Here is a 560,470-nt window from a genome sequence, read left to right as displayed (position 1 = left end):
AAGCTAATGGGTTCTAAACGTTCAAACAGTTAGAGTGCAGTGTAATTATTGTGATTGTGAAGGTATGTTCAAAATGCAGTCAGAACATTAGAGGTGGGAACATCTACACTGGCGTGATGACGGCAGAGGAAACTTCACAGAGGTGGTAACACAAGCTGAGACTTGATGGGTGAAGAGTTTTCCATGGGAGTAAGAGCATTCCAGACAGAGGAAATAGCATATACAAAGGCACGAAGGCTTGAAAGAGCGTGTCAGATTCAGGTAGAGGCCAGTAGTTTAGTATGGCTAGAGATTAGACTGTACAAAAGATGGAGATGGAAGTGCAGGTGGGACCAGATCACAAAGGACTTTGCATGTGATGGTGAGAAGATTAGATTTAACCCAGAGCAAAGAAGTGAAATGATTATATTTGCTTGTTAGAAGAATTGTTGTGGCTCCAGGCCAGATAGGATGAGGCTGAATTATGTCTGAGGCACTAGGGAAGGAAATGTCTGGGTAGTTTCAAGAAATATTTAGGAGGTAAGATGGTTCAGCTCTCTGGCTTATTTGATTGATGAGGTGGTGATGCCACCAAAGAGACAAATAAAACAGAAGAAAAAGCAGAGTGGAGACAGTGAATTCCGTTTGGGACCTGTTAAATCCAAGGCATCTGTGGAACAGCCAAGTGAAATGTCCAGAGGATAGCTGGCCCTTTTGTGTTTGGAGCCCAAGTAGGGGGTCTCTGTGGAGACAGAGATTTGAGAAGCATCAGCCATGGGAATGGATGAACTTGCCGAGGGAATCATGAAGAGTGCTGGAAGAAGAGAGTCAAGACAGAATCCTAGGGAGCATAAATGTTTAAGGGGGGAGAAAGAACTAGCAAAGGAGCCACAGAAGGGTTGGCCAAAGGCAGGAGACCCAGGAGAACATGGTGTCATGGAAGCCCAGGGAGGAAGCCTGAAGAAAGAGGAATTACTACAGAGAGATCAAGAATGATGAAAAGTGAAAATTTCCCTTTAGATTTAGCGCTTGGTAACCTAAAGGAGAGAAGTTGGGGATGGGAACTAGCCAGATTCACTGAGGAAATAAGGCAGTGGACATACATAGACTATTCTTCCCAAAAGCCTGGCTGTGACAGGGAGAGAGTGGCATAAGATAGTAGCTGGAGGGAAGCCAAAAGGTCAAGAGAAAGAGTTCCTTTTCTTTGTGTTCTTTATTATTATTATTATTATTATTTTTTTTTATTTATTTTTTTTTTTGCGGTATGCAGGCCTCTCACTGCTGTGGCCTCTCCCGTTGCGGAGCACAGGCTCCGGACGCACAGGCTCAGTGGCCATGGCCCACAGGCCCAGCCGCTCCGCGGCATGTGGGATCTTCCCGGACCAGGGCACGAACCCGTGTCTCCTGCATCGGCAGGCAGACTCTCAACCACTGCGCCACCAGGGAAGCCCCCTTTGTGTTCTTTAGATGGGAGAAATGTAAGCATATCTTTGAGAGAAAGAGCCAGCAGAGAAAGAGAAGCTGAAAAGTCACCAGGAGAACGGGGGAGAACTGAAGAGAAAGGTGGTGGTGAAGGCAGGCAGGATTGGAGTCAGGGCCCAAGAAGAAAGGAGATACACATTCCTCTGGAATGGGAGATGTTAAAACTGAGACAGCGTTTATTTCACTTGCCCCAAAGACAGAATTAAACGTTTAACCTGTCTCTTTGTCTCTGCCTGATACCACGCTACCCCCCAGAGACAGCACCAGGAGGTGGCCAGCCTAGAAGGAGAGAGAGAGGTTGGGAGATATGATGTGTCATAGAGAATCACAGAATTTAGAACTAGAATGGGTCCCGGAGATCATCATATCCAACAGCAGATGAGGAATTCAAGAAACAGGGAGGTTGTCATTTGCCTGTCCAGTTATAAAATCAGTCAGTGAATGGGACTTTGCTGTCGGTCCAATGGTTAAGACCCCACGATTCCAATGCAGGGGGTGCAGGTTCAATCCCTGGTCTGGGAACTAAAATCCCACACGCCGTGCAGTGTGGCCAAAAGAATTAAAAAAGAAAAGAAAAAATCAGTCAGTGAAGAACTGGAACTAGACTGAGAACTGATTCCTGCCCAGAGTTCCCACCAAGAAGGATTGGTGAAAGAGATAAATGGAGTAATGAAATGTCCCCTCCTTCCCAATCTGGTAGCTTCCAATTATTAATATTATTCTGTTCCAGGTACTATTCTTAATACTTTACAGACACAATCTTGTTTCATATTCACAATGACCCTATGAAATAAACATTATCATCATCATCCCTATTTTTAAAATACACCCAAGTCTCTGTTGAGGTCAAGTAACTTGAAGAGGCAAAGGCAGAATTCAAAGACAGAGCTGCTAAACTTCTAAGCTTATTCTTCCACTGTATCACTTAACAAGACACTACCTGGTCAGACTGTAACTTACAGAGCCTTCTGGGTACCAAGGCCCCAGTACAGATTACGCACAGGGAAATGAGCAGAGCTGGGTACATTGATTGTAAGATGCATTTTTTTTCACATTTTGACATCTCTGAAATTGAGGTGTGTTTTAGCAGCGATGGCTGTCGTTGTTTAATTGGCAGTGTTTTTTCCTCCTTCTTTCTTTGTGGTACTTAAAATAATAGCATGTCTTGCAATCATTCTTTTCTGGATTTAACAAAACACAGAAAACTTTGGTGCCATTTCCCCAATATCTTGTCTGCAAAGTGACCAACTAGAGCCAAAATAGCTCTGAGATCAGGGGACAGACAGAAAAGAGCTAAGCCAGGCTTTGACCTGAAATGAAGCCTAGGAATTTAAATCAAGGAGGAAGGCTGCTGTTGATGATGTGTGGGGTCGAAGGACATCTGGCCCCAGCACTGTGCCCTAGTGGAGGGCCAGCTCCTTCATTGCTTATTGAGGTGAGCTCAGTTCCACTCCATCGCTCTCGAGTTGCCAGAACAGGAGCCAGGGTGCCCGAGAAAGCTTGTCAGACCAGCCTGGGCAGTGCCAGGTCTGGGAATCAGCCCTCTGATGATGTAGTTGGATTATATACTTAGTAGAGCTATCTTGCCTTTGTTCTTTGGGGAGTGAGGAGGAAAGCCAACCTTTTAGTAATCTGTACCATCTTTCAGCCTTATGCCTTCCCTTGACAGAAAATATAGCTCTTTCTATGTTCTGTGATCTGTCTGCTTGTGCTGGAGGCCTGAGGGAGATAAAAGAGAATTACATTTCTTAAGACAGTCCCAGAGGAAGCAGAGAAGCCTCGAGGGTAGTGGTGGCACTGGTTTAGGGGACCTGGGGGTTAGCAAGGGAGCATGGAGTGACAGAGACTGATTGCCAAGACCCTTATTCTCTCACAGCTAAAACATGGGGAGATGGATGGCTGAGGGGTAGTGGAAATGGTAGTAACAGTGGCGTCCGGTGAGCACCAGAGAAGAAGGGTCTGGTTTATTCTCTGCTGGGTCTCCGGCACCAAGAGCAGTGTGTGGCACATAGAGGGCACTCAGTAAACACCTACTGTTGTTGTAGAGCATCCGCCTCCCCTGAACAACCCCACCAAAATGGCTGCTTTGGGACACACATTCCCCTTCTACGCTGGCCCCAAGCCGAACTACCCAATGGTCACCACCTTGGCCGTCATCATCGCCATCTTTCTGACTTCACTGGTCACCTTTATCATCATCCTGCCAGGCATTCGGGGCAAGACGGTGAGAAACAAAACCAGCCCTGGAGACCCCAGCCCCAGAGAGACCTTGGCCTCGAGGTGAGGGGGCCAGACTTTCTGATTACAATCAGATTCAGGAAAGAGATTCTAGTCCTGAGAAAGCGTCACCCACACTCCCAGCAGAGAGCTCCCTGCTCATTGATTCAAGAGATAATTACTGAGTATCTATTATGGGCCAGGCACTTTGATCTCAGGTGACCAAGTGACCTCAGTTTTAGAACACCCTTCCCAAGTCTGGAAGGGTGAGAGAAAGGGTGGATTTGGAAGGAGGGTGCTCCATCCTAAACCCACCCACCCTGTGATGCAGAGGCTGTTCTGGATCCTGCGAGTAGTGACCAGCTTATTCATTGGAGCTGTGATCCTGGGTGAGTGTGGAGTGCAGCTGACTTGGGCAGCTGCCTGCCTCTCATCTCTTCTATCCTGGCTCTCTCACAGAGGCTCTGCTTCAGGGTGGGCTTCTAGACCTCCCTGCCCACACGCCTCCCTCACCCTGGCCTTATCCCCTCACATCTACCTTTGCCCTGACAGGTGCAAGCCTCCGGGATGCATCTCTCCAACCTTCCTAACATTTTTATTCAGAGGAGAGCAGGTCAAAATGAATGCCTGTGGGGACAGGAGGCTAGAGGGAGAGAATGGTGGAGGGCTGCTTGCTTTGCTTTGGGGATTAGGTGATAGGAAACAAAGAAAGTCTCTATGTTGAAGCTCTCTGTGTCTGCCCGGCATGGTTTATCATGTTAATGTTTCCTGCCCCAGCTGCTTGAGTAGCTCTCCCTATATGAAGGGGTAAGAGGATCATGACCAGGGGAGATATTTGATTCTGACCCATTTATTCATTTATTCCTCCCATACCTATTGTTGGCAAACTTACCATGAGCCAGGCCCTAGGCAGGTTAATGGATATACAACCATGAGCAAAACTGACATGGTCCCCTTGCAGCTCTCCCTCTGACTAACCCAGCAATGCCCAGACCTCCCTGAGTTCCTGAACATCAAACTCCCCAACCCCAGCCGTGAATTTCAGTTCTGAGTGGTCTGTGGGCCAGGTCAGCACCAACACATCATACAAGGCCTTCAGTTCCGAATGGATCAGCACCGCTGTTGGGCTGGGAGGAGTCAATATTCCGCTCACAGGTGAGGGAGGGCTCTTGCCTGGGAGGAAGGGAAAGCCTCTGTTCTGTGGCTTTGGGATCTATGTTTGGTGTGGTCTAAAGAGCTCTAGGATCCAGGTGCGGGGAGGTAGGAAGGGAAGTTCTCAGGCCTCAGAAGCTGCCTTCTCTCACTTGAGACCAGAGCCTGGCCCTCTTCCAGTGTGATAAGCCTCTGCGCAGGTAAATACCCACTCTGGCCCTCCGGTCCCTGCTGAGCACAGCTGCTTCATTCCCCGCGGACCCCGGTGCAGCAGCTGAAGGAGACCGGCGATTACAACAAGGAGTTCACCTGGCGCCTGGGGGAGAACTACGCCAAGGAGTATGCAAAGGCACTGGAGAAGGGGCTGCCAGACCCCGTGCTCTACCTGGCCAAGAAGTTCACCCCACACAGCCCATGTGGCCTGTATGGCCAGTACCGCCTGGCGGGACACTACACCTCGGCCACACTGTGGTGAGGGTGGGACGGAGGCCCTGCTGGCCTAGACCCAGGAGTGGGGTTTCTACCCATCTCTCCCCCACTAATGTGGAGACCCCTAGTGGGACAGTCTGGCACCAGTCACCACGGTGCTTGGTTGGGAAGCCCACAGGCAGGAATCCCTACCTCACCTCTTTGGGGTGTCCTTGGGTCCCTGAGCCTCCACCTGGGCCCCTCCAGGTAGAAGTTCACCCCAAACAAGGTAGACGTGCCTGGGCCAGCCTTCCCCAGGTCGTGGCTCTCCAGGGTGGCATTCCTCTGCTGGCTGCTGGCCGATGTGATGCTGTCCATGCCTGTGCTGGTCTACGGTGGTCTACGGTGGTCACATGCTGCTGGCCACGGGTGTCTTCCAGCTGTTGGGACCACTCTTCTTCTCCATGGCCATGTCACTCACCCCGCCGTGTCCCCTACACTTGGGCACTGCCACACTGCACACTCACCGTGGACCTGCCTTCTGGGTCACATTGACCACAGGTGAGGCCCAATCCTGAAGGCAGGGATGGGAGGACTCAAGGCTGGGGCCCATCAGGTCCGTGGGGTTGAGCGTCTGCCTCCAGGGACCGGGAGGTACCTCTGGGGACCTTTCCCCTCTTTAGAGCCCCCTCCCTCTTAGATCCCTCATCTCCCGGGTTTCCCCTTCTCCATGTGTAGGTGGAGTAGGAAAAGAGGCTCTACCTATTGATGTTAAAACCTGAAAGGGAACAAAAAGCCCTAAGGCAGATGTTGGGGCTGCCATAAACCCTGCTGTCATTCCTGATGAGACCAAGCAGGGGCTGCCCTTCCTTCTACCCAGCAACCCTGCCCTCTCTTGGGGCTTTGCCTCTTTGAGGTGCCATTTACTGAAACCCAGCTCCACCCACATGATGACATACGTGTATGGGGGGCTTACAGTGCGATTCTCCCATGTTCCCCCTCATCCCTCTGCATCTCTTGTTTTCCTTTCTCCTGGCTCCCGTTGTTCTCCCTTCACTTCCCCAGCTTGTGTGATCTCTTGGTACAATGAACGTACTGCGAGGGAGGGGAGACCAAACTTCTTGTTCTAGATCTAATATTAACCGATTGTGCCCCATTCTCTCTGAGCTTCAGTTCTCAAATTTGCAGAATAAGACTGTAGGACTTGCCAAGGACCTAAAACAAACAAACAAACAATCCCGGGATTTACAGCTTTATGCCTTGCTGACATTTACCTCGGCCCTCAGACACCACCCCTTTAATGAATAAAGTGAAGCTAGTGAATAAACTCCAAAATGCCATGTCTTCCTAGCCCCCTCAGCTGGGCCAGCAGAGGGGGATCCCACAGGGCCAGCGGGGGTGGAGGTGCGGGGGAATGACCTGCCTGGTCACTGCTACCATCCACTTGGGGCAGCTCAGGAAGATGCAGGCTCCAATTGGTTCTTCTCTGGGCTCACTAGAGGGCACCCTCTCCCAGACCCTTTCCCGGGTTACTCTGCATTCTTCAGACACAGAGAATCCGGCAAAGCAGATGTGGCAAAGCAGAGAAAGAGTGTACTAGGCTGCCTCCAACCCAGGGGAAGTCTCCCCAGAGCTCGTATCCCGAAAAGCCTTGAAAAGCCATGGAAAATAATGGGAGAAAGTATTTTTTAAAAAAGAAAAAAAGAAGAACGTGTATTTACAGCTCACCCTGGGAGACTCTTATCTGAGGCCACCGGCCTTTTCCCCCCGGTGCCCCCAGCGCAGTGCCCTCCCGGAGCTCTCCAGGCCCGGTGGGCACTGCTCCCCCGCCTGGGGGGGACCAAGGCAGAGTAGGAGTCCGAGGTTGAGTCCCTTTCACAGGTTAGTACTGATGTTTAAGTCTGAGGCCCAGAACTGCTTATGCAGTGGGTTGTTGAGGATGAGAGGAGAGCTCCCTTTCGCCTGACTTTCGAGGCCCTTGACGCTTCCATCCAAGAGGGTGCGAAGAGCGCTGGGCCGAGCGTAGTGGAGTCTCAGCACCGCCACTCCGAGGAGGAGGCACAGAATGCCTGCAATTAGCGCAGTCGCGGGTGAAGAGGGCGGTCAGGGCTCCGGAACCCGGCCGCCCGTCTCCATCTACTGGAGGTATTTGCGTTTCCTCCCCAGACACACGCACCACGGAAAGACCTCTAATATGACATACATGATACACGGGTTCGCACGCCACTGGGGCAAGATGCCGAACCCTTCCGAACTCCCTTCCCCTCCTCTGTAAAATAGGCACAACAGTGCCTGCCTCTACGAACTATTGAGAGGGGCAAATTAGATAATATTTGTGAACTCATTATGCAAACCGGAAAGCGCACGCTGGGATAAATCTCGTCTCCGCCCCCAGACGCCCGGGGGCCGGTTCCGTCGGTCCTCACCCGTGGCCAGCGTGATCCAAAAGGCGGCACCGTAGTGAGTGGTGAGCTCGGAGGAGCCAAGGCGGAGCTGGCAGAGAGACACGGTGGAGATGGAGGCGAAGGCGAAGACGGAGAAGAGTGCGAAGGCGCCGGTGATCAGGAGAGCCAGGCCTCCGTAGTGCGGGACCGGCATGGAGAGCAGCACATTGGAGAGGACCCAGAAGCAGAACGCCACCCTGCGGGGAGGGGACCAGCGGAGCTGTGAGCCGGATTCCCCCAGCCCACCCGGGTTCCCACGGGCTCGCCTCCCCTACATCCCGGCCCCAGCCAGAACAAAAGCCCGGGGCTGGGATGGCGGAGGCGCAGGGAAACACTGGAGGGGAGTAGCCGGCGCCCAGCCATTGCTGGGTCTCTTCGGATTCCCACGGTCTGTACGGACCTCGTGACCATCTGCCCGCGAGGCGGCAACTCTCACCCCAAGCGCATCGGGCTGTAACTGTAGCTCACATCCTCCGGCTCACATGCCCCGACCCCGACCCCCGCCACACACACGCACGCGCGCGCGCGCCCAAGTAAAGTACGCAAAGTATCTTCTTTCCGCGCTCACCACAGCGTGGCCGAGGCGTAGTGCCCCGCCAAGCGGTATTGGCGGTAAACCCCGCAGGGGCTGCTCGGAGTGAACTTCTCCGCCAGATAGAGGACTGGGTCCGGCAGCCCCTTCTGCAGTGCCTCCGTGTACGCCCCAGCATAGTTTTCGCCCATCCGCCAAATGAACTGCTCGTTGTAGTTGATGGTCTCGTTCAACTGCTGCACTGGGGTCCCTGCGGGAGGGCGGCGGCGTCACCCGGCTGCGCACAGCAAGGACCGGGCAACTAAACGGATTCGGATAGGAAAGTGAGAAGCTTGAGAGAAGTAGGTTTGGCAGCGGTTGGGGAAAACACAAATTAGTGAGAGCCAAAAGCTATTCTATCTGAGCTTGTGGGAGCTGTCCTCACAGGTCCTCCAGCTGCCCCTTCCTGCCCCCAACCATGGTGCCTGCGAACCTCGGGAGTTCGCTTCGCCGCAGCTCCTCACCTGTGAGTGTAACATTAACGCCCTCCAGGCCCACGTGCAGACCGACGTGGGCTCGGACGCGTGCCGCACTGAAGGCCTTGTAGGATGTATTGGTGCTAACTCTGCCCACTGACCATTCTGCGCTGAAGTGTACCGCTGTGGGGAGAGGCAAACCGTGGGGGAGGGGAAAGGTTAGGGAGAAGGTTGGGGAGATGGGGTTGGCAGCGTGGTGGTGGGACACTGCACAGAGATAGGGGGGGTCTAGGAGTCCAAAGGGATATACACGGTAAGGGTGGAAGAGTGGACACTAGAAAGAGAATGGGAAGAGAGAGAGAGGTAACCCATCCCTAGTTCTCCATGTTCCCAGGTGCCCTCCGGCCACCACCTTCCTCACCCCAGGTCCTCTCCCCTTCCGCTGCGTCACACACTCACCCACAATTTCTGCTCCTATGAACAGGCTGAGGAGAAGTCTCACCAACCAGAACCAGCGCTGCAGGAACAGGAACCGGGTCAGGCTTGGGTAGTGCCCAACCAGAGTCCCCAAGCTCTCCCTTGACCCCATGCCACCCGGGCCTTTAGTGCTTCTGCAACTTCCCTCTCTTGCCCACTTTTCCCAGTTACATTCCTGACCTTTAAAGGCTGAAGTCATGTCACGCAAGTCCCTCTGAGCCACTGGCATTTCTAATGGTTTCTGGCTGCATGAGTCTGCCTCCCAGCCCCATTTCCCAGTCCACCCTGCAGCTGGGCTGTCTCTATCTGGTGCTCTCCCACCACCTTTATCCCCTTCCTCTCCAGCTATCTGACTCCTAGTCTTGGTCCCACCTCCTGCTTGGGCCACTGCCATGCTGAGGCTCAGTGAGTCCAGAAGTGCTAGGCAGGCAGCGGTCACCTCCCTCAGGAGAGGGAGGCCTCAAGGTCTGGTCACCAAGTAGAGGAGGTGCGAACACAACCTCTCAGATATTACTAGGTGTGCCAGTTTCCCAGAAAACCAACACAAGACTCAGGGAGGCTAGGTCCTCCTAGACTTGAAAAACAGAAAACTTAGGTTCTGGGAGAGGAGGGAATCTAAGAAAAAGTGCCCAGTCTGCTACAACTTCGAAGAAATGTCTGTGGAGAAATCTCTGTCATTAGGATGGGGGCTCCCACACACGTGACTCAACCCAGTGCACAGGTGAAACACAGCAGTATGAGTTGCTGGTTTCTGTCCTGTTGGCCAGAAGGTCATCACCTGAGGTTGGGATGGGAGTGCAGCTGCAGCCTGAGGAGAGGCAGGAGAGCCCTGCAGCACGTGAAGACCAGAACTGGCCCCAGGATTACGGGACTGGGCATCCACTCTCTGCAGCAGCCTCCTGAATGTGCCAGCTGGGGTCAGCCTCTGGATGTCTTGTATGGGACCTCTCCCTAACCTTGGGAAGGGGTGCTTGCCGGGCCAGACTTCTGCCTATGCTCCACCTGTCTGGTTCAGTGCTTCAGTTTGACTATTCGTGGAAGATCTTGCTGCCGTCTTAACTGTCCTGTCCTCCAGAGACATGCTGTCCATGCCGCCCTCCACCCCCAGACCCAAGCTTCTAGGACCCCCTTACCGAGTGGCCACGAATCCCGGGTAAGATGAGTAGGAAGCTGGCAGCCAAGGCCAAGAACACCAGGATGACGATGAGTAGTGGGACGCTGGCACCGGCGGCGTGCCGGGGCTGAGGGTAGAAGGGCAGCACACCGTTCCACAGAGTCATGCTGCAACCCGGCCGGTCTGGGTCTGTTCCAGTGGGGAGAGCGGTCGCTGGCGTCCGAGCCCGGATCCTTTACCCTGTCCCCTGCGTGCGAGGACTGGACTCAATGGACAAGTCAAGTCTGAGCGCCTCGGCTCTGCCCTAAGGAAGCGCAACAGCTAGCTGCCCTCGGGCGCTCTGGGTTGCTGGGACGGAGTTAGGTAGGTGGGAGGGCGGGCTCTGCGTGTTCACTCTGCGTTTGGAAGTGGCACAGAACCTGAAATCCTTTTTATAGCGGCCTGGGCAGCCTGCCGAGCCCTGTCGGGGCTTTGCAGCCAGGTCTCAGAGGGAAGAGATCATGCAAACGAGAGGCGGAGGCCGCTATGCAAATGAGAGGAGCCCCGCCTGCATAGCAAGAGGGTGAGTCCCAGTCCAGATGCTCACATCTGGCGCTGGTCTGGCCTGAGTGGACACCTGCACAGCTGGCCTCAGAAGACCTAGAGAGGAGGGTGAGAATGAAGCCAGGGAGGCTGAGGATCTGCGGAGCTGGGGAGGAGTAGGGGGGGGAGAGGCAGAGAGCAGAGCAGAGAAGCAAAGATTCCAAGAGAAAGAAGACTTCTGACCCCGATGGGGGCCCTAAGCCAGAGGTTTGAGTGGGACTTGGGACCTGATCTTCCCATCCCTTGTGTCCATGCACAGGCATTCACTGAGGGCTATGAGGGACTGCAGGTTCCAGATTCCCAGCTCACTAGCCACGTTCTTTTTTCTGCCTCCTCTAGGAGAAGCAGTTCCTGAAGGGTAGGATTCGAGGCTTTGTTCAAGACCTGGGGTGGGGAGGCTGGGGGTAAAGTCCTGCCAGGGACTGACAAGCCCCAGAGGATTTGTGCCTCCCGGGTTCCTGTGTGTGATCGGGGTTAGTTCTTCCACGGGGTGGAGGGTGGGGACCAGTGTCACTGCCTTGAGGGCTGCTTGTGCCTTTTAAAAAGTGCCCCGAGGGTGCGGGTCCTAGGCGACGTTTCTAAAAGCTTCGCTCCAGAAGTGGACACAGCTGGCGCCTCCTCCTCCTGTGCCAACTGTCGGTGTGGGGGACGCCTGCTCCGTGTCCCTCACGTACCACCTCCCACCCCCTTGGCCGCAGGGTCAGCATGCTCCGCGCAAGGCCAGGGGCCCTGGTGCTCCTGGGAGCTCTGCTGACTGCACTCCTGGACCCAGCGGGTAAGTACCAGGCGCCCCTAATTCGGGATGTCTCCCAGTTTCCCTTGGGAGTTGAGGAAGGGAGACGTGCAGGCAAGCGGCTTCGTGAGGCTGGAAGATCGGGTGAGATGGCTGAGCGGCTCAGCCAGATGGGAAACTTCCTGGCGCAGCCTAGACGCCGCGCGAGTATCGCCCCTTGGGTCGGGTTGGGGGCGCTGGGCGGGCTAGAGAAGCATGGGCTGAGGCCGTCGGGTCCCAGAGGGGTCGCAGGGAGGCTAGCACTGAGTGGACCACCCTCTGACCCACAGGCGGCCGGGACTCACTCTCGCTGACCTGGGAAGTGCAACGCTATGACGGCTGGTTCAACAACCTGAGGCACCACGAGCGTGGCGCTGCCGGTGCGTCCCGTGGTCTGGGGTGGGGAACGGCTAGTGGAGGGCAGGGGCGCGGGAGACCCGGCGCGGAGAAGCCGAGAGAGCGCGCCGCCAGCCGCCCGGCTACACCCCTGGGGACAGAAGAAAGGGTCTCGTCAGTGGGAGTGGGGAGTTGGAGGGAGGCGTAGAGCGAGGTTCGTGGGCTTGTTGCAGACGGAGTGCTCAGACAGAGCCCGGCTCCCTGCTTCCCACAGGCTCCCGACTGCGGCGCCTTGTACCAGCTAATTACGCGGACGGCGTGTATCAGGCTCTGGGGGAGCCGCTGCTGCCCAACCCGCGCCGACTCAGCAACGCCGCCATGCGGGGCACAGCCGGGCAGCCATCCGGCCGCAATCGCACAGTGCTGGGGGTCTTCTTCGGTGAGAGCAAAGTGGGAGAACGCGTCTTCGGTGAGGGTTGACCTAGCGCTCAGCTCAGCGCCTGGGGAGAGGGGCCCTGAGGCCTCTCTGCAAGTCCACAGGAGACCGATACAAGACCCCGAACCACTTCCTCTCCCCACCAAGCCTCACTTCAAGCCTTTCGTCCTCTTGGAGGGATATGGGGTTGTTGATTCGGGGGTATTTGCTCTCCTAATCTTTCTCTTATCACTGACTACAAACCCAGGAGTGCCACTAACCCTCATTATAGCTCTTAGCAGCTGATTCCCCTGCCGCCCCTCTCCTCCTGTTGTGATTATATCTTCTTTCCCCCCGAAGAGGGAGGGAGAGGCAGGTTCTGTTCGGAGATGGGGACTGACTTGGGGGAGCCCTTACATTACATATATTATTTTGATTCTCCCAACGACATTATGCGGTGGGAGAGGAGGGTACTATAACCCCACTTTGCAAATTAGAAAAAAGTTTTAGGGCTGGTGGCGCGGAACTTGCCTTGGAACATCTGCCTTTAGGGTCTTGAGAAACTGGCATCAGTCAGCCTTGGCGGTGGGGAGGAGCGATTCTCACCAGTTTGCCCCCTACGACCGCAGGCTACCACGTGCTCTCAGACCTGGTGAGCGTGGAAAAGCCTGGCTGCCCGGCCGAGTTCCTCAACATCCACATCCCGCCCGGAGACCCCGTGTTCGATCGCAACCAGAGCGGGGACGTGGTGCTGCCCTTCCAGAGGAGTCGCTGGGACCCCGAGACCGGACAGAGCCCCAGCAACCCCCGGGACCTGGTGGGCAGGGCAGGCGGCTGGGGGGGTGGGGTCGGGGCGGGACCTAAGGCAGCTGGGGAGAGGCTCCCACCCCCAGCACAGCCGCAACGGCCACCCGGCCCTCGCCCGCCCTGAGCCGCCTCGGCCACCCGACCCCCGGCTCAGCCTCTCGCTGTCCCCGCAGACCAACGAGGCGACGGGCTGGCTGGACGGCAGCGCCATCTATGGCTCCTCGCACTCCTGGAGCGACGAGCTGCGGAGCTTCTCCGGGGGGCAGCTGGCGTCGGGGCCCGACCCCGCCTTCCCCCGGGACGCGCAGGACCCGCTGCTCATGTGGACTGCGCCCGACCCCGCCACGGGGCAGCGCGGGCCCCGGGGGCTGTACGGTGAGGCGGCGGGGACGCGGGCGGGGCGGCCGGCGAGGTGCGCCCCCCCTCGGGCCCACCCGCGCTCAACTCCTCTCCTGCGTCCCCACCGCGCGGGCAGCCTTCGGGGCGGAGCGAGGGAACCGCGAGCCCTTCCTGCAGGCGCTGGGCCTGCTCTGGTTCCGCTACCACAACCTGTGGGCGCAGAAGCTGGCCAGCCAGTACCCGCTCTGGGGGGACGAGGAGCTGTTCCAGCACGCGCGCAAGAGGGTCATCGCCACCTATCAGGTCGGTCGCGCGGCCCTCCCCCCACATCCTGGTCCCCGGGAGACTCCGCTGCCCCGCACAGCCCTCCATCTTTGGACAAGCCCACCCAGAAACATCCCTCCCCAGACAGCTACCGTCTAGGGAAAGCCCCTGAGAGTGATAAGGAGGCAAAGCGCTACTTATTACCAGAGGTTTTCTCGTGATTGTTATTTAGCTGCCCCCTCCCCTCTGCCCTCGTTCCTCGTGAGCAACGGGCACCTCGGCCCCTCTCCTGTTTGAGTGTCTCTCCCGTGACTGCCCCTGCCTGGTCCTCGTCTCCCACCTAAGCCTTCCTTGAGCTCAGATCCCTCCTGGCCTGGCTGCTCCAGCGCTGACCTCCCATTTCCCCCTCTCTTGACCCTCAGAACATCGCGATGTATGAGTGGCTGCCCAGCTTCCTGCAGCAAGCACCACCGAATTACACAGGTGAGGGAGTTGGGGTAACACCTGGGCTGAGAGGGGTTTGGGGAGGGGGAGGGCGGTCAGGATCCACAGGACAAAGAAGACAGGTGGGTTCATGTGACGAGAGTGTATGAGGGTAAACAGCCTATTTCTCTTCTTACCCCTGTGGACAGAGTACCGCCCTTTCCTGGACCCCAGCATCTCTCCGGAGTTCCTGGCGGCCTCTGAGCAGTTCTTCTCCACCATGGTGCCCCCTGGCGTCTACATGAGGTGAGGGAGGATCTGGCTGAACAGCACACTGGCAGAGGTGAAGAATTAGTGGTGTTGGGGGCCTGGGGCCTTTTATACACCCCTACAGTTTCATGGGGGAAAAGAAGCAGACTTTGGTGCCCTGAAACAGCACCCTGGGGTAGGAAGTTCAGTCTTAACAGGAAAATCTCCCCATTTCCTCCTAATGGCTGAACTTCAGTTGTTGAGAGCAGGATTTGTCCAGCAGCTGGGTCACTCTCTTCCCTCCTTCCCTTCCTACCCTGTGTGGACAAAGAGCAACCTCTACCTTCAATCTGCACCCGTTGCCAAATCCCTGCCATGTTCAAGGAAGTTCAGAGGACACCCCTTAGTACCGGCCAGACCCCCTCTGAATCCCTCACCCCACTCAACCCCACCTCACCTCTGAATTCTCTTACTGCATCCTTGATTCTCCATTTCAGAAACGCCAGCTGTCATTTCCAGATGGTCCTGAGTGCGGGTTTTGGCAGCTCCCCAGCTCTCAGAGTCTGCAACAGCTACTGGATTCGGGAGGTCAGCCTGGGGTCAGGGGCAAGGGGGTGGGTGGGTCAAGGTCAGTCTCATCACACAGGCTGGGAAAAGCAACAATTCCAGTTCTTAGGTGTTGCGGCTCCAGGGTGGTGGGAGTTGAAGGTAGAGTGATCAGAAAATTATCTGGGGACAACAGCTCAAGAGAGTCTAGGACTGGCCAAGGGCCCTTTATCCTGAGGTGCTGCAGTGGTCCTGAGAAGGACCTGGCTTTAGGGAGGGGCCTGAGAACCTACCTTGAGTGTGTTTTTTCCAGAACCCCAATCTGAACAGTGCCGAGGCAGTGAATCATCTGCTGCTGGGAATGGCCTCCCAGATTTCGGAGCTGGAGGACAGGATAGTGGTTGAAGATCTGAGGGGTAAGCACTGGAGGCAGAGGGGATGAAGGCCCAGAGGTCCGGGAGCCTGGGGACCCTTCTGGGTTAAGCATCAGGCAGACCTAGGGTACCTACAATGCAGGAACATAGATAAACACACAGCAAACAGCCATTAGAAGAAAACAAGCTTTGTTCTAAATTACCGACAGCTGAGTATGTGGGGGAAGGGTGGCACCACAATCTCTGGTGCTTAGGTCGCTAAAGGTTTTTGTCCAGCCCTATGCTGAGGTTAAGGAGGTGGGACGGGGAATTTACTGCTTGGTGACTAGAACAGTCCTGAGTCTCAGGGGAAGAATTTTGCCAGAAAAATTGCCCCTTGTCACACATGATGACAGTGGCCCTGCACCAAGGCAGGTCACATGTCAAGGAGTGCTGAGTGTGGGTAATGCCAACAGCCCAATTCAAGGCTGCTGGGCAAAGAAGGGTTAGAGGGACTGAGTCTAGAGCCTGGTACTCTCTCCTCCTCAGATTACTGGCCTGGCCCCGGCAAGTTCTCCCGCACTGACTATGTGGCCAGCAGCATCCAACGTGGCCGAGATATGGGGCTGCCCAGCTATAACCAAGCCCAACAGGCCTTGGGGCTGGAGACCCCAAAGAACTGGAGTGACTTCAACGTGGACCCTCAGGTCAGTAATAGTGATGATAATAATGGCAGCTAAAGCTTTCTTGTGGTGATACTGTTCTAAGTCCTTTACACATGTAACACATTTAATCTATGTCAAGAACGTTACAGAGTAGATACCATAATTATAGCCATTTTACTGATGACATAATTGGTAAGTCAGTCTTGGAGGCAGGATTTAAATTCAGCCATCTGATTCCAGAGTATCCTCACCACTGCATTGTACCATTACTGCAGAGTGGCCCCTGGGTTGGGTGCCATTGTCCTATTCATGCAGGATCTCTCCCCATGAGTTGGGTGACCCTGAAGCTGCTGATCACTGGGGATAGGCAGTCTGGGTAGTGATGCATTGGTCCTCCCACCAGACTTGGCACCACCTGAGGAGGGCTGCCTAGATAGAGGAGACTTCCTCAGGCCTGAGCAGCAAGCCAGGCAGCTGATGGGGTCCTGTGTTTGAGGGATGGGGCAATAGTGGCTGCCCTCCCAACACAAAACCATACCCAGCCACGCTCATATGCTCCTCACTTCCTGTGTGGCCCCAGGTGCTGAAGGCCACAGCTGCCCTGTACAACCAGGACCTGTCCCGGCTGGAGCTACTCCCCGGGGGGCTCCTGGAGAGTCATGGGGACCCTGGACCCCTCTTCAGAACCATCGTCCTCGATCAGTTTGTGCGACTGCGGGATGGCGACCGCTACTGGTTTGAGAACAGCAGGAATGGGTGAGGCCTGCCTGGGTTCCCACCTCAGACTCTACCTCGGCCTGGGCCCCAGACCCTCTGCCTGTAAACAGCACCCGGCCGTCCCAGCACCCCTCCCCAACCCCTCTCGGTCTCTTTTCTCATCTGGGTCCCTGGGCCTGAGTTTGCTGGAGACCTGTGTCCCCTTCCCATCCCAACAATTCCTGGCTTTCTCTAACTTAGGCTATTCTCCGTGGACGAAATTGCAGAAATCAGAAAAACCACTCTTCGGGACGTGCTGGTGGCTGTCACCGGCGTGAACCATAGTGCCCTGCAGCCCAATGTCTTTATTTGGCAACAAGGTGGGTGACCTGGGAGAACACAAGCAGTGGTGGCAGAGAAGGGACAGAGGTTGTGTGGGGATCACTTGGTGCTGTCCAGGGAGCTAGGTACCAGGCAGCTCCTTCTGTGTTGGTCTGAGAGACCTGCATTAGGCCACGTCCCCCAGTAGAGACTAGACTAGTTTGCAGGCTGAACCTTGTGGTCAAGTTGGGATAGATGCTGAGAGCTGGGATGTGGAAGAGGAATTTTTGACGGGAACAAGTTCCAGGGAGGAGGGTTTGGGAGGGAGTGGGTACCTGGTCCTTTATAAGACAGAAGAGAAGGCTGCCTGGCCAAGGAGTGGGATCCTCAGGCCCTTAGATCTTCTGTGCCTTTCCCTCAGGTGCACCCTGCCCTCAGCCCCGGCAGCTCACAAGTAGAAACTTGCCCCCCTGTGTGCCCCTGACTGTGACCCATTTCTTCGAGGGCAGTGGTCCTGGTTTTGGCATCACCATCGTGGTTCTGTGCTGTTTCCCACTAGGTGAGCCCTTTACCCCTTTGCCCATTTCTCTTCTGACTCCCCTCCTCCTCACAGACTGTCCCTGCCCCTCATTACCTGCTGGCCTGTAAGGCTAGCTCCTAGGTACATTTGAAGCCAGGCTCAAGGGGCCTTGGGAAGGGAGGGGCAGCAGCCAAAGCCTCAGTGAAGCTGTAGGAGAGGCCCCCCCACTCCCAGTGGCTCCTTCTGACCCACTTCAGTGAGCCTGCTTGTCTCTGGGGTGGTCGCCTATTTCCGGGGCCAAGAGCGCAAGAATCTACAAAAGAAAGGCAGAGAGAGTGTGAAGAAGGAAGCAGCCAAAGATGGAGTGTCAGGTGAGATGGGGCCAAGGGGCGGGAAGGGAGAAGGGGACAGATGGGGGAGCGGTGCTGGGAGAAAGAACCAGGTTACAGATGTGGGGAGAGAGCCAGGCTTTGGGGGTGCCTGCTCAGACTGGCAGAGTGGAACTAGCCTGAGGGCAGGGACCTGGGGAACCTCTGCTGAACCACTCTGCCCCATTGTCCCTTCCCTAGCGATGGAGTGGCCAGGACCCAGGGAGAGCAGCTATCCCATCACCATCCAGCTGCTCCCAGACAGGCATCTGCAGGTCTTGGACAGGCGTCTCTCTGTGCTCCGCACCGTCCAGCTGAGGCCCCCACAGCAGGTCCACCTCATCCTGTCCAGCAACCGCGGACGCCGTGCCCTGCTGCTCAAGATCCCCAAGGAGTATGACCTGGTATGGCCCATCCTGCCTCCCCGGCTTGGGCTGCCCTCACACATCTCCCCTCTCATGGCGAGTCCTCTCTGGCCACCCCATCCTCAGCTACAGAGCTCAGTTGTGAATGCTGATGCTGGGAGGAGGCACTCCTTTCAGAGGTCCCCAGACCCACCGGACTCTCCCTCTGACCCCCTTTGGGCCTCTCACCTGGCCCCAGCCGGATGGAATTGGGGACAGCTTTTTTCTCCGTCCCCCAACCCAAGACCCTCTGAGGGGAGGCTGAACCAGAAGCTTGAGCCTTCCTCCCACCAGGTGATGCTGTTTAACTCCGAGGATGAGCGAGGCACCTTCGTGCAGCATCTGCAGGGCTTCTGTGTGAGCTGGGCTCTGGGCCTTGATATGGCTGAGATGAGTGAGAACGAGCTGTTCAAGAAGGCTGTGACCAAGCAGCAGCGGGGCCGCATCCTGGAGGTCTTCTTCAGACACCTCTTTGCCCAGGTGCCTGACTGTGCCTTTTGGAGGCAGGACCGGGCCCAGGGGTTGAAGGGACCCTGGGCTGGACAGGACCCTATGTGGGGTGATCTAAGCTTCTGCTCTGAGGGGTGGAGATTTCAATTTCCTCATCTGTGAAACAGTGATTAAAGTAGGATCCATCCCTTTAGGTTGTTGTGAGGATTCAGGGAGATGGTCTACATCAGTGGTTCTCAAAGTGTGGCCCCTGGACCAGCAGCAGCAGGCTCATCTGGGAATTTGTTAGAGATTCAAGTCCTCAGGCCCTTCCCCAAGACCTAGGGAATCAGGAACTCTGGCGGTGGGGCCCACAAGCCCACCAGAGGCTTCTGATTCACTCTGAAGTTTGATAAACACTGTTCTATGTACAGGGTTTAGCCCAAGTGCTTGCTTCATTATAGGCATTTAACAAATGGTAGTTACATGTATATGACTTTTAAAAGCAGGTACATGGCAGCCCTGTCTGAATTGACAAGAGAACATATCTTTAGCCCCTTCCTCCCTGTCCACTTACTGTCTGCTGCGGCTTCTGCCCCCGGTGTAGGCTCTCTCACCTTGCATTCCCAAACTGTGCCCCTCCCTATTCCCACCCCATCCCCTGCTACAGTCACCCCCTCTGCAGGAGAGCAGAAGCCCAAGTCAGAAGTTTATCTAATGACCATGAGCAGCCACCAGGGCTCACCCTTTCTGATCTGGACTTTGGGGAGATGTGAGAGGTCACTGAACTGCTCCCAGACCAGGCCTCACCTCCTTCTCTCCCTCCCTCTGCTGCTGCCCGAGCGCAGGTGCTGGACATCGACCAGGCAGATGCAGGGACCCTGCCCCTGGACTCGTCACAGAAGGTGCGGGAGGCCCTGACGTGTGAGCTGAGCCGGGCCGAGTTTGCTGAGTCCCTGGGCCTCAAGCCCCAGGACATGTTTGTGGAGTCCATGTTTTCTCTGGCCGACAAGGACGGCAATGGCTACCTGTCCTTCCGGGAGTTCCTGGACGTCCTGGTGGTCTTCATGAAAGGTAGGGGGATGGTGGACCATCCCAGGAGTCAGGTGTCTTTCAGCAGAGAGGTGACGGGCATCCCCCTATCTCTTCCCAGGCTCCCCAGAGGACAAGTCTCGCTTGATGTTCACCATGTATGACCTTGATGGGAATGGCTTCCTCTCCAAGGACGAGTTCTTTACCATGATGCGGTATGGCGTGGGCCCCTCCAGTCCTGAGACTTTCTGATATTTTAAACAGGAAAACAGGTCAGGTCAGAGGAGGGTAGGCGAGGAGGTTATGAGTCCATCTGCATTGAGAGGTGGCCTAGGTACTATATCCTAGACACTCAGAGCATCCAGCTTCAGACGTTTATCTGGCCAGGCCTCTGCCTCCAGGAGGGTCTGTATTTGCAGTGCCAACACCACCAGAAAATTCTCTCTAGTTACAAAAGACAACCAACATCAAGATGACCAGTAACAAAGCCCACTAACCCCTTCTGGATGCCTTTGGGTCTTTGCTAACTCTTCAAATGCTGTGCTTTACACAGTGAGGTAATGAATCATGGAGGATGGATACCCTGGGTCACTGCCAGTATTAATCACCGTGACAGGCAGGAGGAAAAACATGGAAAGTTCTTCTATATTCCAACCCTTCTCTCTTCCCACTTCTTAAGCCATTTCTGGTTGTGGTGTGTCGATAAAGACCAGTTTTGAGCTCACAGACTTATTCCTGAAGATCGTGCTCCAGTGACACAGCTGCCAGCAGCTCTATAAGGACAGGGTTCATATCTCTCTTTGTTCCCTGCTGAATCCCCTCCTCCGCACTGTGATTGGCACATAGCAGGCATTCAATACATAGTTAACCGAATCAGATGAAACAAATAAGCAAATGAATAAACAGAATGCATAGAACAGCCCAGACCCTTTTAACTCTTCTACCCCTGTAAGCCTCCTCATTGCTTTCAGCTTTCACCTTAACTGCCACATTCTTTACAGTCCAGATACCACAACTGGACGTGGGCTTCTGAAAGGGCTGGGGCGAGGTGCACTGAAGTTGTCCCTCGCTGGGTGTGCTGCTGCAGGACCCTCTAGGAGGCGGTCTCTACCCCCGGGGGCTGAGGTCCACCTCCTCGGCCTGTACTCAGTGGGGCTCTTGCTCAGCCTCACCCTGAGCAAGTGGGATGATGTGTTTTTTTTAATGTGATGGCAGTGCTTGCTGTGCCATGCACGCAAAGGTCTTTTTCTGCTGGATTCACACAAACTTGCATGTTTGTTTGCTTTTGTCCCAAAGCGCAGCCTAAGAAAAGAGTTATGGCCACTGTAGCTGCCACTGTGGGTGCTGTCACATTGGGTGCGGAGATACTCCTGCCTGTGCCCCAGGCTGTTGGCACAAGGAAGCAGCAGCCAGTGCAGCTACATCTCCTCTCCCAACCCCCCACTGGACCACAAACGGGGTGCCTGGCGGTGGTGTGGGAGGTATCAACACGAGAGCCTGCCACGTGAGAGCGCCATGGCACACCTGGACAAGTCCCTACACTAAGTGGACATTCATCCCAGCTGTAGATGCCCCCCTGTTTGGGGGCTGCTTTCTTTAACTGGTCAAGGTCACTTTCAATTTTGTTCTGCCCTTTGAGCCCTTGGCCACCCCACCCAGCTTAGCATCAGCGGCAAGGCTCGATGAACACCTTCTCAGTGCCATTTCCTGGGTCACTGGTAACCACATTAGATAGGCCGGGGCCGCCCCACCCAGCACCTACCTGAACCTGGCCTTGCCGGGTGACAGGCTGTGACAGTCTCTCCTCCCTCCCCCCCACCCAGGTCCTTCATCGAGATCTCCAACAACTGCCTGTCCAAGGCCCAGCTGGCTGAGGTGGTAGAGTCCATGTTCCGGGAGTCAGGTTTTCAGGACAAGCAGGAGCTGACGTGGGAGGACTTCCACTTCATGCTGCGGGACCACGACAATGAGCTCCGCGGCACCCAGCTCTGCGTCAAGGGTGGAGGTGGAGGTGCGTGAGTTTGGAAGGCGTCAGGAATGGGCGTGTCTTCAAAATGAGAGTTCCTGAGTGCATAGCACTCAGGTCTTATTTCTCTTTTAGTCCTTGGTGCCTAGTAGAGAGCCAGGCACGTGTAATCAAGGGCATCACATACACTTGTGCAATTTATGCACAAAGATACCCACTGAGGGGCCAGGGCAGGCTGAAGTCCAGCCTACATTCTACACACCGACCATGTGCATTGGTCTGGGGTGTGTCTGGCCAGAGGAAGAGGACCTATTTTCTCTGCACAAAAGACCTGCAGGGTTGCATCCGCCTGGAGGGGGGGGCCCCTTTTCTAATTGCACTCAGTTTCCACATTGTCTAGCAGTGGCCGCCGCCCTGTGTACAGTGGGTTCTCCGTGTGGGCAGTGAGGGGAGCAAGGCTGGAGAAAGAGACGGGGACATGACCAAATCACTGGCAAGTGCCACGGCAGCCTTCCTAGGACAGTCTCCTCCCTTGTGGGGAAGCCCGTCCAGCTTCTTGTTCTCCACAGGTATTGGAGACATTCTTAAACCAAACATCAGCTGTCGAGTGTCATTCATCACTCGGACTTCTAGGGAACGGTGAGTGGGAATGGGGCACTGGGAAGCGCCCCGGCTGGGTCCCCTGCCGAGAAATGAAGAAGTAGGGCTGGTGGAATCAGCCCCTGGGCCAGACATTTGCTCTGAAAGTACCTCTCAGCGCGCGGTTGTTCTAGCCCGAGTTCCAGCTGCCTCACACACATACCCCTTACTGCTCAGGAGCCTGGCTCTCTCCCTGCCCCTCCAGGACAGAATCATTCTACAGAACATATGACCAGATCATGTTCATTCCTTCTGTCTTGCCTTCTGCCTGGCTTCTTTCCGACCGGTTTTATGGGCAGGTTCTTTGGACAGAAATGAGTCCCAGGATCTATCCCCTGCCACACCAGCCCCAACTCTGGCTTGGCAGTTCTTCTCCTGGCTGCAAAGACAAGGGAAGAATGAGACCCATTTTTCTCTTCTCAGTTCTTGCCCTCAGGGAGTGGGGCTCCCTGTCTCAGAAGCCCCAGAGTTGGGAGGCCCTGGGCTGAAGAAGAGGTTTGGCAAAAAGTAAGTGTTTCCCAGACCCTTGACCCAAGGAGACATGGGGAGAAGTCTCAGGGTCTCTGGTCTGCCCACACCTCCACACACAAGGAACCATCCGGAGACTCATTCTGTGTGTCCCTGACCGGATTGGCAGGCTACTGAGTCAATGACTCTTCAACCTCTTCCAACCTCTGCACCCTAATCTTCAGGCAAGGGGCCGGGCACTCAGATGCAACACCAGGCAGTGAGGGGTCTCCTGGCTCCTGCCTGCTTTGGGCACAGCAGTGAGGCCTGTGCAGGGAGCAGGAAGAAGGAAGGACAGAACAGATAGGAGGAAGCGGAGATGGAGTAGTGGGGAGATGGAAGAGTGGGTGGATAGGGCAAATAAAGCTGAGAGGTAAAGGCTTGGCAGAGTGGGATTCTACCCACCAAAAGCTTTTTCTTTCATCTGTTGTGACCCATCCTGACCGCTACCAGATCACCAGGTCTCCTTCATAGGGTGGCATTTAGGGGAGGACAGGGTGCCCTGACCTCAGGCCACCTGCCTCCCATTGCTGCAGGGCAGTGGTGCCCCCTCCCCGGCTATACACAGAGGCGCTGCAGGAGAAGATGCAGCGGGGCTTCCTGGCCCAGAAGCTGCAGCAGTACAAGCGCTTCGTGGAGAACTACCGGCGCCACATCGTGGTCGTGGCCATCTTCTCAGCCCTCTGTGCCGGCCTGTTTGTGGAGCGTGCTTACTGTAAGGAGAGTTCCAGGTTGCGGGCAGTGAGAGGGGAGATGTGAGAGCCTTCGGGTTGTTTTTCTTGATCCTCAGGCGTCTGGATGGGGGAGCCCAGCCATTCTGACTGGGGTCCAGGCCTCTGTGCTGTGCTGATCCACCCCCACTGTGCCCCCAGACTATGCTTTTGCCTCGCCACCCTCGGGCATTGCAGAGACCACCCTCGTGGGCATCATCCTGTCGCGGGGCACGGCGGCCAGCGTCTCCTTCATGTTCTCCTACATCCTGCTCACCATGTGCCGCAACCTCATCACCTTCCTGCGAGAGACCTTCCTCAACCGCTACGTGCCCTTCGACGCCGCCGTGGACTTCCATCGCTGGATTGCCATGGCTGCTGTCGTCCTGGCCAGTATGTGGCTCCCGGGCACGCTCGCCACTGCTGCAGTCCCCTGGGTCGAGCTGTGGGGGAGGCAGTGGGGAGACCGGAGCTACTTATACTTCCTGCTCTCCTCGGGGCTGGAGGTCAGGTCGAGTTGGCCCTGGAGGCATCTCTAACAGGATGTGTCTCTTTCAGTCTTGCACAGTGCTGGCCACGTGGTGAATGTCTACATCTTCTCAGTCAGCCCCCTCAGCCTGCTAGCCTGCATCTTCCCCAGCGTCTTTGTGAATGATGGGTCAGTTTGGGGGAGGGTCCCCCTTGGGAATCCTGGGACAGGCCTCAGAGTACAACAGAAAAGAGGTAGATGGCTCTAGACCCTCCACTCTCTCACTAAGTGAGGGCGAGAAGCTAGCATCCTTGAGGAAGCTGAGAGATGACTTCCTTGCTCTCAGGAAGGAAGCAGGCCGTAATTGGCCAGGAAAGGAGTTTGGGAGATGAAGTCGGAGCCTCTTTCTCACGTGTACCTGACACGTAGCTTGCTATCTCAGCCTACTGTCCATTCACTGGGCAAATATTTGTGGAACACGTCCTGTGTGTCCATCCAGGAGCCAAAGAGTAGGGGTGCCAAGATACATGCAGTCATTCCAGAAATATTTATTGAGCATTTACTCTGTGCTGGACATTGTTTGAGCACAGGGATAGAGCATGGAGGTAAGCTCCCTGCCCTCATGGAGCTTACAGAATATGAACCAAGCACTCAAGGAAGCAAAGGTCAGCTGCAGTAGGAGAGTTCAGGATAACACAGGAGGAAGAATTGCTTTGAGATCAGAGGGTGGAACTGCAGGAGGCTGGGTGCCATGTTCTTTGGAAGGATCCTTGGCCATCTGGGTTGAGTCCCAGTAACCTCTGCATTCAGGGCCGTCAGGAACAGAGTCACATTGCAACAGTGGTGGAGCCCCTCCTGCCCCAGGCTGAGGCTCTGGTGTCTTTGTCCTACAGGTCCAAGCTTCCCCAGAAGTTCTACTGGTGGTTCTTCCAGACAGTCCCAGGTAAAGAGTAGACTGTATGTGGAGTCTGGGGTTTCTATCTGAGGACTTTTGCTTTTGTCCTCATCTTCCCATGAATACACACTTGTCTATAGTGGTCATAGGATCCCTTTGCAGCCTCCAGCACAAGCCTAAGCTCCAGCTTCTTTGGGCAAGCTGTTCTGGGAGCCAGGGAGGGGTGAGAGACGTCAGGGAAGAAGAGTGGAATGGGGAAATGCCCTCTGGTATTCTCAGCCCAGGCTGAGGTCCCAAGACAAGGGACTCTCTGACCCTGTCCCCGCTGCGCCCAGGTATGACAGGGGTGCTCCTGCTCCTGGTTCTCGCCATCATGTACGTCTTCGCCTCCCACCACTTCCGGCGCCGCAGCTTCCGGGGCTTCTGGCTGACCCACCACCTCTACATCCTGCTCTACGTGCTGGTGAGGGACTTCTCTGGGCAGGGCCAGGCCACAGGGCAGGGATGAGCACTCATGATGTGGGCAGGGAGCAGGGTGAATTGGACGCAAGATCTCAGACCGAGACCCCGAGATCTGAGACCACAGTCTATGGAGCCTATGCCAGCCCCATCTACCCTGCCCAGGCCCAGGGCCCAGGCAGGAAGTATCTGGGTAGGGTGGGTGCAGGAAGGGGGCCAGCTGGGCCTGAGCTATACTAACTGGCCATGTCTCCAGCTCATCATTCACGGAAGCTTCGCTCTGATCCAACTGCCCCGTTTCCACATCTACTTCCTGGTGCCAGCACTTATCTATGTGGGGGACAAGCTGGTGAGCCTGAGCCGGAAGAAGGTGGAGATAGGCGTGGTGAAAGCAGAACTGCTGCCTTCAGGTACTAGGCCTGACCTGACCCTCGGTGGGAAGCACTGGAGGTCAACTCATGGGAAGTGGGGAGACAGCCCCCCAGGCCTCGTCATCCCATTGCTGCCTCTGTTAGCCTCTCAGGGACCCCTGCAGCTTTCCTGATGGAACTACAGCCCCCAAAAGAGCTGTGCTTAGTTCCCAGGAGGACTTGCAGACAGTGAGAAGCAACTATGAGAAGAGGAGGCTGAAAGTGCATTCAGAGGGGTTTAAGGACAAGAAAGACCCGCGCACGTGTGGCCTGGGTGCAGGGCGGGGAACCATACATCCCCCTCCCATTCCTTCACTCAGAGACAGATAAATGGCCCAGACCGCAAGAGTCTGTTGTTGAGAGTCATTGTTGGCCAGAGTGGGGATTCACATCAATGTAAAGAGTGGTGGAAGATGACTTAAGTGACAAGGGGCCAGCTAACCTTCAGGACTCACACAGTAAGAAAATTAACCTCACTTCAACTGTATTTCAATCAAGATTATTTAAGAGCAAAGTCTCAGCATGGTATTAGCACGCCTTCTGCATCCTCCAGTACTTGCGAATCTCCTTTTTCCACAAAGAGAGAACAAGCCTGAGGCTCAGCTATGGTCAGGCAACAAACAGTATCCAGCTAAAATTTGATAAAACATGGTACCTTCTGTTTAGACCACATGATACTTAGGCAAGGCAATGTAGGGTATTGGTTAAGAGCTTGGCCTCTGGAGCTAGATAGAGCACATGATGCTGGTTTTCTACTCACCTTAGTGACCTAACTGTTCTTCTCAAGGTAAATTGAACTGAAAAAGTAAGTCAATTTAAAGAAAAATGTTAGATAAATGATAGTGCAGGAGGTGTGCTGATATGGCCCACCATAAAGGTAACCCTCATACGGAGGAGGTTTGGCAAACCCTGAGATGGAACCTGGGGAGCCTGAGGTCCCCTGACCTAGTAAGCTGGTATGCAGGACAGTGGTATCAGGCCTGGGCCCTTAGTGGGAAGAAGCAGCAAAGAGGAGGGGAGGGGCTGGAACAGGAGAGCGGAGAAGCCCAGCTCTTGAGTTACCCAGGAAACAGAGAAGGGGGCCCTCCAACTCCCAGCCCCAGAAGCCATACTTGCTCAGATCATGTGACTACTCCCTGTGCCTCAGGTGTGTGGAGAGGACAGGGTACCTGCCAGTCCTCAGGTACCAGGAGCAAGCCCTCTGACCCCTGCCCCTCCCTGCCCATGACCCCCAGGAGTGACCCACCTCGAGTTCCAGCGGCCCCAAGGCTTTGAGTACAAGTCAGGACAGTGGGTGCGGATTGCATGCCTGGCTCTGGGGACCAACGAGTACCACCCCTTCACCCTGACTTCTGCGCCCCACGAGGACACACTTAGCCTGCACATCCGGGCAGTAGGACCCTGGACCACCCGCCTCAGGGAGATCTACTCACCCCCGACGGGTGACAGCTGTGCCAAACATCCAAAGGTGCCCATCACTGGGAACCACTTTTGGGGTTCTGGCATTGATAGAAGGTCCCCACCCTCCCCGACCTTGGGATAAGATGCTCCAGCCACCCCAAAGCTAGACTGGGAGAGGGCTGGGGTGCCTCAAAGAAACTAGTTCTCCCTGTCCTCCCCACCCCCCCCATTTCTAACCTCAGAGCTGGGGAAGGGCCAGGCTCATCTCATCTTCCTCTTCTGTTGGCAGCTGTACCTCGATGGACCATTTGGAGAGGGCCACCAGGAGTGGCATAAATTTGAGGTGTCCGTGCTGGTGGGAGGGGGCATTGGGGTCACCCCCTTTGCCTCCATCCTCAAAGACCTGGTCTTCAAGTCATCCTTAGGCAGCCAAATGCTCTGTAAAAAGGTGAGTGTCCCTCTCCCATTCTTCAAAGAAATGGGGACACACAGCCTGATTGTGTCCCCACATCCCAGCACAGTAGCATGAAAAAAAGTCCCTGGCTCCTAGGCAACTGGTTCTGCTGGGGCCATTCATACGCAGTTGCCCAGATGGCAAACATTTGAGGGAGGGTAAGAGGTGTAGCCAGAAGAGCCTCTGCTGGGATCTGTGGCTAGAAGCCTTGGATCAGGCTTGTGGGTCCTGCCAGAGGTTTGGTGCCTGTGGGTGGTCCAGGGCTTCCCATCATCTCAGTATAAGCATCTGGGTGGAGGAACCTTGAGCTGAGCTGAGTCAGAGCCCTAGTTGTGTGTCCCCAGATCTACTTCATCTGGGTGACACGGACCCAGCGGCAGTTTGAGTGGCTGGCTGACATCATCCGGGAGGTGGAGGAGAATGACCACCAGGACCTGGTGTCCGTGCACATCTACATCACCCAGCTGGCTGAGAAGTTTGACCTCAGGACCACCATGCTGGTACGTCAGGGCCGGCCAGGCAGGGCAGCTCAGTGGGTATGTGGGTTGACAGGGTAAGGATGGCCAAGGCAGGTGGGTGGACGACCATGTGGACTAGGAGCTGACCGTGGCTCTGCCTGGCTGTGACCTTCCTCCTCTACTCCCTCCCCCAGTACATCTGTGAGCGGCACTTCCAGAAGGTGCTGAACCGGAGTCTGTTCACGGGCTTGCGCTCCATCACCCACTTTGGCCGACCCCCCTTCGAGCCCTTCTTCAACTCTCTGCAGGAGGTCCACCCCCAGGTCAGTCCCACCCCGACCCATCCTTCCCCTGCCAGGACTTCCTGGCCCTCAAGCAGCCTGCAGCTGGGTACTGAGCAGAGGACCTCAGGATGGGGTCAAGCATTGGAGAACGGCTTTAAACCCCACCCCCTGCCTCCCCAACTCAAGCCTCCTCCTCAGGGCCTGGGGTCAATGCCCTGGTCATTCCAGCCAGGCTTGAGAAGCAGCTCCCTCCTGGGGAGGAAGCCAACAGGCCTCTGCTTCTCTGTAACCACTGCCCCCCCACACACTTGACAGGTGAGGAAGATCGGGGTGTTTAGCTGCGGCCCTCCAGGAATGACCAAGAATGTAGAGAAGGCCTGTCATCTCATCAACAGGAAGGACCAGGCCCACTTTGTGCACCACTATGAGAACTTCTGAGCCCTCCCTCCCTGGTTCCTGATCCCTCCATGGACCAGCCCTGCCAGCAGTTTCTGTCAGAATTCACCTCAGGCCTCAGCTGGAGAGCTGGAAGAGCCTCTCCCTCATTGCCCCATCTGTCCCAGGCTCTGAGAAGAGAGAGGGGACCCTTCTAGCTTAAGCCACAGCAGGCTGTGGCAGACAGAGTGGGGAGGGGACAGTCCCTGCCTTGTGACAACTATGGAGGCGAAGAGATACAACTGCATTTTCCTCTGATAGGTCCCCATGTCTGTTTTCCTTCCAGAAAATCAATGTATTGCTTTGGTATTTTCTTGGCCTGGACATTTGAGGGAGGACAGTGTGGGGATACCTGGTGTGAAGAGAGGGTTCAAAGTGAGAATCTCCTCAGAGCCCAGCTTAGAAGTTGCAATGCTAAACCTGGGTGGCCTGCCTGCCTCAATTCAGTCTCTGAGGCCTTTTCCCTCCAGCTCTACCCCCCAATCCGTTCCTGCTCCTAGAGGATCAGGAACCCTGAGGAGCAACCAGCAACGCCTGCTGCCCTCACCTCTTGGCTGGCCCTTCTCTTAGCCTGCTGGAGCAGCCCCTCAGCTCTGGTACCAAGGAAGTCCAGCCTCTCTGCCAACCATCCAGAGTTCCCACTCAGCTCCCCTCCTCCACAGGACTTGGATGACCAACTGTCCCAGTTTGCCCAGGACTCCCCTAGTCTTGGCACTGAAAGTCTCTTGTCCTAGGAAACCCCTCAGTCCCAGGCAAATCAGGACAGTTGGTCACCTTCCACAGGAGCCAATCTGGGACATCACCTCCATACTCTTTAAGACCCTTCCTTTTCCTTCTTCAACTGGCTCTTTCCTCAAAAGCTAAGCTTTAATTTAAAAAAACAAAAGGTATAATTTGCATAAAGTGTACACATCTTAAAGTTACCATGTACTACATACGTTACTACTACCCAAATCAAGATAGAGAACATTTCCATCACCCCAGAAACTTCCCTTGTACCCCTTCCAGTCAGTCTCCCCAAGCCTTAGAAGCAACCACAGATGTGATTTTTTTGTTCTCACTCCACATTCATTTGGTCATACTGAATGTACTCTTTTGAAACTGGCTTGTTTTACTCAGCACAATGTCTCTGTGATTTATCCATGTTGTTGTATATATCAGTAGTTTGTTCCTTTTTATTGATGTGTCATATTCCATTGTAGAGATGTACCACAGTTTATCAAATCTTCTGTTAATAGACATTTAGATTGTTTCTAGTTTCTAATAATTATGAATAAAGCTGCTATGAACTTTCTTAGGACTTATCTTTTAGTGAACATAATGCACTCATTCCTCTTGGATATGTATCTTGGAGTAAAATTGCTGGGTAATAGCGTCCTCCAGCCAATTGGTCCTGTGGCAGGGAGAGTTTCAGGCCATCTCCACATTCCTGCCCCAGGCTTCTGTCCTCATTGGTCATACTCTACCTCTTCTGACAGGTCAGATGCCTTTAGCTCCCTACCCTCTGTACTGAAGGAATCTCTCTGACAGGACTGGAAGGGCACCAGATCAGGAGCTAAGAGACCTGGATACGACTGCCAACTTTGCCTATATGTAGCTACAGAGGAAAATCCCTCAACTTCTCTGAGCCTGTTTTCTCATGTATTAAAATGTCTGTGTGGGTATTAGGAAGACAGATAGTGATACTGGCCCAGAAAATTATACAGATGAGAAAATTTATGAGAATATATTATACAATTGCAATGTATTTTGATTATTAATCTACCTATTTCCTGACAGCATCAGGCCTCCAGCCCTCCTGCCCTCCTGCCCCTCACTGGGTCTACAACCAGTCACTAATCCCAAACTCCAGCCCCTTAAGTCTCAGCCTTAGCTGTATTCCCAAATCTGGCCCATCAATTCCTTCCTTATTCCTTTCTGAAGACCACTCAAAATATTTATCTGTCTCATCCTAATTCATCTACCCTTGCGAGACCAGATGATATTGTTAACATGGCTGTCATGATTGTCCATAATATTCTCTATTCAGCCTTATCCTCCCTACCATTCTTGAGCATGAGTGAGGTTCTCCTGAAGACTCCATGATCACTTTTGCCCAGAGCCCAGACAATGCCAATTGCCTGTCCAGCTGGACAGGGATGTGCCATCATGATCTTGAGTAGCCTCAGGTGGCTCTTAGGCTGCCTGGTGTTAGTCCCGTCTCCAAACCCCAGCCGAGTTCTAGGTATCAGCTAAAAGCATGTATTCATAAGATCTGGCTCCTGTCCAATCTTGCTCAGTTTCCGGAAACCCACTTGTTGCTGTGATAAAAGTCAAGGACTTGCAGAGAGGATAGAAGTGTTTTCAGCCTGGTCATTCACCAGAACCTCAGTGGGCCCCACCCTTTCTGGGACTTTGTAGCCAAGTCTTCTTGGGAAGTGGATCAAAACGCAAGATCAGGCAGCCAGCAGGCGATGTGCCTTTGGATTGAGAAATTGAGATCACTGCACAAATGGGTATAGGGGAAAGGTTAGACTCTGGAAAATATGTAAACATGGGAGGCCACAAAAATGTCTCAGAAAAAGAGGACTAGGGCAAAGGTGACTCAGAAAAACTTCACGGAAACTATTATGTTGACAGTGAGAAAGAAAGCAAACTTTTTCTGCTCCAGGTCACAGATATAGGTCTCAGGCCCTAGGACAGAGCCCAACCCAAGCCCCGCCTCATAGACATAGGAATGTGGATGAGCATGGAACAGGGGTGGAAAAGGAATCAGGTGGGATTAGATGGAGATAGGATTGGAGATGGAGAACATGAGGATGAGACTGGATGGAAGGGCTTCAGGGTCAGGTGGGAAGGGAGTGAACAAGGATGGGGAGGTGCTGGGACCAAGCTCTGGAAGAAAGAAATGAAGGCTAGCTTTTTGTCTTTTTTTCGAACTTTCCAGATCCAGCACCATTTGAGAGAGGAGCAAGTTGATAAGATGTGGCAACCTTCCCACACACTTGCTAAGAATGTTTGAGTAAGAGGAGCCAATCTATAATATAATCATTAAGAGTGAGGGCTCTTGACAACACAGCCAAAAATAATAAATAAATAAATATAAATATAAATATAAATATATAAATATATAAATATATATATATATATATATATATATATATATATATATATAAAGAGTGAGGGCTCTTGAGTCAAGCTGGGTTTGACCTGAGTCAAACTGGGCCACCAGTTGGGTGACCTTGAGCAAACAAAGGAGCTCTCAGTGCCTCATTCTGCTTCGTCATAAAGGGGGGAATAACATGAGTATCTGCTTTCAGGAGTTTGGGAAGACCCCAATAATATAGTTCAATTCAACAAATATGTGCTGAGTGTCTATTCGATCCCAGGCGAGGTCCAGCTCCCATGAAACTTACCTGTTAGTGGGAACAAACAGACAAGAAACAAGTTTAAAAAAAAAAAGGAAGATAATTCCAGATCATGATAAAGAACTTTGAAAATAATAAAACAATAATCTGATAGTGAGTCACTAAAGGGGACCCTTTAGATAAGATGATTAAGGGAAGGCCCCTGAAGTGACTCTAAGATATTAACAACTAATGCACACAGAGCTTGCTGTGTGCCCAGTGCTATTGTGAATGCTTCATATGTATTAACTCAATCTTTAGAACAACCTATGCAGTAGATATTACCATTCTTCCCATTTTATAGATAAGGAAGCTGAAGCACAAAGAAGGCTTAAATAACTTGCCCAGTATTGCCCAGAATGTAAGTGAGAGGTCTAGATTTGAGCCCAGAAAGTTTTAATCAGAGACCAGGACCTTAACTACTGCTTTATCTTGCCTCTCAAAAGCAGGCTGCAAGTGTGCAGGCAAAGATAATGTATGATAGCCTTTAACTGTGCCTGGCACTTCAAAATATTATAGTTGTTTTCATCGTTATTATTGTTATTAAGAGAAATTGAGGCTCCAGGAGGCAGAGCTCCATATTCTGAGGAGTTTGGAGTGTTTGGGGCTTGAGTGATGCTAAGTGGTGTGTTCTGATTGTCCTGTGCTGACTGCTCCCTTCCTTTCCCATCTCCCCAGGAAGGGGGAGGAGGAGGCTTGCCTTACCCTGTAGGGACATCAGGCCCCCAGATCATCTGGAAGTCACTCTATCCTGGCCTTTCCTGGAATGCAACAAGGAGAGCTGACCACCTTCCCGCCCAGTCTGCAGGAAGTTGTAAAGGGTCTGGGGACCTCTCCAGCTGACTTCTCAGGAATTATCTTCCTCCCTGGAGAAAGACTTCAGATAAACTGTAACATGAAGGCATTCCCTTTTCTGAGAGTGAGAGGCTGGCAATAAAACTCTAGGAGAAACTGCCCAAAATGCACTGGATGCTGGGTCGGGACCTGGGTTCTGTTTCCAGCCCTACTACTAAAATCATTGTGCGACCATAGGGAAATCACCTGAGTTCTCTGGGCCTCAATTTCCTCACCAAGAAAATAAAGGGATTACGCTAAGACCCCATCCAGACCTAAAACTTTACTGTTCCCCTCAGCACTCATTACCCTAAATGAATGGAAGTCCTATATTAGGAAAACAGCTTCTTTGACCACCCATCCAAAGTTCAATTGGCTAGGAGAAGGAAACTAACATTTAAAAGTTTGTATGTGTTTTAGATCCTATACCACATTTACATAAATTGCCTCATTTAATCTTCACAATAACTCTTTGGAGAAGGTATTGTTGCTTTCATTTTATTGTTGGTTTTTTTTGTTTTGTTTTGTTTTTGCGATACGCGGGCCTCTCACTGTTGTGGCCTCTCCCGTTGCGGAGCACCGGCTCCAGACGTGCAGGCTCAGTGGCCATGGGTCATGGGCCTAGCTGCTCCGTGTCATGTGGGATCTTCCCGGACTGGGGCACGAGCCCGTATCCCCTGCATTGGCAGGCGGACTCTCAACCACTGCGCCACCAGGGAAGCCCGTTGCTTTCATTTTAAAGAGGCACCTGAGGCTCAGAGAGCAAATTGCCCATAAACATCCAAGAAGTAACAAGCAAAATCAGGATTTGAACCCAGGTACCATGAAATTTCAGAATCTCTGCTCTTTCCATCCTGGTGCCTCTAATGGTATAGAAAGAGAAAGCAATCAAGAAGCAAACTATAGGGCTTCCCTGGTGGTGCAGTGGTTGAGGGTCCGCCTGTCGATACAGGGGGCACGGGTTCGTGCCCCGGTCCGGGAAGATCCCACATGCCGCAGAACGGCTGGGCCCGTGAGCCATGGCCGCTGAGCCTGCGCGTCCGGAGCCTGTGCTCCGCAACGGGAGAGGCCCCCGTACCGCAAAAAAAAAAAAAAAAAAAAAAAAAGAAGCAAACCATAACGTGGTGACTCTAGTTAATAATACTGTATTGCATATTTGAAAGTTGCTAAGAGAGTAGATTTTTTAAGTTCTCATTACAAGAAAAAAAATTTGTAACTATATAAGGTGACAGATATTAATTAGACTTATTGTGGTGATCTCACAATACTGGATCATTACATTGCACACCTGAAACTAATATAAATGTTATAAGTCAATTATACCTAAATTAAGAAAAGAAACAAACATTTTCATAATCTGTTTCTCATTGTTAATTATTCAAATGGCATTTATTGAGCAACTGCTGTGACAGATCACGTTAGAGCCCACAAAAAGGAATGCAAGATATTGGGTTGGCCAAAAGGCTCATTCCGTTTTTTCCGTAAGATGGCTCTAGTAGCACTTAGTTGTCTTTAACTTCATTTGAAACAATTTTGTTAGATTGTATGTAACAGCTGTCATATCAGCGTGCATTTTTAAAAAGACATCAAAATTGGTGAATTTTTGTGTAGCCATTTTAATATTGAAGATGGAAGAAAAAAGCAACATTTTCAGCATATTATGCTTTATTATTTCAAAAAAGGTAAAAACGCAAAAAAAGATTTGTGTAGTGTACAGAGAAGGTGCTGTGATGGATTGAAGGTGTCAAAAGTGGTTTGTGAAGTTCCATGCTGGAGATTTCTTGCTGGACAATGCTGCATGGTCAGGTAGACCAGCTGAAGTTGATAGCAATAAAATGGAGACATTAATTGAGAACAATCAATGTTATACCACGCCGGAGATAGCCAACATACTCAAAATATCCAAAGCAAGCATTGAAAATCATTTGCACCAGCCTGGTTATGTTAATGATGTTTGGATTCCACATAAGTTAAGCGAAAAAAATCTTCTTGACTGTATTTCCACACGCGATTCTCTACTGAAATGTAATGAAAATGTTCCGTTTTTTATTGTTTTTTGGTTTTTTTTTGTGTGTGTGTGTGATATGCGGGTCCCCCACTGCTGTGGCCTCTCCCGTTGCGGAGCACAGGCTCTGGACGCACAGGCTCAGCGGCCATGGCTCACAGGCCCAGCCGCTCCGTGGCACATGGGATCCTCCCGGACTGGGGCACGAACCCATGTCCCCTGCATCAGCAGGCGGACTCCCAACCACCGCGTCACCAGGGAAGCCCCATGTTCCGTTTTTAAAACAAATTGTGACAGGCGATGAAAAGTGGATACTGTACAATAATGTGGGATGGAAGAGATCGTGGGGCAAGCAAAATGAACCACCCACAACCACACCAAAGGCCAGTCTTTATCCAAAGAAGGTGACATTGTATACATGGTGGGACTGGAAGGGAATCCTCTATTATGAGCTCCTTCCAGAAAACCAAACAATTAATTGCAACTATCAATTAATTAATTAATTGCAATTATCCAATTCCATTAGGATAACAGCAAGATCACATGTTTCTTTGATCACCAGGCAAAAATTGTTTCAGCTTGGCTGGGAAGTTCTGATTCATCTGCCATATTCACCAGACATTGCACCTCTGGATTTCCATTTGTTTCAGTCTTTATAAAATTCTCTTAATGGAAAAAATTTCAATTACCTGGAAGACTATAAAAGGCATCTGGAACAGTTCTTTGCTCAAAAAGATAAAAAATCTTGGGAAGATGGAATTATGAAGTTGCCTGAAAAACGGCAGAAGGTAGTGGAACAAAAGGATGAATACGTTGTTCAATAAAGTTCTTGGTGAAAATGAAAGATGTGTCTTTTATGTTTACTTAAAAACCGAGAGCACTTTTTGGCCAACCCAATACATCCCAGCCCTCTGGGAGTGGAAAATTAGCCCAGCTCTGGGGAAAAAGTGCAGTAATTCATCACACTTGCAGCACAGTGCTTGTTCAAGGTCCGTCTTTCCTGTTATGCTGTAAACTCCTAGAGGGTAGGGCCTGGGCCCTTGCTGTTCACCGTTGTTTCTCCACTGCCTAGCAGAGTGCTGGGCACAGAGCAGATTCTCATGGGCTTTTTGGTGCATAAATTACATTATACAATAAGTAATTGATTAAATGCCAAGATGAGCGGGAGAGCTGTGAGGGAGTTCAGGAAAGGTCTCTGGAGGAGGGAGCTAAACCTTGAAGGATAAAGAAGGTCAATTGTACAAACTCATCTCTGGGCTGGAGTCCACATTCTACTGGTCCAGACTTGAGCTATATTCCCCTTCCACAATCAGACCTTCCTAAAGATGGCATCTTCAGAAGGAAAGAATATCTCTGAATTCCTATTACCTTCAGATCTGCTGACATCCAGTGTGATATGGCTACCTCGTCAGTGTCAGTGACCCCAATGAAGGATTGTCACCTTATCACATCACTTTATAAGAAACAAGAGTCTCACCTGGTCTGAGTTTAGGAGAGGCTGACACTTTTGGAAGGCACAGACTTTTGGGGATGTGATGCAATGGCCCCCAGATGAGGAGGGGAGGTAGTTACGGCTGAGTTTTCTGGGGGACAGGAATGCCATTATCTGGAATGGCTGAAGGAGGGGGTCAGCAAACAAAGAAATGGAATTTCCCTCTGAGTCAGGCCCAGGACCAGGTTCCCTAATATGCTTTCTCACTTAATTCTCTCAGCAACTCTATGAGGAAGCCATAATCTGGATGTCCAATGGGAAGGGAGTAGCTCAGTAAACTACACAACCAAATGGAATATGATCTGAAAGACTAACTGAGGTCCTGTTTAACAGCATGAGGTCTCATTAAATGGTGTTATCAGATACGATATTGTGAGAACCACAAGGGGAGTAAATAGGGAGGTTTGACAGGGTTTTTTTGACAGCTATATAATACCAAGGGCTGAGTAAGACTGAGGAGGAAACACTTAAATCCACATTTCTCTAAATCAAGATTAAAATAATTTAATTGTTCATAGAAATTAATAGCAGGAATGATATAAAAACATTCTGTTAAAGCTTTTTAAGGTAAAAACCAGTTTTAAAAGCTAGAAAGATGAGGTAATGTTCTCCTCTGACCTAATTTAAAAGGATCCGGAAAACACAAAGTCCTCTACAGAAATCAAATATGGGAGAACGGAAACAAAAGAATTATGTAACCAAGGCAGGTCCAAAGGATAACGAAAGACAGACACCATAATCAGAGGCATAAATGAGTACTAGCTGAATTCTTCTGAAAATGGAAAGGGCCTTGACTTGATTCAAAAACAGAACTCAGTGGCATGGAGTCCACAAAACACGGCTAAGGGCGAATTACTGGAGGCCCTGTTTCGGGTCGTGAGCCGGTCGCCCTCCTGGCCAGCCCCGTCGCTGCGCTCCCCCTGCGCGGCGCGGGGCTAGGGCGGGCGCTGACGGGGCCGGGTAACCGGCCTTCTCCGGCGGCGTCTCGGCCCTCGGACTTGGCTCGGCCCTCCTTCCAGAGCCTCCCGGCCCGTAGCCGACTGGCCGGCCGCGCCGGCCCTGGCGCCACCGAGGCGGGAGAAATGGGAGTTCCTCCGCGGCGTTCCCCGAGCGGCTGCCTTTGCCGGGGAAGCGGCGCTGTCTTTAAGGAAACAGGAAGCCCGCGGTGACCCTTAGTGACCCGGTTTGTTTTCGGTCCCTTTCCAAATGCTGGGGAATCGAAACTCGGTGGCCCTGGGGGCGGCCCCACGGAGGCTGTGTTCGGGCTGTCATGGATGCACTGGTTGACGATGATATCTGCACTCTGAATCATGAAAAAGCCCATAGGAGAGATACAGTGACTCCAGTCAGTCTCAATATATTCAGGAGATGAATCTGTTGCTTCACATTTTGCCCTTGTCACTGCATATGAAGACATCAAAAAACGACTTAAGGATTCAGAGAAAGAACTCTTTCTTAAAAAAAAGAATAAGAGTTTTGGAAGAAAAGCTTATAGGAGTTCAAAAGGATGAAGAAACAAGTTCTGTGGGACGAGAACAAGTGAATAAGGCCTATCATGCATATTGAGAGGTTTGCATTGACAGAGATAATTTGAAGAGCAAATTGGATAAAATGAATAAAGACAACTCTGAATCTTTGAAAGTATTGAATGAACAGCTACAATCTAAAGAAGCAGAACTCCTCCAGCTGAGGACAGAGGTGGAAACTCAGCAGGTGATAAGAAATTAAAATCCACCGTCATCCAACTGGGAGGTGGAAAAGTTGAGCTGTGACCTGAAGATCCATGGTTTGGAACAAGAACTGGAACTGATGAGGAAAGAATGTAGAGATCTCAAAATAGAGCTACAAAAGCCAAACAAACATATCCATCTCAGGAAGACAATCTGAAGAGCAGAGATCTCCAAAGACTAAGCATTTCAAGTGATAATAAGCAAAGTGCATACTGGGAACTGAAGAGAGAAATGTCTAATTTACATCTGGTGACTTAAGTACAAGCTGAACTGCTAAGAAAGCTGAAAACCCCAACTGCAATCAAGAAAGCTTGCGCCCCAGCAGGATGCATGGAAGACCTTGGGAAAGACAGCAGAAAACTGCACTTGACGAATTTTACTGCAACGTTCAAAAGACAGGCCCCTCTCTCACCAAACGGCAAAACTCTTTGTCATGCCACGTCTTCCCCTTTACCAGGAGATGCAAAGGTTTTATCAGAGAAAGCAGCTCTCCAGTCATGGACAGATCATGAGCGATCCATTCCTCACGATGGCACAAACTTTCAGGAACACAATTTTTATGGCAGAAATTCTCTGGAAGATAATTCTTGGGTATTCCCAAGCCCTCCTAAATCAAGTGAGACAACATTTGGGGAAACAAAAAATAAACCTTTGCCTTTACCCAACCTGCCACCACTGCATTACTTGGATCAACATAATCAAAACTGCCATTATATTAATTATAAAGAGATTTATGATGTTCTCATGAGGTTGCTGTATCTCCCTCAGTGGTTTTCTTGGGAAATCATTAACAAACTGAAAGCAGATTTTGATTAAACTTTTGCAGAGTTCTTCAGTATTTACATTTGCACATAATGTACCATATTATGTAGTTGATTTTTCAGTATGAAAAAACACTCTCCAGCTCCATATTCTGGCTAAGAATCAGATATGTGTTACTAATTAATAAACCTAAGGTGTTTCACAAAAAAAAAAAACCAAAAAACAAACACGGCTAAGACCAAAAGATGCAGGCATGCAGAACTAGAAGGAGTACTGCCCATGACTGCCCAGCTGTCAGAGGTTACTACCCTAGTCATTAGAAAAAGCACGTGATTTACTTAAGAAGACCAAGAGATAGCTCAAGGATGCAAACAGCTCACTTCTCAGAGCCAGTGGTTCCACCCCATAGTCCTGAGACTTCACAAGTGACCCTTGGGCCCATGATGTAACAGATCACCCTGCCCAGACTGCCAGGGGTCTTCTACGGGTGAGGGTTGGGGTTGTAACTGAGCTTGGGTGGCTCCTTCCCTCTCCCTGCTCCTGGGAACTGGCTGCAGCCAAAGGATTTCTGGAAATGGGAGTGTCCTCTGTCTTGGGAGCCCATGCCACTGCTTATGCACTTCTGCATTTGAGTCTGAAAGCTACAGAGAATTATGACATCCTTATTCATTTTCTTAAATTTCTTAAATGATAATGGTAAAAACGTTTTTTCGATCAATAGAGGAATTTATACAGTAAAAAAATGAAAGTCCTCCTGTTCCCCTCCCCTCAAACACCACAAAACCCCCAAATCCTCTCCTCCAGAGTTAACTACTATTAACAGTTTGGTGTCTATCCTACTAGACAATTTTCCCACACATATTCAAACATATGTATGTATGGGGAGGCATCTGGAGCAATTATTTAATCTCTGTACCTCAGTTTTCTCAGCTTTAAAATGGGGGAAATACTAATCCCATAGGGTTGTTATGAGGGTGAAATGAGTAAGATATCTAGCATTCTCAGAAGTGCCTGGTTCATAGTTAGCACTCAGAGGTTAGCTGTTATGATTATTCCCTCATTCTTTTTCACAGCAGCTTAGTATCCTACTGTATAGATGAAGTTACTGAGAGAGGTTTAACTGTCCCCATCACAGATGCCCAAGAACACACGCAAATTAAATGGCTCTACTAAAATTAGTGGGGGCCTGGGCCCAGAACCTAGGATTCTGCCTGTGGCCCAGAGTTGTTCTTATCATACCACAGGGACCCCACAAGCCCCCTTAAAGCCAAAGAGCTCTGAAGGGGGCAGCTGGTCTCACTCCTTGTCCCCCAGTGAGATCCAGCTCGGTTGCCCCATCTTATTTGGACCCCAGGCTGTCTCTGATGGGTTTCCAGGGTAGGAGGCTCTAAGTGCAGGTGAGCCCTCCTCTTGCTCCAGATATGCCTCCCTTGGTCCTTCCTCTTCTACACAGTGAATCATGTTGAGGACTCCCAGCTGCTCTGGGGTTAGCTCAGGCTGATTGGCAAGAAGGAAATGGCTCAGAGCTGAAAGTAAGATCAGGCTGCTTATCAGGCTACAGACATTTCCAGAGCTCCCTCTGTTTATGCCAGGCACTGCACCAGCCATTGAGGGATACCTCCATAATGTAGGTGTTAGGCACAGCCATGGCCTCAGGGAGGCCCTGTCCAGCAGGGTCCAATCATTTACTTAGGGCTCCTGGGTGCAGGGGCTCCTCTGGGTGGTTACAGGGGCAGAGCAGTGCATGCAGATAACAGGGAGCTCCTGAGAGCAGTTACCTGGTCCCCACTTCTCCTATCTGCCTGGCCTCCACGTCTACCTCTGGTGCTATCTCCCTTGCCCTGACAGGTTTATGGAAAAGCAGAGGATACTGGGTCATGGACAGGCTGAGCCTTTCCTGTCACCTTCAGAACTTCTTTGAAGCACCTTTGCAGACTCGAGGCTCAGAGCTAGAAAAGTCTTGGGGATCATCCACTCTGCTCACTTACCAGCTGAAGAGAGGTTTGGTGAGGAAGGGGCAGGGGTACAAGCAGTTACTGAGCATAATCACGGTGCTATTCACCATGCTAAGGACTTAAAAATCTCTTTATTCTTCCCCTGTGACAACCCTGATGTAGGTATTATCTTTCCTACTTAAAGAATGAGGAACCTGACGCTTGAAGAATTTGAGTTGCTCAAAGTCATAAGAAAATGGAGTAGCCTAACGTGTACCTACCTCCTTCTTACTATAGGGAGCCCAAGACGTCCAAACACCCCACTGGCCTCTTCCTTTATCGCCTCTTCCAAACGCAGGAGAGCTTTTCCTCTAGTCAGGCCAATGACAAGATTCATATTGGATAGACAGAATATTCTTCCTCAGCCAACCACCTCAGCAATGTCTGTCTTACCCCTGGAAGATTCACTTCCTTTGGAACAAAGGCAGTATGGGTTTAGGGACCAGTAAACAGAGCAATGGTGTTCCTCAAGTTCTAGTTTTTTTTGTGTGTACAAAAAGATGTGGGAATTTTGTATGTGGTACCAGGGGGAGCCAAGTCCGGGGTGCCTAGGAGAGCTCTGGCTAGAGCCTGTCTGCCCCTGTGCTGTACTGAAAGCTCAGCTCTTTTTCCCCAGAACAAGCAGCCCCAGTCTCCAAAGGCCACAACTGAGTCACTTACTTCACCCTGCCCTAGATTACTAGTTCCTTTTCCTCTAAGCTTTTTCCTCATTCACTCCCTCTTAAGGTCATATGTTGTGCTTCATTCTGCTTACAGATAACAGTTTCTCCAGAAGTCCCTTAGAATCATCAGTCCTTGAGACTATCAATGTTGGTAGTCTTATCTCATCCCATATAATGGGTGACAAGGGAGATGATTCACTTTCGTGTTCTTGAAAGCACATGGTACAAATATGCAAGCACAAGAGACCTTCAAGATGGCGGAGGAGTAAGATGTGGAGATCACCTTCCGCCCTACAAATACATCAGAAATACATCTACATGTGGAACCACTCCTACAGAACACCTACTGAATGCTGGCAGAAGACCTCAGACTTCCCAAAAGGCAAAAAACTCTCCACATACCTAGCCGTGTGGCTGACAGGGTCTTGGTGTTCTGACCAGGTGTCAGGCCTGTGCCTCTGAGGTGGAAGAGCTGAGTTCAGGACACTTGTACACCAGAGACCTCCCAGCGCCACGTAATATCACACAGTGAAAGCTCTCCCCGATATCTCCATCTCAACACTAAGACCCAGCTCTACTCAACGACCAGAAAGCTACAGTGCTAGACACCCTATGCCAAACAACTAGCAAGACAGGAACAAAACCCCACCCATTAGCAGAGAGGCTGCCTAAAATCATAAGGTCACAGACACCCCAAAACATACCACCAGACATGGTCCTGCCCATGAGAAAGATAAGATCCAGCCTCATCCAACAGAACACAGGCACCAGTTCCCTCCAACAGGAAGCCTACACAACCCACTGAACCAACCTTAGCCACTGGGGGCAGACACCAAAAACAACAAGAACTATGAACCTGCAGCCTGCGAAAAAAAGACCCCAAACACAGTAAGTTAAGCAAAATGAGAAGACAGAGAAACACATAGCAGATGAAGGAGCAAGGGTAAAAACCCACCAGACCAAACAAATGAACAGGACATAGGCAGTCTACTTGAAAAAGAATTCAGAGTAATGATAGTATAGATGATCCAAAATCTTGGATGTAGAATGGAGAAAATACAAGAAACGTTTAACAAGGACCTAGAAGAACTAAAGAGCAAACAAACAATGATGAACAACACAATAAATGAAATTTAAAATTCTCTAGAAGGAATCAATAGAGAATAACTGAGGCAGAAGAATGGATAAGTGACTTGGAAGATAAAATAGTGTGAATAACTACCACAGAGCAGAATAAAGAAAAAAGAATGAAGAGAATTGAGGACAGTCTCAGAGACCTCTGGGACAACATTAAACAGACCAATATTTGAATTATAGGGGTCCCAGAAGAAGAAGAGAAAAAGAAAGGGACTGAGAAAAGATTTGAAGAGATTATAGTTGAAAACTTCTCTAATATGGGAAAGAAAATAGTCAGTCAAGTCCAAGAAGTGCAGAGAGTCCCATACAGGAAAAATCCAAGGAGAAACACACCAAGACACATATTAATCAAACTATCAAAAATTAAATACAAAGAAAAAATATTAAAAGCAGCAAGGGAAAAACAACAAATAACATACAAGGGAATGCCCATAAGGTTAACAGTTGATCTTTCATCAGAAACTCTGCAAGCCAGAAGGGAGTGGCAGGACATATTTAAAGTGATGAAAGGGAAAAACCTACAACCAAGATTACTCTACCCAGCAAGGATCTCATTCAGATTCAACAGAGAAATTAAAACCTTTACAGACAAGCAAAAGCTAAGAGAATTCAGCACCACAAAACCAGCTTTACTACAAATGCTAAAGGCAGTTTCTCTACGCAGAAAACACAGCAGAAGGAAAAGACCTATAATAACAAACCCAAAACAATTAAGAAAATGGTAATAGGAACATACATATTGATAACTACCTTAAATGTAAATGGATTAAATGCTCTAACAAAAAGAAATAGACAGGCTGAATGGATACAAAAACAAGACCTGTATATATGCTGCCTACAAGAGACCCACTTCAGACCTAGGGACACATACACACTGAAAGTGAGGGGATGGAAAAAGCCATTCCATGCAAAAGGAAATGAAAAGAAAGCTGGAGTAGCAATTCTCATACCAGACACAATAGACTTTAAAATAAAGACTATTACAATAGACAAAGAAGGACAGTACCTAATGATCAAGGGATCAATCCAAGAAGAAGATATAACAATTGTAAATATTTATGCACCCAACATAGCAGCACCTCAATACATAAGGCAAATAAATGCTAACAGCTATAAAAGGGGGAATCAACAGTAACACAATCATAGTATGGGACTTTAGCACCCCAGTTTCACCAATGGACAGATCATCCAAAATGAAAATAAATAAGGAAACACAAGCTTTAAATGACGCATGAAACAAGATGGACTTAATTAATATTTCTAGGACATTCCATCCAAAAACAACAGAATACAGTTTCTTCTCAAGTGCTCATGGAACATTCTCCAGAATAGATCATATCTTGGGTCACAAATGAAGCCTTGGTAAATTTAAGGAAATTGAAATTATATCAAGTAACTTTTCTGACCACAACATTATGAGACTAGATATCAATTACAGGAAAAAATCTGTAAAAAATACAAACACATGGAGGCTAAACAATACAGTATTAAATAACCAAGAGATCACTGAAGAAATCAAAGAGGAAATAAAAAAAATACCTAGAAAAAGATGACAATGAAAACACGACAACCCAAAGCCTATGGGATGCAGCAAAATCAGTTCTAAGAGGGAAGTTTATATCAATACAATCCTACCTCAAGAAACAAGAAACATCTCAAATAAACAACCTAACCTTTCACCTAAAGCAATTAGAGAAAGAAGAACAAAAAGCCCCCCAGAGTTAGCAGAAGGAAAGAAATCATAAAGATCATATCAGAAATAAATGAAAAAGAAATGAAGGAAACAATAGCAAAGATCAATAAGACTAAAATCTGGTTCTTTGAGAAGATAAACAAAATTGATAAACCATTAGCCAGACTCATCAAGAAAAAAAAGAGAGAAGACTCAAATCAATAGAATTAGAAATGAAAATGGAGAAGTAACAACTGACACTGCATAAATACAAAGGATCATGAGAGATTACTACAAGCAACTATATGCCAATAAAATGGACAACCTGGAAGAAATGGACAGATTCTTAGAAAAGCACAACCTTCCAAGACTAAACCAGGAAGAAATCGAAAATATAAACAGACCAATCACAAGCACTGAAATTGAGACTGTGATTAAAAATCTTCCAACAAACAAAAGCCCAGGACCATATGGCCTCACAGGTGAATTCTATCAAACATTTAGAGAAGAGATAACACCTATCTTTCTCAAAATCTTCCAAAATATAGCAGAGGGAGGAACACTCCCAAACTCATTCTATGAGGCCACCATCACCCTGTCTGCCATAACCAGACAAAGATGTCACAAAGAAAGAAAACTACAGGACAATATCACCGATGAACATAGATGCAAAAATCCTCAACAAAATACTAGCAAACACTATCAAACTACCACTGGCATTTTTCACAGAACTAGAACAAAAAATTTCACAATCTGCATGGAAACACAAAAGATCCCGAATAGCCAAAGCAATCTTGAGAAAGAAAAATGGAGCTGGAGGAATCAGGCTCCCTGACTTCAGACTATACTACAAGGCCACAGTAATCAAGACAGTATGGTACTGGCACAAAAACAGAAATATAGATCAATGGAAGAGGATAGAAAGCCCAGAGATAAACCCACGCATATATGGTCACCTTATCTTTGATAAAGGAGGGAAGGATATACAATGGAGAAAAGACAGCCTCTTCAATAAGTGGTGCTGGGAAAACTGGACAGCTACATGTAAAAGAATGAAAGTAGAACACTTCCTAACACCATACACAAAAATAAATTCAAAATGGATTAAAGACCTAAATGTAAGGCCAGACACTATAAAACTCTTAGAGGAAAACATAGGGAGAACACTCTATGACATAAATCACAGCAAGATCCTTTTTGACTCACCTCCTAGAGAAATGGAAATAAAAACAAAAATAAACAAATGGGACCTAATGAAACTTAAAAGCCTTTGCACAGCAAAGGAAACCATAAACAAGATGAAAAGGCAACCCTCAGAATGGGAGAAAATATTTGCAAATGAAGATACTGACAAAGGATTAATCTCCAAAATTTACAAGCAGCTCATGTAGCTCAATATCAAAAAAACAAACAACCCAATCCAAAAATGGGCAGAAGAACTAAATATACATTTCTCCAAAGAAGATATGCAGATTGCCAACAAACACATGAAAGGACACTCAACATCACTAATCATTAGAGAAATGAAATCAAAACTACAGTGAGGTATCACCTCACACCAGTCAGAATGACCATCATCAAAAAATCTACAAACAATAAATGCTGGAGAGGGTGTGGAGAAAAGGGAACCCTCTTGCACTGTTGGTGGGAATGTAAATTGATATAGCCACTATGGAGAACAGTATGGAGGTTCCTTAAAAAACAAAAAATGAAACTACCATATGACCCAGCAATCCCACTACTGAGCATATACCCTGAGAAAACCATAATTCAAAAAGAGTCATGTACCACAATGTTCACTGCAGCTCTATTTACAATAGCCAGGACATGGAAGCAACCTAAGTGTCCATCAACAAATGAATGGATAAAGAAGATGTGGTACATATGTACAATGGAATATTACTCAGCCATAAAAATAAACAGAATTGAGTTATTTGTAGTGAGGTTGATGGACCTAGAGTCTGTCATACAGAGTGAAGTATGCCAGAAAGAGAAAAACAAACACTGTATGCTAACATGTATATATGGAATCTAAAAAAAAAAAAAAAAAAAAGGTTCTGAAGAACCTAGGGGCAGAACAGGAATAAAGACACAGACGTAGAGAAACGGACTTGAGGACAGAGGTGGGGAAAGGGGAAGGGGAAGCTGGGATGAAGTGAGAGAGAGGCATGGAAATATATACACTACCAAACGTAAAATAGATAGCTAGTGGGAAGCAGCAGCATAGCACAGGGAGATCAGCTCGGTGCTTTGTGACCACCTAGAGGGGTGGGATTGGGAGGGTAGGAGGGAGACGCAAGAGGGAGGAGATATGGGTGTATATGTATATGCATATGTATAGCTGATTCACTTTGTTATAAAGGAGAAACTTACACACCATTGTAAAGGAATTATTCTTCAATAAAGATGTTTAAAAAATATGCAAGCACACTTGAAAATCTACATTGTTAAGCTATATAAGCACAGAATTAAATATATATGTGACAAGAGATTAAAATAGCAATATGAGGATTGTATTTTAATCACTCGCTCAGAAATTTTTAAGAGTATTACAAACTGTCCATCTCTAAGGTCTGAGAATCCAAGTTTTGCATCTTATTAACTATTCCAATTCATTCTATACCACACTGATTTGAATATATGAGAGGCCAGAGCCAAAAAAGACCATTCTATATACACCACCCTCACTTCCTCCTAATGACTTCCAGTATAAGTTTATTTATGGGGTCCACTGCTCCACAGTAATCCAGTCACAGTTCCCCATGAATCCTATGCCAGCCCTTTACAGGGGCTGCTTGTTCTCATGTCCTACTAGAAGCAACCACTGAGTTTACTAATAAAAAGACTAATGCCTGAAGAAATGGTGACCTGTCCAAGTTATAGATGGTGAGGCCCAAGCCTCCAGCTTTCCCAGGGTTGGCCTGAAGCCAGAGAGCCAGTGGCTTCATGGTCCCTTCTCTGAAAGCTCTCCCACTCCCCAGCATCCTCCCACATTGTACCTGGACTGGGGCACACCTAATCTCAGATTTTTGTAGATAGTCTCAATATTTTGTTTTCTTGTCTAACCAAGTCATCTTTAAAATGTGTACACTCTTCAACCCAGCTATTGTCATTCTAAAACATAACTTCAGGAAAGAATAAGTCAGAAGTACAAAAATGCATGTACAAGGATAGTCATTGCAACTTTATCTTAAGCCCCAAACCCTGTAGACTACCCAAATATCCAAACTACTGTGATTTTTTTTTTTGCGGTGTGCGGGCCTCTCTCTGCTGTGGCCCCTCCCATTGTGGAGCACAGGCTCCGGACGCTCAGGCTCAGTGGCCATGGCTCACAGGCCCAGACATTCCGCAGCATGTGAGATCTTCCCGGACCGGGGCATGAACCCATGTCCCCTGCATCAGCAGGCGGACTCTCAACCACTGCGCTACCAGGGAAGCCCCAAACTACTGTGATTTGCTTTATAAATAATGGTACGTCCATACAGTGGGATATGGTGATATAAAATGATGATGTGTGACATAGTTATCGGAGTGGCCAAGACGGTGGAGTAGGAAGACCCTGAGTTTACCTTCTCTCACAGGCACACCAAAATTACAACTATTTACAGAGCAACTATTAATGAGAAAGACCTGAAGACTAGCAGAAAAGATCTACAACTAAAGATATAAAGAAGGAATCACAGCAAGATGGGTAGGAGGGGCAGAGATGCAGTATAGTCAAGTCCCATACCTCCCAATGGATGACCCACAAATGGGAGGATAATTACAGTTGCAGAGGCTCTCCCCGAGAAGCAAGGGGAACCCCACATCAGGCTCTCCCCAAGAAGCAAGGGGAACCCCACATCAGGCTCCTCATCCTGGGGGTTCTGCATGGAGAAGACAAGTCCCTAGAACATCTGGCTTTGAAGGCCAGCAGGGCTTACTTTCAGGAAAGCTGGAGGGCTATAGGAAGTAGAGACTCCACTCTGAAATGGCACACAAAAATCTCACATGCTCCAAAACCCAGGGCAAAAGAAGTAATTTGAAAGAAGCCTGGGTCAGACCCAACTGCTGATTTTGGAAAGAGCCTCCTAGAAAGGCAGGAGGCAACTGGGAACATAGATATTGGCGGCAGCAATTTTGGGGAGCTCATTCTACCATGAGGACACTGGCGCTGGCAAGCGCCATTTTTGAATCCTCCCTCTATCTTCTTAGTGCCAGCCCCATACACTAGAGGGACTAGAACCTGGACCCACCCTCCAGTGTACTAGCACTAGACCTGGGACCACTGGGACCCTGTGGGAAGCCATTGGGACCAGGCCCCACCCACCAGTGAGCCAACACCAACTCTGGGACCTGCAGGGCCATGCAGTCAGGGACTGTGAAACCCAACTCTGCCCACCAGTGGACCCACACTAGCCCCAGGATAAACATCACCCACTAGCAGGCAGACACCAGCCCCAGGACAAACATAGCCCCACAGCCTGCTGTGTCAGGACACAGCCCACACACCAACAGGCCAGCACCAGCCCCAAGGCTCCCTGGGCCCTGGCCCCACCCACCAGCAGGCTGACACCAGCTCTGAGACACCTTGGGCTACTCAGCCAGCCATTCCAGTATCCAGTCCCACTCACCAGTGGGCCAATATCAGCACTGGGACATCCCAGACCCTGCAGCTAGCCATGTCAGGAATTGGCCCTGCCCACCAGTAGGTTGACACTAGATCTGGGATACTTGGCCCTGCCACCAGCCACCACCCCAGGACCCGGCTCCTCCAATCAGTGGGCCAGCACTAGCCCTGGGACTCCCTGGGGCTCCACAGCCAGTTGATTCATGACCCGGATCCATCCACTAACAGTTGGCGGCCTCCACACGAGGCAGGGCATGGTAGCCAACTGGACTAAAAGCCAGCAACACGTATCAGACCACCCATATTAGTCAGCCTAAGGACCCACACAGCCCACATAGGAAGCACCCCTAGAGAGTACAGCTCTGGTGACCAGAGGGGAGTGCACTGCTGAGACACCAAGGATGTCTCCTACAAAAGGCCACTTCTCTAAGATTGGGACACACAACCAACCTACCAAATACATAGAAATAAAAACAGTGAATTAGTCAAAATGAGGCAACAGAGGAATGTGTTCCAAATGAAGGAACAAGATAAAACCCCAGAATAAGAACTAAGTGAAGTGGAGATAAGCAACCTACCTGATAAAGAGTTCAAGGTCATAATTAAAAGATACTCAGGGCTTCCCTGGTGGCGCAGTGGTTGAGAATCCGCCTGCCGATGCAGGTGACACGGGTTCGTGCCCCGGTCCAGGAAGATCCCACATACTGCGGAGCGGCTGGGCCCGTGAGCCACGGCCGCTGAGCCTGTGCATCCGGAGCCTGTGCTCCGCAACGGGAGAGGCCACAACAGTGAGAGGCCCGCGTACCGCAAAAAAAAAAAAAAAAAAAAAAAAGATACTCAAAGAACTGAGGAGAAGAAAGGATAAACACACTGAAAAGTTTAACAAAGAGTTAGAAAATATAAAGAAGAACCAGAGCTGAAGAACACAATAACTGAAATTTTTAAAATACAGTAGAAGAAATCAACAGTAGATTAGATGATATAGAGGGATAGATCAGCAAACTGGAAGACAAAGTAGTGGAAATCACTCAAGCTGAACAGAAAAAGGAATTTTAAAAAGTAAGGGCAGTTATAAGAGACCTCTGGGACAACATGAAGCATACTAACATTTGCATTATAAGGGTCCAAGAAAGAGAAGAGTGAGAGAGGCAGAGAACATATTTGAAGATGTAATAGCTAAAAATTCCCCTAAACTGAAAAAGAAAACAGACAGCCAGGTCCAGGAATCACAGAGTCCCAAGTAGGATCAATGCAAAGAGGACCAAACCAAGACACATTATAACTAAAATGGCAACAATTAAATATAAAGAGAGAATCATAAAAGCAGCAAGGGAAAAACAGCTAGTAACATACAAGGGAACTCTCATAGGATATCAGCTGACTTCTCAGCAGAAACTCTGTAGGCCAGAAGGGAGTGGCACCATATATTGAACATAATGAAAGGGAAAAACCTATAAGCAAGAATATGCTACACAGCAAAGCTATCATTCAGATTTGAAGGAGAGACCAAAAGTAAAGCTAAAAGAGTTCAGCACCATGGAACAAACTTTACAAGAAAAGTTAAAGGGACTTACCTAAGTGAAAAAGAAAAGGCCACAACTAGAAATATGAAAATTACAAAAGGAAAAAGCTCATTAGTAAAGGCAAATTTACAGTAAAGGTATTAGATCAATCACCTATAAAGTTAGTAGGATGGTTAAAAGACAACAGTAGTAAAATCATCTATATCCACAGAAGCAGTTAAAGAATACACAAAACAAAAAGATGTAAAATATGATGTCAAAAACAGTAACATGAGGGGTGGAGAGTAATAATGCAGGATTGTTAAAAATGTGTGTGAACTTGAACTTAAGAGATCAGTAACTTTAAAAAATAATCAGATAGATAGATAGATGATAGATAGATAGATAGATATAGATATATAGACTGTTATAAATCCCTTGGTAACCATAAATCAAAAATCTATAATACATACACATACGAAAAAGAAAAAGGAATCCAAACATAATACTAAAGATAGTCATCAAATCAAAAGGGAAGAGAGCAAAAGAAGAAGAAAGGAACAAAAATGAACTACAAAAACAACCAAGAAACAATTAACAAAAATGGCAACAAGTACATACCTATCAGTAATTACTTTAAATGTAAATGGACTAAACAATCCAATCAAAAGGCACAGAGTGGATGAATGGCTACAAAAGCATGACACATATATATGCTGCATACAAAAGACTTAGTTCAGATCTAAGGACACACAGACTGAAAGTGAGGTGAAGGAAAAAGGTATTCCATGCAAATGGAAATGAAAAGAGCCAGGATAGCAATACTTATATCAGAAAAAATAGACTTTAAAACAAAGACTGTACCAAAGACAAAGAAGGATGTTACATGATGATAAAGGGATCAATCCATCAAGAAGATATAACAGTTGTAAATACATATGCAACCAACATAGGAGTACCTAAATGCATAAAAGCAAATATTAAAAGATATAAAGGGAGAATTTGATAGTAACACCATCATAGGAGGGGACATTAACACCCCACTTACATAAATGGACAGATCATCCAGACAGAAAATCAACAAGGAAACCTTAAACAACACATTAGGCCAGATGAATGTAATAGATATACATAGAACATTCTATTCCAAAGCAGCACAACACACATCCTTTTCAAGTGCACATGGAACATTCTCCAGGAGGGATCACATGCTAGGCCACAAAACAAGTCTCAATAAATTTAAGACTGAAATCTTATCAATCATCTTTTCTAATCAAAATGCTAAAAGACTACAAAACAAAACAAACAAACAAACAAACAAAAAACAACAACAAACCCCCCCACACACAAAACCTCGGGGAAGGATGGGAGGAGGGATAAACTAGGAGTTTGGGATTAACATATACACTACTATATATAAAATAGATAACCAACAAGGACCTACTGTATAGCACAGGGAACTAACTATACTCAATATTTTGTAATAACCTATAAGGGAAAAGAATTTGAAATATATATATATATATATGTATATATATATATATATATATATATATATATATAATTGAATCGCTTTGCTGTAACCTGAAACTAACAAATTTAAAACAACTATACTTCAATTAAAAAAACAACTGCAGAAATATAGACGCATAGAGGCTAAACAAGACAACCAATGAGCAAAAACCAACCAACTGAAAAAATCAAAGAGGAAATAAAAAACTACCTGTAGACAAATGAAAATGAAAAAACAGCAATCCAAAATCTATGGGATTCAGCAAAAATAGTTTTAAGAGGGAAGAAGACAAGAAAAATTTCAAATAAACAACCAAACATTACACCAAAAGGAAGTAGAAAAAGCAGAACAAATAAAACCCATAGTCAGTGGAAGGAAGGAAATCATAAAGATCAGAGCAGAAATAAATGAAATAGAGAATTTTAAAAATACAAAAGACCAATAAAACTAAGAGCTGATTCTTTGAAAAGATAACCCAAATTGATAAACTTTTGGCCAGACTCATCAAGAAAAAAAGAGGGCTCAAATAAATCAGAAATGAAAGAGAATTTACAGTTGACACCATGGATATACAAAGGATCACAAGAGAACACTTCAAACAATTATATGCCAATAAAATGAACTCCCTAGAAGAAATGGATACGTTCCTAGAAATGTACAATTTTCCAAGACTGAATCAGGAAGAAACAGAACATATATGAGCAGACCAATTACCAGTAATGATTTTGAATCAGTAATTAAAAAAAAAAAAAGAAAAGAAAACTCCCAACAAACAAAAGTCCAGGACCAGATGGCTTCACGGGTGAATTCTCCCAACATTTAGAAAATAGTTACCACCTATCCTCAAACTATTCCAAAAAATTGCAGAGGAAGGAATGCTTCTGAACTCAGGTCAGTATCACCCTGATACCAAAACCAGACAAAGATATCACAAAAAAGAAAATTATAGGCCAGTATCACTGATGCAAAAGTCCTCAACAAAATATTAGAAAACAAATTCAACAATACATTAAAAGGATCATACATCATGACCAAGTGAGATTTATTCCAGGGATGCAAGGAGGATTCAACATCCACAAATCAATCAATGTGATACACCATATTAACATATTGAAGAATAAACATCATATGATCATCTCAACAGAAGCAGGAAAAGCATTTGAAAAAAATTCAACATCATTTAATAAAACTCTCAAAAAAGTAGGTATATAAAAAAAAAGTAGGTATAGAGGGAACATAGCTCAACATAATAAAGGCCATATATGAGAAGCCCACAGCTAATATCATACTCAACTGTGAAAAGCTGAACAGTTTTCCTGTAAAATCAGGAAAAGATAAGGATGCCCACTCTTGCCACTTTTATTCAACATAGTATTGGAAGTCCTAGCCACAGCAATCAGACAAGAAAAAACTAAAAGGAATCCAAGTTGGAAAGGAAGAATTAAAACTGTCACTGTTTGCAGATGACATGATACTATACATAGAAAATCCTAAAGACACCACCAAAAAACTACTAGAACTCATCAATAAATTTGATAAAGTTGCAGGATACAAAATTAATATACAGAAATCTGTTGTGTTTCTATACACTAACAATGAACTATCAGAAAGAGAAATTACAAAGACAGGGACTTCCCCGGTGGTGCACTGGTTAAGAATCCACCTGCCAATGCAGGGGACATGGGTTCGATCCCTGGTCCGTGAGGATCCCACATGCCACAGAGCAGCTAAGCCCATGCACCACAATTACTGAGCCTGTGCTCTAGAGCCCACGAGTCACAACTGCTGAGCCCATGCACTGCAATTACTGAAGCCTGCATGCCTAAAGGCTGTGCTCTGCAACAAGAGAAGCCACCACAATGATAAGCCCATGCACTGCATCGAAAAGTAGCCCCTGCTTGCCGCAACTAGAGAAAGCCCTCATGCAGCAATGAAGACCCAATGTAGCCAAAAATTAAATAAATAAATAAATTTATTTTTAAAAAGAATACAATCCCATTTATCATTGCATCAAAAAGAATAAAATAACTAGGAATAAATCTAACCAAGGAAATAAAAGACCTGTACTCAGAAAACTGTAAGACAATGATGAAAGAAATTGAAGACAACACAGATGGAAAGATATACCATGCTCATGGATTGGAAGAAGTAATATTGTGAAAATGACCGTACTACCCAAGGCAATCTACAGATTCAATGCAATCCCTATCAAAACACCAATGGCATTTTTCATAGAACTAAAACAAATTTAAAGTTTGTATGGAAACATGAAAGACCCTGAATAGCCAAAAGAATCTTGATAAAGAAGAACAAATCTGGAGGTATTACACTCCCTGATTTCAAATTATATTACAAAGCTACAGTCATCAAAACAGTATGGTGTCTTGTAAAATATTTTCTGTTAATTTCTTTACTTGAGTCCTTATGCCTCAGTTTTTGTTGAATAATAAATTATCTGTCATTATAAACAATTAAAAGTAAATAAATAAATAGTGATTTACTTTCTAGTGATAAAAAAAGATATATTGAAAACAAAATGTAAAAAAGTTCAATACTACTAACATTTAAAGAAACATAAATTAAATATTGGTCTGCTTAATTAGTGATATTTTTAAAGAATTATAATGGCTAATGCTCAAAAAAAAATGTTGTGAGTCTGATATACATTCTTACCTTGATATCAGTACTAATTGACAAAATAAATTTATCACAAGATTCCAAAAGCCATAAAAGTATTTATATCCTTTGTTTAAATAATATAATTTCTATATATGTTAATTCTATCTCAATAATAAATAAATAAATAAATAAATAAAAACTAAACAGTATGGTGGCACAAAAAAGGACACAAAGATCAATGGAACAGTATAAAGAACACAAATGAACCTACTCTTATATGGGCAACTAATCTATGACAAAGGAGACAAGCATATAAAATGGGGAAAAGGAAGCCTCTTCAATAAATGGTACTGGCAAAACTGGACAGCTACATGCAAAATAATCACACTGGACTACTTTCTCACACTATGCACAAAAATAAATTCAGAATGGATTAAAGACTTAAATGTAAAACTGAAACCATAAAACGTATAGAAGAAAATATAGGCAGTATGCTCTTTGACATGAATCTTAGTAATATTCTTTTTTTGGATACGGCTCATCAGGCAAGAGAAGCAAAAGCAAAAATAAACAAATGGGACTGCATCAAACTAAAAAGCTTTTGGACAACAAAGGAAACCATCAACAAAATGAAAAAGCCACCTACTGAATGCAAGAAGATATTTGCAAACAATATATCTGATAAGGATCTAATATCCAAAATATACAAAGAACACATACAATTCATCATCAAAAAAACAAACAACCTGATTTAAAATGGGCAGAGGATCTGAATAGATATTTTTCCCTAAGAAGACATATAGATGGCTAATAGACATATGAAAAAATGCTCAACATCACTAATCATCAGGGAAATGCAAATGAAATCCACCATAAGATATTACCTCATATCTGTCAGAATGGGTATTAACAAAAAGACAACAAATAACAAGTGCTGGGGAGGATGTGGAGAAAGGGGAACCTCTGTGAACTGTCAGTGGGAATGTAAATTGATGCAGCAACTATGGAAAACAGTATGAAGATTATCCCAAAAATTAAAAATAGAACTACCATGCAATCCAACAATTCCACTCCTGGGTACTTATTCCAAGAAAACAAACAAACAAAAACTAATTCGAAAAGATATATGCACCCTTATGTTCAATGCAGCATTGTTTACAATATCTAAGATATGGAAGCAACCTAAGTGCCTATCCATAGTTAAATGGATAAAGAAGTTGTGGAATGTACATACAATGAATATTACTTGGCCATAAAAAAGAATGAATTCTTGCCATTTGCAACAAAATGGATGGAACTAGAGGGTATTATGCTAAGTGAAATAAGTCAGACAGAAAAAGACAAATACTGTATGATTTCACTTATCTGTGGAATCTAAAAAACAAAACATATGAGCAAACATAACAAAACAGAAACAGAGTCACAGATACAGAGAACAAACAGAATGGAGGGTGGTGGGGGATGAAGATAAATAGTTGAGGGAGATTAAGGGGTATACACTTTCAGTTGAAAAAATAAATGCATCACGGTATGAAATGTACAGCAACTATCAATATAGTCAATAATTACATAATATCTTTGTATGGTGATAGATCATACCTAGACATCATGGTGATTATTTTGAAATGTATAGAAATATCAAAACACTATGCTGTGTAACGGGAACTAAAATAGTGTTGTAGATCAATTATACTTCAAAAACAAACAAACTCATAGAAAAAGAGATCAGAGTTGTGGTTACCAGAGGCAGGTGTTTGGGGGAGAGGGAGTTGGATAAAGGCTATCAAAATGTACAAACTTCCAGTTATAAGATAAATAAGAACCTTGGGATGTAAGGTACAACATGATAAATATAATTAACACTTCTGTATATTATATATGAAAGTTTTTAAGAGAGTAAATTTTGAGTTCTCATCACAAGGACAAAATAATTTTTTCTACTCCAATAAAGATGTTTAATAAAAAAGTAAAAAGGAAAGAAAAAAATTTTTCCATTCCTTTTATTTTATTTATATATATATATATATTTTTTTTGTGGTACGCGGGCCTCTCCCATTGAGGAGCACAGGCTCCAGATGCACAGGCCCAGCGGCCATGGCTCACGGGCCCAGCCGCTCCATGGCATGTGGGATCTTCCCGGATCGGGGCATGAACCGATGTCCCCTGCATCGGCAGGCGGACTCTCAGCCACTGCGCCACCAGGGAAGCCCCCTTTCCTTTTATTTTTTATCTATATGTGATGACAGATGTTCACTAAACTTATTCTGGTAACCATTTTATGAGGTATGTAAGTCAAATCATTATGCTGTACACTTTAAACTTATACATGGATGGTATTTAGGGAATTCCCTGGTGGTCCAGTGGTTAGGACTCAGTCCTCTCATTACTCGGGCCCAAGGTTTGATCCCTGGTAGGGGAAATTAGGTCTTGCAAGCCACATGGTGTGGCCAAAAAAAGAAAAAACAATGGCATTTAAACAAAAATGGAGGGGGAACTATAAGAGATTAAGAGACATACAAGACATATCTACAAAACAGAAATAGACTCAAAGACATTAGACTCAAAGACATGGAAAGCAAACTTATGGTTACCAGAGGGGATGGCGGGGTGTGGGGAGGAGAGATAAATTGGGAGCTTGAGACTGACATAAACACACCACTGTATATGGAGTAGATGGACAGTAGGGACCTACTGTATGGCACAGGGAACTATACTCAATATCTTTTATTTTTAATAGTTTTTTTTGGACTTCCCTGGTGTCACAGTGGTTAAGAATCTGCCTGCCAATGCAGGGGATACGGGTTCGAGCCCTCCGGGAAGACCCCACAAGCCATGGAGCAGCTAAGCCTGTGCGCCACAACTACTGAACCTGCGCTCTAGAGCCTGTGAGCCACAACAACTGAGCCCTTGTGCCACAACTACTGAAGCCCATGCACCTACACCCCGTGCTCCACAACAAGAGAAGCCACTGCAATGAGAAGTCTGCACACCCAACAAAGAGTAGCCCGTTTGCCGCAACTAGAGAAAGCCCGCAGGCAGCAATGAAGACCCAAAGCAGCCAAAAATAAATTAAAATAAATAAAAACTTTAAAAACCTTTAAAAATAATTTTTAAAATATTTATTTTATTTATTTATTTGGTTGTGCTGGGTCTTTGTTGTGGCAGGCAGGCTCCTTAGTTGTGGCTCGTGGGCTCTTTAGTGTGGAATGCTAACTCTTAGTTATGGCATGCATGTGGGATCTAGTTCCCTGACCAGGGGTCAAACCCGGGCCCCCTGCATTGGAAGCACAGAGTCTTAACCACTGTACCTCCAGGGAAGTCCCTCAATATCTTGTAATAACCTATGGAAAACAATCTGAAAAAGAATTTATATAAAACTGAATCACTTTGCTGTACACCTGGAACTAACACAACAATTGCAGATTAACTATACCTCAATAAAAACAATGGTTGGACTTCCCTGGTGGTGCAGTGGTTAAGAATCCACCTGCCAATGCAGGGGACACGGGTTCAATCCCTGGTCCAGGAAGATCCCACATGCTGCAGAGCGACTAAGCCCGTGCGCCACAACTACTGAGCCTGCTCTCTAGATCCCACAAGCCACAACTACTGAGCCTGTGTGCTGCAACTACTGAAGCCCGCGTGCCTAGAGGCTGTGTGCTCCACAACAAGAGAAGCCACCACAATGAGAAGCCCGCACACCGCAATGAAGAGTAGCCCCCGCTCGCCGCAACTAGAGAAAGCCCACACACAGCAACGAAGACCCAGTGCAGCCAAAAATAAATTAAAAAAAAAAAGAGACCAACTCACTAAAAAAAAAAAAAGTAAAAAAAAAAAGACATATCAACCACGTGCAATGTGTCTGGATCCTGATTCAGGCAAACCAAGTGGAAAAGGTCTTTTTTAAAAAAAATAACTAGGGAAAGTTGCACTTCGATTTATTGGGTGTTAGATGATTTGAAGAAATTGTTAATTTCATTAATGAGAATTTTTTTTTTTTTTTTTTTTTTTTTTTTTTTTTTTTTTTTTTGTGGTACGCAGGCCTCTCACTGTTGTGGCCTCTCCCGTTGCGGAGCACAGGCTCCGGACGCGCAGGCCTAGCGGCCATGGCTCACGGGCTTAGTTGCTCCGCGGCATGTGGGATCTTCCCGGACCAGGGCACGAACCCGTGTCTCCTGCATCGGCAGGCGGATTCTCAACCACTGCGCCACCAGGGAAGCCCTAATGAGAATTTTGATGGTTAAAAAAGTCCTTATCTGTTATGGGTGAAAATGGAAGAAACGTAAGTAAAATATATTCCCATTTCTGATTATAAATACATGTACATGTTTTATATGTATAGAAATGCATGGGGTGGGGAGTTGGAAGGAGGTATTCCAACTTATTAGCATCCTTGGAGAATACATATGGCTGGTTTTCTTTTTTTTCACTTATCTGACTTTATTTTCTTATCAATGTACAACCTTGTGTGATAAGGGAAAGTTCAGTCACCGTCATCTCCTAGTGACTAGGGCACTGCAAACAGCTGACCCAAGGAGCCTATTGGGATTCCTGCCAGGGAGGAGGAGCTGAGACAGGGCTGTGTGAGAGATGTCCCAGCCTGGGGAACCCAAGGGGGCCTGTAGCTGGCAGCCCAGTGCATACAGAGCTGTGAGGTCAGGGCAGGACCCACGGGACTTCAGCATCACCCACCTGAAGCCCGGAGCTGGCCCCAAGGGAGCTACTCCGCCACTGCCTCAGTGGTGCTAGAACAGGCCCACCTTTGGCCCAGGCCCACCTTCTTCCCACAGCTCCCTCCTCACTATGGATGAACTGCTGGGCTCCCCCACCCCCAGCCAGGTTGTGCCTCTGCCTACAGTCCTACATGTACCACAGAAAGGCCAACTGGTGATCACACACAGGGAAGTCACTGATGGGGCCAGACCTCCCCAGGCCCAGCTCTGGGCATGCAAACCCCCTGAGGATCATACCTAAGAGCCCAGAGGACAGAGGCTTCTCTCCAACCCATCACCCCCAAGAAGCTCCCACTGATGGTGAGAGCCACCGAGAAACCTCTTGGCAGGAACACCTTGCATAAATCCTGTACCACTTTCAGGTGCCCAAGGAAGGAACTCAGTATCTGACTCAGCCAAGGCTTTAAGAGAGGAAAGCCACGAGTGAGAAGCGGAGGCCATGGGAGTATTGATGTGCTGCTTCAGTACAGCAGTGGCTGCACCAGAGTCCATCTGCTGTCTTCAAGGCACTTCCCTTGGGTGATGAGCTCCTGGCCAAATCACTTCACTGCTGCCCTCCCTGAGCCCTCAAGGACCTCAGTGTGTGGAGGCAGACAGCGAAGTTGGAGACCTGCCTACTACCCAGAGGTGTGGGTCCTATATTTTGGCTTCTGTACTCCAAACTCAGACTTAGATCATGTGCAGAGGACAGTTCTGGGAAAAGGCAAATATCCAATAAATCCTATCTGTCTCCCCCACACCTAACCTCTGGCCCAAACAAGTTCCCATGGGCCTCCTTTGCTCTCCCAATGGGAGCAAAATAGGAACCAGGAAGGAAGAGGTGGGACTGTGCGACACAGAAATTAGACTGGGATGGCCTGAGGACCAGGGACTGGGGATCCAGAAGTGACTTCATATCAACATCCACTGTAGCCAAATGTGGATGGCAAGAGGGAGCGGCTGGAGCTGTGTCCCCTCTCTCCTTTGACGTCTGTGGGGCAGCCTCCCCCTTGCACCCTCTAGTCTGCCTGCAGACTCTTCTTCCCAGCTCTCCACCCAAGCTGGGAGTGCTGGCTGGGTGGGGTCCTCAGTACTGACTGCTGCCACACATTAGTGACAGAGCACACAAAGGCCGGCAAAGCCACCCAAGCTTGGGGAGCTCGTGGGGAATTTATATTCTTGTTTCCGGAACTGATTCACTGAATCAACACTTACTGAACACTTAGTGGAGGTAGCGAGAGAACTGAATTCCTGGGCTTCCTGCAGCCCCTTCCGAACAGTGGAGGGAACATTTCAACAAGGATGCCGAGGTGGGGGAGCTCCAGGGCCAGCTCAGTGCCACTGACGGGCCCTCTCGCCACCTGGAGGACTTGTTGGCAGCTCACCCACACCACTTCCTCTCCCACCAACCATGCTCTCTGCCCGTGCTTGGGAAGCTGTGAAACATCACAGTAGGTTGAGAGCACGGGGGGGATTTGGAAATGGAAAGTGTTCCCTGAACTGCTGTTTTCAATCAGCCCATTCACTCTGTAATTGCCCTCATGGAGGTATCATGAAGCCCATTTAACAGGCCAGGGAGTTGAAGCTCCAAGACACTGACTTAGAAGATCCAGACCAATCACCATTGTGAAATGTGTCACATGTTTTTTGGCCTTGATAGCCCTACCTTTCCAGGAGTCCCCACTGCAACTCCTCTTTTTCAGGTTCAGTGGCTTCCTCGCTCCACCAAATCACAATCATCAGAGGAAGAGTAGCTACTTGTGAATTTAACATACTGAGTCCACCTCCTTCACGGGCATTTCTATTGGAAGACTTCCAATCTAGAAAGGGAAGAGTCTTTCTCATTCCACATTCAAGGAACTTTGGGCATCACTGAGCTGGAAAGAGTTTCAAGAAAAGGGAGCTGGCAAGTATGGTCCTACCTAAACAGGACTCAGAGAAGGAAGCAGTGTGGCTCCTGAGTGTATGTATGTGTTGTGTGTGGACTCAAGATCCCACCCTCCTCCAAAGATAACATGAGAAAAGAAAAGCAGTGTGTGACCTTGAGCAAGTTACTTGATTTCTCTATTTCCTTAGTTGTAAAATAATTATATTTGGCTTGCTGTGAGGATTAGAGATCATTAAAGTAAAATTTCAACAATCAACGAAAATTGTACTTGATGCAGAAAATGCATCACTCTCAAAAATCCCAGATGCTTCCTTTTGTGAAATGGGTAACCTAAGTCGATTCCTCCCTAAACAGGGCCACAAATGGTGGCAGCAGTCGAGTACTACAAGCAGAATTTGTTACCCAAACCAATTTGAGGAAACCCAGGCACTGGTTACAACCTTCCCTGGTCACAAGAAAACCAGAACCTCTTCAAACTCACCCTCCACCCCCGGCAGAAGTGAGGGATTAGACTGCAGCCCAAGTCATGCAGTCCTCATATCCTCATTCTTGACTAGTAATCTCAGTCACAAATGGCATGATGTGATTTGGATCCAAATCTTACCCAGGAAAACCCCATTATTAAAATAGACAAGGTTGGAACTATCATTCAAATGGACAGAAAGGTACAAAGACCCTTAACTAGCTCTGAGAAGGGAAAGGGTTTTTTGCTCATAATGACCGGAACTATACAGATTGTCTAATAATCATCAGTGAGCTTTGAGCCTAGGAGGGCATGCGAACCCTGTGGGGTGGGTAAGACAGATGTACTGACCAAAACCTCCTGGGCTAGTCAGAAGCGTGATTTAAGGTCTCCCATGAGGACTCCCCGTGGCTGTCCTTAGGTAGGTGCCTCCTGGTTGCCTAGTGACAAAGGAGCCTGCAGTGGCTGCCTCTGAAAGTGCAGAAGAGTGGGGGTGTGGTGCGTTGGGAAGGCAATTCTTCACCTTGCAAAATAAGTTACACAGAATTCTCAACAGTTGAAGAGGCAATTCTTCAAGCAGCGCTGAAAAGTTCCTTGTCTATTTCTACGTTTGAGGGATGCAAGCTAGCTGTATCTCACATGGGATTTCAGTTTTATTTGCTTGGTTTTTAAATTATCCTAGAGTCCCTTATTCTCCTTTTATCATCATACCAAATAGCACTTATGTCTAGAAGCATTGTGTCCTAAAGTAAAACTGTTCACAACCTTTCATCCCCAACACTGAGCTGCAGATTTTTGTGAAAATCAGGTTCTGGGCCAGTTAAGTCTTGATAAAGTTGTAAATGGTCTCTTCATAACTGAGCCCCCATCCCCCATCTGGCCACAGTCACAGTAGAACCAGGAACCCAATGGGCAGATTTCTTTCCTTACACAACTTCCAGTCACTCCAGGAAGAAGGGGAGTCCTGGCACCTACCTGCCAAGCTCTGCTCTACTTGCCGAACTTTGATCAGCACGAACAGGTCATTCTGGCTACAAGTTCTCCCAAATTCTCCCTACCTGTGTGTTTCTTTTTAAAAATATTTATTTTGGCTGCACTGGGTCTTTGTTGCTGCATACGGGCTTTTCTCTAGTTGCGGTGAGCGGGGGCTACTCTTCGTTACAGTGCATGGGCTTCTCATTGCAATGGCTTCTCTTGTTGTGGAGCACGGGCTCTAGGCGCATGGGCTTCAGTAGTTGCAGCATGTGGGCTCAGTAGTTGTAGCTCGTGGGCTCTAGAGCGCAGGCTCAGTAGCTGTGGTGCACGGGCTTAGTTGCTCCGTGGCATGTGGGATCTTCCCAGACCAGGGATTGAACCCGTGTCCCCTATATTGGCAGGCGGATTCTTAACCACTGCGCCGTCAGGGAAGTCCCTCCCTACTTTTTTTTTTTTTTTTTTTTTTATTTATTTTTGGCTGCATTGGGTCTTCGTTGCTGCGTGCAGGCTTTCTCTAGTTGCGGAGAGCAGGGGTTACTCTTCGTTGCGGTGTGCGGGCTTCTCAGTGTGGTGGCTTCTCTTGTTGTGAAGCACAGGCTCTAGGTGCGTGGGCTTCTATAGTTGTGGCATGTGGGCTCAGTAGTTGTGGCTCGTGGGCTTTACAGCGCAGGCTCAGTAGTTGTGGCACACAGGCTTTGTTGCTCCGCAGCATGTGGGATCTTCCCGGACCAGGGCTTGAACCCGTGTCCCCTGCATTGGCAGGCAGATTCTTACTTAACTAGTGTGCCACCAGGGAAGTCCCCCTACTTGTGTTTTTAAGGCACACCAACTCCTCTGTGTAAGCCTCTCTTTTTATAATGAATTATTTTAATTATTCTTACTATTCAAAAGAAACTTCCACCACTGCCCAGCCAACCACTCAACCCCGAGATGCTGAGAGTGGGGACAAGGACAGAGCCCAATTCATATCATGGATTCTGGTCTTTGGGGTCGCACTTGATCATGACTTTCAACCCCAATCCCTTTTTGGATGTCTCAAAGGCCTCCAGAGCTTTCTCCAGAGGAAACCGATGGGTGACCAAGGGCTTTACATTCACAGACTTGGATGCAAGCATTGAAATCGCCATCGGCCACCTGGAAAAGATCACAAGCATCACACTCAACCTTCAGGAGGAAAGAGGGAGGTCCCCAAAACTACCCAGCACAAGATAAGTTTGGCCACATTTGTTTGTAGCTCTGTGGTTCTGCAAGGTCACTTCTACAGGCCAACAATGGTGGAAAGGATCTTATGACTTATAATTCAGGAGTAGAGTCTGTTCCCAAATGTCCCCCGCCCATCTGCAATGTCTGCCATGAAGCCTAGAACTCCTTTGGCATGAAGGCATAAGGCATATGGAAGCCACTGTGAAAAGGCAGATAAGCCTCCAGCGGGGTAGCCCAGGATGATCCAATCACACCCTTTAGCAGCTTGGCTTGGCAGAGTTTACTAGAAAACTAGTACGCTGCTGAGGGAATGGTTACAGACTCTAAAGACAGGGAAAGGGCCACTGGTGGGGAAGGTGGTCCTGGACAGAGTGCCCCAGCAGGGGAGAGGATGGACCCACAGAACATGAGGTGGGATTTATTAAGACCCTCTCACTTCCCAGGGTGGGACCTGGGGATCTGGAGTGAGAACCAAGGGACTTGAGTTCTTGTGGTTGTCCTGTTTCTCTCCTTCTTCCCTTTAAAGGGGGAAAATGGAGATCCGGCCACTTAAAGAAATGGAAAAGAGAGGGCCTAGGCAATGAGTGGCAGACATCCAAGAGGAGCAAGTTTCAAAATCCCTCTCCCTCCCTCTTTCCCTACAGCCCTGTCAGTTCTGCCCTCCCATTCTTTAACCACAAGTGAATGAATGCTCTATCTTTGGATCCTTATCATTACACACGGATGTCAGTGTGGCCAGGGAGTGCCCCTCATGAATAAACAGGCAGAGACTCTTGGTCCCAGAGGCCACCTAGGACCTTCCCTGGACTTGCTGGCCACTCGCCACCCTGGCTCACCCACAACATACTCACGTGTTGCAGTATCGAAACACACCCTTGATGTCCACCTCCCTGGTAGCTGCGTGCACTAGGGGCACACTGGTCATCTCAGAGCCCAGCCCCACAAGCACCAGCGTCCCACCAGATTGAGTGGCCTGAAGAAGAGGTAAAAACAAGAAAACCAAGAAGATGAGAAAATGCAGAACCCACTCACAGTTGCACTGTTGCCATACAAACAGGTAAGTATCCAAAAATTTCAGAGTGTGACTCTTTCTATACTGCTGGACTCTTCAGCATGTTAACCAAACTCAACAGAGCAGCAGAGTAAACAATGTCTCCTTTAAAGATCCTGAAATAATACACTTACCAGTGGAGGCACAGTGGGAGCATCTTCTGCTGTCCAAAACATCCCAGGAAACAGCAAAGTTTCTCGAGAGCAATGAGAACCTCCCCTACAACCATCGCTGACCCTTCAGCAGCCACTGAGCATCTTTCAAAGGTTTATGAATTCAGGGGGCATCTCTGGTGGCGCAGTGGTTAAGAATCTGCCTGCCAATTCAGGGGACACGGGTTCAAGCCCTGCTCCGGGAAGATCCCACATGCCACGGAGCTACTAAGCCCATGCGCCACAACTACTGAGCCTGTGATCTAGAGCCTGTGAGCCACAACTACTGAGCCCAAGTGCCACAACAACTGAAGCCCACGTGCCTAGAGCCCATGCTCTGCAACAAGAGAAGCCACCACAATGAGAAGCCCGCACACTGCAACGAAGAGTAGCCCCAGGGCTTCCCTGGTGGTGCAGTGGTTGAGAATCCGCCTGCTGATGCAGGGGACACGGGTTCGTGCCCCGGCCCGGGAAGATCCCACATGCCGCGGAGTGGCTGGGCCCGTGAGCCATGGCCGCTGAGCCTGCGCGTCCGGAGCCTGTGCTCCGCAATGGGAGAGGCCACAATAGTGAGAGGCCCGCGTACCACAAAAAAAAAAAAAAAAAGAGTAGCCCCTTCTCACCACAACCAGAGAGAAGCGCGTATGAGACAACAAAGACGCAATGCAGCAAAAATAAAATAAATAAAATTTAAAAAATAATAATAATTAAGGAAAAAAAAAAAAAGCTTTACTAATTCAGTACCAGATGTTGGGTGTCAGCCACTTCCTCCTCCAGAATGCTCCCCACAAGACACAGTGTCAAACCTCTAACGGACCACCTTCTTGGTGAAAAAAACAAAAACTACCAAGCACTATACCAATGGGGAGGGCTATAGGACTTCTGTGGTTTAAAAATTGCCTTATATGTGCAGGCTGGCAATTAGAAATTTCTGTTCCAGAGACATTCTCCCAATGGTATCAGTCATAATGGATTCATCAGTTTCCTCTTTGAGTGGGCAGAGAGCAAAATTTTCCCCGACAATCTCCACATAACTTCACATGAGTGCTAGGCCTGCTCCAGAGATTTTGGGGGGTCATTGTGCTTGATGCTATGAGGGACAGAAAAATGGACAATTCATTCATGCTAAGTTTTCATTACAGTTAACAGCAGAAAACACTTACTGGGACCATTCTAAGTGCTAAACAATGGAGCAGTAAGACAGCAAACATCACAGCTTCTACCTCCGAGGGGAAGGATACACCCTGGAGAGAGGCCTGTAGTGCGGAGGTGACTCCCAGCATTTGCACTTTTGAGCTCTGGGACCCTAGACGGTGCTCTCTCAGCCATGGGTTCCTCATGTGTGAGGATAGGATGATGCCTCCCCCTCAGCAGGGCTCTTAGGGGGTGACAGTCACAGTGGCTGGCACTAGGATGGGCTCAACGTTTGGCATGTTTTCTGTTTTTATTGAAGCGCAGTCACTTACAAATCACCTGTGACACACAAACACTGTCAGTAAGCGGGAGGGTATCTCACAACTGAAAAACACTGCTGTCCTCATTGGAAAAGTGTTGGGGGAGGGGTTCAGAATCGTGAGGGAGCCACAGAATACACTGAGAAATTTTCCAGGAAAACTGTTGCCCATTCAGTACTTCCTCTCCACCTGGTAAGGAGGAAGAGGAACCTCTTCCAAACTGGTCATCCCAGGCTGCCAGGAGGCCAGTAGCTTACTGACCACAGGCAAAGATAAATCTCAGACCACTGTTTTGTTGTCGTGACTTCCACACCAAGGAGATGGCATCAATTCTACCCTAAGCATTTGCTGTGTCTCCTCACAAACATTATCTAGACATCACATGGCAGAAAGGTGACTCTCAGGTATGTCCATAAGGTGCTTCCGCCTAACCTGTCCCTTGACAGAGTGACCTGTAGCACTCTACAGCACCTGTCATGCATGATGCTCCACTTCCCACTCAGGACAGCCACCGGCTTCAGGCTTCAGGCTTCAGAAGGCCCCTGTGTCACATTTACCTCCACGCCCACCTCAGGTAGTCTGGCAACTGGGCCCCCACTATCAACTTGTTCTCAGATGCCCTCCAGGCAGGGCACAAGAGGAAGGAAGGACTTGTACTAGGAAGTCATGTCTTTTACAGCCTCTCTCTTGAGTGGGGGTCACTGACCTACCGACAACTTGAAAACAGTAGACACACCTTACTGGTCAAGCCCTCAAGGTGTCTCGCACAAAGCCAGGCACGAGGCAGGAACCCAAGACCTGCCATGGGTCAAACATAGCTCCACTGATCACACACAGACCCATCGCCCTCTGGGTTTTGGTTTCTCTTTGCCCCTTCCCACATGGTGACCACTGACTGTCTCAGACAGTGGAGCAGAGAGCTGGCTGATTCCATCTGGAACAAGGTTAGGGCAAAAGTGGCACCTGCTCCTGCCTCTCCCGCTGCTTCCTTGGCCCCCGGTGCCATATGCATCTTGGTAGGAGGAGGGGAAGGAAGCTCTGCCTGGGTGTGCCAGGCTTGAGGGCCGTGCCACACAGCTCAAGGGATCAGGTTTTCCCAGAATGTCTTGCACAGTGGACAGTGCCCTTGTGTGTGACTGGCTGTGACTCAGAAGGAAGAAAGAAGCATGTGCTGCTGTGGGAAAGCAGTTTGGGAGATAGGGCAGGAGTGCCCAGCGGTGGCAGCTACCAATGCTCTCCCCAGCCCAGCCCCTCCCACCCTAGCACTGGTTCCTTGTCCCCTCTATCCCTGCCTCTCTGGAGGAGCCAGATGGAGTAAGGAAAGCCCAGGCACTGGAGCAGTGCACTCAAGGCAAGTCACTGGGCTGCTCTCCCTGTAAAATGTGGAAAACTAGAACTCATCTTCAGGGCTATTATGCAGATGAGGCATCATGTTTATAAAGCACACAGCAGAGGACAAGGCCCACGGTAGAGCTCAGAATCTAGCTCTTATTCTTTTCTTCCTTCTTTTCCTCATAATTTGATTTGTCAATTCTACTCCTCCCTGCCCCTCTCCCTCCAACATCCCATAAATTACTGGTGGGCTGCTGAGGGGTAAGTCAGATATTGGCAGCTTATCTGTTCCTAGTTCTGGGAAAGGACAGTAGTAGACTACTGTGATCCTGAAATATCACCTCACCTCACCTTTGTGACTAACTGAATTAATGACAGTTTGTATCAATGACTCAAAGACTACAGTTTTCCTCAATAAAACAAGATAGGGTTTTCCCACACTCAACAAAGGCATGCTTCCTTGTTCCTCCTGTCGATTTTTTTTTTTTACCAAGAACACTATTTTCATGATCACAGATGTGATCATAACAGCAATCCCGTCCTAAAGGTATGCGTCACTTAACATCTTTCAAGGTCCATGTATATCTGTTACCTAGTTTGAACTTCACAATAACCCAATGAAGATGTGAGGGAAATGTCACTACCTCCACAAGAAGAGATAAGAAAGCAGTTAACAAGGAATTACCTGGTGGGGGGAGGGGTGGTCAATATGGCAAATCAGTGGAGAAGCTTGATCCTAGGAATCCTCCTTGGTTCACTACCGTGCACTGATTCCCTGAAGCTGCCTACCAGCTTAGCTACCCTTATTCCACTCACGTATATGCCCGCCTGGATGGAGGTCTCCACCCCTGTGCACTCGATGGTAACTTCTGGCTTGCACCCCAGCAGGCCTTCCACTTTATTGGCAATTTCCTGCGGGCTCTCGTTGGAGATCTGGAGGAGGAAATCAGCTCCAACTTCCTTGGCTTTAGACAACCGAGAGGCTGACAGATCTAAAGTTGAACAAAAGTTTCTTTCAAACTGAGAAAGTGGATGGTGGATTTGGGAGAAAAAATGAAGATACAGATTCCGATGGCAAGGAAGCTCTGGTGTAGTGATGGTATCACTGCGCCCAACACACATACTCTCTAAACACACCCTCACACACAATCTCTTAGATAACTTCTCAAACATCCACATCCTTCTACATCCCCATACACCCCCATACATACCACACAGCTCTACACAGCTACACACATAATCTCTCACCTTCTCACACAAAACACGCAATGATATCCTTCCGTATCCCCACTCCCCTCAAATATCCCCAACACCCCATACACCACACAACTCTACGTGCTCACCTACACACTCTCACATATAACCTCAACTCACACATACAAACACTCTCAGATACATTATACACACACACAGTCTCCCTCACAGATGCCTTCTCCACACACACACACACACACACACACACACACACACACACACACCTTTCTATACCCCACATGCTTCCGTACATACTACGCTGCTCCACACACACATGCCCACATGTCCTGTCAGAGAACCTCTCCTCACACACACGAGTACGTGTCTCTCACTCATACCACACACCTCACACATAAACATCCTCTTATAAACACATCACATACCCCACTAACTCCACATCACACACACACATGCACACACACCCTCTGAGCTTGGTCAAACAACCCAAGGGCTGAAACTCTTCTTAGGACCAAGTGGGCAGTATAAGCATCTGAGGTCCACACATAAAGAGCCTCCTCTTCTCTGCAGCAGCCACCCTCTCCCAGGAGCTTCAAAAGAGTCTCCTCCTCAGCCCTGACTTGGTCATCTCCTGGGTGGGCTTTTCAACCCTGGAACCCAGAAGAAAAGAGGAGCCTCTTTAGAAACCCACTACACCAGGAAGGGAACAGGTCTCATGCCCCTGCTCCAAAACTGTAGGCCCAGCTGCTTCCATCCCAAGGAGATTTAAAAAGAAGAAAACCTTACCAGTCACCACCACTTGAGATGCACCCATTGCTTTGGCCACGAGCAAACTGACCAGTCCAATTGGCCCTAAATAAAGCAGGAAATAGGAGACATTTGTGAAATATCAAATACCAGCTCTCCCCCTTGTCTAGGCCATGGACAGGAACTATATCTTTTGAGTACCTCTAGCATCTATCCCAGTGCCTAACATATAGTGAGACCTTAACAACTCTTTGTTGAATGCATGAGTAAATGAATGCATGAGGCATTGTCCTCTACCTGGAATCTGCACCCAGTGCTGGGCTCCTGTTCTCTCTTTGACCCCCTACCTTCTTACAGCCCATCATGCCTCCCCAAGGTGAGACGTATCCTTTCAGTTGCCCTCTGAGGACCACCTTGGAGGGTGTCCTAGGTTGACCCAGCTGCTCAGGCAGCTCCAGGATGTTCAGGTGCCTGAGAATCAGCCCAAAGGCCACCTGCTTCCCCACTTTATAGGCACACTAGATGGTTTTAACACAAAAACCAGACCACAAATAAGGCTATGCAGAATATCTTTGAGGATTTGCTATTCGGACACTCCCCTTGAGAATAATTTAGTGAGTTCGTCCAGAAAGCAAAACACTGAGAAATACCTGAAATAACCAACAAAGGGGTGATTAGTTAAGTAAGCTACAGAAGGATAGTACACAGTTATTAAAAATTATGTCATCTAACTCTTTTATCTAATGACATAGAAAAATGTTCACAGTATATTAATTTTTTAAAAGAGTAGGTAAAATGAAGCATATTCAGGATGATCTCATGAATTAAACAAACAAAAACAAAAACCAAACTGAAATATTCTACACCAAAATGTTAACAGTGGTCCTCTCAGGGTGATGGGTGATGATGGGGCTATCAGTGAATTTTTGTGTGTGTGCATGTGCATGCAGGTGTGGTATGTATGTGGTATGTATGATTTAACTTCTTTTTCTATGGCAAAAAAGTATTACTTATGCAGAGTTTTTTTTTTAAATCTGTCACATGAATCCTACAGTGTACTGGCTCATTGAGGCAAATCTGTTCTACACCCATCACCCTGCTTAGGAAGCCCTGTAGTCACTTATTTGGCCCTGCCAAAGAAAATCAGTCACAAAGTATATGAGGATTAACTCAAAATGGATTAATGGCTTGAATATAAGACTTGAAACCATAAAACTCCTAGAAGAAAACATAGGCAGTAAGCTCCTTGACATCAGTCTTGAGTTTTTGGATTTGACACCAAAAGCAAAGGCAATAAAAGCAAAAATAAACAAGTGGGACTGTATCAAACTAAAAAGCTTCTGCACAGCAAAGGAAACATCATCAAAATGAAAAAGGCAACATGTTGAGTAGGAGAAAAATATTTGCAAATCATATATTTGATATGGGTTAATATCCAAAATATATATAAGAACTTGCACAACTCAATAGCAAAAAGCAATATGATTGAAAACTGAGCAGAGGATATGACTAGACATTTTTCCAAAAAATACACACAGATGGCCAAAATAAACATGAAAGGATGCTCGACATCACTAATCAGAGAAATGTAAATCAATCCCACAAAGAGATATCACTGTACACCTGTTAGCATGGCTATTATCAAAAAGACAACAAGGGGCTTCCCTGGTGGCGCAGTGGTTGAGGGTCCGCCTGCCGATGCAGGAGACGCGGGTTCGTGCCCTGGTCCGGGAGGATCCCACATGCCGCGGAGCGGCTAAGCCCGTGAGCCATGGCCGCTGGGCCTGCGTGTCCGGAGCCTGTGCTCCGCAGCGGGAGAGGCCACAGCAGTGAGAGGCCCGCATACCGCAAAAAAAAAAAAAAAAAAAAAAAAAAAAAAAAAAAAAAAAAAAGACAACAAGTAACAAGTATTGGTGAGGATGCAGAGAAAAGGAAACCCCTATGTACTGTTGGTGGGAATGTAAATTGGTGCAGACACTATGGAAAACAGTGTGGAGATTCCTCAAAAATGATCCGGCAATTCTACATCTACTCAGAAGTGGAATTTTATCCAAAGAAAATAAAAACTTACTCAAAATGTTATCTCCACCCCCATATTCACTGCAGCATTATTTACAATAGCCCAGACATGGAAGCCACCTAAGTGTTCACCAATGGATGAATAGGCAGAGAAAACGTGGTGTGTGTGTGTATAATATTCCATAGATATGGAGAATAGATATGGAGCTGAGCTCATAGATATGGAGAACAGATTGATTGCCAGAGGTGATGGTGGCAGCAGTGACATGGATGAAGAGGGTCAAAAGGTACAAACTTCCAGTTATAAAATAACTAAGTCCTGGTTATCTAATGTACAGCATGGTGACTATAGTTAATACTGTATTACCTATATGAAAGTTGCTAAGAGAATAGATCTTAACAGTTCTTATCATAAGAAAAAAAATTTTATAACTGTGTGGTGACAGATGTTGACAAGACTTATTGTGGTGATCATTTCGCAATGTATACAAATATCAAACCATTATGTTGTACACCTGAAACTAATATAATGTTATATGTCAGTTATACCTCAATAAAAAAATAAAAGTGTATGAGGAATATCAGATCACACCCACAAGGAGTGAGGCATGTTGTTTGGGTTACCAGAAGCAGTTAGAAGCCTAGATGATTCAGTCTGAGGCTGCTAGGCTTCTTCAAGTGACTGGAAGCAGGGGAGGAAGAAGGCAGCTAGCTAAGCCAGTGTGGGCAGAGCACTGACTCACCGTGGGCTGGACCCCACTCCTGCTGGCCATAAGCATGGGCCGCCTCGTTCTGGAAGGACCAGGAGACCAGTTCTCTACGATGATTTGAAAGTTCCAAAAGTTGCCCTTCCCTTTACTACCAAAAATATTTCCCTAGTTTCCTGTCAAGGGTAGAAAAATAATCCCAAATTGCATTCTTTAAGTGAACAAAAGGGTTATGTTGCCTAGGAAATAACATTGGTTACTACCATGCCTGCAGATATTTATTTAGCAAAGTGCATGTCATTGAAGGAATGGGGACACTGTGATCCTCCCTAACCTGGAAAGATTCTAGGACCAATTTCAGCCCTTGGAGGGGAAATGAAATGGGCAAAGGGATCCCCACATTCCACTTTAATGAACTCATAACCAGGGTGTCATCTGTTTCTTACCAGCTCCACACACAAAGACCTTGTGCCCCAGGGTGACTCCAGCTCGCCGGCAGGCATGGATCCCCACAGACAGTGGCTCAATCAGCGCCCCTTCCTCAAAGGTGACATTGTCAGGAAGTCTGAGAAGTCATTCAACACACTTAGTTAGTCCCTCTGGGTTAACAACAATAACAATAGCTAATATTTATTGAGCTTTAATTTATGTGCTGGGCAACGTGGTAAGCAATTTACATACATTCACTCATGTAAGTCCTCAGAATAGTTCTGTGGTAGATATTATTATTCCCATTTTACAGATGAGGAAACCAAGCCTTGGAGGATTAAATGACTTGCTCCAAAAATTCAAAACCAGTGAGTATTGAGAGGCTTATAAAGAGGCTTAAACTGGAAGCCAGATATGTCTGATTCCAGAGCCCATGTCATACTGCTCCCCTCTGAAAACACTATCCGAGATAAAGTGTGGGGTAGCTGTCATTCATAAATGAAAAGTTCATTTCACAAGGGTTTAACTTAACACCATTCCAGCATTTCATCTGCTTCTCAAACGTATAACCTTTCTGGTTTCGTTTTAGCAAACAATCCAGACTATAAGCGGCTTTGCAAAACAGTGATTAGAAGCTGACTTCACTCTGTACATTGTCTCCCACATTACACGCTACAGAAGAACCACATCTGATAGCAGCAGCTGCCTGGCTGTCCCTGGATTTGTTAAGCAGATTGAATGCTGTGTCACCTTTGCCACTGGGTTCTTGGTTTTCACTTCCCTGTCCACTGGCACCTTGACCCTCTTAATGATCCCACTGATGAAGACAGCAAATATTTGCATAATGCTTTACAGATTTGGAGAGCTTTATCCTCCATATCTCATTTAATCCTCACCATGACCTTGTCAGGCAGGCTTTGTTGTTGTTTCTGTTGTTTTTTTTTTTTGGGGGGGGGGCACAAGGCTTGCAGAATCGTAGTTCCCAGACCAGGAATTGAACCCGGGCCCTTGGCAGTGAAAGCCCAGAGTCCTAACCACTAGACCGCCAGGGAGCTCCCAGGCAGGCTTTGTTTCTACCTTTATTCTACAGAAGAGGAACTGAAGCCGAAGACATTGAGAGACTTGCCCAAGGTTACAAGGCTAGTGAGCGGAAGAGCAAGACTTAAACCCAGATCTCCTGATTCCATATCCTCTGCCTGTCCCGCATCGGCTGCCTCTTGGTACAAGCAGCTCCATAGTTACTATCTAACTTCTGCTAGCTCCTCACTGCCCAGTATTTATTCAGCATACCCACAACCTCCACACGCAAGAACGTGAAAACCCTCAAGTTCCAAAAAGAGAAAAAAGTGGCAGCCAAACCGTGTGCTGATCCCCATGATCCTTCTGTTCCTGATCATCCACAGAATAAATAACAAGGCCTACATTCTGCCTGGTGCCCACCACCCCTTTTTTCTCCCCTCCCCTCTGCTTCTCTCACATCATTTCTCACACGTCAATCCACTCTCTTGCTCTGGCTGTTGTCTTCATCCCTTCTACCCACCAAACCTATCCCATCAATTCCAAATAAGGGGGAAGAGTTTGAAGTGAAATAATGAATATTCCCAAACTCTCTCAAGGACCCCCAGTCACACACACTCTCTCCGACAGTCCTGCCTCTTCACATTTGGGCCTCCCCCAAAGCTGGTGCTGGGGCTAAACACAGGGTGGCCTGTGTCCCTCTCATCTTCTGCTCTGACTTCCCTTTGGAATAAGAATACCAGGGAGAAATGGGATTGGGGATGGTGATGAGAGAGGATTGTTACGTGGGAGATTATTCCACTGGTTAGGCAGATGCTGCCTTATCACACACGCAGCAGTAGCCAGAGTCCTGGGGTCCAGTCCTTTTGCCACTGACCTGGGGAGAGTTACTGGATCCTCCTTCCCCAACCTTGTTCAGTGGAGGTTGAGGGAAAGGGGATGAGTTTCTTCCCGGCCCTAATTGTTCATGATTTTATAAACACCAGAAAATGACAAAGCAACTTGGTGGTTTCACAATGGGATTCAGGAAGTAGGAAAAAGGGTTAAAGAACGATCAAGAAGCCAAGGGGGAAGCAGGAAGAAAGAAAGAAAATAAGGTGGGTCGGAAAATAAAAAAGGTGTGACAGTGTACAAATCTGCACAAAGAGAAACCAGACAGAATGGTGTAGATCCAGGGCTGGGCTGGGGACATAGATACAAAGTACCCCAGGAGAAGAGAAAAGGAAGGGGTCGCATGTCCCCTAGAGGCCCTCCACAGCCCTCCCCTTGCCATTGCCAACCAGAACACTCCCTCCCGCACCATTCCCTTTAAACCACCTGTGCCCCTGCCCCCCAACCCCAATTCCCAGTGCAAGGCTCCTTTTCAGGCCTATCCCTGTAACATCCCCCAGATACAAGGCCATAGCTACGACACATCATGGCACTGTTTACTGAGCTCCTCTTCTGTGCCAGCCCTCGTGTTGAGTACTTGATATGCTTTTCCCACTGAATCCCATCACTAATTCTATGCATTTCATCATGGTGATGCTATTATTTCCATTACACAGGAGATTGAGGTTACAAAGTTTAAGTACCTTGCTCAAGGTCACACAGTTGGCAAATGGGAGAGACCAGTGGTTAGTCTCAAGCTTTACCACCATGCTCTTCTGCTTCCATGAAACACTGGTTTTCCACTTTGACTTGGAAAGGACCCAGAAAAAGTGGGCAGATTCAGGAACCACTTGCTCAAAGGTAGACTCTGCGCAGGTAACCTGCTCTCTCCTAGAGTGCTGACTTAAACTCATCACGAGGTCCCTGGCCTGTGACTCCTCTCAAGGCTTCCAGTAGGCACTAGAAAACTCAGATCTGTCAGACTGCCCCTGTGACTGGCACCTGGACTTCAAAAGACAAGCCCCATCCTGGCCAAAAGAGTCACTGCCAGGGCCAGACTAGGGTAGGAGGAAAATGCGCCTGGTCGGTTCAGAAGGAAAGCAGCATCCCAGAGCTCCACGGGCTGGGGTCCATGCAGAAGGTATAGCACTGTTTCTGCCAGACACAACTTCCCCAAATCACTTTGAGAGTTGAGGTAGGGTAGTGAGCACAGGGCAGGAGCTTGAGAATCACAGCCACCCCAGCTTGACTCCTGGCTCTGTTCTGTGTTCAAGTCAATTAGCCAGTTAGCCTTCTCCTGACCCTGCTGACTCTCACACAATACTGCAATACTGGTGCTCACCTCGCCATTACAGATATGAAAGTTAAATAAGGCATGCAAAGCACTTATTAGTACAAGGCCAGGTATGTAATAACAATAATTGTGGGGACATCCCTGGTGGCACAGTGGTTAGGAATCCATCTGCCAGTGCAGGAGACACAGGTTCGAGCTCTGCCCCGGGAAGATCCCACGTGCCGCAGAACAACTAAGCCTGTGCGCCACAACTACTGAGCCTGCGTGCCACAACTACTGAAGCCCACGCGCCTAGAGCCAGTGCTCCACAACAAGTGAAGCCACCGCAATGAGAAGCCCATGCACTGCAATGAAGAGTGGTTCCCGCTCGACACAACTAGAGAAAGCCCACACACAGCAACGAAGACCCAATGCAACCAAAAATAAATTAAAAAACAAAAAATAATTGTGACTTTATGTGCATTGCCTTATTTAATCTCCAAGTGATTAAAAGAGACTGCAGCAGAAGAAGGTTAAGTCATTTCCTCAAAGTCACTCACTAGGAGGGAGTGGATCCAGGGTCCCAAAGCTCATGCCCTGGCTCCACGCCACAGTAAACCCTAGTTGTTGCCAAGGTTTCTACTGTTACAAGATCTCTTTCTCATGGCTGCAGTGGAAAACAATAATGGAGGACAACTACAATAAATTATCTCCAAGATGGCTGGAGAGGAGTGAATGATTTCAGCAATGATTTTCTATTATTGCTCTAGGTGAGGGAAAGTTAGACTGAAAGACTAAAAGCAAGCACTGTGAGTCAGTCTTAGCCCTCGTCAGGCTACCCTCCCTCAAAGCCTCCAAGAAGGGCAGGCCTGCCAAGGGATGCCTTATGTCTAGAATTATGAGCTAAAAAGAATGAAGAAACCACTATAGGAAACTAGAAGAAAGAGCACCAAACAAACATTGGAGAAGAGGTCCCAGGTGGCACAGCTGGGCCATGGACACTAACTTGTAGCAGAAGTTAGCATTGTGCTTGTAGAACCGGCAAAGGTTCCCGTCATCAGGGGGCGTGGCACAGAAGAAGATGGTTGGTGACAGATTGTATCGGCCAATCTTACAGAATTCATCAGCTTCTCGGGGAGCACCAGGCTCAATGGCAACACGATCACCTGGGGGAAAAAAAAAACACAGGCAGGGGCAGAGATGCTGTGAAGAGACACGTGCTCATGGACAGATGCCAGCAGGGGAATCTGGCTGAATGAGCCTCCCTCCCCGCTGGGGACCCAGGGTATGCCAGGCAAGCCCAGCCCATTAGTGCTTGCAAAGGAAATACCAAATGCTGCACATACACTCTGGAAGAAAATGACCAGTGCTCCTCTTCACAGGCTGGTTTGGTCTGCCTGCTCTTTTATTGGCTCATGGAACAAGCCAACTTGCCCCTCCAGTTCCATAGCCACCTCCCAGCTTGGGAAACACACAACCAGTCCCATCAAGCCAGGTTTAGTTCCCATTTCAAACTGCTGTGAAAGAGGTGGCTAGTGTGTGGAATTTGCAGGCATTTTTTTTCTTCACCTGTTTTGATAATATCCTGAAGGGAGTCATAATGATGGCATGTTTTATGTTCAGTCTCCTAGACAATAACTGATTCCTGGTTAGCAGAACCACTAAGGCAAATGACCCACAGAGGCCTCAGACTCTGGTACAGCAGAGTAACATTCAGGCTTGTGAATGGCCAGCTCTATTGTACTGCTCTTCTGTGTCTCACTAGGCCCACTTGGAAACCCAGCTTTAGAATGGCTCTTGCATCTTCTTAGTATGAAAATTTTCAAACGTACAGCAAAGTTGAAAGAACTGTATGGTGAACACCCAGATGTTCTCAACTTGGTTTCTTCAATTAACATTTAGCTACAAATTAATCTGTAACTTAACCTTCAAGGTAACTGGGACAATATGCTTGTAGAAGTGTTTGCTCCCCTTTGCTTTTATCATCAGTGTACCTCCTTAATCCCCTTCCAGCCTGATTCACTTATCTTGTTATGAGAATAATGTGTAACTTTGTGGCTGAAGACTTGCAAAGAAGGAAGATAACGGGAACTTTTACTCTCAAAATAGTGACATATTACCTACAGCCACAGATTCAATATCAGCCCTGAGAATAAAGATCCTTGGTACTTAAAAAAAAAAAAATTTAGCTACATTCACTTTATCACATATCCATCCCATCTATCCATCTCTCTTCCATCCATCAATTCATCTTCTTTTCTAATGCATTTCAAAGTAGGTTGCACACATGGGTACACATCACTCAGTTTCCTATCATTATACTTCAGCTTGCATATCATTAACTAGAGTTCAATACTTGTTTATGGTTCCTTATTAAGGTAAAATTTAGATGCTGACAAAATGCACAAATATTAAGTAGATCATTAGATGAAGCTGATAAAGGCATTCACCTGTGTAATGTAAACTCCCATCAAAACAAAGAACATTAACACTACCTCAGAAATTTCATTCCTTCAAGTCCCTTCCCAGCCAATCCCCACCCCCGCTCCCAGGGGGTGTACTAACAGAGTTAGGGCCCACCTGTGCCTGAGGGCTGTGTTAGGATCCTGAGAAGAACCTGTGAGAGGTCTGCCTTTCACCAAGCAGAGATATCTTAAGCTATTTTTATAAGTCTTTTGTGTCAAAAGGACTTACCGGATATTGTAGTCCTGGTATGTAGTAAGTACACATTAAACGTACCGGTAGTGATGGTGATTGTAGTAGTAGTAATATATAATAGCATTAATAACAATTTTTATTGAATTTATCATTATTATAATTATCTGAGCTGGAACTATCACAGAGGAAATTCAAACAATAAGATAAAAAGGCAGGAGGATGTGACCAAGATGGCAGAGTAAGAAGAACCTGAGCTCACCTTCTCCCATAGGCACATCAAAATTACATTTACAGAGCAACTATCCATGAGAACTAGCAGAAAAGATTTTCCACAACTAAAGATATGAAGAAGGAACAACAACAGATGGGTAGGAGGGGCAGAGATACAGTATAGTCAAGACTCACACCTCTGGGTAGGCAACCCACAAACAGGAGATTAATTACAAATGCAGAGGTTCTCCTCCAACAGAACCCAAGGTCAGAGCCTCACATCAGGCCACCCCCCCAAAAAAAAAAACATGCAACAAAATCAGGCTCCCCAGCCCAGGGTTCCTATACTGGGAAGACGAGTCCCCAAAACATCTGCTTTGAAGGCCAGCAAGACTTTTGTACAAGAGAACCAGAGGGGGCTGTAGGAAACAGAGACTTCACTATTAAAGGGCACTCACAAAATCTCACACACTGAGACCCAGCACAGAGGCAGTAATTTGAAAGGCAGCTGGGTCAGAACCACTTGCTAATCTTGGAGAGCTTCCCAGAGTGGCAGGAGGTAACTGGGACTCCTTCTGGGAACATAGATGGTGGCGGCAGCAATTTGAGGGAGCCTGTTCTACCACAAGAACACTGGTGCTAACAAGTGCCATTTTGGAGTTCTCCCTCTTGCCTATTAGTGCAAAGGGCTTATGTGCCCACCAGTCCCAGGACCCCACAGGCTGCACAGCCAGCCATGCCAGGACTCAGCCTCTGCTACCAGTGGCTGGCAGCCTCAGCACAAAGCAGGGCATGGCCGCCATCTAGGCCAGGGACCAGACCCACCAACCCACAGGAGTCAGCATGCCACAACAGAAGGCCCCATGCAGCCCACGTAGGTGACACCCCTCTGGTGACCAGAGGGAGAGTGCTGCTGGCCCCATAGTATATCTCTTACATCAGTCTAATTCTCTAAGATTGGGAAATGAAACTGATCTAACTAATGTATAGGAATAAAAACAGAATTAGGAAAAATGAGGTGGTAGAAGAGTATGTTCTAAACAAAGGAACAAGATAAAACCTCAGAAGAACTAAGTGAAGTGGAGATAAGCATCTACCCAATAAAGAGTTAGTTCAAGGTAATGATCATAAAGTTGCTCAAGGAACTTGGGAGACGAATGGATGAACACAGTGAGAAGTTTAACAAAGAGTTAGAAAATATAAAGAAGAACCAAACAGAGCTGAAGAATACAATAACTGAAATTTTAAAAAAGTACACTAGAGATTCTGGTGGGGCTAATGGCAGACTCTGGGAGGGCTCATGCCAAGCAGTACTTTCCAGAACTTCTGCTGCCAGTGTGCTTATCCCCGCAGTGAGCCAGAGCCACCCCCTGTCTCTGCGGGAGACTCTCCAACACTAGCAGGGTAATATGGAAAATCAAAAACTGTGCTGTACCCCTATAATCTTACCTTGAACTCCCTCCCAAATTTCCTTATAGTAGTTTTAGAAGATTTGCATTTCTGAATAAAGTTATTTACTACTCCATCTGACTTTTATTTTCATGTAGGATATGAGGTGGAAGTATACATCACTGAGTTGGGACTTTTCTTATTTTTAATATAAGAATCGAATGCTATAAACTTCCCCCAGACACTACTTCAGTCACATCCTACAACTGTCATTGTTTTTTTATTACCTTTAATTTCAAAAAAATTTATTTTAGTTTCCTTAGTGACTTCTTCTTAGACATGTGGTTTATTTAGATGAGTGTCATTTAATTTCCACATATTTGGGAGTTTTCCAAATATCTTTCTGTTATTGATTTCTAGTTTAATTCCATCATGATCAGAAAATGTATTTTGTTTGACTTAAATTCTTCTAAATTTGTTGAGGTTTTATTTCCCAAAACATGTTCTATCATGGTGAATGTTCTATGTGTACTTGAAAAAAAATGTGCATTCTGTCGCTTTTAGGTGGTATGTTCTAAAAATGGCAATTAGGTCAAGTTGACTTTAGTATTATTCAGGTGTTCTGTATCCTTTCTGATTTTTCCATCTTCCTGTTTTATCAGTTTTTTAGAGAGGAATACTGAAGTCTCCAACTATAAATATAGACGTGTCTATTTCTCCTTTCATTCTGTAAGTCTTTCCTTGTTATATTGTTAAGTTTTACTGTTAGGTACATCAATATAGAATTATTATGTCTTTCTGGTGAATTTTTATAATACTTCTCTTTATCCCTTGTAATATTCTTTGCTCTGAATTGTATGTTTTATGATATTAATATAGTCACTCTGGCTTTCTCTTGAGTAGTGTGTGCATGCTAACATTTTATATATTTTTATTTGTAATCTATTTAAATATTTATATTTTAAAATGGGTTCCCTATAGACCACATTTTTATTTTTATTTTTATTTATTTATTTATTTATTTATTTGCGGTACGCGGGCCTCTCACTGTCGTGGCCGCTCCCGTTGCGGAGCACAGGCTCCGACGCGCAGGTGCAGCGGCCATGGCTCACAGGCCCAGCTGCTCCGCGGCATGCGGGGTCTTCCCGGGCCGGGGCACGAACCCGTATCCCCTGCATCGGCAGGCGGACTCTCAACCACTGCGCCACCAGGGAAGCCCCTAGACAGCATTTTAAAATATGATCTGACAATGTTGAAACAGAGCAGGACCCTACTATGGTCCTTCCCCCCATGTCCTCAGCCTGCCTTTTGTCTGTGGAAATACTTTAGCCAAAGAATAAGTTTAATCAGAGAAGTGAGAAAATGCAGAAACAAAGGAAAACAGTCAAAGGAGAACAAATAATAATAATTTAGTCATTAAGCATACTCAAGGACCTTTAGTTCCTTCTCAAGGGCTATAGATAATATTCTGAGCCATATTCTGTGAGCTGTCTTTTAGATACTGAAACTCCCTTCCAGGTGGAAAAAATTAACTACATGATGACCAAACTGAAGCCAAGACATAAGCTGTGACAACTCTGAGAACTGGCTTCAAGGAAATGGGAACAAACTGACCCTGGAACTGAAGACTAAATGTACTTAAATCAAGATGACCCTGATCAGACCACCTCATGATTAGTTTCAAGATGACTGTCAGAGCTGACTGTGCTGTTTTTGCATGTAGCCCCCTCCCTCTGTCTATAAAAGCTGTAGCCAACTGATTGTCAGAGGGAGGAGTTGGCCTTTGGACAGGCGTCTGCCCTCCCTGCCCCCCGAACCCCGGTTGCCGGCATCCAAAATAAAGCAAGCTTTCCTTTCCACCAAAAACAAAACAAAACAAAACACTAGAAGTAATCAACAGATTAGATGATACAGAGGAATGGATCGATGAGCTGGAAGACAGAGTAGTAGAAGAAAAAAAAATTCTTTAAAACAAGGATAGTTTGGGACTTTCCAGGTGATGCAGTGGTTAAGAATCTGCCTGCCAATGCAGGGGACACAGGTTCGAGTCCTGGTCCAGGAATATCTCACATGCCGTGGAGCAACTAAGCCCGTGCACCACAGCTACTGAGCCTGTGCTCTAGAGCCCGTGAGCCACAACTACTGAGCCTGTGTGCCTAGAGCCCATGCTCCACAACAAAAGAAACCACTGCAATGAGAAGCCCGTGCACTGCAACGAAGAGTAGCCCCCACTCGCCGCAACTAGAGAAAGCCCCCGTGCATCAACGAAGACCCAACGCAGCCAAAAATAAATAAATAAATTTATTTTTTTAAAAAAAGCAAGGATAGGGCTTCCCTGGTGGCGCAGTGGTTGAGAGTCCGCCTGCCGATGCAGGGGACGTGGGTTCGTGTCCCGGTCCGGGAAGATCCCACATACCGCAGAGCAGCTAGGCCTGTAAGCCATGGCCGCTGAGCCTGCACGTCCAGTGCCTGTTGCTCCACAGAGGGAGAGACCACAACAGTGAGAGCCCTGTATAACGCAAAAAAAACCCCAAAAAAACCCAGGATAGTTTAAGAGATCTCTGGAACATCAAGCATACTAACATTCACATTATAAAGGTCCTAGAAAAAGAAGAGAGAGAGAAAAAGGCAGAGAACTTATTTGAATAAATGATAGCTGAAAACTTCCCTGGGAAGTTTTCCTTTCCCGGGAAAGGAAACAGATATGCAGGTCCAGAAAGTACAGACTCTCAAACAAGATCAACCCAAAGCAAAACTTAAAGAGAAAAGGGACTAGTGACACACAGGGAACTCCTATGAAACTATCAGCTAGCTGACTTTTCAGCAGAAACTCTGCAGACCAGAGGAGTGGCATGATATATTGAAAGTAATGAAAGGGAAAAATCTACAACCAGAAATAAGAATATTCTACCTGGCAAGACCATCATTCAGATTTGAAGAAGAGATCAAGAGTCTTCCAAACAAGCAAAAGCTAAAAGAGTTCAGCACTACTAAAATGGCTTTACAAAAAATGTTAAAGGGACTTCATTAAGTGGAAAATAAAACCACAACTAGAAATTTGAAAATTATGAAAGGAAAAATGTCATTGCTAAAGGCAAATATACAGTAAAGATAGTAGATCAATCACTCATAAAGATAGGAGGAAAGTTAAAAGACAAAAGTAGTAAAATCATCTATATCCATAATGAGAAGTTAAGGGATACACAAAACAAAAATATGTAAAATATGATGTCGAAAACATTGAACACTGGATTGGGGGAGTAAAAATGCAGGATTGTTCAAATGCATTTAAACTTAAGAGATCAGCAACTTAAAATAATCACATGTATATATATATATATATATGTGTTTTTATGTATATCCTGATATCTGGTCTCCTCAACTAAACTGAAGCATCCAGGGATCATATTTTCTCAATTTTCTATATCCCCCAAAGCACTGGGCACAAGGCTGGACCCATTGTAGATGCTGATTAAGTGCTTGTTATAACTTAAATTTAGAGAAGCCCACTTCCTATTATGACTTATATTTACAGACCTTGTCCCACAGGTAAGAACCAATCAGTGGCTGTTGGAAGCTATGAACCTTCCACTTTGGGATAACCCTGAAAAACTTTGGGGGCTTTCTCGACTTCACTGATGATAAATGGAGGGCCTGACTTGACATTCCCAAATGAGACACATGTCTAGCTTCTTCAGAGCTAGTGGATCCCTCACCATGCAGTCAGGCTCAGAGAGCCTTATAACACAGGATGGCACCTCCTGAGAACTCCCTCCTTCCCCCAAATAATCCATCATCTCCAGGCTATTCAGTGGCCTCATCAGGAAAGGAAGGTTAAAGCCAACAGCTGGCTATTCTAAGACAGCTTGGATTTAATTCACTGAGTTGGGGAACATCACAATCTGCCACAGCTGAGAATTCCTCCCTGAATTAATCAAATCTAGAAAAATATTGGTGGTTTCCAAGTCATCCAATAAGATAAATGCTGCACAGAATGCCCTGGTTCTTAGCATGTAGAGGCATTCTGTGGTTCCTGTGGCTGGAACGGTTTTCCCCTCCCCTTTACTTGGCTTATTTCTTACTTGCCTTCAGGTGTTGAACTAATTGTCCTTCTTCAGACAAGCCAGGGGTCTGGAAGGTAGTATATACTGATCGCACCCTGTATTCTCCTCTGCTGCCCTCAACGCAATTTTGATTAATTTACTGTCTGTCCCAGCTGCCTTCTCCTGCAGAACATAAGATCCACGTGTGTGGGAACTGAGACTGTCTTGTTCATTGCTGTATCCCCAGTGTTTAACAGAGGGCCTGACCCTGAGAAATCACATACAAATATTTGTGTTGAATGAATAAACAAATCCATTGGCTGAAGGGCTTTGCTGACCTGTTTTTAGGTGTTTGACCAATGATCCCACTTTTACGACTGTTCCTGAGGCTTCATGCCCCAGCACCATTGGCTTTTTCACAACAAAATCTCCAATTCGACCATGCTGCCAGTAGTGGACATCTGAGCCGCAGATTCCAACAGAATGCATCTTCAGCAGCACCTCTGATAAGATAAAGGAGAAGGAAAAAACAAGTGAGGGAGGGAAGGACCTCTCTGCCCCTGTGAGGCACCCTGGAATTTTTCCTCTGGATGAAGGAGAGGGCTTGGTTTCAAAGGCCAGGTACAAGATTTAGATCACAGAGAAAAACGAGCTAAACAGCAACCTTGATTAAGTCTTGTAAGGCAAGAAAGCTTCCACAGAGCAAAATAATTGCATGTGAGGGCTAATTCTATGCATCTGCTTGGCTTGGCTATGGTGCCCAGTTGTTTGGTCAAATGCTAGATGTTGCTGTGAAGGTGTTTTTTAGATGTGATTAACATTTAAGTACATCCATGTTCATTGCAGCTTTACAATAGTCAAGATATAGAAACAATCTAAGTGTCCATTGATGGATGAATGGACAAAGAAAACGTGGCATATATACACAATGGAATATTAGTCATAAGAAAAGGAAATCTTGGGACTTCCCCGGTGGTGCAGTGGTTAAGAATCCACCTGCCAATGCAGGGGACATGAGTTCGAGCACTGGTCTGGGAAGATCCCACACACTGCGGAGCAACTAAGCCCATGCACCACAACTACTGAGTCTGCACTCTACAGCCTGCGGGCCACAACTACAGAGCCCACATGCCACAACTACTGAAGCCCACACACCTAGAGCCCATGCGCCTCAACAAGAGAAGCCACTGCAATGAGAAGCCCACGCACTGCGACGAAGAGTAGCCCCTGCTCGCTGCAACTAGAGAAAGCCTGTGTGCTGCAACGAAGACCCAATGCAGCCAAAAATAAATAAATAAATAAATAATTTTTTTAAAAAAAGGAAATCTTGCCATTTGCAACAACATGGATGGACCTTGAGAGCATTATGCTAAGTGAATAAGTCAGAGAAAGACAAGTACCTTATGATCTCACTTATATGTGGAATCTAAAACCAAAACCCAAACCAAACCAAAACAAAAACCTACCAAGCTCCATAGATACAGAAAATGGCGGTTGCCAGAGGCAGGGAGTTGAGGGTGGGTGAAATGGGTGAAGGAGGTCAAAGGGAACGAACTTCCAGTTATAAAATAAATCAGTCATAGGGAGGTAATATACAGCATAGTGACTATAGTTAATAATACTGTGTTGCATATTTGAAAGTTGCTAAGAGAACAGATCTTAAAAGTTTGCATCGGGACTTCCCTGGCGGTCCAATGGTTAAGACTCTGCACTCCCAGTGCAGGGGGCATGGGTTGAACCCTGGTCGGGGAACTAAGATCCCACATGCCACACAATGCAACCAAAACAAAAAATACAAAAAAAAAGGCCTCATCATAGGAAAAGAAATTTGTAACTATTTGTGTTGACAAATGTTAACTAGACATTGTGGTGATCACTTCACAATATATACAGATATCAAATCATTATGTTGTGCACCTGAAGCTAATAAAACATTATATGTCAATTATACCTCAATAAAACAAACATTTAAACCAGTAGATTTTGAGTAAAGCAGATTACCCTCCATACTGTGGATAAGCCTCCTCCAATCAGTTGAAGGGCTTAAAAGAAGTCTGAGGTTTCCAGAAGGAGATGGAATTCTCCTCAAGACTTACCTGAAGTTTCAGCCTGCTGGTTATCTCTACAAATTTCAGACTAGGCAGCTTCCCCCACCCTGTCTCTCTCTATATCTAAGTAAATCTATATATAAATAAATATAAATAATAACTTTTCTCTCAGTTCTGTTTCTCTGGAGAACTCTGATTAGTATACCAAATGAAAGATATTATTAGTAGGAAGAAGTGTGTCAACTAAGAGAAAAAAAAAGTTTTCTAGGAGATAACTGCTTCCAGACAATTAATATGCTATGCTTGATTCTTATCTATTCATCAGAGAGGTTGGCACAATCTAGGCTTGCCAATACTTTGTGTGCTATCAGGCTGAGTTCTTCATGCCTGTTATTTTGTTCAAAAGTACACCTTTAATTTAAACCATCCAAAGATTTCAACTGGCATTTCTCCTTTACAGGTTTGAATATAGTGAGATTTGGTGATATTGTTGTTGTCAGTTTTTCAAGTTTAAAATAATGATGCTACTGAGCCCCTCTGCTGAATTAAATCCCAAAGGATTACTGGCCTAGTCTGACTGAGTTTATCACATTAAAAAATATCTCCCTGAGCAAAAGTTTTGCCTTAGAAAGACAAAGAGACTCAAAGCTCTGCTCTGCACTCAGATGTCTTACACACTGCCCTTGCCACAAACCATGGGAGATCCAACAGGTGTGGCTCTGTAGAACTTCCTTCATTCTTGGCTTTGGTGAACAGAGTAAGAAGTGGCAGGGTGGATCCTGAGATCAAAGGTAGGGAAAAGAGATTAAATTTGAGTTGCTAGAACTCTAGCTGAAATTTACCGTCATTTCCCCTTCCAATTCAACGGCTGCAAGAAAGAGAGCAGAATGCTGCTCCAGAGACAGAAACAGTGAAGGATCCTTTGGATCCAAAACAGCACCCACCCCCCTTTTATTTTTGCCACCTCTGGAATCCACACCAACTTTTCAGAACACAATGAAGTGTCTCTTTCACTTCTCTGAATGTAATATCTCAGTAAAAACACTGAGCCTTAAATATACATTATTTGGTAAACACTGATAGAAACAGCTATTGTCCGTATTCTTAGTGCTATAAATCAGTAACCCAACTGGCCTTTGAGCAGCAAAGCTCTAGAGGCTCCAAGAAAGCTGCCTTCAATCTGATGTTCACACAGAAGCCACAGTTCTGGGGTAAGGTGGGACAAGGTGGAGAAGCACACCCCCAACTCATCAAGGACAGAAAGACACCCAAGCGGCTGGGTGTGGGATGAGCTATCTACAGACACTTTGCCCACAGCCTCACTTCCTGCTGTGGGACTCCAGAGATGGAAGGAATTAGAAAACTGTCAGTTGTGATCTGCCATAGCTAAGAGGGTGGCATGACCTCCAAAGGTACAGACACCACCCCGGGAAATGTGCATGTCAGCTCAGCTCAGCAGGTTCGGCCAGAAGGAGTGGAGCAAAGGTGAAAGGAACCCTGCCCCAGTGTGCTCACCCGCTTTCTGCTCCTGATTGATTAGGGTAGTAGGGTAGGGCTGCATGGAGCCCCTCCCATCCCCCCTGGACAGAAGGTCCTGGTCTTCCTGGACCTTCCTGGGTGTTCCCTTTTGTAATTAAAAGATTAAGCTCTATAGGCTCACTCCTTTTCAAAGTTTGGATTAGGGTTAGAACATGATTCAGCCACCCAAATATAATCCACCCAAATATAAATCACCCTCTGGCTTAAAGAGGACAGAGTAACTCTGTCATTAGTTCAAAACAGGAACAATTCTGCCTTTCGTCCATAAATTGAAGAATTTTATGTCAAAAACTCTTTGGGACAAGTCAGCAATTTGATATGGTAACTCTCTTGGTTCTACCAGTTTCTTTTATTTCATGTAGCAGCCAGATTGAATCTATCCAGTCATGCTGGGGACAATGGACTATGTTGAAAGCCTCACAAAAGCATAGTTTTTAATGGAGGTTTTTAAGTAATAAACAGTAGGAAAAGAGGGCTAAATGAGCAATGCACATGTGTCTCCAGGGTAAACAATAAGAAATAATAAAATATAAGGCAAGTATTCCAAGGACCTACCATTTGGACCTGGTTCAGGGATAGGATAGTTCTCCTAAAGGAAACAAAATAGAAAAACCATTTAGTATGCATAATAACTTTACCTTACGAACATTTTCAATCTTTTTTAAAATTAAAGTTTCATTCAAATACTTCTTCTTATAATTAACACAGACTCAGACCATACTGCTACTGGGTGGATGCCTGAGGGGCTACCCTGAATACTGCTGACTAACTTCTGACCTCATCCCACCCACTGGTGCAATTTGCTGTGGACCAAGAAAAAGTATACTACTTGCACACCCTGGCAGAAAGGATGCTTCTGGGTCTCTAATATGGAATGTGGAAAATACATCCTTAGATACAGATTTGTTTGGTCTGGCAAACTCATACAGGGCAAGGATGAGGTGTTTCTGGCAGTTGCATAGGAGGGTTTTTGTCTCTAGAGAGGTTGGAAAAAGTGTGTGTGCTCCGCTCATTCACATCAGTGCACAGACCAATAGCTGTTATTCTCTTCCAAAACCTCCCATGTGGTGTTTTAGAGGCCCCTTGGGAACACATAGGACCTGCATTTTAACTCTCACCGAGTTAAAAAGCAATCTGGGAGCTTCCCTGGTGGTGCAGTGGTTGGGAGTCTGCCTGCCGATGCAGGGGACGCGGGTTCGTGCCCCGGTCCAGGAAGATCCCACATGCCACAGGGCCCGTGACCCATGGCCGCTGAGCCTGCGTGTCCAGAGCCTGCGCTCTGCAACGGAAGAGGCCGCAGCGGTGAGAGGCCCGCATACCGCAAAAAAAAAAAAAAAAAAAAAAGCAATCTGGTGTTCACAGCTATTTATGATGAGAATGATGATAATTTACCAATTATCATTTTTTCCCACTGCCAACTGGCTAGGAAATTCCTGGTGACAAGGAGGAAGGGCAGTGAGTAGCCAAATCCAAGTGTTCATTTTATTAATTCTTTGAAGGCAGCCAAGCAAGAAGGGATGTAAAAAAATTGTTCACTGTACATACTGTGCCAGACAGTCTACTGGGCTTTACATACATCACAGCACATGGCCACCATTTGCAGATGAGAAACCTGAGGCTAGGAAGTTAAATAACTTGGTCAAGGTCATATGGCCAGAGTGGATAAACCAGGTCTAATCCCAGGTGTGTCTGACTCCCAAGCCTGCCTCACTGCATCCCACTGCACCCCCAAGGTGGAATCTGCCTTTTCTCCTTCAGTGGTGATGTAAGGAAAGTCAATCAGGGAATGAGAATTTTGGAACTGGGCCCAGTGCACAGTGCTCTGGGAGGAAGCACTGCTCAAACCTTGCCTCCTTCAGAGAGCCTCCCCCAGGTACTTTTATGGGTAGCAATAAATAATCCTAGGGCTGGGAAGGGATAGTTAGGGAGTTTGAGATCGACATGTACACTAAAATGGATAACCAACAAGGACCTACTGTATAGCACAGGGAACTCTGCTCAGTGTTATGTGGCAGCCTGGATGGGATGGGAGTTTGGGGGAGAATCGATACATGTATAGGTATGGCTGAGTCGCTCTGCTGTGCATCTGAAACTATCACAAAACATGTCAATCGGCTATACTTCAATATAAAAAATAATAATAATCCTAGGGCTATTTTGCTAGCAAGATAAGTACCTAGTTGCCAAAGACTATGCCTTCCATCTCTGGCACCAGGTACAGTGCCCTGCCCCAAACCTGGGGGGCTTGTACTTGTTAAATAATCATCCTCCATAACAGTATTTCCACAGGAAGTCTAAGGTTCTTGCTCATTGGAGATTACCAGCCCTTTCTGTTGTAACAGCTCAATGCTTATTTGAACTCCCTGTCTCCAGTGAAACAAAGGTCAAAGGGATAATGCTACTGCTGATTAGCTAACACTGACCAACTTCCTTTTATCAGGTCCTGTACTAAGTGCTGTGTATGCATCACCTCAGCTCATCCCTAGGACAATCCTATGTAGTGCCTTTATTATTATCCCATTTTTTGTATGATGAGGCTGAGGAATGGGGAGATTTAGCAATCTGTCTATAGTAACACTAAGGTAGTAAATGATGGAGCTGCATCCAAAGCAGCATGATGTGGGGGCAAGAGGCAGCTTTTTCATCTCTTAATAAATTTGGAAGGCAGAGAGGAAAGAAGGAAGGAAGGAAAGGAGGGAGGGAAGGAGGGAATCCATCTAGGCCGGGCAACTCCAGGTAGCTGGCTGTCACCAAAACCTTTCTCAAAATTGCTGGTTCCACATCTGGCATTACACAGTATCAGGGACTACTGTGTAAAGTTCTGCTTCTGTTACACAGAGTAAAATTTAAAATGCAGGTTAAATTGAAACTAAAGAGTAAGTAAGGCCTTTTGTTTCAAACATGGAACTGTACTCTCCCCCACCCTCATAGCCCCCTGAAGGCACTAGTAGGCAGCTTCCCAGGCACTGGGAATTCCACAGCATACCCTTCATATCCTTAGCTCCAACCAGGCCAGGCCCAAACACCCCATTTGGGGTGAAAAGGTGGTAAGAGCCAAACTCAAAGCAACAGTTGGGGACACCAAGTTGCCCTTGGGTCACTAGAGATTACTACTGTAAATGTCTGTCGGAATTAACAGAGCTGACCAATTTTGCCGTTACCACCTGGGCAAAGCTGCAGCGTCTCTCCTGGACACCAGAGGGTGCTGTGCTGATAACCTGGTTTTTCCTTAGTAGCAGACACACATTATGGAGAACTTAAATACCTCTCCCTGAAAACCAACTTTCTTTTTTTTCTCTTTCTTGTTGATTCTAATCACGCTTACAGCTCAGCTTGGCTCCTGTCTCCCTTCTCTGCAGGAGACATGCCACCTAAGCACAAGACCATGTTAAGATCAGTCTTTAAGTTTGTAAATATTATCCTAAGCGTGGCTGCAGGGCTCACAATGTCTTCAAAAGTTATTACAGGGGGCTTCCCTGGTGGCGCAGTGGTTGAGAGTCCGCCTGCTGATGCAGGGGACACGGGTTCATGCCCCGGCCTGGGAAGATCCCACATGCCGCGGAGCGGCTGGGTCCGTGAGCTATGGCCGCTGAGCCTGGGCGTCTGGAGACTGTGCTCCGCAATGGGAGAGGCCCGCGTACCACAAAAAACAAAAACCCTGCTTTTCATTTATGGTTCCTTCGTATGATGTTGGCTAAATCCTGTTTACTTAATCTCCTTTTCTGCCTCAGATTACGGTGGTGATATTCTTTCATTTATCCTATTTCTCATGTATCAAAATTTCTTAGCTCCTCTGAGATCTCGAACTTTCACTTTTAACCCCCTGCCCCCTTTCTTCATTCCCAAAGGTTTTGTAATCAGGCATATTCATAGTTTCCTGAACAGGATTTCTTATCTTTCTGTGAGTGATAGTGACAAGGGGGTAAAGAGGAGTTGAGTAACCGTTCTTTACTGAGTTATGTAAGTTTTACAGCATTTTTCACTGAAATACTTAACTTACATATTCTCCTTTCTATGACCTTCAGGTCTCCCCACCACAGGCACCACCACCACAAATAAATCACGGAAATACTTCAGGAAGAACTCTCTGTGGGAACACAGAATCATCTCAAGTGCCTCTCATGTCCTAAATGTTATCTTGCCTTTCCTAAATATATTTTCTCAAATTAGCTTAAATACATATTTCCTGAATATACACTATTGGCCCCTTTTCCTCAACTTCCAGCTGCACATCTGAGTTCATACCCTCAGTACATCTTGACTGGATTGCAGCAATGGCCTCAACATGAGGAGAAATTAGAAGACGCCCTTTTCCTCATCCAGACAACATAGCTGGTACAGTGGTGAAGAACTCAGTCTCTGGAATCGCTGTCTGTGCTGAAACCCAGGCTCCCCTTCAGGAGCTGTGTGACCTCGGGGCAGTTACATAACCTCTTTGTGCCTTCAATTTCCTCCCCTGTATAATGAAGATAATCATAAAACAGAGTGCCCTTGGGAATTCCCCACCAGCCCACTTGTTAGGATTCCTTGCTCTCACTGCCAAGGGCCAGGGTTCAATACCTGGTCGGGGAATTAAGATCCCACAAGCCATGCAGCACGGCCAAAACAAAACAAAAACAGTGCCCGACTCACAGTAAATAAATTAGCTCTTATTACAAAAGAAATAAAATCAAAATCCTTTCTGTATAATCAGCTCACAATACGGTTGAACCAGCTCTGGACAACCTTGTTCTTTTCCTTTTGAAAAGGGTAGTTTTAAAAAATTGTTTTGGGGAAAAGCTGTATTTCTCTTGTTTTCACATCAATATTAAGAGAACTTGACTGCTCCTTAAAAGGCTGGAATTCAGAAGAAAGTCAAGTAGGATTCCAGCAGTGTTTTTAGGCTTGATTCTATCAGTTGAGTGTAAAAGCCGTGCTCCCTGCCTTAGAGTAAGTGACAACAGGCAGGGCTAGGAGAAAGCGGCCAGTTTTGCCCTAGGTCCTTCAGCCCACCTTTCCCACCTGCTCTGCCTGCCAGGTCTCCTGTCAACCTGTTGGCTGGCTGCCCTACACCCTTAGGAGAGCAGAGCAGACAATCTTACTTTTGCTTCCCTCCCTCCTCAACTTTCACCCTCCCTTCAGGGCTTGAAGGGTGTTTTGAGGGTGGGAGGAAAATCCAAAGGTTTCCCATTTGGCCACTTTATCCTAAAAGGCTTTGTTCTAGCCGCATTGGTCCTGTCCTGGCAAACTCGGGGTCAAAGTAGAAGGGTCAGACACTCTCCCAAAGTTCATTGAGCCAGTCTCCAGCCTCCAGCCCAGGCTCTCTGGGCTCCAACCAGCCTTCTGCTGATAACAATCTTTCTAAAATGCAAATTCATTTAAAGTGCCCAGTGGCCCTGCAAAATTCTAAACCCCTCATTTTGCGGGCTACCTCCCTCCTTGCAAATCTCCTGCAATTCCCAAACCACCGTACACTCACTCCCTCACCTCAAGGGGGCCATTTCTCCACTGGTCAATTCCCCTCCTTCTTCACTAAGATCCCACAGGAGGTGGGAAGTGAGGGGAAGGGAGACATCTAGAATGACTTTCTAATTCCTGTGGGAACTCAGGGAGATTTTAGGTTTGGGTGTGTTGGGATTGTGGTGTCAGGGGACATCCAGGTGGGGTGTCCAATAGGTCGTTGTACTCCTGGGACTGGGGATCAGACATGGGTCAGGGACAGAGACTCATGAACATGAATCATGAACATGGAGAGAAACAATGACTTCCTGAAAAAAGCCTTCCCTATCCTCACCATCCTTCCTCTCCTGAGCTTCCCTAGCACCTACAATTGAATCCATATGGGATGGTTAAAGGATTATTTCTCAGCTGTGATAAATAAACTATAAAAAAATTCCTCTTAATTCAAAATTTATGAACATAACTATACATGAACCTATTAGATGCTTCTTTATTTAAAGTGAAAATATGAAGACTCTGAGCTTGGTTGGATGCTCTAGCCTATTAGTATCACTGATTAAGTGCTCATTGTGTTCAGGTCTATGTAACTGAACACTTACATTTCTAAAACATTATTGAGCCGAGTATCACTTCACAAAATCCAACCATATTTTCTCCAATAATTAATGTTCTACCTGTAAATCTGGTTTGGGGAAAACTGCCAGCTTTAACAGCCACACTAGAAGACTCAACAAGTGGACGCCAATACTGTATATATGAGTACGTATTTTTCCTCCGAAATTTCTCTATCATGCAATTTTAAAGAAATTTCCCCCACATGCATCCATAATTCTAGTTTTCCCCACAGAACAGGGTTACTTTTACCAGGTCTCTTAGTAGTGCTAGGACTTATTACATAAAATGTTAAAATCCTATTTGTGGTATTGTTTACTGTTCCTCCTGCTTTTAGGGGAAAATGTTAGCTTTCTACTTGGCCTTTTGCAAACAAAGGCACTGCCCTTCCATAGAAGTTGGCAGAGATGGCAGTATTTGCTGGATTTAACTGCCTATTGTTTATCTGGTTGGGTTTTGTTTTATTGTTGAAACATAATTAAGATGAAAGTGAAAGGAGGAATTTTTTTAGGCTATTTGCTACTACATAGTTTTCTCTTTTTCTGAAGGAGTTTAGATTCTGTTTTCAGCCTCAACTGCCTCTGACAGATAAGTCTAGCTCAGGTATTAAAGGGTTAAGTGGCCTGCATTTCCTCACTCACAGTAATCTCCCAGTTTAACCCAGCTTTTCCTTGAAGACTTTCAGGGCCCTTTAATTTGATTCTATAGAAGCAAGCAGCTCTGTCTACTAGTAGCAAAACCAAGGAGAGACCTGACATTTAGGACCATTCCAGCTGCTATTTGTTCACATCCCCCTCTTTCTACAATCCCCTCCTCCTCATCCAAAATCTTAACAGCAATGTGTATACGCAAGGAGAGGATGCCTTGAATGTGCTGTATTACAGATACAGAATTATCTTACTTTTTAAAATATCATTACAGATTCAAAGCAATTCTTTTGACATCTGGCATAATACATTTCCTCACAGAGCAAAACCTCTAAGGAATATCTTCATGGTACTCTGATTAATGTTTAAACTTGATTCTGACACACTATTTTCTCTGCCCTTTGTAATTAAACAACATTAACCCATCACCCTGAAATGATTCTTTTCCCTTTAACTTGTTCTCTTCTCATGCAGCTAATCATAAAACAAAAATGTGACTACATCCCCTGCATGGTGTCCACCTCGCTTCTCCTGTTCTCCCTGTCCAGATGCCTGGAATCTGATAGAGCTGGCTATCAAGAATAAGGGAGATAACGTGTACTCAGTATGCTCCATGGATTGGCCCTGATAGGTGATGCAATATGCACAGAAATTGGTAGGAGCATTTAGAAATGTTTACAGCACTCTGACATTGCTGCAACATCCAAATATTGGTACAAACATATTGGTCCATGGCCAACTGGAAATAAAAATAAAACTGGTCCTTCATCTCTGGTATTTTGTGAAGCACAAACTACCCCATCAAACAGCTTCTTCAAAGGAAAACTAATTTGACTATTTGATATCCCAACTCCATGAACTAGTAATTCAGAGAAAGAATTTTGTAGGTGAGCAGAATTTGCCATCCCCAAATATGTCTCTAGGGCATATTAATTATTTTAAGCTGGTTATTTTTTTAAGAAACAGCAGATTTGGGGAAAGCTCTGAAAACACAAGTGACACATTTGTAGGGGAAATCTCCACTTATAAGGGTGTCTCCCTCAAAGTACCAAAAAGAAGAGGATGACCAAATCTCTAGAAACTCATCAGTGGAGAAGGCAATGACTTAAAACTGTATAACAACCTTACCCTTGTTTTCTGTGCTTTTCCTGGCAACCTCCCATAAGTGACTCTCCCCGCCCTCAACATCCTCTTTTCTCTTTAGCTGAGGATGGTATTTAGGGTGAGGGCTTTGGCCATTTTGGCAACTTTCTCAGTTTTCCTGGGCCTCTCCCATGTATACCTGTTAATAAAATTTTGTTTTTCCCCTGTCTCATGTCAATTTAATTCTTAGACCTGCCAGAAGAACCTAGAAAAGGGTAGAGGATAATCTCTTACTCCCCAATACTATCTAATCCTCACACAACCCAGAGGTGAGTACTACTATCATCCCCATTATACAGACAGAAAACTGAAGCAGAAAGTAATCTGGCAAGTCATACAACCAGAAGCAGTAGAGCTGGGGCTAAACTCCACTCTGGTCCCAACCTGGCTTGTGACCTTGTTACTGTTTCCATTTGAAGAGATCTCAGCCAGCCGACCCTGTTTGCTGATAGGCTGTTCGTCTCTATGCATCAGCTTGGTCACCTCTTCCATTGCTCCTTAAAAGTCCACACATTCTCTATTTAAAATGATGTGGGGGGGGTGGAGGAGGGGATATAGGAGTCCTAAGTCCTCATGATAAGGGATGATATAAAGAAACCGATAGTCTCTCAGTATATACATGTGTATACACACTCCCACCCTCTCTGATTTACCACCCAACTTATAAATGCCCCAAAGCCCAAATCACTGTGCAGGCCCAAGTCCCCAGGCCAAGGAGCACTGCCTCCGCCCTTGCTGGGACTGTGGTGATCACTAGCTACCTAGTAGTGAAGGAGTTTAATTTTTCCTTCCCTGCAGCCACAGCTTGGAGAAAGAAAAGGGAATCCTGCCTTCTCCACAGGGAGGTAGGAGGAAGGCTGGGTGTCAGGTTTCCTTCCTGGTAGGTAGGGGACAAGTTTCAAGTGGCCCAGGTCTAACCCCATTTCAACCCCAAACCACTTAGCCTATTTGCTTTAAGGAAGAGGGTGCAAGGGCAGAGATACCCTACCAGGGGGTTCCCTATGGAGGCGCTGGGGGACGACCATGCTCAGGAAGGAGTGGTGAGGGCCAGAAGGGTCTGTGTTGGGTTGCAAGTGTCTCCAGATCCCTAGAACCAAGGTAATTTCTCAGACACGCCAAAATGTCCTGTCCCAGAGACATCTTAAATTCAAGCCTGATCTCATCATTTTAATCTACTCTCCTTTGTCTAGTAAATGAACCCCATCACCTCTAACAGAACTGGGGTCCTCCTGAATCCACCCTGAATGAACCCTTTCACCCAGTTAGCGTACAAATCCCACAACCATAAGCTACATTCTCCAGCCTATCACATTCTCATCTCTTTAGGATACACTCACCCCAAGCCAGCCCCTAATTCGGTCAGGGAGTGCATTCTAAGGCACAGCTGATAAGACCAATTTTAGGTGAGCCTCCCCACCCTCCCTCTTCTTTATTCAAGGCTTTGTTCTACAGAGCCACATAAACAGTGGCTGAGCAGTGGGAGAGCCTGAGTTTAGGAATTAAGGTAAAGTAGATCCTGGAGTTGTAATTACAGTTCTGCTTATTATTAGGTACATGACTTTAAGGCAGGCCCTGAGCAGATGGAGAGGCAGAGCCTGTCTACCTCTCCAGCTTCACCACTGGTGCATTCAGTGCATCACACTATTTACAGGACCGGTAAACACGACTTGCGATTTTGTACTTCACTTAGTTTGCACTTGCTCTTCCACTTACGTGAATGACCCCCAGTTTCCATCCAAGAAACATCTAAGTAGTATCCATCTCTTCCAGGGCCTCTACCCTGGGCCAAGGGCACCCTGTGAGGCCTTTACTCTCTATGCTCCATCAAAGCCCTCACACAGTTTTATTGTTTACAGCATCTGTCTGACTCCCTAGAGCAGCTTGGGGGTAGAGGCTGTGTCCTCCTCCTCCTCTCTGGACCTTGAGCCCAGTGCTTGGCACATGGCAGGCACCCACCCTCTCATCTAGTAAATGTTTGTAGAATGCAGGACTGAGTTTGAAATCACTCTGTAAGCTGTGTAGAGCGGTACCACTTTCCTTTCTTCATAATACCATCTGGCATTTGCAGCAATAAAAACTAATAGTGTCACTTTAATTCAGGACCTTGGGTGGAAGCTCCAAGGGGAGTAGAAAGAACACTGGAATGGGAGTCTGAATCTCTGGGTTCTTTTCTGGGCTCTGTTAACTAATGAAGCCTGTCACCTTGGGGATGGCACTTTCCTCAGCTGAGGAAATGAGTTGGCTCTGGGCAGGAGTTCTTAGTCTGGGGTCCACACACCTCTAGAGGGTCTATGAAGGAGAGGCTTAAAGGAAGTCCATGAACTCTCTGAAATTGCTGCCAAACTCCATCTGTTTGCATTCTGTGGGGAGAGAGACCACAGATTCTCAAACAGTCAAGAACTGCTAATCTGGATACTTTCCTGAGTCTCTCCAATCTAGACCCTGGTGCATGTTCTCTGTGAGGGGGAAGGAAGTGCTAGGGAACAGCAGAGATGGCCGGCACTGGTTCCACATACCCACTGCCCAGGCCCGCCCGCGAAGGGCTCTGTCAAGGGAGCCCTGGCACAACCACAGGGCTGACTCTGCAGCTCCCAGAACTTCGGCCCCATGAGCCACTGAGCAGAGGCAGTATCTCCAGTGGAGGAGACACACACATAATGCTCTTAAAGGGACAGGGGAGCAGCATCAGGAAGGAAAATGGCTGGAACATGAACCAGATGTGGACTACGGGAGGTAAGGAGGAAAGGAGCTTTAGAGACATGAAGACTATCAAGATCCAAAAATCTGGCACAGGCATGGCGAACACCAAGAGTCTTGGAGATGGAGGCCTGTGCTGGCAGGAAAGTGGAAGGAGCTCGCACTTTCTGAGTATTTATTAAGTGCTAGGTACTCCGCTGATCATAATAATCCTGCAAAGGAGGTTTTATCAGCCCCAAGCATGACAGATTAAATACGAGTTCCACCGCTTTTAAATGTCCCTATGGCCCCCCTTTCTGCCCTGCACTGTCTACTCAGAGAAGAAGTTCAGCACGTGTCCTAAATCAGGCAGCCTTTCTGGTATCTCTTATGCAAAGTGCAATGACAAGAGGCTGGACTATGAATCTGCAGCTGGCAAAGGAGGAAGAAGCCTTCAATCACTTTGCAACCTTCCTGGGTTCTGGCCACGTGCCGGCCACGGGGCTAGGTTCCGGGAGGCACACGACAAGAACCCTGCTCTTAGCACCTTAGAACTAACCGCCTACCGCGCCCCTCCCCCCAACATGGTAACCAGCTCCTATCTGGGCGGCCTGGGCCCGCAGTGTGGGGCCCGCACCGCGCTGGAATTGGCCAGCTGAGACCGCGGCTGCGCTTGGAGGTGAATAGGGCAGGAACGGGCTAGACTTCCCACTCCCATTCCAGTTTTACCAAGCGCAGGTCTCCGGGTCCGTGTACCACCAGGGAGAGGTTCTCAGGCTTGGCCGCCGCCATGTCGCTCTCTACCTCTCTGGTCCGCCGAGGCTGCAATCCGCAGCTCTTGAGGTGGCTCGGTTGGCGACCCCGTGCAGAGCTGGGGATAAGGGGCGGTAGGCTGGGCTTTGCCTGGGAGCGCGCGCCCGACCTGGGGCGGGGTTTCCTAGTCCCTGACAGCCGGGGCGGGGCTAGTGGGGCGGGGCGGGGCGGGGCGGGGCTGCCCTGCTCCCTCCCCAGGGCAAGCCGGGGGAGGGGATTGGGGGTGGGAGATTGGGGGAGGGGGGCCGAGGGTGGGGGATTGGGGGAGGGGGCCGGGGGCGGAGGAGGAGGGGGTAAGGAGGAGTAGAGAGTGTAGGGAGGGAATAGGGAGGGGGTGGGGGGGAGTAGGGAGTGGTGGCGAAGGCCAACCCAGATCCACCTGCACTGTTTGTCTCACATCCAAGGGAGCCAATCAGCCCTGAAAGTAGTCTGCAGAGGCACCCCCCCCCCCCGCCCCGCCTAGACCAGAGTTCTGAAACTTTAGCTACAGAATAATGGGGATGTGCAATGCGGGGCAGTTTCTCAGGACCAGCACTGAGATTTTGATACAGTAAAGTCTAGTCTCAGCTGAGGCCTGAGGGTCTGTATTATTAGCATTGATAATGCTGAGGCTGCAGGTGAGGCACAGTCTACAAGTGGGGAACAGGCCCTGAACTGATGCAGTATCCATGTTGGCCCCATGTCCCCAGCATCCACAAAGTGCCTGGCACCAGAAGTGAATGAACGAATTGGTGCATCATCCCATGGGCCTGACACATCAGTGTAAAGGAGCTGTGGAATGAAATCTGTGAGCCCCTTTCTCTTAACCAGCTCTGCTTCTTATATTAGAAGCAGGATTTCTGCCCAATTCTTTCTTGAAGCCTCTCTCCCCTTCAAGAAATAGTGAAGTTTTACTCTAAGGGGAGTGAGCTGCCCTCTGGAAAGGCCTAAGTCTGCAAAGGCCCCACCCTCCTTTTCAGACTTTGAAGACAGTATAGGGATTTCATTCCCTACGGCCTTTCCTCTTCCTCCAGACACTCTACCAGATCTTCTGACCTCCTCCTGGACACTTTCCCCAGCACCTCATTCCTTGAAGATGTCTCAGTGTGGCATCTACTGCAGGCCTTCACATATGGGACACAGCCTGTATTTTCACCAGTAATCATCCCTTCCCCAGATGCACTGGAAGACCACACTGAGGCTAAGGCCTCATTTCTTTCTTTCTTTTTTTAAAAAATATTTTATTTATTTATTTGGCTGCCCCGGGTCTTAGTTTTGGCATGTGGGATCTTTAGTCACGGTATGTGAACTCTTAGTTGCAGCATGTGGGATCTAGTTTCCTGACCAGGTATCGAAACTGGGACCCCTGCACTGGGAGCACAGAGTCTTAGCCACTGGACCACCAGGGAAGTCTCAGGCCTCATTTCTTAAACAGAACCTGGTAAAGTGTTCTGTACAGTGTAGGATCTCAAAAACAAAAATTTTTTTTAGATGATGAACATGGATCAAGCTCTGGAATGCCAATAACGACAAAAAGGGAAGTGTGTGTGTGGGGGGAAGCGGGGGGCATATTACAAGGTATAACAGGCAATGGGATGGATTTTGCAGGGGACTTGCAGAGTCAGTCCTGTTTTTGCTTTGAGACACCTCCCACAAGGTTTGGCTGTGCTTGGCTTGTTCCCCAGGTTGCTCCTGCACTCAGCTCCTGAGCAGGCCTTGGAGAGATGACTGATTAGGAGTTGCCTGCCTTCACTCATGCACCTGAATTTAAAATTCAGCCTCCCCTCCTTGTCTTGAGGAGTTTCATCACAGTCTCCCAGAATGTGTTTCCAATGAAAGCTGAAGATGGAGAAAGCCCCAGGAATGGCTTAAGAGCTGAGGGCTACTTTAAGTAGACACTTCTTGAGTTTTAAATTAAGAAAACAGAACACCAGAACCAAAGCAAAAGTCACTAAAATAATGACACAACTGCCACACTTGGAGTGGTATTTGTTTTCTCCTGAGCAATAGGGCTTTGAAACTCTCTTGAAGGTTGTTGGCTGAGGACCAAGAGATTTGGAAGGGCAGGAGATACCTTTAAAAATATATTCTATAACTAGGGCCCTTTATAGAAAAGTTAACATGGTGAGTTGATAAGGATTCTTAAGAAACTGACATTTTTGAAACAAAAAAGCAAGTTGTTATTATAGTATTTAAACTTGTTGTGATATTTCTACATAATTTCCTAACAGAGACCAGCATCCACAATGGTGAGGAACAGGTTTTTTAGGCATTTTACTGAATAAGGGATAAAATGCTGGCTTTGCCTTTGCTGGTGGCCTGCTTAGCACAGCTCCTCTGGGCCTCTGCCTAACTTTCCCAAACAGTACGACACTTTTAGGCACTCTCTCCACTGAATATAACTTCAGCAACTTGTCAGTAAAATTCTGCTGTGAAAACTTATTTGGAATTTAAAAATTACATCACAGGATGCATATCTTCTGGGGGCACATATCCAGAAAAAGGGACACATTAGCCCAGGGAACATCCTATCACTGATACAGGGTTACTTCAGATCTGGAATTTTACACAGTATACTAACCAGAAAAATCAATGTGCTGAGGTGCCTTAGTGTTCCAAAGATCAGAACAGTTATAAAATTCTGATTTCCAGATTTCTCCATTTGGTCATCAACTATTCAATTACTCAAACCTGGCTATTTACAACAGAAGAAAGAAAGAAACAACAGCAAAAACAAAAAAAACAAAAAGAAACCATGAGGTTTCCAGCAGACCTTGAAAATAAGGTTACCAATGAGAGTTAAACTAGTAAAATCCATATGTAATGGATGAGATTAATGGGCTTCCCCAAGGAACTAGTAATATACCTGCCATTAGCAGATCTCAAGAAAGGATTAAGAAGAGTTAGAAAAAGGAACTAAGAGGGCAGGAGTTTTAACCTAGAACTATCCAGGGGTGAGAGGTGCTTGGTGGTAGTGGTGGCCGTGCTGCTGGCACAGAAGAGTGGAAGCAAGAAGACATGGAGTTAAAGGTTACTCCCACATGTCAGCTGAGGATGATAACTTGGACTTAGACAAATGGTAGAAGTAGAGATGGAGTGAAGAGGATAGATTTACTTTTGAGGTAGGTTCCATGGGACTTGGTAGGGGATTGGCTCATAGAAATTGAGGAGAATGTAGTGGAAAGGTCTACTCTCAGATTTTTTTTTTTTAATTTGTCCGTGTGGCTTGCGGGATCTTAGTTCCCCAACCCAGGGATCGAACCTGGGCCCTGGGAGTGAAAGCCCAGAGTCCTAACCACTGGACTACCAGGGAATTCCCTCCTGTAATGTCTTTATCTGGCTTTGACATCATAGTAATGTAAGCCTTGTAAAATAAGTTTGGAAGTGTTCCCCCTTCTTCAAGTTTTTGGAAGATTATGAGAAGATTATTAATTCTTTTTTGAATGTTTGGAAGAATTCACCTGTGAAGCCATCTGGTCCTAGGCTTTTCTTTGTTGGGAGGTTTCAACGACTGATTCAGTTTCCTTACTTGTTATTGGTCTATTCAGATTTTCTATTTCTTCAAGATTCAGATTTGGCAGATTGCATGTTTCTAGGAATTTATCCATTTCTTCTAAGTTATCCAATTTGTTGGTGTATAATTTTTCATAGTAGTCTCTTATGATCCTTTGTATTTCTGTGGTATCAGTTGTAGTGTCTCATTTTTCTTTTATAATTCAATTTATTTGAGTTCTCTCTCTTTTTTTTCTTGGTAAATCTAGCTAAAGGTTTGTCAGTTTTGTTTATCTTTTTTTTTTTTTCTGCACTGCGTGGTTTGTGGGATCTTAATTCCCCAACCAGGGGTTAAACCTGTGCCCTCAGCAGTGAAAGTGCATAGTCCTAACCAGTTGACCACCAGGGAATTCCCAGTTATGTTTATCTTTTTTAAAAAAAAACAACTCATTTTTGTTGATCTTTTCTATTGTTTTTCTATTCTCTATTTCACTTATTTCTGCTCTGATCTCTATTATCTCCTTCCTTTTGCTAACTGTGGGTTTAGTTTGTTTTTCTTTTTCTAGTTCCTTGAGGTATAAAGTTAGATTGTTTATTTGAGATCTTTTTTTCTTAATGTAGGCATTTATGCCTATAAACTTTCCTCTTTGCACTGCTTTTGCTGCATCTCATAAGTTTTGGCATGCTGTGTTTGTTTCAATTTATTTTTTGATTTCCCTTTTGATTTTATCTTTGACCCACCGGTTGTTCAGGACTATGTTATTTAATTTCCACGTATTGTGAATTTTCCAGTTTCCTTCTATTATTTCTAGTTTCATACCATTGCGGTTGGAAAAGATAGTGGGTATAGTTTCAGTCTTTTTTAGTTTGATGAGACTTGTTCTGTGACCTAATGTATGATCTTGGAGAATGTTCCAAGTGTGCTTGAAATAAATGTGCATTCTGTTGCTATTGGATGGATTGTTCTATACATGTCCTCTATGTTCACTTGGTCTAAAATATAGTTCAAGTCCAATGTTTCCTTATTGATTTTCTGTCTGAATGATCTATTTAAAAAATGTTTTAATGTATTTTTGGCTGTGTTGGGTCCTCATTGCTGTGCGTGGGCTTTCTCTAGTTGCGGCAAGCGGCAGCTACTCTTTGTTGCGGTGCACAGGCTTCTCATTACGGTGGCTTCTCTTGCTGTGGAGCACAGGCTCTAGGTGCATGGGCTTCAGTAGTTGCAGCACACAGGCTCGGTAGTTGTGGCACGCAGACCCCAGCGTGCACGGGCTTCAGTCGTTGCGGCACGTGGGCTCAGTATTTGTGGCTCACAAGCCCTAGAGCTAGAGCGCAGCCTCAGTAGTTGTGGCTCACAGGCTTAGTTGCTCTGAGGCATGTGGGATCTTCCTGGACCAGGGATCGAACCCGTGTCCCCTGCATCGGCAGGCGGATTCTTAACCACTACGCCACCAGGGAAGCCCCTGAATGATCTATTCATTGTTGAAAGAGAGGTGTTTAAGTCCTTTACTATTACTGTATTGTTGTCCATTCTTCCCTTCAGATGTGTTAGTATTTGCTTAATATATTTAGGTGCTCCAATATTGGGCATGTATATATTTACAACTGTTATATCCTCTTGATGAACTAACCTCTTTATCATTATATAATGACCTTCTTTGTCACTTGTTTTTGACTTAAATTTTGACTCAAATTCTCTTTTGTCTGATATAAGTATAGCTACCCCTGTTCTCCTCATTTCCACTTGCATGGAAAATCTTTTTCCATCCCTTCACTTTGAGCCTATGTGTGTCCTTGTAGCTGAAGCGAGTCTCTTATAGGGAGCATATAGGTGGATATTGTTTTTTCATCCATTCACTCTGTGCCTTTTTATTGTAGCACTTAATCCATTTAAAGTAATTATTGATAAGAAAGGACTTACTATTGCCATCTTATTCATTGTTTTCTGGCTGTTATGAAGTTCCTTTCTTCCTCTCTTGCTTGTCTTCCTTTGTGAATTGATGATTTTCCATAGTGGTATACTTCTCCTTTTCTTGTGTGCATCTATTATAGGTTTTTGCTTTGTGGTTACCCTGAGGCTTACTTGAAACAGAGATTACAGTCCATTTTAAGCTGATGAAAACTAAACTTCAATCATATGCAAAAACTATACCCTTTTATTCCCATTTTATGTTTTACGGTTTTTTTGGTGTGGTGGGTTTTTTTTTGCGGTACGCGGGCCTCTCACTGTTGTGGCCTCTCCCGTTGCAGAGCACAGGCTCTGGACGCGCAGGCTCAGCGGCCATGGCTCACGGGCCCAGCCACTCCGTGGCATGTGGGATCTTCCCGGACCAGGGCACGAACCCGTGTCCCCTGCATTGGCAGGCAGACTCTCAACCACTGCGCCACCAGAGAAGCCCTGTTTTATGGTTTTTGATGTTACACTATACATCTTTTATATCATGTATCCACTAACAAATTATTGTACTTATAGCTATTTTTAATACTTTTGTCCTTCAACCTTTATATTAGAGTTAAGTGGTCAACATACCACCATATTATATAGTATTAGAGTATTCTGAATCTGACTATATGCTTGCCTTTACCAGTATGATGTTTATTTTCATATATTTTCCTGATACTAATTAGCATCCTTTCATTTCAGCTTGAAGAACTTCTTCCAGCATTTCTTATAAGGCAGGTCTAGTGGTGATGAACTCCCTTTGGTGGCACCAGGTCTGGGGGTCATTGTGACTCACTGGCTCAGGCCATTGGGGTCCACATCATCTACAACTGCATGGCCCTTGACAAGGGCTGTTGGGATTCTGCAGGGACTGCAAGGGCTGTTGGGGTCCTCAGCAGTGCCTCCAGATCCAGCAGCTATGGACCAGGGCAAGGAGCAGTGATGGCTGGAGCTGATAGTATGCACACAGTCAGCTGTGGGGGCCAGCTGCTGGTGCCTGTAGTGGCAGGGGGTAATTGAACACACATGTAGTGGTTGGGACCAGGGCAGGCAGGAAGGGCCAGGGCCAACTGTGTACACACTGGCACCTGCAGGGGCTCTGGCTGTCTGTGTGCACTACCATGGCTGCTGGGTCTCACCATGGGCACATGGCAGTGTAGCCCACCTGGGATTGGACAAAGAGCACACAGGTATGCAGTTGGAGGGGCTAGCTGCAGGTGAGTGTTGTGGTGAAGGCCAGTGACAGAAGACAGGGCCTGATCCAGGCCCACAAGCAGCTGCATGGTCCCAAGTCATGGGTGTGCGGTCCGTTGGCTGCATAGTCTCCTCATGGACATCCATATAATAGTGGAGTCTGGTGACAGGCGTCAGGCCAGTGGCATGCAAGTACACAGATGGAGGGGCTATCCCCAAGTGCATGCACAGTGGCATGGGTCAGCTGCAGAGGTCTAGCTTGGCATCTTGCATTCATTTGCTGCAGAGGCCTGGGCTGGCTGCCAGGGCACTTCCCGGGCTCCAGCGGACAAGGGGAGGGACTCAGGAAGCTGGCATTAGCAAATGCAACTACCTGTGAACAAAAGCCAGTGAAATCTGCAGGGGATTCCCAGCAGATGTTGGGGCTGTTGTTTTCTTCAGTGTTGAAAGTTGTTGGGGTCACCTGTGGAGCAGGGGTGACCTGGGAACTGTGGTTGCTCTGACTGCATGACTGCTACTGGAATCCCCACTTTTCTTCCCTATTCCTAGCCATCTTTATACATCTCAGCTTTGCCAGTCTCTGAGAGGGGTGAAACTGAAGCAGGTCCTTCATGTGATACCCCAAAAGGCTGCAGAAGCTGGTTGCTCACCTTGTTCTTCCTTTCCTGGTGAGTCCTAGCTGGAGAGTTCTGTCTTGGTGCTGAGCAATGCTAGCTTGGGGGATGGATTCATGCAGACAAATGAAGCTGTCTTCCTTCCCTTTTCGTGTGGTTATTCTCAAGTGTTTTGTTCAGTAGTCTTAAGTGGACTCCAGAGCTCTCCAGAGCTGTGTTTATTCATGGATAGCTGTCTAACTGTTGATCTTTGTCAGGGAATGGAGGCAGGAATCTCCTACTCCATCTTGGTGATGTCACTCCCAAATCTGTGTTGTTTTAAGTGAGTAAGTTTGTAGTAATTTATTACAGCAGCCATAGTAAACTAATACAGCCAGGCATTACTCTAAAGGCTTCCCTTATGTTATTTCACCCAACTCTCACCTTTTCCCATCTCCTCATCTGTCAGGGAGAAGTGTATTAGTAAGTAGATACTTACTGACTTACCACCCTCAGTTTGTCCCACCACACTCACCCTGTACCCACATGTGCAGAATCCTCCTGACTTTTATTCTGGGACAGGGAGAAATGTGAAGGGCCTTAAGCCTAGGGCTTCCCTCAAACCACTCCTACACCAATCCCATAACCCAGGGTGCAGAATAAGGTGGAAAGAAGTTGCAACAAGAAAAAAAAAATTATATTTTCATTGACTTGTTTTGTAAATCTGGATTTTTACATTAAGATGATACACCTGGAGCTTCCCTGGTGGTGCAGTGGTTAAGAGTCCGCCTGCCGGGTTTGTGCCCCAGTCCCGGAGGATCCCGCATACCGCAGAGCGGCTGGGCCCGTGAGCCATGGCCACTGAGCCTGCGTGTCCGGAACCTGTGCTCTGCAACGGGAGAGGCCACAACAGTGAGAGGCCCGTGTACCACGAAAAAAAAAAAAAAAAAAAAAAAAGATGATACATCTGGGCCTTCCCTGGTGGCGCAGTGGTTGAGAATCCACCTGCCAATGCAGGGGACACAGGTTCAAGTCCTGGTCCAGGAAGATCACATATGCCGCGGAGCAACTAAGCCCGTGCACCACAACTACTGAGCCTGCGCTCTAGAGCCTGCAAGCCACAACTACTAAGCCTGCGTGCTGCAACTACTGAAGCCCGCACACCTAGAGCCCGCACTCCACAACAAGAGAAGCCACCGCAATGAGAAGCCCGCGCACTACAATGAAGAGTAGCCCCTGCTCAACACAGCTAAAGAAAGCCTGCACGCAGCAACGAAGACGCAGTGCAGCCATAAATAAATAAATAAAATTTTTTTTTTAAAAAAAGATGATACATCTGTATTTACCATTTACCTTAATGTGGATTATGGTATAAGACGTATCTGTCTTAGCCTTTATCCATCAGGTTTTATTCTAAGTAATATCCCGGGTTTGAATCACAGGATGCCCCCCAGTCACACACACACACTAACCATGGGTTAGTTCTTCTAGGAAAACCTGTCCTTTATGCAGTTGTGGGAGGAACAGAGGGAGTAGTGCTGTCCAACCTCTGACATCTCTCTGCCTTGTAATTTTGTTTCAAGAGAATTCAGTTAACATGTTTCCTTGAGGCTTCTGCATGATTTCTGATGGCAGATTTGAGACTGCATGCTGACTTTGCCTTAGTTAATCTCTCTGTTCCCTAGATTCTTCATCTATAGAAAATAGGATGGTATCTATTGTCAGGATTATTATAAGGATTAAAATCAGATGACATAAGTGAAAGTATCTTGGACACAGCAATCATAGTGACTGGTATACTCACAGCTCTTGTTGAGAAAGAACTTGGGCAGCCTAGTTGGTCCACAGTTGATTGCACCATGTGTGGGCACCCAATTCCCCAAAGTCAGCTAGATCCACAGGCTGATCAGATACTAATGATGTAGCTTAGTGGAGAAAGTTCTACCTAAAAAGTAAGGTAGCAACAGGTTGCTCTCTACAATCTGAAATGGGAAGTAAGAAGAGAATCAAGAAATTAGGGGCAGGAACTGAAGCTAAAAAGACATAAGGAGGGAGGAAGTTGTTGGGCCAGAAGCAAGTTGTGGTTCTTGAGTATGGTTAAGTTATGAGGAAACAGAAACTATGAGTATACAAAAGTAGTGAGGTCAAGAGGAGATAGCGAATGGATGCTGATGAAGTCAGGAGAGGTGGTAACTCCCCTAATAAGCAAAGTCTTAGTAGATGAGTCACAAACAGAAGAACAGTACAGTGAAGATCTATTAACTCCTGTCACTGAGATTCCTAGAGCCATCGTGCACCCAGAAGATTCCCTGTTCTTGGATTTCCATGGTTTGCCTATCTTCCTTATTGCTACATGCCATCTTAAAATAAACTCCTATTACTTGAGCTGGACTATTAATCCTTATTTCTTACAAAAGAGCTTAATTAAAACAAAAAGAATCCATGTGGTAGTTTCATCTCATTTTTTAAAATGGATCATGAGGGCTTCCCTGGTGGCGCAGTGGTTGAGAGTCCGCCTGCCGATACAGGGGACGCGGGTTCGTGCCCCGGTCCGGGAAGATCCCACATGCCGCAGAGCGGCTGGGCCCGTGAGCCATGGCCGCTGAGCCTGCGCTCCGCAATGGGAGAGGCCACAGCAGTGAGAGGCCCGCGTACCACAAAATAAATAAATAAATAAATAAATAAATAAATAAAATGGATCATGAAACAGTGGGGCCTAAGGGAAACAGGAGACTATTCCTGGCACAGGGAATACCTTGGAGAGAATATTAAGGGTGGTGGGCAGAATCTGAAAGCATTAGTCAGAGGGTTGCGGGAGATCAGAACCAAAGGGTAAAAGCAGTAGGGCAGTATAGGGCACTTGGGAACCTAGATGCCCATGATGGGCAGCTTTACTGTGTTATCAAGGGCTGAAGCTCCTCCTTTAAGACTTTGTTGTTCTCACACCCTCAGGGTTTTATTTTAGTAATTCATATCATCTTAAAGATCTTTAAAGATCAGTCAGCAATTTGATATAAGTCCCACCCCCACCTTGGGCAAGCAGTATACCAACCTAACTGATTAATGATCAAAGGCCTAGTTGTTATTATGGAAGACTCCACCAGACCAGCCCCTTATCTTTGCCTTTCAGAAACTTCAAGGAAGCTGCTTGAAAGAAACACAGAAGACAAACCAACTCCCTGCAGTAGGGAGAGAACCAACTTTCCCATCTGTGGCCTAACTCTGCCCCAGCCCAGACCCAAGTGATGACTGAAGTCCCTGAGGGTTTGGATCCAGGTCAGGAATGGTAAATGCCACTGGGCCTGGGTCCTGGTTCAATATCAAAATCTGTCTATTTTCAAAATCTGTCTATTTTCCAAATTTTCTAGGTTCCCTGAACCTGGGGAACAGACTTCAGAACAGTGCTGCCCAACAGACGTATAATGCAAACCCTGTATCTATTTTTTAAAATTAATTTATTAATTAATTTATTTTATTTTTGGCTGCATTGGGTCTTTGTTGCTGTGCATAGGCTTTCTCTAGTTGCAGCACGCAGGGGCTACTCTGCGTTGTGGTACACGGGCTTCTCAATGCGGTGGTTTCTCTTCGTTGAGGAGCATGGGCTCTAGGCACACGGGCTTCAGTAGTTGTGGCTCACGGGCTCAGTAGTTGTGGCTCACGGGCTCAGTAGTTGTGGGTCACAGGCTCTAGAGCACAGGCTCAGTAGCTGCGGCCCATGGGCTTAGTTGCACAACATGTGGGATCTTCCCAGGCCAGGGCTCAAACTTGTGTCCCCTGCATTGGCAGGCGGATTCTTAACCACTGCGCCACCAGGGAAGTCCCGCTGTATCTAATTTTAAATTGTCAAGTAGTCACATTAAAAAGGTAAAAAGAAACAGGTGAAATTAATTTTAAGAATATATTGTATTTGACCCAATATACTCAAAATATTATTTTCAACATGTAATCAATATAAAATTAATTCTTTGTACTAAGGTTTCAACAATCCACTGAATATTTTATACTTAGGTACATTCCAATTCAGACTAGCCACATTTCAAGCGTCCAGTAGTAGCAACATCTGGCTGGTGGTTACTGTATTAGACAGCTCAGGTCTAGAGTAACTGACTTGCTTCCTCCTTCCCATTCTTACCTCCTCTTCCCATCAGGTGCAGGGATTTGAGGGGTGAGCCAGAAAAGTTCAGGGGCCTTGTTGTCACACTGATGCTATGAGTCCAACAGGAAAAACAAAGTTGCTCTTCTTCTGAGCCATCATCATCTATTCCAGTGTCCCTCTACCTTCACCCTCCTGAAATCAACAACTAATGTTCTCAGAGAATTTGGTCTATATTTTACTATAGTACCTATTTCACTTTGCCTTAAAGTCAGATGTTTATGTTTCAAACTCCTAAACAAGATTACTAATGCCTTAATGGCATTTGTCCTATTCCCTGTCATCTCTCTTCACTAGGTTTAACACTTTGTCTCAATAGGTATTTGTTGCTGAATGAATGAGACAATTCTTATAAGATTGATGAACATGCTTTATGGAAGCCTTCGTTTCATCTGGGACCTCCAGATTCATACAACCCATTTCCTGATTAAACAATGAAGCCACTCAGGGCACTGTTGGTCTCAGCCTGAAAACTGAGTGAAACACTTGCCTTTATCCTCTGGGGTCTCATGTTCATGAATTCAATTTAACAAATAGTCCCTGAACACCTCCCATGTTCCAGGCACCATGCTGGGTGCTTTGGGAGCTGCAAAGATGAGTAAAAAATATCCTTGCCCTCAAGTCCCTAAGTATCTAGTAGAAGGCACAAATAATTATACACAATAATTATACACAAATAATTATAATTTTAGATTGAGTAAACTAAGTGCTATAAGTAGAATAAACAGTCCTGTGGGGAGAGGAGGCACTTGCAAAAGAAACTTCATTCAGACTTATCCTTTGCGATGATACTTGAAGGTAGGACAGGATTTGAACAGTTGGAATGGAGGGAGGGAAAGAAACAGCTTTAAAATTTTGACAGGGCTTCCCTGGTGGCGCAGTGGTTGAGAGTCTGCCTGCCAATGCAGGGGACACGGGTTCGTGCCCTGGTCCGGAAGGATCTCACATGCCGCGGAGCGGCTGGGCCCGTGAGCCATGGCCACTGGGCCTGTGTGTCTGGAGCCTGTGCTCCGCAACGGGAGAGGCCACAGCGGTGAGAGGCCCGCGTTCCGCAAAAAAAAAAAAAAAAAAGAAAAAAAAATTTGACAGATGAGGAAGAAACACAATGCAGAGGAGGTGTGGTGAAGAGACTAATTAAGACAAGAAAATGAAATGGACTCCAAAGAGCAGCGTGGAAGAAATCACAGGGTGGCAGAGAAAAAAACCCCATTAGAGGTGTGAGGGCTCCATAGGTCCTTCTTCTTTTTTTAAAAAAAATTTTTTATTGGAATATAGTTGATTTACAATCTTGTTATTTACAAGACAGAAATAGAGTCACAGATGTAGAAAACAAACCTATGGTTACCGGGGGCGGGGGCACGGTGAGAAGGAGGGATAAATTGGGACATTGGGATTGACATATACACAGCTCCTTCTTAAACTCTTGTTTAAGAAGGCAATGCTGCGAAGAACTCTCCTGGAGAGGGAGCAAAGCTGGGAATTCCAGGTGGTGAGGTAAGTCTTGTCACAAACTCAAAGCAGCAGAGGCAGGGACTAGAGGTATGAAGAGCCCTCCGACCAAGGAAAGGGAAATCTCCTAAAGAATGTCACACAACCAGATTTGAGCAAAGCCCCAGAGTGACAAAGTATGAGTAGAGATCAGATAAGGCAAAAAGAACTTTATGTGACGTGGGCGATATTCTGGCTAGAAAGTACTGAATGCCCGGAGATCAAGGAAGAACAAGAATCAGACAACAGCCTGGGAGACAGAAGAAGAATGGAAACAGCCATTGACTGGGTTGGAGTGTAAATTACAAGTTCTGATAGCCTTTTCCAAGCCACTAAAGTTGAGATTCATGCCTGGAGGTGTGTAGGCAGTTCTGCACACAAATAAAAGTTGCACCCACAGCGGCAGGAAAAATTGTACACTGAGGCAGGTGTACAAAAGGAAAGCAGAAAGAATCTGATTTAAGGACAAAACTGATTTACTTTCAGTTTTATTTTAAAATTTCAAATGCATCTAGTGCCCCCGACCACTTTTACTTCAGAAAAAGAGAGACCAGGCCCTTTTACCTTTCAGAACAGGCATACTAGGGCACCTGCAGAGCACATTTTTGCATTCAGTGATACACACCCACAGCTGTAAAGGAGACTCAATGGCTAGCTTACACTGAGCAGGTGGCAACTACTAGGTCATGGGCAAAGTGTTTTTACAGGCATTATCTCATTTAATCCTCACAGTGTTACCTACGACATTATGTTATTATCTTCATTTCTCATATGGGGAAACAAGTACATAGCTTGGCAAGATCACAACCCTAGTAACTCATGGGGCTGTAGGAAGTTTTTTATCTTATAAATTCATATTTTTTATAGTTATAAGACTAATCAGATTTCCTCTTTTCTGTGTGTCAGTTTTAGTAAAATATATTTCCTAGGAATTTAGACAGTTCATTTAAATCTTCAAACTTACTGGCATAAATTTGGTCAAATTTCTCTCATAATTTTTTTAAGGTCTATTGGGCCTGAGATGTATTCCTCTTCATTTCTGCTATTGGTTTTATGCGCTTCTTTCTATTTTTCTTGAATAGTCTTGCCAGAAATGTATCAATTTAATTAGTCTTTTCAAAGAATATATTCTTGATTTGTTGTTCCTTTCTATTATAGGCTTGTTTCTTATTTCATTAATTTCTCCTCTTATCCATATTATTCCCTTCCTTCTATTTTCCTTGGGGGTTTTTGGTGATTTTTTTTCTAGTTTCTTGAGGTGGATGCCTATTAGATCGATTTTTAGCCTTTGTTCTTGTCTAAAGAACAAAGTGTATTAACAAAGTGTATTTAAGACTATACAACTTCCTAAAGCACACATCCCACGTTTTGCTTGCTGCATCCCACAACTTTTGTATTTTATTATCATTTAGTTTAAAATATTTTCTAATTTCCACTGTGATTTCTTTTTTGATGCATGAGTCATTTAGAAGTATTTATATCTCTTATTATTCAAATATGAGGGTTTTCCCAGTTATTATTTTCATTGATTTCCTGCTTAATTGCACTGTGGTTAGAGAACATACTTTGACTATTTCAATTATTTGAAATTTGTTGAGACTAGCTTTATGGCCCAGCATATGGTCTATAGAAGATTATATTTTCCAGAGATGGCCACAATATCCCAATGCCACATACCCTTTTGCTATGTGACTTTGCCACTGGCCCATCAGAGGGCGAGTCTATGTTTTCATCCCCTTTAATCTAGGAAGGCCTGTAATTAACCAGGATAAAATAGCTATCCTGGCAGCTTTTGCTTCCAGCTTCTTGGAAGATGGCCACCATGTTAAGAAGGTTGACTACCCTGAGACCACCAAGCTGTGAAAGACTCAAGCCGTGTGGAAAAACCTGGAGGATGAGATACATTGAGAAGAGAAAGAGAGGGCAAGGAGCCAGGACAAGATGCCAGGACATTTGACTAAAGGAGCCATCTTGGATATCTGTCTGCAGTCACATAGGAGACGCCAAGTGAAAATCACCCATCTGAGCCCAGTTAACCCACAGAACCTTGAAAGATAATAATAATAAAGATAATAATAATAGTAAATTGCTGGGAATTCCCTGGAGGTTCAGTGGTTAGGGCTCTGCGCTTTCACTGCCGAGGGCCCTGGGTTCGATCCCTGGTCGGGGAACTAAGATCCCACAAGCTGTGCGGTGTAGCCAATAATAATAATAATAATAATAAATTGTTATTTTGAGTTCTACATTTAATGATAATTTGTAATGCAGCAATAGTTATCCAGAACATGGTCAATTTGTTTAAATGTTCTGTGCATATTTAAGAAGAATTAAGAACTGTAATGTCAAGGTGTGATGTTCTATGTGTCAATTAAGCCAAGTTCACTGGTTTGTATATCCAAATATATATCCTTAATGATTCAGTTTGCATTCCATAAATTACTGAGAGAGGTATTTTGAAAAGCTCTCAATATGATTCTGTATTTGCCTATTTCTCCTTTTAGTTCTATAAGTTTTTGTTTTATTTGAGGCTAAGTTATTAGGTTAGTATAAATTTAGAGTTGTATATCTTCCTGGTGAACACAATCTTTTATCATTCTTACTGAAGCCCACGTGCCTAGAGCCCATGCTCTGCAACAAGAGAAGCCACCGCAATGAGAAGCCCATGTACCACAACAAAGAGGAGCCCCCACTCACTGCAACTAGAGCCCGCGCGCAGCAACGAAGACCCAATGCAGCCATAAATAAATAAATAAATAAATAAATAAATAATTTTTAAAAATAAACAAATAAACAGGGCAGTCTGACTCTGTGCTCTTAGCTACTCCTTTTTATTGCTACTGAGATGTGATGCCCTCTCCAGTGCAGAGGAGATGAGCGCAAGTATCATTTAGGAGCATGTTTGCTTGGCATAATGAAGAATGCTAAGTAGGAAAAAAAAAAGAACAGATGGGTATTCCAGGAAAGATCTGTATATTTTAATAAAAGTATTAATAGCTTAAAGTCGGTTCTCCTGGTATAGAGTAGTAACAAGATGATAGATACATCACTGGGCCACTAGGCCCTTCATTTGAGTCCTTCAGGGAATCACTCATGTTAAATAGGAAGTTATGCTAAATAGTATTTCTGGGAATAATTTGTACCTAGTTAAATTTTATATACACATAGGTGTGGAAGGTCCCTTAGAGATCAGTTATTCCAGACCACTCATTTATAGTATTAATAGTTATTATCTTTGGAGGTAGAATTCTAAGGGCCTTTTACTTTTTATATTATTTATTTACATGCCATTTAATTTTTTATAGGAACACATCACACATAATGAGAAAAATAAAAGGGTTAGTCCTGCTAAGACAGTTAAGTGGGAGAAAGAATAGTCTTTTCAACAAATGGTACTAGAACAACTGAATATCCACATGCAGAAGAATGAATGTGTACTCCTTCCTCACACCATGAACAAAAATTAACTTGAAATGAATCACAGACCTAAATATAAGAATTAAAACTATAAACGTCTTAGAAGAAAACACAGGACTAAACTTCATGATCTTGGTTTAGGCAAAGACTTCTTAGATACAAAACTAACAGCACAACCAACAAAATAAAAATAGAAAAAATGGATTTCATCAAAATTAAAAACTTTTTGGGCTGCAAACAGTGCCAACAAGAAAGTGAAAAACAGGTCTCTGGCATTTGAAGCTGATGCTCACAACATTCGAGCTCCATGCCATAGCAACAGGAGGTGGCTATGAAATTATCACAAGACTATGGGAAATCATCTTTGGGGATCTTATGAAGAACTTCTTATGAAAACAAGATTCAAATTGGCTTATTCTAAGAGGTAAACATACCATAAGACCTCTGGATCTGTTGTGAAAATCAAGGATAGCAATGTTGCTATGCCATGAAATGAGAGAATGAACATTTTCTTTGACTCTCAACTTTGCTTGTCTGGCCGTGTGGCTGACAGGGTATTGGTACTCTGACCAGGTGTCAGGCCTGAGCCTGTGAGGTGGGAAAGCCGAGTTCAGGACATTGGACCACCACAGACCTCCTGTCCCCACATATTATCAATCGGCGGGAGCTCTCCCAAAGGTCTCCGTCTCAACGCTAAGACCCAGCTCCACTCAACAACCAGCAAGCTCCAGTGCTGGACACCCCATGCCAAACAACCAGCAAGACAGGAAAACAACACAACCCACTAGCAGAGAGGCTACCTAAAATCATACTAAGTTCACAGACACTCCAAAACACACCACCGGATGCAGTCCTGCACGCCAGAAAGACAAGATCCAGCCTCATCCACCAGAACATAGGCACCAGCTCCTCCACCAGGAAGCTACACAACCCACTGAACCAAGCCTTACCCACTTGGAGCAGACACCGAAAACAATGGGAACTACGAACCTGTATCCTGCAAAAAGGAGACCCCAAACATAGTAAGTTAAGCAAAATGAGAAGACAAAGAAATACACAGCAGATAAAGGAGCAAGGTAAAAACCCACCAGACCAAACAAAGGAACAGGAAATAGGCAGTCTACCTGAAAAAGAATTCAGGGTAATGATAGTAAAAATGATCCAAAATCTTGGATGTAGAATGGAGAAAATACAAGAAACGTTTAACAAGGACCTAGAAGAACTAAAGAGCAAACAAACAATGATGAACAACACAATAAATGAAATTTAAAATTCTCTAGAAGGACTCAGTAGAGAATAACTGAGGCAGAAGAATGGATAAGTGACTTGGAAAATAAAATAGTGGGAATAACTACCACAGAGCAGAATAAAGAAAAAAGAATGAAGAGAATTGAGGACAGTCTCAGAGACCTCTGGGACAACATTAAACAGACCAATATTTGAATTATAGGGGTCCCAGAAGAAGAAGAGAAAAAGAAAGGGACTGAGAAAAGATTTGAAGAGATTATAGTTGAAAACTTCCCTAATATGGGAAAGAAAATAGTCAATCAACTCCAGGAAGCACAGAGAGTCCCATACAGGATAAATCCAAGGAGAAACACGCCAAGACACATATTAATCAAACTATCAAAAATTAAGTACCAAGAAAAAATATTGAAAGCAACAAGGGAAAAGCACCAAATAACATACAAGGGAATCTCCATAAGGTTAACAGCTGATCTTTCAGCAGAAACTCTGTAAGCCAGAAGGGAGTGGCAGGACATATTTAAAGTGATGAAAGGGAAAAACCTACAACCAAGATTACTCTACCCAGCAAGGATCTCATTCAGATTCAACAGAGAAATTAAAACCTTTACAGACAAGCAAAAGCTAAGAGAGTTCAGCACCACAAAACCAGCTTTACTACAAATGCTAAAGGCAGTTTCTCTACGCAGAAAACACAGCAGAAGGAAAAGACCTATAATAACAAACCCAAAACAACTAGGAAAATGATAATAGGAACATACATATCGATAACTACCTTAAATGTAAATGGATTAAATGCTCCAACCAAAAGACACAGACTGGCTGAATGGATACAAAAACAAGACCCGTATATATGCTGTCTACAAGAGACCCACTTCAGACCTAGGGACACATACACACTGAAAGTGAGGGGATGGAAAAAGCCATTCCATGCAAAAGGAAATGAAAAGAAAGCTGGAGTAGCAATTCTCATACCAGACACAATAGACTTTAAAATAAAGACTATTACAATAGACAAAGAAGGACAGTACCTAATGATCAAGGGATCAATCCAAGAAGAAGATATAACAACTGTAAATATTTAGGTACCCAACATAGGAGTACCTCAATACATAAGGCAAATAAATGCTAACAGCCATAAAAGGGGAAATCAACAGTAACACAATAGTATGGGACTTTAGCACCCCACTTTCACCAATGGACAGATCATCCAAAATGAAAATAAATAAGGAAACACAAGCTTTAAATGATACATTAAACAAGATGGACTTAATTGATATTTATACAACATTCCATCCAAAAACAACAGAATATGCTTTCTTCTCAAGTGCTCATGGAACATTCTCCAGGATAGATCATATCCTGGGTCACAAATGAAGCCTTGGTAAATTTAAGAAAACTGAAATTATATCAAGTATCTTTTCTGACCACAATGCTATGAGACTAGATATCAATTACAGGAAAAAAAATCTGTAAAAAATACAAATACATGGAGGCTGAACAATACACTACTAAATAAGCAAGAGATCACTGAAGAAGTCAAAGAGGAAATAAAAAAATACCTAGAAACAAATGACAATGAAAACACGAAGACCCAAACCCTATGGGATGCAGCAAAAGCAGTTCTAAGAGGGAAGTTTATATCAATACAATCCTACCTCAAGAAATAAGAAACATCTCAAATAAACAACCTAACCTTACACCTAAAGCAATTAGAGAAAGAAGAACAAAAAACCCAAAGTTAGCAGAAGGAAAGAAATCATAAAGATCAGATCAGAAATAAATGAAAAAGAAATGAAGAAAATGATAACAAAGATCAATAAAACTAAAAGCTGGTTTTTGAGAAAACAAAATTGATAAACCAGCCAGACTCATCAAGAAAAAAAGGAAGAAGACTCAAATCAGCAGAATTAGAAATGAAAAAGGAGAAGTAACAACTGACACTGCAGAAACACAAAGAATCATGAGAGATTACTGCAAGCAACCATATGCCAATAAAATGGACAACCTGGAAGAAATGGACAAATTCTTAGAAAAGCACAACCTTCTGAGACTAAACCAGGAAGAAATAGAAAATATAAACAGACCAATCACAAGCACTGAAATTGAAACTGTAATTAAAAATCTTCCAACAAACAAAAGCCCAGGACCAGATGGCTTCACAGGTGAATTCTATCAAACATTTAGAGAAGAGCTAACACCAATCCTTCTCAACCTCTTCCAAAAGATAGTAGAGGGAGGAACACTCCCAAACTCATTCTAATAGGCCACTATCACCCTGATACCAAAACCAGACAAAGATGTTACAAAAAAAGAAAACTACAGGCCAATATCACTGATGAACACAGATGCAAAAATCCTCAAGAAAATACTAGCAAACAGAATCCAGGAGCACATTAAATGGATCATACACCATGATCAAGAGGGGTTTATCCCAAGAATGCAAGGATTCTTCAATATATGTAAATCAATGTGATACACCATATTAACAAACTGAAGGATAAAAACCATATGATCATCTCAATAGATGCAGAAAAAGCTTTCAACAAAATTAAATACCCATTTATGATAAAAACTCTCCAGAAAGTAGGCATAGAGGGAACTTACCTCAACATAATAAAGGCCATATATGACAAACCCACAGAAAACATTTTTCTCAATGGTGAAAAACTGAAACCATTTCCACTAAGATCAGGAACAAGACAAGGATGCCCACTCTCACCACTATTATTCAGCATAGTTTTGGAAGTTTTAGCCACAATCAGAGAAGAAAAGGAAATAAAAAGAATCCAAATTGGAAAAGAAGAAGTAAAACTGTCACTGTTTGCAGATGACATGATACTATACATAGAGAGTCTTAAAGATGCTACCAAAAAACTACTAGAGCTAATCAATGAATTTGGTAAAGTAGCAGGATACAAAATTAATGCACAGAAATCTCTTGCATTCCTATACACTAATGATGAAAAATCTGAAAGAGAAATTAAGGAAACACTCCCATTTACCATTGCAACAAAAAGAATAAAATATCTAGGAATAAACCTACCTAAGGGGACAAAAGACCTGTATGAGAAAACTATAAGACACTGATGAAAGAAATTAAAGATGATACAAACAGATGGAGGGATATACCATGTTCTTGGACTGGAGGAATCAACATTGTGAAAATGACTATATTACCCAAAGCAATCTACAGATTCAATGCAATCTCTATCAAACTACCAATGGCATTTTTCACAGAACTAGAACAAAAAATTGCACAATTTGTATGGAAACACAAAAGACCCCGAACAGACAAAGCAATCTTGAGAAAGAAAAACGGAGCTGGAGGAATCAGCCTCCCTGACTTCAGACTATACTACAAAGCTACATTAATCAAGACAGTATGGGGGACTTCCCTCGTGGTGCAGTGGTTAAGAATCCACCTGCCAATGCAGGGGACATGGGTTCGAGCCCTGGTCCAGGAAGATCCCACATGCTGTGTGCAACTAAGCAACTAAGTTCGTGTGCCACAAATACTGAACCTGCACTCCAGAGCCTGTGAGCCACAACTACTGAGCCCACACACCACAAGTACTGAAGTTTGCATGCCTAGAGCCCGTGCTTGGCAACAAGAGAAGCCACCACAGTGAGAAGTTTGCGCACTACGAAGAGTAGCCCCCACTCACCGCAACTAGAGAGGGCCTGCACGCAGCAATGAAGACCCAATGCATCAAAAAATAAATAAATAAAATTTTAAAAAATAAAATAAAAATTCGAGAATTAAAAAAAAAAAAGACATGTTGGTACTGGCACAAAAAGAGAAATATAAATCAGTGGAACAGGATAGAAAGCCCAGAGATAAACCCACACACATATGGTCATCTTATCTTTGATAAAGGTGGCAAGAATATACAATGGAGAAAAGACAGCCTCTTCAATAAGTGGTGCTGGGGAAACTGGACACCTATATGTAAAAGAATGAAATTAGAACACTCCCTAACACCATACACAAAAATAAACTCAAAATGGATTAAAGACCTAAATGTAAGGCCAGACACTATAAAACTCTTAGAGGAAAACATAGGCAGAACAGTCCATGACATAAATCACGTCAAGATCCTTTTTGACCCACCTCCTAGAGAAATGGAAATAAAAACAAAAATAAACAAATGAGACCTAAAAAAACTTAAAAACTTTTGCACAGCAAAGGAAACCATAAACAAGACCAAAAGACAACCCTCAGAATGGGAGAAAATATTTGCAAATGAAGCAACTGACAAAGGATTAATCTCAAAAATTTACAGGCAGCTCATGCAGCTCAATATCAAAAAAACAAACAACCCAATCCAAAAATGGACAGAAGACCTAAATAGACATTTCTCCAAAGAAGATATACAAATTGCCAACAAACACATGAAAGGATGCTCAACATCACTAATCACTAGAGAAATGCAAATCAAATCTACAATGAGGTATCACCTCACACCAGTCAGAATGGCCATCATCAAAAACTCTAGAAACAATAAATGCTGGAGAGGGTGTGGAGAAAAGGGAACCCTCTTGCACTGTTGGTCAGCATGTAAATTGATACAGCCACTATGGATAACAGTATGGAGGTTCCTTAAAAAACTAAAAATAGAACTACCATACAACCCAGCAATCCCACTACTGGGCATATACCCTGAGAAAACCATAATTCAAAAAGAGTCATGTACCACAATGTTCACTGCAGCTCTATTTACAATAGCCAGGACATGGAAGCAACATAAGTGTCCATCGACAGATGAATGGATAAAGATGTGGCACATATATACAACGGAATATTACTCAGCCATAAAAAGAAACAAATTGAGTTATTTGTAGTGAGGTGGATGGACCTAGAGTCTGTCCTACAGAGTGAAGTAAGTCAGAAAAAGAAAAACAAATACCATATGCTAACACATATATATGGAATCTAAAAAAAACGGTTCTGAAGAACCTAGGGGCAGGACAGGAATAAAGATGCAGATGTAGAGAATGGACTTTAGGACACGGGGAGGGGGAATGGTAAGCTGGGATGAAGTGAGAGAGTGGCATGGACATATATACACTACCAAATGTAAAATAGAAAGCTAGTGGGAAGCAGCAGCATAGCACAGGGAGATCAGCTCGGTGCTTTGTGACCACCTAGAGGGGTGGGATAGGGATGGTGGGAGGGAGACGCAAGAGGGAGGGGATATGGGGATATATGTATACATATAGCTGATTCACTTTGTTATACAGCAGCATCTAACATCAATGTAAAGCAATTATACTCTAATAAAGATGAAAAAAAAGAAATTAAAAAAAGAGTCCAAATATAGAATGGCAATTTCATAAAAGCTGAATTAAAAAATAAATTTATACATAAAAAGAAAAAGGAAAGAAAAACAACTCACATAATGGGGGGAAGTATTTACAAATTATATATATGTGACTTGTATCCAGAGTATATAAAGATGTCTTATAACTTAATAATAAAAAGACAACCGAAATTTAAAATGGACAAAGGAAGAAAAACATAAACAAACAAACAAAAACAACAAAACAAATAAAATGGGCAAAGGACTCGAATAGCTATTGGTTGGCAAACTTGGGAGCTTCCCGGGTAAAATGTGTAACTGGTCCCCCTACATGGAGGGTAAGGAGAGGCCACAGGAAAAGGCAGACCATTGCAGATTAGAAGATGGCAGTTTCAGTAAGCAAGGGAAGTGACATATGAGGCTTGTCTTGTGTGGCCACAATACGAGTAGATCTCCACACCCATCCACTGGAATCTTAGAAGTTTATAAAGAGTCCTTAACTGGGTTCAGTCACGTATATTGTCCAGATGGTCTCAACAACACATTACTCTCTCAAGGATGTGTCCTTTTTTTAAAAAAAAAAAAAATTATTTTTTGGCCGCACTGTACAGCATGTGGGATCTTAGTTCCCTGACCAAGGATTGAACCCAAGCCCCGTGCATTGGAAGCACAGAGTCTTAACCACTGTACCGCCAGGGAAGCCCCTCCCCTGCCTCTTGTTTGTAGAAAAGCTTTAGCCTCCTAGGCTAAAGCTGTGTGTGTGTGCCCTTGAAAATGGCTCCCACTGTGGGAACAGTGGGCAAAACAAACATTCCAAAGATAGGGGATGGGGTGGTAAGCCACTGACCCCAGGTCCAGATCACAGGTCAACCAGTGATCACAGCCTCTTGATGACCAACTATGTCCCCAACAATAGACATCAATGAGATACCACTTCACACCCACATGGATGACTATATTCAAAAAGATAAATAACAAGCGTTGGTGAGGATGTGGAGAAACTGGAACCCTCACACATTGCTGGTGGATATGTAAAATGATACAGCTACTTTGGAAAACAGCTGGCAGTTCATCAAAATGTTAAACATAGTTTCCATGTGATCCAGCAATTTCATTCTTAGATATATACCCAAGAGAAATGAAAACACATATCCACACAAAAACTTGTGCATGAAATGTTCACAGCAGCATTATTCACAATAACCAAAAAGTGGAAACTCAAGTATCCATCAGTTGATGACTAGATAAATAAAATGTGTATGTCCATACAATAGAATACTACTTGGCAATAAAAAGGAATAAAGTATTGATATCTCATGCTATTATATGAATAAACTCTACATTATGCTAAGTGAAAGAAGTTTGTCACAAAAGAGCATGTGTTATATGATTCCATTCATATAAAATGTCCAGAATGGGCAAATCTACAGAGACAGAAAGTAGATTAGTGGTTGTCTAGGGCTAGCAGTATGGGTGTGGGAGAGGGGCACAGGTGTTGACTTTTAGTGAGCAAGAGGTTCCTTTCTGGGGTGATGAAAAAGTTCTAAATCAGACTGTGGTGATGGTTGCACAACTCTGTCACTATACTAAAAACCATTAAGTTGTACCCATTAAATGGGTGAATTGTGTGGTATGTGATTATATCTTAATAAAGCTGTTAAAAAGAAAAAAATTACTATTCCATTACATTGATACAATATGATTTAAGGTGCCATTCTATTAATTCATTATTAAATACTGAGGTCATTTTCAGTTTTTCCACACTGCTGAGTAACAGTGTAACCAAATATTCCATTTGAAAGAATTATTTTCTACTAAAGCTGCTGTAAATCTAATAGACATGTAATGTCACTAAGGTCACCTTTATAACTTCAAGATTAATACTTTACAGATGTAAAGAACTATCTTCCACACAATTATCTTCCATAAAACAAGGTCAGTACCCTGTTCTTAAGCCTCATTTATGGTTAGTTTGGCAGTAAGAGACACAAAATATAGTGCCATAAACAAAGGAGAAGTTTATTTCTCTGTCACATAAAATTCTAAGTCTTCCCTGGTGGTGCAGTGTTTAAGAATCTGCCTGCCAATGCAGGGGACACAGGTTCGAGCCCTGGTCTAGGAAGATCCCACATGCTGCGGAGCAACTAAGCCCGTGCGCCACAACTACTGAGCCTGCACTCTAGGGCGCGCGAGCCACAACTACTGAGCCTGCGTGCCTAGAGTCCATGCTCCGCAACAAGAGAAGCCACCGCAATGAGAAGCCCGCGCACCACAACAAAGAGTAGTTCCCACTCACTGCAACTAGAGAAAGCCTGTGCACAGCAACAAAGACCCAACGCAGCCAAAAACAAATAGATTTTTTTTTTTTTTTTAAAGTCTAGAGGTAGGCAACCCAGGGCTGGAGTGGCAAATATCTCCACAATGTCCTCAGGACTCCAGGCTCCTTTTTGGGCCTCTCACTGCTGTGGCCTCTCCCGTTGCGGAGCACAGGCTCCGGACGCGCAGGCTCAGCAGCCATGGCTCACGGGCCCAGCCGCTCCGTGGCATGTGGGATTTTCCCGGACCAGGGCACGAACCCGTGGTCCCCTGCATTGGCAGGCGGACTCTCAACCACTGCGCCACCAGGGAAGCCCGTAGAGTATGCTTTTACAGTTCAAATAGTAGCTATCACATCCCCATTCCAAGCAACAGGATGAAAGAAGCAGGAAAAAATGAGTGGAAGGGAAAGGGCAACAAAGGGGACGTGCCAGATGTCATTAAGAAAAATTCCCAGGGAATTCCCTGGTGGTCCAGTGGTTAGGACTTGGCACTTTCACTGCCGAGGGCCTGGGTTTGAGCCCTGGTCAGGGAACTAAGATCCTACAAGCCACGCAGCATGGACAAAAAAAAGAAAGTTCCCAGATGCCATTTCTACTGTGCATCCATTGACCAAAACATTGTTACACAGCTATACTTAATTTCAAGTGAAACTGAGAATATCATCTTTATTCTAGGTAGCATGTGCCCAGATAGAAATTAGGGGTTCTGTCATCATGGAAGAAAGGGAAACAGACATCCAGAAGTTAGTAGTAGACTCTGCCAACGACTCATAGCTTATCTAATGACACAAAACCCTACCAAAATCTAGAAAGAAAAATTATCTGATCACGAAGGATGAAATAAATAAGATGAACTAAGAACTACACACTAAATAAACAGTATGAGGAATGACTATGCCTAATAGTGAAAAGCGTCATAGGAGACATGTTTGCAAAAGGGTAGAGAAATAACCAAAAGTTCTAATGTGGGGCAGCATTTTAAATAAAATGGGAGCCAGAGGCAATCAGACACAGAAAGGCAAATAAAAAGAAACAGTTTAAATGATCAATGAAAAAATCATACTGCTTTTCACTTCCCATTTAAGTTCCTTAAAAAACTAAAAATAGAACTACCATACAACCCAGCAATCCCACTACTGGGCATATACCCTGAGAAAACCGTAATTCAAAAAGTCATGTACCAGTGTTCACTGCAGCACTATTTACAATAGTCAGGACATGGAAGCAACCTAAGTGTCCATCGACAAATGAATGGATAAAGACGACAATAGATTTTTAACAAAACAGTTTATCTTTGCCTATTTTATTTGTTCACATGCTTCTAATTCCTGAAAGGCTTATATTATCAACTGATTTTATTGCTTCTCGTTCTATTTCAAGCATATATATTGCATCTGACCTTTTCTATATACACTTAAAGATATAATCACTTTTGTTTGGGAATCACTTTTGTTGTAATTTTTTATTTACTTTGTTAATACATGCATACTACTTATGTCAGAAAAATACTTGAACACTCCCAAGAAATCCCAAGTACATAACTTGGTGTAAATTTACTTAATCCTTTTAATCAATTCAAGATACCCAGACAGGCTTGGTTTTTACATAAGAAACATAATCAACTGGATGTGACTAAGATAAACTGTTCAGGAGAGATATTTAATACATTTCAGGAAAAAGATAATTGATACTTAGGTGTTCAGAAGAATTTAACCACAACTATGAAGATATATAAGGAAAAGTTACCATACGGGAAAAACAGAACTTTCTCGGCTGATGCTGAGATTAGTGTTAAAATTTTGTATTATGAATTTGAGTCATGAGAGAAAGTCTGGGGCCCACATATACACAAATGATCCAAACACTAAAAAAAGTTCATTTTCTTCAGATAATTCTACAACTGGTATGCACTTCCTAGAAGAAAGTACAGTTTTAGTAAGATCATAGCTTCATAGGTATGTCATTTACAAATCTCCAAAATGTAATAAACCTACCAGATTCTACACAGCATGATCATATGAATAAAGATAAGAATCTGCCTTCTTGAAATCACTAAATCTCAACACTATTTCAGCTTATTTAAAAGACAAGCCAAGTATGCTGGCTTGTTTCTGAGTCCCCTTTGCAGATCTGCTATTATATCTGACATAGACTACAGCACATACCATGTGGGAGAGTGGGGAAGCACTGGCCTGGAAAATCAAGAGGGTTGTGTTCCAGTCCTGGGTTAGCTCCCAGTTAGTCACTCTAAGCAAGACACCTTCTCAAGGCCTTCATTTTCTCACTAAAAACAAACAGGCTGGGCTTGCCTGGTGGCGCAGTGGTTGAGGGTCCGCCTGGATGCAGGGAACGCAGGTTCATGCTCCTGTCTGGGAGGATACCGCGTGCCGCGGAGCGGCTGGGCCCGTGAGCCATGGCTGCTGAGCCTGCGTGTCCGGAGCCTGTGCTCCGCAATGGGAGAGGCTGCGGCAGCGAGAGGCCCGCGTACCAGAAAAAAACAAAAAACAAAAAACAAACAAAAACAACAAACAAACAAACAGGCTGGACTCAGCATTCTCTAAGGTCCTTTCCAGCACTGTGATTCTATGGCGCCTTGTGGGTTCATTTCAGAAGACATAACACTTGTTTACATTAAATCACTTCTGATACATTTATTATCAGAAACTGTCCATACATGAAGTCTGAATTATTAAAATGTTTTACTTTCTTACATATTTTTCAAGTCAGAAACAGTAATTCAAAACTTAACTGTCACGTTCTAATTTTTTAGTCAAAATAAGATGACCAGAATCATAAAACTTAGCATTTACAACGTTAAACCTAGAAAAAATATGCATAATTAATAGAACATTAAAGCCAAAAGAATATCTGACACAGAGAGAGAGAAATTAAGACTTCTTATTAAGTATGTTTCATTGACAATTACTCCGTAACAACTGTGCACTCAGAATTTGTGGACATAACCTTACAAGCAGGGGAAAAGTCCAGCCCAAATGTCAAAACACAGAGCGAAATAAATCTGAATTTCCTAAAGATACATTTTGAGGAAGAAAGAATTCTTCCTTCTCCATTTCCCCATCCCTCTGTCCCAAAGAGGCAAATTTAAAATTATGTACATCTTTGGATATATTTTACAGAAAATAAATGCCAAGATAGAAGAACAATATTTAACTTAGTATTTCCTCTTCAATTCGTTTTTTATAGCAGACATGTTAATTTCATTTTGAACATGGTATGCCAAATAACCTGAACTTCCAGGAATGAAGTCATGTAGCTCCCCAAGAAATTTCTTCATGGCATCAATTGATATATAACCTACAGAATAAAATATATATATAGGAAATTCTATCATATTATCTGCTTTCAATGTCTTTGATTTATTAGAGTTAAGATTCCCAAAGAATGTTTTTAGAAAAGTAAAAAGAAGAAATACCAGTGAGAAGATTCTCTGTGAAACTTGATAATTATCAGGGAACACCCTCCTCCCCCCTTCACCACTATCCCCCCAGCCTTCTACCTCCTTTTAAAACACAGATTCTTGATCTGCCACTTTGACTACAGAGAGTGTAATGTACAGGTTGGGGATGGAACATAAAAGTACCTAGATCAAAATAACTGGGACATGTGTCTGGCTTAGAATGTAATCACTTAGAACTACCTATCCAACTAGCTACTAACAGCACAAACAGCTAGCCCATCTTCCCTAGTAGAGCAAGTGACACTTTCCTGCACTGCTATCACTGAGATAACAGTCTTTAGTGAAAAATTAATAGGAAAATTGTTATCACTGCTTGGTCAACAAAGGTTACAGGTGTAATTCTGATCTCATTAATAATCTGAAATAGATATGAGAATCAAAAGAAAACCTAGAATGGGGAGAGCTTAAGGACTCAATGACTTTAAGCAATATTTCCTTGATAGCAGTTGCTCATCTGAGTGATAATGTTTCATGTGTAATATGTGTTTGTGGTTTATACTAAAGTTGAAACCTGGTTTAAAAGTAGATACTGTATGAAAAAAATTCTGGTAGAGCTCAGGGATGATTGAATTTAGACCACCACCATTATCACCAGGCTATCTATACAGCTTAATTGTTTATTATAATAGATAATAAATTCACAGTTAAAAAATTAACTATGAAGCTAATCATATAAAACAGACTCGTATCTTTAAAGATATTTTAATCATAGCCATTTACTTCAGAAAATCTCTTAAAGTACAATTACTATACTCCATATTGTTCATGGTCTTTGCCTAATGGCTAGATTTCTGTGTAAAATAAACTAGCACATAAAAATATTAATGTTTAATTAATTGCACATATACACTGTGTGAAGTTTCTAAAGATATGTGTGAGGATAGAAAATTTTTAAATAATTACCATATTAATAAAAATATTCCTGTAAGGTAAAGAAGGACATTTACGCATAAAAATGTATTATTGTAGCAGTTTTGGAGTAGTTAGGACTTTAGGCTGAAGTTCACATACATCCAATTTAAACTAGCTTAAACAAAAGAGGAGTTTACTGGAAGGACATTGCCATATCAATCAAACTATGAGGAAGGCAAACATATTGCTGGGAGTTGGAAATAACAAACATGTTGCTGGGAGTCAGAAATAACTAGCACCAGCTCTCACGGCCATGTCACTAATCTCCAGTTTTTTCCTCTCTTGACACAAGCTGGCTTTCCGTACATGGTAGAAAACATGCCTGCTGATAGCTCTTAAGTTTTATATCTTAGAACTACGGTCACTTGAATAAGAATGACATGACTTGCTGCATTCCATGTCTAGAAATCCAGACAAAGAACTGTGATTGGCCCAGCTCAGATCAGGTATTTACTCCCAAACCAACGGTTGCGGTTGCGGGTAGGAGCAAGCTCATGTTTTAGAAAACGTAACCCAAGTGAATTGGGAAGAAAAGAGAGTTCTTAGGAAAGGCATTCTTGGTGGACAATTCCATATGAGTCTGTGGTAGCTAGCCCCACCCAGATGGCCCTAAATGATCCCTATCTCCTGGTATTCACGAATTTGTGTAGTCTCCTCCTACTTTGTACTTGGATTGGCCTATATGACCAGTAGCCCTTGGCAGAAGTAATGATATGTCACTTTTGAGAATAGGATATAAAAAAGACATGGCTTCTGTCTGTCTTGGGCACACTCTTTCTCCCACTTGCATTTCGCACTCTGAGGAAAGAAAGCTACCATGTTGTGAACAGCCCTATGGAAAAGTCCACTTGGTGAGGAGTCTAAGCCTTTTGCCAAAACCCAGCAAAAATCCAAGGCCTGCCGACAACCACATGCATGAGCTTTGAAATGGATTTTCCAGTCCTAGCTGTCCCTTGAAATAACTGCAGCCTGGCAAACAACGTGACTGCAACCTTATTAGAGATTATGAGACAGAAGTATCCAACTAAGATGCTCCTGGATTCCTGGCCCTCAGAAACTATGTAATAGTAAGTGTCCATTGTTTTAAGCTGCTAAGTTTTGGAGCAGTTTGTTACAAAGCAATAGATAATGAATATAGTATCTACTATAAGTTCCCAAACTTTTGATTATCAGAGTTTTTGTTTAAAAAATTTTGCCTGTAAGATATTTATTATTAGTAGTAATTTTTTCTTTTTATTAATCACACATGTAGCTGTTAATCAGAACTTTTTATCATGGGTAATAAGCAGTGATATCAGACCTAGAGGATTTAATTCCAGTCAAAAACAAAAAACAGACCAAAAAAAAAAAATCCATTGATATTTTATGGGACATTGGTAATGCCTGAATATATTTTTGGTTGTCACAACTTGGGGGTCACGGGGGTGGGGGCAGGTTTCTGGATGGGATACTACTGGCATCTAGTGGGCAATGGCCAGGGTTGCCCTCTCCAACAAAGAATACCTGTCCTAAAATGCTGGCAGTTCCAGGACTGAGAAACCCTGTTCTACAGTATAGCTCCAACTTGTACTTTCTAAAACCAAACATCTAATTAGTTTTATTTTAAGAGATTTAACATTCACTGAGTTGAACTCAACCGATTTTGAGGAAGAGACAGTCAAGGTATAGTCACAAAAATTGATACCACTGCCTAAATTAGAACTCTCACTCACTACATTTTCAATTAACACAAGATAATTTTCCCAACAAGAAGTTATTTCTTCCTGTACAAGCAGATGGGCATGATATAAAAAGGAAAGGGTTTCCCTGGTGGCACAGTGGTTGAGAGTCCGCCTGCCGATGCAGGGGACACAGGTTCGTGCCCTGGCCTGGGAAGATACCACATGCCGCGGAGCGGCTGGGCCTGTGAGCCATGGCCGCTGAGCCTACGTGTCCGGAGCCTGTGCTCCACAAGGGAGAGAGGCCACAACAGTGAGAGGCCCGCGAACAGAAAAAAAAAAAAAAAGGACTGTCACTTCACATCAAAATTAAAGACAAATGAATTATCTTTTTTTTTTTTGGCCATACCATGCAGGATCTTCCCCAACCAGGGATCAAACCTGTGCCCCCTGAAATGGAAGCATGGAGTCTTAAGGGGCATGGAGTCTTAACCACTGGACCACCAGAGAAGTCCCTGAATTATCTTTCAAAAAATGAAGCTTTCTTCCAAGAAAGTGTTATTTTAAAATTTAATGTAGAAATATAAAGAAGGAAGATAATTATTCAATTGCACAAATTTAAAAATCAAAAATTTTACTTCTACTGATAAAATCAATACCAGCTTACCACAGGTTAAAATTATACTTTAAAGATTCTGACTAATAATTATTTTTACAGTTCTTTTTTAGTTTGTTTTTATATAACACTGTCATGTCTTTTTGAACAGTCAGATGGCAATGAAACATAGAGCAACACTGTTACTTGTCCAAATCTAAGCATTTGTCTTTATTGTGTGGCTGATTTTAATATTTATCATTGATCTTTATAATATGTTATCAAATACTTGGTAAGTCCAAATGAACAAAAGATATTTAGTACCTGGTGATGGAGCTGTCTGAAGCAAAATCAATACCAGTACTATACCACAACCATGGTTTAAGGTACCTACACTTTATCTGAATAGTACTTAAATACAGTTGACTCACCAGTAAGGTGGGGGTTAAGGGTGCCAACCCTCCCTGTAGTCAAAAATCCACTTATAATATATAGCTAGCCCTGGGGATTCAAGGTTCCTCTTATCTGTGGTTCTACATCCACAAACTCAACCAACTGAGGATTATGTAGAACTGTAGCATTTATTATTGAAAAAAATCCTCATATAAGTGGACCCTCATAGTTCAAAGCCACCTTGTCCAAAGGTCAACTGTACTTCTACTTAGTTCATTGTCCTTTGGAGTCAACAATTGCTCCTAAGAGTTCCAAAACTGACTTTTCTACTATCACAGTTGAATAGAAGTTTTCTTTGATGTCTCCAACACTCAGCCCAAAACTACACATTAAAAGTTCTTTTTGAAGTGCTTTTCTGAAGGCTATTTTATATCACTCAAATGAACAGAAGAAAAAAATAATAAAACAAATGGCTAGACAAATTGGTTAGAAGGAACAGTAATATGAGAGAAGACGCTTAGGAATTTGTGAACTAGTTGCAAGAGGTAGTTTTGACACTGCTAAATAAAGAAAAAATGATAAATGTACAAATGATTTTATAATGAAATGTCAAAAGCCTATACTTTTTAATTGCAGTGTTTTAAAAACAATTTTTTTAAAACCTCTATTTTTAAAATTATCGATGACCCTGCTGAATACTACCCAGATCAAATTATCCAAATATTATTTCCTTATCTCACCTCACATAGCAATATCCAAATCCCAATGGTCGCTTTTCAACTAGTTCCCTTGTTTGCACCCTTTCAATGTCAGCCTCAGTTAGCTGTCTTCTCTTTATGTTGGGCACTAGGAAACCCAAATATGGAGTCCATCGACACCTAGGTGATCCATGAAAGGGTTTCTGGGCATATGTGAGCCTCTTTAAATTACATGTAAAGTTTGTATGTTATGTTTTTGTGTGTGTATGCTTAGGGAAAGGGACCTATGTTTCATCAGATTCTCAAAGGAAACTACAATTAGAATTGTCCATACAATTAATCTTCCAAATTGGGACACTTAAGAGTAAAGCAGAAACTAACACACCATTGTGGGCTTCCCTGGTGGCGCAGTGGTTGAGAGTCCGCCTGCCAATGCAGGAGACACGGGTTCATGCCCGGGTCCGGGAAGATCCCACATGCCGCGGAGCGGCTGGGCCCATGAGCCATGGCCGCTGAGCCTGCGCGTCGGGAGCCTGTGCTGCGCAACGGGAGAGGCCACAACAGTGAGAGGCCCGCGTACCACAAAAAAAACAAACAAAAAAAACCCCACACCATTGTAAAGCAATGATACTCCAATAAAGATGTTTAAAAAATAAAAGAGTAAACGCTAATGCCAGGACAACACGCATAAATTGGGACTGTCTTATGTAAACAGGGGTGTGTTTTCACCTTACCTATAGACCAGGATTTTTTTTTTTAACATCTTTATTGGAGTATAATTGCTTTACAATGGTGTGTTAGTTTCTGCTTTATGACAAAGTGAAGCAGCTATACATGTACATATATCCCCATATCTCCTCCCTCTTGCGTCTCCCTCCCACCTTCCCTATCCCACCCCTCTAGGTGGTCACAAAGCACCCAGCTGATCTCCCTATGCTATGTGGCTGCTTTCCAGTAGCTATCTATTTTACATTTGGTAGTGTATATATGTCCATGCCACTCTCTCACTTCGTCCCAGCTTACCCTTCCCCATCCCCATGTCCTCAAATCTATTCCCTACATCTAGGGGCAGGACAGACCAACATTTTAACACAGAAAATATGGGGCCTATCTTTGGATTAGTTCTGCAGATTAATTTATTTAACATGTGAATGATGTCTTTTATTAGCATGTATAATAGAGGGGGCTCTACTTTGTACAAAATATTCCCTTGTTTCTTCTCTACTTGGGTTGACTCAATTTTATTTTAAATTACCTGTTACCATGTTGTTCACTGGATAATTCTGAAGAGGGAAGTACATCTGCTTTTCTACAACTGGAGTCCTTATAAAATGCTTTTCTGTGCTATAAAATATAGAAACATATAGAAACTCATGTTTATATTTTTTTGGACTTGTTTTACAAATGAGAAATGATTCCAGGCAATATATATAGCAATCTAATTGCTCTGTCATCAGACTTCAGTCTTATTGGGTGAAAACGTTAACTACAAACTTCTTTGTGCTTCTAAGTAATACAAGGGCCCATATAGATATTTTTGGTTTTCTGGGCTGCTTCATAAAACAAATATTTACTGAGTAAATACAGATGTGGGTCTTTTTCTCAATATTCTTGAAAGTATAATAATGCAATAATACTTTATAATTAGATAAAAAACAGATATACATATGTAGTCTCAAATATGTTAAAAGAAAAGGCTCCATTTTAAATAATCACAGCATTTATTATTATTCAGTGTTCAAATAATTGGAACTCTATTAATTCGTACTTCCACACTTTAAAATAAATAAAAAATGATGTCTGGGAAAATCATGAGGTATACTAAGTGACTTCTGAGTTAAAAAGAAAAGAAGTTAAATTATGCTGAGTGTGGTTGTACAGTATATAATTAATTATATTCTAATTTTTAAAGAGCTAAGCAGTTTTCAACTAAAATATCCTATTTTCTAACTGCCAAATAACAATTTACTATATTTAGACTACATATAATCCATAGATAATACAATTGTATGAAAATAAAAACCTTAATAAAAAATTGGAGTCATCCTTAAATATATTTTCCTAAAAAATTTAAAATTACAGTTAGTGATAACAAAGGTTTTATTTTCAATTTGTTTAAAAGTTAAAGTTCATCTAAACTCTTCTAAAAGAAACCGTAGCTCAGTTATGATGAGATCCTACAAATAAAGCAAAACAACGTTCCCAGAAAACTCAGGGACTAAACAAGGATACCCATTATCATTGTTATTATTTATCATGGCTCTAAAATTCTGGCCAAGCAAAAAGAGATGGGGGAAGGGAGAGAAAGAAATGGAAGAGATATCTACTGAAATAGAAGAGTTATATAGTGAAACGGAAGAAGAAATAGTTTCATTATTAACAAATGATATAAATGTGTACCCTGAAAAGCCAAGAGAATCAACTGAAATATTTTTAGAATCTTAAAGATTCCAAGTGGGTAAATACAAGACAAATACCCTCAAATAAATGACTTTTCTATGTCAGCAATAACTAATGAAGGAAAAAAATGATCCAATCCACAATAGCAACAAAATTCATAAAAATCTAGGAATAACATAATAAGCAGTTTCTGATTCTATCTGTAGAAAAATCAGGAAACTTTACTAAGATATAGAAAAGAAAAATAAAGAAAAACAAAAAAGCATTGCCTTGGATAGGAATACTGAAAATTATAAAGACATCAATTCTTCTCAACTTTAATACAATTCTCAATAAAATCCCAAAGGGATTTTAGTGTTTAAAAAAAAATAATTCTAAAATTCACATGAACAATCACATGTTAGAAGATCTAATAGGAGGCAAGAACAAATTTACAACAGAATGAAAAAAATACTAGGAATAATCTTAAAAGAAGTATAAGATTTATATGAAGGAAATATGAAAGTGTTTTTTAAGGGTCACAAAAGAAAACTTGAGCAAGTAAGGAAAAAAATACCATTTTCTCATATAGGAAGATTCAGCATCAAAGTCTCCCTAAATTAATCTATATTTTTTCATAATGTCACTAAAAATAACAACAGATGTTTTTGTTTTAATATGAACAAGCTGGTTCCAAAACTCAGATGGAAAAGTAAACCAGGAAGAATAGGTAACTAAGAAAATTTGGAAAAGAGTAAGGAGGAGGAACTAGCTCTAGATATTAAATCATATTATAAACAATTGAAACAGAGTGGCACTGCTGCATGACAAATTAATGGGATAGAATATAAAGTCCAGAAATAGACCGAGATACTTATGTGGATTTAACCTAGGATAAAGGTGGCATTTAAGTACAGTGGGGGAAAAGATGAATTATTCAATCAATAGCCAAGAGTAGGTAACTATCTGAAAAAAAAAGAAGGTGGATCACCACCTCATATCTTACACCAAGATATATTCCAAACGTATCAAAGATTTGAATTTAAAAATAAAGAAATCACTAAGAAGAAACCATAGCAAAATAATAACAGTAATCTTAGAGAAGACTTTCCTAAGTATGACATAAAACTCAAAAAGCCATTAAAGAAAATATTAATAAGAATGAATACATATAGTAAAAAATTTCTGCATGCAAAAACCAACATTTTTAAAGTCAAAAGACAAACATAAGCTAATAACTAATTTATTTCACAAAAAATTTCATTCTCCTAAACGTAAAGGGTTCTTGCAAAAAAATAAAAATAAAAGTCAACAGAAAAATGTGCAAAGGATATGAACAAACAGTTCACAGAACAGGAACTATAAATGGTTCTTAAACATATGAAAAGACATTCAACCTCACTCATAATAATGGCAATTCAGACAAAAAACTAGAGTGAGATACTACTTTATATCTATCAGATTAGGAAAGACCAAAACATATGTTAGCACACTGTGTTGGAGAAAGTATAGAAGAAAGATTGGTGACTAACCATCCCAGATTACTCTAGATTGAGGGGTTTCTCGGGACATGGGCTTTTCAGTGCTAAAACCAGGACAGTCCCAAGCAAACCTGGATGGCTGGTTACCCTAGCCTGGAAAAGGTACTTAAATACACAAACAATAGGAATGTAAACTGGTTTAACCTCTATGGAGGGCAATTTGACAATGATTGTATCATGGATACAAAATGTATATACCTTTTGACCTAGCAATTCCCCTTCTAAGAATTACCCTTAAGACATTCACACACATGCAAAATGACATTACATGATCAATCAGTGAACCACTGTTTTTAACAGCAACTTAGAAATTACCTGGAAGTCCAGTAAAATAGGAGACTAGTTAAATAAATTATGGTAAATCGATACAATAAAATACTACACAGCACAAAAATGAAAAAGCTCTTTATGTAGTAATATGAAATGATCTCCAATGTAAATTATTAAGAGAAAAAAGGAAAGGTGCTGAAAATGTTTATAGAATATTACTATTTGTGAATAAAAGAAAAAATGAAAGAATATTTATTTGAATTAGCTAGTATATGCATATGTAAGAAACTGAAAACATTGGCTGCCTCTGAGAGGGAAACTGGCTATCTAGGAGCCAGTATATTTCATAGTTTCCCCTTTTGTGTATCTTGGATTTTGAACCATATGAATATATTTCCTATTAAAAATAATTAAAATTTGAAAATAGAAAAATAATAAGTAGGCATGAAGAACTAAGGAAGAGATTTTTAAAAGGAGAGTATCACACCGGTCAGAATGGCCATCATCAAAAAATCTACAAACAATAAATGCTGGAGAGGGTATGGAGAAAAGAGGACCCTCTTCAACTGTCGGTGGGAATGTAAATTGATATAGCCACTATGGAGAACAGTATGGAGGTTCCTTAAAAAACTAAAAATAGAATTACCATATGACCCAGCAATCCCACTACTGGGCATATACCCTGAGAAAACCATAATTCAAAAAGAGTCATGGGCTTCCCTGGTGGCGCAGTGGTTGGGAGTCCGCCTGCCGATGCAGGAGACACGGGTTCGTGCCCCGGTCCGGGAGGATCCCGCGTGCCGCGGGGCGGCTGGGCCCGTGGGCCGTGGCCGCTGGGCCTGCGCGTCCGGAGCCTGTGCTCCGCAGCGGGAGAGGCCGCAGCAGTGAGAGGCCCACATACCGCAAAAAAAAAAAAAAAAAAAACAAACAAACAAAAAAAAAAAAAAAAAAAAAAAGAGTCATGTACCACAATGTTCACTGCAGCTCTATTTATAATACTCAGGGCATGGAAGCAACCTATGTTCATTGCAGCTCTATTTACAATAGTCAGGACATGGAAGCAACCTAAGTGTCCATCAACAGATGAATGGATAAAGAAGATGTGGCACATATATACAATGGAACATTACTCAGCCATAAAAAGAAACGAAGTTGTTATCTGTAGTGAGGTGGATGGACCTACAGTCTGTCATACAGAGTGAAGTAAGTCAGAAAGAGAAAACCAAATACCGTATGCTAACACATATATATGGAATCTAAAAAACAAAAAAAATGGTCATGAAGAACCTAGGGGCAAGATGGGAATAAAGATGCAGACCTACTAGAGAATGGACTTGAGGATACGGGCAGGGGGAAGGGTAAGCTGGGACAAAGTGAGAGAGTGGCATGGACATATATACACTGCCAAATGTAAAACAGATAGCTAGTGGGAAGCAGCCACATAGCACAGGGAGATCAGCTCAGTGCTTTGTGAACACCTAGAGGGGTGGGATAGGGAGGGTGGGAGGGAGACGTAAGAGGGAAGAGATATGGGTATGTATGTATATGTGTAACTGATTCACTTTGTTATAAAGCAGAAACTAACACACCATTGTAAAGCAATTATACTCCAAATAAGATGTTAAAAAAAAAAATTCCCTGTGCTATACAGTAGGTCCTTGTTGATGAACTGTTTTATATAGAGTAGGGTGTGTATGTTAATCCCATGCTCCTAATTTATCCCTCCCCCCACCTTTCCCCTTTGGTAACCATAAGTTTGCTTTCTATGTCTGTGGGTCTGTTTATGTGTTGCATATAAGTTCATTTGTATCATTGTTTTAGATTCCACATATAAACAGTATCATTTGAAATAAATAAATAAATAAATAAATAAAAATAAAAGGAGAGTAATGAGTTTGGTATTTACTTGCCTTGTCAGGTATTAAAATACATAAAGTTATATAACATAAAAGAATATTGTACTGATATCAAAATAGATCCATAGATTAATGGAATAAAACAAATGGTCTAAACACAGATCTTGAGACACATTAAACACAACATATGAGAATGGAAATCACATCAGTTGGAGATAGATTTATTCTTAAAAAACTGGTGGAAAATTCTTATTTGTAAGACAAAAATGAACTTTGATCTTCACCTATTAACATATATCAAAATAAATATCTGCAGAATTAAAAACCAATTTGATATCTGAATGGGAAAGGACTTTTCTGAACATAAAAGCGATAGAAGAAATAATAAAGGAAAAGTGATTAGTTTAACAATGTAAAAACTCAAAGCTTGTATCTCTTAAAAATATAAGCCAGAGAACAATCTGAGGAAACAATGTGACAAACTGGCAAAAGGATAATATTGCTAAAAATGTCAGACAAGTTGATAAGAAAAGCAATAAGACTCCCAATAGAAAATGGAGAAAGGATAAAAACAAGTCACAGAAAAGAAAATGTAAAATGCTAATAAATTCAAAAAGATTCAAACCTACTAGTAATCAAAGAAAAATACAAATTAAAACAAGATGCTATTTTTCATCTATTAAATTAGCACAAGCCTTCTTATTAATACTCAATATACTGATGAGGATGTGGTGAGACCAACACTGGTGGTGGTTTTAAATTTGTAATTCTTTTTTTTTTTTTTTTAATTATATTCTCTTTTTAATGGATTTCTGTGCATTTATTCTTTGTGTGTGTGTGTGTGTGTGGTACGCGGGCCTCTCACTGCTGTGGCCTCTCCCGTTGCGGAGCACAGGCTTCGGACGCGCAGGCTCAGCGGCCATGGCTCATGGGCCCAGCCGCTCTGCGGCATGTGGGATCTTCCCGGACCGGGGCACGAACCCGTGTCCCCTTGCATCGGCAGGCGGACTCTCAACCACTGCGCCACCAGGGAAGCCCTAAATTTGTACTTCTGAGGGAAGCAACTGACAATAGGAATCACGGCCTTTAAAAACACTCATACCTCATTAATACCGTAAATTCCACATCTGAGAATTTACATTAAGAAAATTATCAAGGGAATTCCCTGGCAGTCCAGTGGTTAGGACTCTGTGCTTTCACTGCCAACGGCCTGGGTTCTATCCCTGGTTGGGGAACTAAGATCCCACAAGCTACGTGCCACGGCCAAAAGAAAAAAAAAAAAACCTGAAAAGTAGAGAAAGATTGATTTTTAAAGACGTTCATGAAGGTACCACAAGAGTAACAAATTGTAAGTTTTTTTTAAAATTAAAGGAAGGTGGTTAAACAGACAATAAGATTAAATGCCATATATGGCCATTACAAATCATAATATCAAATAAGGCTTTTCAAAATGGGGAACTGCCCATAGAATACTAAATGGAAAATCAAGAGACAGACTATATCTGCAGTCTGACCTCAATTCTACTTAATGTGTATGTCTGTATAAAGCTAGCAAGAAATGTACTAATGTTGATGGTGGTTATCTGAGTGGTGGGTTTGCTTATAATTTAAATTTTCTTTATTCTTCTCTTTTTTAGTAGTTTTTTTTTTAGTATTTTCCATTTTGACAAATTACATACATTATATTTATAATAAAATAATTAAGAACAAGAAAAATAAGCAAAAATTCATGCCATTTTCAGAAGACCCGGGAACATACTGGGAAAGAAAAACAGCATAGTGATTAAGAGTTTGGACTCTGGATCAGCTAGAGTCAGTGTCAATTGTAAAACGAGGCTAATGCTATTTAACTATCTTATAAGGTTGTGAGAATCAAATGAAATACTGTGAACTGCTTAGCTCACAAATGTCTCTTATTTGGCAAGTGTTCAAAAACTAGTTCACCACTTAGTGTTTGCTATCACTAGTAGCATGCCAAAAAAATAAACTTTGAGTAGGGACAAAGTGTATTTTATCTATGTTTGCACTGCACCCTCTGGTGGTTCCACAAAGAAAAAGGCTCTAAGTAGACACCTACCTTTGTATATTTTTGTTGTTGTTATTGGAAAATACTGGACATATTTTCCCCAGATTTGTAAGCCCTCTTTGTACATTAAGGAAAATAGCCTTTGTCAAATACTTTTTCAAGTATATATTTTTCTTTTGTCTTGGTTTATGGTATTTTTATTTCCATGTGCAAGTTTAAAATATTTTTGGTAGTCATATTATCAATCTTTTCCTTATGCTTCTGCATTTTGCAGGACAACCATTTCTTTTTTCTTTTTTTTTCTTTTTTTTTTTTTTTCCGGTACGCGGGCCTCTCACTGTTGTGGCCTCTCCCTTTGCGGAGCGCAGGCTCCGGATGTACAGGCTCAGCAGCCATGGCTCACGGGCCCAGCCACTCCGTGGTATGTGGGACCTTCCCAGACCGGGGCACGAATCCGTGTCCCCTGCATCGGCAGGCGGATTCTCAACCACTGCGCCACCAGGGAAGCCCTCTATTTTCTTTTTTTTTTAATTCTTTTTTTTTTCTTTTTTAATTTACTTGCTTGTGCCAGGTCTTAGTTGCGGCACTCGGGATCTTTAGTTGTGGCATGTGGGATAGTTTAGTTGCAGCATGCAGGCTCTTAGTTGCAGCATGCAGGATCTAGTTCCCTGACCAGGGACCGAACCTGGGCCCCATGCATTGGGAGTGGAGTCTTCACCACTGGACCACCAGGGAAGTCCCAGGACAACCATTTCTCGGAAAAAAAAAAAAACAAAAACCATATATATATATATATATATATATATATATATATATATATATATATATATATATATATATATATGATATCTTTCCAAGTCAAGTGAATCACTGGGAGTTACTTTTAAATTTCTATTTCCCATTCTTCTCTTACAAGGTCACTTAGGATAACCATTTTCTCCTACTTCTATTTCATTTTTCTTCCTCTCCTTACCAGTTTCTTATCTCAGAAACCATAATAAGTTCAAAGGAGTGCTATAAATAGAGCTCCCAAAGACCTAGAATATGGATACTCAAACCCAAGTGGTGGATTATCTAGAAGTCATAGGACCATGAAGCAATAGTTTACTAAACTTAATTAAATATAAAACTTCGTGTTAAATCAGATAATAACTTATTTCAAATTAAAGAAAAACAGGGGATGCCCTGGTGGTGCAGTGGTTAGGAATCTGCCTCCCAATGCAGGGGACACAAGTTTGAGCCCTGGTCCCGGAAGATCCCACATGCCGTGGAGCAACTACACCTGTGTGCCATAACTACTGAGTATGGAGCCTGCTCTCTAGAGTCCGCGTGCCACAACTACTGAAGCCCACGTGCCTAGAATCCATGCTCCACAACAAGAGAAACCACTGCAATGAGAAGCCCGGGCACCTCAGCGACCCCACTCACCACAATTAGAGAAAGCCTGCATGCAGCAACGAAGACCCAACGCAGCCCCCCCCCCAAAAAAAAAAAAGAAGAAGAAGAAGAAAAACAGATAGGAGGTACAAAAGGTATAAAAAAATTATGGGAAAAAAACTATATAAATTAAACTCATTAATTCTTATATTGAAGAAAGATCACTTTTATTTCAGCAGCTAAATACCAGACTTTCATATAGTTAATGCTCCCTATGAACATCTGAAAACCACTGAACTGGAAAATACGGAATTAGGACTAGATAATGAGTAAGCCTGAAACAAGGGGGCCTCTCAGAGATTGGCCCTAACACAATGGCAAGTCCATGTCTGTCTGTCTTTTAAGATATAATTTTAATTTCTTAAACCAAAGTAGCCACATTACGAACAATTTGGAAAGGGGGAAATCACCCAGAACTTCCAATCCTAATAAAATTATTGTTAATATTTCTTTCTTTCTTATTATAATACATATTTTAAAAATAATGTTACAGTGATCAAAATATACATAAAATTTTTGTTGATTTTCTGCAAGGATAGTCTAGCATAATAGTTAAATGCATGTGTTCTGGAATTAGACTGACCCAGTTCAAATCCTGCTTCTCCCCATTTAATAAAAGTTTGTATGACTTTGGGCAAATTACTTAATCTATATATACTTGATCTCTTTTTCTGTAAAATGGCAATGGTGATAATTATATCAATCTCATAAGATGACTGTGAAAATTAAATGAGATAAACACACAGTCAGTGTTCAAAGGTGTCTATACTGAATACAAATTCAGTACCTTTTAGATAATTCTTTTTTGTGATCTGTTGCTAGTACACTGCTTTCCCTAAGGGACTTTATTTCGTTTGGTGTTACTTCATCATGCTGTGGAGAGCAAAAGAAATCACATTTAAAAAAATCAGCGCACCAATGATGCAATCAATAATGTTTTTTAAAAAGTGAAGAAAAATATTGGCAATATACATCAAGAGTCACAAAACTATTTATATACTCAGGTCCATCCCATCTAGTCTGGTGGGGAAAACGCACAAAATTTTGTACACACACACATACACACACAGAATTATATTATATATTTTTAGAGATACGTAAAGAAAGAAGACCAGGATTTTTAAAATATTAGCTGTGCTTGTATTAGATAGTAAAACTGACTGATTTTATTCTTTCTGATTTTTTGAAATTTTCCACTCCAAACAATAATAATGTTCCCCAAATTATCTTCTAGGTTTACCCTTTTAAAAAATATTTATTTCTTTATTTGGCTGCATCAGGTGTTGGTTGTGGCATGAAGGCTTGTCTGTGGCTTCTCTCTAGCTGTGGCACGTGGGCTCTAGAGCACACGGGCTTACTTGCCCCGTGGCATGTGGGATCTTAGTTAACTGACCAGGGATTGAACCCACATACCCTGTATTGGAAGGCGGATTCTTAACCACTGGACCACCAGGGAAGTCCCCAGATTTACCCTTATTATTGCTATTGGATGAAGTACCTTCTACTTACATATTCCGTGGTTACATTTTTATAATTGGATAATATTCAACATCAATCAATATTTGAAAGAACAAAATCCTTTATCGTATAATCATACAATTTCTAGAGTCAACAGTCAGTACAGGCATGTGCTACTAATTTTTTAGTAGAAAAAAACATTGGATTGGGTTGGAGCTGAGAAAATCTGGTTCCACTTTGCTAATATCTGGCTATGTGAACTAAGGTCTTTACCTTCTTACCTCAGTTTTCTCATTTCTAAAACAGAATGATTAAATTAACGATCTTTAAGGGCCTTTTGGTATACTCAATAATTATTATCAAATAATAACCATTCTACCACCACTCATGTCCCTGGAAACACTCTGACAAGTCAAGGATTAGATATTCGATTCTTATTACAACATAGCCAACGATACTAAAAGAGCTATTATTTTCAGATGATGACACTTTGGGAAGAAATAAGTTAATGAAAGGAATACAAAATGCATAAATTAATTGCTGGGCTTTAGACATAGAGGTTTTCTCTCTTTTTATTTTGATAAAATTCTAGCTTACTGAAAAGTTAAAGAATAATACAATAAGTACTATATACCTTTTGCCCAGATTCACAAAGTGTTAACATTTTTGCCACCCTGCATGCCCTCTCTCTCTCATTTTTTATTTTTGCTGGACCATTTGAAAATATTTGCAGATACTATGACATTTCACTCCTTAATCTTTAGCATGCATTTTCTTAAAAAAACCCCATTCTTTTATCATTATAATACCACTATCATAATTAAGAAAATTAACATTAACTCAATATCACCTAATATACATTGCATATTAAAATTTTTCCAACTGTTCTCAAAATTTCTTTCTTACCTTTTTTTAAATTAAAAAATCCAGAATCCAATCAAGGTTCATACATCACATTTGGTTGTTATGTCTCAATATGGAACAGTCTTCCCTGTTTTTTTTGGTTTTTTTATGACATTGTTTTAAAGAGTCTAAGCCAGTTAGTTGCTTTGTGACATGTTCCATAATCTGGAATTATGTGAGTATTTACTCATGATTAGATTCAGAATTTTGAACAAGAACACAAGATAATATTGTGTACTTTTCTTTTTTGGCACCACGAGGTGGGCGAGATCTTATTTCCCTGACCAGGATTCAAACCGGGGCCATGGCAGTGAAAGTGCCGAGTCTTAACCACTGGATACCCAGGGAATTCCTATAGTGTGTACTTTTTATTATATCACATCGAGCTGAACATAACAGGAGGCTGTTCCAATATTGGTGATGCTAAATTTTATCAGTTGTTTATGGTGGTGTCTGCCAGGTCCCTCCATTGTAAAGGTACAAGCATTGATTGCCTTTGTAATTAATAAGTAATCATCAATGAAGTGATCATTTTAGATCATGATTTTAACACCCATTAATGACCCTTGCCTAAATCAATTATTTTACTGGGGGTGGTACAGTGCGAATTTTCTATTCTATCATCCTTTCTTCGTTTATTACCTTTTATTCTGAAAGGAAATTTTCCCTTATCTCACCCTTTCCTTCCTTCCTTCCTTCTTCCCTTTCCACCTTTCCCCCTCCTTTCCTTCCCCTGTTCTTCCTTTTTTCTTTCTTTATGCTTTTGGAGTATCACTATGGAATCACGGATTTTTAAAAAATTTAATGTATGGGCTTCCCTGGTGGTGCAGTGGTTAAGAATCCACCTGCCAATACAGGGGACACAGGTTTGAGCCCTGGTCCAGGAAGATCCCAAATGCCGTGGAGCAACTAAGCCTGTGCACCACAACTATTGAGCCTGTGCTCTAGAGCCTGGGAGCCACAACTACTGAGCCTGCGTGCCACAACTATTGATGCCTACATGCCACAACTATTGATGCCCACGTGCCTAGAGCCCGTGCTCCTCAACAAGAGAAGCCACAGCAATGAGAAGCCCACCCACCACAATGAAGAGTAGCCCTCGCTCGCTGCAACTATAGAAAGCCCGTGAGCATCAACAAAGACCCAACGCAGCCAAAAATAAATAAATTTATATTTAAAAAAATTTAATGTATTATAATCCATTATTCTTTTGGATGCTCAAATTATCCCAAATTTGGCTTTGCATAAAGATTCTGAAGTAAGTCACAAGCGTCAGCAAATCTGATGCAGGATGGCAATAGCTAAAAAACTTTCAGTACTGTACACATTTATTAAAGGGTATTATTCATAACATTTAACAAATGGTACAACACAGGAATTAATCAAATAGCATCTACACTGGCAGTAAAGAACTGGTAAATACTGTGTACCTATTACTCCCTTAATATTACTGAGATTTTCAAGTTTTTTCAAATTTTCAACTTTTTTATGTGAATGGTTTTATTCATACAAAAATATCTCAATTTTACTAAGGTACTAGTGTAAACATAATGTCAAACTAGATATGTTCAATAAAAGCATGTCCTTTAAATTCCTTACTCTGGGTCATTGGTGCTAACATGTCACAAGTAAGCATTTTTAAGATTACATTGCTTTCAAAATTTTTTGAAACTGTAGATTCTAATCGATCACCTTAATTTACTCTTACCTTTTCTATCAGAAAATGTTGGTCTTGTTCCCAAATAAAACTACCAATTTTTCTTCTTATTTCTGTAGTAAGAAAAACAAATCCAATACTGTTTTTTAAAAAGTAACTTTGTAGAATTTTCTGAATTTTGTTTAGGTTTCAAATTTCTAAGTCAGTATTATTCCACTTGCATCAAAAGTACCTAAGATACTTGTTTAAAATACAGATTCTTATTGAACCAGATCATTGAGAAGAAGCTGGGGAATTGCATTTCTAACAAACTCTCCAGATGACTCCAGTGCATTATGAGAATCACTGTTGTAAACTTTTTTGGCTGTAATACATATCTTCATCCGATGTCAGTGTCTTTAGGCCAAGCATTAATAAAGGAGACAACTGTCTAGTCAAAATAAAAGGCATAAAATTCCTGAATCTGTAGAGTGCTTCAAGAATTCAAGAGTTTACTTTGTTAAAAAAAAGGTTGGATGAGCAACATGTCTAGTGGGCGTGGCAGTACAGGAATTCTACAATGCTCAGCGTGTCAAAGGACTATGAAATTATCTTAAATCAATGATCTCAAAAGTTTCCACAGTACCGCCCACTCAAGGACAAAAAGTTAACATTCCTCTAGACCTAAGCTGTCCAATATAGCAGCCACTAGACTAGATACATATAAATGTGTGGCTAGTCCAAAATGAGATGTGCTGTAAGTTTAAAATAAACACTGGATTTCAAATCCAGTATCAAAAAAGAATGTAAAATTTATCAATACTTTTTATACTGATTATATATTGAAATGATAATATTTTAGATACATTAAATAAAACATTTCTTAAAATTAACTTCATCTCTTTTTATTATTTTTAATGTGGGTATTAGAAAATTTTAAATTAGTATGTGGTTTACATTTGTTTGCCTCTAACACTTCTACTAGACAATCCTGGTCTAGGTGGATAATAATGCATACTTTTCATTTTTAAAAAGGATCATGTTTTCATTTAAAACAGATTTTTTTAAAAAAATTGAATGCATTTTAATGTAAGATGCTAAACACAAAGACTTAATAGGAGTGATAACTTAAAATTAGATCAGATAGTCATTCCACAATATAAGTTCCTTGAAGGTGGGTATTCTCTGATTTGCAGTTTTTGAGTAAATCAATTCTCCTATCCAGTCATTTATTTATTTGCATAACCACTTAGAACAATTTATTTTTATAAATTATAACTAGGTCTCACCAGAACATCAACTATAGAAGGAACCCAATCTCTGGGGTTTCCAAAGCTCTTCTGTAGAAACATTTTACAAGTTTTTTGTTTTATTTTTAATACTCTGCTCACTGGGAATTTTTACTACTTTCAGTCTGTCTTTCTAGGGATGGACACATACACATCGAAAAACACAGCAAGAATTGGATAATAATGCAAGGCCTATAAAAATGGGATATTTAAAGTTAGTCCATAAAAGATAGGTAGGATTTGGACAGAACAGGATAAGAAAGGGTGTTCCAAGCAGGGAAAACTAAAAGAACCAATTTCAGAAGCAATTTATTCACTTGCCCTTTACTTGATAGGGTTGCTGAAATAATTAATGTGAAAGTACTTTCAATAATATAAAGAACAATATAAATATATGGGTTTATTATCACACTGAATTTTGAAATATCAGGAAAAAAAATCCAGAAAAATAATGGTGAGATTCAAAACTAGCAACGAACATTTATTATATACTCACAGGTCAGACTACTTAATATATTATCTCATTTTATCCTCAAAACAACTCGGGAGGTGACAAAATTAGTAAGTGTTGGATCCTAGCCAGTGAACACCGTGAGGACAAGATCCGTAACTTACTCACCACTGAATCCCCAGCACCTTGGTTGAAACATGGCACACAGTAAGAGCTCAGTGAACGTGTGAATGAATGATAAACAAAGCAAGGATGCACACCCAAGGCAATCGGATCCAAAGTACATGCTTTTCTATTTATATTAAATGATACAAAACACAAATATCTCTGAGAACAAAGATCAGTAAAGTTGGGTGACATAGCTGGATTTGGCAGTCTAACAGATTAGATGAAAGATCTTTGCTAACCTTTTTGAAGGCATTCAGGAGGAAGAATGAAATGACCTAAAGCCACCGAGTTTTTTATTTCAGCATTAGCTACTGCAGAGAGATAGCAGGCGTGAAAAACTGTAGCATTATCTTCTATGTAATCAAGACTCTGATATATTCTGGGAGAAAGAAAGGAAATATTTGAAATTATGAAATGAACAAGAATGTATTCAACATTTCAAAACAAAGAATAAATGAACGGAAAGAGAATTATCGGTAGGTAATCAGGAGACTGGGGGCGGGAGAGTGAAAGGGTGAGAAGGGGATCAGCCAGGACGGTGATCAGACGTCTGTTTTGTAAACATAATCGGACCGCAATGTGAAGGGGGATCGCAGGTGGACAGACTGGAGGCAGAGCAACCTCTCAGATAGACTACTGTGATTTGGGGGCAAGAGGTAATTTACGGTGTATACTAAGATAGTGGCAGGAAGAACAAAGAACATTTACAGGGGCACAATCCATGGTGTTTGGTCATGGATTAATTGGATTAAGTAATGGATTAATGGGGGTAGGGGTTATTATTCAAAAGAAACTACCAAGGTTTTAAGTTTAAGAACACAACAGCTGGTACAGGTATGAGAGGCAATCAGGAGATTTGGTTTAAACATGATGAATATGAGGGTCCTTCAAGGCTCCACGGGGATGTGGGAGAGTCAAATGGAAACATACCACTGGAACTCGGGAAAAGATCTAAGGACCAGGTAGGAGGCCATGCCATTGAGGCAGAAAAGAGAGGAGAAAGGTTAGCTATTCCCGCCCCTACTTCCTCCCCGCACATCTAGGACTGGACTGAAAACTTGCTCGTTTCCAGTATCTTCCTATTATCAATATTTATTAGTGGACTGCAACTTCTATCTCCAACTCCTGGCTCCTCATGACCCAAAAGGAACTGCCAGGTGGGCTTCAGGTACCTCTGCGTGTCTGGGTGTGAGGCATCGCAGCTGAACAAGAAGTCGGCGGCCCTCGGGTCACTGATGGTCCCCCCTTCGGCCACTGTGGAGGTAAGAACACAGGGTAAGCCCATCAAGTGTCCTGCGGCCAAGGTACCAGAGGGAGGAGGGGGTGCTCCCCTCCCCACCTCACCCACCCGCTTCTGCCCAGCTTCCTACCCCAGAACTGCCTTAGGTTGCTGCTGACGCTGCGGCAGAACCAACCCCGCTGCCCTTGAAACATGGCGCCACCTCACACGCCTCACAAGCGAGGATGTGGGGGAGGGGGCCAGGAGCCGCGATCATTGATTGGTCGGACTTCCGAAGCCTGCTCCATGATTGGTTCTCAGAGTAATGGGCGGGGAAAGCCTGAGGCACAAGGAAGAAGGTTCTTGTCGCTGCAGGCCTGCGTGGACCAGCTCAAGGTATTGTGAGTACGCCCCCTCAGCTTCCCCGACTCGGTGGAGGACGCAGGGCAGTCGTGCTTGTGAGATTTAAACCCTAAGTATTAACAGAGTTGTTGTGCTGTGTTATTATTTTGAAGCAAAACTCATTTTATCACTTCATCTATAAATGTTTAAGCTGGAATCTCTAGAAGATGAAGACTTCTTAAAAAACAATATCATTGGACTTCTCTGGCGGTCCAGTGGTTAACACTCCGCACTTCCACTGCAGGGGACAGGGTTTCTATCCCTGTTCCAGGAACTAAGATCCCACATGGTACATCCCACACGCCTCATGATGCAGGCAAAAAAAAAAAAAAAAAAAAACTTAAAAAATAACAATTCTTCAATATAGTCATATATCACCAGTGTTCAAATTATGTTTTCTTTATAGTTTCCCCAACCCCCCACCTTACATCAGTTTTTTGTTTTGGGGGGGTTTTTTTTGCGTTACGCGGGCCTCTGACTGCTGTGGCCTCTCCCGTTGCGGAGCGCAGGCTCAGCAGCCATGGCTCACTGGCCCAGCCGCTCTGCGGCATGTGGGATCCGCCCGGACCGGGGCACGAACCCGCGTCCCCTGCATCGCCAGACGGGCTCTCAACCGCTGCGCCGCCAGGAAAGCCCCTTACATCAGTTTTGATAAGCTATATTTTTCTGCTGTTGGGTCCATTTAATCTAAAATTTCAAAAATATATAAAGTTGACCATAAAACCTTTTATAATATTTTGTAATGTCTTCAGGCTCTGTGGCAATGGTTCCTTTTCCATTTCTGATATTAGTTACTGATGTTAGTGCCTTCTTTTCATTTCTTAGTCTCACCAGAAGTTTGTCATTTTTATTAGACTTTTCAAAGAACAAACTTCTGACATTTTTGATGCTCCCATATATTTCTTTTATATATCCTTAATTTCTGCCCTTATAATTTCCTTCTACTTTTTTTTGGCTTTAAATTGCTGTTCTTTTTCTAATTTCTTGAAAGAGATGACTGATTTTCATCCTTTGTTTCATCCTTTGTTTTTCTGATATGTGCATGTTAGACTTACCGATTCCCTTTAAACTGTGTGCCAGTTTTTCAGATGTCATTTTTCATTATCATTCAATTCAAAATATTTTCAGATTTCCAATAGGAGTTTTTTTGATCCATGGGTTATTTAAAATATTTAAAAATTTCCAAATTCATGTGATTCGTTATTTTGTTATCGATGTCTGGTTTAAATGAATTAAGGTCAAAGAATATAGCTTGTGTGATTATAATCCTTTTAAATTTGTTGAAATTTTCCTTCTGACTGAAGTATATGGTCAGTGTTATGTGTGTGTTTACAAAGATTGCCCTGCAGCTGTTGGATGTTCTCAGGTGTTTGGTACAGTGTTCTAACATATGTTCATTGAGTCAAGTTTGTTAATCATATTGTCTGATTCTTCTTTCAGTTACTGAGAGAAGCATGTTAAAAATCTTCTAAGTTGTCTGTAGATTTATTTATTTATAGTTAATTACTGCTTTATCTATACTGAAATTATGTTGTTAGGTGCATGCAAATTTATACTTGTTACTTTTAGTTGATTGAACAAATAAGCATTGAAATATAAAACGCAGACCTTTAAAACATGTAGAATAAGACATAGGAGAATATCTCTCTGACCTCTGAGAAGGATTTTTTTGTAAATGAGACACAAGTATTAAGCCATAGGAGAAGATATTTGCAGTGCAAATAACCAACAAAGGATTGGTATCCAGAACATATAAGTAACCCTATGAATGAATAAGAGACAATCTGATGCAAAAATGGGCAAACATCTTTATAGGCATTTCACAGAAGAGGAAACTTAAATAGTTAATAAAATTATGAAAAGATGCTCAACCACAGTGGTAATTAGGGAAATGCAAACTAAAACCAGGAGATACCATTATGTGTACCCACCTTACTGATAAAAACTGAATTGGCAAAGACATAGATCAATGGGAATTCCCACTGCTGGTGGCAGTGTAAATTGGCACAATAGAGTTGACCAACTGTTCAGCATTACTTACTTGAAGATGTGCATACCCTATGTACCAGTGCTTATCAGGTGTAAACCTAGAGAATTCTTGCTCCTATTTACCAGGTCACATATCCAATAATGTTAATGGCAACATTGTTGCTAATAGCAATTGCAACAGCAACAATTTAAAAAATAAAACAACTAGAAACAACTACTTACCTACTAACAGTAGTTTGGATGTTTAAACTGTTGAATTTTCATACACTGGAATACAGCATAAGTTTGAATTTTAAAAAAGCTAAGGAAGGCGTACAACATGATTCCATTCATTTAAAGTTCAAAGAACAGACATAATGAAACTATACTTTCTAGAAATACATACATATGTAGAATAGAAAAAACTAAACAATACATTTGTTGGAAAAACATACCTATGAATTATTTGCAAGAAAGAAAAATCCAGACACAAAATGTAGAATAGTGATTACCTCAGGGCTGGGAGAGATACACAGGGGCCTTCAAAGGTTTTGATACTGTTCTATTTCCAAAGCTAGATGGTGAATTAATGAGTGTTTGTTTCTTCGTATTATTCTCCAAACTGTACATATACATTGCATACATGCTTCTGAATGTATTTTACAAGGCATTTTCCTTTTGAGGTTCTCACCTCAGTGAATCCCAACACACTGACTGGGGCCTCTTTATATTCTACTTCATTTTTTGGTTACTATCAGCCTCATCTCCAGTGGCCTGAGAGAAAACAGTATGTAAGAGCCCCAGTCATGCTTCTTAGTGAATACTATTCAGAGTCTATTTCTAGCAGGGAAATCCTGTATTGGTGTTTCATAATTCATACTCGTTAGAAGAATTCCTGCCTTTTAAAAAATGTTATTTTATTTATTTATGACTGCGTTGGGTCTTCGCTGCTGCGCGTGGGCTTTCTCTAGTTGCAGCGAGCGGGGGCTTGTGGTTCACGGGCTTTACAGCGCAGGCTCAGTAGTTGTGGCGTAGGCTCAGTTGCTCCGTGGCATGTGGGATCTTCCCGGACCAGGGATCGAACCCATGTTCCCTGCAGTGGCAGGTGGATTCTTAACCACCACGCCACCAGGGAAGTCCCAAATTACTGCCTTTAATTATAGTCTGAGTTCTAAGTAGAGGGATTGTTCAAATTACTCAGTATAGAATAACCAATTATAAAAATAACCAATTATCTGGGAAAACTGGGGGAAAATTTGTGTCATTTGTGTTAAGACAACTACTGGAGAGCTGAGGTAGTATATCAGAAAAAGTATTAAGGTTGACTCCTACAGATAGTGGAAAATATGTATACACCTGTGGCCTGTTCTAATTCCCCTGGTGATCTGAATAAAACATTTGTTTTTTCTTTCCCTTTTTTTAAACACAGCTTTATTGTGGTATAATTTACATCTCAAAAAGTTGCCCATTATAAGTTTACAGTTCATTTATTTCTAGTATATTTATATAGCTTTGCAACCATCACTACAAAACATTCATTTTTAAGACGTATGTTTTCTAAATCTAGATTAGAATTTATATTCATTCCTACTCACCTTTCATTATGTCCAACTTAATCAATCTTTTCGTTAGAATTTTCTCCTATTCCGGTGAATATTGACCTCCCCTTTCTTTGAACTCTGTAGCACTTGTCTGTCCCCAAGGACAGACTTTAGATATCAATTATCTAGAATTCTGTCTATGACTTAACTAGACCCTCTTCTTTCTCCCAAATTCTTTGTCACATTACTTGAAATTTTACAATGACTAAAATCCCACCGTTAGAATTATTTACTTATTTATATGGACTGTATATTAGCTAGTAAGTAGTATTGTGTTGATGTTAAATTTTCTGAATTTGATAATTTAGTACTGTGATTATGTAAGAGAATACCTTGGTTCTTAGAAGATACTTGCTGATGTATTTAGGAATAAGAATTACAATGCCTGCAACTTAATCTAAAGTAGCTCAGCAAAAATAGTATTAGTAATAATTATACTCACACACAAAATCATATGGGATGGATGTGGGGGAGAGACACTAAGAAAATTTAGCAAAATGTTAATAACTGATAATGTAGGTGGAGAGTATATGGGAGTTATCATATAAATATGGAATTTTTCCTCTACATTTGAATTTTTTTAAGATTAGAAAAGGAGAGAAATCATGTTCCTTTTGTTCAGTGGTTCCCTGCCCTAGCCACATGTTAGTAAGCTTTTACAAACTTCGAATGCCTAGGCCCCATCTGCTAGAGATTTTTATTTAATTGGTCTTAGGTGGGGTCCAGGCACTTGAATTTCTTTTATATCCCCCTAGATGAACCTTTTTTTTTCTTTTTATGCTTCTTTTATATCCTTGGAAACATCTAGCAAGGCTCCAGGCACAAAACAGGTCCTTATTACATTCCAGTTAAAATGAATTCATTTTTTTAAAAAAAGGTAATTTCTTAAATGTAGCCATAACATGTCATGGCAGTTTGCCCAAATCAGCAGCTATAAATGTATGTATATTGTATATACCAACACTACACGAATATTACCTGTAGTTGTATGTATCCTTCCCACTATGACAGATAGGATAGAGGGCTTTTATCCTGCCGAAAGAGCTGTGCTAATTGTAATTTTAGAGGGCCATGCTGAAGGTCCTAAGTACTGCACCCCTGCCCCCCATCTCTCCCCAAAAAACCTGTCAGTTATAGAACATGAAGCCCAGTTAGATGGGACTTCCAAAGGAAAGGAAATAGGGGTGGTTCATCAAGGGTACTGCTGAGATCAATAAGCCTGAGACATTTAGGCTTAGGAAGAAGGAACAAGCTAGAGGAAGAGTATATTGGAGAGGACAAGATGAAATATATGGGTGTTTAAATTATAGGCAGGAATACTAAAAGGATATAGTCAAAAGTAAATGGAAATACTTAAATGTATTTGAATACAGAAAAACAAGTGCTCCATAGGTAGGTAAAGCAAGAAAAAGGGACTGAGAAAGAGTCAGAGATTCGCTGGACTAAAAATTATCTTGAGAGAATTCAAGACAAGATTATAAACTAGCCCAGAACATTTTATTCTTTAAATCTCTGGAACAATTTTTTTTTTTTTTTATAAATTTTATTTATGGCTGTGTTGGGTCTTCGTCTCTGTGCGAGGGCTTTCTCTAGTTGTGGCAAGCGGGGGCCGCTCTTCATCGCTGTGCGCGGGCCTCTCACTATCGTGGCCTCTCTTGTTGCAGGGCACGGGCTCCAGACGCGCATGCTCAGTAATTGTGGCTCACGGGCCCAGTTGCTCCGCGGCATGTGGGATCTTCCCAGACCAGGGCTCAAACCCATGTCCCCTGCATTGGCAGGCGGATTCTCAACCACTGCGCCACCAGAGAAGCCCTGGAACAATTTTTTTAATTACAGTAACAAGTTCCAGAAAATAAATGTGTTGCAAAACGTATATTAAAAGATAATTAAATAGGAAGAAGAGCACACATCTAAAAATTAATCTGTTGAGTCATTATATTGGAGAATAAGGACAGTATGATAGAATTTCTGAGCACGTTCGAAAAGGGTTCCCGAGCATCACAAACTCAAGTTGCATTTTGCTCCAGTTATAATAGGATGATGATCATGCTCATGAGAATGGCTCCTGTGTCATAGTAGACCCCAGAGAGTTAGAATGACAGCTTGAAAAGCTCCAGTTAAATCCACTTAGAACAGTGAGAACAGAATTCAATTTGTGAATCCTCTTTTCATTATTCCAGAGTTCCCCATAAATTGGAAGAGAAACCAGTGAGACTGGTAAACTATTTCAATACCTCTTTAATAATGCTCTGAATTTATACAATAGTATGACAAATTACGGTGGATGTAAGATATGCAATGGTTCTTTATTCTCTCCACCATCGTTAAGGCAAGGGCAGAAGTAGGGATAAAGTTTCTCTATGAAGGTGCTACTGAAAGTATAAATGTGAGTCATAGTTTTAGCATTGTAGAAGGATACCTGCCCTCCCTCATAATCCAGGTATATGCCCACCTTGTTGAGGTTGTTAGTCAGTTTCAGACTACAGGAAGGCAAATCCAGAGCCTTTAGATCAGTTTGGTTCCTTAGTCTTAAAAGCCAGAATCCTTGCTCAGGAGTTAGAGGACAGCTGCCCTTCCGAAGGATGGATTCTCTGACAACTCCAACTGTCCATTTTGTCTTCTTTGCTACCTCTACTTCCCAGTACCACCTTCCAGATGTGAAGCCTTTTGAGCCCAGCACAGCCACACTTGAGTCAAACCTCTCTGGATCATCAGGCATTACCTGCTTAATGTCACCATGCCACACACTGGTTCGGTTTTTGGAGAGCACTAGATTTGGGTGAGCAGTTTTAGGGTCCAGAGTTAATGGAGATAGGCCTAGTAAGAAAATAAGAGAAAGCAGGGCATGGGAGAAAAGGGATGAATGCAGGTTCCCATAGATATTATTTACATAGACACCAGTGCTTTATCTCCCCATGCCATATACTCGTAGACAGGCAGGTAATTACTTATATACTTTATATTGTTTTGATATCCATGTGGCTATATTCTAGACATTTTTATATTTGTGGTAAAAATCAGACTTTACTCTGAAGCAATTATTATACTCTAATAAAAATGCAAATAAGATAAATCTGTACTAATAAATATAAGAAAATACAAATGCTGAAAGGGTAAAGATTAGGTAAGTGGGTCCTAGGAAAGCTTTCTAAGGGCAATAAGCATTTTAGTTTTGATGTAACATCTATGAGATGTATCAGGATGCTTTGGGTAAAAAAAGGCAAAAAAGGAATGAGTTAAAAACAGTAGCTTGCATGAGAGAGAAGATAAGGGCTTGCCCGTTAGAAGCAGGTGAGACTGAGCTAACTGGCACAGAATTTAGAGGACAATGGTGATAAGTTTACATTTGGTTTAATAGACACTGGAACTTTTGAGGTCTGGAATGGTTGATGCCACTGATAATCAGAATGTGGTTCACAAACTGTGTAACTGCCAGTCTGTGACAGGATAGTACAGAATTGAGAGTAAGCTCTTAGAAACTTTCATAGAATTCTGACAGAGTAATTTTGTCAGTTGATTTTGTTAAAAAACTGGGCTTTCACTTTGTAATCTTTGTTATTTTAATTCCACTTTTTCAAGTAATTAATTTATATCGTACTCTACAAATATATCAGTTTTAAAAACTGGTCCTTTATCACAGGTAATTTGACAAGTATTGGTTTAGACAAATCAATGGGCAGCAGTATAAAAAAGAATTTCTAAATGAAGAGAGATTGGAAGCATATCAGCAAGAAGATGACACAAATTCTAGATGTGAGATAATTGAACGTTGGCACAAAATTTGATACAGGAGGGCTTCCCTGGTGGCGCAGTGGTTGGGAGTCTGCCTGCCAATGCAGGGGACACGGGTTCGTGCCCCAGTCCGGGAGGATCCCACGTGCCGCGGAGCGGCTGGGCCCGTGAGCCATGGCCGCTGAGCCTGCGCGTCCGGAGCCTGTGCTCCGCAACAGGAGAGGCCACGGTGGTGAGAGGCCTGCGTAGCGCAAAAAAAGAAAAAAAAAAAATTGATACAGGAAACACAAAAACTATTATATGTTCACATCATGGACACAGATACAAATATGCATACATTTGTTGTTAATGGATTTACTTATACTTGGAAGCAAGATCAATCCAGTCTATCTCTCTCTTCTCAGAAAAGCCTGAATCTTTTCCATCATCCCAAGGATTTTTTCTTTCTAACAAGAGGCTTAGAAGAATCCTGAAAATTTCCCATATAGGCTGAATCTTCTCTCTCACACAGATCCTCATCCACTTTGGGTTGTTACTTTTTCCAGTGTGAGAACTAGGATTTCTTTGGAAGTATCATAAAGAATTCCTGCCAACCTTTTAAGAACCACAGCCTGCTCTCATCACCAAACCTCTGACACCTCCAGCTAGCTCAGCCGGCCTTGGATTTGAGGATTCCTAGGAGTCAGCTTTGCATCCCCTCTTTTCTTCTTATGCCATGTTCAATCCAACAGTAAGTTCTGTCAGCTCCACATTTAAAATATATTCTGAGCCTACTCAGAATATATAGACAGATAACTTCCACAAATACCACTGGCTTAAAACTACTGCAATAGCTTTTTAACTGTTCTGTTTCCATTCTTGCCTGTCTGCAGCCTATTCCGCCCATAACACAAATGAGATCATCCAGTTCTACTCAAAATGCTCTTATGCTTCCCATCACCCAAGGTAAAATCCAGAGTCCTTACAAAGAAAACAAGACATACACGATGTACCCACTTCTCTGACCTCATTTCCCACCGCTTACCACCCCCTCGCCCCATTTAGTTTGGTCCAACCACCTTTGCCTTTTGGCCGTTCCTTGAACATACTAAGCTCATTCCTACTTCAGAGACTTTACACTTCCTTTCCTTGTCCCTAAACACTCTTTCCCCATATGTTCACTCCTTCATATCATTCAGGCCTTTATTCATGCAAGTTCAATAAAATGTTAATGATATAATCTAGGTAGGTGTAGGAGTGTTCATTGTAAAAGTCTTTAAACTTCTCAGTATGTTTAGAAATGTCCACAGTAAAACATAGGGAGAGGGGACTGTTTGCTCAGAGAGGTTTTCTCTGGCCATTCTATCTAAAATAGCATGTTCATCTGTCTATCGCTGTTTGTACTCTTATCCTGCTTTATTTTCTCTCATGAATAATTATTTACTGAGTATACCATGCTTTGTTTTCTTCACAGTAGTTATCACTATGTGAAATTATTTACTTGTTCATTGTCTCTTCCACTGGAGTGTAGTCTCTAGAAGGGCAGGGACCATATGTGTTTTGTTTCCTCATATAGCTTCAAAATTTGGAACTGTTCCTAGGTATTCAAGTAACTGTTTGTTAAACAAATAAATGAACTTCAATTAGAGTTCCATTTGAAACCTTGACACTAATTAATTTCACCATGCTTCATATTCCTGTTATCCTTGGCATAAATGCCCAGAATATAGACTCCTCTAATGATTTATTCTCTACTGTACTTTTATCCCCACTCTTCTGTTCTTTACCTCCTCTGCCTTCACCCATCCTTCCACTGTTCCCACCCAACCCTTTCCACTCTGCCCTTTAGAACTACCTCCCTAATTATCTCTCCTGCATCCTCAGTTTACAGAATTCTCTCATCACCTCCTTAATTTAACATAAATCTGGCTGGTTCTTCCAAAAAACAAACTAACTAACTATAAAAAACAGCTTCCAGAAGTTCATGAGACTATTCATTTTCTAAATTCAGATGCCAGAGATCAGGTTGCCACCACTGCTACTTCCAGACCCATACTCTACTCCTCATCCTCATGTAAAACAATCACTCTTCATTTGAGGCTCTTGTCATTCCATTTCATATTTCCCTCTATCTCTATTTGATGCTATTATGTACAAAGTTCCTGGTTATACCCCCTGCACTTTGGGTTAACCTTACTTCTCTATCCCAAATCCAGCCCATCATCTCAAGTGGTTTTACTATCTTTTAGATATAGCTACTCTTCTATTCTTGCATGTCCTTGACTTTACTGCTGGTGACTTTTGACTCCATTACATCTAAGCTTTCCATATCAATGATTATATTCTGGATCTTGTAGTCATCAGGAACTATTCATTCTCTAAAATCTTCAATTCAGATATGCCATACTCTTTATTTTTTGAGCTTTCTCACTCTCATCTCTCCCTACAACCATTACTTGACTTCATTAACATCTTTAGTCCCCTATCTCTCTTTATTATCTCTCATTGCTTCCTGGCTTAAAATCCTTCCCTAAACAGTTAGCAGTGATAGCTTTGTTGCCAATAGCCTCAACACTTTTACCCTCTTATGCTATTTCTGCAGCATCTGCCATGCAACTCTCCAACCTTGGATTTATTCAACCATTCACATAACACCCCAATTCCTGACCATTGCAGGAGGAAAATCACAAAATTATGCATACAGGTACCACTACAAATTCATTATTTCCACTCTATGCTTGGCCATCAGCATTGCCCAGAACTCTTACATTTCCCAAATCAAATCCTCTCCAATTCCTCACAACAGCAATTTCAAACCTTCAGCTCCCACCTCAAACCCCTATTCCACCACTTCCCTCCTCAATCCCAGGCAGAAGACTTCATCTCCTGTTTCACAGAGAAGCTACAGTACATCTTATAGGAATCCCTCAATTCTTCCCACTCATACTGCAAACCCCACCCCACAGAATTGTTCACTTCTACCATCTTTATCTCCTCTCCAGTTTCAGAGGAAACTGTGGAAAGTCAATACCTCTCTCTGCTGTAGCTCTCACTCTTCCCTACTTCACCAATTATTCCCTTTCTTATACTGTTGATTTCTGCCTTTTTACAGGCTACTTCCCTTCAGCATGTTTTCCATTCATACAACTTGCCTTCCTAGTGAAACTTCTCAAATGAGTGATCTATTCACTTCATTACTGCCTCATTCCAAATTACTCCTGAACCCTACACAATAACTTCTACTCATTCCACTCTTTTGAAATTGGCCTTGCCAAAGTCACCAGTTGTTGTTTAAAATATCTCTTTTCCAGTCATTTTCTAGATTGATCTTCGCATTTGGCGTGAATGACCATTCCCTTCTCTTTGACAGTCTCTTTGTTTTAGATTCCATGTGGACTTCATTTCCTGGTTTTTCTTTTATTTCTGTTGCCAGAATTCCTCAGTCTCTTCTGAGGCTTCATTGACCTTCATCTGTTGTTATTCTCTATAACATGCTCTCTCTTTGACTGTATGTTCTCAGTTTCCTTAGGAAATCTCATTTACATGAATAGCTTCAGCTACCCCCACTCTATATTGATTATTCCAGCCCTCGCCTCTCTCTTAAGCTCCAGTTAGAATAATTACCCATTTGAATATATTCACTTAGTTGTCCTGTAGGTCAACACAACATGGCCAAAACTGAACTCATCAGCACCCTCCAAAATCTGCATCTCCTGTATTTCCATCCTTGACATCACCTTTCTCTATCCCTTACCACCAGTTACTGTCCTGTGTATTTCAGCTCCAGGAATTCTGTCTTCAGAATCTATTCTTTATTTTCCATTCCCATTCCCATACCTCTGGCTTACATCTTAATAATGTTTCACCTAGAGGGTTGCTACAGACTCTAACTTGGTCTTCTAGCCTTTCCTGAGGAGCAGAAACTATGTCTTTTATTTCCATTTCCTTGGAGCCCAACTTAATGCTTAGCATGTAGTAGGTCCTCTAGAAGAGTGTGTTGAATGAATGAGTGAACTTTGGTGATTTTACTAATACACATAAAACTAAAGGAAATATATTAAAATATTTTAAGTTAAACAATTCCCTACCGTGGAATACATGAAAAGCCATATTGTCCGTGGTTGCTTTTTCACTTCAATGGCATAGTTAAGTACTTTCAACAAAGACCAAAGAGCCCAAAAGCCTAAAATATTTACTGTCTGACCCTTTACAGAAAAGTATCAGCCCTTATCCTAAAGCAACAGCCTCATTTATAAGGCAGGAAAGAAGAAAATATGAATCTGCAGAATAAGCAAAGGCCTAGAAATAAGAAGTATAAAGTATATTTTACCAATGTTTGACCATGGTACATTCTTATTAAAATAGCTATCTATTAAATAAATCCCATTTGATTTTCTTAAATGTAAAATTATACCAAAAAGAAAAATATCAGTTTGTGCTTTAAATGATTGCTAAAAGTGAAATTTGATTTTACAGGCAAAGAATACAAAAAGAAAAACACTGTGATCCTGAGACAGCTAGAATTTGCAGGGTAGAGTAACACAGAGGAGGGAGCTATACATAGACTTTCAAACATCTACAAAGGGATTCCCTCAAGGCTGTGGCTGAATATTGCCACATGCATGCAGTGAAACTCATTAAGTCCAGAGAGAAAATCTCCAGAAAGCAGTAAGCCTAATAATTGCTAGAGCTCACACAAGACTGGGAATAGTTTTCAATCCTGTCAGCCAGAATGGAAAAATGTTATAGTATGTAGAACATCAGACAGAGTACTCAGAAGGTTAATACCTTAGAAAATTGGCAAAATTAACCCTAGATTAAAGGCTGCTCTTGAACGACTCTAACAAAGCTTAAAGACTCAGCAAAGCTTAAAGTGTCAAAAGGAACAAAGTTATTTCAAATAACTTCATTAAATGCCAAAGTTAAATCCATAGAGCTTAAAGGATTACAACAAAATTCAGCAAATAGCAATGTAAAACTGTTCATGTTTGACAGTCAGAAGAGACAAATCTCCCATGCAGAATTCCAAATAATTTATGTAGATACTCCACCCTCAAGGAGGAGGGAGCATAACTACCTACTCCTTAAGTGTAGACTGCACATAGTAACTTGCTTCCAAAGTATACAATATGGAAAAGGGAGGGGGGAATAACTTTACAGTGGAGAAACTTGACAAACACTACCTCAGCTAGGTGATTAAAGCCAACATCAACAGTCATAAATTATGTTGACAGTATGTATGCTTGATATGATGTGATGAAAATGGCACTTTAACTCTGTGGTCTTCCTCTCAATAACTCATAACCCTGGTCTTATCATGAGAAAATCATCAGACAAATTGCAGTAATGTGGCATCCTACAAAATACATGACCAGTATTCCTCAAAACTGTCAAAGTCATCAAAAAACAAGGAAAGTCTGAGAAACTGTCACAGCCAAGAAGAGCTTAAAGAAACATGACAACTAAAGGTAATGTGGAACCTTAGATTGGATCCTGGAATAGAAAAATGACATTAGGTAAAAAAATAAGGAAATCTAAAGAAACTATTGACTTTAGTTAATAGTAATGTGTTAGTATTGACTCATTAATTATAAAATCATGTATCACACTAGATATAAGATAATAATAATATAAACTAGGAATGAGGTATACAAGAACTCTCTGTACTATCTTTTCAATTTGTCTGTAAATCTAAAAGTATTCTAAAAAAATTAAGTCAATTAAAAATTTTTTAAAATACCAGTCATGCAAAGCAACAGGAAAATATGACCTACAGTCTGAAGAAAACTCACACAATAACAACATGTTAGGAATTACAATAGTGGTGGAATTAGCAGACAAAGATATTAAAACAGCTATTATATATATCTTCCATTTGCATGAGAATGTAGACGAAACAAGAACATGGTAAGGAGAGAAACTGAAGATATAAAAAGACCCAACTTTTTGAAGAAATGAAATGTATCTGAAATGAAAAACATCTTGAACAGGATTAACAGAAGATTAGACAGTGCAGATGAAAAGATGAGAGAACTTGAATAGCAATAGAAGCTATTCAAAATGAAGCACAGAAAGAAAAAAGGCTAAAAAATGCTGAACATCAATGACAAGTGAGACAATTTTAGGTGGTCTAACATATGTAAAATTAGAGTTCCAGAAGGAGAGAAGAAAAGGTAGATAGGTAAAAAAAACCTCTTGAAGAAATAATAGCTGACATTTTCCCAAACTTGGTGAAAACAATAAACCCATTGATCCAAGAAACTCAATGAACCACAAACTAAATAAATAAAAAGAAAACATACCAAGACCCAGCATAATCAAACTGGTGGAAACAAGTGACAAAAAACGTAAATCTTACAAGGAAAAAAGAGATAGTACATACAGAGAAATGAATATAAAAATGATAATAGACATCAGAAACTGTCAAGTGAGAAAATAATGGAGTGACTTTTTATATTAGTGAAAAGAAGTCCATTAACCCAGAATTCTATATGAAGGAATATATCTTTCAAAAAAATAAGGTAAAATAAAACTGTGGTGGTATCCAAACATTGTCAAGAGAGAACCCAATATGTAGTGAAAGATGAAAAAATGACATAAAAATGGAGATTGATATTAAGAGAAACAAAAAGAGTCCTCTAGACCAGTGTGGACAGTACTCCATATGGATGAACCAGAGGCCAAAGGCGGGGGTGGGGGGGGAAGCTGAAGGCAGAGCGAAAGAAAGAAAAGGGGGAAAGCAAAGCAAAAACAGTAAAGGCAGTGAAGGGTTTGTCCTGGTAGACTCTTAAAAACTTGAAAAATGTCACATGAGATAGATCTTTGATTAGAATGTATACATTAGTTTCAGCTTCCACCAAATGAAAACTTTATTTCCATATTTTAACTTGGCCTTTTTCAATTTAAACCCAGCATAACTTCTCAAATTTGTTTTGGGAACTACAATAAAATATCTTTTTTGATGGAGTTAAAAAAAATCAAAAAGATCAACATTATCAAGTTTTAACAAGGATTTGGAGAAACCAGGACTCTCATCCACTGGAGGTGGGAATTAAGATGGTACCACCACTTAAGAAAAAAAATGTGATAGTTTCTTATAGTTAAGCATATACCTAACATACAACCTAGCAATCCCATCACTAGATATTTACCCTAAGGAAGTTAAAACACAAAGATTTGTAAACAAATGTTCAGGCAAGTTTATTCATACTAGCCATAAACTAGAAACTACCCAAATGTCCATCAGTTGGTGAATGAATAAGCAAATTGTGATGTATCCATAAAATACAATGATTGATACATGCAACAACATAGGTGAATCTCAAAAAGCATTTTGCTAAGTGAAAAAAGCCAAACAGAAAAGACTACATAATGTATGGTTCCACTTATATGAGATTTTAGAAAAGACAACTAAAGTGAAATAAAGTAGATCAGTGAGTGTCAGTGGCTGAGGCTAGAAGGAAAGGATTGACTGCAGAGGGGTATGTGGGAACTTTCTGGGATGACAGAAATTTTCTATATCTTGATTTTGGAGATGTTTACATAAGTGTATACATTTGTCAAACTCATAAAATTGTACTTTACAATTGGTGAATTTTATTCTGTGTTAATTATACCTCAGTACTGATTTTTTTCAGTGTCAGTTACCTGGAAAAATTAACAGGGATAGACTTGTGATTTTCTTTAAGTCAGTAACTACAAATAATAATGAGTCTATATGAAGTCTATAAAAAACTTTATTTAGAGCTTTACTTCTGTAACGATTTTTATTTAGAACTTTATTTTATGTTCTTGAAATGTCATTTGTGTTCTTTTGTCCTGCTCAGTTTTTGGTATCTGCAGGATGACAAAAACTTAGTGTTCTTATTAGGCACATCTATTGAAATAATTGGTTTTCTTTTGAAGCACTTAAGATCTCTAAACATCTCCTAAGATGAGATAACTCCATGTTATGAACATCAAGCACAAGATGAACTATATTCATACACACGATGAGTATGTACAGTTACCTCCTCCTCCAGGGCAGTGATGCCTCAGGGACTTACATAACTGTTTTAGAAAAACATTAAAATATTGGTTGTCACATTTGATAGAACAATCAAACAAAATCATAGGCTGAGAAGTAATTTGGACAACAGACTCTGTTTACCAGTACAAAGTCATAAATTCTTAGATGACGGTAAGAGAAGAAATTCAGTCGTACCAACTAGCCTTCTTTTGGCTAAACTTCACCCCTCCCTCTGTCCAGACTCTAACGTACTATTTAGGGCCACAGAAGACATCCCACAGATGAAACAAAGTTTCAGGAACAAATAACTACTACCCACTGATACCTGGAGAGAGAGTGGACTGCATTTCCCTCCACATCATATACTGGATGGGACCTTTGAACAAGCCTGGGTTCAGCTTTCTGGAGATAAGTTCTCTGGGTGTCAGCACCCTCATTCCTTGCTCCAAGCTGCAGGGGACATAAATCACTTATTCTTAGACATCCTCCAGGGACTGAAGGAAGGGTATTAATACCACAGGGAAACACTTACCTATCCAAGAGAGGTGTGATGTCCTAGGAGAGGAAAGGAGAAATAGAAAGGTTAGATGCCTGTTCATCAGCTCCAGAAATTTCTTTGGTCATACTGGCCACCACCAGAATTTGATGGTCAAAACTGCAATCCTATGCAGATGGTCCCCATCCCATTGCCACCAACTCCTCTCATCCTCCATATGCCTTTTCTGATCTTCATCCTTCATCTAGCCCAGGATAAACTGGCTTACTTTGCTCTGATTTTCTAGAGTTCCCTTTTACAGGGAACAAGAAAGAAATTAAGGTTAAGCTGTTTTTACCTACACTACCACATAGTCTCAGGAGAAAAACACAATAGGTATTCCAACCCCAAGGCCACTTTTCCTTACTGTGGCTAATTAAGCTTCTGAGCACTGAGGTAGTAACCAATGCCACTTTAAATTTTTTTTTTTTTTTTTTTTTTCCTGTACACGGGCCTCTCACTGTTGTGGCCTCTCCCGTTGTGGAGCACAGGCTCGGGATGCGCAGGCTCAGCGGCCATGGCTCACGGGCCCAGCCGCTCCGCGGCATGTGGGATCTTCCCAGACCGGGGCACCAACGCATGTACCCTGCATCGTCAGGCGGATTCTCAACCACTGCGCCACCAGGGAAGCCCCCAATGCCACTTTAGAGGTGAAGCGTGAAGAAGCAAAAATTGACCAACAGCTTTTCAAACAGGTCAATTTATGATTGCTGAGAGCCAGTAAAAGATACAACTTAGGTGGCAACATTCTTACTTTTGAGAAATAAAGCTTCAAATTTCTTTATGGAGAAATATTAAAACATGCTGGTTTTAATGGCATCTTATTATCTTTTTTTCTAGAAGTGTGAAAGTAAAGCTTTCAACTGAGTATAAGGTAAAAGCAGCCTCCTGCTTTTCTCCCAAGGAATCTTAAAAGCACTACAGCAGTTTTTTTACCCTCCTGGAGGGGAAAATCTGCTTCTACATCCTTTCCAGCCCTCTTTCCCCCTCTATTGTACCCATAGTCATGTTGTTATGGAGTCTCACTTTGAGAAAGTCGAAGGAGTTCTGCTGTTCCATCCGTGCCTGGATGCTCAGCAACATCTCCCTGGCTAGGAGGCACTGTTCTTGAATGTGGCTCAGATTCAACTCCATCTCCTCTTTCAAGGCTTTCCCCTCTTCTCGGAGCTCATTTAAAACGTCCTTTTCTTTGCTGTGCAGGAACTGATGCAGCTTTAGAAACTCCAAGGAGATGTGTTGCTGCAGATGTAGCTTGTTTTCCTGGAAAATTCCATGATCATCACCATAGTAATTACTGAGATTAACACTTGGGGATGGGAGCCCACACCACTAACACTCATACAACTTGGGAAATACTATAACAGGAAAATGCATGCAAATGGCTGAGTATCAACATTCAGCTGTACTAAAAGGAGCCCTTTGGGAGACTTACTCTGTCTTTCCCAGCTAGTTTAATAGTTCAGCATGAAATAGTCAAAAGTCATCCTAGGTTCCTATTGCAGTACTGAGGTGGTAACCAATGCCATATTAAATAAGACCATGGGGTTAATCAAACATTTTTAAATGAATGATAATTCCCTTTTATCCAGAAGTACAAACCAATATCTACCAAATGATGCTGTTAGACTGGGTCCATATGAGGCTGGAAGAACTGTCCTTTTTTAAGAAATCAGAACTGGGGGAGATGCCATTCCTGCTGCCAGGACAATATAGAAGAAGCAAGAGATGGGCAATGTCTGAAGCACTGAAATTGATAACTGCTACACTGGCATCTCTTTTCTTAGGTGACCTCAACGTCCTCATGGGTATGCCATCTGACATCTTGGCTTCTCAGTTCCTCATCATCATTTCTAGTGATTTTTACCTTTATCTACTCGTTCTTTTAGTCACATTGAGGATTTTATCATCCCCAGCAATTGTACCATCTCTAAAATTACTTTTTATGCTCAGTTACTCAGGTACCCCTATTGCAACAATTATTGGGTCTCATTGAAACTTCCTGTTCATTGACCCTTTCATTTCCATTCATCAACTTCTCTCTCTTCATGTCCCCTATTATCCAGCTTACATTCTATGGTCAGTCATTATAATTGCACTCTTAAAATAGTCTTAACTCTCACTGTCCTGTAGGTCAGACTTTTCCATTTTTCCTTTTATCTGTTTCACCACTATCTCTCAGTCTTATTTGTTGGTTCTATCTCCTCTAACCAAGCTCTAAATATTAGATTACTTGATATTCTGCCCTGGGCTCTTTCCCCTTCTCATTCTACACTCTCTTTCTAGGTAATAGCCTCTCCTTTCACAACTTTAAATACAATCTATATGCTGACTTCTTTTCATCCTAGAGCAACTTCTGAGCTCCAGATTCCTATATCCAACTGTCTATTTGATATCATCACTCACCTCTCACATCTAATCAATCACCACATGCAGGTAATTTTTATTTCCAGAGCATATGCTGAAGCTAGTTATTTCTTTTGATCTCTACTGTCTTTCTAGTCCAAGCCATCATCATTCTCTGGGATCACTGCCGCAGCCCTCTGCTAACCATTATCCTTGTCATTGGCTTTCTCTAATCCATACTCCACACAGCCACCAGACTGATTCTTTCAAAATGAGATGAAGCCATGTCCTATTTAAACCCTTTAATGACTTCTCATTATTCACAGGATGAAGTTCAAAATTCCTAACATTATCTACAAGGGCCTACATGATTGGCCGCATATCTGCCTTTTCAGTCTCATCTTGCTTACCGTGATCCAGCTTAATTGGCCTTCTCTCTGTTTAACATAGCAACTAACTTCCTGTCTCAGAACTTTTCCATATGCTCTTCCCTCTTCACAGAAAATTTTCCAGGCAATTTCCTTCATATTCACCTCACCCAGTTCACTAGGCTAAGGATAACACTTATCCTTTCAATTCTCAATTTTTAATAAGTGGCTTCTTCAAAGAACACCCAGTCTAGATTAGGTTCTCCATTTATATGCTCTAATATACCCTATATTTTCATTTATAGTAGTTACCACAGTTGTTGTTATATTGTTATTGGTGGGATTGTTTAATTAACATCTATCTCCTACCATGGTAGGAATATAGTGTCTAGTATAATAACTGACCCACTCAATAAATATTTGTTGAATGAATGAATGTTGACTGTAATAGCTGAACTAGGAACTCATACAACAAGAACAAGATTCTCTTGAGACATCATTTCCATCTATCCTTCTTCTTTCCCTCATTGTACATATTTCTTTTTCCAGATGCCAAATGCCAGAGAAGATAACCCTCTACAGAATAATTAATGAAGAAACAGAACTCCCAGTTTATTCCCCCAACCTAGGAACTGATTTGCCAAGTCTCTAACCATTAAGCTCCTGTGAAGTTGAAAGTATAAGGAATAGTTTTATTTAGTTTTAGAGAAGCTAGGAAAGATCAAATCAGATGAGAAAAGCCAGCAATCTTAGAGACCTTGATTCAAAGGTGCCTGGTATGTAAAGGTACCTTTCCACCCACATAGCTGAAGTTACAAGGAGGGTATATTCCAGTTGTATCTCATAACCCCTCTCTCTACCCTGCTCCTCACCTTGTGAGCAGCAATAGCATCTTTCTGCATGTTCCGCAGGGACTGAAGTTCCTTCAGGGTTGCCTCCAGTTGACCCTGATGGATGGTAAGCTCCTCCTGGGAATACCATATAGAATTAACACAAGGTAATTGAGAGATAAAGGGCCATAAGGGACATCTCCCCCAAAGCCCCAGGGTGTCAGGGGGGAAAAAAAGCAAGTTCTTGCTACAGAAGTCTCCTTTACCCTGTATTGTAATTCCTATCTCTTCCAAAAATTGTGAAGAAAATTACAAGCAGCAGAAAAACTTAGTTTTATCCTTTTATTAGCTAACTTCAGGGCTTTGAAGAAGATAACAGAGCTCTATATATTTTCTACTCTAGTTACACTGTTCTCACTATCTATACTTTTACTTGCATTGTTCTCACTTAAAACACTCATTTCTTCCTTCTGCCTATACAAATTCAAATAATTTTCCAGTTCAAACTTTCTTTCACCATGACTCCCCTATTTCAGTTTTCTCTAATCTCTGAAATTCTAAACATTTATGAATTACAAATGTGACAAAAATTTAGCTCACAACAGTAGACTATCTTATATTGCTTTGGTTGTTTTATTCATTTTAAACTTGACTAAATTTCAAGACTTTTATAACAAAAGCAGTAGCTCTTATATGTCCATATTCTGTACAGTGTCTAGTAGAATGCTGTCATGGCAGGGTTTGGGTAAATATTTGATTGACTGAGGGAGTAGACCAGAGCTCCTTCACTGCTTTCCTATAATTGGCAACTATAGAAAAAGAACTTTGCAAGATATGTTGTATTTTCTGAGCACTCGGAGCTTTCTAGTAATCATCTGAATAAAGGGGTGGTATTGGAAGAGAGAAGAAGTCCAACAAAAGATTTTTCCCAGCCTTCCTAAGGAATTGCTCAAGATTGCTCAAAACCCAGGGCTCACCCACCATGAAGAAACGGACAGCATCAGAGATCTGCAGGAATTCTTTAGACTGCCCCACAGACAATCGAGCATCTTTGCATTGAAAGCATATCAGTTTCCCATCTGGCTTACTGAACAGTTTCAGGTTCTCTCCATGCTCTGGGCACTGTGGATGGCCCATGAGTAAGGGTAGCTTCTTAATCTTCTCTACCAGCTTCTCCAGTACAAGGTTAAATGTACAGTTGCTGTGTTGACATAGCATCTTACACTCAGGACAGAATGTTTCTTTTGCTTGCTGCTTCCAAAAGTTTTGGATACAAGACTGACAGAAGTTGTGGCCACAGCTTAGCATCAGTGGATCACAAAACCAATCATTACACAGTGGGCAGTGTAACTCCATAGTAATATCTTGAATCTGCACTTTAGAGGGTATCTGGGTGATGAAATCATTCACTTCAACATAGTTGTCTGGGTCAATGTTGACGGAGGGGTTGGAAGATACCTTTGGAAAAGAACAGCTAAAATGAGTTTCTCTTTCTTATTACCCACTTCAGCATTCCAGGATAGTGGACTCTTTTCCTAAAGGAACTGAGAATTGGTGCAGTCAGAGTAAAAGCACTATAATCTCTTCTTTGAAAGTGATCAATAAATTCATTGTTATCTAACATCATAGTTTATTACTACTCCCAACATTATTAAACTTTAATAGAGAACCAAGGCAGAAGAAGAAAGAGTACTCAATCAAAGAAGTGTATTTTGTTGTACCTCGCTTCTTCCACCCACTTTGTCTATGTATCAGTTGAAAGTTTTACTTCCAACTTCTGTTCTACTGGTTATTACCTTTTTGTTTTGTTTTGTTTTCTGGAAGTCATATGCAAAGAATTGGAAGATCAGTCAGATTCCTCAGTCAATGGCATAATATCACCAACCATAATATCATCCAGGCCCTCCACCCATCCTTTTTAAAAAACACATTACAGAAATAACATTTATACAGAAAAATGCAGAATCATAATTGTACAGCTCAATAACTTTTCACAAAATGAACACATCTGTGTAATCATCACCCCAATCAAGAAACATTTTCAGCATCCCAGAAGCTCCCCATATGCGTGCTTCAAGTCACTATCCCTCATCAAGGTTTACCCCCATCCTGACTTCCAACACTATACATTAGTTTTGCCTGTTTTTGAATTTTATATAAATGCAGTCATGCAATATATACTCTTTTGTTGTTGGCTTCTTTGGTCAACCTTATATTTGTGAGATTTTTTCATATTCTATATAATTGTGGTCCATTCATCCTTGTTGCTGTATAGTATCCATTGTGTAAATATACCATAATTTATTTCTCCATTCTACTGTTGATAGACTTTTGGGTAATTACCAGTGTGGAGCTATTATAAATAGTGTTGCTAAGAACATTCTTGCTCATGTTCTTTGGTGAAAAAATGTTATATACAGACATACCTTGGAGATGTTGCAGGTTGGGTTCCATACCACCACAATAAAGTGAATATCACAGTAAAGTGAGTGACACAAAATTTTTGGTTTTCCAGTGCATATAAAAGTTATTACTGTAGTCTTTTACATGTGCAATGAATAACATGATGTCTAATAAAAGTACATACCTTGGGCTTCCCTGGTGGCGCAGTGGTTGAGAGTCTGCCTGCCGATGCGGGGGACACGGGCTTGTGCCCCAGTCCGGGAATATCCCACATGCCGCGGAGCAGCTAGGCCCGTGAGCCATGGCTGCTGAGCCTGCGCGTCCGAAGCCTGTGCTCCACAACAGGAGAGGCCACAACAATGAGAGGCCCACGTACCGCAAAAAAAAAAAAAAAAAAAAGTACATACCTTAATTAAAAAATACTGTATTGCTAAAATATGCTAACCATCATCTGAGCCTTCAGCGAGTGGTAATCTGTTTGCTAGTGGAGAGTCTTGCCTTGATGTTGACAGCTGATCAGGGTGGTGGTTGCTGAAGGCTGGGGTGGCTATGGCAGTTTCTTAGAATAAGACAACAATGAAGTTTTCTGCATTGATTGACTCTTCCTTTCATGAATGATTTCTCTTTAGCATGCAATGCTGTTTGATAACATTTTACCCACAGTAGAACTTCTTTCAAAATTGAAGTCAATCCTCTCAAACCTTGCCACTGCTTTATCAACTAATTTTATGTAATATTCTAAATCCTTTGTTGTCATATCAACACTCTTTATAGCATCTTCACCAGGAGTAGATTTTATCTCAAGAAACCACTTTTTTCCTCATCCATAGCAAGCGACTCTTCATCTATTAAAGTTTCATCATGAGATTGCAGCAATTCAGTCACATCTTCAGGCTCCACTTCCGATTCTAGTTCTTTTGCTGTTTCCACCACATCTTCAGGTACTTCCTCCACTGAAATGTTGAACCCCTCAAAGTCATCCATGCAGGTTGGAATCAACTTCTTCTAAACTCCTGTGTATGTTGATATTTTGACCTCTTCCCACAAATCATGCATGTTCTTAATGGCATCTAGAATGGTGAATCCTTTCCAGAAGGCTTTCAATCTACTTTGCCCAGATCCATCAGAGGAATCACTATCTAAGGCAGCTATAGCCTTACAAAATGTATTTCTTAAATGGTAAGACTTGAAAGTCGAAATTACTCCTTGATCCATGGGCTGCAGAATGGATTTCATGTTAGCACGCATGAAAACAGCATGAATCACATTGTACATCTCGATCAGAGTTCTTGAGTGATCAGATGAATTGTCAATGATATTTTGAAAGGAATCATTTTCTGAGCAGTAGGTCTCAACAGTGGACTTAAAATATTCAGTAAACCATGTTGTCAACAGATGTGTTGTCATCTAGGCTTTGTTTATAGAGCACAGGCAAAGTAGATTTAATGTAAATCTTAAGGGCCCTAGGATTTTCAGAATGGTAAATGAGCATTGGCTTCAACTTAAAGTAATCAACTGCATTAGCCCTTAGCAAGAGAGTCAGGCTGGCCTTTGAAGCTTAGAAGCCAACCATTGACGACTCCTTTCTAGCTATGAAAGTTCTAGATGGCATCTTCTTCCAATATAAGGCTGTTTTATCTACATTGAGAATCTGTTGTTTAGTGTAGTCACCTTCACCAATGATCTTAGCTAGACCTTGTGGATAACTTGCTGCATCTTCTACATCAGCACTTGTTACTTCACCTTGAATTTTATGTTATGGAGATGGTTCCTTAAACCTCATGAATCAACTTCGGCTAGATTCAAACTTTTCTTCTGTAGCTTCCTCACCTCTCTAAGCCTTCATAGGAAGAAAATTAGGGCCTTGCTCTAGATTAGGCTTTGACTTAAGGGAACATTGTAGCTGGTTTGATCTTCTATCCAGAGCACTAAAGCTTTCTCCATTATCAGCAATAAGGCTGTTTCACTTTCTTACTATTCACATGCTTATTGGAGTAGCACTTTTAATTTCCTTCAAGAACATTTTCTTTGCATTCACAACTTGGCTAACTGGCACAAGAGGCCTAGCTTTTGGCCTATCTTAGCTTTTGACATGCCTTCCTCATCAAGCTTAATCATTTCTAGCTTTTGATTTGAGGTGAGAGACATGTGACTCTTCCTTTCACTTGAACACTTAGAGGTCATTGTAGGGTTATTAGTCAGCCAAATGTCAATATTATTATGTCTCAGGGAATAGGGAGGCCCAGGGAAAGAGACAGGGACAAAGGAATGACCCATCTGTGTAGCAATCAGAACACAAACAACCTTTATTGATTAAGTTCCCTGTTTTATGTGAGTGTGATCTGTGGGGCCTCAGAACAATTACAATAGTAACATCAAAGATCCCTAATCACAGATAACATATTATCTGTGATAATAAATAGAATAATAATACATAATAATATATTTAATTATATAATAAATAAATATAATAATATACAATACCTAAGATAATTAATGTAATAACTTGAAAGCTTGAAATATTATAAGAATTATCAAAATGTGACACAGAGACACAAAGTTAGCAAATGCTTTTGGAAAAATGGCACTGATAGACTTGCACAGCACAGGGTTGACACAGACCTTCAATCTGTAAAAAATGCTCAATGCTATTAATAACATTCTTGTTTGTGTTTCTTTGTGAACATGTGTAAGCATTTCTCAAGGATCTGTACCTATAAATAGCATTGCTAGATCAGGGGATATGTAACTCTTTACCTTTACTAGATAATACCAAACTGTTTGCCAAAGTAAGTGTAGCAGTTTACACTCTACGAGCAGAGGATGAAAATTTTGGTTGTTCCATGTTCTCACTAACACATATTGTTGTCATATTTTCTATTTTTTGCCAAACCAGCAGGTGTGTAATGGTACCTCAATATAACTTTAATTTGCATTTTTGTGATAACTAATTCAGTTGAACGTTGTTTCACGTATTTGTGGATCCTCTTTTGTTAAGAGAAGAAGTGTCCATTTAAGTCTTTTGTTCATTTTTTTCTAATGGGTTGTTTGTCCTCTTATTGATTCAGAGTAGTTGTCTATATATTCCAGATACTAGTTCTGTTTTGGTTGTGTTGTAAATATCTTCTCCCACCTCTCAGTATATGGCTTGTCTTTTCACCCTTATTATAGTGTCTTCCTATGAACAGAAGTTCTTAATTTTAGTGTAATTTGGTTTATAAATCTCTTCTATTTTATACTTTGCCTAGATTAAAGGTGAGTCCCTACAGAGAATATCTGTGTTTATTTCTGCTTGGAGATCCAGATTACTACCAACCTCCACTATTTTATGTTAATATTATTGGTTTTAAGTCTCTAGATCATAAAGGAATTGTAAATTTTAAGCCTAACCCTGTATGAGGGCAATCTTGTGGTTAAAAATTCTCTAGAGACACTCTTGTTTATCACTCAAACCCCAGATCAAGATAGTTAAGTTTATTTTTTTCTCTTTGTTACTCCTTCATTGAGGATGTAGCTCTTCAAATGTTTTACCTTTATTCAAGGTTCTCAGGTTCAACAACATACTTGATGTGGGTCTAAAGATTGTTAAATCTGGGTTTTCCTGAGATACACAAAAGGTCTCAGTGCAGATACAGCTCTCAGTAACTCCAGCCCATCTCACTGCTTTCCAATCTGTATTCTTTAAATTTCTCTTTACTTTCTTTTACACTCAGGTATGAATTACAAAGGATGTTTGTTACAGCTTAACTGGCATTTCTAGATGTTCTATAGTGGTAGGTTTTCCAGGATAAATGGTTCACAGTTTTGCAGAAATGGAACTTAAAATGTATATCTTCAAGTAATTTTTAAAGAAAGTCTGAATAGGGAGTATATTCCATTGGAATAATTTCACTTCCAGTAGTAGTAACCCTATTTTGTCCTAGCATTTGAATGATGGCTTGTGTAGGTTTAGAACTTTCAGTTCCAAACCTTTCCCTCTCAGTACTTTATAGACATTTTCCATTATTTACATTTAGTGTTACGGATGAGAAATCCAGTGCCAGTTTTATTCTCACTTCCTTTAGGAATGAGTTTATTTCCCTCTAGAAACTTGTAGGATTTTCTCTTTATTTGGAAATTCACAAATTTTTAGCAGGATGGCTCTAAGTTTATTTCTCTTTTCCATATTTCTCAGTATTAAGTGATCTTTTTAGCCTAAACAATCAAAACATTATTTAGCTCAGATAATTTTAATTTAACTTTATTGGTTATTTCTTCCTTTTTATCTTCTGTTTTTTTCCTTTAGACTTCATATTAGATGGACATTAAATCTAACATCTAACATCTTTGTCTCATAATTTTTTTTTTTTTTTTTTTTTTTTTTTTTTTTTTTTTTTTGCGGTACACGGGCCTCTCCCGTTGCGGACCACAGGCTCCGGATGCGCAGGCTCAGCGGCCATGGCTCACGGGCCCAGCCGCTCCGTGGCATGTGGGATCCTCCCAGACCGGGGCACGAACCCATGTCCCCTGCATCGGCAGGCGGATGCTCAACCACTGTGCCACCAGGGAAGCCCTCATAATTTTTCTTTAAAGCTTCTCCCTCTCTCTCCCTCCCCAGCCCCTTTACATTCTAGGAGCATTCTTAAATTTGATATTCTAAATCACTAATTCAGTTTTGACTGCATTCATTCTGATATTCAATCTTTTCTCAGAGCTATTTTTGGCTAGAAGGCAATCATGTTTTTAACTTCCAAGACTGCTTTCTTGTTGTTTAGTTATTCCCTTCTCAAATATTCCAGGATGAAGTTCTCTTTAATCTCTATTGAGATGTAGATTAAAATTTTTTTTAGTTCTCTTTTGTTTCTGGTAGTAACTCTTGTTTCTTTGTTCTGGTTATTTGTTCTGCTGGTGAGCTTGAGATTTCTCTTTCATATTGTGGGTATTACTCAAAATTTCTGATGATTCTTAAATATCCATTTTATAAATGAAAGCCTAGATCTATTAACATTGCAGTTCTGTGTCTCTTTGGCATATAAGAAGTTAGTGCAATGGCAGATTTAAATGAATCAGATGGAATGTGCCAACAGATAAACATCCCTTCAGTGTGTGAAGGTCCCACGTCTGTTGTAAGAATTTGAAGTTACCAGGAACACTGTCCTGTTCTCTCTCCAGCTTTCACTCCTACACTGAGAGCATATTTCTGCATTGTTTAGAGAGAGGCTCTTGCCAGCTGTACCTAGTGCTAACAGAAAGCCGGTTTACACAGAGCCAGGAACTGGTCCATCTCTGCCAGCCTCTCAATTAATACTCAATTGAACTTTCTTTAGCTTTATTCTACTGTAAGCACAGCTGACTTTGAACTTAAAGTTATTAAAGTGTTTTGTCAGGATCTAACACTTCAACAGTCTCTCCTTCTCTAGAGTTGTGCTGCAGATTTTTTATCAGTTTGGTTTCTCTACCACCAAATCCCATTTTCTTTTATCATGCAAACATTCCCCAGTGTTCTTGGTCCACTCCTAGCAAGTCTCTATGTTATAGCACCATTGTGGATTTATCCTTTGTTTTATATATATACTTTACGAAATTTGTATGGGATTTTTGATGTGGACAGCATGCGCGACCTGCCATCTTGAACTGGTAGTTCAAAGTAATACATTTTAAATCACAGAATTTCAAGCTTTAGTACTCGTTTATTTTTATTTTTTAAATTTTTTTGGCCATGCCACACAGCATGTAGAATCTCAGTTCCCCGACCAGGGATCGAACCCACTCCCCCTACAGTGTCAGCGTGGAGTCTTAACCACTGGACCGCCAGGGAAATCCCACTTTAGTACTCTTTTAGATGCTGCATTCCTGGCTATACTCTAGCTATACCACTTACATGACCACCTCTCTGTCTTTGTATAAGGCTAAGGGCCACAAATCAAGGACAAGTTGTGGGGGAAAAAACACACAGAAAAAGTAAAAGGGGAAGAAGAGAGAAGGGCAGGAAAGATTCTTTTCTGGCCAATTAGGACCCAGATTCTGAGTGATTTAAATAAGCCAGTCTTTTTTACTCTCAGGCTGATCTCTGGAGCCAACAAATAAGCTCTCACTCTACCTAGACTCAGGTGTCCAAGTCCAAACTCAGCGGACCAAGCAGGCACTATAATTACCTAGTACTTCCCACCCCTCATTTTGAGAAGAGAACTCAGGAAGAAAATACCTTCTTTCTCTGTAGTTCTGAACACTTTGGGGATTTCAATTTGCAGAGCCAGCAGAGGCTTCAGATAGACTTTAAGAACATCAGTCAATAAAACAAGAGTAGCTTTGATAGGTCAGGCAAAGCATTAAACTGAAAAAGGAGCCCAGCCTTTCCTATTGATTAATAGTAACCATTGCACACTTTTCTACAGAAGAACATTGAATTGGGCCTTTAACAGCTGCCTGATTCATTTTATTTCCTCACTTGTACTAAATATACTTAAGCTCTAAGTTTTAAATTTAAGTACAAAATACAGTAGATTAAAATTTTCAGTTCAGTACTGACATCACTAAATATGGCAGAGGAGGAAGTCAAGGGAGAACTCTACAAAAACAACTAATAAACTTGCAAAAACTGTCAGAAGCAACCTTTGCAGAACTCCAGGACCTAGTAAAAAAAAATTATAACAACTAGGGGAAAACTAAAGGAAGAAAGAAGCTACCACATTGTAGTAAGAATGTACTGTAGTGTTTTCATTCACTTACCATCCCTCACTCTCCAAATTGGTGTCAGCCATGAAGATGGAAGTTGCACTGTTGGTACAGTTTGCTAGTGCCCGAGGAAATATGCACCTTATTCTCAAAGAATTGTGGTAGTATTTTCCACTTTGTCTGGTGGCTCCCTCAAGGGTCAGAACAAGGGTTTGCCTTTGTTTTGTGCAACCCAGAGAGTTCCCAGGGCTGGGGCAGCTCCTGGGAGGCTTTTGCTGAATGTACTTAAAGGCAAAAGGATTGGATACAGCAGCCTGTGGGAAGGGATAATAGGACAAGCCCAAAAAGCTTTGAAAGGAAGTTAGAAAATAAGATACATGGGGCATAAGAGCTTTTAAAAACTCCAGTGTATACTGGGGAGTCAAGAAGCCCAAGTGCATGCCCAGGTCTGGATATGTGTTCAGAAAATGCCTGAGAAGACACTAAGCTTTCACCTCTGGCTGACCGTCAGGCTCCACATGAGTGAGAAGTAAAGGCTAAGGCAGAGTTGTAAGTGGCCTGGCTAAATGTTGAAGGTGTTGAAGGAGTGCCCAACAGAGCCAATTGGAAAAGACTGGAAGATTACATTTTATTTTTCTTTTTTTCTCTTCTTGGCTCCAAGCATTTGAGCCAAATTTTGTCAGAACACTAGCTGACCACTAAGTTATTGGAACATAGGTTTCAGTGGCCACACATGACAGAGATAGCAAACTGTAAAAAAATAGTTTAGAAAAGTCACTAAATTAAAAACAGCAACCCACAATAAGCAGGAAAAAACAAACAGGTAGGGAGAATTTCATTTCCAGAGTTGCCACATTATAATATTCGAAATATCCAGTTTTAAACAAAAAAGCCATGCAAAAAAACAAGAAAGTATGACCCATTCACAGGGGAAGAAAAATTGATGAAAATTTCCCTAAGGAAACCCAGGATTTTGACTTACTAGACAAAAACTTTAAATCAACTATCTTAAATATGGTTAAACAGCTAAAGGAACCATGGACAAAGAACTACAGGAAGCCAGGAGAACAATGTCCCATCACACAGAGACTATCAATAAAGAGATAGAAATAATGAAAAGGAACCAAATAGAAAATTTGGAAATGAAAAGTACAATAACAAATTAAAAATTCACTGAAGAGCAGAAAGAGAAAAGAATGACTAAAGTGAACAGAGCCTGAGAGAACTTTGGGACACTATCAGGCATACCAACATATGCATAATGGAAGTCCCAGAAAGAGAGGAGAGAGAGAAATGTGCAGAAACCATATTTGAAGAAATAATGGCTGAAAAGTTCCCAAATATGATGAAAGACATGAATCTATAAACATCCAAGAAACTCAACAAACTCCAAGCAGGATAAATTCAAAGAGATCATGCCAAGACACAGTATAGTCAAACTGTCAAATGACAAAGACAAGGAGAATCATAAAAGCAGGAAAAAAAAAAGCAGTTCATCATGTACAAGAGAACCTCAATAAGATATACAGCTGATTTCTCCTTCAAAAACATGGAAGCCAGAAGACAGTAGGATGATATATTTAAAATGCAGGGAAAAAATGTTAACTAAGAATTCTAGGGGCTTCCCTGGTGGCGCAGTGGTTGAGAGTCCACCTACCGATGCAGGGGACGTGGGTTCATGCCCTGGTCCGGGAAGATCCCACATGCCGTGGAGCAGCTGGACCCGTGAGCCATGGCCGCTGAGCCTGTACGTCCAAAGCCTGTGCTCCGCAACGGGAGAGGCCACAACAGTGAGAGGCCCGTGTACCGCAAAAAAAAAAAAAAAAAAAAAAAATTCTATATTCATCAAAACTAACCTTCAAAAATGAAAGAGGAGATAAACAAAAACTGTTGGAGGTAATCACTAGTAGACCTGCTCTACAAGAAATGTTAAAGGGAGTCCTTCAGGCTAAAATGAAAGGACACAAGAAAGTAACTTGAAGACATGAAAAAATAAAGAACAATGGTAAAGGTAAACATAGGTAAATATAAAAGACAAAATTGTTGCAGTTTCTGGTTTTTAACTCCTTTATCATTTTTTAAATTCATAAAACAATTATAAGCATACATTAATGGGCATACAATGTATAAAGATGTAATTGGTGATAATGACAACATAAAGGGGGAAGTGGAGCTGGGAAGTAACAGAGTTTTTGTGTACTATTGAAACGAAGTTGGTATTAATTCACACTTGATTAATGTGAATTGAATTTCTAGCTTGCTTGTTAGAAAATTCAAATACTAATTTTAATCCCCTGGGTAACCAATAAAGAAAAATACTAGACAATATATAAAAACAATATATAGAAAAAGAAAAGGAAAGGGAATCAAAATGGGACACTAAGAACAAATTTATTTGAATTCAGTAGCAATTTAGAAACAAAAAAGATATTACATGTAGAAAATAAATAGAAAAATGGCATAAGTGAGTCTTTCCTTATCAGTAATTACTTTACATGAAAATGGATTAACCTGTGATTCAAAGGCAGAGATTGAGAGAATGGATAAAAAGAACATGATCTAACTATATGCTGTCTACAGGAGATTCACTTTTTTTCATAGTTATTTATTTATTTATTTTTGGCTGCTTTTGGTTCTTTGTTGCTGTGTGTGCCTTTCTCTAGCTGTGGCGAGCAAGGACTACTCTTCGTTGTGGTATGTGGGTTTCTCATTGCGGTGGCTTCTCTTGCTGTGGAGCACAGGTTCTAGGTGTGTGGGCTTCAGTAGTTGTAGCTCACAGGCTCTAGAGTGCAGGCTCAGTAGTTGTGGCACATGGGCTTTGTTGATCTGTAGCATGTGGAATCTTCCCAGACCAGGGCGCGAACCCATGTCCCCTGCATTGGCAGGAGGATTCTTAACCACTGCTCCACCAAGGAAGCCCAGAGATTCACTTTATTTTTTTTTTTTTTTAATTTTATTTATTTATTTTTGCGGTATGCGGACCTCTCACTGTTGCGGCCTCTCCCGCTGCGGAGCACAGGCTCCGGACGCGCGGGCTCAGCGGCCACGGCTCACGGGCCCAGCCGCTCCACGGCATGTGGGAATCTTCCCGGACCGGGGCACGAACCTGTGTCCCCTGCATCAGCAGGTGGACTCTCAACCACCGCGCCACCAGGGAAGCCCCAGAGATTCACTTTAGATCAAAACCATAAATAGGTTAAAAGTGAAAGGATGGGAAAGATATGTCATACAAATAATTACCAAAAGAGAGATGGAGTGGCTACACCAATGTTAAACAAAAATTGACTTAAGACAAAAATTGTTACAAGAGAAAATAAGGACATTATATATTGATAAAAGGGTCAATCTATCAAGAAGAGACAATAATTATAAACATATACACATTTAACAATAGAGCATCAAACTATGTGAAGCAAAAACTGACAGAATTGAAGTTGGAAATGGATAGTTCTACATTCATAGTTGTAGGCTCCAATACTAAGCTTTCAATAATGAATAGAACAACTAGACGAGTATCTATCAGTAAGGAAATAGAGGACTTGAGCAACACTATAAACCAACTAGACCCAACAGACATATATAGAACATTCTACCCAACAATAGCAGAACACATATTTTTACCAAGTGCACAGAGAACATTCTCCAGGGTAGACCATGTATTAGGACACAAAATAAGTCTTAGAAGATTAAAATCATACAAATTATCTTCTCTGACTACAATGAAATGATATTATAAATTAATAACAAGGAAACCTGGAATTTAAGAAACATGTGGAAATAAGGAACAACTCTTAAACAATGAGTCAAAGAAGAAATTACAAGTGAAGTTAGAAAATACTTAGAGATGAATGAAAACAAAAACACAAAATACAAAAACTTACAGAATGTGGTGAAAGCAGTATTAACAGAGAAATTTTTACTGATAAACATCTATGTTAAAAAAAGATCACAAATCATAAATCACCCTAACTTTCCTCCTTAAAGAATTTAGAAAAGCAAACTAGACATAAAGCTAGCAAAAGAGGACATAAAGATTAGAGTGGAGATAAATTTAAAATAATAGAAAAACAATAGAGAAAAGTAATGAAACCAAAAGTTCAGTCTTTGAAAAACATCCACAAAATTGATAAACCTTTAACAGGACTGATGACAGAGACAGAGAGAGGGAGCGGGGGATGGAGGTGGGGGAGGTGGAGAAAGAGAGAGATGGAAGGGGGCAGAGGAGGGGAGAGGAGAGAAAGAGAGGAGAGGAGAGGAGAGGACAGACTGAAATTACCTAAATCAGAAATGAAAGTAGGGGGACTTCCATGGTGGTGCAGTGGTTAAGAATCCACCTGCCAATGCAGGTGACATGGGTGCAAGCCCTGGTCCGGGAAGATCCCACATGCCACAGAGCAACTAAGCCCATGCACCACAACTACTGAGCCTGTGCTCTAGAGCCCATGAGCCACAACTACTGAAGCCTGCGTGCCTCAAGCCTGTGCTCTGCAACAAGAGAAGCCACCACAATGAGAAGCCGGCGCACTGCAACGAAGAGTAGCCCCCGCTCACCACAACTAGAGAAAGCCCACGCACAGCAACGAAGACCCAACACAGCCAAAAATAAAATAAATAAAATAAAAAAGAAATGAAAGTAGGGCCATTACCACAGACTGTACAGAAATAGAAAAGAATTATAAAAGAATACTGTGAAAAGCTGTATGCCAATAAATTGGATAACCTAGATGAAATAGAAAAACACAGAAATTACCAAAACTGACCCAAGGAGAAATTGAAAATCTGAACAGACCTATAACAAGAGATTGAATCAATCATTTAAAACCTCCCAACAAAAAAAAAGCCCAGGACCAGATAACTTCACTGGTGAATTCTACCAAACATTTAAAGAAGAATTAACATCACTCCTTTCCAAACTCTTACAGAAAATAGAATAGAAGGGAACATTTCCTAACTCTTTCTATGAGGGTAGCATTATCCTGATATTAACACCAGATAAAGACATCACAAGAAAAGAAACTAATTTTAGTTTTCTTTTCACAAGATAGTGAAAAGGCAATTCACAGAATAGTGGGAGTGGGGGCCAATATTTGCAAATATATATTCCTAAGGGTCTAGAATCCAGAATATATAAAGAACTCTTACAAATCAACAACAAAAAGATGCTCAATTTACAGATTAGCAAAGGACTTGAACAGACATTTCTCAAAGAAGATAGACAGATGGCCAACAAGCACATGAAAAGATGCTCAACATCATTAGGGAAATGCAAATAAGAACTACAGTGATATCCCACTTCATACCCACTAAGATTGTTATATTTTTTCATGGAAAATAACAAATATTGGTGGGGATGTAGAGAAATTGGAACCCTCGTATATTGCTGTTGAAAGTGTAAGATGGTGCAGCTGCTGTGGAAAACAGCTTGTCAGTTCCTCTAAAAGTTAACCAGAGAATTACCATATAATCCAACAATTCTACTCCTAGGTATATACCCCAAAGAGTTGAAAACAGATATTCAAACAAAAACTTGTATGCAAATATTAATAGCAGCACTATTCGCAGTAGCCACAGATGGAAACAACCCAAATTCCATCAGTTAATGAATGGATAAACAAAATGTGGCATATCCATAAAATGAAAGAAGGGAATAGAAGCCATAGAAGGGAATTGAAGCACTGACATCTGCTACAACAACATTATGCTAAATGAAAGAAGCCAGACATAAAAAGTCACATATTATATGATTCCATTTATATGAAATATCCAGAATAGGTAAATCCATAGAGACAGAAAGCATATTAGTTGTTGCCAGAAGCTGGGGGACAGAGAAGTGGGAAGTGACTTCTTAATGGTATGGGGTTTCTTTGGGAGGGTGTTGAATATATTTTGGAACTAGATAGAGTTGGTGGTTGCACAGTATCGTGAATGACCTAAATGTCACTGAATTGTATACTTTAAAATGGTTAAAAAATGATAAAATGGTTAATTTTGTTATGTAAGTTTTACCTCAATTTTAAGATTGAAGCTATATCTGACTCCAGAGCAAGAATTTTTATATTGACAGTATCCTGCATTGAAGAATGCTGTATTATAGCTACTGTTATCAAAAAGTAGCCACCAGAAGTGGCTTTGAGCTCAATACCTAAGAGTCTGATGAAGTAAACATTCAATAATTCCAGCTCTGTTCTAATGACCATACTTGCTGGGGCATAGAAGTGGGTAAGTTAGAGGCTCTGCCCACGAACTGTTCATATCTGGGTTTCCACTAGCACTTGTGGGTCAAGGCAAAGTACAACTAGAAGTCCCTGCCCATTCTTCTTCCCCTCCCGACCCCCTCACCCTGTCCCATACGTCATAAGCATGTGTGTGGAAAACCTAGCCCACACAACCAAGCTCCTTACATGTACACACACCCCTACACACAGCTACCCTTTAGGCATACAGTTGCCTATGGGAGCTATGGAAGTCCTAACAGTGGACTCAGAATCTTTTGGACAGAGAATTTTAGAGTCCTGGATATATGTCATGTAATTTAAAGTAGGAGAGAGCATGGGCTCTGTGGTCTCATGGACTCCTTATCTTGTAAAGAGGAACATAGCTGGAGGAGGGTCAGAGTGGGAGCCTTAAAGCATAAGCCAAAGGAAAAGCCCTTAATTGCCCAGGTCTAGGGATGGTACTTCCCTACCCACTCCACTCACCCTTTTCTGTCTCATCTGAGTACCAGCCATGGATAAAGCCTGTCTCTGCTCTGGAATCATCAAGGAGAGGCTGGCCTGAAAGAAAGTCTGGTGTTTCATCTCACAGGTGACACCTTTATGAGAACTGAATTTCTGGAGCCTCAGGGACCCTGTGGGGTTTGTCTGACTTAGCTGTGTGGAAGACCTTGCTGTCACCATTGACTTCTGAGATTCCAGGATTTTGGTCTCTACTTCCTGCAGAGTTTTCTGCCAGAAGTCCTGAAGTGACCTTGCCCACCTCAGACTTTCCAATGCCAGGATCCACTGCTCCCAGCATATTCCATTACCAGCTGTCTGTATTCTTACCTTTTCCTAAATGCTAAAGATGAAAAGCTATGATCCAGGAGTATAAAAATGGGGACTGAGATGAAACTTCCTCAGAGTAGGAGGATAATTTGTGTCAATATAATGGAGACAAGTATGTTTTAGGAGAGCATAATAGATGGGTCCCTGATGCATGACTAGGGGGTGTGGTCAAGGGAAATATATAGGATATCTAAGATGGTACTTAAAAGATCAAATCTTGGGCAGACAAAAGTGAGGAAGATTATTATGGGGGAAAAGAAACATTAAATGTACATACACTATTTTTCAATTTTCATATTGTGGCCTCTGAAGGATGAAAAACTTAAATATAGACAAGATTTATTCTGAGGCAGAATCCCTGAGGATTGGTCCATGGGTTACTCTCATGCTTTTGAAAGGAACACTAGAACTCAGAACTTGCTTTGACACTCAAGTCAGTGGTAGAATCGAGGGAATCCAAAGAATTCTAACCCTAAGACCAGAGCTGCTTCCATCTTCTGTACACCCCCTTGAGAATCTGAGTATCCAGAACTCTTTATTCTTCATTTCTAACCCTCCATTCCCAGTCTTAACTTTGTGTTTGCCTCTATTTGTGAGCTTAGTTTCACTCATAGATCTGTTCTAGCCAAGGGAACATGGCTAAAAATCCTTTGCCTCACCATCCATCAAATTCCATACTCATTGATGACTCTTTTGCTCTCTTTCTGTACCTATATCTTCACCTCTTTCTATCCAAATTCTTTAGCTTGAGTCCCTAGACCTTTGCTCCCTCGTTTACCACACTGCCTGTGTTCCTTACCCCTGATACCTGATCTTCCCATACCGGGGTCTTGCGTGCCTGAACCGAATATAGCCATTTTCTCTTGGAATATATCATGTATTCTCTACAGTCTTTCTGAAACTCCTCAGACAAATGTCAGAGTCTCTCACTCTAGCCCACATTCCTCTTAATTTCCTTCTCATATTCTCTAACTCCATAGTTCTCTCTGCTTTGCTCTGGGCATTTCTCCCCACTCTTGTTTTATGGATGCTACTTATATTTTTGTTTCTTTAAACATTGAATGAGGTGAATTCTTCCTGAATCAGCTGTTGGCAAGAGACTTGCAAGAGGGTGGAGGCAGTACCATATTTAAGGCCATTTTCTTTATGAAATAGTATTTGCATAAGTTCTTATAGCCCTTGCTTTTTCCCATGATTAGCATTTCAGGGTTGCTTACAATGCAGAGTCTATGTCCTTCACTATTCCTCACCAACAGACTGCTTTCTACAAATATAGCTGTTTGTCCCTTTTCAGCTTCACCTTCTCTGTATCTCAAGGCTTTGTGTCAAATGGGTGTAAAAAAAGCCCTTACTTCAGTCTGCTTGCCTTTTCTTATTGTTCAGTACAAAGACTTGTGGGTCTTGGGTTACTTTCTTTGGAGAGCTATGTCACTCTCACTTTGTATAAAATCTGCATCCTTAGGCATCCATTATCACATTCCTTTTGACTTTCACTATATTGGGCAGTTCTTACTCATAGGTTGTAGTCCAGGCTTACAGGTGTTTCTAGTTACATCACAAATAAAGTTTGTCTATTTTTCATTCTCCTTGTAGTTTTGAGTTAAAGAAGGATGAATTTCTGAGAAGAGGAAAAAAAATCACTGTTTTTATTCTGCCATTTGAAAACCAAAGCTTCAACTGTTTTTCACAATTTATCCAACCTTTTTATGTATTTAGAGAAGGGTTGGGGGGAGAGAATGGGGATGATATTTCAATATGTCCTCCATACAACATCTTAAGCAGATTGAGTAAATGAGCTTTCAGCAATAATCAATATGGATGCCTCTCTTCAAAGATTACAAGTTGAATTTCCTTCCAGCCACAGGAATGGGGACTCAAAGTCAATATAAACAGTGTTATAGAAAAGGCTATGCACTATTCTTCGCACAACTGAGATTCGCCCCCAATACCTACTCAATATATTAATCACAGTTGCTGTCGTTCCCATAGTCCATGCTAAAGGTCAAGCCTGCGCATAGCTGTGGCTTCCAATCCTTCTCCCAGGCCACAGGTGATTAAAATACAGGTGGGCTTCTGACTGATTCCATGGGCTGTTCAACAACTCAGTGAAAAAAGATGATCTGGGCAAACCAGAACCTCTTGCAAATTTAGCTCTGGAAACAAAAGAGAGAATCAAGAAATTGACAGTCGGAGCAAAAGCTTAAAGATTTCTATGAGGTAGAGTTTGGGACAGAAAGGTCATAGCATGGAGAATCATAATGAAACAAAATCTAAGAGATGAATTTTAAACAGGAGGCAAAAAAATGCAGAGATGTAGGGTGGAAAGAGTCAATTAGTTGGTAGAGACAAGAATTACACATAGAAACAAATGTGGAGAGTGGCTCTGTTATATGAAACACAGCACTGTCCTTTGGCTTTTCCTGGATTCCTGTACCTAACACAACACCTTGCCATAGTAGGGCCTCAGCAAATGCATTAGAGGGATGGATGTTTATCCTCAGGATAAGTGAGGTTACCTCTTTGCTTAAGGTAACCTGTCTGAATCTCTGCTCTTGTTACAGACCCTCTACCCCAGCACTCTATAGAAACTGTTTTCTTAAAGCTTGCCATGGAGTTTGCTAAACACTCATTTAATGACTTATTCTTCATTCTCCTCAATTTATTGAGTCTCTCCTTTGGCTCTTGTGGTGCAGTACTGTCCTAATTCTCTTGCCTCTGACCACTCCCCTGCCTCAGCTTGTTTCTCTTCCTTTTCTTCTCTTCCTGAGTAAATAATCACCAAGGACTGTCTTTGGCTCTTTTCTAGTTCTACACTTTCTTCTTACCAAGTGAGCTATTCATGCCCATAACTTCATGTATAGCTGCTGTAGAGGTGACTCCCAAATCTGAATCTCTGGGAGCCCACATCTCTGAGGCCACAACCGGGTCCTTGAAACTCAACATGACTTAAATAGAACATGTCTTTCTTTCTAAATCAGTTCCTTCTCTTGACTTCCCTATTTCTATTGCACTACCAGTATCTCAGTTGTGAAATCTGAATTATCTTTGGCTGTTTTCTTCTTCATTCTCCATCGTCTAATCAGTTGCAGAGTCTAGTTAATAATGCTAATAGAAATAATAATTGCTAACCCTCCTCTGCCTCAAAAATCTTCTGTTTCTCTCCATAGCCTACCAAGATAAGTTTTTTTAAAGGACCCCAGAGTTCAGAATTCTCTTCAACATGTTGCAAACTCATATTTCTAGTCTTATTTCCTATGGTTCTGTTGTACAGTGAGAATTTTAAATTTACCATTCCTTTACATATTAATGATTCATTTAATTGCATTAACCAAAGATAGCAAATGATTTTCTAAAAGATTATTCCTTTTTTTTTTTGTACTAGGCTGAATGGGAAATTCTGTTGAAGTGAAGAGGAAAAAATATGTTTATTCTCCACCCTCTCTCAATATGTGCTCAGAAGATCAAACTCAGAAAATTATGCCCATCAGGGAATATGAAAGGCCAAAAAACATTGCATTTTAAGCCACTCAGATTATCTTGAAAACTTTAAAATTAGATACATTCTGTATAAGATAAAACTTGTAGAAGAGCCTGGCCAATTGAAAGTGATTTAAGAGAAAGTCTTGCCTACTAGAGCCTGTTTTTAATCCTTGTGAATGCAGTATCTTTTGGAAGTGGATGCCCTTTAGGAATTTTATTTCATGTGTTTTATAAACACAAACAATAAATGCTGGAGAGGGTGTGGAGAAAAGGGAACCCTCCTACACTGTTGGTGGGGGTATAAATTGGTATAACCACTATGGACAACAGAATGGAGGTTCCTTAAAAAACTAAAAATAGAACTACCATATGATCCAGCAACCCCACTCCTGGGTGGGTATATATCTAGAGAAAACCATAATCCAAAAAGATACAGGCACCCCAATGTTCATTGCAGCACTGTTTACAATAGCCAAGACATGGAAGCAACCTAAATGTCCATCAACAGAGGACTGGATAAAGAAGATGTGGTACATATATACAATGGAATATTACTCAGCCATAAAAAAGAATGAAATAATGCCATTTGCAGCAACATGGATGGACCTAGAGATTATCATACTAAGTGAAGTAAATCAGACAAAGACAAATATCATAGGATATCACTCATATGTAGAATCTAATTTTTTTAAAAATGATACAAATGAACTTATTTATAAAACAGAAACAGTCTTACAGATAGTGAAAACAAACTTTTGGTTCCCAAAGGGGAAATGTGGGGGGAGGGATAAATCAGGAGCTTGAGATGAACATACACACACTACTATGTATAAGATTGATAAGCAACAAGGACATGCTGTATAGCACAGGGAACTCTACTCAATATTCTGTGATAAGTATAAAGAGAAAAGAATCCAAAAAAGAATGAACATATGTTTATGTATAACTGAATCACTTTGCTGTACACCTGAAACTAACACAACATTGTAAATCAACTATGCACCAATAAAATTAAAAATTTTTTTTAAAAGTAGATAAGTGGTTGCTAGGCCTGGGGCAAGGGGAAAATGAGGAGTGATTGTTAATGGTATGGAATTTCTTTTGTAGTGATGAAATGTTCTAAAGTTAGATAGTGGTGATGGTTGTACAACTGCGAATATGCTAAAAGCCACTGGTAGAAGGGTGAATTTCATGATATGAAATATACATATTTAATGTTATTAATTTTTAAAAATTTATTTATTTATATTTTTTTAAATTTTGGCTGCATCGGGTCGTAGTTGTGGTATGCGGGACCCTCGTTGCGGTATGCAAAATCTTTCATTGTGGTGCGCAGGCTCCAGAGCCTGTGGGCTCTGTAGTTTACAGCACACAGGCTCTCTAGTTGAGGCATGTGGGTTCAGTAGTTGTGGCGTTCAGGCTTAGTCACCCCATGGCATGTAGGATCTTAGTTCCCTGACCAGGGATTGAACCTGTGTCCCCTGCATAGGAAGGTGGATTCTTTACCACTGGACCACTGGGGAAGTCCCTATTAATTGTTGATGTAATTGGATTGTGAATTCATCTTGCCAGTTGGGGTTTTGCCAGTTACCCTGCCTTTCATGAATATAGCCTCTGCTATAAAACAAGGGATTCTTTTAGTCATATTAGCTAATATTTGCTGAGCTTTCACTGTGCAAAATGCTTTGTATACATTAATCCTCATATAACCTTATAAGATAGATATTATTCCATTTTTAAGGAAATTGAAGCTTAGAGAGGTTAAATAACTTGCCAAGGTCACATAGTAATTAAGTGGTGTAGCCTGGGTTTGAACAGTTTATCTGACCCAGAGCCCATTATCCTAATCACTGAGTCACCAGAAAGCCAATCAATGTTTTGTGCAATTAAATTTATTAAATGGATCAAATTTGTGAGGCAAACTACCTAGAAAAACTTCCCACTGCTCTAGAGGGAGGAATGAAATTGGAAACCAAAAAAGATTCTGAAATTTCTGTACCTGGAAATCTTAGGAGCCCCTTACAGAAAGTCTAACCTTAAGGCAGAGGGAGAGAAATCCAAATCAGGGATTGATATTCATCCTTCTAAGCCTGTCTAAGAAAGCCCATCCTCCTCCTCCCACTCACCAAGCATATTCTCCTAGAACAGAGAAAAGGCAAGGAGTAATGTAGTCCTTGGAAACTTGCAAAAGAAATGATTTTTCCCTGAGATTTTTTTTTTCCTGAGAAGTTTTGGATTGTGATTTTTGAAATCATGGTTAATAAAATATTTAAGGGAATTTGTTGCTTGGTAAGGGCCTTTGTTGCATATTTAAGAGCATTTTTTGCTCAGTTTTTTGTGTTTTTTTTAACATCTTTATTGGAGTATAATTGCTTTACAATGGTGTGTTAGTTTCTGCTTTACAACAAAGTGAATCAGTTATACATATGTTCCCATATCTCTTCCCTCTTGCATCTCCCTCCCTCCCACTCTCCCTATCCCACCCCTCTAGGTGGTCACAAAGCACCCAGCTGATCTCCCTGTGCCATGTGGCTGCTTCCCACTAGCTATCCACCCTACATTTGGTAGTGTATATATGTCCATGCCACTCTCTCACTTAGTCGCAGCTTACCCTTCCCCCTCCTCATATCCTCAAGGCCATGCTCTAGTAGGTCTGTGTTTTATTCCCATCCTATCACTAATCTCTTCATGACTTTTTTTTTCTTAGATTCCATATATATATGTTAGCATACGGTATTTGTTTTTCTCCTTCTGACTTACTTCACTCTGTATGACAGACTCCAGGTCCATCCACCTCACTACAAATAACTCAGTTTCATTTCTTTTTATGGCTGAGTAATATTCCATTGTATATATGTGCCACATCTTCTTTATCCATTCATCTGTTGATGGACACTTAGGTTGCTTCCATGTCCTGGCTATCGTAAATAGAGCTGCCTGCAATGAACATTTTGGTACATGACTCTTTTTGAATTATGGTTTTATCAGGGTATATGCCCAGTAGTGGGATTGCTGGGTCATATGGGAGTTCTATTTTTAGTTTTTTAAGGACCCTCCATACTGTTCTCCATAGTGGCTGTATCAATTTACATTCCCACCAGCAGTGCAAGAGGGTTCCCTTTTCTCCACACCCTCTCCAGCATTTATTGTTTCTAGAGTTTTTGATGATGGCCATTCTGACTGGTGTGAGATGATATCTCATTGTAGATTTGATTTGCATTTCTCTAATGATTAATGATGTTGAGCATTCTTTCATGTGTCTGTTGGCAATCTGTATATCTTCTTTGGAGAAATGTCTATTTAGGTCTTCTGCCCATTTTTGGATTGGGTTGTTTGTTTTTTTGTTATTGAGCTGCATGAGTTGCTTATAAATTTTGGAGATAAATCCTTTGTCAGTTGCTTCATTTGCAACTATTTTCTCCCATTCTGAGGGTTGTCTTTTCATCTTGTTTATGGTATCCTTTGCTGTGCAAAAGCTTTTAAGTTTCATTAGGTCCCATTTATTTATTTTTGCTCAGTTTTTATTATTTCAAAGTAATTTTTTAAAAAAATTCTGATGGGCAGGGCTTCCCTGGTGGCACAGTGGTTAAGAATCCGCCTGCCAATGCAGGGGACATGGGTTTGAGCCCTGGTCTGGGAAGATCCCACATGCTGCAGAGCAACTAAGCCCGGTGCCACAACTACTGAGCCTGCGCTCTAGAGCCCGTGAGCCACAACTACTGAAGCCCACGCTCCTAGAGCCCATGCTCCACAACAAGAGAATCCATGGCAATGAGAAGCCCATGCACTGCAACTAAGAGTACCCCCACTCGCCACAACTAGAGGAAGCCTGTCTGCAGCAACAAAGACCCAACGCAGCCAAAAAATAATTAATTAATTAATTTTAAAAATCTGATGGGCAGGTTTTCTGAAGAATTAACCTTAAGCACGGAGAAATACGATTCACCTATAGAGGACAAACCACATGGCAGAGTTACCATAAGAGCAAGACGCATGCTTCACACATCCTGCCATTTTCACGTAAGAAGGAAAGATAATGAACTTTTTGACTTATCAGAACTTCTCAAAATTGAAAGAGATCTAAGTCATTTAATTCAGTCCTTTCCAGCCTCTGCCTGAAATTTTGAAATAAGGGGAAGTTCATGATGACACAAATGATTTGTTTTTTTTTACTATTAGAGAAAAGTGTCTATTTTAACCGACCTCGCATTAAAGGAACAAGAATGTAGTAGGAATAGACAATAGTGGATTTTTTTCCTCTAGAAATTATAAACAAAATACTTATACCTTTTTTTGTTTCAACAGCTAAGGTCAGAGAAGGATAAGAGCAAATCTAACGGTCCTGTGATAGAGGAAATTAGAACCTGATCTTAATGATTAATATACATATAATTAAATTAAACTTTATAAGAATGGTTACTGGTGGAAATGATAACTCAGAACCTAAGGGCTCAGTGTCACAATCTCTTGTTGATGAATTTTAGTGAGGTTTTTTTACCTTTCTTGTAGTAAATAAACATTTTCTTTTATCTGTACAACAGTCAAGAAAACACTAAATTCAGAATATAACTGCATTTATTTTTAGCTCTAAAGAGATCTTGAAGGAATTCAATTTAAAATCTTTAATCAACTCCACTTTAAGTATAAAATACCAAGTGTGATAGTATAATGAGCAAATCAAGTTATACATAATAAATTTTTTAAATCTAAAATAATAAAGTGATTACATTAATAAGGAAAGTACATTTTTGTATAGTATTTAATTTTTCTCAAAAGTTTTTGGTGGGTTTCATCACTTTCCTACCAAACTCTCTTCTCTAAATTCTCAATTATTCCAAGGCCTAGAGAGAGTATAGAAGCTATAAGCTGCCACAAGTTAACTATCTCCCTGAATTTTCTTTCATGCTGTAAAATCCATACCCTCTTCTTTAATCCAGTTTTCCACATTATGCTCTGGAAATCAGCTAAGTTAGAAAAAGGTAACTCACCTCCATGAAGCTCTATCATCAGGCCACCAGGGGACAGAGGCAGGTACTTGGACCAGAGCTCAACAGGCCTAGGATGATTGCAGACCAGAAGTCTGTGACCTGTTAATTTGCTAAGAATTGGCCCAGAGCATGACGGAAGGAGAGAAAGTTCAGGAGCTGGGAGGCGAGGAATACCAGAGTGAGGTCTGGCAGATTCCGTGACAGTTTGTCAGTTGCTTTGATCATCATTAGCTTAAGAGAAAGAGAAACCCTGACTGGAATGGCCTACCTGCGCATCATTTTTTGTGAGGGAGGGGAAGGCAACTCATTTAGATCCAAGGTGGCAGTCTAATCTTAAGGGTCACATATCCCCATTTCTGGCCTAGGGCACTCTACGAAAGAGGAAATAATCATTATCATCTGCCTATAAGTCTAACACATGAGAAATAACCACTTTATCCCTGCTCATGATTTCATCACAGCACTGAGACACCAGCTAAGTGATTTTGATAGTTATTGCACCTCGCAGAGCTCACATTCCATTGAAACAGCTTGGACTCTGTCTCTGAGAAAGTAACAAATGCCTGGAAAACTCCAGACCATAAAGAAGCAAGATGAGAAAAGCTTCATTTCAAACAGCTTTCTTTAGCAGTTTTAGCTCATAGCAGTACATACCTACACTGTGATCCTGAGTGACTTATAAAGAGCCATCATGGAACCAGTTTTTCTTACAATAATTCCTCTAACTCAATATATTTTCCTGAATGTCTAGCTCCTGCCTAGCTGTCCAGCCTTAATGCCTACAACTCTTCCACCAGCGTGTGGGATTTCCCAAATATGCTATGCTTCTGTGGCTTTGTACATGTTGTTCCTTATTCTGGGGATCTTCCCTCCCTAACCCCAATCATTATCTCTTCAGTAAACTCTTCCACAACCAGTCCCCCAAGATATAACCCCCTCACCCATCCCTTGTAGAAAATATTTTGCTGGTTGTCTACCACAGTTTCTCAACCTCAGCCCTGTTGACATTTTGGGCTGCCTAAGTCTTTGTTGCTGGGGCGCTGACCTGTGAACTTTAGGAGGTTTAGCCGCATTTCTGGCCTCTGATCACCAGTATCACCACCACCACCCCCCGCCCCAAGTTGTGAGAACCAAAACTGTCTCCAGACATTGCCAAATGTCTGTTGGGTATATGGGAATGGGACCCACCCCCAGCTGAGAATCATCGCTTTATACATTTCCACCATAAAATATGAGTTCCTAAGACTCCCCTTCCACCTCCAAAGTTTGTGATTCCACAACCTATGTAGCAAGAGGTCCCAAATCTCACAAAAAGGCACCTAGAGCTTTTATTTCACTATTTTAAAACAAAATTTTGTGCAGCAGGACAGTGATGTTTAAGAAACTACATACCAGGTTTTACCATATAATTGGTACCAGGAGATGGGAAACAAAAACAAAGTCATAAACCAAAGTTACTTTTCTTTTTCAAGCCTCAATTTTATCATATATAAAATAGAGATAATAGGGAATTCCCTGGCGGTCTAGTGGTTAGGACTCCATGCTTCCACTGAAGGGGGTATGGGTTCAATCTCTGGTCAGGGAACTAAGATCCCACAAGCCGCTCAGTGTGGCCAAAAAATAAAAAAATTAAAATTAAAATAGAGATAATAATACCTCATAGGATTGTGGGTAAGATGATGTATGTAAAGTGCTTAACAGTACCTGGCACATAGCACCCAATAAATGGTCATAGCTATTATTATTGTTATTGCACTAACATTTGTATAGAAAATAGTTTACAAAACTAATGCCCCCTCAAATTAACTTTGTCTTGAAATATAACAAGAAATGTAAGTAGGTATTAATCTTCAAGGACTCTATGGAGCTGAATATAGATTAAAAGTTCAATTTTCCATCTTCTAGACTCCAAGGAAGCTAATGAGAAGTCAGAGTTATTTCCTCTTTTATGCCTCGGCAGCACCTGGCAGATATTTCTGTCATAGTTTTTATTTCACTGCATTATTTCTTTTATTACATTATAACTATTTTCACTTCTCTTCCCCACTAGCTGTGAGCTTCTTGGAGACTGTCTTATTCATCTTTTTAACTATATAGGTCTACCACACTATCAGAATTTAATAAATACTAGGCAAATGAGCAGATGAATGAAAGAATTAATGAGTGGTCCATGCCCAATAATGCACTGCACCTTCTCTTTTCTGGTTGGAGAATACAGCAGCTGTTACTTCTGTGACTTGGCCTTGTTCAGAGGAAAGGAAGAGAAAATTTGTTCTCTAAAGGCTCTCATCTCAACAGGGAAGCCAAGTGCTGTGGGTAACTGCTACCTCTATCTTGTCACACCACACTGGCAGCCCCTCTGCCCTCCCTTTAGAGAGTCAGTGATGCTGGCCGAGTCATACCTGGGGCCACATGCCTTCTCCATGCCACTGCACAGGAGAAAGGACTATGCCCTGTAGGATCTTTTTGCCTGCTGAAAGCTAAGGGGGCAGGGAAGGGCCTATGTCCAATGCTGCCCTGATTAATGTTCCCCACACAGGAGGGTTATCATGTTAGAGCTGTCTGTAAATAGTCCCTGGATAGTGAAACAAAAACCATTTTCTCAAAGTTGGAAATCCATCTGCATAATACCATGAAACTGAACTATGAAATTGGAGATGGAAAAAGAAAACTACATGTTTTACTTTCAAAATACTATGTACTAACAAATGTCTGAAACTGTTATAAATAAGGAAACCAGTAGGAGAGAACCGTTGGGAGTGCCTGTGCATTTGTGCAAGTGCCGCTGCTGTTCCCTGCTCTTGTTGCAGGGAAACTACTGTTTTAGAGACAAGACACTGAGCCAATGATATCATTATTAACACTCCCTGGGATAGTCATCTCAGTATGAAGATTTTAATAGCAAATCAGTGGGATCTAATTGATATAGCTAAGGAAAGGATCTAAAAGTTTATCCATCTTAACAATTTTAGGTTCTCAGAGAGTAACTTGTTTCTTCTGGTAGGTGTGCTTAACATTTGCTGCAGGGATGAATTCAGTGTGGATCAGACAATAGAAAGACCAATCCTTGCTGAACGATGCCTCTGACTTCTCCACTCTGTCTCTCTTAACCCTTTTCTTGAACAGCTTGATTTTAATCAGTGATTGATGAAATCCTCACATATTATAGCTCAAGAAGGTTGGCTTTAGTTCCCTGCTGTAACCTCAGGGAACATCAGGAAACAGCAAATTTAAATTGCCAGATTATCTCACTGTGAGGCTAACTTGTTCTAAAGCTATATCAGTCATCAAGTGGATACATTTGATGTGTCCAACCTCTTCTAATCCATTCCCACTCTGGTCAAATGAGCTTCCACTTTTCCAGAAAGGTACCTGAAAGCTAAATCCAAACCACCACAGCTGTTCTCTCAATTCCTATCATTGCCACCTCAGACCAACAGTCATCTCCCAAGAGCTGCCATAGCTCAAAAGACTTGCACAGCCCTGCTGGCTGTGATAAAATGAAACTGTTAACATCAAGGGCAAGAGAGTACCAGTGCATTACCACATTCCTCAGACCAAGGTTACTTTCATACTTTTTCTTATACATTTCAGAAAATTCACTTCTATTTTGAGAGGAAAATCAACACCAGGATCTTTCCTTCCTGATCCTACCTCCATATTTTCCTCCCAGTTGTCAAACAGTATCTTCAACCCTCACTGATATCATGCTGAATCCTTAAGAACCCTTCTCTGGAGGCTCTTTTTCAGAGCCTTTAATGGTTCCTTAGCAACTGTAGAATAAAATCTAAACTCCATAACACAGCACACAATGCTCTACTCATGATGTGGCCTTAATATTCTTTTCTAGCTTTAGTTCTCACTTCTTCCCACAGCCATGTACAATAGTCAGCCAACCTATTCACACTAATGTGCCCGTGGCAACTCCCTTCAACTTTTGTTCTTACATCCTTTTGGGTTCCTGCTGTTGCCTAGATGTATACCTTGACTGCCTGTGATGTGTGAAGTGCCTTGTACTGTACCTGGAAAATAGCTATTGTTTAATAAATAGCAGGTGTCATTATTAATACCTTCTTGCTTCAATTCTTAAGAGAGATGATATAAGCCATACTCCCACTAAAATAAACCCTTGACCCTTGCCTAATGCTTATATTTCAAATTTCCCTATCAAACTTTCCTCCCAGATGATCTGAGCTAGACAATGAAGTAATAAAAGTCAGTGTCCCTAAACATATCTATGATGATAGTAATCAAAAAAGTGGTTGCCTGTGGGGGATGGGGATTGACTAGATGGGAACTCTCTGGAATGATGGAATTGTTTTATATATATAATGTGTGTGTGTATGTGTGTATATATATATACATATATATATATATATATATGGGTTTTTTTGTTTGTTTTTTGCTGACAAAACAAAAGACTTTACTGGGAAGGGGCACCCAGGTGGAGAGCAACAGGGTAAGGGAATGCAGGAGAACTGCTCTGGAATTGTTCTATATTTTGATTGGGGTGCTGGTCCTGTGAATGTACATATTTGCCCCAGTTCATCTAATTATACACTTAAGATCAGTGAATTCTTCTGTCTGTAAAATTTATCTCAATTTTTCAGAAAAGTCAGAATCCCCTCTATTTTTTCCCCTAAAGCAGAGATCAAAAACTCAAATGTCTACATGAGTTTGGTAGATAAGGTAAAAATGTAGTGGACTGGGTAGAACACAATAGGGAGGGTCAAGGGCTGCTGGCAAGCTGGAGAGAGTATGCTCTTTTTCCTGATCACATGGGTAATATATGCAAAAGCAGAATCTGTATATTTAATAGGCACCTCAGGTGTTTCGATCATTAGCCAAGTTTGTGATACACTATGCTATGTGACAGAGCAATTAACAGTCTCCAAAGTAGAGCGCACAAGATGTCCTATTGAAATGCAGGAAGTTCTACATCTAATATTTAGAACTTTTTTCTTTTAAAAAAAATTTCATGTTGTTTTTCTTCCTCGTTTTATTTTATTTTAATATATTTATTTATTTATTTTTGGCTGCATGGGGTCTTCGTTGCTGCACGCGGGCTTTCTCCAGTAGCGGCGAGCGGGGCTACTCTTCATTGCGGTGCACGGGCTTCTCATTGCGGTGGCTTCTCTTGTTGTGGAGCATGGGCTCTAGGCACATGGGCTTCAGTAGTTGTGGCACACGGGCTTAGTTGCTCCACAGCATGCGGGATCTTCCCAGACCAGGGCTCAAACCCGTGTCCCCTGCATTGGCAGGCGGATTCTTAACCACTGCGCCACCAGGGAAATCCCCTCATTTCATTTTAGAACATACAAAGAAACCCACAGAAGGGCGTATACCCATTTATCTTGCATATCCTGTACCAAGACAAGCAACTGAGGTTTGGAGTATGAGATATTGCAGAGAATGCAGTGTGTAGAACAGACATGATGCTGGGATGTGCACTGCTCCATTGGCACAGCTGAGCCTCCATGGAGGAAAGCAACACTGCTACAACCATTGAAAGTAAGGAACAAGCTTTACTGCACATTTCATTATGAGGGAAAAGGAGAGAGCACAGTAGAAATCATGTCCTCTCTAATTCTAAAGTACAGATGGAATTGTGAGTCCTTTGTGATTTTCTTCAAAAGAAAAAAGAGAGAGAGAGAGAGAGAGAGTGTGTGTGTGTGTGTGTGTGTGTGTGTGTGTGTGTGTGTGTGTGTGTTGGGGGTCTGTGGGCAGCGGTGATGAGGTCTTCTCAAGCCTGTGACCCAGTCAGGCTGCAGGAGCAGCTAGGATGGTGATGCAGTGATGTATTTGTTCACAGAGAAGCAGACCAACTTGTTGATTAGCTGACCAGTATGGTGGAAGGCAGGCACACCTGTAAGCCTAGGGTGAAGGGAGCCTCTCTCCGGTGTGGCAGGTCAGAGAGCACAGACCCACAACTCTAGATTCCAGTGTGTCTAGGTGACTCCTCAGGCTGGTTTCAAAGGCCACCAGGAGTCCCAGAAGGACATGGTGCCTGCTTGTATACCTACCTCCACCTTGCTGGTTGGAGAGGTGGTCAGAAAGGACTGACTTCCTTTTATTCCAGTGGAGTCAGGAAATTCAGAAAAACCAGGAAGATATCACCCTGCCTGCTTCATTAATTAAAATAAAGTTCCCATTGCTCTAAACAACACTCAGTATAATAGTTGTATAAACAAGAATAAAGTTTATTCATCTCTCAAGTAAAAGCCCAAACTTGTAGGTGGCTCTGGTTTGCAAAGTTGTCGGTCTCTCAGGTTCCTTCCATCTTGTTCCATCATCTCTAGGATGTTGCCCTTATTTACATGACCCAAAATGCTCACATGTGGCCTGTTAAAAATTGATTGTTATGAGAAAAAAAGGAAAATTTGCTTTGAGGACAACCACCAGTCTCTGGCACACTATGACAACCAAGTGCAGTCCTACAGCATGAAACAAAACAAATCAAAAGGTAGTCTCACTGTGTGTGGGAAATGAAAAAAATTGTTTATTTACTCCAGAGAGCAATTTTTAAAATCAGGCGTTTTTAACTCAATGCACTGAATGCCAACAACCCATAGTTTCTGCACAAGGACATGGAACAATCTAGCTAGGTTGTCTGTCTATCCTGAGCAACACAGCACACATCATATATAGATGCGGTGGTACAGATGGCAGCTGATTTTTTTCAAACAAACTGGGCAATTTCTAGTATATTTAAGGGAAGTGCAGAGGCACTGACTACAGAAGATGTGGCCACATTCTGTAGAGTAGATATGTCGTTAACTCAGTTCAATCTCTAAGTACCCATCCCTACAAATTCGACACCAGATATAACCAGGTAGTGTGCAACTTAAAGTTTCTTCTTCCAGGGCACTGTGGTAGGCACTGTTGGTTGCAGATACATCTCTGTCCCTCATCAACCCCTCCTTATCACTGCTCACCACACAGCTGCCAGTTTGGCCTTGGAGTGACCTTGTATTTCCCCTTTGCCTCCTCCTTTCTTCCATAATCACAACAGAGTCATGGTGAGTTAGGTCAATCACTGCAGGTTCTAGAGAGTCACAAGTGAGGTCAGCTATTTCATCACTTTCCCCAAGTTCTATCAGTTCCACTTCCAAGATCACCTCAGGAGTTGTGCCTCCTCCCCCAGGTGTACAGAATTCTCGTGCTTGTCTGGAATTCACCCTGGTACCATAGCACATTCTTGTGTTCATTGTGCTTTTTGGATACAGTATTCAGAGAAGTGACATGTGCCAAAGTTTACAGTGAATGCTAAAGTCCTCAATGTCCCACAGCTCTTGGCCAGTCAGTCTCTGACTTACATAAGAATTTACAGCCCACATTTTCTGGTATATTTGAACTCTGATTCTGGTTCCATTCCTGTCTCCATCTCCACAACCGCTGTATTCCCACAGTGGGGTGGGGTGAATCTTCTGGGAGCCACTTATGAGAAAGCTCCATCTGAATTTTTAACTGAAAAATTAAGCATTAGTAATACTTAAAATAAGATTGACAGCAGTATAAAGTATATAGATAAGGGGCTTACCTGGTGGCGCAGTGGTTGAGAGTCCGCCTGCGGATGCAGGGGTCATGGGTTCATGCCCCGGTCCAGGAAGTTCCCCCATGCTGCAGAGCAGCTAGGCCAGTGAGCCATGGCCGCTGAGCCTGCGCGTCCGGAGCCTGTGCTCCGCAATGGAAGAGGCCACAACAGTGAGAGGCCCGTGTACCGCAAAAATAAATAAATAAATTAATTAATTAATTAAATAAAGTATATAAATAGAGAAAAATGTGTACTCAAAAGTTTTTGATAACTGCACATTTAAACAAAGTTTAAACTTTGTGTCCCTCCTCATTCTGTGTCCTGATGGTAGTGAGGAGGAGAAGCCCAATGGGCACTTACATGAAGAGAGGCACAAAAATCATTAAACACCAAGAAAGGGTCACTACTTCACACATGATCCAGTATGAGGATCTCAAGAAAACACTTATTTTTATCCAGAGTAAAAAATGGAGAGACTAGGGCTTCCCTGGTGGCGCAGTGGTTGGGAGTCCACCTGCCGATGCAGGGGACACAGGTTCGTGCCCCTGTCTAGGAGGATCCCACATGCCGCAGAGCGGCTGGGCCCGTGAGCCAAGGTCACTAAGCCTGTGCGTCCGGAGCCTGTGCTTCGCAATGGGAGAGGCCACAACAGTGAGAGGCCTGCGTACCACAAAAAAAAAAAAAAAAAAATGGAGAGACTAAAAAGCTCTTTGATAATTTGAGTTTCTAATAGCAAATAAGAAATGAACCAATTAGTCTATGCAGAGGTTCATCTTGCCCGGGATTCCCTTTCTAACAGAGGCAGTGAGTGAAGTTATAAAGAGTTTTATCCTAGATTCTGTTCTAGGAACAAGGGATGGGGTCCCTGGCCCTCAGCCCTTAAATACCGTAGGGACCCCATCATTGGAACAAGCAACAGAAGCCCAGTCAATTTCCAAAACTTCTCCTAGAGAGACGTACTGCCTCCATTGAGAACCACTTTTCTCAGCGTGAGAGTTGCTGATCTAATGACTAGAAAAAAAACAAAAATTAGTGATGTTGAGCAACTTTTCATGTGCTTCTTGGCCATCTGTATGTCTTCTTTGGAGAAATGTCTATTTAGGTATTCTGCCCATTTTTGGACTGGGTTGTTTGTTTTTTTCATACTGAGCTGCATGAGCTGTTTATATATTTTGGAGATTAATCCTTTGTCCGTTGATTCTTTTTCAAATATTTCCTCCCATTCTGAGGGTTGTCTTTTCGTCTTGTTTATGGTTTCCTTTGCTGTGCAAAAGCTTTTAAGTTTCCTTAGGTCCCATTTGTTTATTTTTGTTTTTATTTCCATTACTCTAGGAGGTGGATCAAAAAAGATCTTGCTGTGATTTACGTCAGAGTGTTCTTCCTGTGTTTTCCTCTAAGAGTTTTATAGTGTCCAGTCTTACATTTAGGCCTTGAATCCATTTTGAGTTTATTTTTGTGTATGGTGTTACGGAGTGTTCTAATTTCATTCTTTTACATGTAGCTGTCCAGTTTTCCCAGCACCACTTATTGAAGAGACTGTCTTTTCTCCATTGTATATCCTTGTCTCCTTTGTCATAGATTAGTTGACCATAGGTGTGTGGGTTTATCTCTGGGCTTTCTATCCTGTTCCATTGATCTATGTTTCTACTTTTGTGCCAGTACCATATTGTCTTCATTACTGTAGCTTTGTAGTATAGCCTGAACTCAGGGAGTCTGATTCCTCCAGCTCTGTTTATTGTTTTCAAGACTGCTTTGGCTATTCGGGGTCTTTTGTGTCTCCATACAAATTTTAAGATTTTTTGTTCTAGTTCTGTAAAAAATGCCATTGGTAATTTGATAGGGATTTCATTAAATCTGTAGATTGCTTTGGGTAGTATAGTCATTTTCACAATATTGATTCTTCCAATCCAAGAACATGGTATATCTCTCCATCTGTTGGTATCATCTTTAATTTCTTTCATCAGTGTCTTATAGTTTTCTGCATACAGGTCTTTTGTCACCCTATGTAGGTTTATACCTAGGTATTTTATTCTTTTTGTTGCAATGGTAAATGGGAGTGTTTCTTTAATTTCTCTTTCAGATTTTTCATCATTAGTGTATAGGAATGCAAGAGATTTCTGTGCATTAATTTTGTATCCTGCAACTTTACCAAATTCATTGATTAGGTCTAGTAGTTTTCTGGTGGCATCTTTAGGATCTCTATGTATAGTATTATGTCGTCTTCAAACAGTGACAGTTTTACGTCTTCTTTTCCAATTTGGATTCCTTTTATTTCTTTTTCTACTCTGATTGCTGATTGCCACTCTCTCACTTCGTCACATCTTACCCTTCCCCCTTCCTATATCCTCAAGGCCATGCTCTAGTAGGTCTGTGTTTTATTCCCATCCTATCACTAATCTCTTCATGACTTTTTTTTTCTTAGATTCCATATATATATGTTAGCATACGGTATTTGTTTTTCTCCTTCTGACTTACTTCACTCTGTATGACAGACTCCAGGTCTATCCACCTCATTACAAATAACTCAGTTTCATTTCTTTTTATGGCTGAGTAATATTCCATTGTATATATGTGCCACATCTTCTTTATCCATTCATCTGTTGATGGACACTTAGGTTGCTTCCATGTCCTGGCTATTGTAAATAGAGCTGCCTGCAATGAACATTTTGGTACATGACTCTTTTTGAATTATGGTTTTATCAGGGTATATGCCCAGTAGTGGGATTGCTGGGTCGTATGGTAGTTCTATTTGTAGTTTTCTAAGGAACCTCCATACTGTTCTCCATAGTGGCTGTATCAATTTACATTCCCACCAGCAGTGCAAGAGGGTTCCCTTTTCTCCACACCCTCTCCAGCATTTATTGTTTCTAGAGTTTTTGATGATGGCCATTCTGATTGGTGTGAGGTGATACCTCATTGTAGATTTGATTTGCATTTCTCTAATGATTAATGATGTTGAGCATTCTTTCATGTGTCTGTTGGCAATCTGTATATCTTCTTTGGAGAAATGTCTATTTAGGTCTTCTGCTCATTTTTGGATTGGGTTGTTTGTTTTTTTGTTATTGAGCTGCATGAGTTGCTTATAAATTTTGGAGATAAATCCTTTGTCAGTTGCTTCATTTGCAACTATTTTCTCCCATTCTGAGGGTTGTCTTTTCATCTTGTTTATGGTATCCTTTGCTGTGCAAAAGCTTTTAAGTTTCCTTAGGTCCCATTTGTTTATTTTTGTTTTTATTTCCATTTCTCTAGGACATGGGTCAAAAAGGATCTTGCTGTGATTTATATCATAGAGTGTTCTGCCTATGTTTTCCTCTAAGAGTTTTATAGTGTCTGGCCTTACATTTAGGTCTTTAATCAATTTTGAGTTTATTTTTGTGTGTGGTGTTAGGGAGTGTTCTAATTTCATGCTTTTACATGTAGCTGTCCAGTTTTCCCAGCACCACTTATTGAAGAGACTGTCTTTTCTCCACTGTATATCCTTCCCTCCTTTATCAAAGATAAGGTGACCATATGTGTGTGGGTTTATCTCTGGGCTTTCTATCCTGTTCCATTGATCTATATTTCTGTTTTTGTGCCAGTACCATACTGTCTTGATTACTCTAGCCTTGTAGTATAATCTGAAGTCAGGGAGCCTGATTCCTCCAGCTCCATTTTTCTTTCTCAAGATTACTTTGGCTATTCAGGGTCTTTTGTGTTTCCATACAAATTGTGAAATATTTTGTTCTAGTTCTGTAAAAAATGCCAGTGGTAATTTGATAGGGATTGCATTGAATCTGTAGATTGCTTTGGGTAGTAGAGTCATTTTCACAATGTTGACTCTTCCAATCCAAGAACATGGTATATTTCTCCACGTATTTGTATCATCTTTAATTTCTTTCATCAGTGTCTTATAGTTTTCTGCATACAAGTCTTTTGTCTCCTTAGGTAGGTTTATTCCTAGATATTTTATTCTTTTTGTTGCAGTGGTAAATGGGAGTGTTTTCTTAATTTCACTTTTAGATTTTTCATCACTAGTGTATAAGAATTCCAGAGATTTCTGTGCATTAATTTTGTATCCTGCTACTTTACCAAATTCATTGATTAGCTCTAGTAGTTTTCTGGTAGCATCCTTAGGATTCTCTATGTATAGTATCATGTCCTCTGCAAACAGTAACAGCTTTACTTCTTCTTTTCCTATTTGGATTCCTTTTATTTCTTTTTTTTCTCTGATTGCTGTGGCTAGAACTTCCAAAACTAGGTTGAATAAGATTGGTGAGAGTGGGCAACCTTGTCTTGTTCCTGATCTTAGTGGAAATGGTTTCCGTTTTTCACCATTGAGAACAATGCTGGCTGTGGGTTTGTCATATACTGCCTTTATTATGTTGAGGAAAGTTCCCTGTATGCCTACTTTCTGCAGGGTTTTTATCATAAATGGGTGTTGAATTTTGTCAAAAGCTTTCTCTGCATCTATTGAGATGATCATATGGTTTTTCTCCTTCAGTTTGTTGATATGGTGTATCATGTTGATTGATTTGTGTATATTGAAGAATCCTTGCATTCCTGGAATAAACCCCACTTGATCATGGTGTATGATCCTTTTAATGTGCTGTTGGATTCTGTTTGCTAGTATTTTGTTGAGGATTTTTGCATCTATGTTCATCAGTGATATTGGCCTGTAGTTTTCTTTCTTTGTGACATCTTTGTCTGGTTTTGGTATCAGGGTGATGGTGGCCTCATAGAATGAGTTTGGGAGTGTTCCTCCCTCTGCTATCTTTTGGAAGAGTTTGAGAAGCATAGGTTTTAGCTCTTCTCTAAATGTTTGATAGAATTCACCTGTGAAGCCATCTGGTCCTGGGCTTTTGTTTGTTGGAAGATTTTTAATCACAGTTTCAATTTCAGTGCTTGTGATTGGTCTGTTCATATTTTCTATTTCTTCCTGGTTCAGTCTTGGCAGTTTGTGCATTTCTAAGAATTTGTCCATTTCTTCCAGGTTGTCCATTTTATTGGCATACAGTTGCTTGTAGTAATCTCTAATAATCTTTTGCATTTCTGCTGTGTCAGTTGTTACATCTCCTTTTTCATTTCTAATTCTATTGATTTGAGTCTTCTCCCTTTTTTTCTTGATGAGTCTGGCTAATGGTTTATCAATTTTATTTATGTTCTCAAAGAACCAGCTTTTACTTTTATTGATCTTTGCTATTGTTTCCTTCATTTCTTTTTCATTTATTTCTGATCTGATCTTTATAATTTCTTTCCTTCTGCTAAATTTGGGGGTTTTTTGTTCTTCTTTCTCTAATTGCTTTAGGTGCAAGTTAGGTTGTTTATTCGAGATGTTTCCTGTTTCTTAAGGTATGATTGTATTGCTATTAACTTCCCTCTTAGAACTGCTTTTGCTGTATCCCATAGGTTTTGGGTCGTCGTGTCTCCATTGTCATTTGTTTCTCAGTATTTTTTGATTTCCTCTTTGATTTCTTCAGTGATCACTTCATTATTAAGTAGTGTATTGTTTAGCCTCCATGTGTTTGTAATTTTTACAGATCTTTTCCTGTAATTGATATCTAGTCTCATAGCATTGTGGTCGGAAAAGATACTTGATACGATTTCAATTTTCTTAAATTTGCCAAGGCTTCATTTGTGACCCAAGATATGATCTATCCTGGAGAATGTTCCATGAGCACTTGAGAAAAATGTATATTCTGTTGTTTTTGGATGGAATGTCCTATAAATATCAATTAAGTCCATCTTGTGTAATGTATCATTTAAAGCTTGTGTTTCCTTATTTATTTTCATTTTGGATGATCTGTCCATTGGTGAAAGTGGGGTGTTAAAGTCCCCTACTATGATTGTGTTACTGTCAATTTCCCCTTTTATGGCTGTTAGTATTTGCCTTATGTATTGAGGTGCTCCTATGTTGGGTGCATAAATATTTACAATTGTTATATCTTCTTCATGGATCGATCCTTTCATCATTATGTAGTGTCCTTCTTTGTCTCTTGTAATGGTTTTTATTTTAAAGTCTATTTTCTCTGATATGAGAATTGCTACTCCAGCTTTCTTCTGATTTCCATTTGCATGGAATATCTTTTTCCATCCCCTCACTTTCAGTTTGTATGTGTCCCTAGGTCTGAAGTGGGTCTCTTGTAGACAGCATATATATGGGTCTTGTTTTTGTATCCATTCAGCCAGTGTGTGTCTTTTGGTGGGAGCATTTAATCCATTTACATTTAAGGTAATTATTGATATGTATGTTCCTATTACCATTTACTTAATTGTTTCGGGTTGTTCTTGTAGGTCTTTTCCTTCTCTTGTGTTTCTTGCCTAGAGAAGTTCCTTTACCATTTGTTGTAGAGTTGGTTTGGTAGTGCTGAATTCTCTTAGCTTTTGCTTGTCTGTAAAGCTTTTGATTTCTCCATCAAATCTGAATGAGATCCTTGCCAGGGTAGAGTAATCTTGGTTGTAGCTTCTTCCCTTTCATCACTTTAAGTATATCATGCCACTCCCTTCTGGCTTGTAGAGTTTCTGCTGAAAGATCAGCTGTTAACCTTATGGGAGTTCCCTTGTTTGTTATTTGTCATTTTTCCCTTGTTGCTTTCAATAATTTTTCTTTGTCTTTAATTTTTGCCAGTTTGATTACTGTGTGTCTCAGTATGTTTCTCCTTGGGTTTATCTCGTATGGGACTCTCTGCTTGGAAGCCCTTTCTTAATACTAAATCATTTACATCCACTGGCTCACGGCCTGCTTCTGCAAGAACTCGACCTAAGACATTCACTGACTCTTCAGATGATGAAAATGGTATGGAAAGTTGTAGATAGCTTAGTATAACAAAAAAAACACTTCAAATAACAGTATGGCATTGTGTGGCATCAAGAGTCCTCTCTGTTTTCTCTAAGTGAAAATAGTAAAAAGAGGAAGTGGGCAATGGGGGAGGGGAAGGCTGCACATCACTGCAGTTTTCAGTTGGGTGTGTGTTCTGTAGATATATAAATAGCTTCTTAGTTTTGTAGACTTTTTAATCATCTATGTTGTGGAGGACCAAAGAAGATGAATAACTGTATCCAATTAATGAGAGAAGTTGTGTGGAATTTAGTGCATAGTAGGTACTTGATACATGATCAAACTGTGACTTTTAATTATATTTACTAGTTGGTTATTTTTCTGTTAGCCCTTCTTGTGCTCTCTAAAGTATCAGAATAGTTTTTAATGCATAAAGTTTCCAATTAAGCTACTCACAGATACTTCATTTCTTAAGATAACTGGGACCCAAATTTTAGTCTTCATTTTTCTTTTTGTAAAAGCCTAGAATTCAAGGAAAGATGAGGCTAATTTTTTGGCCCTAAAATCTTGATGGCTACTTCGCAGACAAAATACTGATTTTTTTAAAGAAAGGCTTTGAGTTTTACCTCAAGAGTTTACACATAAGAAATATAAGTAAAAAGCAACAAGCCCAAACATATTGGGAGAGTAGTTGTTGACAAAAACTAGAAAAGAACATTTGCCAGTTCCCTGTATTGTTTCCTTTTATGCCATGTTTTCATTTGGGACAGTGAAAAAAAAGTGAGATAAAAAAATTATTATTTCCAACAATTTTTATTTTATTTTATTTTTATTTATTTAATTTTTTTCCGGTACGCGGGCCTCTCACTGTTGTGGCCTCTCCCGTTGCGGAGCACAGGCCCCAGACGCACCGGCTCAGCGGCCATGGCTCACGGGCCCAGCTGCTCCGCGGCATGCGGGATCCTCCCAGACCGGGGCACGAACCTGTGTCCGCTGCATCGGCAGGCAGACTCTCAACCACTGCACCACCAGGGAAGCCCTATGCTATACTCTTTATCAGTATATATTTTAATTGTTCAAGTGCATGTCTACCCCTCCACTAAGGCAATTTGAGAGCAGTGTTGTGTCTTATTCATCTCATCAGTACCTAGCACTAACTCACTCAAATTCATGGTCAAATTTTTTTAAATGCACAAAGCTGGTCATCAAGTATAAATTATGCCTTGAAATTTTTTAATCTAGTATTTTTCATTTAGGTATATTGCTTGCTAAAATATGAAATCCTCCAGATACTTTTGCTCCCTCTTAAAGTCCACACAGTCCTCATTTCTTAGCCCAGGGAACAGAATTCTGGTTAAAAGACAGAAGCCAGGTCTTCCAGCAGAGAGCTGTGTCACCCTAAGTCATTTAACTTCTTGGGGATGCTGTTCCTCATTCGTAAAATGCAGATCACTGATGCCCCTTCCACTATGAGCCAAACCCTACCCATCAGGAGTTCACACTCTTCTCCAAGTGATATTTGAAGATCATTTCCCTGTTTGAACAAATTGGTTAGAAGAGGAGTGATATATAAGTACTAAACACATCAAGTTTTACCAGCATTTTAATTAGTGAAACAAAATAAAATAAAAACAGGCACAACCATGTCTCACACTAACAGATGTTAAGAAGTAAATATGATTTCATATGACAAAATGTCATCCACTATAATAAATTTCCAATAATTCTGACAATTATCTTTCCAAAAATTTTCCATAATTCTAAGAAACATTACAAATTGGAGGTTTACTCTAAATATGCAGTTATCTTGCTACCTAGTTTTGTGTGCAAAAGACAATAAAGACTTCAAATTTGACCAAGATGTTGATGATGAACATGAGAGTTCTTTCCTCCCCACCACTACGCTGCCAGCACCCCAACTACAGCTACATGCCAAGACAGGGCAAACATGGAGATGTAGTGCACAAAGAAAAATTATAAAGAAGATGATATTTGTGGTAACATCAATATAACTTCTCATTTATGTCCATTAAGCATAAAAGCATATCAGCATTAAAAAGCAAGAAAACAGAATTTGGAATAAGTCCAATCCAAATGAGGCATCTTCAAAACTGAAAAAAAGAAAAAAAGGAATATTAGCAAATACATTTATTTTATTAGGATTATAGATAGCACTACCAAACTTTACCTAACCTGTGCTATATAAATCGCTGTTGGTAAAAGTAATAGCTGCAGGTGATTTTCCAGACTCATTAAAAGAGCATATCCTACTAGTTTATCCCACTGGTTTCCCCACAACCTTAGAGGAAAGAATGCTGGTACTACATAGTGCAGATCCTGGCTCTACCATTTAGTAACTGTATGACTCTGGGCAGGTCAGCCAAACTCTCTCTTTCTCTCGAAAATTAGCTTCCTTGTCCTACAGTGTAACAGGAAATTTGAATAGGTTTTCAGTGCCAAGATACCCTGTGGAGTAAAATTTCCCAGAAAAGCTGGATTATCTGCCTCTGGCCTCCAACTGAAGATGCAGAGAAGTCCAATTGCTCCCTGTTTCATGCTGCTACAGATACTTGCAATATACGTCTGTTATACTAGCTTTACATTAGGTTACAACAATCTGTTTCCATTTCTTTCCTCTATTGGACTGGGAGCTTCTAGAGGCAACCACAGTGCCCACACACTTAGGAACGGTGCGTCTGCAGAACCATGTCACTCTTCCCTTCTGGCTAAATAACAAAGCAACTGCCATGCAAAGGAAGGGACGGTTCACTTTTGAAGGCCCAGAGACGCCCAAGGCAGCAATGGCAGAAGAAAGAGCAAACCCTTGCAGGTGTTGTGGGTAACCGCTGCCTCTGTCCTGTCACAGCACACCTGCAGCTCTTCTGTCCTCCCTTTAGAGGGTCAGTGATGCTGGCAGAGCCACACCCAGGGTCACATGCCTTCCTCATGACACCCGAAAGGAGAAGGGAATGTGACCCCATGGGGTTCTTCTCTGCCTGCTAAATTGCTACCCTGATGAATGTCCTCCAGACAGTGAGGGTTATCATATTAGAGCTGTCTATAACAGTCTCCAAGATAGTGACATTAAAAAAAGATTTTCTGGAGCTTCCCTGGTGGCGCAGCGGTTAAGAATCCACCTGCCAATGCAGGGGACACGGGTTCAAGCCCTGGTCCTGGAAGATCCCACATGCCGCGCAGCAACTAAACCCGTGCACTGCAACTACTGAGCCTGTGCTTTAGAGCCCGCGAGCCACAACTACTGAGCGCACATGCCACAACTACTGAAGCCCGCGCGCCTAGGCCCATGCTCTGCAACAAGAGAAGCCACCACAATAAGAAGTTAGCCCACCACAACAAAGAGTAGCCCCCGCTCGCCGCAACTAGAGAAAGCCCGCACACAGCAACAAACACCTAACACAGCCAAAAATGAATAAACAAATAAATAAATAAATAAATAAAATTTAAAAAGATTTTCTTAAGATTAGAAACCCACCTCCATGATGCTGGTTAGTGGTCTCGATCTACAAAAAAGAAAATGGAGAAAGGAAAAGAGAAACAGTTAAGTTTCACTTTTGAAATACTATGTACTAACAAATGTCTAAAACTGTTGTAATTAAAGCTGGCAGAAGAGCCCACTGCCCTTCACCGTTGAGTGCCTTGTTAAGAAAAACCCAGTAGGACCCAACCTTGCCTACTAGCCTTAGATCCCAAGCCAGCCAGAGAACTGGAGGAGTCTAGGCTTGGAGGGCACTACCATAGCAGGGCTTACAGACAAGGCCAGTGCCTTCCTGAGACTCTCCTTGGTCCTGAGTATCCCTGAGACTATCAGGAAGGCCCAAGGAAGCCAGTAGGAAAGAACCATTGCGAGTGCCTGTGCACTTGGGGAAGTGCTGCTACTGCCCCCTGCTCTCCCTACAGGGAAACCACTGTCTCAGTGACGACGCTGTGCAGAGATCTCTCAGAAGGTGCCACTAATCAGAGCTTTAATAACATTCCCTGATAATCCCAGTATGCAGATGTTTTTATATCAAGGCAGCTGTATGCTGTGGCTATGTTCAGATACAACTGTCAGCAGCTAAGGAAGGAACTTGAAAACTTACCCCACTTAACTGTCTTGGGCTCTATGAGAGTAACGTGTTTCACGCGGCAGGTATACTGATCCACTGCATTGGGAGTGAACGCAGCGTGGACCAGAAGGTAGAAAGACCAGTCCTTGCTGAAAGACAGGTCTGATTGCTCCACTTCCATCTTCTCCCCATTCTTCAGCAAATCAATCTCAATCTGGGGTGGATGGAACCCAGACACGTAGCAGTTCAGGTAATTTGGTTTTCCATTCTCTGCGGGATGTCGTGAGTAAACCTGAACCTTTGGAGGACCTGAGGAGCAGCAGGGAAAGACAGATGAAATTGCAGAGTATTTCACTTGGGGCTACCTTGGTCCAAAGCTAGATCAGGCCCCAAGTGTTTATATTTGATCCTCCATTTCTCCCAATTCCATTTCCCCTCACGCCAAATGAGCTTCCATTTTTCAAAAGGCAGCCTCCATCTTCTGGATAAACCATGACTTAGTGTCTTTCCCACATAATTCCCCTACACGTACCTTTCAGGCTTTTTCTAGCAGATTTCTCTTAACATCTTCTTCTGTCAGTGGAGATTGTGCTGTATCTTTAATAATCTCTCTGTGGAGAATCTCAAGAACTTTTATGGCTCCTCAGCACCCACAGAATTCCTTATCACTCAAGAGTCTATATGATTTGGCCCTAATCTACTTATCAAGCTTCGTTTAAAACTTCACAGTCCCTCCATATTAGCCACATCAAAAATTCCCGTTATTGGGCTTCCCTGGTGGCACAGTGGTTGAGAGTCCGCCTGCTAATGCAGGCGACACGGGTTGGTGCCCCGGTCCAGGAAGATCCCGCATGCCGCGGAGCGGCTGGGCCCGTGAGCCATGGCCGATGAGCCTGCGTGTCCGGAGCCTGTGCTCCGCAATGGGAGAAGCCACAACAGTGAGAGGCCTGCATACCACAAAAAAAAAAAAAAAAAAAAAAAAAAAAAAAAAAAAAATCCCGATATTGTACACTGTTTCAACCCAGTTTTTTTCCCCTATGTTTACTCCTCTTTTTTTTGCCTCCTGCCTAGATCCAGACCAATCAGACTTCTCAATATGTGCCTAGTACAGTGCCTGGCACACAGCAATTGCTCTGTAAGTGGCAGGTGTAATTATTGTTACCTCCGTGCTCAGGTTCCTAACAGAGTCAAGCCAAAGTATATTTCTACAAAACACAACCTCTTCATCGTGTCCAGAGTTTATATGACAAATCTCTATCTGAATCTATATCTGATTTCATGAGCTAGAAAACAAAGAAACAAAACTGAAACACCTACAGGAGCTGGCAAATACCTTAAATCAAGTAGTTGGGCTGGGTAAGAACAATAGGGAAGGGTGAGGACTATGGCAAATGGGAGAGAACATACTCTCCATTAGGACCAGGTGGAGTAATGCATGTGACAGTGGAACTTGTATTTTTAATTAGCATGCTCAAGTGATTCCCATAATCTGCCAGGTTGGGAATATTGCATAATGCTACAGAACAGTGGCTTCCAAAATGGGATGCATGTCTAGACCCTCCATGGGGATGTGTAAAGAAAATATTATAGACTCTATTTCTATATTTTTCTTCCAAAGTGAAGTGTTATTGCTACTGAGTATACAGACTGATATAAATATATGTATCTAACCACATAAATACAAATACACTCAGGGTACATGATTATAAAGTTCAGCTCATCCTCCATATCCAGTGGTAGAGAGAAGTGGAGTACCAGGCCACTCTGACCAGGTGTATCTGTCTAGAAATGTCCCATCATCAAAGAAAAGGCCCACCAAGAACTAGACTGGACGAACCATGAAGCCCTGATATTTTTTTCATAGTTCAAAGAGAAGATAATTCAGAAACCTCTTTGCATTTGAGCTTTTAATAGTTAGAACATAGTAGGTGCTACAGTAGTGGGAGCACAGGTTCATCCCACATAGAATTCTCTCTTTGAGGGAGCTAGGCAGTTTGTGGGTTGTTTTTTTGGGGGGGAAGAATATCACAGTAGTGGCTTCTAGGAGGAGGAGGTGTATCAGACAGGCCTGGGTTTGAATCTGCCCTCAACCACTTACTGGCTCAGAGTTTTGGGGAGAATTATTTGAGTTTCTGTAATTTAATTGAAAAATTATCTACATCCAAAGTGAAATAAAACCCACATAGGGGAAAGAGCAAAAAATAGATCCCCCAGAGGGAATCACTATTACATGTTTCTTGTATACATTCCAAAAATGGCCTTCTATATATTGCAGGCATGCATTACTTAGGAAATTTTCAAATTCAGATAGTTTTTAATGTCGGCTTGCTAGTTTTCTACAGCTATGTGCCCCCACAAATATCAATAGTGATAATACAGACATTATGCTTCTTTTCTAAATAAATTTTAAATTAACTTCCTTTTTCTCATGAACAACAACAAACAAAAACCTCGCTTTACAGAGCCTTTTTTGAGAGAGAAAAATCTGAAGGTCCGGTATATTGCAGGGTATTTACAAGGTACTCAGTATCCATGATGTCCCTGACAGCTCGGGTAAGCATGTTGATTACTTTTATCCCTAGTTTTACAACCTTTCGGAATGATAAACCTTCGCTTACTCAAAACTGAAAGTAGAGACTGAGTTTATCTCGGAAAGAACCAGGCAAGAAGCCAAACAAGGAGCCCTCTGTGAAGAAAGGCAACAGGGGCCCATGTCCGCCCAGCTTGCTCCCGGGAATCTCACCACAGAAGGTTGTGAAAAACGCACGGATTATAGGCAAAGGGCTCACAACCCGCCAAATGCTCTGGTCAGGCTCCACTGTCTGCCATTAATCCCCTGCGTGATTAAGTCACTTCAGCTCTTCGAGCCTCCCTTTTCTCATCTGTGACAAGCTGATGATAAAGGCATCCTGTTTACATCGCAGACGCATTTCACAATTAAATGACATACAGCACATAGCGCAGGTCAGTGAGCCGCCAACGGGTAGCTCTATGATTATTATTAAGAGCGACAGGTAGCGGGAACAAGAGAATGAACGCCGTGAAGCGGTATGTAAACACCTCAGGACACTCCACAAAAGTCGCGTGCAACTTCTGCGCCGTGGTTTGGTCGTCGCGTATTTAGGGAAAGTGCAGAGCGTCAGCTGACCCTAGCGGGCTCCTGGAGAAAGCTCCAAGCCCTCGGGCTCCCAGCGGACTGATACACCCTGGCGGCGACTCCCCCAAAGCCCACGCGTGGTCTCCACCCATTCGCAGCCCCCAACCCAGCCTTTTGGGACCCGCTAGCCCACCCTCCGCTCCCCCTGCGCGGGGGGAGCCAAAGGCCCCGCGAACCAGCGGAAGAGAACCCCTCCCCCACCTCGGTCGCTCTGTCCCGACCCACCCGGTGCGGGCGTGCCAGAGGTCCCCTCCCCCATCCCGGAGAAACCGGCGTCCTGGGCTCGCACCCCTCCCCACTCCCCACTCCCCACCCCACCACCGCCTCCACAGCCCGAGACAAAGCCGCGTGGTACTCCACCGAGCCGGGAAGGAAAACTTGGGAGCGGGAACGGTGGGTACGGAGTTAGTGCCCAGTGGCTGCGAGCGGGACAAGGACGGGCTGGTGGAAGAGGGAAAGGGAGGAGGGGACACTCACGCGGGACGGCGTGCAGGCCAGACACCGAGAGCAGCCCGAGCAGGACCAAGGTCACGAAGGAAGCCATCGCTACAGAAGCAGCCCGGGTGGCGGAGTGAGGGCCCGATCCCGCGCCCGCACTTATATTATAGTCCACGCCCAGGCTGCCAATCAGAACCCTGCCCGCCGGGCCGTCACCGGTCTCCTAGCGAGCGAGGCCCGGGCAGGTTAGAAAGAGGGACTTCCCGGTTTTCAGTCTCATTTTCTGATAAGCCTCGTGATGCTTACGAAGGCAGGGTTGAACCGGGTGGATTGGCTGTCTGTACATCGGCGCCCTCTTATCAGGGGTGCGCGCCCAAACTTGGGGCGTGGGCCGCCCACCCGAGAACTTCAGTCTGGAAGAACCTTCGCTTTTCGGAATAGCACGAGAAACGCTAAGACACTTGCTCCCCAAGCATGCCCCAGCGAATTAGGAGCCTAGAACCTGGTTTTCGATGGGGAAAACTGAAGCCCAGATAAATTAATAAGAGTAAGGACGGAGATTGAATGGTACTGGGCAGAATCAGAACTTGGGTTCACAATTACAGCCCGGAAATACGCTGTAGGGCTTCTGGATTCTTTGGGCAAGAAAAGTTGTCCAGAAACCTCGAGGCCTCATGAGGACAGCTCAGAGAACCGTCCAGAGTGAAGGAGGACCTTCTTGCTTCCTGAGTCCCTTCAGGGAAAACCGTGTGCAGAGAAAGGCTGGCCTGTATCTTGCCCCTGTCGTTTAGGTAATTTTCTTTGTTTTGTTGATTTGTGGGGAAATGACCCCTGATAGTAAAAGGTAAAAGCAGTAATTGCTTAGAAAATTAGACTTTCCCAACCCCTTGAGGAACATCATTCCCTGCGAATTACCACACTAGAATGGTGCTTGGCATGCAGTAAATACTTGGTAAACTGACTGAATGAGTGAATGGATGGATGGATGGAAGGATGGATGGATGAACCTACGAATGAAGGAACGAACGAACATGCGAGGGAATACGTGAGTAAACATTAGGATGTAGGAATTACCCCGTTACATTTTAATGGATAGGAAAACAAAGGCTAAGTGTTAGGTTTCAGACGGACCTGATTCATTTGTCATTCGTGCTTCAGACACTTGGAAGATAGAGGACTGGGCAATTTTAGTGAGAATTTGGGTTGCATCTGCTGTGGGCCCAGCCAAAGAAGTTAGGCCTACTGACTCTAAGAGGGTGTCAGTGTTAGACTCCTTAAGGAAACCTCCACTCCAGAGATACCATAAAAAGTTGCTGACATCACCTGGTGGCTGAGTCCAGGGATCTTTTCTGAGTGGAACACTCAGAAGAGGGAGTGAACCATGGGGACTGGGAGGGGCAGAGATCTTGGAAATCACCTTAGTTTGCACTTGAAGGGGGTTGGGTGGTGCTTCCCCAAAGAGCACAACAAATGTCATCTGGGTTTCTTTTCCATGTTTTTAGACGTTTCAACTATCCCTACTGTGGTGGTTGTGTCTAAACTAGAAAAAGTAGGATACTCTCCGCAGACCTAATGAAAGGAGATAATGCACAGAGAGAGCCCCAGGGAGCACAGAGGGAGTGTTCAGTAATGATTAAGACGTGTACTATGATTATTGATGCTAGTTACCAGTTTTTTCTACCAGCTCTCTGTAACTCTCTCGAAATGAAAGAATAATGGTTAGGCATAAAGTTATGAGTAAAGACACTCCTGCCCCTCCCTTTTGTTTGTTTGTTGGTTGTTAACTCATTTAAGGGTTCTTAACGCCTGGAATGTTAGTGTTGAATTGTTTTCTAGTGCCTTGGGAGTATAGGAAGAGACAGGGCTAGCGGTCACCTCTATATTCCTTGTTTACCACATCACAGACAAATACTGGAGTACTTAAAATTCTTAAAAGATAGAATCTGATCTATTCACTTGGAAAACAAGTTTTAAAATCACTTTTTTAAAAAAACAGTGAAGACAGAGAAAATTATATTTTTTCAGTTTTTTTTTTTTTTTTTTAAAGGAGACCAGTGTTTGCCTAGGAGGGCAAACTTCTGGAAATGTACAAACATGGCCTTTTAACAGTGTTATCTCCCATTAGTGGGATGAATGACGGAATTTTTTTTTTTTTTTTTTTGCCTAATGACTTTTCAAAAAATAATTTTTGCAATAAATGGTATTCATAATAGTAAATATTTCCTGAATGTGGAAGAACTGGGACTTCATACACTCTTGTTGGGAATGGAAAATGGTACAACTACTTTGGAAAACAGTTTCACAGTTTTTTAAAAAGTTAAACATATGCTGGCCATATGACCCAACCACTCCACTCTAGGTATTTACCCAAGAGAAAACGAAAGTGTATTTTCATGATGAGGACTTGTACAAAACTGTTCAAAGCAGCTTTATTGGTAACAGGCAGAAATTGGAAACAATCCAAAGTTCCATCAACAGGCAAATGGATGAACAAACTGTGACAGCTATCCATCCATACGATGGAACACTGTCAGCAATAAACAAGGCATGGGGGCTTCCCTGGTGGCGCAGTGGTTGAGGATCTGCCTGCCAATGGAGGGGACACGGGTTCGAGCCCTGGTCTGGGAAGATCCCACATGCTGCGGAGCAACTAGGCCCGTGAGCCACAACTACTGAGCCTGCGCGTCTGGAGCTTGTTGCTCCGCTATGAGAGAGGCCGCGACAGTGAGAGGCCCAAGCACTGCGATGAAGAGTGGCCCCTGCTCGCCACAACTAGAGAAAGCCGTCGCACAGAAACACAGACCCAACACAGCCAAAAGTAAATTAATAAATTAATAAATTTTTTTAAAAAAATCATTGAATAAACAAGGCATGAACTATTGGTACACAGAATAATGGATGAAATAATGAGGCTGAAGGAAAAAAGCAAGACAAAAAAAAAGAGTACGTGCTTATGATTCTTTTTATTTAAAACTCTAGAAAAAGCAGACTAATCTATGTAACAGAAGCAGATGGTTGGTTTCCAGAGGGTGGAGGGAGCATCAGGAGCCTAAGGACACTTTATCCATTATCTTGAGTATGATGATGCTTTCTCAAGTATATACATGCAGTAGAACTTATTAAAGTGTATACTTTAAGTGTAATTTATCATACGTCAATTATACCTCAGTAAATCTCCTTTTAAAAAGAAATAACCTAATAAGACTCCGTGCTTCCAGTGCAGGGGGCATGGGCTCAATCCCTGGGCAGGGAAGTTCCACATGCCGTGTGGTGGGGCCAAAAACAAAAAAAAAACCCCAAAAACCTAAAAGCACAGGTACCTGTATCTTTGTTAGGCCAAGGAAGAATGAAGTCCTTGAACAGAAAGAAAAAGAAGGATATTGAAGTGGGGAGAAAATAGGAATAGGTTAAAGCTCAAATGAGTTGGGTTGCACCTCAGTGGATCTCAGTCAGCACTCTTCTGAGGTGAACTCATCAAACAGCCAGAAAATCCAGGCCCCCTGGAAGGAGAGGAATAAGCACATGTAGGACATTTGTGCCTGGGCTCTTTCAAATGTTATGTCACTAATCAAAGTGTGGTACATGCATCACAACATCAGCAACACCTAGGAGCTCTTAGAAATGGAGACACTCGGGCCCAGCCTAGACCTACTAAATCAGAGCCTGCATTTTAACAACATCCCAGGTGATTCGTATACACATTGAAGTTTGTGAAGCTGCTGACCCAAACTACACAACAATCCAGAGGTAGGTCTCACTTTCTCTTACAGATAGAGACAGTTTCAGAGAATTAAGATGCTTGTCCACTTTAGCTCTGAGCTATGATTCAAATGCTGGTCCATGTGATTCGAAAGGCCTCATAATGCCCACTTGACAACCACTTCTGAGAAGGGGTTTGTGGGAAACGGTACATTGGGTGGCTTGGATCAGGGCAATGATTAGAAGCATATGAGAAGGTGCAGCGAAGCAGGACCAAGTAACACAATGTATGGTAGTTTTTATTTAACTCACATTTGTTTTTGTCTGCCCACAAAAATAATGTATGCATATGATAGAAAATTGGAACAATCAAAAACCTATAGGGAATTCCCTGATGGTCCAGTGGTTAGGACTCCGAGCTTCCACTGCAGGGACCCCGGCGTTTGATCCCTGGTTGGGGAACTAAAATCCCACAAGCTGTGCAGCGTGACCAAAATAAATAAATACATAAAATTTTTTTAATTAAAAATAAGAAGAACTATAAAGAGGAAAATGAAAACCACAGTGACCCTCCAACCCAGAGAGAACTATCGTTAAACGGTTTAATTTAATGAGTCTGAAGGTGGTTGCCTGCTCAGAAGTCCATCCTGGAAGCATGTCTCTATGTGTATAACTGAGTCACTTTGCTGTGCAGCAGAGATCGGCACAGCGTAGTAAATCAACTATACTTCAATTAGAAAAATAGAATTAACAAAAAAGTCAATCCTGGTTAGATCTGTTTTGGGGCTGGTAATCCTCAGTCTTCTGTATTAAATTCCATTGAATACAGCCAATGTCAGTTGAGTGCAGGCTCTGTGGCAAACGGAAATACTGTAAGGGTAAATCAGAAGATGCCAGACTGCCAACCAGGGGAATCCAATCTAGAGTTCAAATCAGCCCAGTAATTAATTTATTAGCAGCCACCTAAGGTGTTCATGCCGACTGAATTCTCAGATTTGTGCTGTTACATAACAGGCAACAGACCCAAAGGAAATGGGACACAGAGGGGGAGCTGTTTTGTTTCCTGATAGTTACTAAGTAGGACACCATACAGAGGAGGGAAAAAACCTCACAACGTCCCGTCCCGGGAAGGCAAGGGCTATTCTCACTAATTGGGGGAGAGTATGTGGGAAGCCTAAAGTTGAGCCAGGTGAAGTATCTCGTTGGTGAGGAATCTCTGCCTCACAGGCTTGTGTGTAACCACCATGCTCTTCCAATTGCCGGGGTGACTTTATTGGGAAAACCACACAGAGTTGGTATAAAATAAATCAAGCAGTACAGAACTATAAACAGTAGTAACCACAGTGTTTCAAGCACTTTCTATTTTTTTAAAATTTATTTTATTTTATTTTTTGAATGTGGGGAGCTGGGTTGCGATTCTTTTTTTTTTTTTAACCCCACGTTTGTTTATTTATTTATTTTTGGCTGTGTTGGGTTTTTGTTTCTGTGCGAGGGCTTTCTCTAGTTGTGGCAAGCGGGGGCCACTCTTCATCACGGTGTGCGGGCCTCTCACTACCGTGGCTTCTCTTGTCGCAGAGCACAGGCTCCAGACGCACAGGCTCAGTAGGTGTGGCTCACGGGCCTAGTTGCTCCGTGGCATGTGGGACCAGACCAGGGCTCGAACCGTGTCCCCTGCATTAGCAGGCAGATTCTCAACCACTGTGCCACCAGGGAAGCCCCAAGCACTTTTTATTTTTAATTACAATTCTGATACATGAATGTATGTCTGTTGCAAAAATACAAACATGTCTACTGAGTGAAAGTGAAAGTTGCCTTCCTGTGTCTCTTCCCAACTCACTGTCCTCTCCTCAGGAAACATTGTTAAGCTTTGGTGCCTATCCCTTTATGGATATATACTGTATATAGTTTGGAAGGTGAGGAATTTAAAAATTATAACTACAGAGACTGCTATTATTATGTGTTAAGTACTCAGTGCCCACCAAAAGCATAAAGGGAGTGAGAGGTAGCATCGGTCCTCAGCTTGGATGGAGAGAGGGTTAGGGAAATGCTGAAGCGAAGACCCCCTGACACTGGGGACAACAGGACAATCCCAGGAGCCAAGGATTGGGCACCATCCCTGGGGAATGCTGCACCCAGTGACTAAGTTACTGGCACAGCCTCCTTTCATGGGTGTTCTCCTCTCATAGGTCCTTGGGTCTGCATCTCAGGACCTACTTAAAACTGCAGAATTCCGACTTGGATTTTCTGTCCTGCCTTGGATTCTATTCAGCACTATTAAAAGTGAAGACTCTCCTTCAAATGCCCTTTTTCCCTTTTGGCAAATTCCTGTAAGCCTCGCCTTCTCACTTTCCACATTGCTTGGCTGACACTTGCCTCTGGCCAATTACAGTGTGTGGTCCTTTCTGGCTGTCCCTTGCTATGTTGAACCTGCATCAGATCCTTTCCTCTCTCTGTTGTCTTGGACCTTTCTAAACTCTTCTCCTAAAAGAGGACTGTGAAGAAACCAGTGCCCTGAGAGTTGAGTGGGTGAGGTAGGCTGCACCATCTCCCTGAAGAAGCCAGGCTATGAACGGTGGGGTGCGGCTCAGAGAGTATTCATTCAGCATTTATTGGGGACAAGGGAGATTCCACAAGATTTAGATCATTCTATAAATACTTACTGAACTAGCTTATTTCCATTTCATAATGTATCATCGATACTATTCCATGTCGTTATGTACAGAGCTGCCTACTTATCATTAACAATATTATACTTTTCTCCTTACCATTCCTTGTGGTAGGGAGACTAATGCCTCCCCCACTCCCCGCCAAAAAAAGATGTTCATAGCCTAATTATTCCTGGAACCTGTTAATATGTTACCTTATATGGCATAAAGGGCTTTGCAGGTGTGATTCAGGTTAAGGACCTTGAGATGGGGAGATTATCAGAGATGATTGGGGTCAGCCCAGTGTAACCACATAGGACTTAACGGCGGAGAACTTTGGGACTTCCCTGGTGGTCCAGTGGTTAGGACTCTGAGCTTCCACTGCAGGGGGCACCAATTTGATCCATGGTTGGGGAACTAGGATCCTGCATGCCCTGCTGAGTGGCAAAAAAAAAAAAAGCAGACAACTTTCCTGACTGTGGTCAGAGGGAGATGTGACTATAGAAGTATGATCAGAGAGATGCAGCATGCTGGTTTTGCAGATGAAGAAGGGACCATGAGTCAAGGAATGTAGGCAACTTCTAGAAGGTGGGAAAGGTAAGGACATGGAATCTCCCATAGTCTGCAGAAAGGAAAGCAGCCCTGCCTTAATTTTAAGCCCGGGAGACTTGTGTTGGGCTTCTGACTTACAGAACTGTAGGATGATAAATTGTGTTGTTTGAAGCCATCAGGTTTGTGGTAATTTATAACAGCAGCAAGAAAAAAAGAAATAAACCCCATTTGTACTGTTCCAGAATCATACAGTTTTGGGCTTTGGTCCCCAGGAGCCTAGCTCAGTGTATATATTTGCCTTTTCAATGTTGTCTTTACCTGTCGGTTAACCAGATCTGGCCACACAGCGCATTTTGGGTACTCTCCTGTGAGGGAGGGCTATCATCAGCTCAACAGCTGAGGGGGGAGGAGTTTTGCTGTAGCCTGGCTTGGTCAGGAGCCTTGGTCCTCCCCCTCCTACCACTGCCCCGACTGAGCTGGGTCAGCCCCAGTGACGTGGGCCCAGCTGGCCCTGACATTTCTGGACTATTTCTCCGACACCACGCACCCAGTGGGCCAAACCACTCCTGCTGTACCTGCTGTTGCCAGTGCTGAACAGGGAAGGAGAGTAAGAAGAGGAGCCCTCCAGTCCCCAGGACAAAGGTGCCCCAGAGCTTTGGCTTCTTTCTTCTTAGCCTGGCCCCAACCTATCTATCAGGCCTCAGTGTTCACAGCAGTCACTCAGGTTCTACAGACACTATCACCTTGCTAGGTGCTGGGCACTGGGCTGGTCTGGGGAAAACTCTTTCTTCAAAGAATTCTTGGACTCTGGTTTATATACCTTTAATAGTTTATGATTCCAGGAAAGCAACCTATTCCACATGGAGGGGTCAAAGAGCCTGTGAACGACTTTGTAGCCAAGAAAAAGAATGTGGACTTAACCTTCAGACCATCATGCTGGTGCCAGTGGAGCTGGGGTTTTGTTTTCGTTTTTTCCTTGTGGTTTTCTTTCGAGCATTTTTTTGTTTGATATTTTAAAAAACTTTTCCACTTAGCTTAAGTTTTTTCCAATTATAAAATTCATATCCATTATGAAAAGTTCCCACAATATAGGTAAGAATAAAGATAAAAATTTAAATCACCTGTTAACCCTCCATCCAAAAATATCCACTGCTAATGAACTGATTTTTGTTCCCAGACTTTGTCTATTCATCTACAGATATAAGCATGGATATATATGTTTGGAAAGATGTAATCATTCTGCCCGTATTTCTTTGCAACAGCTTTTTAATTTAATGATGTGTCATGGACAATATATCTCTTTCTATAATAAAAGATGTACATAGTTTTTTCATACTTTCATAGCATTTCATTATATGAATATTCCATATTTTTATCCAATCCTGTATTGGGGATGTTTCCAGTTTTTTCTATTATAACTCATCCTGCACACTATGAAACTGCCGTCTGGTCAATGAAGTATTTAGTGGTCATGGTAGTGGTGTCAGCCATTTAGGTTTTATGCTAATCCATCTATTTGAAAGTAAGCAGAAAAGTAGAACTTACTCGAGTCTATTTAACATTTTATAAAGGGGGCTGAAATGAAATAAACTGTCACAGTAGAGATTATTAACAGTCTTATAACCATGACAAAAGAGCTCTAACTTGCATTTTTAATGTAGAGAATTAGCTTCACTTTTAGTTTTATTCAAAAGTTCTGTAAAGCCCGTGTGTTTCAGCTGAACACAGGATGTGGGCACAGAACCCAGAATCACTGAGGGGCTAGATGAGGTGCAGATGGGTCTCAGGTTTTGCTACCAGCAGTCCTGAAGTGCTTGTTTTTGTTGTTGTTTCTTTTTCTTTTTACTCCTGAGCTTCTGAACCAGTTTTCCATTTACAGCAGCCAAGAAGATATGGGATTATCTGTGTAACTCATGCAAAAGTGTTTTTAACTTGAACATCTGGCTTCTACATTCTGAGTGTAGTACCCCTGAGTGGGTAGCCAGCTCAAGCTCACGGGACCCAGTGAAGGTCAAGCATCACCAGGTGGACCTTAGGGATCCACAAGCACCCTGCCCTGAAGCATTGAGAACTTGGCTGCTCAGTAATTGCCTCAAGATCCACCCAGGGATTTCCTATTCAATTTAATGGAGCAAAGCTTAAGGATTGAGAGACCATAGCTTCACACAGTTCGTATTAAGAGTGTGGAAAACAGGGATCCTCTTTTTAAATATCTGCTCCCCAATAGTGATCCCAACAAACTGTACTCACAACCATGGATGGTTAAAAATGCACTTTAATTATCTTGCCCTTTCAAGGTTTTTCTTTCTCATAAGTTTGTGTTCTGACATTTCTACCAGGATGCAGTGGTTGGGGATAATGGCCCTTTAACAGGGGAGCAGGGGAGGGGCTGGGAATCTTTTTTTTTTTTTAAGAGGATCTATTTCGGTTTTTTGTTTGTTTAAATTTTATTTATTTCTTGGCTGCGTTGCGTCTTGTTGCTGTGCGCGGGCTTTTATCTAGTTGCAGCGTTGCAATACACAAGCTTCTCCTAGCGGTGGCTTCTTTTGTTGCGGAGCACGGGCTCTAGGCAGGCGGGCTTCAGTATCGCAGCGCATGGGCTCAGTAGTTGTGGCTCGTGGGCTCGTGGGCGCGTGGGCTTCGTTGCTCCACGGCATGTGGGAATCTTCCTGGACCAGGGATCGAACCTGGGGCCCCTGCGTTGGCAGGCGGATTCTTAACCAGTGGGCCATCAGGGAAGCCCTGACTTGTATTTTCCTAATGACTAATGTGTTGAACATGTTTTCAAGTGCTTATTGGCCATTTATATATGACTTTGGAGGAATGTCTACTTAAATCCTTTGTTCACTTTGTAATTGAGTTGTTTTTATTGTTGAGTTCTAAGTGTTCTTTATATATTCTAGACCTTTCTGAGATATATGATTTGTAAATATTTTCTCCTCTTCTATGGGTTGTCTTTTCACCTTCTCGATGGTGTCCTGTGAAACTCAAAAGTTTTTAAAAGTCAGTTTTTACCTTTTTCGGGTCACTTGTGCTTCTGGTGTCACGTCTAAGAAACCATTGCCTAATCTGAGATCACGAAGATTTTTTTACAAGAGTTTTATAGTTTTAGCTCTCACATTTAGGTCTTTGATGGATTTTGATTATTTTTTGTGTATGGTATGACTAACAGACCCAACGTCATTCTTTTGCATGTGGATATTCCATTTTTCCAGCACCATTTGTTGAAAAACTTACCTTTATATACTACAGAATATCACTGTAGAACATTTGAGTAATAGAGGAAAAAAGGAAATTTGTCACTTATAAATCTATTACTCAAAGTGATCTTGTTTACTATTAGGATTTCCTTATAGTTGTTTTTTCTTAAATATTAATGTTAACAATCAGGTGTTATCTAGTTAATCTTATCAATTTTATAGGTAAGTACTGTTATTATTTCCATTTTACAGGTGAGGGAACACAGAGAGATTAGGAATTCTAATTCAGATGTACTTGGGCAGTAAGTGGTAGTGTCCGGATTTGAACCCAGGCAGTGTGACTGCAGAGCCTCTGCACTTATACAATGTGCAGGCGTGTGTGAGTTAAATTATTATTTTGTGGTATTACAGCATTGTTCTAGCCTTAGTCTGCCCCTACATACAAATGAGTGAATATGTATGATTTAATTGATAACAACAATAATAACAAAACACATACTCTTGGGCTTCCCTGGTGGCGCAGTGGTTGAGAGTCCGCCTGCCGATGCAGGGGACACGGGTTCGTGCCCCGGTCCAGGAAGATCCCACATGCCACGGAGCTGCTGGGCCCGTGAGCCATGGCCACTGAGCCTGCACGTCTGGAGCCTGTGCTCCGCAACGGGAGAGGCCACAGCAGTGAGAGGCCCGCGTACAGCAAAAAACAAAAAACAAACAAAAAAAAAACACCACATACTCTTGTTCCCACCATCCAGGCAAGAACTCGGTATCTCCAATATCTTTACATGTGTGCCCCTCCTGTTGAATGTGTGTGCCCATCCCCATTCTATTCCCTTACCTTGCCAGCCTCAGAGTTAACTACCATTCTGAAATTTTCTACCATTCCATTTTTCTTGATCTGACTTACTCCATATAAATATATACCCAAATAATGCTATTTGGTTTTGGCTACTGTTGAGTTTTGTATAAAATGGAATCACTGTATATTTTGGGGGGACTTTCTGGGTTTTTCTTCACTCACCATTTTTTGTGATGCATCCATGTTAAGTTTTATAACGATTCTTCAGTTTTGCCCCTGCATAGCATTCCATTGTCTGAATGTATCTTTATCCAACTTTAGATTGTTTCCATTGTTTGCTGTTAGAAAGTGTTGCAGTAAACAGTTTTTTAAAAATAGATCTTTATTGGAGTTTAATTACTTCACAATACTGTGTTAGTTTCTGTTGTACAACAAAGTGAATCAGCCATATGCATACACATTTTATACATCTATTGCAGCCTGTGTGCAAGAGTTTCTCTATGTTGGTAGTAGAATTGCTGGGTCATAGGGCATGTGCATCTTTAATTTCACTACATAATTCTCTAGTTTTCCAAAGTTGTTTTATCAGTTTATGCTCTCAACAGCAATGTAATAAGTTCTCATTGGGGTATGTCTTTGCCAACACTTAGCATATCCAGATTTTTAAAACTTTTGCCTATCTGATGGTATGATGGGTTTTAATTTGCATTAAACACCATATATATATGTAAAATGACTGTTCAAGTCTTTTGCCTAATTTTCTCTTGGGGTGTTGCCTTTTTCTTAGTGGTTTGTAGTGTTTGATATATTCTAGATAGCAATCTTTGTTATAGGTGTGGCGAATATATTCAGATCTGTGGCTTGACTTTTTACTTTTTTCGTGGGGTCTCTAATTTTAATGTAGTTCTAAATTTTTTTTTTTTTTTTTTGTGGTACGCGGGCCTCTCACTGCTGTGGCCTCTCCCGTTGCGGAGCACAGACTCCGGACGCGCAGGCCCAGCGGCCACGGCTCACGGGCCCAGCCGCTCCGCGGCACGTGGGATCCTCCCGGACCGGGGCACGAACCCGCGTCCCCTGCATCGGCTGGCGGATTCTCAACCACTGCGCCACCAGGGAAGCCCTGTAGTTCTAAATTTTAATGAGATTAATCAATCAGTCTTTTGCTATATGCATATAATTTGTGACTTCTATGTTGAGGTCATAAAAATGGTTTTATATTCTTTTCCTATGTTTAAAATTTTTGAATCTTTCATCTAAGTCCTTTTCCGATGGAACTTACATTTGTGCATAGTGTGAGACAGGGACCTATTTTCCCCCCACATATTGATAACCATTTGTCTCAGCACCGTTTTTTTTGGGTTTTTTTCCAGAAGTTCTTCCTTTTACCATTGATCTGAAATGTCTTGTATGTCAAGTTTCCATAGATGCATGAGTTTGTTTCTGGGCTCTTTTCTATTCCATTGGTCTTTGTCCATCCCTGGGCCAATTCCATCCTGTTTTAATTATAAATCTCTCACTTTATTATTCTTCAGGAGTGTCTTTGTCTTTCTTCCTCCATTAACCCTCTTCCATATTTTAGGATCAGTTTGTCAAGTTTCATGAAAAACTATTAAAATTTTGTTAATAATTACATTAAATCTATATATAAAGTTGGGAAGAAGTGATATCATTAGGATATTTAATCTTCCTATCTATAAATATACTCTCTCTCCCCATTTTTTTTAAGTCTTCATTAATTTCCTCCAATAAAACAATTCCTACAATTTTTCCACTAAGAGCTTCCATTAACATCTTTTGTTAGCTTTATATTGGTATATGCATTTATATTTAAACAGTGTATATATTTAAATGTGTGTGTATTTAAATTTAAATACTATTATTTGAACATATATAGCATATATATTTATATATACTTAAGTACTATGTATATTGCTATTATAAATGTTTTTAATTTACATTGTTACCAGTATAAATGCATTTAACTTTTATGTTGATTTTTGTGTCCAGCAAATTTGTTAAATTCTCTTATTAATCCTAATAATTCACCTTTTATACCTTATTGACATTTCTATATAGTTAATCTGTATATAACATCAAAATAATATAATCTTGTTTCTTCTCTTCAAATCCTTATTCATGGGCTTCCCTGGTGGCGCAGTGGTTGAGAATCCGCCTGCCGATGCAGGAGACACGGGTTCGTGCCCTGGTCCGGGAAGATCCCACGTGCCGCGGAGCGGCTAAGCCCGTGAGCCATGGCCGCTAGGCCTGCGCGTCCGGAGCCTGTGCTCCGCAATGGGAGAGGCCACAACAGTGAGAGGCCCGCATACTGCAAAAAAAAAAAAAACAAAAGAAAAAAAAAAAAAAAATCCTTATTCATTTTACTTTTTTTCCTTGTCTTAATTTGCTGCTGGGACCTCTAGTATAATATCACTCAGAAGTAGCACTGGGCCTCATCTTATCTCTGATTTTACCTGTAAAATACCGATAGCTCTCTATTAATGTGTGTATGTGTCTGTTTATGTGTGTTAAGAAAACCCTTATGACCCAGCAATCCCACTACTGGGCATATACCCTGAGAAAACCATAATTCAAAAAGAGTCATGAACCAAAATGTTCATTGCAGCTCTGTTTACAATAGCCAGGACATGGAAGCAACCTAAGTGTCCATCAACAGATGAATGGATAAAAAAGATGTGGCACATATATACAATGGAATATTACTCAGCCATAAAAAGAAACGAAATTGAGTTATTTGTAGTGAGGTGGATGGACCTGGAGTCTGTCATACAGAGTGAAGTAAGTCAGAAGGAGAAAAACAAATACCATATGCTAACACATATATAAGAAAAAAAAAAGTCATGAAGAGCCTAGGGGTAGGACGGGAATAAAGACACAGACCTACTAGAGCATGGCCTTGAGGATATGGGGAGGGGGAAGGGTAAGCTGTGACGAAGTGAGAGAGTGGCATGGACATATATACACTACCAAACATAGGGTGGATAGCTAGTGGGAAGCAGCCACATGGCACAGGGAGATCAGCTGGGTGCTTTGTGACCACCTAGAGGGGTGGGATAGGGAGGGTGCGAGGGAGGGAGACGCAAGAGGGAAGAGATGGGGGAACATATGTATATGTATAAGTGATTCACTTTGTTGTAAAGCAGAAACTAACACACCATTGTAAAGCAATTATACTCCAATAAAGATGTTTAAAAAAAAAAGTAAAAAAAAAGAAAACGCTTATAAGTAAATTAGCCTGTTTTTCCTCCAGCTATGAGTTTTTTATCATAAACTCATTGAGTGTTGAAATTTAATTGAACACTTATTCTGATTCTTTGAAATATACATATAAATAATCTCCTTTAATCTGTTAATGTAATAAACCACATTAATCAATTTTATGATTTTTAATGTGAAATATAACATTCCTTTAAAATGTGCAGAATATATGTACATTTAACAAAAAATTACAAAGCAAAATCTCTTGTAACCACCATCCATGTCAAGAAATAAAACATTACTAGCACTCCATAAGCTCCTGTGCCCTCTACTAGTTAGATATTAAATATTCAGTTTATGTGCTTATTTAGGTTGATTTCTTTTTACACAGAACTGATACATTTCCTTTGCTCTTCCTTTCTTCTCACATTTTAGGCTTTCTCTCTGCCTGAAGTGCATCATTTAGAATCTCCTTTAGTGAGGATCTAAAGGGTATGGAAATCTGACTTTTTATCTAATGATGTTTACTTTGCTGTAATTTTTTTAAAGATATTTTTGTTGTGTATGGAATTCTAGGTAGGCAGTTGTTTTACTACATTCATGATTACTTTCTGCTATGTTCTGGATCCCACTGACATTGAGAAGTCAGCTGTTGTTCCTTTGAGAAGCTGAACACAATGTTTTACCATTGTTTTAATTAGTGAAACAAACAAAATAGGCACAACCAAGTCTCTCTCTAACAGATGTAAGAGGTAAATATGAATTTAATATGGCAAAATGTTTTATCCACTATAATAAATTTCCATAATTCTGAAAATTATCTTTCAAAATTTTTCGAAAATTCTAAGAAAAATTACAAATTGGAGGTTTACTCTAAACATGCCTACTATCTTATTATCCAGTTTTGTATGCAGAAGCGACTGAAGAGTTCAGATTTGACCAAGATGTTGATGTTAAACCTGAAATTCCGTCTTCCCCACTTCTAGGCTGCCAGAGCCCCCACTACAGCTACCTGCCAAGACAGGTCAAACATGGAGACGTAGCGCCCTAGGTAGAATTATAAAGAAAATTATATTTGCGGTAACATCAATACAACTTCTGATTTATATGCATAAAGCATAAAAACATATCAGCATTCAAAACCAAGACAACAATAACTGAATCACTTTGCTATACAGCAGAAGTTAACACAACATTATAAATCAACTATACTTCAATAAAATAAATTTTTTAAAAAAGAAAATTAAAAATAAAAACCAAGACAACAGAATTTGGAATTAGTGCAATCCAAATGAGGCATCTTCAAACCTGAAAAAAAGAAAAAAAGGAATATTAGCAAATACATTTATTTTATTAGGATTATAGATAGCACTACCAAACTTTACCTAACCTGTGCTATATAAATCGCTGTTGGTAAAAGTAATAGCTGCAGGTGATTTTCCAGACTCATTAAAAGAGCATATCCTACTAGTTTATCCCACTGGTTTCCCCACAACCTTAGAGGAAAGAATGCTGGTACTACATAGTGCAGATCCTGGCTCTACCATTTAGTAACTGTATGACTCTGGGCAGGTCACCCAAACTCTCTCTTTCTCTCGAAAATTAGCTTCCTTGTCCTACAGTGTAACAGGAAATTTGAATAGGTTTACAGTGCCAAGATACCCTGTGGAGTAAAATTTCCCAGAAAAGCTGGATTATCTGCCTCTGGCCTCCAACTGAAGATGCAGAGAAGTCCAATTGCTCCCTGTTTCATGCTGCTACAGATACTTGCAATATACGTCTGTTATACTAGCTTTACATTAGGTTACAACAATCTGTTTCCATTTCTTTCCTCTATTGGACTGGGAGCTTCTAGAGGCAACCACAGTGCCCACACACTTAGGAACGGTGCGTCTGCAGAACCATGTCACTCTTCCCTTCTGGCTAAATAACAAAGCAACTGCCATGCAAAGGAAGGGACGGTTCACTTTTGAAGGCCCAGAGACGCCCAAGGCAGCAATGGCAGAAGAAAGAGCAAACCCTTGCAGGTGTTGTGGGTAACCGCTGCCTCTGTCCTGTCACAGCACACCTGCAGCTCTTCTGTCCTCCCTTTAGAGGGTCAGTGATGCTGGCAGAGCCACACCCAGGGTCACATGCCTTCCTCATGACACCCGAAAGGAGAAGGGAATGTGACCCCATGGGGTTCTTCTCTGCCTGCTAAATTGCTACCCTGATGAATGTCCTCCAGACAGTGAGGGTTATCATATTAGAGCTGTCTATAACAGTCTCCAAGATAGTGACATTAAAAAAAGATTTTCTGGGGCTTCCCTGGTGGCGCAGCGGTTAAGAATCCGCCTGCCAATTCAGGGGACACGGGTTCAAGCCCTGGTCCTGGAAGATCCCACATGCCGCGCAGCAACTAAACCCGTGCACTGCAACTACTGAGCCTGTGCTTTAGAGCCCGCGAGCCACAACTACTGAGCCCGCATGCCACAACTACTGAAGCCCACGCGCCTAGGCCCATGCTCTGCAACGAGAAGCCACCACAATAAGAAGCCAGCCCACCACAACAAAGAGTAGCCCCCGCTCGCCGCAACTAGAGAAAGCCCGCATGCAGCAACAAACACCCAACACAGCCAAAAATAAATAAACAAATAAATAAATAAAATTTAAAAAGATTTTCTTAAGATTAGAAACCCACCTCCATGATGCTGGTTAGTGGTCTCGATCTACAAAAAAGAAAATGGAGAAAGGAAAAGAGAAACAGTTAAGTTTTACTTTTGAAATACTATGTACTAACAAATGTCTAAAACTGTTGTAAATAAAGCTGGCAGAAGAGCCCACTGCCCTTCACCGTTGAGTGCCTTGTTAAGAAAAACCCAGTAGGACCCAACCTTGCCTACTAGCCTTAGATCCCAAGCCAGCCAGAGAACTGGAGGAGTCTAGGCTTGGAGGGCACTACCATAGCAGGGCTTACAGACAAGGCCAGTGCCTTCCTGAGACTCTCCTTGGTCCTGAGTATCCCTGAGACTATCAGGAAGGCCCAAGGAAGCCAGTAGGGAAGAACCATTGTGAGTGCCTGTGCACTTGTGGAAGTGCTGCTACTGCCCCCTGCTCTCCCTACAGGGAAACCACTGTCTCAGTGACGACGCTGTGCAGAGATCTCTCAGAAGGTGCCACTAATCAGAGCTTTAATAACATTCCCTGATAATCCCAGTATGCAGATGTTTTTATATCAAGGCAGCTGTATGCTGTGGCTATGTTCAGATACAACTGTCAGCAGCTAAGGAAGGAACTTGAAAACTTACCCCACTTAACTGTCTTGGGCTCTATGAGAGTAACGTGTTTCACGCGGCAGGTATACCGATCCACTGCGTTGGGAGTGAACGCAGCGTGGACCAGAAGGTAGAAAGACCAGTCCTTGCTGAAAGACAGGTCTGATTGCTCCACTTCCATCTTCTCCTCATTCTTCAGCAAATCAATCTCAATCTGGGGTGGATGGAACCCAGACACGTAGCAGTTCAGGTAATTTGGTTTTCCATTCTCTGCGGGATGTCGTGAGTAAACCTGAACCTTTGGAGGACCTGAGGAGCAGCAGGGAAAGACAGATGAAATTGCAGAGTATTTCACTTGGGGCTACCTTGGTCTAAAGCTAGATCAGGCCCCAAGTGTTTATATTTGATCCTCCATTTCTCCCAATTCCATTTCCCCTCATGCCAAATGAGCTTCCATTTTTCAAAAGGCAGCCTCCATCTTCTGGATAAACCATGACTTAGTGTCTTTCCCACATAATTCCCCTACACGTGCCTTTCAGGCTTTTTCTAGCAGATTTCTCTTAACATCTTCTTCTGTCAGTGGAGATTGTGCTGTATCTTTAATAATCTCTCTGTGGAGAATCTCGAGAACTTTTCATGGTTCCTCAGCACCCACAGAATTCCTTATCACTCAAGAGTCTATATGATTTGGCCCTAATCTACTTATCAAGCTTCGTTTCAAACTTCACAGTCCCTCCATATTAGCCACATCAAAAATTCCCGTTATTGGGCTTCCCTGGTGGCACGGTGGTTGAGAGTCCGCCTGCTAATGCAGGCGACACGGGTTGGTGCCCCGGTCCAGGAAGATCCCGCATGCCGCGGAGCGGCTGGGCCCGTGAGCCATGGCCGATGAGCCTGCGTGTCCGGAGCCTGTGCTCCGCAATGGGAGAAGCCACAACAGTGAGAGGCCTGCATACCACAAAAAAAAAAAAAAAAAAAAAAAATCCCGATATTGTACACTGTTTCAACCCAGTTTTTTTCCCCTATGTTTACTCCTCTTTTTTTTGCCTCCTGCCTAGATCCAGACCGATCAGACTTCTCAATATGTGCCTAGTACAGTGCCTGGCACACAGCAATTTCTCTGTAAGTGGCAGGTGTAATTATTGTTACCTCCGTGCTCAGGTTCCTAACAGAGTCAAGCCAAAGTATATTTCTACAAAACACAACCTCTTCATTGTGTCCAGAGTTTATATGACAAATCTCTATCTGAATCTATATCTGATTTCATGAGCTAGAAAACAAAGAAACAAAACTGAAACACCTACAGGAGCTAGCAAATAACTTAAATCAAATAGTTGGGCTGGGTAAGAACAATAGGGAAGGGTGAGGACTATGGCAAATGGGAGAGAACATACTCTCCATTAGGACCAGGTGGAGTAATGCATGTGACAGTGGAATTTGTATTTTTAATTAGCATGCTCAAGTGATTGCCATAATCTGCCAGGTTGGGAATATTGCATAATGCTACAGAACAGTGGCTTCCAAAATGGGATGCATGTCTAGACCCTCCACGGGGATGTGTAAAGAAAATATTATAGACTCTATTTCTATATTTTTCTTCCAAAGTGAAGTGTTATTGCTACTGAATATACAGACTGATATAAATATATGTATATAACCACATAAATACAAATACACTCAGGGTACATGATTATAAAGTTCAGCTCATCCTCCATATCCAGTGGTAGAGAGAAGTGGAGTACCAGGCCACTCTGACCAGGTGTATCTGTCTAGAAATGTCCCATCATCAAAGAAAAGGCCCACCAAGAACTAGACTGGACGAACCATGAAGCCCTGATATTTTTTTCATAGTTCAAAGAGAAGATAATTCAGAAACCTCTTAGCATTTGAGCTTTTAATAGTTAGAACATAGTAGGTGCTACAGTAGTGGGAGCACAGGTTCATCCCACATAGAATTCTCTCTTTGAGGGAGCTAGGCAGTTTGTGGGTTGTTTTTTTGGGGGGGAAGAATATCACAGTAGTGGCTTCTAGGAGGAGGAGGTGTATCAGACAGGCCTGGGTTTGAATCTGCCCTCAACCACTTACTGGCTCAGAGTTTTGGGGAGAATTATTTGAGTTTCTGTAATTTAATTGAAAAATTATCTACATCCAAAGTGAAATAAAACCCACATAGGGGAAAGAGCAAAAAATAGATCCCCCAGAGGGAATCACTATTACATGTTTCTTGTATACATTCCAAAAATGGCCTTCTATATATTGCAGGCATGCATTACTTAGGAAATTTTCAAATTCAGATAGTTTTTAATGTCGGCTTGCTAGTTTTCTACAGCTATGTGCCCCCACAAATATCAATAGTGATAATACAGACATTATGCTTCTTTTCTAAATAAATTTTAAATTAACTTCCTTTTTCTCATGAACAACAACAAACAAAAACCTCGCTTTACAGAGCCTTTTTTGAGAGAGAAAAATCTGAAGGTCCGGTATATTGCAGGGTATTTACAAGGTACTCAGTATCCATGATGTCCCTGACAGCTCAGGTAAGCATGTTGATTACTTTTATCCCTAGTTTTACAACCTTTCGGAATGATAAACCTTCGCTTACTCAAAACTGAAAGTAGAGACTGAGTTTATCTCGGAAAGAACCAGGCAAGGAGCCAAAGGAGGAGCCCTCTGTGAAGAAAGGCAACAGGGGCCCATGTCCGCCCAGCTTGCTCCCGGGAATCTCACCACAGAAGGTTGTGAAAAACGCACGGATTATAGGCAAAGGGCTCACAACCCGCCAAATGCTCTGGTCAGGCTCCACTGTCTGCCATTAATCCCCTGCGTGATTAAGTCACTTCAGCTCTTCGAGCCTCCCTTTTCTCATCTGTGACAAGCTGATGATAAAGGCATCCTGTTTACATCGCAGACGCATTTCACAATTAAATGACATACAGCACATAGCGCAGGTCAGTGAGCCGCCAACGGGTAGCTCTATGATTATTATTAAGAGCGACAGGTAGCGGGAACAAGAGAATGAACGCCGTGAAGCGGTATGTAAACACCTCAGGACACTCCACAAAAGTCGCGTGCAACTTCTGCGCCGTGGTTTGGTCGTCGCGTATTTAGGGAAAGTGCAGAGCGTCAGCTGACCCTAGCGGGCGCCTGGAAAAACCTCCAAGCCCTCGGGCTCCCAGCGGACTGATACACGCTGGCGGCGACTCCCCCAAAGCCCACGCGTGGTCTGCACCCATTCGCAGCCCCCAACCCAGCCTTTTGGGACCCGCCAGCCCGCCCTCCGCTCCCCCTGCGCGGGGGGAGCCAAAGGCCCCGCGAACCAGCGGAAGAGAACCCCTCCCCCACCTCGGTCGCTCTGTCCCGACCCACCCGGTGCGGGCGTGCCAGAGGTCCCCTCCCCCATCCCGGAGAAACCGGCGTCCTGGGCTCGCACCCCTCCCCACTCCCCACCCCACCACCGCCTCCACAGCCCGAAACAAAGCCGCGTGGTACTCCACCGAGCCGGGAAGGAAAACTTGGGAGCGGGAACGGTGGGTACGGAGTTAGTGCCCAGTGGCTGCGAGCGGGACAAGGACGGGCTGGTGGAAGAGGGAAAGGGAGGAGGGGACACTCACGCGGGACGGCGTGCAGGCCAGACACCGAGAGCAGCCCGAGCAGGACCAAGGTCACGAAGGAACCCATCGCTACAGAAGCAGCCCGGGTGGCGGAGTGAGGGCCCGGTCCCGCGCCCGCACTTATATTATAGTCCACGCCCAGGCTGCCAATCAGAACCCTGCCCGCCGGGCCGTCACCGGTCTCCTAGCGAGCGAGGCCCGGGCAGGTTAGAAAGAGGGACTTCCCGGTTTTCAGTCTCATTTTCTGATAAGCCTCGTGATGCTTACGAAGGCAGGGTTGAACCGGGTGGATTGGCTGTCTGTACATCGGCGCCCTCTTATCAGGGGTGCGCGCCCAAACTTGGGGCGTGGGCCGCCCACCCGAGAACTTCAGTCTGGAAGAACCTTCGCTTTTCGGAATAGCACGAGAAACGCTAAGACACTTGCTCCCCAAGCATGCCCCAGCGAATTAGGAGCCTAGAACCTGGTTTTCGATGGGGAAAACTGAAGCCCAGATAAATTAATAAGAGTAAGGACGGAGATTGAATGGTACTGGGCAGAATCAGAACTTGGGTTCACAATTACAGCCCGGAAATACGCTGTAGGGCTTCTGGATTCTTTGGGCAAGAAAAGTTGTCCAGAAACCTCGAGGCCTCATGAGGACAGCTCAGAGAACCGTCCAGAGTGAAGGAGGACCTTCTTGCTTCCTGAGTCCCTTCAGGGAAAACCGTGTGCAGAGAAAGGCTGGCCTGTATCTTGCCCCTGTCGTTTAGGTAATTTTCTTTGTTTTGTTGATTTGTGGGGAAATGACCCCTGATAGTAAAAGGTAAAAGCAGTAATTGCTTAGAAAATTAGACTTTCCCAACCCCTTGAGGAACATCATTCCCTGCGAATTACCACACTAGAATGGTGCTTGGCATGCAGTAAATACTTGGTAAACTGACTGAATGAGTGAATGGATGGATGGATGGATGAACCTACGAATGAAGGAACGAACGAACATGCGAGGGAATACGTGAGTAAACATTAGGATGTAGGAATTACCCCGTTACATTTTAATGGATAGGAAAACAAAGGCTAAGTGTTAGGTTTCAGACGGACCTGATTCATTTGTCATTCGTGCTTCAGACACTTGGAAGATAGAGGACTGGGCAATTTTAGTGAGAATTTGGGTTGCATCTGCTGTGGGCCCAGCCAAAGAAGTTAGGCCTACTGACTCTAAGAGGGTGTCAGTGTTAGACTCCTTAAGGAAACCTCCACTCCAGAGATACCATAAAAAGTTGCTGACATCACCTGGTGGCTGAGTCCAGGGATCTTTTCTGAGTGGAACACTCAGAAGAGGGAGTGAACCATGGGGACTGGGAGGGGCAGAGATCTTGGAAATCACCTTAGTTTGCACTTGAAGGGGGTTGGGTGGTGCTTCCCCAAAGAGCACAACAAATGTCATCTGGGTTTCTTTTCCATGTTTTTAGACGTTTCAACTATCCCTACTGTGGTGGTTGTGTCTAAACTAGAAAAAGTAGGATACTCTCCGCAGACCTAATGAAAGGAGATAATGCACAGAGAGAGCCCCAGGGAGCACAGAGGGAGTGTTCAGTAATGATTAAGACATGTACTATGATTATTGATGCTAGTTACCTGTTTTTTCTACCAGCTCTCTGTAACTCTCTCGAAATGAAAGAATAATGGTTAGGCATAAAGTTATGAGTAAAGACACTCCTGCCCCTCCCTTTTGTTTGTTTGTTGGTTGTTAACTCATTTAAGGGTTCTTAACGCCTGGAATGTTAGTGTTGAATTGTTTTCTAGTGCCTTGGGAGTATAGGAAGAGACAGGGCTAGCGGTCACCTCTATATTCCTTGTTTACCACATCACAGACAAATACTGGAGTACTTAAAATTCTTAAAAGATAGAATCTGATCTATTCACTTGGAAAACAAGTTTTAAAATCACTTTTTTAAAAAAACAGTGAAGACAGAGAAAATTATATTTTTTCAGTTTTGTTTTTTTTTTTTTTAAGGAGACCAGTGTTTGCCTAGGAGGGCAAACTTCTGGAAATGTACAAACATGGCCTTTTAACAGTGTTATCTCCCATTAGTGGGATGAATGACGGAATTTTTTTTTTTTTTTTTGCCTAATGACTTTTCAAAAAATAATTTTTACAATAAATGGTATTCATAATAGTAAATATTTCCTGAATGTGGAAGAACTGGGACTTCATACACTCTTGTTGGGAATGGAAAATGGTACAACTACTTTGGAAAACAGTTTCACAGTTTTTAAAAAAGTTAAACATATGCTGGCCATATGACCCAACCACTCCACTCTAGGTATTTACCCAAGAGAAAACGAAAGTGTATTTTCATGATGAGGACTTGTACAAAACTGTTCAAAGCAGCTTTATTGGTAACAGGCAGAAATTGGAAACAATCCAAACTTCCATCAACAGGCGAATGGATGAACAAACTGTGACAGCTATCCATCCATACGATGGAACACTGTCAGCAATAAACAAGGCATGGGGGCTTCCCTGGTGGCGCAGTGGTTGAGGATCTGCCTGCCAATGGAGGGGACACGGGTTCGAGCCCTGGTCTGGGAAGATCCCACATGCTGCGGAGCAACTAGGCCCGTGAGCCACAACTACTGAGCCTGTGCGTCTGGAGCTTGTGCTCCGCTATGAGAGAGGCCGCGACAGTGAGAGGCCCAAGCACTGCGATGAAGAGTGGCCCCTGCTCGCCACAACTAGAGAAAGCCGTCACACAGAAACAAAGACCCAACACAGCCAAAAGTAAATTAATAAATTAATACATTTTTTTAAAAAATCATTGAATAAACAAGGCATGAACTATTGGTACACAGAATAATGGATGAAATAATGAGGCTGAAGGAAAAAAGCAAGACAAAAAAAAAGAGTACGTGCTTGTGATTCTTTTTATTTAAAATTCTAGAAAAAGCAGACTAATCTATGTAACAGAAGCAGATGGTTGGTTTCCAGAGGGTGGAGGGAGCATCAGGAGCCTAAGGACACTTTATCCATTATCTTGAGTATGATGATGCTTTCTCAAGTATATACATGCAGTAGAACTTATTAAAGTGTATACTTTAAGTGTAATTTATCATACGTCAATTATACCTCAGTAAATCTCCTTTTAAAAAGAAATAACCTAATAAGACTCCACGCTTCCAGTGCAGGGGGCATGGGCTCAATCCCTGGGCAGGGAAGTTCCACATGCCGTGTGGTGGGGCCAAAAACAAAAAAAAAACCCCAAAAACCTAAAAGCACAGGTACCTGTATCTTTGTTAGGCCAAGGAAGAATGAAGTCCTTGAACAGAAAGAAAAAGAAGGATATTGAAGTGGGGAGAAAATAGGAATAGGTTAAAGCTCAAATGAGTTGGGTTGCACCTCAGTGGATCTCAGTCAGCACTCTTCTGAGGTGAACTCATCAAACAGCCAGAAAATCCAGGCCCCCTGGAAGGAGAGGAACAAGCACATGTAGGACATTTGTGCCTGGGCTCTTTCAAATGTTATGTCACTAATCAAAGTGTGGTACATGCATCACAACATCAGCAACACCTAGGAGCTCTTAGAAATGGAGACACTCGGGCCCAGCCTAGACCTACTAAATCAGAGCCTGCATTTTAACAACATCCCAGGTGATTCGTATACACATTGAAGTTTGTGAAGCTGCTGACCCAAACTACACAACAATCCAGAGGTAGGTCTCACTTTCTCTTAGAGATAGAGACAGTTTCAGAGAATTAAGATGCTTGTCCACTTTAGCTCTGAGCTATGATTCAAATGCTGGTCCATGTGATTCGAAAGGCCTCATAATGCCCACTTGACAACCACTTCTGAGAAGGGGTTCGCGGGAAACGGTTCATTGGGTGGCTTAGATCAGGGCAACGATTAAAAGCATATGAGAAGGTACAGAGAAGCAGGACCAAGTAACACAATGTATGGTAGTTTTTATTTAACTCACATTTGTTTTTGTCTGCCCACAAAAATAATGTATGCATATGATAGAAAATTGGAACAATCAAAAACCTATAGGGAATTCCCTGATGGTCCAGTGGTTAGGACTCCGAGCTTCCACTGCAGGGACCCCGGCGTTTGATCCCTGGTTGGGGAACTATGATCCCACAAGCTGCACAGCGTGATCAAAATAAATAAATACATAAAATTCTTTTTAATTAAAAATAAGAAGAACTATAAAGAGGAAAATGAAAACCACAGTGACCCTCCAACCCAGAGAGAACTATCGTTAAACGGTTTAATTTAATGAGTCTGAAGGTGGTTGCCTGCTCAGAAGTCCATCCTGGAAGCATGTCTCTATGTGTATAACTGAGTCACTTTGCTGTGCAGCAGAGATCGGCACAGCGTAGTAAATCAACTATACTTCAATTAGAAAAATAGAATTAACAAAAAAGTCAATCCTGGTTAGATCTGTTTTGGGGCTGGTAATCCTCAGTCTTCTGTATTAAATTCCATTGAATACAGCCGATGTCAGTTGAGTGCAGGCTCTGTGGCAAACGGAAATACTGTAAGGGTAAGTCAGAAGATGCCAGACTGCCAACCAGGGGAATCCAATCTAGAGTTCAAATCAGCCCAGTAATTAATTTATTAGCAGCCACCTAAGGTGTTCATGCCGACTGAATTCTCAGATTTGTGCTGTTACATAACAGGCAACAGACCCAAAGGAAATGGGACACAGAGGGGGAGCTGTTTTGTTTCCTGATAGTTACTAAGTAGGACACCATACAGAGGAGGGAAAAAACCTCACAACGTCCCGTCCCGGGAAGGCAAGGGCTATTCTCACTAATTGGGGGAGAGTATGTGGGAAGCCTAAAGTTGAGCCAGGTGAAGTATCTCGTTGGTGAGGAATCTCTGCCTCACAGGCTTGTGTGTAACCACCATGCTCTTCCAATTGCCAGGGTGATTTTATTGGGAAAACCACACAGAGTTGGTATAAAATAAATCAAGCAGTACAGAACTATAAACAGTAGTAACCACAGTGTTTCAAGCACTTTCTATTTTTTTAAAATTTATTTTATTTTATTTTTTGAATGTGGGAAGCTGGGTTGCGATTCTTTTTTTTTAACCCCACGTTTGTTTATTTATTTATTTTTGGCTGTGTTGGGTTTTTGTTTCTGTGCGAGGGCTTTCTCTAGTTGTGGCAAGCGGGGGCCACTCTTCATCACGGTGTGCGGGCCTCTCACTACCGCGGCCTCTCTTGTTGCGGAGCACAGGCTCCAGACGCGCAGGCTCAGTAGTTGTGGCTCACGGGCCTAGTTGCTCCGTGGCATGTGGGATCTTCCCAGACCAGGGCTCGAACCGTGTCCCCTGCATTAGCAGGCAGATTCTCAACCACTGTGCCACCAGGGAAGCCCCAAGCAGTTTTTATTTTTAATTACAATTCTGATACATGAATGTATGTCTGTTGCAAAAATACAAACATGTCTACTGAGTGAAAGTGAAAGTTGCCTTCCTGTGTCTCTTCCCAACTCACTGTCCTCTCCTCAGGAAACATTGTTAAGCTTTGGTGCCTATCCCTTTATGGGTATATACTGTATATAGTTTGGAAGGTGAGGAATTTTAAAATTATAACTACAGAGACTGCTATTATTATGTGTTAAGTACTCAGTGCCCACCAAAAGCATAAAGGGAGTGAGAGGTAGCATCAGTCCTCAGCTTGGATGGAGAGAGGGTTAGGGAAATGCTGAAGCCAAGACCCCCTGACACTGGGGACAACAGGACAATCCCAGGAGCCAAGGATTGGGCACCGTCCCTGGGGAATGCTGCGCCCAGTGACTAAGTTACTGGCACAGCCTCCTTTCATGGGTGTTCTCCTCTCATAGGTCCTTGGGTCTGCATCTCAGGACCTACTTAAAACTGCAGAATTCCGACTTGGATTTTCTGTCCTGCCTTGGATTCTATTCAGCACTATTAAAAGCAAAGACTCAGCAGATGTGAACTGGAAATAAACATATGTATTTTCTAGAACTATCGAATCATAAGAAAACTGGAACGTCAAAGTACTCTCTGAACCAAGTCACTATTTTATTTGGTTAGAGTCCCTGCTTTTGGCATACATCTATTTATACCAGTTATAGAGGGTTTGAAAGCAGTGCTGGGAAATGAGGTGGGTGGATTCTCTCAAAGTTGAATCCCATTTTTTTCCTCAGTGAGTTTTCAACATTTTTATCATCTAGCATTCAACAAAAACTCTGGCAGCCGAGGATGTAAAACATAGATTATATTTTATATAGTTCATACAGCTAATCTACAAACAGAAAAATTTCCTCATGACTTACCTTGAAATCTTTATTTAAGGCCTAATATTAATCAGTTTGTCAGTGTGCCACTGCTACTATTGCACATTTTTGGTCAGAGTGCAGTGCAACTAAGCCATCCTGCTAGGAAAAAGATTTGCAGATTGCTGAATAGTGGAAGTTACACACATCTAATTTACAAGTCAGATTAGTGATCAGAGTCATACGAAGTTGATTTTATGGTTTTTAAGCTAGTTTTTCATTGAAGCAATGCCTATAACGGGGGGACAGGTGTGTTGTAACATTTGAATGCCATAAACTCTTGAATCTGGAATGAAAGGGATGTTCTTATAGATGTTCAGATCCTAAAACTCAAGGATTTTGAAATAAAATGCTCTGTCATTCATTTATTGTGCCATAATTGAACTGCCCTGCAGATTTTATTTTGGATCATTTGGTTAATATTTGGAAAACTTCCATTTTCAAATATAAGGCACTTTAGGAAAGACAAAAAAAAAAATAAATAAAAGCAAAGACTCTCCTTCAAATGCCCTTTTTCCCTTTTGGCAAATTCCTGTAAGCCTCACCTTCTCACTTTCCACATTGCTTGGCTGACACTTGCCTCTGGTCAATTACAGTGTGTGGTCCTTTCTGGCTGTCCCTTGCTATGTTGAACCTGCATCAGATCCTTTCCTCTCTCTGTTGTCTTGGACCTTTCTAAACTCTTCTCCTAAAAGAGGACTGTGAAGAAACCAGTGCCCTGAGAGTTGAGTGGGTGAGGTAGGCTGCACCATCTCCCTGAAGAAGCCAGGCTATGAACGGTGGGGTGCGGCTCAGAGAGTATTCATTCAGCATTTATTGGGGACAAGGGAGATTCCACAAGATTTAGATCATTCTATAAATACTTACTGAACTAGCTTATTTCCATTTCATAATGTATCATCGATACTATTCCATGTCGTTATGTACAGAGCTGCCTACTTATCATTAACAATATTATACTTTTCTCCTTACCATTCCTTGTGGTAGGGAGACTAATGCCTCCCCCACTCCCCGCCAAAAAAAGATGTTCATAGCCTAATTATTCCTGGAACCTGTTAATATGTTACCTTATATGGCATAAAGGGCTTTGCAGGTGTGATTCAGGTTAAGGACCTTGAGATGGGGAGATTATCAGAGATGATTGGGGTCAGCCCAGTGTAACCACATAGGACTTAACAGCGGAGAACTTTGGGACTTCCCTGGTGGTCCAGTGGTTAGGACTCTGAGCTTCCACTGCAGGGGGCACCAATTTGATCCATGGTTGGGGAACTAGGATCCTGCATGCCCTGCTGAGTGGCAAAAAAAAAAAAAAAGCAGACAACTTTCCTGACTGTGGTCAGAGGGAGATGTGACTACAGAAGTATGATCAGAGAGGTGCAGCATGCTGGTTTTGCAGATGAAGAAGGGACCATGAGTCAAGGAATGTAGGCAACTTCTAGAAGGTGGGAAAGGTAAGGACATGGAATCTCCCATAGTCTGCAGAAAGGAAAGCAGCCCTGCCTTAATTTTAAGCCCGGGAGACTTGTGTTGGGCTTCTGACTTACAGAACTATAGGATGATAAATTGTGTTGTTTGAAGCCATCAGGTTTGTGGTAATTTATAACAGCAGCAAGAAAAAAAGAAATAAACCCCATTTGTACTGTTCCAGAATCACACAGTTTTGGGCCTTGGTCCCCAGGAGCCTAGCTCAGTGTATGTATTTGCCTTTTCAATGTTGTCTTTACCTGTCGGTTAACCAGATCTGGCCACACAGCGCATTTTGGGTACTCTCCTGTGAGGGAGGGCTATCATCAGCTCAACAGCTGAGGGGGGAGGAGTTTTGCTGTAGCCTGGCTTGGTCAGGAGCCTTGGTCCTCCCCCTCCTACCACTGCCCCGACTGAGCTGGGTCAGCCCCAGTGACGTGGGCCCAGCTGGCCCTGACATTTCTGGACTATCTCTCTGACACCACGCACCCAGTGGGCCAAACCACTCCTGCTGTACCTGCTGTTGCCAGTGCTGAACAGGGAAGGAGAGTAAGAAGAGGAGCCCTCCAGTCCCCAGGACAAAGGTGCCCCAGAGCTTTGGCTTCTTTCTTCTTAGCCTGGCCCCAACCTATCTATCAGGCCTCAGTGTTCACAGCAGTCATTCAGGTTCTACAAACACTTACTATCACCTTGCCAAGTGCTGGGCACTGGGCTGGTCTAGGGAAATTATTTTCTCAAGGAGGAAACGTTTAAGATGTTTCACATGTTTACTTGTTATTTGTTTTTCTTCTGTGCATTTCCTGTTCATAGTCTTTCAGCCAAAGTCGCTGATGTAGCAGAGAAGGAGTTTATTTAAAGAAAATTGCAGGACTCCCCTGGTGGTGCTGGGGTTAAGAATCTGCCTGCCAATGCACGGAACACGGGTCGGGAAGATCCCACATGCTGCGGAGCAACTAAGGCCGTTCACCGCAACTACTGAGCCTGCGCTCTAGAGCCCACGAGCCACAACTACTGAACCTGCATATCACAACTACTGAAGTCCATGCTCTGCAACAGGAGAAGCTACCTCAATGAAAAGCCCGCACACCGCAGCAAAGAGTAGCCCCCACTCTATGCAACTAGAGAAATCCCACGGGCTACAATGAAGACCCAACACAGCCAAAAATTAATTAATTAACTAATTTTAAAAAATTAAGAATATTGCTAAACAAAATGTTATCAACTGCTAAGTAAAGGATACACAGAAGTTAATTTTATTATTCTCTCAACTTTTTGTAGGACTGAAAATTTTCAAAATAAAACACTAGGAGGAAGAGGGTACTGAGGACACAGAGGCCCACAAGTGTTCAGAAAGTGATTGCAGCCCAACCTGGATCTCTCCCGTTCTCTGACCACACTCCCAGGTCTGAGGACAATTGACACCGCTATCTGGAGCTTCTCAGACAACTTGGATGAGTCCACCTCTTCCAAAAGGATGGGTGACAAGAGCCAGCCTGCTCCTGAGCTAGCCTCAGCTCTTCTGTACAGTGACTTTCACCTCAGTGGAGATCAACTACCACGTTTCAGATAAAGCAGGAAAAGATATTGATTTTCATCTTGCCTCTCCAGGAATGAAAACCTCAGTTTATGAACAGAGAAAATCAGGTAGAGTATACACATGGTAGACACTAAGGTTGGTGACTATACATTTAGCACCATTTCTGAAAGGTGACTTCCTCTGAATTAATCCTGGATAATATGGGGGAACAGGACCAAGCATAGGAGGAAATATATTATAGGCACAGATGAGTTGGATCTGAAACCAAAAGACATCCTGGAACCATCGTCAGCATCAAATCAGGGTTAGGCAAATGTCGTCATCCACATTCTGCTTAGAGCATTTAAAGCTCATGATCAAAATTTACAAGGAACCAACTTTGATAGAGTTGAGTTCTGATCCGTGAACAATTTAATGGTCATGGTTGTAGTGTCAGCCATTCAGGTTTTATGCTAATCCATCTTTTTGAAAGTAAGCAGGAAAGTTGAACTTAATACTCCCAACTATTTAACATGAAAAAAAAAGATGCTGAAAAATGCAATAAACTGTCACTGTCACTGTTATTAATAGTCTCTTCCAACTTGTTTTCAGGCAGTCCTACTTGTAAAACAAATATAATTTAAATGTGAAAGGAAAATCTTCACTTTTGTCTGTTTATGTAATCTTATTCATTCAATTGTAATTCATTCAATTCTGTGTAACAGAAATATTTTAGAGCTTAGGTATAATTCAATGAAACCCTAAACTGCACTTTCCTAAGGTGAAAAAATTTTCCAGATATTATAAGTGATTTAAATGAATGAACATTGAGACTTCCCTGGTGATGTAGTGGATAAGTCTCGGCGCTCCCAATGCAGGAGGCCTGGGTTCGATCCCTAGTCAGGGAACTAGATCCCACATGCATGCTGCAACTAAGAATTTGCATGCCGCAACTAAGGAGCCCACCTGCCGCAATTAAGACCCAGCACAACCAAATAAATAAATATTTTTTAAAAATAAAATGAATGGACACTGAAATGAAGAAAGTAAATTTTTTTTTTTTTTCAGTACGCGGTCCTCTCCCGTTGCGGAGCACAGGCTCCAGACGCGCAGGCTCAGCGGCCATGGCTCATGGGCCCAGCCGCTCCGCGGCATGTGGGATCTTCCCTGACCGGGGCACGAACCCGTGTCCCCTGCATCGGCAGGCAGACTCTCAACCACTGCGCCACCAGGGATGCCCAAAAGTAAAATTTTTAATAAATAAAAAAACATTGAGACTAAATGCAGCACCCAACAATCTCTTTTTAAAAGTTTCACTTAACCAGGAGTTTCTTTATAGATGTGACAATTACAGATTAATCACAGAAATTGAATTACCTGATTATAGATTGAATATAGATTTGGAAAACAAAGTCTCAGCTTTTCTTTGTCTACATATGCACCTGTCCTATAATGTAAATAGAAGCATAGTTTTGGGAAACAATATCATTTTTGAGATTTTTATAACCAAATATTGTAATTCAACATAAAATAGTTTAAATAGTTAAAAAATAGTAGTTTTATATCCTTAGCCTATATTCCTCAAAGGTCATGTCTTTGTTCTAAATATCTGTGTCCCCCCCCACCAAAATTCATATGTTGAAATCCTATCCCCCAAGGTGATGGTATTAGGAGGAGAGGGCCTCTGGGAGGTGGTTATGTCATGAAGGTGGAGCCCTCATGAATCGGATCAGTACCCTTATGAAAGAAACCCCAGAGTTCCCTTGCCCGTCCTTCTTACCATGTGTTGATACAGTGAGAAGGCACCATCTGTGAACCAGAAAGTGGGTTCTCACTAGACACCAAATCTGCTGGCACCTTGATCTTGAACTTCTAGCCTCCCAGAACTGTGAGAAATAAGTTTCTGTTGTTTATAAGTTACCCAGTCTCTGGTATTTGGTTATAGTGGCTCAGATGGATTAAGACACATGTCGATAATTAATTTAAAATGCAAAGTCATATTTATTTAAATTAGGACGAATTTTCCTTTTGAAGAAGTGAGAACATGGTAAAAGATTTCTCAGTCCCCACAGGATGCAATGTTCTGTTACAAGATATTCAGCACATAATTAAGGATAAGATTTTTAAAGTAAATGTGAGAGAAAATAGCTATTTTATTTTTATATTATCCATCAACAGTGTTATGTTAATTTTGACATGGGTGCTGATAGGATAATATTGATTACCAGCAGTTGTGAAGGAAATATGGATAAAAGGAACTGGGTTTAACATAAATATCTCTTTTTCTGAGTCCTCAAAATTCAGAAACATTACAGAGAATCTTCACCTAAAAGTCCTTTTAAATAATTTTTAAAGGTAAATATAAGATTACCAGATCAAAATAAAGTTCTTTTGACTTTGTTTATGGCTCTTTGTTTATGGCTTTATTTTTTGACACTCAGAAGCTGGACATTTTTATGTAGGCAAAATTATCAGTCACCCTTCATGGCTTATGGTTTGGGATCATGGTTAGAAGGGCCTTCTCTACTCACTCCACATTTAAAAAGAAATTTTTACACTATTTTCTTTGTATATTTTTGAGGTTTAATTTTTTTTTTAATATTTAAAACTTTGCTCCATAAGAATTTACTTTGGTCTCCAGGTTCTGGTAACCACTCCATTCTCTTGCCTAAAGTGGTTACTACCAACTGTTACTAGTCCCAGGGTACTGTACTATTCCTTACGATTGCACTATATTTTTTCTATACATTTATAAATATCCTTTTATTAACATTCTATCTTAATAAATTTAATTTTATTAAAATTATCCAGGGCTTCCCTGGTGGCGCAGTGGTTGAGAGTCCGCCTGCCGATGCAGGAGACACGGGTTCGTGCCCTGGTCCGGGAAGATCCCACATGCCGCGGAGCAACTAAGCCCGTGAGCCATGGCCGCTGAGCCTGTGCGTCCGGAGCCTGTGCTCCGCAACGGGAGAGGCCACAACAGTGAGAGGCCCGCATACCGCAAAAAATAAAAATAAAAAAAATAAAATTATCCAATTTCAGTGTCCTATTTTTCCCTGAAGAAACCCTGACTTATGTGTGATGTTTTGAAAAGACTAATAAAATATATAGACTCTGGGAAGAAGAAAAAAGGAGGGGATAATGTATAAATAATGTTAGAAGTTAAAAGGGGGACAGAGTACAGGTATAGCATGGATTTGAAAGATACTCTTGTACTATGAATGACTTTATGCCAATAAATTTGAAAACTTACAAGGAATGGACAAATTCCTAGAAGATATATAATTGAACAAAACAGCTTCAAGAAGAAATTGAAAACCAGAATTGACTGACAACCATTAAAGAAACTGAAATAATGGATTAAAAGTCTCTCCATAAAAGTGGAAGAGTCCTTAGGTGTTTTATTCAGCAAATGTAAACATTCCTTTTTTAAATATTCAGTTAGTTAGTTGCGTGGGGTCTTAGTTGTGGCAAACGGGCTCAGTTGCAGCTCGCTGGCTCCTTAAGAGTGGCATGCAGGCTCCTTAGTTGTGGCATGTGAACTCTCAGTTGTGGCATGCATGTGGGATCTAGTTCCCTGAGCAGGGATTGAACCCAGGCCCCCTGCATTGGGAGCACAGAGTCTTACCCACTGTGCCACCAAGGAAGTCCCAACCTCTGTAATGTATCTTTTTTTTAAACTGAACTATAGTTGATTTATAATGTTGTGTTAATTTCTTCTAAACAGCAAAGTGATTCAGTTATATATATATATATATATATATACACATTTTTTAATATTCTTTTCCATTATGGTTTATCACAGGATACTACATATAGTTCCCTGTGCTATACAGTTCTAATATATCTTTTATCTGATCCGAAAGTCCTGTTAAGCTGTCTGTACTTCTTATTCTATTATGGGAAGGTCTAAGAGTCCATGGGTAGCATTGCCTCATTCACTGCCTATGCCTCAAGGTTAGCACAGGTTTGGCTTAAACTTAGCACAAACTATGGCAGAAAGCTAGAAAATCGAAAGGATCAGTAGACATACAAGACTTCAAAAGTGGAGGGGACTTTTACAAAAGGCTCTAGGTACCAAGTGAAACTTCAAACAGCCAAGAGAGGGCTGTAATCTTGCAGACTACCCCTAGTCCACCTGCTCTGGTACTAGTTGGTACAAGGAAGTACCATTTTGAAGTGCCTTCAAAATGAAGTTCTGCATACAGCAAGTGAATCTCCCCCAACACCTGGTCTCTATAACAACCCAATAAATCACTTCTGGAACCCTGAAAGTCACCATTTGGCCCTTTAAAAAAAATTAATTTCTTAATTTATTTTTATTTTTGGCTGTGTTGGGTCTTCTTTGCTGCACACAGGCTTTCTCTAGTTGCAGCGAGTGGGGGCTACTCTTCGTTGCAGTGCCGCAGGCTTCTCACTGCAGTGGCTTCTCTTGTTGCAGAGCATAGGCTCTAGGCACGCAGGCTTCAGTAGCTGTAGCACATGGGCACAGTAGTTGTGGCTCACAGGCTCTAAAGCGCAGGCTCAGTAGTTGTAGCACACAGGCTTAAGTTGCTCCGTGGCATGTGGGATCTTCCCAGACCAGGGCTCGAACCCGTGTCTCCTACATTGGCAGACAGATTCTTAACCACTGTGCCACCAGGGAAGCCCACCATTTGGCCCTTTTGATAATAATACCAGGGTAAATGATTAGGGAGTTATTGAGAGAAACAGCTGAATAGCATTACCAAAAAGGCCTGGGGCTTCTCTGGTGGCGCAGTGGTTGAGAGTCCGCCTGCCAATGCAGGGGACACGGGTTCGTGCCCGGTCAGGGAAGACCCCACATGCCGTGGAGCGGCTGGGCCCGTGAGCCATGGCCGCTGAGCCTGCGCGTCCGGAGCCTGTGCTCCGCAACAGGAGAGGCCACAACAGTGAGAGGCCCGCGTACCGCCAAAAAACAAAAAACAAAACAAAAAGGCCTGAACCCAATTAGATATTTGAAAATAATTTCAATAACTTTCAAGCTATTTAAATTTTTTCCCTCACCCATATGGTTCTACCTACAGCAAAACTTTTTTTTTTTTTTTTTTTTTTTTTGCGGTACGCGGGCCTCTCACTGTTGTGGCCTCTCCCGTTGCGGAGCTCAGGCTCCAGACGCGCAGGCTCAGCGGCCATTGCTCACGGGCCCAGGCTCTCCGCGGCATGTGGGATCTTCCCGGACCGGGGCACGAACTCGTGTGCCCTGCATCGGCAGGCAGATTCTCAACCACTGCGCCGCCAGGGAAGCCCAGAGCAAAACTTTTGAAAAGAATATTTTTCTTTAGAGGCACCAAGAATCATGGCCTTATAACCATGACAATAGGGCCCTAACTTGCATTTTTAATGTAGAGAATTAGCTTCATTTTAAATTTTATTCAGAAGTTCTGTAAAGCCTGTGTGCTTCAGCTGAACACAGGGTGTGGGCACAGAACCCAGAATTGCAGAGGGGCTAGATGAGGTGCAGATGGGTCTCAGGTTTTGCCACCAGCAGTCCTGAGGTGCTTGTTTTTGTTGTTTCCTTTTCTTTTTAGTCCTGAGCTTCTAAACCAGTTTTCCATTTACAGCAGCCAAGAAGATATGGGATTATCTGTGTAACTCATGCAAAAGTGTTTTTACCTCGAAGATCTGGCTTCTATATTCACAGGGGTCCCTCGTCAGTAGGAGTGCTTAGTAGACTCAAGCTCAAGCAGGCTCAAGGACACAGTGAAGGTCAAGCATCACCAGGTGGACCTTAAGGATCCACAAGCACCCTGCCCTGAAGCACTGAGAACTTGGCTGCTCAGTAATTGCGTCAAGATCCACCCAGGGATTTTCTATCCAATTTAATGGAGCAAAGCTTAGAGATTGAAGAGAACAGAACCTCACAAAATTCCTATTAAGGGTGTAGAAAACAGGGATCCTCTTTTTAAATATCTGCTCCCAAATAGCGATCCTAATAAACTGTACTCACGACCATGGATGGATAAAAATGCACTTTACTTCTCTTGCCCTTTCAAGAGTTTTCTTTCTCATGAGTTTGTCTTCTGACATTTCTACCAGGATGCAGTGGTTGGGATGCTGGCCCTTTAACAGGGGAGCAGGGGAGGGGCTGGGAATCTTAAAGCCAGGGGCAGCGAGCCTGCCTGGCCCAGGCCGCCATGGCTAAGCTAAGCAGGAAGGACAGCCACAGTCCTGGGGTGGGTGTTGCCACCCAGGCAGCTGTGAGCCCCCTCCCCGTGCAGAGACCGAGGCTGGTGGTGACTGTGTAGAAGTACTTCCCCTCCAATTCCTAGCCCTGCTTCTACTTTCTGTCCTTTTGCAGGACAGCTCCCTAGAGCTGGGCTAGTGAGGTCAGAGGGTGGAGATTTAGGGCAGTCTGAGAGCCTAGGGTCCTGCTCCTTCAGATCTGGGTCAAAACTTTTCTGACAACCTTGCTTGGGGGTGACCTTGGCTGTTTGGGTGCCACACCATCCTTACCCAGGACAGGGTCTCTGGGTCTCTTCCTTTTTCCAGGCTTACCTTCCAGAGGCTGACAATGCTCTCTCACCAGAGGAAACAGTCATGGAGCAAGTCTGCCAGCCCGAAGAGATGAAATGCCTTCAAGGTAGTATCACCAAGTGGTCTGTGGGATCTGATAAAAGACCCGGGAGTGCGGCAGTTTGATGGTCTGGTTCAGTGGATAGACATGGGTTTGGATGTCCAGAATTGCTGGGAGTGATTCCCAGCAACATCATGACGGTGACTGAGATAACTTTTACAGGCCCTGTATTTTCCTCACCTTCAGAGAAAAATGATCAATACCGGACTTGTGTGGTTGTTGTGAGAATTGAACGAACAGATAGGTATAAAATCCCTGGCACGCTAAGGTTAAATTGTCATGAGTCAGGGCAGCTGGAACTTGGTTGATTAAAGAGGCACAGAAAGGGCTGTCAGAGGGGGTGAGCAGGTAGAGAAGCCTGTGGTGGGACTAATGAGGCAATGGAAGAGGGGATGAAGAAAGTGAAAGTGATTGGCACCTGCCAGGTTCTGTTTGCTCTAGTGGGGATGGTTAGAGGCGCCCTGGGGTAGTGAGGCTGAGTTAAACTCATAGAACAAGAGAAGATGTTTGAAGATGGTGCTGGAGATGGCTTGTGAACAGAAGTGCTACAGAGAAGCATCCTCTCTAGACCAGACCCTTCACAGCTGAACCCCTGTCTACTTCCTCCTCAGGCACCCACTTAAACCAAAGCCCAGGCAAGTCCTATGACCCCTTGGCTCTTAAGGACGTGCTGGTGTGTGCCTCCCAGTTGGAGGAAGAGGAACAAAATGAAGAAGAGAGGGAGGAGGAGCTGGACCCAGATTTAGCCCCTGACCTGGAGGAGGAGGAGGAGCAGGAAGAGGAGGAGGAAGAGAATGATCTCGGGGATCCAGCTGTCCTCAGTGCTGTCCGTAACATCCAGGTACCATAGCAGGAGGATGTGGGGGAGGGTTGTCCTGAACTGTCTGCATCTCACAGGCTTTTGCTACACATCTCTCTCCTCTTCTTCACCCCTTTCTAGGTGGGCTAACACTTTCTATTTCAGGCTTGAACCCCAGTAAAGACTCTCTCCTTCCTTCCCTCTTTTCTTCTGTCTCCTACTTCGTTTCTGATGCAGCCCTCACCTGAATCCAGGTCCTAGCAGGGCTGTGCATCACCTAGACATGCTGGCCCTGCTCCTGGTGGTGAAAGTGAGTCATCTTTGACCCTGGGCCCCTGTGTCTTCCCAGTCCATCCCTGGTCTTTATTCCCTTGGATTCCCCCAGCAGGTGGAGAGACACAAAGAAGTCCCACGTAGAAATGAAGTTACTCAGACCCTGCTTCAGCTTAACTCCTAAGATGCCAGTCTGGCTTCCCTTCAGTGGAAGAAGAGGGGTCTTGATTGTATTGACTTTGAAAATTGAGGGAGGGCCAGGCTGCCACTGTCCTGGGTATTGGAAATGGTTGGACCTGCTGCTCCCCTCCCCCCATTAACACAGGTGAATGTAGATGATGCCACAGGGGCTCATTTCAGCCTGGGGTTTCCTCCCTCTCATTCCAGAAAGGTCTTCTCAGCTCCCCTGGAATCAAGGCCCCCGGTGTGCTGGGGATGTCGCCTGCTTCCTTGCACTTTCTGTGGCAGGTGAGTCACTCCCGTCTCCATCCTGTGAGAAATAGGCTGGGTGTTGAGAAGCAGCATGCCGCCTGTCCCTTATTTCCATTACGTTCACTGTGCCCTTGACCTTGCTCTGGAGATGCAGCGACCAAAGTGAAGTGTGGGTAGGAAGGGGGAAACGCCCCTTATGCGGGGTAGCTTGGTAAACAACAGTGGTGGTACTGGGACAACTGGCCTTCCTATGAAAAGGACAAACTATTCCATCTTACAGAATATAAGCAGCACTGAGCCTAGTGCTAGAAAGAGCATATGGTCTGGGGTAGAGCAATTGCCAGAAATCCAGCAGGGAGAAGAGAAGGGAATTGCAGACTAAGGGGGGCTTCAGAGGTGTCTGAAAAGAGCTAAGCACGGCCCCAGTGGCTAAAGACAAGATCTGAGTGAACGCTCAGAGAAGAAAGGGCAGGGAGTTGACTCGCACACAGTGGGGAAAGCACAGGCCTCCACCTTGTCAGGGTCCATGGAGTTGCCCCCTAGGAGGTGACAAACCTGTTGGAAACAAGAACGGGATCCACAGTCTGGTGTCCTCACAACTGGCTCGAGGGGCCCCAAGATGGCAAAATTTTGAGTAAGGTTCTTGAAGGAAAAGGCAGGTGAGACCATAGAGGCAGAAAGGCAATCAACAACAAAAGCAGGATTCTGTTGGTGGAGATGCTCTTCTCCCAGACCCTGAAATTCCTCTCCCAGACCCTGGACTACCTGGCACCACTTCCTTTCCGGCCTGCCTTTCCCAGCACCAGCACTGCAGCCCTGCACTTCGGACCTCAACTGCCCTCGCCAGACCCATCTGTCCTCTGCAGCCCGTCGACCTCGTGGCCCCTTAGGCTCAGGTACTGGTTCGGAGGGTCTAGGAAAGGCTCAGCTCTTCTCCAGAAGTCTCAGGAGGCATGGCTGCCCCTCTACCAACTGCCACAGAGAATACTTAGAGAAACTCACTAAGAGAAGGATGTGGTAGAGTGCAATTCCTTCCCCTCACAGGTAAGGAAATGGAGGCCCAGGGACTATCTGAGGTCAGCCAGCATGGCAGAACTGAGAGTGGGACTCAGAAGTCCTGACAACCAGGCCAAATGGTTTTATATTGTGTCTGGATTTCCTGCAGCCAAGTTTCAGGGAAAACCATATCCTGGAGGGGAGGTAAGTCCTGCCGAGCTAGGATAGTGATGCTTCATGTGGCTGATGCCTGGGCAGGGTCATAAGCAGGTAGGGTCCCTTAGATGTCTGGCTGAGGTTCCCAGAGGCTAAAGGAATGGGGGCGGGGGGCTGAGAGCTTGCTCCCACCCAGCCCAAGTTTCCTTCTACGTCTTCCCAGTCATCTGACCCAGCTCCACCCTCAGCACCAGCGGATCTTGAAGCAACAGCAGCAGCATGGTGGACCACCAAGGTAAAACCGAGAGGAGAAGCAGGATTCAGGGGAACCCCCTGCATGCTGGGGTTTCCCTTGTGACAGAGCACCTCCCCCAAAGCCCCACCAGTTAAGCCTCTCACACCCCGGCCCACCTCTGCACTCTGCTGTCCTCCCCCGACATCCCGCTCCGAGCTCTCCACTCCTTGGGGGAGTTCTCTGTGGCAGGGGTGGGTAGGTCTAAAGGGACACTCCTCCTGGCTTGAAGTCCCCCAGCCAAGAAGCCTTGGTCTCAGCAGCCAGACCCCTATGCTAACCTCATGACCCGAAAAGAGAAGGACTGGGTGGTAAAAGTGCAGATGGTTCAGTTGCAGAGTGAGAACCCCCGCCTGGATGACTATTACTACCAGGTGAGCCCCAGGGCCTTTGCCCAGCCTCTGACCTTGGTGTCAAATGGGCCTGACTCCGTGGGTCCTCTGAGATTCTCCCTTCCCCTCACCGTGGCCACGTCCCTTCAGGTGGGAGGAACGATTGCTAAAGGATGGGGGTCATATTTCTACACTTGACGTCCAAACTCCTTCCCCTTCTTCTCCTAAATTTCAGCCACATGGGATTAGTTATGATACCCCAAACACACTCTGAAGTTTCTGTCTCCGTCCTTTGCCAAGAATTTCTCCTATTCAGCCAGCAAATGAGGACTCTCTCATCTTTGTACACTTTGGTTTCTCTCAGAAATGACTTGTTATAAACATTCATCTACTTACTTTTTACTTTTTAAGATCTAAAACACAGGGAACTTTTATAAGTAATGGGATTCAATTTCTTGAATTGAACAAATGCTGGCAGACTTTTGGACTCCTTTCTGTCAGCCTCCTGTCTGCCCTTTGTCCATGAGTTTTGGGTTGTTTAAGTTGTATTTCAATTTCTCCTCAACCTCCATGAGACCCCTATTGAGGTTACCACCTTTATCTCCTTCCTATTGACATTACCTTCTTCCTTTCTTCCCACCAGCTTCAAAACCCTCTGCCTTCTGCCAGGATTGCTTGAATGTGATCATCTTCCACAGTTGACTTTTAGACATTGCTCCTCAATGAAGGAGCTGTATTTAAATCCTTGTTTGTCTCTCAGTCAGTGGCTTTATTTTAGTTCTGGGTTTCACAGTCTTCCTTAAAATATTAGAGCTGCTGCACAAATCCTCACAAGCCTAGAACTGGCCTAGAGGCCAATTGAAATAGTGTTCTCTCTGTACTTCACGCTGCTGATTGGTCTTTGTACCATCAGATAACTCTGATTTTGGAGAGCACAGGTAGGATCACCAAATTAAAATGGGGAGGGGGAAGGATAGCAGTGTCCCATGTGTAACCTGGGATAAATATTGCAGGAAGTTTGCAGACCCTGGGACACATTTGCTTGCTGGCTCTCTGCTTTGCTCTCTGCTTTGCTCTCTGCCTTTCCATCAGATCTGGTGGTGGTACTAGCTCTTCAAGTCCTTAGGATGGGGACCCTAAAACAGGTGGCATGAGGCCTAGGGTGCTTTAAGATGCATTATAGTGGTGACTATAAGGCCCTAAGGTGCCAGGAGCATTTCTGGAATGAATGCTGTAGGCAAGGGTATATTAAGAGGTTGCATTGCAGAGCCCTAACTCTAAGTTCAGCCAATGAGTATACATTTGACTAATCCATGGACTCTCAGGAATATTATCAGAAACTAGAGAAGAAGCAGGCAGATGAAGAGCTGCTTGGGCGAAGGAGCAGGTTTGAGTCCTTCAAGCTGGTCACGCCTTACATTCAGAAGGCGGAGGCTTATGAGTCAGGTAGGACCGGGGCTGACCTGCTGGGTTGGGGTGGACATCCGGGTAGACACAGGTGGAAAGCAGAGGGGCACGTGCCCGGCTGACTTCTTCCATGCAGTGGTTCGAATCGAGGGTTCCCTTGGCCAGGTAGCTGTATCAACGTGTTTTAGCCCTCGCCGAGCTATTGATGCTGTGCCCCATGGAACTCAAGAGCAGGTAGGAGCATTATCTTCCTACTGCCTTTTTCTCTCCCCTGTTTTGGAGAAAGGTCTGGAACACTCTCATGCTTGAGTTCAGGTTGTGACTTAAGAGTGAGGAACAAGAGTGATCGGGCTTTGTGGGTCTAGCCTTTCCAGATCACGTTCTAGCTCACCTAGGCTTGGGCTGCTGCTGTGGAGGTGTGGCTGACAGCCAGGGACTCTTTGTCTAGGAGACAGGAGCTGCAAGCAGTCAGAGGCTTCAGGTGTTGTACCGGATTGAGAAGGTGAGACATCAGCCTTAGCAGTGAATTCCTTACCTCCCTTGAGAACAGGATATACTCACATTGACCCCTTCTTCCTCCCTCCCCACCCTCACATTCCCAGCTGTTCCTTCAGTTACTAGAGATAGAGGAGGGCCAGAAGGATGGGCCCGCACAGCCCTGTGAGCAGCAGAGCAGCCAGCTTGAGAAGCTCTTCCAGGCCTTAAAGACCCAGGAACAGAATAATGTGGAGTGAGTGTGTGTGTGTGTGTGTGGGGGGGGGTCACACCTCAGCCCAGGAAGGGATGGCTCAGCAAAGACAGTGGCTTAGCTTCTGCCTCTCCTTTCTGGCCTGTGGCCCTTTGCTCTATGCAGATCCCTGCAATGCTCTCCTATGTCACCTGTAGGGAGGCAGCGGATGGCTTCCTGCAGGTGCTCTCCGTGAGGAAGGGAAAAGCCCTAGTGGCCCGGCTGCTCCCCTTGCTGCCCCGAGATCGAACTGTCAGCCTTCTTCTGGCCATCACCCGCCATCTGCCCCTCCTTGTCAAGAGGGATGTGGCTGATCAGGTACTGTGGCACTGAGTGGAGGAGAGGATGGTTTTGTGGATGAGTTAGGAATGTTTGTTCCTCCTCCTCTTCCCCTTCCTCCTCCTCCTCCTCCTCCTCCTTCCGATCCCCACCCCCAGAGAAGCCAGAGAAGGTGCTGGGCAGTGAGGAGTGTTGACTCTACTACCCTCAGGTGAGGGGGTTACAGAACAAACTGCCACAGGAACAGCTGATCATCTTCAGGCAAATGAAGAAAGGAAAACCCATGGGCCTATGGTTACACAGGTGTGAATGTGCTCTGGAGGTTGAGAAGCTCAGGACTCCCTGATAAGTGGTGAACCCCATAGCTACTTTGCTTAGGGAAGGCATCCTAAACAAGTGGGTATTGAAGGACCAGTGTTAGGGATGGAGACACCTGAGTGGTGATAGGCCTGGTAGGTCTGACCTGACCAGAAGGGGGCAGAGGCAGGTGAGCAAGGAAAGAGACCGGAGGTGAGGTTGCCGAGGAGTCAGAGAGAGGCCCTTACTGACCTTCTTGCAGGCCCTGCAAATGTTATTCGAACCACTGGGAAAATGTATCAGCCACTTGACCTTCCATGAACTCCTCCAAGGGCTTCAGGGACTCATGCTGCAACCACCTGACTCCTCAGAGCGGCCAGTCACTGTGGTGCTGCAGAATCAGGTAACACGCGTGGGAGGTTTTTGTCTTTCCACAGGTGGCTCCAGGTGCTACCTGGAACGGACCCAGGGTGGGGCTGCTTTTTTAACAAGCTCCCTGATGGTGGTGCTGCTATCACCTCTAGATCACAAGTCACCAAACATTTTTGATAGTGAATCCCTTTTACCAAAAAATGCTGAACTATACCACCTGTGTGTGTTTTTAAATCATATACATGGAACACTATACTTACCTTAGGTACATAATAAATACAAGATGAGACTCTAGATGTGAAAGATCTCATATCTTCTAATAACCTACTGGATTATATTGTGAACCCCTCTGAAGATCTTTGCCTAAAGCAATGCCTCTTAAAATGGGCTCCACAGCCTACCCGCGTCAGATTCCTGGGTCTGTTCCTGATCTACGGTCTCTGATTCCGGGGGCGGAGCCCACAAGTGTGCATTTAATCAACTCCTCAGAGGAATCTTTTGGAATATTCAGAGCAGTGGTTTCCTTGGAAAGGGCTCAGAGTTCTTGGCCAGCCAGTATAAAACTTGATGGGTTTATGGGTGTTGGACTCCATTTGTACCTGTGAACTTGCCCTTTTAGTTGGGAAATAGCAGAGCCAGGGAAGCACTGAATGCCTAGGGTAAACTCATCTTACTCTGGATACTTTATCACTTGCAGTTTGGAATATCTTTGCTCTATGCCCTGTTGAGTCATGGGGAACAGCTGATATCCCTGGATTCTTCCCTAGAGGAACCCAACAGTGACCACACAGCTTGGTAAGATCATAAAAGCCTTGTAAATACTATTTCAGTACCCCTGGGATGTATAGGCTGAGCCAGATGAGATGTTTCCTGAGTGGTTTATTCAAGCACCAGGGAGGAGGTTGGACAGAGGAACAGAGTTGTAGCTGTTCTGCCCTTTTTTTTTTTTTTCTGTAGTGCCCTAGAGTGTTGTCCCCCATGGAAGGCAGTGTAAGATAGACTCTAAAGCTTGTCCCTTTAATTTCTCACAGACCTAGGTGTGAATTCTCCTTCTGTCACTTATCAGGAACATAACATTGGGGCACATTATTTTACTTTCCTTAGCCTGTTTCCTCATCTATAAACTAGGGATCTAAGGATAAGGGTACTAACCAATTAGTAGATCTAAAGATTAAATGAGATGGAAGATGTGTAAAGCATTAAACATTGCCTGGCACATACCAAATGTGCAAATGTTCTCTCTTAGTTGCTGGAGGTACAGAGGGTGATAGTGGTGGTAGAAAGATAATAAGAAACCTGGACCCTGAGCCTATTTCCTGCATGCATACAAAGATGCTGATGTATTACTTCTGTGCCCTCCAGGACAGACATGGTAGTTCTCACTGCCTGGGAGATAGCTCAAATGCCCACAGCCTCTCTGGCAGAACCCCTGGCCTTCCCCAGCAACCTTCTTCCTCTGTTCTGTCACCACGTGGACAAACAATTGGTACAGCAGCTGGAGGCTAGGATGGAGTAAGTGACTGTGGAAACAAGGTCATAGCCCCCTGTTCAAGCCCAGACTAGGTTCTGTCACTTCTCTACTACTTTTAAACCAAGAGTAAAGAGGATAACTTGCTTTTAGAAGTATTTCTAGACATTGGTACTTACTGAGTAACCAGTCTGCTCCAAGTTAGGGTCGTGGGGCCTGTTTCTTCAGCCAAACCCTTCCATTTATTCCCAGGAACTTTGATTATTTATCATGCTAAGCTATCTGAGGGTAAGAACTAGTTTGAGAAGATGAACTGTTCATTAAAGAAGTATTTGAGGGACAACTCAAATGTAAATAAGATGTAAACACAAACAACATGTAGGTCATCTCTCAGAACTTACCATCTGCTGGAAAGAGACATATTAATCACATCACACAATATTTTAAAGGGAAGTTGTTTGGAGTTAACACCTCTTCTCTTTGTAGGTTTGCCTTGATCTACTGATCAGGTTGTTCCGGAATACGTATATGTGGGAAGAGTTTAATGATCAGACGCTAGTTGTGTATGGGTTTTGCCTAAAGCGATCCAGAGTCTGAAGACAGTTGTATGCCTTGATATATTGGTGAACCCTGCCCAAAACCTTTTCTTGTGCTTCAAAAACTATGAACTATGTGCCTAAAAAGGCATGGCAAAATGAGGTATAATTAAAAAGATAACAGAATGAAGTGTGGCAGTTTGTTTGTAAGTTAAGAAAACGGCTTTCATTATACGTCCTATGTGTGAAGCTTCAAGTGTCCTTAATGTAAGGGACAAGTCCTTGTTATGTCTAATAGGCTGACCTTGGAAACTGTTCCACTGTTGCCGTTTTTTATAAGTAGCCCTAGCTGAGCTAAGAGTGTTTTATATAAATATCTCCTTTGAGATATGGGATGTTTGGTTTACTTTGACAAACAAGGTCATGTACTCATCAAAAAACATGAGTCCCTTTTATGAACCAGGTACCATTTTAGGTGGTTGAGAAGCAGTGGTGACCAAGGAAAAGCCCCTGCTCTTCTGAAGCTTACATTCTGATTGGACAGGAACTGACAGAAGACATCAAATAGTGTTAAATACCATGGTGAAAACAAAATTGGGGGATGAGTGACTGGAGTGGAATGGAAGGCCTGTCAGTAGAGGTTACAATGAAGCTGGAATCAATGACAAGTATTCCATGCAGAGGCACTAGTGAGCACAAAGCCCCCAAAGTGAGAATGAACTTGGTGTGTTTCAGGAAAAGAAAGGAGGACAGTGTGGCTGAAGTATACAGGTAAGGGGGGTAGGGTGATAAGGTGGGAGAGAGGTAAGCAGATTACACATCTGTAAGCCATGATTATTTTTAAAAGTCTGGATTTTTAACTGCTGGGAAGTCAGAATTTTAAATAGGGAAGTGACATGACGTGATTTTGTTTTGAAAAGATCACTCTGACTGCTGATTGTTAGGGGAACAGGATAGAAAGCAGAGAAAAAAATGTTCAGAAGTTTTTTTTCCAAAGCTGGGGCAAGAATTGAAGAGCTTTAGGGACAGAAAGAGAAGAAGTTTGGAAAAGGTTTTGGAAGTAAGAGTTGACAGACATTGCTGATGGGCTGGATAAGGGTGGTGGTGAAGAATCCAGCATGACTCCCAGGCAGAGTGAATGGTGGGTGCCCTAGACTAACGTGGGGAAAACATGAGGAAAAATGCATTGGGAAGGGTTATAATCAACATTTTAGACACTTTAATATGTCCTGTTAGAAATCCAAGTAGATATATCAAGTAGGTAAAGAGCAGTCTGGAGGTGAAGGAAAAGGTCAGGGATAAAGACACAAAAGTGGGAGTATCAGCACACAGATGTATTACAAGTTAGGAGTGAGGAAGAGATGATGTAGGAAGAAAAGCCAACATAGGTGACTGAGGAGGAGTTATCTGAAAAAAATAGGTTGAAAATTACGGAAGTGGTGCTACCAAAGTTGGAAAGAAAGTACTTTAAGAAAGGAGTGTGTGGGCTTCCCTGGTGGTGCAGTGGTTAAGAATCCACCTGCCAAGGCATGGGACAGAGGTTCGAACTCTGGTCCAGGAAGATACCACACGCAGCAGAGCAGCTAAGCCCATGGGCCACAACTACTGAGCCTGTGCTCTAGAGCCTGCAAGCCACAGCTACTGAGCCCGTGTGCCACAACTACTGAAGCCCACACGCCTAGAGCCGGTGCTCCGCAGCAAGAGAAGCCACTGCAGTGAGAAGACCCGGCTGACCGCAACTAAAGAAAGCCTACGCGCAGCAACAAAGACCCATGCAGCCAAAAATTAAATTTATTTTTTTAAAGAGTGTGGGGCCTCCCTGGTGGTGCAGTGGTTGAGAGTCTGCCTGCCGATGCAGGGGACACAGGTTCGTGCCCCGGTCCGGGAAGATCCCACATGCCGCGGAGCGGCTGGGCCCATGAGCCATGGCCGCTGAGCCTGTGCTCCACAACGGAGAGGCCACAACAGTGAGAGGCCCGCGTACCGCAAAAAAAAAAAAAAAAAAAGTGTGGAATGAGGAGACGTGACCGAGGAGGGAGGCACTGACTACAGAAAGAGTCAATTTGGAATCTTCTGAAAGGGTAGCAGAGCAATTGGACAGTAGGTAGTAGTCTATGTAGGTTAAGGAACGATTTTCTTTTAAAGAGTGGTATTACAGCATGCCTGCATGATAATGAAAGCACTCCAATAAACTGGCCAGGGCGGGGAAGGGTGGAGAGTAATGAAGGTGAAGAAAATTTACAAAGTCCTACAACAGGAGGAGGATGGTAATCAAAGCACAGACAAAGGAGGTGACCTTTGATAGCTGTGTGACCCCATCTGATTGTGTAAAAGAATGTGTTAAGAAAGGCACTGCTGTCCTTTAGGAAACCATTCCCAAATGCCTACTCCCCACCTCTTCTGGCTCCCTCTGCTGCCGATCTTGGATTATTCCTCCCAGAGGAAAGAGTAGTAGGAAACAGGAACTCTACCACTTCCACCCACTCTGTTCCCCTGGCTGTTACAATGGATATTATTTTACGTCAGCATCAAGTCAGCTCCGTCATCATGGCTCGGTCAAATACCAAGGACGTTGCACCACTGAGGGCCTGTAAGCAAAAATAACAGCCCAATAAGAAAAGCGAAGAGTGGCAGGCACAGGCCTCCAATAGATAGGAGGCAGCAAGGGTAAGAAAGCAAAGACTAATGCCACAGAGTGAGAACAGCTGCTACAGCCACTTTAGGCCGCTAATGGAGGACCTCAACTCTCAGCAAACCGTGGGCTCCAAACAAAGGCAGATGTGGCTTTGCTGGAGTGGGTGGTGCGGAGAACGTAACCCGGCAGACTACGTCAGCGCGTATCTCCCCGCGGGAGTCACGAGGCTGAGAGCGGGTCGGCTACACTGCGCACGCGCAGGACGCAGCGGACCATAGGGACCGGAAGGACCGGTGCGAGCGGGATGGCTGCAGACAAGGGCGCTGGAAGCGCTGAAGCCGTGGAGCGGATTCTACCCGTGTTGTTGGTGCCGGTCCCCGCCGAGGCAACAGGGCGGCTGGGATCCCGGGCGCAGTTGCACAGGGAGCAGGAGGTTCTGGGGAGCCTGACGGCTGCAGGCAACCTTCACGTGCTTCCCTTGGCGCCCGGCGGCCGGGGCGGGGGCGGCTGCCGCCTGGAAGGCCCTTTTCGGCAGTAAGTGCTGTGGCCGGGCCTGGCCTTGTGGAGGGAGTCCGCAACCTTAGCTTGGCTGGCGCCTCTGTTCCCCTCCTACCTTGGAGGTAGCGGGAGAGGGATGATGGTGGAGGGCTTCAGGGGCAGGCCCGGTTCCTTCTCGGAACATTTTCCTCGGTTTGTCACGTCCCTGCACCCATTCTTTCCCGTTCCGGGTGGGTGGAGACAGTATCCAGATCCTCTCCGGACGCGGAGAACCTGTAATGAATCCCAGCTTGGACGCCTTTTTAATTCATTTAACACAGGTTGATTAATCGTCACTGTGCCGTGACCTACGCCCATTTTCTTCAGTTAAATCTGTTAAAGATGCCAGCTGAGGGGCATCATCTCTCATTTGAATCATCTTGTTACCTTTTCCTTATTTCTGATACAAATAGCTGTTTCCTTCACATTTGGGCTTCCCCTCCCCTCCACCCCCCCTTCAAGGACAGAGCCTACGTTTTCTACTCACTTATTCGTGTATTCACTCAACAAATAACTTATTATGCGCTTTCTGTTCGTTACCTAGGAGCAGTGCCTAAAAGGTGTAATAAGACAGTTCTTACATGTGAGGTTGTATGGTTGGGAAGACAGAAAAGAAACAATTTCAATCGTATTACTTTCCACATATGTAACTCTTAACAGTTTACATCATTAAGTTTGAGAGTGCCTTCCCACGCTTTGGACTCTTTAATAACAAAACATTTTAGAAATGTTAACGATTTTGAGTAGCCACAGAGGAGTTCTGGAACCTCCAGGTCCTATAAAAGTGCCTCACAGAGATTCGTTTGTTAAATTTATGTTTGTCTTCTTTATTCCTGATCTCTAGTTGCTAGGAAAAGGAATCCCTCCTTACCATAAGTTAGTTGATTCAACAGTATTAAGTACCTATGAACACAGCCATGTAAGGAAAAGAATGAGGCAGAGAGAGCACCTCACAGAAGATAAGCAGAACAGATATAAAATAATGGGGCTTTTGTAAACTATTGCATGAAATTAGTGGGGGAGGATCAAGAAGGGCTACTTTTTAGTGTTTTTAGTTGAATTAATTCAGTTAAAATAATTCATAGGGTAAAAATAAGGACAAGTTCATAGTGTACAGAATTTGCTTCCTCTTCTCAAAGTATGTATGATCCCTTGTATATTGTTGAAATCACTGTACATTCTATATTATGTTCACTGAAAATTCTCTTTCACGTGGCGGTATATAGTCTCACGTGCTAATGATGTTAACTGGTTTCACAGTATTCAGCCTTTTAAATATATCTTAATTTGTTTAACCTTTTCCATATTTGACATCAAATTTCAGTGTGAACAGTCAGGAATTGGCTGTTTATGAAACATCATTCTAGGTATGAAGACAGAAATATAAAATGTCAATGTTTTTTTCTAATAATAACATAGTAGCACCAAGTCCACTGTTTTTAGATATAAAACTTACTACTTCTGTAGAAAAAAAGCTTTTTTTAAAAGATGAAACTTTATCAGCATGGTAACCTCATCTCACTCCATTGCATTGTTTTCAGAATTGGGGCTCTTTTTTTACTCTTTTAATGTAACTTAATTTTATTATTTAATTTGAAGCTGTAGCATCATTAGCCTCTTTCCATCCTTGTTAGTCATGTTGGTATGTTGACTTTACACTGCTTTAAATATTCTACAGCTGCACTTAAAATTGAAAATTTAGTTCCTCAGTTGCACTACCCACATTTCAAGTGCTCAGTAGCCACATGAGGTTGTTGGCTGCTGTATTGGACTTTGCAGATGTGTAGAACACTTGCATCTCATGCAAAGTTCCGTTGGACAGAGCTATTGTATAATATGCCAGTTTAGAGTCTTCAAAGTCTATAAATGCAAATAATAACTTTTTTTGAGTTATTGAAAGCATTTATGTTAGCAAAATGTATTTTGTTAATTGTGAAGACCACCTCTTATAAATAATAGACATATTTGGTTGTTGAAACATATCCTTGATCATGACAGTTCCTTTAAACATACCATCAGTCCAGATTTAGGATGAAGGCAAAAAGCAGCCACCATTTCTTGCTCTTTGCCCGCTTTTCACGAATGACTCCTATATTCTTGTGTTGCCCTGAAGGGGGCTGAGGGGAAAGAAGTGAGAAAGGGGAAGGAGATGGGGGAAGGGGCTGGAAGTTCTAAAGCAGTTTACATTCCCTTAGGTTGTATATAGAAGTTATGCTATTAGGTGAACCAAAGAGTTGTTCTCTACTTCTTCTGTCCTACCTTCACCATTGTGGGTAAGTATTATTGTGGATATAGAATATAATAAATAGTCTAAACTTTTTCCTTAGGTTTGTATGGGAGGACTCTCATAACAGTGGGACACCGACAGACAAGCCCAGACTGCTTGCTCTTAGTGAAAATAATGAACTGCTCATCTGTGAATTTAATTTGAAAGATGGAAGATGTGATGCAACCATTTCATATAGCTATACTGAGGAGACATTGCAAAAGCTCGTTGATGATCAAATTATCAGTAAGTATTTGCATCTGGTCTTTTAGCATGTTTGAATTTGTGTATTACTATGTAATTTTATGTATTTCAGGAAAAGTTCTTATAGAGGTGAAGTCAGGGAGGGATATATGCCCTGTCCAGTATAGTAGGCCCTAGCCACGTGAGGCTATTAAGCCCTTAATGTGGTTAATATGAGTTAATATGTCCTTTAAATGTCAAATATTGATACATTCCAGATTTGAAGACTTGGTACTAAAAAAGTAAAATATCTCGCTAATAGTTTTTGTATTACATGTTGATAATGATATTTTGAATATGAGGTAAATAATATATAATAAAATTAGCTTCACCTGTTCTCTTTTTTCAGTGCAGCTGCTAGAAAATTTAAAATTACATGTGTGGCTCACTTTTGTGACTGACATTATATTTCTATTGGATAATATGCTGATCTAGACTAGCTACAGACCTGTTTGCTATGTCCCATCCTGAGGGCTGCAGGGAGCAGAAATCAAAGCACTTAGGCTTCTATTTTTAAGGCAGTTGCATTCTCGCTACCCTGATTATAAGGTTCCTTCTTTTCCTTTTAAAAAAAGAGTCTGTGATTGTTCGTATTTGGTCTCAGGGATAAGTAGGCTTTTTTGATCATCTTTGGTGTGTTGTCACACTCTGGCTGTAAACAGAAGGCACAGAGACATTGTAGGCCATCTTTATTCAATTCCTTACTTACCTTCCACTTGCTTAGGTGAGTTTGACCAATAGTTGTCTAGAGTTGGACTAAGTTAAATGCTGATTCTTTTTTTGTTTTACCTGTTTGTGTTATGTTAACAGAATCAAATTTACCAGTTGTAAAATTATGACCAGTGAGTTTGACGTAATATCCTTTTGTTTTATAGGTATTTCCTTATTATCTTTGAGAATTCTGTCATTTCACAGTAACACATCATTATTGTTCATCAATGAATATATCATCCTGCACATTATATTTCCTGAAAGAGATGCTGAGATTAGGGTACTCAACTGTTTCACATTATCCTTGCCTGCACAGGCAGTGGACAGGATTATTGACACACAGCTCTGCAGAGGAATTCTTTTTGTTTTGAGTCGTTTAGGCTGGATCTGTATCCTTGTTGGTAAAGATGTTGATGTGTGGGGGAGGAGAATACCTAGAAAAATGAGCCTTTTTATAGGCTTTTAGTTTTAGGGACTGGGCTGTAGGTAGAAAGATAAATTTTTCAGTAAAACTTTCAGGGAAAAAGATCTTCATGAACTTAAAATACTCAACTACATTGCTTTATATTCCATTCAAATATTTTTCAGTTTATAAATCATAATCATCTTGCCCAACTTATTTATGTTGTTTTAAAATTGTATATGTTCTGTATTACCCATTTATTTAAAATATACTTATTAAATATCTACTTTGTGTTTGTTCCAGGAGAGATTTAGATGACTGCTTATGATATGATACACACATTTTCATGTATGAATATAACCTATCTCTTATTGTCTCTGATGATGATTCCATCATATTAGGGAATCAGATGGTTTGCATAACTGTTTGAAATTTGTTTTTGGAAAACTATCACAGATTTTTTGTCTTTAGCAGATTCATAGGTCACCAGCAAAATTATTTTGAAGATTATTTGAAGAACGACCCGTTATGTGTTTTTGGAACTTTCATTTCTGCATTAAAGGAGTAATTTTTCTATTTTACATGTATCATAGCCTGTGTTAAAATTTAGTTTGTAAAAAATGTTATAGAATATTGGATTAACTGCGTTTTTGCTGTCAGGTTACAGAACTGAGCTGTCCGAAGTGGTAGGCAGTAGGCATATGTGGCTGTTGAACACTTGAAATTTTTTGGCTAGTGTGACTGAGGAACTGAATTCTTAATTGTATTTAATTACTTTAGATTTAAAGTCTGATACTTGATTCAGGTATTGGAGAACTTTTGAGTATGTTTGGAACAACTCTGGCTGTTCCAAGTTCTTAAATATAAATTTTTGAAGTCTAAATACAGACCATATATTTCCAATGAAAATTTAATTGTCCAAATTGAGATGTGCTATAAGTATAAAATAACTAGGTTTGAACACTTATGTGAAAAAAGATGTAAAATATCTCAATTTTTTATATTGATTACATATAGAGATAATATTTTGGATATACTAGGTTAAATGAAATATATTCTTAAAATTAGGTTCACTGGTTTCTTTTTACTTTTTTAATAAGGCTCCTAGAAAATTTACAGTGACAAATGTGCCTTGCATTGTTTCTTTTGGACAGCACTGTTGTAGAACACTAGTGGAAAATATTATTGTTGTCTCAGGGCCTGGCACAGAGTGGAGATTCAGCAAGTATTGTTGAGTGAACTCTGTATCAGGTTGTTTATTGGGTCCCCAACTTCATAGTCACCTGGTTAATATGATGGGATTTTTAGTGTCCGTCTTCCTTCTATTATTATTCCTACAAGGTTGGAGCGGTGAAGTCTATAACTCTATTTCGTCCTGTGTTTTAAATGGTTAGGCATACTACTTAAAACTGACATTTTCTTTAACTCTTAACTCGAAGACATTTTTGACACTGTGGATGGTAGACATGTAGCTCATGTGGATTTGGCACTTCCTCAAGAAGATATGTATAATGAGCAGCAACAAGAGCCAGCCAAGAGTTCTTCCTTTACTTCATTGAAAGTGTCTCAAGACCTAGATGTTGTAGTGATTGTCAGCTCCTCCAACACTGCAATTGCTCTTAACTTAAATTTGTATTTCAGGTATGTAGATTACTTCCTTCTCTGATTTCAGGTAAATAATTAGAGGCATAAGAGGTTAAAAATGTACTTGTTAGGTTCTTTTTTTTCTTCTAACCAGTTTTTTTCCTCTATTTGCTTGATCACGTTCTAGCTACTACCTAATGAGCTTGTTAGTGTATAAAAATATGTACAAGTGACCACTGGCTACCTTTTTATTTCTGGATACATATCCAAGTTTGATTTTGATTTATGTTTATTATTATATATGGCTTATATCATCATACGTGAAAAGTAACCAAGCACAATTTTAAAAGCCCTTAGCTATTATACATTATCTACTCACTTCTTCTCAATACTAGAGTAGAAGAAAAATGGGATTTACCCTGTGTTAGAATTGTATTTTATGTGGGTTAGGGTCCTGGCTGCCTAGGGGATCACTTTTCACTTAAGGACTTTTTTTTTTTTTTTTTTTTGTGGTATGCGGGCCTCACTGTTGTGGCCTCTCCCGTTGCGGAGCACAGGCTCCGGACGCGCAGGCTCCGGACGTGCAGGCTCAGCAGCCATGGCTCACGGGCCCAGCCGCTCCGCGGCATGTGGGATCTTCCCAGACCGGGGCACGAACCCGCGTCCCCTGCATCGGCAGGCGGACTCTCAACCACTGCGCCACCAGGGAAGCCCTCACTTAAGGACTTTGACAAGATGTATTTAACTGTGCTTTCTCCATTTTAGGATTTCCCCAGGTGTTTCCTTTTGAGGCCCCACACACTTCCTAAATATATTAGTGAAAATTGAGTATTTCTTTGCGTAGCTTTTTGATTTAGAAATTCTAATTGCTTCTGATTTTATAATGTTTGAAAGGAATATGTGTATATGTGAATGTGCATACACACACCGCACCCTGTTTGTTGAAACTTGTAAGTAGGGTCATCCACATTTATGACTTTCAGTATTAAGGGACATTTCAAACCATTAGGATTTTTGGTCCTAACTTAATATGAATGAAATAAACATATCCTTGAGTAATTGGGAATGCACTTTGATGGGTTTATTGCTCCTTGTCTGGATTACAAAAAAGGGTTAATTTCATCTTCACATATCAGCCAGAACTTCTTACTACTATGATTTTTTTCATTTGTTTTCAATGGCTTTTTAATACTTTTTTTTTTTAATCTTTGAGCAGGTATGACTATCACATTTTCAGTGTGCTTGTGTATCAGTAGGCCATTTTCACTGACTAAAATATTCTGTAGGTGTAGAGTTACCTTCTAATCAGCTTCCTTGGAAAATAATTTGACAGGTGAGGGGGGAAGGAAAGCCCACTCAGCTACTCTGATCCTTGAGTGTAGGGTTCTGTTCCTCTGGATGTTTTGGCAATACCCCAAGAGAAGAACACTGAAGTGGGCACCAGGCACATTCCTTTGAACAAATTTCATTGAACTCAGCCACTGTAACATCAGCCAGTGAAGAGCTGCTGTTCTGTTCCCTATAGTCAATTTAGGGATCTGTCCTGTCCAACTAAATGAGTGATCTCTATTTGTTAATTATTTACATGAGTGCTCTTTAATTAGTATAATTTCTTGAGGAAGTTGACTGCATGTTTATTTTCTAAGTGTTCTCTGAAGTCTAACAGTGTTTTTTACCTTTCCTGCCTCCTGACCCTAGTTGTTCTTTCCTGCCATACAAAAAGTCAGCCACCCCTTTTCATTTTATCAAGTCCTATTCATGCTTTGAGATCCACTTCTTCAATGAAGTTATTCCTTACTAAAATCCCTTCCACTTGTAAATTTCTACTCATTTTATAATTTTTCTCTCCTTTAAACTTCTGTAGCACTTTTGCTTTGAACTACAGTTTAGCACTTAATTGTGTATAGTCTTGTATTATTTCTCTAATTTTTTTGTGTTTCCTACAGAGTTTGTAAGCTCCATGTAAGCTCCTCATGGTTTGTTCATTCAATTCATTGTCAATGACTTTTTCTTCCAGTTTACCTTAGCTGTCCATTCCCATAGTCATACCCTGGGCTTTGTCATGATATGAAACAGCTCCTCCCCCAAATCACTCTTCTACACATCCCACTCGAGCACAACTTGCCAAACTGTACAGCTTGCTTACTCAAATACCGCCACTTCTCTCATCTGACCTCACTGGAATTTTCTAATATGCTGACTTCACAAGTGAAGACAGGAGCCCCCTCTGTCTTCACTGCCCTCCCTTTACAGCATAGATTCTGTGACCTGTCATTTCAGTCACTTTCTTGAATGAGCCCTAAGCTCTTCTCCTGCCCTGTGGCAGCACTTTATCTGACAAATCTTTTTTTTTTTATTCTCTCTTCTCATTCCCTGCACTCAAGCAACTGAGCACTTGTGAGAAAACCACAGAGGAAAATTGATACCACTATAAGTCCACATTCACTGCCTTCTGTGGTCTCTCATGTTGCCTGGAAATTATACAATGATTTTTCATGAGTCCATTCGTTTTAAACCTCCATTTTCCTCAAACCTTTATTCATCTCTTTACCCCCAACTGTTCTTGGATGACTTTACCTCCAACTTTATAAAGGAAGTAGAACCCATCTAATGGGAGCTCCTTCAGTTTCTCACATTAAATTGCAAACCCACTTTCCTGCCCTCATCTTCTCCATCTTCCGTCCTGTTACAATGGAGGGATTCCCTCCTCCTATGAAAGCCAGTCCTTCTGTGTGTACTCTGGACCCCATTCCTTCCCTCCTTCTCAGGGACCATTTTCTGTTTCCTCTCTTTTCTAGATCTCTAGCCTCTTTAATTTTTTTTTTTAAACATCTTTATTGGAGTATAACTGTTTTACAGTAGTGTGTTAGTTTTTCCTTTACAACAAAGTGAATCACTTATACATATACATATGTTCCCATATCTCTTCCCTCTTGCATCACCCTCTCTCCCACCCTCCCTATCCCACCCCTCTAGGTGGTCACAAAGCACAGAGGTGATCTCCCTGTGCTATGCGGCAGCTTCCCACTAGCTATCTAATTTACATTTGGTAGTGTATATATGTCCCTGCCACTCTCTCACTTCGTCACAGCTTACCCTTCCCCCTCCCCATATCCTCAAGTCCATGCTCTAGTAAGTCTGTGTTTTATTCCCATCCTACCACTAATCTCTTCATGACATTTTTTTTTTCCTTAGAGTCCATATATATGTGTTAGCATACGGTATTTGTTTTTCTCCTTCTGACTTACTTCACGCTGTATGACAGACTCCAGGTCCATCCACCTCATTATAAATAACTCAGTTTCATTTCTTTTTATGGCTGAGTAATATTCCATTGTATATATGTGCCACATCTTCTTTATCCATTCATCTGCTGATGGACACTTAGGTTGCTTCCATGTCCTGGCTATCGTAAATAGCGCTGCAATGAACATTTTGGTACATGACTCTTTTTGAATTATGGTTTTATCAGGGTATATGCCCAGTAGTGGGATTGCTGGGTCGTATGGGAGTTCTATTTGTAGTTTTTTAAGGAACCTCCATACTGTTCTCCATAGCGGCTGTATCAATTTACATTCCCACCAGCAGTGCAAGACTGTTCCCTTTTCTCCACACCCTCTCCAGCATTTATTGTTTCTGGAGTTTTCGATGATGGCCAATCTGACCGGTGTGAGATGATATCTCATTGTAGTGTTTTTTGTTTGTTTGTTTGTTTGTTTGTTTTTAAAGTTGAGAATTATTTTATTTGGCAGACTTTCTGAGGACGCAAGCCCAGGAGGCAGCCTCTCAGATAGCTCTGAGGGACTGCTCTGAAGGATAGGTAGGAGTTCTGCAACAAAATCAGGTAGTCAGAACATCAAAAGATTACTGTTAATTAAAGAGAACCCGACATCTCACGTTAATGAATTGAGCTTTTTTCTGTGAACAGGTAGATGCAAGAGTCTGGGCTCACTGACACCTTGCCTTTGATATGCGCCTTAGCTATCCAAGGCCAGTATCCTGTTCTTTCCCATCTTGAGCCCCCTCAGGGTGTGCCGTTGGTAGTGTCTGCAGTGGCTGAGAGCTTGGCAGCCGGCGGCCCATTTGTCTCCATCCTGGGTTCCCTAGGGCTCGCCCACGGGGCCGCAGTACTGGTTGATGGCTAGATGGGTGCAGCGTCCTTTGCTGATAGGGCAGCAACATTTTTCCTTCACAGCTGCAAAGGACCTCGAGCCTCAGGAACCCACCATGTGCCATCTAGGAAGGCACTGTCGCAGCCTCCCCGGAGCCAGGTTCTTCCAGGAGGGTCCTCTGCCCATAGGGAGCGTCGTCGGGCCTGTGGCCCCGGGTCTGGAAGGGCGGCGCGGGGGCGTCGGCGGAGCCCGAGGCCTCCCAGGGCTTGGGCCTCCGCGGGAGCCGGGACGCCGTGGCTTCGCCGAGGGTCGCCACGACGTGGCGCCTCTCCAGGCCGGGGAGACCCCGGCCCTGCTGGACCAGCTGCAGGAGCTGCGCCAGGGTCACCGAGGCTGAGTCCGCGGGTGCAGGAGCCGCGCCAGTCCCCCTCTGACTGCCGGAGGGCTCCATGGTTGGCGTGGAGCCTGAGCGCTTCCGGGAGGGATGGCTCATTGTAGTTTTGATTTGCATTTCTCTAATGATTAATGATGTTGAGCATTCTTTCATGTGTTTGTTGGCAATCTGTGTGTCTTCTTTGGAGAAATGTCTATTTAGTTCTTCTGCCCATTTTTGGATTGGGTTGTTTGGTTTTTTGTTATTGAGCAGCATGAGTTGCTTATAAATTTTGGAGATTAATCCTTTGTCAGTTGCTTCATTTGCAACTATTTTCTCCCATTCTGAGGGTTGTCTTTTGGTCTTGTTTATGGTATCCTTTGCTGTGCAAAAGCTTTTAAGTTTCATTAGGTCCCATTTGTTTATTTTTGTTTTTATTTCCATTTCTCTAGGAGATGGGTCAAAAAGGATCTTGCTGTGATTGATGTCATAGAGTGTTCTGCCTGTGTTTTCCTCTAAGAGTTTGATAGTGTCTGGCCTTACATTTAGGTCTTTAACCCATTTTGAGTTTATTTTTGTGTGTGGTGTTAGGGAGTGTTCTAATTTCATACTTTTACATGGAGCTGTCCAGTTTTCCCAGCGCCACTTATTGAAGAGTCTAGCCTCTCTTAAGTATTAGATCCACATGCAGCTAATCACCAGGTCCTATCCATTCTAGCTCCTGAGTGTGTCTTGAATCTGCCCATTTGTCTTAACTCCTCTATCATTGTGATCTATTCAGCTGTCATCGCTTACCTGAACTAGCTTACCAGCGTCGTAGTTGGTCTCCCCATATCTGTTCTTCCCCCCTCAAATCCATCATCTACGGAGTAGCCAGAGTGGTGGTGTTACAATGCATGTCTTATCAGAGTATAGCCAGGTATGAACATCTGTGGCAGGGTATGTATCTTTTGTTGGTGTGGGAACTATCTTCTCCATGGATCATACTTTCTCACTGCCACCCTGCCTTCTCTTACATCACCTCCTTGACAAATGTATATCAAGCTATTACCTTCAAATTGTTGAAAGGGTTAATAATTTAAGTGTTCAGGGGGTTTACATGCATCCCATTCTCCCCACAGCTACTCTTCTGTGTCTGATCGTATGGCTTCTCTGCATAAAACCCTTATTTAGCTTTTTCCCACGCCCCCCCCACCCCAAGATAGAAGCTAAGAATCCTTAGTAGCCCATAAAACCTGACCCCATCTGGCTCTTGCCAAGCTCTCCAGCCTCATCTCCCGCCACTTTGCTTCTCATTCACTATGCTTTAACCACCGTAGCCTTTTTTGTGCTTCTGCAATGTGACAGCCCTCTTTCCACATACACTCTCCATCAATACCTGCACTCATACTTTGCTTTCCTAGCTTTTATGTATTCCGTGGGTCTCAGCCTAAGTCTTAATTTGTGGTGGCAGTATGCTGAGTGATTAAAAACCTGGGCTTATGGTCACATTCACCTGGTTCAAATCCAGCTCCACTGTTTGAGCCTTACCTTCTGTATCTACAAAACTGGCTTCTGTTTACCTCATAGGGTTGTTGAAAGGCTCAAATACCTTAGTTTAGGTAAAGTTTTTAGCACAACATCTACAATGTAGCAGATAATCCATGCTTTTATCTCTACATAAAGCTAACTTCCCTTAAGGGTCAAATTTTTTTTAATTGACATAAACATTATATTAGTTTCATATATACAACATATATATTTGAATATTGTGAAATGATCACCACAATCTAGTTGACATCTATCTTCATGCATAGTTACAGGTGGGTCAAATTTTTAAGGTTGACTTTATCAATCTGCCTTAAGCAATGGAGGTAAGGAGTCTGGGTCAGGGAAACTTATTGTCTATACTCTTTCTACTCTGTAACACCTCCATCCCGTACCCCCTTCCTTTTTTTAAAAAAAAAAAATATATTTATTTATTTTATTTTTGGCTGCATTTGGGTCTTAGTTGCAGTACGGAGGCTTCTCTCTAGTTGTGGCGCACAGGCTCTAGTGCACGTAGGCTCTGTAGTTGCAGCATGCAGGCTCTCTAGTTGTGGCATGTGGGCTTAGTCACCCTGCAATATGTGGGATCTTAGTTCCCTGACCAGGGATCAAACCCGCATCCCCTGCATTGGAAGGTGGATTCTTTTTTTTTTTTTTTTTTTGCGGGCCTCTCACTGTTGTGGCCTCTCCCGTTGTGGAGCACAGGCTCCGGACGCGCAGGCCTAGCGGCCATGGCTCACGGGCTTAGTTGCTCCGCGGCATGTGGGACCTTCCCGGACCGGGGCACGAACCCATGTCTCCTGCATCAGCAGGCGGATTCTCAACCACTGCGCCACCAGGGAAGCCCTGGAAGGTGGATTCTTAACCACTGGATCACCAGGGAAGTTCCCCCCCACCCCGCCCTTCCATTTTTAACAGGAGCAATAATAACACAGATTTTGTTTGATCATCATTTTTTTTTACCATGACTGTTGTTTTTAAAACATAGGCAATACCCAGGACACCTACTATGTGAAAGAACACTAGAAGACATTCCTATTGAAGGCCCTAAGGGGATAGATGAAGATGATCCTGTTAATTCTGACTACAACATGAAACTGACCAAGTTTTCCTTCCAAGTTGATCGGTACAGAAACCTCCTTTTTGGACTTACTTTATTATTTCCATTTTTTCTCATGCTGACACTGTACCTTTTCACTAAAAGTCTTTGCAGAGGTAGACACTTTTATTTTCCTAAGTGCATCTTTGCTTGTTTTAGTGCTTTACTTTGTGCCTTTCACTGTCACAGATGTAAGTTCTGCCCTATCTTCCAGGTCTTGGAAAGCCCAGCTGTCATCACTGAATGAAACAATAAAGAACTCCAAGCTGGAAGGTACCTGTTGTGTTCCGTGGTTCCAGGACATTTTGCATTTGGAGCCCCCTGAATCTGGTAACCACAGTACCAGTGTGCGAAACTGGGCCTTCACTCCACAGGATGTAATGTGCAGCCAGTATAGTTTTTCACAGAAAGGTCCTGCCAAGACCAGTGATTCAGGAAGATCATGGAAAAGAATACACATCAGTGAACAGGAGGAACCTGTTGAGCTTACATGTATGTCTGTGACAGGCTTCACCGTGCTGTTTACTTGGGTAGTTGAAAGGACGGGCTGTACCATTGTCCTGTGGGATTTGGAGACCCAGAGCATGCAGTGTTTTTCGCTGGGCAAGAAGTGTATTCCTGTAGACAGTGGTGGAGACCAGCAGCTGTGCCTTGTTTTGACAGGTGAGAATGTCTTGTATCAGGTTGAAATACATGCTGAGAGGTGCTCTCTTACCTATTTTACTTCTGCTGCCCGGGTGGTGGTGGTGCCTACTCCTCTAAGCCTAGGCTTTTTTTTTGTTTGTTTGTTTCCCCGGTATGTGGGCCTCTCACTGTTGTGGCCTCTCCCATTGCGGAGCACAGGCTCCAGACGCGCAGGCTCAGCAGCCATGGCTCATGGGCCCAGCTGCTCTGGGACATGTGGGATCTTCCCGGACCGGGGCACGAACCTGTGTCCCCTGCATCGGCAGGTGGACTCTCAACCACTGCGCCACCAGGGAAGCCCTAAGCCTAGGCTTTGATGGAAAAAATTTAGTGTCACTCTCAGTAATGTTGTCTCATGTATTTGATTTTTAATTAATGTTATTTCTGCTCAGCTAAATACTAGGACTGAGTCAGGAAGAGTTTAAGAGTAAGAAAGGTTGGTTTTAACCCAGCGAGTCGTTCATGGGACTTCAGTCTGTACACGCAAAGTTTGCAAGCTGTTAGCTCGTGGGCCATGCATAAACTCAGATTCATTTTGTTTGGCCTACACTACCTAGGCTTTTTTAAAAAGATTTTATTTATTATAAATATGTAAAATGAGAAGGTTTCACAGGAAATCTGGAATTTCAGTTGTTACTGGAAAATTAAAAGGTCTGCCACACTGCCCCTCATCCCTCATAGTAATTTATGGATTGGAGCCAAATTTCAGTGCTCTTAGATGGGTTAGTTTCTTTCAGGTTAGGTTTTCTTGCACTTCTCCCCACCTGTTTGGTCCCATAGGCATTTGGGTTTGGTGTGTCAGATATACATTGATTCAGCATTTATGCCATAACCTCCTGTAGACTGTTCTCATTGAACTAACCATGTGTTTCTTTTTCAGTATCTCACTTTTGGTAATCATGTATTTCTTTGTGTCAAGAGCATGCTATTAATTGTTTTATTTTAGTAAACCAGAAATGTGACATCTCCGTAAATAGTTAAAGGTTCCAGGTATTGATTGTGCAATATAGTACAATGTAGAAAAGAGAGGTTCAATGTTATTTCATAGGATGCATTGTTCTTATGAGAATTTGTCTTGCAGTTACTGTTTTAAAAAAATAACATTCTTTGAAAAATTATGATGAATTTATGACTTAAGGTCATTAGTTACTAGTACCCAATAAATCTATTTGTAATTACAGTGCTGAAGTATTGAGTAATTAGAAATTCCTGTCATAATCCTAAAACCTAACTCCTAATAATTTATTAAAGCTAACATTTTTTTCTTGTAGAAGACGGACTCTCTCTGATTTTGTTTGGTTTGACTCAAGAGGAATTTTTAAATAGGCTAATGATCCATGGAAGTGCCAGCACTGTGGACTCTCTTTGCCATCTCAATGGTTGGGGGAGGTGCTCCATCCCCATACATGCGCTAGAGGTAACAGAATTAAATGTCTGTAGAACTTTGCTTGGTTATTTTCTGTCATCTACCCTTATTTGACTAACAATTTCAGAGATTCATTTAACCTAGCAGCAAAGGATCTGTAGCCTCTACCCATCCATTTGCTTAGTTTTGGCTGTTCTGTTACCCTAATTTTGCTTAGCTGTTTACCTTTTTTGGCTTTAAAAGATAAAAGATTATAATAAACACTATTTAAGAAAAAAAGTTACAAGAGTTGGAGGCAACAATAAGCTGATGAGAATAAATGAAGTGGAAACAAGCTATGGAAAGCTCGAGCAGGAGTGATCTCTTATTCCTACTCTATAGCCCCTCATCCTCTAATCCAGCTGTGGTAGTGACATACCTGAATTTATGTAGCATTTTATAGTTTACAAACACTCTTTTTTATGCATTCTCTAAATTGTGCTAAAATAACCACATATGAAGGGTTGGGTAATTTTTATTCATTTCATTTTACAGATGAAAAACATAAGGCTCAGAAGGGTTGAGTGAGTGGCCCATTGCCATACTAATAAGGCAGGGTCTAGAATCAAAATCAGGGCACTTTCTACTGTACCACACAGCCCAGCAAGGTCGAAAACTGGAAGTTAATAATGTTATGTACCAGACTGTTTTTTTAGTGGCAGCTTTATTGAGATATAATTTACATACCATAAAATTCACCTATCTAATGTACAGTTCAGTGGTTTTTAGTATATTCAGAGTTATGCAACCATCCTGTCTAATTCCAGAACGTTTTCATCACCCCAAAGAGAAACAGCATACCCATTAGCATTCACTCCCAATTCCTCACAGACCCTAATTTCCAAACACTTAATCTCGTTTCTGTCTCTGGATTTGCCTAGTCTGACAGTTTCATATAAATGGAATTATAAAAGATGTGGCCTTTCATGACTGGCTTCTTTAATTTGGCATGTTTTCAAGGCTCATCCATGTAGCATGTGTCAGTACTTCATTTGTTCTTGATGGTGTACTTTGAAACACAAAAGTTTTTAATTTTGATGAAATTAGTTTACTTTTTTTTTTTTTTTTTTTTTCGGTCACTTGGGCTTTTGGTGTCATATCTAAGAAACAAGTGCCTATTCTGAAGTCATGAAGATTTACTCTTATAAGAGTTTTACAGTTTTAGCTCTTATGTTTAGGTCTTTGATGCATTTTGATTAATTTTTATGTATGGTCAGTGGAAGGAACCCAACCTCATTCTTTTGCATGTGGATATTCAATAGTCCAGCACCATTTGTTGAAAAACTTACCTTTATATACTACAAAATATTTATTGTAGAAAATTTGAGAATGGGAGAAAAAAGAAAATTAGTCTCCTATAAATCTATTATTCAGAAGGAATAGTGTTTACTCTTAGGTTATTTCCTATAGTGATTTTTTCCTAAATATTAATGTTAATAGTCAGATGCTAGCTCATTAATTTTCTTATCTATAGATAAATATTGTTTATTATTTCCATTTTATAGGTGAGGGAACACAGGTTGTGAATTCTAATACAGATATACTTGGACACTAAGCAGTAGCACTAGGGTTTGAACCCAGGCAATGTGACTGTAAAGCCTCTGTCTTTATACATAGTGTGTCTATGTAGTGAGGTTAATTAGGATGATGTGGTATTACAGCATTGTTTTGGCCTTAGTCTCCCGCCACATACAAACGAGTGAATTTGTTGAGACTCAGGTATAGCCTAGTAAGTACTCAGTTTCATAAATGTTCCATGTGTGTGAAAATTGAATGTGCATTTTCAAGTTGTCACAATGGTACTTCAATCAGAAGTAGTTAGAATTTTCATACTTTCCTCAGTTTCTCTTGACCTCTCTTAACTCATATCTTTGGATAATTCCTTTATATCACCCTTTCAGCTCGTTACTTCTCTTTTCAGCTATATCTAATCTGGTATTAAATACATCCACTGAGTATCTAGTTACATTTTTTATTTTTTAAATTTCTCGAATTACTATTTGGTCATTATTTTTAAATGTGTTATTTTGAAATTTTTCAAATTTATAGAAAAATTATAAAAATAGTAAAATGAGCATCCATTTACCTCTTTCCCATTTACCAGCTGTTAACATTTTGCCACATTTGTATTAACTGTATGTGTACTTCTTATTTTTGCTGAACTATTTGAAAGTTGCAAACTTTGTAACTTTTCATTCTAAGTACTTTAACATATATCTCCTAAGAGCAATAATATTCTTATTTAACCATACATAATATAGTTTTTCCTGGGCTTCCCTGGTGGCGCAGTCGTTGAGAGTCCGCCTGCTGATGCAGGGGACACGGGTTCGTGCCCCGGTCTGGGAAGATCCCACATGCCGCGGAGCAGCTGGGCCTGTGAGCCATGGCTGCTGAGCCTGCGCGTCCGGAGCCTGTGCTCCGCAATGGGAGAGGCCACAACAGTGAGAGGTCCATGTACCACCAAAAAAAAAAAAAAAAAAAAAAAAAAAAAAAAAAATATATATATATATATATATATATATATATATATATAGTTTTTCCTTTCACTGCCTAGTGCAAAGGCATGGTTTGTTTATGGTCTCCCTCTGGTGGAGTAATTTTTCTAATTCATCTTCTTTTGGAGATTGTCACTGTGCACAGACCCTAGGTTTATCCTCTCTTTTCTTCCTTCACACATAACTTTTACCAATACCTTTCACCTAGCCTGCCTGGCCTAGCACCCAGAACTTCAGCCCATTGATTCTCAGTGTGGTCCCCAGACCAGCAGCATCACCATCTCCTGCAGATTTATTAGAAATGTAAATTTTCAGGCCCCACCCCAGAATCAGAATCTCTGGGGAATAGGCTCAGCAATCCACATTTTAACAAGCTATCCAGGTGATTCTTAGGCACAGTGCTTTAGGCTAGGCATGGGAACCTTTTTCTGTTAAGGACCAGAGAATAAATATTTTAGGCTTTCTAGGAAGATTTCTGTTACAAATACTCAGATATGCCATTATAGCCATTGACAATAGGTAAATGAACGGCTGTGGCTGTGTTCCCATAAAACTTCATTTACAAAGACAGACAGGAGTTGAATTTGGTTGGTGGGCCCTGTTTTTCAGCCCCTGCTTTATTTAGGTCATCAGAGATTTGTTTATACTCTCTGAGGATTTTTCTCTTTCCAGTTCAACTGAGCATTTAAAGGTATATTTTATAAACACACACGTAATTGACCCTTGAACAACATGGGTTTGAGCTGCGCAGGTCTGCTTGTGTGATGACTTTTTTCAATAGTGAGTACTACAGTACTGCACAATCCAAGGTTGGTTGAATACATGGATGTGGAACCTCTGATTCAAAGTGATGACTGTAGAGTTATACATGGGTTTTCTACTGCACAGGAGGGTCTGCGTCCCTAACTCCTGAGTTGTTCAAGGGTCAACTGTATATATATATTTTTAAATCTGTGATTTTTACGTGTTCTTTATAGAAAACTTTTCCTTAGATGCCTACTTTAGAAATGGGAGTCTGTATTTAGCCTGCTTTTTCATTTTAGCTTTTTATCATACTGCTTTAACATTTTAATTCACATAGATGATAACTGCGAGGGTGATCCCTGAGTAACTAGCTTTGAATGGTGTTAGAATTACAGAATGGTAGAGCTAAAGCAGAACTGATGTTCAGAAAGGTTACAGAGACTTGCCCCAAGTCACATGGTCATTGTCAAAATCCTCACTAGAACTCAGGTAGTCTTGCAAGATAAAGATAGCCTTGTGGGGACTTCCCTGGTGGTTCAGTGGTAAAGAACCTGCCTTCCAATGCAGAGGATGCGGATTTGATCCCTGGTCAGGGAACTAAGATCCCACATGCTGCGGGGCAACTAAGCCCACGCACCACAACTACTGAGCTCACGCGCCTCAACTAGAGAGCCTGCGTGCCACTAACTACAGAGCCCACGTGCTCTGGAACCTGCACACCACAGCTACAGAGTCCACGTGCCCTGGAGCCTGTGTGCTGCAACGAAGAGCCTGTGCACCGCGATGAAAGATCCTGCATGCCTCAACAAAGATCCCGTGTGCTGCAACTAAAGACCTGACGCAGCCAAAAATAAATAAATAAAAATAAATCTTAAAAAAAAAAGATAGCCTGTGTCTCTTTGTGTTAGTACATTAAGTTGTAAAGTTTAAAAAATCTGTATCCCAATTTTTTTTCCTATTGTAATTTTTTTCTGATTTTCTCCCACCTCAGGCAGGAATAGAAAATCGTCAGCTGGACACGGTAGATTTCTTTTTGAAGAGCAAGGAAAATCTTTTGAGTCCATCCTCAAAATCTTCTGTACCTGATCAGTTTGATCACTTTCCATCCCATTTATATTTAAAACGTAAGTAGAGTAGAGACTTCTACATTTGTATTTCTCATTTTTCCTTTTTAATCACTTTCAAATTATTGTTTTCTGATGACTTATTTATTTGCCAGGAGTCAGTCATAACATTTTATTTACTTTCTGGAATCTTGAGATAGTTGTGAGAATCTATAAATGTTCTTATCATGTTGGGTATTGATTATTCATATCCTGTACTGTGCTTTATGTTTTTGGTATGCAAAGAAGAGATGATCTTTCAAATTCAAGAGAATTTTATTTGAAAGAAAATAAACTTCATTTGCAAAAATTTCCCGCTCTTGCAATTGTCTGAGATATTGATGTATAGTGGCAGTACAGCTGGCTGAGTTGGGGACTGGGACTTGTTATAAGCCTTTTCAGCCTGACTCTTCTGCTTTTTTGATACATTAGCAACACTTCTTTTCAAGACTTTGGCTTTCATTTTTAATAAACGGGAGCTCTGCTTTTCTTCTTGGACCAGGTAGTAATGCAAATCCTCTCTTTAGAGGGACAGGGTAATAAAGTGTGTTTTCCCTTGTACATAAAGTTTTATAATCTGCTTTTTTTTTTTTCTCTTGATAATATGTTACAGACATCTTCCTTTATAATGATAGATAAACCTATTATTTATGGTGGCATAGAATTTCATTGTATGGGCTATACCATAATTTACCCAACCAAACTCCTATTACACATGTAGGTTGATTCTAATTTTTACTATTATTGGCAGTGTGCATAAATGCTGTGTGTTTGTGTAATTTCACATATGTACAATTATTGGGATTAATTTCTAGATGTGGAATTCACAGGTCAAAGAGACACACCATTTACATTCTTAAATTTTTTTATAAATTATTCTCCAGAAAAGTTTCACCAATTTGTACTCTTTTTTGTTGTTGTTGGGTGTAGGAGTTTATTTATTTATTTTTGCTGTGTTGGGTCTTCGTTTCTGTGCAAGGGCTTTCTCTAGTTGTGGCAAGCAGGGGCCACTCTTCATCGTGGTGTGCGGGCCTCTCACTATCGCGGCCTCTCTTGTTGCAGAGCACAGGCTCAAGACGCGCAGGCTCAGTAGTTGTGGCTCACGGGCCTAGTTGCTCCGCGGCATGTGGGATCCTCCCAGACCAGGGTTCGAACCCGTGTCCCCTGCATTAGCAGCCAGACTCTCAACCACTGCACCACCAGGGAAGCCCACCAGTTTGTACTCTTAAGTGGAGAAAATGACAACCTACTTTTTCTATCAATTTAACGTTAGTCCTTACTGACAGTGTGGATTAGAAATTTTCTTTTTAAAATACATTCTCGGGAGGGCTTCCCTGGTACCGCAGTGGTTGAGAGTCTGCCTGCTGATGCAGGGGACGCGGGTTTGTGCCCCGGTCCGGGAAGATCCCACATGCCGCCAAGCGGCTGGGCCCTTGAGCCATGGCCGCTGGGCCTGCGCGTCCGGAGCCTGTGCTCCGCAGCGGGAGAGGCCACAGCAGTGAGAGGCCCGCGTACCGAAAAAAAAAAAAAACCAAAAACATTCTCTTCTGTTTTGCATGCAGAGTTTGATCTCCTCCCTCTTGAATTGCTAGCTTTTTTATGCTCCATTGTTTTTTTGTTTTTTTTTTTTGTTTTTTTTTTTGTTTTTTGCGGTATGCAGGCCTCGCACTGTTGTGGCCTCTCCTGTTGCGGAGCACAGGCTCCGGATGTGCAGGTTCAGCGGCCATGGCTCACGGGCCCAGCCGCTCCGCAGCATGTGGGATCTTCCCAGACCGGGACACGAACGCGTGTCCCCTGCATCGGCAGGTGGACTCTCAACCACTGCGCCACCAGGGAAGCCCTCCATTGTTTTTTTTTAAGTCTGCTTGAATTTATAGAGAAAGGCCTGGTTTGTGGTGTTGAGGGGGATTCCATCAATGATTATATGGTCATTACTCACTTCTGCTGTTGGGTGGTCAGTGATTACTCCTTACTCCACTCTCAGCTGCACTGCTTTTCCTTAAAGGGTGGGGATGGATCTGGAAACAAGAAGCATAGGACTCACTTTACCTGCTTTCTCAGGGTAAAATCCATGTTTCCCATCATTCTCACACAGGTACAATTCTAGAGGTGGGGCCAATGCTAAGATAAACAGGAATCATTTTATTTATTTGAAGCTGGCAAATAGAGGATTCAGGGGCCTTGCTTTCACCTGTGTGTTTAGGCGAATGGTTTTGGAATCAGACAGGCTTAAATTCAAATTTTGTCTTTGCCACTTACTTTCAGATTAGATTGGACAAGTTATTTATCCTGTCTAAACCTCAGTTTCCTCATCTGTGGAAAGGGGGCTATAACATCTATCAGGTTGTTAAATGGAATAAATGAGATAGCATTTATAAAACACCAAGTACAGTATTTAAAATATAGTAGTTGGTCAGCAAAATCGTAGTTACTAGTAGTACCAGTAAATGATGACTAGTAGTAAGTAGAGTAGCTAAAATTTGCAAGTAATGAGACTTCATGAAAGTTTTGTGAGCTTTTTGAGAATAAGATATTAGTCTTTGTCTTATGTTTTAAGATATTGCAGCATGGTATTTCTGGATAGGTTAATTTTACTGGGAGTATCCTGGTGTTCTTCATGTTCCTTTCTTTGGTTTTTCCTCAGATGTGGAAGAGCTGACACCAGCATTGGATTTACTTTGCTCAGCAATTAGAGAAAATGATTCTGAAACCCAGAGCAAACACTTTTCGGAACAATTGCTTAATCTTACACTGTCTTTCCTTAACAAACAAATAAAGGAACTTTTTATTCACAATGAAGGTAAGAACAGCAGCAAAGAAGGGGATAATTAGCCCATTCTTTTGTCAGGACAGAGATATAAGTGGTCCTGTTTCGTGAGAGAGCATAAGCTGGGGATTGCCATTTGCTTAGGCTGGGTAAAGTCAGTGTGTTGATTGAGTGAATTGGATTTTAATACTGCGAAATTTGGCAGAAAGAACTAATCATTGTGAAGAGGGTGAAAAGGGTTATATTAAAACATGGACCTACTTGTAAATAGGAGAAAGCTCAGATTTTTTGTTTGACATGAAAATGCTGAGTTTGAATTTTGCCATTTTGTAAACTTCTTTATAATTATAATAGCTCTTGGTTTATTCTGTCGGCACGCACACACACATTTATGTATATGACATTGGCACATTGGTGTTTTCCATAGGGCTAGATGAACATCTACAGAAAGGAGTGAACATTTTGACCAGCTACATTAATGAACTTCGAACCTTCATGATAAAGTTTCCTTGGAAGCTAACAGATGCTGTAGATGAATATGATGTAAATGAAAATGTCCCCAAAGTAAAGGAGAGCAATATATGGGAGAAGCTCAGCATTGAGGTAAATATAAGTAATTATCACTTATTTGCCAGACTTAGAGGATCTGAGAAAATGATAGAAGAAACAGAATTTAGAATTTGTACACTTGTGATTCAGAATCTTTGGCAAAGGTTTTAGGTGGGTTTTTTTTTTTTTTTTTGCGGTACGTGGGCCTCTCACTGTTGTGGCCTCTCGCGTTGCGGAGCACAGGCTCCGGACGCGCAGGCTCAGCGGCCATGGCTCACGGGCCCAGCCGCTCCGTGGCATGTGGGATCTTGCCGGACCAGGGCACGAACCCGTGTCCCCTGCATCAGCAGGCGGACTCTCAACCACTGCACCACCAGGAAAGCCCGGGTTTTAGGTTTTATAGATTTTTGGATCTCTGGGCACAACTTCAAATTTATGTCTACAAGTTTCATTTATTTAATTCAGAACACAGATAGGCTCCCTCTTTATGCCAGATCTGCCTATTTGGATCCAGGGACAAACACCCAACCCCAAACTCATTGTGAACTGTCACTCCTTCAATGTCTAGGGCCTGGCACTTTGGACTTAACGCATTCTGCCTGACCCGTGAATAAATCAAATTGCTGCTGTTGATTCTATCTTAGGAAAATTTTATTTTATGACATCATTGCTTAGAAGTATATTCGAGTCCTATCTCAGATTCTAGTTAAGATATTTTATAAATTAAGTTTCCTGTATTTATCAGCTTGCCTTTCTTTTTATAGTATAAGTGAATACAGCCAAACTCTGATGCTTTTTTCTGACTAGGGACTGGAAGGATTCCTCTAACCTCTTGGAGAGCGTTGGCATTGGAAAGACAGAGGCCAGAATAGCTTAACCCAGAGGATCAGAATTGATAGGGTTTGAAAGTTGATAAGGTTGAGATGCTTCCAGGTTCACAAGACTGCTCTTCTTGGGGTGGAAGGGTAGGGAAGTACCTGCTGTGACTGCATTTTCTGTCTCTTAATCATTCTCTAGCCAAAAATTACTTGATTTTCTTTCCAGTCTTTTGGGCTTCTCTCTTCGCATCTCCTTCGCAGGTTTCGTTTCCTGTTTTCCCCTCTTTTAATGTGCTCCATGGCTTCATCCATGGTCTTCTGCTCTTTTTACTCATAATCATTGATTTCTAATTTTGGGGGAGGTTACAGTCCACTTTGATGAAAGCTGTAGACCCTGTCTCCAAAAACATGCATATGAATGCATGTTCTTTTTAAAATATATCTTCCTAAAATATATATATGATTATATCACCCTTGCTTTTAAGATCCTTCAATGGCTCTGCATAAGTTTCAGGATAAAATCCATCTCACACACACAGTGCCCTTTATGATGGAGCCTTTGCTTTTCTTTCAAGTCTCGCCTTCTACTCTCTTCAGCGTTTTCTCCAGTTATATTAAGTAATTTGGAGTTCTCTAAATGCTTGATACTGTTTCTTACCTTTATGCCTCTGCATATAATATTCTCTTTTTGGAACACATGTTCTTTTTTCAAATAAACGTATGTAACACATACTTGTCTTTAAAACTTTTACTTCATCAGTCATCTCTACTAGGAAACCTTTTCTTTTTTTTTTTCATCTCTCTTATTTAGATGTTCCTTTTCTGGACCCTCCTCTCTGGAACCCTGGGATACATATATCATCACCCTTATCACACAGTACTATAATCAGTGCTTTATTTGCATTTCTTCTACTAGTCTAAAACCTCCTAGAGAGCAGAGTCCATCTTTTGGTTAATTCATGTCCCCTCTGTAAAGCCCCAAACCTAGTAGAAGGTTTTCAGTAAAAGTCCCTTATTGAGGTACTCAGTAAATGTATAAGTCTCATGTTGATAATCATAATAAGGTAATAAAAAGGAACTCAAAAAGCAAATATTTTTCTTCCTTCCTTCTTTCCTAGGAAGTTATTGCCAATGCCATTTTAAACAACAAAATACCAGAGGCACAAACTTTCTTCAGGATTAACAGTCATTCTGCTCAAAGACTCGAGGAGTTGATTAGAATAGGCCTAGATTTGGTCTTTGACAATTTGAAAAAGAATAATATAAAGGAAGCCTCTGAGCTTTTGAAGAATATGGTAAGTGGCATAATCTGTTTGATCATAAAGTCTCTAATGTGAGAGAAGTTGTCTTATGTATTTAATATAATTTCTGGTTGATATAAAAATTGAATTGTATTCATAGATGTGTCACAAACTAAGAAATTTGTGTAACTTTTACTAGGAAATTGTGACAGTAATACTGGGAAACATTCTTTGGTACTAAGAACTTCCTTGAAGAAATTTTTGATTGGAATTTCCATCATTTGTTCTATGTTAGATTTGGTACTTTGGTTAGAAGGAGACAGTGTTTCTCATAAAAGGTTTCACACATGTCAGAGCATGCAAAGGACCTCATTATTTGTTGGGGGACATTCTTTATTGTCTATGTGACCTCTTATATCTCCATTTGAACTTTCCAATGGCTTCTACCTTTGCTTTGTGTTCCATGGTTTTACTTCATTTGAGAAGGGAATGTCCTAGAGGTGGGGTTCCTGGACAAAGCTGAGATCTGGGCCTCATCTGCGTGGTTGAGGTCTTGCCCACGGTAACTTTCTGGAAGTTCAGAGGAGTGAAACTATGTAAAGGTTGTTATTTACACAGACTTTTGTCTTCAAGTGAATCATCATAGCAGATAGCTGTAGTTTTGGTACTGTGGTAGCCTGGCATTACCCTAAATTGTTCTATGTGCTGCCTTTCTTCTGGCAAACAAAGTGCCTTAAGGACTTTAGGGATAGGCAGTAAATATGCATGATAAATGTAGAAAATGAATGTTTACAAGAGCTGAAAAGTTGTGGAATTCTAACAAGGCATATGTCTATAATAGAATACTTCTGTATTTAACATATATTTGTGTTCAAAATAGCTCCATTACAAAATGTAAGTTTTCTTGATTTTCTGTGTTTACTTCAGGGCTTTAATGTAAAAGACCAGTTGCTCAAGATATGCTTCTATACAACTGATAAAAACATACGGGACTTTTTGGTAGGTAAAGGTGAGACTAAGTAGTTTACATTTTCTAGGAAAAATGTTGGTGAAACTTCAAAACGAATTATTTTAATATCAACTAATACCCAGTAAGTAAAAGTATGACAACTCTTTTGTCTTTTTAAATGATCATTTTGCATTTGTGGTAAAGGAAAATTTGTGCAAATACATACATTGCCTCAAAAATTCAAAACACAGTTCTTAAATGATATTTAATATCATGACATTTGTTTTGCAAATGTTCTTGATTTTTGTGAGGTCACTGCTTTGATACTTTTTTATTCAAGGTTGAAATTTTAAAAGAAAAAAATTATTTTTCTGAAAAAGAAAAGAGAACTATAGACTTCGTGCATCAAGTTGAGAAGCTTTATTCAGGACATTTCCAAGAAAATATGCAGATCCAGTCTTTTTCCAGGTAGTCTCATTAGCCCCCTTTTTATAACATGGGAAGAATATTGTAGACAAGGCTTAGCTTATAACTGTTAGCATGGACTTCTTATGTGGAACTGAGCTTACATTCCTTATGAAGATAAAACTTGTATCATCTAGAAGGGACTTAGGAATTCCCTGTCATTTCAATATGTGCATAATCAGATATATATTTTTAAGATAATAAACACAAAATTAAGAGTATTGAATTTTGTGTTCCCCAAAAGAGTAGAACTTCTTGAGCAGAGAAGAAGGAATGATGCTTTTTCCTCCACAATTAAAAAAATTTCATAATCACTCTTTTAGGTATTCGATAAAGGAACAAGATTTTTTCAAGCACAAGTCTGTTTTGGACTCATTCCTGAAATATGATCATAAAGATACAGATAAACTTAACAAGCAAGATCACAGAATTGTGTTAGCTTGGGCTCAGTGGTGGAATCAACTAACACAAGAATCCATCCTTCTCCCCAGGATAAGTCCAGAAGGCAAGTGTAAAAGAGCCTAAAATCTGAACATAGTGAATGAGGATTAAATTAGGCATTGGTATTTGAATATTTTGGTGTGTCCTCATTTTAGAATGCTTTTGGGGAAACAATATATTCAGTTTCTTTAAAATACAAGTCATTACATTGAGCCCTTTTTCTTGAGGTTTTTGTAAGGGATTTGTAATGTGATAGTGAAAGAGAAAAGTCACGTGGTTCAGTGAATTGAGATTTCAAGGCTAAGGGTTCTCTTCCCAGCCTCAGAGTGACATTCTTTGTTTTTTCCAAATAGTCTTTGGTTTCTTCTTATTTAAACTGAGGATCTGTATCATACCAGGGCTCTGGAGAATAATTAACACTGGCAAACAGTGGTAATCATAGGGTGTCAATTTCGTGTTTATTATTATAGCCAGAGTTTTTATTTGTATTAAGGAAAAGAAAAGGGAAAAAGAGGGCTGAAAAGGTAAATGAAACACACAGAAAATTCCCAAGTTTGGTTTAACCACTGTAGTAATGAGAAGAAACATTTAGCTCTTCCTCCAGCTGATACATTGATTATAAAATGAACAACACTACAAAAGAGGAAAATAGTAAAAGAAGCAGAGGGCCTGAATAATTCATCTGTTATAGATATTTGTCCAGATCATCATACTTATTCAATTAGTGTTGAGTTTTGTGTCAATAATCATCATTCATTGCTATTTTAAAATGCATTTTGTTCTTAATGTAGAATACAAATCATATTCTCCCGAAGCCCTCTGGAGATACCTCACAGCTCGCCATGATTGGTTCAGCATTATCTTGTGGATTGGAGAATTTCAGACCCGGAATAGTTATGCCTCACTTCAGCAGAACAAATGGCCCCCTCTGACTGTTGACGTTGTTGATCAGAATACTTGCTGCAACAACTACATGAGGAATGAAATTTTAGATACTCTGGCCAGGTACTGTAAACTGTTGGGATGTGTAAAAGGAAGAACAATAAAATACAGTGGTGCAACTTTTCCTCTGAAATGCCATAAATCCAATGCAACATTGTTTCATAATATTGATATTTTAAAATTGAAAGGGCATTATTGTATATTGAGGTTTTAAAATCACATGCATTTAACATTAGGTAGTGAATAGGCTCTCAAATTCTAGATGAAGGTTCTTCCCAAAACACTGTATATGCTTTGGGGTAGAAATGGTAAGCTATCCATGGGGGTACAAGGACCAAGTGACAAGAGCTTGATATGAGGATACCTTAGTATCCTATAATGTTTCCCACTCTTCTCAGTACTATCACTGCACCCATACGCCATGTATGGCCTTGAACTAAAGAGGACTGCTCAATTAAGAAAACAGTGAGGGGAAGTATCACTTGAAGTGATAACTGAAGACTTTAAACTTTTAATTCATTTCTAAAAATAATTGTTAGCTTGAACCATGTGAACTTGCCATTTGTAGGGGTGAAAAATGGTTGAATATCAGCATTTTCATAGAGCTCAACCTATCTCCCTAAGCTGTCAAAATAATGAGACTTAACATATTTGTTAATTTTTAAGTTTCTTTAAATTATTTCCCATGTATTCTTTTATATTTATACTTATTGGGGAAGTATAACTGTACTGTCCTACGCAACTTAAAGATGTGGAGAGGGAGATCTAAAGAAGTTAAGAGCTTTGCCTAACCCAGTTACTTACAGGCTTCAATCATTTTACCCCTGACTTTCTAGTCACTGTTCTTTTCATTGCACTAAATCCTTTTCTTCTTGTTTGCTAAAAGTAGACTTTTGTATAACTTGTATGCTTATCAAATATTTTGCTTAATATTTGATTGTTTATAAAGATAATATGTGTTTTAACATGAATTATGACAATAATGAATTAGTGAGATCTATATTAACAGATTAAAGGGAAAAAATCATACCACCCTGATAGATACAGAAAAGCATTTGATAAAATTCAACATCTCTTTATAATAAAACCTATTAGCAAACTAAGAATAGCTGCAAACTTCCTTAACTTTAAAGAGGTGTTAACAAAAAATCTTCCAACTAATATTATACTTAATGGTGAAACATCACAAGCATTCTCTTTAGATTTGGAACAAGACAAGCCTGCTATCAATTCTTCCCAAGTTGATCTTTAGATATAGTGCAATCTTAGTAAAAATCCCAGCAATGGATTTGACAAGCTGATTATAAATATTTATATGGAAATTCAGAGGGTCAAGAACAACCCTGAAAAAGAAGAACTTGCCCTACCAGATATTAAAACTTACTCTAAAGCTATAGCAATTAAGACAGAAGAGTGAGCATAGAAACAGACTTTTTTGTAAAAAATTATTTTTATTTATTTATTTTTGGCTGCATTGGGTCTTCGTTGCAGTGTGCGGGCTTCTCATTGCAGTGGCTTCTCTTGTTGTGGAGCACAGGCTCTAGGCGTGTGAGCTTCAGTAGTTGTGGCATGTGGGCTCAGTAGTTGTGGCTCATGGGCTCTAGAGTGCAGGCTCAGTAGTTGTGGTGCATGGGCTTAGTTGCTCCGTGGCATGTGGGATCTTCCCAGACCAGGGATCGAACCCATGTCCCCTGCATTGGCAGGCGGATTCTTAACCACTGTGCCACCGGGGAAGCCCTGAAACAGATTTATATATATATGCTCACCTTATATATGCCAGAGGTGGCACTGCAGAACAGTCTTTTTGGAGGAAAGAATAGTCTTTTCAACAAATGGGGTTGGGATAACTAGATAGCTATATGGGGGAAATGAAATTGGACCCTCTGCCTTACATCATGCATAAAATCAATTCCAGGTAGCTTTTAAAACCTAAATGTAAAAATGTAAAAATTATAATGCTTTTAGAAGGTAGGGAAGAATATCTTCATGACCTTGGGAGTAGGGTGTGCTTTCTAAAAGGCCTGATGGGGCAAAGGAAGACAATAGTTACTGAGACCAAGGGAGCTGCCTGGCAGGAGTTGTGTCTCTTAGTGGAGAATGTCAGCCAACCTGCTGTCACCTCACACAGAGAGTGCCAAGGTATCCCCATCCTCCCTTTTTCTCTAATTCTTATCTCCCGATGGGAGTCTCCCATAGGAGATGAAACCAAAATAGAGACCTGAGGGCACAGGAGTCTTCTAGAGCAACCCATACAGGTGAGCCTCCAGGGACACAGAGCAGGAGAGTAGAGCTTGGATCTGGAGGGGAAAGATACCAGCACACATAGACATTTCACAAAAGAGGAAGCACAAATGGCCAATAAACATATGAGAAGATGTTCTTCCTCATTTGTAATCATGGAAATGGAAATTTATTTTACCAAAAATCTAGGAACAATGACCATCAAAGTTAGAGCAGATAAGTAAAATGTAGTATAATTGTACAGTGGAACACTATATAACAATGAAAACTAAAAAACTATAGCCATACGTATCAACATGGATAAATCACACAATGCTGAGTAGAAAAACAAGACATCAATATATCTAAGAGGTTCCCTTCTTATATAAAGTTTGAAATAGGCAAAACCAAACCTTATATTATTTGGGGTTACACACATGGGTGGTAAAACTATATGCGTGAATAAAAGTAAGGGAATAGTTATCATGAAAGTCAGGATAGTGGTTACCTCTGAGGGCAAAGCACATGTAAAGGGGGAGGAATACACAAAGGACTTCTAGGTACAGTGTTCTGTAATCTGGGTGGTGGCTATGCAGTGTTCTCCACATAATATGTTCTCTATACTCCTTTAATGGTATGTATGATGTATTTAACAGTAAACTTATAAAAAATATTTAAATACAAATTTCTGTTCTTTAATGGTTGGTCTATTTAAATTATTCTGCTTTAATTTCTTAATGATTTTGTTTGGATATTTTGGTGAATTCCTCAGTGTGTGAAGCATCTAGCTTCAAGACTTAAACCACTGTTCCCTCACTGGGTTGTACAGTTTCAGTAAAAACAAAGTAATGGAGGTAGCTTAGTTTAGGTTTCTGAAATGTTTAATATAACTCGAGACTGTCATTACTACATTAAAATATTACAGTGGTGAAGAAACCTTTATTGGAAACTAGCAAAATAAGTGTGTCAGAACATATTTATAGGGTAAGAATTGGCAGTATTAATTTGTAAGTACTTTTAACTAGTTGAGACTACTTAACAATGGAAATGATTTGGTCTGCTCTGAATATAGCAACTTTTTAACTTGCCATCTTTTATTTAAACCTGCCCAATAGGAATGGAATTTTTCTTACATCTGAATTAGAAGACTTTGAACTCTTTCTCAAAAGACTGAACCGTATTGGGGGCGTGATGCAAGATACCCTCCCTGTTCAAAACTATAGGTCCAAAGATGGTTGGGATTTCCATTGTCACTTCATTCTCTATTGTTTGGAACACAGTCTGCAGTATCTTCTTTATGTCTTTCTTGACTATTACAAGTGAGTACTAAGAATTAACTTGTCCTTGAGCAGGCCTTCACATTCCCTCTTTCCATACTACTTCTGAATGTGACTTTTAGGAAAATATTAAGCAATCTTGTGAGGAATACTGATCTTTTTGAAGTAGTTCCTCCCACTCTAACATTTGGTACATCTTTTAGTTCAATACTGCATTCAACTAAATGCTTATTATGTGTTTTTTGGTGATGTTAATTCTGTAACATCTCTGTTGACCTTTTAAATAACTAGAAATTAGAAAGAAATGCTTTACAAGTTTAAAAGAGGGAGGATTCTAAAGGTTAACTTGGACTTCTTTGATATTTTCATTACCAAGCAAATGTTAAAAACTTTGAATTCATTGCCACTGCAAGGTATCTTAGAAATGGTCTAAAGTTTATATTTAGATAAACAGACATCAATATATATTGATGTCTAAGGTCAACCTGCAGAATCGTATCTGTGGCCAGTGTTAATTGCTATTGGGTCAGTAACAATAAAAGTAGGTAATAGTCTCTAACATATGAGTGCTTACAGTGTTCTTGACACTAGGCTTAGTACTTTACATGCATTATCTCATTTAATCTTCAGAAAACCCTGTGAGGTGGTTACTTACTTCTCCATTTCACAGATGAGGAAACTGAAGCTCTGAGAGAGACTATGTGCCCTATTTAAGGCATACAGCTAGTAATTGGTAAAGTTAGATTTAATTATACTTACGTTTGATTCCAGAACCCACATTCATGTGCTAAGGAGAACATTTTTATTTTATTTTGTGTAGTAAAGACTAGGAAGTCAAGCAAAGGGTGTATTTCTTGTTCATATCATTAAGACTTACTTGAACACATAAATGTTTTCCTCAAAGCTACTGGCAAGTGAAAGTTTAAAAGCTGTATCTTTAGAGGACCTGTTATGAGCCTTAACTGCTTAGTCCCAGTTTCTCTTGTAGTTATGTAAAGGTTTTCGAAAACCTCTTAAGTTTGAAAAAGCTAAAGAGCTTTTGTTGTTAAAAAAAAAAAAAAAAAATCTAATACAGCGTATCTTCAAGTGCAAAGATATCTGGTAATCTTATACAGCGTTGGTAAAATTTCATCACAGTAGGAAATACATTTTAAGTGATATTATCCCTGTCTCTAAAATTCTCTATTTCCAGATCATCAGCATATGTAAAACACAACACAATACTGGGATTATATTGTGTTATATTTACTTTTTAATTACAAAGTTTTTTTTTTTTATGCTAGTTATCACCTGAGCAAACATGGTTGTAATTGTCTGTCTTATCCTCTATGTTAATCAGATAGTTTTTTTGTTTGTTTGCTTTATATACAGACTTAATCCTCCAAATTGTCCCTTTTTGGAAAAAAAAGAATTACATGAAGCTCACCCTTGGTTTGAATTTTTAGTTCAGTGTCGACAAGTTTCCAGTAATTTAACAGGTATGGGTGTATTGCATTAAATAACAAAACTTGCTTTGGATAAATAACTGGTCTGTTGAATGGAATTTAAATTGCGAACTCTTTGAATAAACTGTCTAGCTGTAGACAAATATTTGACCATAATCTAGACTCAAGCTTTATTTAAAAAGCAAAAGACCAAAAATCTTAGCCTCTTGACAGTGAAGAAAACCAGACTTGGAGCAGATAGCATGTGTGGTTATGTTGGATATCTCTTATCCTATCAGTTCATCACAGGTTCCTGCTCTTTGGTAGACTGTACCCTGTTTCCATGAGGAGGTGGTCTGTCTTCCAAATGGCTGCCCTGAATCTTTCAGTAAGGAACTCCAATTGGAGTGAAAATAAATCCATAGTATATGTGGGATTGTTTTGTCTTCTCTAGTGGAGCCAATGATGGAGAGCCTTGCTCTGGTTATAATCAGGTAGAAAAAACCTGTGACCCCTGAGGGCTTAGTGGGTTTTATTCTAGAGGTTCAGGAAAGGGGACAGGCCAAGCCACAACATAGGCAAGGAATATCAACAGCCAATCTTTCATTTTTATGTAATGCCTGGTTTCTTTCCTAATGAATAATTTTTTTCATAATGTGGGTTGAGGTTTTTTTTGGTTTTGTTTTATTTTTCTGGTGATCATAAAGTAACATGTTTCATTGTTAAAAAATAATAATAAGAAGAAAAGGAAGCCACAGGCAACTATCAAGATAACCCCTCAATAGGTAGATAGCCTAAGTGAACAGGAAGATAACTATCCATAGGGAACTCTTGATATATTTTAATATATTTTGTTATGGTTATTTTCTCTATACTTTTTAAAAACCTAGTCAATGTCGTATTTCATTCATCCAACAAATATTTATTTATCCCCTACCTTGTGACAGTCTGTAAGTGCTAGGGATATAACCAGAAACATCTATGTGTTTGTATATTATGTTTTTTCATATAGTAATTATAACATAAGAATTTTCCTATGTTTTTAGAGACAATGACCATTTTATGTCTACATAATATTTCATTGTATAGAAATACTCTTATTTAATTTACTGTCCTCTCATTTTTTGACATTAAGGCTGTTTTCTATTTTTCCTATTATAAATAATAATCGAGTATATTTGAACATAAAATTTTTGTGCTTGTTTCAGATTATTTCCTTAGTACAGATAGGTTCCTGGATATAAAATTCCTGGGTCTGGGGTTATATGCATTTTGAAGGTTCTTGATATAAGTAAGGCTAGATTGCTTTCCAGGAAGGTTACACCATTCTTTTCTGTAAGTCCCAGCTTCTATGTACACTGACCAGCTCTGTGCTTGAGGATGAATATTTTTAAAAATCATTGCTGATTTGATAGGTAATATATGGCATCTAATTACTATTTTAATTTGCATTTCTTTATTGCTAATGAATTATATATTTTTATGTGTCAGACATTTATATTTCCTTGTTTGTAAAATGGTTATTTCTTTTGTCCATTTAACTGTTACAGTCAGTTTTTTGGACTTTTGTATTGGTATGAGCTCTTTGTTGAAGGCATTAATTGTTAAGTTGTCATCTGTTGTTGATTTTTCCTCTTGTTCATTACTACCTTTCAATTTTCTTTGTTTGAATGGAAGTTTTTATTTTTATGTGGACAAATCTTTCTTTTTTTCCCTTTGTGACATTTTCCCATTACTGTTAAACTTAGAAAATCCTTCTTACTGTGGATAGAGTTAAAAATTAATTTTCTTTCTCAGAATTATGTAATCCTTTGTTTAGTATTTCTCTCTCTCAAGGAGAAAAATGTACTCTCTTATTTTTCAGATCCCAAACTGATCTTCCAGGCTAGCCTTGCAAATGCTCAGATACTGATTCCCAGCAACCAGGCCAGTGTAAGCAGTATGCTATTGGAAGGACATACCCTCCTGGCCCTTGCTACCACAATGTATGCCCCTGGGGGCGTCAGCCAGGTATGGACAGCACTTTTACCTGTTATGGCAAAATAGGACTGATTTTAAATTTAGCCGAAATATGGGTGGATTTTCTAGGTCTCAGTTGATGTTAAAATATAACCACTTACAAGTATTTCATTAGATTAAAGAGCATAAAACAAGGGTGAATTTTTAAACTTTATATCATATCCTCTTAAGTTGAAAGGAGACTGCTATAGTCAGCCCTCCATATTCGGGGGTTCTGCATCCACAGATATGGAGGCCTGACTGTACTACAGTATTTTATATGAGGGACTTGAACATCCTTGGATTTTGGCATCTGTGGGGGTCTTGGAACCAATCCCCTGTGGATACCAAGGGGCGACTGAATGTTGTATAGCAATTTTTTTCCTGTTTATTTGTTTTCTAATACTCCAGGTTTGTTTTCAGGATAGAATCAAGATCTAATTGCTCCTTGGAGTAAGTATACTTTAAATCTGTGACTTGGGAATTACTCTCTGTTATTTGACCTCTTGAGAGTTAAAAAGGAAACCATAATTTTTAGCTACCCTTAAAAACTCTTTTGAGGAATCCAGTGAAAAGTTGCCCATCTCTGCTGTTTTGAAAGTACAGTGTGGCTGGTTAGAGGGAACTTAAAAATGCTGTTAAACATCTAATCTGCAAAAGTTTGTCACCTTATATAAAAAGTATACCTTAACTTCATGGTTATTTATTCTTCCTGTTTTTGATCACCTGTCAGAAATCAGTCAGAATAACTTGAGACCTGAGAGGAAAGGACCTAAGAGTTATCTAGTCTAGTAGGGTTTTTTCTTGTAAAATATTTATTATTTAATATCTAAAATTTTAAAATATTGTAGTAGAGCCTTTTTTCAAACAGCTTTTCCTTATGCAGTTTGAAAACCACTGATCTAGCTGAACTTTCTAATTCTGTAGATGAGGAAACTGAAGCCTGCCTGATATTAAATATCTAGCCCAAGGTCATACAGCTAGTTTGTCTTAGAACCAGAACTATTGGCAACTGACTCCTTGTCCAGTGCTGTTTTCACTACCACCTATTATATCAAGCTAATCTTGTTTCACAGGCTACTTATGAAAAAAGGACTTAAATTTGGAGAAGAGAAAAACATTATTCTATACCATGTTATCTTTTTATTTAGGTTGTTCAGAATGAAGAAAATGAGAACTGTGTGAAGAAAGTAGATCCCCAGCTACTGAAGATGGCATTAACTCCTTACCCCAAGCTTAAAACTGCTCTCTTCCCACAGTACACTGCCCCTAGTGTCCTGCCACCAGATATTACACTCTACCACTTGATTCAGGTACAGTATTTAGGAGTATCAGTCAGTGTTCAGCCAGGAAAACAGGAACCACTCTGGGTCTTCCAAATGGAGGCCATTTAATATAGGGAATTATTTACACAGAGTGATAGCAAAATGGAGAAACCAAACGTGATGATGAGACAACCCAAAAATTAACAAAGAAGGAAGCAGTCAACACCTCTATGCAAGAAAGTGGTGTTGTCTGAACCCAACAGTTGGAGCCTCTCTGGGAGCTAAAATCACAACCGGGCTACCTACTGGGAGCAGGGACAAGAGGCTAGGCCCGGAACCATGCAAGAGATGCCCTAGAAAACAAAGAAGGGGAAAATATCTTGGCTTCTCCCCTCTTGCCTCCTTTAATTTCCCATGTTATCTCTAATGGCTAAACCTATCTGGTAGCCAGAGGGCAAGTGAATTTGGGAAATGCAGTTCTCTGCAATTCAGGGCAGAACATGGGAAGGTAGAAATGGATCTGAGAGCAGACAGATAGTTGGCCAGCATACTTGTCTGCTGCTTTCATTGAAAGCTGCTTCATTCTACCACTGATAATTTCTGTCTCTTCTCAGTGAATAGGGCTGTTTATTTAAGTCACCTTTAGGACAAAGACCTCTTTAAGAATGTGAGAGACTTCCCTGGTGGTCCAGTGGTTAAGAATCCGCCTTCCAACGCAGGAGATGCAGGTTTGATCCCTGGTTAGAGAACAGTCAGCTAAGCCTGCATGACGCAACTACAGAGCCTGTGCACCTTAAGTAGAGAGAAGCCCACGTGCCACAACTAGAGAGCCCACGTGCCGCAACCAAGACCTGATGCAGCCAAAAACAATAAATTTTTTTTTTAAATGTGAGAGAGCTATGAACCCAGAAAAGTTGCACATCATTTTGCTTATATTTCAGAGGAATTCACAGATTCCCTGAAACCTATCCAGGTATCCTCAATTAAGGACACCTTTTGCTCATTTCTCATTTCAAAAGGCTTCTGCTTTTTTTCCTAGGTAGAAATATTCCTATAATGTCTTCAGTTCAATCTAAACTCTATAATCCTATGAAGGTACAAAACTTCTCTTACTCTAATGTGAAATTTTTTAGGGTACAGACTGGTGCTACTTAAAAATGTGGTCCCCAGGCAGGTGCCAGTCCGTGAACTGCTTGTTGCTGGTATGTGTCAGCAGGGTTGGTTTTTTTTTTTTGGTGCGTTTGTCTGTTTTGTTTTGTTTTTATGTAGCAAGACTTTCTCAAAGAAGGAAGCAGTAAGCTAGATTTATATTTATCACAAGCTTCTTATCTCATTGCAGATCAGCACTTTGAGTAACATTGGTATATAAACTAGATATAAGTAGATTATATAAAAACAGTTTTACTACCTAAAGTGGATTCAATCAGCCTGAAACATAAGAGGTTTCAGGTTGTTGTTTGTTCTATTTTCAGGTTGGCTGATGCAATTTTTTAGTCCTGTTATTTTAGGAAAAGTATTCCTTCCTTAATAGACCACAAGATTCTCCCTTAATTTAAAATTAAAACTGCTTTTGAATTCCATGGCAGTCCAGTGGTTAGGACTTGGCACTTTCACTGCCATGGCCCAGGTTCAATCCATGGTCTGGGAACTAAGAATAAATAAGTAAATACATACATACATACATACATGCATACATGCATACATAAATAAAATTAAAGCTGCTCTTTTCTTAGCCATCCAGATCTTGGCCTAAGAGTTGTGTCATCTCCTATATCCCTCCCACCATCTATTTACTGTCTTTGCTAAACCTTTGGCCTACAGATTTCAAAACAGCCAGCGCTCCTTGCTCTCAAACCTTTTCTGACTGACCTGATCTTAGTCGACCGTTTTTTCTTTGCTGTTGTTATTGATGGTTTGGTCATCACATTCCTTTAACCCTTGATCTGGTTGTCTCACTCTTTCCTGACCTGCCTCAGCACATCTTGTTGTATTTACGTGGTAACATTTTCTAGCCTCTTAGTCCTCTTGCCTTTTGATTCCAAAGGACTTCTAAAGCCATTTTTACCTTATAATTGATGCTGGTTCTACCAAAAGAGTATTAAAATAGAAAAATGTCTCATATGCTCTGTGTTCAAAGAATTTATGTCTAGAAAGATAAAAGTTTTTAATTGCCCTGAAGAAGGGAAGCAGACTGCCTGTGAAGCTCTTTCATATGATTTTGTTTACTTCACTTTAGAGTCAATTAACTTTTAACTCTGATTTGACTTTTCCCCTTTTCCAGTCATTATTGCCCTTTGATCCTAGCAGATTGTTTGGCTGGCAGTCTGCCAACACACTGAATATAGGAGGTAAGTCATTATGGATTCTTCTTGCTTTAGAAGCATTTCAGCAGTGTTGACAGAAGTTCATTTATGTAAAGCCAACCTAGTTTCCTCCCTGCTTTCTATTTTTAAAATAAAGGCACATTCCACTGGAAAACATTTTCTTTTTTCTTTTTTTTTAAAATGAAATATCATTGATTTACAGTATTGTGTTAGTTTCAGGTGTACAGCACAGTGATTCAGTTGTATATACATTCTTTCTCTGATTCTTTTCCCTTATAGGTTATTACAAAATATCGAATATAGTGCCCTGTGCTATATAGTAGGTCATTGTTGGTTATCCGTTTTATATATAATAGTGTGTATATGTTCATTCCAACCTCCTAACTTATCCCTCCCCACCCTTTCCCCTTTGATAACCATAAGTTTGTTTTCTGTGTCTGTGAGTCTCTTTCTGTTTTGTAAATAAGTTCATTTGTATCATTTATTTAGATTCCACATATAAGCTATATCATATGATATTTGTCTTTGTCTTACTTCACTTAGTATGATAATCTCTAGGTCCATCCCTGTTGCTGCAGATGGCATTATTTCATTGTTTTTTATAGCTCAGTATATATAGATATATCACATCTCCTTTATTCATTTATCTGCTGATGGACATCTAGGTTGCTTCCATGTCTTGGCTATTGTAAATAGTGCTGCAGTGAACTTTGGGGTGCTTGTATCTTTTCTGATTATAGTTTTCTCCGGATATATGCCCAGGAGTGGGATTGCCGGATCTTTTTTTTTCCCACTTATATTTATCCTTTATTCTCATAAATAATATTAAGACACTCTCTATGTTGAATCAGCTATGGAGAATATTTTTTAAAAAAAACCACAAAGCTCTCACTGGATGTATGATGCCCTTCCTTAGATTGGCTTTTACATTCTGAAACGTATAGAGAAGAGTGTATATAATGTAAATGTATGGTAAAAATAATAAAATGAACAGCAGTGTACCCTCCACCTGGCCTTTTTTTTTTTTTTTAATTTGTGGTATAGTTGATTTACAATGTGTTAGTTTCGGGTGTACAGCAAAGTAAATCTATTATACATATACATATATCCACTCTTTCTTAGATTCTTTTCCCATATAGGCCATTACAGAGTATCGAGTGGAGTTCCCTGTGCTATACAGTAGGTCCTTATTAGTTATCTATTTTATATATAGTAGTGTGTATATGTCAATCTCAATCTTCCGATTTATCCCTCCCCCCACTCCCCTGCCAGTTACCCCCTGGTAACCATAAGTTTGTTTTCTACATCTGTAATTCTATTTCTGTTTTGTAGATAAGTTCATTTATACCCTTTTTTTAAGATTCCACATATAAGCAATATGATATTTGTCTTTCTCTGTCTGACTTACTTCACTCAGTATGACAATCTCTGGGTCCATCCATGTTGCTGCAAATGGCATTATTTCATTCTTTTTTATGGTTGAGTAATATTCCATTATATATATATGTACCACATCTTCTTTATCCATTCCTCAGTTGATGGACATTTAGGTTGCTTCCATGTCCTGGCTATTGTAAATAGTGCTGCAGTGACCATTGGGGTGCATGTATCTTTTTGAATTATGGCTTTCTCTGGATATATGCCCAGGAGTGGGATTGCTGGATCATATGGTAGCTCTATTTTTAGTTTTTTAAGGAACCTCCATACTGCTTTCCATAGTGGCTGTACTAATTTACATTCTCCCCAACAGTGTAGAAGCGTTCCTTTTTCTCCACACTCTCTCCAGCATTTATTATTTTTAGACTTTTTATGACGGCCATTCTGACCATAGTAAGGTGATGTCTATGGTAGTTTTGATGGAAAACATTTTCTAGGAAGCTGAATTGAAAACATACTGTGAGTTAAAAGTCATTGTATGAGGTCACTAGTGCTTTACTTGCTGGGGAATGTAATATAGACCTTCTGCTTAAATTTCTCCCTTTCCAAAAATCCTTGTTCACTTGCACTATAATATAAAGGTTAAGAGCATAGGTGTTGGCATTAGACAAATCCCGGCTCTACCATGTAATAGCTGTATGACTTTGGGCAACTGATTTAACTTCTCTTCAGTTTTCTATAAAATAAGGTAAGTGACAGTGTCCACCTCACATGTTACATGAGAATGAAAGGAGACAAGTCATTTAAAAAGCTCTTGCAGTTCCTGACACATGGTAAGCACCAGATACGCACACACTGCCATCCTCTCTAGACCATAAAACTTCCCCTGATTTTTTTTTGTGCTGTTCTTAAACTCTTTTTCTATTTCTTTTTTACTTATTTATTTTGAATTAGCCTTTAATATCGTATTACCTGTGGTGCCTCTGCCTATATTACTCTAAAGGAGGCTTCAAATTAGTACTTTTCACATAATATATACCCTGTAATAGATACCCTGTAAATATTTATTGACTTATGTAAAAGTGCATTTTCTAATGTGTCAGTTTTATAAGTTCAAATTTCAATATATTGAATTTACCTAGTGCCCAGTGCAGTGCCGGGCCTATAATAGATATTCAATCGATATTTGTTCAGTGCAGGATAAAATAGTGTTTATTGCATTTTCAAGTGAAAGTACTCATTCTAATCTCAGTGAGGTTACTGGAGAGTAGACAGAATCCCCTGTACTGCTCTAACGGCTCCAGCTCCGTCACTTAGCCAGAGTCCTGAGGCCCTGGTGGAGAGGGAGCACTCTACTGGGTACATGGAGGGAGTTGAAGGCAAGTTCCCTGCTGAGTTTTAGAAGTTTAAAACATATTTGAGGAAGTAAAGCACAAATTAAATGAAACAATTATCATGAAGACATAATATGGATTTTTAAAATTGGAGAGGTATTTCATTAGAATGTTGACTTCTTTTCTCATATGGTTTTACCACTGAAAGTGGCCACAAGGCACTTGCGTGGTGATTTGGCTTCTGCAGCAGTCCAGAGAAAAATTTCTCTTCAGGTAGAATTTTCTCTTATACAAAATCTCCATACTAGCCACCCAACCACTAAAAAAATCAGGGTCTTATTTGAATAAAAACTCAAGTTTGTTCATTCAGCTTTTTATGAGCTCAGCAAATATTGAATGAATGAATGGTTTCATATGTAATTGTAAGTCACCAGAGTCACTCTGATCTTACAAAGAATACAGGTAAGGCATGTGACAGTTTTCTAATCTCAAAGGAGGTACACTTTTAAGTAATAGCTTTGTAAGATGACAGACTCCTCTAAAGTCTTCAGGTCCTGTTTTTTTAATAAGGGCGAAGTCACAATATGAAAAGTCCTTGGAGTTCCATGGGAGGGATACAACTTTATTTCAGAAATAAGCTTTGAACTTTGAAAACAAGAGCAGATGCACTGTTAACAGTTCAAAATGTTGTTTTGTCTCTTTTTTTTAATAGGTAGTAAGTGGTTAAGAAGCAGTTAACTGTTCCTATCAAGCCCTAACTTTATTTCATACCAACTTTTCACATCCAAATATCTTCTGACTTCGTATTTTTCTAAAAAGATTTAAAAAATTTTTCTGCTTTTTTTGTGGGCACAGAGGAACTTTGAACTACTCTGCTGGTCTTGGAAAGTTGGTATCATGATGTAGATAATAAGGTGCTCTATGAATCCAACATCAGAAAGTACAGGTAGTGATAACAAAAGTTTGTTAGGAGGGTATTAATATGGAGAAAAGGATGTTCTTCTCAAGGTCTTTGTTGGAGAAAGGTACAGTGAGTTGGCCTTGGTGAATAGAGGATTCATATAAATATGAAATGAAGGGATTTCATTGTGTAATGAGCTGCATGAATGAATTAGAAAGCTACACTGGCAAATCATTAGCAGAGATTTTGTAGTTAAAGGGTTATTGCCACTGTGAACTTAATGGATCATCAGATATAAAATTAAAGCATCTAAAATAACAAGTAAGTTAAGTAGGGGAAAAGCATAGTTTATAAGTTTTTATGCAGCTTCTCAGGTACACATTTTTGTATAAAATGAGGACTACCTCCCCACATTAAAATAAAATTATTACATCTTGGTGGTTCAAAGTGATACACAGTGGTACAAAATGATTATAGCAACCAGTTTTCTTTTACCATTGCAGAGTAAAATTTTCCACATGAAGATCTGAAATTAATCATGGTGAGGTGTAGAGGATTAATACTGCTTCACTTTCCCCCCAGATGCAGCGAGTCAGCTCCCACATTTCTCTAGCCCTGACCTGGTTAATAAATATGCTATAGTAGAACGTCTGAATTTTGCCTATTATTTACATCATGGACGACCATCATTTGCATTTGGTACTTTTCTGGTTCAGGAATTAACCAAGAGCAAGACCCCCAAGCAGCTGTGAGTACTTAAAACATAATTTGTACTCTTAATAAAAGGCATATCTGTGTACTTTTACACATGCATGTAAAAAACCTATTGGAAACATACCACAGTTAGTAATTATATTTGACTGGGGAATTATATATATATATATTTTTTCATTTGTGCTTTTCTGTATATCCCAGGTTTTTGGCATTGAGCTTGTCTTACTTTTGTGTTGTTTGTTTGTTTGTTTGTTTGTATTTTGGCCCACGCCATGCAGCTTGCGGGATCTTAGTTCCCCCACCAGGGATTGAACCCATGCCCCCTGCAGTGGAAGCATGGAGTCGTAACCACTGGACCACCAGGGAATTCCCTTACTTTTGTTAACAGGAAAAAAGATTAAAATATATTTTAAATAACATAATAAATATATCTGAAAACCATGTTTTTAAATAATGATCCAGGAGCTTGCCAAATGTTAGCAATTATTATAAAGAGGGAATTCTATAGTGAGATGTGAATTCTGTATTTAAGATCTTGGTCTTTTATAATTCACTTTTATAAAGCACAGAATTGGGAGAATATTTGATATAATCAGCAGCTAAATACAGATTTATTTTATTTATTGTTTTATAGTTAACAAAATAATGCATCCTTGTGTTAAAATATTTAAGTAGGTCAGAAGGGTGAAAAATGAAAGAAAAAAGTCGCTCATTCTCTCATCTTCGTTCTACATGGTATATAAACATGGTTAAATTCTTGTGCATCTTTCCTCGAAATTTTTCTATTCATGTAAAACTACATATATGAGTCGTTTAAAATGTGTGTGCTTTATGATGTCAAATTTTAGGTGGCATTAATTTTCTTGGTAGTTTGTGTACATACAATTAATAAGATCATAAGTTGGTAGTCTTTCATAAGTTCTATTCCACGTTCCCTGAATAAAGTTGGAAGCAAAAATAATTTGGACTATGAGTAGGCATTTTAGGAGAAGGTAAAATAGAAGGGAATAGGGGGCTATGGAGCCAGAAGGTGACTAAAAGCTACCAAGAACCTAAATGGATGTATACAAGGGGTGAAAAAGGGAAGGGGGAGGAAGTCAAAAATTGCATACATCTGATGCTCCAAGTATCACTGATATAATTCAATCTGCTTTTCCTGGTGAGAAAAAATTTTCACGTGCTCATGTGATTTTGATTCCTTTCTTTTTCAGGATCCAGCAAGTAGGCAATGAAGCCTATATTTTAGGTCTCTCCTCCTTCCACATACCTTCAATAGGAGCTGCCTGTGTTTGTTTCTTAGAACTGCTTGGCCTCGACAGCCTCAAGCTCAGAGTTGATATGAAAGTGGCCAATATAATTTTGAGCTACACGTGTAGAAATGAAGATGCTCAGTACAACTTTATCAGAGAGTCTCTAGGTACAGCACCTTTATGTCATTTGTTTTGTTGAGAGGACAAGGGAAAAATAGGTCTAAGGCACTGAATTGTGCGTGGTTGGGGAGGAAACAGTTATCTTCTGTTTCATCCTTTTTCTGCAGAATTTTTGCACTTTATCTCACTTTATTGGGCCCTTTAATGGGTTTCTGAAATGTCTCTGGGCCACACTCTTCAAACAGAACTGCCCAGTTCCCGACCTTTTCTCTTGACCATATTTTGTTGTTTATATTTCTTATAGCTGAAAAACTATCTAAACTGGCTATGGGTGAAAAGTCAACTATAGAAGAATTGCTTGTTCTCTTAGAAGAAGGTATATGGGACAGCATTCAGCAGCAGGAAATAAAGAGGTTTGTGAGTTGCGATCCCAGCCTCTTTTCTAGCAAGCTGTATTGTTCCAATCTGTGTTTGCCTCGTCTTTCTTCCAGCACATGTTTTCACCAGACCTTATCTTCTTACTAGACCTTCTCTTCTTACTCATCGAGCACATAACAGATTTCAGTTGCATCTTGCCATTAGTAAAAGAAGGGTGAAAATAATGATTCCCTCTTTACAGATAGAGTTTCCAAGAGGTGGAGGAGAGCTTTGTCTCCTCTACTGTGCTGCTGGTCTGAGAAGTCTCTTAAGTGTTAACATGTTGAAATCATTTCAGAAGGAGCGGGATAGATCTCACAAAATTTGACCCTAAGTGATGTCCTTGATTTTTTTCTTGCTAATATATGTCAGTTGATAATGGAAGGTGAGCTGACCGTCTGTCCACAAAGCCCCTCTCCTTATACATTTATGTCATCTTTCCTCTGTGCTCTTCTCCACTGGGGCTGACCCGCTACCCCGACCCTGGGAATGCACCATTCTCATGTACCTCCTGTCACTGACTGTTCTCAGCAGTTTCCTTCTCAGCAGGTACCCTCCCCTTAGCAAGGAAGCCCAGGCTCCTGTCAGGGCTCTGATACTCTAAAGTGAATCATGCAAGAGAATTAAGCACTCAGACAATTTCTTGAGTGACTGTTTTTCTCAATTCTCCTAAAGATGGTGCATAGCTGGTTTGATTTGATAGATACTTGGTTGATAAAAAAGAGGAATGAATTTTGCCAGTATGCTAAGAAAGTTATTGTACATTATGGGTGAAAGAGTCCTTTTTTTTTCCAAAGCAGTCTAATAAGTATTTGGTATTTGTTGAAAGGCTTTTTAGAGAATATACTGTAGTTTATTTTTTTACTAAGTTTCCAGTTTAAAGCTACATTTTAACAAGTTTTTTCCTCTTACCCCCGACCCCCACTCCCAATTATAGGTTATCCAGTGAATCCAGCAGCCAGTGGGCATTAGTGGTACAATTCTGCAGGCTCCACAATCTGAAACTGAGCACATCTTACCTTAGAGAATGTGCCAAAGCAAATGATTGGTTACAGTTTATTATTCACAGCCAACTCCATAATTACCACCCAGAGGAGGTAAGCCACCGATTGTTGCCAGTTATTCAAGAATAGAAATTGGAACACTTCTCAGAAGACAGTGTTCTTTCTGTTGTGTATACATAGGCTTTTTTTTGCTATGATACTATTATTTTTACTAAGATTTCAGTGGGTTGGCTTCAGAGGACTAGTCATTAGTACTAAAGAGCTGAAGGAAGAGTTTTTGTGACTCCAGATTGAATATGGAAACTCACTCAAACACAACTATGTAAAATTTTATGGTCACCTCTGACACAGTTCAGGGTGAGAAAGAACAATTTTGCCTATGCTTTTCTCCAGCATTTTCAGCTCCAGCTGAAATTGGAAGTTGGTTGTCTTTTTTGATCATCAATCATCTGTTTTCTAGGTGAAATCTCTTCTCCAGTATTTCAGCCCTGTTCTTCAAGACCACTTAAGACTGGCTTTTGAGAACTTGCCTTCAGTGTCCAAGTCTAGAATGGACAGTGATAAAGTCTGCAACAAGTCCCCACAGGAACTCCAAAGAAACAAAGTAGAGATGACTGATTTCTTTGAAATTCTACTGCAGTGCTCAGAGGTGCCAAACTCCTGGTGCTGGCTCCTGGCAGAAGCAGTGAAACAACAGGCTCCAATCCTTAGTGTCCTGGCCTCATGTGTCCAGGTGAGAATCTTGAGAAGCCTACATTAGGGACTCAGAGGGCAGTAGAAAAAGTGGGAAGAGACAGGGAAGGCTGATAATCAGGGAGAATGTGAGGTGATGACAGTGAGGCCCTAGCATGTGTTTCCAAGGTCACTGCCACTTTTTGTGCTTCCCCAGCTTAGGCTTCAGGCCATCTAGTGCATTTCCTTGTGCCTTAAAGTTCAGTAACTTAAGTGATCAGAGCCTTGGCTTCCGGTTGGCAGTCATAGAGAAGGATGCTTTGGTGCACCGACCGCCTCTATGTCTTGAGCAGGGAAGAGGGATGCTCCGAACAGTACCTTGATCAGCAGTTCTGTACAGGACAGTCTTGTTTTCTTATACTTAGTACTTTCCTGACCTCCACATATATCCCCTCGGTTTCTTGGCCTTTTGACCTACTATATTCTGCAGGACAGTTTATAACAGTCCCTTGGTTGTTCATTAGAGTTTGTTTCATGTTTGAAGGATTTTCAAGTCATTTTAACCAATTTAGTGAGGTGACTTGTTCTAAACAGGAATTATCCATCTGTAGTTGTAGCATTGCTGGAAGCTTCTGCAGTCAAGTAATCCATGTGCGGTCATTATCTTATTTTGAAAAGTTCTTATCCACTGGCAGGACGCCAGTGCTATTCCTTGCCTCTGTGTTTGGATCATCACTTCTGTGGAGCACAGTGTTGCAGCTGAGGCAATGGGACACATTCAGGACTCAATGGAGGGCCATACCTGGGACCTTGAGGACCTCTCAGTCATCTGGAGGACATTATTAACACGGCAGAAGAGCAAAACTCTCATCAGAGGTTTCCAGCTTTTCTTTAAGGTAGTGTTAGTTCATTTCTTTCCTCAGTTTAAAAGGACTACTTCAGAATATCCCCCACTGGCTTTTAAAATGATTCCTATCTCTGGATTTTCTTTAAAGCCAACAACAGATAACGATATTAAAACTATCATTTATTTAGCAAAGTGCTTTATATATATTATTTTAGTCGATTCTACCAATAATCCTATATAAAGTAATATTTTAGAAGAATGTTATGAAGTGATATTATCCTCATTTTACAGAGTGATATACCAAGGCTCACAGAACTTAAGTACATGCCCAGGGTCTCAAAGTACTTTAGTAAGTGGTTTACTTACAGTTCAGATCCATAATCTCTAATTCTAAAACTCCTATCCTCTGACCAAAAAGCTCCCACCAAAGTGATGGAAATGTATGGGTTAACGCCACAAACAAGCAGTAGGTTAACAGATCAGTGGAGCCCATTACCCAGGAGTGTGTAGAGGTGTCTCAGCAGCGTCTAATGGAACATCTCCTGCTCATGTGTAAGTGGACCAAGTATAGACTGGAGTATGGACTGTTGAGTAGGTGTACCTGGCCTGAGTATGTTTTTTCCAAAAGGAAATATAAATTTAATTTCCTTTCTTTTTAATATATATGATTTCATTCTGCTACAAAGCTGTTATTAATAGTTTTGATTTTTACTTTAACCTCTCTTATATTGGCATTACTCATTGAGAATATAGTATTGATTAAGTTTCAGGATTTTTAACTTCATTCAAACTCTTCCTCAAAGGAGTCCCCATTACTATTCATGATGGAGATGTATGAACTGTGTATGTTCTTCAAGAATTATGAGGAAGCCGAAGCTAAACTTCTGGAGTTCCAGAAGAGCCTTGAAACTGTAAGTTGGAATTATAGTGCTCTTTCTTGCTGATCTGAAATTGGCTAAAGTGGCCTCTTGTCTGCTCATAGTCAGGATGTGGCAGCAGTTGAATAGCTGTTACGTGGCATAATGCAAACTGAATCATTTGTATTGTTCCAGAGATGGAGAGGCAGGACAGGAGTTGCAGTGACCTTGCTTACAAGCACATCAGTTGCCATGGATGACAGAGAGGTTTCATCCAGTGTGCTAATGAACTCTGATCAGTATCCTGCTGCTGCAGCCAAGCTCAGTGGGAAAGGGAATAATGGTATCTACTATGGATGCCACAGAGGAGTGTGGTGGTACATGGGCCGTGTTTTGCCAATCCAGAATAACTCCAAGAGCATTGAGAGTGAAGGGTGTTTAATACTGCTTTATTCACTGTAACAGAAAATAATGGTTTTTTCCATCAACACTCCTTGTGGTCTCTGTCCAAACGATGCTGAGCCTTATGGTCAATTTCAGGCTTTACCTGTTCTGATGCTTGTTTCAGGCCTATTTACATGTGGAGCTAATTAACCCTATGGAAAAAAAGAGGAAGCTGTAAAAAAGGAAAATATACCTTAGTCCTGCTTGGGGTTTCAGCACTTTTGCCCTCTCTATCCCAAAAAAGCTTTATGATAAATGAGACAAAACCATATACTGATTTTACCCAACAAATACATCACAATGGAACCTGTGTATATGATTTTCCTCTCAATCACATTCATCTTAACTGTAATGAAGATTTTCAAGTTTAATTATTCAAAAATACCAAATCAGTTATTCAAATATGCCTGAAGTTCCTAAATCACAGAAAATACGGACATTCATTTCCTTCATCGTCACTCTCCATGGCTAGAGCCAGACAGTATTTTCTTTTTTTTAATTACTTTTAGCACTTGTTTTCTGTATTTTTGATAGTAGTCATCCTAATGGGTGTGAGATGGTATCTCATTGTATTTTTTTTTTTTTTTTTTTTTTTTTTTTTTGCGGTATGCGGGCCTCTCACTGCTGTGGCCTCTCCCGTTGCGGAGCACAGGCTCCAGACGCGCAGGTTCAGCGGCCATGGCTCACAGGTCCAGCCGCTCCGCGGCATGTGGGATCTTCCCGGACCGGGGCACGAACCCACGTCCCCTGCATCGGCAGGCGGACTCTCAACCACTGCGCCAACAGGGAAGCCCCCTCTCATTGTATTTTTGATTTGCATTTCTGTAATGATCAGTGATGTTGAGCATCTTTTCATGTGCTTATTGGCCATTTGTATATCTTCTTTGGAGAAATGTCTATTCAAGTCCTTTGCCCATCTTTGAATTGAGTTGCTTGCTTTTTTGGTTGTTGAATTTTAGGAATTCTCTATATATTCTGGATATTAATCCCATGTCATACATATGATTTGTAAATATTTTCTCCCATTCTGTGGGTTGCCTTTTTACTCTGTTGATGGTGTCCTTTGATGCATAAAATTGTTTAAATTTTCATGAAGTCCAATTTGCTTTTTTTTTTTTTTGCTGCCTGTGCCTGTGGTATCCTAGCCAAGAAATTATTGCCAAGTCAAGTGTTGTGAAGCTCTTGTCCTATGTTTTCTTCTAAGAGTTATATTGTTTTAGGTCTTACATATTTAGGTCCTTGGTCCATTTTGAGTTAATTTTTGGGTATGTTGTTAGGTAAAGGTCCAACTTCATTTTTTTGCATGTGGATATCCAGTTTTCCCAGCACCATTTGTTGAAAAGACTGTTCTTTCCTTATTGAATGGTCTTGGCACCCTTGTCAAATATCCTTTGACCATGTATATGAGGGTTTATTTCTGAGCTTTCTTTTCTTAGCCATTGGTCTATATGTCTGTCTTCATTGGCTATTTTGATTACTGTAGTAGCTCTGTAGTAAGTTTTGAAATCAGGAAGAGTGAGTCCTCTAGTTTTTTTAGTTTTTTTCAAGATTGTTTTGGCTATTCGGGGTCCCTTGAGATTCCATATGATTTTACAATTTTCTGTAAAAACAAAATGTCATGGGGATTTTGATAGGGATTGCATTGAATCTGTAGATTTTGGGGGGGATAGTAATGAGATTTTAAATATAGTAAGACTTCCAATTCATAAACATGGAATGTGTTTCCATTTACTTATGTCTTCAGTTTCTTTCAGCAGTGTTTTGTAGTTTTCATTGTACAAGTCTTTTACCTCATTGGTTAATAAGTTAATTCCTAAGTACTTTATTCTTTTTTTATTTTATTTTTTGGTCTGCACCATGTGGCATGTGGGATCCTAGCTCCCAGACCAGGGATTGAGCCCCCATCCCCTGCAATAGAAGCACAGAGTCTTAAACGCTGTACCGCTAGGGAGCCCCTATTCTTTTTGATGCTATTGGAAATGGAAACATTTTATAATTTCCTTTTCAGATTGCTCATTGTTTGTGTATAGAAATGCAACTGATTTTTGTGTGTTGACTTTGTATCCTGCTACTTTGCTCAATTCATTTATCCTTAAGTTTTATGGTAGAATCTTTAGGGTTTTCTATATAAGATCATACCTGCAAACATAGATCATTTTATTTCTTCCTTTCCAACTTAGATGCGTTTTATTTCTTTTTCTTGCCTAAACACTCTGGCTAGAACTTACAGAACTGTGTTGAATAGAAGTGGTGAAAGCAGGCATCTTTGCCTTGTTCCTGATCTTAGAGGAATGCTCTCAGTTTTGCACCGAGTATGATGTTTGTTGTGGGTTTTTCACATAAGGCTTTTATTATGTGGAGGTAGTTTCCTTCTATTCCTAGTTTGTTGAGTTTTTTTTTTATCATGCAGTGATACTTAATTTTGTCAGATACTTTTTCTGCATCAATTAAGATGATCATGTGGGGGTTTTTTTTCTTCATTCTGTTGAAGTAAACTGTGATGTATACATTGAATTTTGTATGTTGAAACATTCTTGCATTCCAGGAATAAATCCCATTTGGTTATGGTATATAATCCTTTTAATATGCTGCTGAATTCAGATTGCCAGTCTTGTGTTGAGGATTTTTGCATCAGTGTTCATAAGGGATATTGGTCTGTAATTTTCTTGTAGTGTCTTTATCTGTCTTTGGTACCAAGATTATGCTGGTTTCATAGAATAAGTAGGGAAGTGTTCTCTCCTCTCCAGTTTTTTGGAAAAGTTTGAGAAAGATTGGTATTAGTTCTTTAAATGTTTGGTAGAATTCACCAGTAAACCCATCAGGTCCACGGCTTTTCTTTGTTAGGAATTGGTTTTGGTTTTGTTTTGCTTTTTTGGTTGGGAGATTTTTGACTACTGATTAAATCTCCTTACTAGGAGATTTGGTCCATTCAGATTATCCATTTCTTTGTGATTTACTCTTGGTTGGTTTTGTGTTTCAAGGGATCTGTCCATTTCATCTAGGTCATCCAACTTTTTGGCATACAGTTCTTCATAGTACTCTCTTATAATCCTTTATATTTCTGTAGAATAGGTAGTAATGTCCCCACTTTCATTTCTGATTTAGTAATTTGAGTCTTCTTTCTTTAAAAATGTGTTGTTTAATTTCTATAATTTTGTCAGTTTTCCAGTTTTCCTTTTGTTATTGACTTCTAACATCATCCATTGTAATCAGAGAAGATACTTTATATAATATCTGTTTTAAAATCAGTGAGACTTAATTGCAGTTAACATATCTGTCCTGGAAAATATGCCATGTGAACTCGAGAAGAATGTGTTTCTTATTGTTGTTGGGTAGAGTGTTCTGTGTATGTCTGTTAGATCTAGTTGGTTTATTGTGTGAAGTCCTCTATTTCCTTACTTGTCTCCTGTCAGGTTATTCTGTCCATTATTGTAAGCAGAGTACTGGCATACCTTTGAGATATTGCAGGTTCAGTTCCAGACAACTGCACTAAAGTGAATATCGCAATAAAGTGAGTCACATGGATTTTTTGGTTTCCTGGTGCATATAAAAGTTATGTTTACCTATACTGTAGTCTGTTACGGGTGCAATAGTATTTTGTCTAAAAATATATATATACATACCTTAATTTAAAAACACTTTATTGCTAAAAAATGGTAGTTCTAATTTCAGTTTTTTAAGGAAACTCCATACTTTTCTCCATAGTGGCTGTATCAATTTACATTCCCACCAGCAGTGCAGGAGGGTTCCCTTTTCTCCACACCATCTCCAGCATTTATTGTTTGTAGATTTTTTGATGATGGCCATTCTGATTGGGAGGTGATAGCTCGCTGTAGTTTTTTTGTTTGGTTTTTTTTTGTTGTTTTTTTTTGTGTGTGTATGTGGTACGCAGGCCTCTCACTGCTGTGGCCTCTCCTGTGGCGGAGCACAGGCTCCGGACACGCAGACTCAGCGGCCATGGGTCACGGGCCCAGCCGCCCCGCGACATGTGGGATCTTCCCAGACAGGGGCACAAATCCGTGTCCCCTGCATCAGCAGGCAGACTCTCAACCACTGCGCCACCAGGGAAGCCCCCCCGCACTGTAGTTTTGATTTGCATTTCTCTAATAATTAGTGATGTTGAGCATCTTTTCATGTGCCTCTTGGCCATCTGTATGTGTTCTTTGGAGAAATGTCTGTTTAGGTCTTCTGCCCATTTTTTGATTGGGTTTGTTGTTTTGATATTGAGCTGCATGAGCTGTTTGTATATTTTGGATATTAATCCTTTGTCAGTTGCTTCATTTGCAAATATTTTCTCCCATTTTGAGGGTTGTCTTTTCATCTTGTTTATGGTTTCCTTTGCTGTGCAGAAGCTTTTAAGTTTTTTTAGGTCCCATTTGTTTATTTTTGGTTTTATTTCCATTTCTCTAGGAGGTGAGTCAAAAAAGATCTTGCTGTGATTTATGTCAAAAAGTGTTTTTCCTATGTTATCCTCTAAGAGTTTTATAATGTCCAGTATTACATTTAGGCCTTTAATCCATTTTGAGTGTATTTTTGTGTATGGTGTTAGGTAGTGTTCTAATTTCATTCTTTTACATGTAGCTGTCCAGTTTTCCCAGCACCACTTATTGAAGAAACTGTCTTTTCTCCACTGTATATTCTTGCCTCCTTTGTCATAGATTAGGTGACCATAGGTACATGGGTTATTCTCTGGGCTTTCTATCCTGTTCCATTGATCTGTATTTCTGTTCTTGTGCCAGTATCATAGTGTCTTGATTACTGTAGCTTTGTAGTATAGTCTGAAGTCAGGGAGCCTGATTCCTCCAGCTCCGTTTTTTTCCCTCAAGACCACTTTGGCTATTCGGGGTCTTTTGTGTCTCCATACAAATTTTGAGATTTTTTGTTCTAGTTCTGTAAAAAATGCCAGTGGTAGTTTGATAGGGATTGCACTGAATCTGTAGATTGCTTTGGGTAGTAGAGTCATTTTCACAATATTGATTCTTCCAATCCAAGAACATGGCATATTTCTCCATCTGTTGGTATCATCTTTAATTTCTTTCATCAGTGTCTTATATTTTTCTGCAATACAGGTCTTTTGTCTCCCTAGGTAGCTTTATTCCTAGGTATTTTATTCTTTTTGTTGCAGTGGTAAATGGGAGTGTTTCCTTAATTTCTCTTTCAGATTTTTTCATCATTAGCATATAGGAATGCAAGAGATTTCTGTGCATTAATTTTGTATCTGCAACTTTACCAAATTCATTGATTAGCTCTAGTAGTTTTCTGGCATCTTTAGGATTCTCTATGTATAGTATCCTGTCATCTGCAAACAGTGACAGTTTTACTTCTTCTTTTCCAATTTGTATTTCTTTTTCTTCTCTGATTGCTGTGGCTAGGACTTCCAAAACTATGTTATATAATAGTGGTGAGAGTGGACATCCTTGTCTTGTTCCAGATCTTAGAGGAAATACTTTCAGTTTTTCACCATTGAGAATGATGTTTGCTGTGGGTTTGTCGTATATGGCCTTTATTTATTATGTTGAGGTAGGTTCCCTCTGTGCCCACTTTCTGGAGAGTTTTTATCATAAATCGGTGTTGAATTTTGTGAAAAGCTTTTTCTGCATCTATTGAGATGATCATATGGTTTTTCTTTTTCAATTTGTTGATATGGTGTATCACATTGATTGATTTGCATATATTGAAGAATCCTTGCATCCCTGGGATAAATCACACTTGATCATGTTGTATGATCATTTTAATGTGTTGTTGGATTCTGTTTGCTAGTATTTTGTTGAGGATTTTTGCATCTATATTCTTGAGTGATATTGGTCTGTAATTTTCTTTTTTTGTAGTATCTTTGTCTGGTTTTGGTATCAGGGTGATGGTGGCCTCATAGAATGAGTTTGGGAGTGTTCCTTCCTCTGCAATTTTTTGGAAGAGTTTGAGAAGGATGGGTGTTAGCTCCTCTTAAATGTTTGATAGAATTCACCTGTGAAGCCATCTGGTCCTGGACTTTTGTTTGCTGAAAGAGTTTTAATCACAGTTTCAATTTCATTACTTGCGATTGGTCTGTTCATATTTTCTATTTCTTCCTGGTTCAGTCTTGGAAGGTTATACCTTTCTAAGAATTTGTCCATTTCGTCCAGGTTGTCCATTTTATTGGCATAGAGTTGCTTGTAGTAAGTAGTCTCTTATGATCTTTTGTACTTCTGCAGTGTCAGTTGTAATTTCTCCTTTTTTCATTGCTAATTTTACTGATTTGAATCCTCTCCCTTTAAAAAAATATTTATTTATTTATGTATTTATTTGTTAAAGAAGATGTTGGGGGTAGGAGTTTATTAATTTTATTTATTTATTTTTGCGGTGTTGGGTCTTCGTTTCTGTGCAAGGGCTTTCTCTAGTTGTGGCAAGCGGGGACCACTCTTAATCACAGTGCGCGGGCCTCTCACTATCACAGCCTCTCTTGTTGCAGAGCACAGGCTCCAGACGTGCAGGCTCAGTAGTTGTGGCTCACGGGCCTAGTTGCTCCACGGCATGTGGGATCCTCCCAGTCCAGGGCTCGAACCTGTGTCCCCTGCGTTAGTAGGCAGACTCTCAACCACTGCGCCACCAGGGAAGCCCTAATATTTATTTATTTGCTTGCACTGGGTCATAGTTGCAGCTGCTGGGCTCCTTAGTTGCGGCATGTGGGCTCCTTAGTTGCAGCTTGAAATCTCCCTAGTTATGGCTCACCAGCTCCATGGTTGCTGCACATGGGCTCCCTTGTTGCAGCTCATGGACTCCTTAGTTGCAGCTTGCCAGCTCCTTAGTTGTGGCATGCAAACTCTTGGTTGCAGCGTGCATGTGGGATCTAGTTCTGTGACCAGGGATCGAAGCCGGGCCCCCTGCATTGGGAACATGGAGTCTTAACCACTGCACCACCAGGGAAGTCCCTCCCTTTTTTTCTTGATGATTCTGGCTTAAGGTCTATCAATTTTGTTTATCTTATCAAAGAACCAACTTTTAGTTTTATTGATCTCTGCTATTGTTTTCTTTGTTTCTATTGCATTTATTTCTGCTCTGATCTTTATGATTTCTTTCCTTCTACTAACTCTAGGGTTTTTTTTCTTCTTCTTTCTGCAGTTGCTTTAGGTGTAAGGTTAGATTGTTTATTTGAGATTTTTCTTGTTTCTTGAGGTGAGGTTGCATTGCTATAAACGTCCATTTTAGAACTGCTTTTGCTGCGTCCCATAGGTTTTGGGTTGTTGTGTTTTCATTGTCATTTGTTTCTATGTATTTTTTTATTTCCTCTTTGATTTCTTCAGTGATCTCTTGGTTATTTAGTAGTGTATTGTTTAGCCTCCATGTGTTTGTGTGTTTTATAGTTTTTTTCTGTAATTGATTTCTTTTTAATAAATAAATAAATAAATATTTATTTATTTGGCTGTGTCGGGTCTTAGGTTCAGCGTGTGGGCTCTTTATTGCAATGTGTGGGCTCTGTAGTTGTGGTGTGCAGGCTCTCTAGTTGTGGCACATGGGCCCCAGAGCGTGCAGGCCCGGTAGTTGTGGTGCATGGGCTCTCTAGTTGTGTTGCACCAGCTCCAGAGCACTCAGGGTCTCTAGTTGTGATGTGCAGGATCCAGAGCACGTGGGCTCAGTAGTTGTGACATGTGGGGTCTCTAGTTGTGGCACAGGGGCGGGCTCTAGGGCACATGGGCTCAGTAGTTGTGGTGCACATGCTTAGTTGTCCTGCAGCATATGGGATCTTAGTTCCCTGACTAGGGATCGAACCTGTGTCCCCTGCATTGGAAGGCAGATTCTTAACCGCTGGACCACCAGAGAAGTCTTTCCTGTAATTGATTTCTAATCTCGTAGTGTTGTGGTTGGAAAAGATGCTTGATATGATTTCAACTTTCTTAAATTTACTGAGACTTGATTTGTGACCCAAGATGTGCTCTATCCTAGAAAATGTTTGGTGTGCTCTTGAGAAGAAAGTGTATTCTGCCGCTTTTGAGTGGAATGTCCTATAAATATCAGTTAAGTCTAGCTGGTCCACTGTGTCATTTAAAGCTGTGTTTCCTTATTTATTTTCTATCTGGATGATCTCTCCATTGGTGTATGTGGAATGTTAAAGTCCCCCACTATTGTGTTACTGTGGATTTCCCCTTTTATGGTTGTTAGCATTTGCTTTATGTATTGAGGTGCTCCTATGTTGGGTGCATAACGATTTATAATTGTTATATCTTCTTGGATTGATCCCTTGATCATTATGTAGTGACCTTCCTTGTCTCTTGTAACATTCTTTATTTTAAAGTCTATTTTATCTGACATGAGCATTGCTACTCCAGCTTTCTTTTGATTTACATTTGCATGGAATATCTTTTTCCATCCTCTCACTTTCAGTCTGTATGTATCCCTAGGTCTGAAGTGGGCCTCTTGTAGACAGCATATATATGGATCTTGTGTTTGTATCTATTCAGCCAGTTTGTGTCTTTTGGTTGGAGCATTTAATCCATTTACATTCAAGATAATTATCAATATGTATGTTCCTGTTACTGTTTTCTTAATTGTTTGGGGTTTGTTTTTGTGGGTCTTTTTTTCTCTTGTGTTTCCCACCTAGAGAAGTTCCTTTAGCGTTTGTTGTAAAGCTAGTTTGGTGGAGCTAAATTCTCTTAGCTTTTGCTTGTCTGTAAAGCTTTTGATTTCTCTGTTGAATCTGAATGAGATCCTTGCCGGGTAGAGTAATCTTGGTTGTAGGTTTTTCCCTTTCATCACTTTAAATATCCTGCCACTCCCTTCTGGCCTGCAGAGTTTCTGCTGAAAAATCAGCTGATAACCTTATGGGGATTCCTTTGTAGGTTATTTGTTGCTTTTCCCTTGTTGCTTTTAATATTTTTTCTTTGAATTTAAGTTTTGTTAGTTTGATTAATGTGTGTGTCAGCATGTTTCTCCTTAGGTTTATCCTGTATGGGACTCTCTGTGCTTCCTGGCCTTGATTTACTATTTCCTTTCCCATGTTAGGGGATTTTTCGACTATAATCTCTTCATATATTTTCTCAGACCCTTTCTCTTTCTCTTCTTCTTCTGGGACCCCTATAATTCAAATGTTGGTGCATTTAATGTTGTCCCAGGGGTCTCTGAGGCTGTCCTTATTTCTTTTCATTCTTTTTTCTTTATTCTGCTCCTTGGCTGTTATTTCTGCCATTCTGTCTTCCAGCTCACTTATTTGTTCTTCTTCAGTTGTTCTGTTATTGATTCCTTCTAGTGTATTTCTCATTTCAGTTATTGTGTTGTTCATCACTGTTTGTTTGTTCTTTAGTTCTTCTAGGTCCTTGTTAAACATTTCTTGTATTTTTTTTTTTTTTTTTTTTTTTTGTGGTATGCGGGCCTCTCACTGCTGTGGCCTCTCCCGTTGCGGAGCACAGGCTCTGGACGCGCAGGCTGAGCAGCCATGGCTCACGGGCCCAGCCGCTCCGCAGCATGTGGGATCTTCCTGGACTGGGGCACGAACCTGTGTCCTCTGCATCGGCAGGCGGACTCTCAACCACTGTGCCACCAGGGAAGCCCCATTTCTTGTATTTTTTTTGATCTGTGCCTCCATTCTATTTACTAGATTTTGGATCATCTTTACTATCAGTACTCTGAATTGCTTTTCAGGTAGGTTGCCGATTTCCTCTTCATTTATTTGGTCTTATAGGTTTTTACCTTGCTTCTTCATCTGTACCATATTTTTTTGTCATCTCATTTTTTTTGATGGGTGGGACCATGTTCCTGTCTTGCTGGTTGTTTGGCCTGAGGCATCCAGCACGGGTGGAGCCAGGTCTTGGTGCTGAGATGAGGACCAATGGGAGAGCTCACACCGATTAATATTCCCTGTGGTCTGAGGTTCTCTGTTAGTCCAGTGGTTTGGACTCAGCACTCCCACCACAGGAGCTCAGGCCTGACCCCTGGCCTGGGAACCAAGATCCTGGTCACACAAGGATTCCTCCTGTCCCCTTAGGTGTCCAAGGTCCCTCACCAGCATCTGGTTGGTGCCCTAGATATGAGGAGACATGAACTCTACGTCTTCCTACTCCACCATCTTGACTCCACACCCAGCATTTAAGTTTCTTTCATGTCTTTTTCATGGCTTGAGAGCTCATTTCTTTTTAGTGCTGAATAATACTACACTGTCTGGATATACCAGTCTATTTATCCATTCACCTACTGCAGGACATCTTGGTTGCTTCCAAGTTTTGGCAATTATGAATAAAGCTGCTCTAAACATCCGTGTGCAGGTTTTTCTGTGGACATAAGTTTTCAACTCATTTGGGTAAATATCAATACCAAGGATTACTCAATCATATGGTGAGAGTATGTTAGTCTTGGAAGAGACCACCAAACTGTCTTCCAAAATGGCTGTACTGTTTTGCATTCCCACCAGCAATGAATTAGAGTTCCTGTGTCTCCATATCCTTGCTAACTTTTGATGTCAAAGTTCCAGATTTTGGCCGTTCTAATAGGTATGTTGTGATATGTCATTGTCTTCATTTGCATTTCCCTTATGACATATGGTATGGATCTTCTTCTCATATGCTTATTTGCCATCTGTGTATGTTCTTTGGTCAGGTATCTATTAAGCTCTTTGGCCTATTTTTTTTAATAGTGCTGTTTGTCTTCTTATTGTTTAGTTTTAAGAGTTCTTTGTATATTTTGGATAACAGTCCTTTATCAGGTGTGTGTGTGTGTGTGTGTGTGTGTGTGTGTGTGTGTGTGTTTTTTTTTTTTTTTTTTTTTTTTTTTTTTTTTTTTTTTTTTTTTTTTTTTTTTTTGCGGTACGCGGGCCTCTCACTGTTGTGGCCTCTCCTGTTGCAGAGCACAGGCTCCAGACGCGCAGGCTCAGTGGCCATGGCTCACAGGCCCAGCCGCTCCACAGCATGTGGGATCTTCCCATACCAGGGCACGAACCCGCGTCCCCTGCATCGGCAGGCGGACTCTCAACCATTGCACCACCAGGGAAGCCCTCAGATGTATATTTTGCAAATACTTTCTCCCAGTCTGTGGCTTGTCATCTGATTCTCTTGACATTGTCTTTTGTAGGGCAGTTTTTAATTTTAATGAAGTCCAGTTTATCAGTTATTTCCTTCATGAATTCTTTCTTTGGTATTTTATTTTTAAAAAGGCATCACCATACCCAAGGTCACCTAAGTTTCCTCCCATGTTATCTCCTAGGAGTTTTATAGTTTTGCATTTTACATTTAGGTCCTTCCAGGTCTCTTCTTATTCTTGCTTGTCTGCCCCTGCTCCAGCCCCCAACCAAGGGGTAGTGCAGCTGCTCCATCGTTACCTGAGCTCTTTACTTCCATATATCTTTTACTTGAACCAGTTTCATCATCTGTCTGCAGTAGACCCTCTTCTTAGAGCAATAGAGGTAGGGAAACAAGTAAATAAAGACTAAGAACTAATGCTCTGGGGGCTTCCCTGGTGGCACAGTGGTTAAGAATCCGCCTGCCAATGCAGGGGACCGGGTTCAAGCCCTGGTCCAGGAAGATCCCACATGCTGTGTGCCATAACTATTGCACTTGCACTCTAGAGCCCATGCTCCGCAATAAGAGAAGCCACCACAATGAGAAGCCCGTGCACCACAATGAAGAGTAGCCCCCGTTTGTCGCAACTAGAGAAAGCCTGTGTGTAGCAACGAAGACTCAACGCAGCCAAAAATAAATAAATTAAATAAGTAAATTTTGTTTTAAAAGAACTAATGCTCTGATTCAAGCTTAATGTGGCTGCTTCTTGGGGTCATCTTCCTATTAATATTTTTAGCATTTGATTGAAATGACAAAAGTTCAGGCTTACTAATTGAGATCCTTCTCTAATGATAGTATAAACTACAAGCAAATTAATAGAACCAGCTCAGCAATGTTATGCAAGTCTTTTTAAGAGGTCTTCATATGTGAATTTCAAATCTTCTGGACTCAGGGCAGGACTAGACCCCTCTTTAAAGAAGCTGCTAAGTGAAACATGTTGGTTAATTTCACAGCTGCTCACAGGACTGTTAGTTTGGCAGTCACTAACTTGGTGGTATTTGCATTGCTTCACTCCATTCAATCTTTAGGTCTCTCCCATTTTTGACTTTCACACACACAGCTCTCTACAACAGTATGTCCCACAAAGAGACAAACTACAAAGCTGCCAGAGAGGGCTTATTTTTGCTTCTCCTCTGAGCTGCACTATGAATTACTTCTGTTTGAAAAGGACGTGAATAAGCATCCTCCTTTGTGATAGGAGATGCCTTTGATGGTACCTTGGCTTTCTTAGACATTCCCAAGTTCAGAGGTTTTGATTTGCTGTTCCTGAGAAACCACTTTCCCTGACCTTTTCTTTTTTTTTCATAGCTTGAAACGGCAGCCACAAGGGTCCACACTGTCATTCCTGCCCCATGGCTGAAGGAGAATGTGTATTTTCTTTTGAAGCTTATGCTGCAGCAGTGTAGGACCCAGTATGAGCTGGGGAAGCTTTTACAGCTGTTTGTTGGAATAGAGCATCTCTTCTCTGATGGTAAGACAATACTTACAGGTGAGCTGTTGTTAGGAAGTTAGCTTACTTAATCCTGAAAATATTTTAGAAGGGCATTCAGGAAATTAAAATGCATGGGATATAAGACATTACAGTCGAGAACGGGGTGTGAAGAAGAGGTTACAGGAAACTTCAGTCATGGTTAAAGCATTTAAAACAGCACAACAGGATATAACACAAGTAATACAACTATCTACTAATTCTAAGCAAATAGCCAAATTTCCCCTGGCTAGCCTCTATACTACCCTGTCACTATTATTGTTTTCTTTGACAAGTAACCGTAACATGTCATCGTTGCTCAAGGTCACAGACTTGTTTCAGGAATGCCTAATTCATTTTGAAGGTTTTAAGAGACAAATTGTGTAGATTTTTTGCAGATTCCTCCAGACATTAGCAGTCTCTAAGCTTGTTGCTGATTGAATGAAATCAATAGTACATTACCCTCTTTTCTACTTGTTTGATAATTTCAAGTTTTTGTTGAGTGGTAGTCTTCTTTTACGCTAGGTTCTGGTATTTTTCACGACCAGGGTTATTTTATCACATTTAAACTCACAGATGTTCAACTGGAAAGCTCACATTTGCACAGAACAGGCGCAGAATGCCTGGGCTTCATGCCCGTGTTGTGGCTGTGGGGCTGGTGACTAGAAGGGAAGGGGGTGTTTCCAAAATGCAGTGTATATAAGCTACTGTCAGTTACTATGTAGGCCAAACAGTAGGTCCTTTTAATATAAGATACTTTCATTGCTCTCTAGTAACTTTAATTTTCTTAAGAAATAAATTTCCTGTTTTCTTGCCAGAGTTAACCCTAGCCTTTAAAAAATTACAAGGATTGTCTGTATTGTTAACCATTACTATAATGCTTTTTTTTGTTTGTTTGTTTTGTTTTTTTTGTTTGTTTTGTGGTACGTGGGCCTCTCACTGTTGTGGCCTCTCCCGTTGCGGAGCACAGGCTCCGGACGCGCAGGCTCAGCGGCCACGGCTCATGGGCCCAGCCGCTCCGCTGCATGTGGGATCTTCCCGGACCGGGGCACGAACCCATGTCCCCTGCATCGGCAGGCAGACTCTCAACCACTGTGCCACCAGGGAAGCCCTACTATAATGCTTTTATTCACACAATTATTTGTTTTTATAGAATATTTGTAAGTGTATATCATGTATGTGCTTAGAGAAAAGAAAGGTATTTAAAGAGACTTATGTTTTATATTATGCCTGCAAAGAAACCCAGCATGCTCATACTGGTGGTTATTGTGCAAGGTTTCTCACTGTCCCTGGAACTACCTAAATTAGACCACAGCTCAGCAGGTGGCATTGGGAGCAGGCTCCTATAGAATGTTTTTCATGCCCCTCCTTTATGGTAGGGCACACGTAGGCTCTGTGCATACTATATTTGGGAGTAGGAGCAAACCCAGCCACATAAATTATTGGCAGAGAATTCCTAATGTTCCTAAGGATAAGAATTTGTTTGATTTCACTTATATGTGGAATCTAAAGAACGAATGAACAAACAGAAACAAACTGATAGATACCAGGAACAAACTGGTGGCTGCCAGAGAGGAGGAGGGTGAGGGGATGGGCAAAATAAGTCAAGGGGATTAAGAGGTACAGACTCCCAGTTATAAAATAAATAAGTCACAAGGATGTAATGTACAGCATAGGGAATATAGTCAATAAAATTGTAATAACTTTGTATGGTGACAGTAACTAGATGTATCATGGTGATCATTTTGTAACGTTCAAAAATATCAAATCACTGTGTTGTACACCTGAAACTGATATAATATTTTAAGTCACTTATACTTTGATTAAAAAAAGAGAGAGACGGGCTTCCCTGGTGACGCTACTGGTTGAGAGTCCGCCTGCCGATGCAGGGGACACGGGTTCGTGTCCCGGTCCGGGAAGATCCCACGTGCTGCGGAGCGGCTGGGCCCGTGAGCCATGGCCGCTGAGCCTGCATGTCCGGAGCCTGTGCTCCGCAACAGGAGAGGCCACGGTGGTGAGAGGCCTGCGTACTGCAAAAAAAAAAAAGAGAGACTTTCCTGGGGACATCAGGAAGTGCTTAGCTGGGTCTCCCTGGGTTAAGTTAGATAGATATCTGGAGGAGCAAGTGGTGCTCCATTCTGAATACAGTGTACCACGTTAGAGCTTTGGCTGTTGACCACCTGCAGTTTCAGCTGTCCTAGAAGTTCTGTGTCTTGATCCACATGATGCCTGCAGTGAATGAATGAGTGAACAATCATAAAAACAAATTTGTTCAAGGTAGGAGAAAAATCTGGAAAAAGAAAAGATGGAACTAACCTGAAAGAATGGCCAAATCTTCCCAAGGTTAACTGAGTTGCTACTACATAGTAGGCCACCAACTTCTGCCTGGTATATAAAGCCAGATTTATAGATGGAGTCCATGTGCTAATCTAAGTAGTTCTTACTATATAGGAGATGCCTTTGGCTTCCTCTGCCAGCCAACCAGAGTAGAAAAATAGGTTTTTATTTTCCCTTTAACGACATTATTATGTTAAGTATAAATATTCTCCCCTCATATTTAGTTACTCTTGAAATGCCATAGCAGTATTTTACTGATTAAATGCTTATATCTGCTTCTCTTTGGCACAGGTCCAGATGTGAAGAAGCTGTGTGTCCTTAGCCAAATTTTGAAGGATACGTCCATAGCCATTAATCGTGTAATTATTACCAGCTACAGCCTTGAGAATTTTCAGCATGAATGTAGATCAATTTTAGAAAAACTGGAGACGGATGGATACTTTGCTTTGGCCAGGAGGGTAGCAGAACTAGCTGAGCTACCTGTGGACAACTTGGTTATTGAAGAGGTATCATTAGTCTTTTAAGTTATTTAAAATCTTAAGTTTTTGAACCAGCATTAAACAGAGAACTAAATGAGGTATGTGGTTTACCAGTGATGATACTTTTTCACTTTTGACACAGACGTTACTTTCAGAAATGGATGAGCCTAGAATGCCCATTTTTGAGGAGTGTTTGCTTTAATATAAGGTTAGCTTACAGGACATGCTACAACTATTTTACTTTGAATAGAATTAAATATAAGGTGGCTTCCTCTTGAACCTCATTCAATTAGATAAATTTAGAGTTGTTTTTCATACCTTAACTTTCCAGATAAAATATCCAGGATCATCTGTAGCCAAGTCCCATGTTCTCTAACTTGATTTGGGTTTTAACAGGTATGGTATACCGAGGGAGCATGAGCATTTATGATATTTCTTTATCCAGGAAAGGCTAAAAATTGCTGTGTTCAATTTCACAGATAACACAGGAAATGCAGACCTTAAAACACATTGACCAGTGGTCCCTGAAACAAGCAAGAATTGACTTCTGGAGAAAATGTCATGAGAATTTTAAGAAAAATTCCATTTCAAGCAAAGCAGCTTCTTCCTTTTTCTCAGCCCAGGCTCTTAGGGCGTGTGAGTCCCCAGCTGAAGAGGGACCAAGCGGCACTGAGGAGCGCCACCTGCTGCTCACTCTGGCAGGACACTGGCTTGCCCAGGAGGACCTGGTGCCTTTGGAGGAACTGGAGGAGCTAGAGAAGCAGACCTGGCTCTGCCGCATCACCCAGCACACCCTCAGGGGAAACCAGGAGGAAATAGACCCCAGATGTTCTCAACAGATTTCAACTAGTGGTGAACTTTCCTTTGAAAGCTTAGCCAGTGAGTTCTCATTCTCTAAGTTGGCTGCTCTGAACACATCAAAATACTTAGAATGTAATGGCCTTCCATCCAAAGACACTCGTGAGAATAAACTGAATTGGAAGGAGCAGGAGTCCCTAAACTTTTTGATTGGGCGCCTATTGGATGACGGCTGTGTGCATGAAGCAAGTAGAGTATGCCGATATTTTCATTTCTATAACCAAGATGTTGCCTTGGTGTTGCATTGCAGAGCACTAGCTTCAGGGGAAGCTGGTGTGGATGACCTGCACCCGGAGATCCGTGCTCTCTTACAAAGTGCTGAGCTGCTTGAGGACGAAGAAGAAACTGGCATTCCTCTAAGGAAAGTCCAAAGCAGTAAGTGAAGGAGATCAAACTGCCCTGAGTCCTGTGAGGTGCTGTTGGCATTCTCTCCAGGAAGAAAGGGTCCCTTTTGGCACACCAGTTACACTAAGTTAAGGGTAATTCATAAACTAGGTAATTAACTAGTCGATGGAGTAGAAACACCTATGTCTTTTTTTTTTTTTTTTAAACCTAGAGCTCCAGTTTATTGCATTTATTTATTTATTTACTTATTTATTTATTTGGCTGCGTTGGGTCTTCGTTGTGGCACACAGGATCGTTGTTGCAGCATGTGAGATCTTTAATTGTGGCATGTGGGATCTTTAGTTGCAGCATGCGGGATCTTTTAGATGTGGCATGCAGAATCGTTAGTTGTGGCATGCCAACTCTTAGTTGCAGCATGAGGGATCTAGTTCCCTGACCAGGAATTGAACCCGGGCCCTCTGCATTGGGAGCGCAGAGTCTTAGCCACTGGACCACCAGGGAAGTCCCACCTAGGTCTTTTAACTAGCTAAGGAGCAAAGTTAGAGGGAATCTATCTGACTTGTGGCTAGTTCACTGAAATTTATCCTATGTAAATAATCATGTTTCCAATTGTACATGATCACATATAGAAATATAATTGATTTTTTATGTTAACCTTTAATCCTGTGATCTTGCTAAACTCACTTATCCTAGGAGTTTTCTTATAGATTCCTTGGGATTTTCTATGGAGATTAGCATATCTGTGAATAGAGGCAGTTCTTTCCTCCTTTCCAATCTATTTGCCTTATTTATTTTTCTTGCTTTAGTGCTCTAGCAAGGACTTCCGGCATGATGTCGGATAGGGGTGGTGAGAGTGGACATCCTTGCCTTGTTACTGATCTTAGGGAGGAAGCATTCAGTCTTTAATCATTGTGTAATATTAGCTGTAGGTTTTTTGAAGACACCCTTTTTCATGTTGAGGAAGTTCCCTATTTGCTGAGAGTTTTTATCATGGATCAATGTTGAATATTTTCCTGTTTTTTCTGCATCCATTGATATGATCGTGTTTTTTTTTTTCTTTAGACTAGTAGTACAGATTACATTAATTGATCTTTTAAAATATTGAACCAGCTTTTGTATTCCCAGGAAAAACCTCACTTGGTTATGGTGCATTATTCTTGTTGATATATTGAATCAACTTGCTATTTTGTTAAGAATTCTTACATTTATGTTCATGAAGAATATTGATCTGTCCTTTTTTTTTAAAATACCGTCTTTGGTTTTTGCATCAGGGTAATGCTAGTTTAATGCGTTTCTGGAAAACATTATGTGGAATTGGTGTTACATCTTCTTTAAATGTTAAGTAGAATTTACCAGTAAAACCATCTAAACCTGGAGATTTTTGTTTTGGAAGATTTTTTTTTAAATTTATTTTATTTATTTACTTTTGGCTGTGTTGGGTCTTCGTTGCTGCACGCGGGCTTTCTCTAGTTGGGGTGAGTGGGGCCTACTCTTCTTTGCAGTGTGCAGGCTTCTCATTGTGGTGGCTTCTTTGTTGCGGAGCATGGGCTCTAGGCACACGGGCTTCAGTAGTTGTGGCACGCGGGCTCTAGAGCGCAGGCTCAGTAGTTGTGACACACCGGCTTAGTTGCTCCATAGCATGTGGGATCTTCCCAGACCAGGGCTCGAACCCGTGTCCCCTGCATTGGCAGGTGGATTCTTAACCACTGCACCACCAGGGAAGCCCTAGAAGATTTTTAACTACAAATTTATTTCATAGTTACATGACTAATCAGGTTATCTTTTTCATCTCAGGTGAGTTTTGGTAGTTTGTGGTTTTTGAGGAAACCTTTTCTTACCTTTGGGTTATTTGCACATTTTTTAGTCATCCATTTTAATTTGTGATTTTGACTGTATAGCTTTGCATAGCTTTTTTAATTGGTTGCTTTATGGGTTAGGTTATACATTTGTAACTTTTCACAATCTACTTAAAATTATATTTTAAGGGTAGAAACCTTACCATCATGTAGGTTACTTTACTTCTCCCTCTTTATGTCTTAGTTGCCTTATTATATTACACCTACATACACTGAAAATCTCATCAAACAATGCTAGATGTTTTGTTTTCAACTGAAAGATATATTTTAACAAACTCAAGAGGAGAGTAGTTTATTATATTTACTCAGATATTTACAATTTTTGTTGCTCTTCCTTCATTCCTGATGTTCCAAGTTTCCTTCTAGTTTCTTTATCCTTCTGTGTGAAGGACTTCCTTTAGTAATTCTTTCAGAGTTGTCTGCTGGAAACAGATTTTCTTAGTTTTACTTCATCTGAGAATGTCTCTATTGCACCTTCATTCCTGAAGGATGAGTTTTGCTGGATATAGAACATTTATTATTTTCTTTACACATTAAAAATGTTCTGCCACTTCCTTTTGACTTCTGTGGTATTTGATGAATAATCTGCAGTCATTCGAATCATGGTTCCCCTGTAGATAACGCATTTTTCTCTTGTTGCTTTCAAGATTTTTTCCTGTCTTTTGTCTTCAGCAGTTTGGTTATAGCATGATTTGGACATGTATTTTGGGGGGCTTATGCTATTTGGCATTCACTGAGTTTCTTAAATATGTAGCTTTATCACATTTGGGTAGTTTTCAGACATCATTTTTTTCAAATATTTTTCCAGCACCATACTCTTACTCCTCTCCTTATGAGACTCCAATGACTCCAATGAAACAAAAACAAAAGTTATTGTTTCACAAGTCCCTGAAGCTTTGTTCAGTCTTTCTCTGTTGTTCAGATTGGATAATTTCTATTTATCTATCTTCAGTTTCACTGACTCTTTCCTCTGGCATTTCCATTCTGCTATTAAGATTTTTTTTAATTTCTGTGATTTTAAAATTTCAGTTCTAAAACTTCCATTTTATTCTTCTTTTATACCTTTTATTTCTTTGCTAAGACTTTCTGTTTTTCTGTTTATTTTAAGAGTGTTCATAATTGCTTGTTGGAACATTTGTAATAGCTGCTTTAAAGTCTTTTTCAGATAATTTCAACATTTATGTCATTTTAGTGCTGGGTTTCATCATTTGTCTTTTCTTTATATGAGTTGAGATCTTCCTGTATTTTTGTATGCTGAATAACTTCATGTTGTATCTTGGACGTTTCTAATAGTGCTATGGGATGCTGTATCTTGTTTAAATCCTATGAAGAATGTTGATATGTTTTTAGCAGGCAATTGACCTGACTATGTTCAGACTACACGTTCCAATGTACTTTCTGTGGGCTGTGGTTCTAACATCAGTTGAGTTTTCAAATTCTTTGTGGTTCTGTTCAGATCCAGCCTGTATGTGCCATCCTGTGGTCAGTCTGCAACCTGCGTAGTGGTCTGTCTGTTGACTTTGTTCTCAAAGTCTTTGATATGTTGGTCGGGATCAGATCCATACATGCAAAGCCCAGGAATGGGCCCTAATGTTTATAAACAACTTTATTGTGTTGCTTTCCTGAATCTCTCTTCCAAGTACTTTGGTTGCCCGAGGCTTCCCTTTTCAGTCTTCTGGCCAAAGCTGGAGGTTTAGTTACCCCATCCTGTCATGTACTTTCCTGACTGCCCGCATCTAGGGCCAGCTGACAGGAGGATAATACAAAAAGAAACAGGGATTCACTCTACCCCCTTAGGACCAGAGCACCTCTGATCCGAAAAGAGGGTCCCTCTCTGAGTTTTGGCTCTTGCCAACTGCTGCTGCAGCCCCTCCCACCACAGCCGAGTGGTTGCTTAGGAGCTAGGACCAGAGAGAATGGGCTGTGGGAGTTCCCTTTCCGCTCCTTGAGCCTGTTCTGCAGGACATCTCCTGGAGCCCACTCTCTTTCTGAGCTGTAGTGCTTGGTTCTGGGTTTTGGGCAGCGTTGCATTCAATCTGGAGATTCCTAGAGGGGAGAAAGTGGTAATGCAGGTTATCTTCGATCCATCTGCTACTGTTTGCTCTTCAGAGTCCTCATATAGCACTGCATGCACTGTGTCCAGGTTTTTTTTTTTTGCAGTACCCGGGCCTCTCACTGTTGTGGCCTCTCCCGTTGCGGAGCACAGGCTCCGGACGCGCAGGCTCAGCGGCCATGGTTCATGGGCCTAGCCGCTCCGCGGCATGTGGGATTTTCCCGGACCGGGGCACGAACCCGTGTCCCCTGCATCGGCAGGCGGATTCTCAACCACTGCGCCACCAGGGAAGCCCCTGTGTCCAGGTTTTATATTGAGGTCAGTGGGAGAGACATAGAACTGAAAACTCTAATGAAGGATTTTAAGCAGGGGAATAACATGGTCTGAGTTGCTTTTTATAGTTTTGTGTTTAAAGCATATTTTTAAAAGAGTAATATCTTATTTATTTATTTATTTATTTTTTGCGGTACGTGGGCCTCTCACTGCTGTGGCCTCTCCCATTGCGGAGCACAGGCTCCGGACACGCAGGCCCAGCGGCCATAGCTCACGGGCCCAGCCGCTCTGCGATATGTGGGATCCTCCCAGACCGGGGCACGAACCCACGTCCCTTGCATCGGCAGGCGGACTCCCAACCACTGCACCACCAGGGAAGCCCAAAAGAGTAATATCTTAAAAGCAAAAGTATTACATGTGTAATGTAATAAATCACACAATACAGAAGTGCATAAAGTAAAAAGTGAAAGTTATTTATCCGTTCAACACCATGCCCACCAAATTCCCAGAATAACATATTTTACTTGCTTGGCGTGCATTATTTTCTACGTGTGGGCTTGCACATGTGTGCGGGTGCGCGCGCACACACACACACACACACACACACACACACACACACACATTTATTTATTCTCTACAAAAATACGGTTATATTGTTCTGCAACGTTTTTCTCTGTCAGTACAGATAGATTGACCTCATTCTTTTAATAACTGCCGGGTATTCTACTATATGAATGTACTATGATTTTTTTTAAATTGGAGTATGGTTGCTTTACAATATTGTATTAGCTTGATTCACTTTTCTGTACAGTATAAACTATATGTATACATATATCCCCTCGTTTTTGGATTTCCTTCTCAGGTCATGTACTATGATTTTTTTTTAACAATGATTTACTGATACACATTTAAAATTTTTCAATTTTGGTTTTGCTATTCAAAACAGTGTTATATAAATATTCTTTCCTACTTTTTTCCACTAACAGAAACCCTTTCTCAAGTTAAGAAAGTTTTATTTTAGGCTAAGAGCTTTTTTATAAAAAGCAGGAATGGATTCTAATTTTACTGTGCCTTTAAGGTATCTGTCAGATGATCCTTGATTTTTGTGATTTGCATTTTAGAATGTGAAGAATGCTGAGTGTGTGGAAGATGGAGTTGGGGAAGAAGGGAGGCCTGGTGGCAGAAGACCAGTAACACCTCTTAGATGCAGGGTGATAAAGGCTGGAACTAAGGTGGTGACTGGAGAGATGTTTTGGAGATACAGTCAGGTGGACCTGGTGATTATTTGACCTAAAGGGAAATTGGGAGGCAGTGTATGTGGAGGAGAGTCTGGCAGGCATCTTTGGTGATAATCTCTAGAGTGTTCATTAGGTGGCTTTGAGTCTTTGAAGTATCCTGGGCTGGGGATTTCCTAGAAGGCGGCAACCCTGTTAGAAGTGGTCCCAGACCCAGGGGGAGTCAACAGGGTGCAGTGAAGGAAGCTGTGAGCAGAGAGGTGGAGTCATAGGGGGCTGAGGAGAGACTTTAAAAGCCCCTTAAAGCCCCCCTCAGACCTGTATTTGCTTCCAGCTTCAAGTTTGGATAGTCAGTCATTTGTGATGCTGCCCCCCAGTGATGAAGTGGTGACTACTCTGGAAACTCTGACAAGCAAATGCCTCCATGGGAAGAATTATTGCCGGCAGGTCCTCTGTCTCTATGCACTTGCCAAGGTACGTGCCAAAGGGCTGGGTCTCCACAGGAGCTCCCTCTGAGAGGGAGGCAAGGGAGAAGGGGAAGGTGGATTTTGGACATTGCCCTCAGTCAGCCCTTCAGATTATAATCATGACCTGGGAGTAGAGCTCTTGTCAGGATGTTGGCCCCTATAAATCCATCCCTGGGGAATAGTGGTGAGCTTTCCATATGGGAAAGAGCCCAAAATAAGTTTTAAAATAAAATTAAGGGCTTCCCTGGTGGCGCAGTGGTTGAGAATCCGCCTGCCGATGCAGGGGACACGGGTTCGTGCCCCGGTCCGGGAAGATCCCACATGCCGCGGAGCGGCTGGGCCCGTGAGCCATGGCCACTGGGCCTGCGCGTCTGGAGCCTGTACTCCGCTACCGGAGAGGCCACGGCACTGAGAGGCCCATGTACTGCAAAAAATAAAGAAAGAAAATTAAATTAAATGGAATGTAATGACTATACAACAGGAGCCAGAGCAGCCAGGAATTGTTTTGGCTTTGTGTTGATTGAGGGAGAAAAAAGAGTAGATCCTAAGTGCCATGGAAGAGCACAAGAGAAAGCAAGCCGAGCACTAAAAGCCCTTCCTTGGACAACAAGGCTCAGACTTCTTCAGAAATTGAGGGTTTCCTGAAGGGGCTCTGCCTTTTATTCAACTTCCTTAGGTTTCATAACATTTGAAAAGCTCAGTGTTGAGTGAGAGGTCAGTCACCTGATGTTTTCTGAAGACAAGCCTTTCTCTTGCTTGGATTCACCCTCATTGGCAAAGCAATAGAAAGGGCTAGAAAACAGTCTTTGCTTCTTCTAAGGTTCATGCTCAGGATGAGGGATCTTTAAGCTCAGAAAACCATGGCGTCTGTCCACATCAGATTTCAGGAAAGGCTGTCTTCTGCTAGCTTTTTCCTGGTTCCTAATGATGGCTTGGATTGGCTCTGCCTTCCTCTCAGGAGCTGAGCTGTTCCTACTCAGATGTCGCTGCCCAGGATGGTGAGGCCATTCTCCGGGTAATCTTGGCCTCTCAGCAGCCTGACCGATGCAAACGAGCTCAAGCCTTCATCAGCACCCAGGGCCTCGAGCCAGACACAGTGGCTGAACTTGTGGCTGAAGAGGTGACCCGGGAGCTGCTGACCCCATCAGAGGGAACAGGTGCCCTACCTTTCAGGCCTCTCCAGCGCCTTTCAGATCACATTCTCAAGTTCCCAGCATTAAGGATTTGATGTTACACTCATATATATGTTGTATGCTGTCCTTTCAAGTTGCCAGGTTGCACTTGTAAGAGAACACATTGCATTTATTTTGTTATTATTGCTTTTTGTTTATTGTTTTATGATTATATTTAGAGTAACTGTGCCTTTCTCTGAGCTCATGAGCCCCTGCTGTCCTGTAAGATGGCATCTCACCTATTTGACCCCAGCAAGAGGAGAGCTGCCCGGGAGCACCTTCATCATTACCTCCTGGTGCCCAGGCCTGGGCAGAGTGGGCCTCCTGCCCTGGGGCTCTTGTCTTCCTTTCATCTCTCTCAAGGTAAAACTAGCACCTTTCTCCACATCTTTCTGTATAGGAGGACATAAGCAGACGTTCACCCCAACAGAGGAAAGCCAGACGTTTCTTCAGCTGACTGCTCTGTGTCAGGACCGCACGTTGGTAGGCATGAAGTTGTTGGATAAGATTTCCTCCGTTCCCCATGGGGAGTTGTCTTGCAGTAAGTTCTTGACCACTTTCTTACATGTTTTGGGCCCAAGCAGGTCTCTTAAGAAGTCTTCTGAGGTTAAGTCTTTTCAGAACTCAATTTGGGTCCTTGTTCCTTCTAGGATCCCTACTCCTCCAGGATTGTTTATAAGTTCTTAGTAGAAAGCCATAAGTTCATTGAAGAAAAGTTAGAAAATATATATGGCAAAGCAGCCCCAAATTTAAAATCACACGAAAAGGTAACCTATTAACATTTGGCATATTTAGCTTATTTTATTCTTACATTGCCCTGAACAATGGCTATTATTGTCCCCATTTTAGAAGAAGGAAACTGAAGCTTTAGAAAAGTTGATTAATTTATAACTATTAAGTGGCAGAGCTGGCATTTGAACCCTGTCTGTGTGTTTTCAAAGCCTGCTCGCTTTTCACATGTTGTATGCATTCAGTAGTATGTGTCCCTCTCATCTTTTTCTATGCAAGTCCATAGGTTTTTATTTTTCAAAAATAGCTTTATACTGTGTATACTGTTCATAAGTACCAATATGCTGTCATTAATATCTTTCCATGACACTATTCTGTATAATTTTTAGTCATTACATAATATTTCTCTTATATATAATTTTAAAATCTATACCCTATTGTAGGACCTATAGATTGCTTCCAATTTTCTGCTGTTTTAAACATTGTGATAGACATGTTTATAGGTAAATCTGTGTGCACATCCATGGTTATTTCCCTAAGATAAAATCCTGATTCAGGAGTATGCCCATTTTTAAGGCTTTATGTATGTATTGCCAAATTTACTTCAGGGAAAAAAATTCACTTCTCACTCCCTCTTAAGCAGTGTGTGAGAGTATCATTTCCTGGAGCCCATTATACTCTGCAAATTTTATTGACGCATAAAAGGCATTTTACTGATGTTTAGTGAACCCGTGAGATTTTAACAGGTTAAATAGGTTTATTTTTAAAACAGCCTTCTGGGAATTCCCTGGCGGTCCAGTGGTTAGGACTCGGCAATTTCACTGCTGTGTGCCCGGGTTCGATCCCTGGTCAGGGAACAAAGATCCCACAAGCCGTGCAGCACGGCCAAAACACAAATAAATAAAATAGCCTTCTGTATCTCTTCTCAGTCCAGTTCAGCAACATCTACTGAGTACTGACTGTGTGCCACGCACTCTAAAAACAGGGGTATGGTGAACAAGTTAAGCAGCAGTCCTGGAGCTCACAGACTAGGGGTGTAATTCACAGTAAACATACTGATGGGGCCAACAAAGGTTTTGGGAGGAAATGTGCAAACCAAGACCAGAAGCATTAGTAGCCAGTAGGTTTGGGGAGGGCCTCACAGGTGCAAAGGCCCAGACGGCACAGCATGTATTAAGGCTGAGAACCCCTCTTCTGTCTTCCAGCATTCCAAATATTTTTCCCAGTTTGCCTTTTAATTGTGCTCATAGTGATTGTGTATAATAGTTTTAAATCTGTGTGCGTCACATCTCAATCTAGAAAGCCTATAGAAGTGCAAAGCATCAAATAGCACTTGATGAGGCCCTAAGACTCCACTCAGCTACAGAGAATGCCCTCGGACTTGTATTGGCAGGTACTCCATCAGTTTGCCTGCAGAAAGTTTCTCCATCTTTAGAAAGCTAGCGTTCTTTGTTCTCATTTTTTGAGCCTTTTGGAAATGCTGTCACTATATGCAGACTGTCTTTGAGGAGAGAGTTAATCCCTGTGCTGTCCCTGAGAGAACAACTGACTTCATCAGGGGGCCATCCCAGAGCTAGAACTGGTGAGGTCAGGGATCTCAGAGGACTGGTGAAAGAGCCTTCTTCAGGCAGGCCCAGCTGTACCAGGCCCCTTGACCCTCCCGCCAGGCACAGAGCTAGACAGGGGTTAGCTAGGGTTGACAGTCCTGTCTTACCAGTGCCCAACCCACTCAGCCACAGAGCTGCTGATCCTGGCTCATCACTGCTTCACACTGACATGCCACATGGAGGGCATCATCCGAGTCCTGCAGGCCGCCCGGCTGCTCACAGACAACCACTTGGCCCCCAGTGAGGAGTATGGACTGGTGGTGAGTCACTCCCTCACCTTCACCCTCCATCCCGAGGAAACCTTTGATAGAACAGATAGGCTGGAGACTATCAGCTCAGAGCTGATGTGGTCTTAGGGAATTTGCCTGTCTGGATAGCACTGCCTACTTGGTAGCTGGCTGGGCCGTTCAACCCTCTGCTCCAGGTTATGATTTCTGTCCAAATCAGAGATTTCTCCAAAGGAATAGAAATCAAAGAGGATCCCTGCCATGCTCCAGGACTGTCATACCCCCTTACCAAGCACTTAGCTTTTCTAGAGGGCTAAGACGACAGTTACTTCCCCCCCAAAACAAGGTTCAGACCTGCCTCTTATATCTGAATTGAAAACTGAAATGAGCTGACAACTCAAGCTTCCTGTACCTCCCTCCAAATTCTCTAGGCTTGAAACTGACCCAAGTGTCTGAGCAAGCCACTGGCTGCTGTAATAAGGAGTGGTGGGAAGAGGAAGAGTGCCTGCCCAGGAGGATGGCACTTCACTTGATAGTCATGTTTAGAGACAGCAGAGGAGGGGACAGCCAGGGGTTTCCCAATGACTAGCATTTCTGAATCCTCCAGAGAAGGCCCCTGTTGGGTACATGGGATGGGAAGTGGCGGAGACAGGCAAGGAGGAAAGGAGTTAAGCATGGCAGCCTGGCCATTAACCCTTCTTCCCGCCAGAGTTTGGTATTTGAAAGCAACCAAACTGTTGGGGTAGTGGTCTGGCTCAGAGAACTCCAAGCAATGCTGATGCAAGCTGCCCTCTCCCTTTGTAGGTGCGTCTCCTCACTGGCATTGGAAGGTACAATGAGATGACATACATATTTGATTTGCTGCATAAAAAACACTACTTTGAAGTGCTGATGAGGAAGAAGTTGGACCCGGTAGGTGTACAGTATTTTTGACCTGCAGTATGACATGTACTACTGACACTTGGGATTCTCAGGTTTTCTCAGGAATAATCCCAATCAGGATGGACTCCTGGGATATAGAGGGAGGGAATTAAGGACCTCCCTAAGACATATACTGTAACCAGTAGCTTAAGGTTACAGAGTCAGACCAGTTTAGAGTGGAGAGTTTTCAGGGGACCATGAAAAAGTGTGTTGCCAAGAGCTATTCAGAAGTGAATTCCAAGGTCTGGGTCTAGAAAGCTGTGGAGCTATTTATGATGATGACCAGGAAGGAGGCTGGGAAGCAAAAGCCTGACTTGCCAGGCCTTTGGTCTCTGGGCACTTGTCTGTCCTCAGCATACTATGTGACACCAGGCATGCACTCACAGAGCCCCTGTTTTCAAGTTATTCATTGATTGATTCATTGTTTTCACCCATTTCACCTCTAAAGATTTAAAAACCTATGGGACTTCCCTGGCGGTCCAATGGTTAAAGACTCTGCGCTTCGGGGAACTAAGATCCCACATGCTGCGTAGCGCGGCCAATAAATAAATAAATAAATAAATAAAAACCTAGGTGCACTTTAGACATCTGGGAACTTGGGCCCAGCCAAGCAGGATTAAGAGACAAAGCAGAAAAACTCTCCTCAATGCTGGGCTGGTTTCAGGACAGACCAGTCCAGTTGTAAGGAAAGGAGCAAGTCCTGGACATAGGGACACCTTCAGGATTTTTAAAATTGTTTTTGAGGCATTTTTGTTCCTGTATTTAAATATTCTTTTAATAACTTTGTTTCTGATTACAAAAGTAATGAATATTTGACGTTAAGATGCTTGGGTGCTTGCTTCGGCAGCACATATATTAAAAATTGGAACGATACAGAGAAGACTAGCATGGCCCCTGCGCAAGGATGACACGCAAATTCGTGAAGCATTCCGTATTTTTTTAAAAAAAAGACACCTGGAAAACAACACGAAAAAAAGCCCTGTGTGTCTAGCTACTGTCTGCAGACAGCCACTGCTAACAATTTGGTATAGGCCCTTTCTTTGCACATACACCCACAAACATATATACATACATGTTCACATATTTTTAATCAAATTTCTGTCATGCTGTGCAGATAGGAAATAGCCTGCTTTTCTCAGTTAATAAGCATGAATAATTTTCAAGTCAACATTGGTTTTAATGGCTACATGGTTCTCTTAGATCTTATTCTGGACATCTGGAATATTTCTAATTGTTTGCTATTGTTACATCCATCTTAGCACTTTTCTCTGCTCGCTTCTTTAGGGATAGAGTCCTAGAAGTGGAATCATTAGGCTAATGCACGTGTGTACATTTTTAAGGCTTCTCACCTGACAGGTCTTACCATTTATACTCCCACCAGCAGAGAGGATGTGCCCGTTTCCTTATACTCAGGATAGTATAAACTTTTGTATTCATTTTTGCTTATCTTTTCCTTTTCCTTGGGAGTTTTTGAGCAACTTTCAGAATCAAAGGACTAGGCCGGTCCTGCCTACCTTGCAATACATGGCTGAGATCTTGGTATCCCCCCCCCTTTTTCTGGGCAGAGCGGTACCCTGAAGACGGCCCTACTGGACTACATCAAACGCTGCCGCCCCGGGGACAGCGAGAAGCACAATATGATTGCCCTGTGTTTCAGCATGTGCCGGGAGATTGGGGAGAACCATGAGGCAGCTGCCTGCATCCAACTGAAATTGATTGAGTCTCAGCCCTGGGGTGAGCAGAGGTCACAGCAGCACCTCCAGGGCAGGGCTGCCGGCCAGGGAAGGTTCTCAGGGCTAAGCAGGGCAAGAGTCCATGACCCTAATACCCACCTCAGCTTCTAACATTTATTTAGTGGGGCCCCAGGGGGCAGAAAGGAGACAGAAGGGGGGTTGGAAGGCATTTTACGCCTCTCGTAGCCAGTGCATCCAGGGGTGTCATCTGTCGAGAACCAATGTATGTTGATGCCGTGTAAGCCTGCCTTGATGTTTCAGAGAGAAATTGAACTAGATGGGGCAGTGAATCCTACTCCAGTGTGTGTGTGTGTACTTTTGGCCCAATAGCCTGTACCTGAGTGAGACATAGCTGCCTCCCTGTGAACATGAGCTGGGTTGTTTCTATAGTCCACCCTACTACTGAGTGGGATGAGAGTAGCCAGCCTTGGGAGTCAGACACACCCAAGTTTCCTTTACTCCCCTGCAGAGGACAGCCTCAAGGATGGGCACCAACTGAAGCAGCTGCTGCTGAAGGCCCTGACTCTGATGCTGGATGCAGCGGAGAGTTATGCCAAGGTAACCATGAGAGTCTTACTCCACACTGGACTTGGGGCTTGGTGTCTGCAGTAGGAATGTTTTTAGTTTGTTCCATTGCTGGAGGGTTCACGGGGGAGATGACGGCAACAAAGTCTTTATCTGTGCCTACTGCCACCCTCATCCCTCAGGACTCCTGCGTGCGACAGGCCCTGCACTGTCACCGGCTCACCAAGTTGATAACGCTGCAGATTCACTTTCTGAACACCGGCCAGAACACAATGCTCATCAACCTGGGCCGTCACAGCCTGATGGACTGTATCATGGCCCTACCTCGGTTCTACCAGGTGAGCAAAGAAGAAAAACCTAGCCCGTGCTGCCAGCATCCTCTCTCCTGCTGTCCCTGTCGTGGGACCCAGAAGCTGAGTGGTTTACCTAAGGTCTTAGGGCCAGTGACAGAACCAGGACAGTCCAGCTCTCCAACTGCCTTTCCATAGTAGTATTTCTTACCAGCATATTGTCTGGGCAGAGGTTGGAGAACAGTGAGACATACTGTCTCCTTTCCCCACACTATTAAGTCAGTAGAGACGCAGACATCTTTGCACTTAAAGATAGTTGAGGTTCAGGGGAACATCCCTGCTAGTGGTCCTGTGAGCATCTCTTAGCCCCAGCATTTCCAGAACAGTGCACTTGGGTTAGCATAAAAAGTCAGGGCTTCTGGGAGGCTGGTTCTAGCCCTTTAACAAGAAGGGATGGTTATCAGGGAATCAGCCCTTTTCACTGTTCCTTAGAGAGTTTAGTTAGAAAAATATTCATCAGCAGTTCTTTTAACCATTGTGAGGAAGATTAAAAACACTGAAGGAGGGCTTCCCTGGTGGCACAGTGGTTGAGAGTCCGCCTGCCGATGCTGGGGACACGGGTTCGTGTCCCGGTCCGGGAAGATCCCACACGCCGCGGAGCGGCTGGGCCCGTGAGCCATGGCCGCTGAGCTTGCGTGTCCGGAGCCTGTGCTCTGCAACGGGAGAGGCCGCAACAGTGGTAGGCCCTCATAAAGCAAAAAAAAAAAAAAACTGAAGGAAGGTGTTTGGGGTGTCGGAAGGGGAAATAGCAAACTTTTCACCAACCCTGATACATAGAGCCTTCTAACATGATTGGTGATGATAATACTGTACACTCAGTGAATATGAAGTCATTTTCTAGAGCAGTTTGCCTTCAGTTTTACATCAAATAGGCTCTAATGGTGTCCTCCTTCCCCTCCATCCTTTTAAGGCTTCTATTGTGGCTGAGGCCTATGACTTTGTTCCTGATTGGGCTGAAATTCTATACCAACAAGTGATTCTTAAAGGAGACTTTAATTACTTGGAAGAATTTAAGCAGCAAAGGTTATTAAGATCCAGTATATTTGAAGAAATTTCAATAAAGTAAGTACTAAAATGTTTCTGCTTTGAGATCAGGCACGGGTAAGAATTTTATGACTACGTATAACATGCCTATAGGCTACCCCTCTGCTTGAGACGGCAGACATGTCAAGAATACCCAGAAAGACGATCTTTTAACAAATTTATGCAAACAGATGAATGAGAATAGTTTGCTTATGGTGCTCTGTACTTAAAATGGGAGAACTACTCAGCTTGTCTGAGGTGCCAAAAACACTAAACATCAGAGGTCCCCTTTGGAGTACTGAAATTATTCTAATTAAGGCCAGCATTAAGATACTCATTTTTAATGAAGTAATTTCATTGTCTATCAAGCACTCCCTAATAGTCTGAATGATTTCTCAGATTCAAGCACCTTCTCCTCTGTAGACAGTGATAGGTCTCAGAGCTGATAGCCCTCATTCAAGATGCAGTATCTTAACCTGTACGTTGTTTCTTTGTCTAGATGTAAACATCATCAGCCTACTGACTTAGTTGTGAAAAACCTGAAGAAGTTACTCACATATTGTGAAGATGTCTACCTGTATTACAAGCTGGCATACGAACACAAATTTTATGACGTTGTAAATGTGCTTCTGAAGGACCCTCAGACAGGTTGCTGTCTAAAGGACATGCTAGCAGGTTAGCTGGATTCAGATGACATGAGGATGGTTACTGCCAAGAATTCATACGTGCCTGTTTTCTTATACTGAAATGAGGTACTGACAGATATTTGTGGTCAGACTAGAGAAATGCCATGGGGATCTTTGATGTCTGATGGTAAAACCTCAGGACTGACCATACCAGTCCTTTGTGAATAGTGGGTGAAGAAGGAGAATTTTCACAAGGAAATTCCTATTTGAAAATAATTATTCGTCTATACCATTTTATATAGATATTGGTATTAAGATCAAAAGCTCCATCTTCCTCAGGATAGCTTCTACTTTAGGAGATGATAACAATATTCAGTAAAGAATACCTGTGCCTGCAGATTCCAGTTTCAAAGGAATTTAATATTATTTACACAGTTAAGGAACAGATGATACATTTCCATTTATTAGAAACTGATCTCTATAATAAAATAGATTTTAAATTCAGTGTATGTCATTACTGCTAAGGAAATCTTAGCCCTTGTCTGCCTTAAAACAATCTTTCTTGGCTGTAATTATTGCTGTGTAGTCACTGCTTTCTGTTAATTCCTCAAATCATTTAGGTGGTCCTGTCTTCCACTTTAGTGGTCTACAGAGCTTTGATTGAGGATCCTACTTCCTTTGTAAGAGAAATTTAAAATATTTTTTGCTCTGTCCCTACTTTTGATTCTGTGGCAGTTTCAAAAAAAGACTCCAACCACAGATTTGGTTAAATTGCTTAAAAGAAAATATATAATAGAGACGATCACCCTATCTCTGCTTACAGCCACAACCTGAGTTATAAGTTCAATTACTCCAAATAAATAGTTCTTCTAGGTACTTAGACCTTAGTATCTAAACAACCAAACAATTTCCCCAAATAAATAAGAGGAAGGCAGCGCTATGCCTTTGTTGCTCTAGGGTGACACTATTAAGGACCTCACAAATCATTTTTGTTTTAAAACTACATCTACTCATCAAGCACTTATTAAGCTTAAGTATACAGAGAATCTGGTCCCAAGAGCTTTGTTCTTTACTCTCCAAAAATATCTCTTGGGAGGTAACACAAAATTTAAGTCCTCACAATAGTGACTTTATTAAATTAGTTGCTTTATAAAACATTGCAGATGTCATAATTGTTAACATAACAATTTGCCAAACTGTAGTTAAGTGGCGCAGTTTGCTGAACACGTTTTATAAAGGAAAGGAAATGCCAAAACCCTGTTAAAGCTGATCCACTGCAGCCTCAGAGAACAAAGGATATTTTGTTTCTCAGACACTTAAATCAGACAAATAAAACAGGTAAGGAGTTTCCCTCCCCCATCTGAAGCACTCCATCAGTAGAATAGTCTGATAAATAGAAACTAGACAGTCTATGCATTCAAGAGATTCCACAACTTGGTAATGCAATAATGGAGAGGTTTACCTTCTTCAGCTTCAAAGTTGGAGGGTTTTGGTCATTTAATTTTTAAGTATCAAACTAGTGCTTTTCAGCCGCCGTATCTTCACTCTGAGATAAGCAGTCTTCTTCACAATGTATTTTTAATATCCTCACGCTCAATTTTAAGACAAAGCAACTTTAATACTAGGTGCACACCACATGCCCTTGCAGCAGACTGCTTTTCTTGACAAGTTATGAAGTAGTTCAAGGAGGTATGGTTAAGGCTGTATTACTGAATGGTGCTGGTAAATACTACACAATTTTTTGCCATGTTGCAACCTTTGTTTCCAATTTAGTGACTGCTGCTATGGAATCAGATAGCAACAACAACATTAGGTCTGTTTTTTTAAACTATGACTTAGTAGCAATGGAGATTCCCAATTTTAACCCCTTGGCAGCAAGATCCAAGTTCCCTCATTTGCACATTAGCACCTAAGTGTCAAGGGGTTAATAACCAGCACAAAAGATACTGCACTTCTGATTGTAGCATTTGGCAGAACTGAAAGGAAAGGAAGTTGTGCTACATGTTGAAGGGATTGTGGGCAACAGAAAGAAGACACCAGGAGAAGATAAAATGTCACATGAAGTCTTCATAATCTTGTACATATCCTCCATCATAACCACCATAATCTGCCAGATCATCTTTCATGGTAGCCTTTAATCCCCCTCCGGGAACCACACCTTTCTTCTTCTTTTTGGCTTTGCTTTGCTGAAGATAAAGAGAGAATTAATTCATGAGATTTTATCTACTATGGGCATCTTATATGGTACAGTGACCCTCATAGAGTCAACAAAGCTCTGCCTTCCAGAAAAACCTTAGTTCTCTAAGGGAGATCCCACACCTGACCCAGAGAAATTTGTATTATTAATTCAGAAGAACATGGACATGTCTGTAAACAAAAGGATGGTAATGGCACTCATACTCCTGTTCTATTCCAATATAAATGGTATTGGTGAACTGCTTGACTTCTCAGGCGCCTACTACACTTGTTGAGAATATTATGCCTATACCCCATCCTTGTATAAAACACATTTCCCATGCAGCTAGCTCTTACCTTTTCTTGCTTCTGTTTTTCACTGCAAAGCACAGTCAATGAATTGGTAATCTTTTTCAAGTCATCAATTTCCACTGAAAAAAAAACAGTAATTTTTAAGCATTTTGGAGAATAAGTAAAAGCAAAAATATACATTCTTCCACAGTGTTACGAGAAATCTAATTTATCCATCATTAAGTTCGGTAACTTGGAAAGGCTATTAATTTCTCCTGTTTAACATAACATGATGGAGAATCATTCAGAACTGTAATTATAATGACATTGCTCAACCAGAGAGAAACTAGAAATGTCTTTATAGCTCACACTGCTCCCTACCATTTTTCCTTATCCGGTCTAAATACACAGAGAATAACCATGACTTATGGAAATAAACATCCTTGATGCTCAGTGAGGAGTATCTGAATGAATATGTAACAACAATTCTTAAACCTACAGATGATAACTCCCCACCCCTTGGGGTCTCCATTTTCTAGCATAGGAACGAGAATGAAAATGGTAGTTACCTCAGAAATCTAAGTGCCCCACCCAGAAATAAGCCCGTTTAGTGGACAACACATCCTTCCATCCTTATAAAAATATAAAGCTAGAAACAGACATGAGTTTTTAGCTACCCAAAATGTTCAGTCTGGTTACAGAGCACCTTCAAAAACAGTAAAAATAGTATATGGAAAATAAAATACCAACTATGGGTATATCACTGATCAAATTCAGAACCTTCAGCTTAGTAATAATTTCCTAAAGAAAACCTAACTTAAAATTCATTGTGTAGGGACTTCCCTGGTGGAGCAGTGGTTAAGAATCTGCCTGCCAATGCAGGGGACACAGGTTCAAGCCCTGGTCCAGGAAGATCCCATATGCCGTGGAGCAACTGAGCCCGTGCACCACAACTACTGAGCCCATGTGCCACAACTACTGAAGCCTGTGCGCCTAAAGCCCAAGCTCCACAACAAGAGAAACCACCACAATGAGAAGCCCGTGCACCACAAGGAACAGTAGCCCCCGCTTGAGGCAACTGGAGAAAGCCCACGTGCAGCAACAAAGACCCAACGTAACCAGATTGATTAATTTAAAAAAAAAACCTCATGTGTAGAATTTATTTTTCTAAATCTTAAAAACAGACATTAGCAAAAGCAGTCCTTCCCACTTTAGTGCTATACCACCCCGGGTTGTCACTCCTATATCCCCTGCCCCTGAAATATATGACTCAGAGCATGAAACCAAACCCATGGACCCAGAGAATGGATGCCAGCTCTGTTGAGCAACTTGCACCTGGCCATGGGCTTCCTCATTTATAAAATGAACAGACACCAGCTGTGGTCTCACTCAGCTCTAAAATTCTGTATGATTTTCCCCAAAAGACACTTTGCTAGCCACCGCCTCCAATATATAGTTAGATAAAATAAGAAACTAGTGTTTTATTAGCTGTTGTGCCAACAAGCACAGATGTCTCTTTGGGAAGCCACTGTAAAAACACTCAGAAGGCACCCTCAAAAAACAAAAACAAAACCACACAAACTCAGTGCATATCTGCAGAACACCACTCCCAAGCTAACCACTAAAAAGCAAATCTTAAATATATTAGAGCATCCCCTCCCCTCAAAAGTCAATCTCAGGCTTCCCTGGTGGCGCAGTGGTTGGAAGTCTGCCTGCCGATGCAGGGGGCACGGGTTCGTGCTCCGGTCCAGGAAGATCCCACATGCTGCAGAGTGGCTGGGCCCATGAGCCATGGCCGCTGAGCCTGCGTGTCTGGAGCCTGTGCTCCGCAACGGAAGAGGCCACAACAGTGAGAGGCCCACGTACCGCGCAAAAAAAAAAAAAAAAAAGTCAATCTCCACTCTCCTAAGTATGATGTGCCCCTACTTAAATCCATTCACAGAGGCCAGAGATTAGAATTACTTACATGAAATACACACATCTCGAACTAAGGCTTCCAAAAAACTGGCATAATATAGTGATTTTTCATATTGTGTAATTTTATCTTTCAGTAACTTTCCAAACTCTGTGAAGTCATCCCTTGAAGATGGGTTCATAGCATCTATTCCATAAACTGTATTGTTAACACCTGTAGGAGAAAGGAGACAGAAAATATCAAAGATTTTTTTAAAGTTTAGAAACTAATTAGATACCTGAATAACCCTGTTATTTCATTCTAAAACAGAGGTTCTTAAACCTGAGTCTACTGAAATCCTTGGACAGAATTCAAATGGTCTGTACATAATTACTGTATCACAGGTTATTTCAATATTTTGATACCTATTTCATTATAACAGGTTTCCTTTGTAAGTAAAATCCTGTGTATTTTATGCATTTAAAAACAGTATATTAAGAAGGGGCCCAAAGGCTTCACCAGACTGCCAAAGGAGTCCCTGGCACACAAGCAATGCTCTTAAAGCATCTGTCCAACAGCCCACAGAAAAGTTGGGAGAGAAAGAAAAAAGCAAAGCAAATGAAGTTGGTTCCTGTGAAAGTATCCAGCTAACTACAGAAGCTAAATAAGAGCAAATCGTGTGTTAAATCCCAATAGAAAAATTAATCTGGCCTAAAAGGATTCTAGGCAATTAGACTATGCTTCTGTATACTCATCAATTATCAAGTAAATTAGTTAACAATAACATTGATCCAGTATTTTAGTATGAGAAACACACCATTAAAATCCTATTAACCAAATGATCACTGTATGAATACATGTTTTTGTCTTTTAATCTATAATTGGTGTCCCATCTTTGAATTTATTACCACATAAACCCTTCTCAAACACATGGGTGGCTTTTACCATTCTACAAAGACAGGACAGTAGCCAAGTGCTCTCTGTAATGAGATGAGTGTGGTTAAGACATGCCAAGCACTCGCCAGTAGAGCATCCATAGCAACTCTTGAGATTGCTAAAGACCCACTGAGAGATAAGGTCATACTTCCAGTGAAAAGGAGAATGATCACGACAGTCAGCCTGCTTGATCCATTTTAAAGAAGAGGAGGGTAGGGGAGAAAAAATCAAAATAACTAGATCCTTCTGGCTCTAGGTTTCATTTAAAAGTTATTTAACTGTTTCAGGACTTCCCTGGTGGCACAGTGGTTGAGACTGCACTCCCAATGCAGGGGGCCCGGGTTCAATCCCTGGTCAGGGAACTAGATCCCACACGCATGCCGCAACTAAGAGTTTGCATGCCACAACTAAGGAGCCCGTGTGCCGCAACTATGACCCAGCACAAGCAAATAAATATATTTTTTTTAAAGTTATTTAACTGTTTGAACACAACATTCTACTCTGAAAAGCACTCAATAGAGACAACAAACTTGGTTAAATGAAGTGAGAACTTTTAATTATTTCTCTGACCGTGTTTCTTACATTACCCTCTGTGCCATGTAACTATCCTCCTGGAACACTCTGAACTTATTATCTATTTACAGAATCCTGAACATATCTTTTATCTTACACACTAACCACAGCTGCAGGTTAGTGGCACACAGAAATGGAAGTCCTCTAAAGACGGCATGGTGAAGGCCAAGAAGGGGTATAGAAAGAAAGGACCCTGAGCACAAGAAGGTACAACCAAAGCTGAATGCTCCACGGGGACCAGCACACTATTGTCTAAATCTTACTCAGACTTAAGACAACAGGACAGTCCTACAGTCAGTTCAATATTTAAATCTCAAAGCTATAGACTTCACATTTCACCCAAATTTCATCCAGGTGATACATACATTTAAAGCAGCAGTATACTTTATTTGGGTCCAATGACTTTTTATCTTTTTTTTTTTTTTAACATCTTTATTGGAGTATAATTGCTTCACAATGGTGTGCTAGTTTTGGGGGGTTTTGTGGGTTTTTTTCGTTTTTTTGGTATGCGGTCCTCTCACTGTTGTGGCCTCTCCCATTGCGGAGCACAGGCTCTGGACGCGCAGGCTCACCGGCCATGGCTCATGGGCCCAGCCGCTCTGCGGCATGTGGGATCTTCCCAGACTGGGGCACGAACCCGGGTCCCCTGCATCGGCAGGCGGACTCCCAACCACTGTGCCAACCAGGGAAGCCCAGTGTGCTAGTTTTTGCTCTATAACAAAATGAATCAGCTATACATACACATATATCCCCATATCTCCTCCCTCTTGCATCTCCCTCCCACCCTCCCTATCCCACCCCTCTAGGTGGTCACAAAGCACAGAACTGATCTCCCTGTGCTAAGCGGCTGCTTCCCACTAGCTATCTATTTTACATTTAGTAGTGTTTATAAGTCCATGCCACTCTCTCACTTCATCCCATCTTACCCTTCCCCTTTCCCATGTCCTCAAGTCCATTCTCTACGTCTGCGTCTTTATTCCTGTCCTGGCTCTAGGTTCTTCAGAACCTTTTTTTTTTTTTTTAGGTTCCATATATATGTGTTAGCATATGGTACTTGTTTTTCTCTTTCTGACTTACTTCACTCTGTATGACAGACTCTAGGTCCACCCACCTCACTACAAATAACTCAATTTCGTTTCTTTTTATGGTTGAGTAATATTCCCTTGTATGTATGTGCCACATCTTCTTTATCCATTCATCTGTCAATGGACACTTAGGTTGCTTTCACAATGACTTTTTATCTTAATCATCTTTTATACAATACTCAAAATAAATTATTCAAAAATCTGAACATGTATCTCACTCTACCTTAAGTAATGAAATCTCAAATAAAAACAAGAGATTAAAAACTGCTTTCTACTATCTAAATTAGCCAGTATTATGTTTCTTCAAAAAAGGTGTTTTCTGCATTTTCGTAACTAGTAAGACTTCCACAGTATTCACTTGGAACTTCAATACTGCACTGTTATCACACCCCCACTTACCAAAAGTTTCTTTCGCTAATTCGAGGTCTGACTCTTCCTGTAATTTCTTTAGCCGCAGTTTATCTGCTAATTGTTCGTCTGGTGTTAGCACTTTAGGTTCTTCAGGTTCTTCTAACTAAAATGAGACAGCAATAAAGTTTTAAAAGGGCTGGGATTATAATGGACCCAGAACATTTCTGAATTGTATGAATTTTTTTTCTAGACACATATAAATAATAGCAAACACTTTTATAAAGTGTTTACTGTATTCCAGGCATTCTTTTAGATATTCTTATCCCAATTTTACAGGAAAAAAACCTGAGGCACAGAGAGGGTAAGCAACCTGCCCATGGTAACAGAAAGTTAACTCAGGTGGTCATGTGACAGAGTTCAGATTTGAAGACTGGGTTTATTTTATGGTAATTTTTTTAAAGTAAGGAATTGAGATTTCAGACAAGTTGAAAATGGCACTCTCACATACTTGAGCTAAGACTGTATATTGAAACAACCTTTCTAGGGTAACTTGGTAATATTTATCAAGTCTTAAAAATATTCTTATATGCTTTAATCAAATAATTCCACTTGTAGGTATTCATCTTAAGAAACCAAAGCTGCATACAAATATTTAACCAAAAGGAGGTCAAATGGAGTATTATTCATAATATGAAATAAACTTAGAGATGACCTAAATGTTCCACAACATTCTCTTGTTGCAGAATGGTTAAAGTATATGGCACATCCATATGACAATACAATGTAGACAGAAAAAAAATTTTCAAAGAATTAGAAAAACATTTCCCCCCTATTTATCTTTTTGTTCCACTTCTCTGAGATGACAGTTAACAGTTTAGTTTATATCCTTTCTGTATACTGTGATATAATTTTCTACAACAAATATATTACTATAAGGGGCTATCTTTGATAATATTTATCAAAGTGGGAAAAAGGTGAAGGGAATTTGTGCCATTCATGGTTATCCATGCCTGTGCAGCTCGACGAGTTTGATTCAGAAGTCCACTTCTGAAATAGGTCACATTTTATTTCTCATGGAGAAGATGAAATAAGAAAGGTCATGCCGCCAAGTTAGGAAATCTCAGAACACTTTCTCAAAAGAAAAAGGGAAATATCTCAATTGCCTTAGTAGACGTGAACATCATTAAGTATTTCCTGCATCAAAATTGAATAGATCTTAACTCAATACTTGACCTAAGATAAAATTAATTTACGCAAATTAACGTTTCTTTATGTTGGAGACTAATATCAAGATACAACAAAATAATTATAATTCTAACTTCAATGACCAAGAAAGATCAAATCAATACAACTTCTTAGACTGAGCTATAAGAATCCATTGCTTTTTCTGATCATATAAACACACATGTAGGGACTTTCCTGGTGGCGCAGTGGTTAAGAATCCGCCTGCCAATGCAAGAAACACAGGTTCAATCCCAGTCCGGCAAGATCCCACATGCTGCAGAGCAACTAGGCCCGTGTGCCACAACTACTGAGCCTGCGCTCTAGAGCCCGCGAGCCACAACTACTGAGCCCACGTGCCACAACTACTGAAGCCTGCGTGCCTAGAGAACATGCTCCGCAACAAGAGAAGCCACCACAATGAGAAGCTTGCACACTGCAACGAAGAGTAGCCCCTGCTCGCTGCAACTAGAGAAAGCCCTCGCACAGCAACAAAGACCCAACGCAGCCAAAAATTAATTAATTAAAAAACAAACGTAGGTATTTTTAGATATACAAATTATTAAAAAGCATCTAAAATGTTCCTGACTTGGGGGAAACAGACATTCTCACACATTGTTGGCCATGATAATTTGCTACTAAAAAGGAATTTTAGTAGCTGATTCCAGGCCTAAGGGAGTTTACCAGGTAAGCCGGGCATTACTTTTTTTTTTTTGGCTGCATTGGGTCTTTGTTGCTGCACGCAGGCTTTCTCTAGTTGCGGTGAGCGGGGGCTACTCTTCATTGCAGTGAGCGAGCTCTCATTGCAGTGCGCGAGCTCTCACTGCAGTGGCTTCTCTTGTTGCAGAGCACGGGTTCTACGTGTGCGGGCTTCAGTAATTGTGGCTCATGGGCTCTAGAGCGCAGGCTCAGTAGTTGTGGCGCATGGGCTTAGCTGCTCCACAGCATGTGGGATCTTCCCAGACCAGGGCTCGAACCCGTGTCCCCTGCACTGGCAGGTGGATTCTTAACCACTGTGCCACCAGGGAAGCCCCAGGCATTATTTATTGTGCCAGAAAACAAGGAACCTTTCAAAGACTAATGGAGTTCTGTCAAAAGGATAAAAATAGGAACAGCTTAGAGGGACCCCTACTGTCCATTGTTCAGACAATTTAAGCATCAAAAAAAATAATCAACTGTATCCGAATGAAAGGTATAAAAACCTGTAAGTCCATAAATTTACTCAAAAAGAAAAAATTAAAACACACAAAATCCCTCATTTTTCACCACTTAATCACACCTCCTCCTTACTCTGAAAATTGGCAATTAAAAGAAAAGAAGCTTTTACATTTTCTAGTACAAACCACATCCAAAGTAACCAAATAGCAAAAAAAGAAAAAAAAGCCAGCCAATAAAAAAATGGAAGAAAAGTCATAGAAAACCACCATTCTGCAATCCCTTAAGAAATCATTAGGCAATGATCATCAATGACACTAAAACTATTGGGTGACAAGTTGATGTGAAACTGGATTACCTGTAAGAAGAAATATGTAATTAATTTTACAATAGAAGGATCAGACTGTCACCAACTTAACCCAGTAATAAATTTTAGCATCACTAATAATAGGACAGATATTACATGACTCCTGATGTGTGTGATGCAATATGAAGCATTACTTCTGAAGTATTCGAACCAAAAATGTTTAATCTGAATCCAATCAAACTTTCAGACTTCACCGCCAAGTTACAGGAAATTGTAACTACAAGGAAGCAATAAGACAAATCTAGAAGGTGGGGTGTTCTACAAGACAACTGCCCTGCTCTCTTCAATAAGTCAATGTCATTTTAAAGAGAAAGACAGACTCTCTAGGAGACTTAGGATACATTAACAACAAAGTACATGCAAGGTTCTTGTCTGAACAAACCATATGTAAAGACATTCTGGGACAATTAAATGTATATAAAATGAGTATTAGATGATGTTAAAAAATTATTGTTCATTACATTAGGAATGTAATCATGTGAGAAATATTCTTGCTTTTTCAGAGATGTATACTGAAGTTATTTAAAGGTAAAATGCATAATGTTTGTTATTTATTTGATTATATTTTAGCAAAAAAAGAACAGATGAAGTATGGTAAAATATTAACAACTGTTAAATTTAGGTAACTTGTATGATTATCCATTATGCTATTTGCTTGAAATTTTTCTTAATGAAAAGTCAAGGGAATTCCCTGGTGGTCCAGTGGTTAGGACTGGGCATTTTCACTGTGGGGGCCTGGGTTAAAAATAAAATAAGAAAGCTCGCCATGATCTATGGCAAGATTTCCATGATATAGTAAATAAAGCAAGATGAAAACTATAAAAATTGGGAGGAATATAACTATACAGTTGTATACAAATGTACAAAGACACTTTGGAGACATCATACACCAATATTTACTTATGGGATAGAGGGAGAGAAACAGGACAAATGAGTGAAGAGTTGGGAGTGCTTCTTAATACTGTTGTGATTTTTGAATCATGTAAATGTGTTTTCCATTCAAAAAGCAAGTAAATTAACACAAAATTCCTGATATTGCTCCAAATAATCAAGAACAAAAACATTTATACAGAACATGGCAGAGAAATGGACACTTTCTGTATTCACTCAAAATGTACACAGCAAAAAAAAAAAAAAAGACTAATCACAGCTAGAGAGAACTGCAGGCACTGACAAAAATCACTGACTATGGTCACAACACAGCCATGTTCCCAAATGTCTGTGAAAACTTAAAAAGGCATTCTAATACATAAAGCTTCTGGGTTTGGTTTTTGCAAAAACCACAAATTCAGTTTGTTTGGGATCATCTTATCTGATGGTATCCATTTACAGTCCTTACAAAGCCCTTCAAATGATTAGGTAATACTGCCTGTTAAGATACTGCACCACTACTGACGTGAGAATTCTGTATTTTCGAAAATAAACAGTACTTACCCTCTTTTTAATTTCTTCTTGCCTTTTCTTCTGCTGCCGTTCTTTCTCTTTTATCTTCTCTGCTGTTTTTTTCTTTTCTGAAATTTTTACTTCTGAAAGTAATGTTTTAATCAGTTATCTTCAATACTCTCCAGTTTATGAATGAGACAGACATGATACTTATACACTTCAAGAGACCAAACCTCACCCAGCTCCAATTTCATACGGTGATTTCCTGGCAAATAAGAATAGGAAAGTTCTGGGACTCTTCCTTTCTCCTCTCTAATCTGACCCCTAAGATCCAAACATCTTCCTTCTTATTTCCCTACAGTCCTTTAGGCAGGACTTTGATCATTCAACTATGATGCCTTATCTTCTACTCTCTCCTTTAGCAAAAGCACTCAAACAGAAATTTGGTAGGTATCTAATCTGATTATGTTTTGAGAAGAGAGAAGAGATACAGGGAGAAGAGAATGAAGTGGGAACGGAAGGCTGTTTGGTTTCTAAAAATAACCAAAATTTCCGATTTTGTAGGCATTTTCTCATTTGTCTTAACGTAAGCATCAGATGTTCACTAAGATATGAAACCAAAAATGGAAGAACCCCAATGGCTCACCTGGTTTTACTTCTGCTTCTTCTTTTTTTTCATCATCATCATCATCATCCCAGTTATCCTAAAGAAAAGGACCTCCATTAATAATCCTTGCATGTTTACTTTTCCATGTGATCTTTATTATCAGCTTGTCTGATTCCACAGAAACTAGTTTGTTGGGGGTTTTTCTGGTGTTGCATTAAATTTATAAATTAATTTTGGGAGAAATGACATCTTATAAACTGCCTTAGTCAAGCAAAAGGGCTATCTTTCCATCTCTTCAAGGCTACCTCTGTATCTTTCAAGGAGCTTTAAAGTTTCTCTTAGAGGTTTTGAGCATTTCTCTTTAGGTTTATTCCTAAGTATTTCATCATCTCTGTTGCCATTGTAAATAGGGTTTTTTTTTCCTTTTATGTCCACTAACCAGTTACTGTTTTAGTATAGAAAAGCTATTGGTTTTTGTATGTTAATTTTATATCTTGCTACCTTACTAAATTCATTTCACTTAAGTTAGTTCCATCATTGATTCTCTAGGGTTTTTCCAGGTATACTACCATATCATCTGCAAACAAGAGATAGCTTTATTCCTTCTTTACCAATTCGTGTGCCTCCACAAGTGATTTATCTAACTGCACTGGCAAAACCTCTAGTACAGTTTGAATGAACAGTGGCAGAGAAAATGGGCATCATTGCTTTGTTCTTCTCTTAATGGAAATGCCTCTAGTGTTTTCCCCATTAAGTGCTATGTACCCCACCACATTTATGCAGTAAAATTTAATCTTTTCTTTTATTCCCTCTGGATTCCAAGTCAATTAGAAAGTCTTTTCTTTTTTTAAAAGAATTTATTTATTTTATTTATTTATTTTTGGCTGTGTTAGGTCTTCGTTGCTGCATGCAGGGTTTCTCTAGTTGCGGCGAGCGGGGGCTACTCTACGTTGAAGTATGCAGGCTTCTCACTGCGGTGACTTGTCTTGTTGCGGAGCACGGGCTCTAGCCGCGCGGGCTTCAGTAGTTGCAGCACGCAGGCTCAGTAGTTGTGGCACACAGCCTTAGTTGCTCCATGGCATGTGGGATCTTCCCGGACCAGGGCTCGAACCTGTGTCCCCTGCATTGGCAGGTGGATTCTTAACCACTACGCCACCAGGGAAGCCCAGAAAGTCTTGTCTTAAAGCAAGGAATTTTCTTCTAGAACATGTATGCTTTCATTGTTTCTTTCATTTAGATCTCTGATCCACTGGAGGTTTTTCTTTTGTATGGTGTGAAGTATGGATCTAATTTTATCTTTTTCCAAATGGTTACCCACTGTCATAGCACCATCTATTGAAAAGTCCACCTTTCCAATATTTTCTAACTATAAATGGAGTATAATCTCTAAAAATTGTGAACCACTATGTTGTACACCTGAAACTTATAATATTGTAAATCAGCTATATCTCAATTTTTTTAAAAGTCCATCTTTGCCCTGTGATTTACTATATACTAAATTTTCTTAGGTACCTAGTCTATTTCTGTTTTCTATTCTATCCCACTGGTCTGTTGTCTCTTCACGTACCAGTACCTACTGTTTTGATTAGAAGCTTTATCGTATGTAAGCTGGGGCTAGTCACCCCTTGCAGGTGTTCAGGGTTTTTTACTGTTTTCCTGGCCATTCTTGCACATTTGTTTTTCCACATGAACTTTTATATCAACTTGTCTAACTCCACAAAAAAGCTTCTCCATTAACAATTAAAACACAAGACAACCAAGCCAGAACTAACAGCCTCTCTTAAATAATTCACAGTTGTTTTAAATGAAAAATTGAGCAGTCTTTATACTTCTTACTTCCCCAAATGTAAAAGCATCCAACATTCTAGCTAATGTCTTGATTATTTCAAGCAATATTCCATACAGCACAACCCTGGTTAATGAATTAAATCTTTATAAAAAATTTAAGCCCAACACTATAAATCAACTGTACAGGAGCGAGAAGATGGCGGAAGAGTAAGAGGCAGGGATCACCTTCCTCCTCACAGATACATCAGAAATACATCTACACATGGAACTTCTCCTATAGAACACCCACCAAACGCTGGCAGAAGACCTCAGACCTCCGAAAAGGCTCTTGGCACTCCAGCCAGGTGTCAAGGCTGTGTCTCTGAGGTGGGAGAACTAACCTCAGGACACTGGTCCACAAGAGACCTCTCAGCTCCACGTAATATCAAACGGCGAAAATCTCCCAGAGATCTCCATCTCAACACCAAGACCCAGCTTCACTCAAGGACCAGCAACGAACGGTGCTGGACACCCTATACCCAACAAAGAGCAAGACAGGTCTACAGCCCCAACCATTAGCAGAGAGGCTGCCTAGAATCACAGTAAGGCTACCGACATCCCCATACACGCCACCAGACGTGGACCTGCCCACCAGGGAGACGGGATCCAGCCTCATCCACCAGAACAGGGGCATTGGTCCCCCCAACCAGGAAACCTGCTCAACCCACTGAACCGACCTCAGCCACTGGGGACAGCCACCAAAAATAGATAGAACTACGAACCTGCAGCCTGCAAAAGGGAGACCCCAAACACAGTAAGATAAGCAAAATGAGAAGACAGAAAAACACACAGCAGATGAAAGAACAAGATAAAAACACACCAGACCTAACAAATGAAGAGGTAATAGCCAGTCTACCTGAAAGAGAATTTAGAATAATGATGGTGAAGATGATGCAAAATCTTGGAAATAGAATAGACAAATTGCAAGAAACAGTTAACAAGGACCTAGAAGAAATAAAGAGGAAGCAAGTAACGATGAGCAACACAATAAATGAAATGAAAAATACTCTAGATGGGATCAGTAGCAGAATAACTGAGGCAGAAGGACGGATAAGTGACCTGGAAGATAAAATAGTGGAAATAACTACTGCAGAGCAGAAGAAAGAAAAAAGAATGAAAAGAACTGAGGACAGTCTCAGAGATCTCTGGGACAACATTAAACGCACCAACATTCGCATCATAGGGGTCCCAGAAGAAGAAGAGAAAAAGAAAGGGACTGAGAAAATATTTGAAGAGATTACAGTTGAAAACTTCCCTAATATAGGAAAGGAAATAGTCAACCAAGTCCAGGAAGCACAGAGAGTCCCATACAGGATAAACCCAAGGATAAACACACCGAGACACATAATAATCAAACTGTCAAAAATTAAATACAAAGAAAACATATTAAAAGCAGCAAGGGAAAAACAACAAATAACACACAAGGGAATCCCCATAAGGCTAACATCTGATCTTTCAGCAGAAACTCTACAAGCCAGAAGGGAGTGGCAGGACATATTTAAAGTGATGAAGGAAAAAACCTACAACCAAGATTACTCTACCCAGCAAGGATCTCATTCAGATTTGATGGAGAAATTAAAACCTTTACAGACAAGCAAAAGCTGAGAGGGTTCAGCACCACCAAACCAGCTTTACAACAAATGCTAAAGGAACTTCTCTAAGCAAGAAACATAAGTGAAGGAAAAGACCTACAAGAACAACCCGAAACAATTAAGTAAATGGTAACAGGAACGCACATATCAATAATTACCTTAAATGTAAATGGATTAAATGCTCCCACCAAAAGACACAGACTGGCTGAATGGATACAAAAACAGGACCCATATATATGCTGTCTACAAGAGACCCACTTCAGACCTAGGGACACTTACAGGCTGAAAGTGAGGGGATGGAAAAAGATATTCCATGCAAATGGAAATCAGAAGAAAGCTGGAGTAGCAATTCTCATATCAGACAAAATAGACTTTAAAATAAAAACTATTACAAGAGACAAAGAAGGACACTACATAATGATCAAGGGATTGATCCATGAAGAAGATATAACAATTGTAAATATTTATGCACCCAACATAGGCGCACCTCAATACATAAGGCAAATACTAACAGCCATAAAAGGGGAAATCGACAGTAACACAATCATAGTAGGGGACTTTAACACCCCACTTTCACCAATGGACAGATCATCCAAAATGAAAATAAATAAGAAAACACAAGCTTTAAATGATACATTATACAAGATGGATTTACTTGATATTTATAGGACATTCCATCCAAAAACAACAGAATACACATTTTTCTCAAGTGCCCATGGAACATTCTCCAGGATAGATCATATCTTGGGTCACAAATCTAGCCTTGGCAAATTTAAGAAAATTGAAATTGTATCAAGTATCTTTTCTGACCACAACGCTATGAGACTAGATATCAATTACAGGAAAAGATCTGTAAAAAATACAAACACATGGAGGCTAAACAATACTACTACTTAATAACGAAGTGATCACTGAGGAAATCAAAAAGTACTTAGAAACAAATGACAATGGAGACACGACGACCCAAAACCTATGGGATACAGCAAAAGCAGTTCTAAGAGGGAAGTTTATAGCAATACAATCATACCTTAAGAAACAGGAAGCATCTCGAATAAACAACTTTGCACCTAAAGCAATTAGAGAAGGAAGAACAAAAAAACCCCAAATTTAGCAGAAGGAAAGAAATCATAAAGATCAGATCAGAAATTAATGAAAAAGAAATGAAGGAAACAATAGCAAAGATCAATAAAAGTAAAAGCTGGTTCTTTGAGAAGATAAATAAAATTGATAAACCATTAGCCAGACTCATCAAGAAAATAAGGGAGAAGACTCAAATCAATAGAATTAGAAATGAAAAAGGAGATGTAACAACTGACTCTGCAGAAATACAAAAGATTATTAGAGATTACTACAAGCAACTCTATGCCAATAAAAAGGACAACCTGGAAGAAATGGACAAATTCTTAGAAATGCACAACCTGCCAAGACTGAACCAGGAAGAAATAGAAAATATGAACAGACCAATCACAAGCACTGAAATTGAAACTGTGATTAAAAATCTTCCAACAAACAAAAGCCCAGGACCAGATGGCTTCACAGGCGAATTCTATCAAACATTTAGAGAAGAGCTAACACCTATCCTTCTCAAACTCTTCCAAAAGATAGCAGAGGGAGGAACACTCCCAAACTCATTCTATGAGGCCACCATCACCCTGATACCAAAACCAGACAAAGACGTCACAAAGAAAGAAAACTACAGGCCAATATCACTGATGAACATAGATGCAAAAATCCTCAACAAAATACTAGCAAACAGAATCCAACAGCACATTAAAAGGATCATACACCATGATCAAGTGGGGTTTATTCCAGGAATGCAAGGATTCTTCAATATACGCAAATCAATCAACGTGATACACCATATCAACAAACTGAAGGAGAAAAACCATATGATCATCTCAATAGATGCAGAGAAAGCTTTTGACAAAATTCAACACCCATTTATGATAAAAACCCTCCAGAAAGTAGGCATAGAGGGAACTTTCCTCAATATAATAAAGGCAATATATGACAAACCCACAGCCAGCATTGTTCTCAATGGTGAAAAACTGAAACCATTTCCACTAAGATCAGGAACAAGACAAGGTTGCCCACTCTCACCACTCTTATTCAACCTAGTTTTGGAAGTTCTAGCCACAGCAATTAGAGAAAATAAAGAAATAAAAGGAATCCAAATAGGAAAAGAAGAAGTAAAGCTGTCACTGCAGATGACATGATACTATACATAGAGAATCCTAAGGATGCTACCAGAAAACTACTAGAACTAATCAATGAATTTGGTAAATTAGCAGGATACAAAATTAATGCACAGAAATCTCTGGCATTCTTATACACTAATGATGAAAAATCTGAGAATGAAATTAAGAAAACACTCCCATTTACCATTGCAACAAAAAGAATAAAATATCTAGGAATAAACCTACCTAAGGAGACAAAAGACTTGTATGCAGAAAACTATAAGACACTGATGAAAGAAATTAAAGATGATACAAATAGGTGGAGAAATATACCATGTTCTTGGATTGGAAGAATCAACATAGTGAAAATGACTCTATTACCCAAAGCAATCTACAGATTCAATGCAATCCCTATCAAATTACCACTGGCATTTTTTACAGAACTAGAACAAAGAATTTCACAATTTGTATGGAATCACAAAAGACCCCGAATAGCCAAAGCAATCTTGAGAACGAAAAATGGAGCTGGAGGAATCAGGCTCCCTGACTTCAGACTATACTACAAGGCCACAGTCATCAAGACAGTATGGTACTGGCACAAAAACAGAAATATCGATCAATGGAACAGGATAGAAAGCCCAGAGATAAACCCACACACATATGGTCACCTTATCTTTGATAAAGGAGGGAAGGATATACAGTGGAGAAAAGACAGCCTCTTCAATAAGTGGTGCTGGGAAAACTGGACAGCTACCTGTAGAAGTATGAAATTAGAACACTCCCTAACACCATACACAAAAATAAACTCAAAATGGGTTAAAGACCTAAATGTAAGGCCAGACACTATCAAACTCTTAGAGGAAAACATAGGCAGAACACTCTATGACATAAATCACAGCAAGATCCTTTTTGACCCATCTCCTAGAGAAATGGAAATAAAAACAAAAATAAACAAATGGGATCTAATGAAACTTAAAAGCTTTTGCACAGCAAAGGATACCATAAACAAGACCAAAAGACAACCCTCAGAATGGGAGAAAATATTTGCAAATGAAGCAACTGACAAAGGATTAATCTCCAAAATTTATAAGCAACTCAGGCAGCTCAATAACAAAAAAACAAACAACCCAATCCAAAAATGGGCAGAAGAACTAAATAGACATTTCTCTGAAGAAGATATACAGATAGCCAACAGACACATGAAAGAATGCTCAACATCATTAATCATTAGAGAAATGCAAATCAAAACTACAATGAGATATCATCTCACACCGGCCAGATTGGCCATCATCGAAAACTCTAGGAATAATAAATGCTGGAGAGGGTGTGGAGAAAAGGGAACAGTCTTGCACTGCTGGTGGGAATGTAAAATGATACAGCCACTATGGAGAACAGTATGGAGGTTCCTTAAAAAACTACAAATAGAACTACCATATGACCCAGCAATCCCACTACTGGGCATATACCCTGAGAAAACCATAATTCAAAAAGAGTCAGGTACCAAAATGTTTATTGCAGCTCTATTTACGATAGCCAGGACATGGAAGCAACCTAAGTGTCCATCAACAGATGAATGGATAAGGAAGATGTGGCACATATATACAATGGAATATTACTCAGCCATAAAAAGAAATGAAACTGAGTTATTTGTATTGAGGTGGATAGACCTGGAATCTGTCATACAGAGTGAAGTAAGTCAGAAGGATAAAAACAAATACCGTATGCTAACACATATATATGGAATCTAAAAAAAAAAAAAAAAATGTCATGAAGAGATTAGTGGTAGGATGGGAATAAAACACAGACCTACTAGAGCATGGACTTGAGGATATGGGGAGGGGGAAGGGTAAGCTGTGACGGTGTGAGAGAGTGGCAGGGACATATACACACTACCAAATGTAAATTAGATAGCTAGTGGGAAGCTGCAGCATAGCACAGGGAGTTCACCTCTGTACTTAGTGACCACCTAGAGGGGTGGGATAGGGAGGGTGGGAGGGAGGGTGACACAAGAGGGAAGAGTTATGGGAACATATGTGTATGTATAACTGATTCACTTTGTTGTAAAGGAAAAACTAACACACTATTGTAAAACAGTTATACTCAAATAAAGATGTTAAAAAAAAATCAACTGTACTTCAATTTTTTTGTTGTTTTGCTTTGTTTGTTTGTTTTTTGCGGTATGTGGGCCTGTGTTGTGGCCTCTCCCGTTGCAGAGCACAGGCTCCGGACACGCAGGCTCAGCGGCCATGGCTCACGGGCCCAGCCGCTCCTCGGCATGTGGGATCTTCCCGGACCGGGGCACAAACCCATGTCCCCTGCATCAGCAGGCGGACTCTCAACCACTGCACCACCAGGGAAGCCCTGTACTTCAATTTTAAAAAATTAAATTTAAAAAAAGGTTAATCTCAGTATTAGAAAAGTCAAGAGCTGGTCAACAGCTTCATGGAACCCACTCCCTAACTTGGGCGGGGCACTTTAAGGTGGATCTATACTGTCTTTTCTATGCCCAGCACAGTCACTGGGCTAAATATAAACCAATTATCTAACAATCTTCTAAAGGCTCCACAGAAGTTACAAGGTTTAATAGAGAAAGACACAGCCCTGTGTTTAAACAGGCTTTAATCTATAGGTAGCCTGACAACTGTCTCAACAACCGCCAGGCACACCAGGACACGCCCACTGGAAGCTGAGCCACAGCAAGGCAGGTGCAAAGCAGGAGGTCCTGACGCTACTGGAAGAGACAGAGGCTGACTAATGTGCCATAACTATGACACCAAGCTTCTGGTTTTTAACAAGACAGGTCATAAATCTGAATCAGTCTATGTATATAAACTAACCAAGCCTTGATTCTTAATAAAAATCTGTAAATCCAAAGAAATAAAAAATCCTGATTAAGGCTGCCATGGGGTCTGCAAGCAGTGGGAAGAACTTTGTACAAAAGCATTTTTATAATAACTTTACCTTTGCAATTTAACCCTTAGTTCATAGTTAACAAACAGAATGAAAGCAAACCAACTAGTCATTGTTTTAACATCTAAGATACTAGATTAGAAATTCGACAGCAAATGTTTATATTACCCTGCTGGTTTGCTTAAGTGCCTGTATCAATACACCATAGTACAAAAGGAACCAGAGATCTAAATATAAAAGTTAACTACTACCAGGAGTTTTTTGTCATTTTAATCTTCACAGAACACAGGAAAGCTGGGTCTGTGAGTGATATGCTGTTTAGATGGTGCTTCAGATAAAAGGACCATCTGCTTACTTCCAGGGGATGTTTATTTATAACGCCCTACTAATAACAGTGATGATGATAATAATAACAGATAGCATTCACTGAGGGCTTACTTTGCACCAAGCACTGTGCAATGTACTTTATGTTTTATTTTTACTTTTTAAATTTTGGCTGCACAGAGAGGCTTGTGGGATTTTAGTTCCCCAGCCAGGGATTGAACCTGGGCCCTTGGCAGTGACAGCACGGAGTCCTAACCATTGGACAGCCAGGGATTTCCCCAAAGGACTTTACATATAGTAACAGTTAACCCTCACAAAAGTTCTGTAAGTAAGGTGGTGTTACCCCTACTTTACATATAAGTACACTAAGGCCCAGAGATAGCTATCCCACAATCTGAATGGAAAAATAATGAAGGAACCTGTTTTGAACAGGCCAAAGTTCCTTTAAAGCGTCATATTAAACATGACTTCTTACCTGAGTGCTGAAGTATAAAATAGATGTCTAGGAACTAGGTCTAGACCTAGGGAACTAGGTCTCTCCACACCAAAATTTGTTCTTTCAATTAGTTCTAGAATGAGGTCCCCTGGAATTTCAAGGAACCCCATATCAAAGAGAAGGGTTACAGTACATACTAAGATATGCCCAGCTACAACTATGTCAATTATTCATCTCAAATTGCCTGTGCTACATTTCCACTAATTTTAACAAATGAGTCTAGCAGTCTCTGATACTAGGAGGCCAAGAGGAGAGAGGTATGGCTGAAAATGAGCAGCTCCATCCCAGTAACTCCAACATAGAGAAACAGCACAATAGAGTAGTAACATTTCTGTTCAATGCTGATGTGCCTCAGTTCCCTTTACCAGTAAAACATCACTCCACCCTTATCACTGCTCCTTCAGCATCTCATTTGCACTAACTCTATGCCCCACCTCTACCCCACCCTGGTTTCCCTATCAAACAATAAACCTTATTCCAGACAGTCATTACATTGTCCCATCAGTGCAAGCATAACAAGGCTACCTAGAATTCTACCACAGAATGGATTTTAGCAGCAAAAAGTGGTTCCTATCAAAAAGCCCTGGAAACAACCATGACATCTGCTCCTCAGTTCATAAAAGGACCATGAAAGGCACCCTCACCCCAGACTGCTTGAAACAGTAATAACTGCCCTGAAGTTATTCCTATACTGGGGACAAGTTCCTAACAGAGGCAGCATAGTGATGTCAGCAAAAAGAGACTGGCCACATTTCCAAATAGATGCAATCCCGAAAGCAGAAGGCCAGGTAGCTTTCTCCCAGAACTTAAAAGAATTTTTGCATCCTTAGTTATAAAAGTAAATGTATAAAAGTAGAATGTCTACATCTGCCTAATTTTCCATAAACATCAGGACTTTGTAAATACTGACAATAAATTCAGATAAAATGTAAGAAGGGTTCCAAGAGAAACACCTAAAATGAACACTTAAAATAGGGAGTTAAATCTATAATTTAGTAAGCCCTAAATGGTTGTTTTTGGTTCAAGAGATTACCTATAAATATCCAGTTAAATTCTTTACCCAATTATCATTGGTAGCCAGTAACTCTTCCAACCATAATATCCGATCTATCTCCAAAAGTATTAACCAGGCTGCTCTCCTAAAATGGCCAGCTTCCTTAGAAGAGAGGCTGTTGATAAACTACTCGCTTATCTATACTCATGTTCTACAGACACACACCCAGCATCATTTGAGCCATGTCTCTGAAAGAGATGGCTGCTTTTCAAGTTTAAAACCTGCTTCCCAATCAAATATGACTAAGAATTGAAAACATAACAAAAAATTTAAACCCTGCTTTCTTTTTATTCCTAATAATGCAGCCAGTAGTTGGCCAGTCTGTCATTTTTATAATGTACAACTACAGAATGTCACATGCAATGAGAGAACACATTTAGGGCTGAAAATGTTTTCCAACTTAAGCAAGATATATTTATAGATCGTCAAATAGAAGTAGCTTCAAATGAGCAGTAAATTTCTTCTGTCCCAAAGCAATAGCCCATTAACTAACATATACTCCTCCCCCTTTCTCCTGTAGTTTGGCTTAGATAAAACATAATCTCTTGCAGTAAGTCATTTACTGGTGTTCTGTAAGCTGTACCAACCTGCTCTGAGAAGCCTCAGAACTCTGTATTGAGCTCCTGCCATGGCTAGACCTGCCAGGAAAGTTGTTTTTAAAAGAAGCCCAAATATTCTTCCATCACCTCAGAACTATGATGGTCTCTGGAAGCCAAGGTACCTGCCTCAATAAATTCTACTTCACTTAATTCATTAAGTTTTTAACACCCTACTATGGCTCAGCACTCTGCTGAATTCCATCTTAAGGCTGACCTGTCTCATATTTGGAACTGTTATCAATTCTACTTTAAATTCCTGGCTAAGCTAGATCAAGAACAAGACACTGAACTCTAAACAAGTGGCTTATTTATTTTCAATGGTCCAGCGTGACAAATATATTAGGTAAATATTTTTCAGGGTTTTTTTGCCTTTTAAAGTCTTAAGATGTCATTTATTGTTTTTCTTTAAAAAAGGAAGAGAACAAAAAATGTAAAAGGAGATTCAAATTGCAAAACAAAGGAGAATACAGAGGCACAAGTGGAGGAGGAGTTTACTCGATAGAAACAAGGTAGCCAAGTCTAATTATGGCAAACTGGGTGGGGGGCTGGGAGGGGGTAATGGATGCCTTATTGTAAAAATAACCGTCCTAACTAAATATGATTCCTAACTAAAAACTTACTAGTTTATAAAAAAAACTGTCAGGGTATTGAAATGATATAATTGGTATTTTCTTCAAAATAATCTGGTTGGGGGAGGAGAGCAGTAAGTGGGGATACAGAAGATATAAGATTGGTCATGGTTTTTAAAATTGTTATTTTTCTTTATTTTTTATTTTTTGGCTGTGTCGGGTCTTAGTTGTGGCACGCAGGCTTCTCTCTAGCTGTGGTGTGCAGGTTCTCTCTCTAGTTGTGGCACGCAGGCTCCAGAGTGGGTGGGCTCTGTAATTTGCAGCACATGGGCTCTCTAGTTGAGGTGTGTGGGCTCAGTAGTTGCGGCACGCAGGCTTAGTTGCCCTGTGGCATGTGGGATCTTAGTTCCCTAACCAGGGATCAAACCTGCGTCCCCTGCATTGGAAGGCAGATTCTTTACCACTGGACCACCAAGGAAGCCCCTGGTCATGGGTTTATAAAATTTTTCTTTCCACTTCTTTATATGTTTACAACTTCTCATAAGTTACACACACACACTTCCAGATACCCATATCCTAGCAAAATGCCACCTTCTGAGAACTTCCCAGCTATCTCCAATTTCTTTGAAATACAGATGCCCTAACTTCAGAAGTACTGTTTCCAATGCTTAAAAATGTCCTTACTCTGGGAGATATAAACTATTAACCAGGATCCTAACAGACAGTTGAATGGGCATGATGAGGCAGGCTGTTTTCAACTAAGCTCTCTAGGATCTTTTAAAGACATTCTGTAATAACATTACAGAAGCAAATGTCTGAGATGCTTGATCACAGCCAGAAGTTTTCTCAAAACAAACTCCACACCCTTTGAATAAATACAGCTTCTAATCTGTTTTACTGAAATGATGGGATACTAGTAAAATGGTGTAAAAGCTGTATTGTTCCTGCTTGCAGTGGGTAGGTACTCACTGCCTTCTTTCTTTCTTCCTTTTTTTCTATTTGGCTGCGTTGGGTCTTCGCTGCTGCGCGCGGGTTTTTCTCTAGTTGTGGCGAGCGGGGGCTACTCTTTGTTGCAGTGTGTGGGCTCCAGGCACACAGGCACTTCAGTAGTTGCGGCACGTGGGCTCTAGCTCACAGGCTCAGTAGTTGTGGCACACGAGCTTAGTTGCTCCACGGCATGTGGGATCTTCCCGGACCAGGATCGAACCCGTGTCCCCTGCACTGGCAGGCAGACTCTTAACCACTGCACCACCAGGGAACTCTGTGCCTTCTTAATCAACACAGCCGACACATCATTCCGGCAATGAGGAAGGAGTCCAGAGATATATGCCAAGCAAACAATTCCTCCCACTGCCTCTGCATAACATCAGGATAGTACAGAAAGGGAATAGAAAGCTAATGTGACAGGAAAGTACGCTCCCTAGTTCTCACCTTTTCACTGGGAAGAAGCATAGACTCCCCCCACTACCATGAATATTAAAAATTCTACAGTTTCACCTAAACGCACTGCCACTTTCAGACAGCTATTTGAAAAGTCAAGGGCAGCAAAATGCTATATCTACTGAAAGACAGTAAACTACTGAAGCAAGTTACTATAACGAAGACCTCAGTTTTCCTTTCATTTCTCAGGACACTACAAATGACATTAAACCTATACTCTTAAAGGTTAAACACTAGATGCTGACATAAACTGAAGAACTTACTGTTCTACATACCTTACTTTTGAAGGACTTTTCAAAAATTCACATACTGTATTATTTAAGGACTATGATTATTCGATCTCATGGAAACTAAACCTTGTTAGCATCTCCTTACAAAAGGATTAAACGCTAAAACATTAGAATTCAGAAATTTGGTATTATAGGTATCCCTCACTTTTTAAAGTTCACTTTATGCCACTTCGCTTTTTCGAATGATCTTCACTAATAACTGTGCTCGCTAAGTGAAAGAAATCCAAAGAGGATTTTCACTTTTATTACAAGTGAAAATAGCATTTGTTTTTGCACTCAGCCATTATAGAGGCAGCGTGCACCCAAGCAGCAAGAGCAGCACCGCCAAGGCCAAGCTCCTTCTCCACCAAGCTACTCAGCATCTCAGCATCAAGCTGCCATAGCTTTGAACTGTGTCTGCAAGCATCTGTGCTTTACCTTGATTCATCTTGTGCATTTGTTAGCAAGATGTGTCCTAAGGCAACTGCTTATTTCAGCTTAGGGAAGGTTTCATAGGAATGCTCTACTTTTGGATAGCAGGGAAAACCTGTACTCACTACCATTCAAGGTGAAAAATTTCAACTCTAGATTGGTAACCTCTGAGCTAGCAAAAACTTGCTTGATAACCATGGTCATTCAGTTCAAAACAAAAAATTCATAGTAAACAGCCACCGTGGAGAGCACTTACTCCTACTGAGCTTAAGAAAGCACAAAAAAATGTGGCACAAAAATAACCCCAGCTACTCGATCTAAACAGCCTAAAGATATTTTCCATTAGCCAGAAAAATATTCTCTCTTGCAGAGAGAGAGAATTAACATTTACTGAGTGCCTACCAAGTGCCAGGCAACTCTGCTTAATGCTTGACATATTATGTCATTTAAAGCGCACAATAATCCTCTGAGGTAGCTTCTGTATTGACAAGGTTGGGAAATGGAAGAGAAAAAAAAAAGGATTAAAAAACTGGTTCATGACCACAAACAAAATGTCAAGGCAAAAATATAGATCCAGGTCTGTCTATTACAAACTACTTGGAATTAAACTACTCCATGAACACCTTATCTTGGAAATCTTGGAGAAACTCAACAGATATAAACCAGCATTTCAACATGGAAATAAAATGGACAAGTTTAGCTTTCTACTCCAATATCAACTTCAAAGTTTATGTAAAAGAAATAAGCTACGTGTATAAAAGAAAGAAATTCTGCACTAAAAGAGTGCAAAGAGGCAAGATGACCTTTAGGGTACATAAGATTTACCTTTTTGTAAATAAGATTTACAACTTATAAATCTCCAAAATTAGTTCCAAGTGGTCAGAATTATATTTATCAGGATTGACACCATTTAGATACAATAATTTCAGTCAGGCTTCTTCATGATATCAGTCTAGACTACTTCGTTCAAACTTCATTTTCTGGTAATTCTTTTCTGATTTCTCTAGTCGTTTCTTCTCACTTATTCCCAATTTTCATAACAGATGTCTTAACTCCTACATCCACTCTGCACAGAAAAAGTGAAAGGACAAATCTGAACTAAAGGCTCAAAACAGAAAATCTGCTACAATGTCGGGAGGTAACTAATATCTTGCAATGAGGCTGAAAACACAATCCAGTCCCATGTCTATACAACATTTAAATGAAGCATTTAAGTATCTTCACAACAGTATTGCTCATTTATTAACCCCAAGATTTGCAAAGCTCGCGTCATCCCTGAACCTCAGGCTGTTCATGAATTGGACATCCACCTTATCAGACTCAGGTAAAATGGAACAAAAGCAGTATTAACACAAAATTCAGAGTGATTACCTAGCTTAAATTTTTTTCAACCCAAGCAGAAGGATTTGTAAAGTTGTCAGCAAGAGCTGAAGGGTAGAAGTTAGAAGAGTAAAACATTCACTAAATGAATCGAAACCATAAAAAGACATTTTCCAACTCATACTAAACTTTATCTTCACAAATATAAAAAGATTTTGAGAACTTTGTTAATAAGAGTCTTAACATTCTGTGCTTGAGACTTTTGTAGCTACCTGAAAAACAAAAACGAAGCTGTAGTCATGTCATCTGAAACCGCATCTGAAGCCCCCAGGAGTTCTCAAAAAAAAAAAAGGTAAATCCGGTTCGAATCTACAAGGCATAGGAAAAACAAACAACCACCAAAAAAACACTGACTCCCTCGTCTTCTCCAACCACCAAATCTTCACTATTTCCTTACACGTTCGTGTATAGATGAATAATAGGTCTCTGTGTGGACTACCCAGGTTTCTCATCACTAACTGCTAGCTATCTCATTACTCAGTGCATTCTTTTACCACAGGATGGGAGAAGGGAGGCTAAAAATTATTGCATTTGTGCAGGGAAAAAAAAAAAGGTGGCTGAAATTAAACCACAATATTTCACTCATCTAACACCTCGAACAAACTCTACAAATGGGCCTTCGGGGATATAAATGAGTTATTGGCCCTGGGGAGACCTGAGCTTGAACGGGCAGGTGGGGTGCAAGACTTTCCATATGGGATAAGCCAGGGGCTCCATTCTCAGCTTCCCAGTCTCATCCCCGCGAGCTACTCCGGACCGCGAAGTCTGCACGTGGGCCGGTCCAGCAGCTGCTGTCACCTCCCGTCCCCAGTTAGCGGGTGGGATCGAGGCCGGAGCGCAGACCTTCAAAGAAGGGCTGGGGCTAGAACTAGGGCTAAGGCTAGGACTAGGGCTGGGGCCGGCGACTCGCCAGGGAAGTGCAACAGACCACGCTGCCCGCCTCCGGCCCATATGGCCGGCGAAAGGAAGGGAACAGGGCACCGCCAGGCCCTACGCTCGAGCCTAGACCCACGGCCCGCAGGCCCGGGCGGCGCCCCTGGGCCGACAGTCCGTCCGCCAGCCCGTCGGCGGGCAACTCTGCCCGCGACGGCGCCAGCCCGCTCCAACACTGCTCGGAGCCCCGGCCCGCACCCACCTTGACGTCCTCGTCCTCGTCCTCGCCTTCCCAGCGGTCCCCGCCAGCGGTGCCGCCGCCCCCCACCTTCCGCACCGGGTCTTCCACGGAGAACGTGTCCGCGTCTACGGAAGAGAGCGAGCCACGTTAATGCCTGCCTGGGTGTGGGGCCAGCGCCGGCCCGGGCCCTGCTCCCGGAACTTCTCCTCACCCCAGGAGTCAGAGTCCCCCGCCGCTGCCGCCGCCATCTCGAGCCGGGTGTAAGCGTGTGCGAGTAGAGAGCGAGCAGAGTTAGCGCGGCGGAGGTGAGTCACTGGATCTGCTCTCGTTGGCCGGCGCAGGGCACGCTGGGACCTTGGCTGACTGAACGCCAGGGCCCAGGCCCCGCCCCTTCTGGCGGCGGCTGGGGCGACGTGCGCGCGGGCCGGAAGGGGGCGCGGAATGCGGCGGGCGAGGCGGAGCGTCCTGTACTCCACGCCCCGGGGAGGTCCTGTGAGCTAGTCGGGTGGGGAGAGAGGAAGGAGTTGAGGGAAGGCACCCAATCCTGGGTCCTGGGAAGGAAATGTAAATGCGGGGAAGTTAGCAGGGCAGTACCTTGCCTGGCACTGGACTCTCTCCTGCCCTCTCCACCCCTACCCTGCCAACCCCATCCGCGCCCCAACCAGTCGGATGCGCCCTTCCTCTGGTCACAGAGATCGCCACTCGCTGCCGCTGGCCGATACCTAGGAGACCCACAGCCTCTCCACGCCGCACTCAGAAGCGGGCTCTGAACTCCACGCCCACCTGTGGGGGCGGTGGATTGGCCTCCCCGATCCCTGGAGGGCGCGGTTGCGCTGGGCGAAGTGGGGTCCCTCTGGAAGCCGGGGTACGCAGGGCTCCCGGGAAGAAGAGAGCGGAGAGGACCGAGCTCCTGGCAGCCTTCCCAGCCAGGGTGCTCAGAGTAAGCTCCTGGCACACTTGCCTTCAGTTCGTCACGAAGGGATCGAAGGCAGCCCCAGTGCTCAAGGATTTTCCCTTCCTTTGAGCTCCTTGAAGCCAATACATGATTCATTCTTTCACAGAATAATTTCGGGACTCGGTCTGCGCTAAGCATAAACTCTAGCCTTGACCTAAAGGAGCGCACAATCAAGTAGCAAAAATAGACATGTAAACAAATTTCGACACAGTGCGATGACCGCAACAAAAAGAAGCATTGCGAGGTTAAATGTAAATGGGTAACATTAACCGCGGGGGGCGGCCGGGGAGCGGTAGGCTACATGAAAGGCTTCGGGAGGGTAAGCACAGCAGTAACGAGTTTTAAAGACCAGGTGAAATTTGCTCCAGTGCATTTCCAGTAGAAAGATTTCATGTGGTCCCTGATCTGACTGAATGGCGCAATTGGAGATAAGCTGAACAGGTAAACTGATCTTAATAAAGGGTTTAAGATGGGCTAACCTGCACTCTGTCCTTCGGGCCATTGGGCTCCACTGCAGGATTTTCAGAGGCGTGCAGTTTCAGATATTATTATTTTGTTTTTGTTGTTTTCTAAATTTATTTTTGAATATGTAACACACGTACTTGGTACAACGTTCAAGTTATAAAAGGGTATACACAGTGATCAGCCATTCTGTTTTTTCTGGTGGCAACTATTGTTTCCCATTTCTTGTGTACCTTTTCAGAGTCTACAAACAGTACACATTTTATAAAAGATGGTCTTCCAAAAGATATCCTACAGCCCACTTACTCAAAGTTTGTTCCTGATCAGCAACACCTGGGAGCTTGTCAGAAATGTAGAATCTCAGACCCCATCCCAGAATCAGAATCTGTCTTTTAACAAGATCCTCAGATGATTGTATGCTAAAGTGTGAGAGGCAATGCTATACAGCCATCCATTGATAAAGAGGGATTGGAAGGAGGCAAGACAGAGGCAAGGAAAGACTAGAATGTAAGGTCCCTAGGGCACAATCTGTCTTTTATTAACAGTTATATCTCCTGCATTTGGCACAGTATCTAATACGTAAGTAAATATTTTATGAATTAATAGAGAAGAACACCATCCTAAAGCAAGGCAGTGGCAAAAGAGGAAGGAACCAATCAGATAGTTAAGAGTCAGAATCAACAGAATTTAGTGACTGTGGTGATTAATTTTATGTGTCATCTTGTCTAGGCCATGGTACCCAGTTTTTGGTTAATCACTAGTCTAGTTGTTGCTGTGAATGTATTTTTTGTTTATGATTAACCTATAAGATGCAGATTTTGAGTAAAACAGATTACTCTCCATAATGTGGATGGGTCTTATCCAATGAATTGAAGGCTTTAAGAAAACACAGTGGTTAAGAATCCGCCTGCCAGTGCAGGGGACATGGGTTCGAGCCCTGGTCTGGGAAGATCCCACATGCCGTGGAGCAACTAAGCCCGTGTGCCACAACTACTGAGCCCGCGTGCCACAACTACTGAAGCCTGCGTGCCTAGAGCCCTTGCTCCGCAACAAGAGAAGCCACCGCAATGAGAAGCCCGCACACGGCAAGGAAGAGTAGCCCCCGCTCGCCGCAACCAGAGAAAGCCCACACGCAGCAACGAAGACCCAACACCGACAAAAATTAATTAATTAATTATTTTTAAAAAAGGAAAGAAAACACACTGACGGACTTCCCTAGTGGCACCGTGGTTGGGAATCCGCCTGCCAATGCAGGGGACACGTGTTCGAGTCGTGAAGATCCCACATGCCGCAGAGCAACTAAGTCCAATGCACCACAACTACTGAGCCTGCGCGCTAGAGCCTGTGAGCCACAGCTGCTGAGCCGTGTGCCACAACTGCTGAAGCCCCTGCACCTAGAGCCCGTGCTCTGCAACAAGAGAAGCCACCGCAATAAGAAGCCCGTGCACCGCAATGAAGAGTAGCCCCCGCTCTCCACAACTAGAGAAAGCCCACGCCCAGCAACGAAAACCAAAAAATTAATTAATTAATTAATTTTTTAAAAAAAGAAAAGAAAACACACTGAGGAAAAAGGGATTCTGCCTACAGACTGCCTTTGGATTCTGCAGCATCAGCACTTCCGTGGGTCTCCAGCCTGCTGACCTGCCCTGCAGATTTGAGACTTGCCAGCTCCCACAATTACGTGAGCCAATTTTTCTTTCTTTTCTTTTCTTTCTTTCTTTCTTCCTTTCTCTTTCTTTTATTTCTCCTTCTTTCTTTCTTTCTCTTTCTTTTCTTTCTTTCTCTTTCTTTCTTTCTTTCTTTCCTTTCTTTCTTTCGCTGTGCTGCACAGCTTATGGGATCTTAGTTCCTCAACCAAGGATTGAACCCGGGCCCTCAGCAGTGAAAGTGCCAAGCCCTAACCACTGGACAGCCCAGGAATTCCCTGTGAGCCATTTCTTAAAATAAATCTCTCTATATATACACATGCTACTAGTTCTGTTTCTCTGAATAACCCTGACTAACACAGTGACTGACTGGATATGGAGGAGGAGGAGGGGAAGGGAGCAGTAGAGGATGATGCCTTTGGAGATTGAGTGGAAGTAACACCCATCTATAGGTGCTCAAGTCAAAAACCTGGGAGCTATCCTTGCTTTCTTCCTCTCACTGACCCCTTAAATTCAGTCCATCACCAAGGTCTGTGAATCACTTCCAATATTAATCTCGAATCCATGTCTCTTGCTACCACCTTAATCCAAGCTTTCTCTAGGCAGTTCTATGCTTTCAATTGGTTTTCCTTCTTCCACCTTCTACTCTTCCCTCTCCACAGTCCATTCACTATACACCAGGCAGTTTATTTAAAAAGTGTAAATTAGATCATCACACCCCTTCCACCTAGTTGAAATCCCTTTAGTGCCTTCTTGGTGTTTGTTTTGGATTTAAATTCAACTCCTTATGATGGCCTACAAGGATCTGCATAATCTGACTCTTACCTCCCACCAACCCCCTTATGATGTCATTCCCTCTCATTAACATCATTGTTACTGGCCCTCTGAGGCTACTAAGCCTTTTCCTATTTTTGGACTTTGTGCTTGCTATTCTTTCTGTCTACAGTGCTTTTTCCACACCTTTACATGGTTGGCTTTTTCTTCCTCCAAAATTCAGATGTTACCTTTGTAGAAAGTTCTTCCCTGATCTCCCTCCAGGAAGGGGCCTTGCCCAGTTACTCATCTTGTCACTCTGGTTTTGTCATAGCATTTATCACAATTTCTAATGACCTTGTTTCCTTATGAATATCTATTTGGAGCACAGGTATCTTGTCTGTGTTCTTTGCTACTGTATTCCCAGTGCCTGGCATGTAGTAAATGCTCCGTAAATGTTTCTGAAGATGCCTGAATGGTGTTTCTCATCATAATAAGGAATGAGGATAGGTTAAGTTTTGGCCACACAGATCTTGACATTCCTCTGAGGCATCCAAATAGAAATGTCTAGTATACATTTGGAACTAGAGAGGTCTGATCCACAGATAGAGGATTAGGAGTTATCTGATGATGGGGGTGGATGGAATCACGTGAAGTAGAGGCCATCTGAAGATAGGATAGAATGAGAAACCTTGAAGGACATCAACATTTAAAAGTAGCCAGGAGAAAAAGGTATATAAAGGATGGTAAGTTAAAAAAAAATTTTTGTATCCTTCCAATTCTACTACATTTTTTAATACAAATTTTAAAATACTATGGAATATAGTATATTTGAAAATTCACTGTTGTAAGTCAGGAGACCTGAGTTCTAAACATTCAAATGATCAGATTATATTGAAATGAACACTGGACACTTATGGTGAGGAGTGGGGAAAGCTCACAATGATTTGTCCTTTTCTGGAAATCGTCCTAGTATACAAGAGTAGGTGGGATCCCCAAGCCATTCTACTCCCTTACTATAGCTGATTTGGGAAAGGGGGTCAGAAGCAGATTATCTATGAATCTAATGAAGCTGTAGCTTCAGAGCCCCTCATTGCATAGGCCCCTTCCATTCTTCAAGAAAGCCCTCCAAATTGTATATGCTTCAAACTGTATAAAATCGGAATCTGCCCCTAGGTGGGATATAAATAACCTAGTGGAACCACCAAATTATCTGGTAGCTAGTCTCCAAAGATGGCCCTTTAATGAATAGTATCCAAGCCCTTATGTAATTTCTGAGTCTGGGGTAGCCCTATGATTCATGTTTAACCAGTAGAATAGGACAGAAGTGACACCCAAGGCTAGGCTATAACAAGCCTGGCAGCTTCCACCTTTGCCTTTTGGAATGCTCACTCTGGTAGAAGCCAGCCGCCATTTAAGAAGTCTTGCTATAAGATTGCCATGCTGTTTCAAGATAACCTTACAGAGAGCCTGTTTAGGGAGAGAGAAGTATTCAGCCAGCCCCTGGCTGTTCCAGATTATCCCAGCAGAGATGCCAGACATGGGAGCAAAGAAGTCATCTTGGACATCCAGTCTAGCTGAACCATCAGATGATTGCATCCACAGCTACCCTTCTTTTTTTTTTTTTTTGCTGTGCAGCTTGTGACATCCTAGTTCCCCAGCCAGGGATCGAACCCGGGCCCCCTGCAGTAGAAGCTTGGAGTCCTAACCGCTGGACCACCAGGGAATTTGCAATCCACAACTACCATTTGATTACAGCCACAGAAGACCCCAAGCAAGAGCTGTCCAGTTGAGCCCAGTCAGCCCACAGATCTGTGAGAGATAACTTCTCTTAAGCCTCTTAAGTCTTGAGGTGAATTGTTATACAGTGATAATGGAAAGATTCTCTTTCCCAGGACTTTAGAATTTGGAACTCAAGACTCTCAGGGCCTGGGAGTTGGTGGCAGATGACAGCAGCCTAAAGGAAAGACCTCCTGATGAAGTGATGACTTCCCAAGCCACCTTACTTCCTCTTGCCTTCCCTTGAGGTCCAGTTATCCAACTCTTCCTTAAATGCCATGAGGTACCCCAGTATCTTTCCAGTAAATTCCATTATTGGCCTCAGCTAAAATTTTTAACAAATACACCTTAGTAGTCTTATCTGCAGATAAGAAATCTTGAGAGGCTAAGCTCTGCTATACTTAAGTCTGTTTAGCACATAGTGGGCACTTAATAACTGTTGAATGACTGCACGAATAAATTTCTAGGCAAAACTGGGTTTTTTCTCAAAGAAAAACTCTCCCATCAGGCCATTGTTTCTCCTCATGAAAGGTAGTCTCAAAAGAAAATTAATACAGCTGCACCCCAAAGCAAGCTGCTTTTTTAATATATTACTAGTAAGCCCACAGCATTACAGCAATGACCTGAACTAGGAAATAGTAAATAATTGGCTAAGAAAGTGCCAGATTCAATCGAATATCCCAAGGTGAAGACTCAGGAAAGCAAAACTGTGTATTTCTGAAGTGGTAATACAGTCATCTGTATTTACTTGCCTGAAGATGTTCTAAGACAACGTATCTTCAAACAAACAAAAAATGTTAATAGAAAGAAGGTGAAATATAGGGGAGGTGAAGCCAAAGAACAAGATTTTGACAGTCCCCAGAGAAAAGGCTAAGCTGACCTGCAGACTTCTGGCAGATACCTAGTAGAGATGAAGATGAGGGCATCCTGTTGACTTGATATTAGCTGTTATGATTCTCTTTCAGTAGACCTTCTCTCTGGTTCTACTCTTACCAAGCTGGCATCTGACTGTGATTTAGTTTCATAAGGAGGTAAATTAATGGAATTGATATTTGGCCTAAGAATTAGTGTTTTGTGAGTTTAGTTAGTGTGAACCAATTCCTCTGAATTTCATTAATTCTGAGTTGCACATTCAGAATCAATTTTCTGGCTTATAAATTGAAGTCCAAACTTTGAAATATGAGCTCATTCATTATGTCATGTATTCAACAAATAATTATTGATGGCCTACCCTGTACCAAGTACTATTCTAGGTTCTGGGGTATTAACTTCAAGGTATTAAACCACATGCAATTGAAAATAGGGTATGAGAGTTGGAGGTGCTGTGGAAAAAATACATGGGCTATATGTATGCTTCATTGATAAATTTTTGAAGCAGAAATTGAGAATATAATTTATTCACAGAATTGTACATGCCGCTTTTTGAAATAAAGAAGCTGGGAGACAACTGTCAAGAACTCTGTGCTGGAGATTTCGATTATTCCTTAAAACTAATCTGTGATCCACACACTAATCTCTAGGGAAACCCTATAGTCACACGTAACACTATTCCCATCTTACAGATGAGCAGAGTAACTGATCAGTGTTTGTTGAACAAATTAACATTAAAACCTCTGCCTTCAAGAAGCTTCATCATTAAAGCCATAGGAGAGTAAATGCCAGCAGAAAAGAAGCATGGCTGCTTATGGCTTATTTTTAAGTGAAGTGCCTTAAGCGCCAGACTCAAAATCTCATAAAGATAAAATAAGGCTAGGCTGAGGAGGCAGTTTTAATTGCAAATAGCACCAGATTAAAATTCATTTATAGGGACTTCCCTGGTGGTCCAGTGGTTAAGACTCCGCACTTCCAGTGCAGGGGGCATGGGTTCCATCCCTGGTTGGGGAACTAAGACCTCACATGCTGCCCCGCTTGGCCACCCCCCCGCCAAAACACTCATTTATAAAATACCAAAATCACTGATTTGATTTACATGATTTGATGTAGAAACAACTAATGACTTTTTCAATTTTAACCCTCCTCCCCAAAAGAGCCTACCCAAGACGTGAAATGACAGCATCTCCTTTCAACTCCTATACATTTTTCCGTACTTAACTTTTATATGGTGCCATAAAATCCTAGAGTACCTTCCCATTTCTATCATTAAGCTGGGCAAGCCATACTTTCCCTAGAACTTTACCAATCTCCGACCTCAGATTGTCCATTACAATGCTAGCACCCAATACATTAACCATATTATCGTGGAGAAAGGAAATTTTTTGCGTGCAACGAATTAGGTCAACATCTGTATTTCTTCAAACTGGTCTCCCACTCAATCTATTCCCTATTCAGCAGTCAAAGTGATCTGTTTAAAACAAATCTGATTATTTACCCCCTTGCTTAACTTTACCCCCTCCCCCAACCAAGCCTGGCTTAATATTCTTTCAATAAATGTTCTACAGATCTCAACTTAATACTTCTTCAGCCAATCCAAGCCTGACTTCAGATTAGATTGTGTTATTAGCCCTCAAAGCCAGTCTTTTCGTTCATGTTCCTTTTCCCAGCAAATGTCAGTCTCCACTGCTAGCCTGTTAGCTTGAGAGCAGCGTCAGGTTTGCTTTCTTCTGCCATCCACAGAGCCTAGCATAGTAAGGCAGTGTTTTTAAACGACTTTTACTGTCATCAGGAAGGCTACCTACAGCTACCTTCAACAATTGTCATACATCAAATATAACACTAAAGCTCAGTATATGGGAGCCACTAAAACTCTAGGTCATTTGGTTCACTGATTACTAAGAGACTCCTAACTCGGCAAGTCATTTACATGAGCCTGCTACCCCAGCTACTTACTTCTCAGGAGATTTAATACTCACTCTTTAGTTTCCTCATCCTCCATTTCTTCCTTCACAGCATTATTTTCACCCAAAATGTTCTTAACCAGGGGTCCCCAACCCCCGGGCTGCGGACGGGTAACCGGTCGGTGGCCTGTTAAGAACCGAGCCACACAGCAGGAGGTGAGCGGTGGGCTAGCAAGCGAAGCTTCATCTGTATTTACAGCTACTTCCCGTCGTCGCTCGCATTACCGCCTGAGCTCCGCCTCCTGTCAGCATTATGGTGAGTTGTGTAACTCTTTCATTATATATTACAATGTAACAATAATAATAGAAATAAAGTGCACAATAAATGTAATGCGCTTCAATCATCCCGAAACCATCCCTCCCGCCGCCACCAGGCCGTGTTAAAATAGTCTTCCACAAATCTGGTCTCTGGTGCCAAAAAGGTTGGGGACCGCTGTTCTTAACAATCATAGGTGACCTCTCCATTACCACTTCTCCAGTCTTTCTTTCCAGACTGCTTGCTGCTCATCTTTCTTAAAAAACCTCCGACATCTGTGGAATTACAGTAACCTGATCCTACTGCTCATTTCTGCCCCCTTTAGCTTCAGACATCTCCCAACACCCTGCATATATCTCACACACCCTCAAGAAAATTAGCTGCTTTAAAATTTCAGTTCTGGTAGTTATTTGTATACATGTTTCACCACCCATTTTACAGATGAACAAATTAAGGATCAGAGAACTCCTCTGTCTAGTAAGTGGATGAGTTCTTAAATTCTTGAATTCAGGTCTTTTGACTCTGAACTTTATTTTCCTTTTTATTACCCATATTCCTAAGTCAGCTATTCCCAAGTCGTCATTTATTTCTAAAGGCCTACTGCAGTGACACTCAAACCAGTCTGTGTGCATTACACTCCTTTGAAGCTCAGGGAAAATAGTTATCAAGTCTCATCCCAGCCAGGAACTGGGGGTGGATGGGTGAGGAAAATGAAGAGATGTTAGTCAAAGGGTACAGACTTCTAGTGGTTTGAGGATCTAATGTTCCAAGAATCTAACATATAGTATGGTGACTATAGTTAACAATACTGTATTTAAGTCTCATCACAGAGATTGGGGTGGGACCAGTTTGCTATTTTGTTGTTATACGTACGTTCAAGTTATTTAGCCCATTACATGAAGTAATTTTAGCTCACCATAATCTGGTTCTTTCTTGCCATTTTATCTCTACTTTTTAAAGCTAACCACTTCATTGTTCAGGTTTTATAGTACTTCTCGTAGTTCCAGAAATTAAGAATGTTATTCCTCCTAAAGTCTTTACTTTGAGTAATGGTAATTAAGAGAGCTAGATTCTAATCGCAGCTTTGTGATCTTGGGAAGACACTTTTCTAGACACATTTTTACATCTGTAAAATAAAGATGTACACTTAGAAGATGGAATTTTCTTCTAGTTTAAAAATTGGACTGTTAAACTTGAGGGCCTAGTTTGTACACAAGCTTTTGCACTGAGTTAATATATTCTTTTATAAGAACATTTTGTTGGCTACATTCATTTTATAAATTAGGGAAAGCTTTGTATTTATGTACAAACATGATTATACAAAAATGCCAACACCTTGGGAAATAGCCTGTTGTAATGATACTTGAATTCAAGTCTCCTAGAACAGCTGTGAGGTCTTGGGTCACAGCCCTCTCTGAGCTTGTTTCCTTATCTGTTTTTTCCGTATCTGTAACCTGCTCTACGTTCCTTACAGATCATCAAAAGAGAAAGCAATGTGAAAAAACTGTGTACTTGTAAACAAAGCACTATAAAAATTTAAGTTGTTAGATATTATATTGTTTCTAATGGCTCATAAAATATCACCAAAGAAAAGTGCTTCCATAAAAGTTTTATTTATCCCCACAACAACCCTGTGAGGTAGGGTGATCAGGGCATTTGAAGATGAGAAAACTAAATCTACATTACTTGTTCACGGCTATACTGCATAGTAAATATGTAGAAGTTAAACTGAATATTTTAAATGTCCATGAGTTTATATTGATTCATGTGGAAAAAGGCAGAGAGAATATTAACTCCCCCCACCTTAATGCCAAAAGGACACTGCCTTGAAAAATCCCATTTCAAAAGATGAAAGTAGTATTTCATTGCTTATTTCTACAAAGATTTATAAAATAAAAAAATAGTGAAATATTTTACAGTTAATATATATAATGGTCTCATTCAGGGATATGTCCTTCAGCTGTGTATATGATCAACTATTCCAAGTGCTAGAAAATGCAAACTCTTAAAAAGTATGAAAGACATGAATGATAATAAGCAATAACCTCAATCTTCTTTATTATTCCTCCATGCATCTTAAATAAGTTCTGTGAAATCTGGTCCCAGTTAAAAAAAGAAAAAAGAAAACTCTACCACAAAGAGATGTCTGATAAACTTAATTTTGTTGCCTACTCTTAACTGTCAAACCACTGTCACATTAAGTAAAGTAGTGATTTCCCAAATCTATGAGAATCACTTGGAGAGCTTTTAAAAAATACAGAACTCTCAGGCCCCACTCTAGACCCAGTGAGACAATTTGGCAGAGGTCAGGCCTCAAGAATCTGTATTTCAAAAGCTCCACAGAGTAATTCTAATGAAGAGTCAGGTTTGGGAACCAGTGATATATTTTAAAATACTAATAACTAATATAAAAACCATGAAGTAAGTATAAACTTGTTGCTCACATCTCCCCTTTTAAAAATGTCTCAAAACACATAACCCCGGAACTCTTGCCTCTGGGCAAGTAATTTCAATTCAAGATACAGAGAAACATTTTATAAAAATGTATCCTAGTGAATGAGACTTGGATTCCAATAATAATTTAAGTAGCATTTAAATATAAGATACTGAGTTCTGTGGTTCTTACTCTGAAATTTTAAAATGTATTTTATACAGGTTCCTAGCAGGCTTTTAACTCAGGGGACAACATGAAAAGTAATGACATAATCAAGCACATAAGCACTGAAAAAATACTATACTCAAAAACAGCTCATGAGAGGAATAAGAAAGTGAATGAATGACAACCTAAGGCCTTTTGGCCCATACATTTTTGTTCCCAGTCCACTCTTCCCCTATAAGGGGAAATAAAATAAACATTCTTTCCTAGTTACTTGGCATAGTTATTTGGTGGGTGACTATTAACACTAAGTTAATTTAGATACACAAGATTAAAAGAGATAACAAATAAATACCTAGGAAGACGAAGAGAAGTCAGATCAGAAAACCTTAACTAGCTAATGATGTAGTATATAACACCATCATGTTAGGACAATTAAATGAAGGCTTCAGTGTCCTTTACATTTCAGCTTTATGTGACTGACACAAGACGTGGAAAAGATCTGGTCCTTATGAAGAAGTCTGTGCTCGCTGCAAAGATTTGTAGGAATAATGAAATGCTTTCTTCATTGATGAGATGAAGTCTCTGTTTCTCAGCAAGTTGACTGAACAAAACAGTGAATAACAAACTTCTTTAGATGGTTGAATGAAAGTAATATCTAGTTGAAAAAGTCATTGGCCAAAGATAACTTTTTTAAAAAAATGATTCTATGTTTAACCATCCCCCCCCAAAACCCAAAAAACAACAAACCAGGAAAACCAAAGTAATATAAAAACACAACGTACACATCCATTTTCACTGACAGTTACAAGAAAATAGCCATTTATAGAAGTTACAATGCTTTCAACAAATCCCCCCAAAATTTTGGGAAACAAGATAAAGCCATCGGGTAAATAAATATACATACTAGCTAATATAAAACAATTTATGCTTTTAAATTGTTGTCAACTCTCTTTTAAGACCCAAGGAGAAATATGGTGCTATAAATCTGATTAGGGCTACATATATTACATGGAATTAAAAAACACAACTGATTAAAACATCCTAACAATAATACAAATATTTAAAAGAATGTCTTTAAAAGTCAGACATTTACCACTGGAAATATCACAATTATAATATGTACTTCAGAGTCGTAATGTGTATATAGGTCACTTTTGCTGTGTCTTATCAGGTATCCATCTCTCCTGCATTTACTAGTCAGTTTTTAAGAGTTCATGTTTTCTGTGTGAACTGAAGGGACTGGGCACATCTCAATTCATAAACACCTCCATTTAACTAATGGAAATGTTTAAGGTAATATCTACCAACAGATAAAGGAAAGAAGGGGTAATAAGATAACACATTTTAAAGTGGAGGAAGCTGGATAACTGTCTCTATAACTTATTTTAAATTTTGTATTAATAACAAATTTAAAATGACTCAAATCAAGTAATGAAGAAAAATAGACTGAATTGATCTCAAGAAATTTTCTCAGGCCATATAAAATTCTCCCTTAGTTTATTTCTTTACAGAATCTTGTTAGGCTTGATTCATTTGTCAGTCAACTTAAAGGAGCTCTCCTAGCAGGGGATCAAAAACAGCTTTACCAATAAAAGATGATTAAAAGTTATTTTTAAAGTGCCTATAGGCACAGTGGTATATATAGGTGCTTACACTTCCCTTTTAGTTGTGGGAAAGCCCGTTGAGACTGTATTTACTTAATCAGAAAAGCTTTCAGCAATTATAATGCAAGCTGAAAGTTTAGATACTGTATAGGTTTTGGGTTTTGCTGTTTGAACATAAAAAGGGAGCAGGGAGAAATGTAACCAGGTTCACAATTTTGAGCAAGAGCATATGTAAAGGTAACATATGTACATTTTATTTCAAGAAAGACAGAAGACAAACAGCATAAAGATGCCCAGATGCCCTAAAGATAAATACATTTCAAAGATTCTCATTAAAATGAATCTGTAGTATTTTTTTCCTGCAAGCAAAATACCTTTCTTTAAATTAAAAACTAACAAACAAACAAAAAAACCCCCAGTATTCTGAGTTGCAAATGCTTTTGCTTTTTTTTTTTTTGCAGAAAATCTGCCATGATTATTTTTTTAATGAATAAGGATTTTCCACAAAACAGGCTTGCTCTACATGCTAGATTTTTAAACAGTTCAGTGACACAATATGCTAACTACATACACAACAGATAATATAGTAAGAAAACACGCAACCTGATGAAAAGTTAAAATCTTCATTAATACACTGAAAATTGACATAACTCATGCCTTTAAAATCAAAAATACAAAAATTAAATGTTTTCCTAAAAAGATTTCCTTATTTTAAGGATTCATTTGAAAATGAAGCTGCATGTAATTTGTACAATAAGTTGTACAAGTAAACAGGTAATATACATAAAAAATTAAGTGACATACTCCTCAATTATCAGTTGTCCACCTTTAATTTCCAATACTGTACTTTCTTAACAAGCATACAAAATATCAAACTTCTCTTTAGAAAAAGTGCCGTTCTTTGACATCCTTTACACAAAAACAGTCTGAGCCTGTGGCATGATTAATGCAGTTGAGAGGCAAAGCATACTAACTTTTACAAATTCTACCTTCCATAAAAAGCCTCCCGAAAAAGAGATTACACGCCACTATAAAAATATCAACCTCTTGTGGTAGCTGCATTAGAGAACCAAGGCTTGAAGACTATTTTCATATAGCATAGAAAACCACTATGAGAACATATTAACTGCATTGGTGGCTTGGGAGTTTACTGTGCCACAGGATTATGCATAGCTACTGTAAGGTACCAAGACTGTTACACAGAGTTTTAACTGATTGTAACTGAGAGCATAACAGAGGTACTACCAGCCCATGCAAAATAACTAAAAATACTGAATCACTGTGCTGAATACTTCATTCCTGGAGAAAACCAAAGGCATCAGTAACCAAATCAAGCCCAACAGGTGACCAAACTCATTCTCCTCAAAGATTGGTGAGCACAGTGAAGTCTGAGGTATACCTTTTATCCATCAAATCTGTGTGCCACTGCAAGATATTACCACTTGGGAACACATGCCATCACAATGGTTTAAATCTTTTGAGTATTAGTCATTCATATATTCTTATCTACCCAGTCTCGATTTCTGAAAAGATTTCACCTACAATAGAATATTACAGAAACAAAATATAAATGCATGTTCTAAATGAAACTTACATGGACTAAAAGTAGAGAATATTTTTAAACAAATATACAATATGCAGGCAGACAAAGCAGGAAAACGGCCATTCAAATGTATAATAAAAAACTAAAAATTGACTATTTCCAGAAAACTATGAAGCGCCTCAACTAAAAGGAATGCATAATGAAATTCTAATCTAATACAGGTCAAAAATGTAAAAAGGTTATAAACCTTAACAGGAAAAATAAAACAACTTTTACTGGCCATTCCTGTTGAAATGAGAATTTTAAAGTAACAGAAAAGTGGCTACAAACCCACTTAGAGCACCAAACAGAGAGAAAATAAAAGTCCATTTTCATCTCTGTTATTATCATAAAATCCTGTGTGACTACAGGTCAAACTGCTGGTGGCAGAAACAGAATTCTTTATAAACTGCAGATGTCCTGTACATAAAAAAATTTCACTGGAAGTTGCACTAGTTCTAAAGACTCTTCTGTTTTAGCCTACCTACTGTATGTATTCAATCTGAGATAAAGTCTCTTTCTGTAACCCTTGATTATTATTGGGCACCAAGATAAGAAAAGCAAGACGGGGTACAAAAATGCAAAATTTCAACAGTAATGGCAATGTTTTTGTCTTAGTCCAAAAGGGTCCTGCATTCTCTCCCCCTTCAGTGATTTGACAAGTCTTTGTACTTAATCTGGGGGCAGCAAATCATGCAAGCGAAATCGGTCTCTGATGTGAGGTCGAACATCTTCATTCTGTGTGGAGAAACAGACATTTTAAAAGCCACGTAATTTCAAAGACATGATCCTCATAACATTATGAACATTCTTACTCTGCAAAGAAACTATACCACCATTTATCAATATTTTATAATTTACATTATTTTGTTTGCCAAATAAAAAGATACTACACAGAAGCAGTTAAATTTAGATTTTAAAAAAAAGCCTGTCATTAATGTATTAGTTTTGTAAGAACAATTATGCAATAAGAGGTCAAACCAAAAGACAGGTAAAGCATTAAGCCAATGAATTCCACTTTATATAGTAGTTTTAAAATTAATCCATGGACATAGAGGAAAAAAATTCCCAGAATAAAGTTTCAGTACCATAAGCATTAATTCTAGACCTGAACTACAAAATCAATTTAACACAACTAGTTAGTGACAACTAGTTAGCAAGAGGAAGTCTGGTAAAATAAAACATTCGATATATAAATTTTTAAATACTGATAAACATAATTTTAATATAATTTATAAGTTTCAAAAATGCTTATAATCTTTTTTCAATCTCTGCCCTAATGTCCCACCATGATGACTTACAGTTAGTACACACAAAGCAACTGAAAAGATTTATTTCAACAGAGTTAAAGCAACAAAAACCTAACAAAAAGATAAATGATAAGATATACTTACCAGTTCTACTAGCTTCTCCAGAAATGGAATCAATTTTAGAAGTTCATTGTCATTTTTATCCATAAACCAGCTTTCTATAGGGATTCCATTAGATAGCTAAAGTGAGAAATAAACAATTAACTCTTTTCATTTACATTTTGCCTACTTTGGAAAAGCTTAAAAAAGAAGTAATAGATTTTAGTAAACATTAATCAGTAAGTTCCTTTGAAAAAGGAATGCCATCAGAGTTTATGTCTGTCATATTCTTTGACAACTTAATAGTGCAAGAGATAGATGTTAAGGAATGAACTGAAACATAATTGGTTTTTCAGAGTAATTTATTCTTAGTGTATATAAAACTTAATAAGAAATATTCATTAAAACAAGTTTTGCATTAACATAACTAAAAACATTATTCATTCAAGAAATATTATTAGCCAATGCTAGGCATTTTGAATAAATGAATTTTACCAATCTCAACAGAGAATACTATTAGAAAGCATATACTCTTACACAGGGACTGTGTCCCATTATTTTATTCCCAGCAACTAGCAAGATAACCTGAAACATAGTAGGAACATAACAAATTGACTCAATGGTATTTCGTTGGTCTAAAAACAAAAATACAAACCATATTTGTCTTATAGTAAATATTTTCTAGGATAAAATATCTTTTAACATTTATGCAGAACACTGTGTTTGAGATGGAGGATAACTGAAATTATTTTATTTACGAACCAATTCTTAAAAACATTATTTCAAAATGCAAGTGAATAAAAGTAGTGACCTAAACTGAACATACTTCAATACCATATGCAATTTTTCCCCTTGTATTCTTGGACATTTTTGAAACAGAAAAGTTAAGGACAAATCTTGTTTCATCTACACCCAACACACTTTCCACCATTTCAATTCTGCACTGATTTATTCTGAAGAAAATCTCAGCTATGTTCATGTGATCATGAACATACTCATAATGTAAAATATATCTTGCAAGGATGGCTCACCTTTTGTCTGTCTGCTATCTATCTATCTATCTATCTATCTATCTATCTATCTATCTATCTATCTATCTATCATATGCTGTGCTGTGTGGCCTAAAGGATCTTAGTTCCCTGACCAGGGATGGAACCTGGGCCCTCAGCAGGTGTAGGTGCTGAGTCCCAACCACTGGACTGCCAGGGAATTCCTTCTAGTTGAATTTATATTTCTAAGAATCATTGACAAAGGGTACAAATATATTGACAAAATAGTCTAAGAAAATATTTTGAAATGCCAAATCAAACAGAACAGAAGAACATGGTTAAGCTATTCATAATTCTGAAACATGTTTATAATTAAATTATTGATTTAACAATAGATAAGAATGCTATTAAATGATATATATCTTATAGTCCCTTCTTAGGGATTTACTACTTCAGATTTACTACTCAGATTTTTATGTATGTTGTACTTCATTTAAAAGAAAAATTTCCACAAGGAATATACTAATTTGGCATTCCTAAAAGATGACACTAAACAGGGAAATTCCACCAGTGAAAATTCTGTTGTCCCGTCTGTCATATCTTTTGGCAGCATTTGTCTGAGTTTGTTAGCAACCTTCTTCCTACCTGATATGCAAAGGCTTGTGGTGAGTTGTCAATTATTATAGTTTTTGAAAGATCTCTTCCAAGGATATTTAAGTCCTTTATATAGTTTCCTTGTACACAAACACAATGTTCGCGGAAAAGCCGGTGCCTAAACATAAAAGTAAAAACAAATTAACTAAAAAAAATATACATATATATATATATCTGTAAAAAGCACAACATATACTGAAACATATATACAATACACATACCACAGGCTTTACAAGTTAAGCCTTATCATTTTCTCTCACAAAGGAAATTCAAATACAAGTGTGGGCCTAAGCTTTGGGCTACAGTTTTATTACAAAAATTCTTAGCAATTATTGAAACCTTACAACCAAATATTACCATGCCTTAAAGAACTTTGTTTTATCCCCAAATGTTATATTAAATGATAAAGAGGGATTAAAAACTCTGTAAATTGTTTTTGTAATTTATTTACCCAGGAAAGCTCAGTTCAGATGCAGCATCTGGTTGTCATCGAGGTCCTGCTTTTTAACCAATTTTCCAGATGGTTGACTGAGGCACAAGGAGGTCAAGTGACTTGCCCAAGGTCACACAGTAAGTCAGTGGTTAGCCCCGCATTGGAACCCAGGATCTTCCTGGCTCCCAGTCCTTTGCTCTAACCAGAAGACCACACAGCCTCCCTATCCCTGTACATGCCAGAACAGAAAATATAAGAAGGAATGTTTCCGTGTTGGCATTTAAAAAAAATGTTTTTAGTTTCTCTTATAGTTTTTGAGGAAAGGTGCAGAGGCCAAAACATTCCATCATTTCAACTTTTCCCAAACACCCATCTTTATTTTTAATTGTGTGCGTGTGTGTGGGGGTGTGTGTGTGGGGGGGTGAGAGATCATTTGAAACAACAAGGATTGAATGAAAAGATGAATTCAGATTTAAGTATTACAAATGTAAACTGATCTTTCACCAATGAAACTGAAAAATGCTATATCATTTTAAAAAGCTATTAAGGTTTTATAATAATATTTATATACTTAAAATAATTAATCTCCATTTAGCACTCAGAATATTAGTTTCTGAATATTACTAATAACTGATACAGATCACCTTGAAATACTCCACTTGCATACATTAATTAATTTGGTAGTTTGGCTTCCTTGTGTCTTAATCCCACTATACAATTTTTCAGGAGCTAGGGCTTACACATACCTATATTTTGAAATATCCAATTTCAAGAAAGGGGCATTTTCTACCAACAAAATCTGTCATAGCTCTAACAACAACAAAACTGATATTTTAATCAGGGCCAATGGTGATGGAAAAGCGGAAGAATTTTAAAACCAGACAAAATGTGGTATAAACAGTTCTTTTCTCCTTATTACAAAGAATGCTTTTAATTAAATGTTCATGAGTTAAATGATTGCCTACCTCTGAAAGGTTTAAAGACAGTCCTACTTTGAAAAAATAAGACTAGACCAAAGAATTTAAGTCCTGGTTGGACCTAAATAAGATTCCATATTTTATTTGTATAAACATTTAGATACGAGGAAATTGGAGGCAGGTACAGCACATACCCGCAAATCACTATTGATAACTCTTCTCCAATAGCAGCAAATCACCAGACACAGGAGACAGCTGAATATATATATATGGATACTAACAATTTTTTTTTTTTTCCGGTACGCAGGCTTCTCACTGTTGTGGCCTCTCCCGTTGCGGAGCACAGGCTCCGGACGCGCAGGCTCAGCGGCCATGGCTCACGGGCCCAGCCGTTCCGCGGCATGTGGGATCTTGCCGGACCGGGGCACGAACCCGTGTCCCCTGCATCGGCAGGCGGACTCTCAACCACTGCGCCACCAGGGAAGCCCATAACGATTATTTTAATTAAATTATACTAAATCCCTTCCAGTTATTCAGGAATTTGAGGGTCAATAGCATGTATTTGCAGTTTTAGAAAGAAACTACTTTTGCTAGTCATCAAATTTGTATTCGGACTCACGGGATTCAGAGATCATAGGAATTTCTGAGTCTACCTTGTCACCAACATAGATGATTTGCTAAAGCACTCTAACGCATTCAATACACTGTTCAAAAAGTTTTTCCTGTTTTAACTTTTTCAAATTACAACTAGATAAAACAAGTTTAAACTCCCAAACATGTAGATTTTATAAAACTAGTTTAAAAGAGGGGCTTTAATTTGTAGCATAATTGTGTGACTATGATTTGTCCCCTAGTAAAAATGAAAACTCCAAGAGGGAAGGGCTTGTGTTGCTCACCACTGTTCCCTGGAACACTGGAGGTGCTGAATAGAAATCTTCAGAATGAATGAAGTCATCAGAGCAAAATCACTTGTATGCTTTTATTAAAGTTAGGTAAAATGAGCATAAATTATAATATACTTTTATGAAAAGAAAATACCATTTTCATTTGTGTGTCTGAAGCTTGCTTATATGGAAGATAAAATGGAAACTGACTACAGGACACATTTTGATCCTTTAGATTAAAAAAAATCACATTCTATTTACAAAGGAAAAATCTCCTAAATGTGGACAAATAGGAAAAGCCTTTCACTTTCACTCAATAATACAGGTACTATTAACAGCAGAAATTAAGTTTAGGATTTTTCCACTGAGACAATATGGGAGAAAGTATTCAAGACAATGAATACCCAGCTATTAAAGCTTTTAGGAGCCTCTTGTGGCATCTCTCTCAGCTCTTGATCAAAACTCAAACATTAACTCCTATACCTTAGAGGATGCAGCAAGATTGCTGAGTCTTGGTATCTCACTTCAGTTGACAGAAATAATGAAACTAATTTTCAAATTGTTTTAAATTACCCAAGGCACTCCCACCTAACCAGGAACACACTGCATCTGCTGGCTCAGGACACACACAAGGAACTGAGTCCAGACCAGGATAACCTGAGTGACTAAACCAACTGCAATTTCCAATTAGATTTCATGTAACATTTTCTTTCCATGGAAGATAAATTTGCTCTTGAAAAAAGCAAAAGAGTTTAATTTGATCCTTTTTGTTAAAATTAACTTTTATTTCTCTAAGCCATTAAAAAGATGACAACACATGCATTATCTCAGAGACAAAAGGAAGTGAAAACATCATGCACACAGTGAAAAATTCCACATACCCCCAATCTCCCCCCAATCCCAAAAGAAGTGAGGATACAGATGTACAAGTGAATAAATACATTTGATCTTTGTATCCTTTAAAGAACGTCTGTCTGGAGTTAAATAATTAGGAACTCTTAAAGACTTTCGGGGCTTAAAAAAAAATTCACTTATTTCCCCCATTTAACACACAAATCTCTATATATGCAGCCAACTGAAAATGGCTATCAAAATTAAGTAGAAGCATATTAATTTCATAGATCAGTGTGACAGACATTTCCACTATTTCTTAATTAAATTTACCTGACCAGTTGCTTTTTAGGGTCTAGTATGTTCAGTAACTTGTCTGCATACACCTTCTTAGAAGCAGTAAAAAGAATGATCTACAAATTCAGGGGAAAAGAAGTAATCATTATACATGATCTAAATATGGGTACTATACTGAATAAAATAAAAATAATTATATAATTAGCTTAAGTATATTTACCTCGTACATCTGAGACATTCGTTCCAGGAATTCCCTGAAGAATGGTCTTAATCTCACGTAAACCTGAAAAAATACAAAGATAGGCTTCAGCAAGCAAACATATAAAACAGAAACAACTTATTTATAAGATATGTTCTAACTTTGGATATAATTAAAAAGTTCATATGTTAAAGTAATACAAAAGTTTACTAAGTTACCACTCAACCAAATATATTTCACATATACCAAAAGTTATTTAAAACAATCTTTTGGTAGGGTAATAATTGTTGGTGATCATTTCACTTTTTAATAGTTAAATAGCAGCATATAATAGTACTTCATGGAATATAATTTTAATAAACATTTAAACTAAAAATGGCAGGTTTCCCTCTGAGATTTTGATCCACCAATCAGCTCCATCTTCCAGCCAGGTAGCATCCATCCAATTATTAGGCAGGCTGTATATCCACCTCTAGCTGACCTGTCTCAATGACCTTCCTCAATAATTACTCAGAATTTCTTCTTAACAATCACCTGCTAAGAGTACCTTTATTTTAAATTTCTATTAAGGTAAATAATGTTCAAGAAAGAGATGTCTGGATTGGTGGGTTTAAATAACTGGAATTTTTCAGAAATCAATCTTGTTCTATACTTACTGATTCAGATGTGGTATCTAAATTAGCACTACTGGGCTATTTGAGATTGAAAATGTAAGTCAAACACACCAGTTATCAAAATCAACTGACAATATCAGGAAAGACTACAGTACCCAAAGAACTGACTTAAATACATTATTTTCTTATTTCTGTCTTCTTTTTGCCTACATTTAGTGTAGCTCTTGTAATATACTCAATAGTCAAAAAGCACAGAAATATAAGCCATGAGCAACCACTAAAACTGGTTTACAAAAGAAGTTGACTCCTTTAAATTGTATTTATCTTGTGACAAAAATTTATAAAAAGAAAAGTTGGTACTCTACTCAAAGATGATTATTAACATCAAAAAACATGAACAACAACTACTTATAGAATGCCTATGCACCAGATTCACTTGTTTCAGATTTTTTTAAAAAGCTGTGGTGGCAACAAATTCAAAATTTAGGCTTCATGGAATTTAATTTTGTTGTCAATACACATCTAAACAAAGATGTCCTTATGATAAAAATCTAGTTCTAGGAATGTTTTAGGGCAGAACAGGGAAATCAGGCAAAGGATTTTAGGAGGTAGGGACTATGTACTACCAGTCTTTGTAAGTTCTAAAGCCCAAAGGGCATAAGACAATGCCAAATATATAGTAAGTACATGATAAAAATCTGTTACTTAAATATAATTGCCTGAAGTTAAGCAATATAAACAAAATACAGAAAGAGGCAAGACTACATACTACACAGGGACAACTACTGAATTTCCTTAAGAACTGATCACTTGTGGAAGACAAATTTCAAACATTAATATGCTAGTAATATCACTCTATCCCTGCCTACAGGCTAGAATAATAAAGGTTTACTCATTTTTAAGCCTATTAGGCAGTTTATCTCAGTATCTTGACTAATCAAAAACCAAGTAAGCCACACGCCCCCACTCCTAGCAAATAAATATGACGAAATCCTTAGTATCCAATCCCTATCATTTAGGATGAGGTACAAAATTTTTAACTAGAGTTGCGCTTCTAATTAATTTTAACATTGTGAAATATTTGGTATAGTTTGGTTTAGATTTCAACACACCTTATTTGCTTGGTAATCCAAGTAACTGATAGATTTAGATATATTACTACCTTAACTGACAAAAACCCACAATTTGGTCAATACTTTTTTTCAATTACCTTATCTCATGGAGGATGATAAACCATGAACCATCAGAACCTTCTGTTTATTGCTAAGAAGGCTTATCAGTTAAATGCATTTAATAACCAAAAATACTTCATTTTTGCATATGTATAAATGTTTTCATTTGCTTTCAATATCCCTGCTATCACTTGCTCCATACTGTAAAGTAAAATAAGCAGGGCCTCTAAAATTTGGGATTTGTCTCCTTTGAACACTAAAACACTTCCACTGTAAAGGAATACTTCTATTTAAACAGTATTATCTAAGCATAATAAGTGGAGCACTGTACAAAGGTGACATTTTCCAACTTCTTACACAGTGACTTCCAGATTATGTCAAAACTATAACTTCATTATGCATTCTACTACTTTGACTATACTTAAATATAAAACACATCTTAAAATTTGATATTACTTTCATAATGTACCTGTTCACTGGGGATGAAAGGTGGCACTGAGATAGGGGAATATAATGCTAGAGTGTTTCCTTACCATGAGAATAGAATAACTGTTGACTGTAAATGTTCCTATTCTCAGAACAGATTCACCATTTGAAACACAGGAAGGTGTTTCAGGATTAAAAGACACAGGCAGAAACTGAGATGGTTAGCGGAATAAAAAAGGAATGTAGAAAGGTACAAAGTAACAGCAAGCCTGGATGTGGTTGGGACCACAGGAAGTTCTGCCATGTGCTGAAAATGCGAAATCTCAGAAAGAAAAATAGAAATAGAGACATAGGGCTTCCCTGGTGATACAGTGGTTAAGAATCCGCCTGCCAATGCAGGGGACACGGGTTCAAGCCCTGGTCCGAGAAGATCACACATGCTGCGGAGCAACTAAGCCCGTGTGCCAAAACTATTGAGCTTGTGCTCTAGGGCCCATATGCCACAACTACTGAGCCCGCATGCCAAAGCTACTGAAGCTCGTGTGCCTAGAGCCCATGCTCTGCAACAAGAGAAGTCACCACAATGAGAAGCCCATGCACCACAACAAAGAGTAGCCCCCACTCACTGCAACTAGAGAAAGCCCGCGCGCAGCAACAGACACAACACAGCCAAAATAAATAAATAGATAAATAAAATTAAAAATTTATAATAAAAAAAAGAAATAGAGACATAAGGCCAACAGGGTCTAACTCATTTGGATGGATATATTAAAGCAGAAATATATAGAAGTTAAGAAGCACTAAGCACCGTCCAGTAGGAAATAAGAACAATTTTAAGGTATGTATAGTACAGTGAGACTACGATCACTTATTGTATTAGGTCAGAGATACACAAACATACAGATACACACATAGACATGCCTCCAAATGCTTCAAAATCTATTCCACAGATGCTCTTAACTCCATTTTTCTTCTCCTAACCTTCTTGTAACAAAGATTCCTGTCCCAAGCTGCCTACTTCCTATTTTCTACATTCTTCCACTACTTAGTACTTCAGAAACCATCCTTCTTCAAATCTGCAATTCTTCAAAATGATGTAGTCTTTCAAATGTAATGCTAGGCCATAAGTTTCATTTCAGGCTGGTATACATATATTCCTCCAAATATACAGCAATTATTCTATCTACACAACAAATAGTTTTAATCTATCACTAAACCAAATATATTTTGAAAAAGTCAAAGTTTTAAAATAATGCATAATACTATAATAATGAACAATTGTTATACAAGAATACCATACCCAAAACATGTCTTAAATAAGACTGACTACTACCCAAAGATGTTCATGTTATGAAATGTTTATTATGTAAAATTTTTGTACATTTCATGCTCGTGACTCTATTTTGTAACTGAAAGTTTGTACCTCTTAATCTCCCTCACTTACTTCATTATATGTTCATGATGTAAACTTTTAAAACAAAATCTACTAGAATAATGTCTGCAAAATAGTGATAATGGAACTAATCTTGTATAATATATTGTGGGCTGATTTTACTAAAACTTAAATTTTATACAGAAAAATGATAAATACAGACAAATAACATTACATTAACAGTACACTAACACTGCTTGATTTGAACAATACCTGACAGTCAGCCTGTACTTTCTTTAGTACAAGAGAATGTCCTATAACTGTGCATGTAAGATGATCCTAACAGGCAATAAATGGTTAATGGAACTAGATTTATTAAAAATAGTCATTAAAATAGCAAGCCAGTTATAAATTAATTATAAGTATTTTCTGACAGTCTGCCTAAATTCAAATTCATGTCTAAGAATGCAATGTCAAGTTATATATACTAATTTCTGACTATTAGTTTACCAAACCATTATCTAAGTTATCTAGATAACTTTATGAGCATGACCAAAAAAAAGGGGGTGGGGGGAGAAAACATCCAAAAGATAAGCAATTTCAATTTGTGGGAAAAATTGAAAAAAAAAATTCTTACATGTGGATCTTTTTAGGAAAAATATTTCTAAATAGTTTTAAGCACAGATAATATGACCCTAACATATTCAAAAAGAAGTATCTTTAATAGTTTTTCCATGAAATCCTTTGAACTTATTGCTACACTGTTGCAGGAAGGAAAAAAAAGATAAATTTGGTGGTATTCACCTATTTAAGAGTAGGCACCTTTAAATAAAAAGATGATTGGTGGATGCTATCTATTTAATCAGCAGTAAGAAGTTAAAACAGTAGAAAACTAACAACACTGAACAATGTGAAGAAGAGATGCTACAGGTATTAGCAGATACCACAGGTATACAAGAGGCTCTACCATTTTTTTAACCCTTCTGTACACTTCAGTTTCTTTATCTATAAAATGGGTATAAAAACAGTACCTATATAGTTGTTTATTGAATAAGTTAATACATATAAAGCACCGAGAACAGTGCCAGCACACTGAGACTCCTAATAGCTATTATTACTATCCACTTTATTATTTAAAAGTAATCAGCCATAAGGAGAATAGCTGGAATGAGTAGGATTTTATAGGGGCAGAACTGGGCAACCTCAACTAAAAGAGAAAGCCATGTCTATACTTTTAGAAGACGTAAAGTAAGTCAACTGATTACTTAACTATTTAACTTAGTTAACATTGTCTTAGCATCAATATCAGATCATAGAGACAAAACCCAAACCTTCTCCATAGAAAGAGGGTTGCTCAGATAGGCCTTGTGGAGGCCTCAACTTCATAACCCATTGGGTGATTTTACAAGTCACCTTTTGCTTCACACAGTTCCAATAAGAGGCTGCTGGGGACAGTATTTGTAGGTGGATCAATCTGAGGATGAATAGGTAAATACTAAAACATCAGAACCAATAAAAATAAAAACAAACAAAACCCCCAAACTAAAACCTTCTGCAAAACCTTACACTGTATTAAACAGAAATAAATTTGAAAAGATATTTTCTTATGTAGTCCCAATGGGATAAAGTACTTAATGTATTCATACAGAAGGTATATTAAAAATTAGCAATGAAGCATACTTTTCAAGTCATGCCCATTTACATTACATATATAATATATATACAATATACATATATAATTTTTGAATTTAAATATGTATGTACACATATGTGTATATATATAAAATATTAATGTGTTTATCTTAAAGTCAAGTTTACTCATTTTAAAAGCAAACCCCCCCCACAAATGTTGCCTTTAAAAACAAATTCTAAATTTTGAAGTCTCCAATTTAATATGCTTAGTAATCAACTGTCACATCTCCTATATTTGCAGAATATTTTTAGTTACTGAACAAGAATTTTCTGTATTTTTAAATGAACTTCTTCTAATTTTAAGATACATTTATAAAGAATACAAACCATGAAGAAAAAATTAGTGCCAATGACTAGCTATAAGGATGGAAAAATTACTTTAAAATTATTTAAAATATTGACTTACAATTAGTTATCAAAATATTCTTCCCTACCAGATGTAAAATATTACTTTTATCCTCAATACTGTGTCCATGACCCCAGATGTTTTAAGGAACAAAATACATACTACTTTTGTATAATAAAATTATGCTGAATGAATGTCAAAACAAAATGCCTCTTGTTTAGTATCAATTTAAGTCAGAGCTTGAGGGGAGGAAAAACTTGATTTGGTGTTTACTAACAAAACTCTTCATTTAAACGATTGCTTTTTAATTCGTGAAGCAAAAATAATGCTGACTTTTCTTCCTAGACTGTGGAAAAGAGATAGATGCCACTGACCCTCTACTTCTATTTTTCTGTGGTATAAAATATTTGAGATCCTTATGAAAATTATCCTAGGTTGTAAGTTTCCCAAGAAAACAAACTATAATAATGAGGAAGAGGCTGAGTTTGCTAAACATGGGGTTTCCCACCCACCTCTCCCCCCAACTTTTCCCATAAAAGCAACCTCTACTATTAAAACAAAGCATCCTTTAGCAAGTAGCTCCCTACAGGATCCTATCTCTCCTTGAGTGCTTACCACAATCTGATTTCTGGACAGCTGACCCAAAGTTTGTTGATTTTACTGATCTTCAGAAAGCCACTGACTGGCTAAAGTCTTATTGGTGAACAGAGTCAAAAATCAGATGCCCCTGCCATACTTTACAGAATGAGGAGTTGGACAACACAGTTACGTTTGGTTGCACTGTAGTGAAACATATGAGGCATCTTCTTTTTGTCTTCAATTAGCCACGTTTGGGCTGAGTAGCTCTATTACATCTTCAAAAAACTGAGCTCCAGTTCTTGATGGAGACAGAGGAAGGTCATTGAGGAGGTGGTTCAGCTCAAGAGCTAAGTGAAAAATCTGTCTTTTGATTCAGTCCTGCTTGTGGATAGAAGTCATCTTCTGGATGGAAGAGGGAGTGAGATGACCTAGAGTCTTGAATTGGTGGATCTGCAGGAACAGAAACTAAATACAGTGGAGACCTCTTAACTGAGTAACACCACGAGATGGATTTCCTGACAATGTGTCAATATAAGCTAAATATAAAAATTAAAACATGTGCATTGGAACTGATCACGCACTTGTTTTCCAGATATCAAATGCATTTGTACCATTCTATGAATAAATACGTTTCCCAATATCTAACTGTAAAACAATTCATGGAAAAACTACCAATTAAGGGAGAGGAAAAGACCCATTCAAACAAAAATCCATATACTTTGCCTTTGTGAATGCCACACCCTCACTTTAAAAACTCAGTTCTTCTTTCATATGACTTTATCTCCATATACACAAACTATGATCTGTCTATCCGTATAGTGTCAGTGGTAACATATATCAAAATTTTAATTTGAGTTGGATCTTTTAGGTTTATCTCCTAGAGAAATGTAAATTCAAATACACTCAAGGTATTAATTGAGGCTTAAATAATCTACCTCCTCATATATTCTAAGTCTTGCATTAACTAGGTTGAGTCCTACTTATCAATCAAAAAAAGAGTGTACATCATGAAGTAAGGCAATCTTTAAACGTGAGTAGTGACCACCTTAAATTTCCCTCAAACTTTCATCTGAAAAAACCTAAGAAAGCCCATAACCAGGTTACAGTGGATCTAATTTTAAATCTCTATATATATTAACAAGAATTTTGATGAACATTTGATTACTTACTTCCACTTAGAATTTGAATATGTAAATTTACTGCATATACTCTCATGATTATTAGACCAAGGGTCAGCAAACTATGGCCTTTGGGCCAAATCCAGACGATCACTTATTTCTGTAAATAAAGTTTTAATGGGACGCAGTCATGCTTATTCATTATGTATTGTTTAGGACTACTTTCATGCTACAATGGCAGAAAAAGTAGTTGTAACACAGACTGCAAAACCTAAAATATTAACAACTGGCCCTTTAAAGGAAAAAGTTTGCCAACCCTTGATACAGACCACTATTAAAACATACATAAGACAATTTATATTTTAAATTGTTTTGAAAGAAAGAGAATAACAAATAGAATTAACATTAGATATGGTTCTACTATAACAAACTTACCATAAACAAAAAGCAAAAGTAACAGAAGTCCCAAGAGGAAACTTTATCTAGCTTTGATTCAGATGAAGAATTTGATCCTATCTTAACATTACCATTTTATTTTTAAGAGTATATACATATATGTTATGGAATTGACATATTCAAGAGTATATAAATGCCATGAAACTGTTCCCTTAAAAATGGTTAATTTTATGTTGTGAATTTCATCTCAACAAATTATTTTTTTAAGAGTATATACAGTATTTTACAGGTTTCTACCTTTAAGTGGGCCACATTATACTGTAGTGGTTAAACATGTAAGTTACATCTTACCTAATAATGTGGTTTCTCCAAAATCTCTTAGATCATCCCAGACCCTTGTGTATATTTCTTCTTTGCCAGTAGATGGAGACAACACCACTGAAAGTTTAAAAGACATCATTCCCTGTTTAAAGGGAGCTTGCTGGTCTGAAAACTGGGGGAACCCTAACCCAAGATTTCTTCAAAGTTATTTTTTAAAAAGCAGACAGAGTGGCTATGCCAAAACTAGAAATCCAATATTAACTATGGACATCCTCAAAACTTACTGAAAGGGAACTAAACTCTGTACATGATGTAGTAACTAAATCATTTTAAAATACAATCATCTCTATAATTTTTAAGATTCAAACTTCCTGCTCATTGCTCCTGATTTAGGTTAGCTCATTTAATTTTCCTGTTTCAGAAAGTGTAACTCAGATATATAAGAAAAAGAGTTCTTTGAATTCCACAGAGGTAGATGCAATACATATGAAGTTTTTTTTATATTAGTCATATGCACTGCTAGGAGCCTTTTATTAAAAATAAGACAACTGTCCAGATCCACATGAAACAGTAAGAATTTTATAAAGAAGAGAACTAAAGAAGAAATGGTGGAAGCAATAAGAAAAAAATTCAATTTTATGGTCACACTGAAAAGAAATACTCATGAAAGGGAAATCAAACTCATCTACTCTCCAAGTTTCTTATTTCACTACTAAAAATTATGTAAACAGACCAAAACCATCTATCAGAAATAAATTTCAAATCTGGAAGCTTAAGAAATCACATCAAAATAATTATTTATAGTTTTCAGTAACAGTTTTCTTTTCCAAATTCAAAAGCCTGAAAGCCATTGTTTTTAAGGGCAAGTTTGAACATAAAAACAAGGTTATCAAGCTAAAAAGAGAGAACATATTGCCATGCTATTTATATTTGCCACAAGACTCCTGTCCTTGAATTACACTAAACAAGAACAACCTATTTGGCAAAAAATGTCTTAAGAAAAAGATTTACCTTAAACAAGTAATATACAGTTAAAAAGGAATTCAAAAACCTAAAATCCCTCATTTTTATGTATATTTTGCTCATCCTCTGATCTATATCAGAACTAAAATCAGTTTACACAAAAGGGAAATAAATATATTGATAATATCCAGATATTACCATACCTACAGTACCTTTCTAGGCTAAACCAGAACTGACAATAACTGCTTAAATCCTCTTATGACTGATTACAAGATAAGGTAGGTAAAGTAGATCCTGAACCACAAACTATTTAACTCTAAAATTTTATGATTCCCGAGCTATAATAACTATCATGTGCCAAGAAAACTATACACATATTCTAACTGCCTATTAAGAGCACATAAACAACCATAAACACCTTTTCATTGTTCACATGGTAAATGTTCTGTGACTTTATTTAGTTAATCCTTGGGTTGGCTCCCACCTGACAAACAACAAAGTTTTTGACCCTTTCCCAATCCTTCAACAACTGGTATATAAGAAGGTAATGCTAGTTCAGTAACAACCTCCATGATAGAACGGCACTTCGTAGTTTTTGAAGTGTATTCACATATACTAATTCAAATTTTATGATAGGAAAATCTGAAACATAAAGTAAAACCTATGGTCAACACAGGTAATTTGCAGTGAAATGTAAATGGTATTTGTATTTTGCACTGTTACTGGTCCATCGACACAGAGGAGGAAGAAATACTTATACTCTAATTTTTTAAGTAAAGCAGTAACTAGAAGAGTGTCCTGGAATTCTGTGATTAAAATAAAGTAGATCTACTACACTGCAACCTACACACCATATTACTACAAAAGGCAATAAAAATGACCAACAAGGAATAAGGTTTCTTCCTATTAATTGGGTTTTGGAAAAACAACAACAACAATGCCAAGTGTTAACCTGGCAAGTTCTCAGGGACCTAAGATGTCAGTGTTCCTGCCTCCACCTGCTGGCAAACAGGTTATGAAACTAGCAGAGAGCAATGGGTAAAAAAAAGTTCACATTTTTTTGGTAACATTAATGTTGTTTTATGTAGTTATTTATTTAGCATGATGCTACTTTGTGTTACTAAATCATTAAAATACAGATGAAATCCATTTGGAATAAACACATTAAATTTCACCAAAAAAAAAAATTTACAAAAGATTTCTTGGTTCAAAATATCTAACAGGCCAAAACTCAAGTTAAAAAATTTTAATTACCTGATAAATGACATCTTGGAAAAGGACTGGAAAAGTAAGTGCTGCATCTTCTAGCTCATTTAAACTACAGTGTACTAGTGTTTCATCCTTAAAATAAAAAGGACATATTGAATGAACCAAGATATTAAGACATTTTAATTGATAATTTTATGTACTCATGATCACCAAAAACATTTATTAAAGCACCCATTCATACATGGAATTTTATATTTATAATAAATTACTGTGTGTGGCATAGCAATCTGGGATAGAATTTTCTAAGTCACTGGTTCTCACGTGTGGCTGCTAGAACAGCAAGCAGCATCAGCATCATCTGGGAACTACTAGTTAGAAATGCAAAACCTCCAGCTCCATTTCTGATCATTCAAACTCAGCAAGGAGTAGAGAGGAGCTCAGCAATCTGTTTCAATAAGGCTTTTAGGTGATTAGGATGCATACGCATGTTTGGCAACCACTGTTCTGAGTCCTGCAGTTGCCAACCTTCTGTTAAGTAAACCACATATATACTTTCTTAATTTTTTTTTTTTTTTTACAATTTGCCAATGGAAGTTTAGTGTCTAACTATTAAAAACATATATCTTCTATTTATATATAGCTCCTTATTCTTAAACCTTTTATAAAGAATTTTATTTTAGAAAATGGATATTTCAGTATCTGTTGAATATGTTTCATAGACATAAACATTGTTTAACTAAATTAGCAGTCAATCAAGACTTCTTTCTCATCTTTGATTACCAAGCCCTGTTTTCTCATGAGGAAAAGGTAAGGATCATTCAAGGTAAGGTATGTGCAAATATGTATATTTCTCAAATCCTGAAGGATAAAAAAAAAGGCTTCCATTTGTAGAAAGTGACAACACTTAAAAATAAAGCTGCTAGTAACTACCCCCTAAAGTTTTCAATGTGTTGAAGATGAATTAAAATGAAACACAAATGCTCATACCTTGTGATTCCACATCTTATTAGCTGGAGTGTTTCTTTTAACCTAAAGTTAAACTCTGGGGAGGCAAAGAGCAAAAAATACTCTAGATATGCCTCATTTTCTTTTTTTTAAATATCTTATTGGAGTATAATTGCTTTACAATGTTGTGTTAGTTTCTGCTGTATAACAAAGTGAATCAGCTATATGTATACATATATCCCCATATCCCCTCCCTCTTGAGCCTCCCTCCCACCCTCCCTATCCCACCCTTCTAGGTGGTCACAAAGCACTGAGCTAATCTCCCTGTGCTATGCAGCTGCTTCCCACTAGCTATTTATTTTACATTTGGTAGTATATATATGTCAAAGCTCACTTCGTCCCAACTTCCCCACCCCGCCATGTCCTCAAGTCCATTCTCTACGTCTGTGTCTTTATACCTGTCCTGCCACTAGGTTCATCAGAACCATTTTTTTTTCAATTCCATATATATGAGTTAGCATATGGTATTTGTTTTTCTCTTTCTGACTTACTTCACTCTGTATGACAGACTCTAGGTCCACCCACATTTTCTTTTAATAGCATATCAGAGTATACAATTCAAGGTATCCCTTAGTATCTTTAAAAAAGGTATTCTCTTTCTTATAATTGAATCATAACTAATTCTATATTCTTCATCTACAGCCTATCTAAATTTTGATCATTCCTCTTTACCCAATTCTGTAAAATTACTCATTTATGCTCACCAATTCTTATCTTTCCCTCTCTATTTACCTCCACATTGGATTAAAAATTATATGGCCAAACTTGCTATCATGACATCAACTGCTAACATAAAAATCTAGCAAAATCTTTTCCAGTTTCTGTACATCAAATCTAAACTACTCATAATCAGTTTCAAAATTTTTCTTTTTTTGCCTACTTATCCTCTAATAAACACCTTAAATACTTAGGCCTTCTGGATACCTATCTTATATCTCTTTGGCTAGGCAAAGGCTAAGGTGCTGAACTCTCAAAACAACAATACATGCTAGTTAAGATTTTAAAAATATGCTTTTCCTCAAGATAAAAATATTTTTTTAATAAGAACTAAACCACATTTCCAATTATAGGTTACTAGTAACAAAGGCTTTTAAATAGTAAAATGTTTTCCAGTATTATATAATAGATACATATTTTTGTTAATATCAAGAAATTGCCGGTAGATGGTAAATAATGGTGACCATATATTAAATTTGGTTAGGAAAAGATAAGAGATACTCAGTTTTCAAAGCTCTTCTGGTACCCTAAAAAAATATAAATTTAAAAATTCACACCAAGAGAGCATATTAAAGGTTTTATTAGTCAGAATTAAGAAGTCACGCTTTTGAGAGTCTATTAATAAAGTTAATATTAGTATGAGATAATAAGTATTACATAGATTGCCCCTCCCCCCAAAAAAGGAACAAGAAAAGGAGTATGGTCTTGCATGAGGTTAACTCATTAAGACCTAGGTCCTTCAGGGGAACATGACTGTGACCCCCCCCACCCCCAAAAAAGGTTGAAATCTAGCCATGAAATTAGAATTTATTGGGAGATTATAAAACAAAACAAAGTGTATAGGAGTATGAGGGCAATACTTAATTTAATTTAAATAGAAAAATAGTGAAATAGCGGGGGTTGGGGCGAGAGAAAAAGAAAGCCTAATGTATTTTCAAAGGGTACTAGAAACCAACAAATTGGGGAGGCCCTGGCATTAGACTGTGCTTAAAATAAAAACATTTTAGAACACCTAAGACACGTTTTTATAGTAAATGTATGTATAAGGCTATTCATTCACTTGTATCCTTTTAGGTATTTTGGGCTAGTATTTTTAAAAAAGAATTTAACGCCTTTATTTTCCCTAACTCTATAGATAATATACTTACCAAGTCTAAAACTAGGGAGAATTCTGGTGTGCTTCTTGTCTTCAATGGAAGGGCAGGTTTCCTATTTAGTTGTTCTTCTGTCAGTGGTGGAACATGTTTGATGAAATAATAGCTATAAATCAAATTTTAAGAAAATTTCAACATTTCTACTTTTTCATAAATATAAAACATATTACTAAATTCAGCCCATCTTTAAATTTTTAATTAAATAATGCATATTTAACCTAGTAAACCAAACTTATAAAACACATAAGTAAAACTAAAAATATACAAATTAGTATTTCAGTAACTCAGCAAAGTAGTAATACCTACAGGTCAAATGCTCTTTGCAATATACCATTCAGCCACCCCTCTACACATGTACTTTCATTACGTTCAAAGAGAGAAAGGGAAAAAAAAAACACTCACGGGTCAAATACTTCCCAGTCTTCTTCATAGGTGGCCTCTGCGTGGGCTGATGAATAACCACTATCTGGAGTTACTGGTGCTATTTAACAAAGTGAAAAACAAAATGTTGCTTTTACTCACTTAATGCTTCCATGAAGTATAAATTTTTACTGCTTTTATTAACATCTTCCTGAAGCCCTGTGTATTTTAGGTTAAAGATAAGACAGAAATAATTTGTAAACAGTATTTAAAAGTAAATTTATAAACACATAGATCTAACTCTGGATCCAAAGGAAAAATTTACCATTACAGACAAAGTGGCAAGCTATATCATGGATAGCAAAATTTAAATCCCTAACAGCTAAGAGAAAATTTCCTACTTACACTATTTCCTACTATTTCCTACTTACACTGTGGAGTGTATTATTAGGGAAATACACTCCACAAAATTTCCATTTCTAACTGGATAATGTTTGTATGTATAACCATAAAAATTTCATGGTGCTCATAGCAATAATACTTCACAAAGTGCACAGTACATACAGGCAGTCAATATATGCGTGCTGACAACAGATCCCGAAGGTAGTTTTAAACCTAAGATCCATGAACAGGGTTTAAGAGGTCTACAAACCCCTAAAGACTTATGAAAAAATGTTTTATGTACATTTTTACAGGAATCTCAAGGTTGTCTATGATCTTAAAAGTTAAGAAATTATGCTGTATATAGAAATCAGTGCTTTAGAAGACCCATTATTTTACTTCTCATTTACAAGCAACTTAAAAATAATCAAGAAACAATTCTATATTCCACGACACATAGTCCATTCTAAGTTTGAATTAAAATTTGATCAATTGATAAAGCTTTAGAAATTATGTTGGGGATTTTCTAAGACAATATTTACAACTTAAATTCAATGAGACAAAGATAACTTACAAGCTAAACAGGTAATGTCTTGGAGATGAAAGTTTAAGGTGGAGGCTAGAGACTGAATGTTTGTGTTGCCCCAAAATTCATATATTGAAACCTAATCCCCAATGGGATGGTGTCTGGAGATGGAGTCTTTGGGAGGTCATGAGGGTGGAGCCCTCATGAATGAGATTAATGCTCTTAAAAAAGACCCCCAAAGAGCTTGCATAGCTTCTGGCATATGAGGACACAGTAAGAAGACAGCTATCTATGAACCAGAGAGCAGATCTTCACTAGACACTGAATCTGCTGGGGCTTTGATCTCAGATTTCCTAGACTCCTGGAACTATGAGAAATAAATTTCTATTGTTTATATGTCACCTAGTCTAATGGTAGTTTTTTACAGTAGCCTGCAAGGACTAAGACAGTGGACCTCAATAAAAATTGCTGTAATCTGTCTATAGGAATGGAATACTGGTGGATAGTAGTCTTTCAGGATAAAAACTTACGTTTTTTGCTATTACCACGTATTAATACCTTCTGAGAGACAATACAGTGTGTATGTTCAATAAATGACAACAGATGTAAAGCAGAATTTTTGTTCATTTCTAACAACTTTATGCCAGTAACGGTTCATTAGCACAAGGGGACAAATGGAAAAATATATCTTCCTACCACTTTACTGTTTCAAATTCCTATTAATCTTAGAGAAAGGGGGACAGGAAGTAATCAGTATTCGAGCACCTCCATGCTAAGCATTTTTCATATTTCATCTCATTTAGTCTTCAAAGCTCTAAATTATTATTACCATTTTAAAGCTAAGAAAACTGTCTCAGAGAGCTTAAATAAGTTATCTAAGGTCACACAGCTAAGTAAATGGTAGAGCCAGCCTCCTTCCTTCTGTTCTCTTTGGTTATGTTCTTGAAGTTGGGGAAAAGTACCACTTTTGTCACTCATACTCATATTTTAAGATCAGCAAAACTTTTACTTCTTCCTTTCATGATCCTCCCAGAGTAACTGCAATGTGCCACCTCAATATTTTGCTCATTTATTTTTAACAGCACTCACCACACTGTACAGTAATTTTTGTGTATACTTGGCTCATCAATTAGATCAATACTCTTCAGGGTCAATGAGCACATCTTAGTCATCTTTATAAATACTGCCCATCACAAAAAGTAGGTGTTCAATTAAATGTTAGAAAAACGAATGAATGAGACAAATGGAGTAAATCTTACTATTCCCCTCTAGAAACTAAAGTTATAGAAATCCCTTCCTGGTAGGCACAGTTGTCAGAAAAAATGAGTACAAAGGTTTATATAGAAGCACAAAAACAGAAAAAACATCAAAGAAGTCAAAAGCCCTGGCTTCAGTCTATACCTTATCATTCACTAGCCTGTAACACCAGGCAAAGTAATCAGCATTTGATTTGCTTGTTAGGTTCAGTATTATTCTTAAATTATAACATTATAATTCAATATTAACATTTTATTTGTTATTGATTGATTGAGTGCCGCACCACACGGCTTGTGGGATTTTATTGGGTTGGCCAGAAAGTTTGTTCGGGTTTTTCCCTTGAGATCTTACAGAAAAGCCCAAGCAAACTTTCTGGCCAACCCAACAGTTCCCCAACCAGGGACTGAACCTGAGCCCTTGGCAGTGAGAGCACAGAGTCCTAACCACTGGATGGCCAGGGAATTCCTTATTTTGACAAATTTAAAATAAACCTTGGACTTCCCTGGTGGCACAGTGGTTAAGATAATCTGTCTGCCAATGCAGGGGACGTGCGTTCGAGACCTGGTCCGGGAAGATCCCACATGCCCCGGAGTAACTAAGCCCCCACACCACAACTACTGAGCCCACGTGACACAACGGCTGAAGCCCACGCACCCTAGAGCCCACGCACTGCAGCTGAGCCCATGAGCCACAACTACTGAAGCCTGCACACTCTAGGGCCCATGCTCCACAACAAGAGAAGCCACAAAAATGAGAAGTCTGTGCACCGCAATGAGAAGCCTGAGCACTGCAACGAAGAGTAGCCCCCACTCACTGCAACCAGAGAAAGCCCACGCACAGCAACGAAGACCCAATACAGCCAAAAATAAATAAAATTTTAAAAATAAATAAAATAAAATAAACCTTAACTCTATTATGCTGCTTTTCTCTTCATACTGATATAGGGTTACACTATATAGAAGTTTCATAATTGTTTGCATTTTTTCTTTAAATGTATCATGCTGTTTCAATGATTTTTTTTTCAAGTTTCCCCTTTATATCAAAGAGATCATCATTTTGCTTCCTTATGCCAAACTTATTTCTCAACCAATATATATGTACTAGGCTCTCTCAAATATCTGGCACCACTAGGAAAAACAAACAAATCTAAAATAAAAGTCTAAGATCTTCTCCTTCTGGGAAAAGATGTCCATCCTCAGTTTTATTTCTGCTTTTAATCATAATGGAATACAATTTAATCTTTTAGCCTTATATGTCTATCAACCACAACCCTCAGAGGGTAACAAATGCTGACCTCACATGCTTCTACATAACTGGCTCAGGGACCTAACAATTATGTTAGGCCTTTAAAAGCATCCAGGATTAGGCTGCAAAGTTTGTGTATAGGAGAGACCCAAGAACAGAAGCTTCTTCTTTGGGAATGTCATCTGTATATGAAACAAATCAGAAGGTATGAGACTACCTCTATGTAGGGACTTCAGACATTAACGATCTAAGACTCATGCAATTATAATAAATATGTTCATAAATGTAAGCATATTATTTTGTTAGCTGTGTTAAATTTCTCTAAGTGGTAAGATTGGTACACATAATTAAACTGTAAAGTGACTAATATGCAGTCAAAATAACCTTAAAAAAATTCAATTTCAAAATGACTGGATTTGGGGGGAAAAGTTTTATTTCCAGTTTTAATTTTATTAACTTCAAGGAAGAAAAAACTTATGCATTCAATCTGCCTATTTAAGAAAAAATACAGTAGTATTTTTACAAACTATTCATGAAAACATGTAAGAAAAAAAGGAATCTTTTTTACCTGTAAGGGGTGGGATATCACGATTAACTGTTTCCTCTGCTTCTTCTAAACCATTATTTATTGATGACCTCACTTGAACTGCTTGATTTGAGTAAGCTGCTCCATTAGTTGATGTAGTAGTACTGGTAGTGATCTCATCCACCTGTTCCATATCAAGCTGTTTTACTATCTCTTCAGCTTCCACAGCCTGTCCTGGGGAATCGGATCCTGATGTTCCTGAAATCATGATTAATTGTACATTAATCGTCACTTAAAAGCTCATAGTGGGTGGGGAAAGATGGGAACAAACTTAAAACAAGTAATAAATAAGCCTTAGAGATCTAATGCACAGTATAGTGAAACAGACAACATTGTATTATAATCATCAAACCTGCTAAGAGACTAGTACTTAATTACCCCAACCACTAAAAAGAAAGAATAATTATATTACATGACAGAGAGCACATGCTAATTATCACTACGATGATATTAAAATATATAAATTATCAAATCAACATGTTGTACACTTTAAATTTATACAATGTTATATGTCAAATGTATGCAATAAAAATTCATAAATATTTAGAAAAACTAAATGGAACAGAAACAAAGCTGAGGATACCATTATTTAGTGACTCCTTACTAGACATTTCAAAAGTAAGGAATAAAGACTATTATAAGCTAGAGTAATATTTGTGAACAAAGTTTTTCTTAAGAGTATTCAAATAGCTTAGAAACACCCATTTATAGTCAAACAAGTCAATTTAGAACTTTAAAAAGTTTTTATTGAACTAGAGCATGGACTTCAGGATATGGGGAGGGGGAAGGGTGGGCTGTGACGAAGTGAGAGAGTGGCAGGGACATATATACATTATCAAATGTAAATTAGATAGCTAGTGGGAAGCAGCCGCATGGCACAGGGAGATCAGCTCTGTGCTTTGTGACCACCTAGGGGGGTGGGATAGGGAGCGTGGGATAGGGAGGGTGGGAGGGAGGGTGACGCAAGAGGGAAGAGATATGGAAACATATGTATATGTATAACTGATTCACTTTGTTGTAAAGGAGAAACTAACACACTATTGTAAAACAGTTATACTCAAATAAAGATGTTAAAAAAAAGTTTTTATTGAGATATAATTAACATAACATTGTGTAAGTTCCAGGTGTATGTATTAATACTTTATATACTGAAATATGATTATCAACTGAGCGTTAGCTAACACCTCTATCCTGCCACACAATTATTTCTTTTCTGTGGTGAGAACATTTAAGATCCAGTCTCTTAGGAACTCTGAAGTATATACAGTTGACCCTTGAACAACATAGGGGTTAGGGGCACTGACCCCCATGCAATCAGAAATCTGAGAATAACTTTACAGTCAGCCCTCCATATCCACAGTTCCACATCCTCAGATTCAACCAACCACAGATGGTATACTATAGTATTTGTTGAAAAAAAATCCTTGTATTAAGTGGACCTGTGCAGTTCAAACCCATGTTGTTGTTGGGTCAACTGTCATACAGTATTTTTGACCACAGAACTTCTCTTCGTTAAAGCAAATATCATTTATTAAGTGCTTACTATGTGCTGGGCAATACACACACACACACACACACACACACACACACACACACACACACACACACACACACACACAAAATTTTCCATTATCCTCAAACAGCTCCTGATCTTTCTAGTACTAAGTATCCTAGCCATTTTGTGCAGTTGTAATTTTTAAACCAGAGATAGTTCTCTAAAAATGAGCTGTTTCCCTAACCATGAGAACCTCTTTATTCAAGGACACAAGAACAATTTTTCAACAAGATTCTGTCTCAATAACAAAGATAGAAGCTAGTTTCCTCATTATATTCAACCATCCCCTAGATGAACCCGCTGCCCAATTTTTCTTCCACTATGGACTGACCCCAAGTCTCCATTTCTTTATGAAATCCTCCGAATGTCATTGTCAACAACAAAATCAACCTCCAATAACTCTCAACTTCCTCACAGAATCTTCTTTCTCCCTCATTGCCTTACATTTAACCTCTTTCCAAAAGAAATCTCTTTTCCTGATACCCTTCCCTCAAAGCTGTTTATTCTCCCATACTTGTTACTCAATCAGAATTCATTTACCTCCATTGCTGCCACCAGATCATTGGTTTTCCACTAATGTGTAAAAATATTTGCTCCTTTGAGATTGCTGTCACCTGGCTATACAATTCTTCACTTATGCCCTCTGCTGTCACCTACCATCTATTGCCAGCATCCTCTCAATCTCAGAGGAATTTAACACCTAGCTACCAGTTTACTGCTCTATTAAATGCCTATATAGTTATTACAGGTGATGTCAATGACTCATCCAATAACTAACCCTCAAAGGTCTTGCCCTCTTTAGCTCCATCTACATTTGTAATGCTCTTTAGTAGTTATTACCATGGCTACAACCTGGACACTATCACAGAGAAAATGTTCACCTCTGAAACCTAAAATTCAAATAATTAATCTCCTACCACAACCTCCTAATCTTCTAATTAGCTATCTATCTATCTAATATTTCTATTACATGTGATCTTCACGTCTCATAAAAGCCAATCTCTTTTATCCAAACACATCCCTCAATGGCTTCTTCTCCAGCCTCCTCATCTAGTTAGACTTCATGGTGTATTATTTAAACCACTCTCAAGCCAGCAGCCTCACTGTCCTCGCTTCCTTGTCTTTCCACTGTCATTCATCATAGAAATCCCTCTTGAATCAATCTAACTAAAAGGCTTCTCAGGCACTAGACCCAGGTAATAAAAAACACAATACAATTATAAAGACTGGTTGTACTCCAAATAAAATCCTCTAATCTTAGCTACGCCTATAGCATGCTGCTCAGTATTTCTGTGTGTGTGAGTCATTCAGCTTCTTTTACTTATACCCAATAGCAAACATTTTAAACCTTCATTCTCTTCAATCCCTGCCACCCAGGACCATCTCAGCAAAATGATACCATGTCCTCCTTCAAAAAAAAAATTATATCAAACATGAACTACTACTGCCCAAACATTCTTTCCTCCAGCATCAGAGAAAAATGTCCATTCTCCTTGTTTCAATTCGAATCCTTCTACCTGTTCTCTTGATCCCATCCCTATCAGTAGATCCTAGAAACTTTCTTCATTAGTTTTTCTTTTTCCCTTATGTTCAACCTATTAGACCCTTCCCTGAGGCTTAAAAACATGCTTGCTTCTCACAAATACAAAACATCCCTTGAGGCTTCGTGACCTCTCTAGTTTTTTTCATATTCAAGTTCCTCATAACAGTAATCTATATGTGCTCATCACTTTCTTACTCTCCATTTCACTCTTTTAACCCATGGATTAGGCTGCCAACTCCAATCACTCCTCTGAAACTCTTCTGGCAAACGAAACCAATGACCAGTTAATTACCAGGTTTAATGATACCTTTTCAATGCTCATTTCCTTTCCTTCTATCTTTACAATTGTTTGACCCTGGGTTTGATAGTCTCTTCTTTTGGCTTCTATGACTCAGTTTCTCCTGGTTTTCTCCATTTCTCCTTTGTTGGCTTCTTTAACTTTGTCCAGTCCTTAAATGTCTTCCCCCAAGATTCTGGTCTTAGTTTGATGAACCAAATGGACCATTTACTCCACTGGTTTCAATAAATATTTATAAGCTGATAATACCATGCTCTACTGCTTATCCAGATTTCTAAGCCCCATACCTGAATGACAAATTGTTAGTAGACATTTTTATTTGGTTGTTCAAGGCCTCTCAGGATCAGCATGCCCCAAATTAAATTCAATTATCTATCTCCCAGGAACTTACTTTTCTCTCTTGAAAATCTAATATGTACAATCTTACTCTCTCTCTTCTTTCACCTCCAATCTGTTCCCAAAATTTGTCCATTCTGTATCTTTGATCCTTCTTGTCTTCTCTAATACCACAAGTAAGGTTGTATGAAGTCTCACATGGACTATAAGTCTACTAATGTTCTCCCTGCATCCAGCCTCTTTAGAATTTAGCCTACATGCTACTGCCAAATAGATCTTTAGAAAACACAAATCTGGGCTTCCCTGGTGGAGCAGTGGTTAAGAATCCACCTGCCAATGCAGGAGACATGGTTTTGAGCCCTGGTCCGGGAAGCTCCCACATGCCGCAGAGCAACTAAGCCTGTGCACCACAAATACTGAGCCTGCACTCTAGAGCCCGTGAGCCACAACTACTGAGACTGCGAGCCACAACTACTGAAGCCCGTGCGCCTAGAGCCTAGGCTCCGCAACAAGAGAAGCCACCGCAATGAGAAGCCCGCACACTGCAACAAAGAGTAGCCCCCGCTCGCTGCAACTAGAGAAAGCCCACGTGCAGCAACGAAGACCCAACACAGCCAAAAATAAATAAATTAATTAAAAAAAAAATAAAATCTGTAAACTTAAAAAAAAACCACACAAATTTCATATTACAGTTTAAAACCTTTCGATCATCCCCCCATGACTAAGGACAAAGTTCAAAAAACCTACAAAATTGGCTCTATAATCTGACTTCTTTATAATTCTCCTATCTTATCCCTTCCTGTGCACTCCTCAAACCTGATGCTCCATCTGTGACAAACTAAATTATTTCTGAAATACACTGTACCTTTGCTTACACTGCTCCTTCTACATGGAATGCCCTTTACCATCTTTCAAGATTCAGCTTTTCTATAAAGGCTTTTGTGAGCCACCACCCAGAATACAGGACCATTCCATTCTTTGAATACTCTACTGTTCCATACCTCTCTCAAGGCACCTATAAAAATTTACTATACTTATCACAATGGCTGGAACATAGTAGATGCTCAATATCTGTTGAGTGAACTGGAATCTTCACTCCTCACATTTAAATATAATTACCCTTTCTCATGGATTAAGAGGCTCAAGAGTTTAAAAAACTGGTCCAGCGTAACATAAGTAAACAGTGGCATCTGGGAACAAATTTAAAACAAGTTTATCTAACTCCAAAGCCTGTTCTTTTCCCACTACATCAGCATTTCCAAAGATGTTTCAGGAGGCACTAGTTCTCAAAGATGTTAAGATGTTAACAGATGTTCCATAGAAGAGTACTTGGTCAGATATGTCTAGGGAATACTGGGTTAAACAAAGTTAAAGGTAGTTTTTTGTTTCTATTCTAGGACTTCACAGTCCTTTAATATGCTAATATACATTATTTCTGCCCCTACATCATCTTGATTTTACAGTGCACCATTCTGCCTTTTAAAAATTGCTTTATCATCCAGAAATCAGGCAACAGGTATTTAATGGCTATTTCCCATATGCCCAATACTGTAGCAAACAACATGTAGATGCAAAAATAAAGATATGACCTCTTGCCCTCAAATAATCTAGAGACTAAATTATCATGTATGCAATTAGACATTAATTATCAGAAAAAATAGGATACCAGCTAATTTTTAAAAATATGTTGAGAAAGAGGCCATTTAAAATTTTTTTGCAAAGGCATACAACGGGAACCTTCAATTCATGTGAATTAGAGTAGTTTAACTATTTGTCTAAACTGAAGATTCCCTACAGGGGAATCTTTAGCTTTTTTTTAGCTTTTTTTTTTTTTTACAGGGGGAAAAAAACAAGCAAATGATAATAAAAATAAATTGTATTACAAATAAAAATCTGATTTCAAATCACTCAAAATATTCAACAATTTCTACTTTACTGATCTAGAATATTGAAAATGCTTCTGAATTCTCTCCTGTACACACTCTAAAGATGCAGAAGTCATCCCAACACAGAAAAAATAATACTTTCCCTCCAGCCCAAAGTTTATCATCTAGCTTTTCAGATAGTTAATTAAACATAACCTACATTTATTTCAGTCACTAAAAAAAAAGCCTTTTAGAAGTTGTGTATTTTGGGGACTTCCCTGGTGGTCCAGTGGTTAAGAATCCACCTTCCAATGCAGGGGACTTGGGTTCAATCTCTGGTCTGGGAACTAATAAGATCCCACCTGCTGCGAGGCAACTAAGCCCGTGTGCTACAACTACAGAGCCCACATGCCACAACTGGAGAGAAGCCCATGTGCCACAATGAGGAGCCCACACACCGCAACGAAAGATCCTGTGTGCCGCAACTAAGACATGATGCAGCCATAAATAAATAAATACGTTTAAAAGAAAATATATTCTTAAAAAAAAGTCTGTGTATTTTTAACGAGGCTGAAAACAAACATAAGATGCTAACAAAAATATGCCAAAAAAATCAAATAGATCTTTTAAAAAGCCAGGAAAACGATTAATCTTTTAAACCCAAATTATGGTTAATGACTTATATTTACCATTTTTATTTGCTGGTGAAAAAAAGTTGAAGACAGGAGAAAATATGGTCCCCAACAATGTAGTCCTTGGAGGACTGCCAGAGGAAGGATTATCTTCTAATTTTCCATTTTGTTTTACATGTTGATTTGTCATTTCATAACTACCAGCTTCTAAGAAAGAAACAACAAAAATAGTTGCAATCTAGAAAACATGACTTTCATAAATGTGTTCTAAACCATTCATTATAAAAATAACTTTTTCCCTCAAAATACATAAGGAAAACTGATGAACATTAATGTTAAAAAGCTTATTATTTCAAGAAATCATGAGGTAAATCACTTGTAAATCAAATGATCTTTATAACAAATTTATTTATAATGGTTTATAAATGCTAAAATTTACTGAGTTTTTACAAAGTAGATTTATATCTGGAATTACACAGACTGCAAGTCTTCAAATCAACACAGTGTAACAAAAAATGAAATAAACTCTTTGTAAGTAAAGCAAGCAAGTTACAATATGAAAAACACAAATGCAAGATTTTGTCTTTGTTTATTTACATTTGGGGATGCTGCTTACTTCACAAAACTTACCCCCCAATCTACTTCTAATGAGTAACAGCTAAATAAATAGAGGTAACTAGTTCTACTGAAGCAGAAGACTATATATACAGCAGTGTCAAAAACTACTTATGGATATTGTGAGGCACCATTTCAGAGTAGTTAGGAAGAATAACCAGTTTTTTTTTTTTAACCAGTTTTTTTTAAGTTTCTTATAAATAAAAAAAATTTAATGGGTTTTGGGAAAATATAAAATACAAATGTCTTAATAAATCATCCTTGACCCTCCACAACTTTAGCACATTTCTTTCCTTCGTTAGAGTTCTTTTAACTTGTTTATCCCTTTTCTCCCTTATGGTCAATTTTAACAATGGAGATACATCACTGCATTAAGAGGAAAGAGGTAGGGAATTATTATCACTGCTGTGTTTAAAATAGTATTGATTAAAAGGTTGCTACCTTTACTCCATGCTCTAAAGTGCTATTCTGTACAGGTTTCTCTGCTTGTCCATCTTTTTTTTTCTCCTTTTTGACTTTGAGGAGCTTGTCAGCAATACAATAAGGTACTGATCTTGAATAGGATTTATAAACAGCAACACTACTGGCTTTGGGGCTGGATAATTCTTTGTTATGGGAGGATGTCCTGTGCCTTGTAGGATGTTTAGCAGTGCCCCTGACCTTCACCTGCTAGATGCAAGTAGCAATCCCTCCACAGGTTGTGACAAACCAAAAAGGTCTCCAGACACTGAAAAGCATCCACTAGGGGACAGAAACACCCCTAAGTTGAGGACCGCAGACCTGAGAGCTCCAAGCCCCGCCTATAGCTCTGTAATTCCATAATCCAGAAACAAATTCTTTGTACATATTTCAAATACATTAAGTCACAATTATTACCGCTTTAAGAACGAGTTTCATATACATTTTCATGCTAAACAGTGTAAAGCTAGTTGCTCTGCCTTTAACTGTCACTTTAATTCAACAAAGTAGATTTACATTAGGAAGGTAGATTTTTATTTATTTCATGCCACTAATATTTAATACAAAGGAGATTACAAATATAAGGCAGAAATTGCTCAAAGTAGATTTTTAAAAACAGAACACAAACATGTCAAGTGAGAACTCTGCTTACACCTAATAAAGCAATATGTAAACATTAACAAACCTCCATTTACTTGACTTTTCCGTCTTACTCGAGATATCTGTTTGTTAGGCTTTTCTCCTGCTCTTGGTGTTGATGTGATCAAATTATTATCTATATCACGTTCAATTCTACTCCGTTTTGAAGGATTTTCTCTCTCTTCCTTAAGATATAAGAGGGAAAAACATGCATTGAACAGAGTCATTCTGCTTTACAGATTACCCTTTTTTTTTGCCACACCACACAGCTTGTGAGATCTTAGTTCCCCAACCAGGGACTGAACCTGGGCCCATGGCAGTGAAAGCACCGCGTCCTAACCACTGAACCGCCAGGGAATTCCCTACAGGTTACACTTTTAAAATGATAAAATATGACATGCACCCCCATGTTCACTGCATTATTTACAATAGCCAATTTTATCCATTATCAATGGATGGACACTTAGATATGGTTGTTTCCATATCTTGGCTACTGTAAATAATGCAGTGAATATATATATGCATATAACACACACACATATATATACATACATAAACAATGAAATATTATTCAGCCATAAAAAAGAATCAACTCTTGCCACTTGCAACAACATGGATGAACCTAAAGGGCATTACACTAAGTGAAAAAAGTCAGACAGAGAAAGACAAATACCATATGATCTCACTTACATGTGGAATTAAAAAACAAACATAAAACAAAAACAGCAAGTTCACAGATACAGAGAACAGACTGGTGGTTGCCAGAGGCAGGGAGGGGGGGATGAGTCAAATGGGTGATAGCCGTCAAAAGGTACAAAAGATTATAAAATAATTAAGTCACAGTTATATAACGTACAGCATGGTGACTATAGTTAATAATACTGTATTGCATATATGAAAATTGCTGTGAGAGTAAATCTTAAAAGTTATCAGAGAAAAAAATTCTGTAACTACGTATGCTGATAGATTTTAACTAGACTTATTGTGGTAATCATTTTGCAATATATAAGAATACTGGATCAGACTTCCCCAGCAGTCCAGTGGTTAAGACTCCGCGTTTCCACTGCAGGGGCACAGGTTCTATCCCTGGTCAGGGGCTAAGATTCCACATACCGTGTGGTGCAACCAAAATACAAATTGAATCATGCTATATATCTGAAACTAATATAATGTTGTATGTCAACTATGCTCAGATTTTTAAAAAGACAAAATACGTTGTAATACGCTTTCTCCTCTTTTTCCATATCCAGGAGAAACAAACAGAATTAATACCTAACAGTAGAAGAAAACACGGAAAAAATCTGACAGAGTCATAAGAGTATTTATTAACGTTATTACAATAAACAAATATAATTACAGCATCCTCACAATTCAGATTCTTTCCCCAGGGTCCATTAAATTTTCATGCTACTGAAATACTGAATCTCACAATGTGGTCTATGTTTCCAGCAATTTTCCTTACTTTTAGAATTACTCAAAAGAACAGGGGTCATTTCCTTGAGCAAACCCCACTGGAATTTGCTGGCATTATCACATAGTACCAAAAATGACACAAAATTAATAGGGCCTGCCACTGCCACACACCTAATGTCAATTCTCAAAATGTCCAAATCAACACTAAGGGGTCTACTCCTTAACAAAGCTCTCTATTCATTTCCTTATATGGGGCAAATCCACATGACCAGTTTACACTATTTTTGCAATATAGACTTATGATAGTTTGACTTAAAGGTTTTTTGACTTTACAGTGATGTGAAAGCAATATGTATTCAGTAGAAACTGTACTTAGAATTTTGAATTTTGGTCTTTTCTCAGGCTAGCCGTTTGCAGGTACTATACTCTCTTATGATGCTGGGCAGTGGCAGCAGTGAGCCACAGTGAGCCACAGCTCAAAGTCAGCCACTTGATCATGAGGATAAATAACTAACACACATATAACCATTCTGTATCCATGCAACTATTGTTTTTCGCTTTCAGTATTCAATCAATTACATAAGACATTCAACACTTGTGATTTTGCCCAACTGTAAGCTAATGTAAGTGTTCTGAGCATGTTTAAGGTGGGCTGGACTAAGCTATGATGTCCATCCAGTAGGTTAAGTGTCAAGTGCATTTTCAGCTTACAACATTTTCAACTTACAATGGGTTTATCAGGACTTAACTAAAATATTATACTCCATGCAATAACCTGATTTTTCTCCATTTATATATCCATCTGTACAATTTTTCTAGAGTCATCCATCACATGAGCAATCTTCTTCCATTACTGTAATACTGGCCTATAATTCCTTACTGTTTTAATGAAAGTACCTGAAATCTTTCGATAAGGATTAGATTTTTCCACAACAAATAATAATGCAGTATACTACTATGCATTTTCTGTAAGTTGAAAATTATTTCTGAAACAAACCTTGGTATTGTAAATGGCCAAAATTACAATTCCCTACCAGGATCAAAATAGAAAAAAGATAATACTGTAAGTATCACCCAATACAGAATTTTACATTTACTCACCAGTTTCTCTAATTTTAGGTAGGTTCATCAAAACAATCTCATTAGCACAAAATAAAGCCTCAGTGATCCACAACATAATTCCTCAAATTTTTACTGTTTATTATTCCTCTGCATTTAAAAATGATGAATAGGAAGCCTCAAATCCCAAACACTGGATCTTTTACAGGAGAATTATAGGGCTCTTTTTATAAAGTCCTTCAAGAACAGAAATAATGCTGTAAAGCCTCACTACACTAAGCACCAGCATTTTCTTGAAGTCTCTTAGTACATCTGGTATAATGTAAATACATACATACATACCTGGAAACTTTGCACTCTGCAACCCTAAAAATAACAAGGCTTATGGGGAAAAAAATGGGTCCAGAAGGGTACATTGGGGCAGATCAGCCAATGCCCCTGTAACTCTGTAACCACAGCACTAAGAAAACCAATGATTGGGACCTCCAGAGATAACTTGCACACCCCAGTTTAGCAACTAAGAGCAGCTGAAATGCTTCCTCAGAGCTTAATAAAAGGTATTAAAAACAAAGAAGTAGAAACAAGGGTTTATGGGAGCTGAGAAGTGGAGCTTTAAGCCAGGAAGACTGCTAAAATGGACACAAAAGGAAATGCTAACTGCCATATGAAAAGGAGAGTCCCTGCTAGACCAGGGTGTACCTCTCTGAGAGGGAACCCCTGACACAGCTTACCACTTTTAATTAAAAACTCTGTGTGCAGTATAAAATTCTACCCCCATTATTCAGGATCCCCTTGTCCAGTTTAGAAAAAATCATGTATAAACCAAAACTCACCCATTTTATACTGAAACTACTTCCCTATTTACCAATAGTATATAAGCTAACTGATAATATGGAGGTACCACATATAACAGAAAAGGTTATACTGTGGTCAATTGAGAATATATTCAAATACTTGAGCTTACATCTCTAAAGAGAAAGAGGAAGCTGTTAAGATCAGGATTAAAGGTCTGCAGTCATTGACAGTAAATTTCTATCCTTCAGAATAATGCATTCAAATGTCTGATGATGCTCCAATTCTGAAACGTGTCATCAAATCCTACTCTTCCTTAAACATTCAAGTATATAATTTGGGGACATTTTTGGATATAGTATGATTTTTAGAAGAGGAACTAGGAAAAACAAGATTCCTACATTATTGTACAGGTTATTTTTAAAAATTTAATAACCCTACAATGTCTCGTCCAGAATTTGTATTTTTCAAAGTTGTCTCTAAGATAGGCTTTTAAAGGGAAAATCTTGGGAAGGTGATATTCTTAAATCTCTGAATCTCAAAGGAAAAATACAGAGAACTAAAGAGGCAACAAAACCCCAAAAGCCAATTTACAACAAAAGCAGGAAACAAGGTTTCTCCCCCAACTCCAAGCAGATGAGAACAAACCAACAGCCATAACACTGGAGTAACCATCTGTACCAGTGCAGAAGAAAGCAAAGGAATGCAACATGGCATGTGACACATCTGAGAACAGGAGAAGCCCCAAATAGCTAACAGGTAGATATTCAACTGAAAGCATGGCAGGCCAACTTAATGACAGCAGATGAAGTAAGAGGGACTTTCCTGGTGGTCCAGTGGTTAAGACTCTGCACTTCCACTGCAGGGGGTGTGGATTCGATCCGGGAACTAAGATCCCACGTGCTGTGCAGCGTGGCCAAAAAAAAAAAAAAAAAAAAAGCACAAGAGAACAGACAAAAATTATACCTTTATTTCAAAAAAGACAAAAAAAGTTAAGAAAGTGATACATCAGAGTTAGAAAAATCTCAGTAACAGAACAAAATAATTAGAAATAAGAGAAAAAATTTTTGGAAATAAAGACTAAACTAGAACAGACATAAAAGTGAGTAAATAGAATAGATTATGCCTTTAAGAGAAAGAGAAGGTAAAATGGGGGAGGGGGGCTGGATTTAAAGACATCAAAATGTGACAAGCACTGAATATGGACAAAGAAGATCCAACAGACAGAAAACAGTAGGCCCTGAGACGGAAGCCAAAACAAGAGAATATCAGAAAGTTTTCCTCAAATAAAATATCTGAAATTACATACTGAAAGAGTATACTCGTTTTATTGTTTTTTGGGTTTTTTTTTTTTTTCTGCAACCACTGAGCAGCTTGTGCAATCTTAGTTCCCCAACAAGAAACTGAACCGGGCCCTCGGCAGTGAAAGTTTGGAGTCCTAACCACTGGACCACCAGGAAATTCCCAGAGTATACTGTTTAACTAAAACTATCAACCCAGAAAAACAACTACCAAGATCCTAAACTTAACAGAATTTAAAGAAAAAAAAATCCTATGGAGAACAAGGCAAAATCCATTTATCTACATAGGGAAAATTAGAGTACCATCAAACTTTGAAAGCAATGCTTTTTATGCTGGAAGAAAATGGAATAACATTTTAAAAAAATCAAGAAGAGAAACTGTGAGACAAGGATTTCATACTCAGTAAAACTGATTTTTAAGCATAGAACTCAGATAATAGTGCCCATGAGTGCTTCGTGTGGCATCTACCAGAAAATGAGCTTTCGACAACAAAAATGACTACAGACCATAACTAGAGGACTGAGGATAAGCATTAAACATACAGAATACATGCAGAACCTGTGTAAGATAAATGAAGATTAAAAGATAGTATGTAATGGCTACAGGCTCAGAATATATAAACTGTAAGAAAAATTGGCAAGAGATAGTCAATATATAAATTTTTTAAATGGTTCACTTTAAAAACATTCTGAGACAGAAAAGCTGACAGAATTCATTTCCAGCTAATCTCCACAAGAAATAACAAATGAAGTTCTTTAGGCATAAAATAAATAATACCAAATGGGATCCTAAATCTGCAAAAAGGAATGAATACCACTAAGGCAAATCTATGAGTAAATACAAAAGATCTTTGTGTTCAATATTTCTAACTGTGCCTTTACTGTTTTTAACACTAATACCTGCTATAATCTCTGTTGTCTCATTATGATCCAATAAATTATTCTTAAGTCTCAAAGTTTTATTTTTTTTCTCTCTCTCTATGTACATACGGAAACATAGTAAGAGTACTCTTGTTTTGCTTTGCAATGTTATTAAATTTGGTTTTTAAAATTTCACCTAAAACAGTTATTTTAGAATTTAGTAACTATTTTTAAATAAAAGAAAATTTATAATTTATAACTAAGAACAGACTGTTGGATTGAAAAAGGGAGCTGGGCGACTTGTGAATTCAATCCATTACTGCAAGTGATGAAAAGAAACCGACACAGAATTCTCTAACTCATGAAAGGGGGGAATGTACTCCAAGGAAACTGAACGAAACTGTAAATCACAAATGAAAATATGATAAAACTAATGTCCCTTTGGCTGTAAAATTAAGTTCTTACTCAATAGAACATATTCAAATAGAATTATGGTGCCAATTCAGTTGCATTTGAGATCATTCCGTTTTTAAAAAATAAACTCAATATTTTAAATGTACACATGATGAAATCTTTAAAAGCCAATAAGTTTTAGCTTTTCAAACTTAAAGTACAAAACCCAATGAGATATCTTAAAAAGTTATCATATTGCATTGGTTAAAGAAGTGTACATAACTTATGAGAGACTTATAAACTCTTGCACAGTAGTTTGTGCTGAAGCCTGCTCAATAAAAGTCGATAAAAGAGGGACTTCCCTGGTGGTGCAGTGATTAAGAATCCACCTGCCAATTCAGGGGACACAGGTTCAAGACCTGGTCCGGGAAGATCCCATGTGCTGCAGAACAACTAAGCCTGTGCGCCATAACTACTGAGCCTGCGCTCTAGAGCCCACAAGCCACAACTACTGAGCCTGCAAGCCACAACTACTGAGCCCACGTGCCAAGAGCCCGTGCTCCATAATAAGAGAAGCCACCGCAATGAGAAGCCCCAGTGCTGCAACAAAGAGTAGCCCCCACTCACCACAACTAGAGAGAACCCGCACACAGCAACAAAGACCCAACACATAGGGCTTCCCTGGTGGCGCAGTGGTTGAGAATCCGCCTGCCGATGCAGGAGACACGGGTTCGTGCCCTGGTCCGGGAAGATCCCACATTCCGCGGAGCAACTAAGCCCGTGAGCCATGGCTGCTGAGCCTGTGCGTCCGGAGCCTATGCTCCGCAACGGGAGAGGCCACAACAGTGAGAGGCCTGCATACCGCAAAAAAAAAAAAAAAAAAAAAAAGACCCAACACAGCCATAAATAAATAAATTATGAATCTGGAAGGTCTTACCTTCCAGATGAGTGTATGTTTAAAAAAAAAAAGTCAATAAAAGACAGGCACTTCCACTTTCTAATGATAAAGTAAATCACTGAATTAAAGACTTAACTGTAAATACAGAAAATGAGTTAAAGTCTGGTGTGTTGAATTGTACTTTAGCCTTACTAATGTGGTTTCTGTTTTGACTGTACTTGTCTGATACTAGTATCAACTAATCATAAAAAATCTTCTTTACTGTGAATGCATGGTAACAAACACAAGTGGTGAATTATTTTTTTACATCTCAATTTATCCTAGAATAACTTGTGCCAAAATTTGCGATGACCGTGCAAAATAATGGTTTATAACTACTGCCACCTTAGCACAAATCAAGGCACTGACACCCAACAGTTATTTTATTTTTCACTGCCATGCACTTGCATGGGGGAAAAAAAGCTAGCTCTACTTAGGAAGGTCCCTGATGAAGCTGTAAAATTATTAAATCTCAACCCTTAAATATGTGTTCAATTCTATATGACAAGATGGGAAGTACACACAAAGCGTTTCTGCTGCAAACTATGTTTCCACAACTATCTTGAGAAAAAGCATTTGCTTGACTGAGTTGTAAGCTGAATTAGACCACTTTTTCTGATAGAAAACTATCTTTACTTGAAGTAGATTATTTTCTGAAAAGTGAACAAAGCAAGCCTGTCACTTCAAGAAAAACTGATACTTTTTGCTGCCAACAATAAAATTTGAGCATTCAAGCAAAAACTGAGATTTTAGAGAACTTGGACAAAGCACCATGAGACTGACAGCTTCCCAATACTTATTCTGTTGAGATCAGTGGGGTTGTTCAGAAATGTGATTTTTAAATATTAAATAATGAACTATGTCAATGTGGGCACATATGTGGAAGATCTACATAATTCAGTGAACCAATATTTTCCAAATAACCAGTACATGATGTTACAAAATCATATATAGGTAAGATTCATTCCAAGCGCAAGACAGACCAATGAAAAGATCATTGTAGGGGCTTCCCTGGTGGCGCAGTGGTTGAGAATCTGCCTGCTAATGCAGGGGACACGGGTTCGAGCACTGGTCTCGGAGGATCCCACATGCCGTGGAGCAAGTAGGCCCATGAACCACAACTACTGAGCCTGCGCATCTGGAGCCTGTGCTCCTCAACGAGGGAGGCCACGATAGTGAGAGGCCTGCACACCGTGATGAAGAGTGGCCCCCGCTTGCCACAACTAGAGAAAGCCCTCGCACAGAAACGAAGACCCAACACAGCAAAAATAAATAAATAAACTCCTACCCCCAACATCTTCTTAAAAAAAAAAAAAAGAAAAAAAAAAAGAAAAGATCATTGTAGTGCTCTCAAATTCAATCTTGGAACAAGAACTTAAAATACTACACAATTTGTCAAGTTTGGGTATAATATCTGCAATTATCTACAAAGAATATTAAAATACTCTTCCCTTTTCTAAATACATGTATGATTTTCTTTATATGCTTCAATGAGAACAAACTACCTTCTCGGGCTTCCCTGGTGGCGCAGTGGTTGAGAGTCCGCCTGCCGATGCAGGAGACACGGGTTCGTGCCCTGGTCCGGGAAGATCCCACATGCCGCGGAGCGACTGGGCCCGTGAGCCATGGCCGCTGGGCCTGTGCGTCCGGAGCCTGTGCTCCGCAACGGGAGAGGCCACAACAGTGAGAGGCCCGCATAGCGCAAAAAAAAAAAAAAATAAAAAAAAAAAAATAAAAAAAAAAAAAAAAAAAAAAAAAAACTACCTTCTCTATGAAGTTTCGATTAAAGAGGTTTATAAAACTGTAATGTCATGTTTCCCACTAATTTCCTTTTTGTCTTTAGAAAATAGTTAAAATATTACTTGTATCAACATGTAATGGGTTTAGAATTATAATTTTGATATTTTCAAAATTCCTCAGTTTTAATATCTAATGAGATATACTGACAGATATAACCCACATAAACAAATGTTCTTTAGGGTTTCCAATCATTTATAAGAAGGTAAAGGATCCGTAGTTCAAAAAGTTTAAGAACCACTTGCTCAAGAGGGACTACTAATGAAATCACAAGAGAAAATTTTAAAAGTCACCCCCAACAAATGGGAAAAAAATTTGAGCTAGAAGGTGGAGCTGACAAGTGATAGCCAAAGGGTCCAGAGTTTCCTTGGGGAATGATAAAAGTGGTCTAAAATTGACTGTGGTAATATCTGCGTAACTTTGTGCATATACTAAAAGCAACTGAATTTATACCTTAAATGGGTGAGTTTTATGGTATGTGAATTGTATCTCAATAAAGCTACCATAAAAAACCACATATATATCATATAATCAAGCGATGCCAATCTTAGTTATTTACCCACGTTGAACCTAAATATATGCCCACACATGGATTCAAGACCGAAATATTCATAGCAACTTCATTAATGATAGCCAAAAATCAGAAATAATCCAAGTGGATAACAAATTATGACATGTGGTATACTCATACAACAGAATATTACTTGGGGTACAGGAGAGGGAGGGGATAAATTAGATACATGCAGTAACACAGACGAATCCAAAAACTTTATGTTAAGTGAAGGAAGCAAGACATGTTATATTCATAGGTCACTCTAGAAAAGATTTATACAATCTACAATGATAGAAAGTAGATCAATGGTTGTTTAGGGTGATGCTGTGAGACTGTCTGCAAAAACTCCAAGGGTACTTTTTGGTCATGGGTGTATAATTCTGTTAAAATTCATGAAAACATATATTTAAATCAGTGTGTCTTATTGTGTTTCATTATACCCCATAAAGTTAATTTTTAAAAAGTCAACATAGAAAAAAAAAAAAGTCAACATAGAAGAAAAAGTAGAATTCTAAAAGATAACTAGTTCATCAAAAAGAAGGCAGGATAAGAACAGAGTAACAAATAATGGGATAAATACAGAATAAATAACAAGATGGGAGACTTTAAATCCAACCATATTAATAACTACATTAAATGTAAATAGACTAATCATGCCAATTTAAATATAAATACACAGGGTGGAAAAAGGTGTATCATGCAAATGGTAAGCAAGAAAACTGTGTGACTTTATTAATATTAGGTCAAGTAAACCTCAAGGCAAATAATATTACTAGAGATAATGAGGGACGTTTCACAGTGGTAAGAAGAGCAATTTACACCCAACAATCATAAATGTGTATGCACCTAACAGAGCTTTGAAACACATGTAGCAAAACTGACAGAACTGAAAGACAAGGTAGACAAATTCACAATTAAGAGTTGGAGATTTAAAATAAGACACAGAAAACTGGAATATTATCAACTAACTTGACCTGATATTTATAGAACTGTGCTAACCAATTCCAGAATATGCATATTTTTTCAAATACATAAGACACTCACTAAAAGTCTATATGCTACAAAATATCAAGACACCAAAGAAATGAAATAATACAGAGTATATTCTTGGATAACAATAATATTAGATTAGAAATAAACAATTAGAAGATATCTAAGAAATGCCCAAATATCTGATCTGGAAATTAAATAACACATTTCTATATAATCTATGGGTCAAAGAATAAATCACAAATAAGGTAATAAAAATATAGTCAGAGGACTTCCCTGGCAGTCCAGCGGTTAGGATTCTGTGTTCCCAATGCAGGGGGCTCGGGTTTGAACCCTGGTCAGGGAACTAAGATCTACCACATGACACCCCCCTAAAAATACACACACACACAGACACACACACAGACACACACACAGACACACACACACACACATATACAATCAGAATGTGTGGGAAAGCAATACTTTGAAAATCATAGCTTTAAATACTTGAATTAGAAAAAAATTAAAGTGTAGTATTAATGACCTAAGCAAGGGGCTGGCAAACTACAGTCCAAACGCCAAGTCCAGCACATTGTTTTTGTATGGCCAGCAAGCCAAGAGTAGTTTTGATATTTTTAAATGGTTGGGGGGAGGGGGATGAAAAGAACGATAATATTTTATGACTCATGAAAATTATGATGAAAATCAAATATCAGTATATAAAGTCATGCTCATTCATTTATGTATTGTCTACAATGGAAGAGTTGAGTAGTAACTGCAATTACAGACAATATAGTCTGCAAAGCCTTAAATATCACCTATCTGAGATATTCACAGAAGTTTACTAATTCCTATTTTAAGCTCCCACTTCTATGAGTTAGAAAAGTAGAAGTAAACCAGATAGAAAGCAGAAGAAAATATTAAAAACAAAAAGTAGAAATCAATTAAACAGACACTGTACAGAAAAGAGAAAATGAACAAAGACAGATGTTGGTTCATTGAAAAAGTAATGAAACTGATAATGCTCTAGGAGCAAGATGGATCAAAACAAAGATAAATCATAAATTATTCACATCAGGAGTGAAAAGAGGAACATATCATTACAGATCATGCAGACATTATTAGGTTAATGCAGAAATACTGCAAAGACTCTACACCTAAAAATTTGACAACTCTGATGAATAGAAATTCCTTGGAAAACACATGACCAAAACTGAAGAAGAAATAGAAAAGCTAAACAACCCCATATATATTAAAGAAATCAAATTTATAATAAAAGCTATTCCATAAAGAAATCCCAGTCACATTCCAGAAATCCCTCTCCAGAATTCATCAGTGCATTCTACTCATAATTTAAGGATGAGATAATACTTAGTCAACACAAGTTCTTTTAGAAAAAAAAAGCAGCAGAGGAACAGTTCTTGACTTGTTTTATGATAACAGAATAATCCTGATCCCCAAATCTTAAAGTATTACAAATCAAAACTACAAACCAAGACCCTCACGAACACAGATGTAAAAATTCTTAAAAACAAAAAACCCAGCAGCAAATCAAATCCAGCCATACAAGTTTGGTTTTCCATTCAAAAAGATTTATGTTCTACTCCACAATAAAAGAGGAAAATCTGAAGAATATCTCAATAGATACAGAAAAGTCTTTGATAAAACTCAACAACATAATAAAATCTTATAGCAAACTAGGAACAGAAGGGAACTTCCTCAAACTGATAAAAGATAACTATGGAAAACATTTAGCTAACATACCTAATATAAACAAACTCTCTTCCCCTAAGATCAGTAACAAGTGTTTGCTCTCACCATTTCTACTAAACAATGTACTAGAGGTCCTAACCAATGCAATAGATGAAGAAAAAGAAATAAAAGGCCTAGAAATCAGAAAAGAACAAGAAAATTAGTTATCTGGTATATGATTATATATGTATAAAACCCTATGAAATCTTAAAGAATAGAATGATAGGGCTTCCCTGGTGGCGCAGTGGTTGAGGGTCCGCCTGCCAATGCAGGGGACATGGGTTTGTGCCCCGGTCCAGGAGGATCCCACGTGCCGTGGAGCGGCTGGGCCCGTGAGCCATGGCCGCTGGGCCTGCGCATTTGGAGCCTGTGCTCCGCAACGGGAGAGGCCACAGCAGTGAGAGGCCCGTGTACCGCTAAAAAAAAAAAAAAAAAAAAAAGAATAGAATGATTAAGTGAATCTAGCAATTTCACACAGTACCTGGTCAATATAGAAAAATAAATTATATTTATATATATTAGCAACAAACAGAAAATAAAAACTTTAATGTATTACATCATTTAAAACAGCACTGTAGGGGCTTCCCTGGTGGCACAGTGGTTGAGAGTCCACCTGCCGATGCAGGGGACACGGGTTCGTGCTCTGGTCTGGGAAGATCCCACATGCCGCAGAGCGGCTAGGCCCATGAGCCATGGCCGCTGAGCCTGCGCTCCGCAACAGGAGAGGCCACAACAGTGAGAGGCCCACATACAGCAAAAAAACCCACAAAAAACAACAAAACAGCATTGTAAAACATCAAATATCTAAGAATAAAACTAATGAAAGGTGTGTAGGACCTTGATATTAGCAGGAAAAAATTAAGAACACCTATATTAACATAGAGATATATCACGATCATGAAGTGGCAGACTCAATATTGTTAAGATGTCCAGTCTCACTAAATGATCTACATGTGATACAATCTCTATTATAATTCCAGTAGTCTTTTCTGGAGAAATAGACAAGCTAATTCTAAAATTTACATGCAAGGGGACTTCCCTGGTGGTGTAGTGGTTGGGAATCCGCCTGCCAATGCAGGAGACACAGGTTTGAGCCCTGGTCTGGGAGGATCCCACATGCAGTGGAGCAGCTAGGCCCATGCACCGCAACTACTAAGCCTGTGCTCCAGAGCCCACGAGCCACAACTACTGAAGCCCACATGCCTAGAGCCCGTGCTCTGCAACAAGAAAAGCCACCTCAGTGAGAAGACTGCGTGCTGCAATGAAGAGTAGTCCCCACCCGCAGCCAACTAGAGAAAGCTCTTGAGCAGCAATGGAGACCCAGCACAGCCAAAAATAAATTAATTAATTTAAAAAATAATAATAAAATAAAGTTTACATGTAAGTATAAAGGATCTAAAGTAGTAAAACAAACTTAGAACAAAGTTGGAAGACATATTATCTCATTTCAAGACTCACTATAAAAGCTGCAGTAATAAAGACAGTATCATATAGGTGTAAATATAGATAGACAGATCAATGGAATAGAATACATTTCAGAAATAGATCCAAACATAAATAGCCTCTGAGTTTCAACCAAGATACCAATTAATCTAATGTGATAAGGAAAGTCTATAACAAATGTTGACTAGATAGCCACAGGGAGGAAGAGAAAGGAGGAAGAACTTTTCCTTTCCTCTCATTCATTCATTCATCTATGTAGTTATTATGTCTCATGGGTTATTTCATTCTACAGGTTACAATCTGTTATTACCAAAGCCTTAGAATGAGACATTTCTTCAAGGAACCCTGGTTCTTTTTGTGGAAGATGGTATTTAGAAACTAAGATCTGGGTGATAGGTGCATACAGTTCAGCAGATCAAGGAAGGAAATAGATGAATATATGCATAGGTGTGTGTGTGTGTGTGTGTGTAGGCAAAGGGATGGAGGGGAGGGAAGGAAAGAAGGGAGAGAATATGAATATGAATGAATCTTAAAACCAATTATCTTTCCCTCCATTAAATTCAACCAGTCAACCTGAGCTAATTTTTTTCACTCCATAATAAATAGTAGGACTTCCCTGGTGGTGCAGTGGTTAAGAATCCACCTGTCAGTGCAGGGGACACAGGTTCGAGCCCTGGTCCTGGAAGAACCCACGTGCTGTGGAACAACTAAACCCGTGCACTGCAACTCCTGAGCCTGCACTCTAGAGCCCCACGAGCCACAACTACTGATGCCCACAGGCCTAGAGCCCGTGCTCTGCAACAAGAGAAGCCACCACAATGAGAAGCCCGTGCACCACAATGAAGACTAGCCTCTGCTCGCTGAAACTAGAGAAAGTCCTTGTACAACAAAGAAGACCCAACGTGGCCAAAAATAAATAAGTTAATTAAAAATAAATGGTAAATTAATCTAGTTGTTAAAGAACTCATCTAGAAAGACGTTCTTTTACATAAACAAATGAGATTTAACTTTGGAAGGAAGAAAATTCCCAAATATAACTATGAAGCTTAGTAATAGAGAAATAGTTAAAGAGAACAAAGTTTTCATCTAATCATGTTTTTCACACAAAGGAGCACAACCCATCAGAGGATCATAAAATCAATTTTTTTTTTTTTTTTTTTTTTTTTTTTGCGGTATGCGGGCCTCTCACTGTTGTGGCCTCTCCCGTTGCGGAGCACAGGCTCCGGACGCGCAGGCCCAGCGGCCATGGCTCACGGGCCCAGTCGCTCCGCGGCACGTGGGATCCTCCCGGACCAGGGCACGAACCCGTGTCTCCTGCATCGGCAGGCGGGCTCTCAACCACTGCGCCACCAGGGAAGCCCAAAATCAATTTAAAACAAGAAAATCACCTTTAAAAGGAGAAAAAGAAACAACAGAATAGAAAAAGAAAAATCAGAACACATCAAGTATGTTAAGGGTGAGTTTTGTTTCATATGTATGAATGTAGTATATAAGATGTTATTTCTTTCTGTGGATCATAGTTAAAAGATCTAAAAAACACTGATTTAATGTAACAGGAGACTGATGACCCCTAACTATGACAGTGTAACAGTATTTAGGTAACAGAGAAAAAGACCATTTTGTTATGGGAAAACTCTAGAAACCACCTATTTGGAAAGGAATAGAGAGATCACTGGTATAAAGCAAATACATTTTAGTTGTGAGGTCTTCTTTCACTTCAAATGTATATTAGGAATCTCATCATGCTAAAAGCAGAAAGACTGAGTATGAACACTTCCTGAGTACTCTTACTGACAATTACATAATTCTGAAATGAGAGAAGTGGTAGATCCTTGAATCATAAAATCTAGATCTGAAAGTGATGAGAGATTTCATTCATTCTGTTACAGTCTGAGTTGTGTCCCCTAAAATTCCTATGTTGGAGCTCTAACCCCCAAAGCCTGAGAATGTGTAGTCATACTTGGAGATAGGGCCTTTAAAGAAGTAATTAAAGTGGGATCAGTAGGATGGGCCCTAATCCAAATATGACTAGTGTACTTACAAGAAGAGGAGATTACAAAACAGACAACACATACACAAAGTGGCAACCATATGACGATACGGCAAGAAGGTGTCCATCTGAAGTTAAGGAGCAAAGCCTCAGAAAAAACCAACCTGGCAACACCTCATCTTAGATTTCAAACTGCCAGAACTGTGAGAAAATAAATTTCTGTTGTTTAAGCTACCCAATCTGTGATATTTTGTTATGGCAGACTATTACCCTAGTAAACTAATACACACCTCTTAGATGAACAACATATGTTTAAATTATCTAAATACTCTCATGGCTAATTTATGCCAAGTTAGGACTAGAATACAGATTAAAACTTATTAGGAAAATAAAAATGGGTCAGTAATAGTAAACTGGCAAGAATACCAGCAGCTATTCAAACTGGAAATCATACAGTAAAGAAGAGCAAAAAAGTTGGCCCCTATGCAGAGACCAAGTTTCAAAAAGCCAGACTCATAAGACAGGCATCAGAGCAATGTCAGACACCTTAGAAGAAAGACAACTCAAAAGAGAAAGCAAGAAGACTTGTCTATAAGTTCAGTTCTAACCACATAACTTTAAAAGTCCAAAAGAAGAGAAAGGAAAGGTACCAAATAAACAAGTGGCTGCATACGGAGTTATCTAACTAACTTGGATTTTAAAAGGACACTTGTAGAAATAAGAGAAGCAGTCTATCATCCAGTCATAAAGACTGAAGACAGAGGATGATGATACATGCAAAAAATACTAGGGAAAAAAAATTTCCTAGAAGAATAAGCTTCAAGCTTTGAGCTGATGATAGAATATAAATAAATGACAAAATTAGCAGCATAGAAAGACTCAATTCTTATTTACTTTCATCAAGAAAATTTTCAATCCTTACACAAGACAGGTGATGCTATAAAGATATTATCTAGCTACTCTGAGACAGAATGGTACAGGAAAAAGAGCACAGATATCAGAGTCAAATTGTACCTGGGTTAAATCCCAGCATTGTCACTTATTGGAAAGGCAGTAGTGTATATTGTTAAATAATTGACAACAATTACTATAGAAAAACCCTGAGTGTTTTAATTGACATGGGCAAAAATTTGCTGACCAACAAAGAAGATCTAAAACTACTAAAGGAGAAGAAAGAAAGCATGACATATGATATAATATAATATAATGTCACATTAGTAGAAGAAAGTCCAAATCAACGGAAATAAATATGAACAGAAGTCAGAAGACATAGGAAAAACCTATGTTCGCTTCTGTTTGTTACCTTTCATGAACAACAGAAAAGGGTGACCAAGATGGTGATCTATATCATATATGTCATATAATGAAAACTAGAAATATTTAGCCAGGACAGTGACTGAGGGTTTGTACTTGCACGTGAAGAAAAAGAACCTATGAAAAAGTAAAAGGCAGGTATATTTTCTTCAAGATGAGGAAGAACTTTACATTTAGAAGTGTTCAGAGAATGAACTGACATACAGTGATGCTCTCAATAGGGGCTAATGATAACCCATATGCAATTTAAAGATTCAGGAATTCATGTTTCTGGAAGGAATTTTATCGTTGTTATACAATAATACTAGAATACTTCTAGGCTCATGTAAATTAACTCAACAAAACTTAAAAATTACATTTAAAATTAACAAAAGAAATTTTACTTATATTAGAAAAACAAAACAAAATAAAACCACCAAAACAAAAAGGAAAATTCTAACACAGAATACTTCTAAATCTTGGCCAATGGTTCACAGTAACTAGGCTTTGTTAGTTCTATGATGACAAAAATCTATCACTATGAATAAACCGTCACATTGATTTATTTTTCTACTTATCAAAGTGACAAACTTATATTATAATAAGAAATTTATCATATATATAATAATCCCAAGAAAGAACATAAGAGTAGGCAACAGTGATAACAAAATCTACGTACAATGAATTATAATAACATTATCATTAATGCATTAAAATTTCTCAAAATGCTTTTCCACCTCTTTGCCATCTAATCTGAAAACAACTCTGAGGCAGACAAAGCAGTTAGTATTAGTCCCATTTTACTGTCTTCCTGAGGCTAAGAGGGGCAAATGACTTTCCTCAGATCATTCAAGTTGGTCCCCAGTAGGAAGTATGAATCTGGAGCATATGACTCCTGGTCAGTGTCCATTCTTTCTTTCTTTTTTTTTGGCTGCGCCACATGGCTTGCGGGATCTTAGTACCCCGACCAGGGATTGAACCCAGGCCCATGGCAGTGAAAGTGCCAAGTCCTAACCACTGGACCACCAGGGAATTCCCTATTCTTTCTTAAATAACTTTTGTTTTCTCTTCAATGAATAATACATTTTCATTGTACAAATGTTAGAATTCAGATAGATAAATTATCTCCCTAATTAGACAATGTATTAATATTAACAAGAAACTTTAACTTATCTTTGAAATGAAAAAAAATGGAAGTAAAAGAAATAATTCAAGTAAATGAATAAGAAAAAATTTCTTTTACTTCCCATAATTCTAAGTTGAGAAAACAGAAGGCTAAGTGGATCAGTTAGGTAGAATAAATCATGTTTTCTTGACGGACCATTAAATATTTTACATGTCAATACTCTTAACACTAAATGTAGACACATTCCCTTAAATAGGGCTCTAGCAATATTAGATTTCTCATCTTTACATGCTTAAAGAAAACAACCTGGACTTCCCTGGTGGCACAGCGGTTAAGAATCCACCTGCCAATGCAGGGGACATGGGTTCGATCCCTGGTCCGGGAAGATCCCACATGCTGCGGAGCCACTAAGCCCATGCACCACAACTCCTGAGCCTGTGCACCTAGAGCCCACATGCTCTGCAACAAGAGAAGCCACTGCAATGAGAAGCCTGCACACCAAAACAACGACCCAACACAGCCAAAAGTAAAAAACAAAATAAATTTATTAAAAAAAAAAAAAAAAAAAAAGAAAAAAAGAAAACAACCTAAACTTCATTTTTAATGATATAATTAAAAGGTAAAACCATTACTTTGGGTGTGCTTCCTTTAATGAATTTTTTAATTGAAGACAACAAGCCGGTTTCATTCTTCGGTGGTTTTTCTCCTCCTGAAGGCAGGCTATCATCAACCTCTGAATATTTCCTCTTTGCTCTGGCAGTGCGTTGTGTTTGGATTTGATTTGATTGCTGAGAAGCTTTCCGTGTTCTCAGCCTCATCTTTTATGGGTGCCACATGTAAAACTATAAGAGAAAAATAATACAGGTTATTAAAATTAAACCTAGCATACTCATATGTGCCCAGCTTATATAATAAAAGTATCTTGATTAAAAAGAAGTCCAGGTCTATAAGGGATTGAAATAAGAAGTTGACATTTTATTTATTTATTTATTTTGGCCATACCACACATGACTTGCGGGATCTTAGTTCCCTGACCAGGGGTTGAACCCGGGCCCCCAGCAGTGAGAGCACGGAGTCCTAACCATTGGGCCACCAGGGAATTTCCAAGAAACTAACCTTTTAATTGAAACGCGTAGTGCTTTGAATTTTATTACATTCTCCCAAATAACCTTCCCACAACTTCTGAAATATTATATCCTATGATCTAATAGAGCGTGCATGTTCCTTCCAGAGCACTATGCTGCCTCCACCCATGCTGACATTATCATTCATTTAATCACTCATTCATTCATTTAACAAGTATTTATTGGCACTTACATTCTAGGCACTGGCTAGGTAGATGCCTAGTAAAACAAGATAAAGAAGGTTTTTTACCCTCTGGAGCTTACAATGTAGTGGAAAAAACCCTTAGTCAATGAATGAATTGATTCCATGAGCACAATTCTAAATATCAACAAGTATACAAGTATCAATATAACAAGAATGACTGGATCATTTTGTGGTATTTGATGTTACCATATGTAATGATCTTTTTTTTAAGTGTTCAATTCAGTGACATTTATTACATTTGCGGTGTTGTCCAACCATCACCATTATCTATTTTCAGAACATTTTCAATCACCGCCAGAGGAGACCCCATACCTATTGGCAGCCACTCCCCATTTCCCCCTGCCCTTAGCCCTAAGCAACCACTAATCTCTTTTCTGTCTCTATGGATTTCCCTATTCTGGACACTTCATGTAAGTGGAATCACACAATATATGGTCCTGTATAACTGTTTCTTTCACTTAGGATAATGTTTTCAAAGTTCATCCATGTTGTAGCATGTATCAGTACATTATTCCCATCTACAGCTGAGTAATGTTCCATTGAATGGGTAAGACTACATTTTGTTTATCCATTCATCTACTGATGGACATCTGTGTTGTTTCTACCTTTTGGTTAAGTGTGAATAGTGCTGGAATGAACATTCATGTACAAGTTTCTTTTTGACCACCGTTTTGAGTTCTACTGGGTATGTAACCAGGAGTGGAATTGCTGGTTCATGTGATGATTTTATGTTTAACATACTGAGGAACTGCTGTTTTCCACAGCAGCGGCACCATTTTATATTCCCACCAGCAATGTACAAGGTTTTCACTTTTTCCATATCCTCACCAACACTTGTTACTTGTTTATTTTTTTATTATCGCCATTTTAGTGGGGGTGAAGTGGTATCTCACTGTGGCTTTGATTTGCATTTCCTAATGGCTAATGATGTTGAGCATCTTTTCCTGTGCCTGTTGGCCATTTGTTTGTAATGATCCTTTAAATACCAAATTTACATCAGAAAGAAAATATGAGGCCATCGATTTGAACTCTCTCATTTCACTGATGAGAAAATTAATGGCTGGCAAAAATTGTCCCAAGACTTAGAAGTAGTTGAGAACATTCCCTGAATTATAATCTGTGAAACAGAATACAAAAACTACTACACTAATAATTAAGAGATGTTAATTAGGTCTAATCCTACTTCAATCACAGCTAAGCTATAGCCACTTAACTATTTTTTCACCTGTATAATGAATACATTCTTCATCTTACCATCTTGACGTTCAAAATGAAAAAGGAATTAGAAAAGCTATAAAGTGCAGAGAAGAGTAAAACTACTCACAACAGTGAATGCATTAGCAAAAAAGTCTAACCAGTTAAGCACTCTAAACTCCTAAAGGTGAAGAAATTCTTGGCAAAGAGTAGGGTCTTCACAGACAAATTAGGAAGCTTAAGAAGTCGTGTCTTGGGCTTCCCTGGTGGCGCAGTGGTTAAGAATCTGCCTGCCAATGCAGCGGACACGGGTTTGAGCCCTGGTCCGGGAAGATCTCACCTGCCATGGAGCAACTAAGCCCGGCACCACAACTACTGAGCCTGTGCTCTATAGACTGCGCACCTAGAGTCCGTGCTCTGCAACAAGAGAAGCCACTGCGAGAAGCCTGAGCACCTCAACAAAGAGTAGCCCTTGCTCAGCACAACTAGAGAAAGCCCGTGTGCAGCAATGAAGACCTAACAGAGCCCAAAACAAACAAACAAAAACCAAAAAGTCGTGTCTTTGGTAATGCAACACAACAGTCACAGAAAAAAAGTCAGGACCTCTCCCTTTTTTAACATATAGAAACTACACACACACACACACACACACACAATCTACTCCAACAAAAAAGTCCCAACCTCAAAGGCTTCACCAGAGGAGTCCTAAAATCTCTTTCCAAACAACCATTTGTTTTTCATCACCAAATAGTGCTCAGTTTTAAGTTGTCATCCCCAAATAAAACAAATACTGCCTTTTCTCCTAAAGAGTCAATGTTAACTTCTAAAGGGATTTACTCAAGGCATGTATTATTTACATAATAACTCTGTTTACAGTGTATAAATTTTGTCTTAATTCCTTTGTTCTTCAGCACAGCACTCTTTAGAAAAGGAAAATTCCCATAAAGCAAATGCATGGGGGAATTTTTCAAAAAGAAAGTTATTTGTATTCAATTTCTGTAAAAATCTGTAAAAATTTTAAAAAAATATTTTCAAAAATACCTATGGGTGAACCTATCTTAAACCCAGAATCTTTAATGCAAATTTAAAAATTTTATGAAGTAATATCTTCATATAAAGTAGGTCTTAAAAGACTAAACACATATAGCTAGTTCAGTCCAAGGGGTTCAGCTCATTAAAATTTAAATATTTATTTGTCACCTACTACCAGTATGGTAATAAAAGGATAAAAATGATAACTCTTCCCATGAGAATCAAAAAGTTTAACAGGTTAAGTATAGATACACATCATAGTGTATACATAAAATGCTAGATCACTCTTCATGGAGAGTGAAGAAGATTTTAGGAAAGCTTAGGAGAAAAGTCCTTTGAACTTAAAAATAACCAGTCACTGGAAAGAAAGACAAGAGCATTTAAAGAAGGAGGCTGAAATGTAGAGGGTTTTAGTTCATTCCAATAATGAGTTGTAAAAGGTATACTTAATAGTTCTAAAAGGGAGCAGTCAAGCCCTCATGAACTTTCGAAACTGACCATCAAGACTAAAACCTTACAAAGTATGTTCTTTGACCACAATTATAAATCAAAAACAAACGAAATCTTAAATAATACCACATACTTGAAATTTTTAAAATTTATAAACAAATCATGAGTCAAAAAAGAATTCAGAAGGGAAATACAAAATATTTTGAAATGAAAATTAACAAAAAAAGAACACATCAAAATTTCTGGGATATAATAAGCAGCACTTAGAGGGAAATTATAAACATACACGTACCTAACAACAGAGTCCCCAAATATATAAAGGTAAAATTGTCAATCTAAGTGAAAAACAGGCAATTCAACAAGAGTTGTAGGCTTTAATACTCCACTTTCAAAACTGGATAGAATAACTAGACAAAAGATCAATAAGGAAACAGAAGACCTGAACAATTCTCGAGACCTAAGAGTCATATACATAGAACACTCCATCCAACAACAGAATACACATTCTTCTCAACTTACAAATGGAATATTCTCCATGAAAGACTACATGTTAAGACACAAAACAAGTCTCACCTTTAAAAGAACTGAAATCGGGCCTCCCTGGTGGCACAGTGGTTAAGAATCTGCCTGCCAATGCAGGGGACATGGGTTCAAGCTCTGGTCCGGGAAGATCCCACATGCTGCAGAGCAACTAAGCCCATGTGCCACAACTACTGAGCCTGCACTCTAAAGCCCGCATGCTACAACTACTGAAGACCGCATGCCTGGAGCCCATGCTCTGCAACGAGAAGCCACCACGATGAGAAGCCCGCACACCACAACGAAGAGTAGCCCCCAGTCGCTGCAACTAGGGAAAGCCTGCACACAGCAGTGAAGACCCAACACAGCCAAAAATAAAATGAATAAAATAAATAAATTTATAAAATAAATAAATAAAATAACTGAAATCATACAAGTATATGATTTCCAACCACATTGGAATTAAATTAGAAATCATAAGGAAGGAAAGTTGAGAAATTAACAAATGTGCAAAAATTAAACAAACTCCTAAATAACCACTGTGTCAAAGAAGTAATCACAAGGGGAATTAGAAAATACTTCACAATGAATGAAAACAAAAACACAACACACCCAAACTCATAGCATGCCCCTAAAAGCAGTGCTCAGAGGACAACTTATAGCTGTGAATGCTAATATTTTTTAAAAGACCTCAAATCAATAAAAAATGCCTTCTAGCTTAAAAAACTAGAAAGAGCAAAGCAAACTAAATCTAAAGCAAGCAGAAGAAAGAAAACAATAAAGAAATAGAACAAAAATAAATCAAACAGATAATTTTTTAAAAAACAATAAAGGCTAAAGTTGGTTCTTTGAACAGAGCAACAAAATTGACAAATCTTTAGAACTAGACAAGAAAAAAAGAGAAGACTCAACCTAAAATCATCAATGAAAGAAGTGACATTAATACCAACTTCACAGAAATAAAATGGATTATTAGAAAATACTATGAAAAACTGTACACCAACAAATTAGATTACCTACATGCAATGGACACATTTTTAAGAAGACACAACTAAAATGACTCAAGAAAAAACAGAAAAAGACTCATAACAAGTAGAGATTTAATTAATAATAAAAAATACTTGCCACAAAGAAAAGTCCAGGACCAGGTGGCTTCACTGGTAAATTTTACATAACGTTTAAAGAAGAAGTAACACCAACCTTTCTCAAATTCTTCCAAAAAACTGAGGAACACCTCCCAACTCAATCTATGAGGCCAGCATTACCCTGATACCAAAGTCAAACAAAGACACTACAAGAAAACTATACATCAATATCCCTTAGGAACATAGACAGAAATATCCTCAACGAAATACTAGCAAACCAAATCCAGCAGCTTAATAGAAGGATTATACACCATGACCAAGTGGTATTTCTCTCAGGAATACAAGGGTGGTTTAATATGAAAACTAATCAATCTAATATACCATATTAAAAGAATAAAGGAAAAACTCCACATAATCATCTCAGTTGATACAGAAAAAGTATCTGACCAAACCCAACATCCTTTTACAATAAAAATACTCAACAAAACAGGAGTAGAAAGGAATTCTTACCCAATAAAAGGCATCTACAAAAGCCCCAGAGCTAACATCATACTTCATAGTGAAAAGCTAAATGCCTTCCTCCTACGATCAAAATAAGACAAGGATGTCTACTCTCACTACTTCTATTCAACATTTTACTGGAGGTTCTAGTCAATTAAGCAAGAAAAAGAAATAAAAGAAACCCATGTCAGAAAAGAAAAATAAAACTATCTCCTTGTAGATGACATGCTCTTATACAAAGAATAACTATAAAAGCAATAACCATAAAAGGAAAAACTGAATAAACTTGGCTTCATAAAAATTAAAAATTTTCTGTTCACCAAAAGACACCAGTAAAAAAAAATCAAAAGGCAAGCAACAAACTGACACAATATTCATAAAACATGTATCTTGTAAGGCACTTGTATGCAGAATACAAAGAAATCTTAAAACATAACGAAGACAAACCAATAGAAAAAAATGAGCAAAAGATTTGAGAAGATACTTCATAACAGCTAGATAACTTGCCACAAGCATATGAAATGATACTCGATATTATTTATCATTAGAAGTGTTAAGTTAGAAACATAATAGCATACTAATCCGCATCTACTTGAATCGCAAAAAGTATTGTAAAAAGACTGACAACAATAAATGGTAGCAAGGATGTGGAACAATGAGGACTCTCGTATTTTGCTGATGGGAATGTAATTTTGGTAAAAGTTGAGCAATTTCTAATAAACAACACATAGCCCTCTGATCCAATAATTTCACTTCAAGTTTTTAAACAAGAGAAATATAAACATGTCCACAAGGTACTTTTACCAAAATGTTCCTGGCAGCTTTATTTACAATAGCCCCAAACTAGGAACAATGAAAACGCTCAGCAACAGAAAGATGAATATTGTGGGTTTTGCTTTGTTTTTTACAGTGGAATAATAATCAGAAACAGAAAGCAACAATTACTAATATCATCAACAACAAGAAAGAATCTCACAGACACTGAGCAATGGCAGACACAAGAGTATGCATTTGGTGATGCCATTAAAAAGGCAGAGGCAGAAATAATCTAAGGAGAAAAAAAAATCAGAATAAAAGTTGCCTTGAGGAAAGGAAATGTCCTATATTGTGATACGGGTGTAGATTTGTCAAAACTTACAGCTAAGATCTATGTATTTCAAAGTATATAAAATTTACCTAAATAAACACCTGTAAAAAGTTCTTATGAGTAACAACCAACCAAGGTAGGAGTGGGTGGAGGTATAGATCAAAGAAGACAGACAAAATGTTAATAACTACTAAAACTGAGTGATGGTTATATAAGGAGATTCATGATACCATTGTTTACTTTGTGCATATGTTTGATATTTTCCATTAAAAAATAAGAACAACAAAAATCCTGACTATGAGAGATACTGACAGGGTTCAATACGAGGAAACTGCCGAATAAAGTCAAAACAGAGTAGGACAGGATCAAATGAGAAAAGCCAAGAGAATACTAGAAAAAGAGGGAAAGAGGAACATAAACTAAGCAATCCGAGAGAGCAGTCCTCCATATTTTCAAACACTGTAAGAAAATAACAGAAAGTTCCACTTAAGCCAAAACCTATCTTTAATCAAAGCTCCTTCTAAAAGTTTAGGAAAACAAATTTCACATTAAAAAGTAACAGAAATCAGACCAGAGCCCATATAGCTATCATAAGAAGAAGAAAAAAAAAGAGAAGCAGAATAAAATCCCTAATTTCCTACAAACAATAAAATTATAAAAAGTAACCCCATAAAAACAGATCACAACTATAAACCACTTTCAAGGAAAGGTTAAAACCACTAATATAAGAACAAATTTAACTGGAATTCAGGGGGGTGGGGATGAAGTGACAGAAGTCAGAAAAAAATTAAAAAGTAAAAAAAAAATTATTTCAAAAATGAAGGCTAAAGAAAAAAGAACAAAGAAGTAAATGAACACAACAGATAGAAAAAAGAATATTTCTAAACATTAAAAAAATGCAGATTCAAGAAAAACTGATCAAATATTGAAGACAGTCAAAGATCAGACCCTCAAAAGTATAACAAGAAAACTTTCCAGAAACAGAAGTTTGAAACCATGTATTGAAAGACACAGACATGAGAATAGCAACCCAGAAAGACAAATACCAAGACAGTCTAGTATGAGCTACTAGAACTTTAAATTACTGAATTTTAAGAAATGGGGAAAAAATTCTTTGGACATATAGGCAAGATAGACATATGCCAACTTTTTCTTATAGAATCAGAGATTAAATATTTTAGGCTTACAAACCATAGGGTGAAAGTTATATGAAATTCAAATATCAATGTCCAGGGTCGACAGCCATGCTCACTGGTTTCCATATTGTCCATGGCACTGCATAGCATAACCAGCCAAAGACAATATGTAAATGAATAGGCATAGTTGTGTACAAAAATGAAAAACAAAAAAAGTGTTTACAAGCACAGGCACTCAGCCCATGGGCAGTAGTTTGCAGACCCCTGATTTAGGCATGCACTAAGTGACTTTATAATGGACAGAATATGAGACTATTCTAAATTTTTCAATAGCAATGCTTTATGCCAGAAAAAAATGGAGTAACATATTTAAAATAAAATAATCAAGGAAAGAACATGTAAACTGGCCTTCCCTGGTGGCAGAGTGGTTAAGAATCTGCCTGCCAATGCAGGGGACACGGGTTCAAGCCCTGGTCCAGGAAGATCCCACATGCTGCAGAGCAACTAAGCCCATGCGCCGCGCCGCAACTACTGAGCCTGCACTCTCGAGCCTGTGGGCCACAACTACTGAGCCCACACGCCTAGAGCCCATGCTCCGCAACAAGAAGTCATCACAGTGAGAAACCTGCACATCATAATGAAGAGTAGCCCCCACTCACTGCAACTAGAGAAAGCCCACATGCAGCAACTAAGACCCAATGCAGCCCCACCCCCCACCCCCAAAAAGAACATGTAAACCAAGGATTTTATATCCAACAAAAATAACCTGTAAAGGGACTTACCTGGTGGCCACATGCCAATGAAGGGGACATGGGTTTGATACCTGGTCCGGGAAGATCTCACATGCTGTGGAGCAACTAAGCCCATGAGCCACAACTACCGAGCCTGAGCCTTAGAGCCCGCGAGCCACAACTACTGAGCCCATGTGCCACAAGTACTGAAGCCCATGCGCCTAGAGCTCACAACAAGAGAAGTCACCGCAACGAGAAGCCCGCGCACAGCCCCCCTCGCCACAACCAGAGAAAGGCTACGTGCAGCAATGAAGACCCAATGCAGCCAAAAATAAATAAATAAATAAATAAATAAATAAATAAATAAATTTATAACAACAACAACAAAAAAGATAACCGGATCAGCCCCATATTTTTAAAAATGTAAATGGCAGGAAAAGTCTCCAACATAGAGAATTACAGACCCAGATGACTTCACTGGAGAATCCTACCAAACATCTTAATAAAAAACAAAAAACAACAAACTCTTCCAGAAAACAGAAAGGAACACTTCCCAACTTATTTTATGAGGCCAGCATTACCCAACCAAAACCAAAAACAATACATATCAATTGGGCCAAGTACTGATCAGAAATTGCCTACATAATATCTGCAATAGTCTAATTTTATTACCTAAACATAAAATATAAAAGGAAGAGTTTTACACATACATATACAGCCTCATCTTGGTAACTCTACTATTTATGTTAGAAATTAACCATCCTCTAGGTTCTTTAGCGCTCCATTACTAGATAAATTCTTTTCAATTACCAGTAAAAATAGAATAATACAAGTAAAGATTGGGAAATGAGTACATCAGGGAAACAAATCTACTACTAATGAATGAAATGGATACAATTTAAGTAGATTACATCACAAAACAAACATAGCAATGGCTGCAACATTTTAAGCTTAAGAACTCATGACATTGGGGGGAGAGTATATAATGTAAAACATCTCCACTTTTTCAACATTTGAACCAGATCTCATCTCAGGAATAGAAAAAGCTGATTGTTCAGCAATCTAAAACCAAGCAATTAACTTTGCTTTCTACGTATCTGCAGCCCAGCTAAAAAGATTGGGGGTGGGGGCCTCTTCCAAATTGCAACATTAATTCTTCTAGCTTCTGTGTCATCTATAAATTTCAAACTCTCATCCAACAGCTTTCTCAACACTATCGCTCTGCACCTCAAATTCAACTTACCCAAGGCTGAATTCACCTTTCCTATCCCACCCCTATTCCCAAACCTGCTCTTCCTTTTGTATATTTTCTGCTGTATTCTTTTCTTTTTTTTGGGGGGGGGGGGCACACTATGCAGCATGTGGGATTTTAGTTCCCTGAGCAGGGATGGAACCCAAGCCTCCTGCATTGGAACTGTGGAGTATTAACCACTGGACCGCCAGGGTAGTCCCCCTACTATATAGATATATATATTTTTTTATAAAATGAGCTCAGCTTTTTTTTTTTTTGGCTGCATTGAGTCTTTGTTGCTGCGCACGGGCTTTCTCTAGCTGCGGCGTGCGGGGGGCTACTCTTCGTTGCAGTGCGCAGGCTTCTCATTGCGGGGTCTTCTCTTGTTGTGGAGCGCAGGCTCTAGGTCTGTGGGCTTCAGTAGTTGTGGCACGTAGGCTCAGTAGTTGAGGCTCGTGGGCTCTAGAGTGCAGGCTCAGCAGTTGTGGCACACGGGCTTAGTTGCTCTGCGGCATGTGGGATTTTCCCGGACCATGGCTCGAACCCATGTCCCCTGCATTGGCAGGCGGATTCTTAACTATGGTGCCACCAGGGAAGCCCCCCACCACCACTACATTCTTAATCACAAGTAATCTGCCTAATCAATCAAGCCAGAAACCATCCTAAACACCTAGTCATTCTTCCTCTCCCTTGTCCCCCTACAGTCAATCACCAAATCCTCATGATTCTACCTCTAAAATATTTCTCAGTCTGCCCCCTTTAAATCCATCCTCTGCACTCTACAAATCTGCCTGTTCCATCCCACGAACTCCCTTCAAAATAAAGACTAAACTCTAGCAATATATATAAAACCCTCCAAGATCTACCTCTCCAAGTCTTTTCACTGCTATTTGCTGCCTCACTCTTTGCACTCCAGTAATAATAATTTCTTGCCCACACTGTGCTGTATCATGCTTCTGCTTTTCTCTTTACCTCAAACATTCCTTCCTTTCAACTAATGCTTATCCTCATCATTTAAAGCTCAGCCCAAGTATCATGCACCCCAATAAGTAACCACCCCCACATGCCCATGCCTGTGTAAACTGGTGATTATCTCTCCTTAGCTCTTATCAAATTGTACTGAAATAATCTATTTATATATCTTTACTGCACTAAACTGTATGAGTGTTGAAGGCAGAGATCTTATCTGTAACTCCAACAACCCGGTACACATGAAAGCTCAACCTTTGTTGAACTGAACTATAATTTTTCTCATTTCCCTCAAGGAGTCAAGAAAATAGGGAAAAAAATATGTCACTGGAACACAAAATCCTCACTGCAGTAACCAATTCTTGCTCACAAAAAGAGCAAGAATAAAACTAAAAATATTCCTTCCTCATAAGATTTCCTTCCTTTTCACAAAATCCCTGACCCCAAGCAATATTTGATGCCAACAATTATGGCTGCAAATTGTCTTGTGTTAACTAGATTATAATAATGATACAAGCATAAACTCAGTTGATAATTCGTTGCTGAAGTCTTGAGTACACAAATTCCTAACAAAACAGCACATTGTATATGAAGGATTCTTAACAAATTATCTAGGACTAATCTAATGTGCATTCTTTCAAACAAATTTTTGCTGAATAAAAGAGAGAAAAGGGAAACAAAAATGGGCAAAAAAATATGAATAAGAAAATTGTAAAAAGATCACAAATCAAACTTTAAAGGCAACAAAGTCTGGGTTTCCCCATAAAATTTAGGTATATATAAGTTATAAATTGCCTGTATAAAGAAAATATGCATGCAAAGTTCTGGAGTAGGCTCCTGAGGGAGTTACTAGAGGAAGAGCCCCTGGACTGGGAGGTATCAGTCCTGAATCTATCACTAGTTAGCTGTAACACTGATTAGACACTAATTAAGTCATGCAATCATTCTAGCATTTCATTTCCTCAACAGCAAAAGAAGTTATTGGACATCAGATCTATGCATTTTACTACATGTAAATTTTACCTAAAAAAAAAAGCTGTCAAAACAGGAGATGAATCATTAATTAATCTGAGCTGTTTTCATCCTTCTATCACATACAACTTATCTAGAAGCACCATAATTAAGACCAACACGTACCACATGTTAAAAAGTCTTCAGATGGTTCATCATTAAGGAAACAAAGACTAGATGACCCTTTTAGTCTCCTCTAGCTCTAAATTTCTGAGTTTGTTAATTTATACTCTATTACAAATGGTATCACTACTCAATTTACACTCATGAAAGAAAAAGCTAAAAATCACTGCCTTAGTTGACGCCAAATGACAAAAGTATCAGTATCTGTTTTCACTATCTAATTTTCCAGTTGAATAATCTGAAATCAACAGGTTCAGATACTACAACTGTCCACTTTTACTCTCCTTCCTTCACTACCTTCCCAAGCCCTTCATTAAATGACTTTACAGAAAGAAGAGATTTCTTGGTCCCTCTCACTTATCACCTAATAAAAGTCAAAAGTCAACTAGGGCAGGAGGATTAAGTAGAGGAGGATTACATAAAGCATCAGCTCCAAGACAGGGAGATTCTTCTCCCTGAAGCCTGCCCAACAAAGTATGTGATAAAGTGGTCTTTTAGGTTATTATTAGGTGACACATAACTTTCTCTCCTTTTTTAAACTAGATAATGGAATTCTTCAAAAACTACTAAATATAAACATAATCAAAAATATTTGGAAGGGCTTCCCTGGCGGCACAGTGGTTGAGAATCCGCCTGCCAATGGAGGGGACACGGGTTCGAGCCCTGGTCCGGGAAGATCCCACATGCCACGGAGCAACTAAGCCCGTGCACCACAACTACTGAGCATGCGCTCTAGAGCCCGTGTGCCACAACTACTGAGCATGCGCTCTAGAGCCCGTGAGCCACAACTACTGAGCCCATGTGCCACAACTGCTGAAGCCTGCAAGCTCTAGGGCCCGTGCTCCACAACAAGAGAAGCCACTGCACGGCAACGAAGAGTAGCCCCCATTCACCGCAACTAGAGAAAGCCCGTGCAGCAACGAAGACCCAACGCAGCCAGAAACAATAAATAAATTTATATTTTAAAAAATTTGGAAAAAAACAGCTGCTGAGTTGGGTTGATAAAATTATGGCTCTTTTTCCTCTTAAGTTTTCTTCAATGAACAACAACCAAAAAAAAAGTTTTTTCTAAAACCATGATCAATTAATTTTCTCTGGGTTGTTAGATTATTGATGACTAAAATGCTTAATGAAAATATTAAGTGATTTTTTAAAGATGGAGGGCTTCCCTGGTGGCACAGTGGTTGAGAGTCCACCTGCCAATGCAGGGGAGGTTTGTGACCTGGTCTGGGAAGATCCCACATGCCGCTCGTCCATGAGCCATGGCCGCTGAGCCTGTGCGTCTGGAGCCTGTGCTCTGCAATGGGAGAGGCCACAACAGAGAGAGGCCCGCGTACCAGGGGAAAAAAAAAAAAAAGATGGCATTATTCAGTTTGTTGATCACTGAAAATACAGCCACTTACATACATGTTTTAAAATACTATTATCAGGACGCCAACTTAAAACTTCGCATGTACTCAGCTGAAATACCATTAGGGCAAAATCAATATTTGTTATGTACCGAATGAGACAGTATGCACTTCTGCTGAGGACAGACTTATGTTTCTCTCACCTAAGCTTTAAGGCAACAGTAATTTGGAGATTGTTCTAATTTTAACTAACTGCAGTAACTATAATTTACGCATCTTGTAAAAAGAAGCATTCTATTACACAGCATGAAAGAAATTCATACCAATAAAACTTTATAACAAAATGTGCTATTTTAGAAAAAATATAGCTATGAATTCATAAGAACTGAGTACTATAATATTCATTAGAAACCTATCAAAAGCACATGGAAGGGCTTCCCTGGTGGCACAGTGGTTAAGAATCCACCTGCCAATGCAGGATACACGGGTTCGAGCCCTGGTCCGGCAAGATCCCACACGCCAGGGAGCAACTCAGCCTGTGCATCATAGCTACTGAGCCTGTGCTCTAGAGCCCGCGAGCCACAACTACTGAAGCCCACGAGCCTAGAGCCCGCGCGCCGCAACAAGAGAAGCCACCGTGATGAGAAGCCCACGCACCACAGTGAAGAGTAGCCCCTGCTTGCCGCAACTAGAGAAAGCCCGCGCAATGAAACAAAGATCCAATGCAACCAAAAAGAAATAATAAATAAAATTTTAAAAATCATATTAAAAAGCTATTAATGAGATATTTTAAAAAAGCACATGGGAAACCTGTCACTCCAGTGTATTACTTTTCATCATATTACTATCGTTTCTATGGAATATATTCCAATATATGCAATTTTTAAAATTTACAGGAGTTACCTGTATACATTCAAGTTACAATGTACTTATTGGACACATTAAAGAAAATTTGAAGAATAAAAAAGTGAAGTTAATTTTGGCAGAATTTTCCTAAGAATGCCTTTTATTTAAGTAGTTCTCTCCAAAATTGGGCAAGGGGACAGATATAACTACTCCTTCAATAAAAGCTTCTATTTAAAGAAAATTAATTTTATATTCAACTTACTCTCAGGCCAGTAGAAATATGAAACTCTCAGAACACATTAATTTGATAATAAGAAAAGAATCAATGAGATATTGGCAAAAATGAAAAATAGTTCTTAATTAAAAATCTTTGAGTACCTGAAATAATTTCCTACTCTTCTTCTTAATACTACCTACCAAAGAAAAACTAATCATTATGATTGAGATAAACTGAAGACAAAAAGTTTTAAGAAGAGTTTTAAGAATTTTTATCTAAATTACTAGTCAAAGATGAGGTAAGATCATAATTCTCTAACAGAAGTGCCCTCTTGTTTGCTACTATTAAAAAAGTAAAATAAAATAAAGTAAATGGTATATTACCAATGAGGGAAAAATGCATGATTGTTTAAAATGTGTATTGTATTTGTCAAATAATTTTTTATCACTACATCAGAAAATTAAAGGATTTTACTGTATAATTATCTTATTTAACAAAATACACTAAAACAGGTACTTGTAAAGTCAGTGAGAAGTTAATCAATTTCAACTCAATAGAATAATCATATATATTTAGGGAATATCAGGAAGAAAGCAATTATTACTGAAACAAATAATCATAGTTGTTCTCAACTGAAAAGATACTTACTGGTTCTGTATATTTTTCTTTAACAAATAATATACTCTTCTTTTAATAAAATATATTTTGAATTCATACTTAAACATTACTTTAACTGGTCAACATGAGAAACTTAAAATATCATGTCATGATGCTAACAGATTCTTAATATCCCTTTCTTATTTATTTTTAGCAATGACTCTGCCTTTTTAGTTTCCAATTTCTCCATATAGAAGTATTTAGTCCAAAGAAAGAAAACATTCTTCCTAAACTATATATAAGCCACTATTACTAAGTATAATCCCAATTATTTCTGAAGTATTCAAGTGCCTTCTATTAGTACAATTTTCTGTTTCTTTAATCAAAGTAATAAACACACTTCCTTGTCCTAAAATTATTATAGCTAACTGCTATAACCTGACTGCTAGAACCTCAAGTCAAAGCACAGTTGATGATTCATGTTTAATCTAGATAAACTTCCTTTTCTATAATTTCTCTAAATGAATACAGGAGAGCCTATGATTACCATAAAACCTGGGGTCCCTAATATAGTTAACTGGCCTACTGTGACCTTATATTAAAGTTAAAAGACTCTTTATGTAAATAATTTACAACATTTTTTTTTCAATGGCATTTTAGTGTTTTCCTTCACTCTTTTCTCAAAATACCATACTAAAGGCGGACCTGCAGATGAGGTAAATAAACAGAAGGGCAGGCCAAAGCTATAAACCATGTTTGTCCTTAAGGTCCTACAATTCTTTCTGGGACCACACTTAGTCTCACTTCTCATTACTGTCAGTCAGATTCACAAGATTCCTTCCCAAAGGACCCCAAGAGGCCCAAGCTTCTCACTATAACTCTACTCCCACCATGCCTTTCTCCCTCAGACAATGTTCCTACATGCCACACCTCTCCTGATCACAGTCAATGCAAAGAAGCTTACTTCTGTGTTCCACTGCCTCTGAACCCTCACCTGTTTGTGGTATCAGCAAATTTATTTGATAAACTAATTTCTGCTAATATTGCCAATAAAAGGCAATAGTTTAACATTTTTCTTCCAGAGAATTTGTAATTTTAAACAAAACATTTTAGAAAGAATTCCATAACACAAAGGACAGACACAAATAAAGTCTGGCATTGGCAATTCTCAGATTATACCACACAGTCAACCACCTAGTCCACCTATTTGTAATGTAGATCCAATTATAATTTAATACAATTTAAATTAAAGTAGTCATAAGTAGTGAATACATGTCTGGCTGAGATATATGTCTCACGGCAAATGTAAAGTGGAAACTAAAAGTTGTATGGTTTTATCTTAAGTCCCATCTCTGTTGAAACTTCTCATCTTCAAAGTAGAGCAAATGACCCCTGTAGCCAATCCAGTTAAAATGGTCAGGTAACCCACCCAGAAGAATTACATAGAGAATATCATATATGAGGTCTTCCTAGCACATTCGGTATTTATGACTTAAAGTGTCTTTTCTACTTTATGCTTTCACAACAACTCGGTAAATTACAAATTTAGTTAGATATTGTTTATTCAGACAAACAACTTTTTCTTTATCGCATTAATCCAAAAATCTCCTATGAATGAGATAAATTTATACCATTTTAATTCAATCTGCAATTAATCCTATAGTTACAAGTCTAGAGTCTAGAACATCCTTTCTGAACAACACAGCCAAGGTTTTTTCAAAATCAGAATTGGATGGATTCTGCTACATAATAATCTTGTGAAGAATCCTCCTGACCAGAAATCTCAAACATCGGATCAGCTAGATGAATTTCAGAAAGATAAAACACCCCTAATTCTTAATTTCTTAACAGTGAGAAAAGAATAACCTTACTAGCTCAAATGAAATGTCCAAGAGACACTACGCAGAATATTATAAAACCTACCAATTCTATTTGGTTTTTCTATGCAATCCTATTTAGAACTTCTGTACAGCTACCAGTCCACAAAGGTTAAGGAGTATACCACTTAGAGCTTTCACAGCCTTTCAACGTGTACTGGGAAGAATATTAAAAGAATCAAATGAATGAAGAATTAAAACAATTTGGAAGAGTTCTTGAAGACAAAGTCTACAAACAGTGCTCACTCAGCTATCCGTAAAACAAATTTTATTTAAAACACTAATGCTTCATAATCTACCCAAAAATAAAAGATAAAACCTACACTAGACCAATAATTTATTTTACATCCTTTTAAGTCACATATTTGGCCCTATTTTTTAAACAAATTGACTCAGCAAGTATCCAGTATGCCCTGACCTCCACTTCCCACCCCCTGTTCTTTTGGTTTTGAAGAGAAGTATGAAGTTCAACTCAATCCTAAAAGACTGCTTCACCTAAGAGCTACATTTTGCCTTGACTTTCTTTATGACCTTGGGGGGGAATCTACTAAATGACAATTGTAATAATGTTTGTGTGTTCCTGTTTATTAATGAAATTTAATCCTAATATGCAAACAATAATGAAGTCTTTTAAACTGAACCTAGAGAGCTGAAAGCCTTTGAGTTACAAACATCAAATGACGTGTAATGTGAACCACATTTTCAAAACTTAATTTGACTAGTTTTAAAAAAAAAACAACTACAAAGGCCCCAAGTTCAACAAGACTGAAAAACAAATTCTGAAAAACACCAACAGTCTCCCTATTACTTCTCTTTATGGACAACTGGTCTGCAATGTGGAAAAGAACAAGAAGGAGGAATAAAAGTAGCTTTAACTAGCCATTTCCTTGCTTTTATAAGGATAACAGCTGGACAACAAACGAAAACTTAAAACTTGGCAAAGAATGGGGAGACAGTATATAAAGAAATCTACAACCTGAAAATTACGAAGATAAATCTATCTTTTAAGTCACTAATTGTACACCTATGTTAGACAGTAATCTTGGTATTGTCTTATTAGTCTTATTAGCACTGGAAAGGTAAATCCCTGCCTTGGAGGAACATCTACTAAGTACATTTCATTTCAGGATCTTGGTGCAGTTTACGAGCGGTATCTCTGAAGGTTTCCCTAAGGTACTCTAAAGTGCTGAACATCCTTCACACCTCCAGCCACCACTAAACTGATAAGTAAATAAAGACGATTTACTTATACAATTATTTACCATGGAATTCTAGTCAAGAATACAAAAATAAGCATCTGTATAGGCATTTGATACCCAAAGAAAGTGTAGAATACAAAGTACAGTTAAGATTCACCCTTAATTGACCACTACAGAAACCAGAGGCCTTTCACACAGGCTGTTCTTTACCACCACTCTTAATTGGAAAAAGTTAACAATGTCAACTCAACATTTTAACAGTAGACAAACAGAACCGTGAAATCTCTTCTTCCAGATCCTCAAAAGGTATTTATAAAAACTGAGATAGCACAACGCCCTCCCCCCGCAAAAGCACCCTACTAGAATGAAACACCTAAAACGTCAGACGGGTCAAGGTTAGAAAAGCTGATCTAACCCAGTTACCGGGAGGGACCACAGGTTTTGGGGCTACGGACGTGAGATCGGGATGGGGGTGGGTAGCAAAGTGAAATCTAACCTCACAAATCACAACACAGGCCGCAGCCTGAGAGCCGAAGCTGGCGGGAAGTGAGCTCCCTTTCTGTTCCCAGGGGAAAGTCCAGAGAAGAGCGGCTCCACACAGCGGACGTACGAGGCGCCAACAGTGCATGCCTACCAAGGCGCCGCAGCCGCTGGAGAACCCGGTTAAGAAGGGGAGGAGATCCCGGCAGACGGCCCTGGAAGAGGAGGACTAAGACTGGGAGCAGCGGCAGCGTCTGGACGAGTGGGATTACCTAACTGTGACGACAGAGAAGTGTCCTCAGGCTCCGGCGATGGTCCCGACTGCGCAACGCGTGGTGTCTTTCCCGCTTAGCCCGCAGCAGCAACAGAACCAGCTCCTTCAGCCAGTCGCCATTTCCCGCCTACCGACCTGCTGCACCGCACGGACGGGGACCCGGATGGAAAGCGGCCTCTCCGCGCAGGCGCTTTGACTTTCTCCTCCCCCTCCCGTCACAATTCCGCGAGGTGGGAGGGGAGGAATGCGGGCAGCCCCAGCGGCCAAAAAAAAAAAAAAAGAAGCCACCTCCCCCCCGCAAAAAAAAACGCCAAAAACACAACTTTACTTCCGTGAAAAGCGTTAGAGTTCCTGCCACCGGAAGAAACTCAGGATCTCGAATTCCTGACAAAAGCAGAACGCAGGGCCCTGAGACAGGATGGGGTAACAAGGACAAAATCTATCAGGCTGTGCCAGTGCCTGGGGGATATTTGTACTTTAGGGGCCTCCGTAGCTGTGTGTAGTGGTCGCAAGGGGAGTAGGGAGTAAAGCGTTGGGAGTGGAGAGGCGGGGATCCGAAGGACGGTTTTTCCTCCCTCTGCTAACGGAACTGTTTGGGCAGAGCTGGGAGGGGGAGCGCGCCCTCGCCCCGGAGGCGGGGCTTAGGAACGCCTCGCGCAACCTGGTGGCTAGGGTTTAGTAACCCGGGCTCGCCAGGTGGGTGGAGCCGAGTGGGACCGGGTGGTACTAACGGCTTGGCGCGGAGGAGGAGGTAGTGTGTAGTAGACAGTGCTGCCAGAGGCCAGGTTAAGACGAATCTTTCGTCTTTCCTGGGATCCTGGTGGCCCCTGAGGATCCTCTTTCCACTTCGCTACCTAGAGGGCGTAGCAGTTGCTCGTGGGTCATAGAGACCCACGCCACGCGGGTCGGCGGTGGTTCTGCTAAGTCAGATCATTCAGATAAATGGGTTCCTACCTGCAGGCCTGGTCGAAGGGCTGCCAACCTCACGAGGTGAAAATGTATCAATCCGGAGCCTCCAGTCCTAGCTGAATGGCAGAAAACCAAGCTTAGTGATTGGAAGAGCATTATCTGTCTACTAAAACTCCGGACCACTCTCGTTATTCAATCAAGAAATATTTATTGTAAAACCATAATGTGTTAGAACCATACTACATGCAAGGGATATAACGGAACAAGGCAGGCACAGACACTGCCTTCCCAGAGTTCACAGTTTATTGAAGAAGACAGACAAGTAAAAAGGATTTAAATACCGTGTGATAAAATGACTACAAGAAGAAGTTCTTGACAGGCCTTTGTAAGAGCACAGGAGGTCTGGAAAGGCTTTCATGAGATGACATCTAAGTGAGACAGAAAGAGTTGATGTTACAAAGGAACAGTGTCTAGGTAAAGGAAACAAGAGATGGAAAAGTCCAAATATAAGATTGTGTTGAGCATTTGGGGAAGTTGTACTGTGCACCGGGGATGGAGAAGTTGAGGGGAAGACAGTGGAGAGAGATGAGGCTGAGAGGTAGGCAGAGAACCTTGTCAATCTGGTTGTTGCTGTTTCAAAGTGTGGAGCAAGGTGGGTTGTCTTCTGAAAGCCTTATATTCTACAGATCCTGTCAGAGCTCAGAATTCATTTGGATCCTAAATCTTCCTGCTACAAGAATGCTCTGAATGTGACATTTATTGAGAGCCCGTGGTATACAGCGTGCAGAACTGGCAACAGTCCACAAAATAATAAAACTAATTGAAAATTAATTTTCAATTAGTAAAACTAATTGAAAATCAACAGATAATTACTAATTATCGAGTGTGTAATATGGAAAGCAATTACCCCAATTGATTACTAAAATAATTATTAAATCAGGTTAAAATTGGAAATATTTCTGTTGAAAAAATTCAAGTAGTAATTGTTTCAAACCTTCATTCCTAAAACTTAAGTAAAATATGCTATTTACAAAGCGCTTTTATATGCATTTTGATTCTTCCAACAACTCTGAGAGATAGCTAGGTGATATTAGTCCCCCCATTCTTTAGTTGAAGACACTGAAAATTTTTTTAAAGGGGGGAAGAAAAAGGGAAAAACAGATACCTTATCCAATGACAAGTGCAGTCAACTAGTAAGAAATACAATCAGGATTCAAGTCCTCCTGCTCATACATCACATCCTACTGTGTCCTATGACAGTGTTACTATTGTTAGATGTTAAGATTAGAAAGGTTACTGGTAGTAAGCCTAAATGCTTTTGCAATTTATTTAACATTTTAACACCGTTTACATCCAGCGGTCACTTTCTGCTAGGCTTTTTTTTCTGCAGCATCTAAAGATCAAATGAGATTATTTATGGTGTTTTCCTTTCTCCTTAAATGGTAGTTGTTAATGTCATTAAGCTTCAATAACAACCCTGTCCAAGATTTTAGAATAAAATAAAGGTTTAAAAATATGGACTTAAAAAAAGTGTGAAGTATATTTAGATGCAAAGCATTAACCATAGGAAAAAACATAATGCAAAAAACTAGTGGCATGTATCCGTTTTTTGTTTTTTTTTAAATAAATTTATTTATTTCTTTTCGGTTGCGCTGGGTCTTCGTTGCTGCGCGTAGGCTTTTCTCTAGTTGGGGCGAGCGGGGGCTACTCTTTGTTGCTGTGTGCAGGCTTCTCATTGCAGTGGCTTCTCTTGTTGCAGAGCACAGGCTCTAGGCACACGGGCTTCAGTAGTTGTGGCTCGTGGGCTCTAGAGCACAGGCTCAGTATTTGTGGCGCACGGGCTTAGTTGCTCCGCGGCATGTGGGTTCTTCCAGGACCAGGGGTCGAACCCGTGTCCCCTGCATTGGCAGGTGGATTCTCAACCACTGTGCCACCAGGAAAGCCCTTGTTTTTTTTTTTTTTTTAATTTAATTAATTTTTTTATACAGCAGGTTCTTGCTAGTCATCCATTTTATACACATCAGTGTATACATGTCAATCCCAATCTCCCAGTTCATCCCACCCCACCCCCCACTTTCCCCCCTTGGTGTCCATACGTTTGTTCTCTACATCTGTGTCTCTATTTCTGCCTTGCAAACTAGTTCATCTGTACCATTTTTCTAGATTCCACATATATACGTTAATATATGATATTTGTTTTTCTCTTTCTGACTTACTTCACTCTGTTTGACAGTCTCTAGGCCCATCCATGTCTCTACAAATGACCCAATTTTTGTTCCTTTTTATGGCTGAGTAATATTCCATTGTATATATGTACCACAACTTCTTTATCCATTCGTCTGTCGATGGGCATTTAGGTTGCTTCCATGACCTGGCTATTGTAAACAGTGCTCCAATGAACATTGGGGTGCATGTGTCTTTTTGAATTATAGTTTTCTCTGGGTATTTGCCCAGTAGTGGGATTGCTGTGTCATATGGTAATTCTATTTTTAGTTTTTTAAGGAACCTCCATACTGTTCTCCATAGTGGCTGTATCAATTTACATTCCCACTAACAGTGCAAGAGGGTTCCACACCCTCTCCAGCATTTGTTGTTTGTAGATTTTCTGATGATGCCCATTCTAACCAGTGTGAGGTGATAACTCATTGTAGTTTTGATTTGCATTTCTCTAATAATTAGTGATGTTGAGCACCTTTTCAGGTGCCTCTTGGCCATCTGCATGTCTTCTTTGGGCGTGTATCTGTTTAAACTGTTCAAAACTATGCTATATGAAAACATTAAAAATAATCCTATTTATTATTTAATCACTAAGTAATGTAATACAAGTATCTTGAATCTTCAACAGTCTTTCAGTATCCCTTATTCCAGAATATATGGAATATATATTTACCTTTTACCTGATATATAAGGCATGTGCACTTCAGAATCCATTCTAATTAATTCTATCTCTATGAGTTATGTGTTTTTTATCACTCTTATAGCAATTCAGTAAGAACGTAATATTTATAATAAATATTAAAATATCAGAGCTGTCATCTAGCTCCAATTTTGCAATCACTTGATGGCAATGACCATCTAAAACATAACATGGTCAAAACTAAATTTAATTTTCTCTCAAACCTGTTTCTCTCTCAGTGTTCTCCAATTTACAGAATACGGTTTTTCTTTCTTATGTCTAACATCCAATCCATTGCAAATGCAATAATGTAATCCTTTGAAATATATCGTGAATCTAAACACTTTTCATCACCTCAGCTACCTCCCTAGTTCAAGAACCATCATCGCTCACCTGGAATACTGTAACATCGCTCACCTGTAACAGTCTTTAAAGTCTTCCTGCTTCATTCTTTTTTTTTTTTTTTTTTTTTTTTGCGGTACGCGGGCCTCTCACTGTTGTGGCCTCTCCCGTTGCGGAGCACAGGCTCTGGACGCGCAGGCTCAGCGGCCATGGCTCACGGGCCCAGCCGCTCTGCGGCATGTGGGATCTTCCCGGACCGGGGCACAAACCCATGTCCCCTGCATTGGCAGGTGGACTCTCAACCACTGCGCCACCAGGGAAGCTCTTCCTGCTTCATTCTTTAACCTCCTTCAATCTTTCCAACACAGTAGTCAGAGTGATCATTTTAAAAGTCTTTATAAATTTTCCATCACCCTTAAAATAAAATCTAACTTCTTTACTATGACATGAGAAACCATTATCTTGGCTACCTCACTGAGTACATTCCCTACCTCTTGCTCTTTGTACTCCAGTCATATTGGCCAACTAACTGTTCTTTGAAAAAGTGTATTCTTGCATAAAGGGCTTTGTATTTGTTGTTTCCTCTGCCTCTAATTCTCTTCCCCCAGACCTGTGCTATTCAATAGCCACTAACCACATGTGGCTACTGAGCACTTGAAATGTGGCTAGTGTGGTGGAGGAAGTTAATTTTAAATTTTATTTAATTTTAATTAACTTAAATTTCAAAATTAATATTTGAGTGACTGCTTAACAGTGTTTACATTTAGGGTGATGAAAAAGTTCTGGAACTAGATAGTGGTGATGGCTGCACAACACTGTGAATTTACTTAATGCCACTGAATTGAACATTTTAAATGTAAATGTGCAACAGTAAATTTTATGTGTTTTTTACTACAAGGATCTGAAAACTTAGGTCCACACAAAACCTGCACACAAATGTTTACAGTAGCTTTATTCATAATTGCCAAAACTTGGAGCAACCAAGATGTCCTTCAGTAAGTGACTGTGTAAAAAAACAGTGGTACATCCATACTATGGAATATTATTCAGCTAAAAAGAAATGAGCTATCAAGCCATGAAAGGCCATGGATAAATCTTAAGTGCATATTACTAAGTGAAAGAAGCCAATCTGAAAAGGCTATATACTGTATGACTGACTCCAATTATATATACTGTATGACTCCAATTATATGACTTTATGGAAAACTCAAAACTTTGGAGACAGTGAAAAGATAAGCGGTTTCCAGGGGTTTAGGGGTAAGGGAGGAGGAATAAGTGGAACATAAGGGATTTTTAGGGCAGTGAAATGATTATGATACTATAATGATGGATACATGTCATACACTTGTCCAAATCCATAGAATTAATCCTAACATGAACTAAGGACTTTGGCTGATAATGATGAGTCAATGTTGGTTTATGAATTTTAACAATTTTACACTGGTGCAGGATGCTGGTGGGGAAAGCTCTGTGTGTGTGTGTGTGTGTGTGTGTGCGTGTGCGTGTGTGTGCGCGCGCGCAGGAATAGGGTATGTGGTGACTTTGCTTTCTATTCCATTTTGCTGTCAAGCTAAAACTGCCCTAAAAAGTAAAGTCTATTTTAAGTATGCTTGGAACCTGAGTATGTAAATATACTTATTCAACTATAAGTTTAATGAACTCTAAATACCAACCAAATATTTTCAGTGGCAATGTAGTGTCCAAAATGAGATGTACTGTAAGTACAAAATATACACTAGATTTCAGATTTAGTACAAAAGAAAGAATGTAAAATATCTCAGTAGTATTCTCTATTGATTACATGTTGAAATGATAATATTTTTGGTTAAATATCAGAATTTCATCTGTTTTTTAAAGGTGGAGACAATTTTAAATTACATAGGTGACTTGCATTATTTCTGTTTTTTTTTTTTTTTTTTTTTTTGCGGTACGCGGGCCTCTCACTGTTGTGGCCTCTCCCGTTGCGGAGCGCAGGCTCCGGACGCGCAGGCTCAGCGGCCACGGCTCACGGGCCCAGCCACTCCGCGGCACGTGGGATCCTCCCGGACCGGGGCACGAACCCGCGTCCCCTGCATCGGCAGGCGGACTCTCAACCACTGTGCCACCAGGGAAGCCCCATTATTTCTATTAAGTAGTTTTGCACAGGTTATTCAAATGTTCTCACACCACCTCTTCAGAAAGGCCCTCCCTAATTATCCTATCTAAAATAGCACTCTTCCATCACTATTTATTCAGATCTATTTTTCTCATAGCATTTATCACTAGGAGTATAGAAAATAATTATCTATCTCTCCCTCTGGCATATAAGCTCCATGAAGGCAGTGACTTTGTCAGTGTTGTATCCCCACTACTCAGAACAGTTACTTAATAAGTTACTTAATAATAATACTTAATATTAAGTAACTTAATAACTTATTAAGTTACTTAATAAGTTACTTAATAAGTAATTGAAAACATGATCCATGTTCTTTCACGATGGACTCTTTAGGCTTATGTGTTAGGGAATGGAGTGGACAGCATCTTGAGTACTTAATAAATATTTGAAGAATGAATCCCAAATCCACATTTCGGGGTCTCTCAGCATTTCAGCCCTCCATTTCCAAACACTTACAGAACAACTACATTTGTATTTCTTTAAGTTCATTCTATTGCCACCTCCAATCAGCTATTAAACCCATCCAATGAATTTTTCATTTCAGTTATAGTACTTTGCAGTTCTAGAATTCCCATTAAGGTCGGGGAACTCCTGTAAGCTGAGCGGCCAAAAAAAAAAAAGAAAAAGATAAACACACACACACAATAGAATTCCCATTACATTTTTTGTAACTTCTGTTTCTGTGCTGAGATTCTCTATCTGTTCAATCATATTTTCATTTAATCTTTGAACATATTTTTAATACCAAAGCCATCTCAATTTTTCTAAATATGGATCACAATTTCTCGTGTCTTTGTACTTCTAGTAGTTTTCCGTTGAATGCCAGATATTGTATATATCTTGTAGAAATTCTGAATTGTGTTATTTTCTTCTGAAAAGTGATGATTCTTGTTTTAGCAGTTACTGCAGTTACTGAGGGGTCACCTTAAACTAGTGTAGGCTCGGTTTTATGCTTTGTTAGTTCATATCTGTGGAAAGGAGTTTCATAAGTTCTAACTTGGCAGGACTCAAATCTCCATACTCTGTCTCCCATGTCAATGGTGTCAGAGCATGTTAGGGCAGTGTACAGTAGGTCTTACTCTAGGGCATGGTCTTTACTCCTAAGGTGCAACCTTTCTAGTGTTTCAGCTGGATGACACAGTTGTTAAGGAGATTTCCATCTTGGCAGGCCCAGACACCCAATGTCCCTTAGCACTGTTTTATGCCAACACTGCTTGACCTCTGGTATCTGTTCCATTCTCAAGTTTGTCGCAACTGCTATTCGGTATGCATCAGGTGGTTTTGCTATGGTTATATACAGCCTGTCCTCAGCTATGGACTTGTGGGGACCCCTATATGGATTTCTGGGGCCACTTCTCTGAATTGCTTCCTTTTATGATGCCCCATCCCATAATTTCCAATATTTCAGCTGCTCCCCACTGTGATCTCTATCTTCCTGGCTTAGCACTCCAGCCTCTTTACACCACAGGAAGCAGGGTGATTGTGGGGCTCAACTGCTTAAGTTTCCCTTATCTCAGAAATTTCAGTTTTGTGCTACCTGAAAACAGTTGCTTAATATATCTTGTCCAGTTTTATAGTTGCTCCTAATCCCGGAGGGCTAGGTAAGTTACTAAATCATAGCCAGAAGCAGAAGTCTCCCTTCCCTCAGATATTTTGAAGTGGAACTAAGGAAAGAGGAGCAGCCCCTCAGGTGGCAAAACTAGGAAAACATGACCTGCTAGAAATCTTGGTTAGAGCTTTGAGCAGGGGAGCTGGTCTGACAGAATGAAGAACAAGTAGAGGGAAGCAGAAATGGGAGTTGGTGAAACACGTTGGCAGCATTCAAGTCCTTGTTTCATTTGTCTTCAAGTCCAGGATACACCTGCCCTATATGCAGTTTGCTTACATGGACCATTAAATTCCCCCTTTTTATCTGGGATAGTTGGTTTAATTTTCATCTGGAACCCTTAGCGAGGAGAATCTTTTAAAAGGAACTAGATGTAGTCCAATTAGAACTGAATGTTGATGGCCCACATGTGATGTTAAGACTCAGTAACCTAAACTTTGGAAATGTATTCGTGTCACACTGTTTGTCTTATTAAAACCATACGGTAAGACATGTGAAAGAACGAAAGTTTCCAAGGTCAGCCATTATGGGAAGTGACTACCTCCCTCATGTTTTTGTTTTTATTTTTATTTTTAACATTCTCTGCCCTCATATTCTAGCAAATTTTTTTGTTACAGGATGATACGAATGAGAAGTCAAAAAGTCATACAATCTTATTTTTTTAAATAAAGGTATAGTTTGAGAAATGACTTTGAAGTAATATTTACATTTTTTCCTGGAACCATCTTCCCATGTATATTTTATATGCTGCATATTCTCTTTATGGGTCAGTAACAAATAAACTTACGAGGTTCTCCCTAATCTTACCCCTTCCATACCTCTTTAGCCTAATATCTCTTCCCCTTGCTCATGATACTCTAGCCTCACAACTGCAATGTTTCAGTTATGCGAAAACCCGATTATTTGGAACTTTATAGACCTTGGAACCTTGGAACTTTGTTTTATTTATAATAGCTCTTATCACTATTTAAAATTATCTGATTCAAGTATTTACCTGTATATTGTCTGACTGCTCCCACTTGAATGTAAGCTCCATGAGAACAGAAACCTGGTCTACCTTATTTACTACAGTATTCTTACTACCTAGAACAACGCTGGGCACATAGGAAGCACTCAAAATTTGTTGAATAAACTAGCATTACAGTAAACAGTGCTAGTGTAAAAATTTCTGCCATTCTAGTTTAGCTTAGCTTAAAATGAATTCTAAATTTACTCAAATTTTAGTGTTAAAATCTAACTATTTGCATCACATGCGTGTGATGTGTGTATATGTATCAGAATCAGCAAAATAGTAATACAAGTTTAATTTTTAATTTATTAGAACCCAGTAAGTGATGGTTTTAAAAGCAGAGTTTCCATCAAATTAACACTTAATTCAGGGCAAAAATACATTTAAAAAACGTAAATCTTAAGGCAGAAGTAACACGTTATAAAACCAGCATGTCTAATACAGACTGTAGAATGTCAGAATTTTAAGAGATTCACATAGTATTTTATAGCACTAAAATGTTAATACAGTCAAAAATATTATCAACTGATCCAAGATTTCTCAGTTTATAAAATGTCTAGACTGCTAATTGAAGAAATTTTGCTGTGTAAGTAATAGCTACCATACAAGCAAGTGATTGTTTTTATGACAAAGGAACTAAGGCAGGAAATTTCATGGTTTTCATTTGTAAAAATTTTACAGTATTAAATATAAAGTATTACTAGGAATTTGTTTTAGATTCATCTTCCCACCCTAACTTCCCAAATGTGTACATCAATTCCCTTTAACTCCACTTAAAAAAATTCTGTGAACTATCATACATATTCATTATAGGCCTGACTCTACTCACAGCAAAACCATGAATTACTAACTTTGATATGGTAGAAAAAACAATTTTAGTAAATCACTACATCTTTTCTGGGTTGCTAAATAATTTTAAACTGAAGTCTAAGAATTTTTGCACCTCCAATAATTGAACAACCTTTTTTTAAAAAAAATCTCTGTAAGTTTGAATTTTGACTAGAACCTGAGTACAGGGGGGGAAAAAAAGCATCTCATGGTCATCTGCAATTAACAGTAGCCCTTCTGAAACACAGAGTTAACAAGCTTAAATTTCTCATGATCAAAACCTTTTATTTGGGGGGAGGGGGATAAGATTTAAAAGTTCTTTCAATCAGAAAACAAAGATTAGCTAGCTTACACGTTCTACTGAAGAGTGTCAAAAAGGACAGATGCATTTAAAATAATTTTGTAAGTCTAGCAAATATCAGGTTTATGGGTTCTTAACTAACATATTAAGTAAATACAAAGGTTCTTCATCTTTATTACAAACTTTTAAGCTATTTTAATAAAATGGCTGTAGATCTCACTGTACTTCTACTTATCTGTGCATTAATAAAAATCTGTTAAAATTGCTTATTTAATACTTCTGAAAAAGTCTAGTCAAATAAGATCACTAAAACTACCAGAGACTCTCTGAAATACTGATGGCAAATTCATTTCAAGGTTCATTTAGCCTCTTTCAGAATCTGGCATTTAAATCATTAATATCTTCACCAACTTTAACTCTGAAAACATAAAAATTTTAGCCAGTAAAGGTTAAACAGTACTGGTATTACCTGAAAAACTAAAAATTGAAAATATATAATCAATCATGCATTTCACAATTTCATGAACTAAGTAAGGTATAACTCATAAATATTGTTATATCTTTACACGTTATCTCAGCTTTCATCAGGCCTCAGCTGAAAGCTTATTTGCCGAAACACATCCTAACTCATGTAAAATAAAAAGAGTAGGGAAGTGATTTTGCACATTGCTGCCCAGTGTTTGGCTTCCAGGTTCCCCTCTCTTTCATGCAACTATTCTAGGTATGATTCCTTGAATAGCATGAGATGAGGGGCGGATATAACAGAACACCTGTTGGGCTAACAAGCATATATTAGTGTATAAAAAGTTTTCCAGTTGAATAATTTTTCTCTTTGTGGTTATGCTATGTGCAACATATAAACTGTACAATCATTTTTCCTGTTTGTATATTTGTGGAAAGAATTAAGCTCAATAAAATGTAAAATATACATTAGTTTGCTTTAAATGCAAAGATTACAGTTTTGCTTACTTTGTTTTTGGCTCAACTGTAACAAAACCCCAAAGTCTCTGCTTTAATAATACAATATGAAAAGTTCACATATGTACATGGGTACATTCTTTCATTTAAAATTTTCCTTATATCTATCTCAATGTATCTTTACAACTGATACAACTGATCTTTACAACAAAAGTCAAAATCGACAAAGTAGAAATGATTCCATTTTACAGCACTTTAGGTTTTCTAAAGTTTTCCTTTACGGCTTAAAGGGCATCATTGAAACGTTGCTTTCCATAGTCTGCAGGATCCATTTGAAGTTCTTCTTGTTCATCATCTGTAAGGAAAATAATCAGGTATCAAGAATATTATTTTTAAAATCACTTACAGAAATCCAATAAAATAATCCCTCTCTCTCTTTTTTTTCCCCCTCAGCCTTAATGTAGTTTTCTACTCGTTATCTTACACCTTCTATAAATGCTGTTCTGTTTCTTAGTTGCTTGGCAAATGAGTGAAAAGTCTGTAACTGTTTTGGAAAATCACTTAATTTTAACAAATCTTTTGATGATAGAGAAAAAACAAAGAAGGGAAGGAAGAAAAGAAGAAAGGTGGGGAGAGAGAGAAAGGAAAGAAGAAAGGAAGAAGGGAAAAGAAAGAGGATGAAAGAAACAAGTAGAGCTAGATAGTTAGCAAAGCTTTAGGATTCCACAAACACTGAGAAATTGTTCCTTTTATGTAAATATATTATTTCTATATAGATGAAAGTTAGTCCTTTAAATTAAAGCTTTGGTAGAAATCGTTCTTTATACATTTTCATGCCTTTAAAAACCAAACATTTTTTCTAATAGTAAAATTAATCCATAGTCATCAAGCAAAAATTAGAAAATAAAAGAAAAATAAAAGTTACTCATGATCCCCAAATTTAGCGTTTTAGTGAATTTCTTTGCTATTCTGCAAATAGCTTACCAGCAACTTCCTAAGTGGAGTATGTTAAAAAACATTTTCTTTACCGAAAAGAAAAAAACTATCACACAATATTATTAGACACTAACACCCTCAAAGTCACTTTGAGTAGCTATACTAAACGACTCCATATAGTGCTTCAGAGTTCGACTTATTTGGCTATTGACAGGTTTTTCTGGGTCCTTCCTGGCTATCACCTGTCACTTCACTACTCTCAGCTTAACTATCAACAACAATTCTTCTCTTCCTTTCTAATTTTATAGTTATTTCTATCTTCAAGTTTTGAAATAAGACTGCTCAGAGTATAAATTAGCATTTTAATTAGAGCTTAAGAGGCTCCCTTTTTAGTACATGGTTTTTAATGACATCTTTTGGCTCCTCCACAGCCTTAAAAATAACTTTTGTTACTTTCTGGTTCACAGTTACAATTACCCAATAGGTTCGTCTTTGATAGATTGAAGTATTACTATCATAACTGTCTGGGTATATATTTTAAAGAGGGGTTGGATTCCAAATTCATATGTATACTATAGCTATCTCCAATCTATTCTTTTAGGTTTGATAGGTTTTCCACTCTCAGCTTCTCTAGTATATTCTATGGTAACATTTTGTTCAAGAAAGATGCCATGTGGTGTATGTACTCTGTACGTGTATTTGTATGTACCATGTAGTGTATGTACTATGTATTAACTTTCCATAATGACGTGTTCTTATTTCTTCTTAACATTTAGTTATTAGAAATGCCAAACAAACCAACTTTCTCTCACCTTTCAATAACTTTCCTGTTAAATTCATAGAAATTCTCTTTTAGAATTGCAGGCAATCATTCTTCATATTCTAGCAAATTGTTCTCATATTTTTAACACTGTAATTCAATAGCAATGATAACCCCAAATCTGTTAGGTGCAAAGGCTGAAATTACATCCATAATCACATTTGTATTTCGAAAATATACTAATCATTCTCTTATCAAAGAACTCTTCGTACTTTAAAAAAATATCTTGGTTTTAAAAAGGAAAATAGTCACTGGCACCTCTCCAGAAAGCTCTCCTTAGGAACCATGTTATGGGACCTCACCGTATGGCTATAAACACATCTTTTAGGACTTTAGTAATTAAATGAAGACAGTCACCATGGAGCAGTGGGAAAACCTACTATATAAAGGAGAATTTCTAGAAATTTACAGGAAAGTTATTCAAAGGAAAAAATGATGCTACTTTTTGAGATTTTTAAATAAATAATTGTAAAGAGAAAATAAGATAACAGCAAAGGTCTAGGAACAGAAAAACAGAACCCTAGTCCTGGCTCAGGCACTTAACAAACATGATCTAGTTCCTAAATCTCTTTAGACTTCTAATTACCTTCTCGGTAGACTAGGGTAACAACTATTTTTCCAACTTCAAAGTAAATTAATGCATAGGAAGGCAGTCTTTACTTCCAAAGTCCTCTATAAATATAAGGAGGAGTATGTTGGTTTCATTAATTTATACTCTTTAGCAAAGTTTTAATATGGTGCCTTCACATTGCTTTTTCATAATTTCATAGGACTTCTGATTCCCTTTTTCTTACATTGAGCTATCATTTACATTAACTAGAGTCTACCTTCAGTGTAGCTAGTCTAACCAGAATTCAAGTTTCTACCAACAACCTCTTTGCATTTATCTATGACAAAATTACCTAACCAAATCTGATATACAATAACAGCCACTAAATATAATTATATGGACTAATATTTTATTTCGTTTTACAAAGAAGCAAAATCTGTAAATAACTCATCAACATAAAGTGACTATTAAATATAAAGATATTTATAATTTATCAAATAATTTCTAATTCCCTCTTAAGTAAAGAAAGGACCACCTCCATAAAGCAAGCTTTACCAAGCAAGAATGCCCTGGGGAAATAAGGCAGTGAGCCTCCATTAAAATGTATAAATTAATCCACAGGCCAAAGTGCAATTGTCCTCTAAGGCAGGCAACCCAGGGAAAACACTCTATACTTGCTTTTACTTTTTAAAAAATTATTTTATTCAACATTTACACAGTGCTCACAGTGTGAAAGATCCTGTTCTAAGTGCTGAATAAATATTTAAATCATATAATCCACATAACAATTGTTGAATTAGGTAACTATATTTATCCCTATTTTACAGATGAGGATTTCAAGGCATAGCGGTATAGGTAATTCACAAGGTCACAGAGCTAGTAAGTGGTGGAGCTAGGATTAAAATCTAGGCAGTCTGGCTCCAGAATCCAGGCACTTAGGCACTATGCTAAACTTCCCTCCATAGGTATACTTAGTAATGTGCATTTCATATTCTATTAAACAAACTTGGAACTTCTTTGGTATTAAAGATAAGAGTAAAGGGAATTTGTAAACATCCATATCCTTTTTATAATAAAGAATGAATTAAAAGATATATCTATCAGATGTGTAGTGTTTCCAGACTTAATCTTTTAGTTAACCTTTTCATTGGATCACTAGCAGAAGTCAGGGAAAAAATGTTTACACCAATGTAAATAAAATAATATTTCTCTTAGGATGCTTCAGGAAACCAGGAATTAAAAATCAAAATAAACCAGGATTGTAAACACAGGAAAAACTGGCTTCACTTAATTCTACAGAAAACACTCTGCAGGCAGTACTGACCCAAATGATCAATATGCACAAACAGGCATCAGAGATAAAGCTGGAATTCTTTAACTCCCTATTGGCAGAGATGCTGTCAAAGCCTCCATTTCATAATCCAGAATTTCGGAGACCAAAGTCAGTGTCTTTAGCTGAAGCTAGAACCTCAGTCCTGCAGCTGGAATGTCTAATACTAGGGACCTAACAGCTTGAGAAAAAACAAAACAAAACAAAAAACCACAACTACTTCTAATAGCAGGGAGAGCAGAGCAGAGCCCCTACTGGTAGAAACATTAAAGTGATTCTGAAGTGCATGCTTCAATTTTTGAAGTCTCTGGCTGTAGAGTTTCAATGGGAGCATAAAGTTTCCACTTTTCTTTCTAGGGTTTGGGGGAAGATGTTATTTTAGGCATGCTAAAATATGAAACACATTTGTCCCTAATACTTGTGTTACAGTGAATCCACTATGAATGTGACCACAAAATTTTAGAACTAAGAAGGATCATCTATGTATTCTCGTTCAACACCCTTACATTACAGATGAAGAAATGGTGTCCCAGAGAGTATAAGTGACTAGAAAAGCAATACACAGCTGGTCTCCTAATTCTAAGGCTAATGGTTTTTTCCACTCTACTGCCTGCTTTCGCTGCAAGTGCAAATTGACCTAAGAACCCAACCATTATTTTTACACTGAAGCTATGAAGAAATGCTTTTAAATACTCTAACTTAATAATAAACATTTGGAATACATATTGTTGATAAACTAGGGAAGAACCATAATTCTCCCTCCCCACTTTTTAGACAGTTAATACTATACCTAAAGAATCTCTGAAAACATGTTTAAAATTATTTGGTATTAAATATCCAAGTCTCCAGTATTCCTTTTTAGTCAGTTCACCCAAACTTCTCTCTCTGTATTTGCTGGAGCAGATGTTCTTACAGCTTTCTGTTCCCTATGATAAAGGAGTCCCTTGGTAGCTGCACTATCCTGCTGCTATCATCTAGTGAACCTCAAAATGGGATAAAAAAATGTTAAATGGCAACCTCCAGCTCAAGTAAGATTCACTTGCAAATGTGGAAACCCCCAAATTTAACCATCCCTTCCCTACTTCATTGAGAATATCATCTTAGGTCATTTCCTTATATTCTTTAGAATCAATGGATTTATTCTCTTGTGAAAGGAAAAGGAGTGGTTGCATGAGGGTGCTGGGGACCTAAAGTAGAAAGTGGCAATGAGAACTAGGGGTGGGAGAGGGAGAAGAACATAGGAAAGAGAGAGAAGGCACTGAAGATAAATGAGTCTATTATGGATAAAAATCATAAAAATATCAAATGAGAATTTTGTGATAAAAGTCATCAACATTAAGATAGCCAAAATATAAGAAATAATTTTCAATATCACTGAAATTAATTGTTCTAATAAAACCCTCAATATTATACAATGAGATGATAGAAGCTTCTATGAAAGAAAAACAGAGAATGTTTAAAGTGTAAACCAAGCAAGATTGTAAGACCAGAAGTTAATGGGTTATTAACCTAGTCACAGTTGTAAGAATAAAAACTCAATGAGAAAGGCATAAAATGATCAGTTAACAGTATTTATCCAGGGCCCTAGATACGCTAAGGACTACTGTGGGGGTGGGGGCTGAATATGAAGGCAGAAAAGGATACAAACAAAATAGAAGGCAAAATAAATGAAAATTCCTGCCCTCCAAGAGCTTACAATCTAATTGATGATACGAAATACATGCATGAAAAAGCCTTAAAACTAAGTTATAAATAATTGCAAATAAATATAATCCAAACAAATTACAAAAGCAATGAGAAAGAAATGGTAAGATTTATGAAAAATGGATGAGATTGTAGAAAAATGGATGAGTACAATTTTTTCATTGATACCAAAATGTGTTTGAAAATTTCTCATTAACATATCCATATATAACTCCTAGCATTTATTAATCTCTTTCTAATCCAATAACCATTCTTCCCAAACTAGAATGTACTAACAAAATAATGCCTAGGTGGAAGTCAGAGTCTCTAGTTTTCCTTTTTCTATTAACTATGTAGTATTCTAGGACAACTATATTTTCTTCTGAGTTTTACAGAAACAATTCTTGTCAGGAACCTAAATAAAATTTAATTACTTTAAAAAGAGTTAAGGAAGAAATCAAGACAGGTTACATTGAAAAATATTTCATGCAATGTATTATAAAATTGAATACTTCACACATTAAGTTCATAATCAATTTTTATAGAAAAAGCTCCATAAATGCTATGATATAAGCAGGCAGAAAACAGGCCTAAGAACTTGCAATAAAGCAACATACTCTGATATGCATGCATGGGTAGGGGTGCATGCACACAAGTAGATTCTGAACTTTCTCTAAGTTAAAAGTTCAGAAGGAACACAGTTAACAAGGAAAATATGTTGAATCTGTGTATTAAACACAAAACAGACAAATCTTCACAAACTGATTGTTTAGTATAAATTTTAAGCCTCTCAGAACAAATTTCAAAAACAGCCTTGCTATGCTGAATCATTAGTGAAATAATCTTATCTTCAGTGTGGACGAGACCATTCCCTTTGTGGCTGTCTGGTTAATATCTGTACTTAGAATGATGAAATGCTTTCAGATGAGAAATTGGAAAAGATTTTTTTCTGGGAGTATTTGCCTTAGGTAAAGTCTAGAGCCATTTTAAACAATTTAATTCTAAAATGTCTGAAGAGTCTGAGTTTCAAATTGTAACTATAAACACTAATACATATCACATAATAACTAAAAATGAAAAAAATTTAAATGATTTATTTAAAGGTCTACAAATACCACTGTCATAAAATTGTTTTCAAAATACAATTGAAAAACTGCATAGAACCTCTCTGTATTAAGACTGTACTGCTATTAAGTGGGGAAAATTCTACACAAATTCAACCAAAAAACTTAGAGGTGGGTTTCACGGTCACAGCATGGAGGCCAGGCCCACGCTCACCTTGGACGTCTTCCTCTCCACCATCACCATCTTCTTCCTCATTGTAAGCCAGCTCAGCCTGCTTGTCTGCCTCATACTCACCTACGTTACCATCATCCCCATTATAATCCGCCAGTTTAGAGCCATGCTGCGGATCAACAGGGGATTCATTCTCATCAAAGAATCGGCCTGTGAAGTAGGTAGAGGATTAATTCAAGAGTGAAGAGAGAAGAAAAGAAGGGACCTATACTGGAGGTAGACCAGAAAGTAGACAAGTGAAACCTGGCAATTTTCAGGATACTGGTTATAAAAAAAGGATACACTTTCTGAAGGTTATCCAAGATAAAAGGAAATAAGAATGAAGACCGAAAATAATTTTATTTAAGAATTTCTCTTCTGTGTTAATTCCAGTACTTGCTGCTTAAGGTTTGAATGTTTTCTTAAAGAAAAGGGTACAATTTTCAGAATTGTTTTCCTAATAACCAACAACTTCTCTGATAGAAGTATTTGTCTAATTTAACACTTTAGGAGAAGAATAAATAATTTTATTACTAGATACAATACATATTTGAAATCTGTAGTCATTTACTGCTTTGTGAAATATCACTTTCCACGAACAATTCTGATAACTTTTCTTATCAGAATAAATGAGTACCATGTAGGCTAGTTTCTTTTTGGAAAATAAGACAAACTAACATACTGGAGGGCTATTTTAAGTTTCTTCACTAACAGTGATTCACTATAGTCATGGATTTCCAAGGAGGGATGGCAAAGAGAGTAAACTATCAGAATCCCTAGTGGTATGTGTTTTGAAAAACATCCCAAGTAATTCTGATTTATTCTTTCTCATTTCCTGAGCCATATTTCTAAAAGTCAATGACAGAGGAAGCTTAAGAAAGTTGACTGACATGAGGCTGTCATATTATACACATTCATGGCAATTAGAAATCAAGAAGAGCAACAGACATAACACCTACTGTAGAAAGCTATTCAACAATATTCAACAAATGGACATTGAAAATAAAAATACTAGGCAAACTAAGGTGTGACTCACAACACAAGTTAAACTCTATTTTGACACTGAAGCGGCAAAAAAGTAAATTTTAGTAAATCCCTAAAATATGAATAACATTAACTTACTGATGATGTAAGAATTTAAGACGTTTTTAGAAATTATAAATACTTTCTATGATAGGTTTAAAATTTTTCGAATTATATTTTTAAAATTCACATTGCAATGAAACAAACTTCCTCTGCTTGGAAAGAAAAGTTAAGTACAAAGAGAAAGATTTATGGAGGTACTGGTCAATTCTACAGATGGCTCACCACGTCATCAGGCCAATATATTTCTAATTGCTGTGTAAAGAGTCATTCAGGAAATATCAAAATACATAAACAGCTTACAACTCAATATCAAAAACACAAACAACCTGATTAAAAAGTGGTCTGAATAAACGTTTTTCCAAAGAAGACATACAGATGGCCAACAGGCACATGAAAAGATGCTCAACAACGCTAATGATGAGAGAAATGCAAATCAAAACCACAATGAGGTATTACCTCACATCGATCAGAATGTCTATCAAAAAGTCTATAAATAATAAATGCTGGAAAGGGTGTGGAGAAAAGGGAATTGCTGTGCACTGTTGGTGGGAATATAAATTGGTGCAGCCACTGTGGAAAACAGCATGGGACTTCCTTAAAAAACTAAAAATAGGGCTTCCTGGTGGCACAGTGGTTAAGAATCCACGTGCCAATGCTGGGGACATGGGTTCGAGCCCTGGTCTGGGAAGATCCCACAAGCCGCAGAGCAGCTAAGCCTGTGTGCCACAACTACTGAGCCTGCACTCTAGAGCCCACTAGCCACAACTACTGAGCCAGCATGCTGCAACTACTCAAGCCCGTGCGCCTAGAGCCTGTGCTCCACAACAAAAGAAGCCACAATGAGAAGCCTGTGCACCACAATGAAGAGTAGCCCCCATTCACCACAACCAGAGAAAGCCTGTGTGCAACCAACGAAGACCCAACATAGCCAAAAATAAATAAATTTAAAAACCTAAAAACTAAAAATAGGGTTTCCCTGGTGGCACAATGGTTAAGAATCTGCCTGCCAATGCAGGGGACATGGGTTCAAGCCCTGGTCCTGGAAGATCCCACATGCCATGGAGCAACTAAGCCTGTGCGCCACAACTACTGAGCCTGCGCTCTAGACCCCACGAGCCACAACTACTAAGCCCACGCGCGTGCCACAACTACTGAAGCCTGTGCACCTAGAGCCTGTGCTCTGCAACAAGAGAAGCCACCACAATGAGAAGCCCGCGCAGTGCAACAAAGAGTAGCCCCCGCTCACTGCAACTAGAGAAAGCCCGCATGCAGCAACGAAGACCCAAGGCAGCCTAAAATAAATTTAAAAAATAAAACAAAACAAAAAACCCCCCTAAAAATAGGGACTTCCCTGGCAGTCCAGTGGTTAAGATTCTGCACTCCCAATGCAGGGGGCACAGGTTTGATCACTGGTCGGGGAACTAAGATCCCACATTTGGCACGGTGTGGCCTAAAAAACCCCCACAAACTACCATATAATCCAGCAATTTCAGTCTTGGGTATATATCTGAAGAAAATGCAAACACTAATTCAAAAAGATACATGTACCCCCCAATGTTCATAGCAGTATTATTTACAATAGCCAAGATATGGAAGCAATCTAAGTGTTCATCAATAGATGAATGGATAAAGAAGATGTGGTATATATATATATATATATATATATATATATATATATATATATACACACACACAATGGAATACTACTTAACCCTAACAAAGAATGAAAATTTTGCCATTTGCAACAACATGGATGGACAGGGAGGGTATTATGCTTAGTGAAATAAGTCAGACAGAGAAAGATACATACTGTATGTTATCACTTATACGTGGAATCTAAAAAATAAAACAAACTAGTGAATATAACAAAACAGAAACAGACTTGCAGATACAAAGAACAAACTAGCAACAACGAAGACCCAACGCAGCTAAAAATAAATAAATTAAAAATAAAAAAACTAGTGGTTACCAGTGGGGAGAGAAAAGGGGGGAGGTGCAAGATAGGGGTAGGGGATTAAGAAGTACAAAGTACTACATATAGAATAAATAAGCTATAAGGATATATTGTCCAACACCAGGAATAAAGCCAACATTTTATAATAATGTTAAATGGAGCATAATCTATAAAAATTTTGAATCACCATGTTGTACACTTGAAAATAATGTAATATTGTAAATCAGCTATACCACACACAAAAAAAAAGTCAATCAGGAAAACAGTTAAAGAACAAATCATACTCACATAGGCTTTTTTTTGGCAGGGGGGCAGTTTACAACAGGAGACTGAAGTAAATGGGGATAATAAAAAAAAGCATAAAGTCATCTTAAATCTATTCTAGAATAGAGTTGGGTATGTACAATAAACAAATGGAAAAGTTGATAAAACAGTTAGAGAAAAGAAATGGATATACAAGAGTTAAGAAGGAAAAAGAGTAACAAGAGAAGACTAGGTAAGCTATTTGTGAGAAAGATCCTGTCTCCTAATGATAGTAATACAAAACAAAACATTTTGGTGTCTTTTATTATTATGTTTCTCTAACGATAAAATAAATGATGCCAGTGTAAGAAAGAAAAAAGGGAGATTTACAGAAATCTATATTTTCTTTTTTTAATATGCAATATTATGGACAAAATACCTGGAGCAGTTAAATCATCTTTATGCAATGTGAAATTGCTATTTTAAATATATAAACATTTTAATATGGTAGTTACTAATGAGTTTCTCAAAGTACACTATTTCCTCCAAGAAAATATTTTCATTTTTTATAAGAATTATGAAATATAGAAGACCAAAAAATTAGTCTAAAAAGTTACTGCAAAATATAGTTAATTTAACTAATATTATAAGACATGGTATATTAATCAAAGAAATGGTCGACCTGTACCTATTATAATATTCCAACAGAACAATTTACAAAGTTTCTTCTCTTTTTTTTAAAGATGTTTGGTGTTCTGACTAGCCTGAATTCAGTCATAAAATTTCTATACTACAACTACAGTGACCTACAGAGATAATAAGAAAATCACTAACAAGAATGGACGACCACAGTAGTAATTCATACAGTACAATAGACAACAAGAGAAAAAAAACCAGAGCCAACTACATAAAATTGCCAGTCAAGTTGGGGATATCAAACTTCACAATAGACAGTGAATGAATATGGCTATATAAATAAAATGCATGATGCTGATCAATATAACAGACTGCTAAATTATATAATTATTAGGCATCATATTTGCAAAAAACTATAAAAGGGAGAAATCAGTATGGGTTAGAGTTAGAAAGAAAGGTTTCAAAAAAGAGGCAATCAGGTTTCTGTAGTGTAGTGGTTATCATGTTTGCCTCACAAAAAAAGAGGCAAATATATTGGACCATGACAGAGAGAAGGAAAGGAGCATTCAAATAAGAACGAAGATGGAGTATTCAGGAGACAGCAAAGAGATTAATTTGACTGGATTTATATTAGAAAGCAGAAAGATGAAGTATGAAAGATGAAGTTTGAATTGGGAATAATTATGGAAGACCTTTAAAGTCAGAGATTTTAAGACTTCCTATATCTACTTCACAAGGTCATTGTACATTGCAAAGAAAGGCTTGTCTTCAGGACTAGTCCTTGGCTTGATTGTGGGAGATAACTTCTGAGCACTTGAGCCATGCTTACCAGTTTGATTGGACAAATTTATACTAATGAAGTGATTCATGGTGAATATTTGTTTTTGCTAGGTGGAGGGAGGCAGGTCTAGAGTCTGAATAGCTGACCTCAGTCACATGGGCACTACATGTCTACATGAGGATACTACATGAATGACCCCCAATAAAAACTCTGGACACCAAGGATCACATGAGCTTCCCTGGTTGGCAACACTTCACATGTGTTTTGTCACACTTCTTTGCTGGAGACTGGAAGGAGACACTTGGAAGCTTACATCTGCTTTTTCCTGGACCTTGCTCCATGAGGCTTTCCATTTACCAATTTTAATCTCTGTCCTTCTGCTGTACTAAACTATGAGTATTATAACTCCTCTGGGTCCTGTGAACTCTTCTATTGAATCATCAAGCCTCAGGGTGGTCTTGGGGGACTCCCAACACAGCAACTTAATATATCTGTTCTGCAACTTGCTTTATTCCCTCCACATTATGCTTCTGAGATTTATCCACGTTGATAAATGTAGCTTTATTCATTTATTTTAACTCCTATGTGATCCCACTGTATGTCTGGTACATACACCTTGATATTATCATACTGATGAGTATTTGTTTTCAATTTTCAATGTAATAAACAATAAATATTCTTGTACATGCCTCCTTATATATAAGAACGTTTGTAGGTAACATATTAGGTGCTAAATTGCATGGTATGTACAACTTCTCACTCTTATGATCGATCTTTTGATTAACAAAAGTTCTTAATTTTAATAAAGTCCAACTTATCATCTTTTTCATTTATGGTTAGCTTTTTTGGGGGCTTATCTGGTTTTAGAAATCTTTGCTTACTCCATATCATGAATATATTCTCGTGTTTTCCTCCAGAAGTTTTATTAGCTTAAAATTTTAAAGCTTCAATCTATCTTGAATTTAATTCTGTGTATTGTGTGAGATAGGGGAGCCAAGGTTATTATTTTTCCATTTGGCTATCCAACTGACCCAGTACTATTTATTGAAAAGACTATCTTTCCCCCCATTGCATTGCAGTATCAACTGTGTCATAAATCAAGTGACCATATATATGTAGTCAGTTCCCGTATTCTCTGTTCTGTTCCATTGGTTCATTTGTCCATTCTTGTGCAAATACCACACTGTCTGAATTACTTTATCAATAACAGTTTTTATAAGTCTTGATATCTGGTAGTGGACATCAATAACCTTTTTTCTCCTTATAGATTGTCTTGGGTATTCTTAGCAAGACATACATTTGTATAGCTGAATCACTTTGCTGTATATCTGAAAGTAACACAACAGTGTAAATCAACTATACGTCAAATAAAAAAAGTTACCTGCAAAAAGCTAAAAAAAAGTTTCTTTATAAAAATTTCATTTTATATGTTTACTGCTGACATAGAGAAATGCAATTAATTTTTATATTAATCCTATATCTAATAACTTTGCTAAATATATTTAATAGTTTGTAAATTGTTTTTGAATTTTCTACATAAAAAATCATCTTAATATCAGTTTGTTTTATTTCCTCCTTTCTAATCTCTACACTGTTTATTTTCTTTTCTTGTACTTTATTTCATTGACTAGGACCTACAGTGAAAAGCTGAATAAAAGTGATGATAATGGTTATCCTAGTCATCTTCTGGATTTCAGGGGAAAGTTTTTTATAGTTCACCATCAAGTATGATGTTTGTGATAGGATCTTGGCAGATACTCTTGATCAGATTAAGAAAATTACCTTCTAATCCTAGTTTGCTTAGAGTTTGTTTTTAAGGAATATATGTTGAATTTCCTCGAATGCTTTCTTTACATGTATTGAGATGATTATTTGATTTTTCTCATATTTGGTGAATGTGGTAAATTACATAGACTGCTTTTCAAATATTAAATAACCTTGCATTTTGAGAATAAATCCAACATGGGCATTATGTATATAATTTTTATCTACCTTTGGACTTGATTTACTAACATTTTTTTTAAGATTTTTTATATCTATGTCAATAAGAGGGACTTCGTATAATTTTCTTTTTTCATAGCATCCTTAGTTTTGCTATCCAACTTATGGCTAGCTTCATAAAATGAGTTGGGAAGTGTGTCCACCTTTTCAATTCTCTGAAAGAGTTCATGTTAGATTGGTTGCATTTCTTCCTTAAATGTTTGGAAGAATTCACCAGTGAAACCATATGGGCATGAAAATTTCATTAAGTGAAAGTTTTAAATTACAGATTCACTATTTTAAATAGACATGGGACTATTCAGATTTTCCTTACCTTCTTGAGCTAGTTTTGTATACAGGTGTTCTTCTAGGATATTGTCCATTTCTTCTAAATTGTCAAATGTTTCATTTTCAATTAGTGTTTCAAACACTAATTCATAATACCTCACTAAATGTCTTCTAATATTGTTATTTGTAGGCTCTATATTGATGCTCTCTTTTTCATTCATGATATTGTTAATTTGTGCCGTCTCTTTCTGTCTTGATCTGTGCTAGGGGTCTTATTTTCACTAGTCTTTTCAAAGAACCAGTTTTCGGTTTTGTTGATTTAATTATCAATTTTATACAGTGATCCTGAGTTTAGTAATCTAGCTAAACTTTCTTATTATTTAAAGCAGCATCTCTTTTGGGATGTGGTGAGATTTTTGATTACCTATTCAACTTACTTAATCATTATTGGTTTACTAAAATTTTCAAACCTTCTTGAGCTAATTTTTGTAATTAATTTTCCAGGAAACTATTCATTTGATCTAAGTTTTCAAATTTATTGTCAAAGTTTTTAGAATATTATTTATTTTATCTCTTCTATTTTTCTTCATTAATATTACTAGGGGTATGTTTATCTTAAGTTTTTTGTGGTTTTCTTTTTTGCTCCTAATTATTCTTCATTTTCCATTTCATTTATAACTGCTCTTGTCTTTTATTTTTTCCTCCCTTCTACATTCTTTAGGTTTTCTTTGTGATTTTTTTGCTCCCTCTTTCTCTGAGCTAGATTTGCTTAGTTTCTAACCCCAACTTAGCTACTTACTAGCTAAGTAGTCTTGAAAGTGTTATGAAATTTCTTTGTGGGACTTCCTTGGTGGTCCAGTGGTTAAGACTCTGCGCTTCCACTGCAGGGGGCATGGGTTCAATCCTTGGTCAGGGAACTTAGTACCACCATCATTATAACAGTAGAAGCACACTTACTACCACCACTACTACTATTACTACTACTGTTTTGGGGTTGAATTCAACTCATTTAATTTTCAGTTTTTTTTCCTTAATGCTTTTGAGGCCATAAAGTTAGCTGTAAATACTATTTCAGATGTATCCCTCACATTTTGATATGTGTGGTACTTATATTATTGTATCATTCAGTTCTGTAAAATTTGAAATGCCCATTACAAATCCCCCCAAAGAGGATTGACTCTTTATAGTTTATAATAGTTTTAAAATAATATTCATGATATAAATTGTGTAACATTTATTAAGACTCCCTATGACCTAGGATCTAGGCAACCTCTGTAATTATTCCATGAGTATTTGAAAAATGTTTTTCTCTTCATTAAGCAATGGGATCTGTATACATTTATATATATTTGAATAAGTGATAGTTTTTGCTTCAAAATTTCTATAGTCTTGGTGATTTATAAGTTTTGAAAGAAGTATATTAAAACATTTCCCATTAATTATGTAGTCATCAATTAGTCCTTGAAATTGCATCAGCTTTTTGTCTTCCTATTTCCTGGCTATGTATTTAGATGAGGATTCCCTCTTTTTAGGAGATTGTTCCTCTTATTACTATGGAGTATCCTTTAATTTTTCTTTTTTCCTTAAAATCTATTATGTTATTTGCTAATACTTTACATCAGCTTTCTTTTGATTATTTCTCCAAGGAATATCTTTTTTCTTACATTATAGTAAAATACACATTACATAAAATTTACCATCTTAACCATTTTTAAGTGTATAGTTCAGTGGCATTAAATACATTGACAGTGTTGTGTAACCATCACCACCATCTGTGTTCAGAACTTTTTTTAATCTTCCCAAACTGAAACTCTGTATGCATTAAACAATACCCCTTTCCCCACCCAGCCCCTGGCAACTACCATTCTGTTTCTATGAAATTTTACTACTCCAGGTACCTCACATAAGTGGAATCACAACAGTATTTGCCTTTTGTGACTGGCTTATTTCACTTACCATAACGTTTTGAAGGTTCATCTATGTGGTAGCATGTGTCAAAATTTCATTCCTTTTTAAAGCTGAATAATATTCCATTGTACATATATGCCATATTTTGTTTATCCATTCATTTGTTGAATACTTGGGTTGCTTCCACCTTTTGGCTATTGTGAATAATGTTGTTATGAATATGAATGTACAAATACCTGTTCAAGTCCCTGTTTTCAATTCTTTTGGGTATATACCCAGAAGTGAGAAGCCTCCTTTTTTTTTTTTTTTTTTTTTTTTTTTTGCGGTACGCGGGCCTCTCACTGCTGTGGCCTCTCCCGTTGCGGAGCACAGGCTCCGGGCGCGCAGGCTCAGCGGCCATGGCTCACAGGTCCAGCTACTCCGCGGCATGTGGGACCTTCCCGGACTGGGGCACGAACCCGTTTCCCCTGCATCGGCAGGCGGACTCTCAACCACTGTGCCACCAGGGAAGCCCAAGAAGCCTCTTTTATAATCCTTTTACTTTCATGTTTTCTACATGTTTGTGCTTAAGATTTAGTTGTAAACACTATATATAGCTGGATTTGATTTGCATATCCTTTTATCATCTCTTATAACATGTAACTTTAATCTGTTTATATTTATCGTGGTTTTGTGGTATTTGATCTTATTTCTTTGATTTTACTGTTTAGACGCCTTTCTTTGAATTTTCTTCTTCCTTTCTTTCAATATTATCTCCTATTCCTCCTCTACCCACTGAGTACATCTTCATTTTGTCCTTGCTGTCCTCATTAGCTGGTATAATATTCTATGTTGGTAGTTATTTTCTACTCATCACGATGAAGATATTATTCTATTATTGTCTGGCATTTAATTTGCTGATGAAAAATATGCTGTCAATATAATTGTCATTCCCTGGAAATAATCTATATATTTTGGCATCATTTAAGAATTTTCCCTTTATTTTTGGATACTCTGAGGTTTTCCTACAATGCCTAAAAGCAAAGACTTTCTTCATTTATCCCAGGCATATCTGATCTAACAATTCATGTCTTTCTTCAACCTCAGAAAATTCTGAGCACTTTAAAGTTTTCAAATTTCTTTTCAAGTATTGATTATCTACCATTTACTCTATTCTCTACCCAAAACTCCTATTAGACACACATATATCTTCTGTCTCTCTTAACATCTCTGTCACATATACATATGATATATACTTATCTCTATATCTATCTATGTCTTTGCTACTCTGTACTATGCTCTTGTTGAATACCTCAGTACAAGATTCCTAATCAGTCAGTCAACTGTGTTCACGGTCTATCTCATAAGCTGATTTTTTATTTCAATGATTATACTTTTCATTTCTAAAATGTATAACTGGTTTTTATAGCTAGCTGTTTTTGTTTTATTTCTGCCTGTTTCTTAATCTCTTCTATTTTTGAATAAGTTATTTCTTCATCTCTTTTTGAGGACCCTTAAACACAAAAATAATTTTCATGTTTCAACTGTTGATATGTTGGCTCTCTTAGCATTAACATTTTTCATATATTTGGGGGTTTTGGTTTGCTGATTAATTTTGAGTGTGTATGTGTGTATGGGGGGCGGGGTATTTGTGTTTTTTCTCTTCTACCCTCTCTGTGTTCACCTATATTATCTATTCATTTTATTTTATTTTACTTAAAATAAAATTATTTTATTTTATTATGTATTCATTTTAGAGATGTCCCAGTTCCCCAGTCTAGGATAAGATTTTTAAATCACATTTCAAAGTTTCTATACCATGATGCTATCTGAGATAGCACAGATTCATTACAGAACTAATAGTGATGTGGTATGACCATGCAGCATGGTCATAAGGCTGCATCTGCAGGTTTCTGGCTCCATAAGCTTTCAGGCTGCTAAACACTGTAGTTCTTGATGGCAGTCAGCAACATTTATTTTCTGCTTCCTCTGCCAAGGAAGATGGGGCCTTATTTAGATCCTGGCATTAAGCAATAAGCCTGGCTCCCATTACATTCTTTGCTCTTAGGAGTCAAATTCCTTGAAGCCTCATTTCCAGACCTGGAACCTAATAGGTCTAATCATTCATTTCCTTTCATCATCGTGTATTTTTGTTTCATTTCTTGACCACAGTAATTTTTAACATGTTTTTGAGATTATCAATATCCTTTTAGTTCTCTCTTTTTACATTTTATCTATTGTTATCTGTGTGAGCAGAGTGGATATCTCAAAGGTGATAAACCCACTAAGCCATCTAGATCAGAGGTTGAAAAATACTTTTAAAAAATCCATACATAAAATCATGTACTCTCTGATACACTAGCTTGTCTCACCAAGTTGTTCACGGGAATCATTAACCACAGTTAAATAAGTGAATTTCTGCTGCTACTCACCTTGGAGCAGGCATGCAGAAAAGCCCATATTTATCAACAATCACCACCTACTGTTTTGAAAGTCCTTGTGACTTTCAGTACAGGGCTGACATTTGAAATGAACTGTTTTCTCAATTCAAGGCATCTAAATACATAGAGTACAGCCCTCTTAATTGGCAAACAGGTGGGTCTTCCATGAATTCTCCATTTAACCACTTTGGAAGATGTCTGACTATTTCTTTGAAGTGTGCCTCCAGGATACTCTGAAGTATCCCCTAAACTATATTTTGTGTCACCATATAGACTACATTCTACATTTTAAATTAAACCAACACAAATATATTTTCTAAATAATGGCAAAATGTGCCAACAAATTACCTAGCCATTTTTGCATGGTGTGGCAAGACAAAATTAAATTTACAAAAAATGTATCAATATAAGTATGATATATTAAGTTATAAAATATACTAAATTTAAAACTGTCAAAAAAATTGTTGTGGTCATTGTATAAAATCTAAGATTTTCCCCCCCATGTCCAGTAGTCAGTTTCAACAAAATTTTCAACTTGTTCTAACAGCATACCATTTAGTACCTACAGAATCAAATACTTTTATATTCATTACCTATTTACACTGCTATTATTGGTACTTATTGGTCTCTCTATATACCTTTGGTCTCTAGATGAAGTAAAATTAGATGATGATATGGACTGAGATTGTAACTGTCTCCATGATGCAAAAGGAGTCAGGACAGAAAAAGAGATTTCTTCACATACTCAGACACTTTCTTCCTACTCCTACTTCATACTTTCCATTCATCAATAAGGCCTCATTATGATAAGTGTTCTGTCTCTGGCATTTTCAACGCAGTACCTTTTTTCTCGAGACTACCATCTCCTCATTTACCATTTTTCAATATTAGTTCTCAGTCTAATGCCTCTTGCTCCCTAACTTTCAGGTAATACGTCCCTCTCAAGCCCAGTCTAACCTCATGTACCTTTCTATACTGCCATGGATTCCTAACAGCTAAGCCCCTGCCCTGGATCAACGACAAGGTTTCTATTCTATATTCTCATGTTATAGAAAGGGGTCACAAACTCAAATGCCTCCAAGTATCAGACAAGCAAGATAATTGGATGTATTATGTCAAAGTGGGATTATGAGAAATGGGACAAGGCAAGTCTCATTCTAAACAGAATAGTCATAATCAGTTCCAGTGATTATGTCAAACAATCTGGTTTAAGAGAATTAGAGACTGGGAATTTTACATGAAATCTCTTGACTTTTAAATACTGGCAACTATTTCAGATTTTTAAAAATCACTGTGTGGACTGAACAAAACTAATATGATAGCTGGGTATGGTGAAGTGTCATCAGTTTTCAATCTCTGCAAAGAATTAGTTTTGCTATTTAACAAAGTTTTGGAAACAGAACATATAGATCTAGCTTAACACAAGATCACTTTCTTCAAATTCCACTAAAGCCTGGCCATTCCTATAAGCCTTAATCTCCCTAATGAACAAATACACTTATCCCTCATCTGCTATTCTAAACGTTCTCTCTTACCTATTTTGAATACAGGTGGAAAAGTGAAGTTAACAATTAAAACTATACAGGGAATTCCCTGGCAGTCCAGTGGTTAGGACTCCATGCTTTCACTGCTGAGGGCCCAAGTTCAATCCCTGGTCGGGGAACTAAGATTCTGTAAGCCACACAGCATGGCCAAACAAACAAACAAAAACAATTAAAACTATATAGAAAAAAAATGCCCTTAATACTTATTCATGAAGAATAAAGTAAGAATAAAATGGCAAAATACTTTTAAAAGACAATATAAATGGAAATTTAGTATATAAAAACTTAATACACACAACGAAACAACAGGAAAAATTGTGGTTACAAATGCATAGTGTTTTGCCTAACAGGAGTTTGATAAAAGTTTATTTATAAGTTAATATATTAGTAAGAAAGAATTAAGTGTGAAGAATTAAGTATCTGTCCAAAAACTTAAAAGGGGAATAAAATGACAAGTCACAAATAGCAAAAATAAAATAAAAGGCACATTGAAAATTAAAAAGTGGCAAAATTAGTAGTTGGGTTTTTGGAAAATAAAAAAAATTTAAACAATCCATAAACTACAATTTAAAAAAAGAGAGAGACTATAAAAGTTTCAGGACTAAGAATTTTAGAATAAAGAAATTAGAAGTAGGTAACTTCTCATGTATTATATAATTTATGACCAAGTAATCATTTTGATTGTGTGACTAACTACAGAAATATAAAATTCCAAAAGTAATGCAGTAAGTTTAACAAATGTTTACTAGGTACATGCAGTTCTGGGAAAATAAAAAAGAATAAGACACAGTTCCCGCCCTTGTGAGTTACCACTCAGAGATGGTATGTATACAAACAGTTATAGGATTCAGGACACACTTCCCAACATTGAGGTCCTTTAATCTTTTGTTTTCCAGATTTAAGGAAACCTTTTCCTCTTATCTCTTAAGCTATCTATAACACAGCAATTTGGTGTTATTTATCTTTATTCACAAAAGTATACTTTTGTGAATAAAGATAAAACTACTTTTTATCCCTACCTAATCCCTCCAGAATTCAGGAACTCTTAGTCAGAAATCTTGTTTTCATGGCAATATAGTTATTTTAAGTTCAGTAAGAATCTGCTCTCCTTGTAATAGAACACAGTTGGAAACTTTGGCTATATTACCAAGGCTCTGACTAGAATGTCATATTTGAGAATGGTGCATAAAATCAGATATGACCAGACAGCTTCATGGAACTAGGGCTGGGTTTAAAGTGTCAAAACTTATAAAGTATACTTATATATACTTATACTTATATATACATATATATATATACTTATATATACTTATACTTATATATACTTATAAAGTGCCCCCATCCCCCCTCGGAAAAACCAACCTGGTATACAAAGTTCCCAGCCTTACAGATGAATAAGGAAGGTCACTTCCTGGCAGGCCCAGGAACTTCAGGATATCTTGTGAACCTCAAAAAGATAGGAATTGTCTCTAGGTACTGCAGGAGAAGTCTGAAGGCAAGTCTCTGGTTTGGCTTCCTCACCTCCAGAGGCTTTTAAAGATCCAACCTGAGAATCCTTATGAAAAGTTCCAGCAAAGAAAACTCAAAAGACCTATGTGGTCAATCACTATTCTTGCACTCACATAAATAATCAGGTCAAGTTTAATGAGACTAGACTTATTTTGAAAAATAGTCTTTGATGATCTTTGATAGAAATGGGGTGACTATAGAGAGAAAAATGAGGCTTCAATAGAAAATGACAGTAAACCCTTGTGGCTATTAAATACTAGTCCTATTTATTGTCTTTAAGATCTTGTTACCTACCTGCAAACTAGACTAGATGCTGAATCCTTTTAGTTTCTGTCAATATCTGGCTGCAACTCTCCAAATTAAAGTTTCCAATTTTTCTCACCCCTCCTAATTTTGAATCATTAAAACTTAAAACTGTCCTTTTCACAAAGCCTTGCAAGCAGAAGATGGACAGTTTGATATAAACTTCAGAGAAATCACCACAACAGTTCATGTATGGACAACCTTTGTGCCTGTTGCCATTTAGGCCACTTAGAAAGTTCAGCAGATCACCTGATGACATCACCAGATATTCAAGGAAAAGCTGTCATATTGCCAATGCAATATGAAGCATCTGAAGATGCTTCAAGCCCAACATCTAGAAAATCTTGATTGACTGTCTTCCGGACTAAAAAACCGAGTTTACAGTTTGTACCAACCATTAACCTTTGTTTTTCTTACGTTTCCCTTGAAATACCCAGGACTGAGACTAGTTCAATGGGTTATGGAGCAAGCTAACAACTCAGTTTCTGGACTGTGAAACTTCATATGGAAGTTTCAGACAGAGGAATGACAGGTTTCAGGACATGCAACCTGAAAATATAGCACCTTGAAATATTAATATTTCAAGCTGAAGGAATTTGAGAAATGACATGTGCAGAAAGGACTTTCTGACCTTCCCCTGAAGCAGGTCATAAAACCTTCATGAGAGTGGTACCCTCCCTATACTTGGAGTAAAGGAATATCCTTATATCCAAGACAGAAGAACATCAAGAAGAATCTGAACAAATGAGCCTTGCTAAACTTCTCCCAGTTTACTACACTTACTTCATATCCTTTGTCCTATCATATCTTTCCACTCTTCATCAAGCCTATTATAAAAACATTCAACGCTAAGTATTTAGTGTTGATTGGAAAAGGAATAGTTGGTCCTAAAATCTGTCTATACCATAGTGAGATACCAGATTGCACTATTTAATTATGTAACAGCTAATAAAAAAACAAACTAACTAAGAATTTGGAAGGAATATTCAGCTGTCTAAGACCCCCATTAATTTGGGCAAGATAAATACATTTCTTTTGAAGACTGAGTAACAAATTTGTTGAAGGGTTCTCAATTGGAGGGGGGAAATGGAATATTACTCAGCCATAAAAAGGAACGAAAATGGGTCATTTGTAGAGACGTGGAGGGACCTAGAGACTGTCATACAGAGTGAAGTAAGTCAGAAAGAGAAAAACAAATATCGTATATTAACACATATATGTGGAATCTAGAAAAATGGTATAGACGACCTTATTTGCAAAGCAGAAATAGACACAGACGTAGAGAACAAATGTATGGATACCAAGGGGGAAGGGAGAGGTAGGAGGAATTGGGAGATTGGGATTGACTTATATACATTATTGACACTATGTATAAAATAGATAACTAATGAGAACCTACGGTATAGCACAGGGAACTCTACTCAATACTCTGTGGTGAACTAAATGGGAAGGAAATCCAAAAAAGAGGACATATACGTATATGTATAGCTGATTCATTTTGCTGTATGGTAGAAACTAACACGACATTGTAAAGCAACTACACTCCAATAAAAATTAATTTAAAAAAAATAATAAATTGGAAGGGGAAATTAGCCTAATAATATAGATTTGCACTTCAAACACTAATCTAGAAGAAAGAAAAAGTAGGCAAATATGTTCCCAATTCTGCATTAATTATTAACTCGGAGGGCTGAGCCCATGAAGTTCCAGACATGAATAATGATCACTCATTTGTATCAAATCTATAACTTGTTTATTGGCAAAGGAAACCATTTCTTTATGAACGGGTCACTAAACACGTTTTAGACTTCAGAGATAATTCATGAAAAAAGGAAACTTTTGCAGCATACTGACATTCTCATTTACCATATCAGTTACTTGGAGGTAAAACTTACCCTAATGTTAATCTAAAATATTAATCTTGAAAATGGATTTTTAAGAAAGAAGATATCACTTAAAATAGAAAAAAGACAAAAAATACGGGGCTTCCCTGGTGGCGCAGTGGTTGAGAATCCGCCTGCCGATGCAGGAGACACGGGTTCGTGCCCTGGTCCGGGAAGATCCCACATGCCGCGGAGCAACTAAGCCCGTGAGCCATGGCCGCTAGGCCTGTGCGTCCGGAGCCTGTGCTCCGCAACGGGAGAGGCCACAACAGTGAGAGGCCCGCATACCGCACACACAAAAAAAAAGACAAAAAATACTACATATACATTTCATTGATTCTAAGATGGACTTTTTCATATTTAACACTGCTAACATCAGGATACATCTTCAAATCAGTGATGTGTCATAGTGTAACTGGCAGCAACTTTTTTCCTTTCTTGGTGGTAAAAAAAAAAAAGTGTGTTGGGACTTCCCTGGCGGTCCAGTGGTTAAGACTCCTCGCTTCCTTTGCAGGGAACACGGGTTTGATCCCTGGTCAGGGAACTAAGATCCTGCAAGCCGTACGGCATGGCCAAAAAAAAAAAAGTGTTGAATTTAATATTAATGACTTTCAGATTCAATGAAATATGTGATCTGTCTTCTGCCTTTCTCTTTTTAAAATGAATGGATATCTCTCCCTCTGCCTCTTCTTTCCTGCTTTTAAAAATGTATCTTAAAGAATCTCTTACTTTTCTCTAATATTTGCATGAGTATTAAGTGTTGTGTGTATGTATATATATTTTACATATACATATTATGTAAACATATAATTTTATAGTTAGACATATTATTATGGAATATGTTGAAATTAGGAAATTTGAAGTTATTTCACTACGGGGAGGAGACAATAGAAAGGAAATTATCAGTAAAAGGGTGGGTAAACTCATACAGTATTTCCATAATCATGTTTTGGTTTGTTCCAATAGCTTATTGCACAATGACCTGGAGAGAGCCACCTTGACACTGACTGAAAACAAAACGAAGATTAAAAACTTTCTTGGATATCATGTTCCAAAAACTTTTTATTCATCTTATATTTTTTCTCACTTATATCCAAATGATGTCAGTAATAATAATGCCAATTTCTCTAAACTAAACCACTTCTGCATAAATCATTTTTATAATGTAAAATGATCAAATTTTCTGTACTACTACAGGAATTATTTCGCATATATACTTACTGTTTAAATTTAAAAAAAAATAAAAATTCAGGTTTAACCATTTATTTGGGTCTCCTTCTCCTGATGAAGGGCCCTGTGTCACGTTAAATAAATTTGTAGGTATTTTTTTCCTGTTAATCTTTCTCAGTTTAATTTTCAGACCCAGCCAGGGATCCTAAAAAGGTCACATGGAAAATTTTTTCCTCCCCTTCAACAGTTAATTACAAAATGATGTGGTATATACACTAATGATAATATGTTCAATGGATTGAAGTACAGTTGACCCTTGAACAACATGGGGGTGGGGTACTGACCCTCTGCACAGTCAAAGATCTATATATAATTTAAAGTTGCACCTCCATACATGCAGCAACCACATCCTCAGATTCAATCAACTGCAGACTGTGTAGTACTGTAGTATTTACTAGTGAAAAAATCCACATATAAGTGGACCCATGCAGTTCAAATCCATGTTGCTCAAGGGTCAACTATACAGTGAGAAGGGAATGATTGATTTGGTCAAGACAGTAGGGATATGAGAAGTGCTTTATCAAATAGATGCCAGCAGAGCACAGCTTTAAAGTACAATTAGGAGTTTGCCAGAAATAGAACAAGAAAAGGAACTATTGAAGAATTTTTCCAAAACTTTAAAAGTATAGAGGAGGTAGTGTGATACAGTGAAAAAGCAGTGAACCTGAAGATAAGGGACCTAGATAATAGTCCTGGTTGTTCCACTATTTGCCTCAAGTAAATTAAACACTCTAGATCTAAATTTTCTTGCCTGTGAAATGAAGAAATCACATAATAGTGGAGTCTCAAACTTTAATGTAAATATAAATAAGGTCTAGGGTAGGGTCTGAAATCTTCTTAACAATCACAGGTGATGTGGATGCTGCTTGTCCAGAGTAGTGAGTAATAGGGCATTAGATTATCTCTACTGGTTCTATTAGGAAACCATTGACCAAAACCACCCACCTTGGCCAGACATGATAATAACCACCTGCATGAGCAGTCTCACAACAGGAGGTCCTGAAAATGAACACAGTGCTACCACCACAAACCAACCGGGAGAATTTGGTTCCCAAAGAAGGGAGGAGACACCAGTCCTTAATATGTCCTGCCAATCTCCCAGATACCCTCCTGCTGGAAACCATCTTGACTGAGAGATGCACACGCCATCAGGAAGGGCCTTGAATAGGACCAAATATGGGAACAGGCAAGATGACTGGCCAGAGACAACCCAGAAAGCTAACCCTATTACCATAAAACCTGAGACTGCAAGCCACGTGGCAGAGCAGTTTTCCTGGGTTCTCTTACCTTGCTGCTCTCTGCTTGAGCACTCCTTTCCAATAAAGTCTTTTGCTTTGTCAGTAAATGCATCTCCATGGACAATTCATTACCAAGTGTTAGACAAGAGCCCACTCTAGGGCCCTGGAAGGGGTCCCCCTTCTGGTAACAGTTCCTTGTATATACCTTAAATATTTGTTTTCTATTCTATTCTATTTTGTTTTTCCTTTTTGGTCACTCTGCGCAGCATGCAGAATCTTAGTTCCCCGACCAGGGATGGAACCCGCACCCCCTGCAGTGGAAGCACAGAGTCTTAACTGCTGGACTGCCAGGGAAGTCCCAAATGTTTATTTTAAATAATTCTTCTACTATATAGAAACTTTTAGGCAAATATGATTTTGAGAAGGATAAAACCAAAGAAGAAAACAGTAAGGATTAAAAAAAGGATAAAATTATAATTAAAACTATATTTGAGGCTAGTCATAGAACTTGATAAACTGACAGTGAAATTCTTCTGGAAGAACAAAGAAAAATTTATTTAAAAAAAAATTTTAAGGTAGGTTCAGATTATTATAAAGCAATGTAATGAATGTGTATTGCCTATGTAATGAAGCCTCCATAAAAACCCATGGAGATTTGGGGAGATTGGCATGCTTGGAACAGGCATGGAAGCTCTGTGCTGTCCTATGCAACTCTTCCATATGGCTCCTCCTGAGTTATATTTTTTATAAGCTGGTAATCTAGTAAGTAAAATGTTTCTCTGAGTTCTGCAAGCTCCAGCAAATTAGTTGCACCCAAGGAAGGGGCTGTTGGTACCTAAGATCTTCATCCAGTCAGTCAGAAATATAGGCAACAATCTGGACTTGTAATTGGCATCTGAAGTGGGGGAGGACTGAGCCCTTAACCTGTGAGATCTGAGGCTATCTCTGGGTAGATAGTGTCAGAATTGAGTTATACTGTAGATACCCAGCTGGTGTTTAGAGAATTGCTTAGTGGTGTGGGAAAAACCCACACACATTGGAATTGGTATCAGAATCGTACCATATGCTAGGGATAAAGACAAGAAATGGAAAAAAATGGAAACTCTAGAGAGAGATAAAAATAGTGAAATAATTTAATGTGAGTTTATGTGTGTATAAGATAAACCAGAAGTAAATATCACAAAGGGAAAATAAATAATAATCCTGGGACAAATGGTTATCAAGATAGAGAAAACAAAATTTAGATCATTGTATATTCCAAAGAGGTCAAATAATCCATTCGTGGTACAAAAAAATAAATGAAAATTGAGTAGTATATTTACGGCCAGAAAAAGGACAGATGATTTTCAATAAAAGAAATGAAAGTTGTCATAAGAGTCAAGATGGATATGTTGGAATATACACAAATAAAAACCTATTGTGTTAAATTCAGCTAAGTTGCAGGATACAAGATCAACAAACAAAAATCAGTCATAATTGGAGAAATGTGGAGGAAAGGGAACCCTTATGCTCTTGGTAGGAATGTAAATTGGTGCAACCACTAAGGAAAACAGTATGAAGGTTACTCAAAAAATTAAAAATAGAATTACCATATGATCCAGAAATTCAATTTTGGGTATTCATCTGAAGAAAATGAAAACACTAACTTGAAACAGGCACCCCCATGTTCATTGAAGCATTATTTACAATAGCCAAGATATGGAAACAACCTAAGTGTCCATTGGTGGATGAATGGACAAAGAAAGTGTGGTATATATATGCAATGAAATATTATTTAGCAACAAAAAAGAATGAAATCTTGCTATTTGCAACAACATGGTTGAACCTTGATGGTATTATGCCAAGTGAAATAAGTAAGTACCATATGATCTCTTTTATATGTAGAATCTATGAAAAAGTAAAAAAAAACAAATAAAAATCAAGCTCATAGGGACTTCCCTGGTGGCACAGTGGTTAAGAACCCGTGTGCCAATGCAGGGGACACAGATTTGATCCCTGGTCCGGGAAGATCCCATATGCCATGGAGCAACTAAGCCCGTGAGCCACACTACTGAGCTTGCACTCTAGAGCCCGCAAGCCACAACCACTGAAGCCTGCATGCCCTACAGCCCAGCCTGTGAGCCCGTGTGCTGCAACTACTGAGTCCACGCACCGCAACTACTGAATCCTGTGTGCCCTAGGGCCCACGTGCCACAACTACTGAGCCCATGTGCTGCAACTACTGAAGCTCGTGTGTCTAGAGCCCGTGGTCCGCAACAAGAGAAGCCACTGCAATGAGAAGCCTGCACGCCACAACGAAGAGTAGCCCCCGCTTGCCACAGTTAGAGAAAGCCCATAGCAATGAAGACCCAATGCAGCCAGAAAGAAAAAAAAAAATCAAGCTCATAGATACAGAGAACAGATTGGTGGTTGGCAGAGGTTGGGGGTGGGGACATGGGAGAAATGGGTGAAGGGACATCGAAAGGTAAAAAGAAAAAAAAAGTAGTTGATGTAAAATACTCATAAAACTTTTTTGTTTTGTTTTATTTTTTGTGGTACGCGGACCTCTCACTGTTGTGGCCTCTCCCGTTGCGGAGCGCAGGCTCCGGACGTGCAGGCTCAGAGGCCATTGCTCACGGGCCCAGCCACTCCGTGGCATGTGGGACCTTCCCGGACCGGGGCACGAACCCGTGTCCCCCGCATCGGCAGGCGGGCTCTCAACCACTGCACCACCAGGGAAGCCCAAAAACTTTTGAATCATATTCAAAATATTGACTTTATATATACATACACACACATGTTTATGTATATGCTAATGTATATAACATAGGTATATTTTTATAGTATATTTTAAAACACTATTATTTCTAAAAGAGTGAAAATAAAATACCATTCTAAGACAAACCCAAATATTAGCATATTCTTAGAAATTTGCATTAAAAATTTTAAAACCAAAAGCCAAGGAAACAAATAAATCAGTCATATTTCTATGCACTAGCAATGAATAATCTGAAAAGGAAATTAAGAGAACAATTTCATTTACAATAACATAAAAAATAATTAAATGTTTAGGAGTAAATTTAACCAAGGAGGCATAAGACTTGTACACTGAAAATTACAAAAACTGCTGAAGAAAATTAAAGATACCCTAAATAAATGGAAAGACATCCCATCTTCACGGATTGGAAGACCTAATATTGTTCAAATGATAATACTCCTCAAAGCAATCTACAGATTTAATGTAATTCCTATTAAAATCCCAACTGCCGTATGCTAACATATATATAGAATCTAAGAAAAAAAATGTCATGAAGAGATTAGCGGTAGGATGGGAATAAAACAAAGACTTACTAGAGCATGGACTTGAGGATATGGGGAGGGGGAAGGGTAGGCTGTGACGAAGTGAGAGAGTGGCATGGACATATATACACTACCAAATGTAAAATAGATAGCTAGTGGGAAGCAGCCGCACAGCCCAGGGTGATCAGCTCTGTGCTTTGTGACCACCTAGAGGGGTGGGATAGGGAAGTTTGTAGGGAGGCAGACACAAGAGGGAAGAGATATGGGAACATATGTATACGTATAACTGATTCACTTTGTTGTAAAGCAGAAACTAACACACCATTGTAAAACAGTTATACTCCAATAAAGATGTTAAAAAAAAATCCCAACTGTCTCTTTAGTAGAAATAGACAAACAGATCCTAAAATTCACATGGAATTGTAAGAGATGCCAAACAGTCAAAATAATCTTATAAAGAAGGGCAAAGTTGGAAGACTCACCCTTCCCAATTTCAAAACTTACTACAAAGTGACAGTAATCAAAACAGTGTGCTCCTGGCATCTGGTCTCAATGGAACAGAATTAAGAATCCAGAATAAACCCATACATGTGTGGTCAACTGATTTTCGACAAGGATACCAAGACTGTTCAATGGAGAAAGAAGGTGTCTTCAACAAATAGTGCTAAGACAACTGAATACCAATGCACAGAAGAACATAGTTGGATCCTTACCTAATACCGTATATAAATATTAACTTAAAATAGATCAAAAACTTACATATAAGAGCTAAAATTATTATTGTTGTGACCATTGTGCAATGTACACAAACAATGAATCATCATGTTGTACACCTGAAACTAATATAATATTGTAAATCAATTATACCTCAAGTTAAAAAAAAGAGCGAAAACTATGAGGTTCTTAGGAAAAAACATGACCTTTTTGATTTGGCAAAGGTTTCTTAGATATGATACCAATAGCATGAACAACAACAAAAAAATAGATAAATTGGACTTCATCAAAATTAAAAACTTTGTGCATCATAGGACACTATCAGGGAGTGAAAAAACAAATGATAGAATGGGTAAAAATATTTGCATATCATACATCTGATGAGGGTCTAGTATTCAGAATATATAAATAATGCTTAAAACTCAACAGCAAAGACAAACAACTCAATTTTAAAATGGGCAAAGGACTTGAATATACATTTCTCTAAAGAAGATATACAAATGGCCAACAAGTACATGAAAAGATGCTCAATGTCATTAGTCATTAGGGAAATGCAAATGAAAATCACAATGAGATACCACTTCACAGGCGCTAGGATGGCAACAGTAAAAACAACAGCAACAGCGGAAAATACTGATAGTGTTGACAGGGATGTCAAGAAACTGGAACTCTCGTGCATTGCTGATGGAACCGTAAAATGGTGCAGCTGCTGTGGAAAATAGTTTGGCAGTTTCCTGTAAAGCTAAACATAGAATTACCACATAATCCAGCAATCCTACATCTAGGTACACACTTAAAGAATTGAAAACAAGTGTTCAACAAAAGCTTGTAAATGAATGTTCATCACAGCACTATTCACAATAGCCAAAAAGTGGAAACAATCCAAATGCCCATCTACAGATGAATGAATAAACAAAATGTATTCATACAATTGAATATTATCCAGCCATAAGAGGAATAAAGTACTGATACCTGTGACAACATGGCTGAACTTTGAAAACAGTATGCTAAGAAAAAGCCAGACACAAAAGGCTACATATTGTATGATTCCATTTACATGAAATATCCAGGATTCCAGGTGAATCCATAGAGTCAGAAAATAGGTTAGTCATTGCCAAGGACTGTGGGTAGGAGAAAATGGGGGGTGACTGCTTAATGGGTACAGGGTTTTCTTTTGTAGTGATGAATACTTTCTGGAACTAGACAGTCGTAATGACTGCACAACATTATAAATGTACTAAATACCGCTGAATTGTGTGTGCACTTTGGTGAATTTTATATGTATTTTACCACAATTTTAAACTTATTTTTAATTTCTAAAAAAATCATTTGCATGATATAATAAAGTCTCATATCATAAAAGGCAGAAGAGGAAACTGCAGTAAAGTTAATTTATCAAAGGTTAGCATCTGAATTATTGATAAAGATTTGACAGAAAGGTATAGGATCAATCTCCAAAGTTATCAGGCTCAGTGGTCAAAAGTGATGCACAGATTATATACCAAGATATAATTATAGTATAATTCCTCACATAAAAATGGACAGGCCACCAGAAAGTAAATGCCTATTAAAACGCCCTTAAGGAATCATTATATTCTAAATGCCTTACAAAAGAGCTAAAAAGCAAATGTGGCCAGGCCTTAGGGAAATAAATAAATGTAAACATCTCTAGTGACATTGTGAAACTGTTCTAGAGAACAATCTGACATTATGTAACAGGAGCTATAAAGTTAGTCAAGTACTTTGACCTAATAAATTCAGTTAGGGGACTACACTTTTAAAGGAATACCCAAAGTAGGAGAAGCAGGAAATAATTTGAAAAAAACATATTCATTATCATGACATCTAACATAAGAAAATATGAAATAATTTAAATAATCAAAGAGTAGAGCTAAATGAACTATTATTATTGCCTAAACACAATAGAATATATGCATATGTCTATGTGTGTATATATGTATATATGTATATTTTTAAATGACAACTACATAACTATTTGATAGATTAAAACGCATGTAAGAAATAATGCCAAAGTAAATCACAAAATAGTGCTCACATTGATTTCAACTCTATATATACACTCCGAAAAGAATTCGGAGTAAGATTTTAAAACTCAATAGGCTCTTTTAAAAATAAATTGTAGGGAATTCCCTGGTGATCCAGTGGTTAGGACTCCATGCTTCCACTGCAGGGGGCATGGGTTTGATCCCTGGTTGGGGAACTAGGAACCCACATGCCACACGGCACAGCCAAAAAAAAAACTTGTGAAAGTAATAATTTCCTGGTGATCATTTTCCAATCACATTCTTTACCCAAAGACTGGTTTAAAAAAAGAGAGGTAAGACAACAATAACAATTTTTATAGAATAAACTATAAGTAGAAGAAAATCTTAAGTGATCATATTAAGATATTTTATCTTAGTAAGATTCTGACCTTACTATAAACCTCTTTTTGTTGAGATAAAAGTTTTGAAGCCAACTCCCCAACAAGATTTGGAGGAAATATTTTTTCACTGTATTTAAAATGTTAACCATATTCTTGTAAATAAAAACATTTTTTATATAATACTTCAGTCAAGATACATGGATATGCTTTAAAATGTCAAGGAAGGAAAGTCAATTAAATGTATACAAACTATATATTCATATAGATGCAGAAATATGAATAACTGTCATAAGACCAATTTAAAAATGTAACACTGTGCAGTTATCACAGTACAAACAACCTATGTACAAGTAAATGCCTAAACACTGCTCTGAAGAGTTGTTGCCATAGAAGCCATCATTAAAAGTAAACAAAAGCAAACTGGAGCTTTCAGACATTCTGTCTATTCAGAAGTTGAAGGGAAGAAGCCTTAAAAAGCAGAAGCAGTGAAAAGTACAGTTTAAGAGAGCTGGTCTAAGAGCCACTGTCCTGTCCCCAATTCTGTCTACTACCGGAATTTTTTCTTATACATCTTGAAAATCTACCAATTAGAAAATTATGCAGATTAACAGGTATTGTCCATTTATCATAATCAATACCTCTGAAACAATTAAGCAGTCAAACATTATTATACAGTATTATGAAGTTGTTCAATTTCTTTCACTTCTAACACCTAAATGAAGCAAATTGCAATTGGAGGAAATGGAAAAGGAAACAGCATTGAACTTTCTACCATGGCAGTCTTTATTTCTTCCAGAACTCATTTTTCAAAACTCTTTATCTTCCCTCCTTTCTAATCAAAGTTTTCATATAGTAGCCTAACAAAATATATCTTCTCTCACTTCTCAGAAGAATTTTACATCCATAAGAACTAACAGCATTTTAAAAAATCAACTCACCTGAAATTTATTTTTTAACACTGGAGAACAAGAGAAGTTTTTGAAAGTGTTCTTTAAAATATCTCTATTTAAAACCTAATTTTCTTTTAAATTTTACAACCGTCATACTTTCTCTTTATATGTATATAACTTTCATTATACATCCATTAGTTGGAGATTATAATAATGAAGACCTTAATTCAGACTTGTAAATAAATATATTATATTTAAAGAAATATTTTCAGCATAATATTCATCAACTGATTCTTACTTTGCTTCAATTTATGGAGATCACCGGCTCGATCCTTGGTAGCCTGCTTTAGAATATCTGCTTGAATTCTGGGCTCACTCTCCAAGTTAGGGCCTGGAATTAAATGTTGAAGAGGATTGGAAGGGTTCTGTTTTGAAGTTCTGGGGTTTCCATTGTAGTTTACATGAGAATCTATGGCATAAAAACATCAAATTAAGGTCATATTTTGCAGAAGAATTTCATAAGACCTGCTTGAGAAAAGGTAAGACACACTGTTATCTGATACTGGGTAGTCGGGTAGCTTTTTTTTAAAGCTTTATTTTATCTCTTTAATCAAATCTTATAACCAATGTGATTTTAGTTGTGTGAAGTTTACTAATCATTCCCAGGTGGGTATCTTTAGTATTGATTATAAACCTATTCATCAATGGAATATATATCAATAGTAGAAACCCAAAGATTAAAATGGCAGTGATACCTGTAACTTTTCTTCCCTCCAAATTCTATACTGCTGTCAGAAATCTCCAAAATCCAATAAGGCTTATAGAATTTCTAATCTTGAAGTCATTTTCATCTACACAGCGACACAACTGTTAACTCTTGATTCTTTCTTATTAGCATCTCCTGGATATAACTTTTCTTCCCCCCACCTCCCTTTTTAACTCATCAGAGCCTCAATTTAGATCTTTATTACAATTAATTTTAATCATATCAATTCTCATTTTAGGGGAACATTTCTGTAAATTTGAGTAGGTATTCAGTAGAAAACACACAGGTAAGTGCAGAGGAGGGAGTTTAATACAGGTGGATCTCATTTTATAAAAGGCCTCTGTGAGATAAACTTGAACACATTTTGGAGAAGGTAAATACATATATACTGGTAGTGATGAAAGGGAACGTACTCCAGAGTGGCAGAACAAATAATTCTTCCACTCTTAATAGTGCATTAGAAAAAGTTCATTTTGTAATGACTTCTCCCTGAGCTTTTATCAGTCATTTGATAATATACAAAGTTAACTAGAATAATGAATGATACTTCACTGTGCTGCTAAATGACATGTTTTATTCACTATGTAACAATACATGGCCAGAAAATTGATTTTCAAATGGAATTTTAAGAATAAGACTTCATACCTGGAACCATATTTGGGGAGAGAGGTTGTCCAGTTGGAAGATGGGAGATTACTTGATGACTTTCATATTGAGAAAAGGAAACAGGGGGTTTCTTTAAAGCTAAAAGAAAAAACAGATCCATATTATTCCCCATGATATTATGGTTTCTAAATACCAACCACCATGAATCTGTTTACATTGCACTAATACTATGATGCTTACTCTAATTTTGTAATCCTTATAGTTGGTATATTAACTAATTAATTTATGGTTACTAATTGATACATTGCACCATCCATCACAGATTTTGATGATCAATAAATCTGATCAGAATACAAGAGAGGAATTCTGTCTTGTTCATCACTATATCCCCAATACCTAGAATAGTGCCTGGCATATAACAGGAGCTCAACTAAAATTTGATGAATGAATAAATAAATGAATCTCTTCAGATACAGTGAGACCTTTTTATATGGATAGTATAAATAAAAATTGACATTTATAGATTAGGCAAAGCTATGAGAATATGCTACTCTAAGTTGCTCAGATTTTAAATAAAAACTAAGTATGATTGATTCAACAAGTTCAGATTTTATTTTTGAAAAGGGAATTTGAAGTTTTGTACAAAAAGCTTTACTAGCCAAGATGTACTTACTTAGAGTTGGGACTTTCTTCTCCCTTAAGAAATAAAGGCAACAGGGAAAGAGATCATTTTTCACTCACTCCACTGCAACCTTGGGCAGCTTAATGTGACAGAAAGGCAGAGAGCAAGAAGGAAACTAGAGAGAAGGCAAACAGATAAAGAGAAAAAAAATGGAGAGCCCATCTATAAGATATGGTTAGTGGCACATTTTACTCTTCTAAAACTTTGGTGTGGCAAACACGATCTTTGTGACCCCATTTCATTATATTTTTCCTAGGCACAGAGGAAGATCAGCCTTCCTTACTTTTATGTGCCACGAAACTGGGTTCTAACCATAAGAATGTAAGTGAAACAGAATGAGCCACTTCCAACTATGCCAATAAAATCTTCTGTGCAAATCACCTATAATCTCTCTTCCCTTCTGTCACAAATTGGGAGGCTACATATGAAGATGGTGGCATCAAATAATGGAAGAGGACACTGCTTAGAGAGAGCTGCAAAGAGAATCATGCAACCTGCATCAGTCTGTAATGTGAACAATAAATGAAACTTTATTGCTTTAAGCAATTGCAATTTGGGGATTATTTGTTAATACGTAACAGCCTCATCAGTCCTAACTAGTATACTTGGGTTATTTTTATAATCCTCAAGGTTTATTCTGGTGACTGTATTTCATTTATTATTACATAGATTTCTAAACTTAAGGACACAAGAAGTTTAAAATTCACTCTAAGAGAGCAATCCATTCAAATTTACAGAAAGTTGAGGTTTTCTATATGTTACTGTGTTCCCCCATTTCCTTGTTTGTATTGCCAGCTACAATGCCCAACACCCACCACTGCACATAAGACAGCTAAATAACAATCAGCTAACATCTTTAAAGAGCAGTACTTTCCCAGGTTTAACACCATTTTGATTTGTTAACAGACTCTGAGGACAACTAAGCATCTGGTAGATATACTGGAAAGAGAAGTCAGTCACAATGTACAAACTTGTGGATTGCTGTTGGACCCTAGCTGGCTCCAGTACTATATAAACCAAAAGACAAGAGAGAGTACTTTCAATACTAAACAATAAGTGATCATACATGTTCTTAGCTTTATTTAATAATGCCTCCTGCCCAAGAACAAGGTGACTATTCAGAGGCAAAACTATGAAGATTTAGATAGGTAGAAAAAGCTGGATTAAAAAGAGCCTTTATATACGGGTTCGATCCCTGGTTGGGCAACTAAGATCCTACGTGCCATGTGGTGCAGCCAAAAAAAAAAAAAAAGAAGGAGCCTTTATAAAACATCCAGAGGCGTTTAGAACTGAGATACAGGCATACCTTTGATATTGCAGGTTCAGTTCTAGACCACTGCAATAAAGTGAATATCATGATAAAGCGAGTTGCATGCATTTTTTTGGTTTCCCAGTGCATATAAAAGTTATGTTTACACTATACAGTAGTCTATTAAGTGTACAGTAGAATTATGTCTAAAAAAACAATGTATACTCACCTTAATTTAAAAATACTTCACTGTTAAAAAATACTAAACATTACCTGAGCCTTTAGCAAGTCGTAATCTTTTTGTTGGTGGAAGGTTTGAAATATTGCAAGAATTACCGAAATGTGACACAGAGACAATGAAAAGAGCAAATGTTGTTGGGTAAATGGCACTGATAGATTTGTTTGACACAGGATTGCCACAAACCTTCAATTTGTAAAAAACACGATCTGTGAAGTACTGTAAAGCTAAGCACAATAAAACACGGCGTGTCTGTAGTAGAAACTATACAGTCAAGCCTTGACATCCATGGGTGACTGGTTCCAGGACACCCGACCCCACCCCCATGCTCAAGTCCCTTAGTCAGTCCTCCTTATCCATGGTTCTGCATCTGAGGATTCAAACAACCACAGAGTGCAAATGTAGTATACAATCTGAGGCTGGTTGAATCCACCAAGGAGGAACCTGAGGACGTGACTGTGGTAATATGGAGCCTTATAAGTTTCACGTGAATTACTACATTTCTGTAAAAATTTAGAAAAATAGAGAACCAGAAAGAAATTTAAAATGAGCTGTAATTTCACCACTTAAAGATAACCACTGCACCATTTCAAGATTAGCGGTTTTGTTTGTTTTTTTCTGTACATTATACCATATACCTTAAACAAAATTAGAATACCATCATATATATTATTTTATAATATGATTTTTAATTTAATATTTTGTATACATTTTTCTATGTCATCCCATTTTCTTCTACAACATTCCTAAATGGTAGTACTGAATCAAAACTTCCAACTTACTAGGTTTGGCTAGAAAGATCTGGGTAAAGAATTGCCACAAGGACTTTAGAGTGCCATAAACTGCATCAAGTAAGCTAGTTGGTGGATAGACTTTTACTACTTAGGAAAAAGTAATGTGTGTTCTGTAAACACTTTGGTTTCTATGCTTTCACTGTGACTTTTTTATTTTCCTAGAAAAGTTCCTTTAAAAAAAACTCCAGCCTTTTTTTTGTTGAACTAAGGGGAGAGGTGATTTATTTATATCCAGGACAAGACAGAGGCTATCCCAGGAGCCAGAATTAATAGTTACAGTTAGTGGTACCAAAACAAATGAAGATCCAGAAAATCACTAGTGGACTTGGACACAAACTAAGACTGCTAATCTTGCTCTCCAATTTTGGATAGGATTCTTCAGACTTTTTTTCTATACACATACAAGTATTAATTTTTCCTCCACAAAAATGAGATTATATTGTACGTACTTCCTTGTAACCTGCTTTTTTCATTAAAATAATCATAGGTATATTGGGAATTCCCTGGAAACCCAGTGGTTAGGACTCTGCACTTTCATTGCCGAGGGCCCAGGTTCAATCCCTGGTTGGGGAACTAAGATCCCACAAGCCACATGGTGCGGCCAAAAAAAAAAAAAAAAATCATAGATATATGTATGTTAATAAAAACAGCTCAACACTATCTTTTTTTAATGACTACATATCACATTTATGGATAGAACACATTTAATGAACTAATAAGCTTACCTATAACATTTATATGGTTTTCAATTTATCATTATAAATAATTTTATGGTGAGCATTTTTGTAACTACATGATAGAGTGAATTCTGAGGGAAGTACTAAACACTAGGTCAATGACTATGTGTACTTCTTAAACAAATTAAGAGAAACTAAATAAATGTGAGCTCAAAGACAACTGAAGTCTGGGAAAGAATTAGACACTGAAAAGAATGCAAACAATTATGTATGATATTAAAGTTATGATTTGTGATATATTTTACTCAGGTCCTCTCCATTGACGACCACTGAGAGCCAGGGGAAAACATACAAGTCAACAGAGAATAGCATGCTGCTATCAGATAATATCATTAATAACGAGGCTGTTAAAATATATATCATTGATAAAGCCATTATTAAGGAAAATTACCAAACATAAAATGGTAAAACCTATTTAACATAAAGACAAAATACTGGATACATTAGAGCACATAGCTTTTATCCTACCACTATGATACTGGGTTTTGTCTTTTTTATAAAGGAGAGCTATCAAATTTGGAAATTCAATCTTTCAGCAATACTTATTAAGTGTGCACTATATGCTAAGCACTGTTCTAAAAAGCTGGAGATTCAGCAGTGGACAAAACAGACCAAGTTATGTAACAACAAGTAAATTTAAAAGTATATACATGGGGTGACCCAACACTTGAGCCTGCCTGGGCTCTTTGGTGGGGCTGGTGGCAGACTCTGGGAGGGCTCATGCCAGGGGGTGCTTCCCGGAACTTCTGCTGCCGGTCTCCTTGTCCTCACGGTGAGCCACGGCCGCCCCCCACCTCTGCAGGAGACCCTCCAACACTAGCAGATTCCACATATAAGCGATATATGATAGTTGTCTCTCCGTGCCTGAGTTGCTTCACTTAGTATGATAGTCTCCGGGTCCATCCATGTTACTGCAAATGGTATTATTTCTTTCTTTTTAATGGCTGAATAATATTCCATTGGTATGTACCACATCTGCTTTGTCCATTCGTCTGTCAGTGGACATTTGGGTTGCTTCCATGTCTTGGCTATTGTGAATGACGCCGCAGTGAACACTGGGGTGCATGTATCCTTTCGAACCATGTTTTTCTCTGGGTGTGTGCCCAGGAGTGGGATTGTTGGATCGTATGGTAGCTCTAGTTTTGGTTTTTGGGGGAACCTCCATACTGTTCTCCATACTGGCTGTACCAATTTACATTCTCACCAACAGCATAGGAGGGTTCCCTTCTCTCCACACCTTCTCCAGCATTTGTTGTTTGTAGACTTTTTGATGATGGCCGTTCTGACCGGTGTGGGGTGATAACTCACTGTCGTTTTGATTTGCATTTCTCTAATGATTGGTGATGTTGAGCATCTTTTCATGTTAAAGGCAATATATTTTTAACTATATTCACCAGATCTAATCAGCCCTTGATTTATTTCTATTGTATTAAAATGCTACTTTACACTTGAAACTAATATAATATTATAAATCAACCACATTTCAATAAATAAATAAATTAATTAAATGTTACATTTTAAAAAAGTATGTACAGAATATAATATAAATGTCAGAGTGAAAATGTTATCCATAAAGTAAAACAGGGACGTGTGATAGAGAGTAGTGGGACATTCTATTTTAGTTGGTTGGTCAGGGGAGGCATTTCTGAAGAAGACGTATTTGAGCAGAGGTATGAATGAAACGTGGAGGAAGACTATTCAGGCAGAGACCAGTAAGTACAAAGGCCTTGAGACAGGAACATGCACAGCATATCTGAGGAAATGCAAAGAAAGCAGTGAGGGGAAAGCATAGAAATGAAGTCAGAGAGGAGAGAAGGGCCCATATTAGAGACAACGAACAACAAAAAATGTTAGGATAGGTAGTTAGGGGGCTGAGGGCTGGTACTAAATTGGTAATTCCAAAGGAAGCAGTAATAGTACTAATTATAATAATAGTAGCTCCCACTTTCTGAATACTTAGTATGAATTAGGCAATAATCTCATGTCACTCTCAAATCTATCTGAGATAGATATCCCCTTTCACAGATGAGGAACTGAAACTCATGACAGTAGAGATGAGACATACCTCTCATTTGACTTAAAAATTCAAAGTAGTCATTTCTGGAGAACCTGGCTGATATGCTTACAAAAGGTAATAGGAAGTTTAGGGTTAATCCTCCTCAACTTCTCTATTAGCCCTCAGCTGCAGCCTTTACCCTGAGAACCAAAAAAGAAGTATCCTTGCCTTTCACTCTCATTTTCTTATTTCAGTGACAGCTACAATCTTTAAAATGTTCACATTCCTAGTTTTCTGCCTTACAGGGCTTCACAATCCAGTGCCTGTGACGATGGAGGAGGAATATGGCATTAGTAAACAGTGGTGCTCAAATCTGGCAACACTTCAGTTTTACAGATAACACCCTGGACATACTGAACATCGGGATGGTACCTAGGTATCTGTATTTATTAAAAGCTCCAAAGGTGGTTCTGTTGCACAGCTAAGAAAATAAAAGATAGAATAAAAAGCATGGGCTTTAGAGTTAGGCCAGGGCTCAAATCATAGCTCTGTAATTTATTAACTGTAAGACTTTAGTGCCTAATTTCTTGAAGCCTCAGTCTTCATCTGAAAAATAGGAATAATGCCATCTGCCCTGCATGATCAATGTGTGGAATAAGTGAGAATATTTGCTAACAGACTATGATAAATGCCTAGAAAATAGTAGGTGTTCAACATATACTAAGTATTTAGAGTTGTCAAAGTTAAGCATTTATCACTAAAATGAAAAAAAAATCAAAGATTCAGGTTGAGGAAACAAAAACATTTAAATGTAAAACTACCAGCCCTAACCAATTTATTGAGCCTCCTGATTACACAGTTTGCTCACACTTAGGAATCCTGATGAATGTTTACTTATAGTAATGTTTTTGGAAGTTCACAAAACTCTGATCAGTAATTACCCATTAAAATAGTAATCATTCAGAAGCATGAACACTCAATACAAAACAATGATGTAACATTCTTATGTTATTTTGTTCTGCATACATAAACAGATGTAACATGCTTGTAACTGCTCAAATATTGACCAGTAGAGCCATCTCAGCCCTCTAAGAAATACAGGTACATGTCTATAGAGACCATTAAAATGATGTTTTCATATGGCTCCTAAGACCTGGTCTGTGAACTGAAATTCCTTCATACTTAAAAATCCATTTATATAATTTAAAAAGAATAACATGGACTTCCAATGCTAGCCATGACATAATAACCAGTACTGGACTTACCCTCTCTCACATCCTAAACAATTTTTAATATGGACAAAATAGATAAAGCATTGGACAACCAGAGTACAAGACCAATTCTTGAAAGAAGTCATATACATGAGATGAACAGTCTCAGTGAGCAGAGGAAGCAGATTGGGCTGCTGAGGTGGCTGGAACTTGTAGGAGAGAATACTATAGAAAAAGGAGCTGTGTGAAATGGGGGACAGAAATCTGCATGGATAGTCCCCTTGGGTCTCTGGCCAAGACCTGGGCTGTGTATACATAGAGTGAGACTCTATGGGGCCTAACACACAGCACCTGCTGCAGGGCTGAGAGCTGAACAAAAAAAACAGAGGTCATGTAGCACTTGGAGATGACTGGATCTCTGGCCCACAGTACAGAATCTTCACTGAGCATCTTGGGCATTCAAATGAAATGCTAGAAGTCTACTTTAAAAGAAGGGATCACACCTTAGAGTTAAGGGCCATGTCCTCAGACTAAGAACAAAATCAACACTGACCTGCCCAAACAAAGCATAAAACCAAGCCTAACAGAATCAAGAAGATCCACCAGTAATTTAACTGTCTGCAAGAAAAAAACTCAGCACCCTTTAAAAGAAGACAACAAAATCCATTCATACAGTACAAAATAAAGTTATTAAGCATATAAAGAAACAGGTAATACCACCCATAATCAAGAAAAAAAGCAATCAACAGAAACAGACTCAAAAATGATCCATTTGTATAAACTAGCAAACAAGGACTGGTAAACAACTGTTTTACACACACACATACACACACACAAAGATTTAAAGGGAAAGATAGGGATATCCAACAGAGAAGTGGAAACTAAAACAAGAACCAAATGGAAATTCTAGAGCTGAAAATACATCTGAAATGAAAACTACACTAGATGGGTTCTGAATAGCAGTCTAAACACTGCAGAAAAATGGGTCAATGAACTTGAAGACAAATCAAAGACATTAAAAAAATTAAAAGAGAAAAATTATTGTAAAAAAATGAACAAAAACTTCAGTGACATGTGGGACAATATCAAGCAGTTTGCGATGCATGTACTTTGAGTCTTAGGGAAAAAAATAGGGCAGAAAAATTTCTAAATAATATTTGAGGGCTTCCCTGGTGGCGCAGTGGTTGAGAATCCGCCTGCCGATGCAGGGGACACGGGTTCGTGCCCCGGTCCGGGAAGATCCCACATGCCGCGGAGCGGCTGGGTCTGCGAGCCATGGCCGCTGAGCCTGTGCTCCGCAACGGGAGAGGCCACAACAGTGAGAGGCCCGCGTACCACACACACACACACACAAATAAAAAAAAAAAAAATAATAATAATATTTGAATTTGAATAAAAGCTGAAAATTCACCAAATTTGGTGAAAAATATCACCCCCCAGATTAAATAACCTCAGGGAATTCCAAGCAGGATAAGTACAAAGAAAAACGAGACTAAGGTACACCTTAGTCAAACTGATAAAAATGAAAGCTAAAGAGAAAAATTTTAAAGCAGTTAGAGAAAACGAATACACACTAATACAAAAGCACAACAAAAAGAATAACAAGTTGACTTAGAATCATTGTTGGCTAGAAGGCAGTGGAATTGCATCTTTAAAGCGCTAAAAGAAAAAAAACAACCACCATACTTCTATATCCAGTAAAAATATCCCTCAAAATGAGTATGAAATAAAAATGTTTTCAGATAAACAAGAGTTGGAAAAATTTGTTGCTAGAAGACCTGCATTTCAAGAAATGCTAAAGGAAGTTCTTCAAGCTGAAGGGAAAATGATAATCAAGATAGAAATTAGAATCCATGGGAAGGAATAATGAGCACTGTTTAAGTGATAAGTATGTGGTAAATATAAGAGATCATAATGTTTTCTTCTCCCATTTTCTTAAAAGGTTTTTAAAAAAATTCATTTATTTATAATTTTGGCTGCCTTAGGTCTTTGTTGCTGCGCGCGGGCTTTTCTCTAGTTGCAGCGAGTGGGGGCTACTCTTCGTCACGGTGCACGGGTTTCTCATTGCGGTGGCTTCTCTTGTGGCAGAGCACGGGCTCTAGGCACGCAGGCTTCAGTAGTTGTGGCTTGCGGGCTCTAGAGCACAGGCTCAGTAGTTGTGGTGCACGGGCTTAATTGCTCTGCGGCATGTGGGATCTTCCCGGACCAGGGCATGAACCCATGTCCCCCGCATTGGCAGGCAGATTCTTAACCACTGCACCACCAGGGAAGCCCTGAAAAGGTTTTTTAAACCAAAGTAATAATGAAAACACTGGGATTTTTAACATATAGAAATATCATATATGATAACAACCACACAAAGGCTGAGGCAAAGTAAATGGAATTATATCTCTGTAAGGTTCTAACATTTTACATGAAGTAGTACAATACTATTTCTAAGTATACCATGATACGTATAGGATGCATATAGTAATCCCTAGAATAACCACTAAAACACAATACTTTAGAAGTGTAGTTTTTAAAAAGAGAGAAACAGGTACCAATTAAACCCTCAAACTCACTGAGTCCTATTCTATTCTATTCTCCCTGGATGATACCTACTGGTTCAAGGCTATTTTGATTCCTTTTTTCTTAATTGTAGCCAATATAAATTGTGGCCCCATAAAACATGACAGTGAAGGAAATGTCTTTCATTTATAAACCAAATGTATCATTAGAAGTTTATGTAATTATGTACCTTTAGTAGCAGTTTCCAGGAATATGTACAATTTGATATTGTGCTAGTATTTCTCCCCTACAACAACAATAAAAATGCCCAATTTTACCTGATTTGCTTCTTCTATAACAGGGATCTTTGAAAACTTTTTCTTAAAGGGCTAGATATTGAATATTTTAAGCTTGTAGTCCATACTTAACTCTGCTGTTCTAGCACAAAAGCAGTCATTGACAATACACAACAAATGAGCGTGGTAATGTTTCAGTAAAACTATTTATTAAAACAGGCAACCAAACTGTAGTTTGCCAATTTCTTTTTACAAGATGCCTAAACGTCTACTTACAATGATTTAGTTTGTTAAAATATTTTAATGTATTTTTATAAATTTAGATAATATTTCCTCTAAAAGCTCTAAACTTTAGAGAAAGAATCTTTGCCCCCCCCAAAAAAGATTAACTACACTGCTTCTTTAAAACATAATCTTCTGGGCTTCCCTGGTGGCGCAGTGGTTGAGAATCCGCCTGCCGATGCAGGAGACACGGGTTCGTGCCCTGGTCTGGGAAGATCCCACATGCCGCGGAGCGGCTGGGCCCGTGAGCCATGGCCGCTGAGCCTGCGCGTCCGGAGCCTGTGCTCCGCAATGGGAGAGGCCACAACAGTGAGAGGCCCGCGTACCACACACACAACAACAACAACAACAAAAAACCACATAATCTTCTTTTTTCTCCTCTCAAATATCACTGTAATCTCTCTTTAATTTTTTAAAAAATATTTATTTTTGAATAGGTATTTAATAAAATTACCTTATAAAATTTTGAAACCAACATTCAAAAGGTTATATAATGAAAAGTCCCCTTTTCATCTCTATCCTCAGTCTTCTTCCCCAGAAACAAACCCTATTACCAGTTTCAATTAGAGCAGCACTATCCAATAGGACTTTTTGCAATGATGGAAACGTTCTATATCTGTGCTGTCCAATATAATAGCCAGTAGCCACGGTGACTATTAAGTCCTTGAAGTGTGGCTAGTTCGACCAAGGAACTGAAATTTTAGTTTTATTTAAGTTTAATGAATTTAAATAGCTACATGTGACCAGCGGCTAATGTACTGATATTAGGCAGTGCAGATCTAGAGAATCCTCTGAGAGCAGTGGTTTTCTAGGTTGGCTACATAATACAATCACTTAAGAAGCATTTAAACATTCAGAGCCCTAGCCGCAACTCAGATCAGATATATTAAAATCTCTGGAGTGGGACTCAGGCATTGTTTTTTTTTTGTTTTTTTCATTTTTAACTCCCCAGTGATTCCAATATATGGCCAAGGTAGAAAACTTCTGTTCTAGAAAATTAATTATCTTATAAATAGAGTAGCTCTACCTAGAAAGAAAACCAAACTTTTAGAAAACCAAAAAGGTTTTCTTTATAAATTATTAATTATAAAAGAACTTCTGACTGCTTAGGTACATAAAAACCTTTTTTATCTTTATGAAGTTTTCCCCAAAATAAATCATTAGAGGCAATTTTTACTGAGATTGACTAGATCTTAAAAGTAGAAAGAAGTTTCCAAGTAAGAAATAAGATTTTCCTCTCTGTTGATATGCATGATATGGAAAAGGTATTTGCATTACATACTATTAAGGAACTCTTAAAAATCAATAAGGAAGGGCTTCCTTGGTGGCGCAGTGGTTGAGAGTCCGCCTGCCGATGCAGGGGAAACGGATTCGTGCCCCGGTCTGGGAAGATCCCACACGCCGCGGAGCGGCTAGGCCCATGAGCCATGGCCATTAAGCCTGGGCGTCCGGAGCCTGTGCTCTGCAACGGGAGAGGCCACAACAGTGAGAGGCCCGCGTACCCCCGCCCCCCCCCAAAAAAAAAAAAAAAGAATCACTGGATAATTTCATTGCCTTATAAACAAATCATGCTCATCCTTACTCTTTATTTTTAAACTCATGTTCTTGCTCTTGTCCCGACCTATATTTCAAGCGAATATACTGTGAATTGGAAACTCAAAAGAATATAATAGATATGAAAGAATTTGAGAAGATAAAAAAACTATACAAATGAAAGGACTAATACTTCATGCATTTGGACCTCAGACACTCAGCAATTTCAGCCACATACAATGAGCTATAACCACAGAAGTGATCACAGAGATTGAAAAGGAATAAAAACAGCTAAGAAGGACCAAAGATGTGCTGTTTCTTCCTATTTTCCACCATAATATATTATAGTCAGCAGGGAGGAGTACCTATGATAGCCAAGAAAAATAGAAAAAAACTGAATATGATTAGGATAGCAGCAGTGATACAGACCAAGTGGAAATGGGCAAGAAGTAGACACATTAATGGAGAAAAGGATATACACTGAATAGAAGTAGCCATAAAACAAGGGAAAAAAGTGAATAAGCTATTTAAAGTGTAGGGTGATTAACTGAAAAGAAACGCCAAGTCCTAGAAACCTATATAAGGGTATTACTATGCCATATTAAAGCCCATCAACAACACAGAAATCTAGGAACATTTAGCCTGAAATAAATAAGCCACACATACTTTTGGTAAACATAAATAACTCTAACATAGCATAACTGTCATGAGAAATAACTCTGAGTCATCAAGAAAAAGTTCAAATATGTTTGACACTTTTTTGTTTGTTTGTTTGTTTTTTGTTTGTTTTTGCAGTATGTGGGCCTCTCACTGTTGTGGCCTCTCCCGTTACGGAGCACAGGCTCCAGACACACAGGCTCAGCGGCCATGGCTCACAGGCCTAGCTGCTCCACAGCATGTGGGATCTTCCCAGACCGGGGCACGAACCCATATCCCCTGCATTGGCAGGCAGACTCTCAACCACTATGCCACCAGGGAAGCCCAGATGCTTTTTTTTTTAATGCTTGACTCTTAAGGCAAAAACAAGTACTTTATACATTTTAGCAAAATTTTTCATAAAAATATATCCAAAACAATTATATCTTGGCAACTAATGGGGAGTTAGTTAACTGGAAATATCAATCATCCAGATATCTGTGACTTTTCTTAGGTGTTACTCAGAAAAATAATAGTCACATGATGGGCTTCCCTGGTGGTGCAGCGGTTAAGAATCCGCCTGCCAGTGCAGGGGACACAGGTTCAATCCCTGATCCGGGAAGATCCCACATGCCGTGGAGCAACTAAGCCTGTGCACCACAACTACTGAGCCTGCGCTCTTGAGCCACCCGCGAGCCACAACTACTGAGTCCATGTGCCACAACTACTGAAGCCTGCATGCCTAGAGCCCGTGCTCTGCAACAAGAGAAGCCACCGCAATAAGAAGTTCATGCACTGCAATGAAGAATAGCCCCAACTCGCCACAACTAGAGAAAGCCCATGCGTGGCAACGAAGACCCAATGCAGCCAAAAATAAATAAATAAATAAATAAATTTATTAAAAATAAAAACAATAGTCACATGAAAAATAACATGATCACTTCAGTTAAATATTCTAATAACTTTTACTTACCAATGGGAAGATCTTCAGCTTTTGCAAGGTCATTCTCTTCTATTCCAGGCATTCCTGCATCACCACTTCGTTTGATTTGTTCTGCCCAAGTAACAGTAACAAAAAATATAATTTTATATTTTTCATTACATAAATTGAAAGTATTTTGAAGGAATGTAACAATCAGTTTGTAGAGCAATAGGCTATATCAAATGAATATCTTTATATCTTGCTTTGGACATAGTTGTAACTCTATAAACTTACTGTTTTTTCTTCTCTATTAAAGGATCTAAATTTGAAACAGACACCTAATCATAATGTAAGTAAAATCAAACAATATTCTTTATGTATTCTTTATGATTCAGTAATCCACTTCAAAATGAGAAAAGTCAATATCCTGTTAACACAAAATAGTAGTAATACCTTTCCCATGTGGAATATGATTGCTTGAGGGTTCTTCATGCTTGCCTGCAGCACTCTCAGCAACTTTTGGAATGTTTTTAGGTACTGCATGATGGTTTATATGCAATTCATTTCCATCTTTTGATTCAAACTTGTGGGCCTCTTGCTGTTAGATTAAGATTTGGTAACAGTAAGTATTTTTCTGTTTAACATGTGAAACTACTGACACAACTATTAACTTAATATTCTGAAACAGTTCATTTTTTTTGAAATACATACCATGGGTCTAAATTCTAAACACTTAGAGATGTGGGATATATTATTTTCTGTTCAGTTTTTATACCTGATATGAAGTCAGAGAATAAGTAATATTTTTTAAAAGTCTCTATCATCAATGGCCTAAAATTTTAGGCAGAGATAATTCTCTTTGGCTATGCTGATAATTCTTTTTGGTGATTCTGTGGGAAGACAGTCTTGCTGAGCACTGTAGGTTGCTGTGGAGGCCTACAGTTTGGCACAGTGCTGGGTGCTGTGGGTAGAGTGGATTCTGTATAGGCACATGTTGTAATCGAGCAGGATAGCAGAGAGCAGGAGGTTGGCACACAGGTACCCCCTCAAGTGTGATAGATGGCTATTGACATTGTCAGGCTTTTCCCCAAGTAGAAACAGCAAGGGTGGAAAACAGGCAAACTTCTTCCCAAGTGCACTGGCCACTCAAGCATAGGAAGGAATGGCAGAACAATGCACAAGTCAGTGCTCCCTGTAACCTGCTTCAACTAACCATATCTCCTCCTTGGAACCTTGAATCTTCAGGTTTATTATTAGGTCTGACTCAATTCTGTGGTGGACCAGTTTTCTCTTTTATATTGGTTGAGTAGCCTCAGTGGAAAACTGGGAGAGGCAAGGAGTCAAGTACACATGCTTGGGTTGCCGTACTAATATTTAATGCATAATAATATTAACATTAAATGTTCTGTCAACTCTAAAGCATTATGCAATGCAATCACTGGTAACATTATAAAAAACAATAGTACTAAAAAATCTACAGAAAATCTAGGAGGCAAATTGTAAGAATTTGTCACAATAAAGAAGAAAGGGTGCTTTGACAATCAGGTGTAGGTATTCCAGTGTACCTGGCTGATAAAATCAACAACAAACACTTGCACTGTGTTTCATAGTTTACAAATTGTTTTCAAGTCTATCCTTTGGTGGAGACAAATGAACAGTTTTGGGAAAAACAAAATAAAACTGAGGCTTAAAGAAGTTTAAGCAGCTTGTTCAAGATTACAAAGCTAGAGAAGTGTGGAAAAGGGATTCAAACCAGTCTTTCTCATTCCCACAGTTTTTGGGAACTTGGTAAGCGATAGCCAATTCTGAGAGCTTAATTGCTGATGAGTGAAACGATAAACTGAAATTTCTGAACATGTCAGTATGAAGGCCAAAGGTGAGGTACAACCTGAGCAGCCATCCTGCATCTCTGTGCATTTTTGTTATAATGCTACATCACATAAGGCTACTTCCATAATATTCCACTGCTTTTTGATGTGGATAAAACAAACAATAATAAACAAAACTTAAAAGTCAACAAACTACTGGTCAAAAATACTTTTCCATTTAAAACAGTTAATAAAGATATTGTCCCTTTGATGCATTATTAATGGCAATACCTTTACGTGAATGGACAATATTAAATACTATTAACAAAATAAGATGCGTTTCTAAATGCAGTACTGTTGATTTGGTAAGGGGGCCACCTAACTGTTTTTTTGTTTTTTAATAAATTTATTTGTTTTTTTATTTTTGGCTGTGTTGGGTCTTTGTTGCTGCGCGAGGGCTTTTCTCTACTTGCGGTGCGCGGGCTTCTCGTTGCGGTGGCTTCTCTTGTTGCGGAGCGCAGGCTCTAGATGTGCGGCCTTCAGTAGTTGTGACACGTGGGCTCAGTAGTTGTGGCTAACTGGCTCTAGAGTGCAGGCTCAGTAGCTGTGGCACATGGGCTTAGTTGGTCCGCGGCACATGGGATCTTCCCAGACCAGGGCTCGAACCCATGTCCCCTGCACTGACAGGCGGATTCTTAACCACTGCACCAGCAGGGAAGTCCCTCTAATTGTTTTTTAAATAAACTTCTTACTCTGAAGTAATTTAGATTTATAGAAAAGTAATTACCCATCTCTCAATTTCCCTTAATGTTAACATCACATTAGCACAGTACATTTGCAAAACTAAGAAACCAACATTAGTATATTATTAACTAAACTCCAGACTTTACTTAGATTTCACCACTTTTTCCATTAAGACCTTTTTATGTCCCAGGATCCAATCCAGGATACTACACTGCACTTATTTTATTTTTTAAATTTATTTAATTTATTACTACATTGCATTTAAGTACTCAAGTCTTCTTAGTCTCCCCTGGTTTATAACAATTTATCTTTGTAGCATGAAAGCAATAAACAAATGATTGTGGCTGTGTTCTAATAAAACTGTATTTGTAGACACTAAGATTTGAATTTCTTACAACTTTCCCTTGTCATAAAATATTCTTTTGATTTTTTAACCATTTTTCAATGTAATGACCATTTTTTGCTGATGTGCAGTTAAAAACAGACAGGAGGTTGGATTTAGTTTGCTGACCCCCTCCCCAGAGTAATTTCCAAGACAGGAATGTACTTAGTTAAAAAATAATAATAATCCCTCATACAACTTATGCTTGTTTCATATAGCTTACAGTGGATTTGTTCCTACGAAAAACAACTCAAACCTCACAGAATCAACTAGTTATAGTAGTTGAAGAACAGAGAATGAGGATGAGGAGTAGAATTAGGCAGCTGGTATGTCACCCTAGAAAGGAGAAATTCTCTTAAGCATCTCCATTCCTCCCCACCTTGCTCCATTTAGGGCAGGATAAGTGCAAAGAAGAACTGGAGTAGATATTAGCTAATTAATAATATAAAAATAGCCTAATATAGAAGAGCAGAAAAGGAGAACTACACTTGGCAGGAAAAAGGAAAAAGCTTATATATGTGCTTCTTGGGAGAAGAGAAGAGAGCAAATTCATCCCATTATTTATATACTGGGCTTGTAATAACACAATTGCAACAGCAATCCTCTTGTCCCCTTCCTTCCATGTTCTACTATGCTCCTCTAACCATCCAGTGTCTCAATAATACCTTCTGGCTGCCCTCAATGCCACCAAGGTAGCTCACTCAGGCCTGCCATCTTCCAGCAATCTATCCCCATGTCTCCTCAAGGAAGACTGCAGATAGGCAGCAGCCATTCCACTTTATAGATTAAAAATAAAATGATGCCCTCAATATCATGCTGCAAAATAGTGAAAGAGCAAAGAATGAAAACCTGGTTTCCTTAGCTTCTAGTCCTTTAGATGAGAAGCTGCCAAAGACCAAGAAAAATACTTTTCACTATTCAATCTCTCTTAACTCTAAATCACAAGACTTTATACAAACCACAGCTAGTCAGATTAGATTATAGTGTATAAAAAATGAATGTCCTAATGACTAGTAAACTTCAGACAAATTCCCTCCATTTCTAGCAGAACTTTCATAATATATATCAACTGGAATTGTATGAACTAAAAGAATTTGCCACCCCCAAAATATGAATCAAAATAGTGGCTAGTGTTTCATTTCTGTGTTTTAAGAAAGGAATTCAGAATAACAAAGACTGATAATTAAGGAAAATTTTTCTCAATATTTTTCTATTTCTCAAAAGCATAAAATAGGAAATAATTGATTTTCCAGTAAAATGATCACCCACTTTACAACCTGAGAAATAAATAGCAAAAATTATTTTTTAAAGTCAGGTAAAAGATATTTAGCTCAAAATTAGTTTTAAGAGTTGAGGTTAGGGCTTCCCTGGTGGCGCAGTGGTTGAGAGTCTGCCTGCCAACGCAGAGGACATGGGTTCGAACCCTGGTCTGGGAGGATCCCACATGCCATGGAGCAACTGGGCCTGTGAGCCACAGTTACTGAGCCTGCGCGTCTGGAGCCTGTGCTCTGCAACAAGAGACCGCGATAGTGAGAGGCCCACGCACCGCGAAGAAGAGCGGCCCCCACTTGCCACAACTAGAGAAAGCCCTTGCACAGAAACGAAGACCCAACACAGCCATAAATTAATTAATTTAAAAAAATTCAATACTTAAAAAAAAAATTTAAAAAAAGAGAAAGAGTTGAGGTTATACTTTTGTAAATGTCCAATTTACTCAGCAGTAAAGCCACTGCAAATCACTTTTAGAATTAGGCAGGCTAAAATACTTTAAAATATAATGTTTTATAACAAAAATACAAATTTTAACTTCTAATTTTAAGATTTATAACAAGAACATATTTTGATTTAAGTATTTTTAAAATTTACCTTTTGTTCCTGCAAAAATTGGTCTGCTAACTTTTTAATATTTTCTTCATGCTGTGCTCTTAATTCCTTGATTTGTTGTCCACACTGAAAACTAAATTACAAGTCATTCTTTTAGACTATTATTTTGGATTGATTCTCAAAGATGTCTAGAAGTTGAAAACATACATTTATAAGGATAAAGCATTCAGTTAGCAGGGGAGTGGGTAGGGAAGGACAACGAGCAGACATAAAAATAGCTCACAGTTAAAATCCTTACAATATGTGAACCTTTAATAGAGGATAAAAATATTGATAAAACTAATTAAAAAACAGAAATTAGAAAGATGAAAATTTATTTTTATAAACTGCATTTATAAAGAAACAACTGTCAAATTCAACTTCAATCACAGAAGAGAAAAACACTTGAGAAGAAAAAACTGTAAGACCAATATATAGTAATAGATAAGAAAAGCTAGAATTATAAGAGTTGATAAGGAGTGGCAGCAGATGATTCATCAAATAGTTAGTACTTTCAACGCAATAATAAAAGCCTAAACCATATGAAGAGGAAGAATGGAAGAAGCTAATAAAGAAAAGAGAATGCAATCAGCAAGAGAAAATGTAAGGAACAAAACACATAAAGATTGTGAATTTCCACTGGAAGAGTAGTCAAAGAATACAAATAGATCATTCATGCAAAAAGAAACAAAGAATACATACACAGAAAAATGTTACCTTCCACCATTTAAAATGCAAATTAAACTTCTTATATGTATATATAGTACTATCTTAATACTATACTAGCAAAATTAAGTTAGAATTATAAAAGCCAATGTTGGTGGGGCTACAGGGAAACATTTACATTATAAATTAGTATAGTCATTTTACAAAGCAATCTTTCATATATGTGATAAGAGCAACAAGATCAATAAAACATTCCACCTCAGAAGTTCTATATTTGAGAATATAACCAGTTAAATAACTTAAGAGGGAGAAAATGCTCTTTGCACAAAGATTTTTATAGTTGATAGTCATAACAGTGAGAAAAGGAAAACTCCTATAATGGTCCAGCAGTTGGGAGAGATTAAACAAGCTTTGGTACACTAACATGCTGGAATAATATTTCTTTAATCCTAAAGATATATGTAAAATTACTGAATACTATTACATTAAAATACATATATGTAAGTAGATGCATATTGATAACCTACAAGAGTAAAAAGTCAGAAATGGATAAAGTTTAAAATACAGTGAATCTTTCTAATTTTTGGTGTGTAGACCCAAAAATACCTTTAACTGTAAAACTGATTTAATACACAATAAACTCTTTTAAAGAGTAATTCTAGAAAGGCCCCTAAGAGGTTTCCCAACCCCATCACCAACAGTGCAGAGGTGTAAGCAAGGGGACTGAAGTGCAGAACAGGAGAAGAAGCTGATGCTTAGTCTCTCAGCTATTCTGGGGACATCTTCCAGTGCCAGCTTTATCTTCTGGATTGACCCTCAAAAAGAACCACAGAATCATCTTTCAGTCCTTGCCACATCTCATTCAATAAAACTCAGATCTTGAAAGATTTTCTGTCTCACAATGAACTCTACTACATGGGTAGATTCAACACGCCTTGTAAAACATATTTTCATGTTGTTCAACATATCAAAATAAAAGAGAGTGATTTCAAAGAGGCATAGAAAGATAACAGAAAAGGAACTTAAAAGACCTAGTGAAATGAAAGAAGAGAAGAAAAACAGAAGCCAGAAAGGAAGAAATGAACTGAAAGTTGGACAAATATTCAAGATTCATAAATATTTGTTGCATGTAGCATCTTACCTCTCATATTCTAACCTCTTCACAAGGTAAGTATTGTTCTTCCTATAGTCCTGGAGTTGGTCTTCTTGTCGAAGAAACTCCTGACGAAGCTCAGCGAGTTGCTCTATCCACAGAAGGTAAAAATCAAAGGAATGAAGTTTACTTTACTGCTTCCCCTTGAGAAGGTATGGGATTTTCAAAAATTATATACAGGAAGTTAAATTTATATAATTAGTACCACATTTAATTGCCTTTCATACACATGCATGGGCAATAAAACAAGATAGCCTCAGTGGCTTTCACATAAATCAGAAATATTAAAAAATTATACATCTTTTCACATTATGTAGACAACATGCTAAGTTGTAGAAATAGTACAAAAAGAACTACCTATCTCTCTAAACCTTACTGCTTTATAAAAGTAGGGAAAAAATCATATTTTTTAGATGTATTGGCTATGGGTACAGAATTCAATTCATTCTAAATCATACTTGATTCCCAAATTAGGTACCAATCATTTTAGATCTCATTTCTAGTTCTGCTACTGAGGTTTAGGTCCACATATACCAAATTCCACTTTCAAAGCTTATAACCTCCAGACTAGAGCTAAAAGTTTTAGCTGTAATGAATAACATGAAATTTCAAACTGGATAGTAAATTAAAAGCTGGACCACATCCTCTTTGGGAACCTTTAATCCATAATCACTGGTCCCACATTTTCTAGTCACTCCCTCTTCATGTAACTCTACAAATAAAAGAAATTCAGCCAGAAAAGAGAAATGTCAGTTTCTTGGATAGAGGATTAAAAAATTAGCCAACAGCCTTAGCAGTTAAGCAAAAGTAGTAGTTAAGAAAGTTTTATAAATGGGAACAGAGGTCTATTCTATATAAGCAATAACTACTTATTAAGACTAAAATATAATATCTAACCATAATGTACAATATTATAACTACAATATAACATCTACTTTTCATAGAGGGCTTACAGATATAATCTTGTTACTTTAAAGGCACTAAAAAAATGCCTGTGATGTAAGTTTTTAAAAAGCAAATATAAACATATATTTATAATATAAAATATATCCATGTAAAAACAGATGAGAATAAAAATATATAAAAATGCTACCAGTGAGTACACTTAGTGGTGGGATTCTGAGCACATTTTTTCTCTACTTTCTAAATTTTATTGTGGAATCATAACTATGGTGATGACAAAAAGTAAAAATGTTAAAGTCACATGAACGTTTGTTGAAGTATGTAAAGTTTAACAATATGCATAATAATAGCTATTGTATAGTATTAATAATCAAATATGTAAAGTAAATGATTTACATAAAGTGCTTATAGGTAATAAATATGCTTGCCTATTCAAGCCACATTTTTAATTATTTTTTTAATTTTATTTTAAAAAATTTTACTTATTTATTTATTTATTTATTTATTTATTTAGGGCTGTGTTGGGTCTTCGTTGCTGTGCGTGGTCTTTCTCTAGTTGTGGCGAGTGGGAGCTACTCTTTGTTGCGGTGCATGGGCTTCTCACTGTGGTGGCTTCTCTTGTTGAGGAGCACGGGCTCTAGGCACACGGGCTTCAGTAGCTGTGGCATGTGGGCTCAGTACTTGTGGCACACGGGCCCTAGAGCACAGGCTCAGTAGTTGTGGTGCATAGGCTTAGTTGCTCTGTGGCATGTGGGATCTTCCCAGACCAGGGCTCGAACCTGTGTTCCCTGCATTGGCAGGCGGATTCTTAACCACTGTGCCACCAGGGAAGCCCTATTATTTTTATTTTAATTGAGATACAACATTTTGTAAGTTCAAGGTATACAACATGTTGATTTGATTCACTCACGTATTGTGAAATGACTACCATCACAGCATTAGCCAACAAACATGTCCACCATCTCACATAATTACCATTTTTTTTGTGGTGAGAACATTTAAGATCTACTGTCTGAGCAACTTTCTTTTTTTTTCTTTTTTGCGGTACACGGGCCTCTCACTGTTGTGGCCTCTCCCGTTGCGGAGCACAGGCTCCGGATGCGCAGGCTCGGCGGCCATGGCTCATGGGCCCAGCCGCTCTGCGGCATGTGGGATCTTCCCCGACCGGGGCACGAACCCATGTCCCCTGCATCGGCAGGTGGACTCGCAACCACTGTGCAACCAGGGAAGCCCTTAGTAACTTTCAAGTATATAATACAGTCTTGTTAACTATAATCACCATGCTGTATATAGATTACCAAAACTTATTCATCTTATAACAGTTTGTACCATTTGACCAACATCTCATTTTCCCCACACACCTCCCAGCCCCTGGTAACCACCATTCTACTCTCTGTGTCTATGAGTTTAGTCAAGTCACATTTTAAATTTCTCTTCTTACTCTATTAATTCTCCAATATATAAACACGGTTGATTTCTGTAGCTTTCATATTTCTCCCACCCTAGATAAAAGTAACAAATCTGAGGTCAGGTATCCCTGAATAACACATTCAGCTTGTTATCTGATCCCTGGTCCCATCTACTAAGAAATAGAGGGCTAGAGGTAGCAGAACTCTGGACTCAGCTATGGATGTTGAGTCTACAGAAATAATGAGATCCCAGCAGGAGGCAGTGACAAAAAGCCTTGTAGTTTACAGTGTTAGCCAGTTCCCTGAAGCTGTACTCAAGAAGGAAATACTTTAGAACTGAAAGTTACTACAATTAAAAAAAAAGAAAAAAGAAAAATCAAATCAGCAGTACCTAGTAGCTACTAGGGAATGGACCTCAACTGGTGGTCAGGACTCATTCAGGCTTCTTTTTCCTACACAGTAAACTAACTGAAGCAGCTAAGTTTACCTTCAGAATGAACCTGAGGCTTAGTATGATTTTAAGATTTGGGATGGCTTCTCTGCCTCCCCACAAAGTTTCTCATAACAATATTTGAAATACCTTTATCAGGAAATAAATTTTTCATTTTTAAATGGAGATAAAAGGCTTAAAATTCAATTGACAGAAAAATAAAACATCAGTATGAGTGAGTGCCAGTCCATGTAAAATATCAGATTCTAACCTATATGAATACAGGGAAAGGATTATAAAGCATGCAGCATATTGATGCTTTGAGTGGGCCAAAATAAAGACTTGAAAAGGGACAAGTAGAGTTCTCTGGTGGTATAGTGGTTAGGATTCGGTGCTCTCACTGCAGTGGCCAGGGTTCAATCCCTGGTCGGGAAATTGAGATCCCGCAAGCCGCGTGGGGTGGCCAATAAAACGGGGCCGAGGGGAGTAAACAGATCAGAAAACAAAACTAACGACAAAATTTTCCTATATTACAATTTTACTTTCAACTGATTGCCATGTGTTTTCTTCATTTTGAACCCAAAGATACTTTGTCTAGTGTGGCTGCTCTAGGTCACCACAGCAGGATGCTCAGAGTAACGTTTTTTTTTTTTTTTAATTTTTGGCTGCGTTGGGTCTTCGTTGCTGCACGCGGGCTTTCTCTAGTTGCCGCAAGGGGGGGGCTACTCTTCGTTGCAGTGCACAGGCTTCTCATTGTGGTAGCTTCTCTTGTTGCAGAGCACAGGCTCTAGGCTTGCAGGCTTCAGTAGTTGTGGCACGTGGGCTCAGTAGTTGTGGCTCACAGGCTCTAGAGTGCAGGCTCAGTAGTTGGGGTGCATGGGCTTAGTTGCTCTGCAGCATGTGGGATCTTCCCGGACCAGGGATCAAACCTGTGTCCCCTGAATTGGCAGGGGGACTCTTAACCACAGCAACACCAGGAAAGTCCCCAGGGTAACTTAATATGAGATCAGGTCCAAGGTCGATTGTGCAGGGTAGTCTAGCTCTGACAGTAATATCAGGTATGCTACAGAAAGATATAGCCATAATCTCTCAATTTAACTTCTAGGATGATCTTTTAAAGCCAAAAAAAAAATTTACTTCTGGAAATTTTTTATTGCAAATTTTCTTTCAGTAATAGGAATAAAAATAAGGTAAGCTATTCAAAACAAATCAGTGTATACTAGAATGTTAATTTAGTTTCTCAGGCATTAAAAACCAACCCTAATCCTTTAATTTCCAAGAAAATATTAAAAGATTTTTTAAGGATCTTGATGTGTATTAATTCCATTATATCCGACATTAATGTCAATGAAAATAGTCAAATACAGATTTTACTGTCAACTTGTCAAGAAGTGTGTTTCAGTAGAAAGAGTTCCCAGGGTGCAAAAGTCACATTAATGAAATTCAATCTCAAGCATCCAAGCTTCAGTAACTGCACTAAAACCAAAATGCACGGTATGAGTTCAAATCAAAGCTTTTTTCTCTGCTAAAGATTATCATCAGAATTTCAAAATATCTCAAGATCTACTTCAACACATACAGCAAAATAAAGATTTTTACTCAGTAACATAGGCTGTCATTTTCTCTGACATGTACTAGCAAAAGCCATAGGACTTCTTATTCAACTGATCTATTACTATTTAATAAGAAATATACTTTGATGACAAGCAAAATCATTTGTAAAAATTGCAAGCTGGAAGCAGCACTGACAGGGTGCCATCTTCTGTGTCATCCTGTGCACTCCTGTGAGTCAAAAAGAGTAGAATATGGACACAAATGCAACAACAATAAATGTGGCCAACCAGAAAGTAAATTTTTAACAGAAAATCAAAGCTGTTCTAAATCACAGATAGTAAAAAATTAATAATTCCTATGTCTGGGTTATAACACACAAATGATACTTCCTAATGGATTTGCTAGGTGAGAAGCAAAACTTACATAAATTACAAAGTCAACTTAGGTTGGCTTCTTCAAGAGGATGTTAAAAATATATTACCTGGTATTTCCCTGGCGGTGCAGTGGTTAAGAACCTGCCTGCCAATGCAGGGGGCACAGGTTCGATCCTTGGTCCAGAGAGATCCCACGTGACGCGGAGCAACTAAGCCCGTGCGCCACAACTACTGAGCCTGAGCTCTAGAGCCCGCAAGCCACAACTACTGATCCCGTGCGCCCCTACTACTGAAGCCCGTGAACTCTAGGGCCCGCATGCAGTAAATACTGAGCCCGTGTGCTGCAACTACTGAAGTCCGCGTGCCTAGAGCCTGTGCTCCACAACAAGAGAAGCCACCGCAATGAGAAGCCCACACACTGCAATGAAGAGTAGCCCCCGCTCATGGCAACTAGAGAAAGCCTGCGTGCAGCAACAAAGACCCAACATAGCCAATAAATAAATTAATTAATTAAAATAAAATAAAATGTAAAAATATATGTATATATTACCTAATTCTATCTAAATAGGTTTAAAATGGTTATAAAAATATATTTATGAAATTAGAGAATAAGTATTACCCACATATATAAACTCAGAATCACTACATGCAAAGTTTTAAAAATATATAGTGTTGTAATCACAGGGTATGAGGGAGAAGCGGGATAGTCCTCAGACCCAAACTCCAAAGGCCAGTGATAGTGTGCAGTAATGTAAGCAGACGATACAGCTTGTTCTCTTTACCTATTATTTTTCATAAGAGCTTTAGTCATCTCCTATCACTTCATCTAAGTAAAAAAAAAAAATCTGTCTTCTTACTTTCTTTCTATCTATCTATCTGTCTATCTACCTACCTACCTACCTACCTATCAAATCTGTCTCCAGGTTTCTTCCCAGTTTTTGTTGCAGGTTTCTTTGATCCTGGGCTATCTAAAACATTAAGTTTGGAGGATCTGTCCAAAGCATCCCTAGATCTGAATGGATTATTTTAGCAGATTGGACACAGTACAGAGGAATCATCCCTAACCTTTTCCCTAGAAATCTGACAGTCTCCGAAGCTACACCTCAATTTTCTTTGAGGATTCTTCTAACATTTCATTGCATGAACTCTGTCTACAGCACAAGATTAAAATGCAGACCTCAAATATTAACTTGCACTTATTATATATAAAGCAACATTAAAAATTTTTCATTATATCTTAAGACAAAAGGATAAATGTCTTGCCATCAGAGGAGCTTTGTTCAAAAATTCTATTTCATTTAGCTGTTTAACTTGAGGATTTCTTAATTCTTCAGGATTTTAGACATTTAGTGACCTTTATCTTTAATCTGTAATTAAGTTTCTTACCCTTTAAATGATGTATGTCTGCCATCTGATATGATATGTTGTTCTGCAGTTTAACCTGAAAAAAAAATCATTTTCATTTTACTAAAGAATATGCAGTTTTGCTCATATTTACTTTTTTTCCCTCATATTCACTTTGAGCTTGATCATAAGTACAAAAGAAAAATCCTTAAGTTATGCATACCACCCCACTTTCCAAAAAGAATTAGAAATAAGTTCTGATTTTGTAATACTCATTTTAAATTTGCACGATATTCATTTTACTTAATATATAGTATAACAATTTTCCAAAGTTTTTAAGTTTGAGTTGAATATTGCTTAATAGTATGTTTTTTTGAAATCTTACCAGAAGATTTTCAACTCTATATTAAGAAAAGAAGTGTTTGAATCAATTAATGTCAAGTCAAAAATAATTAATGTTTATCAAGCTCCCACAGGATGACAGATACTACACAGGACTCATTGCTGTAGTCACTGTTCTCTAGGAGCCAGTATACAAGAGCACCAGGAACTTAAAAGTTTACCAAAATATGACTCAGTTTAAGGCTTACCACTTAATTTAAAAATTAAGACAAGGCCTTGGATAGCCAGAATATCAAAGAACTACTGTATCTCAGTTCTTGCTTAAACAGGTTTCACCTAATTGTAAAATGCAACTAAAATACTACAAACAGGTTATCTTGTCAACCTTAAGAGTAACATTATTTTGAAAGGTGTAGACTGATTCATACTGATCAAAAGCAGCACCATGAGTGGCAAAATGATTATGCTAAATACCACTTCAATCTCTAAAGAAAAAAAATTTAACTTTTCATCTTGAAATAATTATAGGTTCATATGAAATTGCAAAGATAGCACAGATAAATCCCATATACCCTTCACACAATTTCCCCCGATGGGTACATCTTATACAACTATATGACATCAAAATCAGGAAACTGACATTGGTACAATGTGTATGTATATCGTTCTATGCCATTTTATCATATGTATAGATTCATGTAAACACCATCAAAATCAAGATACAGACCTATTCCATCGTCACAAATATCTCCCTCATGCTATCCTTTATAGTCAAACCTATCCTCGTTCCCCACTATACCTGATCCCTGGTAAGCACTAATTTGTTCTCCACTCTGTAATTTTGTCATTTTAAGAATGTTATATAAATGGAATCATATAGTATGTGACCTTTTGAGATTTTTTTCAATCAGCATAATGCACAGTTGTATACATCAATAATTCATTCCTTTTTATTGCTGAGTAGTATTCCGATATGAATGTATAATAGTTTGTTTAAGCATTCAACTACTTTAGAACATGTTGGTGGTTTCTAGTTTTTGGCTATCACAAATACAGCAGCTATGAAAAATTGTGTACAGATTTTTTACAGGAATATTAGTTTTTATTTCTCTGGAATAAATGCCCAGGAGTGAGACTGCTGGGTTGTATGTTAAGTCTATGTTTAGTTTTTAAAGAAACTGTCATGTTATTTTCCAGAGTGTCCATGACATTTCCAACTACGTTTTAAGAACTTATTGTGCCAAGGTACTGGATGGAAGAGTATAAAACAATTAGAAAACATGAGAGCAGTCTCAAAGAATCAGTAGGCAAGGTAGCACCTAAACTAGTATAATTACTGTAGGATTTCAGAGATGATTCCTATCTAATATGATCAGCAAAGTTTCTTGGAAGGGGTCTTATCCGAATTAGGCATTGAAGGATAGGTAAAACTCTAAACAAGTAGAAGAAAGCATTTCAGATAGAGGAGGTGGCATAAGAAAAGGTACAGAGGTAAGAAAGCATGAGACATACATGAAGAGTCCAGCAAAGTACTGTTTGGCTAAAGCAGATGATACAGGGAAAACCATAATAATTAAGAAGGTTGGGGAAAAAAAGACTGGAGGGCCCTTCCACTGATATGAAATGTCCAGCCTAGGCAAATCCATAGAAACAAAAAGTAATTAGTGGTTTCCAGGGGCTGAAGGGAGGAGGAACGAAGGGTGACCTCCTAATGGGCGTGGGGTTTCTTTTTGGGGTGATAAAAATGTTCTGGAATTAAATAGGGAGATGGCTGCACAACTTGGTGAGTATACTAAAAACTGCTGAATTGCACACTTTAAAAGGGCAAGTTTCATGGTCTTTGAATTATATCAATATTTTAATGCAAAAAATAAAAATGCTGAGGGTACTATGGGGCACCATATAGGAAATTGGGGATAAAATAATGGATAAACACTGGGCACTCAAGTTTACTATTTAGAAGACACAGTCAAGTAGACAGGCAAATATAATAAAATAAGTGCTATTATTGGATTCTACAGACATGATGGCAGAACTTAGTAAAAGTATTTAAATCCAGACTTGGGGGAATGAGAGGAAGTTTCTGGAGAAGATGGTAACTGAAATAAGTCCAGCAGGAAGAATAGTGGTTAGCCAGGTGGAAGTAGGGAGAGGGTAAGGAAACATGTGTCAAAACTTAGAAGTGAAAAACACTGCACATCAGAGAAACTGCAAGCAGTTCTAAGCAGTTTTAAACTGGAACGGAGAGTTAGGGGGAAATGACAAGAAATATGTCTAGAAAGATAAGCAAGATCCACATTACGAAGAGTCTTGCCAAGGAATGTGGATACATTCCACTGGCTATGGTCAACTTTTAAAGGACTTCAAACAACGTAATGAAACACAATTTGCATTTTAAAAAGTCAATCTGGCTTCAGTATGATGAATGGACCAGAGAGACAAGACTAGAGAGACCAGGTAAGATAGTAGGAGGATGGGGGACTACTGTTGTTTTTCAAGTGAGAGAAAATGTTCCTTTAAGCCAGGGGTGGGCAAATTATGCCTGTGAGCCAAATCTAGCCTGCTGCCTGCTTTTGTATGGATGGCAAACAAAGAATGGTTTTTACATTTTTAAATGGTTGGAGAGAAAAGCCAAAAGAATATTTCATGAATTATATGAAATTCAAATTTCAGTGTCTATAAATAAAGTTTTATGGGAAATAGCCCCACCCATTCATTTCCATATTGTCTATGGCTGCTTTAGAGCTGCAGTGATTGCAAAAAAGATCATATAGACTGCAAAGCCTAAAGTATTTACTATCTGGCCCTTTATAGAAAAAGTTTGCCAATCCCTGGTCCAAACTCATAGAACGAGAACAGAGAGATAAATATATGTGAGAGACATTAAAGGGGAACAATGAATAGTCTAACTGATTGATTAGATAGAGGAGTAAAAGAAGAAACATTAAGGATGATGTTTAAATTTCTAGAGTAAGGGGACTAAGGTAAGACTGCAATACTCCATAATAGGGAAACACAGGAGAAACAGACTTGGGATGGGAGGGGTAAGTGGGGACATGATTCTTTTTCAGATTTGGACCTACTGAATTTGAGGCACTTGTGACACACCCAAGAGATCTTTAGTAGGAAGTTGGACATATGGGTTTAGAGCTTGGGCATAGATGATTTGAGAGTTATTTGCATACGGATGGCAATTAAAGCCATGGGAATGAGATCACTGATGAAAAGCTGCAAGAGGCAGCAGGAAAAACTGATACCAATAGCTATGTGATCTGCTGACTACTAAGAACTGCTCTCAAATAACTTCTAATTAACCTATGTCTATTTTCTTTCCCAGTAGTCCCCCACCCACCCCAATCCGTGGTTTTGCTTTCTGTGGTTTCAGTTACCAGCAGTATGAAAATTCCAGAAATAAACAATTCGTAAGTTTTAAATTGCATGCTGTTATGAGTAACGTGATGAAATCTGGGGTGACATGCTCCGTCCTTCCTGGGATCCCTAACCATCAACATCACCTGCTCCTAACATCCAACTACTCACAGTGCCATGCTCGATGATCCAAGATCACCCAAAGCAAGTGATCCTCCTTCTAACTTATCACCAAAAAAGTCAATAGTAGTTTAATGCTACGTCATTCATCTCATTTCATCTCACCACATAGGCATTTTATCATCTCACATCCTCAAAAGAAGGGTGAGTAAAGTACAAGATATTATATTTTGAGAGAGAGAGAGACCACATTCATGTAACTTTGATTACAGTATATTGTTATAATTGTTCTATTTTATTATTATTAATCGCTTATTGTGCCTTGTTTAGAAATTAAACTTTATCGTATGTATGTATGTAAAAAACATAGTATATATAGGGTTTAGTGCTATCCATGGTTTCAGGTATAAACTGGGGGTCTTGGTATGCATTCCCTGAGGATAAGGGGGGATTAGTGTATTTTCACGATCCAATTTCATTTTACATTTTTTGCCCCTCCAAAGAACATAGCCATCCTTTATTTTTGTTTTCAACAAGTTTGCATTACTTTTTTTTAAATCCATTTTTATGATGCTCTTCTAGCTTTCTGTACTCTATTTTAAATTTACTTTTGAAACAGCTAGAGATGAAGGAGAAAAACCATATGATCATCTCAATAGATGCAGAGAAAGCTTTTGACAAAATTCAACACCCATTTATGATAAAAACCCTGCAGAAAGTAGGCATACAGGGAACTTTCCTCAACATAATAAAGGCCATATATGACAAACCCACAGCCAACATCGTCCTCAATGGTGAAAAACTGAAACCATTTCCACTAAGATCAGGAACAAGACAAAGTTGCCCACTCTCATCACTCTTATTGAACATAGTTTTGGAAGTTCTAGCCACAGCAATCAGAGAAGAAAAAGAAATAAAAGGAATCCAAATAGGAAAAGAAGAAGTAAAGCTGTCACTGCAGATGACATGATACTATACATAGAGGATCCTAAGGATGCTACCAGAAAACTACTAGAGCTAATCAATGAATTTGGTAAAGTTGCAGGATACAAAATTAATGCAGAGAAATCTCTGGCATTCGTATACACTAATGATGAAAAATCTGAGAGTGAAATTAAGAAAATACTTCCATTTACCACTGCAACAAAAAGAATAAAATATCTAGGAATAAACCTACCTAAGGAGACAAAAGACTTGTATGCAGAAAACTATAAGACACTGATGAAAGAAATTAAACATGTTACAAATAGGTGGAGGAATATACCATGTTCTTGGATTGGAAGAATCAACGTTGTGAAAATGACTCTACTACCCAAAGCAATCTACAGATTCAATGCTATCCCTATCAAATTACCATTGGCATTTTTTACAGAACTAGAACAAAAAATTTCACAATTTGTATGGAAACACAAAAGACCCCAAATAGCCAAAGCAATCTTGAGAACGAAAAATGGAGTTGGAGGAATTAGGCTTCCTGACTTCAGACTCTACTACAAAGCTACAGTAATCAAGACAGTATGGTACTGGCACAAAAACAGAAATATAGATCAATGGAACAGGATAGAAAGCCCAGAGATAAACCCACACACATATGGTCACCTTATCTTTGATAGAGGGAAGGATATACAGTGGAGAAAAGACAGCCTCTTCAATAAGTGGTGCTGGGAAAACTGGACAGCTACATGTAAAAGTATGAAATTAGAACACTCCCTAACACCACACACAAAAATAAACTCAAAATGGGTTAAAGACCTACATGTAAGGCCAGACACTATCAAACTCTTAGAGGAAAACATAGGCAGAACACTCTACGACATAAATCACAGCAAGATCCTTTTTGACCCATCTCCTAGAGAAATGGAAATAAAAACAAAAATAAACAAATGGGACCTAATGAAACTTAAAAGCTTTTGCACAGCAAAGAATACCATAAACAAGACCAAAAGACAGCCCTCAGAATGGGAGAAAATATTTGCAAATGAAGCAACTGACAAAGGATTAATCTCCAAAATTTATAAGCAACTCATGCAGCTCAATAACAAAAAAAACAAACAACCCAATCCAAAAATGGGCAGAAGAACTAAATAGACATTTCTCCAAAGAAGATATACAGATTGCTAACAAACACATGAAAGAATGCTCAACAACATTAATCATTAGAGAAATGCAAATCAAAACTACAATGAGATATCATCACACACTGGTCAGATTGGCCATCATCAAAAACTCTAGAAACAATAAATGCTGGAGAGGGTGTGGAGAAAAGGGAACCCTCTTGCACTGCTGGTGGGAATGTAAATTGATACAGCCACTATGGAGAACAGTATGGAGGTTCCTTAAAAAACTACAAATAGAACTACCATACGACCCAGCAATCCCACTACTGGGCATATACCCTGAGAAAACCATAATTCAAAAAGAGTCATGTACCAAAATGTTCATTGCAGCTCTATTTACAATAGCCAGGACATGGAAGCAACCTAAGTGTCCATCAACAGATGAATAGATAAAGAAGATGTGGCACATATATACAATGGAATATTACTCAGCCATAAAAAGAAATGAAACTGAGTTATTTATAATGAGGTGGATGGACCTGGAGTCTGTCATACAGAGTGAAGTAAGTCAGAAGGAGAAAAACAAATACCGTATGCTAACACATATATATGGACTCTAAGGGAAAAAAAATATCATGAAGAGATTAGCGGTAGGACGGGAATAAAACACAGACTTACTAGAGCATGGACTTGAGGATATGGGGAGGGGGAAGGGTAAGCTGTGACGAAGTGAGAGAGTGGCAGGGACATATATACACTACCAAATGTAAATTAGATAGCTAGTGGGAAGCAGCTGCATAGCACAGGGACATCAGCTCTGTGCTTTGTGACCACCTAGAGGGGTGGGATAGGGAGGGTGGGAGAGAGGGTGATGCAAGAGGGAAGAGATATGGGAACATATGTATATGTATAACTGATTCACTTTGTTGTAAAGGAAAAACTAACACACTATTGTAAAACAGTTATACTCCAATAAAGATGTTAAAAAAAAAAAAAAACAGCTAGAGAGATGTTATTCTTTTTCTTTTATTATTATTAATTAATTAATTAATTTTGGCTGTTCTGGGTCTTAGTTGCGGCATGCGAGATCTTTAGTCATGGCATGCGAACTGTTAGTTGCGGCATGCATATGGGATCTAGTTCCGTAACCAGGGATTGAACCCGGGCCTGCATTGGGAGCATGGAGTCTTAGCCACTGGACCACCAGGGAAGTCCTGTAATGGAGGAGAGGGAATTCAATTTACAGACTACAAAAATAGTAAAGAATATTATGAGCAGTACTACTTTATTCTTATCACTTTAATTTTCTCTTCAATCTTTTTAATTGAGAATGGAGACGCTGATCCCAATGGCTCATATATAAAGTCCTCACATTTCAAAAGCTGCTCTGGAACAATATATTTTACATGGTATTAAAGAGAAAATCACAGCTTGTCTAAAAGCCTTTCTTAATCCAAATAGAATGAATTTATTTCCCACCTCATTCTTTTGCCATGCAAGGATTTTCCAGTTAGCTTCTCAGACCCACATTATGGCATATTGTTTCCTTGGCATCTCATGTTCTCTATTATTCTTGTCAGTATTTCTTTGCACAAAAATCTTATATTCAGTGTTCAGTATTATCAGCAGGTACCAGTTCCCAATTTCTCTCACTTTCTATTAATACTAGTTTCATTGCGCTGGTTATCTTACCTTCCATATGCCTTTGAACAGAGGCACCACAGATTTGCTCATAGATCTCTGGTAGATCATTAAACCCAGAAGTTCTCTTCCTTCTACAATAATTTTATTATGTTGCTCAGTTTTAGAATCTAGATGTCTGCCACTAAATTATCTGTTCATCTTTTTGGCACTGCAATATTACAGCCATCTGATATCTCTTCTCTCCACATATACAACCCAATCCCCAAAATTCTTATCTAGCTCCTAAAACAGTTTGACAAAGAATTCCTCTAACTTTCCGTTTTACCCTTTTAAGGCAATCTGAATGTGTTTTTACCTACCATGGCACTCCCTTGTATTTTTGCAAAATCTAAGAATGTAAAGCAATACTTAATTTTGGCTTTAATCTTATGTTTTCTAACATCTTGGACCTGTTTAAAGACTTCTTCCACTTGGTTTCCTTCAATGTCTTCAATCTGTTTTTCTTTACTTTTATGCTTCTCATTAATCATTTCTGCATACAGATAGGTCTCTTTAGTTCTTTAACTTCTTTGGGTTGTAACCCTCTGAGATCCTTCATTTCTTTTGATACTTCCACCACCTCCTCTCCTTCAAAAGGAAGCTGATCATTCCTCCTCATAGTTTTAATTTCCTTGTGTCCTACCAGGAATTTGCTTATGTTCTAAATTACTCTATCAAAACTTCCGAGCTGTTGAGAAATTAATTTGAGTTCTCACTACTGCATGATTGGAAAAAAGGTATTTCACTTTACCACATATATGCTCTGTTGAACTGGCAATGCTATAAAATACAGATGGTCCTCTGCACCCACCATTTTATATAAGGAACTTGAGCATACATCTCTGCACAAGGGCTCCTGGAACCAATCCCTTCAGTACCGAGGGACGACTATACTTTCCTTTCTTTCTAAGTATATTCCAGACAAGTAACAGTATATAAACCCTAAGAAGTATTATTTAATCCTTATTTTATAAATGGATTCTCACTGGCTTCTTAGGTCCTTTCTTGGTTACTTTCAGACTTTCCCATAATATCCTTATTTACAATATGCAAGAAAGATACCAAATAATCATTTTCTTTTTAAATTTCTTTGGGGATGAGAGGTAGATGTGTTTAGACAGACACACACACACACATACATTCACAAACACAGCCCCATCTCTTTGCCTATTTTACATCTATGGTCAGATAGACTCCAACCCAGATTTGAATATATCCTCCAAACCCCCGCAATGCTAAAAATGCCTTGACTGGCTTCAGAGTCTACTGGGGAAAGCTCATATTCAGTCCTTTCAAAAGCAAAACATTCTTTTATCACATGCAGCCCTATTTTCAACCAGAATGTCACTTTGTCTCTTTCCTACCCCCAAGGTTTATCAGAAATGAGAATTCCATGAGAACACAAACTGTCTCTCGTTCATCCCTGTGTCCAGTGTCTGGCATACTGCCTGACCCCAATAAAACACTCAATAAGTGTTTGCTGAATGGCTCCTTAGACTTCTGTGTTCCATATTCTTTGTACTACATGCTCTCCTACCTGAAGTGGTACTTTATCCCTATTTGTATAATTCTAATTATCCTTCAATACTTCTGAACTCTCATTTATTTCCCTTTGTTATCAACTTCACTACTGTAGTTAGGCTTTACTTTCCCTCTCTCCTTCTGTAATACTTGTTTCTCTGGGATTTGGAGTCCATCTATAATAGGCCAATTATCCATGCTTCCTTTGGCCTTTTCCATGTTAATCTCTCAAAATGTGTTTATGGGGCTTCCCTAGTGGCGCAGTGGTTGAGAGTCCGCCTGCCGATGCAGGGGACGCGGGTTCGTGCCCCGGTCCGGGAGGATCCCACATGCCACGGAGCGGCTGGACCCGTGAGCCATGGCCGCTGAGCCTGCACGTCCAGAGCCTGTTCTCCGCAACGGGAGAGGCCACAACAGTGAGAGGCCCGCGTACCGCAAAAAAAAAAAAAAAAAAAATGTGTTTATGATCCTTCCTGCAACCTCTTTTTTCCTTCTTCTTCTGAGGCACGTGTTCTTTACCTTTTTTTCAGTAAGAATTATCCTCTCCTGATATTTTCCTATAGCACTTCTTAGAGCTCACCCTCAGCTACTTCATCTATTTTCCTCTAATCTTTGTTCCTCTAATACCTAAAACTTAATCTTTATATTTCTACCCCCTCTTTCTGAAGCTCTCTTAATGCTTTCCCCATCCCACATGGCTACTGTGAATTAAGTTTGGCAGCTGTTACGAGCTCACTTGCTCTGCTTTTCTTTTCATTCTGGGACCTTGAAAATGGCTCAGCTGTGTACGCTTCACTTTCACTATGACCTGTTCTCAGGCAATCAGCACAACTATGACCACTGATCCCAAAGATTATATACAATTGGCTTTTTAGAGATGTCATTTCTGGCTCCTTTTTCTCCACACTAGAAACACTTTTCCTGATTATATCTCATACTCAGATGATTTCTGGAAACAAAACTATTTTCTGTAATATAATTGCCAAACCTGGCTGATGCTCAGAATCACCTGGGGAGCTTTAAGAACTATATATCCTTGCCTCCCCAACCCCACTCCAGTCCGATTCAGCAGTCTGGGGATGAGTCCAGGAATCTTTTTTTCTAAAAAGCTAAAGTGATTCTGATAAGCAGCCATGTTTAGCAATTACTCATCTATAGTATGTCTCTGGCTGGCACCTATACCAGCTGGATCAAAATGGAATATCATTAATAATAACTAAGTATTAAATGCTTATTCTGTGCCAGGCCTTGTGCTAAGTGCTAATCAAATATTATTGCATTTAGTCCCCACAACCACCCTCTGAGGTGGACTCTCCATTTCACAGATGAGGAAACTGTGCTCTATATCATATGCCTACAGTAGATTCTGGATATTCTCCCAAGTAGTCCCAGACCAAAGTCTGTGCTTATGACCACCATACATATACTAGATCAGTAGTTAGTAGGTGTCTATACCCTTTTTTTCTTATTCCTCATACATTGCACACATATAATTCAGTCAACATTCCAAACATACTTGCAACTTTTACTTGATCTGTCAAAGAATTAGTCTCTCTTGAAGCAAGTTTTAGTTTAAGCTATACCCAGTTACATTTTTAAAGAGAATAAGATAAGCAAGGTCTTTGGTCTTGGTTGGCTACAATTAATCACTTCAAAGGTTTTTTTTTTTTTTTTGCGGTACGAGGGCCTCTCACTGCTGTGGCCTCTCCCGCTGCAGAGCACAGGCTCCGGACACGCAGGCTCAGCGGCCATGGCTCACGGGCCCAGCCGCTCCGCGGCATGTGGGATCTTCCCGGACCGGGGCACGAACCCGCGTCCCCTGCATCGGCAGGCGGACTCTCAACCACTGTGCCACCAGGGAAGCCCCGACTTCAAAGGTTTTTTATTCACTCATTTTTTTTTGTTAAGTCATTTATAATGCATTTACTGAATATGCACTATGTGCTAGGCCTGAGGATACAAAGTATTTGGTTTTGGTCTGTTACGAAGAGTCACAAAAAAATCACTAAAGTTTGTTTATTCATTCGTTCTGTCAGCCAGTCATAAGGAAAGCATTAATCGAACACCTACTAAGTGAAAGACAGTGTAGAAGGCCTAGAAATACAGCAATATACAAGAAACAGGAGAGAGGTCTGGATAAAAGATACACATTTTGGAGTCATCAGCCTAAGTGAAGTTTTCTGAGTGATTATGATTACTTAGGAAGACAGTAGAATGAGAAGAGGATCTTAAATAGAAAAATATGAACTATAACACTTAATGATGAATAGGAGAGAAGTCAGTAAGGGAGACTAAGAACTGAGAGAAGAAAAATGGGAGAGTCTAGCATGATGGAAGCCAGGAGCACAGTGCTAGGTAAAAAGATGCTGAGAAATTAGGAACAGGGAGAGAAAAATGCAAATGTGGACAAAGACAATTCTCTGTTCAAGACATGTGATTGGGAAGGGGAAGAAAGACTCAAGTATATTTTAAGTGCTGAGGAGCAAGTATAGATAACGGGATTGAATATACGAGGTAGACTGGATTAATAACAGGACAAGGTCTTTGAAAAGGTAGAGGAGATTGGACCCCGAGAACAGGTGGAGAGGCTGGTCCTGGAGAAAGGATGAACCCTTCTTTATTCTAACAAGGAGGAAAGACATATGGGTGGAGATGTAGGTATGCCTGCAGATTTGGTAGTGTAGTAGTTCCTGTTCAATTCTTGGTCAAGTGGGAAACAAGACCACTTGTTGAGCTCAAGGAGAAGAGGAGTTTAAAGTCAGGCAGGGTCTGAGGAGGGTAGAAGTTTGAAAGTTGTTGGAATGAGTGTGTTGACTAGATATATGTAATCTGTAAGGTGCTGATGAAAACCCAGTTGGGGTAGCTGCTCATAAATTTCTGTAAGTACCAGTCTGGTTATATGAATTTCTCCACCTGCACTTGAAATAGACATGTAAAAGAATATTGGCAAGAAACTAAAACAATAGACCATTGAATCTTAGCTGGATAGAGAGGAAAGTAAAGAATGAACAGGGATACTGGAAAGGAAGAAGAAAAGGATCAGCAGTCTAGGTGGAGTTGAAAAACAAGTATAGTTTGTTCGGCACTTCTAATCCTTTTTTTTGTTTTAAATATATTCTCCCAAGAATATGCATGTTTGAGGTTCACAAACTTTCGGTTTCAAGGATTTGAAAACTTATGTTAGGTTCATGTTACAATGAATTAATAATCAAGGCCTTTGGTAGTCATTAATGTTGGCAAATATTTCTAGCTCTCATCCCAGGCACTTTGTAGGATTGCTCCTCCCCATTCTTCTGAAATTGGGTTAAGGGAGGGGCAATGAAATGTGAGTAAAATGACAGGAATCGCTTCCAGGCATAAGCAATTATAGGGAGCACGGTTCACTACTCTCTCATTCTACCAAAGCCACCAATGTTTCAGATGGTGCCTGCTCAGTCCTCTAGGGTTGTAAAAAGACAAAGACACAGAGCAATGCCTCCAGTAGACCCACAAAGGGCATGATGAGTGAGTGATCAATTTTAAGCCACATAAGAGGATGCAGATGGAGGACTATGAAAGGGAAGGAGAGAATGAGAGATAGGTAGGGAAATCAAGGCAGATTTGGAAGGGAAAGCAAGGCAGACCTGGAAAGTATGAGAGCAAGAGTCTCCTCCCCCACCTGCCATATCCAGCCCATAAGACATTTCCATTTGCACATCCACTAATCCCTGAAACTTGAAATATAAAAAAATCAAAAGAGTTTCTCCACAAATTAGCACCCTTGTCAACTTTCCCATTACTTTCAGTGGCATCATCATCCTTTTGGTTCTCCTGCCTCTTACCTCTTCTCATCCTATTCACCAGTCCATTAGTGCCTACAACTACATGCCTTCATATGCCGCACAAGCTATCACCAAGTCCGTGGAATTCCCTGGTGGTCCGTTGGTTAAGACTCGGCACATTCACTGCCATGGGCCCAGGTCAGGGAACTAAGATCCCACAAGCCTGTGCGGCATGGCCAAAATAAAGAAATAAATAAAATAAATAAAAGCTATCACCAATGAGAAGCCTGCGCACTGCAATGAAGAGTAGGCCCTGCTTGCCACAACTAGAGAAAGCTCGTGTACAGCAACGAAGAATTTTTTTAATTGGAAGTCCTTCATCCCTTGATTTTAGTTGCTCTTCTCTGGATCTTTCTTAAAACTTAAATCATGTAATCAATACTGAACAAAGTTTTGCAGGTAAGGAAAGACTGTGATTATACAGAGGCCCAATAGCATATTGCTTAAAAGAACAAGCTCTAAGGTTAAATTACCTGAGTCTGAATTCTGAATCCATGACTTATTGGCCCTATTACCTTAGACGTACAGCTTAACTTCTCTGTATTTCAGTTTCCTCATCTGTAAAATGAGAATATTATCTGCCTCATCGGAGACAAACAAATATTTACAATATCTCCTCCTCCCCCTGCACGTAGTAAGTTCTTTATAAATGTTAGCTATTATTATTATGTAAAAGAGTAGAATGTCTTCTTTATTGTTCCCAGGACCTAGCACGGCAGTCCCTCAAACTTAGCCTTTTTGTCTAAAGTAGTATATTGGAAATTTCACAGAATTTCCCAATATATTACTTTATCCCCACTTCCTTTTTTTGATAGCTCAGAGCTAATTATCCTATAATTAAGTACTGTGGATTATCTTCTCCTAAATGCTTCCACTGAAGCTTCAATTTTTCCCCCCAATGCATAGTTAATGATCTTTCTGTGGTTTATCCCCTTCAACAGTACCATGTGTACACTGTGAACTTTTTCTAAATCATTCATTAAAAATGTTAAATATGACCAGTTGCAAAAATGATCTCTTGTCCTCCACCATTTATTATTCTCCGAGAAAGTAACCATGGTACAATGGAAAAAATACTAGATTAGAAATCAGAAGACCAGGGGCCTTCCCTGGTGGTGCAGTGGTTGAGAGTCCACCTGCCAATGCAGGGGACATGGGTTCGTGCCCTGGTCCAGGAAGATCCCACATGCCGCGGAGCGGCTGGGCCCATGAGCCACGGCCACTGAGCTTGCACGTCCGGAGCCTGTGCTCCGCAACAGGAGAGGCCACAACAGTGAGAGGCCCGCGTACCACAGAAAAAAAAAAAAAAAAAAAAGAAAGAAATCAGAAGACCTAGGTTTTAATTCCAACAATAGGTATGAGACCAGAGGAAAATCACTTTTAAAAGCTTTAGTTTTATTTATACAATGGGAACTGCAAGTCCTATCTACCTTATGATTTCATTGTAAATATCAAAATAACCAGCCCTTCAGATCTATTATTCTCTATTCTTGCTGCCATTGTTTTAAATTTAGGCCCATAGTTCTTGCCTAAAATTCTGCAGTAACATATTTCCTAACTGATCTTGACTTCAATTTCTTTTCTCTATAATTATTCTCCATACTATGCCCATAATTATATTTTCAAAATACAAATTTCATTATATTGTTCCCCATCGCCAAGAGGGTGAAATTAAACTCCTTAGTATAGCATATAAAGATTCTAAGAGTCTGACTGTAGACAGCCCAGAAATAAACCCCCACACATATGGCCAACTGATTTTTTTTGTTATGGTGCAAGATACTTATTTTTTTATTGGAGTATAACTGCTTTACTATGTTGTGTTAGTTTCTGCTGTACAATGAAGTGAATCAGCTATATGTATACATATATCCCCTCCCTCTTGGACAACCCTCCCCACCGCATCCCACCCATCTATATCATCACAGAGTACCGAGCTGAGCTCCCTGTGCTGTATAGCAGGTTCCCACTAGCTAGCTATTTCACACATGGTAGTGTATTTATATCACTTGGTAAACTGATTTTTCAATGCTAAGACCATTTAATGGGAAAGACGAGTCTCTTCAACAAATGCTGCTGAGACAACTAGATAACCACATGCAAAAGAATGAAGTTGGACCCTTACCTTGCACCATACAGGAAGATTAACTCAAATGGATCAAAAACCGAAATTCAGGCTTCCCGGGTAGCGCAGTGGTTGAGGGTCCGCCTGCTGATGCAAGGGATATGGGTTTGTGCGCCGGTCCGGGAGGATCCCACATGCTGCGGAGCGGCTGGGCCCATGGGCCATGGCCACTGTGCCTGCGCGTCTGGAGCCTGTGCTCCACAACGGGAGTGGCCACAGCAGTGAGAGGCCCGCATACCACAAAAAACCACAAAAACACAACAAAAAAAACCACCTAAATTCAAGAGCTAAAACTATAAAACTCTTAGAAGAAAACATAGGGGAAAATCTTCATGACCTTTGATTTGGTAATGGTTTTTAAAATATGACACAAAAAGCACAGGCAACGAAAGAAAAAAATAAAACTATACTTTATCAAAATTTAAAACTTTTGTACATCAAAGGACACTATCAACAGAATGAAAAGACAACCCACAGAAAGGAGAAAATATTTGTAAATCATATATCTGACAAGGATTTAACATCAAGACTACATAAAGAACTACAACTCAACAGAAAAGTCATCAAAAATGAGCAAAGGACTTGAATAGAGACTTCTCCAAAGAAGATAAAAATGGCCAAGAAACACATGAAAAAAATTAAACATCATTAGTCATTAGAGAAATGCAAATCAAAACCACCAATGGGATATCACCAGGATGGGCTATTATTTAAAAAAAAAAACAAAATGGAAAATAACATGTGTTGACAAGGCTATGGAGAAACTGGAACCCCTGTGCATTACTGGTGGGAGTGTAAAATGGTACAACCACTGTGGAAAACAGTTTGGTGCTTTCTCAAAAAGTTAAACATAGAATTACCATATGACCCAGCATTTCACTCCTAGGTATATATCCAAAAGAACAGAAAACAGAGATTCAGACAGACTTGTACACCAGTGTTCAAAGAAGTATTATTCACAATAGCTAAAAGGTGAAAACAATTCAAGTGTCTATCAACAGAAGAATGGAAAACAGAATGTGGTATATACATACAATGGAATGTTATTCAATTGTAAAGAGGAATGAAGCTCTGATACATGCTACAACATACATAAACTTTGAAAACATTATGCTAAGTGCAATAAGCCACACACAAAGGACAAATGTGGTATGATTCCATTTATATGAAGTATCCAGAATAGACAAATTCAGAGACAAAAAGTAAAATACAGGTTACCAGGGGCTGGGAGAGGGAGGCAGTTATTGCTTAATGGGTACAGAGTTTCTCCTTGGGATGGTGAAAAAGTTCTGGAAATAGATAGTGGTGATCATTATACAATGCTGTGAATGCCACTAAACTGTAAACTTAAAAATGGTTAAAACAGTAAACTTTATGTTATGTAAATTTTACCACAATAAAAAAATTAGTAATAAAGAGTCTGGCCCCAAACAGCTTTATCTGCAGCCACAAATTCCCTTCCTTCTCACCAACATGTACCTTGCATTCCACTCTCCTATTGAACTGCTTGACCTGTGAAGGTACAACATACTTTCAAGCTTTCCTGGCTTCATTTATGTTCCTTCTGTCCTTACCCCTTTCTAAGTTTGGTGAACTACTCTTCATCCATTAGGATTCATCTTCAGTGAATCTTTTCTTTCCTGATTTCCTGAAGCAGTTAATCAATTGTTCTTTAATACTTTCAAATCCCTTTGTAAACAGTTCTACTGTGGCATTTGATCATGCATTACAAATTATTTCTCTATGTGTATCTCCCCCATTAGATCAAGTTCCTTGAGGACTAGTAATTTTTTTAATATTCTTTTTTTAAAATTGAAGTATAGCTGATTTACATATCCACTATTGAGGACTAGTATTGAATATTATTTTTCTATCCCTAGCACCTAGCACATGGTAAATACTCAACTTTCCCATATAAATGACTTACGCACATAATGTGCTTTGAAAAATCACAAAGCACTATATCAGGAAAAGGACTTATTTCATTTTACCCTTTGTGAATTTATTTTAAGTTAGTTTCCAGTTTATGCAACAAGTCCCTGATGATACGCAGTATATAAGACAACTCAATTTTTTTCATTATGCTCCCATTAACTAATCCTAAGGTTTTCTTCTCTTCATATAAATGCTAAATTGAACCAGGAGAATATTTTTGAGTTTCTAAATGAACAAAATACTAATCTAGATGTACTATCATGTTTCAAAAAAAGGATACATTCTATGTATGCCAGAAAGATAATGAGTTGATAATGAGTGCCTTTACATCAGAATATTCTGATTATGTCTTCCAGAAAAGTAGTGTAATCAGATATGTGGATAATATCTGTGGTAGCCCCAGCACATATTTATGCATGCTTTAAGATCCAGTGCAGGGGCTTCCCTGGTTGCGCAGTGGTTAAGAATCCGCCTGTCAATGCAGGGGACACGGGTTCAAGCCCTGGTCTGGGAAGATCCCACATGCTACGGAGCAACTAAGCCCCATGCATCATAACTACTAAGCCTGCACTCTAGAGCCTGCAAGCCACAACTACTGAAACCCGCAAGCCACAACTACTGAAGCCCATGCGCTTTACGGCCTGCGTGCCACAACTACTGAGCCTGCGTGCTGCAACTACTGAAGCCCGTGCGCCTAGAGCCCGTGCTCTGCAACGAGAAGCCACCTCAATGAGAAGCCCACACACTGCAACGAAGAGTAGCCCCTGCTCACCACAACTAGAGAAAGCTCGCGTACAGCAACGAAGACCCAACGCAGCCCAAAATTTTTTTTTTTTAAAGTAAGTTTAAGAGCCAGTGCAAACTGCTGAATCAATCATCAAATATCTACTGAGTCCACACATAGGGCATAGTACCAAATACGCTAAGTGTTTACAAAGTTTCAACTAGATTTTTATAGTCAAGAAATTCACAACATAAAATTGGAAGACATGAAAAAACAGATCCAGTATAAATGTTCAGATACGGTTATTCACTCAACAGTTATTTATTAACTGGGTATAAACCAGGTACTTAAAACACATACAGATTAATAAATATGGACTCTTCCTCAAGAATCTTAAACAGTTATTAAGCAATATTATGACAGGGACTGTGGGAATACAAAGATGAACAAAACATACAGCCCTATTTGGCCCACAATCTAGTTATGGAGAGACAATCATATGTAAATAATTACAGCAATTAACATTGGTGACTCTTCCTCAAAACTCTTTCCCTTGACCTACATGCCACCACAGTATCCAGCTTTTTCTTCCTCTCTCTGGCTACTCTTTCTCACTCATTTAAACCTGCTCCTCCTCTACTATACCCTTATATGCTGCAAAGCTCTGTCTTACATATTCATCATCTCACTCTATAACCTAGACCATTCCTATGACTTCAACAACCAAAATCTTTTCCTAGCTTGTCCTTTCTACTGAGTTCCAGAAGTGTATTTTCAACTGCCTACTAGATATTTCATAGATTCCTCAAACTCGACTAACCTAAAATTGCACTGTTCTCAAACTAACTTCTAATCTAAGGTTCCTACCTCAGGTCACGGCACCACCACCAGTATCACCAGTAACACAGGATTCATCTTTGCCTCCCCATCACACATCAAATGTATTACAAAATTTTGTTAATTCTATTTCTCTCCATTTCTGTGCCTTAATGACCCAGTACTTCTCCATCAAGATGCCACTGGCATTTGGAGTGAAACAGTCCTTCATTGTTAGAACTCTCTTCTGCAATACAGAACATCTAGCATTCCTGGCTCCACACCTAAATGCCATTAACACTCCCCAGTCATCAGTGCTAACAAAAATGCCTCCTGAGGCTGGTATTGCCCAGGTTAAGAATTATACTGTGCTTACCTGAAGACTCCATTATCTCTCATCTCTACTACTAAAAAAAATTCTTTAATAAAAATCTTATATTTATTTTCCCTATATCTACTTTTTCTCCCTTCTAATCAATTCTCTATTCTGCAGCCAGAGTAGTGTTTTAAGCTCAGTTTGCTCAAGTAATTCCTCTACTTAAAATCCTTCAATGTTTCTGATCTTAGGAGAAAGCATTTAGTCTTTTGCCATTAAATATAATTTTAGCTGTGGGGTTTTGATAGACATCCCTGATGAATATGAGGAAGCTTCCTTCTATTCCTATTTTGCTGAGAGTTTTTATCATCAATGAGTGTTAAATTTTGTTAAATGCTCTCTCTGCAAGGCTATCCAATCCCACTTCTATTTAACATTGTACTGGAGGTCCTAGCCAGTACAATAAGGCAAGGAAAAATAAAATAAAAAGCATCCAACTGGAAAGGGGGAAAAAAACTGTCTTTATTTGCAGATGACATGATCCTGTCCAGAAATAATTTTAAAGTATCTACCAAAAAAGCTACTACTAATGAGTTCTAATGGCTTTTTGTAGAATCCTTAGAATTCCTTAGATTCCATTAGCGCTAGAACTAATAAGTTCTAGTGCAGGGAAATGACCAATATATAAAAATTAATAGCACTTCTATACACCTGCAAAGAAGAAGTAGAAAATGGAATAAAAGACACAATTCCATTTTTGATAGCATCAAATACATGAAATACTTGGGGATAAACATAATAAAATATGTGAGTCTGGAACACTGAAAATTATAAAATGTTGCTGCAAGAATTTAAAGAAGATGTAAACATAGATATACCACATTCATGGATTGGAAGATTCAATATGGTTAAGATTCAGCTCACTCCAAATTGATTTATAGACTTATTATGGTTGAGTTGTATCCCCCCAAAGATATGTTTGAGTCCTAACCACCCCCCAATACCTGTGAATGTGACCTTACTTAGAAATAGTGTCACTGCAGATGTAATCAAGTTAAAATGAAGTCACACTGGATTAGGATAGGCCTTAATCCAATATGACCAGTATCCTTACTAGAAAAGAAAACAGAATTAGGGAAGAGAACACCATGTGTAGAGACAAAGACACACAGACGTGTTGGGAAGACAGCCATGGAAGATGGAAACAGAGACTGAAGTTATGCTGCCATAAGCCAAAGAACGCTTGGAGTTATCAGAAGCTAGAAGAATCTTCTCCTAGAGGCTCCAGTGAGAGCATAGCCTTGTCAACACCTTAATTTTGGACTTCTACTCTCCAAAACTGTGAGATAATAAATTTCTATTATTTTAAGCTATCCAGTTTGTGGTAGTTTGTTACAGCAGCCCTAGGCAACTAATACACATAGTGAATACTCAAAAGTTATTTGATTTGTCGGCAAGATAACTACTCTTATATAATAATATATAATTTTATATATTTTAAAACAATATATAGATATAGGTATATAAGGTGTGGCAATATAGTTTATTGGAAAGGACTTTTGGAATCAAACAGACCTTTGAGTTTAGAATTCTTCCATTTTCTCACCTGCCTGTTTCTTCAACCATAAAATGAGAAGGTTTAATGGAAATACATAAAAGCCTGTCCAGTACAGATTTTTTTAAAAAATAAATTTATTTATTTTTGGTTGCGTTGGGTCTTTGTTGCTGTGCGCGGGCTTTCTCTAGTTGCAGAGAGAGGGGGCTACTCTTTGTTGTGGTGCACGGGCTTCTCATTGTGGTGGCTTTTCTTGTTGCAGAGCCCGGGCTCTAGGCACACGGGCTTCAGTAGTTGCGGCACACAGGCTCAGCTGCTCCACAGCATGTGGGATCTCCCCAGACCAGGGCTCGAACCCATGTCCCCTACATTGGCAGGCAGATTCTTAACCACTGAGCCACGAGGGAAGCCCTCCAGTACAGATTTTGACATTTAATAATGTTAGTTTCTTTATTTCCTGGGTGCATTGGTATAGTTAATCTTGAAGAAATTTGGTCTTTTTTTTTTTTTGGCCATGTCACGCAGCTTGCAGGATCTTAGTTCCCCAACCAGGAATGGACCCGCGCCCCCTTCAGTGGAAGCATGTTGTCCTAACCACTGGACTGCCAGGGAATTCCCTGGTCTTGTATTAAAACCCTAATATATTAACTCACCAAAATATATTGGTCACATAATGTACTCTGTACTACAAAGTTCTTAGAACCATGTCCCCGCTTTTTTTGGGGCTTCCTTTCTTTCTTTTTTTTTTTTTTTTGGCGCTATGCGGGCCTCTCACTGTTGTGGCCTCTCCCGTTGCGGAGCACAGGCTCCGGACGTGCAGGCTCAGCGGCCGTGGCTCACGGGCCCAGCTGCTCCGTGGCATGTGGGGTCCTCCTGGACCGGGACACGAACCCGTGTGCCCTGCACCGGCAGGCGGACTCTCAACCACTGCGCCACCAGGGAAGCCCCATTCACTGGTTTTTGACATCATATTTTACATCTTTTTCTTTTGTGTATCCTTTAAACTGCTTATTTCAGATACATACGATTTTACTACTTTTGTCTTTTAACCTTCCTACTAGCTTCATACATGACTGAGTTACTACCATTATGGTATATTTGCCTTTATAAAGAGACTTTTCCTTTTGTAATTTTCAGGTTTCTAGTGGTGGTCTTTTATTTTTCACTTAGAGAAGTCCCTTTAACACTTTTCTGTAAAGCTAGTTTGGTGGTACTGAACTCAAGGCTTCTTCTTGTCTGTAAAACTTCTTATCTCTTCATCAAATCTGAATGAAAGCCTTGCCAGAGAGAGTATTCTTGGTTGTATGTCTTTCCCTTTCATCACTTTAAATATATCGTGCCACTGCCTTCTGGCCTGCGGAGTTTCGCCTGAAAAGCCAGCTCTTATGGGAGTTCCCTTGCATATAACTTGCTGCTTTTCCCTTGCTGCTTTTTATTTTTTAACATCTTTACTGGAGTATAATTGCTTTACAATGGTGTGATAGTTTCTGCTTCATAACGAAGTGAATCAGCTATACATATACATATATTCCCATATCTCTTCCCTCTTGGGTCTCCCTCCCTCCCACCCCTTTAGGTGGTCACAAAGCACCGAGCTGATCTCCCTGTGCTATGCAGCTGCTTCCCACTAGCTATCTATTTTACATTTGGTAGTGTATATATGTCACTGCTACTTTCTCACTTCGTCCCATCTTATCCTTCCCCCAACCCCATGTCCTCAAGTCCATTCTCTACGTCTGCATCTTCATTCCTGCCCTGCCCCTAGGTTCATCAGAACCATTTTTTTTCAGATTCTATATATGTGCGTTAGCATACGGTATTTGTTTTTCTCTTTCTGACTCATTTCACTCTGTATGACAGACTCTAGGTCCATCCACCTCACTACAAATAACTCAATTTTGTTTCTTATTATGGCTGAGTAATATCCCATTGTATATATGTGCCACATCTTCTTTATCCATTCATCTGTTGATGGACACTTAGGTTGCTTCCATGCCCTGGCTATTGTAAACAGTGCTGCAATGAATATTGAACCACTGATCTTTTTATTCTCTCTGTAGTCTTGCCTTCTTTAGAATATCATATGGTTGGAATCATATAGTATGCATCCTTTACAGATTGGCTTCTTTCACTTAGTAATGTGCATTTAAATTTCATTTCTTTTTAATTGATTAATATTCTTCCATTGTCTAAATGTACCACGGTTTATCTGTTTACCTACTTAAGGACATCTTGTTTGCTTCCAAGTTGTGGCAGTTATGAGTGAAATGATATAAATGTTATGTGTGCAGGGTTTTGTCTGGGTATAAGTTTTCAACTCCTCTTGGTAAATACCAAGGAACACGATTGCTGGGATGGTACGATGGTACAAATGTAAGAAACTCCCAAACTGTCTTCCAAAGTATCTGTACCATTTTGGATTTCCAGCAGCGATGAATGAGAGTTCCTGTTGCTCCATGTCCTCACCAGCATTTGGTGTTATCAGTGTTCCCGATTTTGGCCATTCTAATAGGTATGTAGCAGTATCTCATTGTTGTTTTAATTTGTGTTTCCTGATGACATGTGATATGAAGCATCTTTTCATATGCTTATTTGTCATCTGTGTATCTTTTTTAGCAAGGTGTCTGTTAAGCTCCTTGGCCCATTTTTAAATTGATAGCTGTGCTTTTTAGAGATGTATCTCTATAGCCCCATACATTGCACTCTTCTACTCATGCCCTATGACTTTACTTACTTTGAAATTACATGTTGTCTTCTCTCACGCTAGGCCATGAGCTCCTTAAGGGCAGGAACTGTGGCTGATTAATCTTTTTATTTTCAGCATGCCTCCCAGATCCTGGTTTGTCTGGGTGTTCAAGAAAGCTTTGTTGGACAGAACTGAACTCAGGCCAGTTGTGAGGTGTACTGTATCCTTGGTGACATGGGTGGGTGGGGAAGGCTGGAATGTGTGATTACATTTTAACACCAATTCTCTGACGCTGACTGGGTTGATCTAGTTCTGACACTAACTACCCAACTACCCAGAGTTAACACAGTCCCCACAAGTTAAGGACGCAGTCCCACAGGATTACCCCTTACCATATCAGACCCCAGCCACAATTTTCAGGTATCTCCAAGAAACCCACACTTCTGCCTGGCCGTCTACAAATTTGGGGATTTGCATGACCTCCTCAGGTTCGGAAATATTTTAGAATACCTCACAGAACTCAAGAAAAGCAGTAAACTTGTGATTGCCCTTTTATTATAGAGGATCCAAATGAATACCCAGATGAAGAGGTATGTAGGGCAACAGGATGGGGGAGAGGAGGGTGCAAGAGCATCCATCCCTGTGGAGTCAGGGTGCCCTCCAGTACATCAATATATTCATCAATGAGGAACCTCCCCAAACTTCACTGTTCAGAGTTTTAAATTCAGGTTTCATTGCATAAGCATTTTTTAAAAAATTTAATTTATTTTTTTATACAGCAGGTTCTTATTAGTCATCCATTTTATACACATCAGTATACATGTCAATCCCAATCTCCCAGTTCATCACTCCCACACCCCCGCCACTTTCCCCCCTCGGTGTCCATACGTTTTTTTTTCTACATCTGTGTCTCAATTTCTGCCCTGCAAATAGGTTCAGCTGTACCATTTTCTAGGCTCCACATGTATGTGTTAATATATGATATTTGTTTTTCTCTTTCTGACTTACTTCACTCTGTATGACAGTCTCTAGATGCATCCACATCTCTACAAATGACCCAATTTCGTTCCTTTTTATGGCTGAGTAATATTCCATTGTATACATGTACCACATCTTCTTTACCCTTTCATCTGTCGATGGGCATTTAGGTTGCTTCCAGGACCTGGCTATTGTAAATAGTGCTGCAATGAACATTGGGGTGCATGTGTCTTTTTGAATTACGGTTTTCTCTGGGTATATGCCCAGTAGTGGGATTGCTGGGTCATATGGTAATTCTATTTTTAGTTTTTTAAGGAACCTCCATACTGATCTCCATAGTGGCTGTATCAGTTTACATTCCCACCAACAGTGCAAGAGGGTTCCCTTTTCTCCACACCCTCTCCAGCATTTATTGTTTGTAGATTTTTTTGATGATGGCCATTCTGACTGGTGTTTCCCTTGCTGCTTTTAATATTCTTTCTTTATCTTTAATTTTTGCCACTTTAATTACTATGTGTCTTGGTGTGGTCCTTATTGGGTTGATCCTGTTTGGGACTCTCTGTGCTTACTGGACCTGGATGTCTGTTTCCTTTCCCAGGTTAGGGAAGTTTTCAGCTATAATGTCTTCAATTATGTTTTCTGTCCCTTTCTCTCTTCTCCTTCTGGGACCCACACAACGTGAATGTTAATATGCTTGATGTTGTCTCAGAGGTCTCTTAAACTGTCCTCATTTCTTTTTTTTTCTTTTTTCTGTTTGGCTTCAGTAATTTCCACTACTCTGTCTTCCAGCTCACTGATTCATACCTCTGTATCATCTAATCTACTGTTGATTCCTTCCAGTGTATTTTTCGTTTCAGTTATTGTATTCTTCATCTTTGTTTGGTTCTTCTTTATATTTTCTAAGTCTTGTTAAAAACTTCAAACATCTACTCATCCAATCTTCTCCCAAGTTCTTTGAACATCTTTACAATCATTACCTTGAATTATCTGTTGGGTAGATTGCCTATCTCCACTTCACTTATCTCTTTTGGGGTTTTATCTTGTTCTTTCATTTGGAAGATATTCCTCTGTTGCCTCATTTTGCCTAATTTACTGTTTTTATTTCTAAGTATCTGGTTGGTTTCATTTCCCAACCTCGGAAAAGTGGACTTTTGTAGATGTCCTATGCGTCCCAGCAGCATACTCCCCTCTGGTCACCAGAGCTATATGCTCTAGGGGTGCCCCCTATGTGGGCTACATGGGCCCTTCTGTTGTGGCGGTCTGTCTACTGCAGGCAATCTGGTAGGTGTAGCTGGCCCCCAGCCCTGTTGGCTACCAGGCTGTGCCTTGTGTGGAGGCTGCTGGCCACTGGTTGGTGAGGCTGGGTCACAGGCTACTAGCTGAGGGCTCTGGGGTCCTAGGACTAGTGTTGGCCCACTGGTGGGTGAGGCCAGTTCCTGACACAGCTGGCTGCAGGGTCCAGGGTGTCCCAAAGCTGGTGCTGGCCCACTGGTGAGTGGGGCTGGATACTGGGGTAGCTGGCTAAGGGGTCCAAGGTGGTATCGGCCTGCTGGTGGGTGGGTTTGGGGCCCAGGGCATCCCGGGGGCTACTGCTGACTTCCTAGTGGGCTAAGCAGAGTTCCCGGGTCTCTGGTTATAGGGCCTTGGGGGTCTTGGAGCTGGTGTTGGCTTGTTGGTGGGCAGGGCTGGGGCCAAGGGGGTATTAGGGCTGGTGTTGCCCTGTTGGTGGGTGGGCTGGGTCCTGGTACAGGAGACTGCCTTGATACAATTCTTCTATCAGATAAATGTATCGTGAATATGTCTTCCAACCCATGACTTGCTTTTTCTTTCTTTCTTTTTTTAAATAGTGCCTTTTGAGGAGGAAAGTTTTTAATTTTGATAGTCAAATTTATCTGTTTTTTTCTATATGGATCATGCTTTCTGCGCCCTCAAAATCCATGACTATCCAAAGTCACAAATATTCTCCTGTGTTGTCTTCTAGAAGATTTATAGTTTCACCTTTTACATTTAGGTCCATGATTCATTTCAAGTTAATTTTGTATATGTTGTGAAGCAGCACAACCGATACAACACCACCACCCACCCCACAACCGTAAAGATATCCAGTTGCTTTAACATCTTTCGTTGAAATGTTTCCCCATTAAATTGTCTTGGCACTTTTGCCAAAAATCAATTGACCATATATCTGTGTATCTATTTCTGCACTCTATTCCATTCCAGTGATTTATATGCCTATTTTTTTAAAATAATTCCACACTGTCTTGATTACTATATCTTTATAATAAGTCGTGAAATCAGGGAGTATAAGTCCTCCTACTTTGTTCTTTTTAAAATTGTTCTGGCTATTCTAGGTTATTTGCACTTCCATATACATTTTAGAAACAGCTTGTCAGTTTCCATTAAAAAAACAAAATAACTTTTAAAAGTCCGCCAGAGTTTTTATTGAATCTTATATTAGTTTTCTACAGCAGGGGTCCCCAACCCCCGGGGCACGGACCATTACTGGTCCACGGCCTGTTAGGAACCAGGCCACACAGCAGGTGAGCGTCGGGCGAGCAAGCGAAGCTTCATCTCCTGCTCCGCATAGCTCACATTACCGCCTGAACCATACCCTGCCCCCCTCCCATCTGTGGAAAAACTGTCTTCCACGAATGCGGTCCCTGGTGCCAAAAAGTTTGGGGACCGCTGTTCTAGAGCCATTATAACAACGTACCACAAACCCAGTGACTAAAACAACCAAAAATATTCTCTCACAATTCTGGAGGCTGAAAGTCCAAAGTTAAGTTGTCTGTAGGGCCATACTTTCTATTTGAAAGCCCTAAAGGAGGATCCTTCCTTGCCTCTTTCTTAGCTTCTAATAGTTGTTGACAATCCTTGGCATTCCTTGACTTATAAATGCATCACTCCAATCAAGGCCTCCATCTCCACATGGCCTTCTTCCCTGTATTTCTTTATGTATCCAAATTTCCTCTTCTTATAAGGACACAAGAAATTTGATTAGGGTCCACTCTAATCCAGTAACCCATAACACTTTGTATCAGCACTAAGGACTATCAAGAACTCATTGGAGGGGTTTCCCTGGTGGCACAGTGGCTGAGAGTCTGCCTGCCGATGCAGGGGACATGGGTTCATGCCCCAGTCCTGGAGGATCCCACATGCCGCGGAGCGCCTGGGCCCGTGAGCCATGGCCGCTGAGCCTGCGCGTCTGGAACCTATGCTCCGCAATGGGAGAGGCTACAACAGTGAGAGGCCTGCGTACCACAAAAAAATAAAATAAAAAAGAACTCGTTGGAAAAATTTTTAAATATGGTCCTTCCTCAAGCTACTTAAAATTTTGTTGAGAAGACAAAGTCAACACCTAAGAAACTATTAGTGAAAAATGAAAAACAAAATAAATTAGTGTGGCTCAAACAATAAATGTTACTTGTGTACAAAGAAAAAAAAGCATACTCCAGGTCAGAAGTCCCAGAGGGCTTCATGGTCGAAGTACCAAAAGATTAGTATAACAGAGAAACAGAAAAGAGGTAAGAGTCATTAACAGGAACAAAGGTACAGAAACAGAAATTAACATGACACAGAAAGGCAGGTGGGGAGACAAAGGTAAGCAAAGCAACACATCTGGAACACAGTTTGGGTCAGGAGACAGTAGGAGAAGACGGTAGATGGAGGCACTCCATGGAAGACCTTAAAGGTTAGACAGCAGAATTCTGATTTGACACAGTGAGTGATACAACTACTCTGAAAGTAAGGTTTGAGGAAGATGGTTTGCTTAAGGGGGAAAACTAACTGAAAGAAATAGAGTCCAGGGCAAGGAGGCTAGTTAGGAAGCTCCTGCTGCCTTTCCAATCAATTCTCTATTCTGCAACCAGAGTGATTTTTTTTTAAACTCAATTTGATCAAGTAACTCCTCTGCACCTTCACTGAATATGAGATGCTGAAGGAATCAAAGATGACACCAAAATTTCTAACCTCCATCTTAATAATAGTTGCATGAGCTTTATAAGGACCAAGAAGGTAGGAAAGGGATATATAGTTTGGAGAGGAGGTATGAATTTTGTATGGCTTATGAATAATTTGAGGTAGCAATTAAACAACAGCTAGAATTTGGCCAAATTATGATGGGGGAGGCAGAGGCAAAGGCAGGAATTTTCATGTGCAGCATATTAAAGAACTGTACAAGGCTGATCTTCAAATTACAGAGGGATAGGCAGGCTTCAGGGAGTCAGCTGAGACAAGTATGAGAGGAGTTAACTAAGCCTAATTAGAAGTGGACCAGGAAAGGTGGCAGGGGTGGAGTCAGACAACCAGGAGCAAAGGGTGAGGCAGGTTGGCTAGAGCTGGGATGGATCTTAAGCAGGAACCCGTACAGAATCCCATCCTGGAAAGAAGGCAGGACAGAAATAAGGAAGAGGTTGTGGAATAATAATAGCTAACATAACACTTATTAAATATTTCTTTTTTTTTTTACTATGTGGTAGGCATTGTTCTAAACATTTAAATGAATTTATTCACTTAAACTTCACAAGAGTGAGAGAGCTAACTCTTATTGTCCTTATTTTACAGATATGGAACCAAGGCACAGAGAAGTTAAGTGATTTGCCCAGGGTTCTACACAGAGCAAATGGCAGGCCAAGATTTGAGACCATGGTAATGAACATCTACTCTGTGCCAGGGTTTTACATATACTTATTTGGTATGTGTATGAGTGTTGTGTACACACACAAATGCAACGAGGATTTTTTTGGAAAAAAAAAAGTAATATGTTACCCACCCTCCTTTCTGGCACATGACCTTTCCCCTATTCAAGCAAAGGTACAATATATTACTGCCATCAGGGAGGATTATGGTTGTTAAGGGAAAAAGAGATCATTTACTGTTCAGCTTCAAACCTAAAAACTGACTTCTTTTTTTCATCTGTAATAAAACAACAGTTTTGGGAAGGTCTTTTTCTACATTCTAACAGCTTCTTTTATTTATCAAGAGCTTGACTTGGCCCACCTGGATCACATAACTTTGGTACCAGATACAGGCAGGAAGAATTCAAGTTAGGATAAGAGAAATAACCAACACCTAGGAAATAGAAGAAAGAGTCTTTCTCACAGAAAGAAGAAAGAAAAAGCAGTGTGTGTGTCACAGATTCCCCCTTGTTATGGGCTGAACTGTATTCCTCCAAAACCCATATACTGAAGTCTCAACGCCCATTACCTCAGAATGAAATCTATTTGGAAATAAGGTCTTTAAAGAGGTAATTAAGTTAAAATGAGGCCATTAGGGTGGACCCTAATGGGGTCCTAAAGAAGAGGAAGAGACCCCAGGGATGCAGGAGCACAGAAGTACAACCATGAGATGAAAAAGCAGCAAGAAGGTGGCCATCTGCAAGCCAAGGAGAGAGGCTCCAGAAGAAACCAAACTGCTGGTACTTCAACCTTGGACTTCTAGACTCCATTAGAGTTTATGTTACATCAGAACATAAATTTCTGTTGTTTTTAGCCAACCAGTCTGTAGTATTTTGTACAGCAGCCATAACCAATACACCCCTCTAGGCTGAAACTCCTTAGGGAGGAAGGCAAAAAAACAAGGTAAATGTGGGGGGAATCCCAAAGAAGAGGATCTTGTTTCTCACTTCGACAATTTCAAGCTCTCTTAAAGAATTTCTGTGTTCTAACAGCCCAGATAACAGATTGAAAATGGCAGGATAGAATAATAAATTAGAAGATGTCCAATGTCACCTTTCCGATTCCTGTGGAGCAGGGATTCCTAGATTCCCAAAGATAGCCTGACAGTTGCAATGAGTACACCTAGCACCTAGACTTTGGTCTCTAATACCATTTTCCAATAAAAGGAACTAGGGCTCCGTGGAGAAGGAGTCTAGGACTGGGGCAGGAAGTATACAAGATAAGTCAGAAGTATCTTGTAGTGCCAGAAAGTAGGGGTTTGTCACAATGATGGGGTATCATGTCAGAGAGATATAGGAGGCAAATGAAAGAGCTCCCAATGGCCAAAGTTGGAACGATTTGAGCAAAAAAATAAAGTAGCATTGGATTATCACCTAAAGTATAAAATAAATATCTATGAACCCATACTGATATAAATAAATGACTGAATAAATAAATAAGGGAGAAGAGATAAAGGTCCAAGTAATTTATATGCAGAAGAATTCCAAGTAATTTATATGGATACTTTGCCCTTAAGAAGATAGACCATAACTCCCAATTCATTAAGTGTTGGCTGCACATAGTAACTTCCTTCCAAAGAGTACAGCATGGGAAAGGAGAAAAAGAGAGTAACTTTACAGTGGAGAAACCTGACAAACACTACCTCAAGCCAGGTGATCAAAGTTAACATCTAGTGATAAGTCATTTTGAGAGATGTTCCCTTGATACGATGAGTATGGCACTTTATCTCTGTGGTCTTCCTCCCCAAAACCATTACCTGAGTCTAATCCTGAGACAAGCATCAAACAAATCCCAACTGAGGGACATTCTACAAAACACCTGACCAGTGATCCTCAAAACTTTCAATATCATAAAAAACAAAGTCTGAAAAAACTGTCACAACTAAAAGAAGACTAAAGAGACATGACAACTAAATGTACTGTGGAACCCTGGATGGGATCCTGGAACAGAAAAAGGGCATTAGAGAAAAACTGAGAAAATCAAGATAAAGTATGGACTTGTTATTAATAATGTATCAATAGGGATTCATTAATTATGACAAATGTACCATATTAATGTAAGATGTTAATAACAGGGTAAATTAGGTGTGGGGTATGAGGAAACTGTTTGTACTATCTTCGCAATAATTCCATAGATCTAAAATAACAGTTAAAAAAAAAAACGGTAGCCGGAGCAAGGACTGCCTTGCCAACACCCCCTCAAAACACATCATACCTAAGGCAGCTAGCTCATCAGAGTAAAGGGATGTTTGGTGTGGAACATCTATGGAGTGGGGAAGGGTATAAAGGGAGGTGATGCCGCCGTAAGATCCTGGTCTCCAAAAAACTGTGAAGCAAGTACCTGGTCAGGCGTCCAAACACCACTGTTGATACTTAAGAGAAAGACCCTTGAGGAACCCCAAAACCACGTGCAGATTTGAGGTCACTGCCCACATTGCCCTGGGGACACAAGATTTAACCTACATCTCAGACACTATGGTGACAATGAGAATATTAACAGTCAGGATACCTTACTTAGGCTGCAACTAAGGAACTCTCAACTTGACTGGCTTAAACAATATGGAAATTTTTTTTTTTTTGCGGTATGCGGGCCTCTCACTGCCGTGGCCTCTCCCGCTGCGGAGCACAGGCTCCGGACGCGCAGGCCCAGCGGCCATGGCCCACGGGCCCAGCCGCTCCGCGGCATGCGGGATCCTCCCGGACCAGGGCACGAACCCGTGTCCCCTGCACCGGCAGGCGGACTCTCAACCACTGCGCCACCAGGGAAGCCCTGGAAATTTTTTTATCTCACAAAACGAGTGCCAATATTCTATTGTAACACTCCACTCTGCCATCTTCAGTGCCTCAGCCATTCCTTAGCTAACTCTCCCGGCACTCCGGTTGCCTCAATTTCAGGTATCACGTGCAGAAGCAACAGTATCTGGCAGAAGAGACCATCTCTTCATTTTGAAGAGTACTGCTCAGGTACTTTGTAGAATGTCCCTGAACATGAGTTTTTCTGATGCTTTCTTATGATTAGACTGGAGATTTTTGATTTGGGGTGAGATAACCACAGAGGTGCAAGTATGACTCTTTTAAGGAGCAAGGAAACTTCCCTTCATGACTCACTAGCCAGCCCCTTCCTAAACTAATCACTGGGAATAATGAAATTACCATAATCAGTTTAAACCAATCAGGACTTAGCCCTGAGTCACAGAGAAGGATATATATCAAACAAAGGGGGTATAAATGATTATTGAGGGGGAGAGCACCAGTGTGTACTATAGGTAAAAACCCTGAAAGGCAGAGAGAGCTTTAAAGAGACTACATTAATATGATTAAACATTAAAACAAGTCTATTTTAAAATGGAAGACACTTTTGATTGTCAAATTTACTTCAACACTATCACCACCCACAGGGATTTTAGATCATTTATAGAAAATAAATCCCTCCTCTCAGCTATTGAGGTAGTAGCAGGAATAAAGGAAACCCCTATGAAAGACAAATTTTATCTATAGTTCATCTAGACCAAGACAACCCTTTATATTAGCAACTCAAAGCCTCCTCATTAACCCCAGGAACATACACTCACAAGCTCTCCAACAAAGATGCTATAGCTAGTTCAAAATATAAAATTGACATGCAAAGAAGAGGTGTAGATTTGTGAGCCAGTTGCATAGAATATTAGCCAAACGATAGTTAAGATACCTGGGGCAACATTTCCCAGATTAGTGTGCTTTGCTACATTCTTCTGTACCATGGTAACAAGTAGGCCATGAAAACAGTAGTCGGTAATCAAATTAACTGATAGAGACTAAGTTAAACAAAATTAAATAGGCTTCTTTACTAATACGTTTCTCAGAGCCTTTATATGCTAGCAGGCATTATGAATTCCAAGAGGAGGATATACTGCTTATACTACTTAACACTTCCCTCCAAAAAGAAGGTTTTCCTCTTCTCCTAACCATCTACAAACAATTTCTGGGACAGCATTCTGCTTAATATCACCTTGAGAAATACTGCTATAAGGGGAAAGCAAAGGCCCAAGAATAAAGTCCATTACTATTAGGCTGTTGGAGAGGGAAAAAAAAAATCCATCAAAGAATATAGTGAAGAAGGCAGGAAGCAAATCCGGAGAGTTGAATGATACAGAAGCAAGAAAGGAGATAGTTTCCAAAAAGCTAGAGACAATCAATTACTGAGAAATTAAATAGAATGAGAATAAAAATGTTTTTTTGGATTTGACCAGGAAGACTGACACCTGTGACCTTCAAGAGACTAGCTTCAGAAAAGAGGTGGAAAGAAGGATGGCATACAGAATAAAAAAAAATTAGGATGGGGATGAAAAAAGAAATAGATGAAACATTTATAGACCACCCATAACCGGAGTTTAGCAGTGAAAATTTAAAAAGACATTGGTTGATTGGGAGAAGGGAGTATACGGAAGAATAAAAAAATTTTAGAACAGTGAACAGCGAACACCTACATATGGCTGAAGGTAAAAGTGAAAACCTACTGAAAGAAACTGATAATTACAGGCCAGTAGATGGAAGAAATGGAATCCTGAGTATAAACTACTAAACAAGACTTATCTTTCTTTCCAGATTAGAGAGAATTTGAATAGTATGCCTAACCATTCCAAGACTGAAGACCTTGTTTTAATACTACAAAATTTCATGGATTTCTGCCTATTCCACCCAAGAGAATTTTTCAGTCTATAGAGTTCAGTATGTAGTATGTTTGTAAGTTTGCTGAGCTCTTGCTCCTCTCAGAAGCTATGTTTTGGTGAAGGTGTAGGTTATAGAAAAGCACTTCCCTGAGGGCTTCAATCTTCATGAAATAAGAAACAAGGTAGAGGTTGGTGACAATAAGGAAGTTGGGAGCTCAGGAGATTTTAATTTATAATGACTTACTACAAATAATTTTAATATACAAAATAAAAACTTATAATAGGAACACACGCAAAAAAGTGTGAAGACTACCGAAAGAGGGTCCAGAAAGAAAGGCATCTACTTATCCCACCCAGAAATTTACTGTGGTAAATCAACAGAAGTTGCATAGGTCATAAGTTAATAACATAGTTCCCAATATGCTGGTGAGAACAAAGACTATTTAGCGGCGGGTCTAGTTACAGTCTAGCTTTAAACTTTTAAAATTTAAACTTAGTATGGCTTTCCAACACCAACCCTAATAGTTAAGCATACAAAATTTCATTTTTATTTCCTTTCAAGATCAATGAGGACAATGACATGAGATTCTGTTGCTTACAACTTATTTTTCTAGGTTCTACCTTTTCGGCTAATTTCACTAACCATTCAAACTGAGTACATAATTTTGGATTATCTATGTCCAAGTCACAAGTGGCTCATATATGGCTCCAGAGCCCATCTATCATAACATTTTCATCACAAAAAAAGGCAGTAATATGACTCTTTGCTTAATACATAGCCTTATAGAGATGTAAAATGTAAGCAGTCTGAGTTCGGACTGCTTTAAAAAATATATGGTGACCACCATAAGTAGAGGAGTTAGAGGAGGCCCCATTCTTTAAATAAACTAATTAATAATAATCAGTGTGCACGGAATAAAGGATAAGGTAACACACCAAACCCGGCAGCCTCCAGATTTGTGTATCTGTAAACGTAAGGCGGCCGACCACATAGGCCAGATGATTACTACTGCCAGCTCAGCAGCTGAGCTTGGAGAAGAGGCGGCATCCACACACAGGCCACTCTTGAGAACCAAAACTTAGAGCCAGTTTCATCTGGCAGGGACTGGAAAATGTGGCAGTGATTAAACCGGTTAAAGTCCTACAGAAATAGGGTTGTTAGCGGTAAGGGGAGCCTCCGAGGCTGCAATTCTGAAAGGCATAAGGCAGCCACGGCTGGGCGAACCCCCCCACCGCGGAGCTGAAAAAAACTATGGGGGTTGAGGGGAGAGGGCTCGTCCTTACCTTGTCATCCTCGCATCTTTTCCCCAGGCCCTCCCTGGCCTGCAGCCGGCTGCTGAGCCGGCCGTAATCGGCCTCTTTCTGGTCAATCTGTTTCTTGTGCGAATCCACCAAGAGCAGGAGGTCCGAATTGCGCTTCTCCAGGCGCCCGCGAGCCACCTCGGTGCGCTGGACCTGGCCCTGCAGCTCGGCCACCTCCTCCTGAAGCAGGACGTGGCGGGAGGAGATGCTCCAGTAGTTGAAGGCGAGGACCGCGATCACCACAAGCAGGACCACCAACACGAAGGAGGGCAGGCGGCCGGCCCGCCTGTTCGCCCCGAAACCCACCATGGGGCCGAACCAGGCTGTACCCCAGTGCCTCGGCGCCGACGCCTGCGGGCAGACGCTCAGGCCGAGGTGGCTGAGTTGCCTGGGGGACGCGGCCCCAGGGCCGGCTGAAGCCGGAGGCGGGCCGATTCGCCCGCCCGCGAGCCAGAGAAGGGGGCGGGGCCGCAAGCCGCAGGCCCCTCCCCGCCCCCCCCTTCAAATCTTGCCACAGCGCGTTAAGCAGGCGCTGAACTAGACCCCGGACCAGCTGGGCGGAACCAGGAAAACCCAGCTGCCCGAAGCCTAGGTCCAACACTTCAGGGTTAGGGGGCGGGGAAAAGAGCCGGAAGGGGGTGGATTTAACTCTGGCCCCGCCCATTGGCTGGGTCTGGGTCGCCAAGGGGGCCATTTCCTAGTTTCCGCCAACGCCCCCTCTTCTCGCGAGAAAGTGGGCTTCTCTCGCTCGTCTCAGCCTTATCTCGCGAGGGTTATCTCTGTCTGGAAGAGTGTTGTGATGATTTTGGCCGTCTGTGTTAGTACTTGTGTACCTGAACCGGAGCTCTTTCGGCTTTTACCTGCTCAATCCCCTTGACCCGCGGTCTAGGGAGTGCCTAGCATGCCATGGCCCTCGTGAGAGTTTTTGTTTTTGAGGACATCTGAGGTTGCGACCACTATGTAAGGAAAACTTAGGTGAGCTGGGGGCAGAAGGGGCGACTAGAAAGATTTTGTATTTGCTTCAGTAGGTT

The 560,470-nt window shown here is 40.3% G+C and overlaps 14 protein-coding genes, 1 non-coding gene and 2 pseudogenes across 25 annotated transcripts; 6 read left to right on the top strand and 11 right to left on the bottom strand.

Moving 5' to 3' along the window:
* Positions 1–3,538: 3,538 nt before the first annotated feature.
* DUOXA1 (dual oxidase maturation factor 1) lies at positions 3,539–5,816 on the top strand. The gene is given in 6 exon segments (XM_067030612.1): positions 3,539–3,685; positions 4,010–4,067; positions 4,711–4,833; positions 5,088–5,301; positions 5,572–5,635; positions 5,637–5,816. Coding segments are annotated over 6 exon segments (786 nt in total).
* A 1,263-nt stretch (positions 5,817–7,079) lies between these two features.
* On the bottom strand, positions 7,080–10,598 carry DUOXA2 (dual oxidase maturation factor 2). The gene is made up of 6 exons (XM_059059424.2): positions 10,280–10,598; positions 9,129–9,186; positions 8,718–8,852; positions 8,251–8,464; positions 7,665–7,879; positions 7,080–7,307 (listed from the first exon to the last, which is right to left on the bottom strand). Exons 1-6 carry the CDS (start codon positions 10,424–10,426, stop codon positions 7,114–7,116), a joined length of 963 nt encoding a protein of 320 aa, XP_058915407.1. The 5' UTR covers positions 10,427–10,598; the 3' UTR covers positions 7,080–7,113.
* A 949-nt stretch (positions 10,599–11,547) lies between these two features.
* LOC131753703 (dual oxidase 2) lies at positions 11,548–30,162 on the top strand. 3 transcript variants are annotated; one of them, XM_059059331.2, is made up of 33 exons: positions 11,548–11,617; positions 11,905–11,994; positions 12,225–12,389; positions 12,995–13,182; positions 13,346–13,547; positions 13,648–13,814; positions 14,198–14,258; positions 14,408–14,504; positions 14,945–15,035; positions 15,307–15,409; positions 15,896–16,053; positions 16,592–16,767; positions 16,969–17,087; positions 17,450–17,587; positions 17,806–17,919; positions 18,118–18,320; positions 18,615–18,800; positions 19,598–19,823; positions 19,903–19,996; positions 21,605–21,792; positions 22,317–22,386; positions 22,810–22,893; positions 23,430–23,608; positions 23,766–23,996; positions 24,162–24,261; positions 24,966–25,015; positions 25,303–25,430; positions 25,683–25,836; positions 27,072–27,304; positions 27,527–27,685; positions 28,036–28,191; positions 28,344–28,472; positions 28,749–30,162. In XM_059059331.2, exons 1-33 carry the CDS (start codon positions 11,548–11,550, stop codon positions 28,869–28,871), a joined length of 4,632 nt encoding a protein of 1,543 aa, XP_058915314.1. In that variant the 3' UTR covers positions 28,872–30,162. The 3 variants fall into 3 exon arrangements, with proteins under 3 accessions (XP_058915314.1, XP_058915313.1, XP_066885276.1); XM_059059330.1 differs by lacking the exon at positions 28,749–30,162 and having other exon boundaries at positions 28,344–28,745; XM_067029175.1 differs by lacking the exons at positions 11,548–11,617; positions 11,905–11,994 and having other exon boundaries at positions 12,278–12,419.
* A 7,678-nt stretch (positions 30,163–37,840) lies between these two features.
* LOC131753728 (5-azacytidine-induced protein 2 pseudogene) lies at positions 37,841–38,967 on the top strand (annotated as a pseudogene).
* A 24,695-nt stretch (positions 38,968–63,662) lies between these two features.
* Positions 63,663–99,643, bottom strand: SORD (sorbitol dehydrogenase). Its single transcript, XM_059059425.2, has 9 exons — positions 99,423–99,643; positions 88,732–88,765; positions 84,928–85,092; positions 77,296–77,455; positions 73,147–73,265; positions 70,014–70,079; positions 68,832–69,007; positions 64,878–64,999; positions 63,663–63,957 (listed from the first exon to the last, which is right to left on the bottom strand). Exons 1-9 carry the CDS (start codon positions 99,483–99,485, stop codon positions 63,792–63,794), a joined length of 1,071 nt encoding a protein of 356 aa, XP_058915408.1. The 5' UTR covers positions 99,486–99,643; the 3' UTR covers positions 63,663–63,791.
* A 28,156-nt stretch (positions 99,644–127,799) lies between these two features.
* Positions 127,800–149,209, bottom strand: TERB2 (telomere repeat binding bouquet formation protein 2). The gene is made up of 7 exons (XM_059059426.1): positions 149,146–149,209; positions 148,948–149,029; positions 148,015–148,154; positions 145,940–146,001; positions 142,658–142,743; positions 133,617–133,705; positions 127,800–127,942 (listed from the first exon to the last, which is right to left on the bottom strand). Exons 1-7 carry the CDS (start codon positions 149,207–149,209, stop codon positions 127,800–127,802), a joined length of 666 nt encoding a protein of 221 aa, XP_058915409.1.
* Positions 149,210–155,240: 6,031 nt separating this feature from the next.
* TRIM69 (tripartite motif containing 69) lies at positions 155,241–170,131 on the bottom strand. Its single transcript, XM_059057542.2, has 6 exons — positions 169,742–170,131; positions 168,803–168,898; positions 166,246–166,479; positions 165,217–165,239; positions 165,010–165,134; positions 155,241–155,782 (listed from the first exon to the last, which is right to left on the bottom strand). The coding sequence occupies exons 1-6, from the start codon at positions 170,114–170,116 to the stop codon at positions 155,241–155,243; spliced, it is 1,395 nt and encodes a 464-aa protein (XP_058913525.1). The 5' UTR covers positions 170,117–170,131.
* Positions 170,132–199,966: 29,835 nt separating this feature from the next.
* Positions 199,967–200,608, bottom strand: LOC131753731 (E3 ubiquitin-protein ligase RNF4 pseudogene; annotated as a pseudogene).
* Positions 200,609–209,201: 8,593 nt separating this feature from the next.
* Positions 209,202–215,582, bottom strand: B2M (beta-2-microglobulin). Its single transcript, XM_059059436.2, has 4 exons — positions 215,318–215,582; positions 211,717–211,992; positions 211,110–211,137; positions 209,202–209,727 (listed from the first exon to the last, which is right to left on the bottom strand). The coding sequence occupies exons 1-3, from the start codon at positions 215,382–215,384 to the stop codon at positions 211,124–211,126; spliced, it is 357 nt and encodes a 118-aa protein (XP_058915419.1). The 5' UTR covers positions 215,385–215,582; the 3' UTR covers positions 209,202–209,727; positions 211,110–211,123.
* Positions 215,583–229,559: 13,977 nt separating this feature from the next.
* LOC131753739 (beta-2-microglobulin-like) lies at positions 229,560–236,487 on the bottom strand. Its single transcript, XM_059059438.2, has 4 exons — positions 236,255–236,487; positions 232,674–232,949; positions 232,067–232,094; positions 229,560–230,694 (listed from the first exon to the last, which is right to left on the bottom strand). The coding sequence occupies exons 1-3, from the start codon at positions 236,319–236,321 to the stop codon at positions 232,081–232,083; spliced, it is 357 nt and encodes a 118-aa protein (XP_058915421.1). The 5' UTR covers positions 236,322–236,487; the 3' UTR covers positions 229,560–230,694; positions 232,067–232,080.
* A 9,053-nt stretch (positions 236,488–245,540) lies between these two features.
* PATL2 (PAT1 homolog 2) lies at positions 245,541–260,452 on the top strand. The gene is given in 17 exon segments (XM_059059447.2): positions 245,541–245,658; positions 245,661–245,678; positions 252,033–252,123; positions 252,729–252,958; positions 253,577–253,657; positions 254,375–254,517; positions 254,997–255,068; positions 255,298–255,439; positions 256,723–256,843; positions 256,941–257,038; positions 257,253–257,306; positions 257,407–257,534; positions 257,690–257,849; positions 258,370–258,510; positions 259,177–259,274; positions 259,842–259,991; positions 260,434–260,452. Coding segments are annotated over 17 exon segments (1,788 nt in total). The 5' UTR covers positions 245,541–245,616.
* Positions 260,453–263,347: 2,895 nt separating this feature from the next.
* SPG11 (SPG11 vesicle trafficking associated, spatacsin) lies at positions 263,348–342,829 on the top strand. 7 transcript variants are annotated; one of them, XM_059059445.2, is made up of 40 exons: positions 263,348–263,652; positions 265,983–266,167; positions 267,040–267,264; positions 268,718–268,919; positions 275,863–276,000; positions 276,188–276,636; positions 277,929–278,074; positions 282,293–282,425; positions 285,049–285,204; positions 285,599–285,774; positions 287,657–287,833; positions 288,707–288,778; positions 289,069–289,196; positions 289,517–289,698; positions 290,426–290,639; positions 293,912–294,115; positions 295,445–295,551; positions 297,362–297,507; positions 298,647–298,808; positions 301,042–301,108; positions 305,279–305,444; positions 306,622–306,827; positions 307,085–307,193; positions 308,135–308,294; positions 308,662–308,934; positions 309,569–309,769; positions 310,524–310,631; positions 323,351–323,513; positions 326,139–326,353; positions 326,806–327,559; positions 333,281–333,420; positions 334,372–334,570; positions 334,986–335,126; positions 337,048–337,181; positions 337,953–338,060; positions 339,635–339,803; positions 340,272–340,360; positions 340,510–340,665; positions 341,588–341,739; positions 342,200–342,829. In XM_059059445.2, exons 1-40 carry the CDS (start codon positions 263,423–263,425, stop codon positions 342,378–342,380), a joined length of 7,323 nt encoding a protein of 2,440 aa, XP_058915428.1. In that variant the 5' UTR covers positions 263,348–263,422; the 3' UTR covers positions 342,381–342,829. The 7 variants fall into 7 exon arrangements, 5 of the variants coding, with proteins under 5 accessions (XP_058915428.1, XP_066885273.1, XP_066885272.1 ...); XM_067029172.1 differs by having other exon boundaries at positions 308,842–308,934; positions 323,351–323,531; positions 342,200–342,380; XM_067029171.1 differs by having other exon boundaries at positions 323,351–323,531; positions 342,200–342,380.
* Positions 272,581–273,425, bottom strand: LOC131753740 (uncharacterized protein C6orf226-like). The gene has a single exon (XM_059059440.2). It carries the CDS (start codon positions 273,423–273,425, stop codon positions 273,099–273,101), a length of 327 nt encoding a protein of 108 aa, XP_058915423.1. The 3' UTR covers positions 272,581–273,098.
* LOC131754216 (U6 spliceosomal RNA) lies at positions 338,901–339,008 on the top strand. Its single transcript, XR_009335246.1, has one exon. It is a non-coding gene; the product is annotated as a U6 spliceosomal RNA (small nuclear RNA).
* Positions 342,726–370,937, bottom strand: EIF3J (eukaryotic translation initiation factor 3 subunit J). Its single transcript, XM_059059415.2, has 8 exons — positions 370,759–370,937; positions 370,569–370,672; positions 354,404–354,461; positions 353,809–353,900; positions 349,680–349,794; positions 346,759–346,920; positions 344,859–344,932; positions 342,726–344,512 (listed from the first exon to the last, which is right to left on the bottom strand). Exons 1-8 carry the CDS (start codon positions 370,793–370,795, stop codon positions 344,381–344,383), a joined length of 774 nt encoding a protein of 257 aa, XP_058915398.2. The 5' UTR covers positions 370,796–370,937; the 3' UTR covers positions 342,726–344,380.
* Positions 370,938–380,826: 9,889 nt separating this feature from the next.
* On the bottom strand, positions 380,827–454,342 carry CTDSPL2 (CTD small phosphatase like 2). Of its 2 annotated transcripts, none has more exons than XM_059059394.2 (13): positions 453,869–454,342; positions 435,266–435,475; positions 416,998–417,136; positions 415,296–415,445; positions 408,992–409,207; positions 405,057–405,135; positions 404,649–404,760; positions 401,824–401,910; positions 391,592–391,654; positions 391,408–391,487; positions 388,001–388,127; positions 386,412–386,507; positions 380,827–385,755 (listed from the first exon to the last, which is right to left on the bottom strand). In XM_059059394.2, exons 2-13 carry the CDS (start codon positions 435,449–435,451, stop codon positions 385,690–385,692), a joined length of 1,401 nt encoding a protein of 466 aa, XP_058915377.1. In that variant the 5' UTR covers positions 435,452–435,475; positions 453,869–454,342; the 3' UTR covers positions 380,827–385,689. The 2 variants fall into 2 exon arrangements, with proteins under 2 accessions (XP_058915377.1, XP_058915378.1); XM_059059395.2 differs by having other exon boundaries at positions 383,649–385,755; positions 415,296–415,442.
* An 8,731-nt stretch (positions 454,343–463,073) lies between these two features.
* GOLM2 (golgi membrane protein 2) lies at positions 463,074–560,066 on the bottom strand. 2 transcript variants are annotated; one of them, XM_059059402.2, is made up of 10 exons: positions 559,422–560,061; positions 524,808–524,862; positions 518,740–518,842; positions 516,936–517,026; positions 512,589–512,733; positions 512,187–512,267; positions 499,112–499,210; positions 497,999–498,169; positions 471,432–471,599; positions 463,074–465,189 (listed from the first exon to the last, which is right to left on the bottom strand). In XM_059059402.2, the coding sequence occupies exons 1-10, from the start codon at positions 559,746–559,748 to the stop codon at positions 465,119–465,121; spliced, it is 1,311 nt and encodes a 436-aa protein (XP_058915385.1). In that variant the 5' UTR covers positions 559,749–560,061; the 3' UTR covers positions 463,074–465,118. The 2 variants fall into 2 exon arrangements, with proteins under 2 accessions (XP_058915385.1, XP_058915386.1); XM_059059403.2 differs by lacking the exon at positions 471,432–471,599 and having other exon boundaries at positions 559,422–560,066.
* Positions 560,067–560,470: the final 404 nt, after the last annotated feature.

Source organism: Kogia breviceps, chromosome 3, assembly GCF_026419965.1.
Source record: "Kogia breviceps isolate mKogBre1 chromosome 3, mKogBre1 haplotype 1, whole genome shotgun sequence".
In the NCBI taxonomy this organism is placed as follows: domain Eukaryota; kingdom Metazoa; phylum Chordata; class Mammalia; order Artiodactyla; family Physeteridae; genus Kogia; species Kogia breviceps.
Note: the sequence above shows the minus strand (reverse complement) of the source record. Positions and strands in the feature narration are given on the sequence as shown.

What these genes read in the sequence shown, in the direction of transcription:
- DUOXA2 (XM_059059424.2), bottom strand. Translation starts at nt 10,426, where the DNA reads ATGACTCTGTGGAACGGTGTGCTGCCCTTCTACCCTCAGCCCCGGCAC. An exon ending in CCGGGATTCGTGGCCACTCG is followed by an intron (nt 9,187 to 10,279) that starts GTAAGGGGGTCC and finishes CTGTTCCTGCAG; the next exon opens with CGCTGGTTCTGGTTGGTGAG. An exon ending in TTGGATCACGCTGGCCACGG is followed by an intron (nt 7,308 to 7,664) that starts GTGAGGACCGAC and finishes CGCTAATTGCAG; the next exon opens with GCATTCTGTGCCTCCTCCTC.
- LOC131753703 (XM_059059330.1), top strand. Translation starts at nt 11,548, where the DNA reads ATGCTCCGCGCAAGGCCAGGGGCCCTGGTGCTCCTGGGAGCTCTGCTG. An exon ending in AGTGGTTGAAGATCTGAGGG is followed by an intron (nt 15,410 to 15,895) that starts GTAAGCACTGGA and finishes TCTCCTCCTCAG; the next exon opens with ATTACTGGCCTGGCCCCGGC. An exon ending in AAGAAGAGGTTTGGCAAAAA is followed by an intron (nt 22,894 to 23,429) that starts GTAAGTGTTTCC and finishes CCATTGCTGCAG; the next exon opens with GGCAGTGGTGCCCCCTCCCC.
- SORD (XM_059059425.2), bottom strand. Translation starts at nt 99,485, where the DNA reads ATGGCGGCGGCCAAGCCTGAGAACCTCTCCCTGGTGGTACACGGACCC. An exon ending in AATGCTAACTTCTGCTACAA is followed by an intron (nt 73,266 to 77,295) that starts GTTAGTGTCCAT and finishes ATGACTTCTCAG; the next exon opens with ACTTCCTGACAATGTCACCT. An exon ending in ATCTCAAGTGGTGGTGACTG is followed by an intron (nt 69,008 to 70,013) that starts GTAAGGTTTTCT and finishes GTTCAACTTTAG; the next exon opens with ATCTGTCAGCCTCTCGGTTG.
- TERB2 (XM_059059426.1), bottom strand. Translation starts at nt 149,209, where the DNA reads ATGTTTCAAGGGCAGCGGGGTTGGTTCTGCCGCAGCGTCAGCAGCAAC. An exon ending in AAAAAAGAATTATCTAAAAG is followed by an intron (nt 133,706 to 142,657) that starts GTACTGAATTTG and finishes TATATTTTATAG; the next exon opens with CACAGAAAAGCATTTTATAA. An exon ending in AGTGAACAACATGGTAACAG is followed by an intron (nt 127,943 to 133,616) that starts GTAATTTAAAAT and finishes TTTATTCTGTAG; the next exon opens with GTTATATATCAATTGATGCC.
- TRIM69 (XM_059057542.2), bottom strand. Translation starts at nt 170,116, where the DNA reads ATGGAGTTACACTGCCCACTGTGTAATGATTGGTTTTGTGATCCACTG. An exon ending in ATGCTGTCCGTTTCTTCATG is followed by an intron (nt 168,899 to 169,741) that starts GTGGGTGAGCCC and finishes TGGTATTCCCAG; the next exon opens with GAGGAGCTTACCATCCATCA. An exon ending in GCAGTCCACTCTCTCTCCAG is followed by an intron (nt 155,783 to 165,009) that starts GTATCAGTGGGT and finishes TTTTCTTACTAG; the next exon opens with GCCTATCTCCATTAACTCTG.
- B2M (XM_059059436.2), bottom strand. Translation starts at nt 215,384, where the DNA reads ATGGCTTCCTTCGTGACCTTGGTCCTGCTCGGGCTGCTCTCGGTGTCT. An exon ending in TGGCCTGCACGCCGTCCCGC is followed by an intron (nt 211,993 to 215,317) that starts GTGAGTGTCCCC and finishes GCTGCTCCTCAG; the next exon opens with GTCCTCCAAAGGTTCAGGTT.
- LOC131753739 (XM_059059438.2), bottom strand. Translation starts at nt 236,321, where the DNA reads ATGGGTTCCTTCGTGACCTTGGTCCTGCTCGGGCTGCTCTCGGTGTCT. An exon ending in TGGCCTGCACGCCGTCCCGC is followed by an intron (nt 232,950 to 236,254) that starts GTGAGTGTCCCC and finishes GCTGCTCCTCAG; the next exon opens with GTCCTCCAAAGGTTCAGGTT.
- SPG11 (XM_067029171.1), top strand. Translation starts at nt 263,423, where the DNA reads ATGGCTGCAGACAAGGGCGCTGGAAGCGCTGAAGCCGTGGAGCGGATT. An exon ending in ATTTTAGATACTCTGGCCAG is followed by an intron (nt 290,640 to 293,911) that starts GTACTGTAAACT and finishes CCTGCCCAATAG; the next exon opens with GAATGGAATTTTTCTTACAT. An exon ending in GTTTCCAGCTTTTCTTTAAG is followed by an intron (nt 309,770 to 310,523) that starts GTAGTGTTAGTT and finishes TCTTCCTCAAAG; the next exon opens with GAGTCCCCATTACTATTCAT.
- LOC131753740 (XM_059059440.2), bottom strand. Translation starts at nt 273,425, where the DNA reads ATGGAGCCCTCCGGCAGTCAGAGGGGGACTGGCGCGGCTCCTGCACCC.
- EIF3J (XM_059059415.2), bottom strand. Translation starts at nt 370,795, where the DNA reads ATGGCGGCGGCAGCGGCGGGGGACTCTGACTCCTGGG. An exon ending in GGGGGACTCTGACTCCTGGG is followed by an intron (nt 370,673 to 370,758) that starts GTGAGGAGAAGT and finishes TCTCTTCCGTAG; the next exon opens with ACGCGGACACGTTCTCCGTG. An exon ending in AAGAAGAAATTAAAAAGAGG is followed by an intron (nt 349,795 to 353,808) that starts GTAAGTACTGTT and finishes GTCTCATTTTAG; the next exon opens with TTAGAAGAACCTGAAGAACC.
- CTDSPL2 (XM_059059394.2), bottom strand. Translation starts at nt 435,451, where the DNA reads ATGAGGCTGAGAACACGGAAAGCTTCTCAGCAATCAAATCAAATCCAA. An exon ending in TTAAAGGAAGCACACCCAAA is followed by an intron (nt 417,137 to 435,265) that starts GTAATGGTTTTA and finishes TTATATCTTAAG; the next exon opens with GAAGAGAGAGAAAATCCTTC. An exon ending in TGGAGAAGCTAGTAGAACTG is followed by an intron (nt 385,756 to 386,411) that starts GTAAGTATATCT and finishes TTCTCCACACAG; the next exon opens with AATGAAGATGTTCGACCTCA.
- GOLM2 (XM_059059402.2), bottom strand. Translation starts at nt 559,748, where the DNA reads ATGGTGGGTTTCGGGGCGAACAGGCGGGCCGGCCGCCTGCCCTCCTTC. An exon ending in AAGAGGTTAGAATATGAGAG is followed by an intron (nt 517,027 to 518,739) that starts GTAAGATGCTAC and finishes CTTGTAATTTAG; the next exon opens with TTTTCAGTGTGGACAACAAA. An exon ending in AATTTTTGCAGGAACAAAAG is followed by an intron (nt 512,734 to 516,935) that starts GTAAATTTTAAA and finishes TTAATCTAACAG; the next exon opens with CAAGAGGCCCACAAGTTTGA.